Below are 470,000 nucleotides of genomic sequence, written 5' to 3' on the forward strand. Positions count from 1 at the left end.
ATAGGTTTAAATATCATGCTGTAACTGTTGGACTAATATATTATGTCTCCTATGAACTGCATATGTGAATATTATATAGACCTATTGTTTACATTGCTTTAATAGTAGTGTCACGTGGTTGTAGTAAATTGCACAACACAGGAGATTTGGTGACATAAACTGAATTTAATATTATGTCAACAGAAATTACTCAGGAAAACACAACCATAAAACACCAAGACCGAACACTGAACAGAAAGAACTCAAGGCTTAAATACAGAGGAAGGGTTATCAACTGAACAGAAACAGGTGCGTGGAACTAATTAACCAACAGGCGTGATTTTTTTTCCCCCCAAACCATGTTCAGTGGAAATCCCGCCCTGGAGCCGATTCTAAAGATTTAATTGGCCATGTCAATCGCAGTAACAATTGCCAACACCAAACACTGATCCCTAAATCTACCCGTCACTGTAACCTCAGCCAATGAAATTGGTTGCAGGGTGGGATTTCTGCTGAACTGGTTTGGGAAAAAAAAAAAAAAATCATGCAACAAACAAGGAAACTAAATAGGGAAGACAGGCAAGCAAAACAGGCAAGCAAAACAGAGAAAATGAAACCAAAACTTAATATGCATTACAAGTAGGTAATGCAGGCTTCATCAGTCCAGTCTGTCCATTAATGACTTGCAACCATAAAAGCTGTAGTTTCGAAGAGCACTTTTAATGACTGCGAATACCATCGTTTGTCATTCCAATTATGACATACAAAGACACAAGACATTTTTATTTTATTATTCCCGTTTTTCTCCCCTTGTTACCACTGTTTTTCTCCCACCACAATGCACGCGCAACCAAAGTCCCTTTCAAGAAAAGGCTTTACCAGTTGGTGATTGGTTCTTTTATTTAGAAGGCAGCCACCTCACTGCCCATTGCACTTTCTCTTATTCACAAGTAATATGAGTGCACCATCTTTGTGTATCTAAAGTCTTTGCACACGACTGCAGTGACGTAACTGTGACTTCTGCTCCCAAATTGGTCTATGGCATCAAAATGGTGCACACTAAACAAAGTCAACCAGTAAAGTAATCCGATGCATATGGCTGCCATTTCCAGGCAATTTTCCTAATAGCATATCTGTTAAACATCAATAACATTTTATACAAGTTGTATGAAATTCTCAATTTATTTGGAAGGACATTCATCTTTTTAGCATCAGCCTTGCGACGCCTCGGCATCAATTCCCAGATTCATGAAGCATGAAACTTTAGCATGGCTCTAACTCTCCCTGCGGGGCACCTATAACTCCTAAGAATATAGCGTTGATACTGGTCAACTTTGAATTTGATTTAATATCACTAAATAGAAAGTACTTGCTGAGGCATTTGGTAATCAAAGCGAAAGGCAAGCCACAGGGGGGTTTCAATATGGGAAGAGCTGCTCTGGGCCCCATGGCTAATTGCTGAAACGCACAAATGGAGGGGAAATTCAATGTGACGTGAAGCATAGTAAAGATAATACGGTCGCTTTGAAAGAGCAGCATGTGTGTATACAGCTCTCCGGCTGGGCCTGCCAAATATAGGGATTGAAGGTAAGAATGGAATAAACATGCGCACACACACACACTTATAACCTCTCCTGTGTGCTACAGAACAAACAGAGCGTTTTCTTTGTTTGATCTGAAGCATGCTTTGACTGGCGGACTTTGTCATAACAGCAAAAGTACGACGGTGAAGGGCAGAGCTTATCATGGCTAATTTACACCTGGCAAACTGACAGTGAATTTAAAGCAGCCCATAGCAGAAGTAAAACGAGATCATCGCCAGCAGTTATGATATGGTGGAACACAGATAACGTGTGATGCACATACTGATAGAGCAACGGGTCAGGTGGTGGAATAGAGAAAATAAAAGTTCACTGTGTGGCGAGGTTCATTGTTGTATGTTGCCCTCTGAAGTTGTGTCGAGTTCTTGTTTTCTCAGGTTTGGGTTTATTTTCTATTATGACAACATGCTGGCTGATCTGAATCCATATTTCATGCTTGGGCATTTGGTACCGTGGCAACGGGCTGCAAGAGCCAATGAGGACGCAGCAGGGAGCTCCAGCTGTGCAGCTCAGTTTACCCATATGCCTCTGATGCTGCCGTCCACCCCTACGCCGGGAACTTTACTTCCTGCCAGAGAGGAGCAGCAGGAGAGAGAGACACATGCTGAACCTGCAGACCTCCCTAAAATCTACAAATATAGATCAACAAACACAGTCTTTGCTATCTATAGGAGGACATACCATACTGATTTTATGTAAAGCAAATTACATTACTTTAACTATAGACTAACTTTATCCTACACCTTAAATAACACCTTACACCTTAAAAAACTTGATATATATTTATTATATATATTTACACACATTTATGACCCTGGACCACAAAACCAGTCATAAGTCACACGGGTATATTTGTAGCAATAGCCAACAATACATTGTATGGGTCAGAATTATCGATTTTTCTTTTATGCCAAAAATCATTAGGATATTAAGTAAAAGATCATGTTCCATGAAGATATTTTGTAAATTTCCTACCATAAATATATATAAAAAAAATATTCTTGTGAGTAGATATGCATTGCTAAGGACTTCATATGGACAACTTTAAAGGCGATTTTCTCAATATTTTGATTTTTTTTGCACCCTCAGATTCCAGATTTTCAAACAGTTGTAACTCGGCCAAATATTGTCCTATCCTAACAAACCATATTGTACATCAGTGGAAAGCTTTATTTATTTAGATAAATAAATTTATTTAGAATGACAGAATTTTCATTTTTGAGGGAGCTATCCCTTTAAGAGCCCCCAACTGAAGAGCTTCCTTCCACTTCTGGTGGCTAATTTATGATTAATGTCCACAGAATGAAGATGGAGTCACAGATGCTGACAGCTGGCCAGATGTATCTTCTAGAATCTAAGTGTCACTCACTCCAGATCCAATTATAGCCTGCAGCTGTGAATGGACAAACAAGCGACTCCAGTTTATTTCAGCTTCCAGTCAATCAATGTGTCTCATTGTCTACAGACCCTGATTCACCGCCTTTTACATCAAGGTGAAAAAAAAAATACAAAAATATCCCAGCAGACTCCTCAATCAATGGGAACGGAATGGACCACAGGAACGACATTAGCTAAATATTTAGAAAGACTCACTCACTGACTGAGAAGAAGAGCTCACACAATAGGATCTGACACTTTTTTGTCTTCCAGTTTGTTTAGATTAACCGAGGACAAAGATTTGATCAATCATTCCATAGCTGATATCACAGAAAGCAGAATAGAGACAGAAAGGTCAAAAGGATCACAAGAATTGAATCAATCAAGTCAATAGGCAGCTGATTTCTGCCTGAGAGCTCTGGAATTTAAATATTGCTATACGGGTCGGTTTTCACTTCATCTCCTCTACGTGTCAGAATATGGCTTTGGAATCAAAGCTCCAAGCCAAGATACTTTTGCACTTTCCTCTAATGGTGCGTCTAGAAGCCAACAAGGGTTATCGTTCTAACAAAATTACAGTCTAATATCATTATTCTGATTAGACAAGTATAATCTCTCTGTCCATCTCTCTCTGGGTAAGGAATATCTCTCCCTCTGTTTTGCAGATGGAGGGCAGATGGCTGCTGCTTCACTGATGGCAAATTTCCATTTCCTTAAGGTCAACAGCTCACTGCCACAAAACAGGCAAAGGAGCTCCGATAAACGCACAGTATTTGCATTTAAAATAAGGTTGAAGAGGGTCAGACTGAACCGCATTGGCCGCCTTTCTGCTCAGGAGATCAGGGGGAGAATCCAAAACACAGCATAAACTGTCACTTTTCATTACGCATTCATTCAAATGTGTGGTTTCTGATTTGTCAGGAGTGATTATTGTGAAGCGTGGACATACGATTTGAAGAATTGTTGGCACTGTATGCTGGCCTGTATTGTAGACTGTTTATGTTGGCTATATTTCAAAACTGACAATCAATCAGACTGGAATTTGGAAATCTTCTATGAGGAGAAAAGGTATTTAAGTAATGTTCAAAAGTGTTTAATCTACTTGAATTTCTCATTATCTTCAAACTGGAAACTTAATTTAACTACTTAACAAGAGGAGGTCACATATGTAATTTTTGTGAGGAAAAGAAGGGTAAATTTAGATGCAAATAAAGTGAGGTTAATTTTCTTCAATTACTGATATAATTCATTTTCTCACAATAGTTCAACATACTGTACTATTGTTCCTACACTTTCAATCCATCAGTTACCACATTCAATAACTTTGAAGAAGAGAGTATATCGTCGCTGTCCGATGAAAACCACGTATGTCCATTTTGCCGATTTTGAGATTTTTCGACGGATTGAATGTCCAGGTTCATTTCCGTATACAGTATGCTTCACATATCTAAATGGCCAATGAAAAGTTGTGAAATCATGTCATCTGATTTTCACGTATATCCATTTGGTGTCAAAGCTGTCAATCACGGCGCGTATCTCCTGCCCTGTGGAAGCATCTCGCCGGTCTCGTGAAGTTTTCATCGAAGCTCAGCACTGGATAGCCGAATAACACTGTGAGGTTACATTGCCAAATAAACATAGCCTGGTGAGACAATGACTTTCCTTTATCGAGGTAAACGTTTCCCCCCTGACGCCAGACGTACGTCTAGGAGTGACAAAATTACGGTAGGACTGTGCAAACAAAGTATCTGTCTAGCATTACCATGTCAGTGTATTGATTCATTGTCCCTTCATAGTTTGCAAGAGACATTTAATAAATTTATAATTCATATTAAATAAACTAAGCGTATTTAATAAACTAAGACGTAGGCTATTTAATAAACTGAGCGTATTCATCTGTCAATATGAAACGCGACTTGGCCATTCTAATTAATGATCTGAAGAACGCATATCGACCACCGTTATTGTAAAATATGCACGTATGTCCATTTAAACTCAATTTTGGTCAAATGTGGATTATATCATTACACTGGCAAGAATATGGTTACATGTAAAGATGCCGTACCAAGTATGACAACGCTACATTCAACTGCTTTTGATATACAGTGTTTTTTCACTTCCTGAAAAGTAACCGTTTTGGACATACGTGAGTTTCATCGGGCAGCGACGATATCATCTTTCAAAACATTTAAATGATTAAATTATGAAGTAATTAAGAACTACACAACATGAATCAATTTAAAAATATAGTGAATTTCTTTCTTCAGCTGAACACAAAAGTAGATATTTTGAAGAAATTGACTTACATAGTATTTTTTCCCCCCATACTATGGAAATCAGTTTCTTCAAAATATCTTCTTTTGTGTTGAGCAGAAGAAAGAAATTCATACAGTTTGTTTGGTTACCCATATTCTTAAAATGATATTCTTTTGTGTTCAGCAGAAGAAAGAAATTCATACAGGTTTGAAACAACTCGAGGATGAGTAAATGATAACAAAATATTCATTTGAGGGTGAACTATCCCTTTAACATCTGTTGGCAAAGCTTTGTCTATCAGGAGCCAGAAGGCTGGACGAATCAGTACTGAGGATTTTCCAAAGCAGAACTTTTTGAAATTTATATCAACTTTGACAAGAACTCACACAGGCAGTTTATTAGAGTAAAGTCTGCCAAATATCAGACTTCTTCTATTGTTCTCCACATGTGCGTCATCTTCAATAAACAAAAAGTGGAGCTACTCTGTCTCCTACGAGGACATTTTAGCCGCGGCTGTCTCGGATTCATTGATTGTGACTAACGGTGGAGACAGTAATCCTGTGCAGGTACTAGATTGCAATGGCCCTGATCAATAGGCCCCGCACGAAGGGAGGTAATGCCCACAGCGGCAGCAGCATTCATCAAAAGGATAACAGGAACAAAGTCAACACTGCCCACAGTCTGTCTGCACAGCAACCCACTTGGAAGAACAAAGCATGTAAATACTTCGTCTCCAAGCTGAAATTTAAGTCAAGTTTGTTCAGGGTGAGCTTCAGTGTGACTGAGGAAAGAACCGCACATGAGGCTGCAGAGTGTAAACAGAGAAAAGAGCTGAATGGGGGAAACGTCTTTCGTACCACAAATTCTTTTTTCGCTATACGGTGTCTTATATCTCTCACATGCTATATTAAAGACAGAGTTATCGAAACACAGTATATCTCTTATTTTTTCCCCACACATTCTCCTGGTTGTCAGTGTTGAAATGGTTCAATATCTTTCAAATGTTATACTATGGCTAAAAATGAATCAAAAGCTCATTTGTTTGCCATTCTCAATGTTATTTAGAGAAGAGAGAGATAATTTTTTTGTCCCTGCACCAAACTGTGAACATTTTTCCAAGCGCAGTCAGATAAGATACCAATCAGTAGGCCAGATTGGTTTTCCAGTATCTGTGTGGAGATCAGAAGACGCATCAGCGAGATAATTTGCAAATGTTTCCTGTGACCTCCACACATTCAAATGGAGTTCTTGTTTCGGTGCTGTCTCGGGTGTCCGCAAGTTTACCCACAAACCCCCGAGCTTCATGCAGATGGGGACATATTAAAATTCACTGCAGCCCAGCAGTCAATACCACTCCATATTTTATGCCGTCTCGCCATCAATGAAAATCGTTTAGGATTTGTGAGTGAAACTCTGAGACAATCTAGCTTATAGATTGATATAGATTGACAGGTGATTTATTGATCCGAGAGGGGGGGGGGGGGGATCAAGCAGTGATGTAGTTAATGTTTCATAAATTCCACCAAGAATCATTCAAATCTAAGAGACACAGAGCAGAACTGTGACAAATAAAAATAACAAGACAGATAAAGAGATTATATTAAAAACACACAGACTCAAACATTCACCTTCAGCTGAGAGAAAATGTCACAGAGAAAAGATTAATCCTTTAATGTTGAATAAAAGAAATCACTGTCCTACTTCTTTGCTGTTATAAGAGAAGCTAGAAAGGCTCTTTTTGTCTGGTTTTCCTCTTTTTTGTTGCTTTTCCTTCTCATCTTTTCCAATTAAAAAAGTATTGAGCACAAAAAAGGCTCGTTTGATCTTAAAATCGTACATTTTAAATACTATTAATGAAAGAATACATCAAATTAATGGAGCAATGTCACAAAAGCAAGAATACTGTACTGAAAATCATGTTTGTGAGTGTCACATTGTTTCAATACAGTCCAATGAAACAGAAGTTAATATCAAGTAATTTACATTTCACAAAAAAAAAAAAAAAAAAATAGTAAACACACTCAGTAAAGACTGAGAAAATGGTCTGGTACAACGTATATGAGAGGAGCGGAGCAACAACAAAAAGAGTACTAATACTTTGTACTAATGAATATTAGAATATAGAATATATATTTCACACAAACTTTTCTGTTTGCAGCTAAAGCAGCTTCTGTGAGTCATTCAAACATATTGATTGTCCTAAATACATTTATGTATGCTTCTTTCATGTGGGTATGAAAATGAATCGAAATGGCATTTGATTAATGCTGTGTAAATATGATTAAATGTGCGAATTCAATAATGCATCCACAGGCGCCATTAAGCCATCAAGAGGAAAGTTCTGGCACTCACAAATTACAGAGGGACTGCTAACTTTATGAAATGAAATAAAGGGACATTGAATTTCACCATGAAAACTTGACATTTAAATTTGATTGATGCTTTGTGAAGAAAATCATCAAACCATCACTTCTAAATGCCACAACAGACAGTTTAACAGATGAGCCTGGGTGTATTTTGAAAGGTTTAAATTACATAATGCTTATCCGAAAGGCATAGTGAATTACAATGGTAATCTTTAAAATAAAAACCGGATCTGGTACGTTTAGTGATAATGTCCAACGTATTCCCCATATGTGACTTTTAGACTCTAAATATAAAACAAAAATCTAGGACACGCTTTAATTAAAATTGTTTCCCAAGGTCCCCTCTGATGTGGCTAGATCGGAGAACTCAGGCCAAATTTGTTTTAAGACATTTTTGTGTTTCTATCTGAGGATTTTTTGTTTTGTTTGTTAGTTTGTTTTGTGGTGATCAATACAAGTGATGCATACAAGTATATACAAGTATGGCTAATGAACATTCATGGAGTGGTTAAAATGGGCATGCAAGCATTGGAACTGGACCTTGGAGCAGGGGAAAAAGGTTGTCTTCTTGCTCTGGGCAATGTTCTGCTGGAAAACCTTGGGTCTGGCTATTCATGTGGAAGTAGATTTGACACATAACAGCCACCTACTTAAACATTGTTGCAGACCAGGTACACCCCTTCATGACAACGGTGCTGTCCAGTGGAAGTGGCCTCTTTCAGCAGGATAATGCACCCTGCTAAACTGCACACATTGAATGGTTTGAGGACCATGATGAAGTGTTGCCCTGGCCTCCAAATTCCCCAGATCTCAATCCAATTGAGCATCTGTGGGATGTGGTGGACCAACAAGTTCAATCCATGTGGCTCCAGTTCGCAACCTACAGGACTTGAAGGATCTGCTGCTAACGCCTTGGTGCCAGATACCACAGGACAACTTCAGGGTTCTTCAGGGTCCATGCCTTGGTAGGTCAGTGCTGTTTGGGCAGCATGCTGAGGACCAACAGCATATTAGGCAGGTAGGTAGTCATAATGTTTTGGCTCATTTTTGTATATGTACTGATTGGATTGGAAAATAACATGGAGATGACATCTACTTTAGATCAAACACAACATAAATGACCGTAATTTTTCAGGGAGAAAATAACAAATAATGAAGCAGCCATCACATTACAAACAAGTCTTTGATTTTGTTTTGATACTTATAAACCTTTCATATAGTTTACCAAAGCCTAACATGCACTTGTAATGCCATGTGAAAAATGGTTTTTGGTGCATTGCACAGACGGGATACTAACCCGAAGCTATAAATGATAAACGAGAGGAACGGCAGAATTTCAAATGTCGCAGGGAGCAATCGGAGTGCTGATGTTCCTCTTTTTTTGGAAGTACACACTAAGGTACAGGGCAAGGGCATTGAGAAATAGAGTACAGGTGCCAGATAGGGCCATAAAGCACATAATTCACATTAAAAAGAGGCTGTAAAAGCATTGATTGACTGCTGCTGCTGGTTTGCAGCCACGGGTGGAATTTATCAGATTGGATGGAACACGACAACAGCCGCACGAGTTTCCCTAGTCAGCAATTCTATTTATCAAAGCCCATGTAGAATTCTTAATTTACTTTTCATACTCATTTCCTAACCTCCCTCACCCCATCAAAGCGTTACTAAATCACTTTAAAACAGGGCACAGTACATATACACACACACGTATACACATCGCCAGGTGCTGCAGTGTGTGATTTAAAGCTTTGATTCTGTTCAAATGACAGCAGAGGTTAGCCTGGAGCAGGCTCAGGCGATTCATCATTTCCTGCTTGATAAGAGAGGGATTAATACATTTAAAGCTTTGGTCGCCAGCAGTCATCCGTCTAAACGTGGCCTAATCCATTCAGGCTGCGGCTCCCTAGAGAACACTGCTAAACAGAGAAAACACCTGAAACTCAGATGCGAGAGTGGGTTGCTTACCTATTAAGGCGGGAAACAGGCATGCTGAGAGGCAACACTGCATTAAAGAAGCCCACGCTAAGGAAATCTCACGCTGGGCTGATCTCTGCTCGACGGGGTATGTGATTCTAGAAAATGCCAGAATGCCGCCCTGTGGCTTTGGGCACCTTCGCTCGAGCAGCAGGGCCAGATGGAGTGAAGACCAGAGGTAAAGTTTGACCTAAATGCTGGAAACGGAAAAGAAAAAAAAAAAAAGAGAGCTTATGCCACCCTTCCACCCTTACTGTACAAAGCCATCACCCCAACAACCCCTATTTCGTTCCAAATCCGGGCCCGGAGCACTCGGAGGGATTTTGCGTCCTCAAGGCAGCCCGCGGGGGCTCTGAACACGCTCCAGCATCAGAATTCACAATTATGCCCTGTGTTTTTTAGGACACTCCTTTTCTTTGCCCTAATAGCTCATAATGCATTCATTCCACACTTAATTTAACAGCCATGCCCATTTGTTCTCCCCTCGCTCGCGCACTCTCTCTCTCTCCCCCCTTTTCCGCGTGTGCAAATGCAACGGCCGTGGAATGAAAGCGATCCATTATGCACATGTGTCTGAACAAGGCGACCTGTGTCACAGCTGGCTCTCTCTCGGCCTCTCTAATTTCAGTTTTATTGTGCACCGGACCGACCCCTGAATGCACACTAAATACACACTTCCTGGACTGATGCATCTACGGAGAGAAACCGTAGATCTCTGGAAAAAAAAAAGAGGCCGGATCCAACCTGCAATTGTTACCCACCTCCCGCTGTACAGAAAAGCCTCCATTGTGCGCTAGAGAATAAGACCTAATTACTTTACTGAAGGAGCGGCTCTGGAGTCCATCGTAAAGCGTATTCTGACTTTTTCTTCCTATGTTTCCGAGCCCTCGGGGCCAGGCCGGCTCCAATTTGGAACAGAGCGTTCGCATGCACCCGAGCTCGGTCTCATCTGCGAGGGCCGCTACCACATGACTATTGGCAGAATTTGGCAGAAATGATGAATAAGAAATTGCGCTGTAATTACTCTTACATTGTGAGGCTGAATTAGAGCTGCTTTTCTTCACCAAGAGGCGCTAGCATCGTTACAACAAAGACTGTGAAAAAAAAGCTCAAATAAATAAACAACTGCCATATTAAAGGGATAGACCACCCAAAAATTAAAATTCTGTCATCATTTACTCATCCTCATTTCATTTCAAACCTGTATGAGATTCTTTCATCTGTGGAACACAATTGAAGATATTTATAGACCCATGCAGTTAAAAAGGTTATCAAAATACAGAAGTCTGGAATGATATGAAGGCGAGTAAATCATTGTTATTTTAGCATTTATTTTAGCATTATATTATATATATATATATATATATATATATATATATATATATATATATATATATATATATATATATATATATATATATATAAAATATTGTGTGTGCGTGTGTATATATATATATATATATATATATATATATATATATATATATATATATATATATATATACACATACATATACACACACACACACAAACAGGGCCTAAAACTAACTTTTTGTCACACCTGCCAATGGCCGGTGACATTAACATTAAAAACGCAGACAGCAGCAGGATTTTTAGGATGCTGTCACTTTAAGACCGAATGAACGCATGGATCATGCATTTTTCTTTCTCAGCTGAAGACTTAAAGGTGATAGAGAGGATTTTTTCGTCGACTGAGAATCCAAAGACTGTTACTGAGTTTTTGAAATGAGCGCATGCGTAAGAACATCCCCCCTCCTTCACAACACATTTCAAAAGGAACGCCTCATAAAAAACTCGTAAACACTCGTATTGGAACACTCGCATTCGAACTTTCGCACGTTCTAGCGCTTGAATATTTACAGTGGAAAGGCTTAAACTGTATAGAACGTCATTCACGTTCATGTTCTCACAACATTGCATTGTTTGGAATTCATAAAAATGTTACGACCATCTGGTGACTGACACAGTTTCATATACTCACCAACACTGATTTTTACTTGCATTTGGCATATAATTTATTATAGTTTATATTTTAATGTTATTTTAATAATATTTTAACATTTTCGATGTTAATTACATTTAATAGGCCATTTATATTTATTTTAGCTTTATTTTTATCAACAAAAATGATATTTAATAGCTTGTTAACAATGGAGTAAATAATGACAATTTAATCACTTTGAAGGACAGCTTATGATTTGACAGAAGATGAAGGTGTACATTGTAAGATAACTAAATAGAAAATAATTTACTCTAATATACTGCAAAGGAAATTCACAACGATGAACATCAGTCCAAACAGTGAGAGACAGAGGATGAAAGGGCCCTTGATAAGTGACAGTGACTGTGATACATATTGTCTGAGATGACAGGATGAATGGCGACAGGATGAATGAGTGAATGACAGCACAATGACAGGATGAATGAAGCAACAGAACTGATGGATTCAAATGAAGCCTGGCAGGCACGATGGGGATTGACAAAGGAGAAGATGGACTCTTCCCTGCTCCTTTCTGATTTTTCCCCCCTCAGGGTAAAATCCTGGGTAAATTACAGTGGCACAATTTGGAAACCGACTGAAAGTCAACCTTTTATATACACGTTTATATATTTACACATTTATATATTTGATCCACATTCTGCATGAATTAGTCACTGCTCATAAATTTCTACTGGCTCCCAGGGGACAGCAGTCCTGCATAGCAGTAAATGGATTGCGGCCCCTTTCTTATAAGACCCGATTCAGCCACACACTTAGTTCCATCAGCTGCATCTGCTTGACCTGCGGTTCGCTCACACTGGGGAAACGGAGCTCAGTCATTTACACAGCAAATGTTCTATGTCCTGACCTCCGCAGCGCCGTCCATCTGACCAGTCACTGACAACACATTTCATCACTGTCTGAAACCACACATGCCCACAATTTACTTGGAAAAACTTGGAATTGACAACAGTGCTTGCGAATGCAATCATCACTATCATTATTGCTTAAGCTTAAAGGATTTGAACGAGCACTTGATCATAAATATTAAATGTCAGTGCATAACGTCCCGCATTGTTTGTGCTATGATTATGAATTATTTTTCAGATCATGTGGTTTGTTAAGGTACTTTTCTAAGCAATCAAACATACTATTTTTACCTGCTAAAGATGAAATAGACTACCATTAAAATTAGACTGAAGAAAGACCCGAGACATATACTGTATAGGGATGAGAAGATCAAAGAAACGTTTTTTTTTTTAAAGGGCCAGTAAGCAATCACCTAGCAACTGATCAAAAATACCTTCTGGCACCATTCCAACCATCCAGAACACCCTAGCAACGACTTAACCTAGCAACAAGCAACCAAACAGTCAGAACACCTGCATAGAAACACCCTGGCAACCAGGCATAATGCCCTAACACACTTTTCTTTTTCTTCTGAAAAAGTAAACTTCTTGATATTGAAGAAATTAAATTTAAATTCAACTTCGAATTTAAACTACAGTTCAAAAGTTTGGGGTCAGTAAGAATGTTTTAAGAAATTAATAAGCAAAAGTGATGTCAAAGACTCTAAATTCTACTTTCAAACAAACACCATTAAACACTTTCTATGCATCAAAGAATGAAAAAAGAGTATCACGGTTTCCACAAAAATTGTGAGCTAAGCAACATTTTTTGTTATTAAGCAGCACAACTGTTTTCAACATTGATAATAAGAAATACTGTATTTCTTTATCACCAAGTCATCATATTAGAATGATTTCTGAAGGACCATGTGACACTGAAGACTGGAGTAATGGCTGCTGAAAATTCAGCTTTGCCATTCCAGGAATAAATTAGAAATTATTTAATAATTAATTATTAATAATCAATCAATTAATTAAAATTATTATTACAATATATTAAAAATAGAAAATACATATTTTAATTTGTAATAATACTACACAGTATTACTGTTTTTACCATATTTTCATCAAATAAAAGCAGCCTTTATGAAAATCTGACAAACTAATACCGATTGCTGAACACAAAAACCAAGCTTTTACAATAATTTTATGTCAGTTAAGGAATGTTCTTTGGCATTGTGTGGCACTTGTCCATGGCGTAATCACAATGGACAAGTGTACTTACACCCAGCACAACATTTTAAAGCATTTTTTAAAGCACTGTCCTACTAAAGGAATGTGAATCATACAAAATATGTAAATTATGTTGATTTTCATATTAAAACAGTATCAATTCTGATGGATATCTGGAAGAAACAAAGAGTGTCTGAAAACATACTGTGAAAGTCTCTCTCATCTGACTATAGAAACATCTGGATGATCTTGCATCTCCATTATTTCCTTTGTAGTGAGAGTAGGACACTGACCCTCAGACTCAGGGTGGAGGGGACAGAGCTGCGGCAGACACTGAAGAGACGCCTCTCAGCAGGGGTCAGGAGGTCACACCAGCCTGTGAAAAGGCTCTAGTGCTGTGGAACGCCCTCCACTGGTGTGAAAGACATACCAGGATACACATGGCCACACAGCTGAATGCTAAGAAGGCATGCAAGACCATTTACAACAGAACCAAAAGTCAAGTCAAGAAAAAGAGATAAATGCTCAAATGGAGACAAAAAGAGGCAGGAAAAGGCAATGTATTTGATCTATTTTGCGATGTTGTGAAGGATTGCACAATTTAACTTGATTCAGTGCAAACTCAAGATCCTTCACAGAACATAAATACAATCTTATTAAAATGACAGCAAAGCCTAAAAATAAAATTATGTCATTACTCATGTTATTCCAAACTAGTATGCAGTTATTTTTTTTTTTTTTATAATCTCCACAGATATATTTTCATAAAACAATCGTTCATAGCAACCACATCAATGAGCATAAAAAAAACAACAACCAAAAAGCACCATAAAAGTCTTCCAAATGACTGAAATTATTGAGTCAGTGTGTTGAACAAACTGTTATTTTGAGCCAGTTCTTTTCAAAAAACCTGCAGATCCAGTAAACACACACTGAAATAAACCATTCACGAGTTAAAAGTTCACTGAACTGAATAAAGCGACTCAAATTTTTGTTTGTTTTTCCACACAAAACTATTGTATGGCTTCAGAAGACTTGGAACAAGTGCATAATTGTACTCATATCATATCATATCATATCATATCATATCATATCAAAGTATTAAATAATTAATTAAAAATAATACAATAATAATATTATAAAAATATATTCATTTATAAACAGATATATATTATATATATGTGTGTGTGTGTGTGTGTGTGTGTGTCAATATTCATATATAATAACAGGTATTGATATTGTTATATTACCATATTGTTAGGTAAAGTATTACTTAAAATGTAAAATTTAAATATTTAATTAAATCAGTTATTTTCAATAATGATCACATCCATTTACATTGAAATTCCACAATATAAACCTCACACAGAGCACTTTAATTCTCTGCCTGTACCACTTTATTAATGACATGCATTAAATTAAAGAATAATTTAATGACTTATCCCCAAATAAGGCCCTAAAAATATCTGTGCTGGGCGGCTAAATGGCTCTGTTCTTTCATAATCCAGTGTTTCCTCACAGCAGCCCATCAGTTTGAGGACAATAATCCCACAAATACTGCTGAGATTGAGAGAACACAGCTATAATCCAGCCATACTACTCTTTAATCACACTCTGATACTGTCATCACTTTTGATTCCTGTGGCTTTCTAATCTCACAGAGAGACAATATAGAATTAAACTGTTTGTTTGGGATAGAGGGGGTGGAGAAACCAATTAGTATCTCCCTTGAGGAAGATGCTCCCAGATTGTGGCACAATTTCTGAGCGCACACATCTGTTCTGCAGTCCTGGGGTGCGTTTCCCAAAGCGAACTATGGTCGTAAGTTCCGTCGTTACCAATAGAGTTCAATGGGACTTACGACCATAGTTCACCAACGATGCTTTCGGGAAACGCACCCCTGAGTGGGGATGCCCAAGCTGATGATTTAAAGTACAGAATGAATTTTGTAGAGTATGTTGTCATTTTACATCTTAAGTGACACTGGATTAAATCTAGGATGAACTCGAACCTGCATCCCTTACATAAGCACCACAACTCAACATGTCAGGAGAATGTATGCTAACCGCTGCACTACAGATACTTCCAACTCTTTTTGTGCTTCCTTTGCTCTTTCTCCACTGTTTTGTTCTCATCTCTCTGATCCGTATGTAAATGACCAAGAGAGTTTGACCCCTGGCCAGCCTTCGTCCGTCCCTGCTGCTTGACCTTTAACACACTCACACAGCAGTCATGCACAAAGTCTGCTTTCCTTACCAAACCAACATCAACGGGCGATCTGTCTTATCTGACATCTTACAGCCAGTTAACCAAAAGAAATTTCTCTCTCACACTCTCATTCTCTCTCTCTCCTCAGTCAGATTCATGCTGTTTGGGGATATGCCCAAGCACATTTCTAGAGTGTCTTCGACACAGCAAAAACATTATGAATGTCCCAGATTTTCCCCACCAATTCATTTCTATGTGTTTAATATTGGCAGCAGATGTTGTTATTGTCATGAGTGTTTAAAAGAGCTGAAGCTAGGCTATGTGCAATGGCAGAAATGTGTCAACCAGATTTTGCAACACTGTTAATACCACAATAGAGATATTTGTTAGGGATGCATATTCAAATTGTGGCCTATACTGATAAGCTGATAATATTTATTATGTTATGGCCAATCACTGATAAATAGCCAATAATAAAATTCCATACTATTTTGAATACATAAAAATAAATTACTAAATTATTTATATGCTACAAGTAAATTTAAGCATCACAACATTATAATTTACAGTATGAAAAAAATTGATATTCATTTTGAGATTTGCGAAAGATTACATTTAACAGTGTTATTACATTATTGTTTTTAAATATTAACTTTCAAGGGTTAGTTCACCCAAAAATGAAATTTCTGTCATTCATTACTCACCCTCATGTTGTTCTAAACCTGTAAGACCTTCGTTCATCTTCGGAACACAAATTAAGATATTTTTGATGAAATCCGAGAGGACTAATCCCCCATAAGAAGTGAAAGAAATGAGATTACCACATTCAAGGTCCAGAAAAGTAGTAAAGACATCATTAAAATAGTCAACGTGACAACAGTGGTTCAACCTTAATGTTATGAAGCAACGCGAGTATACTTTTTGTGTGCAAAAACAAAACAAAAATTAATGACTTTGTTCATGACTTTATTCAACAATTTCTTCTCTCTCCTGTTATTCAAAGCTTTACGAATCTTTTGTTTCTAATCAGTTGTTCGGAGCGCCAAAGTCACGTGATTTCAGCAGTTTGGCAGTTTGATAAGCGATCCGAATCACTGATTAGAAACAAAAGATTCGTAAAGCTTCGAAACTGTTTTGAAATCGGCCATCATTAGATATTGTTGAAAAGTCGTTATTCTTGTCGCTTTATAATATTAAAGGTAGAACCACTGAAATCACATGAACTGTTTTAAAATTAACTGTTTTCTGGATCTTGAGAGGTTTGGTGACATTGCAGGCAATAGAGGCCTCACTGAACCATTAGATTATCAAAAATATCTTAATTTGTGTTCTAAAGATGAACGAAGGCCTTACGGGTGTAGAACGACATGAGGGTGAGTAATAAATTACTTAATTTTCATTTTTGGGTGAACTAACCCTTTAAGGTTGAACCACTGTAGTCACATTGGCTACTTTAACAATGTCTTTGCTACCAGAACTTGAATGACGGTAATTACGTTGTTTTCTACGGGGGATAAAAAACCTCTCGGATTTCATCAAAAATATATTAATTTGTGTTCCGAAGATAAACGAAGTCTTACGGGTTTGGAACGACATGAGGGTGAGTAATTAATGACAGAAATTTCATTTTTGGGTGAACTAAAAGTGAGCATTAAATAACAGCAGAGGTAAATTTAATTTAAAAGCATCATAAAGTAGCATGCACAATTAAATATCCATTAAAAATTCTCCAATATCAACCGATAACTGATATGGCACAGACACCATATATTGTGCATCCTCAATATTTGTGTGTCTATCAACGGGCAAGAGCACGTTCTGCTAGTTACACAATAAAACATGAAGTAATGCAAAAATACAAGATGGGACACATATCGAACATGTCAAAAATTATCATTATTAAAATCAAATCAAACCAAACGGTATTAAAGTAATTGTATGGATTGTTATAATAGCCAAAGCAATGTGATTAATAAAATACATTTTAAAAATAGCTAAATTGCAATACTTTGGTCATAACGCACGTGTGCACCCCTTGCATAAAATGAATTTATGGTGAGACATCCTCTGAATGGGTAAACAAACCGCAGGATGTATTATGACTATTGCTTTACATGGGAACTGGGTCAGTATCTGGGCACGCTCAGATTCGCAGACGCTTTAGAAGTGTGTATTGATTTTCTGACTAAAGCAATGAATTCATTAATATCAGTATTAGTCGACCATCTGACAGAGCAAGCGGGAGGGAAGGGGGGGAGAGATCCTATTAGTTGATAACGTAGCCGCAGACAGATCCGCTGAAGAACTTAATAAATCAAACGCGCTGGTATTCAAAGCGTTCCTCAAGAGCAAGGCCAAGCTTAACTCCAATTCAGTCACATACATAATAAAAATTTAAACACCAGCCTTTTTCTTAGCTTGATTTTAATTGAGAAAGGAAAATCAACATACTTATCAACGAGGTCAAAACCAAAAGTAAAAAAATATTATTTTCACTTTAATACCTTTCTTAGCCAAAACACAAGAAGACCAATAAACACTGACAAATAGCAACTAAAGGCACTCTCAGTACAAAAGAAGAAAAGAAAAGGAAAGTATTAGAGAAGCAGGACCAGAAGGTTAAAAGGGATTTGTATGAAAACGCTAGATGCATTTTAAAAGCATAAAGGTAAAGTGAGCAATAAAAAAATAGGACTAAACTGGATTGACATCAGTGTATAGTTTGGAATGACATGAGGATGATCAAATGGCAAAATCTTCATCACTGGGTGGGGTATTGCTTTAAATGAACATTGATTATTGCTACTCTCTGTGCTGCTAACGATAATGTATTTCTACTCATATTTATTGCTCATTCAGAACCTTTTAAAGATGTAGCCTAAATGTTCCTCTGAGTCCTCTACCTCTTATGAAATGTCTAAGCCTGTTTTAGACAAAGAAGAAATATTGCAGACATATATTCCAAATAAATTACATATGTGCATAAGCAGCTGGGTTGTTGCAGGCCCTCGGTTAGCTGAGGTTGAATTTAAAACTAGCATTTGTCAGGATTAGGACTCTAATCCCTCTCTGGGTGCCAGAGAGAAAGAAACAGAGCGATTCAGCCCTGAACAAAACTTTGGGTGACCCTTCTGAGCATGCATGTTAATAGTGTTTGAAAGAGAGTCAGTTAGGACAGGGATATACATCAAAAATTCACAATATACAGGTGCTGGTCATATAATCATCAAAAAGTTGATTTATTTCACTAATTCCATTCAAAAAGTGAAACTTGTATATTATATTAATTCATTACACACAGACTGATATATTTCAAATGTTTATTTCTTTTAATTTTGATGATTATAACTGACAACTAAGGAAAATCCCAAATTCAGTATCTCAGAAAAATAGAATATTGTGAAAAGGTTCAATATTGAAGACACCTGGTGCCACACTCTAATCAGCTAATTAACTCAAAACACCTGCAAAGGCCTTTAAATGGTCTCTCCGTCTAGTTCTGTAGGCTACACAATCATGGGGAAGACTGCTGACTTGACAGTTGTCCAAAAGACGACCATTGACACCTTGCACAAGGAGGGCAAGACACAAAAGGTCATTGCAAAAGAGGCTGGCTGTTCACAGAGCTCTGTGTCCAAGTACATTAATAGAGAGGCGAAGGGAAGGAAAAGATGTGATAGAAAAAAAGTGTACAAGCAATAGTGATAACCCTGGAGAGGATTGTGAATATCCATTTACATATATTATATATATCTTCCAAGGGGTTTTTTCCCTCCTAGGACTTTTTTCCCAGTGTTAGCACGCTGGGTTTTTCTCCTAGGGGTTTTTTTCCACCCCTGGGAGTCAGCCGACATTGGCTTAATGTAGCACCATCTTGTATATGTTACATATTACCACGCTTGCTTGTACAGCTTATTTTTAACCACTTCTCTTTTTTCTGTGCTTCTAATATGTAAAGCTGCTTTGAAACAATTACCAATTGTAAAAAGCACTATATAAATAAAGTTGACTTGACTTGACTTGACTTGACTTGACTTGACTGTGAAACAAAACCCATTCAAAAATGTGGGGGAGATTCACAAAGAGTGGACTGCAGCTGGAGTCAGTACTTCAAGAACCACTACGCACAGACATATGCAAGACATGGGTTTCAGCTGTCGCATTCCTTGTGACAAGCCACTCTTGAACAACAGACAGCATCAGAAGCGTCTTGCCTGGGCTAAAGACAAAAAGGACTGGACTGCTGCCGAGTGGTCCAAAGTTATGTTCTCTGATGAAAGTAAATTTTGCATTTCCTTTGGAAATCAGGGTCCCAGAGTCTGGAGGAAGAGAGGAGAGGCACACAATCCACGTTGCTTGAGGTCCAGTGTAAAGTTCCCACAGTCAGTGATGGTTTGGGGTGCCATGTCATCTGCTGGTGTTGGTCCACTGTGTTTTCTGAGGTCCAAGGTCAACGCAGCCGTATACCAGGAAGTTTTAGAGCACTTCATGCTTCCTGCTGCTGACCAACTTTATGGAAATGCAGATTTCATTTTCCAACAGGACTTGGCACCTGCACACAGTGCTAAAGCTACCAGTACCTGGTTTAAGGACCATGGTATCCCTGTTCTTAATTGGACAGCAAACTCGCCTGACCTTAACAGCATAGAAAATCTATGGGTTATTGCGAAGAGGAAGATGCAATATGCCAGACCTAACAATGCAGAAGAGCTGAAGGCCACTATCAGAGCAACCTGGGCTCTCATAACACCTGAGCAGTGCCACAGACTGATCGACTCCATGCCACGCCGCATTGCTGCAGTAATTCAGGCAAAAGGAGCCCCAACTAAGTATTGAGTGCTGTACATGCTCATACTTTTCATGTTCATACTTTTCAGTTGGCCAAGATTTCTAAAAAACCTTTCTTTGTATTGGTCTTAAGTAATATTCTAATTTTTTGAGATACTGAATTTGGGATTTTCCTTAGTTGTCAGTTATAAACATCAAAATTAAAAGAAATAAACATTTGAAATACATCAGTCTGTGTATAATGAATGAATATAATATACAAGTTTCACTTTTTGAATGGAATTAGTGAAATAAATCAACTTTTAGATGATATTCTAATTATATGACCAGCACCTGTATTCACAATAATGTGCTAGGGGTATAAAATTAAGCAATATTAAAAATTAATCTGAATCATTTTAATGTTCTTTTTGTATGTCCATTGATCTGTCCGTCTCGCAAATATGAGAGCATTAGAGATGAAGAAAGCGAGATTTAAACAATAAGACTTGATGTGTTGAGCTATATAACAATGATTCGTTTTCTGTCAATGAATGTATCCAAACATTTGCTTACCTGTCTAATAAAACACATAATATATTAAAGGGTCTTTGTTTGTTTCCATGGATTCTACAAAATAAAACCGGAAATCGAGGATAATGCAGGCATCACTGATAGGCGATGCAGACACGGTTAAATTGCTTATTTCTCTGGATTTAAACAAACATTCTTGGTAACATTTGGGATAGTGTAAGTATACAAGTCAACAAAATATTTAACACTGTTCTAGTGGTTTCTGGATATTGCAATCCAAAATCTTACATATTGTGCCTTTAATATTAAGAAGAAATGTTTCTTGAAGATCATGTTTTTACTGTATTTTTAGTGAACATAAGTGACATAAAAAACTGCTTTCAAAAACAAAAACTTGGCCCAAAACTTTTGAACGGTAGTGTGTAACACTCAGGCCTAACTGCAATACAAGCCACGCTATAGAGAAAGCAGATTGGTTACAGTGTTATGCATGACCTTCCCTGCAGAACTGGGCCGCCCACTCTTTAAAAACACAAAACCGGTGCGACACCAATCTACAAACATTATGATGCAGCTGTACAATTTCTGTAGGGAAGCATTATGCCGGGTTAAACTTCCTGTCTTTACTCGCTACTGTAAAGTGAGAACATCTCTTACCCCAGGGCAGAGACACACTCGCCCACCTCCCCACAACGGACGGATCCTCCGCAGAGCTCGGGGGTGGTCCTCTTCACTTGGCGCTAAAAGGACAGCGCAGCCAAAAGCCCCAAAGCACCTCTGCAGGGCTCTCATGAATCAAACATGCTCTTCTGTCCGCTTCTCTCTGAGCACAGGGGTCAGTGGGAAGCATTAATACTCCCAGACTGCAGGCTGCCAGTCCTACCCTGCCCTGACCTGACCTTCCTCCCTTCTGCCCCCAGCAAGAGGCCAGAGTCTAGCGCACATCCAGGAAACACTGGAACGGTGCACCTTCACCCCAGTCACATCACATTACATTCACATATACACTCACATAACAAGAGAGATGGATCGAGAGAGAGAGGGAGGCACAGAAACCCACTGAGATAAGGGAAATGGAGAATGAGAAATGGAAAGCAAAGGGGGGAGGACGGGGATTAAGGGAAAAATAGAAAGAAAGACAAAATACGCCTAAGTCCAGGGCTGAAGGCTCCAGTGAAAATCAATTTGTATACACAATCCCTCATGAAAGCCACCCATCTTCATCCAGCGGGCGAGAGGCTGAAATATGTGACTGTCTGCCCGTGTAAATTAGCTGCTCCAGCCCATTGTGTGGCAAAGCATGACGAGGCCGGACAGTGCACTAACTCAAGCGGGAGAAGAGCTTGGTGCCGCCAAACACACACATACACGTACACACGTGCGGCTACACCAACACAGCAATCCATAAATCACAGGCAGGGGAAATGAATGGCTGGTCGTTGATGCAGGACACACCAGCTGGCTGGGCCGCCCGGGGTACCGGCGGGGGGATCATGGCGAGCAGGGAGGCCGAGCGGCATTCTGCGTAGGTAGGGATGAAGAAAAACGAGCTCTTTCTTCTCTTTTCTTCCCCTGCCTTTCTCTCCTGGGCAGCCCGTTCACACACAACAAGACGTACCATGTGAAGAATTAACTGCCTTGCAGGTACAAGGAAATTCTGCCATGTTGCAGACGAAAACCAGGCACACGTGAATGGAGATTCTACACACAAACAGCTCAAAATAACTCAGCTGGTGGTTGTATTGCACTGCCATACACAGTTTGTTCAAATATCGCACTGTTCTAAACCGTAGTGACAGGCATCAAGAGAAATGTTGATTACAGATATTTGGTAAAACCTTGCAATAATGTTCAATTTCTTAACATCAAAATTATGTTAACTAACAATAGCCACATTTCCATTACCCTTTAAATTGCACAAATTGAAATTGCAAATTGAAAATACGCCCAGTGGAAACAAGTCAATTTCGCAAAAACTCCCATATATCGCAAAAAACTTTTTACGCTCGCATGTGGTGGTTTTTTAGGCAATTTGAGAAAATGGCTGGGATATACGTAAACCTACCAACATCCATTGCCATGATTTTTGGAATGACTTATAACAAGAGGAAAAAAATACATTTTAGTCGCATAACATAGGTTAATGGAAACTTTTGCAATAGTTTTTTATCAATATTTAGAAAATATCGCAAAAGTTCACATGCTTCAATATGCTTAGTTTAGCAACATATGACTGTTTTGAGTGACTAAAGAGCAATTTGCAGCAGCAAAGCAATTTTCTAAATAACCGCAAAAGTTGACAATGCGATGTGGCCATGCAGTTAGTCTTAGTGGAAAAGGTATCATTTCTGAGTGCAATTTCACTGTTATATATATATATATGTTACATTATTATTTCTGCACACATATGGAGATAAAACACAAATGATGTATAAACATTCATCATGTGTGATATGATATATTATGCACAGCTGCAAAATGCATGTCAAAATATAATTTTTTACCGGCATATTTATGACCAGATTTTCAAAACCTATGGCCAATTATGCAGCCTGCCAATAATGTTAGTGCCTCTGGTCATGGGACTATAAGAAAATTGCTGCTCATGTCAAATGGTCTGTTATGAGATTCCGTTATGGTTAGGATTCTGCCTTAAAGGGATAGTTCACCCAAAAATGAAAATTCTGTCATTATTGAAGGCCAGGGTATACTTCATTTTCCGCATTCCACTCCACCTTGCCCACAGTTGTTTTCAAAGCAACTGCGGATGAGTGCGGATGGACGAGTTCAACAAATGCAGTACAATTGCTTTTCTCTACTCTACTCTACTCTACTCTACACTCTTGGCTTTGAGGCCCAGGTATACATCATTTTCGCTGTTCCACTCAGGAGCCTTTCAATGTATACTCCCTTTGGCCGTAAACGGAAAAATCGCATTCGGTGCATGCACACTAGTGGACTTTGTTTTCAAGTGCTCAAGTCACTCACACGTGCGCTGTTGTCGCGCACATTAAGCCCAAAGTCTACATCGGTCGTTCATGCACCATCCGCATGACGTAATTTTTGTCATCAGGAGGGTCCATGGACGTCCGCATACCTCGTCCGCATGCAGTCCAATTTTTGAGACTGTGCGGATGGTCTGCATACAACAACACATGTGCAAGTGAATTGAGTACTTAATGAAATCCACTAGATAGTGCACGAGCCAAACGCGTCTTTCCACGCTCACAGCCAAAGTAGTAAACTTTGAAAATCTTGTACGCTCAATTGTGCGCAAGATGGAGCGGAACGCGGAAAATGAAATATATCCAGGCCTTTACGCACACCGTCCGCACGGACACAAAAAATTTGGCTGCACGCAAACAGTGTGCACGGACGTACGCGAACACTCCTGATGATGAAAATGAAATCACGTGGACCATGCGGAACATGGACGGCAGAAGTAAACTTTGGGCTTTACTCACGAACATGTTGTTCCGAGGCATTACACATTTCCTTTTTCTGTGGAACACAAGGGAGATTTGGACCCCTACATTCTTCAAAATATGTTTTTTTGTGTGTCTGTGTATATTCAGGCAAAGGTTTGGAATGACACAAGGTTAAGAATTTCCATATTTGGCTGTCTATGTTGACAGTAGACAGTGACGCTGAAATTTTGTAAAAGAGATTGTGTCTCGAGCTGAAAAGGAAAGTTGCATTTGGAGAAGTATGAGAGGCTCTGCTCTAATGGATTCATCAGCATAATGACTCACTTTGAACTGCCATGAGATTCAATCGCACAATCAGATGTAATTAAAGGACAATATGTTGATGAAAGCTCTTTTTTGATGAGGATTTTGCTGAATTATGCGTGGAGGGCTGCACTTTCCTGCTGACCAAGCTCTTTATGCAAACACAGGTGGGCGTCTGGACTAACAAACCTCTTAGAACAAAAGCTTACCGAACTAACACAGAAGAAAAGTGTGAAAAGTACCAAATAATGTGAGACTATCAACCCCAGAGAGCAAGGAAATAATGACTGAGAGACAGAGGCTCATCAAGTACTGAATAATACAAATGAACAACAATGTACTTCAAATGTGATTATTTTGTAGGACGGCTTGAAAATACACTTCACCAGCGTCGTTACAGAACTATTCACGTTTATATATTTTATAAAAAAAAAATAAAAAAAACAGACTGATACTTAACAATACAAAACTCCACCACAATGCCATGGTGTCACTATGTGACTCATAAGGTCTGGTAAGGTTTATTTAGCATGTTTCTCTGTGATTGGGTTTAGTGTTTTCTAAATGATTGCTTATAGATGCATCAGTAAATTCTAGCCAATACTGGCAAGTAAATGTATTCATTTTGTGGATGATAGCAGATAACATGATAACAGGCTGAATTAATAAATCTACACAACTATACAAAATAATAGTAAACACACCAAACCTACAATAACTTTTAATTGGATTTATGCAACATTATAAATGTACAGATTGATAAATACATAAATTGTCCTGTTGAAATCTGCTATAAAATATTTACTGCTTGCTGGTTAAAAGTAATAGAGCAATAGCAGTCACTGTCAAGCTGATTTATTAAATAGAAACACTTTATAATTAGATTACATTTGTTAATACTAAATTTGTTAACATGAACTAACAATTAAAAAATACTTCTAAAGCATCTATTAATCTTAGTTTATGTTAATTGCAGCATTTACTAAGACAATATTAAAATTAAAAGTAGCATCTGTTACACTGAAGAAAATGGTGTAGGATTTAATTTGCACAATTTTCACTCAGAAATTTCTAGTACATTTCACAAATAATTACAAAGAAACTGAAATTAATATTGAAAATAAATTCCAGCACAGCACTACAGCAATCATAATGAAATGACCCTTGACAATAGAAAATGCTTTACAACTCTGTTAGAGAGCTACATATGGCAATTAATATGTTCAATAAAATACTTTACTCACCTGTTAAGTAATAAAAACTCCATCTCCACGTCACCTTTACAACATTTCAAATCCCTCAGTTCTCGCCATCTCTGAAAAGTCAAGCCAATGTTGACTCATTTTATTACGAGATCTGTTGCATTCTCTTTTTGCAAGCAGACTCTCCTCTGTTGGGTGTTTTTCTAATGGATGATTTAGAGGTTTGAGATTTAGCTGCTACCTTTCTCACTCGTTGTGACAACTAACCTATGCCACTCCCACACCATGCAAGCGTCATAGCCAGAGCAACTTTTCTCTATTTACGGATATGACGAGACACGCAAGGCGAGTGACGTATGTACGCAATTTTTGCAAAAACCATCCCACCTGGTCTAAAATATATCCACTTATAATAGGCTGGCCATAGTGAATCAGGGTAAGACAAAAACACACTTTTGAAAGAAGAAGAATTGTTGATTTATTGACTCATTATTTAAATTTTGTTAAGTACTGTAACAAATGTATTGCTTGTTGTTAGTGAATGTTAGTTAACGCATTAACTAAGGTTAACTAATAAAACCTTGTTGTAAAGTGTTACCAATTAACATATGCTGTGTGTAACAATGGAACTGCAGTGTATCGTGGCACCAAATGTCATTGAAAGTGTAACCATGGCAAGTATATTAAACATTTTCACTATGGGATGAACTAGAATACTTTCTAGTACTGTTGTGTTTTAGTAAGCCAGAGGGGTTTAATAGTACCATCTATAATATTGCCTGGGGAAGACTGCGAGGCTTCAGTTGACAAAAACCACAAAACTGTGGTGGAGAAAAGGGGAAACAAATGTCATTGTCTGTGTGAGTGACTGCAGAGGGGCTGGTCCCAGTGACAGACAGGGGCAATTATCTGCTCTCCCCCAACAGTTTTAACCTAATTTCTCTGTGACCAGAGACCCTGAACACAGTCTATCAGCGCCTGGAAAAAAGGGATTATCTTCCGCTTTCTGCTCTCTCTTTGGAGTATGACTTTTTTTGCTGTCATGTCTTTGTGATGAATGAAAGGCAAAGAGAGGAAAAGTAAGAGAGAGAGAAGGCAGATCCAGCATGGTTAAGACACCCCTAACCCCCTCGGCTTCTCATTTTTCTTCAGCACTTCCAAATTCATCCTTCTTTCTGCACTCGTCTATCCTTCTCTACCCTTCGCGTGACCCCGGAGGTCTCCAGGTGCGCAGAGATACACCTGCAGCCGGCTGCTGCCCGAGGACCAGACGACATCACAGGCTTGGCATCAGCTTTGACAGGGTGTCTGATTCAATCATCACATCTGGCGGAGTCCGAGCACTGAGAGAGCCAGTCAACCCTCCTAAATCTCACCCCTCCACCCAGGACTGAGCACGCTGCCAGATTCGACACGGTACATACACACCCCAGAACTGTACAGAGAAACAGCAAAAGATGCGTTAAAGCATTGTAGCTACAGGACGCAAGACACAGTCAGCACACACAAGCAGAAAGCAATCCTGCAGCACTGCACGTCTAAAAAGAACCGGCTTGATTCTGTTAATTACGGTAGCTTTCCATAAAAACCTGCTTTTTCCCATCACCTCGCCAGCCTGTTAGCCAGCAGCTTCCAATCGTTGTAATTTAGTGGACTCGGCTCTCCTCTGCAGCTGTTACCATTGCCCCCACCTAACAAATGCAATAATGCTCTGATGCAAATGTGGTGCGGTACATGGCATAAATTCCTAAACATCATCTACAATGCTTAGGATCTGTGTGTGGAAAGTGTTAATTGCTCCAACAAAAAAGATAAATATCTGAAAAGTGGACCAGACGACATCACAGGCATCACAATTTATTTGTATTTCAGTTTTAATTATTTACTTCAAATTATTTCAGTTAGTTGCCAAGGCAACATTTCTAATTTTAATTTAAGATTTTTAAGAGATGGAGATTTGAAGTGGTATGAGAGAAAGTGACCATTGGAAATCAGAGAAAATTAAGCAATTTTCAGAGTTCAATTTTATACAAATGAGCAGCATCCAGTGATGTTACTGATAACTAAAACTAAATTTTTTAAAATCATTTTTGGTTAAGCTAAAATAAAATAAAATATAAATATTATATGTAAAAAGTTAAACAATACTAAAAAGAAAATGAGGAATGTTGCCTTGGCAACTAACTGAAATAAGTAGTAAAGTAAATTATTAAAACTGTAATAAAAGTAAATTAAAGCTATATAAAAAAATAATAATGAAAAATTAATAAAAATTACAAAAGTACATAAATGACTAAAACTTATAAACTAAAAAAAAAAAATGAAAACATAATAAGCAAAAATAACAGATAATTCATTCATTAATGTTATATTAATATATTAGTAAATAATACACTGGCATTGATGTGAGAAGCCAACTACCAATGTACAGAAAGTAAAGATCTGTTAAAAAGTTCTATATCTATAATCTAAAATAGTGAAATCTAAAATAATAATATAATATAATATAATATAATATAATATAATATAATATAATATAATATAATATAATATAATATAATATAATATAATATAAATAGTAAAATAAAAAATGGTAAAATAGTAATAGTAAACCAGGTTGCAAATGGACAGATAAAGCCCTGTACATTTGCATGCACTCTGCAAATGCCTCACACGCACAAAAAAATACTCAAACAGTGATTAATTAGTGCGTTTATGCCTAATTTGCTCCATTGGTTGGGGGGAAAATGGTCAGTAGCATCAGTGTCTAACGCATTATGCCATATCTCCATCTCTCTTTCTCCATCTGATACACTCATCTCTCATCCTTCTACATCTGTTGTTGGAAGTGGCCGATCAGGAATTAGTGTGGGTGTGGGCACGCCACCATTCAGAGGTGCTAAGGCCTTTCACACCCCTAATGTGTAATTAGGTAGTGTTTTTGGAGCACACAGCCTTCCTCAACTGAAATTAGTGGCCTTTTATTAATCAGACAGACCAGCACAAAGGCATTCTGAGCCCCTCTGTAATCTACTACAAAATGTTTCTCTTAATTACAGAGGTGGGATGCGGGAGGGGCTCAGCAGGAGCGGTTTATGGAGGTGCTCTGCACAATGTGTCAATTTACGTGCCACTATCTACAAAAAAATTTGTAGACCAGTCTGTGCAGCTGCCACATTGATAACAAATAATCTAAACTGTTCTTGTGCACATTGACGTGCATATAAACACATACACGCCAACACACACACCATACAAATGCCACCCACAGGCATGAAACAGACTATGCTACAGTACAGGACTATTCATCCAAAAAAAAAAAAAGAAATGAATTATTTCATTCAGCAAGGTTGCATTAAAATTGATCAAAAGAAATGTTTCTTGAGCACCAAATCAGCACATTAAAATTATTTCTGAAGAATTATGTGACACTAAAGACTGGAGTAATGACTGCTGAAAATTCAGTTTTGTCATAACAGCAATAATATTTCACATTACTACTAAATGTTTTTATAATATATACAGAATTTTTAATTAAATAAATGTATATTTAAAAAAAAATATTACCAAGGTTTTGAATGGTAGTGTATCCCCCAGACAATGCTTAAAGCCTAGTCTCAGACTAAAATGCATTTTGAGCTATTTTACTGAAAGTGACTTGCTCTGACTTGTCATATGTCAGTTCTATTATTTTGTCTCAAGATGCACACCAGTAATGTGTGCACACCAAAAATAAAAATTCTGTCATTGATTACTCACCCTCATGCCATTCCACACCCGTAAGACCTTTGTTCATCTTCGCAACACAAATTAAGATATTTTTGATCAAATCCAATGGCTCAGTGAGGTCTGCATTGACAGCAAGATAATTAACACTTTCAAATGCCCAGAAAGCTACTAAAGACATATTTAAAACAGGTCATGTGACTACAGTGGTTCAACCTTTATGTTATGAAGCGACGAAAATACTTTTTGTGTGCCAAAAAAATGGAATAATGACTTTATTCAACAATATCTAGTGATTGGAAAATTAATAACATTTCTTCATGAAGCTTAGATGCTTTACAAATCTTTTGTTTCGAATCAGTGGTTCGGATCATGTATCAAACTGCCAAAGTCACGTGATTTCAGTAAACAAAGTTTTGTTGCATCATAAGTGTTTCAAAACGTTTTGAAATTTCAATGGTTCACCACTGGGGGGTGTGACTTTGGCAGTTTGATACACGATCCGAACCACTGAATCGAAACAAAAGATTCGCTTCGAAGCTTCATGAAGCAGTGTTTTGAAATCATTCTTCACTAGATATTGTTGAATAAAGTGGTTATTTAGTTTTTTTGGTGCACAAAAAAGTATGCTCGTCGCTTCGTAACATTGAGGTTGAACCACTGTAGTCACATGAACTGTTTTAAATTTAGTAGCTTTCTGGGCATCTGAAAGTGTTAATTATCTTGCTGTCAATGGAGGCCTCACTGAGCCATTAGATTTTATCAAAAATATTGGTTACACTTTATTTTAAGGTGTTTTTGTTACAGTGTAATTATACATTTAAGTTCTGAGTAATATTAATTAACTACAAGTACTTCCTATAGGGTTAGGATTAGGACGAGGGTTTGGTTTAGGGTTAGTTGCGTGTAATTATGAATAATTTATAGTTATTACTATAGAAACCATATGTAACATGTGTAATAAGAACACTGCAAAATAAAGTGTTACCAAAAAATCTTAATTTGTGTTCCGAAGATGAACGAAGTTATTATGGGTGTGGAACGACATGAGGGTGAGTAATTAATGACAGAATTTTCATTTTTGGGTGAACTAACCCTTTAAATGTCCTAATTGAACAAAGGCTTAATTCTGGTTAAGTCTAATCCCTGTCTGTGAAACCAGGCCTATATAATTTAACATGTATATAATCTTAAAGCTTCCGCTGAGGAAAAAAACAAATGGCCTAGCAAAAACATAAACACTGCAACCAACCAGATTAATTCTTTCCCCGTCTTTGGAGGAACTTTCCATAATTTATGACACAGAGCTTCCCCGCCTTTGACAGAATTTTCCAGCAATCCATGTTTTTACTGTTATACAGTAAGGGGGCGCTATTACGCATCTTCTGAAAGAGTATAGACTCTCCAGATCAAAACAACACTGGTGAAGAAGCAGCAGAAACAAGCGATAGAAGCATTGTTTATGCTCATGTAAGATAATGTGATCATCAAACATTAAACAGCATATAAATAAAATAACAGTTCTGCTAGTGATGGGACGGTTGATACCGGGGCTTCGATGCTCCGACACAGTTTTCAAAGCACTATTGTATCACACACTGTACCGATGCTTGTATCGGAATGACAATACCACGTGATTGATGACGTTTGGAGCTTCGAACGTCATGCAGTATCGGAAAGTCGAGACAGCTGGTTTGAAAAAATTGGCGCTTCAGGTGATGCATAAAAGGAAAATGCATTTATGTTTTATTGCTGGAGTGTCAGAGACCCCGAACAGAACATAAGGGTTAAACGGCTCACCCAAAATATTTTTTCAAGTACTCACATAAATTATGATCACATAATTGTATATTTTATATTATTGATCAATATGTGAATCCGTTGACCATGTTACACATGACACAAGTGGTGGTCTCATTGTCACAAATTAATTTAGATGAGATTACATCAGATTTGATAGAACTGATTCAAGACAAGAGTGATTCTGTCACGGACTTCCGAAGCTTTGGTCACATGCTTTTTCAAACCGTATTTGCTCCATGATGATTTAGATGTGGTGGAGAAAACAAGTCTAACCACCAGATGTCGCTAATGCGCACTGTGTTAAAAGCTTCGAGTAATGAACCGTTTTTCGACACAATTTGATGGAAGCCTCAAATGCTTCAGAAAGCCTCGGTTTCCCATCACTAAGTACTGCATAGGACTGTGCAAGCTTACCTGCAAACAAGTGTTGATAAAAAAAAAAATGCATGAAGCTACAATAAAATGTTCCCCACTGACAGGGAAAGAGTTTAAGTGATACCGAAGTCTTTTGAGGTAATTTTCTCAAAAATTGATTAACGAGGCTCAAGATGGCGCAAGTTGAGTTTATATATCGAAGAAGAGACCGCAAGTCCAAGCTGTGATACAAGATACATGAAAGTAGCGCCGGTTTTAGAAGCCAGATGAGCGGTCTGATATACAGTGTTGCCATGGACGACAGTGAATATTAGGAAATATCTGGCAGCTGAATGCTGCCATTGACCAATTAGAATCAAGTCTTCCAGGTCTACATTATGGTAAATCTACACTTTACATGATAAGTCCAGCAGCCATCAATGTGATCAAATGTCTCATGTGCACCTAATGATGACTATTCAGACAGCTAATGCCATGCAAGAAATCATGTTTGAGAATTTGGATGCAAAACAACTTCCTGTAATTGCCCGAGGCAAGCAGAGGGAACAGCACCCAGAGGGCCTGGCAATTAGGGACAGGAGGCATAATAACATGAATGGTGCTGCAAGGCACACTCTCTGCTGCTTTCCATTTATAATCTCTCACTCAAATGTTTATTTCAATCACATATAATCCATCTATATCATGTCGAACAGCGTGAGGAAATATAAGCATTATGACTGAGCACAGTAATGTGTCTTAGTGGCTTTAGACTGTTCAGTTGAATACAGATAAAAGAGGCTTCTCTCAGTTCCCAGGTCTCTGAATGCCACTCGCAGTTAAGAGGATGTTTTTCTTAGTGAGAGGAATATCAGGCAGACTCTTTCATGTTTTGTGCTCGGTGAAGGACAGACTTTGTGAGTACATCTCAGAACAGCGGTGCACAGGAGCGTCTTATCCGTGAGGCAATGCTGTCATAAAATGCTTTTGACTGTGTTTTCAAGAATCCAAACCCCGGTTCTAAGGAGCAGTAGGACTGCCAATCACAACCTAGAGTTTTGTTTTTTTCTAATAACCTTCATTTACATCTGACATGGACCCGTCACCCAGGCAGCCGATGCTCTTTTGCAAAGCCATTGTTGTCAGGTAAATTGCAATGCGTTTGACGTTTTGGTGTAGGAGAGTTATATTTGGTGAGCACTCTGTCACTTGGGGACCCCAGCTGACCTGTGAGATGTTCCGCTCTACATCAAAGAAACAGGAATAACTTTTTTCAATTCTTGAAGCAGAAAAGAGACACTGTGCAGTGTGTACTATATAGACTGCCTGTTATATTTTAAAAATAGCATGTGACTGTATGCAATAAATGTTTTAAATAGTATGCAACATTTTAAATGACGTTGCTTAATGAATTTCTTTTTAAGGAAGGAAAACTAAATGCGTGTCATTTACTGGGTTCTGAAACTTGATGACACTCACAGTGGAACTTTATCTAAATAAAGGCACCGTGAGTCGTTGACAGGCAGATTTCTACAGCAGTGCTTACATGTTTCACTCACAAAATAATAATAATAAAAAAAAAAACATTCTATATTTCTCACTAGGCCAACACCAAAAACGCAACCCAGGCTCACTGGAAACGCACAAAACACATTCAATTCACTGCAGTTTCCAAATATAATGACAACTAGTGTCAGTAAAAACAACAACAATGTTTTCCTTTTCACACAAATAATGACTAGGCTACAGGGGCCCGTTTCAGAAAGGAGGTTAAGTGAAAACTCTGAGTATGTTAACCCTAAAATGAGGGAAACTCTGGGTTTTCCGTTTCAGAATGGTATGTCAAGCCTGTTTCTGAAAGAAAGGTTACTTATACTCAGAGTCAGTTACCATGGTTACTTACTCTGTGAACCTAACCTGGTCGGGAGCAGGTTTTCTTCGGTAAACCCAGAGTTTCCTTCAGTCTCCTCCTCCTTTTTTAAAGTGCAAGTGATGTTTAAATAGTTCACTCATTCATTCAAGCTGCAAAAATGTTTTTCATACTGAGTATTTTTTGTCCTATTTCAAGTACAAATATCTAAAAATTCTTAAATCAAGATGGATTTTGCATATAAGAAAATTACATAAGATATTTAGTCTTGTTTCCTGGAAGGGAACCAAATTAAGTGCATTTTACTTAAGTAAAATTATCAATATCTGCCAGTGTGGTAATAATCTTAATGCAAAACGGAAAAAAAGATTATTCGGAGTGTCTAATATCTAATGCAAATTTAAAGTAGCTCTGCCCACCAATGTCAGACCAGGTTAAAATTGACACACATTCTTGTGGCTGCAGTGATGTAGGCAGTAATGTGTTGGGTGCAGAGAATTAACTTGTGATGCGATTGACGGGGTTCGAATCTGCCTTTTGCCGAGCTCGCTATTCTCCCTTTTCCCATCACATAAGAAAGGCATTTATTTTCAATAAAAATGAAGAAAATGTTCTAAAAGTGGAAGTAAATTGCCTAACGAGTGTTTAATGATAAAATCATTTACACTCTTATTATTCCATCCAGTTAAATTATTCTTTTTTTCTTCTGTTTTGCATGTGGGATACCATGAAAATGAATATGAGTTCAATAACTTACCATTCTACCAGTTTTCACCTTTGATATTATAACAGTGATAAGAATTAAACTTACATTGACTCAGAAGTATCCGGACGTCCTTTTGCCACGTGCTGTTGCCATGGTGAATCGTAATATCGGAGCTCCATTAATGATGGCTTTTCATAGTCGTGATGCACACGCTTAACTCCGAGTCAACTGAACTCAGTTCAGCTTTTCTGAAACTGAAAACTCAGAGTTTCCCATCTCAGAGTAAGTCAACTCAGAGTTCAGAGTTCAAGTTTTAAAGGATTAGTTCACTTTTAAATAAATTTTTCCTGATAATTTACTCACCCCCATGTCATCCAAGATGTCCATGTCTTTCTTTCTTCAGTCGAAAAGAAATTAAAGTTTTTGATGAAAACATTCCAGGATTATTCTCCTTATAGTGGACTTGAATGGGCACCAAACAGTTGAAGGTCAAAATTAGTTTCACTGCAGCTTCAAATTGTTCAACATGATCCCAGATGAGAAATAAGGGTCTTGTCTAGTGAAACATAGCTCATTTTCTGAAAAAAAATTGAGAAGTTTTAACCAGAAATGCTCATCTTGAACTAGCTCTCTTCTTCTTCTCCTCTATTTGAATTCCAGCAGTGTAGACGCTGCTAAGTGTATTACTGCCCTCCACAGGCCAAAGTTTGAACTAATTTTGCAATATGCTAGTTCAATAATATATAACAATTAGTTCAAACATTGGCCTGTGGATGGCAGTAATACACTTAGCAGCGTCTACACTGCTGGAATTCAAATAGAGGAGAAGAGGAAGAGAGCTAGTTCAAGATGAGCATTTAAGATTAAAACTTATATAATTTTCAATTTTTTTCAGAAAATGAGCGATGGTTTCACTAGATAAGACCCTTATTTCTCATCTGGGATCATGTTGAACAATTTGAAGCTACAGTGAAACTAATTCTGACCTTCAACTGTTTGGTGCCCATTGACATCTAGTATAAGGAGAAAAATCCTGGAATGTTTTTATCAAAAACCTTAATTTCTTTTTGACTTAAAAAAGACATGGACATTTTGGATGACATGGGGGTGAGTAAATTATCAGGAAAAGTTTATTTAAAAGTGGACTAATCCTTTAACTTGGAGTTGGTTGAACCTCCGTAATGAAACAGGCCCCAGGGGTAGTGAATTAATAAAGACTTATTTCCACGCGTTACTTGCACAATATAATGGTTTGACCTCAAATCATGGTTCATGATTTGTAGACTAATACATTTTGACGTTTGCATCACATAACCAGCTTCATTTGTTTGGCTTTTTTGACATAGTAAACTTGCTCGGTAGCTCACCTGGTTCAGCAGTGACTTGCGATGCGGAGCGCGCGGGTAAGTCTCGTGAAACAGTAGTCATGACAAAAGTGAGTGAAACAAGCTAAAATGTACTGGTTGCTTCTGCAAATGCGATTGAGTTTTCTTTTCTTAACACTGTCAGTTAGGTTTAGGATAGGGTTTAGTGCAGGTGACACGTTTCAAACGCGATAGCGCAATAAACTTTTAGTGCCACTCACCGGACATTTCGGCTGCATCCGAAAACTTAAAAATGCTCCCTTCGAAGATGTTTTTCAAGGTAGGAAGGCATCAAGGCACGTCCGAATCCAATGTTGGCTTCATTTCCTGTCTCCTCAGATACTTCGGATCGATTTTTGAAGGCAACAGCAAAGACAGAGATTGGTTGCGTACGAAAACCTAGGTAACGTTAGCTGTCTTGCTGTCTTATAAGAGAATGACTTGTACGGCAGCGTTTGTGCATGAAGGAACCTCACGAAACAGTGAGGCAGACTTCTGAGGCAGCGTAACAGTTTAATGATCTACAGCAATATAGCGCGAGCTTTGGTGAGAACTAAACAAATATTTAATTATTACAGTAGCCTAGTAATTTCTCGATAGAAATGATATCAAAATTGAAATATGTTGGTCAAAATCGTACATTTATACACAGACACAAACTGAGCAGCAAACGCAACTTTCCGACGCCATCTTTACTTTTCTAGCTCAACTGTCACAGAATGGAAAGCACAGGATTGTGGGATATCAAAGGCAGCTAAAGACACATCTATGTTTCACTCAAAAATCGATCTAAGGAACATATCTCATGAGACTGGAAGTGAATCTAACATTGGATTCGGACGTGCCTCGATGCCTACGTTGAAATGTGTCCTCAGAAGGCATTTTCCAGTTTTCGGACGCAGCCATTGTCTCTGGATTTCTTACCATTGGAGAAAGCATAACGGCTAACTTAAGCCGTTACGCTTTGTGTTTAACAAAGGCTCTGTGTTTAACAAAGGGTTATGACACTTACACATTTTGTCTTTCAAGATATTCTTTACAAGTTAACACAACATTTATACATTTTGAAGCCTAAATAAAGTTGTCAGATATAAAAAGCTAACAGTAGGCTATAAACGGACTACAGCACACAATGGTCGCAAATCAACGTCACCACCACCAAGCTTCCTCAAACTTTATTTAGAAAACAACTTTATTTAAGAACATGCTTGCTTATTATGATCTGCGCTGTGTATGAATACTTATCCACTTTTTCATGAGAAATGCTGTCCAAATGTCCTGTTTGTCATGATGACATCTAAAGTCCCTGCCAAAGGAAGTAGTCCCTTTTAGCAACTTGTTAGCTGTTTTTAAGACACAATAAAGGTTTTTAAAAAATCACAAGCGGGTTATAACTGGTGTGTTTTATGTCATAGATCAAAACGTGAAAATATTTAGAGGCTTTGTTAACCACAGAAGACCTTATTTCAGGCGATTTAGCAAAAACCCATTCAAAAAACCTATTAACTTCGGGGCGATGGAATCGGAAGTCCAAAAATGCTAGCTAGCTTCCGGGTTTTGCCTACAAAAACACGTCATCCCTGAGGTACTCTATGGTAGTGACAAATGCGGCACATTTGCTGTTGGTAATGCCGTAAATGAGTCCTACCTGTCGCAATATTCCCTAGTCTGCCTTCTCTTAAAAAAAATAATTTTTTATCAAACTAAAATCTACATATAGTTTCCAACGAAAATATTTAAGTATTTAAACATGCTGAAGATTAGCGAACAGGCTGTTGATTAAATCATTAGCTATTTCCCCACAAAAGCTGTTTAATCAGCATAGTGAAGCCTCTCATTCATTGACATCCATTCAGAAAACTGCCTCTGGTCTCCTTCCCTGCTTACCGCCAGAGGCGGATGTTACCATTAGCCGTTACACTTTTTTGGCTAAAGGTTGCAGGCTTGCCTTCCAGTGGCTTTGGCATAGATGTATCCTTCGCTGCCTTTGATCCCACAATGCGTTCCATGACAGTTGAGCTAGAAAAAGAAAGATGGCGTCTGAAAGTTGCGGGTTTTGGTCAGTTTGTGTAATGTATGTTTTTGACCAAAGATTTCCACTTCTGATGTCATTTCCAGAGAGAAATTACTACTGTAGTAATTAAATACTTGTTTAGTTATCACCAAAACGCGCTTTGCTGTAGATCATTGAACTGTTATGCTGCCTCAGAAGTCTGTCCGAAATCAGTTTCGTGAGGTACCTTATGCAAAAACACTGTCTGCAGAGTCATTGCCTATAAGGCAGTGTGGCAACAAGTCCGCTGCCTAAGTTTTCGGTTGCCCCCTTCATTTCTGAACTGGCACAATACATACAACCAATGTTATAAAATGTTTCCGGATTCCAGTGTTGCCAAGTCTGTGGTTTTCTATATGTAGTCACGATTTAGCTCTGAATTGGATAGGCTATGTGTAGTCTGCTTTTAGTCCACCCAGCGAAATCGAGGCAATTTATAGTCTAGTTTTTACGGCTTGGCTATAGCCCTGATTCAGACCAGCAATGAGTGTAACCAAAATAGTGTTAAGTCATTTTCGACCACAAAGCTTGTGGGATTCTTGATATACTTGCATTTATACATTTATATGCAAGTATAATATACATTTATATGCAGGTATATATTTGAAACAGCATATTTTTGCTGTCACACAATCCTACATTCTACGATATATATATATATATATATATATATATATATATATATATATATATATATATATATATATATATATCAGGGTATAGCCAAGCCATATATTAATTATAATTATATACCACACACATATATGACTGTATTTAATTATAAGTTAAATAAAAATTTACAATTCTCAACCGCTAGATGGCAACTGTGGCTCTACTGAGACATGACCACTGGCAACGCGAGACTTGAACGTTGACTCTCGATCACTGTTGCCAGATCTCGCGATAAACATTTCCGCATTTTACAACTGTTGGAGACGGAGGCCGTTTCTCAAAACCAAGTTTGCAAACTTCGGACTCGCATCCTTGGTAGTTATGACTTGGCAAGTTCGACTCAGGAGAACGAGCTCCCGTGGACGGGAGAACACAAGTCCGGTGATTCTGCAAATGGAACAGCAGCGTTCTTGATAACGTCACTCAGCTCGCTCTGGCTTCTCCGGTTATCTCTTTATGTATATTTTAGCCAACAATAAAACGAAATTTGTTATAAAACACCACTCTGCCTCTTTTCGTTTTATTTAAAAAAAAACAAACAAAAACATATTAATAGTCTCAGGCAACCAGTGATTGATTATCTGCAATGTGCATATATTTATAACAAAACGAAATATTAAACAACCCTGCCTCTTTTCGTATATATTTCAAAAATATTAAATGTACTATCTGTGCTTACTCTGATTAACTTCACTGTAATAAAATGAAATAGGCTATAACATAAAACAAAACCATGTCTCTTTGTTTTATGTCAGTTTTAATGATCAATATAAAAGGTAAGAATATACAATAAGAAATAAAGCAAACAATTCAGTCAAGCGTACAAAATCAGCGCTTTAGTAGGATACAAAAGTTAAATAGCCATATATAAAGTTATGAACAAACGTCACGTTGCCCTCAGCCAAAACGGAGCCAGCGGCAAACGTCAGAAGGACAAGCCGAGATAAGGCTGCTCTCGGCTGGGTACATGAGCGCTGAGCGTCCGGTGATCGCCTGGATCTCACAACTCCGACAACGTCAGATCAAATTGTCAGAAAGGCGCAATCTGTATCAATAAAACACAAATTTGAGCTTTAAACCAACACATTCTCGCCTGAAAAACTCTTAAAACTACATATCATGACATAAAAACAGTAATATGTTTAAATTATGCGGGGTTTCTCCTTTACTATTGACGCTTGCTGGTTAGTGCGAGATGCATTCTGGGATACCTGGCTGTCTCAAGTCTGCACAAGTTACCTCTCGATGCATCCTCGATAAAAGGGGCGGATCAAGAACACATCCGGGAATTTGAACTGAACTTGGCTAGATGTGAACTTTGAATTGGAACAGTACTTGGACAGCGACTGATGACGTTTCACAAGTCCACGAGAGCACAAGTACAGACAAGTACGCATATTGAGAAACGGCCGGAGAGTAGCCTGACTACGTCAGACTTCCTACTTCCGCTCAATTTCATTTCGCTTCTGTACTCAGTCTGATACAGCGTCAGAGCTTTGTGTTTGCCACCGGTCTGGAAACAGCCGGGCCAATCAATGAACAGAGGGCGGGCTGAGAGCCGTGACGTAGATGCTAAGCGCCGAGTTTTACATTGTAGGTTAGAGAAATCGAAAACCGAAACGACCGCGGAAATGGGAAACGAGACACGGGATGCAAACTTCGGGATGCATTAACTTCGCATAATCTGCAAAAGTCGTTTACAGCCATGTTCACTCCGGTATTTCGCTCACATCATCATGTGTTTACAACAGGTTTACAGTGGAAGTTCAATCATAGATTTGAGTTCGATGCATGATGTCTGTGCTTCGATGCGGCTGTACAGGCGGATAACATACGTCATAACTAAACGTATCTGATTGGCTTACGGGTAACCAATGATTTTAAACTTCAGACAAGCGTCCCCTAGCGAGAGAGAAAACACTTCTCTATTATGCCATTCCAGACTCTGTCTACGAAGCAAAGTGAAGTAGCAGAGTCTGGTATTACCAGGCTAGACGGAGAGCAAGCAACAGCAAATGTTAAAGCAAATTCTTTCCTGCTTTTGGTCTTGTAAGTATCTGTGTTTTTCATTTTGACATGTGTTTATTATTTATGTACATTATGTGTAGGAACCGTGACATTTTAGCGGGTAACAGTGCAGACTCAGAGTAAAACGTGGTTAGATTAACATAAACGCACATGTACTGTAGTGTTTCCTTGTGCCCTAAAACTCTGTAATTATCTAAATACAAGGGGGTAAACATGAAACCTGTGCACCCTACTATTATTTGTTATGGAAGCCTTGTATATCTTTTAATCTTTTGATCATTATGAAATAAAAATATGAGTTTTTGATTTGGCAAGGCAAGTTTATTTTGTATAGCACACTTCAACAACAATGTTCAAGGTAATTCAGAGTGCTTTTCATAAAACATGGAATTTATGGAACTGAAAATTAATCTGGTTGTTTTATAAACCAAAAAAATATTGTTAACATTTTTTATTTAACTTTTTTTTTGTCAATGTTATATATTTTTATTGTTACACGTTGTAATTTTCTTTTAATGTTTATTTGTATTGTATTTGTAAAATTTAATTTTTTTTTTATCATTGTGCATTATCTTGAGTTCTTTTTCTAAATAAAACCTTTTATATTTAATTTGTTTGGACGGATTGTCATTTATGAGAACCTGTTATATTTAAGTGAAAAGAATCATTTAGCCATTATTTAGTTGTCTATTGCATGTATAGATGTAATCATTCATTAGTAGTGTAATTGATGACTAGTCTATTTTTAGGTTATAGATAGACGTCTATTAGATTTTCACTGACAGCCCCAATTTTGCCTTATTTTAGCCTAGACCTGTATTAACCGTCTTTTAAACATAAATATGTAGTTGTCTAATAGTCGTCTAATTGATGACTAGTCTACTCTTGGGTTATGGTTAGACGTCTATTAGATTTTCACTGACAGCCCAAATTCAGCCTTATTTTAGCCTAGATCCATATTCACCGTCTATTAGACATATATATGTAGTCGTCTAATAGTCGTCTAATTGATGACTAGTCTATTTTTGGGTTATGGTTAGACGTCCATTAGATTTTCACTGACAGCCCAAATTTTGCCTGGTTTTAGCCTAGACGGCCAGGCTATGTTTTGACGGCTATTAGACGTCTAATAGACATAAAATTGCTTGCTGGGTGTTGACCAGCTGCATGAAAACAGAAAAATCTGATTTTTGAATGTAAAACCAAGTAGAATTGGTATAAAAAAAGTGAAACTAATAAAACTAGTAAAATCAGAACCAAATCTAAAATCTGAACTAACTTGCCAGGCATTATAAATGAAATCAAATCCTATGAGCTCTGAAAACATTTGGACAACAATGTAAACTCTCATACAGACAACTGGTAAACCAAATAAAAGTTGCATACTGTAGATTTAACGTCACAGAATCCCACACAATTTCTATTTAGATTTAGCTGTTTTAACGCACTGATATTAGTCTGTTTTGCGGCCTCCTTTTCATCAAAAAACTAAACTGAAGCAGCTGTCCTGCTGAGAGTGGAGGCACCATGCTGAAATGCCCCTGGAGTAACTTTTTGCTTTGATTAAGTGCCTTATTCAGAGAGCAAAGAGATTCAACAACACTTTCCTTATCATTCTTGGGTGCTTACCAAAGAGTTAGCATGAAAGAGACTAATATTGTGACCTTCCCTTCAACATTACTGAGACCTGATGCACATTCTTCTGCATAAATGCACCACAAAGCATTCTGAATCTGAGGTCTGACACATTAAAGGAATAGTTCACCCATAAAATTAAATTCTGTCATCATTTACTCACTCTCATGCCGTTCCAAATCCATTTGACTTTCTTTCTTATGTGGAACACAAAAGACGTCATTTTAAAGGATGTTCACACGACTCTTTTTCATTTAATGAAAGCATATAGTCTTCAAGCTCTACGCTACAAAAAAGAAAAGCATTGTAAAAGTAGTCAATTCAACTTATGTGCAGATCTTCTGAATGCCATACTGTAGCTTTCTTTGTGTGAGAGAGACCACCATGTGTCCAATCGTGACGATGCACCAAGTTTGTATTTGTGTTATAGCTTGTAAGTATAATACCTGGAATATAGGAAGCAAATGACAACAATTTCATTACTTTAAAGTCAATGGAAGTGTTTGCACCTTAAACGTAAAGTCTTAACCAGCATAATCTTCAAGGACAAACTGGTGAGCACTGTTCTAAAAAGTCCCCTAGCAATTTTCTTCACTGTTTTACTATCAACTCAGTGTGTGTGTGTGTGTGTGATTACTCTGACTGAAGGCCTCTTGGGAATAATGCTGAGTGAAAGCTAAAGGAGCAGTGGTGCTCGGGTTTGACACATATACTCTGTGACATCTTACAAGGATAGTGGTCTAAGCCACTGCCTGAGTGAAAATCAAGAGCTCACTGACACTGACAGCAGGAACTGTGGCAGACCGATTAAACATATGCAGTCCAGAATACTCTTATTTTATTTATATGCTTTTGGAATAAACAGAGGGCAACAAATCAGTGATGCTTAAACCTCATGCTGTTTTGAGCCCTGAGAGGCCCCAAAGCCTTTTAATAGTTAACAAGACATAACTGCCATTGAAGGTACCAGGTTACTGATAATCTTGTGGATTATGAACAAACATTTAAAAAGTCCTGCATGAAAAAGGTTATATTTCTGCATACCTCGCCCCTCATGTTTTTCCTCAACCTATACGACTTCCTTCCTTCCTTGGAACACAAAAATTGATGTGTGGTTGTATAGTTTTATAGTAAGTTTTTGGCCTGGTTTCACAGACAGGGCTTAGATTAAGCCAGGATTAGGCCTTAGTTCAGTTTGGACATTTAAGTAGCTTTTATAAACATGTCTGAGAAAAAAAAAGGAAATAAAAAAACATTACTGGTGTGTATCTTGAGACAAAACAATGGCACTGACATATTCTAAGATATGTCAATGCAAGTTACCTTGAGTGGGACTAAGCTTAAGCCTTGTCTGTGTAACTGGGGGAATGGGTTTCAAACAACATTGGACATCTTTGGCTTTAATTCTATGGACAAAAATGTTTCAAAATATCATCTTCTGTGTTCTGTAGAAGAAAGAAAGTCATACAGATTTGGAAAAACATGAGGGCTACTTTAACATGACATTACTTTAAATTTGAGGTCTAGGTGATTGCTAACTAAAAAAAAAAAAAAAAAACTATTAAAAGATATGTTTGTTAATTGAAATAATCCTGAAATAAAATAAAATATAAATATTAGATAAACTAGCTTTTAATTTTAAGCTGAAGTACTAAAATTACTAACTGAAATAAACTTATTTAATTTCAAACTAGAAATATTTTTTTTAAAAGTAATAAAAATGACAGAATAAAATTAAACTAAAATAAAAAAAAAGAAAATATGAAAGAAAATAAATAATATTTACATTCATATTATTAAATCATAATTCATAATATTAAAAAAACTACCATTGTATGTATTTAATACAGACACTTTTAGGGACCCCATATTTAAAATGTTAATATATGCAATGAATTTTCACATGTTAAGATTGTATATCGGTTAACTCTTTGGATTTGTTTTGTATTATTTTCTGTAGTTTTTTACTGGGGTCAAATTAAGACAAAGTTAGTATTAACAGAACATGCAGGTTAAAACAGCATAAAAATCTCTTTTTAATTTATCCCATTTTTTATTCTAACACTATAACCTGATATGAAATAATTAAACCTGACAGCCAGTGACAATGAAGAGAGTTCCGGGTTTGATGGGATCTTGAGTGATGTGTGCCATTCAAATCCACCAGTCAGTAGAGGAGACAGACAGAAAGAAGAAAGAAAGAAAGAGAGAGAGAGAGAGATACAAAAAAGAGGAGAGCTGGAACCTCAGGACCTTGAAGGAGATGTCAGTTCAGGGCTTGAGTCGGTCTTGCGCCTGGCTGAATAGCGGTCAGCCCCTCTGCACGCTTCTCTTCCCTGAAAGCATGACATTGCCAAAGGGGGAAAAACACCATTTTATCATTCTGTGCCATTCACACCCTCTCTTTCCCTGTCAAACATGCCATATGTCCCCATCTCAGGGCGTCCTGCCGGCTTATCGAGTGTGACAGGGCCATTCTCACACTGCTCCCAATCACACTCTGTCTCCGGCGGGTAGAATCCTGCTCTGGCGGCACCGTGCAGTGATGGACTGTCAGGGAGAGGGCAGTGACTTCCACAGCAGGGTCGCACCCCAGATAGCCAGAGAGTACAAAGAAGACAGAGAATGCAATAAATGAGAGTGAGTTGTGCCTGAGAGTAAAGGTGAGGCTGTGATGATCATGTGGCCCAAAGAGCAGTTCTTTTCACAACACTATATGTTATGACATCAAAACACTTTTAACATAGTGCATGATTTGTAAACTAGTTCATTTTCACATTGTGGTCACATAACCAGCTCTATATGTATGGCTTTTCTAACGTAGTAAACTTGCTCACCTGAAACAGAATTGCACTTGCAATGGTTACGAGTCCCATGAAACACGAGTTACAACACTCGATAAAATAACTCAAAAGAACTATCTCACATTTGCTTTTGTTAACACTATCAGTTAGGTTTAGAATAGGGTTAAGTGTAGGTGTTACGTTATTTCAAATAAGGACATTTAGCGACACTCACCGCACATTTCATTTTCAAACTGCCACATTACGCACTACAACCAACATAATTAAATGTTGCCAGATTCACATTCTTCTATTTTGGAGAAAATTTAACACGCTTTTAGTGCCGCTCACGGGACATTTCACTTTGAAAGTGTTGTGAAATGTGCAAGAAATAAAGTAATATCATTTTGCAGAAATATCACCAAAGGCACATTTTACCAATAAACCTGGGTTGACTTTATGGCATTATAATTTACTTTTACATCACCAGCAAAGTACATCATTTCAGTTCATAGTTTAAATATAGGGGCTTTCACACCAGGTAGTTATAGGAACTAGCCACCAGGTCAGTCCCCTGAGAACAAATTTTCCCTTTGAGCCATTTTCCTGGTTGCATTCACATCTCCAGTAGGAACTCTGAAGTGATGTAACATTGTTTAAGCGCGGCATTCAATAACGTCAAAAACTGGAGGATGGAGGACTCTGTGATCTGAGCTGTGTTATTGTTGTGTGACATGGGTTTCGTGATAACAGAGATGGAATGTATACGTATAATGCTACTGAAAGAGCAAAACTCTGCCCTCTCTATGTAATTTAACGGGACATGAGACAAAATAAACAATTAACTTACACTTCAAATTAATTTTTTTCCAAAGATGTGTAGATGTTCCAAAGTTATGTAGTTTTTATCACACTGATGTAAGTTCAAGTGTTCGGTTTTTTTTTAATAAGTTTGGTTTTAGTTAGTTATTTGATGCTATAAAAACAGGGTGTGACGTCATGATTGACAGCTGTGATTGACTGGTTCTCTGAGAGAAGTAGTCACTGAGGAACCAAAGGACTTTTTTCTGGATTTTCAGGAGGAGAACTTTAACTTTAATTTCTAAATTTCCACAACTGTTTATTTCACACCGACATAATGAGTTGTTCTGCAGTAAACGGTACTAAACTATTCTGCGGGAGTATGGACGGGGCCTTGATAGTGCACGGCTCCACTTCAGGCAAACTACTGCGCAGAATCGGGTCCAAAGTTCGCTACGCGCAGACTCAGGTCCCGAATCAGCACAAGATGTCAGCACCATATTGGGACATTGGCGGCTTCACTTTTCTATAATGCAAGAGAGTGGAGGTGCGTCATCCATATTTTTTTACAGTCTATGGGTTAGACCCTACTCTGAAGTAGTAGCTAATTTAGTCCCCCCAAAAGGTGTTCCTAGAACTAAAATCATTCCTAGTTCCTGCAGTGTGAACACACCAAAAAGCAGGTACTTCCACCAATAGTTATGAGAACTATGAAAACATTCATCCTAAAAAGGGTGAAACCCCTTTATGTGAATTAGGACAGAGCCCGAGTTCCTTCAGACCCAAAATATGCAAGCATGTGAACGCAGATGCTTCTAACTACGAAAGCTTGATTGTTTGCAATTCAACTGCAGCATCTCACACAAAAACTCAATTTACAGGCAAAAACCTAATAAGTAATTCTAAAAGTGTCCGGTAAAAAAGGGGCTACCAAGATAAAGTGGGCATTTTTCAGCTGGTCATGTGATGTTAACATGAAAAGACCACCATGAAAAGAGTGTGTTTACAACATTTTATACATATTTGTCAAAAATCATATTGATTCCCTTTGTTTTTCAACTGGAAAAAAAAAAAGACAGCTCGCTCCTTTAAGAGTCCGTATTGTGCTGTGCTAGGTTTCAGTTCCTGTGCGGCTCACTGCGTGTCACTCATATTGTGACACACTGCGTTAAGAAACGTTCTTAAATCCACTTGAAAGCTCCATGGAACATTTTTTCTCATTACAGAATATCACTGTCATGTCAGAGCACCTTTCCTCCTGACAGCAATTGAAGTCCAAGGTGACTCGGAGCATTTAACACCTCAAGCATTAATATAGATGAATGCACCCAACGGCGAGCAGGTCAAATGGCTGCCGGGGAGACGGAGGCAGTACAGCTCACCTGGGACGCATGGCGGAGGCCAGGTTACGGCTTCGTTTTCCCGCTCATTAGACCATACCCGCACCTTCTGTTTCATGCCGATCCATGCCGAGCACAGGGAGAGGTCACTCTTCTTAAGCATTTGATGGCGAAATGAGCCTCACATATATGCAGATGACGGTGCCTCCTGATGACTAATGTGTGCTGATTGCTCAACAGCACTAGAAGTCTGGGAAACAGCGCAGGACACGGCGAGCTGTGCAGATGCCTGGATGCTCAACAAGTGAGTAATCAAGAGAAAAGAGGACAAGAAATTAGAGACATTCCTCTGCTGATGATGTGCATGGAGGCAGAAATCAGGAGGCGAGAAAGAGAGAGCGAGAGAGGGACCTAAATTACCTGTAACTAGCATCTCAAATGCAAGCCAATGCAAAACCTAAAGTCTCTACGTCCTTATGAACGTCTCACAGAGCATTTTTCCCTCTTAAAACATATCTGTAAAATGATTGCTAATCTATGCAAAAAAGCAATCAGCAGCTCATGCATAATGCATGAGCACGAGAGACCAATTTTAAAACGCTTTCAGATTATTAGATATTATCAGGAATTCAGCAGATGAAATCTGAACACTCCTACCTGCACAGCTCTAATTACAGCAGCCGAGTGGGCAGACAGGAAGGCGAAGCGCCGGCACGGTCAGGGCCCACCGCAGGTCATTTGCACACATAATTTAAAGCCAAGGTGACTGCAGGACAAATCCAAGCTTCAGGTCCGAGTCATAATAGATGGAGAATGAAACCACAGTATTAGCATGTATATCTCCACTGTTGAAACTGATAGCTGGAGATGAAATGGTTCAATCACTCTAAGTAGCATGGATGATTTCTCATACATCAAGATGGTATATCTTCAATTTTAATTTATTCAAATGCAGATCAAATCGGTTGATCTGCATGAGATGGGATTGAGCTCGGCACGGACGCCGACTGCTTGTTTCAATTTTTATTTAAATGTGCACTCCCGAAATCAGAGCGGGATGTTATATTCTCCATTAAGCGACCAAGCAATTGCATTTGCATCGGATTAAATTACGTTTATCTCTGCGGACAGAGGATGCTGTCTTATCAAATGAACATCTGCATTTTAAAAGGAGAGAGGGAATTGAGCGGAATGTCGGATGACGGAATTAACTAAACTCTAATTAATTTCCGACACGCGGCCGTGTCCGGTCCATCCACAAAGGCTTCATTTAGACACCTGAAAATCCACCGTGCAATCAGCTGTCATTCACAGTGAAATTATGAAAGCTCAGGAAATTCAGTTTGACATTGCAATGAGTATGAGTAATTTTGTGTATTAGGCCAATGTGGATAAAAGCAGCTCTCTCAAGCTCTGTTCCAAAACCTTTTACCAACACAAGGTTCAAAAGGTAGGCAAATTAATTATGCTGCCTCCAAAAATACCTTGTATTCGTCAAATTCTAAAGAAATAAATGCATGTGTCGATGTATAAAGAAAGCAACTTCAGAATGCATTGACGAGCAAATCCGGATGAGACCTGAGAAATGTTAATTATAAACAAAATTTCATTCAATAGTTAGATTAATTAAAAAAAAAAAAAAAAAAAAAAAAATCCAAGAATTTAAATGATTTAAAAAATAATATAAATAGTTTGGTGTCATTAAAAATATTTTTCCCATAAGGATTTATAAAACGCCTTCGGAAAAAGAGTTATATGCCATAAACCAAACTGTACTACGGAAGAGGATTAGGGCCAAGCAATAATAAAAAATAAAACCATCTCGACATTAAAGTTGTTAAATTTAGAGAAAAAACTCGTTAAATTTCGAGAAAAAAGTTGAGATAAAATGTTGAGAATAAAGTCGTTAAATTACGAGAAAAAAGTCGTTAAATTACGAGAACAAATTCGTTAAATTATGAGAAAAATGTCGTTAAATTTCGAGAAAAAAGTCGAGATAAAATGTTGAGAATAAATTCATTAAATTACGAGAAAAAAGTCGTTAAATTACGAGATTTGTAATTTAACGAATTTGTTCTCGTAATTTAATGACATTTTTCTCGTAATTTAATGACTTTATTCTCATAATTTAATGAGTTTATTCTCATAATTTAATGAGTTTATTCTCAACATTTTATTTCAACTTTTTTCTCGAAATTTAACAAGTTTTTCCTCGAAATTTAACAACTTTAATCTCGATATGGTTTTATTTTTTTATTATTGCTGGCCCTAATCCTCTTCCATACCAACCAGCTACAAGGTAAATCACAATATTACAAACTTTGATTCGACACAAAAAGGTATTTGAAAATCTGTCAAAAAGACAAAACAATAAGACTGTGTATTGTAAGCGATTTCTGAGAAATGCCGTTAAGTTAATCGAACCGAGCACCACAAAACACTTGTAACCATACTAGCCAATCAGCAGTTAGGGGGCGTATACACTTATGATGGGGGAGGAGAGACAGTGAGCAAGAGGGAGATTTTGAAGAAAGACTGTAGAAAGAGAGATAGCTGAGAGACATTACAAAAGAGAAAAGGAATAACACTGGAAAAAGAAGAGTTATGATCAGGCAAGAGTTTAAGGACCAGCATTAATATTAGAAATGCTTTGCAGTGCTGGAGAGACCAAAGCAGGAAGGCCTGAAAACGGAGCATTATAAAAAGCATTATTTTGCTCTGCTTCAGCTATGATAAAGAGACATCCACTCTTGCATTACGTGTTCATGCATTTTTGGGGCAAAGCAATTAAGGGAGGGGAATGTTTGTTTGGATTAATTTCAAATATCAACAGTGTTTCTCAGAAATCGCCTACTGAACCTTTAACAGTGTTAATGAGGGAAAGAACTACAATCCCATGAAGCATTGACATAGTTCAATTAAAAATGACACAGAAATACAATACTATTGATTTTAAAAATGCTGACTGGATATATATGTGTATGTATTGTATATACAAGTATTTTGAGAGTGTAGAGAGACTGAATCTACCACATCATTCGCAGTGCTTCATGGGAGTGGGCGGGTGCTAGAGAGTTATTTTGGCGCAATTAGCTTGCTTTGATTGTCTGACTAGTGGACATTTCTTTGCATAATCATCAGCAATATTTTACCAGGAATTCCACTTTTAAATACGATTATTATAAAAATAAGACTAATAATGAAGACTAATGGCTTCAACGAAAACCTTGTAGCTTACAATAGCTCTGCCTTAGAGTTTTATAAGTTATTGTTAAAAATCAATGAATGATTTTGAATGGGAAATGAAAATGAATGGGAAATTTACTTGCAGAAACTGAGTTTTTGTATTTTTGCTGCCTTTGTAGAGCATTCCATATCAGTCACATATAAAGTTTTTGGAACAGAGCTTGAGAAAGCAACAAAATCTCTTCATGTTTTGTGAACATTCTTTACTGTGTGTGTGTTTAGAGCAGGTAAAGGTGCCCTTCCCCGACACCCTCCACTCTGAACTGCTTCGATTTGCTCTGAGAGATTTTCTGAGAAGAGTCTGACAGGCTTCATGCTCTGAGCGTTAGCCAAGCAGAGATGAGCACTGCTACAAAAATCAATGAAACTCTTCAAAACCTACAGTACAACAAAAGAATTACTCTGCAATTAGATCTGTGAACTTGAGCACCCAAACACTACACTTAGTACAGTTCAGATATTTTATATTGTAAAATCAATATAGTATATATATATATATATATATATGTATATATATATATATATATACAGTAAGACTGGCATAATAGAGAATGTTATACTATTTCTCTGCTATAAACTGCTAGAAAAAAAACTGTGGGACTGTGGTGGTGGGAGTATCAGATGGAAATATCATGGTACTCTGATATATGGGTATTATCACGATATTCTTTAAGTACCATTTAATGGTACATGATTAAGTATAATAGTTTGTGATGGCACCATGTTTCCATGGATTATTAAGTTAAAATTTGTTAAAGGGGTGTACAAAGGTTCTCCAGTTATTAAATTAATATGAGGTCATAAAACTTGCATGCATAATCATAAATGAATGATCAAAATGCTATTTAAAATAGTATCACATTTCTACTGCAATTCCCATCTACCTATAAAATATGGTATACTGTTTGATTACTGTTTCATATTATATGGTATTTTCATGGTACTACAAAGAATACCATGGAAATATTGTGATTTAATAACATGGTACATTACTGTTTGTGAAATAACAACTTCAAGTGCTATTAACATACTACACAGAATCATTTATCACTGAACTGATGCTTTAACTGAGACTGTGATCATTAATCAAGACAGGACCTGAAGTGAATTCATCAACCTGAAGTGCCTATAAGACATTACGTTCTCACTGATTCATCCCACCTATTCAAGCTCTCACACAAGAACTTCTTTTCTCTCTCCTACACACACACACACATGCTTCAGCCTCTCGACATGTGCAGGTCTGTGCCAGATTCTTCTGCAGAAGACAGCCTTAATGGGGTCAGCTGACCTCTGCTCTCACTTCTCACCAGGGCCAGGCAGAAGGGGAATGCCTTTCTCCACTCTGAAAGACACACAAACTCCCACACATACTCTCATTTTACACCACCTTGACCCTGACCCTTGCAGCATCTTCTCAAGAGGAGCAGAGAAAAGAGCCCTCCTCAGCTGCAGAGCCACAAGCTCTTGAAGGAAGGTGAGAGGTCACAGGTGGGCAAGACAAAAGCCTTCTCGCGAAATGGAATTGCACCAGGCTTTACTCATGAAATATCACTACAGTCTCGATTTTGCTAAAGTTGCTATGGGTTCAAAATCAATAAGTCTAATGAACTAGAGAGGATAGGAGAGGAAAAGGAAAGCAATGAGAAAAATGGCAGGAAAGAGAAAGGAAATGGAAAGGAAGGGAAATTACAGAACAGGAAAAATGAAAGATGAAAAGAAGAACAGAATAGAAAGAAATGGAGGAGGAAAGTAGAGGGGGAAAAAAGTGACAAAACATAAAAAGGAAATGTGGAAATAACAGGACAGGAAAAGGAGTAGAAGAGAGGAAAGAGAAAAAGGTAAAGACGAAAAGAACAAGACAATGGAAATGGAAAGAATTAGAGTAGAAAGAAGGGGAGAGGGGAAGAAGAAAATTATAAAACATGAAAAGGAAAGGGGAAACAACGTGACAGGAAAAAAGAAGAGAGGAAAAAAGGAAACATTCAGAAAAGGGAAAAGGAAATGGAAAGAATAAAATACAAGGACAGGAAAAAGGAAAAAAAGGGGGAAGGAAAGGCAAAATGTTAAAGGATAAAAAGAAAAACGGGAAAGCGGAAGACAAAAATAAGGAAGTGCAAAACAAGGATGTAAATGACAGGAGGGGGGAAAATTAAAGTAAAGAGGAAAAGGTCAGAAAAGGGGAAATGGAAAGAATAAAATACCAAGACAGGATAAAGGAGAGGAAAAGAAAGGGAAAAGGAATGGCAAAAATGTTAAAGGATAAAAAGGAAAGAGGAAAAGGACAGAAAACAGGAAAGCGAAAGACAAAAATCAGGAAAAGGAGTGAAGCAAGGATGTAAATGACAGGACGGGGGGGCGGAAGTAAAGTAAAGAGGAAAAGTTCAGAAAACCAGGACAAGAAAAGGGAAAAAGAAAGGCAAAATTGTTAAAGGATAAAAAGGAAAGAGGAAAAGGACAGAAAACAGGAAAGCGAAAGATAAAAATCAGTAAAAGGAAGTGCGAAGTAAGGAAGTAAATGACAGGATGGGGAAAAAAAGGAAAGCAAAGAGGAAAAGGTCAGAAAAGGGAAATGGAAAGAATAAAATACCAGGACAGGAAAAAGGAAAGGAAAAAATGTTAAAGGATAAAAAGGAAAAGGACAAAAAACAGGAAATCAAGAGATAAAAATCAGAAAAAGGAAGTGCGAAGCAAGGATGTAAATGACAGGACGGGAAAAAATTCAAGAAAAGGCAAGATGACAACGACAGGATAGATAACAGTAAAGGAAACGGAAGGAAAGGAAAGAGGAAATGGAAAGGACAGTAAAGGAAAGAGGGGTGATGAATGTTACTTTCCCAGTAAAAATGTTATCAAAGGCAAAGCCTTTGGAGAAGATTCAAAAATACTGGCACTCAGAGAGCTGGTCAGATGCTGATTTTTATCCGAGCGACACAAAAAGGACATGCTGCCAGCGCGCTCTTCTGCTATGATCTGTTTACAAGAGCGTCACACAGACAAACTCAAGAGTTCATATCTATCACGCGCAGTGTCACATCCCTGCAGAGAACGAGTCAAACAGCACCACGCAATGCTCGCATGCCCAGAGTAAAGAGGAATAAAACACATCATGTCCTCACATTTACTCCCATCACTCTTGAACTTTGCTTAAACGAACACACGAAAGGGAAATCATTCCGGCTGACATTTCTTTATGCAACGCAACATGCAAGAGACAAACCGAATAAAGCAGGGCTGGGTTGAGTCCTGAATACTTGTTTTTATTATATTTCAATGGCTCTGCAGTTCCTCTCCATCCTTGACCCCTTTTCTTGGCTGCCTCTGTTATCTGAAATAATGTCAGGCCATCCTTAGAATCTATTCATCAGTGCAGAAAGAAGCTGCCGCTGACATTGATAAAAAATACCATCTGTGCCTCGCAGGGAGGAGAGACAGAGAGGTACGGCTCACCCCTCCTCCTCCTCATTCCTCTTCATCAATGCAATTTAAATTGAAGAGCTCAGTGGTAATTAAATTCAAGCTGGGGTTACGGTGGGGGCCGAAGACATGGATTCGATACAACAGAGAATGCGCAAAGAGGACGCCACACAGAGGGTCAAGGTTCACCAAAGGCAGCCTCAGCCAGCCAGTTCCCATTCATTCATACAACCTGTCTGCCTATGCCACACAAAAGCCTTCTGACATTTAAAGAAATGAATAAAAACAACAGAGAGAGGGAAAGAAAGAAGAAGAAAAAAAAAAAAAAAAAAATCAATTATTCCAGATTTTTCCCCCTCCACAAACTGACCTTTTCTCTCTAACATCCTCTGCCAGTTGTTTGTTGGACAGACTTCAAAACTGCCAATAGTGTTTAACTCATAGCCGACCCTATCAAGGGCTCTCATGTCCGAGAGCAGGAGGGAAGGAAGGAGGAAAAGTCGATAACGATTTGGGGATCCATTTTTGTGAAATTGTTTGTCAGCACAAACACGAGGCGCATGACTAGCAGCAGGTCAGGGGGATTTCGGTGGCGGGGGCCGGTCCTGGGCCCCCCTCTTCTGGTTAAAGCCAGCTTTACTCATTCATCTGTTCCCCCTCGAACGGCCGATGCCGCCTTCTCCTCCCTCCGCTAATCCGGTTACCGCATTCACAGGCAGTACCCTCTCTCTTTTCATTACAGCAGATCAAAGATTGAAAAGCGATTCCTCAATCTGTCCGAGGATGAGATCCAAATTGGATCGGGCTAAAGTGGACGTGGCAGCAAGGAGAAAATGGGAAAGGAAGATGATGCGACTCATTTTTACCCTTTAAAGCTGATGGCATCAGGAAAAGCAATATTCATAGTGCGTATAAATAGGTTGGTAGCCAGTTTGTGGGTAAATGCCACACGCCATGATTGACAAGAAGGCAACGCCTCACTTCTGGGGTCTGAGGTCACTTCCTCAGAGCACTGCGATGGTTCCCTTGAGTCAGACTCTTAAACATCAATGTACTCGAGACGTGCAAAAAAAAAAAAAAAGTGCTCTTCGCCTCGAAAGTTTAGGGTCGGCAAGATTTTCTCAAGGCTGCATTCCTTTGCTCACAAATACAGCAAATACTGTAATGAAATACTGTTACAATTCGAAATAACCATATTCTATATTATTATATTTTAAAATGTAATTTATTCTTGTGATGGCAAACTGAATTTTCAGCTTTAGTGTCACATGATACTTCAGAAATCATTTTAATATCCTGATTTGGAGATCAAGAAACAATTCGTATCAATGTTAATATTTTTGAGATACATTTTTTCAGGATTCTTTGATTATAAGAAAGTTCAATAGATTTAAAATTTCTAAGAAATATAATTTTGTAACATTATAAATGTCTTTACTGTCAAATTTAATGGATTTAATGCATCCTAGCTGAATAAACTATTAATTTGTTTAAAAAAAATTAAATCTTATTCCCAAAACTTGAATGATAGAGTATAAGATAAGATGAACAGAGCAAAATAATAAAGCTAAAAAGCATCTTGCACACTTTTTCAACAGGCAAACGTGTCTATGTTGTCATTAAAAGTCACTGTTCAAGCTCTTAAAGGGATAGTTCAACCAAAAATGTCCATTGAAAGTCCAATGTTGTTTTTGAACTCCAATGACTTGCAATATATGGACAAAAATAGAATTTGGTTTCCGCACAAAACATAAATAGCCTAAGACAAAGTAAATATGCTAAAAATATAACAAAAACATACTGATGGGCAATTTCAAAACACAAATCTTTTGTTTCGAATCAGTGGTTCGGAGCGCCAAAATCAGGTGATTTCAGTAAATGAGGCTTTGTTACGTCATAAGTGTTTCGAAATTTCAATAGTTCACTTGACTTGGCCAGTTTGACATGTGATCCGAACCACTGATTCGAATCAAATGATTCGTAAAGCTTCGAAGCTTCATGAAGCAGTGTTTTGAGATCGCCTATCACTGGATATTGTTGAATAAAGTCGTTATTTTGTTTTTTTGCCGCACAAAAAGTATTCTCGCCGCTTCATAACATTAAGGTTGAACCACTGCAGTCACATGAACTGTTTTAAATATGTCTTTAGCACCTTTCTGGGCCTTGAAAAAGGAAATGATCTTGCTGGCAATGCAGGCCTCACTGAACCATCAGATTTTAACGGAAATATCGTAATTTGTGTTGCGAAGATAAACAAAGGTCTTACCGGTGTGAAACGATATGAGGGTGAGTAATTAATGACAGAATTTTCATTTTTTTGGTGAACTAACCCTTTAAGACAAAAGAGGAAGAAAATAAAACTTGCCAGGAAAACTGGGGTCTTGTTGCATAAACAGAGCTGCTTGAGTCCGTGCCATAAGAACTAGTGTGACCAACTAGCAATTAGTTACAGCTAATAAGTCTTACTTTTCGGATTCAAATTAGACCAATCTGCCTTTTTACGTAACTGACTTAAAAAGATATGACCAGTCTTGAAGAAAAAAAATAAGATGACTAACTTGTAAGACTAGTTTATGTAACAGGCCACTGGTCTTTCGCTGTACATTATGGCCTCCTCAATTCCAAAATGATGGCTATGCACCTGGATTAAACATGCTGATGGCTTCACATTTACAAAACTGGCAGCAATAACTTTCAAAGATGTCTCTGGCCTCCCTAGGTCTTCTTAAATTGACTTGTTCAAGCATAAGAGGCTCTGTCCTTCTACCGGCCTTCAGTTTACAGGAACACATTCATCTCAGTACAAATCCATTTTCTTTTCTCTAGCTCCAGGTCTTGTGTGCTGAAGATAGCCCTCTTTATCTGTTCCTCACAAAACACCACTAAAATTACACCCCTCTCCTGGGACTGTGGGGAAATGTGCTCCGCTCTAAGTGCAGAGCGTTTATTTCATCACTGCGCTTCACAGATCAACTTGGGCTGTGTCTGGTAGACAGCCAAAACGCATCCTTGCATCCACTACTTGGCTTCAAAACCGTTCCGGTGCAAAATATTCTGACAAAGAGCAAAGAACTGAAAAGTAATTACTTTGGGTTTAGTGACAATAATACAGCGGCTGTACTCGGTCCAAAATGCTCCAAGCTGTGCTAGTTCTGGTCAGAAATGTGATCCTTGTTGAGAAACATTTTGGCAAATGAGATGATCGTACTATATTTGCTAGGAATACGCAGACAGGCCATGAAATAATAATCTTATGCAACACAGCTTTTTATGAAAAAGAAGAATGGAATTTATTAAATTTTATTTTTAAATTAATTTAATTATTTTTTTATTTAAAATATCTATTATTTGCATTCCATATACACTGTCTAAAACTGACAGTATTAAATCCATGTCTTACACTCTGCTGCCATCTAGTGTCATATATAAAAACATACTGAGTTTGATGTGTGAAAAAATAACATTCACAATGCATAAGCACTTTTTGAATGTAATAATACAAATAGATATTTCTTAATTCAACAGATGATAAGGTTGTGTTTTATATTCTTTTCCAATTTTCAATATAACATTTTCCAAGCATGATTATGAACTACATTTGTTGAACCAAGACCCAGAGTAACAGCAGCAATGAGCATTCGTGCTAATGATGATGATGAAGCATAAAGTACACCGTTTTCTTAGTGTCTCAGTAGCTGTTGAGGATCTTCAGGATGTCCTGACTGAGTGCAGCAGAAGAGTGCTGCTGTACCCCAGGAGCTCCGATACTAGTCTCCCAGCAGTCAAAGCCACAAGACTTTAACTCCTCAACGGTGCTCTGAATCACTGATGTATCTGTCTCTACAAAAAAATGTACAAAAACATATGCATTAACAAGACCTAGAAAAATTACTTTCAACAAAACAAAAGGTACATGGGTTTAAAGCTAAATTGTGTAAATGTGTAATTCCTGCATCAACAATCCAAATTGCAAAATTTTATTCAATAATATAATATAATATATCAAAAGTTTAGGGTCGGTACATTTAAAAATAGACAGAAATTAATACTTTTATTCAGCAAGGATGCATTAAATTGATGAAAAGTGACAGTAAGGACATTTATACTGCTACAAAAGAAATGCTGTTCTTTTGAACTGTCTAATCATTTAAAAAATCCTGAAAACAAATGTATCACGGTTTCCACAAAGATATTAAGATGCCCAAATGTTTTAAACAATGATAAGAAATGTTTCTTGAGCACCAAATCATCATATTAGAATGATTTCTGAAGCATGTGACACTGAAGATGCCAACCCCAAACTTTTGTCTCTTGCGTGAACAGCACAACTTAGCATGCAAGGAGCGTGTGGGTAATAAACTTAGTTTTTATGAAAATATGTTATTGTTACTATTATTATTATTTTTTGTATCTCATGTCTTCAAAACATTGTTCCTGCTGAAATACAACTTTTTTTCCCCAGTTGTTTGTGTCAAGAGCACTGATCATATTCAGGTGGTCTGACAATCTGCCAAACCCTCAAACATGAAACCCAAGAATCTGTGTGTGTACATGTGTGTGCGCATCACAGTGGCTGATAAGAGGATTTGGTCTCTCTAAACCCCTCCTTTCCAAAAGCCTACTCTGCTCTGATTGGTCAGATGACTCAGTCTGTTGTGATTGGTCGACTGCTTACACCGTGTGTTGGAAACTAAATGCCCATTACCATGTCTGAATTTCAGCTCCGGAGGCTTCCTTAGTGCTTGTAAACACAGTTATACAAACAGTAATGATGGCGTCGGTTTTACCTTATCAATTTGAGCCCAAGTCCTCATCCTTTGTAAGTGTATGCAAAGTGAATTTGCTTTTGCAGCACAGAAAACAGTGTCCAGTGAGCCCTCTTTCAGGACTCGGCTACAACTACAGTGTTTGAGGGCAGGTCAAAGTAGATGTTGTTCATGAAGACCACAGGCTGGAATTATGCTAATTTGTTACAAACCTACATGGAACAAAATTATAAACGCAACACTTTTGTTTTTGCTCCCATTTTTCATGAGCTGAACTCAGAGATCTAAGACTTTGTACACAAAAGGCCTATTTCTCTCAAATATTGTTCACAAATCTGTCTAAATCTGTGTTAGTGAGCACTTCTCCTTTGCCGAGATAATCCGTCCACCTCACAGGTGTGGCATATCAAGATGCTGATTAGACGGCATGATTATTGCACAGGTGTGCCTTAGGCTGGCCACAATAAAAGGCCACTCTAAAATGTGCAGTTTTATCACACAGCACAATGCCACAGATGTGCAATTGGCATGCTGACTGCAGGAATGTCCACCAGAGCCGTTGCCCGTGAATTGAATGATCATTTCTCTACCATAAGCCATCTCCAAAGGCATTTCAGAGAATTTGGCAGTACATCCAACCAGCCTCATAACCGCAGACCACGTGTAACCACACCAGCCCAGGACCTCCACATCCAGCATCTTCACCTCCAAGATCGTCTGAGACCAGCCACCCGGACAGCTGCTGCAACAATCGGTTTGCATAACCAAAGAATTTCTGCACAAACTGTCAGAAACTGTCTCAGAAAAGCTCATCTGCATGCTCGTCGTCCTCATCGGGGTCTCGACCTGACTGCAGTTCGTCGTCGTAACCGACTTGAGTCGGCAAATGCTTACATGGGGGCGGTCGTGGCCTAATGGATAGAGAGTCGGACTTGTAACCCAAAGGTCATGGGTTCGAGTCTCAGGTCCGGCAGGGATTGTTGGTGAGGGGAGTGATATTCCAGCGCTCTCCCCACCTTCAATACCACGACTGAGGTGAGACCCTTGAGCATGGCACCGTACCCCCAACTGCTCCCCGGGCGCCGCAGAAATGGCTGCCCACTGCTCCGGGTGTGTGTTCACGGTGTGTGTGTGCACTTGGATGGGTTAAATGCAGAGCACAAATTCCGAGTATGGGTCACCATACTTGGCCACATGTCACTTCACACATTCGATGGCATCTAGCACTTTGGAGAGGTGTTCTCTTCACGGATGAATCCCGGCTTTCATTGTACAGGGCAGATGGCAGACAGTGTGTATGGCGTCATGTGGGTGAGCAGTTTGCTGATGTCAATGTTGTGGATTGAGTGGCCCATGGTGGCGGTGGGGTTATGGTATGGGTAAGCGTATGTTATGGACAATGAACACAGGTACATTTTATTGATGGCATTTTGAAAGCATAGAGATACCATGACGAGATCCTGAGGCCCATTGTTGTGCCATTCATCCACGACCATCACCTCATGTTGCAGCATGATAATGCACAGCCCCATGTTGCAAGGATCTGTACACAATTCCTGGAAGCTGAAAACATCCCAGTTCTTGCATGGCCAGCATACTCACCGGACATGTCACCCATTGAGCATGTTTGGGATGCTCTGGATTGGCATAGTGTGTTCCAGTTCCTGCCAATATCCAGCAACTTCGCACGGCCACTGAAGAGGAGTGGACCAACATTCCACAGGCCACAATCAACAACCTGATCAACTCTATGCGAAGAAGATGTGTTGCGTGAGGCAAATGGTGATCACCAACCCCCCCTTGATATGACGGATTATCTCGGCAAAGGAGAAGTGCTCACTAACACAGATTTAGACAGATTTGTGAACAATATTTTCCCCCATCTTGATATGACGGATTATCTCGGCAAAGGAGAAGTGCTCACTAACACAGATTTAGACAGATTTGTGAACAATAATTGAGAGAAACAGGCCTTTTGTGTACATAGAAAAAGTCTTAGATCTTTGAGTTCAGCTCATGAAAAATGGGGGCAAAAACAAAAGTGTTGCGTTTATAATTTTGTTCAGTGTACATAGGTTTGTGCAAGGAGTAAAACTGGAATTACTGACAAATTGTTTCAGGCAGTTCATAATCGGTTCTTTCTTTTGGGAGACAACTACATAACACACTACATGAAAAGTAATATCTGAAAAAGCCTAGTGGGGGACTTTAAATAACGCTGAGATGGTAAACAACCTGATTTAAAGGAGCAATAGGACACACAACAGCTAAGAAAGACTCATCCTGTCTGCAAATCAAATGAAGAAAAGGACTTTACTTCAGAAATCTCAATTCAGCCTTAACAAGGCATGCCTAGAAATAACAATGTCACATACTCAAGCTGCTAGACTAACAACATCAAATCATAATCCATCCATCTTTATTGGAGGCTGTTTTTGAGGGTTCTAAGATCCTGATTAAAATTCAATGCGTTAGTGGCTTCAGGCGTAAACAAAGAGTGTGGCCCAGTCTGACAGCTGCTGCGTCAAGTTGTTAGCTTTGTCAGACAAGAGTGACAAGCAAGATTTACCTCACAAATCGCATTTAACAGTCATGCAGTCTGCAGGGTGCCACCCTCATGGAGACTGTTCAAACAATATGTAGCAATCAGACTGATTAACCACAGGTAGCATTTCCAAAATATACACCATAGGGTTCCATGAAGACATTTCATACAAAAACAACAATGATTGGTACAATTATAATAAATCAGGTGTCAGAATTGACAGAAGGTTATCTAGTTGTCTACACAAATGCATCACAAAGTCCTAGTAGCCCATTACAAGTAATGCAAGTTACGTAATCAGATTACTTTTTTCAAATAACTAGTAAAGTAACGCATTACTCATAAATTTACAGCAAAATATCCGAGTTACATTTCCAAATAAGTAACGCAAGTTACTTTGTTTTCCCATTTATTGATTGACAGCTCTCCTGTCCCCATGCTGAGAGAAATCGGGAGTAAGTGCAGAGGAGCTGCGTGCGCAGTGTAAACATGATGGCTATTGTAGTTTTAGACTAAATGTGAGCAGGCATTAGGCAGTGTGTCCACCAAAGCGTTTTTAGCCAGTTGAAAACACTAGGCGCTCTGCTGAAAATGTCTAGCTGTGGGCGCTTGAGAATGCTTTGGCAGTGCAGCGGGGTTTTTTTTGTTTGTTTGTTTGTTTGTTTGTTTGTTGTTTTTTCCAGTTGAGAAGCTTTGTTTGCTATGATACGTAATATCCGTGGAAGTGTTACTAGCATCTCATTTCACATATAGTTTGTTTCTGTGTTTTTTCTTTATAAAAACGTCGATACAATGTAAAGTATTTGCTCTGGCTCTTTAAATTATTCTGTTACATTATTATGCTTGTCATTGTCATCTGTTGACGTTGTATAATCAGAATGTGGCGGTTAGTCGGTGTTGTATTTGTCCCGCCCCTCCTCCACTGTGATTGGACAGCTGGGTTAAAAGTGACAGTGATGAGCGCTGCATTTTTCAACTCTCGATGACTGCTTAAAAAAAAAAAAAGCCCCTTGATACGCTCCTGGTGTTTTAAAAACGTGGCGCTCCCATTGAAAACAACTGGAACAATACGCTAGCCGTGGGAAAAAACGCATCGTGGACACACGACCTTACTCATCTCACTTGCACAAAAATATGAATAAGCAAAATTGAAAAAAAAAGAAAGAAAAAAAAAATAGTAAAAGTAGTTAAGCATCACATTTGCGTGTTTTTTAATAGCTGAAGTAAGAGTGTTGAACTTTCTTCTCCTGTGTCATATTCTTCTGCGATCAAGAATGGCAGCACAGCTGAAAGGTTTGTTTAAGCTGCGCCCTCTACTGTACAGGCATGAATTTGCATTTCTTCCAAGCCCAGGCCAGGTGAGAAAAAGTAACACAAAAGTAGCGCATTACTTTCCATAAAAAATAACTAAGCAATGCAATTAATTACTTTTTTAGGGAGTAACACAATATTGTAATGCATTACTTTTAAAAGCAACTTTCCCCAACACTGAGCCCTAGCAACCACATATAACATAAAGGCATTGATTTTATGCATGGACAAGCACCAAAAAATTTTTGTTACTCTGGGCTGTGTATTGGTACCTGGTCGTAGGAGAGTGATTCCACAGCCTCCTCCTCCTGCCCCGGTCAGTTTGCTGTGCAGCCCCCTGGCCAGAGTGACCCTACACAGTGTGTCCAGGGATGAGTGACCCACACCCATCACATTCAGATGGTGCTGGTTTATATCAATCAGCTCCTGATGACAAATGACACACAGAGAAAAGTCTAAAAAGGATCAATAACATCCATCCATAAAGGCTTTCTATGAATAAAAATATTGATAATTTCTTTGGTCTTTTGCCACTTTTTATTTAAAGTAAATTTGAGGGAGGACAGGAAAGTGTGGGCAGAAACAGAGGAACAGGATAAAGATTCAAACTTGCTTCAATCTTGTGCACAACACAAATGAACATGTAAATGCACAAGCTGTTGGGCGATGTGTCCAACAACAGAATATCTTGTATAATGTAACAAGATTTGCAGGAATACAGTAAACTGTAATTGATCATTATACGGGTTGTTCACTATACAACATTTTCTGTTTGTTGCAAATGTGATAGATATGAGTCAGAGATTGTACTATATGACCCCAGAGACATCTTGGGTTAAAGCAAAGGCAGACTGTGAAACATCAACTTTCATTTATGTCAGACTGTATGATATATGTCTCAGCTAAGATTTGGTCACAACTAATTGGGAATTTTAAGTCACCAGCCCATGTCCATTCATACCAACTCATTTATATGCAAAAATTAAATGACACACAAACCCAGCAACTAATTTTAATAATGTTAGTAATGTTTCGCCTAGAAAATAACACAAAGAAAAACCAACAATAAATCTAAAATACTCTACCATTCAAAAGTTTGGGGTCAGTGAGATTTTATTTTTTTAAAATAAAGTAATACTTTTATTTAGCAAGGATGAATTAAATTGAACAAAAGTGACAAAAGACATTTACATGATTACAATAAATATATTTCAAATAAATGCTGTTCTTTCGACCTTTCTATTAATAAAGAATCCTAAATAAAATGTTAATAATAAATAAAGTATTTAAGTAAATAATTAATAAAGTTTTCCAAAAAAATAATACCAAAGACTATAGAATAACACAAGACGTGTCACTCGTATTGTTTTGAATGGGAGAAAGTGTAACGCGCAATATGGCGGAATAAGTCCCGCCTTCTAAAGCCAAGAGCCAATCGCCGACTGGTAAAGTCATCGCGTCACTTCAGCGGCCGTTAGAATCACCGGTTTCTATAGAAACAGTCAGACGCGCGCCTCCAAAGAGACGCGCATTTAGGTCTGTGCATGCGCGTTAGCTTGATCCAGCTTGAAAAAAATACAGTTTTTTTTGTCATGATTCGAGCGTTTAGAAACTAAATGTATGAGTCGGTTGTTGTTAGATTTCATTGGTGATTTCAAATATGAAATTTAATCGTAAGGTTGGTGAACAGTTTTGGAGAATCTGATGTTTCCCCATTCAAAGAGATAGGAGCTGCATGATGCCCAGGATGCCCGAGAGGCGTTTCAAAGATGGCCGCCGAGTGAAATCAGTCTTAAAGGGACTTTGATAATACACATAATAAACGGTTTTCAACATTAATTGTACGAAAACTGTATTAAAGCAAGCAAGCAAGTGCTGATTTTTTTTCCTATCATGAAAGTAATCTTTACAATTCCCCAAATTTGTCTCAGACAGAAAAAAAATGTGGCAAAAAATGAAAACAATGTCTGACGCAAATAATAATATACATCTATTAATAAATGCACATTTCCTTCTTTATGAGGGAAAAGCTGTGTGATTGTACCTCTAGTATGTTGTAGTGCTCAGCTGAAGGTCCGTGTGCGGCCATCTCTGTGAGAGTCTGTTCACAGGTGCAGGACACAGCGCTGACAGACTCCAGAACCGGCTTCATTACGGAGGGAAACTGCAAAACAACACAGTGCAGAGGACTAAAAGGAGAGATAAGTGCTGCACAAACACAAGTGAGGGAACAACATTATCCATCAAGAAAAATTATCAGCTTAAGCTTGTCACAGTAAAAGATAATTATAATTGTCATCCTTAGTCAAGCAGAATATCTCCATACAACTGCAACTCTAACTCTTCCCATTTGAAAACAAGAGTCCGATGTACTATGTCGCTGACATTCTCTAATAACTGATGAATGCACGATAAGTTGACCAATGAAATCGGCAGCAGGGTGGGGTTTGTGATGGTTTGGGGTTAAAAATATCATGCCGTTTTGCCAGCTGCCATTAAATTGGCAGACTAAGAAGAATAATAGTGAATTTATGCCACCTAGTAGGCTGGAGTGTGAAGTACTGGCTGGCACACAAAAAAATCAATGGGTGCTTTACTAAGTGTCAAGTTGAAGCATGATGTACTGCCATCGTGCTGAATTCAATCAACCAGATATTCTATAAAATCTCCTTTTGTGTTCTACAGAAGAAGGTAAGTCATGCAGTTTGGAATGACATGAGGGTGGGTCACGATGAATCATTTTTGAGTCAACCATACCTTTAAAGCAAATTCTAAAAGAGGGTGGAAAACTAAATGACGCTTGTTCATGGCTTATTTCTTTGACTAATAACGCCACAAAAGTGTAGAATATGACCCCTTTCAAGTCTGTCCTGACTCTTTACTCTTTTCCACCCCAATAATACCGGAATTCCACTTCGCAAATCAGGATGTGCCAGCAGTGAGGCTACCTGCTGCCGTTGTCAGGGTAACAGAGCACAGGAGCGTTGGCAGAGTGTTTCATTTGGAGCTCTTATAAAAGGCACTCAGCAGTGGGCCCCTGGAGTGTTCCTCCCTCACACAACACCGGCCATTATGCTAACTGAAGGGCACAGGAATAAAAATATGGAAGAGGGGTGTGGAGAAGCCATTTACTACCTTGTTAATTTTGTCCTTCACTCCAGAAACAAGCACTTTGGTGCTACGTGGTACTTTGGTGTTAGTGAGAAGGATTCTCAGAATGGGGACCCTGGGGAGGAAATGAACCCAATAACACACTTAGAAAATTCTGTTGCTTCTGTAAGTTCACTGAAATAACTTTTTATATACTTTACTGATAAATTGGAAAAGTTACTTTATGATAATGAAAAAATATATTGTGAAAATAATGTTTGCAGAGTAAAATATTACCAGCTTAGTGGAGTTATATTCCCAGCATGGTATCTTAAAAAGCCACCTGTTATAGAAAGCATAAAGTGATATAGTGCAAATAAAATACACCAAATGAAGAAGCATCATGAATGCATAAGAATGCAGTCACAGGTTTAGAGTCATACCCCATGTGCCCACAGCATTATCCACCCCTGAAGGGTTACCATGGATGATCTTCTCGCCCATGAACGCCCACCTGTTAATCAGCTCCATCTCATCTTTACACCATCTACAACACAAACACAACATTTTCAGTTAACGGGAACACAAATCATTCTTGCTGCTAATGTCATTAAAAAAAGTCAAAGGGCAATATATATATGCACTGCCGTGAAAGAGTTTTTAAAAAAGAAATTAATACTTTTATTCGGAAAGGATGCATTAAATTGATCAAAATTGTCAGACATTTATAATGGTACAAAAGTTTCCACAGAAATATTAAGCAGCACAACTAATGGCTGCTGAGAATTCATCTTTGCCATCAGAATAAATCTAATTTTAAAATATATTTTAAAAAAGAGAGTTATTTTAAACTGCATTAATATTTCACAATAATAGTGTTTCTACTGCATTTTTGCTTAAATAAATGCAGCCCTCTTAGAAGACATCTTTCGGAAACATTTTACCCACTTCAGGCCTAATGTTTTTGTTGTTGTTTTGCCACTTTTATTGAGGAAAAAAAAAAGGGTAGGAAGAGGACAGGAAAAATGATGGAGGTTATCATCTGCGGAAGAACTGCAGCTAAATATAACTGAACATGGTCAGAAGAGCAATTCTAAATTGTACCCCTTTTTATCCTTTTGAGAGGACAGAGGAAGGACAAGAACTTTGGAATTCCAAGTTAATATCTCTGCTCCTTGGTTGCTTAATCTATAAGATGAAACAGATGTATCCATTTTGAGGATTGTGTAGCCTTTTTTTCTGACAATCTAGGCTGGGAACCAAAAAGTTGCAGATTATTTCAGGGGGACTCTCCCTGTAATGAATGACTGTAAGTCACTTTTAACAAGATAACACTTTTAACAAGTTCAAAGTAAATTAAACAATCCTTACCTACATTATCTACATAAAAGCCCCATAATCGATTGTAATGAAGTGTTACCTGGCTGACTCCTGCTGTGGCGTAAGAGGAGATGATATGGTCCCTCTGGCAGACAGCAGAGCGGCAGACAGGCAAACATTATAGGCAGCACTGGAGCCTAAACCAGCTCCTGTGGGCAACTCTGACCACACAGACACTGTGATACTGGCCAGATCTCTGAAAAAAAAACAGCAGCAAATGTCAAAAGCACATATTACAAAAATGTTCAAATGAAGCTTTCAAATATATGCAGATTTAAAGTGTTAAATCTGAACCCCTATTATGCTATTTTAAAGTTTCCTCATTTTGTTTTGGAGGTCTCCTACGATAGGTTTCCATGCATGCATCCAAGTTCAAAAAACACTTTAACTTCTTCATAACATACAATAAATTATAAGATCAACTCTTTTCTCATAGGGTCTGAAATGGTTTGATCAAGGATCTGGTCTCTCTAAACCCCTCCTTTCTGAGAGCCTACTCTGCTCTGATTGGTTAGATGGCCCAGTCTGTTGTGATTGGTCAACCGCTTACAGCGTGTGTTGAAAACGAAATGCCCATTACCATGTCTGAATTTCAGTTTCGGAGGCTTCCTCAGCACTTGTATACACAGTGATACAAACAGTAGCAATGGTGTCTGTTTTACCATACTGGATTTGCTTTCGCAGCAGAGAAAACGGTGTCTTCTCATCATGTCGACAACACAAACCAAGCTCTTCTGGGCCTCAATTCCAACTACAGTGTTTGAGGGCAGGTCAAAGTACACATTGTTCGCAAGCAGCCAATAAAGACCATAGGTGGGTATTATGCAAATTTGTTACAAGCCTATATATAGGCAGTTCAGAATCTGTTCTTTCTTTCATGAGACAACAAAACAACATTTTTCATGCACTTTGATCTTTGAAACTTTGCAGACCTTTACATTCACAAACAGCTATATTACACATTACATGAATGGTAATATCCAAAAAAAGCATAATATGGCACTTTAATAAATGATGCAGAGAGTTTAACAGTGTTCTTACTCTGCAAAAACAGTCAGGTACATGTAGAGGAAAGCCAACACTGCCATGCTTCTTGTGTCTGTGGAATCATCTGAAATGCCCGTGAATTCACGTAGTCTCTTCAAAAGATCTGCGTCAAGTTCCTTCAGGTCTCCCTGCTCTGCTAAAACAATGAACAGTCAAAGGAACACAGGCCAGAGATGATTGCTTTCCGACACTGCATTATTATTACAACTTTAATAAAGAGGCATGGAATATACAGGAGTAAATGACAATTTTAATTTTTGGGTGAACTATTTTATTAACAAAAAAACAAATATCTATCTCCTCTCACCTTTACATCCAGCCAGAAGAGGCTGCAGTGCAGTTATTTCCCAGGACAGGAAAGTGTCAATATTGGGGAGGTTAATGCGCACTTCACCGGATGATGTGGACTGCAGCCGCAGGAATGTGCGCAAATTCAAACTCACAGCCAATGCAACCTGTTTAAGATTGATCAAGAACAGAAGTTTCAGTTTTCCAACAGTACATTGGACACAATAAACCTGATTAATCTCATCTTTGATTTTTTCTAAAATCAACACTGCAACAGTTGTTATTAAACAATAAGAAAGTAAATAATACCTACTAAATAAATATTGGTAAAAACAAAACAGTAGCTGATACTCTGTACATATTGCTAAAAATCACACAACAAAGTTTAATTTTTCAAGTTAGTTTTTGACTTGTAATACCAACATTTCATAATATTTTTAGTGATTTAAAAATTATTACATCGCCTCAAAATATCAACTTACATAATACTTATTTTATGTAGCAAAATGGAAAAACTATAGATATTAAAACTATATACTACATAAAAAATACATATTTATATAAACACATAAAAATTAAAAATGATTCACACAATGGAACCCAAATACGATAAATCCAGAGCTGGGTGGTAATGGATTACATGTAATCTGGATTACGTAATCAGATTCCAAAAATCAAGTCCTTGTAATCAGAGTAAACTACTTTAAACTACTTTAAAATACTTGTAATCAGACTACAGTTACTTTTTTTATGGATTACATGATTACATATTGTTTACACAATGGCAGTAAATTGTTCACATTCACATTCATTGATTCTCCTAATTTTTCATTTTTTTAACATTTATATTTTTTTCATAATAAACCTGCCGCTTATATACGTTCGTGATTCTTTGAGTTTTTCCAGTGGCGAGGGGGACATAGAGATGAAATATTGATGAATATAAATGAAATATATACAGTACAGTCCAAAAGTTTGGAACCACTAAGATGTTTAATGTTTTTAAAAGAAGTTTCGTCTGCTCACCAAGGCTACATTTATTTAATTAAAAATACAGTAAAAAACAGTAATATTGTGAAATATTATTACAATTTAAAATAACTGTTTTCTATTTGAATATATTTCACAAAGTAATTTATTCCTGTGATCAAAGCTGAATTTTCAGCATCATTACTCCAGTCTTCAGTGTCACATGATCCTTCAGAAATCATTCTAATATGCTGATCTGCTGCTCAAGAAACATTTAATGTGTACAATTGTACAAAATATTTGTGTACAATATTTTTTTTCAGGATTATTTGATGAATAGAAAGTTCAAAAGAACAGTGTTTATCTGAAATCTAATCTTTTGTAACATTATAAATGTCTTTACTGCCACTTTTGATTGATTTAATGCATCCTTGCTGAATAAAAGTATTCATTTCTTTAATTTCTTTTAAAAAAAATAAAAATAAAAATTCTTACTGACCCCAAACCTTTGAACGGTAGTGTATAATGCTACAGAAGCTTTGTATTTCAGATAAATGCTGTTCTTTTGAACTTTCTATTCATCAAGGAATCCTGAAAAAAAAAAGTACATAACTGTTTTCAACATTGAAAATAATCATAAATGTTTATTGAGCAGCAAATCAGCATATTAGAATGATTTCTGAAGGATCATGTGACACTGAAGACTGGAGTAACGATGCTGAAAATTCAGCTTTGATCACAGGAATAAATTACTTTGTCAAATATATTTAAATAGTACACAGTTATTTTAAATTGTAATAATATTTCACAATATTACTGTTTTTTACTGTATTTTTAATTAAATAAATGTAGCCTTGGTGAGCAGATGAAACTTCTTTTAAAAACATTAAAAATCTTAGTGGTTCCAAACTTTTGGACTGTACTGTATATGAAATAATATATATATATATATATATATATATATATATATTAAATATTTGATGTAGCAGTGATATTGCTGTGAATTTCATGTTTTTCAATATTTGTTTTTGTAATGTTGCTGTTTTCTAAATTTACATAATTTTAAGTAAATATGTTTTTAAATCATAAGATGTGATTTTGTTTTATTCAGTGTTACTATCAGCAAACACTAACAGGACATTAGTGTTAGTGTTTTGAAGTAAATGTCCATACATTGCACTTTAAAAAGAATCTGTTGAGGCTCTTGTTGGTGAATAGAATATATTTTTTGGAATATATTTTTTCACTGCATCTGTCAAAATAGTACAAGATTATCCTACAATATATGTGACATCAAATAAGGGTCAGCACAAAAGTAATCTAAATGTAATCCAAAAGTAGATTACATTACCAAAAATGTGTAATCTAAGAAATTATATTACTGATTACAAATTTTGTCATGTAATTTGTAATTAGTAACTGATTACACTTCATAAGTAATCTATCCAGCTCAGGATAAATCACAAAAAGACTACTCCAAATGATATTCAGGACCATAAAGCACATCAGCTTTGCATTTCTGCAAAGTTTTTTCAAAATCCTAAACAAAATATCCTTCAAAACTATGATTTTTGTAAACCAATGACTTTCTAAAACACTTCAATGAGAGAAAAGGGAAACTCGTCCATTAAAAGACATCAGTGTTGGGGTCTGTGATGATTAAACACCCACCTTTCCATGCACGACAGAATGCTCACCGTGGAGAATTACTTTCCCTGGTGCTGAAACGAACAACTCTCTTGTTTGCATCCTGAATATTAGAGCTTTATAATGGAGCTTTTTGCAGAAAATGTATCAGTATATGCAAAACAAAGCAATAAAACCTTGCTAAAATCTCGTATTTGTTCTCATTCACCGACCTAAATTCACCGCACTATTCTTCTAGAAGTTTAAAAAGAGCAGTTTAGCTCAATAACCGAGATATCCTGAGGTAAAGTGTCATGCATCGCTTCGGCTTGTCCATTGCCATACACGTGAACCTTCGCTATAGTCTGAAGCAATCAGGATTGAGCTCTCACATCGCTGACTCTAAATTCGCCTATCAGGATGAAGCTCTCACAGTCACCGACTCTCAAACCACCAATCGTAATTCGCACCATCTCGCGTCATAGGTTGCGTGATAGAACGCCCGTCTACGGGCAGCAGAAGCTGTCAAAACGGTTAATAGTAAACACAGAAGCGCGTTTGGAAATGTTTTAGCGTTTACGATGTTATCTTTGTGGACCAGGACCACAGGTCTACACCGTGCCCTTCGTTTAGGGACATGTATGAGCATAAAGCGGATGCAGCCGGTGTGGGGGGATGAAAAAAGGTAAAAGGACTGTTGCAGCTTTGAAGCCCATATCCCAGGTGTTTCAGGCTAATGTAGCCAATGAACTTCAGTGTATTACTTTGTATGTTACCATTGTTTTCTCCCTTTTCCAAGGTATGCCAGCACATCTGAAGAAAATAGAAGGATTCCCAAGATATACACAAAAACTGGAGATAAAGGTTATTTATTTTCATACTTTAAGCATTTGTGCTGGCAGCCTTTATGTTGGGATTTTGAAATGATCAACATTATATACAGTATCTCACAGAAGTGAATACACCCCTCAGATTTTTATTATATATTTTTATTTAATTACACCCCTTAATATTTTATTATATCTGTTCATGTGACAACACTGAAGAAATGACACTTTGCTACAATGTAAAGTAATGAGTGTACAGCGCGGCCTGTCCTGTTAAAGGAACCTGTCCTGTTAAACCGCTGTATGGTCTTGGCCAGCATGCTGCAGCTCAGTTTCAGGGTCTTGGCAATCTTCTCATAGCCTACGCCATCTTTTTTCTGATCCTCAGAGAGTTCTTTGCCATGAGGTGCCATGTTGAACTTCCAGTGACCAGTATGAGAGAGTGAGAGCGATAACACCAAATTTAACACACCTGCTCCTCATTCACACCTGAGACCTTTAAAGGAACACTCCACTTTTTTTGAAAATAGGCTCATTTTCCAACTCCCCTAGAGTTAAACAGTTGAGTTTTACAGTTTTCGAATCCATTCAGCCAATCTCCAGGTCTGGCGGTACCACTTTTAGCATAGCTTAGCATAGTTCATTGAATCGTATTAGACCGTTAGCATCTCGCTCAAAAATTACCAAAGAGTTTCAATATTTTTCCCATTTAAAACTTGACTCTTCTGTAGTTACATCATGTACTAAGACTGCCGGAAAATGAAAAGTTGCGATTTTCTAGGCCGATATGGCTAGGAACTATACTCTCATTCCGGCGTAATAATCAAGGAACTTTGCTGCCGTACCATGGGTGCAGCAGGCGCAATGATATTGCGCAGCGGCTGTGACCCCCTGCTTGCACAGGGAGCGTGCCTTGCAACCATGGATACATTTGTGAGAGGCGCTGCCTAATATCATTGCGCCTGCTGCACCCATGGTACGGCAGCAAAGTTCCTTGATTATTACGCCGGAATGAGAGTATAGTTCCTAGCCATATCGGCCTAGAAAATCGCAACTTTTCATTTTCTGTCTTAGTACACGATGTAACTACAGAAGAGTCAAGTTTTAAATAGGAAAAATATCGAAACTCTTTGGTCATTTTTGAGCGAGATGCTAACGGTCTAATCAGATTCAATGAACTATGCTAAGCTATGCTAAAAGTGGTACCGTCAGACCCAGAGATCGGCTGAATGGATTAGAAAACGGTAAAACTCAACTGTTTAACTCTAGGGGAGTTGGAAAATGAGCCTATTTTCAAAAAAAGTGGAGTGTTCCTTTAACACTAACGAGTCACATGACACCGGGGAGAGAAAATGGCTAATTAGGCCCAATTTGGACATTTTCTCTTAGGGGTGTACTCACTTTTGTGGTCAGCTGTTTAGACATTAATGGCTGTGTGTTGAGTTATTTTGAGGGGACAGCAAATTTACACTGTTATACAAGCTGTGCACTCACTACTTTACATCGTAGCAAAGTGTCATTTCTTAAATGTTGTCACATGAAAAGATATATTTACAAAAATGTGAGGGGTGTACTCACTTCTGTGAGATATTGTATTTACTACAAAATTGGAAAGTATGTTACTGGGTGCTAGAGTTGCATGTCAAACTGAAAGTGTTAGGTTTGTGTAAACATTGCTCTGTTTTCAATGTCTCACCTCATTAGGTTTTTCCAGTACCTTCACAGGTGAGAGGAGACCAAAGGAGGATCATATATTTGATGCTTTGGGAACAACAGATGAATTATCATCAGCAATTGGGTAATGGATAGAGTTAATGTAGCATAATGTGTGGGTCAAATAACTCTAAAATGCTAATGCTAATAAAACTCCTGATTCCCTTTTTCAGGTTAGCAAGAGAATTTTGCATTGACAGTGGCCATTCATTTACAGATCAGCTGGAGAAGGTCTGTTTCTCTCTGATGTTTGCATCAGAATTAATAATTTTAACTACAGTGTATCTGAAATTATTTGGACACTTAAGCCACTCTTTAAATGCATGAATTGTATTGCTTTATATATATAAAAAAGGCATCTGCAATTAGATTTCGCCACTTTCCACAGAATTAATTCCACTTTTCTGAGTCATTTTTGCAGTTACTTTTAACCAACTCATATCAAGTTGATTTTAGTGGATGTACAAAGTCAGCTGACCTTACATTTTTGCATGGTATGAGTGTCCACATACTTCTCTTGTCTGTACAGATCCAGTGTGTACTACAGGACGTAGGATCAAATATTGCCACTCCACGGTCATCAGCTAGAGACAGTCACATCCGTAAGCTCTAATCAGAATCAAAGGACTTTTTCAATTTCCAAATGCACTTTAATATTTAATAGTATAGATTAGCAGTAAAATATGAGCCTTATTCTGATGTTCCTGTTCCAAACAGAGAAGACAAAGTTCAGCTCTCAAGCTGTGATTGAGCTGGAGAGGTGGATTGATTCGTTTACAGAGGAGCTGCCTCCACTCACCAACTTCATTCTTCCTGTATGTATGTTCCAGAAATATGTATGCTTACATAATCTCTAGAGTTGAAAGGCAATTAGACCCTAGATGGGTTGTTAAAGTCACCATGAAATCAAAATTACCAATTCATATTTTTATGTAATTTTGCAGTATTGAATATAAACAATTTGTCGGGGGCCAGGCACATAATTTTATTTTTTTAATTAATGTGCCCTCGTAATATTTATTCAAAATAACTTTCCCTCCCTCTTGCAACAACAACGTGTTTACTGGTGAGAGGGCGGGGCATCCTGTCACTCACATGAGATCACAGCAATAGCAAACTATAACGATCCAATCAATTTCCGATGGACAAAATCAAGTCCCGCCCCACTTTTCTTTTTTTTTTGGATATACGTCACAAAATCGCAACTTCCATTTCATACTGACTTTAAAAACATGTTGATGCCAGTTAATATTGTAAGTAAGGTGATTACTGATGGAAAGCCATTTAATCTCACACTCGATTTGCAGTCAGGAGGGAAAAGCAGCGCAGCTTTACATGTGGCCAGAACAGTGTGTCGACGGGCTGAACGCTGGTCAGTCTGACATACACGTGCACACAAACAATATTCTGTAAAGTTTCTCAGTTCCACTTGTGTTATCTTACTGCTCTGTTGGTGTTAAATGTTATGTATTACAGTGTTGCCCCTGTTGTCCGTTCGGGTGAGACAGATGCTGAAGTTGCCAGATATCTGAACAGGTATGAACTTATTCTATTCTCATTGTCATTATATGTAAGTTTTCATTTGAATCTATGAATTTTGTGATTTAAGTAAAGTGAAGACTTTTTGCTTCCACAGATTGAGTGACTACTTGTTCACGGTGGCTAGATATGCTGCAATGAAAGAGGGCAATGCAGAAACAGTCTACAAAAGACCTGAATAGGGGAAGAAGAAAACATCTCAGTGTGTCATCTAAAATTTCAACCATGTTCCTCTTGTTTCCAATATATATATATATATATATATATATATATATATATATATAATAAAACATCTGAATACAAAAACACTGGTCAGGCTTTTTACAGAGAACAATGTATAAAGTTTTTGAGAAGCCTAACAATAAACATTTAGGGAACATTTTGATTGGGAGAATTTCTTACACTTTGCAATAATATTCTGATGGATTTGCTGAAAAGTTATTGAAACTTTGTTCTATATTCATGATCCCAGAGTTTACCTTCATGCAAAGTTAAATTGGTCATTTTTATATATATATGCATCATTTGGAGTAACTACTGTGGTAAAATTGTTTTAATATTACCATCTGTACCCTGAAAATGATGTTGATTTTATGAAATATATAAATACATCAAAGTTTAAAATGAATCAGCCTTGCATTTTACTGCATTTTTTATGTATACTACCTTTCAAATTTTGGGGTTGGTAATATGTTTAAGTTTTTAAAAGGAGTCTCTTGTGCTCACCAAGGGTGCCTTTATTTGATCAAAAATACAATAAAAACAGTAATATTGTGAAATATTATAATTTCAAACAACCCCTTTTATCTTATTTTTTAAAATGTAATTTATTCCTGTGATGGTATTTATACATTTTCAGTCTTCAGTGTCACATGATCTTTCACAAATCATTCTAATATGATAATTTGGTGCTCAAGAATAATTTCTTATTATTATCAATGTTGAAAACAGTTGAGTTGCTTAATATTTTTGTGGAATCTGTAATACATTTTGATGAACAGAATGTTCAAAAGAACAGCATTTATTTGATAAAAGAAATTTGTAAATGACTTTACTTTCACTATTGATCAATGGGTTAGTTCACCCAAAAATGGTTCAGTGAGGCCTCTATTGAGAGCAAAGCCATTGAAACTCTCAAGATCCATAAAGGTATTAAAAACATATTTGAAACAGCTCATGTGAGTAGTGGTTCTATCTTAATATTATAAAGCGATAAGAATACGTTTTGTGCGGCAAAAAAACCAAAACAAAATAACGACTTTTCAACAATATATGGGCCGATTTCAGAACACTGCTTCAGAGCTTTTCGAATCAAATCAGTGAATCGGAGCGCCAAAGTCACGTGATTTCAGCAGTTTAGCCATTTGATAAGATATCCGAACAAAGACTACAGAATAACACTTAAAGGGATCCAAATCACTAATTCGAAACAAAAGATTCATAAAGCTCAGAAGCTTCATGAAGTTTTTTTTTTTTTTTTTTTGGCGCACAAAAAGTATTCTTATCTATTTATGATATTAAAGGTAGAACCACTGAAATCACATTAACTGTTTTAAATATGTTTTTAGTACCTTTATGGATCTTGAGCAGTTCAGTGGCTTTGCTCTCAATAGAGGCCTCACTGAGCCATCGGATTTCATCAACAATATCTTCATTTCTTAAGGTCTTACGAGTGTGGAACGAAAAAAAAAAAAGATTACTGACCCCAAACTTTTGAACGGTAGTGTATGTTTCCATGACAAATAGCAATAGTGTTTTTTTCTCCATTGAATGAAGAACTTGCATTATTGTTTTATTCTTATTTGTAAGTAACATAAAAGTGCAGTTTACTCCAAGAGGACTGTCCCTGCAGATATTGTAGCGTTACAACATTCTGTATAGTTGTACAGTGGGTTGCAGACAGCTGCATACAATATTGAGTTCTACAGTACAGAATCAATGAACATTCCTGTGTTTTAATACATAAGTTGATACATGGGTTTAAAAATAGTTTTATATGAAATGATTAAAGAGACTTTCCCAGCGAGGGTAAAAAGGCATTTGATTTGTGTCCTCACTGCAGCAGTGGCTCTTACAGAATAGTGCACCAACCCTGACTCTTCAGATTCAGAGAGCTGGCCAGGCTGACCAAGGACAGGTTGCGGTCCTCATAAGGTGGATAACGCAAGAATGTCATGCACTCAATCCGTGTGGTTCGCAGAAGGCAGGACTTCTTATGAGAGAATGCATCAAAACTGTACCGACCATGATAGGAGCCCATTCCACTGGCACCTGTCAATGAAATTCTGAGCGTTTACTGGATTCACGATTTTGATGATTAAACTCTTTAGCAAATAGTGTTTGCGCTGCCTGATTTCTATACACGCTGTAATCAGATAAAAAGAGTGCCTCACCAACTCCTCCGAAAGGCATTCCCACCATCACACTCTGTAAGACGCTGTCATTCAAACAGAAACTTCCGCTGGATGTTTCATTCATTATCTTGGAAATCACCTTAGAATAAGAGTTAGAGTAAATGCCTGTTTATGAATGACATATATAATTTTTACATTTTGTAGGGGAAGTATTAACCTTGTTGTAACTGGAGTAAGCATATACACACAGTGGTCTCTCTCTGGAATTGATGAAAGTCACAGCCTCGTCTGCATCCTGGACTGTCAGTATGGGAAGAATGGGTCCAAAAACATCCTGCTGCATGATTGGATCAGACTCCACGACCTCCGTCAGAACAGTTGGTGCTTCATTTGAAATATCAGAAAATACATTACATTAATAATTATGCCTTTTAGGCAATATCATTTTTATCCTTTTTTCTGGATTTGGTGCCACTTATTTAGTTATGTATGGAGGGTTTTTGTATAATTAAGTACAGCTTAATTGAAAAATAAAATTCCCTTCACAGGTGATATTTAACTTGTTTTCATCATATATCAAATCTTATATTTAATGTCAAGCATGCGCTTTACTGACACTTGTCTTATTGGTAAACATGTACGTTAACTTTGAAATTTAAAAAAAAACTTTATTTAGTCCGAAACAGTTTGCTGTGTTGGAAATTACACTGAAAATAATAGTTGTAATAAAATAAAATAAAAAATGATAGAAATATTTTTCATACAATAAATTGCTTATAATTATTCCAGTCTATGTACAGATGATAATATTTTTGCTTGGTTTTAATCATTTATTTTCATATTTTTAAGGGTAAAACATTTCATAGATAAAGGGCATTTAATCATAGCAAATATAAATAAAGGCATAATAAAAAAAATCCAAGATAGTTTAATGTGACCTTTATACAGTGGGTATGGAAAGTATTTAGACCCCCTTAAATTTTTCACTCTTTGTTATATTGCAGCCATTTGCTAAAGTCCATTTTTTTTTCCTCATTAATGTACACACAGCACCCCATATTGGCAGAAAAACACAGAATTGTTGACATTTTTGCAGATTTATTAAAAAAGAAAAACTGAAATATCACATGGTCCTAAGTATTCAGACCCTTTGCTCAGTATTTAGTAGAAGCACCCTTTTGATCTAATACAGCCATGAGTCTTTTTTGGGAAAGATGCAACAAGTTTTTCACACCTGAATTTGGGGATCCTCTGCCATTCCTCCTTGCAGATCCTCTCCAGTTCTGTCAGGTTGGATGGTAAACATTGGTGGACAGCCATTTTTAGGTCTCTCCAGAGATGCTCAATTGGGTTTAAGTCAGGGCTCTGGCTGGGCCATTCAAGAACAGTCACAGAGTTGTTGTGAAGCCACTCCTTCATTATTTTAGCTGTGTACTTAGGGTCATTGTCTTGTTGGAAGGTAAACCTTCGGCACAGTCTGAGGTCCTGAGCACTCTGGAGATGGTTTTCGTCCAGGATATGCCTGTACTTGGCCGCATTCATCTTTCCCTCGATTGCAACCAGTCGTCCTGTCCCTGCAGCTGAAAAACACCCCCACAGCATGATGCTGCCACCACCATGCTTCACTGTTGGGACTGTATTGGACAGATATTCTCCACACATACCGCTTAGAATTAAAGCCAAAAAGTTCTATCTTGGTCACATCAGACCAGAGAATCTTATTTCTCACCATCCTGGAGTCCTTCAGGTGTTTTTTAGCAAACTCCATGCGGGCTTTCTTGTGTCTTGCACTGAGGAGAGGCTTCCGTCTGGCCACTCTGCCATAAAGCCCCGACTGGTGGAGGGCTGCAGTGATGGTCGACTTTCTACAACTTTCTCCCATCTCCCGACTGTATTTCTGGAGCTCAGCCACAGTGATTTTGGGTTCTTCTTTACCTCTCTCACCAAGGCTCTTCTCCCCCGATAGCTCAGTTTGGCCGGACGGCCAGCTCTAGGAAGGGTTCTGGTCGTCCCAAATGTCTTCCATTTAAGGATTATGGAGGCCACTGTGCTCTTAGGAACCTTAAGTGCAGCAGAATTTTTTTTCTGTGCCTTGCCACAATTCTGTCTCTGAGCTCTTCAGGCAGTTCCTTTGACCTCATGATTCTCATTTGCTCTGACATGCACTGTGAGCTGTAAGGTCTTATATAGACAGGTGTGTGGCTTTCCTAATCAAGTCCAATCAGTATAATCAAACACAGCTGGACTCAAATGAAGGTGTAGAACCATCTCAAGGATGATCGGAAGAAATGGACAGCACCTGAGTTAAATATATGAGTGTCACAGCAAAGGGTCTGAATACTTAGGACCATGTGATATTTCAGTTTTTCTTTTTTAATAAATCTGCAAAAATGTCAACATTTCTGTGTTTTTCTGTCAATGTGGGGTGCTGTGTGTACATTAATGAGGAAAAAAATTTAACTTAAATGACTTTAGCAAATGGCTGCAATATAACAAAGAGTGAAAAATTTAAGGGGGTCTGAATACTTTCCGTACCCACTATATAACAAAAAAAAAAAAAGTCTGAAATCAAACAAACAGACAAACAAACCCTGGGATACACAAGTGCCCATAGTTGAAGAAAAATACATATATAACTCATTGCCATTAACACAATTTTAATAAAATATTGTCTGGCAATGTTACACTGTTTTCACTCACCAATGTACCTCTCCATCTCATTCACCTGACCTCCTATAAACACCTTTCCAGATCGGCACAGCTGGTCTTTGGCCTTGTTGAAGTTCTCCTCATTCACTATCCTGCCAAAGCTCCTGGACTCACGTGGATCGGTCCCATAGAACTGCTGGAGTGCACAGCGGAGGGCCTGCAGGAGGTTTTCTTTGGCATCTACATGGCACAAGATGTAGTCAGGTGCCACAGCACTTTGGCCAGCATTCTGAAATCGTGCCCAGGCAATGCGACGAGCCGTGGTGTTGATGTCACATTGACTATCAACATAACAAGGGTTTTTACCACTCAGTACCAGAGTCACACGGGCCAGTGTGCGAGCAGCAGCTTGAGCTACTTTAATCCCATTCTCTTTATCGCCTGAAAGAAAACAGAATTAAAGCTGTTAGCACAAAAGACTTGGAAATCTCACAAATACATAAATCCATAAAGCTGCAGCACTTTGAGAAGTGTGTGTAAGTTTTAAAATTAAAGGCTTTAAAGATCGTTAAAGTTTTGTGGCTTTTAGTTTGTTTTGAGGACAAAAATAATACTGTAGTCCTAAAAGTTGGCAAAATATATTTAATAGATATTCATATTTAAAATTCATACACGTTTCATACCGTATACACTACCGTTCAACAGTTTGGGTAAGTATGATTTTTTAAAAATACTGTTAATTACTTTTTTTCAACAAGGACGCATTATAATGATCAAAAGTGACAGTAAAGACTTTTACATTGTTATGGAAAAGTTCAATTTAAATTACTGTTCTTTTGAATCCTGAAAAAAATTCCCAAAAGTTCACACACACAAAAAATTGAGCAGCACAACTAATTTTCAACATTGATAGTAATAATAAATGTTTCTTGAGCACCAAATCAGCACATCAAAATGATTTCTGAAGGATCATGTGACATTGAAGACTGGAGTAATGATGCTGAAAATGTGTCCTAAAAGAGGCCTTTAGCAAAGTCCTCACTGATACTATTATCTGATAGGCAATGTGACATCACAGCATCTTAAAATACTCTGGGATCAGCTAGGCCTTACCGGAGAAGAAAACATGATCAAATTTAAGGTCTATAATTTCTGGAATTTCATGTGCTGCTACTACAACAGAGTGAAAGCATTCCTGAAAAATGAAGCACATGTGAAACAATTAGAAAGAAGCAGGATATAATAAACACTGCTGACAGATTCAAAGTATTAATGCTGTTTTACTCACATTGTCCAGGTAAGCTGGTATGAGTCTGTGCAGAAGCACAGCTGTGTGAGTGCAGGTTTCTGGTGGGCTTATAATCACACAGTTACCTAAATATAATAATAAAAAAAATATAAATTGTGATCTTTTAAACTGATTTCTCGTCATCAGCAAACACAGAAATGAACAACGAACCAAACTTACCAGCAGCAATGGCACCTACTAAAGGTACCAGACAGAGCTGGAGAGGACTAGTCCAGTTTCCAATGATCCATACCACACCCAGAGGCTCATTTACCACCAAGCATTCATCAAACGCTGTCGCCTGGGAATAAAACAGACAGAGTTGACCTCTCAGTTGAAAATGAAAAAAATAAATAAATAAAATAAAATAATAATAATAATAATAAAATCTGTAATCTTCTGAAAAACACTTTAAGTTGCTTTGGCAACATTGCCCAACACAATATCCAATGGCCTCAAAAATTAAGCTGTAATATTTCCTGTGGAATGTTCTGTTGTAATTATGATAAATCTGCTTATTTTCAAACATTTTTATAAACAGAAATTGGAAGTATCAAAAAATTTAAATTAGACCACAATTATTTTTGTGATTCCCAAAGTTTCAAGAACTGTATATTCTTCAATAATAATAATCGTTAATAATATTAATGATTATATTATGTAATAAAATAGTATATTTAATTTAAGTTACTTTTAAGTTAAAGGTGCTAAAGAGGATGTTTTGTTTTATACATTTTTGCAATATTACTTGAAATTGCCTTTACAAACTGATAAAAGACTATTTATTAGGTGCACTGAAAGGAATAATATTAATTTACATCATCTGAGGTAGGGCCTTAAAAACATCAGTCAATGATTGGCCCTCTGGCTTGTCAATCACTGCCATGACGTTCCTTGTGCGAGACGAACGCGGCTGTGCGCTCCAGTAACTTTCCACACTCCATCAGCGCCGCATGCAATGTTTTTGTCAGGAGACAGGAGTAACAACTGCAGATTATGAGTTGCCTGCGGTGAGTCTGACATAATGAATCCACTAACACGACACAGTGAATGCCGGTGGTAAACACTCGTGTTCCAATACTCGTGCATGAGTTTTGGGAGGCGTTCCCTCGAAATGAGCTGTGAAGGAGGGGGGTTGTTCTTACGCACGCGCTCATTTCAAAAACTCACGAACAGTCTTTGGTTTCTCAGTCGACGAAAAGATCCTCTTTAGCACCTTTAATTTTAAGTTAATTTACATTTTAAATAAAAATTAGACCTTGATTTTTTTTTTTTTTTTTTTTTTTAACTATGTTAGATTATGTGAAAATAATTGAAATCATCCTGAGGCCCCCTGTTTGAGAACCACTGCTCTAATATTATTAGGTAAAAAAAAATAGTCTTGAAGAAATAATAGTATTAAATTTACTGTAAAAGAATTGTGCTATTTTACCACAAGGCAAACAAATCTGGATCAACACCCTTGTTGACCTTGAAACAACATTTCTATCAATTTAGGGTTCAGTTAAGGGTTAGGATCTTTATAGTGGAAAAAGGTTCTTAAGATTTTTTAAATATTCTTTACACTGAGAAAAAAAAAAAGGTTCTGATCACTGAAAGGTTTGAGTAACCAAAAATTGTTCTTGTAAGGTATCGCTGCGAAAACCCCTTTTTGGAACTTTTATTTTTTAGAGTTCATTTTGCAGTGTCATCTTGTTGCATTGTTGTTGGTTCAGAGGAGTGAAATGGTTGACATCATGAAGCATAAAAAAACATCACCAGGTTTTACATTCATCATCATTTGACTGCTTGGCACGAGTTTATAAAGGCAAAAACTAATAGCTTACTAATCTTGTGACACCGGCTATGGTCTTCGTCATAAGCTACTTTGGCAAGCTGAGAGAAAACACAATGTGAGGCTTTGTGTCTCAGGGAATGAACACATTTCTGTGCCAAGTTTTGTGCATAACCCATGCAAAAACATAAGACATTACAAAATCAGTCCTCTTGTCTTATTCTGCAGCTATTTGTCTCTGCCGCTATTTCAGTCACTTCTCTTCACTTCAGTTTATACCCAGTTGCGCTCTATGCGTTGCGGCTCCATCCATTTCTTCAAGTTGCTGATGGTGTAAAGAGCCTCATTTTTGACTGTCATCAGCTCTGACATCACCGTTTCAAAGCGAGGCTGTATGAGAAAGACCACAAAAAATGCTTTATTCCACCAAAATTAACCTCCAAAACCACCCCTGACACTGAGCATCTCTTAGTTGTTTGTCATTATCTCAATGACTAGTTCTTAAACTTTTACAAAATCACAAAATTGTTTAGTTTTTTGTTTTGTTTTTTAAATGGAAATTAAGCAAATTCATACTAAGTACACAACCATTCAATCTTGGGGTCAGTAAGATTTTTATTTATTTATTTATTTATTTAAAGGTGCTACAGAGGATCTTTTCGTCAACTGAGAAACCAAAGACTGTTAGTGAGTTTTTGAAATGAGCGCATGCGTAAGAACAACCCCCCTCCTTCACAGCTCATTTCGAGGGAACGCCTCCCAAAACTCGTGCACGAGTATTGGAACACGAGTGTTTACCACCGGCATTCGCTGTGTCGTGTTAGTGGATTCATTATGTCGGACTCACCGCATGTAACTCATAATCTGAGTTGTCGATGATCGCGTAAACGATTGGCTGATGTTTTTAAGGCCCTACCTCGTGCACAGATGATGTATATTAATATTATTCCTTTCAGTGCACCTAATAAATAGTCTTTTATCAGTTAATAAAGACAGTTTCAAGTAATATTGCAAAAATGTATAAAACAAAACATCCTCTTTAGCACCTTTAAAGAAATTAACCCTTTTGGTTACACTTTATTTTGATGGTCCTCTTTAGACATTCTGTTCACTATAAGTAACCTTACACCTACATGCCAACAAACTCTCATTAGAGTATAGTTCAGTATTAGTAGACTGATAGTTGACATGTAGTTTCAAAGTTACTTATAGTCAGGAGAATGTCTGTTAGGGTACTTTACATTAAGTGTTAGCAGATATTAACTAGACAGTCTACTAATACTCTACTAATACTTTAATGAGAGTTAGTTGACATGTAGGTGAAATGTTACTAAACTATGGTCAAATAAATAATTTGATAATTAGTTCATGTGACTTATTTGTACAAACTCTTTTCATATTACCTTATGCACATCCCTTCCAAGAGCATCTACAAAGTCACACTCGTGGTCCATCAACATGCGCACCAAAGCCTCCAGCTGGGCCAATCTGAAGCTATCCTGGGCTGTTCGTCTGGCCCTGAAAGCTGCTCTGGCTCTCTTCAGGACCTCTGAACATGCTGTTGCTCCACTCTTCAGACACACATCCTCTATCCTTGTCCTGAAATACAACCACTACCATCTAAATCAGGGATGGGCAACTTGGGTCCTGGAGGGCCACTGTCCTGCAGAGTTCAGCTCCAACCCTAATCAAACACACCTGAAAAGCTAATCAGTTTCTTCATTTTTACTAGAAAGCTACAGGCAGTTGAGTTTTTATTAAGGTTGGAGCTAAATTCTGCAGGACAGTGGCCCTCCAGGACCCAAGTTGCCCATCCCTAATCTAAATGCTTGAGTGAGTGAGATTTAAAGGTGCCCTAGATTCAAAAATTGAATTTACCTCGGCATAGTTGAATAACAAGAGTTCAGTACATGGAAATGACATACAGTGAGTCTCAAACTCCATTGTTTCCTCCTTCTTATATAAATCTCATTTGTTTAAAAGACCTCAGAAGAACAGGCGAATCTCAACATAACACCGACTGTTACGTAACAGTCGGGGTGTACGCCTCCAATATTTGCATATGCCAGCTCATGTTCCCAACATTATGAAAGGCATTACACAAGGGCAGAACGTCTGGATCTGCACAGCTGAATCATCAGACTAGGTAAGCAAGCAAGAACAATAGCGAAAAATGGCAGATGGAGCAATAATAACTGACATGATCCATGATAACATGATATTTTTAGTGATATTTGTGAATTGTCTTTCTAAATGTTTCGTTAGCATTTTGCTAATGTACTGTTAAATGTGGTTAAAGTTACCATCGTTTCTTACTGTATTCACGGAGACAAGACTGTCGCTATTTTCATTTTTAAACACTTGCAGTCTGTATAATTCATAAACACAACTTCATTCTTTATAAATCTCTCCAACAGTGTAGCATTAGCCGTTAGCCACGGAGCATAGCCTCAAACTCATTCAGAATCAATGTAAACATCAAAATAAACACTGTACTTACGCGATTATACATGCTGCATGACGAACACTTTGTAAAGATCCATTTTGAGGGTTATATTAGCTGTGTGAACTTTTTTTTATGTTGTTTAAGGTAAGCGCAAGCTCTTGGGGCGTGGAGCACCAGATTTAAAGGGCCACACACCCTGAATCGGCTCATTTCTAATTATGCCCCAAAATAGGCAGTTAAAAAAATGAATTAAAAAAAATCTATGGGGTATTTTGAGCTGAAACTTCACAGACACATTCAGGGGACACCTTAGACTTATATTACATCTTTTTTTAAAAAGTTCTAGGGCACCTTTAAATTAACGAAAAAATTAAAATTAAATTGACACCTCCATTAAATTGATTAAAAGTGATATTAAAGACATTTATGTTACAATACATTTCTACTTAAATAAATGCTTCTGAACTTTCTATTCATTAAAGAATCCTGAAAAAAATAAAAAAGTTTCTTGAGCACTAAATCAGTATATTAGAATGATTTCTGAAGGATCATGTGACAACTTGAATTGTAAACATATTATACAATATTACTTTTTTCTGTATTTTTAATCAAATAAATGCATCCTTGGTGAGCATAAAGGATATTACCAATGCTAACTTGCTATAAAGCAGTCATTTTATGATTCCAATAGAACCTCGTTGGTTCTAATTTTAAAAAAGAGAATTACAAAGTTTCCAGAAAATCAGAGCAAGTGGGTATAAATTGGTGTGTTTTCTATAGTCACAAATGCACTGTATATAAAGTTTGAGACATAGTAAACTATGAACTAAAAAAGTTAAAGCTAGATGACACCAGCATCCTTTTCATTTTAAACACACAAAAACATTATTATTTTTTTTTTTGTCATACTAACCTCCGCAGGGCTTTGAACCACCTGGTTGGAGAAGGACTTGGTGGGGAGCTCATGGTCCTTCAGTTTTAAAAACAGCTTAAATATCAGCACATCACATCCAGCAGTGCACCATGGGTGAGCAGAACTTCAGCCTCTGGCAGTGCTCTACACACAGACTGAGAAAAAACTATTTGAAAAGCACCATAAGTTAATGCAAAGAGCTTAGAACTGGGGGTGTTATTTAAACAGATTTACCTGCAACGCTCACTGCAAACATGTGACTGTCACGTTTAATTTAAGGACTCGGTTTCGTACATTTTGTCTCTGCTTTACACAGTGCTCTGTTGCTACAACATAGAGCATACATCAGACGTTTCCTTAATTTAATATAGAGCAGAGTTAGAGTCAAGATCAAACCCTCCAAGAGCCAGGCCAAGAGTAGGCTTCTCAAGACCCGGATCAAGATGGTCGAAGAACCACAAATAAAAAATGATTCATTGCAGCGTTTGTTTAAAACACTTACTTCTTTACAATTCACAGTTGCTCTTCTAAACCATGAAATTCTCTCCAAGAAGTTGTGCCCAGGAAATCTCCACCATTAGTACTTTTGAAACTGACTGTAGTCATTTCTTAAGATGAGACTCAGACCCAAATAACCAGCGGCATTATTCAATTTTGAGAGGTTTCAAGTTGAAGATCAAAACTCCAGCTCTGACCTTAGCTGCAATATGACAGTGTTCTAAAGGCTGGAACATACTACATGACTTCTAAATTAAAGGTTGTAAATGTTTACAGGGAAAAAAATAAACGGCATCACGCACTACCAGACTTTTATGTTGTCCGAACATAACGAATGCAGAAACAATCACCTTGTTGCTAGAAGACACATGACACAAATCAGCTCAAAATATCAAACATTGATTGGATGGAATCATAGTCTGAAGCTAAAAAAAAAATAAAAAAAAATAAAACCTGAAATGTGTGGCCATCATGCTCTGTGCCATTTTCTGTGAGATCTGCCAACTTCAATCGCCCAAAATCTGCAGACTACCTCTGACTTTTGGCAACTGGTTTTGACAAAAATCAGGGCAAATGTCATGTAGTATATTCCAGTCCTAACTAGCATCAGATAATCTAATAATAAATGACAGTGGACATTCTTTGTTGTTTAGTAAAGTTTTTAGATTTGGATATTCAAATGTTTTACATGGTTGATTGACAAATTAAGTCTACATTTTACAGAAGAAATCTTACTGTACATATGGATAACTTTACAATGCCATTGCTTTTGTAATATACTGCGTATATAACAACCTGCAGTTCATGTAGTGCAACCAAATTCAAAAGACACTTCTTCATCAAGCAAATGAATAGAAACCAGACACTTTAAAGGTTGTTGCATCCCTATCCAAGAGAGAGAAAGCAAGATTCTATGACATCATGAAATTCAGGTGAGTCATTTCACCATACATAGCAGGGTCCATAAAGACTCTTCATTAACGTGAATATTTTTGCATTTACAGCATTATGCCAAACACATTCCTCATCCACAACACCAACCAGAGCACTTGAACATCTTTCAAAGGGAATAGCATGTTAATGTCAGTTCATTTAAATACCAAACTCTGCTATGGGACACAGCCTAAGCCCTTGTGCATTAGGACAATACATTTATAACTTAAAATTAACAGCAACACATACAAAAAAAAAAAAAAAAAAAAAAAAATAGATCTTAAAGCCATTTTTCACATCTACAAATGTCCAGAAGATACTTTCATGCCTTGATTTATGAAGAGCTGGGAGAGGGGGGCAGACAGATTATGGCAGGTTAACTATAATTTTGCATATACTGCATACAAAGGGAAGAGGGTTTGCATATATATTCTGGAATAACTACAGCCGTTTACGACTTTTAAATCACATGAAGAAATGTCCAGGTCATAATTCACCCCAAAATCAAAAGAAAACAAAATAATACAACTATATTTTGCATGAACAAAATAAAGCCTTACTAAATATAAGCACTACATCCCAAAATATTATCTGGATACAATGACTTAATAAAAATGTATTTATTGTAGTACAACAAATACTACCATGATGTATACTTAAAACTGTAAAATTTCAATTTAATAAAAAGAATACACATACAAATAATTAATAATTTGTTTTAATAATATATATTTTCTTGATGGTCAATTTAAATCTTGATGTACCTAAAAATAGGCTTCACTTTCTTTTTGCAAAACATATTTTCTGAATGTTTTTCTTTTAGATTTTAGTTGGGGGATGAACCAGAAATTTCTTAACAGATTGACCCTAACCTTCTTTATGACAATGCAAAAAAGAAATACAACATAAACAGCAGGCTTTGACCTGTGTGACACGGACATGGAATCGTCTGAATCATTCAGTGACATCATGCAAAGGGAGATTTTTTTTTTCTTTTCTTTTTTGTCCACTTGGAATAACAATTCACGATATTCCATTGAGCCCATTGACCTTTCAGAGAAGTCACTGTAACACTCTCCCTTTAAGAAAAAAAGTCCCTACAAGAGCTGGTTTGATAGCTAGTCGTCCTCACTATGGCTTAATTCCAGTATACACCGCAAAGAAGGGCAGAGAGTTAGTGGGAGATGACAGGGAGAGCGATTTGTCATGTGATGATTGGTTACTTCCGAGCTGGAGTACAATTCCTTTTAGTGGTTTCATTCTTGCCTGTATTAGTTTGTCATTAAGACAGCGTTAGAGATGAAAAGCATGAGCAGAATAATGAGTATAATAAAATGAGCAAAAAGAAATGCCACCATGACATTAGGCCAATGATGCATTCTGGGTCGGGGCCCTGTAGTGTATACCATGAGAAAGCAGGAAAGGAGAGTTGTATCTCTGCAGGGACATCTCTTATCTGACATACTGCTGGCTCTGCCTCACTGAAGTCAATCAACAGTGCTGGATTTCCTCTCAACGCTCTTTCCTCAAGTCCAGCAGAAGTTTAGTGCGCTATGGGTTTGAAAGCATTTGCCGTACAAACAGGCAAAAGCCTCTTTTGTGTCTTCAGTTGCATGGCTTGCATTGCGTTAGTATTGCTTTCCACGGACACGGAGACCTGAGAGACAACGCTGAACTGTTTCTGCAGATCTTACATCTGTACATCCACCATTGTATCTGCTGTAACTTTAAAAGGAGGTTTAGGAGTGTTCATCAACAAATGGGCACAGTGATTAGAAGCCAATGAGGACCAAACTAAATTTAGTTTTGGAGTTACTTTGGATGCACAAACTGAGTTCAGTTTCTCGGTCTCGACTGACAGGTTTCGCTCAAGTAGGGGTCAGAAGAATCCTGACTTGATGACATTAAATTGAGCTGGTTTAAAACTGATTGTATAAGGCGTTTGGAGCTCTTTTGGCTTCAAATGCTGAGAATAAAGAACATGACACTAAATATGGATCTTCAAGTGGTTCAAAAAGTTCTCTGAAGGTAATGTTTGTACACTAATATACTTCTATGGTTGAGCTCCTCAAAGAGTCTCTGACTTGATACGTTTAGCTCAGTTCTACTAGTTTTAGAAGTTAGTTTCTTCATTCACTTTCCATTTGTTGGACAAGACAGAGTAGACATTGATGGAAAAATTGAGCTTGAGCAACTCAAGGTCAAGAGCCTTAATTGAAGGCCACAATGCCGATGAAGCAGGATTGTAATCTTCTAATGTCTCCTGCTTCAATCTCTGTATGGCCACCTTTAACAGTTAGGCCACCGCCAGTCTTGTTGATGTTTATGTTTGTAGATGTTTGTGTTTGTACATGTAGAATAAACCAGCATGGGTTATGAAAGCTCAAAGCCAGTGTTCATGCTGATTGCGTAGCGGAGTTTGTCTCTGAGTATGCTCTTCTTGCTGTAGTTGGGCAGCTTGAGCAGGTTGAAACAAGTGGAGGATGTAGGAAGGCGACCGCCTGGCTCCTTTTTACGGATGGTGAAAAATCCACGGAGAACACTGCCTAGAGTGTCACCTGTGTCCTGCATACACAATCAAACAAAAAAGAAAGATGAAACAACAAGATCTTTGCAGTACAGCGTATGGATTAAGATGCTGAAATAATCTAACCTGATCGTCAGATACTTCCACACAGCGGATGGAGAAAGGAGGTTTGAGGTAGGCAAAACCGAGCAGAGGAGGTCGTGAGCAGCTGGTGACAAACTGTCATGAAACAGCCACTTAATAGACGGCAATAAACATTTGAAATAACTCCTTTAAGATTTGATAAGTATTACCTTCAGGAACATGGCTCTCTCCTCAGGGGAGAAGTCACTGGAGAGAATGTCCCAGAGCCAAAGAATGACTCTGTGGCTGCTATGGAAACCTCCATAGTACACAGTGTGCTTCCTGGAAGACAGAGAAAATTACATGCATTGCAACCTTTTTATGACTGTTCTTCACAGCATGTGACTATTAGGGCTACATGTGGACATCAATTTCTGCGATGATTGTGGGAAAGATCCGCACAGTGGATATAAATGTGGTGAAATAAGGATATTTCAACAAATGTGTAGAAACAAAACTTGATTTAAATTAGAAGGCCAGAGACCAGAATCACCACATACAGTAGCTAGCTTTGGCGTAACACTCAGAGAACATTTAAAACAATAACAATTTAAAGAATTATTTCAGAATAAAATCTGCAACATAGTAGGTGGTGGTATTGTACTTTAAAGGGATAGTTCACCCCAAAATTATCCCATGATTTACTAACCCTCAAGCCATCCTAGGTGTTTATGACTATCTTTTTTCAGACAAACACAATCTGAGTTTAAAAAAAAAAAAAAAAATATCCTGGCTCTTCCAAGCTTTATAATGCTAGTGAATGGGGCTCAAGATTTTGAAGGCCAAAAAAGCACATCCATCCATCCAGCTCCAGGGGGTTAATAAAGGCCTTCTGAAGCAAAGCGATGGGTTTTTGTAAGAAAAATAGCCATATTTAAAACTTTAAAAACTATAATAACTGACTTTTGGCAAAAGCCATATGCAAGTCTAGTTCTGGGGGAAGAGTGACCTCTGACCCAACGCATGACGTATTGATGAACATGGAAGCGCAGAGGATAGAGCCATACAAAACACTGTTGATGAATTAAAAGTCTAAAACTAAAAAAAAAAAAAAAAAAAGATTTTAAGAGAAATATCAGAAGATTTCAATATAAGAATAGGTTGAGTTTGTTGCCCAGTCCTATTTGTTTTAACCAAGAGAGGCGTCTACTCTCACCCAAGCTTACGCTACTCCTACATTCAACGTCATGCGTCGGGTCAGAGGTCACTCTTGCACCGGAATTCGACTTGTGTATGGCCATTGCCAGAAGCAAGTTATTATAGTTTATAAAATTTTAAATATGGATATTTTTCTTACACAAACGCATCGCTTCACTTCAGAAAGCCTAACCTCCAGCTGTATGGATTACTTTTATGATGAATGGATGTGCTTTTTGGGCTTCAAAATCTTGAGCCCCATTGACTACCATTATAAAGCTTGGAAGAGCCAGGATATTTTTAATATAACTCTGATCACGGGCGGACTGGCCATCTGGCATACCGGGCACTTTCCCGGTGGGCCGACGGTCGCCGACCGCAAAAAAAAAATAAATAAATAAATTATCTTGGCCCATGAAAGTGGTAGGCCTAGATCGGCGGCCCAATGCTTTTTCAATTGACACTGGGCTGCTGGCCAAAAACACTTTAGTCAAAAATATCACATAGGCTAGTTTTTTTTTCCTTCTGACAGACACGGCTCATGAAACATGTAGCTCAGCGGCCCATTGGTTGTTTTCTTGATTGACACTGGTCTGGCCCAATCATATCTTTGAACAGCACCATCTATAGGATTTCTGCCTACATGCAGTTTCAGTGTGATCATGGAGAAGAAACGCAAAGGAGGTGCAGAGAAGCTGCGTGAGAGAAAAAAAACGCTGCCAAATGTGTCAAATTGTCACAAATGTTTTTGGCAGTAGCAGAAGGGGCGTAAATCGCGGGGGGGACAGGGGGGTCAGGACCCCCCCATCTGAGTGCTGTCCCCCCCCCAAAAAAATATAATTAATAACCACGCAATACAAACGCAAATGGGCGTTTTAAGTTTAGAAACATTTTGAGTCACCCCTCCCTTGCCTCACAGTGGTTTGGTCAACCGCGCACGTCACACTCGCTTGTGTGTAGATTCTGCAGAAGTCCGGCGGCACCGGCGGGAGAGAACAGTTCTACAGACAGATGAGTTCCAGTAAGTCGGCTGTCAAGGCTATTTTATTCAAAAACATCGGATGAAGTGATTATTTTCTCTTTAATGCTGACGGTGCTGAGTAATTAGTCATAACAACAACAACAAAAAAAAGATGATAACTGATGATTTTTCCTGTGAGTCCGCTATTTTAGCGATTATAATGTTACCTAGCTTGTTTACCATAGCTTGTTGGATATAAGTCACCCACACCAACAACAATTAACATTGTGATAAGAATATGTAAACTGTAATAAGGCTAATAGATTTACTGTTGTGTGTTGGGTTATGCTCAGTGTGTATTCATCGTATTTTGGTGACTTGGTTGTAAACAACTTCAAAAAAATAAATAAATAAAAAAAATAAATTGTCAATCTAGGACAAGTTTGCAAAGAAAAACCACGGTAAAGCAGGCAGTGTAATGCAAAAACACAATCTGTATGAACGGCTTTGAATTCTGATTGGCATCTATCATAAAAGTGTAGGTAGAAGTTCCACACAAAATCACATCAGAGGAGATAACAGATGAAATCAAGACACTCTACATATACAAGATAAAAGTTAACTCGCCAGTGAGGGAGTTGTTCCGTAAAAAAAAAAAAAAACAAAAAAACAAGGTGTTACACAACCCAGTGTTCAGGAAATGCTGGCCAACAGTATTTCTGGTACGGTTTTGTACAGTTATGGTTACGAACTCTCTCTTTACCTCCCTACACATTTATTTTTATTATTTTGAGTGAGATTCATGGGCCAACAAGAGACAAAATAATATCATTATTGTGAAGCCTTTTGGCCACAATAATTGTGTAGTGAAAATCTGATATTGTGAAAGCCCTATTTCAGACCAAATTTCATTGCCTAGCAATACAGGCAATCAAAAATAAAAAAGGGGTGTCTGCGCAATGAAGGTGTGATGCATTAGATGCTTCCAGCCTTGTCGACTATAGAGAGCAATTTAGGTTTAATGCAGTGCATCATTCTTAGTTTGTATTACAAATCAGCAAACTGATAAGCAAAACCCTTCAAGGCCAGAGTTAAAAACAGCAGGTTTACTTGAGATCATCCAGGTCTATCTCAGCGTTGTCTCCAGAGATGAGCCTCTGGACTTCAGGGGTGGAGAACATGTGCAGCCACTCTGGGTTGATGATGCTGCGGAAGCCCCTGATGAATGCTGCGGTCTGCTCCTTGATCTGAGTGTGCATGCGGAAGTGGGCCATCAGGTGGATGTAGCTGATCCTGAAGGGTGGAAGAGGGGTTTAATGACAAAACATTCTTTTATTCTGTCCTATTCTAAGCTTGCAGATAAATTAAGCATTTGTCTGTGGCAGCAAATCCCTAATTGCTTTTTGAACCGCTCTGCTTCCAATACTATTTGTTTTTTCATCGGGTCATTTCTCCTTATTGTATTGAATGTGAATAGGAGGCAGCTCTGCCACAAAAATTTTATTTACACTTGACTGAAGAGACAAAATGGACTCACTTGTTTTCATTAGTGACAGGCATAGTCTTTCCACCAGGAATTAGCTCATGACAGACTAACTGTGAAGAGACAAAAAAAGGAAAATAGTATAAGAGAGAACAAGGAAAGCCAATAGTGTCACAAGAACCAACAAAGTAGGTTCAGCTGACAAAAAAAGTTGCTTACCTGCCCCATCACCTCTTCATCATAGGATAAAGTCAGACCCAGATCACTGACGTCCCCATCGTAACGCTGAAAAATCAAATTAATACACAGTCATGGATATTACTACACTTACAGTGAGAAAAGGCTAGTTTTCCATAATTTAATGGGAGGAGAGTACAACACAAAAGAAGTGATATTTAATTTTTTTAATGAAAATATTAAAAAAAAGTTATATATATACACTGAATAATCTATTGTAAAATATTTAGAAAATTAAATATTTAAAAACCAAAGGCGATGTGAAAAAGCTAAACGAATCTCAATCAAATGGTCCTTTTACACCAAGAGCAAAACAAATATGAAACAAATCCTGAATCTGAATGAATCGTGCTGAAAGAAAACTGCTGCGCTATCATTCTGCTGTTTAAAAATGTATCAATTTCACCTTGAAATCTTCACATTTTCATTTGTAAGGAGTTCTATAACAGATACAATATTATTAACGGTAGATTAACGGTATTTAAGAGTAACAGATTTCGGGAACCACTACTGCTGCAGCTGTTCACCATAGTGTATATTTGGGTAACATTAAAGTAATTGTGTCAGTGATTTTTGGACACCTTTCACACGTACTTATATGTGCTCGCGTGTGTGCAATGATGTGCAAGGGTTCAACTACTTGATATGTAATAAAGTTAATTTTTCATTCATCATTTATTTTTCATTCATCACTTTTATTAATTTTTCATTCATCACTTTTAGTTAATTTTTCATTCATCACTTTTATTTTAAATCACACTGGACATCAAGAAATTTCAAGGGTGATATTCAAAATCCAATCACATTTCAAACCTTGAAAACATAGTGGTTAAAATCAAGCATTTTCCAAACTGTACAAATACTATAATATAGGGCTGCAACAATAAATCGATGCTTCTCGATTCGTGGATCAATTCTGAGATTTTCAAAAATTCCGAATCGATTCTGAGCTTAGTTTTTAACAGCAGATGACGCTCTAGGCTAGTTTTTAACCATACGCTCAAATGCTCACGAAGAAGAGCGCTCATGTATTCGGCTGAGTCTGAGAATGTACTTGCATGTACTTTTATGATGCAAAATTAATGTAAACAGCTCACTGGAAATACCCTTGTAATTCACTTCAACCTTTTCGAACTTCATGAATGATTATTTTATAGAAGGTTCAAATGGTGTGTGTAAGGAATTGGAAGCAAGCAGAGTATGGCTGTTTCTAAAGCACGCAGTGCCATATGCTATTAAAAACTAAGCTCGGAACCGATTCGAGAGAGAATCGCGATTCGTTTGGAAAATCTCAGAATCGATCAAAAATCATTTCTCGATTTGCGATGAATCAATTTATTTTCCCAGCCCTACTACAATAGTCACGTTGGCACCGACCTTGATAGAGGTGAGGTTTTTGTAGAACTCTGAGTCGAGGGAGGGCAGCTCATCTATCGAGCTGTAGAAAGTGCTGTGATGGTGACCTAGAACCTGACTGAGGAAAAAAGAGGCAAAAGGCACGTCCACCACAATGCCTTCATACATGGCCTTTCCCAGCATCTTTCCAACAAATTCAAACAGCTGAAGGTGGTTCTCATGGATGCTGGAGGTTGGGGAGGGGTATAATCTCTCATTCCCACTTGTGGTCTGAAAGAGAGAGAAAAAATATGAAGTGGAGGTTTATTGGTGAAGTAAGGAAGGTCTTATAAGGATTGTTTGGGTGAACTGCTCGCAGTCGTTTGGCCTAAGAGAGAGCAGTGTGTACCTTAAATAGATTGAGCGCTGGGTTGAAAACCTTCTTGATGATCTCTTCTAAAAACTCTTTAAACACACCATCCTGGTCAATTCCAGCCTCATCCACTCCTAAATCATTCACAAACTTCACTCGGATCACTCCTTTAATGGAATTGACAGGTAGACGCCGCAGCTGATCATAACCATCCTATGAAGAGTAACGAACAGAAAGAGATTATTACTATTATCATTATTATCATCCTGCATTTATATTTATACATTTGGCAGACACTTTCATCCAAAGCGACTCACGTTGCATTCAAGGTATACATTTTATTAATTCATCCGTTCCCTGGAAAACGAACCCATGACTTTGGTGTCATGCTCTACTATTTGAGCTACAGGAAAGCTAATAGGCATAAAACATGTCATATAGGCATTGTGTATGTTTTAATCCATCAAATGAATGACAAAGCATCCATTACCTCCAACATGCGTGAGCGTCGAATGGTTATATGGGTCACATGGGGAGAGGCGGAGCTTGTTTCCACCAATCCAAGAGTCTCTTTCTCTTTTGTCACAATGTTCCGGAACAGCAGCACCCTCTGTGAAAAAAACACATCTGTAAATTTCACATGTTGTGTTTAAAAAAAATATTATTTGGTCAATCTAAATTGGATTCTCTGTCTCAGAAAATGGAAATTGAATGTTTGTATGATACAATCCACTGTGGCACTGATGAACATTAGCAATTTTCCTGCTTTGAGTTTGGTTCTCACATTTTTGTGTGGGATGACATGAGGAATGTATTGAAGTAGCAGCTGTGCTCTTCTTTTGCCTTTCTCCAGCTCCTGGAACAACAGGCTGGGCTTCAGGTCTCTGTATTAGACATACAGAGAAAATAAAAAGGAAATGAGACCTAATTTGTTGGCTGGTGCATTTATTTTTCCCCTACATGAGAATAATAATCTCAGCAATTTGATTTGAATGGACCCTAACCCCAACTCTAAAGTAAAACCAGAGAGTAATCTGGCTCAGTGATATGTAAGAGTGACACACTTGCGGAGCCAGTGATCTTCAGGCGTGAATCTCCTGCGACAGTCCCGCTCATACAGAACCATCAGCCAGCCATGAACACTGTGGAATAAGTCCAACTTCTCCCCTTTGGCATTCTCTGAAACAAATTAATGACCACAGTCACTACAGAAAGCACATTATCACTGGCTCCATATGCAGATGGCTCAAAACAACTGTGGTTTATCAAAATGAAACTGCAACCACAAGAAATGAGTGGAGAAAAAGACTGGACAAAAGAAAGCATAAACATAAAAAGTCCATTGTTGCAAAAACAAACACATGGGCTAAATAATACCTGCTTACCTAAAATACCATCCCAGATCATCTTGTACACAAATGTGTTGAGAAAAGAGGAGATGGTGACTAACTCTTCCATTTTAAAAGAAATCTGTTCCTCATACACCTCTATGTCATCCAGAATCCTGTAATATAATTCACAGAACAACATGCACATTCATAGAATAAATGCAAAGTAGAAGCACTGTCACCAGTGAACTATACAACTCTTACGTGATGAGATGTCTGGAACAGTCACAGAAGAGCATCAGCATGGCCAGGAGCTGTTTGGACTCTTCCGTGTCATTATTGAGACACTCCATGAAGAGTCGTAGTCCTCCCTGAGGGCCAAGCTCACAAATAAATGCCCACAGCTTAGGCAGCAGTTCATCCAGATACGTCAGTCCTGGAAACAGAGTTTAATTAGAAACCATAAAATCAAGATTAACAATAATATCAAACTAAATTATTTTGATATTAAATATTTAAAAGACCAAGAATGTTTTGTTGTACTTGCCAATACTACAGTGGTCTTGGACCTACCCTACCCTACAAACAACTATTTTTCTGCAAAAGTGTCTGATAAAAGCATAAACAGCTTTTCCAGGATCTGGAAACAAGGTGAGCTGTACTCAAACTGTTAGAGCATGTGCATTAACCTCTGACTCTAACAGAATACAATACATTACGAAGAGATAAAACTGAAGTGTTTGCTTGAGTAAATGTGTGTAAACAGCACTGACTACATAAACGGTTTCATATGAAAAGTACCTGTGAGAATCTGCAGGCGGATTTGTGTGAGTGTGGTGAGAGCCGTCTGATACAACACACAAATACTGCACACCTTCTGGACCTCAGCTGAATCCACACGCTTTCCCCCGACCGGTTTCAGGATGTTCCGCACAGATGCAGACTTTTGGAACGCTCTCTTGAACAGATCTAACCATGAAGAGAGTTTAACAAAGGATCCTCAGTGAAAACAGGATGAATACAGACTTGATGACACAAGCGATCACACTGTTTACTTTTTATCCTTTGTTTAAAACAAAAAGGAGTGGTTATATTAAAATAAATAAATAAAATAATTATAAATAATTAATTTACATAATCAAAATACTCTTCATGTCTTACAGTTTTTATTACCAATTAATAGGGGTGTGACGAGATCTCGTGTCACTAAAATGTGACAAGATTTCTCGTCGAGGCGAAAAGTAGTCTCGTGATATTGCCATGACAGAGTGTTAGGATGATTAGGAAAGAATATGCCAACGCTACGTTTACATTACGCCTCCACTGTCGTTTTGCTTTGTATTTAAGTAAAAAGCATTTAATTAAGTTGGATAACGGCCGCCGCTGCTCCATACTCACAGAGTATGCGCGATCGAGAAAGTGAAAGTAAACGCGAGCGCGCATTCAAACGCGATGTCAATACCCCGCATCAAACTCCCTGATGCATGCAAATATCTCTCAATATGAAAGCTATTTTAGGCTGGGCAGTGCAGTTGTGTTTCTCACTTTTGACAGGCAGGTTATTCTGTAATGAGCTTGGCTGAGGAGGGGGTGGTGGTGTGGGATCTTGAGTTTCTAGCTTTTTGCTGAGAACATCACAGAAGAGAGTGCAGATCACTGGAACTCCCCACAAACACTGTAACTGTTTTGTTACCAACGGCATAGACTCATTAAGCCTGGAGAGACAGCAAAGAGAGAGAGACAAAGTGAAAGATGGCTTAATACAATGGCACAACAGAGAAATCCAGAAACAATGTGCTTTATTTTGTCAATATAACATTGACATACCCATAGTCAACAGTCTGAGAGAACCAGCCCAACACTGGGTGCCAGTGTGTGAGATTGGATTTCTTCTGAGACACATATCTCTGACAGTATGACAACATATCTGTCAGATCCTTGACAAAGTGACCAGCTTCCTGCTCTAGAACTTTTACGTTAAAGTATCCCAGCTGAATGAGGTTACCTGGAAACAAAACATAAAAGAGATGAGAGAAATGATCTAGGATTTACAAACTAAGAGCGAAGACAGCCCAGCAGTACAAGCATCTTAATCTTAAGTATTGATTCTTAGCTCTCTATTCACCAGTCCACCATTGTTCTCCAAATCGAATACACACAAAAAAGTGTGTATAAAGCACACATGCTTACCAAGTAAGCACAGAGTGTGGCTTCCCTCCAGACACACACAGATATCCAAACACTGCTCCTCTCGGCTTAAAAACAAGACAAACTTGCGAAAGAGGTCATGGGTCTGCATGGTGACCATACACTGCAAGGAGCACAAATTCAGATTAATTTGAAGATCTTTAAGATGTGTGTGCAAATGAGGTGTTTTTATCCTTTTGTATGCGTTTGTTTCTTACATCTGGAGTGAGTGTGTTGAGGTGCGAGATGAACGCCGGAACAGACATGATGTGAAGGAGGAAAGACCTCAGCAGGTTGTCTGAGAAATGTGCAGCGACAACTGGCCTGAAACACACAAGGACCAAAAGCTCATCACATTATCTGCAACTTCACAGAAATAGAGCTACTGATGTAATCAGACCGAGAGATGTCTCAGAGAGCAAACCCAGTTCTCATGGCAACCGACCTGAGTGACAGCGTAAAAATGGCCGTGAGGGTTCCTTTGGAAAGGGAAGGTCTGGATCTTGCCAATCCATTTGTAAGTAGAATCTGCAAAATGCAAAGATGCTTCTAATGTCAAAATGTTTGAATAAGCTTTTAATAAGTTTTTATTTTAATCAGATAACATAATTTGCTGAATAATTGTTTGAATTAATTGCATATACACTTCTGCTCAAATTTTGGGGTCAGTAATGAAATTAACACTTTCATTCAGGAAGAATGCATTAAATTGATTAAAAGTAACAGTAAAGAATTTAACATTGTAACAAAAGATATTCTATTTCTTTTGAACTTTCTATTCATTAAAGCATCCTGGAAAAAATGTATCATCGTTTCAACACTTGAGCATAATTGATTTGAACATTGATAATAAGAAATGTTATCTTTACAGACAAAACAAAAATTCTGATTGGCTGTTTGTATGAGCAGTACCTGAAGAACAGAGTAGAAGCCCTTCTGATTGAGATGTCCCATGATGTTCTCACAAATCCTGTTTAAAGCAGGCTTGAGGGCCTCCCCTTAAAAAAAGACAGGAAATTAGGGTTCTACGTATTTTAGCTTGCAAATCATCTTACGAGCTCTTATTATGTGACACGAACCCTTTCCTCGGATGATTTTCCATGTCGATGTGTCAGTGAATGTTATCAGCATTGTCAGGTGCAGCGTCACCAATTTATTATCTTGCAGTATGTCAGGCTGCAGAGAAAAATGGAACACAGGAAACAAGCATTCATCAAGAAGCACTTCCTGACCTGTATGTACAGATAACTGACAGACTCAGAAATGAACAGCTTTGGATTCAGAATTGCCAGTATGGAACCTTAATGATGATTAATTCAAAAAGATAAAGCACTGATCATAAAGCACTAATATTACCTTCAGTTTTTTCAGAAATTCACAGGAAACCCAAAGAACATCTTTGATCTGTTTCAGCCAGGGGATGGTGAGATCTTTTGAAAGGGCCAGAGATACATACCATACCTAGAAAAACAATTGCTTGTCAAGACAATGCAAAAACGTGGAACTAATATAACTTAAGATAGGATAAAAGATGTTGTACTCACTGCTTGGTTGAAGGGTTAGTTCACCCAAAAATGAAAATAATGTCATTTATTACTCATCCTCATGTCGTTCCACACATGTAAGACCTTTGTTCATCTTCAGAAAACAAATTAAGATATTTCTGATGAAATCTGATGGCTAATGCCACTGAACTTCTCAAGATCTAGAAAGGTACTAAAAACATATTCAAAACAGTTCATGTGACTACAGTGGTTCAACCTTAATATTATAAAGTGACGAGAATACTTTTTGTGCACCAAAAAACCCCCCAAAATAACGACTTTTCAACACTATGAACTCACATGAACTGTTTTGAATATGTTTTGAGTACCTTTCTGGATCTTGAGAAGTTCGGTGGTATTGCTGTCTATGCAGGCCTCACTGAGCCTTCAGATTTCATCAAAAATATCTTAATTTGTGTTCTGAAGATGAACGAAGGTCTTACAGGTGTGGAACGACATGAGTAATAAATGACATTATTTTCAACTTTGGGTGAACTAACCCTTTAAGACTTACTTTAGGTTCATTCTCAACATCCATGCTACTTAGTATGATTCTACACAACTTCTCAAATCTCTGTTTAAGAGAAAAAAAACAATGCCATCATTATTAATATTCACAAAAAAAGTGTAAATAAAATGTAATTGTTCACCTGAATAAACAAATCTTAACTAAACAATCTAAATTTTAACAAGAATGGTGATGCTTACCAACTTATCTTCCTTGCTCAATATAAATAACAATTTTCTAGCAATTTTGAAGATGGATAATGCATTTCTTTTTGTTGAACCTGCATCACTGACTGCAATGAAGTCATCAACCTCTTTCCTGAAACAAAAAGTGAAAAAATCTATTCAATAGTCTAAAACTATTTAGAAATGTTAATTAAAAAAAAATCATAAAAGCATAAAATATTATTTAAATTAATTAATAAAAAATATAATGAGCCACAAAACACTGGCTCAAATAAACCAAGCTTTTTTTTAAAAAAAAAAATAGTATTCACATTATTCAACACAATAATACTTAATACTTCATACTGAAATAAACACTTTAATACTGAATTCTACACCTTTAATTTTCCTCTGTGAGGTTTCACTCCTCATTTTTACTCTTTTATCTTAGGCCAAGAAAGTCAGCAAAGGCATATGACTGTCTAGTACAGTTACAACTATTGTAAAAAACAGTTCATGTCAGCCCTAACCTGATTTCTCTTTGCAACCTGCAACGGCAGAGGAATCTTCTGACCAGAGCCTGGATTTGAGTGGCAGCTCTCTCTTTCTCCTTATAACCTTTCCGTTCCTCCCGTGCTATCCTGGCTTTATCCAGGAACTGAGATTTGGACGTTTGGGTAGCGGTGAACATGATTTCACTCTAAACTGTGGATTAAACTTTAAAATGTCATGGCCAGGAACAAAAATCTACATCACGGCTGAGAGCAAAAACAAAGTCAGAAGCTATGCGTGCAAGTACATAAGTGTAAAATTAGATTAATTTATATTCAAAGCATGGTAAATTAATAAAGAAAAGAATTAGAAATTATTGTCTCATTTACACTTTTAAATATGCAAGACCTCTATCTTACATAAACACACACACACACAATTACCTTTCCCTAATGTAGCAACTGGTAATGCTTCTGCTTCCACAGGTCACATAAATACTATCACATATTCACAGGTGTTGTTCTGCAGATCCATTGGACTCTACAGAAGAGAAGAGTAATTCGCTTTGATAAATTTTATTTAAGAAAATTAATAGTACTTTACAGTACAAAAGATCCATTGATTTAGGCATGCAAGTCATGAGTCGAAGAATTAAAATAAATAACATGATTTTGATTAATAATTACTCTGGAGATATGTTATAAACATATGGGAGATTTTACTTGACACATCAATCAGATCACAAAGCAGAAAGTGAAATCAAAGAGTATCTGACAGAATTATCAGACCAAAACTGAGTAGAGTCCTTATCATTTACTCGAAACATTGCTGTCAGTTTGCTTACACGATAGGATAAGCACTCAACTGAAACAATGTTCACACTAAAGGTTTAAATTAGTAGAAGATTTTGAAAAAAAAAAAAAAAAAAAAAACACAACGCAGTTCAAGTGAATTAAATGAAACCACAGAGACAATAACATTCACACTAGCTATCCAGCTAGCAAACACTAACACAGTTGCAACATTCAGCGAGCTGGCAACGCTTGGGAAATGTTGTCACTTGATAAACGTGTTTCAAATGAAATGTAAAGATAGTATTTACGTTATACACAAAGGTTTCATTTACCTGAGCGTTTGAGAATAAACGGAAAACTGGTGTAAACAAAAGAGCGACCCAAACCCCGCAGCTCTAATCCATTAACGGTGTAACCTCGTAATCCTTCCGGAGGAACATTTTTGTCATGACAATCCACTTTCACAAGAAATATGGATCGTACTTCTTAATCGTCGTAGTGCACTGATGTCGATTCATTGTTAAAGTGATATTACACTTTACTATTTTAACCATTTAACGAGTAATTTGAGAATTAGATCAGCGGGGAGCTGTTTTTTTTGTACTAACCCTTTGTGGAAGATTTGGCGGAACCCTTTGTGATACATTTGGGCTGCATTCGAAAGTGTTGATGTAGCGTGTTTGTTTGTTTGTTTGTATTAAATTTGCAGTAGAGGTAGACAGTCATAAAATATAAATCCATATAAACCGAAACAGAAAAATCAATTCTTTTTCATCTTATATCAAAAGTCAGCCATACATACATCAATTGTCACTTTTAATAACATACACATGTCTTAACAACTTTATGATTGTTCTTTATCGATTGAAAAAAATCAGTGAAAAAACTCATTGGAAAACAATCTACAATTGGTACAGTTGACTTGTATTTTGCTTTGTATATATGATATTTCCAAAAATAAAATAAGATTTGAATTATATTGTCTATCTCCATCCAGTATCACATTCCATAAACAAGATCATTGTATCAAAAAAATAATAAAAATGGGGAAACCCCTTCTTTAAATATACTACAAAGGAAATTGCAGGGATAATATTGATTTATTAAGTGAGATTTTATTAGGAATTACATGTTTTTTTAAAAGTCTGACCACACAGTTACTGAAAAAAAAGATAAGGATAATCATGTTTCCACTTCATAACAGCATTAGGAAAAATTCTGGCTTCATGTCCAAAAACAATGACATCGATCTAAAACTTTATCTGTTCCTTTAAATGTTCTTTGTTTTGTTGTGAATCCTCAACACTCACAAACACGCGTTCATGTACAATCACAGGAAGTGTGAACATTAAATAACAGGACGCTGAACAGGTGGAGTTACTTCCCATCTACTGTAATTAAAATTGCGATAATTTATTATTTGGCCCGAATAGTGCCTGTAAGCGCGTGACCTGCAGCCTCGTGCACGAGTCTGGGTTGCGACCGGAAGTGATCTAATTCCAGACCCGTTCCAAGAGGCCCGAAAGAATCGGGGGGATTTCTATGGTAAGTAATGATATTTGTCTGATGTTTCACCTAATTTATCCGCTTCTGCTGGAGTATATTTGAATTACTATTTATTTTGGCGTGTAGTTATTAGATTTTCACCGGTATTTTCGTGTTTTTCTGAAAGAAATGGAGATAACAAGCTAGTGTGCTAGTTTAGCTCTTTCGCTCATCTAGGCAGCGGTTTCCTATGAGTAACTTTAAATTAAACGATTTATTTTTTTCGTATTCAGTTACGAATCATGTATATACACCATCAAATGGAACAACATGACTCAAATGTTACTGGGTTTAAGTGAAAAATCCCAACAGGTTTTGTTGTGACGTCATTAAATCAGTCTCATTGTGCGGTGAACCTCTTTTCTCACTGAATGATAGATAAGTTAACATGCCTCAGTGGTTTACAATGAATTAATTGTTCGTGTGTTACATTTTAAGGTCCTTAAAGGAATATGATAGTGAAGTGATATGCACCGCCCCCTAAAACTTTTAAACATGTCCATAACTTTTTTAAAAAAATGTTTGACATTTAGGCAACGTTTTGATTCATAATCTAAAGAAATTTCACATTGTCCCTCACTGTGTTCATACCCATTTCATAAACACTCTAAAGAATGATAGTGTGGTGTGTGTGTGTTTGCAATATAGATTTCAATGTTATTAATCCCCTGAGAGAAAATGAATGTTAGTTTATGTGTGTCCTTCATCACCATTCATTCCCATCCCTGTCTGATTTTCAGGAAGAGATGTCAGGAGAAAGTGTGGTGAGCTCGGCTGTGCCGGCAGCTACAACACGGACCACCTCCTTCAAAGGGTCCAGTCCCAGTTCCAAATACGTAAAGCTGAATGTCGGGGGAGCACTGTACTACACCACCATGCAGACCCTGACCAAGCAGGACACCATGCTGAAGGCCATGTTCAGTGGCCGTATGGAGGTCCTCACGGATAGTGAAGGTACTGTAATGGCTGCTGAAGAAGTATTCAAGTTGGTTGATGAAGCATATGGATGCAAATGTGAGGTTCTGCAAAGTCTCACTTTTCACCTCTGATCTTTCTCCAGGCTGGATTCTGATAGACAGGTGTGGGAAGCACTTTGGGACCATCCTGAACTACCTCAGGGACGGAGTCGTCCCGTTACCTGAGAGCCGGAGGGAGACGGAGGAGTTACTGGCAGAGGCAAAGTATTACCTGGTGCAGGGCCTGGTGGATGAGTGTCAGGCAGCATTACAGGTAGAGTACTGGCTACAGATGCTTCACCCAAAAAATGAAAATGTCATCATTAGGGGTGTAACGATACGCTCAGGTCACGATACGATACGTATCTCGATACGGAGTTCACGATACGATACGTATCACGATATTTTGAACAAAATGAAACTGAAATTCAAACAAGATTTATTAAAAAAAACATTAACAAATTTCAATAATTGTCCTTGTTGTACACACAAGATCACATTTCAATTAAATAAATAAATATAAAATTTTAATAAAAACCTTCTGTATTCAAATTAACAGTTGAATAGGGCTGTCTGTCACTAAAAATTTTTTTTTAAATTTAACATGAACTTAGAATTATGAATAGGGGCCGTTCACATATCGCGTCTAAAAACGCGTGGAAGGCGCGGCCGCACCGCTTCTCCTTTTTTCCAAAGCGCTTGCGCTCCCGTGGCGTCGGTCGTTGCTATGCAACCTTGAACTGGGCTCTCCAAGAGGATCAGAGGAACAAGAGGATGTTTCTGCAAAGGATAAATGATTTCTAGCCCTTGCATTAGTTTTACTACGTGATATATTGATGGAGATAAGATATAAAAACCACCATGTACAGCTATGATCAGCTGTTCGGCTGAGCTTTTGATGTTTTGTTACGGAAAGGCCATAGCTGATCGGTTGATTCTTGTCACACGACCTGCGGTGCGCTTGCGGCATTCTGAGAAGTTGAGAATAGGCCTTTTTCACAAGAATCGGAAATCACGTGACGCAGGGTAAAGTTAGTTCCGCTATGCGTCTAGATTGATATGCTCTTTTCTCAAATATCGCTTCTTACCTTTTCTGTTTTGTCTGTTTTCCAAGTCGCTTTTGTATAATCTACAAATAAATTATTTTCTACTGGTTTGTAGCTTGTACGGCCGCTCAGACCGTTGCTCGAATTTACCGGCAGGTGGATTTATTACGAGCTGTCATACAGTAAAGGCTACGCAGCTACTCATTCAGCAATTTCCCAGATCGTATTACGTACGACGAACATTATTTATATAATTTATTCATTAAAAAAATAATAACTGCCAATATATACTTTAATGGGGGATATAAAATCGAGATACATAATATTGTCGTGAGTTTAATATGTTTTAAAAATATATCGCATGTAATCTCATATGGCATCACATCCCACATTCATAATTAATTTACATAATTAATGTATACATAATTAATTTACAACACCACACTGTACACAACTATCAGTCTTTGCATTAATGTTGCAACAGCACAATAATACTGCGCATAATACACACTTTAAGATGATGACGACAGGAAAATGAGTGAGAGACTGAAGTGTTTATATCCAGAAATATCAGGGTGCGAGCAGTCCTGTTTCATGAATCAGAGGATCTTGCGTGATAAAGGAGCTTCCAGCTGATCATTTCCCCAGCACGTCGCTAAAAGCACTCTATACATCCCAATGTGCACACTATCCACCCTAAATAGCACTGAATATTACACATAGACTACAATTTAGGATGGATAGTATGCACTTTGAGACGCAGACACCGTCTTTACAGCACATGGAGCGCGATAATGCACAGCCGCGCCAAACAGGCACGAAGAATATAACCAGTTTAACCGCCATCACTTCAAATTATTTATTAAATTTAGCTCTTAATGAGAGCTCTGTAGTCTCACCAATAATTTACCAAGAACGTTAAAACATTTTCCATGACATTTAATTCGTAAAACGACTTTGATTTCCGAGCTGGTTCTGATCGAGGCTATCTATCACTGTAACCGGAAAAACTTTTACACTGCGTGGATCGTTCCGGAAGCCAAAAACCCGGAAGTGTGAAATTGGCCTATTGCATGCGCGTCGCGACCGCGTTGATCCCATTATGAGCGCGCCTGCCGCGCGGCTACATTTGAAAATAATAACTGACTTGCACGCGCAAAAGACGCAATATGTGAACGGCGCCACAGAACTTAAAGCAAAGCATTGCAAGCGTCTTTTGCTTTTCTGTGAGCACAGCTGTTGCTGTGCACTGCGGTGAAAGAAAGCCACGACTTTTCTCACGCGACCATGCAAGAGACTGACATGAGAAACGTTTAAACCTGCTTGCAAGATTCAATGTGTGCCCGAAACACTTACTGAACTAGAGAGCTGATTGAGACACACCATCTACGATAAATCGTTACACCCCTAATACTTATAGTAATTTAAAAATGTGGTAGCATTGGATCTGGACAGGAAGGATAACTCTGGGAGTTGGAAGGGGTGTGTCGCGATTCTGCCTTCTCAAATCGCGATACAGGTTCGTGGACCTGCGTATCGCGATTTCGATTTCATATCGCATATCGTTACAGCCCTAGTCATCATGTACTCACGCTCATGTCGTAAGATTTAGTTCATCTTTGAAACACAAGTGAAGGTATTTTTAATTAAACCTGAGATATTTATGTTCCAAGCGAGCATGTTTTAGCTTCCTTATCTTATTTTGATGGGATCTATGTATGTGTGTCAACTTCTGTCAAGGTTTTTATGTGAATAATAGCCTAAATTAAATATGTTTATCATTTAATGCGATCATGTCTCTTAAAAAGACTTGGTTTAAACTGATTAACCTTTTTAAAGTGTTACATTTTTTGGGTAATTGACCAAAAATACATCTCTCCGAATTCAATAAAAACATCTTAATTTGTGTTTTGAAGAACGACACGAAGGTGAGTAAATGATGACAGAATTTTAATTTTTGGGTGAACTAACATATTCCATGTTCAAGAAAATATACATTTTAATTTTTAACAATTTTGAGCAATTACATTTTACAAACGTTTTCAGAACAAAGATGCATATGAACCATTCTGTAAAGTTCCACTGGTGACATCATCTAAGGAGGAACAGAGGCTCATAGCTACTGCTAATAAGGTACAAATGTTTCACAACCATGTCAGTCTTAAAGAAATTCTATTTGCTTATGCCCAGAACAGAACCTTGACTTTTCTGTGTTTGCAGCCTACAGTTAAACTGCTGTACAACAGGAGCAACAATAAATATTCATATACAAGGTAAAGTTAGTTGAATTTCTCACAAGGTTTGGGTTGTTGGGAAGCATACTGTTGAGCTTTCACCTCATCGATTTGCTCTTTCTCTTTGTAGCAACTCTGATGACAACATGTTGAAAAACATTGAGCTGTTTGACAAGCTGTCTCTGAGGTTCAACGGCCGAGTGCTCTTCATCAAGGATGTGATTGGTGATGAGATTTGTTGCTGGTCTTTTTACGGCCAGGGCAGGAAGATTGCAGAGGTGTGCTGCACCTCAATAGTCTACGCTACTGAGAAGAAGCAGACAAAGGTAAAGGGTGATCAGTCTGTCCACATGGTTAAAATCAGAAAGTCTTACATGAATAAAGTCACGGCATTAAATGTTGCATTCAAGCCTTAAGCTTTTTTTTTTTTTTTTTTTGTAAAAAGAACTGTAAAAAGTAATGGAGAGCTGTTGGAAATTGTATTTTCAATACAACTCATTGTGTGCTTCCTAGACATGTAGATTTAGAAAACATATTGATGATTGGTCCTAAAAAGGTTTTACCCTCATAAAACTGCAGAAAACCTGTTTTTATTAATGATCAGGAAAAAAAACTGCCTTTTAAAATATTGCAACGCTGTCCTAAAAGCTTGTCCTTAATGCTCCTGTTAGGTTTGTCACTCACCTTTTTTAATGCTTCCCTCCATCACAGGTTGAGTTCCCAGAGGCTCGCATCTATGAAGAGACCCTCAACATCTTGCTCTATGAGTCTCAAGATGGCCGCGGACCAGACAATGCACTTCTGGAAGCCACAGGGGGTGCTGCAGGTCGTTCCCACCACATTGACGAGGATGAAGAGAGGGAGCGCATTGAAAGAGTGCGGAGGATCCATATCAAGCGGCCCGATGACCGAACTCACCACCACCAGTGACCCTGCAGTTTCTCCACTTTTCAGTGCCTTAACAACTACCAGCGCTTCAGTTACGCCCCTCTATTTGCACACGGACATGTCAGTTAAGTTTATACAGAGTCTGCTTCCTTATAGAGACAAAGGGATACTCTTAAAAAAAAGCTAGTTTTGATAATGTTATATGAATATAGCATATAGGGCAGTGCAGCGTTGACCTCAAACGTCAGTTGTGCATTTGAGGACCTAACTAAAAAGTTATGAGATGGTGTTAATGTAAACAGAAGTGCACAACAGATGGGTAGTTTTACTGCATTCATGACATTCCCTTAACGTTTTGCCCTATTTGCTATTCATAAAGCAAATTCCACCAAATATATCAAGTTGATCAGCTAAACTGTCAATTAATTGTAGATTTGCAGCTAAAGAATATTATCAGAATTGAGCCGTCAGCCCTAGTATTTTCGTCCATTTTGTCATCATTTACCTTATTTTTTCTGTTTGAGTGAAGACTGTAGGGTTCCTGGTGCCTTATAGATTAATACTGTGCTTTTTGTTTTGCGTGTTGTCATGGATGTTGGATTTTTGTGTTTAGAGTTTAGTTTATGCCCAATTAATTGTTTTTGTTTGCTTTGTTGCTTTGAATTGAAGTGTTAGAGCCAGATTTCACAGTGCTGATAGTGTGTCTTACTGAGATTTGATTTTGAGTTTCAAATCAAAATTCAAATCAAAATTTTCAAAGCAAAATTCACTGGTATTGAAAATGTCTGTGTGGATTGACAGTTACAGTGATCAGGGAATTCAGTGAAGGAGGATATTATTGTTATTATAAGAATTCAATCCCTATTTTTACACTCGTTAGAGGAGAGTGTCATACAAATTCTTAATCTGTCAGTTTTCATTTTATTATGCTTGCTTAAACTCAGAGGATTATCTGTGCTGGACTTTTGAGATGTCTGTATGAGTTTGGCCAATAGAGGGCAGTATAGTGTTATGGTGCTTTCGCTCGTGTACATGAGGAGGCACTTTTAGATGATCAGAACAAGTAATCAGCAAGTTTTCTGTGCCCTTTTAGCTACAATCAGTAAACTACTAGAGTAAACTCGGATTATGCTATTAAATACCTTTCTGCTGCACTGTATTAAATTCCATCAAGTTAATTACGCTTCTGGGTTTTGTAAGTGATCACATACCAGAAACTGAGATGTAGTCAGAAGCGTTCGGATGTATATCTGTAATTGAGTAATGGACACCAAGTATGAGAGTGTAATCAGAGACTTGGCCACGTCAAAGAACCTCCAGGACGTACAGGAGTGCGAGCTCTCTTTCTCTTCAGCGTGTAGCATCACAGATTGTTTGTGCTCATTAGTTTTATTAAAGGTGTATTTAAAAAAACAAAACAAAAAAAAAAAAAACTATGAAATCTGTAATACTGTAGAGAAGTTTGTACAGACGTGCACATGAATAAAAAAGGTTTTACATAAAAATTATTTATACACGTTATCACAAATAAAGATTTCTACAAATTTTGTAGACCCAAACTCTGCATTAGTTCATCTTTTATTTCTGTGGTTTGTATGTATAGGTATAAAACAATATTATAAATATGGCTCAACAACAAAGCATGGAAATGACCAAATAAAATGTTCAATTTCCAAGAAATGTCATCGCAAGAAGCGTAACCTAAACAACTTGGACAAAAATAGCTTTATTTTCCCTGTAGCTGTAATTTTCCATTTGTACTTCCAGTCATCAGTGCTTCTTTGAATCTCCATATAATGAGCTCTTAGTTGTGTGTGTGTGTGTGCGCGCGCGGTGCGGTGCGGTGTGGTGCATCACATTTTGGTAGGTGGAGAAAGACATCATCTTCCATAAGGATTTACCTCATGAAATATACAGGGACATGGTGACCTCCTTCAGATCATCGAGACTTGGTCCGTGGAGCCACCTTTTTATAATGAAAGCGTCTTAAGCACAGGAACAATGGTGTTAAATTAAGCAGAAATACAGAAGTAATCACTTACCACCATCAGATGACCATTTTTGCCTTTATAAATCATAGGATCTTGGCCAGTGCTGAAGTCCACACCGCTCTCCTTTCCTGCCTGGATCTCAAACTTTATGCTGCGAGAAGATCAGACGTTAACACTGTGCCCAAATGAACATTACAGGTTTGAAATTAGGTGATGCTAGTGTTCTTACCTTCCCTGAACCACCTTGATGTTGTTCTGCTTGTTTGCAATCATAGCCAGTTTGGTCAAAGCTTCAAACAGGTGGTCACACTGAAGTACCATGTCCCCCTTGGTTAAAGAAACTACATTAGTACATGCAAATTTAGCATAAACTTCTGTAACGTTCTACCGTGAAATAATTTAGAGTTTACATACAGTCCCCCATAAAGCCTTGCTCACCTTCTGTTTTGGATCGTTGAAAGCAACATGAAGGATCATAACAGAGTCACCCAGATTACTGACAGAAGCACCTGTGTGCACAAAAAAAATTCACTCTGGACTCTATTCTCACCACTTTGCAAATAAATGTTACAATAAAACACAAAATCATACTGAACCCAAACTTTTGAACAGTAGTGTAACTTACAGAACTTTCTTAATATTACACTTAACATTGTCTCTATCAAAAATAAAGTGCAAAAATTATACTTTTAGGGGTACAATATGCCCTTAAAGGGTACACTTTGTATCTTATCTACCTCTAAATGATGCATACTGGTACCTTAGAGGTACATTATAGTCCCTTAGTAATGTAGGTACTAACATGCACTCTTTAGAGGTAGATAAGGTACAAAGTTGTACCTGTGAAGATACTGATTGGGTAAGAAGCTTGAGGAATGCTACACGGAAATAATTAAAAGGAGACGACTTTAAAAGATCTGTAATGCTCTTTTATTTCACCAAGTTACTACTACACATATCCTTTTCCCTTCGGGACCTACCTTTTAGAGAAACATAGTCCACTCTCTGTTTGATCTTAGCCTCTTCTACCAGGTATACAGCAGCCTGAGTGAGAATAAGTTGCCTTTGTCTGGGTTTAAATCCATTCCTGTCATACTTCACCACAGGAACGCTGTACTGCAGAGAGAGAGAGATGTTGTGTTTAGGTGGTGTATGGAGAACAGGCTCTTGTATTACAATTGGGCCTCACAAAAGAGTCTGATTTACCTTGATACGTTCATGTCGTATAGTCTGAAGAACCCTCATATTGATATCTTGTTCATCTGGTATATGGAACAAAGTGCGTAAGACATACAAAAGATATGTGCAAAACTGTAAGTGCTTTTTTATGTAAAATAAACTGTACTGACTGATTCTAGTGTCCGCAAAAGGAACAGCGATGCTTGGAGGATAGCTATCCTTCTTTCCCTTAAAGATGGCACTGGTTACTACTTTTTGTTGCAGCTGTGAAAATATAACAGCATTCAATCTTCATCATCATCATTAGCCAGTTAATAAACATGGTGATTAGGCTGAAAGTGTACTTTAAAAGCCTGCGACAACAGTGATAGTGACCTGTGCTTTTTTCTGTGGCGTAATTCCCCGCACATACTTCCTCACCATCATACGTGTGTGCAGCTGTCGCAGAATCTCTGAGGTCTACAAACAACAGCAAAAAAAAAAAAATCCTGTTCATGAAAGTATGCATACAGTCTCAAAAAGTATTTGGACACAGCAAGACAGGGTAAAAAACAACAACTAATACACTGCCCTGCCAAAAAAAAAGTCGCTTGGATTTTAATAGTCAAATACTTAAGAGTCTATGGATGGATCATTATTACAGTGATTATTATTTTCTAGCATGTTATATGTTTGGCAACAGTACTTTTAACCCTTAAAGATGGAGTGTGTAGCTTTTCCTTTCTTAAACAACCATGTATTAAGATGTATCATGGCCACATTCCAGGATGACAATGTCAAGAATCATCAGGATTAAATTGTGAAAGAATTGTTGGGAGGGAGCAAGAAGAATCATTTTCACACATGAATTGACATTGACCTTAACCTCAACGTAAGTTTTTGGGATGTGCTGGAGGAGACTTTACAGAGTGCTCACCTCTTGCATTGTCAATACAAGATCTTGACGAAATGATGCACCTCTCGATGGAAATAAATGTTGTGATGTTATTTCCATCAAGATATGCATCAATTTTTGGTCAAGATCTTGTATTGACAATGCAAGAGGTGAGCACTCTGTAAAGTCTCCTCCAGCACATCACAAAGACTTTCAATGAATTTAAGGTTTGGACTCAGAGGTGACAATTCATGTGTGAAAATGATTCTTCATGCTCTCTGAGTCATTCTTTCACAATTTTAACCCTGGTGAATCTTGAAAAAACTGAACATTGTAAAGCCCAGTTCAAATTCTTATTTAATTTTGTTGACATATTAGAGTCAAATGTTTTTACTGAAGGGATTTTGGATATGAGGCAACTGATATATGAGTAAACCCCTCTGTAAAAACCTTTAGAATATAGATAGGAATAAAACTGTAAGATAAAATATAAAAACTGAACAGTGCGTGAACAAAAAAACAATGTTTTTGCCTGTAGTGTCTTGCCTTAAGCACTTAAAGTTGCCCTAGATTGTTTTTTTACAAGATGTAATATAAGTCCTAGGTGTCCCCTGAATGTGTCTGTGAAGTTTCAGCTCAAAATACCCCATAGATTGTTTTTAATTAATTTTTTTAACTGCCTATTTTGGGGCATCATTAACTATGCACTGATTTTTTCAGCACGGCCCCTTTAAGAGATGCGCTCCCTCTGCCCCACCAGCTCTGGACTATATATACATCGCATAAACAAAGTTCACACAGCTAATATAACCCTCAAATGGATCTTTACAAGATGTTCGTCATGCATGCTGTATGCATGCTTCGAATTATGTGAGTAAAGTATTTATTTAGATGGTTACGTTTGATTCTGTGTGAGTTTGAGGCTATGCTCTGAGGCTAAAGCTAACATTACACACTGTTGGAGAGATTTATAAAGAATGAAGTTGTGTTTATGCATTATACAGACTGCACGTTTAAAAATGAAAATAGCAACGACTCTAGTCTCCGTGAATACAGTAAGAAACGATGGTAACTTTAACCACATTTAACAGTATATTAGCAACATGCTAATGAAACATTTAGAAAGACAATTTACAAATATCACTAAAAATATCATGATATCATGGATCATGTCAGTTATTATTGCTCCATCTGCCATTTTCGCTGTTGTTCTTGCTTGCTTACCTTGTCTGTGCACAGATCCAGACGTTAATACTGCCTTTCCTTGTCTAATGCGTCGAATGGGCTGGCATTATGCAAATATTGGGGTCATACATATTAATGATCCCGACTGTTACGTAACAGTCGGTGTTATGTTGAGATCCGAGTGTTTTCCGGAAGTCTTTTAAACAAATGAGATTTACATAAGAAGGAGGAAACAATGGGGTTTGAAACTCAATGTATGTCTTTTCCATGTACTGAACTCTTGTTATTCAACTATGCCGAGGTAAATTCAAATTCTGATTCTAGGGCACCTTTAAAAATGAAGATCAGGTAACAACATATCAAATCAAGTGGCAATTATTCTGATGCCACTTTTAATGCAAAGAAATACACATACTTTTAAGTGTGGCTTAAGTGCTTCAGGCTTAAAATATCTGTTCAGCTGTTCATTCCCTGATTGAGCAGTGTCTGCATTGTACTGATCACACTGCACTTTTTATCTTAGTCTTCTTATGCTTTTAAGAATGCCTCTTATCTTCCTTTAAAACCTTATTTCACCCCTTTTTTATTGTTTTTAGCCTTTTTATTTTTGTATTTTTTATGATTTTTATGTAATTCACTTTGAATTTCCATTGTGTATGACATTTGCTTTTAGTGCTATATAAATAAACTTGCCTTGCCTTAAGTGTTCAAACACATTTTGGAGCCGTGGAACCGTTGGGTTCCTCAGATAGTAACCGAGTATTTGTGAATACCTCTGTCATGACTGGAGGAGGTGTCAGCCATGTGGTCTTGTCCAGGACGGTCTTTGGTAACTTGTCTCTGAGTCTATTCAGGTAGCTCTGTCGAACGAAGGCCAGGTATTCAGAGTTGTCAGTAGTTTTTGCATCACGTCTTGTCATATAGCCCTTAATAAACCTGCATGGACAAACATCATGTCATAATGGGCATGCCATCTCATCTCTTAAGTGAAAGGTTATACACCTGGTAAGTGTATTAATATTATAAACTAATATTACTAACTTTTTAATGACTTTGACAGCCCAGGCTCTGCGCTCTTTCTCTTTGCGCGCCTGCGCTCCTCTCCAACACGACTCAATTTTTGTAGCTAAACGATGGGAAAAAATCCCAAAATGAATCACATAAAAAAGCAAATAGCGCATATATGTATGCTATAATAAATATACTTTATATTGCAATGCACTGTCATAATATTAAGTAATGTACATCAAATAATATCAATTGTATTAAATCAATCAGTACTGTTACTTACCAGCCTCTTTCTGTTTTCGAAACTCTCCTTTGGCTCTGTAGCCTTTGTATTTGGCCTGTAGTTTTGTAGCTGTAAAAGCAACATTAAAGCGTTTATAATAATTGTTCCTTTTTCTTTTCTCTCTTGAGTTCTCTGTTGCTTACCCAGTTCATGTTTGCAGATTTCAAAGGCATCTTCTATGGCAAAAAGTGTCCTGGCATATCGTATAAATATCTTTGTCCTGTAGAAGGAGGTGATATTGAAAATAAAATGTAGTTCAGGTTTGTGTGGTCAAAAACAGACGCTAATTTTTCAGTATTAAAGATGCAGTAAGCGATTTCCAAGAAACGCTGTTGAAAGTGGGGCGGACTGAGCGCCAAAACACTCTTGTAGCCAATCAGCGGTAGGGGGCGTGTCCACTCATTGGGGGGAGGTGCCTGTGTTGCATAGGGTGTTTGCGAATTTGGAAGCGGAGCTATCAAGACAGGGGTGTGATACTTTTGGGTAGGGGAATGTTTGTTTTTGGTGATTTCAAATATCAACAGCATTTTTCAGAAATTGCTTACTGCACCTTTAAATTGTAAAGTTGAAAATATGAAACAGCTCACCTGCCCATTTTATACTCATCAGACTGGTAGCCTAGATGTTGCACCAGGGTTTCCACCCCATCTGAAGGTACACCTCTCCAGTGGGGCCAAGTGGCAGGACAAAGTGCTTTATACCTTAAGAACATTGCATATGCTGAGCATTTCAATTCCACTAATGTTGAAAAACAGCTGTTACATCTGAGTATGTGAGTGAATTGAATGTTGCCAGTATACCTCTGTAGAAAAACCTCATATCTACGCCGATATGCAAATCCAGCTCGTCTGACCCTCAGGTGCTCCATTAACCCCAGATATTTCACCTGGTGTCTGACCAGAACTTCATCAAACTTGCCTGTAATGAATTTAAATATGAATTTGACACACAAATGTAAACAAATGTGTGCTTATTCTTGTTATAATTATACCGATAACATTTTGCCTTAAAATATGAGTTATATTTCATATTATCCATTCTTAACATTCACATTTTTACACAAGTTTCTCACCTGGCTGTTTATTGTCATTGGACTTGAGGCAGCGCACGTACCACGCCTCCTTGGCTGTCAGAATCTCCGTCAGCTGCAGAAGACTGTTCTTAAACTGAGTGGCCACCTACAGATTTTATATCACAATTCAGAGTAAATTAGATTTAGTTAGATATCACTTGAGCTGTCACAGCACATATTTTTTTTAAATTTTATTTTAAATGTATTTTCCATTTGTTTAAGTTTATTACAGTTGTCTTGGCTTAAAATAGCATTAGTAGGCTATACTTCGCATGCATCAGTTTATAAAAATGCTAAACAAGAACGATAACGATAAAGATAACTTTAATGATATTTATATTATCTTCCACCCCTAGCAGACGATATTGTCCTGTTGGTTCTAAGTAAGCATGCAGTGTGCACTGCAGTTATGTTGTCTGCCGCTTTAAATGCTAGAGCTCTTTAAAGTAGAAAGGATTCTGATTTGCTGTCAATGATTTTATCGTTCATCAGCTGGATTTGTTTTGAAAGTGATTCCAACAATACTGTTTCTCTGAATTGACTGCCGTTATTTTATATTCAGAATGATTTCGAAAGCTTTATCTTTATCGTTACAATTATCATCATTGTGAACAGGCTTTAAAGGTGTATGTGTTTTCAATACGGAAATAATTCCTGGATTACATACAAAATTTGCAGTATAGTATCTGTAGGTGGTGTACTTATGCACTATTCTACGACGTTTTTAAGTATAAATAGTGGGAGCAGTGAGTTCACTCCACACAGAAAATTCCAAAACAAAAAAGTACACTTAAATACCAGGATGATGCACTAAATTAACTGAAAAAAGGAAGTGTGGAATGTTGGACACTTTATGCACTCAACTGTTGCAGCTTTAATTACATAGCGGAGGGGGAGGGGCTATTAGACTATTAGACTATTAGAATGACAAAATAACCTCATAACATTCATACACAACACGGATAAGTTGTGCATAAGTACATAGTTTATAAGTGCATAGTGTATAATGTGTCACAGCTTGTGATCTGGGTTTGATTGATTGATTGATTGACTGACTGGTTGATTGATTGATTAATTGATTTACTGACTGACTGACTGACTGACTGGTTGGTTGATTGATTGATTGACTGATTGATTGATTGATTGATTGATTGATTGATTGATTGATTGATTGATTGATTGATTTACTGACTGACTGACTGACTGACTGACTGACTGACTGGTTGGTTGGTTGGTTGGTTGATTGATTGATTCATTTACTGACTGATTGATTGATTGATTGATTGATTGATTGATTGATTGATTGATTGATTGATTGATTGATTGATTGATTTACTGACTGACTGACTGACTGACTGACTGACTGACTGGTTGGTTGGTTGGTTGGTTGATTGATTGATTGATTCATTTACTGATTGATTGATTGATTGATTGATTGATTGATTTACTGACTAACTGGTTGATTGATTGATTGACTGACTGACTGACTGACTGACTGGTTGATTGATTGATTGATTGATTGATTGATTGATTTACTGACTGACTGACTGACTGACTGACTGACTGGTTGATTGATTGATTGATTGATTGATTGATTGATTGATTGATTGATTTACTGACTAACTGGTTGATTGATTGATTGATTGATTGATTGATTTACTGACTGACTGACTGACTGACTGGTTGGTTGATTGATTGATTGATTCATTTACTGATTGATTGATTGATTGATTGATTGATTGATTGATTGATTGATTGATTTACTGACTAACTGGTTGATTGATTGATTGATTGATTTACTGACTGACTGACTGACTGGTTGATTGATTGATTGATTGATTGATTGATTGATTGATTGATTGATTGATTGATTGATTTACTGACTGACTGACTGACTAGTTGATTGATTGATTGATTGATTGATTGATTGATTGATTGATTAGTTGGTTGGTTGGTGTAATCATGTTTTAAAAAAATTATTAAAAATGATTAATTATGTTTCAAACATGATTTGCTACATTTTTGTCACATAACCTTACTTTGTTGCTTGTGTAATTCTTATTATTTTGGAAATAACTATTAAAAAACATTTTGTGTCAAATGCCAGTCCAATCAATGAAAAATCTTGAAATAATTTATTGTTTCATTTGTCATAAGAATGGAAAGCCAAGAGCATAGCAAATACAGTACATTATAAGATGCAGTGCGCTGCACAGTATGCTCTGTTCTATAGGCTATAGCATATTCTGGCAAATAAGACATCTGTGTATATCAAAGCTTATTAGGTCTGGTACGGGTACCCACAATGCAATTTGTACAATTTCATTTCATCTTAAAAATAAAAATAATAATCAGCCTACTAGCTTATGAAAACAACATACTATACTGTTATTTTAATTGAGTATTTTTCAGTAAGGAGCAGCCGTTGTAATATTTTATAACACAGCGAGTGGACTCACTGTCTCAGGTCTTCTCCTGCTGTCTCCCTCAGTGGCTGGAAAGCACTGCTGTATTATTGGGTTCTTTGACAGGCGCATCACCTGGTGGTTACACATATATGAATGCAGACATGTAAGAAATGCATATGTGCACACACATTTACTGCCGTAGGACTAAATGTAAGAGAAGACAAATAATTAAGTGGCTTTTTGAGCCATTTTCCTTTCATCCACCCTGACCAGCGGTATCCTTTATTGTACACCCTGTGCACTTACGTCTTTGATGTTCTTGTACAAAAGATCATTGTTTTTGTCAATGAACCCTGTTGAAATAAGACAAAAAGAATGGATCATAAAAAAGCATCAGGTTGTGAAAGCCAAAAAACATTTTTCAGAGGTTTATTTATCTGAAATGTGTTTTTCTGTCTCTTCTCTTACCCACAACGCAGTAGGTCACCTCCCCTGCATAATGAAGAAGACGAAAATCTCCTCTCTCCAGAGACTTGCGGGTCTTCTTATCAGCCAGTTTATGCCTTCAGTTCACAAAACAGCAAATGACATTTCTCTCATAAGACCAGAATCAAATCACTAAAAATGCTTAAATTAAGAGCAGAAGTCTTTATCAGGCGGGGACTATTTATGCTTAAATTACACATGCCTTAAAATAATAATTTGTATATTGATTTATTATTTGTACTGATAATAAATACAGTAATAAATACAAATGTATACTGTATGTGTTCATTTTTTTTATTTAATTTGATTAATTGGAGGAACATTAGCTGAACTTTTGCTTTTTAGAGGTTAACCATTTTGTATTTTTACCACATATTTTTAATATTTACATTATTTGTAAAATAAATATCTAAATATTCAGATGTTTTATATTTTTCAATATTTTAATTGCAATTGTACAAATATGCAGTCTCCCTAGGGGTCACTGACCCCCTATAGAAGATCCCTTCGCTCTTGGTCTGATGAGAAATACATTTATGATGCTCTTTAAGTTATTTTTAACTTTTATTGCAGGTTATTTGGATGTGTGTTTCCTGGGAATCATACAACCTTAATGTTGCTAATGCTATGGTCTACCGGTTAAGTACAATAACATTTTTTTTCTGGAGGTTCTTGGCACTCAGTAATTCAGGAACTTAATTTGTATTTGACCTTGATAAAGAGTGAGTAACACAACATCAAAGTCTCCCAGACTGCTGTTCTTCGGGGTTGTCAGTCAATACAAGGATTAAGAGAGACAATGTTGCCAAACCAGGGGGTGAATGCTTCAGTTTCAAATACAACAAGGCTTGGCTGATTCTTCACCATTAGAGGCTTGTAGTGAAGAATCACACTGCTGACAGTTTCTAGCAGTACTGAATTAATTAAAATACATAAGGAGAGTAACTCTTGTTTAGCGTAACATACAATACTAAAATTATATAACTAAAACTCACGTTACAAAGTGGGGATGATTGCCCATTTTCTCTTCAAGTTTCTCAAGAAAAGTGAGATCTGTAGCATCACCTGGCCTCACACACTCCTCATCCTGAAGCACCAAAAGACAAGTTCTCTCATGCAAATGCTTCAGTTTGCAACAACCACAAACTTTCATTTTAAGAAGTGAATTATATCTATGTATGTCTCTTCAGTGTGTAAAGACAGTGTTCTCATTATTCTATACCAGCACAGAGATAATTCCTCTGTGCTTCTCCTCCACCAGGTCACAGATGATTTTATTATTGAAGAACTGCACCGGCTCCCACTAAAACACAGTGAGAGAAAATAACCCTTATTCTCTTTTTCAAATTTAGGATATCATTCCATAATGATATGGAATAATCCGTTTGAATGATAAATGATTGATGTGCTCTAACTCACCCCAATTCCTTCTGCTTCATATTCCTCTTGTTCAGCCTTCAGCGTCAATTGAATGAAGAGCTGCTGTAGCTTCTCATTACAGTAGTTTATGCAAAACTGCTCAAAACTAAGCACATAGACATAAAATGAACAAAAATGTATATTATTACAATATTATTTTTAATTCTATCTATCTATCTATCTATCTATCTATCTATCTATCTATCTATCTATCTATCTATCTATCTATCTATCTATCACTTAATTCCAAACACATACCTGTTAACAGTGAATACCTCAAATCCATAGATGTCTAACAATCCAATAACTGTCTTCCTGTTAGAATCCTAAAAAAAAAAATAATAATAATAATTGGTAAAGAATGAAAAGTTGCAAGTTGTTTAGGTTTCTGTGATAGTTTCTTTAAAGCTGCATGTCAGGTAGAATCTTGTTAAAAGCCATGTTTTTAAATGGAACAAACCATCCAGTGGTTTTCAGCTAAATTCTATCAGTAGATTTACCAAACATCGGCTTCAAATGGTAATTATATTAACTTTTTTCTGTTGTCCTCTTACTTTATTCTCCAGAGACTCATTGATTCGGTTCACCAGCCATGTGAAGGCACGACCATAGATGGCTTTGGCCAGGGCATCTCTGGCATAGATAGCATGATCAACAGTAAATGGACTCAAGACCTGGGAGTCAGAAAGACCGTTATTGCCTGCTTCAACAAGGATTTTGGTTAAAGACAGTACATTTCATTAGTACATTTCACAATTGCCCTTATTTTACCTCCTCTGATTTGGCTTCAATCTTTCTGAATGTAAGAGCTTCATGAAGGACCTGAACATGGACCCCTAACAGCTGAACATAAACACAAAAAAGGAGTGTTATACAGATGTGTGATAACTTAGAGTATGTCAACGTTTAACACAATTAAGGGCAATATATAATTTAAAAAATGGGTTGCACTTCGATATAGTCCACTTTAGACATTCTAACTATAAGTAACTTTGCTACATATCTAAATGCATGTCAGCTAACTCCATAATTACCAAGTACATGTCAACTAACTGCTAATAAGACTGTTAGATTAGGGTCAGGGTTAATAGAATAAGTTGAATAAGTACTTGCAAAGTTATTTGTAGTCAGCAGAATGTATGTTGGGGACCATCAAAACAAAGTGTAAGCAGATATTAAGCAGACAGTCTACTAATATGGTAGTTGACATGTAGTTGCAAAGTTACTTATAGTTCGTAGAATGTCTATATTCAACTATCGAAATAAAGTGTTACCAACAACTGACCTTGGATACCCAGCGCAGAGCTGCATTAGAGTTTAAAGTAGCATAACCTTTGGTGTCTCCATCAAAGTGCACGTTCCCCAGATGGAGCACACTAGCTATGATCCCAAAGAGGTGCTAGTATATTAAAGGAAAAGTATCTGTCTATGGTTAAATGTGGCATCGCCCATCATAGTTGCATTTAAACTGTCAAAAAATATTGCATTTTAAAAATTGCACTTCTCCTTACCTCAATGTCATTAGCATCAAAGTCAATGACTGACAATGCATTTTTAACAGTTTTCCAGTCGTTCTTGTCATTAATAGAGCTGACATTGGAACATTCTCCCTATTAAGACAACAAATGTATTTATAAAAACACTGCAAGTCTGATTCTACTTAATTTCACAACCATCTTATTCTGCACACCAGATTTAAAATTAGGGTTAGGGTTTTACCTGCACTAAATAACTATAACGTTTAGTGTCCTTCTCCAAGCCCAGGTGCCTCAGTAGGTCTTCCTCTCCTCCCTCCACCAGCTGGTAGAAGATATGAAAGTTTCTCTCACCATGGTTTTGGTGAACCACTCTAGACTTTTCCAGCAGGTAGCTGAGTATGTGGCCACCAACAGCATCTCCCTACAAAATCAAGTGTTAACCTTCTTTAACATGCAATATTAGCTATTGATGAGATGAAGTTAGTAAGGTTTCTATACCTGGCTATCAAACTGGATGTCCATATACTTCCCAAAACGGCTGGAGTTGTCATTTTTCATCGTCTTTGCATTTCCAAAGGCCTAAAAACAGATTTGATGAATGCATTACATACATAGTGAATGGTCAGATTCTAAGAATATTACTGTTGGACTGACCTCTAGTACAGGGTTGGACATGAGCATGCGGTCTCTCACTGTGTCGAGTAAGGTGGAACTAGGGCAGCTGACTGCATAGTACTGCAAGATCTTCTTGGAGGCCTCAGTTTTGCCTGCTCCGCTCTCCCCAGATATCAAAATAAAATGGTTGTTGGCTTCTGTTAGCATGGTGTGGTAGGCATTGTCTGCTAATGCATAACTGAAAATGACAAAAGATGTACAAAATTGTCTATTTTATTTTAAAATGCCTTATTGACTGGTTTGGCAATTAAGGTGTAGTTACACACTTACATGTGAGGGGGAAGTTCAAAGAAGTTCACTCCCATGTAGAGGTCCATTTGTTTCTTGGCATAGATGTCCAACTCTTTGTATGGGTTTACAGATATCAGCAGAGTACCTATGTAAGTCTGTGAGTATGGAGATGTCTTTTGATTTATAAAAGATAAAATCAAAATGAATAAAAACACTAATTAACCTTTGTTTTTCACTCACGTATATCAAATCCTCAGTGAAACGTTTTTTCAGATTGTCCAGGAAAGCTGTTTCACTGTTGTGGGCGTCAAGAAGCACAAAGTCCTGGATGCCAACTTGGTCTCTGGCAATCAAGGCTCCCTCCAAGTCCAACTGACCTAATTTAACCTTTCCTTTCTGCCAATCAGACAAGCACAACACTGACCATGACCCAATGCAATTTGTTTACACTGACCAAGTCTATAGGACTGTGTCATTCCAGATCCGTAAGGTTCAGAAGATTAGTTTTTAAAGCACAAAACAGGCCAAAAAGTCAATAATCAGTGACTCATTTCTCGTGAAATATTACTTATAGATGAAGAAATCGGAGGAAAATGGAATTGGCTATAATAATGCATTTCTTCAGCTAAAGAGTCAAGTGACTCTTCACCCTTTCATTAAGACTTGCTGTCATGTTGAGCCTGAGACCGAGAATCGGGGTCTAAGGTCTCTGATTAAGTCACGATCATCCAACCGCATAATCCCCTGCTGATGTTTAACTAAGTACTTTATAATGCTGTTCTCTATTGTACAGGCTTTTGTAATGAGATATCATCTGCAATGAGTAGACTATGTCCCTGTCCCTACGACTGACAGCTTTGCTTTCGTTATAAGAAACCCATTTAAATTGCATGTTGTGATTGAATTTCTTCCACAGAACACATCAGCAGTCCACACACTTCAGGCAGCCATATCTTCCAACTTGAGATCTGAGAGATACTTATGGCAGCAAAAATTGCATGTATTTCACTCCACTGAAATATTCCAAAGCCAATATCAATATCCATAATAAAGCAGGTTTAATCAATATCTAATCTCCATTAGAAATCTGAAAGTGTGACCTGTGCAAATGAACAGAATAAATGTAAATGAATTTACTACATTGTCCAAAATCATCTAGGACCTTAATGCATATAAATCTTTGGAAATCAGGAAGGGGTTTAATTTGCTCTAGTTACTTCCTCAGTTCAGTGTCTGTCAACATATTTCAGTAAAGAGAAAAGAAAAGTGCATTTCTCAGTGCAAGAAAGAAACTTTTGAGGCATGCATTAAAATTGTGCATTTTTAGAAGCAAGATATTTTAGGATTTCCATGCAGTGGTCCTTACTTTTTTTTCCTGTAATTTGTCCTCTTCAAATTTTTTTAGAACCCTGGATATTTGACTTTCATATAGCAAATTAGAAGAAGAAACTGAAAAGGAAAAAAAAGAACTAAGTCTAATCTAACGACTAGAAGCCCCCAAAATCTCCTCCGCCCCCCTTTCACCCCCATAAACCTCATTAGCTCTGAAAGAGGCCAGTTTTTTTGTCCTGTAAATTCCAAAGACGATGGACAATGAAGAAGCTTTTAAAATGCAGTCTACATTCCATTACACATATTCTCTCTGCATATCCTTTCAAAATTTATTCATTAGAAAACATTTAATGTCACACCGAATTTCACACTGGGCAGTCCCAGGACAATAGATGAGATTTGGCCTATTTGGGCTGGTGCGGGCTGGTTGGATGTAGAGGGGGAGAGGGCAAAGGAGCAGAAGAGGGAGAGAGAAAGAGGGAGATATGGAGGGAAGGAGGGACAGAGGAAGGGAGGGAGGGGGTTGCTTATATTTGTCTGATCTGAGAGCTTCTGAAATGAGGCCTTCTTGAGACAACAGGACAGACTAAATTGTGCTGTAACGGTCTGTGTCCCGCTGCTCTCTGAGACACTCATTTAGCATGCCCTCGGGGCACACAATGGAGGCTTGTTCTGAACGCCACAGTTATACGAACACCGTAATCAAGGGTGCTGTGTGTTCGGGAGGGGGGCGTATTTCTCAGATGGGAGATTTTCGTCCACCTGTCCGCCAATAAAATTTTCATCCCACCGCATGCACCCCTAAGTTGTGAATCACCACCCACCACCTCACATCACTTCACGCTCCCCACCATTTCATGTCCTCACCGACAACCCCAAAACATGCCCCTCCCCCTCTCCCCCTGCTTTAAGCCAAAGGGGCAGGTGAACAATATCATTGAAGATCCCCCATTTGAGATGTCAGAACCAATCTCAATCTCAGCATTATTGTGGAGACTCCCCCTCTCTAGTTTCTGTCCCCACATGGGAACAAGCTGAACTCAATGTCACATGAGGAACAATGGAAAGAGGGGATGCTAATGTTTATAGTGTGACACTTTCAGTGTGATAAGACTCATGGACATCAGCACAGGAAAAGCCTGTTCCTCTTCTCAAATGAGAGACGCAACTGAACGCAGTTACTCTCATATGTCTGAGCAACCTGTATGGTTCATATATAAAGTCAAAAGTTTGGACACACCCACCCATTCCTTATTATTAAATAAATTGTTTTTCCAAATTAATTATGAAAATCCTTAATTTCAAGCATTTGAGCGTAAGTCTTTACATCAATAGATCATAAGAAACATTCAGTCAAGCGCATCCTAACTTTTTTCAGTCAAGTGTGTCCAGATATTCTATTCGCATAATTATGTCGAAAACAAATCTACTACTAATAAAGGGCTATCTACTGTAATAGATAATTCCCAATCAATTAAACGTACTGTAAGCATTAAACAGTCACACCTTAGTCAAAACTATTAAGGTCAACCATATTTTAATGATTGCATAGCCTGTACAAAATGCAAAAACAAAATTGATCCCCAAAGCCAAGAGATCAAATCCCTTTTAAAGAAAATAAAGTATTTAAATCACAAGACTGGTCATCCCTTTGTCGCATTAGGTGCTCTCCAGTAAAGCTATTGTCTTATAATTAAGAGATGGTCCTTCAGCCTGGTCTAAAGTGTCAGTCGCGGCTGAGTTGAGATGACCTCAACCAAATCAGAGAGGGAGGGAAGGAGACAGGAAGAGAGAGAAAGATATGGTAAAGACATTCTACTCCTCGGCAGGCCTGGCCAAGAAAAGGAAAGACTAGACATAATGGGCAATAGTAGCACTCTCCTAAAGTGAACGGCAAGGTCTAGTTACATCTCTCTTTCTCTGAAGTTTTGACAGATTTACAGCTTGTGATCAATCAACTGGGTGACATATTGGATATTGTGCTACACTGTAGCTTTCACTGTCAACTGTGTACAGAATAAAAGCAAACAGGAAGTAGAAACTGAAAAGAGTATGAGAGCATGTTAATGGCCACTTTGAATGCTGAAATGTATTGCTTTCTTTTGATCTTTCTTTTGATATTTTCTTTTCATCATTGCTTTTATTTATATGCTATTGCTTTCTTTGCTGAAGTACATTGCTGGCCGATGTAAAGATAATAGCAGTTATATCAAATATCTATAGATACATGCAAACAGATCCTACCTGCATCTTGTAAGCTGATTGGTTCAGCCGCCGATCAAAATATGGAAACTAGTCGCATCCAGACCAACTTTGTCCTAAACAATCCTTTCACATCGAGTTAGAGCCAAGCAAATCCTACCATCCCAACACGTGCCATGGAACGACCTACAATTCCACTGTGAATCTAGAAATGAATCTTCAGCGAAACTTCTCTGAAAACTCTTCAAAAGATAATTTCAGTGTTTCTAACAAGGAATGCAAGCGGTTCAAGCTTAGGTGGCTCAAACGCGGAGAGGATGTCCATCTATTATTGCTGTGCTCTTCACAGTAATGACCCATGTTCTGGTTGCAAGGCCTGGGTATTTAATGATTTATGGACCAGTCAGGAGGGGGTTCAGAGAACCAGAGATCTTATTCAGTGCTTACCTAGGTGTCTACCACTGCGCTGGGTGTAACACAAAGATACAGAAACACGATCTGGCTAAAAGTGGATATCAACCCTTCCCCCAGTCATCTACCGCTGCTCGGTAAAACCAAACTTTACAACAGAGCGGCTCCTGTTTCTGATCTTTGATTAGGGAAATAGATTAATGGCTAATTAACCACCGTACATTCAATCAGTGAGTTTGAAAGAGACGCACAATAAAGTTGTCATTTGGGCAGCACTCCACTTGGCCACTTGAAGCCAGCTGGCTCAAGATTCAACCAGCATATGTTAGTCATTCAATCACAGCTTCCCCTTTTATTTAGCAGGCAACAAACAATTACTTCATGTGGTTCTTGGATGGACTAGACTTTAAGAGGTTTTAGACAGTGACTATTACTAAGCCCAACCTCATTTTGCCTTTGCCTTGTTATCTGACTCATGCTTGAGACGACTGACTGGTGTCTCTTTTCGCTACACTAATGACCCAAATAATCCAGTAGAAAAGATTGAGTTTCCTACAGCACTTGCCTTGAATCTCAAGTGTGAGAGATATACAGTGTCAAGTTTGACATGTGATGTTCAGTGTCACTCTTGCTAATTTTCAACAAGGTCCATTTCCATTAAAGTGCACTTGAACTTTATTTATATCAACTTAAGCCTGACTAAAGGAATATTCCGGGTTCAATACAAGTTAAGCTCAACCATTAGCAATGTATCCCTCGTTTAAAGTTACAGTGTTGCACTCACAACAGAAGTGAATGGGGCATTTTTTTGAGAATTTAAAAGCAGAAATGTGAAGTTTATGTAAAAAAAAACCAACACTAAGTCTTTTGTCAGAACTTGTGCATTATTTGATTTGTAAAGCCGTTTAAATCATTGTTTTTACAGTTGTTTTAGGGTTTATGGCATTGCATTGTCATGGAGATGGTTATTGGATATAACTTAAAAACTAAGTATATAAACATCAATCGATTGGCATCATTCACTTCTAATTTAAGTACCTCACTCAGTTTTTTTGAAGACTTTCTTCTGTGGAACATTAAAATTAGATATTTTGAGAAATGTTTTTGAGAAAAGAGTAAACTTGTGAAACTGGAATATTCTTTTAAACTTCAAAATAATTGTTTGCTTTCATATATGGCCTTATAGTTCGGTACCTATTGCAAGAAGCCAAGGCCATTGCACTGTAAAGGTATAGGACTACACACACCCTTCTATCCACAGTCATATTCACTTGTCCCATTCACAACCTCTGTTGTCAAGGCTACCTTCGCCCCCTTACACCACAGGCCCGTTCTGCTCCACACCCCCCTTTCTAGTAATGCTTGTCCAGCCTTAACAGGCTTTGTGCTGCCCACTGGGCCCTGATGCAGCACGAGACCCGGCAAATCCTATTATACAGGAGTCACAGCACTTGATTTTCCCATTAGAGATTCCAAGCGGAGAATAAGGGTGTATTATAACACCGGCTTTGCCGCGTTCCCACCGAAAGTCCCACCTCGCTCTCTCATTTTCATGTGCTCTTTTCTCAGTATGAGCTGTTTCATCAGTTTTTTTGCTGTGTGCTTCTTGGTGAACACTGAGCTAGAAATGACAATAACTAGAATAGATTAGGGTTGTATATAACAGTAATCATCATATTCTTATTGGTTTCATTTTAATTAATGGATATTCAGTAAAAGCTTCCAGACTTACCTTAGAACTGTCTGAAGTGGCTTTTCAATTTATAGACTCTCTACGTGCCCTTGTGAGTGTTCCTGAAGTATTCTTTATAGAGGTATTTTCAAACAAATCAACCAAAAGACAACAGTTTTGATATAAGCCATGGGACAACACAAGTCGTTTTTAAAGGTGTTCAATGAATAGCAGAGAGAAGAAAGCTTTCATTTACTCTCCCTGTCAGAGTTTAGATCAGCCATGACCTGCTGAAATGGCCAAAGGTCAAGACTAGTGTCAAGAGGTGACCTGATTGGTGACCCCCAAGACGTGGTGTTTGAACTGGAACTTTGAAGGTCAGAAGAGAACAGGAAGAATAGGAGGTGACCACTAACACAAGGGGGCTCACTCAATTGATTTGAGAGTTACAAATGTTTTGTATGTTTTGTATACAAATGTATGGCAAGGCACACTACTGAATTTTTGCTAGTCAGTGATGTTGGCATATAGATTAAGTTGTATTAATATTATTAATCACAGTGTAAAGTGTGATCATGTTTAACAAACACACTGAATCTTGTAACATGATAAGGCATTGCACAGAATTGATTTACCTGAAGAGTTGTAAATTCTTTACCCACCTCCTCTTATTCAGGTAGTTTAACCCTATAAAGAGGACTGTATCATATTTGATTCTCACATTTTAAGGCCTCTAAATTATGATCAAATTATTGCTCAAACCTTTGCTGAAAAGCCTTTTGTACACAACCTACTATATGCCATCTGCGATCTGACTGATAGTTTAATGTTTAGCAAGTAAAAGGCCTTGAATGTAAAAATGTGCACCTTCAGGTCATGTGAGTTTTGCTGTGATGTCTTTACTGATCTTTATAAAGTAAGCATAAGAATAAATGTTATATTATATTTTATCAAAATATATATTTTTATAAATATAATAATATTAATATTTACATTTTTAGATGAACACTTACTGGACCAAAGCAATTTAGGTTTACTTGATTATCCATGCATCATTTTTAGAAAAATCATGTTAAAATGTGAGTATCAAATATGATACATCAGGTTTTTGAGGAATGTTTATTTCTACATCACTCATCATTTCATTGCATTGCATTATATTTCTTGCCCCTCCACAATAAAAACAGATTATTGCATTTAAATATCATCCGACTTGGACAGACATATTATTGGAAAATGAGTGGCAATGGATATAATATATGCATTTTATGTAAGTGGTCTATTGATGATTCACATTGCAATCAGAATTTCACCTTACTCCTTGGTCATATAAATATCAGAATATCAATTTTGTTTTTACCCCATTTTTGTGTTTCACAGAAGATAAACAGTCACACATGTTTGAAATGTCACGAGAGTGAGATAATTTGAGACTTTGCTAACCTGTTTTAGATGCTTTCTTCATACACATACTTCATTCAGCAGAACCAACAAGTGTTGTTGCTAATCATTTCTCAATGGACAAAACTCTCCACCATGTGGTCACTTCTTTAAGGTTTCCTAATGAACCTTCTGACCCATCAGAGACAGATCTTCTTGAGACAATGCTTTAGGCTCTTCCTCATGGTGTGGTCCAGTGTCACCCTGGGTTTAGTCTGGGAGAGGTCATCCTAAAGGTCACTCAGGGTCTCTCATTAGTCTAGGAAACAGAAAGAACCAATGGAGGTTAGAACAGAAGAAGAATGACCTCACTCTACAAGTGATTGGGTTAAAACAATTTCACAAACTCGAACTTAAGTGTGAAACAGTGTTGTGACTTCTGTTTGTCAATTGAATAACCCTGTTTGTCAAAAGACAATCCTAAAACTGGTGGTAAGCTTCAGTTAAATATATAATATATATTGCATATATAAAAGGCTAGTTGTTAAAAAGTGGAAAAAATGATAATATATCAACCTATTTCAGCCACTAAATCTACTCTGCTTAAAATAAACTTCAGCAAAATTGACCTGTCTATAAACCATGGCTAATAGACAAAGCACAGAGTCCATACAAGACAAAACACCATCAGCGTAATACAAATACAAATAATTGCCGACTGCTGAATATCGAGATTATACTGAATGGACATTTCGGACTATAAAGATAAGAATGAAATGGTCTCTTCTTCACTCAAATTGTTGCGTTTTCTGTCAGCGTTTGACATTTTTTCACTCAAACATCGAATTTATACAATGAGCAGTGTTTCTGTGACTGTCTAAAGCACGTGAATATGATGCTTGCACACTATTGGTTAACCGTTGCTAAGCATCTAGTCATTCTAACACCGCGTCGTTTCACACTGCACAAGTTTGGCACCACAATGCGGGGTTAACACCACAAAAGCGGTGCTAACCCCGGGTAAAAAGCGGTGAAACCCTGCTTCTAAATTACAAGTGTGAAACGTTCCTTTACCCAGGGTTAAAAGCTGTGTTTCGAACAACGATAACACGGGGTTAAGCGCACTAGCGCAGTGTGAAAAGCCCTTAAGACTTTTACTTAAGTCATATTGAAATTGGTGACTTGTAACTTGTAATGGAGTCATTTTCGCAGTAAGGTATTTGTATTTTTACTTAAAGGGATAGTTGACCCAAAAATGAAAATTCTTTCATCATTTACTCCCCCTCAAGTTGTTCCAAACCTGTATGAATTTCTTTGTTCTGCCGTACACAAAGAAAGATATTTGGAAGAATAATTGAACCCAAGCAGATCTCACCCACCATTGACTGCCATAGTATTTTTTTTCCTACCGTGGTAGTCAATGGGGGACGAGATCTGCTTGGTTACAAACATTCTTCCAAATATCTCCCTTTGTGTACAGCAGAACAAAGAAATGTATATAGGTTTGGAACAACTCAAGGGGGAGCAAATGATGACAACATTTTCATTTTTGGGTCAACTATCCCTTTAAGTATGGGTTTCAGGTAGCACCTCTGCTAATAGGCTAAAAGGTGCACAGTGTCATGCACACAAATACAAAACACCACCATGGTAACACACAACACTAAAATAATGTAATAAACATTAATTTAACAACATAAGATGTAAAATAAATCCCTAATGTACATAACTGATAACAAAAATAATACGATTTAAATTTCAATAAATTAAAATCAAATGTGATGCGTCTTGTTTAATCTAAAATAACCTTGTAAGGTAAGCAATTGACGGGTTTTTATATAGCATTTTACATGGTTTTCCCTTTAACATTACAAACTCTGCAAATAGTGCATGCAGTCCTAGTACAGCAGAGCCACGGGCTTTAGGACCCAGCGCTTTTCTCTTTGGAGCGTCTTTTTGTCCGTTGCAAGTGCGCATTGATTGTAAGCATTGTGACTTCGCGATTTACCATCTGTAGTGTCCCATGTGGTTCAAGTCAATTAACGACACCGCCCGGATCACTTCCCACAGGATTTGAAACCTATATCTCAAAATTCAAAAAGTTTCCTGAAGTTATGTTTAAAGACAAATAGGACATTATTAAATTTATAAAGAACTGTGGAATTATTTTTTTTCTGTTTGTTGCCTTGGATTCTTTTCTCCACTATCTACTTATGCTTAATATAGTAAACTGTAATCTCACTATTGTCAATTAGACAATAATACCTGTAATTATAAGCAGCACTGTGATAATTTAGATATGTGCACGTAGTTAATTTGTTTAACTCAGCATTTCTAGGTTACAAATAAAATACTGTAAACGGTTTTAAAATACTTTACGTGCTCCTAATATCATAATTTGCTGTCTTTCATATTTCTTTCACACACAGGAGAGCTATTAACTCACTGCATGCTATTGCGTTTCCAACCAGGAGGCGAGCCTGTCATATCTGTGTGATGTCTGTCATGTCCAGCGCGCGCCACTCAGTGCGTTTTTCCCGCCGCAGTGAAACCAAACGACGCGGCTTCAGAGGCGGTTAAATCACGAGCAGTAGACTGAAAACTACAGCTATTAGGACAGAATATCACACAGAACCGCACGGAGAGGATGTCTCTTTATTTAGGTCTGTTCAAAAAACAATGTTCCTGCATTTAGATAGGTGAACAATAATATCAGGGAACTGTTATTTGTATTATTTTGCGTTGCCTATGGTTACAGGGGAACATGGAAATCACTGCTGTTGTTACACGTCTCTGGATTATAGGAGTTTGTCTTCGAGTTTATAGGAATCTATAGTCTATAAAACGATGACTCCAATAGAGACATAGGATTGTGTCTGAACTCGAAAACTTTGTTTTTATTTTTGTGGAAGAGAAGTTGCACCGGACTTGAAAAAGCGCACCTGTGGACTACCGCACAGAGAAAACACGGAAGAAATAAAACAAGTCTCTGAGGAAGAAAAGTATTGATTAAATTAAAAACACTGGAAACAGTAGGTGAGATGCTCTGACAGATAATCTGCGTGATTGTGGAGGCAAGGCAACAGCTGTCACTCAGAGCACGAGACCCCCTCCCTTCGTCACGGCTCGCGCTGCGTGTGCACAGTGCGCATGTCCGTCAAGAGCGAACCGCACGGACGAGGGAAATTTAAAAAACGGTTTTTTCTTGCGGGACAACAAGTGCCCCGACCAACAGTAGAGCTTTCCTCCGCCTGGTTACCCAAGATTTTCTATACCCCAGCACAACTTCAGCAGAAACAGGTAAGAAGCCGTTTATTTCGTGTTTGTATTAATTATTTTGAAATAAGTCAAGAGGCTGCGCACCTGTTTCGGACTGACATATTATACAGCCTGAATATTGATGTCTGACTTTAAATATTAACTTACCTGGTGTTTTGAAGAACAACTGCAAAAAGTTTCTCGTCTATTTGTAAGAAATAGTTAACGTTTTCTGTTAAATACAACACTAATGAGATTAAATAATGAAACGCGCGAGCAGACTGACAGGTAACGGTGACTGATGACGTCTGATGATCCCTGTTTAGTCAACAAAACAAAAATCACCTCAACACTGGATTCAAAATTTCATTCAATTTTACATAAAATAGTATCTTTTCTGTATGTATGTATATATATATATATATATATATATATATATATATATATATATATATAAATTAATCTTTTCTTTCCCCCTTTTTTGTTTTTGTTTGGCGTCGCTTATTAATATTCGCTATTCGCAAATTAATGTGTTCTTTTGTGTCCATGTGATAAACTCCAGTCAGATTGTTGTTTTTAAACATTTATCTCACATGTTGAAAAAGTCATATATTTGTACTATATGTAGCCTATTTGTGTTTTCTTGCCACCAAATGCACATTTGTAAAATAATTTTTATTCTCTGCTCTGCATGGTTCTTTTACTTGCATTTTAACTGCCAGAAGATGATTGAAAGTGGAATTACAAGCAGGATGTCGGGAATTCATGAAAACCCTGGACAAAGTCACCACACCTCTGCACAAGACTACAGGTAGGGGGTGATTTCCTTTGATGGCTGAACCCATTGCTTTTGAACCTTGAGAATAAAAAGATAATTTCGGGAAGAAGAAGAGCGCTGCTAATCTTAATACAATCTCCACCTTCCCTATTCTGTAAAATAAAGGTGTGATTTGAGAGGCAGGGAATTGGGGTTTGTGAAAAAAGAAAGGAGCGAGAGAATACATCATCTTTGCTCTGAATGGATCTGTCAGAAAGCATCAGCTCTGTTTACACGCCCGCTGTCGGCACACGGAGGGATTGAGGACCTTGGAGGGGGCCCCCACGGGTCACCAAGGAGAAGTGGCTCCCAATTAGAATGTAAACGAGGGCGACTTGAGCTGTGATAAACCGTGACTGTGTGCGCCCGCCTCCCCCTTTCTGTGGGACACGTAATGGTTTGCATCAATGAGCAAATAAAATCATTTTTTTCCACTTGTATAACTGCACCCTAATGACCGTAAACTGTACAATACACAGCTGGGTTTACAATTAGACTTCAGAAATGCTAACAAGTACAAGGATGTAGGCCCTATTTTCTTGACGATCCTAAATTTGAGTTAATGTGGCATGTTATGAATTCTTTCCAAAATAAACCTATCTCTCCCAATTACTGAAGTATAGTTTTTAAACCACTGCCATAATGAATACCATTATTCTTCTTTTCCTTTATTATATCTGTGCATCAACAGAATATAAGTCAATCTCAGACCTGCAGCGTAAGATGAAACATTTCATTCGTTTTCTCGGATGAAATGTTTCTGAAGTTACAGCGCAGCTGTTGTCTGGCAGTACAACAAATGGATGCTCTTGGCAACATTAAAATGTCGACTATAGTCATGTCAAAATCAGTTGATCTGTTGGATCTTTTATGCTTTGTTTAAATAATTTTAAACACTTCATTTATATCATGTAAACAGTTTTAAAATATAGATATAATATAAAATATATTCAACAAAACATGAGGGAGTCAAACAATAATCATGGCAATTACTTACATTTAAATATAAGCTTTTGGCAGACACTTTTATCCAAAAAAACTTACAGGGCTATCAAACTAGAAGTCTTTTAGGGTAACATTTATTCATGAAAACAAATGTTTCATTGCTAAATAACACTTTTGAAATGTTGTAGGTTAATGTTGGCTTACAAAACTAATACTGAGGAAACCAATAATTAAAAGAAGATATTTTGAAGAATGTCAGTAACCAAACAGTTAATGGACCCCATTGACTTCCATAGTATGGAAAAAAAAAATACTATGGAAGTCAATGGGGTCCATTAACTGTTTGGTTACAGACATTCTTCAAAATATCTTCTTTTGTGTTCAGCAGAAGAAAGAAATTCAAACAGGTTTGGAACAACTTGAGGGTGAGTAAATAATGACAGAATTTTAATTGTTGGGTGAACTATCCGTTTAAGCTATATAATGAAAGGGCAGAGAAATCCAATTTAAGTCCATTAAATAATAACAATCAGCAGAAACAGACTGATTAACACTCATCAGAAAGATGCAGGTCTCATAAAGCCAGGTGTTAAACTGTCCCATTCCCTTTACAAGGTGTCTTTTTCATGTCTTTGTATGGCGTTAGGAAGACATTTCAAAGCTCATGACAGTGTAGTGTTGACTAATCGTGTCTAAGGTTTCATATTTGCGAGTGTGTGTGTGTAAAGGATAATTATTCAGAAGCTCTAAACTGGAGCAACCAGGGTGCTCAAGGCCACGTCCCCAAGTTCTTCCTTCAATGCTGAAATTTATTCAGGTGGCAGACTGTGTGTGCAGTGTGGCTTGACCTCCAACTCCTTCAACTACCCCCTCCCAGCTACCCCCCTTAGGTACTGTCTGATGCCTCCAGGCGGGGGGGGGGGGAGATGGGGGGATGGGGCAGAAGGGGACAGGGGTTGGGTGGAAAGGGACAGGGAAACAGATGGCATCCTATTTTTCTCTGTTGTGTGAGGCCTGTCATTCCAGTAGATTAATGCAAGGGGTTGGTTAAAAAAAAACGGTAAAGACAATCAAGGAAGGGTCTGAGGGGGGGAAACAATAGAGCCACGTGCCGCTGTGCAGATTTGTCGTTTGGGACACAATAGGTGATCATTTTTCAATGGGGCTGGACCAACTGTTGCAGGCAACGTGTGCCACATACCCATGTTTCAAATGATCTCATGCGTTGTTTACATATGATTCAGCCAATGACAGTGAAGAAGGCAGTGGTCACCTGACCACTTTTAGAGGTTGGTTTAATGGAGAGGGGGGCACTGAAGTGTCCAGACACACAAAATAACTGAAAAGTGAGGGTTGTCATAGCGACCCCAATTATTGGACTGAATAGCGAGTTTGTAGGGAAGTCTGGAGAGAATTCAAGAGGGTTTCTCTGCTCTCTTGATGCTCAGTGCAAATGAAGAAATGGCCGAGTAAATAACCCTCCCTGCACTGGATTAGATCAGAGGATGAGAGTATTTTTATTTCTATTCCCAAACAATAGATTTACAAGAAGACTTTGCTCATCTATTCACAAGAAAACCTGAAAAATAAGAGTTAGTTAATGTAGGCGAAATATAATACCATTTAATATTAGCAATGACCATTGGAAGCATATTCAATCGAACAGTTATAGTGCATTTTGTGCTACAGTCGTTGTCTTATTCATTAATTTGTGTTTCAGTACTGAGTGCTATACTATGTTTTTGCAGACTCCTGACTACTGACCCTTCACAGCTGAAGGAGGAGCTGCCTGGTGATCTTCAGTCCCTGTCCTGGCTCACCTCTGTGGATGTACCCCGGCTGCAGCAAATAGGGGGTGGACGGCCCGACTTCGCCAGCTCTGCTCAGAACAGCCTGCTGGAGCGGCAGACAGGTCAGGAGATTTATACACTGTGTATAGTTAGCGTGAACGAAGGTAAAAATGCCAGAAAAAAATATCCTGAATTCACTCACCACATCTCTAGCATCAGGTTGGTTATCTAAGCTTAGCACCTTAACCAATGATTTAATTAAATGCTGTTATTTATTCACTTTAGCAATATTTGCCATTTTGTGCTCACTCTGAAGTTATGTCTTCCAAACCTTTAGACTCGGTTTCTTTGACCCAGTTCTTTATTTTAAAAAAATAAATATTTTTTTTTTTAGAAAGCTGTGCTTTAGTTGTGGATTGAATCTATGTTTATAAACCAAATCCAACTTAAACATTTGAATACTCACACTTTGCTAAATTTTACAGCTCAGCTGAATAGCATGACGGTAGCGGGAGGAGCAGGATCTGCGATTCATCTACAGAATGAAATGCAGCACAGTCCTCTGGCCATCAACAGCGTGAGTGATGATTCTGATTCAGCATTTCAAACTAATTCAGACTACGTATAAAATCAAGATCATTCAGAACTTAACAACCATTTGCAATTGAGCTAAAATAACCTTATGTTTATAGATTTGTTCTGTTGTTTTTGTAGATGCCCCAGTTTTCCCCTGGGTTTCCTTGTGCCACATCAGTGTACCAAACCGCCCCTCAGCAAGTGCTCACTTTCACTCAGGCAAACCAACAGGTTAGTTCAGTATTTTGTATGATTTGTAAAGACTGCTCAAAATAGTAATATTTAATATTATATAATATAAAAATGCAATTTCTGTTATATTCCTTAGTGTTCTCCCGGTGGAATTTATGGCAACTACAACAGCCAGAGTCTGTTTCCTCAGCCTCGTATTACTGCTCACAACCAGGACCTGCAGCCCAAGACTTTCCCTAAACCCATCTATTCTTACAGGTGAGTTAAAATTCACTGCACAACCTCTGAAAAACATAATTTTCTTGGAAGGGAACGAGATTTCATTTATTTCAAGTTGACTACATTTGATATCATCTATTTTCAGCTGTCTGATTGCCATGGCTTTGAAGAACAGCAAAACAGGCAGCCTTCCTGTTAGTGAGATCTACAGCTTTATGAAAGAGCACTTCCCTTATTTCAAGGTAAGGAATTTATGTAAAAGCACACTGGAAAGTAGATGGACTGAGCCAACAAGCCATGGAATCAAATAAATGTTACTTACAGTATATTGTCGATAACCATGTTTCACAGACAGCACCTGATGGATGGAAGAACTCTGTACGCCACAACCTGTCCTTGAACAAGTGCTTTGAGAAGGTGGAGAACAAGATGAGTGGTTCCTCCAGAAAAGGCTGTCTTTGGGCACTCAATCCTGCAAAGATCGACAAGATGGAGGAAGAGATGCAGAAATGGAAACGCAAAGATCTCCCAGCCATCCGTCGCAGCATGGCCAACCCAGGTCTCGAATCTCTTTACTATTATCAGTGCTAGGCAAGTTCATCTTGTATTGACAGCTGTTAATATAATGGACATCTTTATAATATTTTATACTACTAGACACTTCTGTTGATTATACTGGTATTCTGGTCATCAAGCAATATCTGGGGACCAGGATATCATAGACTTCAGTGTGGGCTCTTTTGTTTTTGGACTGTACACAATAATCTAGAACATCCTTACAAACACAGAAATGCACTAAGAACTACTAGAAACACCTTAACAAAGTGATGCTCTGACAACCACACACAACACTCTAGAATCATGGCAATGAATTTTTCATTACATTTAAAGGGATAGTTCACCCAAAAATGATTTACTCACCCTCAATCCATCCTAGGTGTATATGACTTATCTTCCTTCAGATGATTCCTTCACAATTGGAGATACATTTTAAAATATCCTGATTCTTCCAAGCTTTATAATGGTAGTGAATGGGGGGCTGTATGTGGAAACCCAAAAGTGCATTCATCCATCATAAAAATAATCCATGCTCCAGGGGGTTAATAAAGGCCTTCTGAAGTGAAGCGATGGGTTTTTGTAAGAAAAATATACACATTTAAAACTTTAAAAACTAAAATACATGTGGATTATTTTATGATGAATGGATGCATTTTGGGGGGCTTCCACATACAGCCCCCATTCACTACCATTATAAAGCTTGGAAGCCAGAATATTTTTAAATAATATCTCCAATTGAGTTTGCCTGAAAGAAGATAGTCATATACACCTAGGATGGCTTGAGGGTGAGTAAATCATGGGATAATTTTCATTTTTGGGTGAACTATCCCTTTAAGGCTGGAATACACTATACAACTTTTAAAATCGGAAAAGAACACAAGAGAACACAAGGCATCATCCACTTACCAACTTAGTATATGGTTACAGAGAAAAACTGTGCATCATACACTAAACTATCGCTTACTACCAGACATTCAAGTTGCTCCAGACACAACAAACTCACACAGAAGCATTCACATCATTACTAGGAGATGCATAGCAAGTGAAAACTATGTGCTCTAAAATCTACTTAAAATATCAAACATGTTTGATATTCTCCAACTTGATGGAATCATAGTCTGAACCTAAAAAAAAAAAAAAAAAAGATTTTTAGTGAATTTGTCAACTCCAGCTGCCCAAAATCTGCAGGCTTGTGTTGACTCCTTCAGACTGTAAGTCGGGGGCTAAACTCTGGTAAAAAGTCATGTAGTGTATTCCAGCCTTTATTTAGCAAACAAGCGACATTTTATCTAAAGCGATAATATTTTTTTTTCACCACTGTGCAAAGATGCATGATTAAGCTAGAGTAGTACAGAAACTAGAGCAGAATATTAAATGACAAAAATCTAGTTAAACTACAATCTGTCATTAACATTGTCCTGTTTTGTTACTTTTTTTTTTTTTTTTTACCAGATGAATTAGACAAACTCATTACAGACAGACCGGAAAGTTGCAGACAGAAATCCGTTGATACTGGCATGACTCGCTTGCCCAGCTGCCCACCAGGACCGACCCTTCCGATAGCAGCTCAGATGCAGCCCCAGCCAGTGGTCACTCTGTCTCTACAGTGTCTCCCCATGCACCAGCACCTTCAACTGCAGCTCCAGAATCAGTCTCGCTTGGCTCCGGCCTCCCCTGCTCCTGCTCAAACACCCCCACTCCACACCGTCCCTGACATGACAAACAGCTCCCGCCCCCAGCATCCTGCCAAGCAACACAGCGACTTCTACACGATTCACACTGACATGAATTCAGAGGTGGACGCGCTGGACCCAAGTATTATGGACTTCACATGGCAAGGTAAGCGTTAACTAGAAAATGATCAACTAATTCGTGTATTGAAAGCCACTGGATGTTTCTCCACTCTAATGTGATATCTAACAGACTTCTCCTTTTTTGATTACAGGAAACCTGTGGGAGGAGATGAAGGATGACAGCTTTAACCTGGAGGCATTAGGTACTCTCAGTAACTCCCCACTTCGGCTGTCTGACTGTGACCTGGACACTGGCAATGTCACGCCTGTGTCCAATGCAGGAGGACTGCCTTACCCAGACCTGCAGGTGACAGGCCTCTACTCTTCATACTCAGCCATAGATGCCCTTTCTAACCAGTACATGAACACACAAGGAGGAACAAAGCCTATAGTTTTGCTTTAATTGCACCCACAAGAAATAAAGCAAGCTGAGCTTTACTCCACAGGATCTATAAAGCTTTTCAATCCTATAGCATTTATGGTGATGTAACAGTGTTCGGTGGTGAAATTTGCATTGACTATATTGATAGCATTGAATGCATTGGATTTTAAGGGACCAAATCAGCAATTATGTTTTTTTTTTAGAGAATTTTCATGGTGAGAGAGTGTGATTTATAAGGGGTTTAAAGATTTTCTATAGAACAGTCCAGTGCAGATCGCAATACTGGCATTGTGGCCAAACATCATCGTAAGTAAGGACAGTGCTGCTCTCATTATAAACCTAATGCAAATTGCGAGTTATCACAACGCTAAAGGAACAAAGGAAAAATAACGGGAATTATGATTTTGGGTTTGTTGACAAGCTTTTTTCTGTACCATAAAAGAAACTTTTCTTCTCATTTTGTCCATTTAATTGTTAGTCTTTTAACTGTAGCTGTGTGTCTTTTGTTGTACTGTGATAGACACTGTATCTGCTCTTTTAATGTTTATTTATATTTATGAAAAGAGCTGAAATGGTGACATGAATCATTTTTTATTGTACATATCTAAATATTTCAAATGCAAGCAATAAAATTTCACATTCAGATTGAAAGATGTATTCATTTAACTTAGCTAGAATGAGATTTCAGCTGCATATACGCGACAAGCATATACAGTATGCATCAAACATATTGCAAGGTGGCTATTAATCTTATTAATATATTGCATAAATTGAATGCCACCCTGCAAATACTGTGTGGCTGGCTAGAATAATTTGGCAAAAACCCATGTGTATTTATAAGAGAAAGATAATTATTAATTGAAAAAATGACCACAACTCCAAGATGAAAACATACAATATTTAATGCATAATTATTTCATTTAAAAACATTCTGATATACAGTCAACAAAGACAGTCAGGCACTTAGAGTTTAGACTCTTGTCTTAATCTGACTTGTGTTTTAAAAGCACACAAAATCAATTAAAGGCAACAAATCTGATCAAGAAGACTTCTTTAATCAGAATAATCAGTTGAGCACAGTACAGCACTAGAAGGTACACATATTTATCCATTCATACAACCTGCACCTGCATTCATATGAACAGAAGAATAACCTGCAGTCACGTTAAATAAACTATACAAACAACCAAAATTCAAGCCATTAAATTATAAAGTGGCACTTATATTGATAATGCTTTATAATAACTCATTAATATGTTCTCACATATAACACTTAGCAGATTAATGTACATTCAATATGAATCGAAGTTTAATGACATTTCTAACAATTTGAATGTACATTAACAATTCACTAAGCACTACAGTATATATTGTAAAGCCATGTTTGCTGATAACAACTGTATGTTATTAGAAATAAAAGTTATTATGAAGAATTACCCTGGTATTTACACAGTGATTCAATTTTTAGTATATCTATAATACTGTTACTTTACTCTTATAATAGAGATTTAATACTTTTTTTATGCTTAATAATGGTTTCATACATTCCTGAGGAAGTGCCATACAGCATGAATGTGCGCTCAAAACATTGGATATTCTATGAAATAATGTAATATTCAGTCTTTTCTGCTTATTGTACATTCATATGTTAATTATCCCCACAAAACTGACACAAAGGCACAAACGTGAATATATAAATACTATATAATGGTTTCCCTCTCTTGAGAGTGAGTTTAAGGTAATACTCTGATGACCATGTGAGAAATGTTTCTCCTAACATGATCAATGTGAGCCACACACAAACAGTAACTGAGTAATGGACTATGTGATTGCTGGACATTTGAAATTGTGCGTTTAAAGCTACTGACCAATGATTTGATCCAAAAACTTTTTTTTTGTTTGTTTGTAAGCATTGTTTAATTATACAACAGACTCTCAAAAGACATGTCCTCTCTATGTGTAGATGTATATGATCAGCTGGTGGTGGTGGTGGTGTTGTCCATGGTTGCCAGCAGGTGGCAGACTTTGGCTCTCTGTGAGGGAGTGATGTTCTGTGCCATGTGGATGATGCAGTCCATAGTCACCTCTGGGTTGTCTTGGACTAAGCTAAACATATAGTGCAGGAAAAGTCCATGAGAAAATTGCTTTACGGGTACTTCAGTCTCCAGTTTTAAAAAGAGGTTTGCTGTTACAACCGCACTGACTGATTGGCAATTATTTGGTCACTGTGTTAGTGGTAAATTTGACTTGGAGTTCAACTGTTACTTTACAACAGTTAGCATTGGTTTGCTAAATTTTGTAATCATATCAGATTTGAGAAATAAAAACCCAGAATGGAGCTGAATGCAAAACTTGATACTTTGGCTTCTTTGGGAACTTTGGGAACTTATTTTTTTCTGAATCCCATTCAAAAGTTTGAGCAAAAGCAACAATAAAGACTTTTACATTGCCAGCTTTCTTTTTTTATATATAAAAAAATCTATTTTAAATAAATGCTCTTCTTTTCAACATTGTATTCATCAAAGAATACTGAAAAAAATATCTCAGTTTTCCCCAAAATTGTTATGAAGCACAACTGTTTTCAACATTGATAATAAAAAGAAATGTTTCTTGATCACCAAATCAGCACATTAGAATGACGTAGGAAAATATGATACTGAAGAAAGACTGGAGTAATTCAGCTTTGCTATCACAGAAATAAATTACATTTTAAAATATATTAAAATAGAGAACAGATATTTTAAATTGCAATAATATTTCACAATATTACAGTTTTCCCTGTATTTCTGAAGTGAATGCAGTATTGGTGAACATAAGAGACTTCTTTCCAAGTCTTAAACTTTTGAACAGTACTGTATGCTAATATATCTAATGAGAAAATGCAATTCAATGACTATTTGAAGTGGGAGAAAATTACCTGCGGATGTGTTTGAGAGCGTAGTCCCTCTTTAAGTATTTGGTGTTCTCTCTGATGACAGAACGTGTTCCATCCTGCTGTGACAGATGGTTTTCTAGCCACTCTACCACCACTTTGTTATTGTCCCATAGATATGCCTAAAAGATCCCATTATCAAACATTTACCTCACATGAGACACATATCAACTTTTTCATAATCAAGTTTGCAAATTTTAGTAGTTCAGATAATGATGCATTATAAGAGTTAGCAAATCTTGACTATACTGTCCACCAGTGTTATTTTAGTATTATTATAGTATTTATTAATATTTTGAATTAGCATTTCTTTTTATATTTTTAGTTTTAATTTTAGGGAAACTTTTAGTAATTTTGTTATGGTTTTTTTATCATTTTCATCAGTTTTTGTTACTTTAATTTTTATTTCAGTTTTAGTAATTTAATTTTTCAACTTCAACTTATTTTATTTCAAGGCAACATTACTAGTATTTTTTTTTTTTTTCATAAATTTTTTTCATTAAAGTTTCTCATCTAATATTTCTATTTTATTTCAGCTTTATTTCAATTGCCTAAATGTTTTTGATCAGTTTTGAGAGAGAGAGAGAGAGAGAGAGAGAGAGAGAGAGAGAGAGAGAGAGAGAGAGAGAGAGAGAGAGAGAGAGAGAGAGCAAAAACAGAAAAAAAAATCTTCCATTTTTGTTTTCTATTAAAGGGGGGGTCTCTAATGCTATTTCATGCATTCTGACTTATTTACACTGTTAAAGAGTTGGATTCTCATGCTAAACATGGCCAAAGTTTAAAAAACAAGTTAAACGTATGACGGAGTATTTCTGTGCCAAATCTTTCAGATTTCCTACATGTTTCGGACAGTTTTTTTCGAGTGTGGCCCTGTATTACATAATTAAAGGGTGGAATTCCTTGTATGGGCACTTCTCCTGGAAGAGCGCGTGTGCACATCAACCAGAGGGTGAGAGCAAGAGCACACCCATCAACGTGGTTCGTTCGGGTTACGGAAGCCATCGGCAACGCTGCACAAGACTTGCTCAAGAAAGAATTTATCACTTTCTTTTTAGACCATGAATCAACAATGTCACCAAAGAAGTGTGTTTTTGTTTGTGAGGGAAAGATAACCTTGCTTCCCAAAGAACCTAGCGTTAAGTGGAGCCGAGAGATTTGTGCTCACGCATTAGATTGATGCGCTCTTGACATTTGTCATTAAAATAACCAAAGAAACCGCCTTCAATTAACTATCAAAATAAGGATAAAGTCATGTCTGAAAGTTGCAATCACTTTTTTATTGGTTAAAATGAATGGAGAATAGCTTGTGTTTTTTCGTGGCTGCTCGAGCCCTCAGGATCGGCGCTTATGGTTTTATAAACAAGGCCCAGTTCTACGCTGGATTTACAGATCGTTTGAAACTGAAAGATGGAGCGGTCACAGCGATAAAAGATCCCAGTCATGAGTCAGAACCGCAGGTGGTGAGTAAAACTGCTTCAAATGTCTGTTTTGTTGCACGTATAATGAATCAAAAGTTATCCAGGGATAATGCAATGGTGTATTGTGTGTGTTTAAATACATTTGTTAAGCTGACCATTGAAACTGCGCATGCATGTCACTCTTTAGCTTTGCCCACGGCACGCCTCCGGGAGCTCGGCTGTTTTCGGAAAGACTCGGTACAGCATATCTTTCTTTTATAAATCTGATAAAACGTAAGACTTTTTGGAGATATGAAGGATGCTATACTACTCTATAGGTACTCAAGATTAACATGAGATTGGCCGAAACTGTGTGTGTTATGTACCCTTTAAGTTTACTTACTTTTACAGCCCCCTCTGTCTCCACAAACCAGCGGCGCAACATGGACTGTACGTGTCCATTGCTCAGGTCTTGGTTGGCCTGTATGATCTCCCCCTTCACCACCTCCTCCAACAGCAGTCGCCGCAAACGCCAGTAAAAGAATGACCTAGCGTTTTTCCAGTCCAGGATGTCCTGAAAACATTGGGTTTGGTTATTGTCAAAAAGCAGAATGGCCACTATATTTCTTGCATGGGTCTTTGATATGATCCGAAGCTATGGGAAAAAAATATGTCTTTATAAAAGGGTGTACAGTGACATATGGAGCCTTAAGTGCCTAATATTTGCCTTTCTTATGTTTATACCATGATGACACCCTTTTCCTGCATCCTTCCAGGAGTGTCATGAAGGTCCACAAACTGCACTGCCACCTGGTGGTAGATGGGAAGAAGGAACTCCTCTCTAGACTTCAGTTTGGCCTCCAAGTCTTTACGCTCTTGGCTTGATAACTCCGCCTTGCCTACGTGGAGTACAACAGTAAACCGTGTGTCACAGAATGTAGATATTCCCAGAGCCATCGAGAAAACGTGTGTGATTAATTGCTGTACCTAGCTGCTCAGCCAGGTTAGAATACACAGAATCAGTCCTTCGCATTGTCTTTAGCAGGTCTTTCTTTCTGAACTTTATCTCCACAGTTCCCTCGGCCTCCAGAACACCCCCTCTGGAGAGGAGACAGGAATCAAATAAGATCAGTGGGCAGAAAGACTTTAGAGTGCTTAAGGGAAGCTGTATTGACATGCTCACCTGCTCTCTCGATCTGCATAGAGCTCCATGTGTTGAAGGTTTATAGTGGGGTCGATAACGACCCATGATCCTCCTCTCAGCTCAGCATGAGGAGGGATGTAGACCAGTACAGGCTGGCTGAACTCTCGCAGGGCATCCACGATGTAAGAACCAAACTTAAGCACCTGGTCATACATATCTGACATACAAAGCAATCAATACTGTTCAAATTTTTTAAAGAAGTCTCTTATGCTCACCAAGGATACATTTATTTGATCAAAAATACAGTAAAAATTGTACTATTGTGAAATATTAATACAATTCACATCATCCTTTATTCTAATGCTGATTTGGTGCTCAAGAAACATTTTTATTTTCAGGATTCTTTGATGAATAGACATAAAAAAAAAAAAAGAACAGCATTTTTGGATTTTTTTGTAACAATTTAAAAGTCTTTTGATCCATCGCTGTCACTTTTGATCAATTTAAGGCATCCTTGCTGTATTTCTTTCAAAAACAAAAAAATCTTACTGACCTCAAACTTGTGAATGGTCATGCACATTAAAATGCAAACTAAAATATGAAAACCTGCTACAGTATATACCTTTCATGCCTCCAGAGAAGCCTCTCCAGTTGGCAAACACCATAAGTGGAAGTTTCTCCCTGTTGAAATCCTCAATAGCCTGTGCAGTTTTATACGCAGAATCTGGGAACCACACTTGACCGGCCTGCTGAAGGATCTGGGACAGAAAGGACACTTTATGTCAATACTGAAAACAATAAATGAGACATACTAAAAGCAAACACAATCAGTGCTTTGCAAAAATTCCAGAGAGATGTCACAGTCTGGGCCCAAAACATCAGTTAGGACTCTTACCTTGGCCTCCGAGTCCAAGTTAGCTGGATCTGCTGGAATGGCAACCTCAACTGTGCGGGTCTCCACAGCGATGACCCCAAGAGGAATCCCACCAAGCCTGTGTGACATTCACAGTCTCGCTCAGCTCAGAATATTCAGTTACATCAAATGTTTGTTTGTTTGTTTGACATTTGACCTCTTCGCTTGATGTTCTGGTTCTTACCTGGCTCGGCCTACCACCACTGTCTGTGCCCAGGTAGCCATCACCTCCATAAACGTACCATGGTCGAAAAATCCACTCTGCCATGCTCCTTTCACAGCTATCAACACAAATTCCAAAGAAAGAAAGGCTGAGTTTGAAGTATCAACCTGAGCTCCCATGCAGACAGGTCCAGAGTATGTGTTGAAATGTATGCAACCGATTGTGTGGATAATTTGATTCTTACTGGGATGGGGTCGTCCACAAAGCAGCCAACGAGGGTCATAGGGAGCTTTTGTGGGAACAAAATCGATCTCTCTCTCCACTGGATCAGTAGGAGGCATGATAGGGACCGGACTTCGATTGCTCTAAATTATAACAGCAAACACCAGTAGAGCTTGAGGTTAATAAATCTAACAAAAACATGCTATGACAGTCAATACTAAATATATTCTCTGCCCTTTTGTCTTTTGGACTAATCAAACCTAAATTACTTATAGCCTGTCAAGATCATAACTGGGTCATTTTTCACTTTAAATTCTAAACATATATATTATATAGATTTATTTATTGGCATAAAAAGTCACAAAAAGCCATTTTTGTGACACTGTAACATGTCTACCATTAACATTAAATTGATTTGATCAAAAACGCAGTAAAACTGTAATATTGTGAAATATTTTTACAATTAAAAAAAGTTTTCTATTTTAATATATTTTAAAATGCAATTTATTCCTGTGATGGCAAAATAAATCTTTGTCATCCTTGCTGAATATTTGACTTTTGAATGGCAGTGTATATCATGGTAGATTTTGTGCCTATTTATGCTGATTTAATTTGAAAAAAAAAAAAAAAAAAAAAACCTGGCACAACGACATTCAATACTCATCATTTTGAATAATGATAATCACAAACTAACAAACTTTAATTAGAATTTCAGTTACAATTAAAAATTACAGTAACGAGAACTTGGGGGATAAATGCCTGAATGTTATTAAAAAAAAGTCAACCTAGCTTCATTTGCTTATTATTGTGAATTATAATTTTTTTTTTTTTTTTTACTTTGGGAATAAATATGACCTGGATATGTTTAAGAATAGTCTACCTTTGGCATGTATGATAGCCACTGTAGTATAGTGAGCACCCCTTCAAAGTCATCTGGCACAATTGTGTGCGTCACTCCATTGTTGTGCATGATCTGAACCCCTCCCAGCTGGTTATTGGAGGTGTAGACTTCACGACCCAGCACCTACAAAAAAATGCATTCAGAATTAAAGAATTTAAGACTTAAATCACTGAAGTGAATTCATCGATCCTTAAGAATAAAGGAAACATAGCCCACATAAATATGACACTGTAGAGTGTAAGGTGTGACTGCAGATGTGAAATTCCACACCTTGTTTAGTGCCCCAGCCCCAGTCAGGATGATATGGGAGTTTTCCACTTGAATTACTCTTTGTCCTAGACGTACCAGATATGCACCAATTCCTATGGCACGACATGTGACCTATAGGAAAAATGAACACATTTAAATGGTTACTAGATGTCCAAAACATAGATACAATATGATATATTGCACCAACAACAATAAACATTGGTGTTTCATTCCTGGCATACTGTAAAATGTCTTATCATAATTATGAGTAGATGTTAGGTCTCACCATGCTGATGGTGATGACTTCCTTATAAGCCTGGGAAGTTTCTCCAGCTATGGTGCCTGAACCCCTCAGATTCTCCACTCCAAGACCCTCTTCCTTCCCTATGATGTCTGTGATGATGTACCTGAGACATTATTTGAACACATAAGAGCCGAAGAGAGAGGTTTTTTTGGTATAGGTCTTTCTGTGCATAAACCAGTAGGCTTACCTGGACTCGCCTCCCTCCTCTACATGGTGACAGTGGACGGAATTAGAGGCACTGATGCGAGTGTAGTCCTGAGGTGTCAGATACAAGTACTTAAAACCCTGCAGGGGCAAAACAGAGGAATGGTCTTTAAACAAAAGCTGGAAAAACAAAGCAGAAATGCATAAAACAAGATTTGTAAAATGAAAACCAGTGGTTTGATTTTACACCGTAACCCTTTAGATGCATTCAGTCACCTTATAAGGGTCATCAGGGTCGATCCAAGCCACCTGAAACATGTGGCGGATCTCCTCTGCCAAGCCGATACGAGCTCCACTATTGGCAGAGATGTAGATGCGTGGAATCCCCTCCGCTCTGGCTAACTCAGATGCCCGTAAAAAGAGCTGATCCTCTTGGGGCCCAAAAGAGCCAATCATATAGGTAATATCATTACAGATCACAATGATATCTCGGCCCTCTGGGTATTCTGGAGTCTTCATCTTCATCCGGAAAGCCACCATGCCAACCTAGAAAGGGAGGACAAACAAATGCATTTACTTTGATGTTGATTTAAATTAATAAATGAATTTCCATTTACAATCTTTTTTTTATACAAGCCAAATTATGGAAACGTTCCCTAGGTCTAATTGATGAATAGTGTTCCTAAATGGTCCATAGAGAATTATTACTGTATAAGTCAAGTCAAATTTATTTATATAGTGCTTTATACAATACAGATTAGATTGCTTCTAAGCAGCTTCACAGTAATAAACAAGACAATAACAGAATTAATGTTGTATTCAGCTCAATTTAGTTCAATATTAATTCAATTTAGTTCAATAACAATATGCATGTTGCAAAGTTCATTAGTTAAGAAGTAAACTCAATTTGACTATAAAGCAGTTCTACAGAACTATATAGTGTCATTATTCAGCTCAAGTCATTGTTCAGTGCTGATTCAGTTTAGTTTAATAAAAGTGAAATTTATAAGTAGTTCTACAGATGGCAATTGTTATTATCCAGCTCGATTCAGTTCAAGTATTGTACTCATCCAATAGTGTCAGTGCAGATAAATGTATAATATTGCTGAATATTAAGTGTCTTTTAAACCTCAACTAAGCAAGCCAAAGGCAATACTGGCAAGGAACCAAAATTCCATCGGGTGACAGAAACAAGGCCAGTTCTCCTCTGGCTAAATCAACAAACACGGTGTGATTTATGATTCCAGGCTACATCACAGGTCACCCTCACCTTCTGTTTGAGGATTGCGGTAACAGTGTACATAATGCCTTGGCTTGGAGAAAATTCCTTAAGGAAAATGTTAAGAATTCATTGATGCACCTCATTGTCTCCTGGTAGTCTGTTCATCTGCACAAGTCTCCCCTGAGAATCCAGGACCAGTTCATTACACATCAACACGTCTTTAGGGTAGCTGTCTCCTGGTCCCCAAAGCTTAAACAAAGCCTGACAACAGAAAAACGAATAATGGGGTAATGTCATGCCAACAACACGTCCCATAAACAATCACAGTGAGAACTGGTTTAATCTTAACTGAATCACCGCACCTGTCTGAACATCTCAGGGAAGTCATAGACGTATGTGGTGCCAAGGCTCTGAGCTTGGAAGCGTTTAGCCTGCAGCAAATCTTTTGTCACATATGGTACGTTGATTAGCATGCCGTGCAGTGGACCTTGTTTATCTCCGTACGACTGGAACATTATCTGGAGAACATGAATACATGTAAACACTGTGACACAATAAAACAGAGAATTTTTTTTTATTTTGTCATGTGAAATAACAGTAAATTGTAATAAGAAGACAGCTCAGGCATCTTGCTTGGATGACATTAACCTCAAAACCCTCTTTTCTAGCTGTGACCACCAGGTACCCAGACCCTTCTGTCATTGTGCAGTGGTTTTTAACCAAGGGGCCTCAAGATGATTTAAACAAGCATTAAAATAAGCCGAAACAATTAAAAATTATTTTATGTATTAAGATTATTCATTTTATTTTAATCCCTCCTCAAACAAGAACCATATTTTTCTTTCAAGAACCAGGGTTCGCACCGTTTGGAAAAACTTGGATATATGTGTAGATATAAGTGTGACTTCTAGGCCTGTAAAATGTATTAAATCCTATAACTCCATGGATATTTTTATACATTTTATGAATATTCATTTTTATAGTTATGCCAAGCTCTAAAATACTTAATCATGTAGAAATCATGAGAACAAAATATTTTTAAAACCCTTATCCTGAACCCTTATTCAATAAATCACGTCAACGGGAAAAGTCATATCATTCAGATTGTTGTGGACAATGGGACCACTGTTGTACTGTTACAACAGCAATATGCAAAGCAAATACTCACAAAGCAATCTACTATAATGAAAAAAGTCTGTAGTAATGTGTTCTAATCTTCTAGAATTGTTTAACCTCAAAGTTTAGTTCAGAGGACAGAGAAACAGTTTTTGTAATTTCCTAATTTACAGTCATGCAAGTACAGCTTCTATCTACTTGAATGGGGGAAGACTGAAATCCCTCAAGATTATGTTCAAATAATATATTTGAAATCAGGAATAAAGTCTGACAACAATGGTATTAACATTTTTTTTGCTCATATTACACAAAATAAATTTGTTTTTAGGATGGTCCAGCTAATGTGGCAGTCAGTAGTAAATCAGTTTCAGTTGACAAGAGAAAATGTGATGTATTTTAGAACACAGACATATAGAGATCAAAGCATATGCATGGCTTTGAATTAGCCATTGTTTCTGTAAGTTGCCTTATACCTAGACTTAATGACCCTGTGTTGTGGTTTATCAGTCTTGCATTCTCAAAAGAAAACTGTTTTGATGTTGACGAGAAGAAAATGGGCAGCTGAGAAAACAGTACAGAGTACAAAGCATATTGATAAACAGATCTATTAAGCAGCTGCTGTTGTGTCTGAGCTGATTTTCCTCTAAATAATGGGCATTGTGCTGCGGAACATTTTGTACTTATGTAATTATGATACTTCAAAAATATGCTTATTTGCTTCTCTTTCTTCATATCATTATTATGTTGAAATATACAGTATACAGTTGTTTTGCTTAATATTTATGTGGAAACTGTGATACATTTATCTTTTCAAGACAAATAGAAACTTCAAAAAAACAGCATTTATTTTGAAGTCGAAATCTTTTGTAACATTATACATTATACTGTCAATTTTGATCCATTTAATCCTTGATGAATAAAACTATTAATTTCTTAAAGGGTTAGTTCACCCAAAAATGAAAATAATGTCATTTATTACTTACCCTCATGCCATTCCACACCCGTAAGACCTCCGTTAATCTTCGGAACACAAATTAAGATATTTTTGTTGAAATCCGATGACTCAGTGAGGCCTGCATAGACAGCACTGACATTTCCTCTCTCAAGATCCACTAATGTACTAAAAACATATTTAAATCAGTTCATGTGAGTACAGTGGTTCAATATTAATATTATAAAGTGACAAGAATATTTTTGGTGTGCCAAAAAAACAAAATAACGACTTGTATAGTGATGGCCGATTTCAAAACACTGCTTCATGAATCTTCGGAGCGTTATGAATCAGCGTGTCGAATCATGATTCGGATTGCGTGTCAAACCGCTAAACTACTGAAATCAGGCGACTTTGACGCTCTGAACCACTGATTCGATACATTTGATACGTTGATTCATTGTGCTCCGAAGCTTATAGCAGTGTTTTGAAATCGGCCATCACTATATAAGTCATTATTTTGTTTTTTTGGTGCACCAAAAATATTCTCGTCACTTTATAATATTAATATTGAACCACCGTACTGCACTGTACATAAACTGATTTAAATATGTTTTTAGTACATTAATGGATCTTGAGAGAGGAAATGTCAGTGCTGGCTATGCAGGCCTCACTGAGCCATCGGATTTCAACAAAAATATCTTAATTTGTGTTCTGAAGATTAACGGAGGTTTTACGGGTATGGAACGGCATGAGGGTGAGTAATAAATGACGTTATTTTAATTTTTGGGTGAACTTACTGAACCCAAACATTTGGATGGTAGTGTAAATCCTTCACATATTCATTCTTCCTTAAACACTTTGTGTTATGCAAATGTGTAATTTGGTGTAATCATAATCCTAACAATGGCACTTTAATTAGGAACTACAGCGAATGTAGGTTGTACCTGTCCAGTGGCGAGGTCAGTGACCTCCTTGTATAGGCTGATGTCCAGATAGTAGCCGGACTCATTGGTGAGGAAGAGGCGGATGGGAATGACATCTCCGGTGGTGGTGAGGCGGATGTTGATCTTCAGCTCAGCCTGGAGAACACGCAACTTCCACAGACGACTACCGTACCGCATCACCATGGAACGGACAGACTCCTCTATCTGTAGGAAAAGAAGACAGAATGTAGCTTAGCAACTCAGCTCAGGAGCAATTGCAGTGGTTATGTTTTTGAATCTAACCTTTGAAGGGTCCATAATAACAGTGGGTACAAAATTGAGGAAGATGTGATTGCAGTCAGTACGGGTGGGTGTGTTACTGAAGGCCACCTCCAGCTCATCCATCGCCTCCAGCAACAGCCTCTCTCCCTCATTCTGCAGGTACTCAAATGAGGCCTCCTGCAGAAAGAGTGGAAAAAAAAAAAATGTGTAGGCACAATATCACAATAAAAAAATGCAACAATATGTATCGTGGATAGTGACAATATGTACTGTGTATAGTTCACCCAAAATGAAAATGACTGTGAGAGAGTTTTAGTTTTAGTTCTACATTGAACTACTATATATAATGATGAATATAATGTATAATAATGCAGTGGGGGAATATTTGATATTTGTGGGTCCTGATAATGCCAAATGTCGTATATTACCAGTAAAAAGTGGCCTAGAATATTTTAAATATATTTTGCCAATGACAGAGTGCAAGCATATTTGTATTTTTCTGTATTTTCAGCTTCAGAATCATGAATATTTTTATTCTGGTGTCACTATTGTCCTGTGCATTGGGTTACCAGCACCAAGTCCAAGCCTATTCATTTCCACCCCAAATGTAAAACCACATTTTTGTTAACCTTTTATCATATGTCTTAAGATATCGCAATAATATCGTATCAGGAGTTCAATATAGTGATATGTATCAAATCGTGACATGAGGGTATCGTTACATCTCTAGTAGGCCATACATAAAAATACCCTAAAAATACTGATCAACAACCTACACTTGGCATGTCATATTTCATATTTTGTTATTATATAAAATAAGAACTTTGGATTTTAAGTTTTACATTTAAGATCTATGCATTAGTATTAACATTTTCTTCTATTGTCATGCTCTATTGCCAGTTTGGAAGCAATTTTAGACAACGTACATCAATATATACACTACTGTTAAAAAGGTTTGGGGACAGTATGATTTTCATAAAAAGTTTTTTATAATACTTTTACTCATTAAATTGATCAAAAGTGATAATACAGACATTTACATTGTAAATGTCTTTTGAACTTTCTATTCATAAAAGAATCCTGAAAAATAAAATGCATCACATTTTCCCAAAAAAAGATAACAAGAAATGTCTGTTAAGCAACAAAATGAGCAATTTAGAATGATTTCTGAAGGATCATATGACACTGAAGACTGGAGTAACAGCTGCTGAAAATTCAGCTTTGCCATCACAGGAATAAATTACATTATAAAATATATTCAAACAGAAAACCGTTTTTTAAATTGTAATATTTTTTCTCAATATTATTGTTATTGCTGTATTTTTGATCAAATAAAATCAGCCTAAGTGAGCATTAGAGAATTCTGTCAAAATCTTTTTTTTTTTAATCTTAAAACTTTCGAACAGTAGTGTACTCTAAACAAGTATATTTTTGCATTAGTCTGTGTAATATGGTTCTGTTCAGACATTATTTTATGATTCACACCAAAGGTTAATCAAGCATGCATTTATGGTCGAGTTATGCTAATGTAATCACATACTGACTAAAAAACAGATAAGCTACCTATCCAATTTATTTCCCCAGAATGGAACATTGTTTCTGCAGATTACCGTGTAACTGTAAAACATGGTGCTAGCAATTTCAAGATTGTAGGTTTGATACTCAGGGAACAGACTGATAAACAAACTGATAACATGTACAAATTGAATGCACTGTAAGCAGCTTTGGATAAAAATGTTTGGCAAATAAAAGTACAATGAGACCTTGCCTTTCTCTAATCTACTAAATGTCTGTGAAGTTCCTCAAAGGTTTTACATATATATTAATTTATATTAAAGTAGGACATAAGATTCAATACTGTCTATAAGGAATATTGGTTACCTTTGTGATGAGGTCAGAATGGCGAATGATGGCTCTGATAAAGAAGCGATAATCTGTGACTTCTGCCCCCTCCTCCACGCGAGCAGCACCCAAGTACAGTTGCATCCTGTGATGGGCACAGGGAACGGCCGTCAGATCAAAGTTTCGCATACGATTCAGCTCAAGCTGGAAGGCCAGGGCAGGCTCCAGGTTACGGTAGATTCTGTCTTCATGGAACTAGAGAGAAAGAGGAAAATGTTCAGCTGTTACTCTATAATGTACATTTTTAAATGATCAAATCAACAGATGCATCACTTACTTCATCTCTGGCCCTAAACGTGAAGTACTTTGGGAACTCCCGCTGAGGGGGAAGAAAGGAATTTACAATTTCAATCGCTTTCAATCCCAATTGACTATATATTTAGGCAAATGCAATTGCATATGAGTATTTACCTTTTGTGCAACTAAAAATGTCACTCGTCTGATTCCATATTCATAGAGCAGAGCTTTCTGAAATAAACACAAAGAGACAAGTCAATGACCAGCTCACACAGCTAAAATGTCAACAATCTTTAAAATACTTACTTTAGAGTGAGCAAAGGCAGTGAAAGCTGTGACTAAAGCATCATCATCTTCAGTGTCTGCTTGTTTGATAGACACATTTATGATGTGTATGGGGTTTTCCTTCATGTTCTGAAAGAGTATATATATGCATATATACACTGAAATAAATAGTTCACCAAAAATTGTTTCACAAAAGAATGCAAGTCATACAGGTGGGTAAGTAAATGATGACAATTTTTATTTTTTAGGTGAATTTTTCTTGTCTGTTTCTCCTAACCTTGCAACTCTCCCCATCACAGAAGGTGGAACAGCCATCAGAGAACAGAGAACTCTCACACAGCGGATCCGCAAAGCGAAAGATCACTTCATCAAAACACCTACAATACAATCAAATCACAAATGAGATTGAATCTCCCATTTTGTTAATCAAACTCTCTATTTATAAACACAAAATGTGAAGTCACCTTTTGAAGTGGTCAAAACTATGGAAGGCGACCATGGCTCCCATCCTCTGACACGGGGGCGACAGCGCCCCCTCCAGGAAGAGCTCACTGCCTTGACGACGCATTGTTTGAAACTCTCCCGAATCATTCACAGGAACAGATAATCTGAGAAGGGGAGAGGATGGAGTGTGTATGTTTTTGTGTGTGTGTATGTTTTTGTGTGTGTGTGTGTGTGTGTGTGTGTGTGAGTGAGTGAGAGTGCAAACAAGCAAAAAAAGAGAATTAAGGGTGCCAATTATGGACACAAGCATAAACCAATGGCACTGCTTGTGCTGAAGGAAAAAGCAAAAATTTCAATGCAAAAAATTCTCAGCAATCTTCTTCTATATTCTTAGTCTGATTGAAATTGGATTATGTGGCTCATCTAAATTAAACCGGCAAGGTGTCAGGAATGAATTGGTAAACACAGCCCACATTTTCAGACTGTGTTGATTGGAATCACATTTAGGCCAATTTAGGCCTGTCGAATTACCCAACAAATTGACAAATTATGTGAGCCATTAAATCCAGATAACACAATTAAAAAGGACTGTCCCTTTGAGGCCAAATTTCTTCAAGTCATTAAATACTGTAAATGTATCTAGCATGCATTGCTGCAGACATACTATGTGATAATGCACACACAAGGCTGACTGGTTGCAGGGAGGAGCTGTACTCTACCTGTTCAAAGTAGGACTGCTCCCTCTGAAATGAGAGCAGGTGAGTGTTAGCATGGGATCGCCATCCTTTAACTTTGGATGTCTTTCTATCATGATTTTGTTAAAAACAAATTCTTAGTAGAAATATTTTTCCACAAAAAAAAAATGAATTCAAAATGGATCATTAGATCATTAGAGTGGAAAAAAATCTATGAAAACAGATTAGCCACCAAAGTAACAGTAAGGAAATCACTTTGCATTCAATGATAAAACACTTAAAGCTACAATCCTTAAGGATTAGTTCACTTTTAAATGAAAATTTACCCTAAGCTTTACTCACCCTAAACCATTTTTCTGTAACTTTTATAGGGAAGGTGTAGGATGTAGCGTAAACTGTTTGAACTGCAAGAGTTTTACACTTTCTTCGTACGTTGAATACGGAAGGCAGTGTGGCAGAAGCTAGATATTTTACTTTACAACTTGTTAAATAATTTCCGTGTGGAGTACACGTTTATGATGGATGAATGTGGATAGAAGCACTTTCAGAAGCTCATACACGTGGGTCCCGTTCACTGCTATTATAAAGCTCGAATGCGTCAGGATATTTATAAAAATATCTCAGAGAGTGTTTATCAGAAAGAAGAAAGTCATATAACACCTAGGATGGCTTGAGGGTGAGTAAAGCTTGGGCTAATTTTCATTTGAAAGTGAACTAATCCTTTAATATACTGTTCGTATATAGAAAACCCAGTTAATTTGATTCAGTGTGATTGACCAATCTGCTTTGACTTACATACAACTGTAAATATTTGTAAAAATATTTTGTGAATATTTTATATTTGAAGCTTTACTATTAAAATAAAAAGTAAAAATTACTCATTTAACTTCCATTGTGATATTTATCATTATTATATTTTGATTAATATACTACATTACTTTAGTCTTTTGATCAGTCATTCACAATGAGACCATGAATGTGTAGTAAGAAAGTATCAATTTTGACTTTTTGTCGACATACATATTTCAAAGATGGTAAATAATTCAGTGGCTATTTTAAATAAAGCCTTCAATAATGTGTAATTGCAATCTAATCACTTATGTACCTTTTTCTTTCAAAGCAAGTTGATCAATCGTAAACCACCCCAGTGTAAAAAATGGTGTGAAACCTGATTGCCCCAGTGCTGTGTTCAATATCATCTCCCAATATAGCTTAGTAAAAAGAACCCAAACCAAGCTTTAGCCCAAAGGGGGGAAGTTAGGTATGTACGGCTGGATCATATTACTTCATTAGGGAGATGCTAATAAATATAGAGCGTATTACGTGGGCTTGGGCATGGACTGGCTCGCTGAGGAGTTAGGCTCTCTTTCAGAAGTAAGAAAACAATGTCAAAATAAGAAAATAATTCTTACAGGGGATCTTATAGAAATATTCAGTCTAGGAAATATAGGTGGATTGTATATCCAGGTTAAATTTTCTTGTTATCTATTACACAAACAGTGTTGTCTGTTAAGCACCACAGCAATGAACTACCATTCATGAAGGTCATACCAAAACTTCAATATTTGAAAAAAGTTGGCCACAAGACTCCCATTGACTCTGAATTCATGGGGAAAATATTGGATATTTCAGCATTTGGAACATAATTATAAGCCCTATTCAGGATATGAAGATCTGCTGCTATACCTGTTTGGGTGGGATGATGGTAACATGAACTGGAAGTCTACTGCACATGTTCCATCCTGCAGCTGATGATGCTGAAGGCTGTTTAGCTCATAAGCAATATATCCCCTCCGTACGTATACCTGAGAAATTCCAGAGAAAGTTCATGGAAAAGTCTTGACCACATGTCACTAAACATTTGGGGAGAACAAGAAGAGCTTTACTGACCTCTAAGGCAGCCATGCAAACCACACGGTTGTTGTGGTAGAAGAAACTGGGCAAGACGTCAAAGATGGAGGTCTCAGAAAGGATGAGTTTCTGCAGATGCAGAATTTTTGACTTGTTATGCCTTTGTTAGATTTGTTAGAACATCAAAAAGATGAAAGTGTTAAAATGGTAAGGATAACTGCTTTACCTTGAGGTTCTCGGGACAGAACTGATGCCCATACATATCAATAGCTGATAAAAAGATGGATTCCACCTGGTTATGTCTGAGTTCATATGAGGGCAAATGAGAGGCGATCAACACCTGAAGAGAGATATAGAGTTGTTATGGTTAGTGTATTGCTAACCGCATACTGTGCCATATATATATGCTGTCGAAAACAGTTGTGCAGTTTGAAATTTTTGTGGAAATTTTTTAAGGGTTCTTTGTGACATTATAAATACAACCCGAATTCCAGAAAAGTTGGGACTTTTTTAAATTTGAATAAATGAAAACTAAAAAGACTTTCAAATCACATGAGCCTATATTTTTTTCACAATAGAACATAGATAACATAACATATGTTTAAATGGAGAAATTTTACAATTGTATGCACAAAATGAGCTCATTTCAAATTTGATGCCTGCTACAGGTCTCAAAATAGTTGGGACGGGGGGATGTTTACCATGGTGTAGCATCTCCTCTTCTTTTCAAAACAGTTTGAACACGTCTGGGTTTCGAGGTAATGAGTTTCTGGAGTTTTGGTGTTGGAATTTGGGCTTATTCTTGCCTGATATAGGTTTCCAGCTGCTGAAGAGTTTGTGGTCGTCTTTGACATATTTTTTGTTAAATGATGTGCCAAATGTTCTCCATAGGTGAAAGATCTGGACTGCGGACTAGCTACAGTATGTGGTTTGGCATTGTCATGCTGAAATACATGCATGAGCTCTCAAGTGGCCAAGACTGCAAGTGTGGGTATTTGGACAAGGCAAAGGCCTTCTCTGAAATAGATGTCGTCTGGAGGGGAGCATATGTTGCTCTAAAACCTTTATATACCTTTCAGCATTCATAGTGCCTTCCAAAACATGCAAGCTGCCCATACCGTATGCACCTATGCACCCCCATACCATCAGAGAAGCTGGCTTTTGAACTGAATGCTGATAACACGCTGGATGTTCTCCCTTTTCTTTAGCCCGGAGGACACGGTGTCCATGATTTCCAACAAGAATGTCAAATTTGGACTTTTCCACTTTGAAACAGTCCATTTTAAATGAGCCTTGGCACATAGGACACGACAGCGCTTCTGGACCATCTTCACATATGGCTTCCTTTTTGCATGACAGAGCTTTAGTTGGCATCTGCAGATGGTACGGCGGATTGTGTTTACCGACAGTGGTTTCTGGAAGTATTCCTGGGCCCATTTAGTAATGTCATTGACACAATCATGCCGATGAGTGATGCAGTGTCGTCTGAGGGCCCGAAATCCACGGGTATCCAATAAAGGTCTTCGGCCTTGACCCTTACGCACAGAGATTTCTCCAGTTTCTCTGAATCTTTGGATGATGTTATGCACGGTAGATGATGAGATTTACAGATTGCAGAACCTATGCCCATCTTTACTTCTGAGAGACTCTGCCTCTCTAAGACATCCCTTTTATAGTTAATCATGTTACAGACCTTATATCAATTAACGTAATTAGTTGCTAGATGTTCTCCCAGCTGAAACTTTTCTGAGACCTGTAGCAGGCATCAAACTTGAAATGATCTAATTTAGTGGATAAAATTGTAAAATTTCTCAGTTTAAACATTTATGTTATCTATGTTCTATTGTGAATAAAATATTGCCTCATGTGATTTGAAAGTCTTTTAGTTTCCATTTTATTCAAATTTAAAAAATGTCCCAACGTTTCTGGAATTTGGGTTGTATTTTTACTGTCACTTTTGATCAATCAAATGCATTCTTGCTGAATAAAACTATTAATTTCCTTTAAAATAATTATACTGACCTCAAACCTTTGAACTTGCTGTATAAAACTATTAATTTCCTTGAGAAAAATGTATTGACCCCCAAACTTTTAAACAGTAGTGTACATACTGCTTAAATAGTATTATTAGTATGGTAATATGCTATTTTGAACAGAACCAGCATTAACACATATGTGCATGAGTTCAACAGAGGTCAAAGATCACAGCCACTGAGGTTCAGTGCATACCTGTCTGGCCCGAAGTGCCACTTTAGAGTTTTCCATTTTACTGAGTTGTGTAAGCTCATTAAGAATGACCATGAGCTCATCAGCCAGCATCGGGTCGCGGCCACACAGCTGGTCCTGAAAAAAGGTGTTGCTTTTTAAATTAAATGAGAACACAATGAGTCCATTAAACCTAACTATGGAATTGAGTTATGTTATACTTATACTTCCTGTTCCTATTTTCATAACGACTGAAGGGAATCAACTGGCAATGCCACATCTTAATTAAATAAATAAGCACTGTTAAGTAGTTCATAAAGGATCTTACTATGAGCATGGTAACTAGGATGTTCTTCTGGGAGACCTGAGCATGGGAGAAGATGGACTCCAGTACTGGAGTCATGTCAGGCTTATACTGCTCTCTGAGATTGATGACACATTTGTCATAGTGAGCTGTCAGGGAGAGTGAGAGAATTATGTCTTATTAAAATGTGCCATATTGTTTCTGCACTTTATCTACCTTTTTTCCAGATTCTCAAAAACAAAAAAAAGAAAGAAAAAAAAGGTAAAACTTCCGTTTGCTCTGCTGTGATGGTATTATCAAGGTTAGAGTTGGACATTTACCTTGCTGAAATTGCATCTCCACTTGAATGTACCGCCTCAACAGATCCAGCACAACTGATTTCATATAGCCTCTAACTCCACTACGGTACCTAAAAATGATTAACAAAAAAAAAAAAAAAAAAAAAAAAAAAAACAGGTGCATATTGACATTTTCTGGTTAATAGAGTAGTCTTTGGTTATCTTACGATAACAGCAAAGGTAGGATCTATTATAGTGAGTCATCGGGCATTTCTCACCTTTGCACTAGTTGCACAATGCTTTGAGTGTTCATGAAGAAAATCTCTCGGTCTGCTTTCCTCTGAAGCGTAGCAGCATGGCTGTCAAGTATATTTGCTATCTGGAAAGGTGTTGATTAAAAAAACTGAATAAAAACTGAAAGTTGCTAACATAACTTTCATTTATTACAATATGTTTACTAAGTAAATATATCAAGTAATATAATTTGGTACATTTTATCACTGAAAGATAGTCCCAATTAGTGACAATGGTTCCTAAAAATATATTTGAAGGTTTCAAGTATTGATAAAGACTATTACACGTGACTATATGTAAAACTGTCAAGAGATATGAGCACAATCTGTTTCAGATAAGAATATTTATTTCATCACTCACCCTTTGGCTGGGGAACTGACAGAGCACAGAGGTAATGTTACTGGCATACTGTGCCATGACCTTTCGAATTGCTTTCTCCACAGTAACTGGTAAACGCCCTGCCACGCTGGTCATAATCTCCTGCAGTTCAAGAAGAGGCAGAGACGGGTCCCGAAGTGTCTTCATCAGAGTGTCGACCCACTTCTTCAGCTGTAAAGACATATGGATAATTAAAAGACTAGTGTGCATAATGTTTTCATGCTGCTTTGAGTCTGATCATTGGCTCAGTGCTCTCACTTTTTGACTGAAGTATGGCTCCGGCAGACAGTATCCATCCATAATCTTCACCAGGTTCTCCAGAACATTGTGAAACACCTGATGAAGCCTCTCCCCTACAATGGGCAAAGGCTCCTGGGGTGGTAATGCCTCAGTGTTCGGCTTTACCTGAGGGAGGAGACCAGGAATTAATACTTCTCATTGCAGATGGGAGTGAGTCTAAAAATGACACCAGTAAAGAAGCAAAAACTGCAGCCCCAAAAAGTATTTTGACACTAAAACATGCATGAAATAATATATTCAAAAAGCATTAATGTCACGTTTGTTATAAGGTGTTTTTTTTTTAAAAGTGCGCTTCAGCTATTATTTTCTTTACAATAATTGCCAATATTTTTTTTTATAAAGCAATCATATTCATACATTTTAAGTGTAGTCAAACTCCCAAATACATCTTTGGGCCATCCAACCAAATGGGACAACTATCATTTTTTCAACATTTACCAAAGGCGCTAACAAAACAGTAAGTGGATTTCATCATGTGCTTCATCTTGTGAGAAGCAATTAAAGATAAATCACCGCACCGGATGAATACAGCTGGGGTCATCCAGGTCCATTCGCGCCACTACACAGCCAGGCTCTAATACAGTTCCTGGTCTTTTTAAAAAGTGAATGCAACCGGAATGCTGGACATGCAGGGTCATCACCATCTTCATAACCTGTAAAAAGGAGACAAAATCAAACAACCACTCCAAATAAGTCAGTTAAAAGTAAAAATGTCCCCTGCATCCATCTCTGTCAGTCCCACATAAATGTAATTTCCAGTATATGATAAAGTGCATTCTGTAGAAACTGCTGCCTAGAAATGTAATATACTTAGCCTCATCTTTACCTCAATTTCAGCATAAGGCTGGGAGGCCAAAACATGAGAACCATCAGAGACCACATACTGCAACAGCTTTCCAGCAGAGGGTGACCTGAGTACTGTTGGATCTCGCTCCTTCTCAAACACACACGTTTTGTTACCCACTGTGATGCGATAGCTGAACATCATATGAAATAAACGTCAGTGGGTACATAAGTAAGTACACTGTAGTTTACAAAACAAAATGTCTGCTTCTCAAACCTGTCGATCTCCTCCTTCATGTAGGTTGTATAGCTGCTTCCACCATAGGAAAGTAGTAGACCACCATCACTGAGTCTATGGACATCAACTTCAATATCGGAATCATTCATTATGATAACATACGTGGTGGGTGACTGCCGTGCCACCTGTACCCCAGACATAATAAGCACACACATTCACATTTGTTAATCATAAATCACAAGATGATCAAATGTATTTCATAACGTGTGTTTCATGTTACCTTCAGGCAGAATTTGACTCCATCATAAATCAGATCAGCATTGAATGTGTTGACCAAACTAGCAGCAGGCAACACCTGGCCCCTAAAACATCAAGAAATGCATTAAAACACAGAATAGTATAGTGGTATCTTTAGGTTTTCAATGCCTTAGATGCTGGAGTGCCTGAGCAGTGGAGATACCTCTCCAGTGAATGCAGGAAGTCAGACATGCTCTTTCTAAAACTTGCATCAGCAACATGTAGAGCACCACATACCACCCCTAACATGGTGTCTGGCCTCTCCGCCTAAGAGAAACATACAATAAAGCAACATAAAACAAATGTCACTTTACCTTAATCACCTTCAACTTTCATTTTACATTGGCAGAAATCAGAACTGAGTTAGTAGAGACACTTTGTCTTGATTTGGGACAATACTCTTCCCAGGTTTGGGTCCTACCTGCACTTTATCTGCAATTAGGTGGTCCAGCCAGCCAGTATCAATGTCATTGTTCCTGAAACTCTCCGTCTCCAGTAGTTTAATGAGGTATTCTACTGTGGTCCTGAAATCTCCTCTGATTGACAGCTCCTTCATGGCTACCACCATGTTCCTGCAGGCCACAGGAACAAAAACTGAATTATTCAGCACAAAAAGAGAGCTCTGTCTAATTTTTTTCTAAAGAGCCAAAAAAAAAAAAAAAAAAAAAAAAAAAGACTGCTGATCTCAATGGACTCACGAGATGGCCTCTTCTCGGTTCTCGCCCCAGGAGAAACAATGTCCAAACTGAGAGTCTGCAAACTCATGTAAACCTCCAGTTGCTCCAACACTGAAGTAGCCCCACACGTTCTTACTGCTGCGGAAGTTCAGCTCCTGAACGGTGCCTGAACTTGGTTTAAAGCCCTTATGAAGACAAAAAATAAATAAATAAATGTATGAAGAAATAAACTGCTAAAGTAGCCTTCAATGCTCTAAAAGGTTTTAAAAACATCAAAGAAGATAATTAAGCAGGGGTAACTAAAATAACACCAATGAATGAATTCAGACAAGTAGTCTAGTAAATTTAGCATTTTTAGACAATTTTAGAAAATATACTCATGATTATGCATATACAATACTGTTTAAAAGCTTGGGGTCGGTAAGATTTAACACTTGTGAAAAAGTCTCTTAAGCTCAACATAGCACTGAAGCTCAATTTATATGATCAAAAATACAGTAACAATAGTAATACTTTAAAATATTATTGCAATTTAAAATTATTGACGAAGCTGAATTTTCAGCAGCCATTACTCCAGTCTTCAGAAATCATTGTGAAATGCTGATTTGCTGCTCAAAAAACAATTCTTTTTATTATCAATTTTGAAAACAGTTATGTTGCTTAATATTTTTGTCGAAATACTAACATTTTTTTCAGGATTCTTTGATGAATAGAAAGTTGACAGTACAGCATTCATATACATCATAAATATCTTTATACTGTTACTTATGATCAATTTAATGTATCCTTGCTGAATAAAAGTATTCATTTAAAAAAAATCTTCACCCCAAACTTTAAAACAATATTATACACAATGTTGAATCCAGCTTTTTAACATAAACCTGAACTAATTTCTCACCTCATCTGGGTTCTCACTGGTGATGCGTGCAGCTATGACATGTCCCCGTGGACAGGGGATGCATTCGGGAGATTCAAAGTTGATAGGTGTGTCTCCCCACGGAGCTTCACCGTACAGCAAACGGATATCCTTAATTCTGTAAAGAGGGATCCCCATCGCTATCTACAGAGAGAGGGCACCAAAAATTCATGATCAGCATTTGAGAATTATAGATATATTAACAACAAAGTATGAATAATTTTAGCAAAATATGATTTGTTCCTGCTACTTTGCAGCGAGAACCTCATTAAACAAACAAACAGCACTATTGGAGGGGGTGACTATATCATACACACAGCACTTTTGAGTTCTGTTACTTCCTGACAGCAGTATTTTGCTTTACCTGTAGCTGTGCAGCAGGAAGGTTGACATCAGCAATCATCTCAGTGCAGGGGTGTTCCACCTGTAACCGTGGATTCAGCTCCAGGAAGTGGAAACTTCCATCTTCGGAAAACAGATACTCGACTGTACCAGCACTCACATAGCCCACCATTTTAGCCAGACGCACTGCATACTGACACGCAGAGAAGAAAATTAATTGTGCATGCCAATATGAATAGCATTATGATACAGTTCCCAAAATCAAATGATGAGGATATGTGGAAAAATATTGTGATCTTTCATTAATACTGGAGTGCACAAGAATGTAAAAAGAAAGACTAGAGCATTTTAGGACAAATTTGTCAGCTTATGTTTGTATATATTGTATTTATTGTTTGCTGTATTTCGCACTGGCATTTTCTTTATCAAATACCGTAATGTCACCATTTAAAACATTTTTTTAACTACCAGTTTTGTTTGGCATGTGATGAATAAATGTTTGTAATAAACTTAAAAACCTTATTTTAAAAAGGACAAATAATTCATTTTAGTCATATTGCAAACACTTATTAAAGTGTCAGGGGCCAGTTGAATCAGATGTGCGGAAGTTAAAACTTTGCCTAGCTGTGGCATAAACTAAATATTTTTGTGTTGCTTAGTTGAAATGTAACTCTACATATAAACTAAATATTTATGGAAGTCCCTGACCATGAGTAACTATTGGAATAAAACAGCATACTGTTTTACCTAGCAGACTTCAGCCCATGATGATGTTGAAATTTACACTTGCTTACATATCAAGACAGAGAACATTTGGTAAATAAATCTTGTGGCTCTTCAATGCGAACCAGATCTAAACAGTGCGCCTCTGCATGCATCCCTCTGTGTTGTGAAATAAAATCAATCATAATAAATGTCATTTCCTATGTTTTTGTATCAGTATTTATTTATTGAATGTTATTTCTGAATGTTATTTGCATATAAGAACACCTATTATGTTTTTTCATTATTAAGTATTGCATTTCAATGGAAACTTATTTTTACTGTTATTTACATGAGGCAAAAAAGTAACAATTCTGAAATTTAAAGCATTTTAACAACTTTTGCTGACAAACTGGAAGGCTGCCTTTGGATCATTGAGGGTAAATGTCAAATTATGTGACTGTACATTAGAACTTACGACCTACTAGCTACATTGTGCTTTAAGGACAAATGGTTAAAAACTAGGCTCTAGTGTGGACTTTACGATCCAGTCTAAGTAAGAACCATACCCGGTGATTTTCACTCCTCTATGTTACAAGCCCTTAGTCTTAGCCACACAACCCCAAATGCAACATGGCCAGAAAATTTTCACAGATTTTTGCCTCACCCGCTCCATGTGCTCAAAAGTGGTGGTGGAGGCAATAGTAGCAGGAGCTTCTTCTATGATCTTCTGGTGGCGGCGCTGGATGGAACAGTCTCTGCCGAACAGAGAGATGGCATTACCGTACTGATCAGCCAGGATCTGCACCTCCAGGTGGCGCGCATGTTCGGCTAGTTGCATGATAAAAATAGGTGAACCTGGCACTTCAGTCTGCACCTGTAGCGAAGAACAAACAACAGAGACACCATGCATTGAATCCAAACCTGTCACTACACAGAATAATGAAGTTCTATCAAAATAAAACAAGCATATTTCAAAGTAATAACACAGCAGTATGTACCTGTCTGAAAAAGCTGGGAAAGTCTTCGGAACTGTCCACTTTTCGGATGCCTTTCCCTCCGCCTCCTTCTGATGCTTTGATTACCACAGGGTAGCCAATCTTTTCTGCACTCTAACCACAAGAAAACACAGTATTAGCAGGATAAAGGAAGTCAAATGTTAAAGTCTGAATTCTGCAGCAAAAACGCACCGCTAGTCCCTCGTCCACATCTTTAACACAACCATGCACATAAAGTTCAGGAGGAACACTGATCACACGACCATGTCTCTGATCTTCTTCTGCCCACTCAACCCTCAGACCTGATAAAAGACATAGAAGGAGAGATAAAGACAGAGATGAAGAGAGCTCGAGCAACAGGTCATGACATGCACTGGATCTCTCACCTGTTCCACTCCAGGGCAGTGTGGGGATGTCAGCGCTCTGAGCTACGATGGAAGATGCCACCTTATCTCCTAATGCCCACATGGCTTTACTGGAAGGGCCTGAAAAAGACAACCGTATCAACATCCTTTGTTTTCAACTAGCAAGGCTAAGCTGGCTAAACAGGTTATAGATGATTATGAGAAAAAAATACCTAAGAAACATATCCCTGATTTATGGAGGAGCTCTGGTAGTTTGGGGTTCTCAGAAGCATGGCCCCATCCAGCCCAAACGGCCTTATAAGAAGACAAAATCCATAATGATCATCAATAATGATGGAAAATACACATCTGATACCAAGACAGGTATTGGTGGGGCCGTACCTGCACTGGAATTCTTTTGGCAATATCCACGATCATCTCAACATTGGCATAGTTGTTGTTATTTGGGCCCCCAGGGACTGGCACATAGTGATCAGCCATTTTAATGTATTCTGGAGATAAACACAATTAACTTTAGACATAATTTTTTTCATTAAATCCAAATTGAAAATGAATGCCCAGTACCAAAGATTTATTAAATAAAATAAAAATAAAATTAGATAATATAATATAACTTTAATGAAGAAAAAAAAATATCTTCTGTAAACCTGCATTGGCTTTCAAGTCTTCAGGTGTGACCATCACCACAAAGCGAATGGTTCTCTCATTACGGAACATTTCATATGACCAGCGCCGAATTGAACGCATACATTTAACTGCAGCAATGCCATTATTAGCAATCAGCACCTAATGAGAGAGATAATTACATGAATATACATATTACATTTAAATCCTTTTTTTACAGTTATGTGAAAAGGAATACAACAACATACACAAATGCATGTCTCTCACCTTGTCTATAATGCGGTTTCCTCCAAAGCGAGTGACAAACTCAGCTGGGGAGGCAACGGTGAAATCTCTATGCACGTCCATTTTCCTGTGTTCTTTGCCCTTTTTCAGCAGATGGGGGCCTGACATGCTAGGCCTGCAGACAAAAAAAAATCATTATAATTATCTGAACATGTACAATAAATATCAGAAGGAAACCTGGTTAAGGATCCAATAGCTAATAATGTAAAGTCTACATGAATGTAAATGAAACATGTGGAACTGCTGAAACAAAAACATTTTACATAAGCCTCAGCGAGAAACACCAACAAGTACCATTTAAGCCAATACAAGCATATTAAATGATAAACCATTTTTAAAAAACAAACATACGAGGTAAGAATCCATCAAATCAGCATGATTTCTCAAAGTCAACTTGATCCGTCCATGTAAACAGTTTCTTTCTGGCCTCTGTACTCTCCACCTCAGTCAAAGTGTGCTATAATATAAATGCTCACACAAGCAAATCAGCCAATCACAGCTTAATGTGTTATCATAAAGGCTACAGACAGTACTGACTAACCCTGAAGTTCTAACCCCTGAACTAGAGCTAACTTCACACTTCAAGTCACAGACCCATGTTTTGACCCAAATGATGCATGCAACTTATAACACTGTCTTTACCATATACCATGGTGACAGATTAAACTAAGCAAATAATTGCTGATCACCTGCAGGATCACACTTCATTTCTTTTTTGCAGTCATCAGTGGAAACAAAACTCTGTTATGCTGACTGTGTTTTTTTAGGTGTGTGTCACTCAAAAAAGTCATTCTTTATAAGAAACTCAAGATAAGGCATGTTTAGAAAGGCACCAATATTACCATTCAGACCAATATCAGTAAGATGATATTTATTTTTATTTGGCCTATAATTATTAAAACTCTATAATATTTTGTCAAAATAAAAACAACATACAATATATAATGAATTTATAATATATTATATATATATATATATATATATATATATATATAAAATGAAGACTGGATATTCATTTTTCATTTGCATTTGTTATTAAATTATTGTTTTTAAAGATCAACTTTGAGTGTTAAATGACAGCAAAGATAAACAAGCGGACTCGGGTACGGTTCGTGGGCGAGTACCAGAGTTCGGAAGACAGCGTTCACATCATCCAAATGAACTCTAACATCAATCGTGCGCAACAAAAGTGCTAGTGTGAATCTCTAATATTGGCAGATAATCAAAACTATACCTAGATATTGTGCAGCCCTGGCATCTTTTTTATTTTAAATGGTTTATGATTGATACAGTCTTCATGAGTGGTCAAAAAACGTATTTATTTAAAACTACATAATTAGTAAAAAAAAAAGACCAATTTTTTGTAACTGCCTCATTTTGTGCAGAGTACTTACAAAAAAAAAAATCTGAAGAACCGCGCACGTCTCTCACAAGGAACGTCACGGCAGTGATTGACAAGCCAGAGGGCCAATCGTTTACGCGATGATCAGATGATGTATATTAATATTATTACTTTCAGTGCACCTAATAAATAGTCTTTTATCAGGTAGTAAAGACAGTTTCAAGTAATATTGCAAAAATGTATAAAACAAAACATCCTCTTTAGCACCTTTAAAAGACCCTAAAATAAAGTGTTACCACTATAAGTTCTGAGACTTCATGTCTGTTTTTAATTATCCAGCGTCTAAACTGCCCACAAACGCATTTGCTTTTACTGTAATCCGAAGAACTGGATGTGACAACGGGAGAAAGTTTCAAACATTGCTGTTATCTCTCCAGTTTTCATTTATTCTCCGCTCCCAGAGATTATATGAACTCACATTGCTAACATCATCAGGTTACATTACATAACAATTCATGCACAGTTCGAACAGTCTGTTTTGAGTTGTGCAGGATTTTGCTGAAATGCACTCCAAAACTCTATTCTAACACTACTGTGTACTTGAGAGAAACTCACATGCTGCTTTGTTATACTACACTGCTAGGAACAACAACAACAGAAACTACACCCCTTTCTATACTTCCAGTATGCTACCCTTGCCAAGAACATACTGTCCACTTACAAACGGGAGGTTCTAGAGAACAAAGTGCATGTTTGGTCTGGTACCAACCTCTTGAGGCACTGAAACCAGTTGAGTGTTTGCCCTGCTTCTCCGTCCATGGCGAAGTATCAGATGATAATGCAGATGAAGAAAAACAACAGCTAACACGTTTTATGTTCCCTCCCTTTTCCTCTTTCCTTCTCATGTCCCCTCCCCCATGTCAATAAAGACCTCTATTCACCACCACTTGTTTAAGAAAAACAAGCTATAAACCTAGTATGCAAAATCTCAGTTAAACTACAACAAGCTTCTAAAAGTCATATAACCTACAATATGTACAAAGATGTGTGCAACAGCACACTGCAATAAATTGCTGAACATACTCAACAAACGTCACCAAAAGAATAGATCTGTGTAGACAAATGTCACCAAAAGAATGACCTTACCTTTTGGCCTTTGAAGTTTCACTTCCATTGTGAGAAAAACAAAATATGTATGTCCTGCTCTAGATTATCAACCTTTATCCATTGGTTCTGTGTGAGTCCAGCCAATTGAGCCTATGTCAAGTAGGCGACTTGTTGAAGAGAAAAACAAAGTCCCTCGGGTTACACACAAATAGCCGGAGACCACATCAAAACATCTTGACCCAACTCACCCTTAAATATATGTCTAGGGTATTTTGACTCTGTTTTTTTACACTGAAACGCAATGAGAATGACTTTGAAAGTCAACATCAGGAGCATTGCTTCCATTAATAGTACTGAAATGTGCGGCATGTCACTTTAACAGGTGACAAGCACGAGAAAGTCACGTGATCACAGAGTGTGCTGAGAATGACCATATGGCTGTACTTCAGGTCCATAACTCTGTCCTGTTTGACATTGCACTCTTTTATGTGGTGCACAGTGTCCCCTACCGATATTAAAGAGCAAGTCTAAAGACTAGACAGCAAAGGTAACTAATAAAACAAGATAGTGGGCCATATTGAGGCCCAAAAGGGAACATATGTACCAGTCTTCAAGATCTGATTTCAAAAACCTGTACAGACAAATATTTCTTTCAAAACCAAAATGTCATGTCAACAGCACACCTGCAGCTTAAAACACCGGTCATGTACACACGTAAACAACAATAAAAGAAGCTCACCTCAAACAGGTTGATGGAATCGGGGGCGACAGCACTTCTGATGACATGGTAGGTACTGCGTTAGGTGTCTCTGTGCTTTCGGGATGAGGTTTGGTGGCCTGGCCCATAACCAAAGGCTCATCATCGGAGGAATTATCCTCAGAAGCTCCTAGAATAAACTTCAGTTTCTCTTTAGCCTGAACACCGGCACCAAACCTGGGCCTGTCGGATTTACTGCTTTCCATGGTAAACGTGTTGGAAACAGCTTCTTCTATGACTTCTAAATGGTCAGTGGGATCACTGGTGGTTGACGCAGGAATTTTCTTATTTCCTGCTGAGGTGCTTGCTGATTCAGGGTCCATTGGAGGAGACTGTTCCCCTGAACAGTTTGTGGTGGGTGTTTGTGATGGCATCTTTCTTACCCCATGGACGTCGATGATGCATTCAAACGGACAATAAGAGTAAGAGCTGACAGCCCATTAATAGTGATTGGACATAAATTTCGACCCTACTTGTAGGATGAGATGATGGTCCCTTTTATTTTTGTCTTGAGTTTTGTAAGTGTTTAACTGTAAAAGAATAAAGAAGAATCATGCCACAATTAGGTTATCAAAAGTGTGCACAACACTAGATGGCATCAGTGTGCAATATTATGATGCAACTAAAACACTCTGCTTCTCTTGTATAATTTTAAAAGCTAAGGTGAATCACTCATAGGTTGTATTGAATTTCTAAAGATATATAGCTTAAATAAGAGCATTGTCATTTTTACATGAAACAAAATTAAGCATTTAACTGAAATAAAATTCATTTAAGTTGGAGTACTAAAATAATCTAAAACTGAAAAAAGCACATAACAAAATTACTAAAATGTAAACTAAAATTAAAATGAAAACTGGAAATATAAACTAAAAGCTAATTCAAAATATTAAATACTGCAATAACTTAGGCTACTAATGATACTAAAAAAGCACTGATTAAGTGCAACCGTTTCAAACACTCTCCACTATGTCTACACACACAATCACAAATGTAAACAGAATCCCAAGCATTTAAAAAAAAATGTAGCCACATGCAAAGCCTACAGTTAATAATTAACATATTCAGTAAGAAATTCTCAACCAATTATGAAATAAAAGTTGTAGATACGGCATTAAAGATTTAGAAAACTGTTAGGATTTTCAAGAAAAGTCAAGCTCAAACCTTTGAAGCAGACAGTCAGTGTCCGGGCCTTCTCTGCTACTGGAATGTGTACACATAGTACTCGGTGCTCTTCTCTTTACAACTGCCCAGCTGACAGCCACCACACTGCCATTTAACAGACTGGACCCTGTGTGTGAGGGATCTAGGGGAAAGTTCAGCCATGATGGTAAGAAATGAGGGGGAGGGAATGGTAGTTCTCACAAACAACATATGAATATAGCAACAACAACATCAAAAGTCAGAACACGTGCGATTTGTAACCGAATAACCTTACGTCTCAGTGTACGGACACATTGGGCACAACAAAAAAAAAAAAAAACATACTGTGAACCTTAACCACAAGTGATTTCTACAGCCTACTGCTTTAGAGTCTAGGCAAACCAATGAAACTTAAAAATATATATATTAAAATACAGTCAGTGTTTCTGTAAGAACTATTTTAATAGGTGTTTGTCTTAGCTTTGACGACTGACACGGTGGTGCTGTCAACCGAAGGCTGTTATAAAATATTAATCAGGTCATGTTGTCGGCCTGGCTTATCAATATTAATTAAAAAATGTTACGTTCTACTGGGCGATTACCACGTACGTTAGCCTGCTTAATATTCATTATGTTAAGCCTCACCCATAGTAGGAGTCATAAAACTGTCTCCGCAGGGCAATATAAACAACATGGTTCAAAATGGGAGGGACTTTATCTGGAAAAACAAAGCTTACACAATTTGCCTGCAAAAATTACAGCTTTACCTGCAAACGAGTCTCCACGAAGTGTCACATTGTTCCAACAAAATACTGTAGCGTTATTTGACAACACACGGAAGTGAAGATTTTGCACTTTATCAAGTTCCTGTAATCACATTGTTCACTGGCTCCTGCCTACTCAACACTAACATACTGTAGTCGAATGCATCGTTTGCGTTACTACTACATATATATATATTTGTTTTTCCATACCTTGTGTATGGTTGTTTGAGTTTGTTTTGATGCTCTTCATTCGTCCATGTTGACGCGTGTGTCGTCATCGTATGACGTTTTCCATGCTGTAGAGGATTGGTTGATATGTCTTCCTGAAAATCTTTTTTTTTTTTCTCCTGTGTATTTTGATGACATTTAACCTTTTACAGTCTATGCATTTAACATATTAATACATTTTGTATATTGTATACAAAATTGTATTTCATACATATGTTATCTTTTAATTTTTTGCAATCATAGTAAAAAAATTCTTCCTGAAAAGGTTTTATTTTTTATTTTTTCAAATATCATAATAGTATTTAGAGGTGCATAAATTGTAAAATATTATCATTGTTAAAATAATTTTGTTTTGTTTGTTTTTTTTTTACTTTATTTTTTACAGGGGTCACTGAAAACACTAGATCATTGTACCCATGTTCAAATAATGAACCAAAACTATTATACTGGCCTATGCTTAACCCAAGGTTAAACGTGACTTAACCAAGGGTGAAGCATAGTGTGAAACACTAAACCATGTTTAAGTGGAGAATTGTCCCTAAAAAACATTATATAGACTACTTGCTTCAAAACTATTAATTAATTAACAATAAATAAATATTTATCAGTGAAATGCCAGTGTAACTGTTTTGATTCAAGTGGTGCATGGATCTTGAAAAATGCAAATCAGTTGTTAAAATGAATGAGCCATTATCATCAAAAGATTGTTCTCATTAAGACAGTACATCTCAAACACTTAAATGAGGAAAAAAAGGACAGGAGGCTCTGCATCGGTGTTCACATGAGCACTTTGTTATTGATATTCATACATGATGGTAATGTTATAGGAGCACAACAGGAGAGTCAGGTGAGCTACAGGTATCATACAGTATATACAGGCCAGAAATATTGGGATGATCAAAGCAGATTGAGAGAGGGACAGAGAGAGAAAGAATATTGCACAAACATACATCAAACTCCCAACTAGGCCTTCCTCTCTTTAACTAGTGTTCTTCCTCTCTTTCACTGGTGTTTATTCTCTATCAGTCTGCATGGGAAAAGTAACAACAGGCTATATCCAAAACAGATGGCAGTTTCTTTTAACTCCCACCTCATACAGAAGAAAATGGCACCAACCACTTGTGAGGAGACACTCTCGAATCTCACTAGCAGACACATTGGTTCAAAAAGGCACTGGACAGCTATTTCTCTCACAATCTCACACTCTCTCTCTCTCTCTCACTCTCTCTCTCTCCCTGATATTTTCCGGGTGGGATTCAGTGAAAAGCCAAGCGTATTTGGAAGACCAGCAGACAAACCTTTAAGTGACCAAGATTGACCTAAAGCAGCAGCACTAAAATCTAGATTGCGCAGCTTTTTGTGTGAGAGCGTTTTCTTCTACTCATAACATCCCATTTCAATATAATATACATTTGAATGGTTTTCGTTATTAACTGTTAGCATTAAAAGCTGTTAATAACAAGTCATTTTCCTTTCGAGGATATGAGAATGCAACATATGTACAATAAGAAATACATAAAATAATGACTAATGCATTTTATGAACAGAAAATAATCATTAAAAAAAATCATAGAACTGTTTTAACAAAAACATACTCTGACAATCATCTATTGATGTCTCAATAAAGCAATTTGAAAAAATCAAATCAAAATATGATTTTATATATTACTTTAAGCAAAAGCATATCAAGTGTCATACAGGGCCCGAGATAATTTTAAATAAAATTGCTGATCATCCTCAAGTCCTGAAATAATTTAATGCTATAATAAAATAATACATAATAAACAATCCCTTCCATAAGGCCTCACCTTGAGTTAAATTTAGCACATCAAATGGCCATAACTTAATGCACAATATGGTACCACACTGCAATATTTTATGTGGTATTTCACCATCCTTGCTCAAATTTCCCTTTTTGTCCTCTACTGCAAAAAGCAGAATAAAGTATTTGCAGATAATATTCAAGCAAGATCATATTGATAGCTGGAGGAAATCATCTCATGAATTTAGTATATTTAAGGGGGAAGTGATTTGCCACTAAAAACCCCATTAAACCTTTTTTTTTTTTTGCTTGCCATTTATTCAACTACATAAATAAAACTCTATAAATCCATCCCATTCTATCTTTACATCCATCTGTTCATCTTCTACAGACTGATCTATCTTAATATAGGCCAAAAGAATTCAAACACTCCTTAGACCAAAACAAAACAACCAAAAGTCTAAAGTACGCCAACATTAGACATGTCCTCCCTCTCTGTTTCTCTTGCAGATTGCGCAAAAGGTTGTTATAGGAAGGAATATAGTACATTTAAGGTCAAAGATGGAGCTTATTTCAACTCTTCAAATCAGTTAAGTATCAGAAAAGCAAAACATTTGTGGTGCAATCCATTACATGCAAACAATCTTGCTGTAAATTATCCCTTATTGGTAAAAAAAGCTTGAAATGAATGGTTAGAGATCGTGGTGATAGCATTAGCCTATCTATTTATCTGTCAAAGCAGCACAGGTCGGAGAAAAAAATGCCTTTGGACAGGCTAATTTCTCTTGTCATATAAGGCTTGGAAATTTTTTATCTTTTTCAGTTCTAATGAGCTTTAACTCCTGTAGACTTGCAGTAAAACCCGAGATGTCCCTTATTCAGTGATGTACTATTCAGCTTCATACAGTTATTTGCACGATTGGTTTGCGAGTAGGAACGAGATGTTCACGAATGACCTCCAGGTTACGCACGGCCTCTGAAGGGAACGTGCACGCACTGTCGGTTGCAACACATGAATTGGTTAACATCTAGATTACATAAAATCATACAGTATTTAATAAAGACAAGGCAAATGCGCCAGTAGTGTCATCTAACAACTTCATTTGGTTTTTTAGTTCTTTTAAAAGGCTATTGACATTTATGATTACAAGCTATGTTGCAAAACCTGATGGCTCATTGCAAACAATTTCACTACTCAGAAACTAGATCTACACTTTCTAACCACTGGTTGGCTCATTGCTGTTCACTGAAACAAAGAGGGTGCTTTCACAACAGCAAAGTGTGATGTTTGTATGTGTGTATTGGTGTATTGGTGTTTTTACATACACATGCAAGCACAAAATGAATCCGTCAAGACTCATCTCTTGTGCAGCAGCTTTTATATTCAGAAAAGCAGTGACCCTCCTCTTTGTCCCCAATCGCATCTCACTCCCATCTATTTCAGAGCCTTTGAGTTTCAGCGCTCCTGACTGTCCTCAATCAGTGTGACGTATATGATGGGAACAAGGCCCTGGCTGTCCCCCAGAGCACACAGCAGCCAATCAGAGTCTGCCCTGCTGAGCACCTGAAGCACATCACCTTTGTGGAAACTGAGCTGGCCTGGCTCTGTGGCAATATGATGACATAACGCCTTCACTTCACTGAAAGAGATGGAAAACAGAGGGGTGAAGAGAGGGAAAATGGGGAAACATATACAACAAATGGAAAGAGAGAGAGATGGAGAGAGAAAATCAAGAAAATGTAGAATTAATCAGGTATAGCAGTAATGTCTTTTCATTTTCAAATAATTACATCACAGGCACAGTATGTAGAATTTTCACCGCTAGAGGTCGCCTATTCAAAACAAAGGTGTAGCTTGATGACGAAGAGTTCTTGGGAGAACTTGGGAGTTGTTGTCTTCACCTCACAGCCAGTGGAAAAGAATTGGAACGGGACTCGGGCAGAAATCATGTTCATGGATGAGATTATTAACGTTACTGTAGCATGAAGCAGAGTGGGGCCAAGTGCTGTGGGAGCTGAATGAGGACACTGGAGCGATTCCTAATGAGAGACGAGCGCGACACATGTCTCGAGAGCAATGGAACTTTTATTATGGCACAGTCGCTGCTTCCGCTTATCATATTAGGTACATTTGAGTGTGTTTAAAATTATGTTATAACGTTACTCTGTGCGTTTGCTCAGCAGCTGCTGTGAGACACTTGTTGCACACTGCTTTAAGCTAGATCGATTTTAGAATATCATATTAATAAATGTTGGGTGGCTTGTGTTGATAAATGGCATGCAATTAAATACAAAAATATTGTATGATGGAGAAAATGCTGTATTACTATTACTAAAAATAAAAATGCATCTTATTATGCTATGTTAGCTACTTCACAAAATAGTGTTTTTCTCTGAGGCATGGTAAAAGCATAGCACTTGCAGAAAATCAAGAAAACTAGATTCAAACCAGACTAAACGTGTTGAGTTAAATAACAATATTTAGTTTTCTGTCTATAAATGTAACCAAACAGTTGTTCCCTTGTCTAATAAAACATGTAATGTATTAAAGCGTCTTTGGTGTTTCCATGGTTTCTACAAAATAAAACCAGAAATCGAGGGTAACGCAGGTATGACGTCACTGATCGGTATGACGCACGGACAGTCGGACATGTTCCTGTCCTGGTTAAAAATTGCTTATTTCTCTGGATTTAAACATTCTTGGAAACATTTGGTATAATGTACGTACACAAGTCAACAAAATAAATAACACTATTCTAGTGTTTTTTTTATATATATATTAATTGAAAAATCCTACATATTGTGCCTTTAAATGTGCTTAGACAATTACAGTGCTTTTCAAGGCAGCACTTAAAGGGTTAGTTCACCAAAAAATGAAATCAAAAATATCTTAATTTGTGTTCCGAAGATGAACAAAGGTCTTATAGGTTTGAAACGACATGAGGGTGAGTAATAAATGACAGAAATTTAATTTTTGGGTGAACTAACCCTTTTTTTTTTGACAGACTTTTCTAAGAACTAAAAACGACTCACTTTTTATGCGTTTTGGCAGTACATTAACACAACAATGGCGTTTTGGGGGCCTGAAAATGCAACTTTTAAAAACGGGTTTCAAAGTTCATTTTTTAAAACTATACCATTATCGTTTTTATGTAAACAACAAAAATGCGAATTTGTGAAAACGGTGACATCACGCACTTGTGTTACATGTTCAGTCTATAGGTGCATAGTGTTTCTTTACAAAGTGACATCGCCAACTACTGGCCTGGCGGCATAATACAGCGTTTTTAGTCGTTTTCACGGATCCGTGTGAACAGGAATCGTTTTGACAATGTTATCGTCTGTACATGAAAAACACAAAGAAAAAACTTTTCCATTTTAGTACATTGTTGTTGTGTACACGTTTGTTGGAATTAATTCATCTCAAAGTGCTAAAGTGCTAAAAGTCTTTTTATTTTATCTTTTTAAATATCTATTGCATCTTTTTGATCTTCTATAACCACCATTACATTACAAAGATGCACAGAATCAAGAGGCATTGATTCCTGTGTACAGATGACTCAAAACAAGACGTGTACTGAGCGTCATGACAGTGACAATGTTTGTGGAATTCATTTAGGCAGCCTAAATCAAAGCCTAAAACCAAAGCTTATTAAAAACTTATGTAGCTGCCATGCCAAGTTTGAAACACAAATTTAGTTATTATGTATTGTCTAACAACATTACCGAGGGGCTTGTCTCTGTGTTGGGGGTTTCTGTATTTGTGCTTGTTCAGTTGGGCCAAGGTGGGATTCTTGGCTTTGAGACGTGAGAGATTGTTGCTCTGCTTTTTTCCCCACTCCAACAGACTGAGCCACCAAATCCAAAACAGAACGGTCAAGACTCAACCAACCAGACGGCAATCTGAGAAAATATAGATAGAAAAAGTAGAAAAGTTAGCTGTAAGTTTATATTAAAAATACCTTTGTAAAAATTGATGTTAGCAGCTTTGTGTAAAACCAAATCATTGTTAAAAAGCCATTGAAGTTTGGCAAAAAAAAATAATGAAGCTTGGTGAAGTTGAAGGAAATGAAACCCAATTATGGACCAATATATATGTATATCAGGCCTTGACTGATGAAAACATGCTAACTGATTACTCTCCAACAGAAAGAGGTGGATGCTTGCCCACTCGCCTTTGTTTCCTGACTGATTTCTGTTCACTTTTCTCCATCTTGCTTGAGTTTCCAGCTCCAAACAGCCGCCCCCAGCGGAGCACCTCCCCTGCTCCTGCTTGGGCCTGAACCCCTTCATAGGCATCCTGACATTCTAGCTGCTTCTCCTTACTCTTCTTCAGCTCAGTGAGCACTGATTCCGGTGGACTTCCCATCCACGATGGCTTCCCCTTTGCAGCTTTGGTGGGTTCTGACAATGCTGATTGGTGGAGGACCCCATTGCCAACACTATTATTATTGCTACTGCTGGTCCGACTATGTTCCACCTGTTCATCCATCTGTTGAATGGCTTCGGCCCCCTCAACGACACCTTCTCTAGGAGGTGGATGGCTTTGCCGATAACTTTCAATGCCTTCTTTCCTCCTCTTCTCCCACTTCACAAATTTTGAGCCCTCGGCAGAGTTGTCGATGTAAACCTGTGAACTTTGCATCAGCTGATACCACCAGCCAGCTTGTCGGTTTCTCTGTTTGGCTCCATCTCCTTCTCTTTCTCTCCTTTTCTCCTTCTCACAATCTTCTCCAACTCCCTTCATCCTGCCAGCACACCACCCACCGCCCTCTATCTGCCCTGCGTCAATCTTCCGCAAACACTCTTTGCCAACTCCAGCCTCCTTATTCCGTGATTCACGCTCTGCTCCTGCACTCTTCCGCCCATCTCGTTTCGTTTTTAATGTCACTCCCTCCATCCTAAACCGACTGTCCTCGTCTCTCAGCATGAATTTTTCTCTCTGAGGCAGCATTCCCACTTCCTGTGCACCAGACTCCAACATTCCACAGCCTCGCATTAGCTGGAAGGTGGAGCGATCTGATTGGTCAAGGCCTTGGCGTGCAGAGCACAGCTGTTCTTTGCGTCTCAGGTGTTCTTCCCCTTTCTGTAGCTGGTGTGGCTCAAATAGCAGGTCAAGGTCAAAGGGCAACAGTGACAGCGGCTGAAGCAGCAGCAGTAACTCTTCGAACAGTGGCTGGCACGCCCCTTGAGACAGGGGTAGGAAACCCCATGGGTGGTAGTGTGCTGCTATGATATCTGAGGAACCATGTCAGAGAGAGAAAAGACAGACAGACACAAAAAAAACCCCACTAAATATTAGAATTATGCTGGCAATACAGTATTTGAAACCTACAAATCTTGGCTCTACATCACCATTTCTATGAACAAGCCAACTACTCTTGAACAAGACTGAAAGTATTTTCCTACCTTCATGTGTATAAATGTGATTGAACCAGAATTCCAAAGATCGCAAGCTGAAAAACAGTTAAGCCAAGTGAGCTAAAATTCAAACCTGGAACATTACTGCATAATAACAGAAAATAATACACTTATACCAGTTCAGGGGTCTTCAACCTTGGACATAGAGCAGAGAGCAGGGACACCGTTTAAAACTGTGCAAAACTGAGTGGTGTACTGGATTTGTAAGTCCAGCATATGATAACATGCATATAATACTATATTAATATATTTAAATAATTGAATACTCTAATAAATACTATTTTAATCTTGCATTTTTAATTTTACTTGCATTTTAATACACATTTTATTATAAAAAATATATATCATCTTTTTATATATCTTTTCCATTACATTAGGGGTTGATACAATTTTTAATGTTTTTGAAAGAACTCTCTTATGCACACCAAGGCTGTATTTAATTGATCAAAAATACAGTAAAATCACAAATATTATGAAATAGTTACAATTTATAATAACTGTTTTCCATTTTAATGTACTTTACTCCTGTGAAATATTTCTCTGAATTACTCAAGTCTTTATTGTCTCATGATCTTTCTGAAATTATTAAACTATGCTAATTTGGTATTTAAGTAACACTTATTATTATCACAGGTGAAAACAATTATGCTGCTTGATGGGTTAGTTCACCCAAAAATGAAATTTCTGTATTTAATTACTCACCCTCATGTCGTTCCACACCCATAAGAACTTCATTCATCTTCAGAACACAAATTAAGATATTTTTGATGTAATCCGAGAGTATCTGATCCACACATAGGCAGCAACGTCATTGCACCTTTTGACATCCAGAAAGGTAGTTAAAAACATGGTTAAAATAGTCAACGTGACTACAGTGGTTCAACCTTAATGTTATGAAACGACGAGAATACTTTTTGGGCGCAAACAAATAAATAAATAAAAAGATAACGACTTTATTCAACAATTTGAACCGTTGTCATACGTAGTGAACTCAGTGCAGGCTTCCTTGTTTACGTCCGAACGCCAACTCAGTATTGGCCGAAGCAGGACACATGAGCAGCACAACGCATGCATGTGATGCTGACACAGGATCCAGCCAATAATGAGCCGGCATTCGGACATAAACAAGGAAGCATGCACTGAGTTCACTACGTATGACAACGGTTCAAATTGTAGTCACGTTGACTATTTTAACCATGTTTTTAACTACCTTTCTGAACGTCAAAAGGTGCAGTGACATTGCTGCCTATGTGTGGATCCAGATACTCTCGGATTTCATCAAAAATATCTTAATTTGTGTTCCGAAGATGAACGAAGGTCTTACGGGTGTGGAACGACATGAGGGTGAGTAATAAATGACAGAATTTTCATTTTTGGGTGAACTAACCCTTTATTATTTTTGTGGAAACTGTGATACTTTTTTTTTTTTTTGTCAGGATGATAAAATGTATACATACATGTATGTGTGTGTGTGTTTATATATGAGGATGAGCTTTATTGTAAATTTGTTATGTGGCATATTATGTAACACAAATGTGTTAATCAGATATTACAAATGAAAGTATTAGACCACTGGATAATGTTTTATTAAGATCTACTAACATTCAAAATTACACATGAAGGCAGCGAGTCATGATGACTAGATATAAACAGTTTATGTAAAAAAAAAAAAAAAATGTATTTATCAGAAAAAATAATAATTGCCATGCAGTAGTGTTGTAGACCTCCTAGGGGTTGCTGACCCCCTGTTGAAGACCCCTGGACTAGACAAATCTGTTTTAAACAAGTGAAATATACAAGTTCAACAACAAGGACCCTTGAACATGGTTACTGTACACTGTATGAAGCAGAGTGACCACATCACAGAGTGAGACAGACAGAGTGAGAGAGATCAGCATGCTGCAGAATGCATAATTGAAACCAATGATCAAAGCGCTGTGTGTCTGAATGTAATTTTAATGGGAGTGGAAAGGAGAAAGTTTGCACAGGAGCTAAGATGACTATGTCAAGACCCATCAAAGCAAAAATGAAGCCTTTGAAGACTTCTAAAGACTTCTTGAATCACACTGCAGAGCTTTAGACAGCATGATTTCAGTTTCTGAGGCCTGGCTTGTTACAGTGCTGATAAAAATTATACACTGTCGATCTGCTCCAAAACCTAGTTAGATGCCTACCAAGACGCCATTTTAAGACATCATAAGCATACTTTTAATGCAAAAACTGTTCTAAAACTTAAGTAGCAAAATGTATTAAAAGGGCCAGTACTGAATGTAAAGACTGTTAAAGACTGTTGACTGCTAAGAGAAACTTACTGTATGCTCTCAAACGGTGCTCTCAGAATATTTATTTTTAAAAAAGGATCAAATAGCACAGATGAAACCAAGGATCCATTTTAAAGTCAGCATTCGCAATGCAACTTGCTTCCATAATGTGATGCATTTCCAATTGAAAAGTTATATTCAACAAGAAAACCTTCGAATCACACAATAAAGGAATGTTTATTAAGAAAATTAATTAAGAAATCCATTATGATTTCGTGTTCATGCTTTAACAAGCAAAAATGATGAAAGGTAAAAAATGTGCTTTCATAGGCAATGTGAAGATGAACATGATTAGAAAGAGTGAAAGGGAAAGCAGGGAGATGAAAAGAGAGCGAAACATGAAAGAGGCTTACTTTAGCAGGCCAAAGATGAAGGCATTGAGTCTCATACTGTGATTGGTCAGCTCAGAATACTGACTGACTTTAGAAAATAGACTGTGCAAAACTCGTGTAGAAGGACCTAGGACAGAAAGGATAAACATAAATCATTTCCTTCATCCTCATTCACATAATAATCTTAAATCATCACCATTCCTCTCATACCGAGTTGCGTGGAGGCCTCGACCACACTCCAGGGCTGGTTTTTGCGTTGTCCAATGATCAGGTCCAGTACATACGCTTTCAGTCCATCATGCAGTATCTCACGAATGGCAGGACACAGGTACTTTAGAATAAGATGACCCACATTCGGACTAACAGAGCTATTACCCAATTTGGCCTGTAAGAGAGAGCGAAAGTGGACCAGAGGGTACTGTCAATGCTTTTAATACCTTTAGTGAGACATTTGAACTCAAGTATATTGAGTTTAACACTGTTATTTCAAATGTAATGTTGTACCTTAACTCCTGCATCCCGACTGGTGCCAAAATGAGCAACTATTAGATCCACTGCTGTGTTTATGGCCTTCACCAAACCTAGTAGAAAAGGACATATTCTATTATTTAATTTATCTAATCAAATTAAACCCCAACAAAGAGTATGTACACATAAACACAGTCTGTCATGCGCTTGTGCAGTTCAGAGGGTCTCGTTGATGGGACCTGTCAATCTGTGAGATGAGAGGAAAGCAAATGGGCCATGTTTGAGTGAGCAATAATATCAGGAGACTTAGATCGCTTCTGCATTTTACTCACTAGGACACACTTAACATTCACTGCAGATTCATATGCAAGAGTGATGCATGTACTATGTTTAAGAGCTAAAGGGCTCACCACAACGATAAGGTTCATGTTAACCACATCAAGCTTTAAAGATGTGCTTGCTGGGGTTATTACATTGCTGTATATATGACTATAATGAGATAAAGGTCAATCTGGACAATGTTTAAAATGCAAAAATGATGTTCCACTGTTAGTGTTACTACACAGAAACAAAATCACACACCTCTCTTCTGCAACAGGTCTATAGAGATGGATTCATCAGTATTGGCATCAGGAGATAAGCAGAATTCCTCTGGTGGGCGCTCTGTCTGAGAGAAATAATCAGGCAGGAAGTCGCTGTAGCACTGCGGCAGTTGCCGCAATGACTGCCCTGTAAACAAAAACAGTATCAGTTAGATAAATGTAAACATACAACAAACAGATAGAGTACTGTATAAAACAGACAAAAGATAATGTCACTGTCAAACTTAAGTGCTCGCTAACTACAGACAAAATAACCTCCACCCCAGCCTCCTTTCCAGCTCCTCCCCCTAAACTCCCATTGGGTGACAGAAATTGGTTCAGCACCATTCAGTCTGCCGAAGCTGAGCGGTTGATTGGTTGAAGGGAAATCAAACACATTGCGTCGCATGACACGAGTTCCAGTTCTCTTGGTTTCCAAAGCACAAGAGAAAGAATGATGGCCGTCTTTACCGCGCTCCACACCCAGAGGGTTCTTGCGCCTGTACTCTCTCCATTTGAGTGCCTGTGGGGAGAGGTGGTGCACTGGAAGGCAAAATGGAAGGAAAAGGGGGGCAAAGGATGGATGGAATATGAAGAGAAAGAAAAAAGTATTGGTGAATGGGAAGTAAGATAGATGGACATACATACACAGGGAAAAGTAGCAAAAGGGAAAGAAGGGTAAGATGAAATTGTTGAAATACCAAAGTGATGAAATGCAAAACATGGGCAGAAGTGGAAACAGGAGGGATAGAAAAGAGAAGTTGTTAGCAGCAGTTAAAGGAAAGAAAAGCCAAGGTCTAAGTATGGAAGCTAAGGCTTTGTTCAGATAGTCAAATATATGATTCTTTTGGCCTAACCGACTGAGTTCAGATGCAAAAAAAAAAAAAAAAGATTTTTATAAAACTCGAAGCAAACCATATTCATGTTTTTGAAAGCAAAAAAATAATAATTTGAGTTTCATAACATGAATTTCAATTATAAAGTCATACAACACACACTAGTGTCTAGAACTGTGTCTGAATTCACTCATTTTTGCTCTGAACCTACCATTTGGCTGTCGCTGTGTCACACACACCGGTAAAACTTTCACTGGCTCTTCCTGCGGCGCTGGCTCCAGCTGTCCAAGAGGACTGAGACCAGAGCTGGGAAGCGTCGGCAAATTGCCACGGTGGAAACAGTGACTTCTAGTGGGCAACGCAGGCATCAGAGGACTCTGCTTCATCAGCGGAGGTGGAGGCGGTGTAGGAGGTAAGGGAGCGAGTTTAGGAGTCTCTGTACGTATGGCCACTCCAGGTGGGGTATGCTGGGGCAGAAGACCCGCAGAGATGGGGCAAGAGAGGGAACGTGGCGGCCTTGGACCACCTGGGGTTGGAGTGCATGTCGAGCAGGTTCCAGAAGAGGTGGGTGCACCTTGAATGCGAACTGGGGAGTAGCTGCCCAGTGGGGAAGGCCGCACTGTTGTAGGTGCAGTGGAGATGTCATGAGATGGCCTGTGGTCTTCTTCCGACTCATCTTCACCACCCTCAGGCACTGTAGCCCCTCGTGCCTGCATATGACTGATGTATCCGTCCAGAAGTGGAAGGATAGGCTTCGCCTGGGGTTTTCCGAACTGGTGCTGGAAAGTGAAGGGCTGAATAGGCAATGAGGTTGGACGTTGATCTTTGCTATAGCGAATTACAACCGGAGAGGAGTCTGTGGAGCTAGACAGGCCACCTAGGGGTAGAAAGACAAGAGATGGAGCAGAGAGTAAAGAGGGGTTGGAGAGAAAATAAGAGATATGAAGATTAAGAACAAAACATCAGAATCTATGGCAGAGTAGCATTCAAGACAGTAATGCAGACATTCACCAAATATAAAGCTTTATATATCATTAAAAATTAAATTAACTGGCATAGATACATATAATTACAATATGAAGCAAATTATCTGACCTGAATTTAAACCAGAATGGCTATGGCAGTGACACAGCATTTTAAAACAGCTGAAATAAAACCCAGCAGTAGCAATAGCAATAGCAAAGAAGTCAACAGAGTCTGATTATGAAACTGAAACATAATCATGCATATATAAAAAAAATCCAACTCTGTTAAACACATACCTTAAAACACTGCTCCAAACATTTAATGACCATATGAGATACAAAAACAACCAGGATATTATGTCCAAAACAGCCTGTTTATGAAGCTCCTCTGTGTACACCTCTGGGTATGTGTGTTTGTGTGTGCTCTGACCGGCACAGAGTGTGTGTGAAACGTCACCCGGCTATTGCGCAAACTGTTGGCTCCACATGCCTGAATACTCATATGTCAGAGCTCTTAGTACACTGCTGTACTCAGTCACAGCCAGCAGGGGCAGCAGAGCATTAAGGAGAATTAACATCCACTGCAGTAACACAACACAAGCTAACCTGTCTGCCTATTTCTCTTACTTTTTCAAACCCTTTAACCTAATTATTAAACAACTCTCAACTCTTGCACTGCTTGTGCTACAGACATTAATTCCTCAAATAATGCAGTTTGAAGAAGATAGTTACTTTCCTAAGCTATTACTATTACTTATCTCAGATATCAGACTTGAATTTCACTTGGCAGACTATAAAATAGCTTAAAGCCTATACAATACATACATAAAATAATTTTTTTTTACCCAAACACAATCATATTTAATTTTCCCTTATGTTGTTCCAAACCCACATGACATTCATTCCTCCACAGAAAGAGATTTTGGAGATATTTTTGTATTAAATGGAGGAAAGTCATATGGCTTTGGAATGACATGAGGAGTAAACGATTACTGAATTTACATTTTGGGTCCAAAGTATCATAGTATCTAGAAGACCAGAATATCAGAAATGTTGGGTAGGCTATTTTGACTTGGGACAGTAAGAAACCATCAAGAACTTCTTAGTAATACTTTACCAACCACCCAGAACAACCTAGTAACCACAGATAAAAGTGCTAAAAACCCATCTTAACAGCAGCCTAGCAACTTGCCCAAGAGGAAACAGTGGTACATTTATGTTTTTAACAGATGCTAACCAAATTGGCTTGGACAATAAAGCAAAAAATTGTGTTAAGGGCAATCACTAAGAATACACAACTGTTTACTAGCTAGGTCTAAAATGCTAGAGAATTGTTCACAGTTATGTAGCTACTCGTTACCCAAGCAACAAATAGTCAAGAAGAGTCCCAAAATCAACCAAGAACCTATTGTGTAACTACAAACAAGTTAATCCACAAAACAACACAAAATAAAAAAGCTTTTACAAACAACACAATTTAACTATCCTCTTTTTTAGAAGATATTGTGGAAAACTTCTTCTTACCTTCTGCTTTGGTTCGAGTCTGTTCACAGCTCCCCTGACTATGGCATCGAGTGAGTGGTGGCAAACTGTGGCTCTGACCCTGCGGAAGGCCTTCCAGGATGGGCGAGAACTCTCCAGAAGAGTGAGAGTGTGTGGACGTGGCCTCTATGCCACCCCTCTGTGAAGGTGACCCTCCAGTTCTCCTCTTATTTCTTGCTATTTCCGCAAAAGAAGTGACACGTGGTGGAGGTGGCGGGCTTGGAGCTGCACTCTCACTGAGCCGAACAGGGCAGCTGAGCATGCGTTCCAAGGATCCAAGGCGAGGAGATGGAGACTTGTCCAGGTTACGATCGTAGCTGCGAGAACGAGGTCGACCACTCCCCGAAGCACCAACTGAATTGCAGGCTGTCATAGGTGGGGAGATGTTGATATACACCTGCCCCTCAATTACATTCTCATGGGTAGAGTCAATCTCAGTTGGATCCTTTTCTGCATTCTGGTAAAAGAAAAGAAATAGAAAGTAAAGGTAGGAAGTAACTAGAAACAAAATAAGAAGATACAACATGCAAGGTAGTGTAATATTGCTAAGGAGTACAGAATGAGGCATGGCACGAAATGCTAAATACAAGTCAACAACAAATGAAGTAAATAATATACCAGCTCTGCATATTCCTCTTCTTCATCCTCTTTCATTTGTTGAAATAGGTAGTACTCTGTTGGCTGAGTGGGACTTCCTTTGCTGTGCTCATCTGAGCAGCTTGTGACCGATGATCCCACCGGACTGGGAGAGGACTGGGAAGAAAGGTCACACGTCACAAGCTTGTAGTAATTCTGCGTTGCTACGACCAAGCGAGCTTGGCTTTGAAGACACGAAGTGAGGTCATTGGCAGAGGTTTCATCAGAGGACAGTCCCTCACTTCCAAGGAGGTTGTGGTATGAGTTACAGTTGGCATCTACTTCAATAGTGGCACCTTGTGGCTGAGATACAGAGGAAGAGTTTGCATGTTCTTGAGTGGCTGAAGGATGCTGAGGGGGTTCGATTGGCGAAGTGTGTAAGTCCAGGTAGAAAGCTCCACGTCCACTGCTACATTCTGTCCCGCACATCCCAATGAGCTCAGACACAGATGAGCCACAGGACTGCTCATCAGAACTATTGATATTGAGCAATGGCTTGGCCGGGACAACATTGTTCATTTTGTTGTAAATCGTGCTGAAGTTAACCAGCACTCCATCCGAGCTATTGCAGGAAGAATCACTACCGTAGCCCTGGTGACACTCAGAAAATGATTCCTGAAAATGTTCAGGGTATGGCTGAGAAAGGTTGCAACAGGAGCAGTGCGGTGCTGCCAGACTGGAACACTCTGAGCTTCCTCTACCGCCCTGCATGGACTGGTCTTCATAATCATCATCCTCACCCCATTCTTGATCACCACAGTCCATTGAAAGGGTGGAACCACTGCTTCCGTGGCGCCGCTGGCTATCTAATCTCAGCAAGTTCAGGCCCTCCATGTGAGTAGACAAATCAAAAGTCCCACCTATTGTATGGTCTCTGCTCTCTGCTTCCCCACTAGGCCCATTTGTAGAACACCACTGTTTTTCTGTAGACCCATGCAAGAGAAAAGGTTCAGCGGTGAACCCAAGGTCATGTAGATGGAAAGGTGGCAAGTCTTCATTTGCAAGCACTGAATTTGAGATTTCATGCAAATTTCCATGCAGGTGAAAAGAGGAGTCTTCCAAATATCCATTCAGATTGTCTTCATCCTCATCATCTTCATCTTCAGTGTTGAGCAGAAAGGGGTTACGTCTCGAGTTTGGCCGTTCACGTGTCTTCATTGGCAAACCTTGAGCCTGATCTTCAGAATTGCTTGAGGTGAAAGAGGAAGTGTCGCTTGCCATACTCCCTTCTCTCCCTCCTCTTCCTCGTTTCACTCCTCCTCTCATCCCTCCATCCCCAAAAGTGTCACTAGAGCTAAGGCTGCAGCTCGACGTCTGTATGAGGCTGCTGTACACCAAGGCCTCCCGCTGAAGAATGTCTCTCTCAGGTAGGGAGGTTGTCCGAATCAATCCCAGGTTCTCTGGGCAGCTGAAGGGATTACTGTTCCTTTTCAAAGGACTACCACAGCACTGTCGTGAGCTCGAAACCTGGCAGTGAACCAGCGGAATGTGGTGGACAATAAGAGTCTCCCCGGCTAGTTTAGGTGGACTGTCCATCTTCTCCTAGTGTGGGTGAGGACAAAATTTTTTGGGATATTTGCAAAAGGTGGTTTTCAAAGGACTTTAGTTTACACGTCCAATGCCAATCCGTGGTTTTGGAGAGTGAGGAACATTAAAGAAAAGGTTAAAGAGGATCTCTTGGCGGAAGGAAAACATCTGGAAAATAAACAAGACAGGATTCAGTTTCAAACTCTTTTCTTGTATGACATTAGAGGACAAAGCATTTTAGTTTGGCATCTCATTGTGGAATCATATCATTTTCAACAAAAAGTTACATAACAAAAACATGATCCACTGGGATAAAGCAGGAGTGCCAAACCCAGACAAAACAAACAAACAAAAAACATAGAGACAAACAAACAAATTAATAATTAAGTAAATCCAGTTTACAGGATCCTGCACACACAAGGAAATAAATACATAATTTATTTAATTTAACTGATATGTAATATAAGGTAAATGCATTATACTAACACAAATATTCTTAAACTTATTCTTAAACACCATTTACAGTAAAACTGAGGTGAAGAGTCAAGAGAACCATTCTACACTGCAACTATAAAAAATCATTTTCAAGTGAAAACATAGTGTTGACCTTTTCCAGATTAGTCCTTACAACACACTATAAATTATTCATAGATAATAAGAGCTTTACTTGTAATGGAGATGATTCTACATAAAACTACAGTATCTCACTTTGGGTTCTAACAGTGATCTTTTTATATTTTTGCCATTTTTGGGGATAGAAGAAATAGGACAGGAAATGTGAGATTCAGGAAATGACACTAGCTGAACTCCTGTCACCCGCACAAGCACTACGGCACATATGTGCTAACCAATAAGAACCACAGCTCTCACCCTGGTACTTATTTTGTTCAACCTGATATTCAGTATATTTTTCTGGTGTACAAATGGTGCTGAATGAATTCACTAGAGAAAGGAAGGGAGGGGTGAGCTGTGGACATTGACCTCATTTTAGACAGGCGGAAATCTTGAAGGAGGAAATGTCTGTGGGTCAGCGACCTTTTGGTGGGGAAAAAAGTAGCAAAAAGTAATAGGGCATGCAAAGCTTGAAAATGACCTAAAATCATCTGTGTGAAGTAAGAAAGCATATTAAATCATCTGAAAGCCTCAATGAGTGTGTGTCAGAGTGTTGGTGATAGATCCCATTGTATAGTCACAAGGCAAAATCAATTACATAATCTAGAAGTGTGCCATTAAATTCCAGGAAAAAAAAGATTATTTTTTTTTTTTTAATTGCCTAAACTTGGACATGCAAGTATTATAATGATAGATTATTAGCATTCATTTTATATGTAGTAGCCTCAACAATAAGGATGGCCCAGGGCCAATATGAGAGAGCTTTGGCTGACAGAAGTCTTGGGTCTATTGGGCCAGTTGTGTCACCAAATTTTAGATTTGTTGCTCATATACATGTGTTTTTATGCCTTGAAAATGATCTTTGGCCTTTTTTTAAAGACAACATGTAAAAGAATATCTTTCTTTTTAGAATTCAATCTACTTTCCTTCATTTTCTACAAAACTAAGCTTGAAATTGTGCATTAAAACCATTGTTGTAACATTTAGTAATTAAATTTTTCCTGAGGCTGTTCTTGTAGGTATATTTAATATATTGCCAATAACTGTTATTGTAAACAAGCACACAAAAATCAATGACAGACTTCTCCAATCATTTAGTCCACTTAAACTCCACCCGTTCTTAGACTTGGGTGTATGTCACAAAAGGAAGAAAAGATCTGATGCTACTTCCATTTCTATGCAACTTTATGAAGATTAATGAAGACAAAAATGCTCAGTGTTAAAGGGATAGTTCACCCAAAAATGTAAAATTGATGTTTATCTGCTTACCCCCAGGGCATCCAAACACCACTATGTCCAACCGCCCTGCACATCCTGTTAGTGAGGCATCACTTCCGTTGTCAGAGCAAGTTCAGACCTCACACACCGGATGTGGAGGGCAGTGGGACATAGTGGTATTTTAGAGGTAAAAAATTATTTAAATACTGTTCGTTTTCTCACACAAACCGATTGTTTCGTGTCTTAGGACATCAATGTGCCGTCACAAGCCGCAGGGTTTAATTTGGATTTGTCTGTGCATGTTTTTTGACTCTTATAAATTGTGTTCCCATTGACACGCATTATAAGAGTGACAGACCGCAACAGTTGGAGTTAAAAGTCATAATTTGTGTTCTACTGAAGAAACAAAGTCACCTACATCTTGGATGCCCTGGGGGGAAAGCACATAAACATCAAATTTTCATTTTTGGGTGAACTATCCCTTTAAGTTCTTAGGGTCTCAACAAACTATGTTGAAGGAAAACAGGATGCAGATAAGTTCCACTTCCAGCTTGACATTGCAGGAGAAACACTGAAAAGTATCTTAGACCTGAAATTAGTTCACATAGACTGAGACAGCTATTTCCAGCAATTCATGACTCAGTTTAGCCTGACTTCTTCAAATCAGTCACACACTACTAAGACATACTGTAGGAAGAAACAAGTGATAGACTGTTAGATTGACCTGGGGAGATTTTTGGCTGAAATTATCAGCACCAGTCAAGCTACATCACAACTTTCAAATCTACTGCTATAGTAAATAAGACGAAAAAGGGATAGAGAGGCTGGTTAAGGGGGGCAGAAACTCTCTCTCTCTCTCATATCTCATTGTTACATAACTACAGGCCATGACAGCTACTACATTCCACAGACTGGCCGTTTAACTACAAGATCAGACAGACAGCTGCAGACAGATGGCAACAAGACGCCATGCCTCTCACACACACACACAAACACAGACATGTTCAAGTAAAAATATATATATATGATTACAGGTTAATATCCAATTTTATTTATTATTTATGCTTTTTTTTTTCTTTTTTCTTTTTTTACAGTAGAAGATTAACTGAATATAGCCAAAGTGATTTGAATTATTGTGGTGACAAAAATATAGTAATTTTAAGACTTTAAAAAAAGAGATTTTTCATACAGTCATTTAGGAAACTTGAAGCTATAAAAAGAAGCAGCAGCCTGGAAATCTTAAAAAAGTCAGGAAATGCTAGAGATAAAAGATTTACTTCTTTCAGTTATGTGTAACTTCATATAGCATGGCTGTAGAAAGTAAACATGATGAAAGTAAACATCTAGCTCCTGCAAAAATAAGGAAAAGCAGACTACAGACACCATTATAGACCTTCTATAATTATTCAATCACAACATTACCCAAAACATCCTTAATAATTACATATATAACTATGATTTCAATAAATGAAACCATGGTATTTGTTACGAAACATTGTATGCAAAACAAAAATACTATAGTTTTACTATATTACATAATCATGGTCAGATTTGACCCCTCACAATTTAAGCTTCAAATTTAAATGACAACATCTCCCAGTCATCTCTTGAACACAAGCAGCTTTTGTTAAATGGAATCAGACTAGAAAGTTCTTTCAAAGGCAGGAAGAAACAGATTTCAGCCTGTGTCCTTTATGTAACACAAAACAAATCATGATCCAAAATGTTACAAGTTCAATGTTTGTTGTAAATTATCAAGAAGGCCTGTGCATATGAACAATATTTGCGGACAATGCCAGTAGTGGCTGATTTTTAAATTAGTGACACTTTTGACAACTATAAATCTTGGAAAAAAGTAACTTTTTCAGACTGTTTCATCTGTATTGCAACATTTAGAACATGTCTAAGAATAAAGTTCTTATATTATTTATCAAAAATTCAATTGGATTTGTATTTGGTATGTGTAATGGTGTATTTTATTTATATTTATGATGGAGTGTGTAGCTTTTTATTTCTTAAACAACCATGTAGGAAGACACATCATGGCCATATTCCAGGATGACAACGTCAAGATTCATCAGGCTCAAATTGTGTAAGAATTGTTGGGAGGGAGCATGAAGAATCATTTTCACACATTAATTGGCACTGACCTTAACATCAGTGTAAGTTTTTGGGATGTGCTGGAGGAGACTTTAAAGAGTGCTCACCTCTTGCATTGTCAATACAAGATCTTAACCAAAAAATGATGCACCTCTTGATGGAAATAAATGTTGTGATGTTATTTCCATCAAGAGGTGCATCAAGAGGTGTATCTTGTATTCCTATTTTATTTATATTTATGTATTTTTTTGAGAAAGATAAACCTTGCACAAATAAGCTAAAAGTAAATTAACCATAAACATAATAGGCCTATATAATAAAAAGAAATGGATTGTTTCCATATGTCACCTAACAAAGCTACTAAATATAAAAAGCTTAAATGTATTTTAATTTATTCCAGAATTAGGCTATTTTTATAGCATTTTCCTTAAAATCAACATAAGGGACAGAAAGGTCCACACTGAAGCATCACATAACAAACACACATACTGTACGTGTACATTAACAGGCCTAACGTTTTATGCGGCTTGTTTTGTGTTCATTCGCTAAAATCGATATTTCCCCCTCCGATAATATGATTTTTAATATCATTTGAGAAGGCCGAGGTTTTAATGTGGTGATGTGACTGGTGTTTGTTCACAAACCGCTGGTGCTGCTGTGATCGATATGCGCAAACACAGGCCTCACGCGCACACAGCGAATCACTTATGGCATATTTGACATAACAGCAGCACGCCCTGTATCTGTTGGCCTATTTAGTGATTTTAACACGTGTATATTCTTTCTTTTAAAAAAATACAATGCACCATCATAATGAAGGCCAAGAGGAAACATAAATAAATTATGTCAAATCAGCATCAAAACAAGAAACCTACCGTGTCCATGACCGCTTGATTCTATGTGCCTCTTCTGGGCCATTATTCCGGAAATTCATTATTCTAAACACGTAGAAAACCACCTTCAAGACCGTAAAACCTCATAATACAGACCTTTAATGTTAAAAACGACGATGCGCGAGTAGAAACGGGCGTATATGAGCTGAGGTAACGTTAACGGTGCACGCGCACACATCTACAACGTATGTATCTTACCATATTGAAATAATTCAAATAACAACACTCATTAATGTTGTGTTAGTTCGGTCTTAATAATTAACCAAATCACGGTCTCGGTTAAATGTGAATCAGCGGCAGTGATGTAACATTTGCCAGCGGGCAGTACCGTTAGCTTTCACCACACCGTGTTTACCCTTCAAATAATAAAAGCAATCCACATTTATACTCACGTTGACGATGAATGTCATCTCCTTGATTCCCAGAGATCACGATGTCAAATCACGGTGAACGATCGCCACGTTTGGTTTGATTTCGTGGTGAAGATATTGAGCGCAACAGCGGCGCAGGGCTGGAGCGAGCGGCGCTACGTCAGGATGAAGCGCGCCCTCCCTCGCGCTCACACTAACTGTGCGCCCTCTTACAATGCTGACTTTTGGTCATCTTTAAGGTGATAGAAGGTTACAAATCACATCTATTTGGTCCAGTTGACCGGCGGTGGATACTGTGGCTTGACAGCGTAAGAGTGGGTGGGGTGTTGGACTGCTGGTCCCCTGCAGGCAGCTCTTTGTCCAGCCTACTCTCTAGTCATTACTAGAGATGCATTTCTCATTGTTCAGTCGAAGAATGCCTGCCTTCACTCTCAGGACTGTGAGTTAAATAGCTGGCCTGTCTCATGAATGGTTTAAGGGACCATCTGTCTGGGGGGCCCAACTAATTTTAGCTATAGTTAGGGGAAACAGTTGTTCCAAAAAGTTATACATTTAGGGCACACTAATAGCCAAGTATTAATGTCATATAGATGAATATAGGCATCTGCTTGCTAAATTGGTTAATGATACAAGACTTCTTCTCAGAACTAACTTCACAAGTGGTCCAAAAGTCAGTTTTAGTCATAAACCACAGATGTACAGTTTCAGTCCAAATATATTTTTGTAAATAAATAAAATAAACATTCAACTTTTAAAAAAAATATTTGTTTAAACATCTTTTTGAATAATATATACATGTATACACTGCCTGGCCCAAAAAAAAAAAAAAGTCGCTGTTTGGATTTTAATACGCAAATACTTAAGAGTCTATGGATGACTCTACAGTGATTATTATGTTTCTAGCATGTTATATGTTTGGCAACAGTTCTTTTAACCCTTAAAGATGGAGTGTGTAGCTTTTTATTTCTTAAACAACCATGTATTAAGATGTATCATGGCCTATATTTCAGGATGTCAAGATTCATCAGGCTCAAATTGTGAAAGAATTGTTTGGAGGGAGCATGATCATTTTCACACATTAATTGGCACTGACTGTAAGTTTATGGGATGTGCTGGAAGAGACTTTACAGAGTGCTCACCTCTGGCATTGACAATACAAGATCTTGACCAAAAAATTGATGCACCTCTCGATGGAAATAAAATGTTGTGATGTTATTTCCATCAAGATGTGCATCAATTTTTGGTCAAGATCTTGTATTGACAATGCAAGAGGTGAGCACTCTGTAAAGTCTCCTCCAGCACATCCTAAAGACTTTCAATGAAATTAAGGTCTGGACTCAGAGGTGACAATTCATGTGTAAAAATGATTCTTCATGCTCTCTGAGCCATTCTTTCACAATTTTAATCCTGATGAATCTTGACATTGTCATCCTGGAATATGGCCATGATGTGTCTTCCTGCATGATTGTTTAAGAAATGAAAAGCTACACACTCCATCTTTAAGGGTTAAAAGAACTGTTGCCAAACATATAACATGCTAGAAACATAATAATCACTGTAATAATGTTCCATCCATAGATTCTTAAGTATTTGCGTATTAAAATCCAAACAGCGACTTTTTGGGGGGGCCAGGCAGTGTATTATATAATGAAAATTATATCTTATACATTTTGCTGTCTTAAATAAGTTATTTATATTTTTCTTTAAAATAAAAGTCAGCTGTTTTTATATATACAGTACAGTCCAAAAGTTTGGAACCACTAAGATTTTTAATGTTTTTAAAAGAAGTTTCGTCTGCTCACCAAGGCTACATTTATTTAATTAAAAATACAGTAAAAACAGTAATATTGTGAAATATTATTACAATTTAAAATAACTGTTTTCTATTTGAATATATTTCACAAAGTAATTTATTCCTGTGATCAAAGCTGAATTTTCAGCATCGTTACTCCAGTCTTCAGTGTCACATGATCCTTCAGAAATCATTCTAATATGCTGATCTGCTGCTCAAGAAACATTTAATGTGTACAATTGTACAAAATATTTGTGTACAATATTTTTTTTCAGGATTATTTGATGAATAGAAAGTTCAAAAGAACAGTGTTTATCTGAAATCTAATCTTTTGTAACATTATAAATGTCTTTACTGCCACTTTTGATTGATTTAATGCATCCTTGCTGAATAAAAGTATTCATTTCTTTAATTTCTTTAAAAAAAAAATAATAAAAAAAAATTCTTACTGACCCCAAACTTTTGAACGGTAGTGTATAATGCTACAGAAGCTTTGTATTTCAGATAAATGCTGTTCTTTTGAACTTTCTATTCATCAAGGAATCCTGAAAAAAAAAAAAAAGTACACAACTGTTTTCAACATTGAAAATAATCATAAATGTTTATTGAGCAGCAAATCAGCATATTAGAATGATTTCTGAAGGATCATGTGACACTGAAGACTGGAGTAACGATGCTGAAAATTCAGCTTTGCATCACAGGAATAAATTACTTTGTCAAATATATTTAAATAGTACACAGTTATTTTAAATTGTAATAATATTTCACAATATTACTGTTTTTTACTGTATTTTTAATTAAATAAATGTAGCCTTGGTGAGCAGACGAAACTTCTTTTAAAAACATTAAAAATCTTAGTGGTTCCAAACTTTTGGACTGTACTGTATATTGTGATCCAATGTAATGACATTATTGCATTGAAGGTGTTGTATGAAGTGTCCAAATACTTTTTGGCTCTTGTGTTTTTAATCATTCTATCTTTAATGTGATAGTGCTTTCAGGTTCAAAGTGTTTAGTAACAAGGAGGCATACAGTATAACTAAAACAAATATTAAAAATTAAAGGAATTAAAGGGATAGTTCACCCAAAAAAATCAATATCCTGTCATTATTTATTTACTCACCATTATGTTGTTCCACATCCGTAAGACTGACTTTCTTATGTGGAACAGAAAGTGGTCGCGGTGGTTAAAGGGATAGTTCATCCAAAAATGAAAATTATCCCATGATTTACTCACCCTCAAGCAAGGTGTATATGACTATCTTCTTTCAGACGAACACAATTGGAGTTATATTAAAAAAATATCTTGGCTCGTCCAAACTTTATAATGGTAGTGAATTGGGCTCAATATTTTGAAGCCCAAAAAAGTGCATCCATGATCCATCCATCATAAAAGTAATCCACACGGCTCCAGGGGGTTAATAAAGGCCTTCTGAAAAATATCGATATGTAAAACTTTATAAACTATAATAACTAACTTCTGGCAACAGCCATACGCACGTCTAATTCCGATGGAAGAGTGACCTCTGACCCGATGCATGACTTATTGATGAATGCAGAAACACAGAGGAGAGAGCAAAAGAAAACACAAATTAGAAGTCTAAAATGAGAATTTTTAAAGAGAAGTAGTGAAGGATTTCAATATAAGAGAAGAGGAGCTTGAGTTGGTTGCCCAGCCCTATTTCTTTCACTCTTCCACCGAAACTCAACTTGCTTATGGCCAAAAACCCATTCCTTCACTTTAGAAGATCTTTATTAACCCCCTGGAGCCATGTGGATTACTTTTATGATGGATGGATACACTTTTTTGGGCTTCAAAATCTCAAACCCCATTCACCACCATTATAAAGCTGGGAAGAGTCAGGGTATTTTTTAATATAACTATTCTTAGACGTGTTCGTCTGAAAGAAGATAGTCATATACACATAGGATTGCTTGAGGGTGAGTAAATCATGGGATAATTTTCATTTTTGGTTCAACTATCTCTTTAAAAGCCCACATCCGCAGAAGCTTATCAGTCAATAACAACTTAAAACACAAAGTTATTGATTTAGAAGACTTATAGTTAATACAGTAAAGGAGTCAATGATCCTTATATGGTGCTTTATGATCTTTTTCAAAGATTGACAGCCTCAGTTCTCATTCACTTCATTATATTGCAGAGTGGCCAGAATATTACTTTAAAAACTTGTGGGTTGGAATGCCATTAGGGTGAATAATTAATGGCAGAATATTAATTTTGGGGCGAACTTTTAACATCTGTGTATAACTGAACAGACCTTGGTCAAACTTACACTTTTAAACAATATTGAAAAAAGAAGTGTAAAAATGCATTTTATTTGTATAAAATATTTTTTGCTTTTACAGAAGGGTTTGCATAGTACAGTACAATTTGATTATGGATGAGACACATATATATATATATATATATATATATTAGTATACAGAGTAAAGCTGAATTCTGAAGTTTCTTTCCTGTATTGAAAATACACTTATAAAAAAATAATTGTACAGTGTTCCCAAACCATATGAATGAACTGTAATTAAAAAGTAGATTCCTTGTGCTAACAATGTTTTTTTTTTTTAAGTCAAAGTCATATGCAAGGCACTCTATTTAGGTATTTAATACTATGAATTGTGTTTTCTTTTCAGCTCTGAGTAAAAGTTATAACATGAAAAAAATGTTCCTTGATCTTTTGAAAAAAAAGAGAATGTTGTAAACATACTTTCAGAAGTCAAAACTCCTGTCCTTCTCAAAAAAAACTCTTGTCAAAGTGATGAATACACAAAACCCCCCAATATTTACCTACAATAAATGCCTATTTAGCAGCTTGGACTGCCTAGTCACAGTGAAATAATGAGGAGGAAGTGGGATACTGCTATTCCTAAACACCAGAAGAATAAGATATGGTTATTCTAGCTGATAATAAGTTGGTTAAGATTGAAAGATGTGTTAAGCCTTTGAGATGTTGTGCTTTTTCTGGCTGTCGGTTACCATAGCATGTGTGACTCTGCATCGACTTCCAACGGATCCCAAAATTAGTAAAGAGCGGCTGACATTTATTTTTAACAAGGTCCTTGATCACGTCAGTCCAGTCTTAACTATCTGAGGGCCGGATTTCAGCATTGTTACTCATTTCACATGCTAAGGCGGCCCTTATTACAGAGCTCTTAAAGGTACAGAGGCAAAATGTTTAATTCTACAGGCCAGAGAGAGGGAGGAAAATGGTCATGAAAATCTAAATTATGACAGTTTGGGTGTAAATATTTTTTGATACACATTATGAATGGACCTCAGGAAATAAAAGGATAAAATATGATATAACCCCTTTAAGTTACGAAATGATTATAAAATGTTTGGTGTGGTGTATATTGATCTCAGGATGTCAAACGGCAGTAGTGGACATAGTACCTGGAAGAAGAAAAGAACAGGAAACAGTATTTTGAATTGAGCAATCTCCTTTTTGACTTCCTCGACTGGCGTGCTTTCATTGTTTTCTGTTCTCTTACAGTCCAGTAAGTATGTCATTCCCATAGTAGTGATGACAGTACTTGCTGTCCGTCAGCATGATGGGTATTTCACTTTGTTCTTGCTGTAAACCACACATGTATTTTGAGTGACAAGTGTGTCTCTGCACACAAGATTTCGTACATTTAGGAATCATTGTTCTTAGTGTGTGTATATACTGCTATACATATCAACATAAAACAGCAGCTGTAAAATGGTCCTCAAGAGTTCAAACCCTGTAAACTGTGTTTAAGGTTTTGGTTCTAGCTCTGAATGAAAAGCTGCACCCTCAAAAGGAAGAGTCTTTAACAGCACGGAACTTCTGCAGTGAAGTGGGTTCTACTTTCTGTTTTGGGTTCTGTTCTCGCCCGACCGGACTGTACCCCGCAGACCGACCTGTGGGCTTAAACCCCGGAGAGCGTCCTGTAGGAGTGAAGCCCGTGGAGCGAGCGGGTGCAGGTCGCCGCAGGAATCTGCGAGAGGTCACAAGGTCACCGTAACCTTGGGCGTGAGAGAAGGCGTAACCAGATCGACGCGTGCTCCTGCGGGTGAGCCTGGCGCGTCGTGGGCGAGGAGCAGGCTCCTTCATTTTACACACCTTATACCTCACCTGTATTTAACAACCAAGAGGGAAATATTCATTTGTTCATTGTTTGTCCATCCATTTCACCAAACACTGAGATACTTTTTTATACTCTTTTACTCATTATACTACCACAATTTACTCTATAATGTGCATATTGCATAATTCCTCTTGTTTTGTCTTCCTCTTTCATTCAGCTACTCACAATGACTACATTTACATGCACGGCAATACTCCAGTATTAAACAGAATTTGGCAAAGTTAGTACTGAGTCAAGTACTGAGTCATGTACACACTGCAATCCGATTGCATCATTCCTTGAGAGACAATCACTGCATTCTGCAGAAATTCACTATTCTGAATTTAAAAAAAGTGCAGTTTCACATTTTTATCTGCAGAACAAAATGAGAAAAAAAAAAAACATTTTATCTTGCAACATTAAGTTATAAATGAAAAATCAATGCATTTCTAGAGAGAGAATGACCATTTTGTGGTTTTATCAGGCACTTTTGAAGCTAAGAATTGTTAGTCCTAATTAAATTATTATGTAACAAGTAGTGATAAAACTAATAAGAGAGCATACTGTATGGCAGCATCTTGAATATCTCAAGAAATAACAGCGGGGAAGGAAACATGCATTTGTAAACCGGCAAACTTACAACAAACATGTATACAGGCATATTATGATGTCTGTACATATAAAAACATCATATTTGGAATATGGCTGAAACCTGAATATAGAACTTAAATGGAATTTTGATGTGCATGCAAACATTGTCAATCACTGAATATTCAGAATATGCCAATGTGCAAATTGAGTGAAAAATGAGCTGGAAAGTGAATTATACATACAAATTGTTCATGGAGTAAAAATGTAATTCTGTAAGTAAACAGAAGTGTGTGTTACAGTATGCTGAAGATCAATAATGTGATGTAGAGTGAAGTAACTATACCTTGTCATTGATTGTAGGAGAGATCTGGGTGTAGAGGAACCGATAAGCAAACACAGGCAACACACACAGTAGAGCTGTCAATGCAACAGTCAGCCACACGTTGGACTGGCTGAGACAATTCTGGGCAGTTCCTGTAAAACACAACAAACACACAGTATGCACTCTATTCAAACTACTATACAGTTTTCTTAAAAATTAGTATGCAAAACAGCATGTAATATTTCAACACATTTCAAAATATAGTATATAGTTAGTATAGTTAAAAAAAGTAGCTAAATAGTAATAGTACAAATAGCTAAATCTAGTAATGACTTTGTACAATTTATTTCACAGATGTAAGCTAGTATACACACACACACATATACATACATATATATATACATACACACATATATATATATATATATATATATATATATATATATATATATATATATATATATATATATACACACACACACACACATATATATATATATATATATATATATATATATATATATATATGTGTGTGTGTGTGTGTGTGTGTGTGTGTGTGTGTGTGTATATATATATATATATATATATATATATATATATATATATATATACACACACTGTGTTTCAGATTATTATGCAAGTGACATATCTGTTGGATTTCAGTACAATAAACATTCAGATTTTAGAAAGTGTGCGTTTGTTTGTTTTATTTTCCATATCTTTTTAGATAACTGGTATCAATCTCAGACAGGTTTGAGTAGTTTGCCAGGTCTACTAAGGTAAATGGAAAACTACTTAAAGATGTTGTTCCACATTATTAAGCAAGTCACAGGCAATATGGGGAGGAAGAAAGAACTGTGACTTGTTTAATAATGTGGAACAACATCTTTAAGTAGTTTTCCATTTACCTTAGTAGACCTGGCAAACTACTCAAACCTGTCTGAGATTGATACCAGTTATCTAAAAAGATATGGAAAATAAAACAAACACTTTTTTAGAAAAAGTAAAATCTGAATGTTTATTGTACTGATACTGATATGTTACTTGCATAATAATTTGGAACACAGTATATATATATGGTTTACCTTTTTGTGACAATTTATTTTTGACTGTCTGAACCAATGATGAGACAAAAATAAAAATTGTATGGAGTTGATCCTTCTTACCTACAAATGCAAAAGAAGATGGACGTAACCGGTAAAGTCCATCGGTATACATGGCAAATGTCAATATAAAGAACATTCCTAAACTTCCCCAAACGAAGAGATGGTTAACAACAGTCCAATATGAGAGGTCCAGTCCCAACTATAGGGAAGATAGAGCAGAAATGAGTTGAAATTAGTGAAAACTAACCATTCATTCAAATTAATAACACACACATGCAATGCAAGGTTAAACTGACCTGTACACACACAGTGACGGTGAGGCAGGTTTGAGTAATCAGAGCGAACGACTGATAGTCTGCACCATCTCGTCCGTCATCTCTCACTGTGTCATATACAGCGGCATAAGGCACAAAAAACAGCACCAGAGAGCTGTAACAGCTGTGAAGTGCACACATCATGAAAGCACGTTTACTGAAGTACTGGCTCAACTGCCCTGGCACATACAGCTGAGGGAACTCGAGACTCCAGCCAGCATTCACATCCTGAAGAAACATAAAAAACAATATTAAGTAATATTTCATTGTAATAAACCAGTCCATTTCTAGCCATTAATATATCATTGAAATGATACAAGGTCTCATTAATCTCCTTAATAACACACAAGAGCATGGCGAAGTGACATATTGAAGGTTAATATGAAAAAGTCCACTCTTTGCTCTAAAAAATATGTTCCTTCACAACTGTCTGAATGCAATATCAATCAGAATTGCATTTGTTTGGACATACACAGACATAAATAAATTCCCAGTTATGGTGCATTTTCCATGACCCAAATTTTGATTAATACATTACAGATATACACTAGCCATATAAAACAGCTTGGTTTAAAATTGGTTATGGAAATCAGTTTAATACATTTACATGACACTCAATATTCAGCAATATTACCGATTTGACTGCACTGACACTATTGGATGAGAACTCATTTCTCATTTAATACTCATTGAATTGAACTAATTTCATAATGAATGTACTATACACAGTTATTGAACTGAACTGAATCAATACTGAACTGATTTCAACTGTTCAGTTTGTCTTTAAAGCTGCTTTTGAAACAATCTGTATTATATAAAGCGGTGTATAAATAAATGTGACTTGACAAGACTGATATAACCCAATTTTGATTAATGAAGGACCATTCTTATGCATATAACACACACACACACACACACACACACACACCCACACACACCCACATATCCTACCTGGTCAAACAGGCTCATTCCCAGAACAGGCAGGGCAGTGTATACCAAATTATACAAAGTGATGAAGCCTTCATCATATACTGTCTAGAAAGAGATGCAAGAATCAAGAAAGATTTATATATGTTTATATTAATCAAAGTTTTTGCGAGAGTAATTGCACAGAAAGAAGAACTGTTTTCAGCTCTGTTGTGATTGGCTCACCTGAGCAGAAAAGCCGCAAAAAAATGCGTACCAGAAGTGCACAAAGGTAAAAGTGAAGTTCTTATAGAAGAAGTAACGCAGGAACTTGCACATGCGCAGGTATGACCAGCGCCCATGTACCAGCAGGAGGCGCTGCAGGAAACGGAACTGAGCAAAAGAAAAGTCACTAGACAGCACTGCCTGCATCCCCTCCTGACCGCTGATACCCACACCGATATGAGCCGCTGCAGAGAGAGAGAACAAAGACAATATGATTAATACAAATATAATTAAATTAAAAATAAAGCTTAAACATACAATAAATATCTTTTGCAACCAGCTGAAAAATCATTAACCATTATTTACTACTACTTGCTGGAGGCATATCATTTACATAATCTGGTGAGAGGACATTCTTCTAGAGAAATTAAAACCATCTTGAGATTAATGTTGTTAAATTTCGAGAAAAAAGTCGAAATAAAATGTTGAGAATAAACTCATTAAATTACGAGAAAAAACTCGTTAAATTTCAAGAAAAAAGTCAAGATAAAATGTTGAGAATAAACTCGTTAAATTACGAGAAAAAGAATTTGTTTTCGTTAAATTACGAGAACAAATTCGTTAAATTATGAGAAAAATGTCGTTAAATTTCGAGAAAAAAGTCGAGATAAAATGTTGAGAATAAACTCATTAAATTATGAGAATAAAGTCATTAAATTACGAGAAAAAAGTTGTTGAATTATGAGAACAAATTCGTAATTTAACGAATTTGTTCTCGTAATTTAATGAGTTTATTCTCAACATTTTATCTCGACTTTTTTCTTGTAATTTAACGAGATTTTTCTCGAAATTTAACAACTTTAATCTCGAGATGGTTTTATTTTTTTATTATTGCGTGGCCCTGATTCTCTTCCGTACCATGCTACAGTGTTGTTAAACTATTAAAAATCGTTTTCTGTAATTGAAAGCTGAAATAAAAGAAAATGTAAATATAAGAATGAAAACTTAAATGAATAAAATAAACGAAAATAAATGAATATGTTTAAACTGCTAAAGTGCCAAAACTGCTAAATCTAAAACTCAAATAAAAAAAATATATAAAAATACATATTAAAAAACTAATACAAATTACTAAAACAAACTAATATTAAAATAAACACTGAAAATAAAAAAAATTAAAAATATTAATAAGTACTAATAGTATAAAAATAATACAATGCTACTGACAAGGATTAAAACTTACAAACTTTAATTCTGATTTAATACCCACAGAAACATTTAAATTATTTTCACATTCTGTCTAAAATTCCATTTTGTATAATAAAACAACACAAAGAATTTTTTTAAGGATGTTTGTTTTATTATACATCCATATTGCTGTAATGCTGAATTCACCTTTAATCATGCTAACATCATTGGCTCCATCTCCTATGGCTAGAGTGACCGCTTTCTTATATTTCTTGACGAGCTCCACCACCTGAGCTTTCTGCAGAGGAGTCACCCGACAGCAGATGACCGTCTTGCACATGCACGCCGTCCGCAAAAACTCCAGCTCCACGTTGCTCTCCAGAGCATACGCCTACAAACACAAAGATCCCAGACAACTACATTACAGTGTTACACAGCAACACAGTGTCGGGGAAAGTTACTTTAAAAAGTAATGTGACAATATTATATTACTCACAAAAAAAGGTAACTAATTGCATACTTTTTATGGAAAGTAATGCGTTACGTTACTTTTGCTTTACTTTTTGTCACCTGGGCTGAGCTTGCTTGTTTGTTTTTTGATGGAAGAGAGCTCTATTTTTGGCAAATGTAAAGACCCTTTCCCACCAAAAGTAAAATGAATAAGCCTCAGACTGAATAAAACGCAAATTCACACCTGTATAATAGAGAGATTGCAGCAATAAAAACAAAAAATTAAACACAAATGTGTTGTTTAACTAAAGTAATTTTTGCTTATTGGTATGGTTGAACTGGATCATCAAAGGTCAAAAGGCTAATAAAGTAAGATTAAATAAAGGTGCAGTTAATTTTGGCAGCATCTAGCGGTGAGGTTGCGAACTGCAACTAACGGCACACACCCCTCCCTTTTGGAGAAGCTACAGTGGCCGTCTGGCCGACATGTTATCGTCTGAGAGAGCAGAGAGTAGCCTGTGTGAAGCAATGAGGTTTCTTCTTACTTCTAACAAAGAACGGTCTCTGCTTCTAATAAACCACGACTACTACTACTACTTTGTGTGTATTCAACGTAGTGACGATGTAAGCTGCCTCTAAAAACACGAACGATTTAGAACAACAACAACATAGTGACTAAACGTGCTCTGTAGAGTTTTTGTCCGTTTAGGGCTACTGTAGAAACATGCCGGTGCATAATGGTGACTTGACGTGGAGTGGGGACCCGCGGTGTATGAGATAGAAATGGCTCATTCTAAGGTAATAAAAACATAACAGTTCATTACGTAAGGTCTTTATGTACTGCTGAAAACATAGTTATGTATATTATATTGCATTTCTGTCAATAGATCCTCCCAAATTTTACACATTGCACCTTTAAATAAAGTATATTTGTATTATTTAACATATTTAGTTAGTGCAGGATTGAGTAATAATCTGAGATTGCATTTCAGAGTTTTTATTCGTTTTGAGGACTACTGAATCTGTTTTTGTGCAAGTGAGATGAGTAAATGTCTGCTAACATTTAGTTGTGAACTACAGTCATGTTAGGAGAGGTGTCAGTCAATAAATGGGAAAACAATGTAACTTTACTAAACAAAGCTGAAAAAGTTACTCAGATATTTTGTTGTAACATTCATATACACAAATACAGGAAATGAGATGGTTTCACTCTGGGCAGTCACGCCCATATTAGTGCCAAGAGCAGCATACCATTAGGACATTAGACTGATGTGTAGAGGAGGGAAAGAGACAGTATTTCTCACCAGACTGTGTCCATTTATCACCAGTCCGTACTCTCCATTTACATTTTCATCCTGAACCACTTTAGGTGTATTACCCAGGATAATCTCAGGAATAAGAAATTTATCTTGTTCAGTATCAGGACACATCTTTAGTCGGGCATCCCTTTTCAAAAGAGAGACAATATAAATATAACTATCAGAACAACAATGTCAAAAACACAAAAATGTCTAAAAACAAAAGGAGGAAAAAGAATCATGCAAAAATTATGCTTTCACAAGCTAAATTTGGGATAAGAAATTTAATGGAGATCATTTAAATTTCCCTAGCACAGCCTTTTTTGGAGGCCCACCCAAATGAGGAATGTTGCCTTCGCCCATGTGTTTCAGTACATGATACATATGATGTCATCTGCATGGAGTAGATTACCTCAGCTCCTGTCTGACCTCCTCGGGTGAGTTAGATGCAACAATAAACACGTCGTTCATCTCCTCCCTCAGCAGGTTACATGAGTAGCCGATGTTCTCAGCGGTTTCTGTTAGAGAAAGACCGATAGTACAGGAAACTGTTTTATTAAAGTTTTCAGAGAGGCTTTTGGTAATATATCATTAAAGGAACTTAATTAACAATCCTGACAAACATGAACACAAGAGCACACACACATGGCGGGTAATCATTACATTACATAATGATTATAAATGGCACAAGCACTGACCTCATTACATTACATAATTAAATCATTGCACTTTCATAATGCAAAACATAGAAGTTTGTGTTTAAGTCTAAAATAGTCTTCGGGAAGGGAATGTGTTCATGAAAGTACAGTAAAAGACTTGGGTTTACTTTAAAGGATTAGTTCACTTTTAAATAAACTTTTCCTGATAATTTACTCACACCCATGTCATCCAAGATGTCCATGTCTTTCTTTCTTCGGTCAAAAAGAAATTAAAGTTTTTGATGAAACATTCCAGGATTTTTCTCCTTATAGTGGACTTGAATGGGCACCAAACGATTGAAGGTCAAAATTAGTTTCACTGCAGCTTCAAATTGTTCTACACGATCCCAGATGAGAAATAAGGGTCTTATCTAGTGAAACCATCGCTCATTTTCTGAAAAAATTTGAAAATTATATAAGTTTTAACCAGAAATGCTCATCTTGAACTAGCTCTCTTCTTCTTCTTCGTTATTAGAATTCCAGCAGTGTAGACGCTGCTAAGCTTATTACTGCCCTCCACAGGTCAAAGTTTGAACTTATTTTTATATCCAATATGCTAGTTCAATAGTATATAACAATTAGTTCAAACTTTGACCTGTGGAGGGCAGTAATACACTTAAGCAGTTTCTACACTGCTGGAATTCTAATAGAGGAGAAGAGGAAGAGAGCTAGTTCAAGGTGAGAATTTCTGGTTAAAACTTACATAATTTTCAATTTTTTTCAGAAAATGAGCGATGGTTTCACTAGATAAGACCCTTATTTCTCATCTGGGATCGTGTAGAACAATTTGAAGCTGCACTGAAACTGTAATTTTGACCTTCAATAGTTTGGTGCCCATTCAAGTCCACTATAAGGAGAAAAATCCTGGAATGTTTTCATCAAAAAGTTTAATTTCTTTTCGACTGAAGAAAGAAAGACATGGGGGTGAGTAAATTACCAGGAAAAGTTTATTTAAAAGTAAACTAATCCTTTAATGTCAGTAAATTCCAAATTTCCAAATAACACTGGGGATATGAAAAGGGTACACAAATAGTAGAAAGAAATGGCTGAATTTTAGAATTAAATGATGAAGCACCTTGCTTGTCCCCAGTGAGCACCCAGATTTTGATTTCTGCTTTGGCCAGCTGTTCAATGGTCTGAGCAACTCCATCCTGAAGCTTATCTTCTATGGCCGTGGCCCCAATTAACTACACAAAAAGGACAAGATGAAGAAGAGATGACAAGCACTTTAGCCTTACATTCTAAAAAATAGCTAATATTGAGGGTGAATTAAACAGAGCATCAAACTATAACCTGCAATGGTGCTGGTAAAGAAAACCAAACGGCTACCATGAATATTATGTGAGCACAGACCAAAAGCACAAAAGGTTCAGGCAAATGACAATGTTTACATTTAGTGCAATTTATATGATTAAAAAGAAAGTATTAGCAAAGTAATCTAAGAAAAATATTGTGCTTTTTCATTATTGGGATAAAAAAAAATATATTGAAAATTCCTCTGAAAATATCACATATTTTAAGTTTTTTTTTAATATTAGTTATCACATATTTTAATAATTTATATGATAAGATAGTCACTTGATATTTTGATATATATACACAACAGTATGGTGCTGGATATATTTAGTATAGTGTGTATACCATCATATCTTTCTCTATCTCCTCATATAGTTTGTCCAGATTCTCTTCCCGGTCCTCCAGTGCCACACTGGACTCATGGTGGCGCTGTTTCCACTCTGAAAAATATTCCTCATCCAAATCCTTATATGCTAGAACAAGAGTCCTCAACCCCTCTCCTGCAAACTCCTACAGAGTTAGAGAGAAAAAGATTCAATCACCATCAAATATAAAGTTAATGGGTAATATGTATAACATATGTAACTGTGAATGATGAGAATTCCGTTTGTGAGGAAATCTGCAGAGCTTTTTATGGAGTTCACTTGCTTATGAGGTTCTGTTTAAAGGGTTAGTTCACCCAAAAATGAAAATTATGTCATTAATGACTCACCCTCATGTCGTTCCAAACCCGTAAGACCTCCGTTCATCTTCGGAACACAGTTTAAGATATTTTAGATTTAGTCCGAGAGCTTTCTGTCCCTCCATTGAAAGTGTAGGTACGGTGCACTGTCCATGTCCAGAAAGGTAATAAAAACATCATCAAAGTAGTCCATGTGACATCAGTGGTTAGAAGTTTTTGAAGCATCTAAAATACATTTTGGTCCAAAAATAACAAAAAAAATACGACTTTATTCAGCATTGTCTTCTCTTCCGGGTCTGTTTATATCCACAGTGACGCTGCTTCTTCTTCTTCTACGGCGGTTGGCATCCAGCTTATTGGTGCATTACCGCCCCCTTCTGCTCCGGACTGTGACGCGATTAGGACATCCGCGACATGCACACCATTTTAAAAAATATAGCAATACCAAAATACAAACAATGTAGAATAGCTTGAATACAGCGTGCGTCTCCCTCAGACTGTAAACGAAGCTCGGGCGCACCGGATAACACGTCAGCAGCGTCACTGTCCGGAGCAGAAGGGGGCGGTAATGCCAGAGATTGTACATAATGGGGAGATAAGAGGGTCTGTATCTCTTATTATTAGAGAAAGCATAACGGCTAATCACGTGTGGCACCTCTCAGCCTATCATTTAATGTCAGTGACGACAGTCGCAACATTCCCTAGTCTGCCTTCTCTTAAAAAAATACATTTTTATCAAGCTAAAATCTACATATAGTTTCCAATGAAAGTATTGTTTAGTGTAAAACATTCTGAAGCTTGGCAAACAGGCTGTCCATTAATTAAATGATTAGCTATTTCTCCACAAAAGATGTTTAATCAGCATAGTGAAGCCTCTCATCCATTGACTTCCATTCAAAAAACAGCCTCCGGTCTCATTCCCTGCGTACCGCGGGGGGCGGAGCGTTAGCCGTTACGCTTTTTTGGCTAAAGGTTGCAGGCTTGCCATTCAGTGGCTTTGGTAATGCACCAATAAGCTGGATGCCAACCACCGTAGAAGAAGAAGAAGAAGCAACGTCACTGTGGATATACACAGACCCGGAAGAGAAGACAATGCTGAATAAGGTCGTAGTTTTTGTTATTTTTGGACCAAAATGTATTTTAGATGCTTCAAAAACTTCTAACCACTGATGTCACATGGACTACTTTGATGATGTTTTTATTACCTTTCTGGACATGGACAGTGCACCGTACCTACACTTTCAATGGAGGGACAGAAAGCTCTCGGACTAAATCTAAAATATCTTAAACTGTGTTCCGAAGATGAACGGAGGTCTTACGGGTTTGGAACGACATGAGGGTGAGTCATTAATGACATAATTTTCATTTTTGGGTGAACTAACCCTTTAAGTTAGGGAATGGTTTACTGCTCATCTAGACAGAAAGCCAAGGCAGCTTACAAGGTTTTGGAATAGAGCTGTATTGTGTGAGATAAGACAAACAAATATTTGTTTTGCAATCTTTTTGTATTCTCACTAGCGCCCTCTGGTGTTGACTCACATTGAGGTGTTCTGTGGTGACCTCCATCAGTTTGTTGCAGGAGGGATGTAGTCTCTCATATATGATGGTGTCTGCTCCTTTACAGTACAGGGAGAGTTTGCCCTCCGGATTACGAACTGAAAGAAAACCACACACCATATGAGAAGAAATTCTTCTTTATCACTTAATTGGTGCCAGCCAATGCCAATGTGCATACCAATCACAGACATCCTTTTTCGCACGTTGTTAAAGTCAAGGATGGCTAGCAGCTCATAGCTCCTCTGAATTCCCATCTCCTCTATGGTCACGGTCTCAGGGCTGCGCGAGCGGAACACAAAACCGAAATTACGCGCGGCTGTGACCAGAGCGCCCTCGTCAGGAGACTGGGCCTGGTACACCAGATCACCTGCAGAGCAAAACAGAAGGGAGAAAATGCAATTCATGTTTACCGTACACATACAGTATGTTGAAAGGAAAGGCATGTTACGCACAATCACTTACCCTCCTTTTTCTCTTCTGCCATAACAGTGTGACAGAGAGCTAGTAATCTGAAGAAAGCATGAACTTCTGGAAGCTCCAGCTTTACAGCCTCTACCAGACTGTGATCATAAAAGAGGAACTTTGGGTCCGCAAGCCGGTTAAAGGAAAAATCCACTGGTGTCATTTCCTATTATAAAACTGGAACTCATTAACCCAGCAGACTTGTTAAAAATCCTTGTGTTTGTTTGAGACTTTGCTTCTTACCTCTGTGATCTCCAGCCTCTGTCCGCTATAGTGATCAATAACATCTCCTGTAGGGCAGAGAAAACACATTTTTAAGTTCAAACAGTATCTGGCTGTTTGATCACAACAGGGGAGTTTTATGTCTCAGGATGACTGCATTGGCAATCTGTTGAAATAATATAGGCCTATAAATATAATAAACAACTCATGCATGTGAGATGGTCCTGACCATAAGATTTCCCGTTGATGGAGCATTTGTTGAAGGTCATGATGTTCTGGGTGAGCGTGCCGGTTTTGTCTGAGAAGATGTATTTGATCTGACCGAGCTCTTCGTTGAGTGTTGTGGTTCGAGCCTCAGCTGGCGTGCCAGTTCGAGCATGATACATGTTCCTGTCCCAGTTGATGTAGTAACTGTTGCCTAACCGGATCACCTCCATACTGCAATGTAAACACAGAGAATGAAAAGGACATTCTTTTCTCTTAATTAGTGCAAAATTGTTGCATCAGCATGGCAATTTGAATTGACAAACTGACAAAAGTTTAATTGAAAAAAGACAGAAGAGCTAGAGCCAACAGGCTTCATTTTACAACATCATTTCTTCATTTTACGAGTACTACAGTCCCAAGTCATAAACTTTGCTGAATTGAACTAATTTCATAATTGATGTACTTTACACAGTTACTGAACCGAAATGAATCAACAATGAACTGATTTCAACTGAATAATGTTTACTATTGTCTTTTTAGAGCTGCTTTACAGCAGATTCAAATTCTATTTGCATAATTGAGTCATTATTTTCCTGTTTATTACTGCGAAGCAGCTTTGAAATAATCTGTATTGTGTAAAGAGCTATATAAATAAAGGTGACATGACTTATGTCCAAATATTAAATGTAAAAAATTTTATGTGGTCTTAGACTTTAAATAGTTTGAATTGTTACTTCTTATAGCACACAAACAAGTATACATGAACAAACACTACCTAACATAAAGTGAGATGGGCACCACAGTGTTGAGGATTATAATGTAGGACCAGAAAGTGAGGAACGCTGAAAAAGCTATGTTCTCTTCCCGAGGAAGAAAGGCATTGAACTTTGACCCTGCGTGGTTTTCCCAAATCCCATTTCCGACAGCCAGAATAATACACATCAGAGCCAGAAGACCAAAAATCTACAAAGAAAACAACAGGTTAACTGTTACCAACCTTCTCCTTAAACAATAACCAACTGCATGCAATATTATGAGCAAATATATTTTTAAATAAATATTTTATTGTTTATTCATTCTATCTTTGTTCTGTTACTTTCTATTGTCTATATACACTACTGTTTGATTATATTTTAAAATATTATTTATTCCTGTGATGGCAAAGCTGAATTTTCAGCAGCCATTACTCCAGATGAAACATACATAATATACAGTATCTATAGAAAATTAAAGAAATAAAGGTGGAGCAAATCTTCATGTGAAAGACAGCTGCAGATTAGACATTTAACTTACAAAGAGCACCAGTACATTCATGAGTCGATCAATGCTTGTCCTCTTAAAGGTGCTTTTCCCACAGTTTTGCATCAACTTGGTCTCTGGGCCTGAAAAAATAAGATATTGTAAATGAACTAAAACACTTTTCCTTTAGGATTGCAATCTACTATAATGAATCTAATCATAAATCCAGTATGATTATTTATTTAAGGGTCGTTTTTGTCTAGTCTGTTTAGTCTATGAACTGGCAAACTATTTTCCCTCCTTAAAAACATACATCACACATTCTCTGTAGTAATAAAGAAGAACTGTACTGCGACACCAGACAGCTCCAGAATAAACACCACACTTCTATCGGAATTTATTACCTGCAAACAGCACCAGGCCAAAGCACCAGTCTGTGTTTCTAAGAGTGCAGCCCCTGAGCAGGACTCGCTCGTTGTCCAGAGAGTATTTCTGCGTGCCGAATGTCAGTGTGCCTGTAAATCGATCCAGGCGGTTGTTAGGAGGCTCACAGCACACCTCCCCTGAAGAAAGCACAGAGAAGATCAGAGGAAAATATTATTTCTCAGAGACTTGGAAGTTGAGAAGACAGACTTCTCGGTTGTGTTTCATTGAAGGTAACTTTTTCTTGAATAGCATAGTTCAGAAAATCTGGTCTTTGGTAAATTTGCTTATTTCATCACATTATCTAGAAAAAGAGCTGACATATCAAATATGCAATTTGTGCATTTTATTTTCTATCAGCTAACAAAACAAAATGAGGATTCACTGTATGAAGGAGAGATGCTGGAAGAATGATCAGAGTGGGCGGGGTCAGTGTCTGTTTACATGCCCTGTACAGCTCTGACTGGTTAGATTTCTGATATGCCCCTCCCCATTTGGCTCTACATGAATGAAAGGAGTATGATCATGGAGGAATAGGGCTTTATCGGCATTTGCTCAGGATATAATTCAACTTAATAATCAAAATCAATAATTAAAATTATCTTGATGAGGCTGGTCTGTGCCTGCTCAAAATTCAGTGTAATGATGCAAAGCTACTAAACCATGCCTGCCATGACCCTCCTCAGCATCTAGAAGCAATAAACACAGACACCTAAATGCCACTTCAGAAGCGCTTCTGTGCCAACTTTTTGGCAAATTTTTGTTTAGATTTTAAAGTGGCACATTAACTAGAGCAAGCAAGAAATCCTTTTTTCTTTCTCTCTTTTTCCTCACCATTGAATGCAGCCAAAGCCTCTAAATTGTCCCCCATGTCTCCTGTTACAGTCAGAGCCTGTTTAACCTTCAGGTTGGTTTCTCTGTGTGGAGAATCGACAAAGAAAATCGACAAAGAAAATCAGGCGTCTAGTACTTCAACTGTAAAAACAAAGAATTCATTGTGTACTTCTAATTTCAGCTTCATAAAAGAAAACACAAATGTATTCAATATAGCTTCAAATATGAAAACCACAAAACAATCCCTCTGTTGTTTCTTGCTCTGTTACTCACCCATCCAACTCTGCAGTCTCAATGTAGATCAAGTTGAGCGGTTCGCTGCTAGACAACAGGAGCAAATCTGCCTGTGATGAGGATGCAGAGAGATAAGGTGATTTTAATTCAATATTAATTTACTTCCCATCCTGAATCTTTACTTAAAGATTTAAAGTTTAAATTAAAGTTTCATTACATGTAAATGTATTATAAGTGTAAATCTTTAAATGTATTACTGTGACAAACTGGTTGTTTTCCAACTTTATGATGTCTCCCACTTGCACATTCATCCATTTCTCACTTATCAGTCTATTATGAAAGAGAAGGAGGGGGAAAAAAAGCATGATGTCTAGCATATAAAACACATCATTCTTCTGATTACAACAAGTTGCAACACTAAGGGTATGTGCATCATTCGTTTCTATTTAACTCAACATAAATTATGCATTCTTGCTGTGCTTGATTGTGACACGCTTTAAATATGATGAGGGACCACCAGAAATCTAGCTTAAAAACTGACAGCACAGAATATAAGGCATCATCATTCTAGTAGTTACTCAGTGTGTGTGTGATCAAAATACATGAACACAGGTCAAAACAACAGGAAGAACCTTTCTATGTGTGTACAGCTGCGTCCTGTTGTGATTGATGTATTTGTTTCAAAAGATTCCAGATTAAACCAGAGATAGTATGAGAAGTAGACGCACCATTTATAGAAAACTAAAAAAAAATGACCACTCAGTAGAGCGGCTGTAAGAATAGAAGTCCTGCCTTTATTTTAAAAGAGCCAATCACCTAAGAGGTAAATGCACCTTACTGGGATTTTTTTTTTTTTTTTTCCAAAACAGGGGAAAAATGTAAAATAATTTCAAGACTAAACAATTAACAAGTAAGACTAAAACATAAATACGACAGCCACTCACTTTCCATTGATAAGCACATTCACCTTACGGTTATTAACCTTCCTGTCACTTCTGTGGCGATTCTGCAAAGAAATAAAAAGAATACTGAAGGAAAATAATGGAGCAAGAAACCACATGAAAGCAAAAAGAAAATGATAACAGAAGCTCTTATGGGATAAATGAATCTTTAAATGCAAAGATTTGCTGCATCCAGAAACTATCCCATCCCAGTTTTATGAACGAGGAGAGAAAGAGGAGTGGAGGGGCAATTCCCTAATTCCCCTCCACTCCCCTCAGCGGGAACATAAGGACTATTGTATTCCAGCTGTGGCTGAGGTGGCTCCCGTTCACTGTATCAGATTTTCCAGTCCACCACTGACAAATTCAGACCCGTAACCTTTTGCTTTACGAGTTTCTGCTGTTTGGAGGAAAGTTTGCTTGATGTATTAAATGACGGCCATGTGCCAAAGTAAAGGGCATTTAAATCAGATGTGTACTGAGTATTATAGTAAAAGCTGTCATTTTCATTAACTAAATGTCATTTACTTCCAACCAGACCGTGGGAAAACAAAGGTAGCTCAATTTGGGATCTAGCAGAGGGTTCTCTGGATCACAGGAGGACTGGAAAAATTAGTGGGGGTCCCACACTGTAGTCTGAATTCAACAATATTTAAATAATTTATATTCCTTACCAAGTACAATGTGATAGTTATGAAGAGAGGGATTTTAGAACTGATGAGATTTCATCCAGTTCTACATGGTTTTACATGAAAGACATAACCTTTATTTTCCCTTATCATGTAGCTTTATCATATAGTCTTAAATGTTTTTAACCACAGCAAAATAAAGCAACAGAATTAAAGGCTTCTGGAATACAGAGCAATAAACTTTAATAAACAGTCTTTGGCATAAACAGTCAAATCACAGTCAGATCTTGCTAGTTCCAGTCAGAAGCGGAAAAATGAAAGAAATATGTACAAAGAATGAATAGCTCTTCAGTGTGTTTCACCGAGTCACATGTGTGTACTTACAATATCGTCAGTGGCATCTTTGGCTGCAGTCACTGATAATACTAACACCAGAGGGACGACAGTGGTGAACCAAGACAGAGAGGATATAGCAGGAATAACCTACAATACAACACACGTTAGAAATGTGCTTTGAATACTGGAATGTGATATTTAAGTAATAAATGCAAATGCCAGTACCGTACTGGTAGCTACAGTACAATACACTGTGCACAGTAAAATCCCCAGAGTTAAATCAACTCTGCTCAGAGTACATATGGTCCCTCTCTAAACAGTGTTAAAGTAACACTGAAGCAGAGTTAAAGTTAATGAGATAATTAAGCAATTAATAAGGCTGTGACTGAAGTCAGTTGTAGTTCTTGCGTTTCTCTTTTCTTCAGTGATTCTGCTTGTTAACAGCAGGTGTTCATCACTAATGTACAATCATCACTTAATTAATTGCTTAATTATCTCATTAACTTTAACTCTGCTTTAGTGTTAATTTAACACTATTTTGAGAGGGACCATATATACTCTGAGCAGAGCTGATTTAACTCTGGAGATTTTGCTGTGTGAGCCAGAGAAGGTACACTTGTAAATATATGAATGGGGGAAAAAATCATATTATACAATATGATGGCATGATCTGAGCTTAAGAAGCACAATTTATGATATTATTTCAATTACAGTTAAATTTTATGTAGTGAAATAAAATTGGAGTAGAAAAAAAAATCACTCAGAAATTGCTAGTAAATTAATTGTCAGTAAAAAAAAAAAAAACAATTACAAAGAAACTGCAAGTATCACATTGAATTAAACATGAAATTTTGAAGTAGTCTATAATTGGATATAGTAATCTATATTGGAGAGCATGAGAAGTAGACGCGCCATGTGCACATATTTAATTAAATGTAAAATTTTGTAGCAGAAAAACTGAAATTTATATAAAACATACTCAAATAAGTTGTTTTATTTACAACTTTGAAAAATCATTGCGTCTGATTTAAAATGTTATTGATAATGCAATTATGACAAACAGTTTCATAGATTTCTGTCTTTCTTCATTCATTTATTACTTTTGCTTCTACCTTCAGTTAAACTGCTAACAGTGATTGTAAATTAATTGCCTAAATTATTACAAGGCTAATAAAGAGTGAGCTAATAAGGTTAAAGGGTCACAATCATTGCATATTTAGTAATAGAATGTGTGGGGCGTAGGCTTAATATGGGAAGTTAAGGTCATGTTTGTTCACATTTTTCGCAATATGCATGACTAAACTACATGACGAAACTTCTTCAAAAAATCTAACTTCATTAACACTATTTTGATAGTCCATTTTAGACATTCTTCTAACTTTGCAACTACATGTCAACTACCAGTCAGTACAGTATTAGTAGACTCTCTGCTTAATATCTGCTTTATATTGGTGATCAACCAACAGACATTTTATTAACTGTAAGTAACTTTGAGAGTTAGTTGACCTAGTTTCAAAGTTACTTATACAGTAGTTAGTAAAATGTCTAAAGTGGACTATTAAAATAAAGTGTAACCCTAAAGTCCTTTGTCTCAAACAGACTTTGAATCCAAATCACTATAAAATGAGTGAATGAATGAATGAATGAGTGAAGGAATGAATGAATGAATGAATAGATTAATGAACTAATGAAAGAATACTCTGAACATCCAGTGCTTCATTTAGTAAACTGTCGGATGTATGACGAACCTGTAGGATAAGCAGGAAGAGGAAGTAGGCATTGGCGATCCTCTGGAACTGCTCAAACAAGTTGAGAGGCAAAAAAGTGAAGGGGTTGTACTTGGAGGTTTTGATGGAATTGGTCTTCAGGAAGAAAAGATAGAGATGAAAGATGGTTAAATAGTGTTGTGCAGACATATTACACGTGTCTAAAGATCACACATGCTTTAAATCATTTCCTAATAAGATAGCAAGTAAGATTTTACACATTTGAATCTCAAAAATAAAGAATACAAGCAATGGCACAGTGACAAATAACAAGTGTTAGATTGTGTTTTTTTTTTAAAGAAGAGAATCAAAAATAACTGCAATTTGTTAAGAGGAAACTGGTTGCACCATATAATGTCATCATGACACATTCTGTAATCTGTATCTTCAGACAAAACACAAATGTTCATTTCTGTAGGTTTGAATTAGAGTGATTTTCAGTCATACTGATTTCATACTCACAGCATATTTGAAGGACGAGTTATATTCTCTGTCGTTTGCTCGGATTTTCCTCTCCACCTCTAGAAACAAATTTAGAGAGAGAAAAAAAAAATTACTTTCGGATTTGAAACAATTACTATATAAGAACTCTTTTTACATTTTTAGGCTTTAGATTAGGTTAATTTGGTTGGGTCAGGCAAGTTCATTGGTAGGACAAACAGATAGTTTCACCCCAAACTCACACCATTGTATGAGAAAATGTGTTTGACAGGATGCTTAAAAATAAACAGTTTTGACAGCACCACAGTGTTAGAGTTTACAGTTTTTTGAGGAATCAACCAATGAATGGCTTACTTATACAGTAGTTGTCTCTGCATACTTCACCATACTTTAACATCATAAAAATGACACTTTGTTTTTGAATGATGTAAGATTTGGCTTGACAGTGTTCTGATGACACAGCTGTGTGCCGTATATGTACCTGTCTCTTTCTTCCGCGTACAGTCTAAGCCAAAGAATGACATGGCTTCCTTTCTTCTTTTTCAAGGATTAATCATCATTTCTCTGAAAAGAGAACAAAAGGCTTGTCTGAGAAAGAGTGTGTGAACTGCTTGATGATGGTGATGATTTTTAAGCACTTTTTGTTTGTATAAAAGCACCAAAACATCCTGACTTTTAAATTCCAATGAATAAAACATTGCTGTGGCACATCTTTTACACAAACATACACACATGAACACATTGATACACTACCAATCAATATATTTTTTAAGCAGTTAAATCTTCTAATCAGCAAGAATGCATTAAATTGATAAAAAAAGGGAAGGTAAAGACATAAAAAGTGATCATGTGACATTGAAGACTGGTGTAAAGGCTGCTGAAAATTCAGCTTTGCCATCACAGAAATAAATTATATTTTAAAATGTATCATAACAGAAAAAAGTCGTTTTAAATTTTTTATAATATTTCACAATAATACCGTTTCTACTGCATCAAAAATAAATTCAGCCTCGGTGAACATAAAAAGGCTTATTTAAAAACATTTTAAAAATCTTCCCGACCTTAAACTTTTTAACGGTAGTGTGCATGCACACTTACACAACACACACGCTCTCCAATTTGAGGAAACAGCACTTATGAAACCCGCCCATTGGACAGAATTCCAGAGTGACTTCAGCACAAGAGTTAATTATAGAAACCGTGTGTGTGTGTGTGTGTTTAAGAATGTGTGTTTTAAATGTACAGCACACATGCTAGAGAAACTCTGGAAGAGCTGTTTTCCACTCTGGCCACAGCTTGGTTACGCTGTCCACATCACTGGGAAAAAAACTAGTCATTATGAAAAACCAAAAAATAAATATTTAATGGGTTACAAATCAGTACAAGTCCCATTCATGTTTAATTTGAAGACTTAAAGTGATAGTTTACCCAAATATGTGAATTATGTCATCATTTACTCACAGTCATGTAATTTGAAACCTGCGTAACTTTGTTCTTGGAGCGTAAAAGGAGATATTTAGCTGAATAAATGTCAAACTGCTCTTTTCCATTCAATGATAGCAGACAGTAACCAAAAGGACCAAAAAGAAAAAAAAAGTAAATGTACCATAAAAGTAGCCCATATGACAATTATTTGAGAGCTATATGGCAAAAGGGAAACATTTCAGAGTATAACTACTTTTCTTCAGAAAAGCAACATGTATCATATGACTTGGAATATAGAATACAAGTTGTATGGAGTACTTGTATTGCGCTTTTTTTTTGTCCTTTTAAAATTTGACTGTGCCTAGTCACTATATGTTTTCATTGTATGGAAAAAAGGATCTAGAAAAAAAATCATAAAGTTTTAATAATTTATCATATTTTTTGAGTCTACATCCCATTGTAAACTGTATGATTAACATGCACTGAAAAACCTAAATAGAACTTTCCTCACTCCAAATATCAGTGACTGATACTATAAAAAAAAAAAAAAAAAATACAGCATACTAAGACAGAGACAACACCCAAGCCATATGTGGAAACTTTGTGAAGTTAATTAATCATGGGAGCATATGATGCAAGGAGTGATTTACAGGAAAAGAGGCAGAATTGGAGAGAACCGAAGAATAAAATGTGAAAGTGGTTGAAAAAAGATAGACATGAGTCCAATCAAACCACAGAAACAAATACGGGGGGATCTGAGGGGGTGCAAAATGACAAGGTGCAGACCACAATACGCACATATAAAAACCACATATGCAAGTGCATGTCTACAAACACGCATGGTACAGAAACACCTGTCTCGCTGCCACCACAGTAGGGTTAGGCTGTAACCTCACTGTACATCAACAAAAAAAAGTAGTCAATGAAGAAACTCAAATATAAAATGTACTGATACATTTGTGTGCAAAACCTGCTTGACCAAATAAGGTGTGAAGAGCTGGAGGTGGTAAAGAAAAAGAAAAAACAAAATCAAACCACAGAAAGAGAGAGGCAAAACTTTCAGGTTTACTAATCACCGACTATAAATTATTCACTTAAGCTGGGGACACACTTAACAGTTGTAAGGCCGATTAGAAACGTATTTTGATACTTACAACTGATCGTGCCCAAACGCGCAGAGTCAGAGCCAGTTGCGTTCAGTCGGTGTTTACAGTCGGTGTTTAATATCCGTGTGTAAGTATTTTAATCTGCTTCAGTCGAAGGAAACCGTCTTTATGTGTTGAGCTCAGTCTTAGAATGTCATTAAGTGTGTCCCCGGCTTTAGTCTCACGCTTTCCAACAAGACCACACTTGCCTTGTAAATTCCAAGTAGATTTTTGAAATTGAATGAAATTAGCAAACAGGATGAGGTATTGTATAGTGAACTGAAATAGATTGAACTGAAATTGAACTAAAGTAGAATTAAAATGTATTGAAAATTTAAGACAGGCTTTGAATAATGGCTTGACAAAGTAAATAAAATAAAATATTTGAAGGTAGTATCCTGTCATTTCAATTCAAATTCCAATTCAACTTCCAGTGGGTTGGAATTAAAATTGTGGGTCCCACTTTATATTAAGTGGCCTTAAATACTATGTACTTACATCAAAAAATAAGTACAATGTACATATTGGGTTCATATTGAATTGCAAAACACTTTTGCTGCTATTGAGGTGGGATACGGGTAAGGTTAGGGAAAGCTTTGGTGGTATGGGTAGGTTTAAGGTGTAAGGGATGGGCCAACAGTGTAATTATAAATGTAATTACAGAAATTAATTACAGATGTAATTACATGCAGGTGTTTTTTAAAATATAAGTACAATACGAAAAACATGTATGTACACAATAAGTGCATTGTATCAATTGATTAATTTAAATGTAAGTACATAGTAGTTAAGGCCACTTAATATAAAGTGGGACCAAATTGTGATTAAACTGGTGAAAAAATGGTGACCATATTCATATAAATTCTAACTTGAATTCTTAATGCTGACCTAAATAAATAAATAAATGTTAAAGGGTTAGTTCACCCAAAAATGAAAATTATGTAATTAATTACTCTCCCTCATGTCGTTTCACACCCGTAAGACCTCTGTTCGTCTTCGGAACAAAAATTAAGATATTTTTGACAAAATCCGAGAGTTGTCTGACTCCTCCATAGATAGCAATGAATTTAACCACCACTTTGAAGGTCCACGAAGGTACTAAAATAGTATCATTAAAATAGTTTAAAATATACAAAGTTTACAATACAATGAAGCGACGAGAATACTTTTTGTGCGCAAATAATGAGCCGGCCAATAATGAGTCGGTGTTCTGACAGAGAACCTGGAAGTGCTGAACGTAAACAACGTAGGAGAATGACACAGAAGAGAAGATATCGATTAAATTTACTATTCTCTTGTTTTGTTTTTGCACACAAAAAGTATTCTTGTTGCTTCATAAAATTAAGGTTGAACTACGTCAACTTTTTTAACAATGTCTTTAGTACCTTTCTGGACCTTGAAAGTGGTGGTTAAATTTCTGTCTATGGAGGGGTCAGACAACTCTCAGTTTTCATCAAAAATATCTTAATTTGTGTTCTGAAGATGAACCAATGTCTTACAGTGGTAGAATGACATGAGGGTGAGTAATTAATGACAGAATTTTCATTTTTGAACGAACTAACTCTTTAAATGTCAAACATCAACTGCCCCATTTTCAAAGGCAACACTAGGAAATCCTCATGCAATACTCCTTCTCTGACCTTCCTCTCTTTGGAGGGAAAAACAATGACTGGTGATTTTAAAAACACAATCTGGAGCCTAGAAGTCAAGTGGCTGTCATATATGCGTGTACGTTTTTAAAAGGGGCTATTGTGTGCCCTCTTGTTTTCCACCTTTCCCTTTCCTATGTTCCTGTGTGATTATAAAACAAATGGGTGTTCATATGTGAGTAATATCTGAGTGATATGAGAAATATACAGGGACAAAAAAAAGGAAGATCCTGCCTTTTGATAAGCTTGGTGTGATGTCTCAGAATACCTCATATGGGCTGACATGCTCTGGTCACTATTACTCTACACCACTTCAGATAATCTACAGTGCCTGACTGCTATTTTTAAAATCCATGACTGTAAATGTGTCATAACACAGAGAAGCTGGAACATGGAAATAAATATCATAGCAGAATCACAAAATTATGTTTAAAACATGATTTAAAAAAAAGAATGAAAAATAATTTTAAAAAGAAGAAATGAAAAAGAAAAAATGTTTTATAAAAGAAAAAAGGGTTTGTGGTGTCAAAAACATTTTTTGGTTTTAAAGCAAACAAACAAACAAACAATTGGGCAAATCAGAAGGGTGTGAAAATACAGATACTGAAACCACTTAAGTGGTTTTGAAAGTAGGGCAGTGCATTGATCAAGGGGTTCTGTAGAATCCCACTGAAGATAAAAAGAAATGTTGTAGTATGTGTTAATAAATAAAAAGACACTTTTTTTTTAATTACTATAAATCAACACAGGGTAACTGTTTGGACCCTGAATGCACAAACAGAAACTGTGTGACTCCAACTCAGTTTGGTAATCTATGAGGGAATGGGTAAAAAAACATTGTGATTTTCAACCTTTTGATTAACAGTTGACAGACCATACAATAGAAGGAAGTGCTAATGACAGACATGTGAATACAATGTAGTCTGCACACACTGTGGGAAAGCTAAAAGATTAGCAACAGCATGTGCAACAAAACATTGTAACACAACAGAAATAGTGATTATTAAAGTCTCCAATGGATCAGTTTGGAGTGTTGGTTGCAAACCTTGGCTTTTGTAGGTTACCGCACGCATTTCAAGACAGTACGAAGCATGCAGTGACTTGCAGCAGGATTCCTCAGATATGCAGTAATTGCCTAGTAGTGAGTAATTTCAGTCTGGAGATGACAGCAGATTAGTGCTGGGGAAGATTCTTTGAAACTGGAGTTTGACAAGTAGTCAAGTAGTTCATCTACAGTATAGCAACTACAGTATCTTTAAAATAGTAGTTGGTTACACTACAAAGTAAACTACCAAAAAAAAAAAAAAAAAGTATATAACAACATTAAAGCTATTTAAAGGCAATATCTTTCATATAACCATGATATCATAATTTAATCTCAGCTGCTTTTTAATGAATGAATCAATCTCATAGAGTGAAAGCAGCAAACTATCCTAGGGATGCACAATACACCGATCAGGCATAACATTATGACCACCTTCCTAATACTGTGTTGGTTCCCCTTTTGCAGCCAAAACAGCCCTGCCCCATCAAGGTATGTTCTCCACTAGTCCCCTGAAAGTGTGCTGTGGTATCTGACACCAAGATGTTAGCAGCAGATCCTTTAAGTCCTGTAAGTTGTGAGGTGGGGCCTCCATGGATCAGACTTGTTTGTTCAGCACATCCCACAGATGCTCGATTGGATTGAGATCTGGGGAATTTGGAGGCCAAGTCAACACCTCAAATTCATTGTTGTGCTCCTCAAACCATTCCTGAACCATTTTTTGCTTTGCGGCAGGGTGCATTATCCTGCTGAAAGAGGCCACAGCCACCAGGGAATACCATTTCCATGAAAGGGTGTATATGGTCTGCAACAATGCTTAGGCAGGTGGTACATGTCAAAGTAACATCCTCATGGATAGCAGGATCCAAGGTTTCCCAGCAGAACATTGCCCAAAGCATCACACTGCCTCCGCCGACTTGCCTTCTTCCCATAGTGCATCCTGGTGCCATGTGTTCCCCAGGTAAGCGACGCACACGCACCTGGCCATCCACGTGATGTAAAAGAAAACGTGATACATCAGACCAGGCCACCTTCTTCCATTGCTCCATGGTCCAGTTCTGATGCTCACATGCCCACTGTTGGTGCTTTCGGCGGTGGACAGGGGTCAGCATGGGCACCCTGACTGGTCTGCAGCTATGTAGCCCCATATACAACAAACTGCGATGCACTGTGTATTCTGACACCTTGTTATTAGAACCAGCATTAACTTCTTGAGCAATTTGAGCTACAGTAGCTCGTCTTTTGGATTGGACCACACGGGCCAGCCTTTGCGCCCCACTTGCATCATTGAGCCTTGTCCGCCCATGAACCTGTCGCCGGTTCACCACTGTTCCTTCCTTGGACCACTTTTGATAGATCCTGACCACTGCAGACAAGGAACACCCCACAAGAGCTGCAGTTTTGTAGATGCTCTAACCCAGTCTTCTAGCCATCACAATTTGGCCCTTGTCAAACTCGCTCAAATCCTTACGCGTGCCCATTTTTTCCTGCTTCTAACACATTAACTAATATATCCCACCCACTAAAAGGTGCCGTGACGAAGAGATCATCAGTGTTATTCACTTCACCTGTCAGCAGTCATAATGTTATGCCTGATCGGTGTATTTCGGCCACCATATTGGTATCGGCCAATATATGTTAATTTTTTATGTTATCGTTATCGGCCTGGAAAAGAAAATTTGGCCAATATATAAAAGCCGATAAATAATGGATTATTTCCTTTAGCTGAGATACTTCAGATGCACACTGTTTGCCATGATGATTTTGAATTGCTTGATATGACTTCAAAAAGGAACAGTTAAGTGCAACGTGCAGCGCACATCTGTTATATACCTGTAGTAGGGCTGGGCGATATATATCGCATGCGATTTTCACGCGCATTTCGTCAGTAAAGCCGGTTCCCTGATTACCGCTAAATCGCCATCACCTGCTTTCAAATGGAGCGGCATTTAATAGACAGAGCCGTAGTTCACTGACAAGCTACGCAATATCGCGTTCATATTGCAGATGAATCGCCTTCGATAATGAACGCGATATTGCGTAGCTTGTCAGTGAACTACTTTTGTTTTTGTAATCAGGCTCTCAAAAATTAAATAAAAAATTGGATTTAGATTTATTGGCCAATATATCAGTTATCGGCTTTCAAATATAAAGAATTATCGGTTATTTGTATCGGCCAAAATTTTCATATCAGTACATCCCTAATTTATACTAACTACAGCTATAAATATAATTGATAATTTAGCAATAAACACAAGGTAAATATTTCACTGTAAACAAATGTCTGTGAAGGCAATGTAATTGTAATGACTCCATATGTAATTAATCCATATTTTTTATTATAATATTATGTTAAAATACAAAATATGACATTAAATATTTACATGAACCATCAAAATGAACTGATTCTCCTGATTGAATCAGATGCTCTAATGCTACATAAAAGAAAGAGAAACATTCTAGAAGAGTTTTTGATTCATTTTGTTTGGCTGTAAAGTTTGCTATAATGTGATAAAATAGTGATGCAGCGTTTTATTAGTTTAACATGGAGAATGAAGTTTGTTACTGGAAAAAAAGGATTTTGAAAATGGCTGACCTACTGTCAGTGAATAATAGCATAGCTAATTAGTTACACACCAACACTGCTGATGCCTGCTGAAAGTTTAATCTAAATAAAAAAGTAACTTAATTACAAATATTTAGGTTTACCAGATGTTTTTCCAAAATTGGTCAACAACATGTTTCTTTGAAAAGGTTTTTCTTTTCAGTTATGCAAACAAGTACGGAGCATTTTTTTAAAGCATAGTTCAATTTAATGTGTTTACCAAAGTGTTTACCAAACCATACCAAACTCATCCAAAGAGCTGCAGGAAGTCTGATAGGACCACGTCTCCGTAACTATGAATGAGGTCAATAGAGGTAAAAATGAGAAAGACACGCTGAGAGATGACTTTCCCTGCAGTTTACATATTAAATGGCTAGTAAAGGAATGTTGTCTGTAACCGTTGCTTTCCAAGCAAAACAACTCAATAAACACAAGCACTCATCCAGCACTAATTCACAGTAAAGGAACATCTCAAGAACCTAGTTATACATTAAAGGCCAACAGCATCATCTCTACGAAACCCATCCTGAAGCAGACCCTCTACTACTAAATGTCTGTGTAGTGAGCTGCAGGCAACAAAATGTGAAGTGTGCCACTGTTGCAGTGGGATTTCATCATTTCCCCAGCTTCACTCAGGGTGTGCAGGAAACACGCTGAGTGAGTCAGTCAGTGGCGGGCATCATGGGAAGAGCCATATGATGGGCGGCCGAGAGCTAAAGAGCAATGTTCAAGGTTAAAGCATCTCACTTGAGATAAATGTCTGGGGCTATAGACGTCATGTTAACTGTGTGAATTGAATTTGTCAGCTGTCAGTCAGCTGTTCCTATGTCTAATTTGTATGGAAGTTTGTTTCCACCATGAAATAAAAAATAAAAGTTAATTGCGACTTTTTATCTCACAATTCTGACTTTTTTCCCCTCACAATTGTGTTTATATCTCACAATTCTGAATTTTTCTCAGAATTGCAAGATATAGAGTTATAAAGTCAGAATTGCCAGATATAAACTCGCAATTATGAGAAAAAAAAGTCCGAATTTTGAGTTTATGTCTCGCAATTCTGACTTTATAACTCGCAACTGCATGTTATAAAGTCCGAATTGCAAGTTTATATCTCACAATTCTGACTTTATAAGACGCAATTGCAAGTTTATATCATGTAATTCTGGCTTCATAACTCGCAATTGTGAGTTTATATATCGCAATTCTAAAATCAATATATATCGAGTTATAAAACCAGAATTGCTTGATAAAATCTTGCAATTGCAAGAAAAAACTCGCAATTCTGAGAAAAAAAAAGTCATAATTGTGAGATGAATAGGCCCTTTTAAGTACCTTTTTAATTTTTTATTTAGTGGCGGAAACAAGCTTCCATAAATTTGTCTAATTTCATTCAAAATGAATAATTTAAAAAAAAAAAAACTTTTTTTTTTTTTTTTTATTAAAATAGTACTTTTTTATTAGTACTTTTTACTAGAAATCTCCATGATATTTTGCTCTCTATTAAGCTCAGGTCACTTGTTCAGTCAAGTCTAAGGGATTTTCCTGTCTGCCATACTTTTTATCATCTACCAGCAAAAAACACAAGTCGGATTGCTAAGAAAACCATAACACGCCTCTTATTAACAAACTGCACGGTTTGAGGAATCACAAAAGGTGAGCTATAAGTTTAATGCTATATGAGCAATTCTAGTAGTGATAGTGATGTTAACCAAGCATAATTAATAATAATAATAATAATATTAATAATAATAAGACAACATCATAAAAGTTGTGACATGCAACAAGACTTCTTCTGTTGTTATTGTAAGTAGTACTTTATTGTTCACTTTTTGTTTTCTTTGCTAGCAACTTCACTGTTATAAATGCAAAAGAATTTGAGGAACTCAGTTACTTCTTGTTTTATCTGTTTTTACGGACATCCCCACATGGGATTAAAACATTGAACTAAACTTCATTTTCTACTTAACTGTGTAATTGTACATTTATCCATACTAAAACCGATGCTAAGAAAAGACATTTTTGACACTAACCTTAATTAAGCATCAATTTATATAATTTCAGCTTTTAAAAATACTAATACTAATAAAACAATGTCTAGTAGAGACAATACAGCAATAAATCACAACTAAATGGAAAACCTATAAGACAAGAGCAGATGAATAATTCAACCAATCCTTACAATAGCACTCAGGTATAGCAAATGAAGGAGAGGCCTCTCATTTTACCAGATAAAGACATGTCATTTCTAATGACCTTTTAATTATTTATCCATTAACAATAACAGTCTGTCACAGAGACAATCATATCCGATCAGACAGAGCCTGCTGTGTGTTGACACTGCATTATTTATCTGCTTATTTGACAATAAATTATATGGGCCATCAGAGGAACTCGGGGTCATGCGACAGTCACAGATATACACAAAGCCATCATAAACACTACACAGCACTGGAAGGCCATCACAAACTCCTAAACCTGAAGAGAACCAGACTTCAGACTGTACCTAAACAAGTTTTGAGAATCTTTTTCAGTACAAGACAAATCATGCAAGTTTTCTTGCTTGATTTTAGAAGTCTGTAATCAACAGTACTAAATATTCAGCAAAATAATGCAAAAGTTATCCTACACTTTCCAAAAAAGGATAAAAAGGGTCGGTTTTACTGACTATACAGTTGTACTCTATGCACTAGTGTTTGGAAGAGCCAAAACACAATAAACTATGGGATTTTTTTTTTATTGACACCCAAAAAGTCCTTCCCAAAACAAGCCACAGGATTCAAGATATCATTCATATCTGTAGCACAAATGAGGGATGAGTTACATGCCAAAGTTTAATACTTAAAAGAATAAAGAATAAAACCTACCGCTACTTTAAATGCGTTATGAGCAACTTCTTGTGCAACACCAAGTCCATCTAATAATTTTTGGAGGGGATTGTATATACAGCAAAGTACTATGTATGCTTTGCTACATTAATAGACTAATGGTCTGATATATATTATTATATTTATATATAAATAAGGTTGCAAACTGCAAAGTTATATTTTGTACAGTATAAACTGAGTAAACCTCCAGTTAATCCCCAGAGTCCCCATACTAAACAGACAGAAGTGGGGGAAAAGTCAGATTCAGGTATATTACACTACAATACCTGCCAAAATGAGGATGCCTTCAAAGAGTTACAGACATTTTCAAAGGTTTAATCTTGTGTTATCAATATTGCTGCCATTTCTCTCAAAAATACATACATAAAAAAAGTATTCATTATGAAGACGTCATTTCATTTTTCAAAAAAATGTGTGTACAGAAGAACAGCAGTTTAAATCAATTCTCACCTGGTGTTAAAGTAACTTCAAGAGAGTTTAACTCTGTATGCCATAAGTTTCTTTGACAGCTGGATGGGTAGAAAAGTTATCCAGTCCAACAGAATGCAAATTTCCAAACATCTCAGCTTTTTTGGTCTAATTTTTGACACCTTCTGTACTCGTACACAAGGCAACCATGACCAAAATCTCACCCTCAGGCTGTGTACCAACGTAAACCTCCTAGTCTTTCCACCCCTCTTTTGAATCTGCTGAGACAAGTAGAATGAAAAACTCTTTCACTCTCACAGCCACTATCTTACTTCCTGTGTTTTGAGGACCGTCTGTCGAGTCTCCCTCTGCTAACCTTGACCTCTTGCTGCACCCCTAACCTTTACCCTCGGCATTCTTACCGTAAACGTCCTACGGTGACATCGCAGTGTGTGTAGTTGGTCTAACAAGGCACTCCTTTCTCCAGCCAGAGATCACCAAAGTCAGCTAAAGAGTCTCCTCCTCTTTGTGTTGCCCTCTTATTTTCTCTTTCTCCTCCTCCTTTCTCTCACTTTTCAGCCTTCCATCTGCTCTCACTTTGCGTTTATGGGAAACAGGGAGTGCAGGCATCCAGCCTAAACTCATTCACACACACACACACAGACACACACACAGACCCCACCACACACACGCAAGATAAACAAGGAAGAGGCGGCGACAACTTGCAATGCTCTCTTTAGTGTTACTCTTTATTTCTCTACACTTGAGACAGTTCATGTGAGGTAACATTTACTCTGTCTGCCTGAGTAATAAACTGTCAAACTTTTATTTAGATCTCTGTGCATCTCTCGGTCTCTTTCTCTCTCATACACACCCACTTACTTACTAAAAAAGTATTGATTTCCTGTACACCAAAAAAGGAAGCAACCCATTTTTTTTCCCCCCATTCCTCTAACCACTGACAAAGAACAGCAGTACTGAGCATGTTCAATATGACCACAAGGCCACACACGTAGAAAATACACACATAATATACACATTTACTTAACTATCTAAATAAGGACTTCTGCTGTTTTTATATAAAGCTAATTATAATCGCTATAGACAATTACTTAAATCCTAAAATGTAACTTTTTGCATTTTTAAAATAAATATGTAAAAAAAAAAATGTATTCTTATTAATAATAATAATAATAATAATAATAATTAAAAATAAAGTTGAATCAAATAAAATACATAATATATTATCATATTTATGTATTAGGTTTTTTTAATTATGGAACTTCTATCATAATCAGCTCACTTCTTGGAACTTAAAGCCAAGCCAAGCACATTTTCAGAGAAAAGCCATCATAGGCTGAGGATGTATTTCCATCTTGTAAGAGAATAATCATTATAATAGTCCTGATACAGCACTTGTCAGGTAACAAATGCATGCATCATATTTTGTTGAAAAATTATTATAGGAAATGATTATAGGTAACCTCATTATAGACAGATCCAAGAAAAGAAAACAGGTTAATCATACTAATCCAAACTATAAACACTCATGAGTATAAGCACGCGCACGCACACACACACACACACACACACACACACACACACACACACACACACACACACACACACACACACACACGTTGGGTTTATGCTCTATGGGGAATTTCCACAGATATAATTATTTTTATAATGTATAAACTAAACTCTAAACCTATCCATCACAGAAAACTTTCTGCATTTTTACATTTTCAAAAAACATCACTTAGTATGATTTATATGCCGTTTTCCACATGGGGACCAAAAAATGTCCCCACAAGGACAAGGATTTGGGATATTTTTTCCCCATAACGTAGGGTTTACAAGTACCCCCCCCCCCCCACACACACACACACACACACACACACACACACACAACTTACTGTCATTAAACACTTTTCCATGTATCCAATTTCCTGCATATTTACAGAAAACATTTATAAGAGTATCCATGTTTGTCCATATTGATTATACTTGGCATTTACAATTCTTCATCTGCTGAAAAACCACAGAGAACAAACAACGTTAAGTTAAACAAGCAAAAACAAAAAATGCAGACCAATGTCCAACTCACCCAAAACGTGGAAGTGAGAGAACTTGAACGTGACACTGCGAAGATTGCTTTACTTTAAATGTGAAAAAGTGCATTTCTCAAAATTCATTTAATTTCACCGCCTATTAAATATATCCCACATTGAAATTCCATCATTAAAAGCAAATAAATGATCCGCATTATACGGAAACCAGTCTTACCTCAATTGCATTGATTTTTAAAACAGGTCACCTCATTAAAAGCAGGGGTCAAGGGAATTAAATGGCCTGGTTGTTCTGAACAACAAGCTGGGCAATGCTAGACTTCCCATACCTGAATCGTATTCCTTTACAGGAACTTCTAAAGAGAGAAGAAACACTATAACTGACATGAAAGACAACAGAAGAGAGGAAACTTTTAAGAGGAAGAACCAGTCATACTGAGAGGCAGAAAGTGTGAGCATAGGCCTTCCTACCACAGGATCTATGCATCCAAACACAAATATCAATGCTTATTAGCAGCACATTGACGTCTGCACAATGAAAGATGTAATAGACCAGAGGATTCATTCTTAGAGAAACACACAAATACATTAATTCATAAATAATTTATAAATAAATTCCAGAATATCGATTCAATCTGTGATCTCCTCCATCATTTTGAATACATAAATAGCTTTCCACATATTGACAAACATAAAACATATGACCAAAAGCTAGAATTTACAATAAATACATGCACATGTGGTAATCTATTTTACAGATGCTTGGTAGTGCAAATATTATAAACAAAACAAAACATAACTCAATTACACCTCAAAAAAGAGAGCATACAAACAACTTGGCACAAGGTAAACAAAGTTTCATACAGTACATCCCTTCTCGTTGGCTGGCACTACTGGTTGGCCTATATTTGTCTTTTTTTCTAGCGTATTTATCTGTTTTGAGACATTTGTGAAAAAACTAAGGGAAATAATCATGATCTTTGGAATATTTGGAGAGGTCGGACCACGACTGAACCATCTTTCACGTTAAACAAAGATGGTGAATGTATTGAAGGTATTACAGATAATATTTCAGGATCACATTAGTGAACAGACCAATGCAGAAAATGTGTATCTACCTAAATGTGCATATGTGTGCCTGTCAATCAAAGGATAGACATCAAATGTAAATAGATCTTGTTTAGACCACTCCCCCCATTATAAGACTCCTCCCATTCAGAAGGCCACAAAGAACTGTATGGAATGAGCCCATAGACTCATGGTTTGGCAAAACTCTCGCATTTTCTTATACTTGATCTTCTGATTTGATCTTCTTGCACATGAACAATTTTTGTAACATCACTGATATTTTTCATTACAATGTGCTTGAAATAATTGAAGCATTCATTAAAGTCGGCAAGTTGCAATAGTCTTTTATTCCCTATTTTAATGTATATGCAAGTGAAACTGCTTTTCGAACAAGAACAAATGTAGGACGGGACTTGATTTTGTCCACGGGGAATTGATTTGATCGTTGTCATTTGCCATTGCTGCAATCTCATGTGAGTGACAGGTTGTCCTACCCTCACACCAAAAAACACTTCATCAGAAGTGAGGAAGTGATTCATTTAATGATTCATGATCGATGATTTTTCCAGTCGTTTGATTAAAATCGTAGATATTTCTAGCCGACAAAATATTTTAGTGATGACAACCATTTTTGACATCACACTTTGAAAATTCCCTGATATTAACAGATTTTCCATGACCGTGGGAACGCTGTTCTCAGTGCGAGCACTCATCTTGTGAGCTGTTGCCCATCATGAAGAGTGATGCAAAGCCATTCAGAGGATTAAGTGACTCTCAAGGCTTTGAATAAACATATAGGATTCTATAAACAGTGTGGGTCCTTGTGTGATCGGTTTGTGAAGGTTTGTTTGTCTGTCAGATTCAGCCAGGAAGTCTTTCATTTGCCTCAAATGATCAAAGTCTGTGTTTTAATCAGTCCACTTTCATCGTTATAAGAGGTCAACCTTCTGCTTCATCTTCACCTCCCCTCTTCAACAGGTCTGGTCTCAGATTTTAGTTTGACGAACTCTTTGGCAACCTCATCAGTGGAGCGTTGAGAGAGGATTCGTAGCGCGGTGGTCCCGGTTTCATCTATGTTGATACGCGGGCCCAAAGGGCACCAGCACACGCAGCTTTTCCGGTCTGCTATGTCACGCAGCTGCAGTACTGCGATCCCGACCACCCGGTCCGCACGACCAAAACAGTAATCCTTCACCGTTATCTGAATCTCATAGCAGTCCAGACTCATGCCTTTACCAAACACACTGAGATTGAGATAAAAGAAGGGGGGAAAATACACATATGAGTGGACCATTCTCAGTAATATGACTTTTTATATATATATATATATATATATATATATATATATATATATATATATATATATATATATATATATATATATATATATATATATATATATATTTTTTTTTTAATAAAGGTTTAACTGCCACTAAGTACAAGAGAGACATAATTGTAGCAAACATTGGGCTGTCAATTAATAAACACTTGATGATACGAACCTCTTTTTTTCCTTTAAAAAAAAAGAAAAAAAAAAGTACTCAAGTAACTCTTGTATCTTTTTGTCAAGTAACTGACTAGAAGAAATCAGTAGTCGAGTAAACCCTACAAACCCACACATTTAAATAGAGTAACATTTACAGATGAGAGTTGTTTTCACTCACAATTGAAACGCCTCGTTGTACTTCGCAGTCCAGCTGTTGTTTTTCGATTTGGTTGTGAATTTTCGTTTCTTTTCTGTGAGCTGTGGGCCGACCAGGTTAACCTCCACAAATGGACGAAACATCCCTGAGGTCTGCCATTTCATGTCATTTACTGCAATCACTGAAAGAGAAAGAGAGAAAGAGTTTGTAAAAAGATGCCAGGGGTGAATAAATCATCCTTATCTCACCAGACACTTAAATGCACAGATAAGACTCCTAAATTTAGCTCTTGTTTGCTGTAGTGCTCTCACCTCTGACGCCGAGTTTCTGCTCAGTGTTTCCAGCTGGGGGCGACAAATCCAACTGAATTACGGCCTCCCCTATTGGCCGCTCAACCCCAGAGCCTGTCAATCAAACACAAATATGGTACATTCAACATGGTGCTTATCCTTACATTCAGATACATGCATAAAAACACATTTTCACTTTTTATGATTGTGATTAAAAATTTGTGGAATTATATGGAATGTATTTCATAAATTGTTTTAAAATGTGGCATTAAAATAATATACCAAACCAAGCTGAAAGTATTTTACTCGAGTGATAGCTAAATAGTGAAGCTTTATCAAATTAGCCAAAATATTTATTAAACAAACATGTAATGAGCAGGGGATTTCTTGGAACAGAAATGCATTTTCTCATAAAAGGATAAAGATATCAAGTATTTTTCAACAGATTTCTTGAGCAGCAAATCATTAACATATATTACAATGATTGGTCCCACTTTATATTAAATGGCCTTAACTACTATGTACTTACATCAAAAAATAAGTACAATGTACTTATTGGGTTCATATTGAATTGCAAAACACATTTGCAGCTATTGAGGTGGGATACGGGTAAGGTTAGGGGAAGCTTTGGTGGTATGGGTAGGTTTAAGGGTAGGGGTAAGGTGTAAGGGATGGGTCAACAGTGTAATTATAAATGCAATTACAGAAATTAATTACAGATGTAATTACATGCAGGTGTTTTAAAAAAATATAAGTACAATGTAAAACATGTATGTACACAATAAGTGCATTGTATTAAATGATTAATTTATATGTAAGTACATAGTAGTTAAGGCCACTTAATATAAAGTGGGTCCCAATGATTTCTGATCATTGACATTGAATACTGGAGTAATGGCTGCTGAAGATTTGGCTTTGAAAGGAGAAAGTAACATTTATAAAACACATTAAATATATTTCTTAATTCACAAGATAAAGAGAGAGAGAGAGATATACTGCTCCTAGCCCTTCAAAGAGTCAAGGATAAATGAATTTTCGGCCCACCTCGGTCAGGTCGAACATTCTCTTTGGGGGTAATCCTGATGCCCATTCCATTTTGAACTGCAAGAAGAAATGTTTCATTTTAAAAATATAAGAGTCCTGCAAATGTCAAATAATTTATACAGATTGTGTAGCCATGTGCAAGGGTTGATAAAAGTCAGCCACTGAACATGTGTGCGTGTGTATATATCTCACCCTGAGCATGTTGTGTTGTCACAAATGTCTTGATAAGAGCATCTGTGGTCTGTGTATATAGGGAGAGAGCGTAACGCAGCGATGACAGCTCAGGACTCTTTTCCAGATATACTTTTTTTAAACCGTTCCCACCAGCATGGAAAAACAGCTACCCAGCAGCAAGTTTGAGAAAGAGAGAGAGAGAGAGAGAGAGAGAGAGAGAGAGAGAGAGAGAGAGAGAGAGAGAGAGAGAGTAAATCATGAATTTCCTATTAAAAAGGTGCTACAGACAGCAACTTGTTTTGTCCGACCAAGTTACTACGTGTGAAATGTCATGCCTGCGGTGAGCAGCTTTCTCAGACTGTGTTTCTCAGTTTCTCTTTCCTACCCACACACTTTTTCATGACGCACCAATTGGAAGAATCCAAACCCTCTGTGTGCAACATGTTGACTTGCTGTGACAGTTCTGTTTTTAAGCAGACAGCCAACACTTTAACGTGTTGAAACTCAGCGGGCATGCCATATCCACCAACACACCTTGATTGAGTCCAGTGCTACCTCCATGATCAGGCATTGCCTTGGCGACAAGCTCTTTGGCTCCACCCCTCCCTATAATGAGAGAGAAGTATTAGCCACACCCACTTCCATAGGCTATAGGTTATATGTTTTACCCATGTATTTATGGTTAATACCTTTAGTTTAGACAGTTCCTTAGCAGCAGTAAGAAGTTGAGCTCCCTGTAGTAAAAAAAAAAACAAACAAAAAAAACAGAATATCTCAAATATCTGTCTGCCAGCATTGGCTAAAAAATATTGTGTATAAAAGGATTAGTTCACTTTAAAATGAAAATCACCCAAAGATTTACTCACCTTCAAGCTATCCTAATTTCTTCTTTTTGATGAACACAATCCGAGTTATACTAATAAATATCCTGATGTGGCCAAGCTTTATAATGGCAGTGAACGGGGGCAACGAGTTTGAAGCTCAAGAAAATGCATCCATCCATTATAAACATACTCCACACGGCTCCAGGGGGTAAATAAAGGCCTTCTGAAGCAAAGCGATGTGTTTGTGTAAGATAAATATCTATATTTAACAAGTTATAAAGTAAAATATATAGATTCCACCAGACCGCCTTCTGTATTCAAGTTACGAAGAAAGTGTAACGCCTCTCGCAGTTCAAAACGTTTATGCTACGTACTACGCCTTCCATATTCAACTTACGAAAAAATCATAACTGACGTGACATCATTTTACTTTATAACTTATAAAATGTGGAGTATGTTTATGATTGGTAGGATGCACTTTCTTGAGCTTCAAACCCGTTGCCCCCATTCACTGCCATTACAAAGCTTGGACGCATCAGGATATTTATTACTATATCTCCAATTGTGTTCATCAGAAAGAAGAAAATCATATACACCTAGGATTGGCTTGAGGGTCAGTAAATGTTGGGGTAATTTTCATTTTAAAGTGAACTACTCCTTTAACTATAGGGACAGTATTATGGTCTGTTCCAGTACAAGTATAAGATGCAGTCACACTTTAAAAATAGTTTTAATTTATAAAAACTGGAAACATTTCTGTCTGAAAATCCAACCACGTTATCGCCTAAAATGGTCATTGTGAAATTAAAAATAAGATTTGCATTTTATAAATGCAAAATGCTTAAAATAAAACAAACAAAACAAAAACAAGACAAAACATTTTATTTTAAAAAAAAAATCAAAAATCAAATTTTTTGTGTTGATGACCATTGATGGTCACTTCTGATTGCTTGAGTACTGTAATTGCTGCTATCTCTAGACAATATTCCGACACTGACAATTGAAATAATAAACAAAACGAAAAAAAACCAAAAAAACATTGATAATGACCACTTTGTTCCAGTAAAGTAACATACAGTGGCATGAAAAAGTATGTGAACCCCTTGCAGAATCTGTGAAAATGAGAATTATTTTAATAAAATAAGAGGGATAATAAAAAAATGCATGTTATTTTTTGTTTAGTACTGTCCTGAGTAAGATATTTTACATAAAAGATGTTTGCATTTAATTCACAAGACAAAACAATAGCTGAATTTATTAAAATAACCCCATTCATAAGTATGTGAACCATTGATTCTCAATACTGTGTGTGGTTACCTGATGATCCACAACTGTTTTTATGTTTTGTGATGGTTGTTCATGAGTCTCTTGTTTGTCCTGAGCAGTTAAACTGAGATCTGTTCTTCAGAAAAATCCTCCAGCTCCTGCAGATTCATCAGTTTTCAAGCATTTTTGCATATTTGAACCCTTTCCAGCAGTGACTGTAGGATTTTGAGATCTGTGTTTTCATACTGAGGACAACTGAGGGACTCAAACTCAACTATTAAAAAAGGTTCAAACATTCACTGATGCTCCAGAAGGAAACGCGATGCATTAAGAGTCGGGGGGTGAAAACTTTTGAACAGGATGAAGATGTCACAATTTTTATTATTTTGTTTAAATATCATTGTTTTTCATTTAGTACTGCCCTTCGGAACCAACAGAAGATACTTGCATGTTTCCCGGCAGAAAAATTAAGTACAATTTACCTTGATATTTGAATTCAAAAGTTTTCACCCCTCGGCTCTTAATGCATCGTGTTTCCTTCTGGAGCATCAGTGAATGTTTGAACCTTTTTTAGTAGTTGAGTTTGAGTCCCTCAATTGTCCTCAGTATGAAAACACAGATCTCAAAATCCTACAGTCACTGCTGGAAAGGGTTCAAATATGCAAAAATGCTTGAAAACTGAAGAATCTGCAGGAGCTGGAGGATTTTTCTGAAGAACAGAGCTCAGTTTAACTGCTCAGGACAAACAAGAGACTCATGAACAACCATCACAAAACATAAAAACAGTCGTGGATCATCAGGTAACCACACACAGTATTGAGAATCAATGGTTCACATACTTATGAATGGGGTTATTTTAATAAATTCAGCTATTGTTTTGTCTTGTGAACTAAATGCAAACATCTTTTATGTAAAATATCTTACTCAGGACAGTACTAAACAAAAAATAACACGCATTTTTTTATTATCCCTCTTATTTTATTAAAATAATTCTCATTTTCACAGATTCTGCAAGGGGTTCACATACTTTTTCATGCCACTGTATATAGTGTTGTGAGAGCAGGTCTCAGAGCATCATAGTATGTTTCATGGGCTAGCAAAAATGAACAGAGTTTAGTTTTTAGTGTCTAACACTAAACATCATGTGTACATGTTTTGTAAAATAACTCACTATACTGTCGCTGCTCTGAGGTAACACAATCGTTTTCTCCATGCAGATCAGAACGTTTTTCCAGAGGTCCTTTAGCACACGCTTCAACACAGTCTTGTCACATACGTCTGCAAAGATGCTGAGGCTGCAACACATCGCACACAGACATGCATATGTATATGTTACATTTGGCAGTCTGGAGAATTTCCCTGGGGAATTTGTGAGATACAGTGCAAAGAAATTCAACTAATGACAGGTTATTATTTCACTGTCCTCTGCTCTTATTCAGAATATAAGTGTGCAAAGAAATAGGCACACATGAAGAATCTTAGTGTGGAACAAATGACAAGTGATCTGAAACAGAATGTAACTGAAGGGAATTGAGCTGAACTGACTTTGCGTCGAGGAACTCCATAAGCGGCCGCAGTGCGTTGTCTGCATCAGCCTCCGCTGTGTTACGAGTGTTCTGATTCAGAGGCCCTTTAATCTGGTACAGGATCTCCGCCATCTGACGCATACATACATTTATACGAGCCTGGAAACTATACATACAGAGAGAGCGAGAGGGAGAGAGAAATTGTAATGGAATAAAGATTTAAGATTGAAATTAGCCCAACAAACAAGATGACTGATTGACACCATTTCCAAAATAGAGTTTTCTGTAAGAATTTTTGGTTACACTTTATTTTAAGGTGTCTTTGTTACACTGTAATTATACATTTAAGTACTGAGTAATATTAAGTAACTACATGCACTTACTATAGGGTTAGGATTAGGTTTGGTTTAGGGTTAGTTGAAGGTAATTATGCGTAATTTATAGTTATTACTATAGTAACTACGTGTAACGTATGTAACAACGACACTAAAATAAAGTGGGTTACAGTATTACAGTGTAATTATACATTTAAAAGTGCAGTGTGTCAATTTTAGTGGCATCTAGTGGAAATGTGCAATACAGAGAAGCTACGGTGGCCAATGCAGAACAAAGGTGTCATCGTCTGAGACAGAAGAGAGTAGCCAGTCAAGCAAACGCGCTCTGTAGAACAGTTTGTCCATTAAGGGCTACTGTAGAAACATGCCAGCGCAAAACGATTTAACATGTAAGGGGACCGCGGTGTATGTAGATAGAAATGGTTTAATCTAAGGTAATAAAAACATAACGGTTCTTTATGTAATGTCTTTATACACCACTGAAAACATAGTTATGTATTTTATATTGCATTTCTGTCAATAGATCCTCCTAAAATTTACACATTGCACCTTTAAGTAATGAGTAATAATAATTAACTGCATGCACTTACTAAGGATTAAGTCTAGGATTAAGATGAGGGTTAATTACATGCAATTATGCATAATTTCTAATTATTACTACAGTAACAAAATGTAACATGTAACAATGACACTGTAAATAAAGTGTTACCGAATTTTTATAATGCTGGTTTATATTGCATTTAAAGGTGCCCTAGAATCAAAATTTTAATTTACCTCGGCATAGTTAAATAACAAGAGTTCAGTACATGGAAAAGACATACATTGAGTTTCAAACCCCATTGCTTCCTCCTTCTTATGTAAATCTCATTTGTTTAAAAGACTTCCAGAAAACACGCGGATCTCAACATAACACCGACTGTTACGTAACAGTCGGGATCATTAATATGTATGACATATATGCCAGGCCATGTTCAAGGCATTAGACAAGTAAAGGCAGTATTAATGTCTGGATCTGTGCACAGACAAGGTAAGCCAGCAAGAACAACAGCGAAAAATGGCAGATGGAGCAATAATAACTGACATGATCCATGATAACATGATATTTTTAGTGATATTTGTAAACTGTCTTTCTAAATGTTTCGTTAGCATTTTGCTAATGTACTGTTAAATGTGGTTAAAGTTACCATCGTTTCTTACTGTATTCACGGAGACAAGAGCCGTCGCTATTTTCATTTTTAAACATGTGCAGTCTGTATAATTCATAAACAACTTCATTCTTTATAAATCTCTCCAACAGTGTAGCATTAGCCGTTAGCCACGGATCACAGCCTCAAACTCACACAGAATCAAACGTAAACATCAAAATAAATACTTTACTCACATAATTCGAAGCATGCATACAGCATGCATGATGAACATCTTGTAAAGATCCATTTGAGGGTTATATTAGCTGTGTGAACTTTGTAAATGCACTGTAATATAGTCGAGAGCTCGTGTGGCAGGGAGCACGCGAATTAAAGGGGCGGCGAGCTGCCAAAATCAGTGTATATTTAATGATGCCCCAAAATAAGCAGTTAAAAAAATTAATTTAAAAAAATCTATGGGGTATTTTGAGCTGAAACTTCACAGACACATTCAGGAGACACCATAGACTTATATTACATCTTGTGAAAAAGCATTCTTGGGCACCTTTAATTATTTTGCTATAAGTGCACTCAAAATGAAAAAAAATAAAAACAAAACTTCAATATATACAGTAACAAAATAATATATAATAGTATAATAGCATTTACAAATATGTATAAATGTAATAGTATACAAAATATAAGTTGCTTAAAATGCAAAATAACCTACTGTCTGAAAAAACTACGATGACAAAGGTGACATTTCAAAGCAGAACACTCAGAAATACTGTAATAATGACATTCAGATGAAATCCAAGCTCAGAAATTTAAGTATACCTCTTGACAAACATGGCACTCAGGTTATCCAGAACAGAATTAAGCTTCCCTTGCAGGTCATTGAGGATATCTGCAGCCTCTGTGTCGAGCTGTTGAGAGAGTAATACACACATACACACACACACACACACACACACACACACACACACACACACGGGAAGAAGTGTTAGTTTAATAGAAAATATGGCACTTAAACTAGGCAGAGGCGAGGAGAGGAGAGGATGTAGGGAAAAATCACCATGTCTGTTTGTCATGGTTCTGCAAGTGCATCAGGGAGGTGAAACAAATTGGATACATTCTCTATTAAAGCCGTTTTTCAACGGTAAAAAAAAATCTTCAGCAATATATCTGTCAGATCCAACAACAGCTTAATTAAAGCAGGAGTAAAGAATACCAAGACAAAGAGTGCAGGAGTTACTTTTTCATTCCCTTAATGAACAATAGTAACATTTGTTTATTCAGTTTAGTGCTGCTAAAGAAAGACAATTAAAACATATCACACAATATCGACAGTGGTTCTGGCAATCAGGGTGGTAAAAATGAGAAAACTTTCAAGTAGGTCTCGTTTGTTTTTCGTCTTCTAGTTTATGGCTATTAAAAGTTTTAAAATATGGCACATTAGCATCTTTATCTTTACAATAAAGTGGCCCCAAAAAGTATTTGGACACTTAAACCATGATATATGAATGTCATTGCATTAGATAAAGTATAAACCAAGTGGTATTTATATTAAAGACAGCACAAGTACACTTTTCAAGCGAAAACATTTTACAAAAATATCTTAGTTTCAATAGTATAAAATGACAGATATATATATTTGGATGCTTTCTGGTTTTTAGTGGATTTAGTGGAAATAATAATGTAACATTTTTAATTGTGGCTTAAGTGAACAAATACATCTGGACTTGCACTAGGGCCAATGAATGCACAGAACTGATCATAAATGCATGCGTCTGATCGTATATTTGCACTATGCTGTCACAGTGATAGGGAAAGCCTCAGGAGGAGGAAAGAGATAGCCAGGCTTCTAGCAAAACAACATGGCACTGTCTCACTCACACAAGCATACACACACTCACTCACACACACACACACCCATGATGATTATCGCACCTTTTTTGTATCGACTGTTGCCTCTTTCTACCGAGGGACAGGGTGAAAATAACACATGAAAACAAAAGAGAAGTCACAGAGACAAAATGATACAGTTGAACAAAGGAACAGATGCTTCTGAATGTTAAAAATTGAGATAAATGCAGGAATGTTTAAGTTTAAACTCCAAGAGAAACATCACACACCTCTTTTCCCTCACATTTGGGCTGAAGAATAAAATAAATAAGAATAGAATAAGTAAAATGGGGAAAACATTCAAAATTAAACTCAAACTCTAACAGCATTTGGGAATCTGACAGTTCTGAGGTCTAATCTATTCGCTGTCTAAGGCTACATTCACACAGTCAGTGCGTGGGATTGACAACCAGATTTACTCATTACAGCGGACACAGAGTTTAATAAATGGGAGTCCAACAGCAACTGGAGCTAAAACCTCCATATGACACAGCTCATATCACCATCTCAGAGTTAGTGAAATCATGCATGAAAAAATGATTGTGTGTGCGTCTTGTGTGAGTTTCAGTGGCTATTGCATTGTGTGATGTGTAGGAAGTGACGGACAACTAGTTGCTTTTTGTGGTTACGTTCACAGAGCAATGATTTGTGAATTCAGCTATGAGTCCAGAAAATTTGGTGTCAGTTCAGGAAGAAAACATTTCACATTATGAATGCACTGCAAACCCTAATAAGTTTGCAAAACTTAAGTTAAGAAATTCAAAGTTTAAGTAAGCAGAACCGTTTTATTTTGTACTTATACATTTTAATTGGTCTTAACTTGAAATGTTTGAGTACACTAATTCATACATTCAACTTAAAATTTTCATGCAACCTCAATGTGAAGGTTACACTAATTTTATTAGTGTAAATTTAGCTAGCTATAACAAGCTAACTCAGAAAATGCTAACTTGCTAATTTGCTAACATGTTAACAATAGCATAACACTTGCTGAATGAGTACAGCAATATAAAGCATTTAACATATTTGCTCTCAAACCAAGCCACATGCACCACTTGAAGCCATGAATCACCATGAAGGTAACTCTCCAAAAACACACATTAAAAAAGAGTTTTAATGTAGCGTAACAAAACATTAATCACTAGTAAGTCTCTCCCTTACCATTAATCTTGTACAAAAAAAAAAAAAAACATTATATAACACATAATTTTAGCAATTCCTCTCCCTTTTGGGTGCCATGGGCAAAGCATGCTGGGAAATAGAAATCCCAGCCCAGCTTCAGTTAAAATTAAGTTCATCTAAATTGAAAGAAATGAGTTCATAAAACTCAAAACAATGAAACGGTTCAGTTCCTTAAAATATATCAGTTCTGTGAACTTAAAAGAAAAAGAAAGTACTAATTACTCATAAAAGTTAATTTGACTGAACTAATTTGTTTAATTTAAGTTTGTCCTACTTAATCCAATTAATTATTTTGAGCGTTAGGGTTTACAGTGCAAAAACAGTTGCTGCTTAATATTTTGGTGGAAATGTGATTTTTTTCTTTGATGAAAGTCCAAAAGAACAGTATTTATTTTAAATAGAAATATTTTACAATATTATAAATGTCTTTACTGTCACTTTTGATCAATTTAATGAATACTTGCTGCATAAAAGTAATGACTTAATTACTACTAATTTCAGCAAAACAAAAAAAGATTCTTTCTGTCTAGGTGGGTGGTTTTGGCTAGTCATGTGTCAGTCATGAACGCTCATTTTGAATGATTTTTTTTTTTTTTTTTAAATGACTTTATCATGAACGTGCATATTCAACATCCTTTCGATCGTGAATGTATGACTCTGATCCAAATATGTAGCAAGGTGAATAAATCCATCCAATCCATAAATGCATCGGTCACATCACATTAGAAATGAATGAAAGACTCAGACCAAAAGATGCAGAAGGGGAGGTAAACTAATCATTTCTTTTTCGCATAATTTGTCTTTGAATATGTGGACGTGTTTGAGGAATTTGGCTATTGGATATAATAATGTTATAATTTAACTCCTCTCAACTGAAGAAAATAAATAAAGATTTGTTCATTTTGCAGAAAGAGATTCAAAGATCCAAGAGAGAAAAATAATCCAAACTTCACATCACTAATTTTGGCCAAAAATAAGTAAGTTGATCAGACTTCAGTCAAAATTCTGGCAACTTGAGACTACCTTAAACTACCCATAAAAATACATAGATTGTCCTAATGAGTATTCTAAACTTCTGCTCAACAATAATGATCTAAGACAACAGAAAAAAAGTTTAATAAGCATCTGTTATCTTGTTTACCAAAACAATGATCATTTATTCACTGACAACAGCTAAATCATATAATTTTCCTGAGGCACATCATTATTTAAGCTTTGAATTATGGGTAATTGTTTCACATCAGGGCACAAGAATCCTATTCCACCTAAAAACAAGACTCTGACAATGAGGTACTGGAGCCCTGGGGACAGAATCACAGCGAAACAACACACATCTCTCCTTCCCATCAGATTTTATACACACACTTGCTCCTCACACTAATGAGACCTTGTTCTATCATGTTTCAGAAAGTACCACACACACACACACACACACACAAACATCAGCTTATTACCTCGGCTCCATCACCCACCTCTGTGGTCGTGTTCTCATCCTTGAGACAGAGAAAAAAAAATTGCATTCAATATCACACGAAGTCCTGTTGATCCAGAGACTATGGAGCAATGCTACCACAGACAAACAGACAGAGAGAGAGTTTGTGTACAAACCTCCTTTTCTTTGTCCTTCTTTTCCCCCTGATGTCAGAAAATGGAAACAAACATACAGTATAATGACTCACAGAAACATAGAAATACAGATACAACACACAACATAGAAACTATAAGCACATACAGACTAGGTCAACTCTAAATGCGCACAAATTATACATTACATAATGCCTTATAATAAACATTGTAAGGCATTATATCATTCATAAATAACTGTAACCACAGTTAAAGGGTAAGGCAGGGGAAAGATGCCCCCTTAAGAACAGTATGTATTTTACTGCTGAATTGCAATATATTTAGAGATGACTTTAGCATGTTGAGAATGATGCATTACTCAATATAATAAAGGAAATAAATGCAAACATTTGCTAATTAAGTTGTTACAGATGATCTCCTATCTAAGTCAAGCAGCAAAATGTGTTAAATATCTCTGATATCATTTTTAATGATGATTATGTAAAAACATACATCAAATATAAAAATACTATATAAAATACTAAATCAAATACACTAATGTTCAAAAGTTTGAAGTTGGTAAGATTTTTAAAGGTCCCGTTTTTCGTGGTTTTTTGAAGCTTTGATTGCGTTTATAGTGTGCAATATAACATGTGTTCATGTTTCGCGTGTAAAAAAAAAACACAGTATTTTTCACATAATTTACTTATCTGTATACCGCTGTTTCCACTGTCATAAAAACGGGCTGATGACTTCCTTGTTCTATGAAGTCCCTCCTTCAGAAATACGTAACGAGTTCTGATTGTGCCAGTTGTTCCTGTGTTGTGATTCGACAGCAGCTTAGCGAACCTTGCTAGGAAAGGTCACGCCTCTTACCATAACGTGGAGATGCACGCGCTCAGTGTTATTGTAAACATGTCTTTAATTTTACCCTATCAATCTGAGCCGGAATCAGACCCGGTGATTGGGTTTTATAAAGCGTTTCGACGACATGGCGACAAACACACTCTACAAACGCAACTCTTGTGTATTCCTGTGGGCGGAGGTTAGTCAAAAAACTGTTTTAGTGACGTCATTAAAGAAGGAAGTAGAGGGATGTAGTCCAAACTGGCCGTTCGATGTAGGCGACTTCTGTTAAATAAAAGATCTCGCTTGGCATTGAACTTTGAGCTTTAACATTTTACAGATTTTATTTATACTCTAACAACAACATTACACACTGACTAAAGTTTGAAACATGGGATCACGAAGAACGGTACCTTTAAATGTTTTTCAAAGTCTCTTTATGCTCACAATGCTCTCTGTCTATTTATTTGATCAAAAAATACAGCAAAAACAGTACATTGTGAAATATTATTACAATTTAAAATAACTGTTTTCCATTTTAATGTCATTTATTCCTGTAATGGCAAAGCTGAATTTTCAGCATCATTATTCCAGTTTTCAGTATCATGATCCTTCAGAAATCATTCTAATAAGCTGATTTGGTGCGCAAGAAACATTTATTATTATTTTCCCCAGGATTCTTTGATAAAGTTCAAAAGAACAAACACTTATTTTAAATATAACTTTTGTGACATTATTAATGTCCTTAATGTCTATTCTGATTAATTTATTGAGTCCTTGTTGTCTCAATTCATTGTAACAATAAAAAAACTAAATAATAACACTACCAAAAACATGCCAATGGGGACCATCTGCCCCAAATCTGAGGGGGGCATCTGTTTTTTTTTTTCTCCCCAGCATCTTGCAGCACAAACACTGCGTTGTTAGGATGGTGTGCCAAGTTAGGACTAGTTCAACTTTTTAAAAGTCATCTCAAGACTTTGTGTTCTATTCTATGCCTTCAGCCGCACTACATCTAGTATTTTTTGATTGATTATTGCTGTCACTTCAGAGAACTCGTGCTCATCCCCAGGGCTCTGACCACCATAGACATAAAGGTGCATTACATTATATATACATATATATATATATATATATATATATATATATATATATATATATATATATATATATATATATATATATATATATATATATATATATATATATATATATATATATATATATATATATATATATATACACAAGCTTTAAGTAAAGTACAGTACAACCCAAAAAACTAAGTGCACACACCTTTTCTTTCTTCGAAAGAGACTGTAGAAAGAAAGAATGAATAAAAAGCCAATAAGAACAAAAACAAACCAAGAAAAACTTCTGATAAATGCAAATATGCACATATATGAACACAAACACTATATCTTCCACATACAGAATTGAAGGGAAGGAAAGAAGGATCTAGATATATAATTCTACTCGGTAATAAGAGGAAGAAGTTGAAGAAACTGGCTCCCTAAATATTTGATTCATCTGCACGAAGCATCTGATACGACGTCACGGACTACTTCACTACGACGGTCATACATCAAACTAATGCATTTAGCTCACACAAACCCACCTTCTGCCTGTCAAGCTGTACATACAGATGAAAGGAGAGATGGTAAAAACAACAGTCAATAACAGATGGATGAAAAACAGGGGGTGAGGGTGACGGAGAGAGGAAAACTAAATTTTTGAACAGGAGCAGCCGAATACTCAAGGAGCTGTTCGCATAGGATGCATTTGTGCATTAAAAACAGCTAGATAGAGTGGAATTGAAAAATTAGCCTAACCACAACAACCAGAATATAAAACTTCTGCATGACATGACATTGACAGCAATCAGAAGATATTTAAGGTTTCACTTAAAGAAACTAACAAACCATCAAAATGCTCACTGTTGCAGCTGCACGGCATATTTAAATTTTTTATATATATATATATATATATATATATATATATATATATATATATATATATATATATATATATATATATATATATATAAACTTTTTAAATATATGTTAATATATTAAATTCACACCATTTGTGTCAGTAAGATGTTATGTTTTTGAAAAATGGTCACCAAGGCTGCATTTATTTGATCAAAAATACAATAATATTTTTCTATTTCATTTAAAAAAATATATTTTTATATATTTTAAAATGTAATTTATTCCTGTGATGGCAAAGCTCATTTTTAGTAGCCATTACTCCAGTCTTCAGAGGCACATGGCAAAACTAAATTTGCTGCTTTACTGTCACTTTCAATCAGTTTAATACTTCCTTGCTGAATAAAAGTATTGATTTCTTATAAAAAAATATAACACCACCAACAAAACATACTGACCCCAAATTTTTGCATGGTAGACAGTGTATGTTAATATAACAGACATATTATAGTACTGATTGCTTGTAAGATACATTTTTTTTTTTTAAACCAAATGGCACTGCCTTTGAGGTATTAAATGTATTGCTACTGTATACTTGACTCTCTCTCTCTCTCTCTCTCTCTCTCCGTATTTCTTTCTTTCCCACACACAAACACACACACACACACACACACACACACACACACACACACACACACTTGTACAGCTATCTTTATTAGGACATTCATTGACACAATGCAATCTCTAGCTCCATACCCTAACCTTACCCATCACAACTGAGTGCCAACCCAAACCTTTACCCTAAACCCTTAACAATCATTACCTTATCCCTAAAACCAAGTCTTAACCCTCAAACAGGCCTTTAAAGGGGTCTTAGAAAGTGAGAATCAGACAAAATGTCCTCACTTAACTCACTTTGTCCGATGGTATAAAACTCAAACTGGTCCTCACAAAGATGCTAAATAGGACCATGTGCCCTGCTAGACTGGCAACATCTGACTCACATAGACTCAAGGACAGAGGAAGAATTGTCATCACAGTGTCATCTCTAAAATGCAGAATTAATTGAAACATACCAAAAATACTGTCTGACTTTTAAAATGGCTGGACACAATAACATAATCCACACAGCAAACCACTGACACATCATATCACATAGGTGTGGAGGCTAGAAGAGTGTCTGCTAAGCCTAAAGCTGCTGCTGTTGTATTTCAGTTCTTTGACATGTGACACCACAGTACCAACTACCAAAACTAATATTTAGTTAACTATTAGTATTGACTTTTTTATACAATACTGAAGGGAGGACAGGAAACATTGGGAATGAAAAATAGTCAAGGTACACAAGTACACAACCCACCAACTGGATTTCACAACACAATACAGCCACTAAAGTGGGTTCACTGTTTTTCTTTACAAAACCAACCTTATTCTCTGTCTCTTTGTTGTCAATCTACAGATAAAAATAAATCATACATTTTCAAATTACAATCCAGTGGGGCACCAATTAGTAACACCAATCAGAGTCACGATACTAGATGTTCCTTGATTGAGCCATTAAATCCCCAAAACACTTTGAACAACTTAATATTAAATACACAGATAAACAAAGAAATGAATAATATGAAATGTTTAATATTGAAAAATGATGAGGGTAATTCACGAAATTAATTGCAACAGTGCCATTATTTTGTGCACTCTACATAGTTTTATAGCTTGATTCACTAAGGGAAATATGCAAATCAGATAAATGCTGCAAACCCCCAAAAAACTGATTTTTTTTCTAAGTGTATTTGTGCTGAAATGACTGATAATTGCTTAAATGGGGCACAGATAGCAAATGGCATCTGATTTAACTGGATTGTGGGTGGTTAGTGAATAAATATGCAGGTGAAATACCATGTGCAAAAGTGTCACAACTGTTAGTGAATTCACCCCTAGAATATGTGATTTTGAAAGTTGATTTCCATTCACTATTTACTTTCATAGTATAACTCTGCAGTATGTGGAGTTGTGTTTTAATTGGACTATATTATGTAATGATGCTGATGTTAGCTCTAATGCGAACTTTAACGTCACAGCTGGAGTCTTGAACACAAACTCCACAGGACACATCACACACACCCCTCCAATTAAAATAGCATTTGTAAGAATCTAATCAATATTTTTTAACTAGACTGACTCTATCTACTGTATGAACACAGAACCAACATATTTCATTCATCACTGATGCTGTTATTCAGATTGACTGCTCTTTGTGGGATACAGGAATCAATTAAAGCACAAATCCCAGCTGTAAATGTGAAAGCTGATTCTTTTTAAAGCTTTAGCGTTACATTAAATTATCTGGTCGCAATTAACGGGTCAATTAAAGTTTAATGTGCATGACAGAGTGTGACTGCAATCTAAAGACCCATCTGTTCTATCAGATTTTTCTTAATCACCTTTCGTTTTAAAGGAACAGAAACACTAGCTGCATTCAAAATCGCATACTTCCCTACTAAAATGTAGCTGAAAAACAGTATGTGACAAAAAAAAGTGTGTCTGAATTCATAGTAGGCAAAAAGTAGAGATTGTACAGTGTGTGTACGATGGACACTTTACTATCTCATGAGGCCATGGGTCAGGATCTGTGAAGTGATGCATTGTAGGTCACATGACAGTGACAATATTGTGAATGTAGTATTGTACATCCAAATTCATACTACATTCAAACTACACACCTTCATACTATATAGAACGTACAGTCAAACCAAGACTATATATATATATATATATATATATATATATATATATATATATATATATATATATATTTTATTTTTTTTTATTTTATTTTTTTTATATATTTTTACTAGTGGGTGCAGGACACTATAGTTCAATTATGTAAGTGAGGATCGCAAAATAAAGTAAACTGACATATTATACCCAAAAATTCTTCATACAGTGGACTACCAGTAAAATTGATAAAAATTTTGAACCAAAAATTATTCAGACACTTTGACCTGACCATGTTTTGCTTAAGTGTTATCTGACATAATTAAGATTATTTTATTTGACACAGTTTAACTCTGAGATCTTGTAATATTTTATTACCATTTTTTAAACTATAGTGAATAAACTGTAACGAAATGTTCAAGGTGTCTGAATACATTTTGGTTTGACTGTATATAGAATGTACTTTTTTAGAGGTCCCAAAGTAATTACTTATTCAAAATAAGTACCAACTCAAAAGAGTATGCAATTTCATTCACAGCCACAATATCCTCTTGCGTTTTACAAAAGCAATACATGAATGAAATGAGTAAAAGAAAACCTGACAGATTACTATTTATCAGCACAGCTTTTGATTTTAGTCAATCTATTAAAAAGTGCTGACGTTATCTCTTAACGTACCTCTGATCCTTCTGAATCCGAAATGCCAGACTGATGGGAAAGACGCGGACACAGAATGCAGACAAAACATAAATAAACGGAGATACTAAACAATTAAAACATAAAAAAAGGACAAGAACATATGAAAATTAAATGCAGCTTCACTTGCACTACAGTTAAAAGTTTGGGGTCAGTAAGATTTGATTTTTTATATTTTTATAAAACGCAGTGTTTGTTTTTTTACTTTCTATTCAATGAAGAGTCCTGAAAATTGCATCATGGTTTCCACAAATAAATAAGCAGCACAACTGTTTCAACAATGATCATAATAAGAAATGTTACTTGAGCACCAAATCAGCATATTAGAATGATTTTTGAAGGATCAAGAGACACTGAATACGGGAGTAAATAAATTATACTAATTTAAATATATTAAAATAGTAAAATCTTAACAATATTAGTTTTTAACTGTATTTTAGCCAAATAAACATAGCCTTGGTGAACATAAGAGACTCTTTTTTTTTTTTAAACATTAAAAATAAATAAATAAATAAATAACAACCCCAAACTTTTGACCGGTTGCGCAACTATCTGCCTTAAAAATTCCAGCACTCTGTACTGTCAACAACTTGCTAGCAGGCATATACTGTACAGTAATTGCTGCATTACATCCAGTCACTTTGTCACTGCATATCTCTGTCAGCAATTTATTACAATTCATATGTTTGATAAACATCTTCATAAAAGAATGAGATGAGAATCAGATGAGACATATGACTTTTTCTCACCTTAGCATCTGATTCATCTGACTGGTAATGAAAAATAAAGAAAAAGATGAGTAATAGTGAAAACAAAAAACAAAATAGAAAAAAAGGTGGTAGGTAGTGGCAAAAGACTTTTACTGCCTCGATGATTTATACAAAATCTTTAAAAAAACACCCACACACACACGCAAACACACACATTCAAGGCATCACACACTCCTCTGTACCACAGTGTTGAGTGTACAGACCTCATTGCCTTCATCATCAGTGATGGCCTGAGCAGAGAAAGACCAAAAGAAACAGAATTTTGTGTTTGTGACCCCTAGCTTTCAACAAATATGCTCAATAAACAAGAATACATTTGCATTTGTATACACGAATACAGTTTTTGCCTAACTGGAAGAAAATATTATTAAATGAGGCCAAGCACCAAATGAGAGCATCAAAAAGTAACAAAATCATGATAAATGGTGCTTTAAAAAAAATGCACCACATATTTTAACGGCTAATGGTAAGAATATTTGTAACACTTTACAATAAGGTCTCATTTGTTAAGAGTAGTTAATGCATTAAAGGGTTAGTTCACCCAAAAATGAAAATTCTGTCTTACTCACCCCTCATGTCGCCCCAAACCTAAGACTTTCGTTTTTCTTCGAAACACAAATAAAGATATTTTAATTAAATCTGAGAGATTTCTTTCTTCAAAAAGTTCATTAAAAAACTAATCCATATGAATTGAGATGTTTAGTCCAAATTTTCTGAAGAGACTCGATCACTTTATGTGATGAACAGATTTAATTTAGGCTTTTATTCACATATAAACATTTATCAACTCACACATCAGTTGTGGTAAACGGAAGCTCAAGCATGTTTGCTTGACATGTGAGAACCAATGAGGTTCATTCTCGTGTGTTACGCAGCACGTTGGAGCTTCCACAAGAACCAATGAGCTTTGTTCTTGTGAATCATGGTTGAGCTTCTGTTTATGTTCACCGATAAATGTTTATATGTGAATAAAAGCGTTAATTCAATATATTAATCATATAAAGTGATCTCTTCAGGAAATTTGGACTAAACCACTCAATTCATATGGATTAGTTTTACAATCTCTTTATAATTTTTTTGAAGCAGCAAAGTGGTACAGTAGTTGCGTAGGCTGTCAGTGAAGGGACAGAAAGCTCTCTGATTTCATTAAAAAGATCTTCATTTGTGTTTTCTGAAGATGAACAGAAGTCTTACAGGTTTGGAACGACATGAGGACATAAATTATGACAATTTTTTTCATTTTTGGGTGAACTAACCCTTTAACTAATATGAACTAACAATGCGTAAATATATTTTTGCAGCATTTATTAACCTTTGTTAACGTTACGTAATGAAAATATTCATATTCATGTTAGTTCAGAGTGCATTAACTAATGTTAACAGATACAACTTTTGATTTTAAAAACGCATTAGTTCATTGAGATTAACATTAGCTAAGATTAATAAATGTTGTAGAAATATTAGTTATTGTTCATGTTAACTAAAGTACAGTATTTAACTAATGTTAACAAAGGAAACCTTATTGTAAAGTGACCGAAATATTTATAGGTAAATTTATAGGTAACTGGCAGTTAATTTGGGACACTATCCATAAACACTGTCTCTTGACACACCTCCTCATCGTCCTCAGGCTCCTCCTCATTCTCCAACTGGGAGCAAAAGCAGAGATCAAAGTTAAAGTGTTTTAGGGATTTTATACTAAGAGAACACTACTACGGAAGGCTAAACCAAATGGGGGCACTAAAGGTGGTGCAAGAAGGGAACTGCAACTTAGTGAAAGGGTCTAAATCAGGGGTTTTCAAACTGTGTCCTGTAGGGCCACTGTCCTGCAGAGTTCAGTTCCAACTTGCCTCAACACACCTGCCTGGAAGTTTCTAGTATGTGTAGTAAGACCTTGATTAGCTGGTTCAGGTGTGTTTAACTGGGGTTGGAGCTAAACTTTGCAGGACAGTGGCACTCCAGGAGCAGGATTGGACACCTCTGGTCTAAATACAACACATAGTAATGCACAAAATCACACAGAGGATTAGGGATGGTTAATCTAAAAAAAAACAAGAAACAAAAAAAAACATCTCTTCACCTACCCTCATTTCCTCAGCAGTATACTACACACACACACACACAAAAATACATATATGGTTAGCTCAGCTAGGATATACATTCACCACACACACACACACACACGCACACACACACACACAGTATCTACACAAAATGCATACAAAAACTAAATTTTCCTGTCTTCCAGCAGATGTCTCAATAGAATCTTCAAAAAGGTGTGCAAGATCAAAGACTATAGAATAACACAAGTGGTGTCACGCCTCCGAAATGAGGCACAAGAGACGCGCATTTAGGACTGCGCATTATCTTGATCCAGCCTGAAAAATTTTTTTTTCATGATTCGAGTGTTTAGAAACAAAATTTATGAGACAGTTGTTGTCAGATTTTATTGGTGATTTCAAATATGAAATTTAATCGAAAGCTTGGCAAACAGCTTTAGAAAATTTGACGTTTCCCCATTCAAAGAGATAGGAGATGCACTTGGATGCCCGAGAGGCGTTTCAAAGATGGCCGCCGAGTGAAATGACTTGTCTTAAAGGGACTTTGGTAACATTTGAATGATAATATACATTCAATTCATTCTTCAACACAAACATATCAAGTGCAAAATGCCAGTAGGCCCATCTTCATCAAACCAAAATAATACACTTGTTTCTCCAGTTACATAGACTCACAAAAGCACACAAAACTCATTTAGTGCTCACTCCGATGTTAGCATGTTGCTAAGCAAACAACTTTCCACAAATATCCACAAATACACGGTAAATCAGAGCATTCTGGTACTGCTTCATCTATTAAGTATACATGTGATGTTGTTGGCTAAATTAGGTACACTACCATTCAAGTTTAGGGTCTTATGGTAAAGTCTGGGATCAGTAAGATTTTTTTTTTTTTTTTTAAAGAAGTTAATACTTTTTTTTCAGAAAGGCTGCATTAAATTGATCAAAAGTAACAGTAGAGAGATATATAATGTTACAAAAGATTCAATTCCTGAAAAAAAAATCAAAGCATAAAAATATTAGGCAGCACAACCTTTAACATTGATAATAATAAGAAACATTTTTAGAGCAACAAATCAGCAAGTTAGAATGATTTCAGAAGGATCATGTGACACTGAAGATTGGAGTAAGCTTTGCCATTACATTAAATAAATTACATGTAAATTACATTAAAATGTAATCAGTTACATTAGGAATAAATTACATTTGAAAATATATTCAAATACAAAATTGTCATTTTAAATTGTAAAAATACTTAATAATATTACTGTTTTTATTGTATTTTTGATCAAATAAATGAAGTCTTGGTAAGCATAAGAGACTTCTTTCAAAAGCATTGAAAAAACTGGTTACAAACTGGTGACGTAGTTACATTGTACTTACTCTAGATTATATTAATTAACTACATGTATTTACTATAGAGTTATAGTTGGGGTTAGGGTTTGGTTTAGGGTTAGTATTATGCATAAATTACTGTTATTACTATAGTAAGTACATGTAGTAACGTGTAACTACGTCACATTAAAATAAAGTGTTACCAAAAAACGTACTGATCCCAAATTTTGAATGGTAGTGTACATTATAAAGCACCATACTTTTGTTGCATTAACAAAAAACACCATTCTACCAAGGTTCTTGTGTTATTATATGGGGTGTAACGGTATGTCATGTACATTGGTCACAGTTCAATACGAATTTTGTACAAAAGGAAAAATCAATATATACCCAACTCTAGGTTTCCCTTAATTTATTTTGAACAGACAGTAGTGCAAATTACAGTCACTGTAATCTGCACTACTGTTGCACTACTGTCCAATAAAAATAAAACATTTTTGTGAAATAAAGAAAACAATCAGAATGCTTTCTACCGTCCCAGTTTCCTTTCGGTGAAGTTTTTGCATCACAAAAATGAATCGAAACCCAGCATATAGGCTACTAGCAAGCTCCTGTTTTGGGTTGGTGCATATATAGTCTCTTCTGCGCTTTTTCCTGTTGTGATGGTTAGCAAACCGCATTGCATTACCATGTGCGCCCTCTTCTAGAATTGAGTGTGGATCATCTTTGACTGACTGTATTCGTCGTCTGACTTGCACCAAACCTTGACGTCTGTACCGTGACGGTTCAGAGTGAATACATGTACCGTTACGCCCCTAATTATATATATATATATATATATATATATATATATATATATATATATATATATATATATATATATATATATATATATATATATATATATATATATATATATAAAAACACACACACACACCACAGTACTGTATGCAAAAGTGTCTATGAAAAAAGCATAAAAATTTTGCCTAGGTGACAGCTCACTAAATATTGCAACACAGTTAACGGTACAGTAACTTCCATTACCTCTCATCTCCTATTAATGGCCATGTCATTAGCTGTTATCACTTCATATTTCCCTCACCTGTTTGGCCCCCATAGATTCAAACATCTTCTCCAACATCACACGCATCTGTTGAACGTTATTCATCAACACACACGGCTGCGGGAGATGCAGGAGGGAGTGAACAACACAAGGATAGAGAAAAAGACAGAATTTAGACCTAACTGGACTTTTAACTACACAGCATTTAAGCTTGAAATATACAGTTTAACAAATCTTAACACTTTTTTTGTCAACACTCACCGTCTTTTCTTTCTCACAATAGGTGGAGAAGCTCTTAGTTAGAATAGCACAATACTGCAGGAGCACTTTGGTGATAGTCTGATAGTGAAAGGGGGAAAAAATGAACAGCTATTACACCTAAATGTTATGTAGAGTAAATGAACTACATCTCATACAGAGCTGGTAATCTGGAACGGCAGATAAATTGACTTTGTTGTTGAAAACTAATGAATTTTTCATGGGCAAATGCATTACGCTGTTGTTTTGTTCCCTGAAATATACCTCAATATGCTGATTACCGAAAAAAGTGATATAAAAATACCACAATTATGATCATATTAGACAATTCCATTTAGTATTTAGTCCTCACTAAAATCTAATAAAATGTAAATATATCTCAGCTCCTACAAAACCTGTGTGGGCTTCGACAAAGATGTCTCTGCATCAGACGTCTAAGTTAAATATGACTCACAGGCTAAGAAACAGATGGTGATGGTCTAAAGACAAACACTTTGTGTGCCAGCAGCTTATATTTCTTTTGCCTCCATTTTTCATCTATCATCTTTCTGTCATTCTCTGCTCCTGGTTTTCACCTTGGCAAAGCGTCGGTTGTACTGGGCGACCACTGCAGGATCAGGACAGTCTAGTTTCTTGATGATCTCAAAGCTTTGGTTGAGCTGAGTGAAGATGTCCACGACTGAACAGGAAAACAAAGCATGCTCAGATGTCTGCTGGAACTGTGGAAAAGCAAGGAGAGATGATTTTTAGTTCTGGGCACTCTTTGAACTGAGGATTTTTTGAACAAACTTTATATATGCTTACTAGCTTATTTATTGTGTCTACTAAAAAGGTTCAAAACTGGACATACATACACAACAGGAGATTTTTTTCTGAAAGTCATAAGAAGTTTATGCATTTTATGTATCCTAAATATTCAGAAATATGTAATATTTTCATACCTTTTTTGCAATAAGGTGCAATCAAAATTACATTTTGATTGAAAAGATGAAAAATAAATTATGAAAAAGATTCTGTTCAAAAGTTTTTTTCCTTAGTAAATAATTACTTTGACGGGAAAAAAAAAAAGGTGCCGTGTGGTGGAAATGTCACCACAACAAAAGAGCAGCTAATTTCTTTCTTTCTTTTTTTTTTTTTAAGAAATTAATACTTCTGATCAAGGATGTATTAAATTGATTAATTGACAGTATACAGCATTCCTAGTGACAGTAAAAACATTTAATTATAATTATAAGAAATGTTCCGTGAGCACCAAATAACCATATTAGAATGATTTCTGAAGGATCATGTGATACTGAAGACTGGAGTAATTGCTGTAGAAAATTCAGCTTTGCCATCACAATTACAATTTAAAATATATAAAAAATAGAAAACAGTTATTTTAAATTGTAATAATATTTCACAATATTACCATTTTCACTGTATATCTGATTCAATAAATGCAGCCTTGGTGAGTACAAGAGTTTTCTTTCTCTCTTTCTTTCTCTCTTTCTTTCTTTCTTTCTTTCAAAATGTAGCAACCCTAAACTTTTGAATAATACTGTACAGGTGCTGGTCATATAATTAGAATATCATCAAAAAGTTGATGCAGGTGCCAAGTCCTGTTGGAAAATGAAATCTGCATCTCCATAAAGTTGGTCAGCAGCAGGAAGCAAAAACTCTAAAAAACTTCTCTAAAACTTCCTGGTATACGGCTGCGTTGACCTTGGACCTCAGAGAACACAGTGGACCAACACCAGCAGATGACATGGCACCCCAAACCATCACTGACTGTGGAAACTTTACACTGGACCTGAAGCAACGTGGATTGTGTGCCTCTCCTCTCTTCCTTCAGACTCTGGGACCCTGATTTCCAAAGGAAATGCAAAATTGACTTTCATCAGAGAACATAACTTTGGACCACTCAGCAGCAGTCCAGTCCTTTTTGTCTTTAGACGCTTCTGACGCCGTCTGTTTTTCAAGAGTGGCTTGACACAAGGAATGCAACAGCTGAAACCCATGTCTTGCATACGTCTGTGCGGAGTGGTTCTTGAAGCACTGACTCCAGCTGCAGTCCACTCTTTGTGAATCTCCCCCACATTTTTGAATGGGTTTTGTTTCACAATCCTCTCCAGGGTGCGGTTATCCCTATTGCTTGTACACTTTTTTTTTCTACCACATCTTTTCCTTCCCTTCGCCTCTCTATTAATGTACTTGGACACAGAGCTCTGTGAACAGCCAGCCTCTTTTGCAATGACCTTTTGTGTCTTGCCCTCCTTGTGCAAGGTGTCAATGGTCGTCTTTTGGACAACTGTTGAGTCAGCAGTCTTCCCCATGATTGTGTAGCCTACAGAACTAGACTGAGAGACCATTTAAAGGCCTTTGCAGGTGTTTTAAGTTAATTAGCTGATTAGAGTGTGGCACCAGGTGTCTTCAATATTGAACCTTTTCACAATATTCTAATTTTCTGAGATACTGAATTTGGGATTTTCCTTAGTTGTCAGTTATAATCATCAAAATTAAAAGAAATAAACATTTGAAATATATCAGTCTGTGTGTAATGAATGAATATAATATACAAGTTTCACTTTTTGAATGGAATTAGTGAAATAAATCAACTTTTTGATGATATTCTAATTATATGACCAGCACCTGTATACATAAAATTCATTTGAAAAGTAGCAAAAATAAATGAATGTGTGGTAAAGTTTTCAAAACTGTTTGAATCTGACCTTTACATAACTCAAAGCAAAGTTGAAGTCGGTTAATTTTAATAAAAATCAACCCTCTTACATGTAGTAGACAGCAAGCAGCCATTTTATTTGACAAACCATGTTTTAAATCCTGGTAGACCTACAACCAAGAAGCCATTTATAAGTGAGCAGTACACACAGAAAAGTTAGTTTCTGAACCATACCCCCTCTCTTTTATCCCTCTCAAGGGCTCCATGCATAAACTCCATCGACACTTCCTCATTCTCAGCGAGCCACTGGAGAACAAATGGCAGAAACCACCTACACAAGGGAAATGAAGGAAGAAATATAGAGAAATAGGAGGAGGAATAAAGCAGAGGGGCAGCAAAGCAGCAAATGGTCAAGAATGTTTAAACAACAGAGGAAAATATCCAGCATGGCATCTCAGTCGATTTGGGACTGTAGGTGATGACAGAGTGTGAGTGAGAAAATAAAACTACTCATGAAGAACAAACTGCTGATTATTTGAAGGGGGAAAAAAAGGAAACTTTAGGCAAAGATGCTCTGAAATAGCATTAGAAGCAGCGTGACTCACGATGGGTACTCTGGGACAGCGTCAGAGAAAGCGGGTAGGTCACAGACGTATTCATTGTAGAGCCATTTGACTTTGAAATGCAGATTCATGTAGTCCGCACTTTTACACAACCTCATCTTCTCGTGCTCTGGGGAGACAACAAGAATGAGTCGACATATTTAATTTCATTTTACCTGGTCACGAATTTCCTTCGGCTTCAACATATTTATTCTCCACTGAGCTATAAACTAAGAATGAACTGCAGTTTCATCTCAATCTCCAGCTGTAATCACTCACAGAGGCTAACGCTAAGAAAACGCATTTCACACACTACATACACTACCATTCAAATGTTTGAAGTCATTAAGATTTTCTTTTAAACATAAATTAATACTTTTATTCAGCTAGGATGCATTAAATTTATCCAAAAAAAAAAGTTTTTACTGTATTTATGATTAAATAAATGCAACCTTGGTGAGCATAAGTGACTTCTTTCAAAAACACTAAAAACTCTTACCAACCCAAACTTTTGAACAGCAGTGTACACGTGCACAGTATACATTCTCACAGTTACTTAACCATATATCTTACCAGCGTAAAAATCAAGTCTGCGAATATGAAATGTGGCAGGTGCTAAAAACAAGAAAACAAGGCAGGAGAGACGAAAGAGATGAAGAACACTTGAGAAAGAATAAAAAAGTGCAATAAAAAGGGTAGTTTCAAAAGAAAAGGTGGCTGGCATCAAAAGGAAAAGATTTTTTTTTTTTTTCAATGAGGTGTCTAACTCCGGTTTACTCCTACTCGGAAGATCTAAAACGAAACCGGGGGTTCTATTCTCTAACTCTGCTGTAGCAATGAGAGAGTGAGGACTTGAGACCAAAAAAAAGTGTTTTGAACCTTTAATGTTTTGAACTCTTATCATCGAAAACAGGATTTGCATTGCTCTTTTGAAATAAAACCTCCACAATGCAAAGCACACAGCTTGTCACAATGAGCACATTAACATAACACTGATCATATTTATTATTATTCAGTACCTAGAAGCTTGGCCCACTCAGCTGTGGTGACAAGGAAGAAGTAGGGCAGATACTATACATAATCATCCAATACTAATATTTCACTTTGTGCCAAAATCATAGAAGCTGTCATTAAAGTGTTTGATAGTGCCAACTATATTTGAATCGCAACAGATTTCATATGCAAATTCACATTACTTGATTAATTCAAAGGGTCAAAGAACTGGGAGAATATGTTAATGTAAACTAAAAGGGTAGATTAGCACCCCTTGGCATGTAACAGAGTGATGTGATTGTCTTGGATCTATATCCAGACATGCAAGTCCAAGATCACACTCTCATGACTCTATATAACCTTTGACCTTTACCATTCTTCCAGTGATTGAGGACGATATGTTTAAGAACTGAAGACAGAGACAAATAAAAAGGAGATGGGGCGATGTTAGGAGGAGTAATCTCAAATAAATTTGTAGTACACACAGACATACTTTAAAGGGGGGGTATAATGCTATTTCATGTATTTTGACTTATTTACACTGTTAAAGAGTTGGATTCTCATTCTAAACATGGCCAAAGTTTCAAAACACGAGTTGGACATATGACAGAGTATTTCTGTGTCAAAAATACTCTTCCAAATCCTCATAAACTTCACTATCTTTTTTGACAGAGAGCAAGAGCACGCCCATCAACGCGGGTTCTGCTTTACGGAAGTCATCATCAGCTCTGCACAGGTCACAGGACTTCACGAAATCAACAATGTCACCAAAGAAGTGTGATTTTGGTTGTGAGGGAAAGATAACCTTGCTTCCCAAAGAACCCAGTGTTAAGTGGAGCTGAGAGTTTTGTGCTCGCACATTACATTGATGTGCTCTCGACATTTGTTATTAAAATAACCATAGAAACAGAGTTGCAATTGGTTAAAATGAATGGAGAATCTCTTGTGTTTTTTTGAGGCTGCTCGAGCCCTCAGGATCGCTGCTTATGGTTTCACAAACAAGGCCCAGTTCTACGCTGGATTTACAGATCGTTTGAAACTAAAAGATGGAGCTGTCACAGCGATAATGATCCCGGTCATGAGTTGGAACCGCAGGTGGTGAGTAAAACTGCTTCAAATGTCTGTTTTGTTGGCAATAGGCGCCTAAGTGCATATAATGTAAACAACACGAACGTAGTGAATTCATAAATTCATTATTCACTATACGCTATATTCATTATAGTGATTCAGAAGTTATCCAGGGATAATGTGATGGTGTATTGTGTGTATTTAAATACATTTGTTCAGCTGACCATTGATGGCTTGCAGGCGATTGCTACGCAAAAGCTGCACGTGCTCGTCACTCTTTAGCTCCGCTCACAAGGCACGCCTCCAGGCGCTCAGCTGTTTTCGGAAAGACTCTGTACAGTGTATGTATCTTTTATAAATATGATAAAACTAAATACTTTTTGGAGATATGAAGAATGCACTACTACTTCTATATGTACTCAAGATTAAAATGAGATTGGCAGAAACCGTGTGTGATACCCCCCTCTTTAAGGACGCACACACTTCCCATACATATAAATGTATATATCTTCTTACCTTCTAGTGCATACTTCATGTCCTGTGCGAAGAGTGTCCACATGACCTCAGCACTGACTTTCCCTACATTTAGCTCCTGAGGAAACCTGCACAGGACACACCAGGTTATACATATCAGCTCATGTGTTTGTGTGTGATATTGTGTGTATCTGTGCAGTCACTGACTGATTTATGATCGGACTGTAGGAGTTCCTGTCCTCCTCTATGATGGAAACTATCAAGGTGATGAGTTTCGGCCAGAAGTCCAAATCCTGAATGCTTGGTCCTGGTTCTTCTACAGCAGCAATTTCTTCATCTTTCTCATCCTTCTTCTCTTCCTCTTCTTCACCCTCTTCTACCTCTTTCTTTTCTTTTTGTTTCTGTCGAATAGAACAATAACATGATGGATAAAATGATAGACAGAACAACAAATAAGGAGACAGAATGACTGACAGACAGACAAACACATGTTAGATAGACAGAAAGATAGAAAGACATATGGACCAACAGAATGATAAATAGAATGAAAGAATAACAGTCAGACAGAATGACAAACAGAATGATAGAGAATGGCAGAAAGATAGACAGAACACATACTTGGAACAACAGACAGAATGATAGAAAGTCAAAATGACAGATCGAAGGACAAATAAAATGACAATGATTGACAGAACAGACAGGCAACAACAGAAAGAAAAAGAAAGAAAAGAAATAGACAGACAGACAGACAGACAGACAGACAGACAGACAGACAGACAGATAGATAGATAGATAGATAGATAGATAGACAGTCAGACAGATAGACAAACAGTCCAAAAAACAGACAGACAGACAGACAGACAGTCTATGGAAGAAACTCAAAATGATACTGATGATTCATGGGCCTGACCTTTATGCACAAACGTGGGTCTCTATGGTAACAGATCAATTCTATAAAATATTACTCATTTCAGGCTGATGTCTTAGGTTGAAATGTTGGTATTATCCATGAGAAATTCAACCTCTGATAATGACATATTCTAATCTCCAAACTTCAACATAAGTGTAAGCATACCCATCTGTGTGTATACAAACATACACCTGTGCATGATGTGAATGTTTTTACTCACAGGCTCCACGGCCGGCTGAAACTGTCTGTTGTACAGCTCTTGGCAGTTGTTAAAGATGTACTCATATGTGGAGTTGAGGCATGCTTTCACACAGTCCCTAACCACATGGGCCGCACGCGGGGGAGATTGCAGTTCCAAAACCTGGACACAGGGGGTGTCAGAGAAGACAAGAGTATGTCTATATAAAAACAATATAACTCCCGCTAACAAGCAATACGCTGTCAAATCAATAGTGACTAATCTCAGTTATGAAAGCCCGCACAAAGGCCTCTCTCTTTCAGCACAAAGAAATCAATCTTCATCTCAAACCTTCTATTATCCCTTTCTACTGTATGAACTCAGGCAGAAAGAAATGACTGAGCGTTTACTCAAGACTGTATGAAACACAATTGAATTATTCATCTCTATAGGATCTGTCACTCAATATATGTATTACAAATAAGACCCACATCCCTGTAAATCCCATATACAGTATAAAACAACAAAAAAGGCAATACAGCTTTCGATTCCTTGATCAGATTTAGAGGGACGATATCATACCTTCAATCTGAAGAATGTAATGCTAGTCAATAAATCCACTGTGGATTTGAGATCTGCTAGACGTGGTTTACTGCTGGCTGGGAAATTATTCTGGAGATCAAAGGGACAGAAAGAACAAAACAGGAAGCTTGAGTGAGAAGCACAGTATGACCTTGGTAAAACAGTAACTTGAAGGTAAATAACAGTCACAAACAATGTATCACTAACATATGCACACGGGTTATTGATCAAGACTATACATCGCTATAAAGAGTATGCATGCCAACCACTCTCAAAATCAGTTGAACTAGTCAATAAATAGCTTTTATATGGACCTAGACTACATGTGATCCAGCTGCATCTTAGACTCCACTATAATGCACATTATTATTCTGAAATATATATTACTTATTGTAGGGTCACAATACTACACATAAAAACATATTTCAGCAACCATGATTTTTTGGATATGTGTGGATTGATTTAATAAAAAATTTGTGCTAAATTTAGAAAAATGGAAAGTTTGAACACGTTGACAAATTATGATTTGAGCATGAAATATTCACATTTTACATACAAATATGCCTTTGGATTTTACATATTTTTGTTACCTTTTAAATGACCTTCATAAATAGACTTCATTGCTTTACCCTTGCCCAAGTCCTGACTCTCCATTACAAAAATATTAATTATTACATAAATACTGATGTTTTATAAATATAAATGACTTCAATATTTGTGTAAAAAATATTTATGAATTTTTCAAAATTCAACTGTCCCACAGTGGTGGCATCATTTTGACCACGGCCTACAATTTTGCCCCTAATAAACTTTTGTCAAACATCAGTGAAGAGCTTAAAATTAAATATTTAAAAAAAAATTAAAGCTAGGGTAGGCAATTTTGGAGAGGCTAGCAATAGCAAGCTAGCTTTCAGTGTGCCCAGTGTGACAGGATGCTATGATTGGACAAACATTTTTTGGTCCTGAGACTTCCACAGAAGACATACATTATATATACATTTTTAATATTTAGACCACTTCTATTATAGATTGCTATCAGAATGCGAACAGAGTTTCAACCAGTACAACGAAAAGTGTTAAAGAAAACATTGCCTAGCCTACCTTTAAGGTAAATAACAATGTGAACAAAATGTTTTTTTTATACTAGTGCGCCATATTCCAATTAAGCTGTAATTTCTTTTAACACCACACCATGCTAGACTGCATCAATTGTCCGTGTACATTAGTTTAAGTTAGTGTACACAATAAATACTTACTCTGTATGTTGACAGGTCAATGCGGAGAGAATTATGGAGCTGATCCAGCAGTCTAACAAACCGATCTTTCTGCATTAACAGAGAGAAAGATGACTCAGTGGTGAATAGAATTAAACAAACAAACAAAAAATTGGTTCTTTCTTACTGTATTTGGTAATGAATTTAGTTATAGAGACAGAGCAAGAATGACAAACCCTCTCAAACATTTTCAAAGAGCCACAAGGTACAGTACATTTCTCTGACACTAATATCCCACTGAATGAATTTAGACCTTGATCCAAGGACACAGAGTGTGCACACAGACACAGACACAGACACACACACACACACACACACACACACACACACACACACACACACACACACACACACACACACGAACAAAGACAGTACAAGCACACCAGAGACAGGCCTTTGAATGAGCCTGTCTCATGGCAATGAGAAAACCTGAATAGGAATCAAAGGGTCAGGGACACTGACAACATTTCAGTTATTCACTATGTTGCATCTTTTCAAAATCCTTGTATGAGCAAGACACTTTCGCATAAAGGTCCAGTACAAGAAAGCGAGGAAAGGGATTGTAGCTGTGCAAAAATTCAAGCAGCTGCGTTCATGGTTTTATAGAATCAGAGGATGCCACAACAGCATCTTCAGCTGTGTCATATGAGAATAATACTCTCAGTGGGTTTGGGATCAAAGGTTTATTGTGACTCTGATTTTAACAATCAAAATCACCACCGTTCTGTAAGCAAATGTGACATTACAGCTTATAAATCAGTTAGTTCCGGTCCTCTGATTGGCTGAGCAGCCTTCCTAGAGCACTGACATTTAGTCCAATAGCGCTGGGACTTTTCTGTTTGTACAGTATCACTCTGCTTTTCTTTGTATACATGACATGTTCCAAAAATATAATCATTCTGTGCATTAGTGGAGGGAATTTTCAGTGACTTTTTTGCAGGTTACATCATTACACTATGTATGCTAACATAGGGAGACTTTAAAAATTTTTTTTTAAAATATTTTAATGTTTTTGAAAGAAGTTTCCAATTTATTTGATCAAAAACACAGTAAAACACTAATACTGTGAAATATTAATACAATTTAAAATACCTGTTTTCCATTTTAATATATTTTAAAATGTAATTTATTCCTGTGATGCAAAGCTGAATTTTCAGCATAATTACTCCAGTCTTCAGTCTCACATGATCCTTCAGAAATCACTCTGATATGCTGATTTGGTGCTCAATAAACATTTCTTCTTATTATCATTATTATTTTTATATCACATTGTGCTGAGCATATGTTCATGAACGAATGGAGGGAATAATCAACCTCTAGTCTGTCCTTATAGTGGTGGGGCCATATTAGCTGTGTGCAATGCAGAGTTAGCATTACCCCAAAGTTGGAGGCAGTGAAGCGGTCACAGGCGGAGACATTGGTGATCGAGGTGGGGTGAGCGTAGAATGCGTTGATGTTGGCCAGGAGCGTGCTCATTACCGCAGGGACACCAGACAGCATGTATTTAAAGGACAGACATGCGAAATGCCTACAGGTGGACAGACACAGACACCCAGTAAGAATGCTTTACTACAACAGTTAAGTAATAATAGTAAATGTCACTTTTTTATAATATATAATGTTAATTTTCCTTTCATAAATATCAGTATTTGGACTTTTCATCTCAAACAATAAGTCAGTCCTTTCATTGCAATTTACTGCTTCTCACCAAAACAAGTCTCTCTATTAAATAAACAAAATGTCTAGGTTAGTATTTATTGGAAATTATTTAAACTGTTCATTAATATTCTGTTTGGCAATGTGCACAATTGAACCCAAATATTCAGTCCATTCGAATACCCACTTAGGATTTAAAACACTCTTAAACAACAACTCATGTTGTTAAAACTGACTGACATTTCCTGTCAACAGCAAAGGACCTATAGCTGTCAGAATACACAGAAAACCTTTAATGGCTTACGTCATGGCCTGATAGATGGATTCTATCCCATAGCGCATGGCAAACTCATCTACAATATCTTGAGCAATCTCATCAAAGTAGATCTTCCAGGCATCATCGCCACGTGCCGTGGGCAACTTCACCACACCCTGCCCTTCAACGTCTGTCATAAAGTGAAAGAAATTCTACACAAAAATAAAAAAAATAATAATAATAAATAAAGAGTGAGAGAGATGGAGAAAGAGGCTAAGTGACATATACAGAAAGTATTTTCAGTTTAAAAATGCATTTTAGGTTTAAATATATTAGATATGAATTATATACCATTCAAAAGTTTGGGTCAGTAGTATTTTAATATTTAAAAAAAAAAAAATTTATTCTCACCAAGGCTGCATTTATTTGCTTAAAAATACAGTAAAAACAGTAATATTGAAAATATTACATTTAAAATAGGTTTATATATATAATTTATTCCTGTGATGGCAAACTGAATTTTCAGCAACCATTACTCTTCAGTGTCACATGATCATTCTAAAATTCTGAATCAGCATATTAGAAATCATTTTAATATTCTGATTTGGTGCTGAATAAACATTTCTTCTTAATATCAATGTTGAAAACAGTTGTTTTTTTTACATTTTTATCTGGGATTCAGCATTATTTTAAATAGAAATGTTTTGTAACAATGTAAAAGTCTTTACTGTCACTCTTGCTGAATAAAAGCATTCATTTCTTTCATTCTTTCATTTCTTTCATTCTTTAAAAAAAAAAATCATACTAACCATAAATTCTTGAACATTATTCTACACAGGCATTTGTCATCTAAAAAGATATTGTAAGCGATTTACCTCATGCAGACAGGTGTACTGAACATGATAAGGGGCCACTTTCTCTTCCCCTTTAATTTCCACACTTATCTGCAGTCTGATGGCCCCTGATACTGCTGACTTATCTGTGCGTTTTTCTGCAGAAGTCAGAGATTACACATGGTCAAGTGATATGAAAGTCTCCATTTACAAGCATCTGCTCCTAATGGAGAACCTTAGCCAAAGTATAGGGGTAGATTCACATCTGGTAATAACATTTAACCAATTTTTATTATCAAGAGAAAATAAAAAGTACTTTCAAATTTAAAGACTCAAGATTTTAAAATGAACACATCATTTTATTTTTATTTTCTACAATGAACATTTGATCAGAAACAATTTACTGGTGTAGGAAGCCATTGTGAACAGATTAGACACAAATGTATTGAGCTCTTATGAAAATCACAACTGAAGAACAGCTTTCTGTAATATTATTATGCAAAGAGAAAAGAAGCCATGTGGCCACGTAGTAGAGTAGTTACCATCTGACTGACTGTAAAAATGTCCACCACCAAAGTTGGACATATTAATCATGCAAGTTTTCATGAATAGCTAAAAGTAAAATTTTGGCATATTTCACAGTAACTTTTTTAATCTTATATCTAAATTCATGCAAATCACTACATTATATCATTTTATCTGCACTGGCTTATTACAACATTAAAAATTAAGTCAGATATATATTAGTATAGATTACAGTTCATAATTTAAGCATAGATCGTTTATGACCTGCACTGAAATCCCAGCCCTTAAGCAGACAGATGGTTTAATCTCTCGTGTGACACAATGGAGCCATTACTATTTTAGTTCTAATCCCTTTAAGAAAATTAGCACTGTCTAGTCATGGGTTCCCTCGGGAATTTCTAATGGGTTTTTTGAATATCAGTTTTAGATTTATGACGGAAAAAAAAGGTCTTAACTAGTCCTTATAAAGCAGCTTGTTGGCAACTTAAAGCAACATTAAAGCACACAAACGTTTCAGAATCCATGTGACTGTGTAATTTATTTTATAGAACAAAACGTGAAAGCCTCTTTTTCTAGTACATGTTAACTACTAAATCAAACAAATGCACTAACTAATTAAAAAACAATTATTCTAAAAACCCATTCAAAACCCCAGAGGGAACCCACAATGAATTTAGACTTCTGGTTTGTCTGCAAACTGACGTCATGACTGTACAGCTGTATAGAACGCACGAGTGCTACATTCAAAGCCCCAGAGAGTTAAAAATATATATATAATTTAAAGAGATCAAGTACTACTTGACATTGAAACACACATAGACTGAGGAACTTACCAAGGTTATACCAGACGTCCATTTCTCCGCTGAGGGTTCGGACCTCGATGATGCTCTGACCCAAAAAGTCATCGGATTCCCTTTTCAGACGCTGCTTCACACGAGACTTTATATCATCATCTTCATCCCATACGCGCAATTTAATGCGATCAGATGAATTGTGGCACTCACTGGGGAGGAGAAGGAAAAGTTGTGAACAAATCACAGCTGCTTCATAAAAGAGATTATTTGTGGATGTAAAAGAGAGTATTTGTTCTAAAATCCAAATGACTTTTGCAAAGCCACAAAAATGTACAATCTACACACCTGTGATTTCAATATAGTTAACAACAATTCAATATTAACAAAAGTTGCTATATTTCTTAACAACTGCAGTCTACAGTTATTATAATGAACTAAACTATATTGCTTTTAGATTATTAATAAAAATAAATTTATTTAATAAGCTAAGTATTAATTCCTTTTTTATTAAATAAACTTAGTATTAATTATTGCTTTTATAAACTGACACTTTGTTAAATAATTATAAGGCACATATTAAGAGTAGTTTTACCATTTTTTTCTAAAAACAAAAATTGCTATTGTGCCCTATGCCATAGATTATTGGAAAATGTAATGCAGTGCTTTTTTCCCATATACATAACACTTTTTTTAAAGCAGTGCAAACTTTGCACATAGTATGTTGTCTTAGCTCTGCCAGAAGAAGATTTGACTTTGACATTTTAGCCTGTGGGAGATATCTTTAAAATCTTATATTAAACCCCTGGGGTCGATGGTCACGCTGGCGAGACCACCTCGCTTTTTTTCTTATCAGTGCGAAAGATTTAAAATACTCAGTCGATTTTGGTCACACAGATAAGTGTTATACAGCATTCGAAACTGTTAAGTGTCTACTTTTATATTTGTACATTCACAATAAAAAACAAAATGTTGGGTTTTTTGCAAAATAAAGAAAACAAACAAGATGCGCATTCTGCCATTTCTCTCTCAGAGCAAGCGATTCACATGCAAACCGTCCACGCGAGGCACGAGAACCTGTAAACGCCCTATCATCTCGATAAACAAACATCAAGCTTAATCATTAATGCTTAATGCTATGAGGAATAAGCCTTGGATTTACCTCAAAAGAAGAACATGATTGATCCAGCGGAGGCAAGTAATTTATTCTTACTTACATTAGTTAACGTGTTATTGTTACATAAACTTCTACACATTGTACTAGTTGAACTACTGCCAGACTAAAAAGTGTGAAATTGACGGAAACGTAAAAAAAAAAGATAGGCAGGTAAGCAATCTTTCAATGCTAAATAAATATAAATATATGACACAAGGATGTTTTTATGATCTATAATATAAAACACAATATGATAGAAGCAATGAGTGTTTACACTGTAACAATATTAGCACGTTTAGACCACTGTTTACTGTGAAATACTGCGTCCGTGGATATCTGCTCAAATAATCTGCTCCTTCAAGGCCCAGAAAACACCTCAGACCCCAGAGGGTTAATATCCTATTTAATTACTTTTTCTAGAATGCAATGAGATAATAAAGAAAGCAAACAGACACTTTTGCTGAAGTCTCATTCTTCTCATTTTTTTCCCCTTCTCCTGAGCAAGTGTCTCCAGGAATTTTTAATGTGTCTCCTGTGGCGTTTCAGGAGAGATCTCAACAATCAAACAACTTGTGCTCAGTGTTGTGAAGATATCAAAGTCCGCAAAATTCAGAGATCTCAATATTCACAGAATTAACTGAGCTATGCTATCCACATTTAATTTAATAGCTCCATGCTCTTACTGTATGTCAATAATTGTCTCATTTGTGATTTTTATTGATTTTTTTATTATTTTAGTTTTTTAAATCACTTTATTATTTAATTTATTTATTTTTGTTTCCGTTTTAAAAAAATCTTAGGAAAAATATCAGAGACAAAGGTGACATAAAACAACTCCTAAACAAATATTGCCTCTAGGAGAAAGGCAACATACAGGTTTTGTCTGATTACATTGAAAAGAAATGAGAATAAGAACAGAGCAAGTAAAAAACAGGATTCCAAGAGAACAAAGAGAACTGAAAATATTGTATTAGACTCACAAGTTAAACGTCTCCTCCCACACAGGGTTAAGGTTACCGTAGATAGTTTTGGTTCTCTTCTTAGTCTTGCCAACCTGAACCGTCACATACGGATCACTGGAACCAGTTCTGTCTTTAGCCTGCAGGCCCTGAGCACTCACCACTGGAAAAAACACATGAACACACAGAATCTGAACAATCTTTTATAATGAAGTCACAATCAGTAAAAAAAAAAAAAATGAATGGAAAAAAAAAAAGAAAAGAAAAAAAACAAGGACATTATTTACAAATAGAAATCTGCATTTACATGATTATTCCTTGAATATATAGATCACTGAAAGGTATCTACTCAATAAACATTTCAATCAGAGTACAGAGCAATAACAGCTGTCCCTGCTGTCGTACCTGTGATGGAGATCTTGGCAGACCACTTTGATGTTCCATCAAGCACAGTCTGTTTGATGGCCTTCATCTGCTGAGCATGGTTTAGTTTATTCACACTGAACACAAGCCTTATCATCTCAAAGATTTCAGGCCTGTTCCTCTCTCGGATCTTCATGCGGTCCTTCATGGCTGCTATGATATGCTGGGTTCTGTCCTCTGCTCCTGTTTTGGAGCTCTTCTCAGCAGCTCCTGGCAATTATAGAGATGCATTTATAATTTAATTGCAATATACAACATAATAAAAAAAATAAAATAAAAAAAAACATGTAAAACATAATGCACTGGCTTTAGTGTTAGTGTATAATCTTACATATTTCTTACTCATTTTTACAAGCTTTCTGGTCAAGCAGTTGGTTACTTTTATTAAAAAGCATGTGTCAATGGCACAGATGTAACATTCATAAGGGATAGTGTAAAAAAAAAAAAAATACAATGAAGTTACAATATATAGTTTTTTGTGGTTGTTGTTGTTGCTGCTTGTTTTTCGTATTTGGTTAGTGACTCACTCTGCAAACAGTCTGCGTTAAGAAGCTCCTGGCATTTTTCGTGGCATTTGACTCCACACTCTGAGCAGCGCATGCCCTGCCGTGCAATACCCCACAACAAACCCTCACACTCATAGCAGTAGGTGGGCGTGGTGGCTGTCCACACTTCAAAGTTATGGGGTGTCGTGCAAGAAATGGGGTAAATCAGAGCCTGGAGGGTCTTCTTGTACACGTGATTCTTCTACAGGGAGAGAGAAAATAGCTGAAAATAGAGTCTGCAAGAAATGAGCACTAGACGCAACCCTGAAGATGACATTTCAAAACAAAGCCCAGCACAAATGTGTTGAAAAGACAGTGAAAATGTGAAAAAATTAAAAGAAAGAAAATGGTTAATAATGGTTTAAATAGAAAATGGAGAAAAACAATGAGAAGGAAAAATAGCAGGTAAGTGTAAGAGCACAAGATGCGCTTTATAAATATTGGTGTAGGTGTAGTTATGGGAGTGGGCAGACAGGTGTCAAAGTGATGACCAAATGAGAGCCACATCATACATCTTTATCTACATAAGGTGTAGGTGGCGTACACCCACGCAAACATTTATTAATCCGGAGCATATGAAGGGTAACTCTAATTTTGATACAAGACTAGAAAAATCTAAACTAGAAATGAAAACTATAACATTTTAATGCTGTCAACAATTACTCCATTATCATTATTACTCTTGTGTCATTCCGAACCACACAATGAAAAACACAATGTAATACAATGAAAGTGACAGGGGACAGATGCTGTCAAGCTCCAAAAATGGTCAAAAAAGAACCATGAATTGTACCATGAATGTAATAATTACACAAATGACTGGTGTGATATTACTTAAAGACAACATGTCTGCTGAACACATACAATTGTTTCTTTTAATTCTAAATTTATTTATTAAATCATTGTTATTGGTTACGAAATATGTGCATGGAATTGATCATAAATTACGTGAATCATGTCTTTTCAGTGAATACTGACTTAAATTTCAGTTTCTTTTTGCTATTCCTTTAAAGTCAGCATGACATGCAAATTCACCCTCTCTGTTTTCTAAAGGCTTCTTATTGGTCTTATTGTGAATGACACATCCACACATGGGTTTCTTTTTTATTATTATTATTTATTATTATTATTATTATTATTATAATACTTCCTTCTGGTGTCTTAAGCAGGACTTTTGCAATCATTTAGTCTGCTTAAACCCCACCGCATTTAGATCTGCTGCCATCCAATCAACAATCAATTGATAGAACACCAAATCCCTGTCCTACTTTTTTCTTCTTCTTTTTTTTAGATGTACATCAAAATACGGTAGGAAAAGATCCGTCACTACTTCCGTTAAATTGCAACATTAACAATTGGGTTGAGAGAAGCAATTTTAAAAACAGAGAAACAGATAGATGACAGATATTTGTGTATTTTGCAGGTCTTACCAGTTCTTCATCCTTCAGTGAAGAGCGTGCAGCTAATGTGTGCGAGATCCCTGCTTTCCTGGACTGTACCAGAGACTGAAAGAGGGGAACAATGGTTGAATATTAACATGTGCTTAATTTTACAATTAGTGATAGTACAGTCTAAAAATTCTGGGTTGTTTCAACCCATGTTTGGGTCAAATATGGACAAACCCAACCGTTGGTTTAATTTTTTTAACTAAATTTTTAAATTTGACCCAAACATAGGTTGAAACAACCCAGCATTTTTTAGAGTGTAGAATTCACAATACCATTATGGTTTTGTAACTTTATTTGTGCCCGCCCAGTGGGTTTAGAAAAATTGTCTGTTATTTTCATTTGAACACGTGGTAAATGTTAGTTCATGCCTGTATCTATTATATATCCCATTAATATGCTAAACACTATTCACCCATTAAGAGCACCGTGTCTACTTAAAGGGATAGTTCACCCCAAAATAAAAATTTTGCCGTCATTTCTTTAAAATATGTTCTTTTGTGTTCAACAGAAGAAAGAAACCCATACAGGTTTGGAATAACAACTTAACTATTTCTGCCTTCTTATATTACTAAACACCATAATAAAGAATAGTAGCAACATCAACCACAAAAAACAGCCTATAAAGACCGTCGATAGAACATGCTGAAACTAAAAAACTATCAGTGATTGTTTCATAGCTAAAGGCAGACAAATACTCCAAATATTGATTTTCCATGTGAACAGAGATAAGAGCACAATTTAGCCTCTGATAGCTAATGACAGTGATTCAACACAAGCAAATGGCTGCCCTTATATTTTCCCTGGCCATAAATTGCCCAGCTAGTCAGTGAGTGGTACAGGGTAAGTGAGGGGGCTGGCAGGTCATGGCTAAGGTTCAGTAAATTAAAAATGCTTGAAAGCTAAATACAAGGATTGATACTACATTGCTAGGAGAAAATTGATTATCTACAAACAAAACAGAATCCAAAAAAATAATTTTTTCACTTATTTATCATTTGGCTGGCACATTTAAATATATTTAAATATAAATATATATATATATATATATATATATATATATATATATTTGTTAACATATTAACTTTTAATGGTAATGTTTTCTACATTGTCAATGCACTGATTTTTATAAAATGTCTAATAATAATTATTAATGAACATACACCTAGATTAATTCATGCAGAAAAAGTTACTGTTCACTGTTAGTTCATGATGCCTAATGGATTAACTAATGTTAATGTAACATACAGTGGGTACGGAAAGTACTCAGACCCCCTTAAATTTTTCACTCTTTGTTATATTGCAGCCATTTGTTAAAATCATTTAAGTTCATTTTTTTCCTCATTAATGTACACACAGCACCCCACATTGACAGAAAAACACAGAATTGTTGACATTTTTGCAAATTTATTAAAAAAGAAAAACTGAAATATCACATGGTCCGAAGTATTCAGACCCAGAAAAATTTAAGGGGATGTGAATACTTTCCGTACCCACTGTATACAGTAGAACCTTATAAAGTGTTAAATAAATGAGTCACAGATAATATACAGTCAACCAGTCAGAATGAAAAAAAACACCAACAGGGTGATCCCGTATATTACAGCTGCAAAATCAATCAAACAATCAATCAATGGACAATGATTGACATTGACTGACATTCTATGAGAGAACAGAGAGACCACAAAGTGATATGCAAGATATAAAATTATCACAGCTAAGTGGGAAATCATTCAATGTTCAATTACAGCTTTCACGATTCATTACACAAAAATATATGACCACCGATTTCAGTGACTGAACATTCAGAATCAAGTATTTCAGAGTTATGCAAAAACCTCTGTGCATATCTTAATCACACTTTACAAAAAATAAATAAAAAAAATAAAAGAATCCTTCGTTGCCATGAAAACTGTTGTGCAAGTCAAAAGCTTCAGATCAAATCTGTTTTTATTTTGCATTTATTATTTTTTGTCCCCTACAGCAGTCAAATGTATCTGTGTGGGTTTCAATTTTATAGCAACAAAGGCTGATTGATGAAAGTTACCCATTTCTGACTCATGGACATGTCAGTGAACTGGAGAAGACAAACACTTCAAATAGAGCTTCTTTTCTCAATAGTACACACACTCGCCTGGTTTTTAATGCACCAGTCACATAAGATGTCCCTCTTTAAGGGTAATTGCTGGAAAATTACATTGACACATTTACATGGATGCCAAAATCCATTATAAACAAAAACAGACCACTTGTAATATCAAACCCTTCTGAGACAGGATGTCATGTGCTCATTCATTGGTGATTTATTACTGCTCATTTCAACCACACCAGAATTGAGCGGCATCACACTGGAAATGAAACTGAGCACAAAACAACATTTTTTACATAATCTAAAATATAACATATTTTTTCGCCTTGTTAAATGTACACAACACTTTCAATTTCAGTGTGGACAGATGAATTGCTTGTCACTGGAATCTTATCACATCATGTCTGACTAGGGCACTACGTTATAGCTAAAATAACAGTCTACACCTAAAATAATGTAAACATATGCCTGAATGTTTTTTTCTTTAGTCTGCTTTGAGTAAAAGCTGCAAAAAATGTAAACCTTGAATTGTGATGCATTCACTAATAGAAAAGTTTTACTTACCATGGCCTAGTTGTAAAGGAAAGCATTAAGTAAAATGACAAAAGAAGACCAGATTTCAGTTAAACTTTTGCAATTATATGAGTTAGGTTAGATAAGAGATAAGAAAAGTTTGATTACAATAAGTCAAATCTGTATATACCCAGTAAAGAGGGAATATTACTAAGCAATGTGGCAGAATGTTGTTTCAATATGGGTGGAGGTGTGGAAAATGAACATAAAAAAAAAACCACTCACCACTTCGCTAACCAAAGGAATAGGCTTCCTCTTCCTAAGGTCAGGCATGCTATCAATGCCAAATATTGCTCCTCCCCTGAAGATACAAAAATATGGATATTCCAGTAATGGAAAACAAAAAATGTGGTGAAGAACAGCTAAACAACAACATGGTTCAAACAGTGAAAAAGAATGAGCAAGAGGATCATACCCAGGTTTGGCCCATGGATGTTTGTTATGGTCTCCATTGATATTCTGTTGAAAGGATGATCATATTGTCATGCATTAAAACAATTATAAAATGTTAAAGCTTCACATAAGCAACAAAAACAGCACATGGGAAACAGGGAGAAAGAGGAATAGTGAAAACCCTGCTGTTTGGTTGATTGAATTTCACCACTATATTTATGACTACAATCAGAATTTTCCAGTCATGAGAAAACTTCTAGTCAAGACAGGATGAAACATGCAAGGGCTCAGATCCTAGTACTCAAAACTCTAATGTACACTGTCAGAAAATCACAATTTAATTTACTTTCAAGACACGATAGTATAATATATCTAACACAGAGAAATTTTGCTTTTGATGCACGTTCAAGATCATTCAAGATGAATACAGAAAGATGCATACTTATCTTGCAAATAAAAGCAATTATACCAAAATTTGTAACACATTAGATGAATAAAATAAAATATATGTTAGCAAAATTAATTTTATAATTAAAAAAGAATGTATAATTAAAATTAAAAAATAAATTATTTTTATGTAATATAGAATTAAGACAAAGCACCGAATGTCATTTAAGCCATCTTTGTGCTGTAATAAAATTACTAAAACACACCATTTTATCTCTTAACTCATCATTTGGCAACAGGCTGCAAGTGCATAAATGATTTTAGAAACATTTCTTTCTCAAAAATACCTAGAATTATTGATGTAATTGCAAAAAAATAATCAAATTCCTCACACAAACCTATCCCTAATGCCAAAACCCCTCAAAACAAAAAGGTTGATGGAAAAAAAAAAAAATCATTGCTACTATAAAACTCTGACTCAGCAACTCTAGCAACAGGCTATAAATGTATCTGCCATCACAGTTTCTATTTTATATGGTATAACCGGGAGGGATACTTTAATGAGCTACAATCAATAACAGTCTGAAAATGTGTGTAATGTTTACAATGCAGCATAGCTTACAATGAGAACAAGAAATGATTTAAACAAAATAAAATAAAACATAGACATAACTAATTTAACACAATGCAGTAAACACAAAAAGGAGTCTGTCAATACCATGCACATTAAAGACCATTAAACAGCATTATTTATCACTGCAAACATAAAGCATCAAGGCACTTTTTAAACAATGTGAAAAAGATATAACCTGATCTTCATCCTGGCTTCCATCTGAAAATAACAACAAATAGCATATCACACATAGCACATAATTGTTAGCCAGAACAATTTGCTCTTTAAATAGACAACATTATAAAGCTTATAAACTTCTTGTCCAACAACATATTTATATCTGCAGACAGGGAGTTTAATAATCTTGTTTATGTATATGGACCTGGAATATGAACTGCATAACTGTGGGGATTTTGCAATTGATCTAGACGGTTCATGAAAGTTTCATTGAGAAGTTTTATTCATTTATAATGGCTCCTAAATTTTCCCTGCACTCTGCTATCATTTCAGATTTGTTTTCATTTCAATTCAATGGGTGTAATTAGTTTGTTTGAGCCTGGGGAACAAGACTTGTTTAACACCCAGCAAGGCACTAGCTAATATATCTGCAGGAAAGGACCAAACACCCACTGGCTACAAGAGTCAGCAGTTTCTGATGAGATCTGTTGTTCTAAAAAAATCTAGAGTAGCATTTAAATTATTTGTGAGACACGTTTGATGGGCACATGGTCATCAGAATGATTTACTTTTCATTTCTGACATAATGATTTTCATAGGATTGAGTTACCAGAAAACACTAACACGGCAAATTTGAAATTTCAGCCAAAAACTTATAACACATCCCAATAAAACAGAACAATGAATATGAAGCAAAGGGCCTCAAAACTCAATATACCTGGGTTCAAATCATCTTCAGAAAATGTTGACATGGTCACTATACTGAGTTGTCTTCTGGACTCTCTCTTCTCCCTCAGAATCTGCTGGAAACTCCTGAGGCACTTCAGACGCCGTGCATCCCGCTGACTAAGCTCTGCTTCGCGACCTCCTTCTGTGGAGGACTCAGTGGGAGGCTTCGTTTCCCCTGTTAGTGTTCCCTGCTCCTCTTCAACTAGTTCCTCAGGGGAAAAAGAGTCTGGGATAATGTCTGTAGAGAAGCACTGTGTTAAATGAGCACTGGTTGGATGTCCAGATGTAGCATCTGATGCATTACTGGTGGATGAGTCCAACCCTGGAGAATTTGGATGTTCTGAATCTTCACTATTATGCTGGTGAGGAGGTGATTCAAGTTTTGCTTTGGTGAAGATGCATTGAGGTATCTCTCCAAAGCCTTTCTCAGTACTGATGGCTTGAGGCCTCTCAGAATAATTTGTTTCTGTTTGTGGATTCTCCATCTCTATCTGAGGCATCTCTAAATTTGGTGTCCCAGTCATCATCATTCCTTGTTGCTTCCCACACAGGGAGATCAGTGGATGGACTTCAATCTTTTCTCCAGGCAGAGTAGCACTAGTTCCATCCATCTTCTTCAGAGCTCCCCGCAAGGCAGTTTTAAAGTCAATAACTGCTCTACCAAACTTTTTTACATTTAAGGCAACATTACTGTCATCAGCAGAGTCAGGCTTCCAACCAGGGACATTTTGATTACATAGTGATGTACCTTCATATAGAAGGCTCCTGGATGGCTCAGCAATTACATTTTCTATCGACTCACCTTTGAATGGAAGCTTTACAAGGCAATTCTCACAAGAAGATGCATGATAAATGTCATTCTGATACACAGAGCTCTGAGGACATTCACCATCTCCTTTGCAATTATGGCAGCCCAAACCAGGTTCTTCATGGAGCATTTCTGCATCATACTGCTTCCAATCCTCTCTACTGCATGTACTAGCAGGAGAGTTGTAGTGTTTACCAGTTACTATGGATATTTGATCTGAGGTGCCCATTGTACAAGTACTTGCAGCTCTTGATGGGTCCCAACGGTTTACTTCACCTGTGCAGCACTCTGCCTCTTCAAAACTGCCTTGCCTGGAGCAAGAATCATCTTCGCTCCATCCGATCTCTCCACTCCCACTGCATTTTAAAGCCACTGGGTTCCAGGTCTGACATTCACACCCTGTCTTGCCCTGTCCAGAGGTGGGTCTTTCTGGATCAGACTCAGACTTGGAACTCTGACCCGAGGATAGAGAACTGGTGCTTGGACAGTCCTGTCCATCCTGGCGCTCAAGGTAACCAAAGCTGAGCTTCCTTCTCCCTGCACTTTGAGATACATCTGACCTTCGATCCAATGTTTCTCGTGTAAATGGATGGTGTTCATTGTGGTTTGAAGTCTCGGCACTAGTGTAAGTGGCCTGCCTTGGCACTTCTTTGTGTTTCCCATCAAGAACTTGATATTCCGAGAGTATATCACCACAGCTACTTGAGGATTCAACAGCATAAGGCTTAAAGCAACCTATACTAGCAGCATTACTTGATTTGTGATGGTGGGAGGGACCTTCAGTGCCCCCCATTGCTCCTGGCCAGGTCTCCACACCAGATTTGTTTCCAGACCGCATGCATTCAATCTCCAATAAAACTGCATCGACACAGCTAGAGACCTCCTCAACAGAACCACGAACAGATGACAAGTACTCCCTCAAGTCTGAAATCTCCTCTTGAATTTTGTTGATCCCTCGCAATTCCTTCAGTATGTGCTCAACGATAGCACTTGACTCTTCCTCTTGATAGTCCTCATTATTCCCCTCCACAACTTCATCCTGTACTAACATATTAAACCTGCACAGCAGAGTGTCTGTCTGTTTTTTAGGCTGACCATCAAGTGCTTTACCAGATGAAAACTCGGTCCCATTTATATCTTGCGATATTTGGTTTTGAACCACTGTCAAATTACTGTTGTGCTGCAAAGTGCAAGGAATCCTGATGCCTCCTTCTCGATTTAGTTCCACTTCACCGACACAAGGTGCCTCAGAAACTTCTCCCAGCCCATGTCCATTTGGCACCTGAGGCAAGCAGCAGACCTCTGCTGAAGCTAATTCTCTCCTGTAATAGTTCTGCAACTTTTCAACATCCTCTTCACCCTCTTCATCCTGTTCTTCAATTCCAGCATTGTAAAGACCAGAAGGCTGGACAGTATGATCTGCAGATCCCTGCAAGAAACGATGAATTTTCCCACGCAACACCAGAGCAACTCTGGGATTAGGCTGCCTTCTTTTTGGCACTGCAGTTTTCTTTTTGGGTCGGGGATACTGAGGGACGCCCGTACCATCCTGTCCATTGCAGCGGTTGCGGGAGAACATCGCTTCCCTCCCTTCTTCTGTGCTGTGGATTTTTTATCACATTACTCAGGCTTGAAATACAGCATCTGATGATACAAGTGAGAGACTGTCAGTCAATCTAAGCAGGACTTGGTCCACGACTTAGGGAGAAAAAGACGTTTAAAACAATCACACCAGTGCAAATTTACCAATTCAGTTAAGAAAACATTCAGTTCAGCAAATGACTGATTATAATTTTTTGGTACTATGTCTTAAGTTTAATTTATAAGTTTAGTTAATTTCCTCCCTTATCAAAGTTTTGACATGGATTTGCAACACTACAAAGTGATCCCAGAATTCACTATTACAGAAAATGTATAATCTCCATATCCATTATGAGTCTCCTAAAGCTGTTTTAGAGCACAGTTTGATCAATAGTAGCACACAATGAAAGTGTCCAATCCTCAATTTTCACATTATCTGTTGCAAATACCACTGACACCAAAGTGTATTTAAATTATGTGGAAATGTGACAGTAATAACATGTATGCCAAAGTAAACAGCTCTGTCATTGTGGCTAGCAAATCCCCCCCAAAAACACGCCTGAAATTTTTCACTTTGTCCTTTATACCTTGGGTACAAAAATCTACTTCACACACACACACACTCGCCAAAATAATAGGCACTGTCTTTTGAAGTAAATCAGTGATAATAATAATTATATAATAAATAAATAAGGTAAAAGGAAATAAAGTAACATAATACTTGCATTCTATCAATAATATGCAAAGGCTGGAAATGCAACCGTATCTTTTGGCTTTGCTTATCTGCTGGAGAAAAAGCACACCACAGATAAGAAGTACAAAAGATAAACTAAACACCTGCTAAGAACGTTCCATGGCAACACAGAACAACATATTGTCATAATGCTGTTTTTTTCTATATTATGTGCCATGTATACTAGCTCATAAGTGTGCCACAGAATACATAAAGCAATAAAAATGTTTGGCTACAACAGGGTTACATTCAAACCACAAATGAATATTCACTTGGTATATAGTTGATAGTTATATACTAATATAAGAAATATAACAAGAGAAAAAATGGCCATGAATACATATAGGAATGAAATACAAAATCTGCAAAATACACATTCTAGAACATTTCATTCACTTTGGATTTCAGTATATAAAAATAACTGGAGTTTTAGGAGAGCTGAAGAGGCATTCTGGCTCCTCGGCTCCTTGTGGAGAGTCAATTAAGCAGAGAAAATGTCACATGTTAGTGCAAAATCATGTGACACTGGAACAGTAGCTATGGAAACCATTTGCTATACCTGCATTCAGGTTCTCAGTACATAGATATATGTCTCTATATACAGATGGCAATTACCTGAATAAAACTACCTCCACTGTTTATTCCTCTATATTTCTCTTTACTTTCCCATTACTGTTTTCTACTCCCAAGCATCAACTTAATGAGACAAGTTACACAGGCAATCAGGAACTGTAAAGCGACTCATGGATGTTAACCCGGTATGACTCAAGAGAGTCAGTTTTTCTCCTTATCTTATTTTGACACCCCTGCTCTGTGAGTTTGCATGCTGCTTATTTTATTTGACAGACGCCAACTTCATAACTTAGCATTCTCCCACAAATAAGTACACAGTTCGGTATGTCTCTCTGAGGTGATGTTAGATTGGACAGTGAGGCTGAGAGAAGATGAGTTAGTGTGGTTAAACCACAGTGTTAGATACGGTGTTAAGAGTGTTATAACATGCGTGATTGCATACCCTAGTTTTTCTCCACGGTGCACTCACACTTGCCTAACTAGCAATAACTGGATATGAGTTTTCAAAAGCCAAACAATTCTTGTGTTACATTTTGTTAACACAGTCTCACGCTTCACTAGTCTCCTCGCATGCCTCTCAGTCTCGCCTTTTCACCTTGTCTCTTCCTCTCGCTCCCACTCTCTCTCTGTCTTTTACTGTAGGTAAGGGCATTCAGGGGTGAGTGATCCACATAAGCACAGTGAGAAGAACACTAATGTAGCTTTTTGAGATCACTGAAGCACAAGAGCTAAAAGTGAGATCCTTCTGCAAGTATGTGTTTTCCCAAAATCTTCAATCCATGTATTTGCCGTCTCCCTAAATGTGTGGAAAACAAAGGCACAGAACAAACAGAAGAAGAGAGGACGCTGGGAGGAGAAAGCAGAGAGTAAACAAACTACCACTTACAACACTAACGTTTTAAATGTGGAGAATGTTTACGTCAGTGGCAAATGCCATTGAGACAGGGAGGTAGAAAAGAAAATGAGATATATGGGAAGGAAAGAAAAAAGAGGTGCCAACCAGGGTGAGATGTCTGTGACACTGAGTGCTTGAGGAACATTTCACTGAGAGCAGCTAAAATCATTTCAGAGTCATTTCACCCAGCTCTAACAGTTTTGTTCAGAAGATGCTACATATTACTATTCTTTAGGGGTGTGACGAGGCAGGTAGCTCACGAGACGAAACGAGACTCGAGATTAAGTTCACGAGACGAGACAAGATTTTTACACTATTTTTAAGAAATCCTCAATGGCGAAATACATGACTAGAAAAAATATTCTGCAGGTTCATTTGAAATGTTTTAACTAATCATCTTGTAATGAATGTCATTTCAGTTCTACTTTCTGAGTATGAATAATCACATGCAGTAAAAGACAACAATACTCAAGCACTGTAAAAGGTTTTGCCACAAACTCAACTGACTGACTTCCCTTCTGTATGATTTCAGTCTCTTCAGACCTTACTGTACATGATTTATGAGCTTCTACAACCTTTGACCTCCTAACTGAACTCCTTTCCACAAACTAATCATAGAAATAAAACAGTATAAATAAAAATGGTAACACTTTACAATAAGGTCTCATTTATAAACATTAATGTATTAACCAACAACAACAATGAGCAATATATTTGCTACAGTATTTATTAATCTTTGTTTATGTTAGTTAATAAAAATAATCATTCATTGTTAGTTCATGATAGTTCACAGTGCATTAAGTTAACTAATGTTAACAAATGAAACCTTACTGTTTGTGCTTAATAAGATTAAGAGAAAACTGTTATTCATTTTTATGGTAACACTTTACAATAAGTGCAACCATAATCACACTCTCTCAATATTCAAAGTGAAAAAAAGATCAAATTTTTCTTCGACAAAGAGCTAAGAGATGGTTACAACTACACTGCCCAGCCTAAAATAGCTTTCATATTGAGAGATATTTGCATTCATCAGGGAGCCGCTTTCAAAATGCGGGGTATTGAAATCGCGTTTGAATGCGCGCTCGCGTTTACTTTCACTTTCAGCGATCGCGCAATATCACGAGACTACTTTTTTCGCCTTGAAAAGAAATCTCGTCACACCCCTACTATTCTTAAAACCTCTATTGCAGGCATATGAGGGGGGAAAAAATAAATTGTTTAAACTGAGTTTGAATTCCATTATTTGACTCCCTTTTCTTGCATAAAACAGAACTTATTACTGAAATCAAAAACTAATGATTAAACGTTAACACTTTACAATAAGGTTCATTAGTTAAACATTAGTTAATGTATTAAGTAACAATGTAACCATGAGCAATACATTTTTACTGTATTTACTTATCTTTGTTAACATTAGTTAATGAAAATACAACTGTTTATTGTTTGTTCATGTTATTTCACAGTGCATTAACAAATGTTAACAAGATTTTAATAATGTATTTGCAAATGTTTGACATTAACATTAACAATGATTAATAAATGCTGTATAAGTGCAGTTCATTATTAGTTCATGGTAACTAATGTAGTTAACTAATGTTAGCTAATGAACCTTATTGTAAAGTGTTACCGATTAACCATAACGTTTCTTTAAGACAACAAACATTTCAAGCAATTTCTCATTGCATACAAATAATTTGTATGACGTTGTAAAATTCATTTACTTCATAAAAAAAGTGCTTGTTGGAGTCGACAACATGCAATAGAGGGTTAAAGATCTGAATACAGAACAGCTTCATCATGACTGCAAGATTAATTACAATATTAATTGGCAATGACTTCATCAAAGCTCACAGCTTTGCACACCACTTCTCACATCATCTATGTACAGTACTGTATTTACAAGGAGAACAGAATAATTATCAGTAGGTATAGATCACAATGTGAGGAAAGGCAGGGCTTTTAATTAATCTTCCCTTTTACTGAGCTTTCTGTTTAAATATACGTGTCTCTTCTGTCACTACTAGACTCTGTGACCTTGCTACATATAGAACGCACACTCTCTATACACACACACACACACACACACACACACACACACACACACACACACACACACACACAAGATCAAGATCTGTATGACAGAATTAGATTTTCCCTTTAATGTTCCCTTTACACTAATGGAAGTACTCAAGACAGATCATGAAAATATCTCATGTTTATTAAAATATAAAACTAGCCTATATTGCAACCAGAGGCACTATAAGATGATTATGAACAACAGAAAATTGCTGTCCCCAATCCATTTCTCACACATTCTCTTGTTTCACAATCATTTCATCCAGACAGTCAAGTGGAATGACCAGACATTCTGCATCTATCAAAGCAAAAGTAATGGCAGATTTATTCTTCACAACAAAGAATCAGCTATGTAGTTTGATCTTGATCATTTTATCATGTCTAAATGTTCCTGCAAGATTTCAAGGCAAAAACAAAGAAGAGCAAAGAGAAAAGCACTTTTTAAAACAACAGGTTGGGTAGAGGAGAAGAAGAGATGCAATGTTCTTTTTTGCCTTTTGCATAGCCATTTTGATCACAGGAAATAAATAATGGGAGCCTAGCATCAGCCACAGTGAGCACCCATGGGCTGTTCGCAATCCGTTTACATACTGTCTAACACTCATTATGATCACAACTTGCAATAACTGCTTTAATGAAATCATTGTTTCTGCTTAAATGAATACAAAGTGTCAGCTCTGTTAGCATGATTTGCATTATCTTAGAACTGTACATTTCTGACATATGGACATTACTTGGACACAGCCACCACTGATAACAAATTCTTGTCTTGTAGACACTTGTATTTTCTGTAAAGCTGCTTTGATACAATATGTATTGTGAAAAGTGCTACACAAATAAATGTGAATTGAAAATGTGAATGTGAATTACTGCACAAAATGGTGCACAAAAATAAGGGGGGGAAAAACTGTTCATGATTTGCTGCTTTACATTTCAGTCAGATTGCAAACCAGACAAAAGTTTATGATGATGTGGTTAAAACTGAGATGATAATAGTCAGCAATTTTAGGGAGAGCATGTGCGCGTATTTAAAAGTGACAGTAAAATAACATCTCTCCTTTCCGGCAAACTCAATAATCTCTGTGATGCTAAGCAGCAATGCCTTCTGCTGTATCCAGGCAGGCTGTTAACTGTTTATAAGGTCTTATTCTGGCTGCCTGCCACATGGGTCATGCTGAACTCACATACACATACAGCCACAGGCACCATTATCCATTTCTCATGGACTCTGTATTTGGCCTTCCAATGTCATGCCTACTTAGTGTATTCACAGCAGCTCGTTCAAAAAAACAAAAAAGCAAAACAGAAATGCGTAGAAGGTCAGGATAGAAGAGCTTGACCACTCAGATAGTCAATCAATGCATACAACATGACCTTTGAATTTAATATGGGTACTTTTTCTTGCATGTAAAGTAAGTAAATATTAAATCTGCCACACATATAAAATGAAACCTAATACTGGAATCACAACCTGTTGGCTCCAGTCACTGCAACTAAATAGCAAGACAAAAATGAGAGTGAGACAGCCAGCCAGCTCCAATGTCTACGTACATTACTTGACGAGCACTAAATTATAGTAAAGAACCACTAAGGAACACAGTTACACTCAAACTTATTTCAACCAATGCATGACACCTTAGATAAGAGAGGAAATTATTCAGATAATTAGATTATTTCTTAAACTTATGTATACACTGGATAAAACTTAGAGAAATCAATGTCTTCTCAACATATCAAGCAGAGAGAAATACATAAATCTTAAAAAAAAAAAAAAAAAAAAAAAAATGCATACAATTAAAATATATATAAAATCAAATTATTTGTTTCTTTGTTTAATATTATTATGAACTATTTTTATATAGCACCACAGAATACAGAAAATAAAACAAAACATTTTCTGAAATGTTGTAAGAGCTTGCAATAAGATATATTGATTTCTCTTTTAATTTTAATTTTAAACATTCAAAGAAAAAACATCCAACTTACCACGTTGAAAGTGAACAGATCAATTAAACCACAGATGTAAGTGGACAATATTGTGTAAATTTTCTGAAAGAGGGGAATTAAAAAAAAAAAGAGCTCCACATTACGATTCCAATGTACAAAGTCCATAAAAAAGGGACTGAAGGGTAGAACAGATGTCAAAAATACAATGAAAATGACAGATTGAGTCTAAACCCACCCATTCTCCAAAGCTCCAGGCAGCTTCCACAGTAATCCAACAAGTTAACTTGTTTAAAAAAAAAAAAAAAAAAAAAAAAATAAATCACAGTCAGTACATGATGTTCTCTATTATACCCCAAGTTAAATAAGTCTGTATAGTCCTGACAAGCTCCTCAATGTCATCTTCTCATTTCAATTACTGACAAACTATAATTCATTCAAATATACAAAACTCTTTTCTGCTCCTTCACACACATTTGTGTCAGTGTTCCACTCCTCTATCCCTGATTCTCCAGTCTCTTCCTCCTACACTCCTCTGGCTTGTTGCTAAGAACACATCCACCCTCAGCTGTGTGAGTGTTCACACACTTTCACCCATTCTCCTCCTCCCTCTCTCTCTCTCTCTTCCTCACACTTCTGCCTTACTCACTCTACACTTGTCCATCCATCTGTTTCTCTCTCTTTTCCTCCCCCTTGCGGAGGCTTGTACACACTCCACGTCTCTCCTACAACTCTTCTTCCTCTCACTATGACATCATCTTGTTGCTGTGTCCAAAGTGCTTGATGAGTTGCATCATGTGTGCAGCAAGTTTTTTTCATGTAATTTCTGCCAGGAAAATTGCTATACAGATTAGTTCACCAAAAAAAACCTATGTCATTCCAAACATGTATGGCTTACTTTCCCCTGTGGAACACAAGAGGAGGATATAAAATTTTTTGTCCATAAAATGAAATTCAATGTTGCTTTGGATCCTATTAAATTTGAAAAAAAAAAAAAAAAAAAGCAGAATAAAGAGAGTCATCCAGTTTTGGATCAACATAAGGTTGAGTAAAGGATGACAGAATTTTATTTTTGGGTAAACTAATAGAAACAGGAGTAATTATTTCTAAAGAGTTTTTAAAAAGCAAAAAATTTTGAGTTTGGCAATATTAATGTTTTAGATTTGCTGACAATTCTTGAGGGAGCTAATAAAAAAATCTAGCAATTTTGTTTAAAAGCTACAATATGTAAATTTTTCGCCGCTACAGGTCGCCTATTAAAAACAAAGGCGTAGCTTGGTGGCACCGAGTTTGAGTGTGGAATCATGGGAAATGTCGTCTTCACCTTACAGTCAGTGGAAAAGAATCGGGACGGGACTCAAGCAGAAATGTTATTATAGATGATTATAGGGGTTATGCGCAATCTAACTTCTGTTTTCTGTAAAACAGATTAGATCGCTTCCAGTTTAGGACTTTTGTGTGTGCTTCATGAAAAATTAGCCGTTTTATTCAAAATAACTTAAAAGGAGCGAACAAAGATGAGCATAACTGATGTCCCCCGCATATGCAGATTGATATTAAAAAGCTTTTTTAATTTTTCTTCTTCACACTAACGTTTAGATATTTCATAGAATAAAACACCTATAATAATGTGAACTAGGTAGTGTCGCTGAATACCTTAAAGGTCCATAGATATGGCGTCAGTTCTGCTGTTAACACTTTCTCTGACAAGCGGATGCAATGAAACCAGTTTTCCAGTTTAGTCATGTGACGTTCGACATAAACCCCATTAACGTTACTGTAGTATGAAGCAGCGCAGGGCCGAATGATGTTGGATCTGAACGAGGCAGCTGGAGAGATGGCTAATGAGAGACGAACGCAACACGCCTCGAGAGCAGCGGAACTTTTATTATGCCACAGTCGCCGGCGCTACTTCTTCCGGTCAAGCGTATATTAGATACATTTGACTGTTTTGAAAATTACGTTATGACCAGGTTATGACGTTACTCTGTGCGTTCGCTCGGCGGCTGCTGTGAGAAACTTGCTGCACACTGCAGTAAGCTTAGCTAGAGCGATTTTAAAATATCATAAATGCTGGTTGGCTTGTGTTGATAAATGGCATACAATTGATTTTAAAACATATTGTATGATGGAGAAAATGCTGTATTACTAAGCTACTTGACAAAATAGTGTTTTTTGCTGAGGCATCAAGAAATCTTGATCAAGAAATCAAGAAAACTAGATTTAAACAATAAGACTAAACGTGTCAAGCTATATAACAATAATTTATTTTCTGTCTATAAATGTTACTAAACAGTTGTTCCCTTGTCTAATAAAACATGTAATATATTAAAGCGTCTTTAATGTTTCCATGGTTTCTGCAAAATAAATACCGGAAACCGAGGGCAACGCGGATATGACGCCATTGACAGGCGACTCCCGTACACGTCCCGTATCCTTGGTTAAATTTGCGATTTTCTCTCACGATTTACAAATAGTTGGAAAAATTTGGGATATTGTAACTTCTCAACTGAACACAATATATAACACTGGCCTAGTGGTTTTTGGATATTTTACGGCAAAAATCTTACACTGTAGCTCTAATCAAACCTGTACGCTGCAGTGAATACTGCCAAATGAGAGCTTAGAGGTGCATGAAAAGTTCCTGATTTAAAAAAAAAATTATGTTACATGATACATGTTGCACTTGGATATTTTTAGCACATTTGGTAATTACAAAAAAAGATTAATTGTTAAATTATTTAAATACTGAAATTTATTTTAAATAATTCTGAAGCTGATTTATAAGATGACTGAGGCCCTCTAGTGGATCTCGGTCCCCTATTTGAGAACCACTGTACACTGAGTTCATTATCGCAAAATAGACGGTGATCAGGAAGACCCCAACATTAAGCAGAGGGGTTTTGTATCACCCTAAAGGTTTTTATTTAGTTGATAATGGTTGATTGGCTGTGCATGATCCCTTACATAAGCTATTTGATTTCTATAATTTATATTAGATTATTATTTATAAATATACATATACAATTTTTTTTCACAATTGATCAACCTCACAGGTTGTTAAAAAACAACAACAACAACGTCACAATGTTCTGTTCTGACTGATTGATGCTCTATCAACCGAATACACAAGCTACTGGATGGCGTACCATTCACCGCTTCACATCCATACTCCCTCTAGGCACTTTCTCTTTGATCTTCTGATTAGGAAGACAACGTTGAAGTAAAGAGTGTCACAGTGCTATCACAGGTTCCGTGGTCGCTGTAGGGAAATCAGCAGGAAAAGGAAGCGAGGTGCGATTGGGAGGGGTGAATATCTTTGGTGACTTTCAGCCAATGTCATCCTATAGGCCTTTGATTCCTTCCAGTTAGTATTCTGTGCATACTCACTACTCAGAGTCAGAAACTCTTCCTTATCCAATTCATTCGCTCCATTCTCTCTCTCCCTTCAGCTCAGCCTCTATCTCCCCCTCTCTATCGCTCTGATTTTCTTTGACACATCTTCTCCCTTCCATCTCTCAAGGGTTTTCCAGCTCTGAGGATGACTATTGTAATGGGCATAGTCATTTGAGGTCTGAAGGATATTAATGTTCGTCCGGTCTGGAATATAAATAAATATATATTCTGTCCTCAATTTCACAAAGAAAAAAAAAAATGGCCTACATAAACAGACCTGTGTTCTATATGGCTTTTTCTTATATGCAAAATATAAAGGCATACAAAAAGTTTAAAAGAACTGTGTGAAGATACACAGAAGGCACAAATATACTAACATTGTATCTTGTACTTTCTTTGTTAAGAATAGATTTTGAAAAGAAAAATCTATATTTAATGTCAATACTAGTAAATTATTCTGCCCTTATACATCTCTACACAGTAGTAGTGGCAATTGATGTACCATCAAACAATTTGTTCTTCTGTTAAATTTGTATTACAATACCAGTGATCCTCAGCCAAATATCATCACAGAGAAAGATGAACTTCTTTCCATGCTGAGCAATTCATTTAGCACTGGTTTCATATGCACAAAAAGCATGCACTAATAACTGTTTTGAATTATCAAAAGAAAGCAGAATAATGTACAAATAATCATTCTTGTGGTTATCGATTCGGCCACTAGAACAAAGTCATTCATCATGTAAGAAAAAAAACCCAGCAGCTTCAACTCCACAGGGGAAAGTATGTGCACTGTTACAAGATACCTCTCCATTTCAAGCATGTTAAAGGGATAGTTCACCCAAAAATGAAAATGCATTTACTCGCCCTCAAGTTGTTCCAAACCTGTATGAATTTCTTTCTTCTGCTGAACACAGAAGATGGAATTTTGAAGAATGCTGGTAACCAAAGAGTTGATGGGCCTCATTGACTTCCATAGTATTTTTTTCTCCATACTATGCAAGTCAATGGGGCCCATCGACTGTTTGGTTACCCATATACTTCAAAATATCTTTTTTTGTTTACAGCAGAAGAAAGAAATTCATGCAGGTTTGGAACAACTTGAAGGTGAGTAAATGATGACAGAATTTATTTTTGGGTGAACAATCCCTTTAAGAAATGTGAAATTTATTGTATAAGAGTTAACAAATGGATACATACTTTATGCAAACAAGCCTTGGCTTTATCATTCCACTGTTCAAACTCAGTGTTAATCCAGTAGGACAAAAATGATCCCATCACCTTCCACCTTCCAGCTTTCAGCTCTCATCATCTTTCCCATCTCCTGTTCTCTTATGTTTCCATGAATATATAAAGTACACACGTTTTAAATGTGTTTGGGTCAAAAATATCTTAAGTCAACAACAATCACGTGTGACATGACATAAATAACAAAAGATGTCTTAACTAGCATTTGTAATAATCTCTGCATGTGGTGCTTGATAAAACAAAAAAATGAAGATATATAAATACGCAAAGAATCTGTGGCGTTTAAACCGTTTTAAAATCCAAGGTTACTCTAGTAAAATTACATTGATTTCAAAATCTCAAGATCACGCCACAGAAAATCACATCATCATAAACAGCTTCTTCATACAGGTAACCATCTCAAGTTCGCTTCGCTAACTGCCTCGTGGAAGGGCCACTATTGAGGTAATTCAGTTAAGAACTCCTTATGGAATGACCCTTCAAGTAGCATTTCCTTCCCACTGTGGCCTTCAAATGAGTAAAAATGCTGTTTAGAATACTGCAGTTGAATGTTGCTCTTCCAGTTTATTAAACTGAGGTTATCACAGTGAGACCCTGCAATTAGTTTACAGCAGTTTGGAAACAATAAAATGAAACCTATGCAACTATGAAAACAAATGTGTCCACAAAAGAGTTTTCAAATGCAATTTAAAGCAGCACTGACACCATTCATGCTCAACAGCTGTTCATATAAAAGCACTAATTCATTCATTATGCAACATACCCTTCCACAAAACCTTGAGAAGTGCAAGCAGTGTGATTTCAAGTCACCACTTCGAACCTTTGCATTAAAACAAAAACACTGGATACTAATGGTTACCACAACAACCGGTGGTTAAAATCAGTTTTAATAAGCATAAAAGCTTACAGTAAGTCCATCTAATTTTCTGCCAATCTCCTCTGTTCTGTCAAAGAAAATAGATTCCTACTTTCCATCAGTATAAAAAATTAGGGAAATGTGTTGACAACATAATGACATCTATCAAACTGACTAAAAAAGAAAATGTTAATATTTCACTTCCTTAATCCTGTATGAAATCACCTGGATAAAACACTATGTCTAAGCTTCATTAATAAGGGGTTTAACTCATTCTCAAGACATCTGACAGCAATTTAAACCATGCACTTAATGTCTTTTAAAAAGAGACATGTTGTATGATCAATGTTTTTGTCTGGATTGAGTCAAACTACATGAAATATGTATATAAAAGGTGCCCAAGGGCGGCTCCACATGCAACAATCAAGGTTGTGTTTCCATAGTAATGTCACATAGTTGCCATGGCAAATTATTTCTTGTTGAGATAAAATGACTATTTTAAACAAGGAACTATCCAGCCATTTAAAATCACATGGTCATTAGCAGGTCTTAAAATTAAGTAAATACAACCTCAGATGAACAACAACACATGACATATTACACCGTGTCATTATTTATTCAACAAAAATAAAGACAAAATGGAGAAGTCATAGGTGACAAACTAAGTACACCCTATGATTCAGTTGCTTGAAGAGACACTTTAAGCAGCAATAACTTGAAGTAATCAGTATGACTTTATCAGTCTCTCACATCATTCTGGAAGAATTTTGGCCCGCTCTGGCCCGCATCTGTTTATGCACAGCTCTTTTAAGGTCCCGCCACAGCATTTCAATCAGGTTGAGGTCTGGACTTTGACTGGGCCATTGCAACACCTTGATTCTTTTCTTTATCAGCCATTCTGTTGTAAATTTGGTCTCGTCTGTCCAAAGGACATTGCTCTTAGAAGCCTTGTGTTTTGTTCAGATGCAACTTTTTTAAACCTAAGCCGTGCTGCCATGTTCTTTTTAGAGAGAAGAAGCTTTCTCCTGGCAACCCTTATAAACATGCCATACTTGTTGAGGCTTTTTCTAATTGTACTGTTATGAACTGCTGATGTCTTTCCTCCTTGGCATTGTGTTAACGCACACCTGAATGCTCCAGACCAGCAAACTGACAAAACTTCTGCTTTTATAGAAGTAATGACACTTGCTGATGATCAGTTAATCAAAGACATTTGATTAACAATGCCTGTCTGCTATTTACCCTCTTAATTCCTGTACTTAGTTTGTCACCCATGGCTTATCCATTTTGGCCTAGTTTTTTTTTAAATAAATAATGACATGGTGTAATATGTCCTAATTTTAAGACCTGCCAAGGACCAGATGATTTTTTATTATCCTGATACATAAAACCATAGAATTCAATGTGTTCTTTCTTTTTCACACAACTGTTTATACTTTATATACATATATACACACACATATTATATATACACACACACACACACACACACCTATACACACACATTTTTGAATATTATATATAATATATATAAAAAATATATATAAAATATAAGAAAATACAAAAAAAAAAAAATTTCAAAATGCCAGTCTTGGCAAGTATTCATTTATGTTTTAAGTGAACACATACAGTGGAGAAAGAAAACAAATTAGTAATTAGTAAGTATAATGGATCCGTGCCTCAGGTCTTAAAGTGACAGCAGCCTAATATACCTGCTGCCAAATTATGAGATAGTTTCCCCCCATGGTATAGATGTCAAAATTATGGCCAGTGAAAATGCTGAGTGGCTTGTACCTGTGGCTAATGAGCAAAAAAGTTAATGTATATATATATGTATATGTATATGTCTTGCCTGTCCTTTTCAACACTTGTCTCTGGTACTTAATGCTTTCAAAAACAAACATAATGTAAACATACACATACCATGCTAAAGGAACACCTCCTGCACTTCAGATCCTTTAATAAAGAAATTGTACAAATACTCCAAACATTAAGGGCAGAAGGCATTACTTTAGCTGTCAGCAGAAAATAGTGATCATTTGGAGATGCCTTTCGTGCCCAACACTTTCCCTGTCACAGCCTTTGTTTCAATAGAGCAATCACCTATCACCACGCTCCCTCCCTCTAGCAGCTGCATCTGAAGACACAGCTGCTGTGGCAGTTTGCACATATCAATGTAGACCACAGACTAAAGTTTTATGAGAATCATGAGAACATAACAACAAAAATGCTGGTTTTACTGTCAGCTTGTTTGGTGGACTTGATCATCTAAGCAGTGCAATACAAACACTCATCAAGATTCAAGACTGACAATTGCCAGTTATTTAGTTATTTTAGTTATTTTTTCACCAGATCTAATAAAATATCCATTGAAAATCCTACAATCCAAAAGCCATGTGAGCTCCCTACATTTTTCACTGATAATACATCATCAAATCAGACCATTTGTGTGGGTAGAAATACATTATGCTTTATTAATTACTAAAATATTCAATGCAAAGCTAAATTAGTGGGGTAAATATCATCTCTCATTTCTTATGAAGAATAAATGAAGACAGGTGATATGCATTTTGATTCATTTAATTTTGAAGAAATCTGTTAAACACATGATTCTGAAAATTATAGCAGCTAATTTCCATATCAGAGTAAGAAATAACAAAAAAGTTATTGTGATGAATATTAAAATAACTGAAATATAAAGTTGCAGTTATGAGAAAACAACAAGAACAATCTTTTAATATTTTTAATATTGGGCTTCCATAGAAAACCATTTAATGTACAAATGTTTATATAGTATTGAATTTATTAGTTTATTGTATAATTTAAGGCATTTTTTTATTGCTTCTTGGACCCCTTTTTCTCTTCTATAAAAAGATATAATAATTGAGGCACAATTCCTCAATGGCAAATATATATATATATATATATATATATATATATATATATATAAATAAACAAACAAACTAGTAATGTTAAAATATAAAAATTGTACATACCTGTTTATTTTCTCCTGTAAATATAGGCCACTCAAAAAGAACTGACATCGTTAAAAAAAAACCTACTAAAATGGTGGCCTCTGAATTTGTTATATGTGAATCTCAATCAACCAAACAGCAGAAGGGCAGTGAAATAAGAAGGGTTCAGTTTATATAAACATCAAGAGAACAAAAGAGTGAATGGAGGAAAAGGGGAGGACAAAACACAAGAATAATTTATTTTCCACTATTCAAAAAGGTGATAGACATTTTGTTCTTCTCCCTCTTACCTCATGCAGCTTCACTCTTACTTTATTGATGGCTTTCAACCAGCGCAGACGGGAAGGAGAGAAAGGAGGTGGGCCATCCTCATAGAAACTGAAAAAGACAATTAAATGCCATAAGACCAAGTGCTGGAACTACACTTTTGGCCCATTTCCTGGAAGAGTATATTATACATTTACATGCATATAATTTGATAAGTTAATTTTGTCACCTTTTTGAAGTATACTAGCATACATATGGTCTCAAAGCTAGCAGACATGAACTAAAGGCAACAAAACTAGAAATTTAGATCCGATCAGATCAGAAATAAACATTTAAAACATGATTCTGATACAGTTAAACAATATGTAATTATAAGGTTTCATTACAGTTACAATCAGGTCAATCAATACACATTTTCCAGTGTTGAACTTTTATATTTAAATATTAGCTTAGTTTTTAGGATTCATGTGTATCGTGTGCATCTTCACATCCATTCAGTGTGAAACACATACCTGTGCTGCCTTTCTGGCTTTCTCCCTTGATGAGCAACAGGCTTGGGTGTGACCTCCCCTTGTACATCTTTCTCCACATTTGCTAGTATCTCTCTTTCCCCTTTTTCTGTGTCATCTGATGCTGGAAGAGGTTGAGCAACAACAGAAGTCCTAATTTGACTGTCTGAATAGCTTCGCTCTTCTGGCTCAGAGCTGAACTGGGAACTGGCTTGGCTAAGGTTACCAGAAGACCCAAATCGAGAGCTGTCCACCGGGCTGGTGAAAGAAAACAAAAGATGTAAATATCAAGATGTAAATATCTAAATCTAGTCACAAACTAAATCACTCAGGAATCAATTTCAGTCCTAGACTTTGTTTAAAATGTGTTTGGGTCAGTAAAGTCAATGATGTCATTACAGTAATGCAGGATGAAGATGAAATTTGAATAAACATACTAGGAACAGTGCTAATTTGAATTTAATGAAATACTAGATTAAGAAGATAAATATATACAATCAATCAGTAGCAGTGAACCTTTTTTTTTTTATCTAAGTACAATTTAAAAGATTCATAATTTCAGGAGCAAGCAAGGTACTTGTAATATTTTTAATGTTATGCATGTCTTGACAGACAATAAGAAACCAAAAGAAAAAACAAAATCAATAATGTGAATATATAACAAATTAATAATATTTAATAAAATGAATAATTAATAAAAAAATTAAATATCTTGGAAAGATGGAGGGTAATATTCACAATAAACCATAATAAATGGCCTAAGAATAACCATTTATTATGATTTTACTAGCCTTTTATCAAAGGTTTGCTGTAGATGGGTCCCTGGTGGCTTTTCTTCACTGGAATTTATATCAGGAGGGTCCTTGTCCTTATCTATGCAATCTTGGGAAAATTGAGATTTCTCTATATGCTCTACTTCCAGACAGGACGCCCCTTGTTTAAGTGCTGTCGGACTCTCTGGACTTGTGTCAAAGCTTGGCTGCTTTTGTGAAGAGTTGTCACTTGGACCTTCTGTATCACTGGGATCTGCACTTCCTGTGACCTCTGATTCAAGAGACAATTTATCAGCCTCGGGTTCATCATTTTCTTCAGGCTTCAAGTCTGGGTGTTCGGACTGGGCTGCAGGAGGGGTCTGAGGAGGTGAACTTTGCCATGGGAAGCCTATTTTTCTTCCAAACATTGATGACATGGTCTCTTCCTTTGCAGAAGCTGATTTATCTTCTTGGAAGAGACCCACAGACAAACCCTTGAAACCAGAAAGCAGACTACTGCTCTCTGCTTGTGGCTGTGAAGGGTTGGTGCTAACTGAAGGGGCAGGAGTGGAAGAGCCAAAAAATGAGCTGAAAGGTTTGGCTGTCTCTGCTGCACCAGACATAAAATCACCAAAAATACCTTTAGAAGGTGGTGAGGTTGGTCGTTTGTCTTCAACTAGTATTTTGGGTGTAGATGGTGGGGTTTCAGTGTCTCCTGGTGATACCTTTGAGGATAAACCCAATTCAGATGTCTCTCTGTGTCTTGTTTCAGATGTATCATTGATCTCCTTGCTTTCATCTTTTGTTTCATGTGAAGAGTTGACCTCTTGCTCTTCAACAACCTTTAACGACTCAGAATCGCATTCCTTCAGTTCCTCATTTACTAATTTAGTAACTGATACAGACTCAGATTCAGAGACTGCACTTGACTCATTAACATTGAGGCTCATTTGCTCTTTAGAGTCATGTGTTCCATTGTTACCTTTAGTTTCAGATTTATCTGGTAGCTTGGTTTCATCTAATTTTGTTGCTTCTGTTCCTTTAAACATTCCAAACAGATCCCCAGTGAGGGAGTCCGTTGGCAGGCTGGTTGGAAGATTAAAAAATGAGCTCTTCTGCTGTTGTGGTTGTGCTGCAGTAGAGGTAGGTGATGACTTGAAGAAAGAGGTCTGTGGCACTGAGAAGAAACTAGAAGTTGCTGGCTTGCTAGAAGCACTTGGGCCAGAAAACATTGACATGAAGCCAGAAAATGCAGCAGGTTCTGGGGGTCTTTGAGAGCCAGGCATTCTTGGTCTTGGTTGACCAGAAATTACAGGTCTAGGTCCTCTTGGTCCAGGCATTCCAGGTCTGGGCTGACAAAAAGGTCCAGCCATTCTTGGTCTAGGTTGAGCAGGAAAACCCAGTATTCCCGGCTGAGGTACATTAACTTGTTTAGGCTGTTGCTGTTGCGGAATAGAAGAAATCAGCTGTGGATCTAAAGATGGTTGCATGGTTGCCACCATTAATGGTTTGTCACTTTCTTCTGACTTTGTGATTTCATCTGTTTTTTCCTTAAGGTCTGCTTGCTGGCTGTCAGAAATTGTGTATGTTATTTGTACATCATCACCTTTCCATGATTCTTCAGTGAGAGTTTTCTCATTTATTGTGGCTTTCTCAGCATCCAGAGGTTTGCTTGTTTCTTGAGACTTTTCCAGTTCCAGACGTTCTTCTGATTCCACATTTTTCTCCACTGGTTTGTCATTTTCTAATAGCATTTCATTTTCTTGTAATTTTTTCTCAGGCAGTTTTTCAAGCTCTACAGCTTTATCAGATTCTAATGAAACCTCTGATGGTTTCTCAAGTGCAACAGGCTCTACAACTTGCCCGGATGAATTTTCAAGAACAAACTGATTTAAATCTTTATTAAAATCTTTTTTTTCTGGACTCGTAGCTACATTTTCTTTGTCATTTTCCAAGCCCAGCTCCTCATTTTTAAGTTTGTCATTAATAGCTTGTTCCTCATGTATTTTGTCAAACACTGAAGTTTCTTCATTTTTAGACTGTTCCTTTGTCAGAAGAACAACCTCTTCAGTCTCATTTATTGGTGTCAGGCAATCAGTTTTCGTTGAACAAGCGGCTACAGTTTCTTTGTAATTTTCTATATCCAGCTCCTCATTTTTAAATTGCTCATTAATAGTTTGTTTCTCATGTATTTTATCAACCACTGAAGTTTCTTCACTTTTAGATTGTTCCTCTGTTAAAAGTACAACCTCTTCAGTCTCATTTATTGATGTCATGCAATCAGTTTTCTTTGAACAAGTGTCTACAGTTTCTTTGTAGCTTTCCATGTCCAGGTCCTCATTTTTAAGTTGCTCATTAATAGTTTTTTCCTCATGTATTTTGTCGACCACCGAAATTTCTTCCTTTTTAGTTTGTTCCTCTGTCAGAAATACAACCTCTGCATCCTCATTTATTAGTGTCTTCATTTTAGACATTGTATTATCATTTATGGATGGCTGCATTTCATCAGTCCTCCCTGTAACATCCACAGACTCTTCCTTCATTTCATCACATGGTTTTTGATCCAACTTAACTGGAGATTCAAATGTGTTTTCTACAGGAACCTCTTCTTTAGCCTCAACAGATGCATTTTCATCTGTAACTGATTCAGTTAAATGTATGGATGTTACATGGCATGTGAGAGAACCCTCCCTTATAGTGGTCACATCCACAGATTTAGAATCTGATTTTTTATCATCCATGAAAGACATGATGTTAAATCCAGTAGATTTTGTTTTATCAGATGAGAAAACAGAGGGAACTTTAAAGAGACTTTCTGGCTCAGAGCCTCCAGTTGGACTTTGCCCACTAAACATGGAAAACAATCCCTTTCCTGTTGTATCCTTATTGTTGGACTCAGTTGCAGCAGCATCAGTTGGTGCTTGAGATTGAGAACTACTTCCACCAAACATGGAAAATAAACCAGGCCCATTATTTTCTTTGGCCCCAGAACCAGGCAAAATACCTCCGAGAATGGAGGATCCAGATCCAGGTGTTTTTGCAGCAACTCCACCTGTTGGTGCTGTCTGCTGAGAAGACCCACTAAACACAGAAAAAATTCCTTTACCAAGTGGTTCTTTGGAAGTGGGCCCTCTTGGAGTTGGACCTCTTGGTCCAGGTCCTGATGTAGCCCTTAGAACATGTCCTGGTGGTCCTCTTGGTCCAGGTCCTGAGGCCACCCTTGGAGTAGGCATGTGAGGTGGTCTTGGACCTACAGGCAGATCTTTTGGGCCAGAAACAGGCGGACCTTCCTTTTCAGGTTGTGGCTGAGCAACAGATCCACCAAATATAGAAAATATGCCCTTTCCAGGTGGATCTTTGGGTGCAGGTGATGCAGGGGTTGCTTGAGGAGCAGCACTTCCAAACATTGAGAATAATCCTGTACCTGGCATTTCTTTGGAGGATGAGGACCCAGGGATTATTCCTCCTAGTATGGATTGTCCACTCTGAGGTTGAGATGTGCCAAAAAGTGAGAATATGCCTTTGCCAGATTGCTCTTCAACAACTGTGTCTTTGAGAGTGGAAGGAGAAGCTGGTTCAGTGCTGGTGGTTATGGCCTCTTCATTTGAGCTTGCAGGCCCTGCCGCCTGCACTTCCCCTTCGGTTGTGCTTGGTTTAGATTTTGCTATGGAGGTTTTCAGAGTGTCTTCTGATACTTTTTCTGTTCCTGAAGACACTGGTCCAGAAGTGATACTCAGGTTGTCAGACATTAATTTAGGGGATTCGTCAATATCTTTTATTTTCTCTTCACACTTTGTTGATTCAGTGTTTCCACCATCCTCTAGGTTTGACTCTTTAAAAGCACTGGACACTTGGTTGTCTTTATTGTAATCTTCTTCAAGATATGTATTTTCAGAAGAGCTGGCCTCAGGGCAGATACTCTCTTTTTGTTCAACAGTGCTTAGTATTACTGGTGCTGAAAATGCATCAGAGTTGGTGAGTACATCCTCAACGGAGTAATCATGTTTAATGTCAGAAACCTCTGTTAGAGCCTCTGGAGAATCCATTATTTTAGAGAAATTCATTTTGATGCTGTGACTGTCAATTTCTTGAGATGCCACATCCTCTGTAGCTAAATTGTCTTGAGACACATCAGTTTTTTCCATAGAGGTCTTGTCAATGAGAGACAAAGCAAAATCATCTTTCTTTGTTTTATCAGGTTCATCTGTCAATATATCATCTTCACTAGGACAGTCTTCAGGACTGCTAGCCTCCGAAATCATGATCTGAGGAATAAGCATCTTTCTTGGCCCCAAACCAGAACTTACTAATGATCGCCCCTCTAGCTCAGTGGGTGAAACTGAAGTAAAAGAAGGTACCTCTTCAATAGACATCATCTCAGACAAAATAAACTGTTGGGGAGTAACATCTAATTGACTAACATTGTTCACCACAATATCTTGTGTTGAGACAGATTGAGACATTGCTGCTGTTTGTGGTATGGTGGCCTGTGAGGTAGCTTGATTTGACATATACTGGGCATCACATCCACTAACTGTAGCTGAATGATGTAGAGTTGACATTTTATCCGGTTGGCCTGAATCAGTCTGGTTGCCAGACATGACCATAGATGATATCTCTTTCAATTGTGTTTGAAGTGTTAAGGGGGTAATTGTAGACTCAGGGGAAGATGTAGGAAGGCTTGTGTCAACCAGAAATGACGCATCACTTGTGACTGAAACTTCAGCTAAGGAGATGCTTCCAGAAGAGTTTTGAGACTGTGACTCTGCTGAAATTCCAAAAACATTAATTGGCTGAGAAATTGTGCCACTAAATGTTGGAGCCCTACTTTCAGCAAACGCCTCTGTGATCTGAGGAACTGACGTTCTGTTATGTTGTACTAGTAAACTTCTTAAAGGTGGGTCAGTGGGGAAAACTTGAGCTGGTGGAACTGGGGAAACTTTATTAAGTTCAACAGGTGGAATTAATACAGAAGGTGGTGTAGTAAATCCTGGACTTGGAAAAGGCTCCGTGGGTGGATCAACTAAGGATGGTGGTGCAGTATGTGCTTGAACAGTAGTTAGTATAGTTCCATTGAACACTGATGTATCTGCTGTTGTTGTCACTGTCAGGTTTGGAGATTTGGTAATTTCTTGGTTAAATTCAATACAATGATGAAGTGATGGTTTGATGATTGACTGTATCATTGTATCACTTCTTTGTGAGACATTATCTGTTGTTGGCTGTGAGCCTGCTCCATCAAATAACGATATCAATCCTTTGACTGATATCTTTGTGGCTGGGCCTGAAATTGAGACTTGATATGGAGATCCATCCATAACACTTGACACGACAGCTGGACTTGATGAAAGTGGTCTTGGACATGCCATGGTAATTTCAGAGTTCGTAGTACTTGTGGGTACAACGACCACCGATTCTAGTACAATGGCAGAAGTCGTCACTGGCAGGTTTGCAGTAGTAGACACAAAGTTAGATGACAAATCTTGATCATGTATGGATACATCTTGAACTGATACAACTGGAACAACTGAAGTTTGAACAAGTGTTTTGTCTAACACTAGCGGCTTTTCGTTGAAAGCAGCTGTCCCATTCTGAGGGATGCAGTCTTCTCCAATGCTTTCCACTGTTGATTGTTTGATAAGACCTTTTGGTCTTGAGACAGTAGTTGAAGTAATTAATGGCTCAGCCTGCTGAATATGTTGAATCCCATCATTCTCAGTTAATGTTGAGGGAATTGACCGGTGTCTTATCTGCCTACTGATGATAGACCTTTGAGCTGGTTGCTGATTAGTTGTATGCTCTGAGCAATTTATGTGAGGCATAGATTTTTGGGGCAAGTCATTGAAGGTCACCACATTAGATGAATCACTGATTTCTGTAGAGAGCAGAGAGCCATGTGGATCAACACTTGTGCTGCTTGCAAATGCTTGCTCCTTATCCAGAAGCTGTGGGTTGACTGGTTCAGTAGGTTCATGTTGTGCTTCCCTTAATTGTTCAGAATATTTGAGGAAATGCAAATCAGTTCTATGCAAATTATTTTTCTTCTGAACTGATGTATCTGCCATTAGAGTAGGCACATTGGACTGAAAAGACGGATATGATGCTTGAGATGTAGGTAAATTATTTGATTGGGTGACCAATATTTCCTGATTTCCTGACAGTTGAGGAGAATCTTGCTTATTTGTTGTAGTGGAACTCTGAACTGCATATATAGGCACTGTACATCTTGATGTGCTCCGAGTAGATATGTTAGTAGTTCTTAGAGATGAAAGATCCTTGACGTCATTGTCACTTTTGTTTTTATTTACGTCAATCATTATGTCAGCAGTCAAGTCAACAGCACCAACAAAACATTTTTTAGAAGTAATACTACCATTTTTGGGATATCTGCTTCCAATCCTTAATTTCTCCTCTTCAGATTGAGTAAAATCCACAGGATGTCCATTCTGAAGAACAAAGGAGCAGTTGGGCTTTGTAGGTGAAACAATGACAGAAAAGTCAACAGGTTTGCTCAAGGCCTGAGATTCTACAGTTTGTATCTTTGAGATTGGGAGCATTCCATTTCGATGATAGGTAGGAATCTGCTGGCGCAACAAAGTTTCTGTAGTATGATGTCCATCCAATAATTGCATTCGATGTGGATTACTTTTTTCTAGTAAGGATATACAGTGTGACATTTTTTGAGGGATCTGCTCAGAAGGCGAAAATGATTCAACTATTAATGGCATTCCTACTGAATCTTTGCTTGAATGTTTGTTGATGAATACTTTATCTTTGACAAGAGGCAATACTCCATTTGGAAGCATTTCTCCTGTTGATCCCGCAGACATTGTAGAAGTTGATCGGACCACAGACATATCAATAGTGGATTTAATTGTGTTAGCTGGTGCCGAAGGTACTTTTGGTCCTTGATCTATAGTTGATTTCAAAGAAAAAGAGGACTTTTCATCAGGCAATTTGCTTTGCCCTCGAACTGGTTTAGGGAACAAAGGAGGCTCTACAATTAAAGGTACACCAGCTAGTCTTTTTAATACTTCAGCATCAGTGGTTGGTCTTGTTTTCACAAGTGACAGCACACCAGCTTCAATGATAACATCTCCAGACATCTCTGATGGCTTTGACAAGAGTTTTGGAGACATGTCAACTATGTCCTTGATTGTATTAGCTGGTGCTGTGGGTATTCTGTTGGGTTGTCCTGAAAGAGATGATTGCCGTGTCATTTGTAATGTGCCAGCTTTGCTTTGAAAGAAACCCACTTTAGCAGAGATTCTTCTGACTTCAAGGGATTGCTGGCTTGAAATAACACTATTCTTTTCTTTCAGTGTTTCCTTATCTGAACTTTTCTGCACTTGCGATGGAGATGTAGACTTCATTATAAGGTTTTCTTGGGAATTACAGGGTGTTACTATTAAAGGCAATCCAACAGATGCCCCTATGGCAATCACAGTATCTGATGTTTTTCTTTTCATCAATGGCATTGGAGATAATTCTTGTTTTTCCTCTTGGACTTTTTCAGTTGGCTTTGGAGACATATCTAAAATTGTATTAGCTGCACTGGCTGGAGCACAGGCCGTTTGCCAACTAGGTGTTTGTCGGTTTAAGATTGGACTTAACTGTGATGCTTTCAAATCCATCATCTGTTGTGAAGAATCACTTTGTGTAACATTTGATTGTGATTCAAAACTCCTGAGAAGAGTTTTCCGCTGTTGTGTTGAAGGCTCCACAATCAAAGACATACCAACTACTTCTTCATTGCCATCTGAGATCGATGTTGATCTTGCTCTCACAAGTGGCAGCACTTCCTTTTGAAATGCATCAGTTACCACAGCTGAATGAGTAATTGATTTTGCAGACATATCTAATGTAGCTTTAATTGCATTTGCTGGAGCAGTTGTTGTTTGATGATAAGGAGAAGATTGCACTGGCAAACTTACAGTTCTGTTATAAGGATGATTTTGGCTCTGTAAAACAGAGCATTCCTGGTAAAACTTGGAGTCACTAGATAAGAGTTGTGGCAATGACTGACGCCTTTGTGGGAGAAGATTTTTCTCTGGTACTGATGGCTCAACAAGCAAAGGTAATCCAACAAGCTCTTCATTGCCATCTGAGATCGATGTCGACCTTGCTCTCACAAGTGGCAGTGCTTCTTTTTGAACTGCCTCAGTTACCACAGCCGAACATGTAGTTGATTTTGCAGACATATCTAACGTAGCTTTAATTGCATTTGATGGAGCAGTTGCTGTTTGATGATAATGAGAGGGTTGCAGTGGCAAACTTGCTGCTTTGTTGTAAATACTGTTTTGGATGTGTAAAACAGGGCCTTCTTGGAAAAACTTGGATTCACTAGATAAGAGCCGGGGTAATGATTGATGCCTTTGAAGATTTACCTCTTGTGCTGATGGCTCTACAAGCAAAGGCAAACCAACAGAATCTGTATTCATTTCTGTGACTGACGCACGTCTGCTTCTTACAAGGGAGACAGCTTCAGCTGCTGAGCTCTCAGTGATTACTGTCCCCATATCTTTATTGACTGTCTTTGAAGTCATATCCAGAGTTGCTCTGACTGAATTAGCTGGAGCTGTGCTCTCATTATGTGATTGTCCAGTCATGTGACTAATTCTTAAAGATTCACTAGCAAGTGAAGTCTGCCTTATGAGACTATTTTTATTTTGAGCAGGCATCTGCAATGCTGGGCTTAACATGGGTGATGTTTTTATTTCAGAACATGTATGAGGTGATGGTGCCCGAGGTATAGAAGTTGGCACTTGGCTGGGTTTGGCACTTCGCTTAAATGGACCTCCCTCTAGCCTATCAAGTTGAGCTGGTGTTGAGGCTGACTTAAATGCTGCCTTTGAGGGCGAATCCACCAGGACTCTGTTAGAGCTTACTTGAGTACTCTTTGCCTGGGGCATCTGACCTGAGGCTTGTCTAGCAAGCTGGGGGTTTTGTCTTTGTGATAAGGGTGCTTCATTGCCACAACTGTCATTTTGTCTGGGAACTCCACAGTCTGGAGGAAAGTATTGTGGTCTGCTTCTCGGAGAGGGTGGAGCAGATACAGTTCCGAGAGGTACTTCAGACATTTTCAAGGAGAGATTTCTGACCTCTAGAGCTGGAAATGTGACATTTATTTCTTTCACTTCCTTACTTAACTCAACAGTCAGGTCAGCTGCTGTCTCACTCATGTCAGATGTCTCTTCATTCTGGTTTTTAATGTTTAGTTTTGTTGTGGTAAAGTCAATGACATCCAGAATACATCCTTCAGCATGAGTATCTAATGGAGATTTCTCATCATTACCTTTGTCTTTTTTGCTCATGGTTCCAGAGAAATCCATAGGTTTACTACAAAAAAAAGAGTCAACTGCTATTTGTGGTTTGTTAAAAAGTAAATTCTGTGGTGGTGGCAATGATATTGTTTGATTTGACATCACTGTGCAAGGTTTTGGCTTTAAGGGAACTACTGCAGTCTTAGAGACTTCAAAATTTGACACTTTGTCTGATAAAGGAGACTGTGTTGACTGTGATGGCTGTCTTGCTAGTTTTTGTTTCTGTGAGGCAGCAGAGGGCTTAGTAGGTGATACTTGAGGTGTGGGGGTTGCACTGGGCTGTCTAAACCCATCCTGCCTTGTTGAACTTACTGGTGTTACAGGAAGTGTCCTAGTTGAAGTAGGTGGCATTCCATTGCTCTTCGGTAGATCAGGAAGTTTTCTAGAAGTGGCCTGAGGTTGTGGTGTAATTGCAGATCCTGCTAAAGCTGTGCTTTTAGCTGTTTGTGGTGTAGTAGATGTCTTTTCAACAAAATTCTTAGTAGTTAAAACAGGATGGGAAGTTTGCTTATTCTGAGTTTTCTGGTCAACAGGCTTATCATCTACATGTCCAATCATGATTTCAGGAATTGAAGGTTTCATATTTGAGGGGTGCCGTCTATAGCCCACTGATGAAGTAGACATAACTGGAGAAGAGGACTGTGGCACAGATACTTCAGGAAAAAGGTCTTTAATACCCTGATTTTTCCAGTATGGTCCTCCATGACATGGATTCTTTTCTTTCCTTGAGAGGTCAGCTGCTTCTTGTTGCTCCTCTGTAGAAATTATGCTTGGCTCTTGTGAACCCATTTTTACTTTTTTGAGATGGTACACACTGAAGTCAACAGGTTGCTCTGTCTGTGCATTTATGGACTCCTGAAACATTTGGGAGAACCGCTCAAGGTTCATATTCATAATCCGGTCACCTTTCTGAAGAGCTGAAGACAAATCAACAGGAGTATTTAGGAGCTGCATATCACACTGATTTTTTCCTGGTATCCAAAACACTTCATCTTCATTGAATAGAGGAATTTTAAAACCACAAAGCGTCATCTTTGGTTTATCTTTTTTATGCAGAATACTTGAGATATTTTCAGTGATTCGTTCTAAAACACGGCTCTCCTCTGGGGTCGCACATGCATAAAGGTGCTTACCAGCCCTATCAGTCAAAAGAGAGTATATATATTCTTCATCCATGTAAACATAATAGCCACAGTCTCCTACCTCAGCTGGCCACCACATTCCCTGCTCCAACAAGGATAGCCACTGCTGGTACCACTCAGAATCTTCAAAAAACATTTCATTTTCTATATCTCCACTAGCAGTCACAGAGCTTCTGAGGTCAACTGCACCTGGAGTCAAATCCAATGGCCCCTTTTTTTCAGTGAGTCGTTTGAAGAATCTTGAGTCAAATTTAAAATCAAAATGTGGTTTGGGGGTCTTTGAGGCATTTTTACTATTTAGTTTATAGTCTGACATTGACTGGCATGAACATATTTTTGCTGGTACATCCGTTGAGAGGTTAACAGCAGCTTCTTTCTCCATCCAAGGCTTTTTGCTTCTTTTATCACTGAAGTCATCTAAATGGTCAGAGCCTCCCCAGGATTTCCTGTTTGTGTTACTCATGTCAAATACAAAAATATCCTCTCCGTTTGCTAGTGGAAGACTACTTTGAAATGGCAAATTGACAGCATCCTGCCAAGGATGTGAGGGTATATGGAACTGACTAGGATCCATATTTTTAAAATTCCACCATTCAGGCATCTCTACTACTGGTTCAGAAGGTAATGGCATTCCCACTTGATTTGCAGAATAACAGTCTGGAACTTGTGTTGCTAGGGTCTCCAATAGAGCATAATCATTCAGTTGCTGCCAAAGAAGAGCTTCTATGAGACACTGATGTTCATACAGTTCTGGGGGAATCACACCATTCTCTGCAAATGTATACAATAAATCTTGGTATCCATAATTAGTAGACGTGCCATATAAGAGTCTATGTATCTCCTCCATGTACAGTTGTGTGGATTTCACTGCAGGATGCAGATTAGCAGGTTGTTGAGAAGCTTCATTTACTAATTTGTTTGACTCTGAACTCCCGGTGCTGCTGGTAACTGAAGTAGTGGTCTCATTTTTACTCTGCTTAGACATTAGTCGATCAAGAAAGCCCTTTTCTTGGTCCTTACTTTTTGCTGGTGAGTCGTTTTCATTGGCTCCAGATTTAAAAATCCCAGAAAGCACACCTGCACCACTACTGGAACTACTTTTTGGTTCTTCTTTGATTTGAAGAGAAGGAAGTTTAGATGAAGTGTCTTCCTCTGATGCCTTGTTAAATAATCCAGACAAAAAAACTTTTTGTGTTGAAACTTTTTGATCTTTTTCAGCACCTCCATCTTCAGAGGACAAAAGTTCAACTGGTTTGGTCCTCTGAATCTGTGGGCGGCCTTGACTAGGTTTAATTCCAGAACGGTCTTGTTGCTGCTGTTTTGATTTCTGACTAGGAGAACCTTCATTTGTTGCTGTTGGTTCTTCAGCTGTTGTGGCAAGTTTGCTCAAAAATCCAGATAAGATGCTACTAGACTCATTTTGCTGATTGCTTGCACTTTGAACAGATGCATTTGCTGGCTGCTTGCTTGACTGAGTATGTTGTTGCACAGATTCATCCGAGGTGGCCATTTTGAAAATGCTAGAAAATAGACCACCAGACTGTGTTGCTCCTTGTGACGCAGTCTGAGCTTGACGTTGTGGACTTTGCAGCTGGCTTCCAGAAGCAGGATGTGGCTGCTGTCCTACAGAAGGTGATTTTTGAGTTGCAGCTTCTGATCCCATCTTCAAAAGACCAGAAAGAAGTCCACCTGATTGGCTTGGAGGGGGTGGCTGCTGGGTAGAGGTTTGACTCTGTCCTGATGCATCTGGCCTACTTGTTTGTTGGTTAGGCTGACCTCCTGGAACAGACTTTGTTGACTGAGCTGGAGTATCTACTGATGCAAGTTTGGTGAAAAGGCCTGAAAGCAAACCCCCTTGTGGTGGCTCAGTGGTTGATGAAGTATGAGAGTGAATCTGATTTTGTCTTTGTAAAGGCTGTCTGTTTCCCTGCTGCTGTTGACTGGACCCAGGTGGTTCTTGTTGTGATTGTGTTGGTGTTGGATTTGTTGAAAAAAGCCCAGAAAAGAACCCACCCTGTTGGCTAGAAGATTGCTGGGGGGCACTTTCATTTTGACCAGACCTACTGACTTGCTGCATGGTTTGTGACTGGGGTTGTGCAGTGGCAGTATCTGCAATCTTATTAAGCAACCCAGAGAACATTCCACTTGGTCCACTTTGTGGTACCTGGAGAGGTGGATCTTGGTTTTGTCGTTGCAAGTTTTGTCTGTTAGTTTGCTGTGCATTAGGTTGACCAGAACAAGGAGGCTCCTGCTGTGGACGACTTAGGGGAGCTGGATCTTTGGCATTATTAATGTCTGAAGCACTCATACTAAACAGGCCAGAAAGGAAGCCACCTGTCTGAGATGGTGACGGTTGTTCAGGGAGTTTAGAGTTTTGTTGTGAGGTCAGGGTACTATTTCCAGGATGTGGCTGTTGAGGAGCACTCTCTGGGGCTGTTAGCTTGTTAAAAAATCCTGAAAACATTCCACTTGCTGTAGCAGGTGGTGGTTGTGGCTGTGCAATTGGATTGCTGGACTGTTGTTGATTAGGCTGACTGCCAGGGCCACTTGGCTGTTGTGACCCTGCAAGAGCATTCTCTGTTAGTTTTAGGAGTCCCCCCAAAAGTCCTCCGGTTTGACTTGGAGGTGGTTCAACTGCCTGCGGCTGAGATTGTGGTTGACTCTTTGTGTCTGTTTGTCGTTGACTTGTTTGTTGACTGCTGCTCTGTTGTGATGTTTGCTGCTGCGGAGGTTGGGATACCTCTCCGGGTGCTGGGACTGTCTCAGGGTTGGCCAACTTCAAAAGCCCAGATAAGAATCCTCCTGATTGAGGCTGAGGTGAAGCTCCTTGAGATGGCTCATTGGAGGTGCCCTCCAATGCTACTTGCTTATTGACATTTTGATTTTCAGGACCTGGTGCTGACTGGACACATGCTGTTTGGGGGCTTGAAACTGTATCACTGGCCAATTTGAATAACCCAGAGAAAATTCCAGTGCTCTGCTGTGGTTGGCTCTGGCTTTGAGTATTTGCAGGTGATTCTTGACAGGAGCTCCCTTCATTGGAGGGTTGTTGTTGTTGTGGGCTTGCTGATTGGCTGCTTGTGGTAAAGCTTTCAGGGGCAGTCATTTTCAATAATCCTGACAACAGTCCTCCTGACTGAGGAGGTGCAGCCCCTGGTTCAACCTGGTTCTGGGTGCCAGTAACAGTGGAAAGTAGCCCTGAGAATAATCCACCCTGTTGTGGTTGACCAGAAATTGTTTGCGGTTTGTTGTTGGCAGATAAAAGACTGGATAGCAAGCCCTGAGACTGGGGTTGTGCTTGTGTATCGGTTTGTGGCTTTGGTTGCACCTGAGTCTTTGGATGATGGTCCTCTGGCTTAGCATTTGCTCCATCTTGAAGTTTAGATGGATTTTCATTTCTCTCAACCTGGTCTGCATCCAGTGTATCTATTTTAATGTCACTTTGATTTTCAGTAGACAGGCACTCATGACATTTTTTATCTGTTTCTATGACTATATCTGCAGAAGCTTCTTCTACATTGAGTGGTTTTTCAGGATTCACAATAACAGTGGGAATACTTTGTGTAGTTGCTGTTGGCTTTGATGAGTCTTGTGTTCCAGTCTGTGCCTTTGGATCAGTTGGACTTGCTTTAAACAGATTGGAGAACCAGCCAGTATCTGTATTTCCTTTGGAAACACTTTCAAGCAATGCAGAACGACTGGACAGTGGTGATTTAGTCCCAGTTTGGGGTACGCCAGGTCTAGGTGGATTGGGATCTTCACCTGTTGTCAATTTTAGAAATCCAGAGAGCATACCACCTTCTTGTTTAGGCACCTGAGTACTGACCGGAGCATCTGAGGAAAAGAAAGGAAGCTTTAATTTATTGCCAAAAGTACTAGACACATCCTCAGATCTTGGAGCCTCGGCTGGCTTAAAAATAGAGAACATTGAGGGGGACTCAGCTGGCTTGTCATCAGGTGTATTGTTTGATATGAGTGAGTTCAGTGACTTCTTAAAAGGGCTAAAGAATCCAGTTTCTTCTGCGGGTATGTGACTGGCAGCATTTGCTTCAGTTTTACTCTCTCCTTGCTTAGACATAGGCCCTCTGGGCATGGAATCAGGTAATTCACCAGATGATTCTGTTTCAGGTAAGAGCTCTACTGATCCACTTCCTGATCCACCACATGAGGACTGGTGCTCAGGTTGTGTGCCAGAACCCTCTAAAGAAAAACTCTTGGATTTATCCATTGATGCTTCTTTTAACTCTGAGTTTCCCTGAGATATATCTGACTGCGAAGTATTTTCAGCACTAGATTTGTCTCCAAAAAGCCTGAAAGGGCTCAATCTTCCTAGCACTGAATCAACCACTGTTTGAGCCTGACTTGGAGTGGAGTCCTGAGTTTGAGAGCTACTTGAATCAGTAATGTTTGTAGCATCAGTCTCTGATGTGGCACTAGCTGGTCGACTGACCTCTGGGGACTGAAATGGCAAGAGTGACTGCAAAGAGAACTTCTTATCTGCACTGACTTCCTGATTAGCAGGTGGTACAACAGCAACAGGAGTTGGACTACCAGACGTTTTAGGTATAAAAGAGAACAGTTTGGAAATACCAGACTCTGCCTGGGGAGGAACTGGAGATGGAGTTTTTGTTGCAGTTTCTGTTGATTCTGTATTTTCAGCTGCTGGTTTAGTATTTGTGAATGTGTTAAACAATGAGCTCATGGCATTTTTAACACCTGCGATACCTTGTTCCACAGCATTTTCCTCTTTGACCTCAGCTGGTTCACCCTCAGTTTTCATTTCTTCACTCCCCGTTTCTGTTTTTGTGACAGATTTTTGCATTGATTCATATTTACTAATTTCCTCCTCTCTTCCAACCAGATATTCTGACACAGTGTCAACTAAGTTCTGAAGTTCATCCATAGTATCATGATACTCCTTATTTGGTTGCTCCACAGGTGACATTTCATCTGAGCCCCTTGTGCAAACATTCCCCATGCTACTTTGTTGTTCATAATAGCCTTGTGACCATTCATCATGAGAGGAAATATATCTTGAGTTATTGTAGTAACGGTCATTTTCAAATTGTGCATCCTCTTCTACAAACGCCATATCATCCAGCTCCTCTTCAGACCCAAGAGAGAACTGCATTTCATCGGATCCTGCAGATCCATATTCACTTCTTGCTCTCATCCTGGCTTCTTCCTCCTCACAATAAATTGTATAGTTCTCAAGGGTGTCTTCAAATGAGTTTTTGGCCCACATTCTGGTTTTGTACAACAGCCCCTCCGTATTTAATGCTTGGTCTGCCCTGCGAAGTTGCCTAATTGAAGGGATGATGGAAATCTCAGGAGGGGAAATTTCATCCTCGAAGTTTCTAGCTTCCTTATAGACCAAACGGACTTCACTGCTGCCTGTGGCTGTTCTCGTGACGAGATTTTCGGATGCATCATACTCCTCAGCCTCCTCAGGGGACATTGCATCACACTCTACTGTCTGGTAGAACCGACTGCCTTTGGAGTCACCCGGGCTGCTCACGATTCTATAAATTTCACTCTTGGTCTCATCATCATCATCCCATGTTTTCTGTGCTGGTTCCAGGTAATCATCCAGTATGTTGTCATTCATTTTGTATTTGGTCTCCCAGTCTTCAACTCCCATGCCTGAGTCCACTGGAATCATTCGGACATCATCTGTACCACTTGAAAATCTGATGTGCATAAAGTGAAAATGCCAAAAGCATGGATGAGGATGAGAATGAACAGAAAGAGAAATTAACAAAATCTTAAATCAAAATATATAGATGGATAAAAACAAAGAAAGAATATAAAAATGTATGAAACAACTGAAATTATGTAAAATATTTTCTGAAGGTAGATTGACTGCAAAAAATTCTTGAAAATTACCTAATAACTATTTTTCTTATTGAAAGAAGATTAAAATGTACTTTAGAAGCAACTCTTAGATATTACGACTTGGCTTTATGGATTATATCTTAAATATAAGTGCATTTTATCTTATTGCAACAAAAGATTTAACAGTGCACTTGCTTTTACTTGATTAAATCTAAAACAAGTAAACAATTTTGCCAGTGCAGACACAAATACACTTAAAATAACTCAAAGTATCTTATTCATGGTTGCATAAAATAAATGTCTCGTTTTAAAGATTTTTAGATAACGTGGGTAATGAAATATTTTAAAATTGATATACATGTTTGTGTAATCAAGTGTTTCAACATACCTCTGTTCCCTTCCTTCTCTATAATCCAAGTCATAGCTCTGTATAGAGTCTGTCCTAGACTCTTTTGACAATGCCTCATGCTGTAATCTTCGACCAATGGGGTACTGATGTACCGAGGAATTAGGTTGAGCTGTGGTGTGGTAACGTGGAGGCCTGCTGTTTGTCTCACTGCGATAATCACTGTCCCTATCATCCACAGCGCTGTCATGGTCATCGAAAGCTACAGCACAATGAAATCCAGAAGTGAGTTAAGTGTTGTCAGGGAGGACTTCACCTAGAATTTTGCATTCACTTCATTTCATATAGCCTCTAAATTTGAGTGCTCAGAGCAGAGACTCCAATGTACAAATTCAAAAGGACATAAAGCTACAAAACAGTGTAATATGCTGCACTGAACCATAAACTATTTTAAACAAATTTTAAAAATATTATACTATCAGTTATGACTTCATATTAAAAGAGAAACTACCTGGAATATTTTACTTTTAAAAGTTTATTTGTCAGATCACTGCATAAAATCTAAAACACAATCAAAAATGGTGAAAATTTTAAAGAAACGGCACAGCACAGGCACAGCATCTTCACTTTACCTTATATACATAGAAAACCAAAATGTTGAAAAAAGTTAATGGAGATGTTATTTTTCAATTACACATTTCTAAATACAAATAAATGGATAATGAAGGTATGACAAAACCCCAAAGTGGGAGAGAAGGGAGAACAGTGCAAAACCTCACTTTGCATTGCATTAAACTTAATCTTGTTGTATGTACACTACTAGTCAATGGCTTGGGCACACCAACACATTATTTATTATTTAAGTTTTACAAATGTTAGAATAATAATAAAAAGACCAATAAAAACAATATGGATTATCAAAATAATTTTTGTAATAAAACGCTAGGTTTTGCAAAGAAAACCACATGCAGGCACAATTAAGATTTATCTTAAGAATTAATTTTAAGAATATAAGCCTTTAATAAAAAGGTTTAAGATGACAAACAAATTCAGTAGTGTGCCAAAACCTTTGAATGGTTGTGCATATTAGACGCCTTAGATGTTTTAGATTCTGGTGTACTAATAATAAATCTAAAAATTTTGACTCAAATAATCACTCTCAGAATCTGTATGTGTATGTGTGTAGTTTAAATCAAATTCTCCATTACAAGTGCAGCCAACTGCATCTGATTCACTCTTTCTCTCTCTGTAAATTAATACATGGTAAATGAAAGAAAGAAGAAGTGAAATGATGATGAGTTCCAACACATAAAATACATACTCTGCTGGTCATTCCACCCAAAGTATGTCCAATTGCCTAATGGTGCAAAGAAAGTTAAATAGCAGAAAACAGTTGTAATTTATAACTGCATAACCCACAAAGAGCGTTTAAAACTGGAAGACAAATCTACTTACTTAATCATTCAATATTATAAATATACTGCTGTTCTCTTTACAAAATACCATGAACTATTTCTGTGAATTACTCAAAGGCTTTATGGTTGCTTTAAGGGTCACCCGCTAATTTTCTCACATTCACGTTGTTCCAAATTTGTCCGACATTCTTTTCCATCGAACAAGAAAACAGATGTCAGGCAAAGTGTTAGAGAGACTGACAGCCTTAGTATTCACTTCTACTGCATCTTTTTTCATACCATGAAAGTAAATAGTGACTATCACAGCATAATTCTGCCTAACATCATCTTTGATGTTCCAATTAAAAAGAAAGTCATAAAGGTTTGGGGCAAAATTAGGGTAAAATGTCATCCATTTACATTTTTTAAGTAAAAGTGAATCTTGACACATGCAATATTACAACAGGCAGAACATAAAAGTCTGAACATTATAATCATCAAGACTAAATGCATTACAACACCTATTAATTACTGCCATCTATTGGCTGAAAGGGGAAATGTCATCTAATTTATTTATTTATTTATTTTTTTCGCACAGTAAAATCTGAAAAGAGAATACATACAGCACTGGGAGGGTACTGGGGGCAGCTGTCTTCTCTGTGCTTCATCTTGCAGTGAATACTAAAAAATAGATGGGAAGGGTAAAGGAAGGTCAAAAGTCATGATGATACACAAGTTTACACATGTTTTTCAGCTGACATCATCAGCTTTCATACCCGTGTGTCTTCATAAATGAGGTGAATCAAATTATGTAAGACTTAAATTTGTTTTACACTGGCTAAAATGACAATAAACCATATCGGCTAGAAATAATTTGTAACTAATCAGATGTGACATTCTTGTGCTCTAGTCTTCCCCTCCATTTGTTATACTGAACAGCTCATTGGTGGTTTGGCAGTATAACTGTGCAGTAACTACATGCTCACAGCAGGTGGCAGAAGAAGACAATTCTTTTCCTAAACTGCAGAATTCCTTTTTTTGTTGTGTTGATGAAAAAGCAAAATATCAAATGAGACCAAGAATCAAAAACATTACAGATTTCCACAAATACATCAATACCTCAATTTAACCAGGAAAAGCTCACTGAGATTAAAAAAAGATAAGCAGCCCGAGTTTGCATACACATATAAAAGTATCAACATAAAACAAACAAACAAACAAACAAACAAACAAACAAAATAACATACAACCATTAAAAACATTTGCATGTCATTAATTAATTCTCTAAATTACGTATTACCATTTTAAAATGACTAAAAAAAAGACACCAAATTGTGCAGCCTCAGTTTTTTTTAAGAAAATTCCAGTCCGAGGTTACGGCATATTTAAAGGCAGTTTTGCAAAGGTCATTTCTGACAGGAGGTACAGAGATTATAACAGGTTTGAGAACGTAATAAATAATTACCAACCGATTTCAGTTGGATAAAGCAACAGAGATATGAGGGCAAGTGACCCAGTATAGCTTTATATATTAATAAACACCGGTACATTGTTCTTCGAATGGTTAACTAAGACCAAGCAACTCTTATACAATGCACAGTGATATGTTGAGAATGATACAGAGCATCCAGAGAGGCAAGAAGGTAGCAAGAAGCATGTTGATACACTACATCCCCATAGTCAAAAACCCGGTAATATGTTGTTGGATCTAAAAAAAAAAATCTAGGTCTTTTGAAAAATTCATTACTATTGTTTAAGAACGTGATTTTTTTTCTAGAGATTTTGAATGCCTAGGCACATAAAGAAACATGCTACTTCTACTGTACATATTCACACATCTCTACTACTCCAACTAAACACACAGTCTATACCTCATCATGTATCCTCATAGAGTTGATGCGCTCCAGCTTTTTAGTCCAGTACTGGGCCTCGTCGTCGGGTATATCTGCACAAATGAACAAATAAAGAAGAAATAAGCGGGGAAAAAAGTCTGATATATTCAGATAAAACTCCAGCTTCCACTTTTCCAATGCATCTCTCACTCCTCCCTTCCAGTTTCTCTGGCCACACAGCACTCAATTCTGTATTCACAGTGTTTAATATGACATGAGAGACAGGGGTTACTGCAGGAACATCACTAATACATCAGCACCCTTTGCTTCCTCTACTTTTTTCTTATGATGTTCTCTGTTTATGTCTTCCTAATTCTCTCAATTCATTTAGCTTTTTATGGCATACAGCGGTGCTAAAAATACTTGGACACTTGAGTCCCTTAAAATTTTTATGGATTTAAAAATGGAATATGGATTTATTTTTGCAGACTATATGCACTGTCTGGCCAAAAAAAAAAGTCCCTGTTTGGATTTTAATAGACAAATACTTAAGAGTCTATGGATGGATCATTATTACAGTCATTATTATTTTTCTAGCATGTAATTTGTTTGGCAATGGGTTTTTTTAACCCTAAAAAGGTGGAGTGTGTAGCTTTTCATTTCTTAAACAACCATGTAGGAAGACACATCATGGCTATATTCCAGGATGACAATGTCAAGATTCATCATGCTCAAATTGTGAAAGAACTGTTGGCAGGGAGCATGAAGAATCATTGTAATAATGATCGATTCATATATTCTTAAGTATTTGAATATTAAAATCCAAACAGCAATTTTTTTTTGGCCGGGCAGTGTATATGGCAGTTAAAGGAACTGCTTAAGATCTGTTATAAGAGCTTTGTGATGTAATGTAATGTAAAATGTTTCTCAACTCCAGTCCTGGGGACCCACCAACCAGTTTTGGATGTCTCAGTAAACAAAACACGTGATTCAACTCTTGACTCAACTTCTTAGTGTGTTAAATTGGAGACATCTAAAACATTCTGGGAGGTTGGTCCCCAAGACTGAAGTGGAAAACCTCTGTAATGTAATGTAAGAACAGGGCTACCAAAAGGGAGCTCAAAGCGTGTGTCCAGCAGCACTTGGTGAGGAGTGGGGTTTTTAGTGCCATATATCTCATCTTCCTTCATCAGAACCTCAGAGTCCAGTGAGGTCCATTCTCCAGGCCCCTCCTATAGAGAAAGAGTAAAACCTGTTATATATCATGCCAACTCTGACTTTAAGATCCAGTGCATGAAACAGAGATAGACACCAGCATGAAGATATTTCAGCAAATAAAACACATTTGAAGAGGGAGCATTAGTATTAGCATTAGCATTAGTAGCAAATAGTATTTGCATTTTCAGTTTTACAACTTCAGGAGAGCCACACTAATTCAGCTGCATTTCTGGAGAAAATGTAAGTAGTCGCCTGTTGAGGATAGCTGCCAGGGCTGGTTATTCCAAGGTGATGTGTTATCATCCACCAGGCAAAAATTGTAAACCTGAATGCTTAATAAAGTAATAGCACTCCTTTCCTCATCAAGCAACATGCTTTGAAGTATAATTTACATCAGTTGCACAAGTGCTGGGTTTATGTTACATAAGTAATACTTAAGGTTAGGGATTTAGACTTTAGCTTTTTAAAATACCATTGATTATATTTATATAACCTTTAATACTTGATTGGCTTCCTCTTGATTTAATCAGACCGTTAATAATATAATTTGCTCTGTTGACTGGCACCCTGGGGTTATTTCAGAACTGTCCAGTTAGAAGCTGCTGTTCAGGCAAATTTTTCATCTTTCTCACCATTTGCAATGCATTCCCCACCCACCTCAGCTCCGGGCATGACTCAGATGGTCTTAACATCTTGTGTGAAAAGGGGTGGGAGTGGCACTTTCATGCCTCACCAGATAGACAGCTGAGTTGAGAAGTGACTGTTGAGGACATGTTTTTTGCATTCCCATTGGCTGGTGGTGCCCACTTACCTCATCAGATTGGCGGATAGTGTTAAGTGGGATCCATGCTGTTCCTATCAAGGTGTCCCAGATGAGTCCTTTACTCCACACCTCCACAACCAGACCCAGGTCCAGACGATTAATCTCACTTGGGCCACAGATAGAGACAGAAATAGAGATCAGACCATCAACAAACATGCATAAATTCTGAAATTTCCAAATTCTGAACTTTTTTCACTCACACCTCTCTGTGAGTTTAAGATTCCCCTAAAGGACACTGAAGAAGTGAGTTTAAAAATAGCTTTGCCAATGGTGGGTGAATTGAGAAAATGTACTAGGCATAAATATATTGTACAGACCATAGAAATTGCATTTCAAATAATTAATAATCCTTTTTTTCAATGGAAATTGAATTATATAGTTGAGTTTCTTTGAATATTGGCAATTAGCCTAACAGTTATTATAGTTAATTCTGTCTCATAAAATCAAGCTTGAGGCAGTCTACTATTCAAATACTGCCATCCATCCATCACAAAGTCTGTCTGTCTGTCTGTCTGTCTATTGTCCTGTCTGTCTATTGTTCCGTCTGTCTGAAAAAAACTTTTTCCATTTTGGACCCTGCTTTAGGGTTAACACTTTCTTCACTTCAATATTGGTTTAAACATTTCCTAATATTCACATAAAAAATAATAATGTCAAGCTCTTGTAAGTTCAACTACCAGAACAGAATTCCAAGAAATCAGACCCATTCTTCACAATCATATTCAATATAAAGACACAGTAATTATATTAGGAGGCGGGAGAAGAGGAGGGGGGATTAATTATAGGTCTCTCTGAACACTTCGATCAGAACTTTGAGTCTGTCAGGAGTCCTGCTACCTCTAAATATTTTAATTTCTCTGTAAAACGCATAATTGTCTCTCCCTCTCTTCTTTAGTGATTCTCAGTGGTCTGTAAAGAGCTTGACGCTGGCAGAAAACCATTAACACAGCCATTTCGTTACATTTCTCACTTAACAAACACTTTCTTACCCAAAGAAATCTAAAGCAGTTAAGCATCTTGCAAGTAGGTCAGAATAGTGGTTGTGAATCTTCCCTTTGAGATCTGAACCCAAAGGGTCAGGGTTTGGCTTGTTATTGTGGCTCAGTTTGCCCCTGCTAATAGATTTTCACAGATTTAAAAAAAAATGACAGACATTAAAAGTTAATTCAAAAAGGAATTTATCTAACCCTATAGACATCATAGACACATCAGTGAGCCAAAAATAGACTGAAATGATATCAAGCTATTCCAAGTCATTTTGCCATACACACCACACAAACATGAAAAGAATATCTGTGTGTGCAATGGAGTAAGTGAGTATAATTAATGACAGCTCTCCTTAGAAACTTTGCTTTTATTGGGGTACAGACAGATTTATTGCTCAATTAAAATCCTAAGCCTCTCAAAACACACCTGTGTTTGCAACCTGAAAAGGGCAGTATCAGAGGTAGGAAGGCAACAAGGCATGTCCAAATCCAATTTGGACAAAAAGAGAAAAAAAAAAAAAAAGAGAAAGAGAAACTGACTAATTAGAAGAATTAAATAATAAATAATAATGTTGTAGATCATTAGACATGACATTGTGGTTACCTTGAAAGCCTGTCTAAAACTAGCTTCTTAAAGATGTACACTACCGTTCAAAGGTTTGAGCCCAGACTTTAATAATGTTATAAAATATTTAGATTACAAATAAATGCGGTTTTTTAGCTTTCTATTCAAAGAATCTGTCGTTCCTTGTTGAACGGGGCAACAATGCAACAACACAAACCAACATCCTTGGTACACGATTAAATATTAACAATTTTATGTAGCATCTCCACAGTTTTGTTCATGAAATGGGTTTCGGGGTCCATCTCGCTCTCATTTTGTGTCTGTCTATCGCTATCAATTTGTCTCAACTCTTTACTAGTCTGATCCCTGGCATGTGAGGTCAGCACGTGGCAGTTTAGCCCCTCAAAGAGCAGATAAAAGCTCAACACTCATCCTCTTTATCCCCAACACACTCACACACACCTCAACAATGTTCACTTACTCTACTAACACACAAACGTAGGAAAGCATATACAATTTGTCCTATTATATTTTATATTTTATATTTATATATATATATATATATATATATATATATATATTTTATATATATATATATATATATATATATATATATATATATATATAGATAGAGAGAGAGAGAGAGAGAGAGATACACACACACACACACACACAGGTGCTGGTCATTTAATTAGAATATCATCAAATTGTTCTTTTTTTTTTTTATTGTAAATTATTTTAAAAAATGAAAATTTCATATATTCTAGATTCCCTACATGTAATGTAAAACATTTCAAAAGTTTTTTTTTTTTTAATTTTGATGATTAGAGCGTACAGCTCATGAAAGTCCAAAATCCAGTATCTCAAAATATTAGAATATTTCCTAAGATCAATCAAAAAATGGATTTTCAAAACAGAAAAGTTCAAGTTCTTTAAAGTATGTTCGTTTGTGCACTCAATACTTGGTCGGCAGCACATATTACAGCAAATGACTTGCTCCTAGCACAAATTACAGCATCAGTGAAGTGTGGCATGGAAGTAATCAGCCTGTGGCACTGCTGAGGCACTATTGAGCCTTCAGATCATCTGTATATTGTTGGATCAACTGTTTCTCATCTTTCTCTTGAAAATATCCCATAGATTCAGGTCAGGCATGTTGGCTGGCCAATAAAGCACAGTAATATCATGGTCAGCAAACCACTTGGAAGTGGTTTTTGCACTGTGGGCAGGTGCTAAAGTCCTGCTGGAAAAGGAAATCAGCATCTCCATAAAGCTTGTCAGCAGATGGAAGCATAAAGTGCTCCAAAATCTCCTGGAAGATGGCTGCATTGACTTTGCACTTGATAAAACACAATGGACCAACACCAGCAGATGTCACGGGCCCCCAAATCATTACTAACTTCAGAAACTTCACACTAGACTTCAAGCAGCTTGGATTCTGTGCCTCTCCAGTCTTCCTTCAGACTCTGGGACCATGATTTCAACATGAAATGCAAAATTTACTTTTATCTGAAAAGAGGACTTTTGACCACTGTTCACTGTCCAGTTCTTTTTCTCCTTAGCCCAGGTAAGATGCTTCTGACATTGTTTCTGTTTCAGAAGTGGCTTGGTAGTCCTTTTCCTGAAGATGTCTGAGTGTGGTGACTCTTGATGCGCTGACTCCGGCTTCATTTGACTCATTGTGAAGCTCTCCCAAGTGTTTGAATCAGCTTTACTTGACAGTATTCTCAAGCTTGCGGTCATCCCTGTTGCTTGTGCACCTTTGCCTACCCAATTTATTCCTTCCAGTCAACTTTGCATTTAATATGCTTTAATATTTCACTCTGTAAACAGCCACCCCATTCAGTAATGACCTTCTGTGACTTACTTTCTTTGTGGAGGGTGTCAATGATTGTCTCCTGGACCATTGCCAAGTCAGCAGTCTTCCCCATTAGTGTGGTTTCAAAGAACAAGAGATACCCGGAATTTATACTGTATGGATGGTCATTTAATGAAACTCAAATGTAAATATTCTAATATTTTGAGATACTGGATTTTGGACTTTTATTAGCTGTACGCTCTAATCAACAAATAAAAATAAAAAAACTGTTTTATTTTACATGTAGGGAATCTAGAATATGTGAAAGTTTAATTTTTAAAAATAATTTACAATAAAAAAAATGAATTTTTTCATGATATTCTAATTATATGACCAGCACCTGTATGTATGTATGTATGTATATATATATATATATATATATATATATATATATATATATATATATATATATATATATATATATATATATATATATATATACACACACACAAACAAACGAAAAACAAACACAGTGGTCAAGCAAATCGTATAATGACAAACATTTTACTGCATTACAGGCCCTCTCTTTCATATAGGGTGTGCATTAAAGTTGATGTAAATGAATGATGGAATGAAAAATGTATCCATTATACTGTATCCATCATTATCTACATTACAATCCAGCTGTTAGTAATCCTAATCTTGACATTACATAATCAGATAGTATTGTTCCAATCCACAAAATCAGGATTTGTCCTGACAGTGACGCAAACACTTTTCATTTTCATGGCATGCATGTTTCTGTGTTTGACGACCGTATTTTATTTGCATTTTAAACCAAAAATGTCATTCTGCTGTTCAACAGTCATTTGACCTAAACATACGTTTCACTAGTAAATATTAAAAAAAATGTCTTGTCCATGTGTCACATAAGAAGCATTTCCTAACCATATCAGTGAATCAGGAATCATAGAACAAATACTAACATTTCAGCTGTGATTTCTAAATGATAGCCGTCACACCAAAGCCTCTATTTTGGGCACGTAAGCCTCTTAAGAGAGGGCAGATTTATTACACTGTTATGACCTCAGGTCCAACAACACCAAGGAACTGGAAAACAAACTGGAAAACAGAACTTTTTCTTATTATTCTTTGCTTCATTAATTAAATAATAGGTAAGAAAATACATTTTATATAATCTGAGAGACACATTTACATGACCGGTTGAATTTAAAGGTAGGGTAGGCAATTAAAAAAAAAAAAAAAACACTTTGTTATATCGGTTGAAAGCAATCGAAAATAGAAGTGGTCTAAAAATTAAAACATGCACAAATATCTTCTGTGGAAGTCTCAGGACCAAAAAAAGTTCATTCAATCATTGCATTCAGTTCGATTTATGAATTTCTATGTCAAGACTATCAACAGCGAAATGAATCTGCAGCAGTCAGGTGGTACAAGTAAGAGCTCTGTAAGTTGTTTACTTTCATTATTATTGTAACGTTACGTGCTTTGAGACATGTGGTAATTTAATGTAGTCTCTCATGAGGCTTTACAGACTTAGCTGTATTTGTTCATGAGTTTTGGAGGAGGTGTGGCTTTGGAGAGCGCTCTGAAGGGAGGGTGGGATTTCATACTTTCAAAGCTAGCTTGCTGTTGCTAGCCTCTCTGAAATTTCCTACCATACCTACTAATTTTTAATACCCAATTGTGCACATGATGTTAACGTGCTCTCAGTGTTGGGGAAGCTACTCTGAAACTGTAGTTTGACAAGCTACAAGCTACTCATGAATGAAAGTAGTTAAACTACAGTCAAGCTACCCTTTTGAAAAAGTAGTTAGCTACACTACAAGTTACTATCAAAAAGTAGCTAGCTACATTGAAACTACTTTTAATTAACTACTTTTTTTTTTTAAATGACATAGCATATTACAAATAACAGGATAACTGTTAATGAAGAATGTTTAAGTAAGATGTTTGGGGTTTAAACAAAGCAATGCACTACAATTAGGATTTCAAAGCATAGTGTTTTATTTTGTAAACTATATCAAAAAATACAATACTCAAATGTATATAGACTACTCAAATGTCAATACTCCTATATCTCACACTGACTCTCTTTGCACGCTTTATATATATTAAATTTTTTAATGAATTATAGGCCTAAGTTTTGTTTTTCATGCGAGAGGACCAACGACCAATTGCACTCTGCAGTTTCAGAAATGATTTCTAGCCCATGCAGGATTCACACTCAAAATTGCTACCATAACCATAACACGAGACAAAAATATTCAATAATAAAAATAAGCATAAATGCAGACTAGAAATTATTAGAAATTTTGTATCAATATTTTTTTAAATTCTATTCCAATTATTTGTAAAATGACTTAACATCTTAAATGTCTCTACGCGAATCATGTGCTTCTCGCGTGAACAACCGATTTTATTAGATCAGCGCACTAAGCTATGTTGTTGTTTTCTATTCAGTTGACGGATGCTTTGCCAATGCAATGACTCAAAACACCACGTTAGCGATCTTACGTTCATTATAAAACTGGCGGGACAGATTAGACTATGGCGGGTCACCACTGCAATAATATAGTTTGCATACATTTAATATAGACTGCAATAAAGCAGAATAATCCATTTAAAAAGGCTATTATTCACCTGTATGTGCTTGAAGTCTTCGGCACAGACAGCGTTTTAATCATGTTTATAACCTTTAATAATCGATTCATACAGTGTGAACCCACTCCAGTCCTGTCCTTTACATAGGCCTAATCATCAGGCGATCTCTTCTCGATGAACTGCTGACGAACTTATAAAGCCGCAAGATGCATTATATAACAATAGATGGCAGTAAAGCACGGTTTTAGCTACACTGATACTTGCTGGAAAATGTAGTTAACTACTGGAAAACACGGTTTTAAAAGTAGCTGAACTACATACAAGCTACTGAAAAATGTAGTTAAACTAGTAGCGCCGCTACATGTAGTTAACTACTCCCCAACACTGTGTGCTCTACAGTTTTACAGTTTTCAACTGTTCCAAAAGTAAACCAAAAACTTTACAGTTATCTTACACAACCAAACTAGGATGATGTATATAAAAATAATAAAACAAAATAATTTGTGCAGTCATGACAACTTAATAGTTTGTCAGATAAAATCAACTTCACCACCATTTAGAATTTAAACAGCAGCCATTATTATTAATCAAATTAATTATAATCTAATAAAAATATTAATACTAATAAAAACTGCATAAACAAAACAGGCCACTGTAGTCCTGAACACATTAACTACAGCAGAACCAGTGCAAAAATGTGATATCTTTTTAAGTTAAATATAAAATTTACAAACCCGATTCCAAAAAAGTTGGGGCACTGTACAAATTGTGAATAAAAACAGAATGCAATGATGTGGAAGTTTCAAATTTCAATATTTTATTCAGAATACAACATAGATGACAGATCAAATGTTTAAACTGATTTTAAATTTCATGGCATCAACACATCTCAAAAAAGTTGGGACAAGGCCATGTTTACCACTGTGTGGCATCCCCTCTTCTTTTTATAACACTCTGCAAACGTCTGGGGACTGAGGAGACAAGTTGCTCGAGTTTAGGAATAGGAATGTTGTCCCATTCTTGTCTAATGCAGGCTTCTAGTTGCTCAACTGTCTTAGGTCTTCTTCGTCGCATCTTCCTCTTTATGATGCGCCAAATGTTTTCTATGGGTGAAAGATCTCGACTGCAGGCTGGCCATTTCAGTACCCGGATCCTTCTTCTACGCAGCCATGATGTTGTAATTGATGCAGTATGTGGTCTGGCATTGTCATGATGGAAAATGCAAGGTCTTCCCTGAAAGAGACGACGTCTGGATGGGAGCATATATTGTTCTAGAAATTGGATATACCTTTCAGCATTGATGGTGCCTTTCCAGATGTATAAGCTGCCCATGCCACACGCACTCATGCAGCCCCATACCATCAGAGATGCAGGCTTCTGAACTGAGCGCTGATAACAACTTGAGTTGTCCTTGTCCTCTTTAGTCCAGATGACATGGCGTCCCAGTTTTTCAAAAAGAACTTCAAATTTTGATTCGTCTGACCACAGAACAGTTTTCCACTTTGCCACAGTCCATTTTAAATGAGCCTTGGCCCAGAGAAAATGCCTGCGCTTCTGGATCATGTTTAGATATGGCTTCTTTTTTGACCTATAGAGTTTTAGCCGGCAACGGCGAATGGCACGGTGGATTGTGTTCACCGACAATGTTTTCTGAAAGTATTTCTGAGCCCATGTTGTGATTTCCATTACAGTAGCATTACTGTATGTGATGCAGTGCCGTCTAATGGCCCGAAGGTCACGGGCATCCAGTATGGTTTTCCAGCCTTGACCCTTACGCACAAAGATTGTTCCAGATTCTCTGAATCTTTGGATGATATTATGCACTGTAAATGATGATAACTTCAAACTCTTTGCAATTTTTCTCTGAGAAATTTTTTCTCAGAGAAAATTTTTCTCTGCGGCTCCACTATTTTTCGCCACAGCATTGGGGGAATTGTTGATCCTCTGTCCATCTTGACTTCTGAGAGACACTGCCACTCTGAGAGGCTCTTTTTATACCCAATCATGTTGCCAATTGCCCTAATAAGTTGCAAATTGGTCCTCCAGCTCTTCCTCATATGTACATTTAACTTTTCCGGCCTCTTATTGCTACCTGTCCCAACTTTTTTGGAATGAGTAGCTCTCATGAAATCCAAAATGAGCCAATATTTGGCATGACATTTCAAAATGTCTCACTTTCAACATTTGATATGTTATCTATATTCTATTGTGAATAAAATATAAGTTTATGAGATTTGTAAATTATTGCATTCCTTTTTTATTCACAATTTGTACAGTGTCCCAACTTTTTTGAAATCGGGTTTGTAAATAAAGTTTGAAAGCATCAAATCTTGTTGAATTGGAAAACATGTATTTCATAACAGACACTATATTGGCAAACCTGTGTGACTATGCATTTGTGTGAGTGTTCAACCTGGATAAACACTTGTAACCTAATCTATTATTGGAGACGTCCCCCTGCCTGGACGGAAAGATGATAAATTAATTTTGCCTGTCATATCAGGGAAGCATATTTAAACTGGCCATCTACTCATGGCTGAACAGCACAGTCTAGCCACAAACACAGAAATGACAGCTGGGAATATTGCTTCCTCTCTAAATATGATAGTGTGACAGTTTTCTGCATAATGTGTCACACTAATAGACCTTTCACATTTACTCATCTGAAAACTCCTGCTAGCCTCTTGCTATCAATACCTCTCTCTTTTTTTAATACATTCAATTCATCCTTCTATTCTCTATACACACAATGCTGCTTCAGTCCCTCAGAGAAAGTGTGTTATGTGTGTGTGAAATTTTAACCTGCCGATCATTTGTGAGTGCTGAGCAGCAGGACAATAATCCAGACACAGGGGATCTCCGTCTGAAGAGAACACGCACACAAAGCTGAGCCACTGGCCTAGAATCCTAACACACTATCCCTATAATTATACAACACTTTCTCACTTTCTTCAGGCTTTCCGACCAACATATCCAGACAAAGTGGCCAATAATCAAGTGTTTGAATGCTTCCTGTTTGTGAAAGGTTAGTAGAACATGTTCATAGTTAATGTGATGAACTACAGTGCACTTCTGTTTACTCGTAGCATAGTTTTTATTCAGACGGCGAGAGTGCTTTAGAAACACCCGTATTCTGCTTGCTTCCAATTCCTCACACACACCATTTGAACCTTCCGTAAAATAATCTTTCATAAAGTTCGGAAAGTTTGAAGAGAATTTCAACGACAAGTTTGGAAAACTCCGCCTACTGTGCTCTGGCCAGCGTAGCGCAAATCACTTTGTATCTGAAGGGCTGTGCTGATCCCAGTGGTTTAATGTACTTGCGTCTCAATGGTTTTATGACGCAAAATTTATGTAAACACAGCCAGTTTTGTCTTAAGGGATTAAATAGACAGGACAAACCCCATTACTTATTATATTTCAAAAGAGATCCGTGTGTGAATCCAACTTATTAGATCTCCCACTGTCTATGTAACAACCAAACAACAGTAAACATTAGAAAGAAAATGTTCAGATAATCTTAAATACTGAAAGCACTATTTGTTTATTGCTTGTAATATTTTTGTTGCTCCTCTTTATTATTTGCTACTTGCTTGTATGTTTTGAAGTTATATTAGTTTAAAATTCTTAACATAGAATTGTTTTTATTACATTTTTTTCAATTTATAATTATTTTAAAAAGTAGGCCTACTTATACTTATGTAAGGATATGTGAATGTAGGGATTTTAAGGTTAAGTCGGTAAACTAATTAATTAATCAAAAAAAAAAAAAAGAAAAAAAGTAGATCAAGAGTCGTTTTGGATCATTACTCCCAGAGTTGGAATCAGATCGGATCATGAGGTGACAAAAGATTCCCACCCTTACAGTTTTCAGTGTCATGATATTTCAGAAATTCTTCTAATATGCTGATTTAGTGCTCAAGAAATATATTATTATTATTATCAATACTGAAAACAGTTGTACTGCTTTATATTTTTGTAGAAACTTATTTTCAAGATTCTTTAATGAATCAAAAGTTCGGAAGAACAACATTTATTTGCAATAGGAATCTTTTGTAACATTAATGTCTTGAAAGGGTTAGTTCACCCAAAAATGAAAATTATGTCATTAATGACTCACCCTCATGTCGTTCCAAACCTCTAAGACCTCCGTTCATCTTCAGAACACAGTTTAAGATATTTTAGATTTAGTCCGACAGCTTTCTGTCCCTCCATTAAAAGTGTAGGTACGGTGCACTGTCCATGTCCAGAAAGGTAATAAAAACATCATCAAAGTAGTCCATGTGACATCAGTGGGTTAGTTAGAAGTTTTTGAAGCATCTAAAATACATTTTGGTCCAAAAATAACAAAAACTACGACTTTATTCAGCATTGTCTTCTCTTCCGGGTCTGTGTATATCCACAGTGACGCTGATTCTTCTTCTTCTACGGCGGTTGGCATCCAACTTATTGGTGCATTACCGCCCCCTTCTGCTCCAGACTGTGACGCTGATGACGTGTTATGTAGTGCGCCCGAGCTTCGTTTACAGTCTGAGGGAGACGCACACTGTATTCAAGCTATTCTACATTGTTTGTATTTTGGTATTGCTATATTTTTTAAAATGGTGCGTAGGTGAGCATGTCGCGGATGTCCTAATGCACCAATAAGCTGGATGCCAACCGCCGTAGAAGAAGAAGAAGCAGTGTCACTGTGGATATACATAGACCCGGAAGAGAAGACAATGCTGAATAAAGTCGTAGTTTTTGTTATTTTTGGACCAAAATGTATTTTAGATGCTTCAAAAACTTCTAACTAATCCACTGATGTCACATGGACTACTTTGATGATGTTTTTATTACCTTTCTGGACATGGACAGTCCACCGTACAAACATTTTCAATGGAGGGACAGAAAGCTCTCTGACAAAATCTAAAATATCTTAAACTGTGTTCCGAAGATGAACGGAGGTCTTACGGGTGTGGAACGACATGAGGGTGAGTCATTAATGACATAATTTTCATTTTTGGGTGAACTAACCCTTTAATGTCACTTTTGATCAATTTAATGCATCCTTGCTAAATAGAAGTATATAAAATAAATTCTTATTGACCCTAAATTTTTTTAATGGTAGCGTATACACAAATGGAACCTCATTATTTAACAATGGTATACATTATATAATTAAACTGCTGACAATTTCACATAATTACTCAGCTCAAAAACTTAAATTCGAATCATCATTTCCACCTATGGTTCGGCACGCACTTGCAACGCGGTTCATCTCAAATCTAAAAATATATGCGTCTATGTGGTTTGTTGAAATAAATCAGACAGAGAGAGTTTGGCTAATGTTAGACTATTATACGCATTCTAGCTTCCCCTAAACTTTGTTCAATAAGAGTGCCGTATGCACTCATTTGACCAGTCATTTACGCCGTCATCACCCGGGTGTTGACTGCACGCGAGAGCAGGTGAGATCTGAACAGCACACGTTGCTAAACTCATTTAAGCCTTGCCAATATAAAACTTTCGAGCGCAAGACACGAAAGAACTCGCGCGCATGCTTTGGGAAGATTTGTGCGTACACTCATCTGAAGCACGCAGACAGCACGTCTCAGACACTGGGCAATACTCAGTTCTCTTTAAAGTCTTGTGCTTGAATGGACAAATTCATACAAAAATGATGTCAACATGCCTGTCTTGGCGAGTATCCTAGCAGACATAGTAGGTTTTGCCTCAAGTGAATGTCGAGAAAGACAATGCATGTGTATCAGTATCAGTATTTTGGATCTGTGCATTATGCCTAATCAGCCTAATATTACTGCTGTCTGTGTAATAACTCTTGACTGAATAGCTTTTGTAACTTTAATAATGTTTAATCTTTATTTAATTTATACAGTGAAGATTATATGCAATGATGTTTTACATTTGATTAGTTTATTCAATTTCTGTACCTGAAAACTACTATTAGATACCTAAATAACCTGAAAAGAACTTTATTTTACTTATATCTTTGCTCTATTGTATTTATTTGTGCTGTTGCTTGTAGTTTGATTATTCATTCTTATTTTCTTTATTTTTATTTGACAGTATTAATTTTTTTTTTTTCTCTGAACATAGCACATACCGAACAGTTCTGGATCCATAACCCTAAAACCGTTATACAAACCGAACCGTGAGTAATTTGAACCGTTACACCCCTAATAAGTGTATATCTTAACCACTTAAAACTAATAATGTCTGAAAATTATGTTACTTATATTGACGTTTATATATTAGGTTATTGACAATATTAGAATAAAACTGATAAATGAACAGGTGTGCTTTTTGAATACAAGAACAAAATGCTTTAATTGTCAGTCAGTTTCAGTCCTTCTGAAAATTCCCAGTCTTGCTCTCTCTCTCTGGTAATCACTGTAACTGAAGCTGATTCTCATAGTTCTTCCTGCGGAATTGACAAAATTCTCTCTGGAACAATCCGAAAATCTGGGACAATTTCTGGGACGCACAAAACCTCCTGAGAGACCATCAAAAAGCTATTTAACATTTGTCATTACAACACAAGAGGGTCAAAGGTAAGAGAAACAGAAGTGTGTGTAATTTAAAGCAGGAACAAAAGAACAAGTCCTTCAGCAAAACAGCCCATGCATTAGGTGCACATTTGAGTGTTGTGGTACAGACGGGTCCAAAAGCATGGAAACACATGACAAAAACAGCAATACTCACAACATGAAATCCTGTTCCCAGCAGGGCTGGTCTCCTCGCACCGTGATTGTTGTGCTTTTAACATTCTGGACCTTCAGAGTGACGTACACATTAAACTTTTCTGCAAAATAACAAGTAACTAGGTTAGAACATCAATATCTATAAGTTTCTTATAGTTCACCAAAAAATGAGAATCCTGTCATCAATTACTAATCTTCATGTCGTTCCAAACCTTTATCACTTTCTTTCAGCCATAAGAAACAAAATTAGAAATTTTCAAGAATTGTACTGGCCCACTAAATGCTAACTCTATTCTTAACTTAGTTCTGGAATCCATATTTTTATGCATAAAATAAGCAACTCATGTGAAGACGTCATTGCAATCTGACAAGTATTGTAATGGAAAATTGAGATGTGACATCTTCTAAGTCTGTGTGTGTGTATGTGTGTGTGTGTGTGTGTGTGTGTGTGTGTGTGTGTGTGTGTTAAATATTCATGGTTTTATGTAAATGCAATAGTTATTATGTGCAGCGACACAGGCAGGTTGAAATAGGCTGTCAGAGGTCAAAACAAGCAGGCATAATTAAACCTAGATATAAAGTGCCATAAGAGCACCGTGAGAGCCTCAAGTACAGGGGAATATGAAGACAAATGCAAGTGCATCTACCATCTCTCCATAGATGGCTCTATAAAAGCAACACCCTGTACAAATCTCATTACTAAACATTTTGAGAATATTTTTCAGGACATAAAATACAGTCTAATTAGTATAACAGACAATTTGCACTGATCTTCTGAACAGTGAAATGTTAACTTTCAGAACTCAAAACTTCTCTAGAGTCTAGTCCAAAAAGTCATATTTTTACTAAGCTACAAAACATGTTAAGATTAAAATAATAATAATAAATGAATAACTGAAGATAGCAAAAAAAGGACTTTGTTCAGAGGGGATAGAGAGTTCAAATAAATGGAGTGTCTGGTTGTTGCGCTTAGAGAGAAAAAGGAAGTGGTCACACAGGCTGGTCCGGGTAAAGAAGCGGGGGTGGGATCTCTGACAAGTGAGGGGCAAGCCACCTGGCCTATTGTCCCACAGTTCAGATTCCATCTCGAGGAAGTGGTGTAGCACCTGCAGCTCTGCATAACCGATATAGGAGGTCCCTTAGGAAGCGGTACAGGACACTTCTTGCTTATTTGCAGGCATTTCACAAGATCACCTTCCTGTTCTAGTAATTTTAGTCCTGATGAAATGCCCATTCACAAATGTCTTTCATTAATTCTGTGCTTGTCAGTTTAAATTATGAGGAATGTCAGGCTCCATCAAACCTTCTTTCTTTTGGAAACACTTTAAAAAAAAAGAAAATGGTGGCCGACCCACAATCATCCTTTCACACATACAAAACAGGATACACACACACACACACACACACACACACACACACACACACACACACACACACACACACACACACACACACACACACACACACACACACACACACTTTGTCCTACTTTTAGTTCTCTTTCATGTTCAGAAGTTCAACATGTCTAACATCACTTTAAGGTCTGTTTGTTCTGCACACATAATCAGTGTAAGTGGGGCAGATTTATTTCAGGGCCCATATTAACAGGTTAGAGGTCTTCAACATTTTTCAGGCAAAGGACATAAAACGGATTGTTGCATTTTAAGTATGGTCTATAAAAGTTTGGAGTTGGTAAGATTGTTTTAATGTTATGAAAGAAGCCTTCTTAAGGCTGCATTTATTTGATCAAAAATACAGTAAAAACAGTAATATTGTGAAATTATTAAAATTCTAAATAACCTTCTTCTATTTTAATATATTATAAAAAGCAATTTTATTCCTGTGATGGCAAAGCTGAATTTTCAGCTTCATTACTCCAGTCTTCAGTGTCACATGATCCTTCAGAAATCATTCCAATATGCTGATTTGCTGCTCAAGAAACATTTCTTCTTATTATCACAGTTGAAAACAGTTGTGTTGCTTAATATTTTTGTAGAAAACATATTTCTTCAAGATTCTTTGATAAATAGGTCAGCATTTATTTGAAATAGAATTTTTTATTGTCAATTTTGATCAATTTAATGCATCCTTGCTGAATGAATGTATTAGTAGCACAGATTGCAAACCCAAACAAATAATCATTATTGACGTGCAGCAGGGTTATAAACTTGTACATTACTATTATTTAGAGAGAAACTTAACTTTTACTTATTTTCATTTCTCCACAAAAAAATGTTAATCTACTATCAACTGGTTAATCGAGATTTTTCATTTACATAAACTAATAGATATACAGTATGTGCCGGTTTGCAGTAAGCACTTGGAACCAATTTGGATTGTTAAGACTGAGCAAAGAAAAAGTAAATCAATCTGCATCTTGACCCAGGACTCTGTGAACTGAATTTTACAGTATGTTCCTATGAAGACCTCAAAGCAGATTACCAAACTAACACAGACAGCAAGACTCATTTCAAAGGTGTGATCTTTAAAGAAAAGGGAAAAAATAAGCTGAGAAAAAAATAAGAATGAGAGCGACAGCATTATAAAAATTGGACAAAAAGAATTATTCTACCATTTCAGATAAAGAAATTATTATTTCCAGAAATACTATGTTTCCAGAGAATGTTATAAACAATGAAAAACCATAAAACAATGTGTTCGTGATTACTCTAAATTTAGCTCATAAATAAATCAGCATGGGCTGAACTTCTCATCTGCGGATATTAATCAGTAGTAAATTGCTCAATGACATTTCTATTTACAGTGGCATTATTCATCCAATCAAGAACCTTGGCCTGAGAAGCCCTCACAGAAATTGAGCCTGCATTTTGTACAGTCTTCCAAGGAGATCGTTCTTAAACCAAATCAAAGAAAAAAATTTCAATAAAATCACCTGAATATAAGAGGTGTCCACTGACCACCTCTTGAAAGGCTTTCTGTCCTTCACTCTTGATTTATTTCAACACAGTCTGGTGGCTAATGAATCCTATAGAGAGCCCTAGAGAAAATATGTCCTTCACTGAAGAAGGTGTCTCAATCTTTCCACCCAAGATTATCTGGCACGGCTGACAAATAGTAGTCATGATCTTAACTCTCCAATTCCTTTCCTAAACCTCTTTATTTCCACTTTTCCTACCTTTCACTTACCCAGGTCCAATTTACCTCAACCGTCAGTCTTGAGAAAGACAGAGAGTAGATAGGTGCCCATAGGACAAAAAAAAAAAATACAAAAATAAAAATACAGATGACATCTCTGTCAATATCAAGTGTTTCTCATAGTCAGCAGTGAGATAGAAGAAATGGAGAATTTTGCTTAAATGTAATAGTTCACCCTAAAATTACATTTCTGTCATCATTTACTAATCTTTAAGTCATGTGGACTAATTTTATTATGCTCTTATCCATGCTGAAAACAACTGCAACATTGCAATATATATATATATATATATATATATATATATATATATATATGCAATAAAATTAATATTTATTTTACATCTACTAAATTGATACATCTGCTAAAATGAAGCCATATAAAAAGAAAAAATAATTTAGAAAAAAAATACATATATATAATATGAGGATTTATATTATGATTCTCCCTGATTCTGTTCTGTAATCCTAAAAAAACTATAATTATTATTTATATTTATAAAAACTAAAGAAAAATACATAAATCACTTGACCACTACTATTCATTTAATTGGGCTCTAATTTGCCAAGATGACAAAAAATATTTCAATGAACTCAACAAATTTTGTATTGCACTAAACTCTTACTACATATCAACAATTGTCTCATTTGTTTGTCTTCCTCCTATCTTCCTTTATATCTGCCTCCAAGGCAATTCTGGAAACATCTGGGACAGCTAATATGTATAATTTACCAAAATTGTAAACTGTGAAGTCTTTAAAGCTCTAAAAGTGCAACAGTGATAACTGTCCTCTGGATGTGCATGAATACGTTAGTATTAATGGAATCCTTGAGGGTCAAGTCTCATGTGTTTGTCTAGGTGAGAACTAGACAGCTTTTCTCAAGAGGTAATGCTAGTTTAATGAGAATTCCTCCAATTTCTCTCTCTCTCTCTCTCTCTCTCTCCCTCTGTCTCTCTGCAGACATGCTGCAAGATCCTCAGAGTAATCTCTGTCCCCATGGATTCATCCTTATCCCAGAGTCTGCAGAGGGGGACACAGATTCTACAGCCTGCTCTTGATATGACCACCGTAATGAAGAGCAGAATTGGGGCTGAATGAGAGAGAGATGGAGGGATAGAGCTGGAGAAGATAGAAAAAGTCAGTGAAGGGCAATTGATTCTTTGTAAGAGCTGGGCTGGTTCTGTGTGTATGTGTGTGTGTAGGTCTGTCATTGTTAAAGGGTTAGAAGGGATTCAGCTAAAGTGGTAGAGCAAATATTACTTGATCGACTATCTTCTCATAATAATATATCTCTGACCTTGCAGGTTAGGTACAAAACCCTTTAGATTAATGTTAAAAGGCTTTCTGTTCAACAGAAAGCAAAAGAGGTGTAGTGAATGGCTGGTTTAAGTCACAATAGGAGCCATATTTACAGTAACATTTAATCGCCACTGATTATTCTCCCTTCCTTCTCAAATGTCCCTAAGCAAATAATTGAGCATGTACCAATCTTTGCTGAAAGAGCAGTTACCAGCATATGTTGTGTTTTGGATGCCAGAGATGGTGGTGTGCTGGTGACTAGCTTGACTAACTTGGTTAGGCTTCTTAAACAGCTTAAACAGAACACTTGAACACTATACTTTACATCTCCTTTAAACTCAGGAAAAGGCCACTTTTAACCTTGGGTTAAGAAACAAAAGTATACAAAGACTGATTACTAACACAAGGTAAAGTAAAAAACAATGAGGAAGGTTATTATGCTAGCCCAGCGTTAAATTAAACCAGCTACTGTAAGCCAATTAGTCAACAAGCTTCCCCGAAAAGGGTATGCTGGTCACAAGCTTCACCCGATACATTTTGTTGGGCAACAGCATGGCTATAGTAGTCAACCACCTGGACCAGCAGCAATCCAGCACCAATCAACATAAATAGCAGTCTTCTTAGATACAGATCTTAAAGGTGCCCTAGATTATGTTTTTAAAAGATGTAATATAAGTCTAAGGTGTCCCCTGAATGTGTCTGTGAAGTTTCAGCTCAAAATTTTTTATTAATTTTTTTAACTGCCTATTTTGGGGCATCATTATAAACGTGCCGATTTTATGCTGCAGCCCCTTTAAATCCCGTACTCTCCGCCCACAGAGCTCGTGCTTGCCTTGAACAGTGCCTTAAAGTTTACACAGCTAATATAACCCTCAAAATGGATCTTTACAAAGTGTTCATCATGCATGCGGCATGCATGCGTCGGATTATGTGAGTATTGTATACTGTTATATTGTTTACTTCTGATTTTGAATGAGTTTGATAGTGCTCCGTGGCTAACGGCTAATGCTACACTGTTGGAGAGATTTATAAAGAATGAAGTTGTGTTTATGCATTATACAGACTGCAAGTGTTTAAAAATGAAAATAGCGACGGCTCTCTAGTTTCCGTGAATACAGTAAGAAACGATGGTAACTTTAACCACATTTAACAGTACATTAGCAACATGCTAACGAAACATTTAGAAAGACAGTTTAGAAATATCACTAAAAATATCATGTTATCATGGATCATGTCAGTTATTATTGCTCCATCTGCCATTTTTCGCTATTGTTCTTGCTTGCTTACCTAGTCTGATGATTTGGTTGTGCACATCCAGACGTTAATACTGGCTGCCCTTGTCTAATGCCTTTTATAATGTTGGGAACATGGGCTGGCATATGCAAATATTGGGGGCGTACACCCCGACTGTTACGTAACAGTCGGTGTTATGTTGAGATTCGCCTGTTCTTCGGAGGTCTTTTAAACAAATGAGATTTATATAAGAAGGAGGAAACAATGGAGTTTGAGACTCACTGTATGTCATTTCCATGTACTGAACTCTTGTTGTTTAACTATGCCAAGATAAATTCAATTTTTCATTCGAGGGCACCTTTAAAGAAGTCAAATAGGGGAAGTGACCCTATTATGCCCACCCAAACATCTTAGGCTACGTTCACACTGTCATTTTTCAGGATTGAATATCAACAATATTGTTTGAATATCAACAATAAAACTGAAAAGTCTTAACACTTCTGTTCTGACAAGAGTCCAATTGAGTTCATCTATCAAATCTTCATTAACCGACAGCAGCGTTTATATCTGGGTGAAAAGCGGTGCATTTGTTTCTGTGTTTTTCTACATTTGAGTCAGTGTTTTTCTGAAGATTCATTAACCGACAGCAGCGTTTATATCTGGGTGAAAAGCGGTGCATTTGAGTCGGGCGTAGAAAAACACTGACAGGAGCAGCTCCGGTGGAGAACAGTGACTGCATCTAAAACCTTCAGATGACACACAACGCATATCTCCGTTGCTGTAAGTTACCGACACCACACATGAAAACCCACAACATGCATTTGTGCAGTGCAGAGCGGCTCTCTCGCACTGTATGTCATGACAGAAAACTAGTTGTCAAGACTGGTTCCGTTCACACAGCGCAGGTTTTCTCGACAATGCGGTCGTGAGTCCTGAAAATTTACGGATGCGAGTTCGGTTATAGAATGCGGTTGCCACTCCTGTAAATAACTGAACTGTGTATTAAGGACTCAAATACAGAACTGACAATTGCATTCTGTTGCTGTGTGAACGTGGTCTTTTAGATATCTAAATAGCTTAAACAAATGTGTTAATTAAGAAGTTGTCGTCTAAACACTTGTGTTTCTGGATGTAATGTAAATGTAAAATATTTGGAGTGCTCTTGTACCATTTAAGTCCACTATTATTTTCAATGTACATTACACATTTTATTAAATAAACTACACATTTAGAAAAAAAAGGCTATAAATAGAACCTAACACCGTGTCTACACCAGATGCGATCGTTGTCGCGCTGCACTGCAACAGCTTGAGGTTGTCTACACTGGACACGACAAATCAATTGTTGCAAATCCATTTGTTCTTCATGTCAGAAGTAACGTGAGCACTTGAAGTACAACAGAAATAGAAAGGGGCATCAGTTTACTGTGGGGAATTTATTGTAGATTATTGTAATTCCAATGTAGACAGCATCACTGATTATAATGAGCTCTATCTGATTTTGTCACGTCTGGTGTAGACATGGTGTTAGAGGGTTCCATCAGACTGTCTTCAAGAACAAAACATTAGAATGACTAAACTAAAAAGTCAAATGAAAGTAACAAGCATGTGTATTGCTGTGGAACAAATATTTTTTTCATGTTTTCTGTTTTTATATGTATATAAAAATTAGCAAAAAGCTATGAAGAGTAGTTGCAGCTTGAAATTGCAGACTAAGGACAGTGAGGAAATATACACAAAAATCTATTTTTGTTAGGCTAAAAAAGCTTAATCTTTAACCTTCGCTTTTCAATTTGTAGACCATGTAACGTAATCCTACAGTGAGGCTGCAGAACAACTGAAACATGTTTGAAGGAAAAGGAGTCAGTGTTAAATGGAAATACAGAAATGAGGTGTGATTTTTGTGATTAATGGTCTAATCTGGGCCTAGGGTGAAGCAGGGAAATTATCAAATATTCATATCATTCTGAATGTCTAATTACTCTTATGTACGTCAGACTCTTTTGCTTCCTCTCTCTCTAACACCAATAATAATACCACCTTCAGCACAAAAAAAAACAAAACAAAAAAACACTTCGCTCTACCTAACTTTAAACTCTGTACGTTACATCTTTACATCTTAACCCACTTCCTTTCACAAGATTCCTTTATACACTCTCACTCTCTCTCGCTGTCCCAGAGTGTAAAGGGGCTCCCAGGGATGCCTAACCTGATGAATATTTAATTTTTGATGACTTACGAAAATAAATAAGTCATATTCGCACAAGCCTGGGCCTGTACTGCTGACATTTAAGAGCTATTTGGAGAAATACTCCCACATGATGTTAAAAATAATACAAAGACACTTCAATAAATATAGCCCATAATACAGAGCACCAGTTAAACTAATATGGCATCCTATACCATTTACAGTCCTGGTCATAATTATTGGCACCCTTGGTAAATACGAACAAAGAAGAAGAAATAAAACCTGCATTATTATTCATTTGGACCTTTAAATAAAAAAAAAAATTTAATTCATTAAAGTAATTCATTAAAGTAATTGAAAATGGGGGAAAAAAAATCTCATTATGAAATAAATGTTTTTCTCTGCCTGATGAGTTTGGAGAACACCCGACAAGAGATCTGAGACCATTCCTTCATATAGAATCTCTCCAGATCTTTCAGATTCCCAAGTCCATGTTGATACACTTTCCTCTTCAGTTTTCTACAGAATTCAGGTCGGGGGACTGGAATGTGACCCATTTTTGTGTTGATTTTGATGTTTGTTTTGGATCATTGTCCTGATGGAAGATCCAACCACGGCCCTTTATAAGATTTCTAGGGGATGTCACATTTTGATTTTTTTATATGTTGGTATTTGATAGATAGAAATATCTGTATATATCTGGGGCCATATTCACAAAACATCTTACGGCTAAAAGTAGCTCCTAACTTGACAATTTAGGAGAAACTCTTAAAAATAATGGACGTGTCAGTCCTAAATTTAAATCTGTGAAACGTTAGTAATTGTCAAGAGGACTCTTAAAGGTGCTAAAGAGGATCTTTTCGTCGACTGAGAAACCAAAGACTGTTACTGAGTTTTTGAAATGAGCACATGCATAAGAACAACCCCCCTCCTTCGAAGGAACGCCTCCCAAAACTTGTAAACACTCGTATTGGAACACGAGTGTTTACCACCGGCATTCGCTGTGTCGTGTTAGTGGATTCATTATGTCGGACTCACCGCAGGTAACTCATAATCTGCAGTTGTTACTCCTGTCTCCTGACAAAAACATTGCATGCGGCGCCTGTGGAGTGTGGAAAGTTACTGGAGCGCGCAGTCGCGCTCGTCTCGCACAAGGAACGTCATGGCAGTGATTGACAAGCCAGAGGGCCAATCGTTTACGCGATGATCGCGTAAACGATTGGCTGATGTTTTTAAGGCCCTACCTCGTGCACAGATGATGTAAATTAATATTCTTCCTTTCAGTGCACCTAATAAATAGTCTTTTATCAGTTAGTAAAGTCAGTTTCAAGTAATATTGCAAAAATGTATAAAACAAAACATCCTCTTTAGCACCTTTAAATCACTAAGACCAAATCACAAACAATCCTAAAAAATGGCTGTTGCTGGCAATCCACCTCAGCAATCCGCCCAAAGACACGGACATCATTGAGGCAATAGGCAATAGAGCCTTTTCTTCAGAAATGAAATAAATATTTTGATTTATAGATTTTAATCTGCGGTGACATAACATAAAAGTTAATTTATGTACAGGCAAAATGTATTGAATGATGGAGAATAAAACATTGCGGTCAAGTTGAAAGTAATATACTATAGTCGGCACTGATAGCCTTGTGAGCAGCTTGCGTGAACCAAGTTCGAATTCCGGTTCGTGTACCTTTCCCGATCCCGTGCTGTCCTTTGTTTATAAAACGTCATTTGTCGCTTGAATTCTGCAATCTCTTGAGATGCAGATATGTAAGAGGCTGACAATTAGCTGAACATATAATAAGTGACATTTAGCCTTCATTTTAAAATCTTTACTTGAATATGACATTTTTACTTTAAAAATCTTTTTGAATATATCAACATTTATATTTTAAAACCTTTATTTAAATATGGAAACATGATACCTTGTTCAACAATATTTCTATGAATAAATTACTGACAGAGACCCCTCCCCTATCAGCCAATCACTGTGGGCATAGTTAGGAAGCATGTTGACATCATCCATAGCAACGAGGTCAACTCCGCCCTTACTCTTAGCTTAAGACTTCTCTCCATTCCTTAGTAAAAGTTTGTCTAAGCAGCTTTGTGAATAAGTTTTAACAAGAAAACTCTTAGCTAAGAACTTTTACTGCTATTTAGGGGAACTCTTAGTGGTAAAATGTTTTGTGAATACGGCCCCTGAACAAGAAGTCCAGGACCTTCGGCAGAAAAAAGGCCCACAACATTAAAGATCCAGCAGTATATTTAATCATACACACTGGGTACTTTTTTATCCCCATATTGTGAGCTTGCTTCCAAAAAAGGGGGTTATTGCTAAGCTCCCTGCTTTTATCCATGCTAGGCTGCAAGGAGTTCTTGCCCAGAATAGAACCATACTGCCAAACTAGACTCTATGCTATTTGTCAATCATCTTTGACGATAGTGGTCCTGTTACTTGTGTTACCTGAGCACCAGATAAGCATATCATGTAGAATGCTTTCTGAAGGTTCATGTGACACTGAATACTGGTGTAATGGCTGCTGAAAATGCAGCTTTGTCACCACAGGAATAAATTAATTTCTTCTGAATAAAAACAAATGCATGTTTAGAATAGGTTTAAAGCCCAGAAACAGAAATTTAGACACCATGTCTCAATAATAGGTTTCCTTATTTGATGCAATTAAGCATCACCAGCTGTTAAAGTAAAGTGATCCACTTTCACTTTTCAATAAGAATCTCTCTACGGCAACCATAATAGAATCTTATTAGGAGTCAAACTGCATTTGATTCTGGCACAGTATTGAATTCTATGCTGTGGGTGGGACACTCTGAGAAGAGGCTGAAAAGGCTTTTTCTGTTATTAGCAATAAATTAGATTTCTATGGGCTTCTCTGTCACTCAGACAGACCTCTGTTCATTTGGGAGACAGACACAGACTGATGCTCTGCTGCTGCTTGCGCACACACACTCCCTCCCTCCCTCCCTCTCTCCCAGTGATCCTAGTCTCATTTATGGAATAGTCACTCTACATGTGGTCAATGAATTATGCAGTTATGAGGTTCCTCATCAGGTAATTAAAACACCATATTTGCATACATATGTATACATTCAGATTTATAAAGTGATTTATTTCTGTGGTACTAAAGAGAACCACAAAAGACTGTCTTTAGTTTTAAAAACTCCCTTAATGCCACTGGCTGGACAGTGTAGTTCCACCAACAAATGCCATTGGTTGAGCTGAGGTTATGTTTAGCCCAGTCGAGGCACTCAAACAAATAGATTGCAACTCTGTTTGATGCTGGCAGTTGTGAAGAAATTACACACTTCACGTTTAAGGGGATGGATGGATGGAGCAGAAGCAGATATTCATAGTGTGGATGGCTCAGAGAGAATGAGACGACCCAGACGCAGTCAATAAGAGAAAGTCAGAGACAAAAACACTTGCTCATTAGCTTCTCAATTAGATTCATTGGTTAGACTGAAAGATACTCATGTACCCATATAGATCCAGTTGCCATAATTTTGTCACTGTAATCTTTACCTAATTTAACATCCTTTTAACTTCAATACCACCACCTTAAATGCTTTCACTCTAACAAAACTTGGATACATGAAAGATTTTACATTATTCATTTATCAGACATTTTTATCCAAAGCGACATACAAGTGAGAAACAATAGCAAGCAATATATTATAAGTGCCAGCAATGCTTGCAATATTTTGTGTCATAAACCAGACAAAACAGCAACTAGTCAGAATCACACATTCTAGATTCATAAACACAGCTTTTCCTGGCAGACAGCAGGCTGCCTCTCTGAAATTGCATCATAGAATAGAGCTGGAGATTTTAGCAAGCTCTTGCCAATTTTGTATGCAGTGGCCAGTTGCATAAACTGCTTAAAGCAGCAAGTTTTTTTTTCCTTTCAGGGGTCGTGAACTGCATTTTTAATTATTTTAAATTGTTTCCTGAGGTGCACTTATAATGTTATTATGATTTTTACATAAAAATTGTCATAATTTAGAAATAAAAGGCCATTTTATACCCTGATTTTAGCCCTCTGATTTGAACACTCTGTTGGAAGAGGCGTGTCTGCTGTGAGACTTCAGTGTAAATGCCCACTGCTACGATTGGCTAACATCTTTGCATATGAAATAAGTATTACATGTGGAACTCTCTCGAAAACTTTTACTACATTTTTACTATTACAGCTGTCGCTATTAATTAATTATGAAAACTGTTGATTATAGTATCACATTTAGATCAACTCCCATTGCATGAATGGTTGCAGCGATGAGTATTAGCCGATGACAGACATGTCTGCGAATGGATGCTGTGATCTCGTAATTCCCACTCGATTTATAACAGTGCAAACACAATGTACATAAGAGATTCATTGTGCAGTGTAGAAAACGTCATTGATTACAATGGGAGTTTTGCCGAGAGTCCAGGGGCATATTCTTCGTACCTCGCTTAATACATCTGAGATGATTTGACAGATGCCAGATCTTCTAATCGTGATAACTGAACTCTGGCTAATTTGGTTCTTCAAACGAATTTGCAGATTGGATTAAAATATCTGGATTAAAGGGGTACTTCACCCCTGGAAAGATGAATGTGTATTTAAAATTGGTCATTTATGTAGTAGAAATGTGAAATTATTTTTGAATTTGGAGCTTTCTAGACTGAGAAAAGGCAGAAAATGTATTTTTGACTAATGTGGATGAAAGACAACAACTCCCAGAATGCACTTGTTTCGCTGCCCTTGCGAGGCCACGCCCAAACCACGCCTATCGGTTACAATCGTGAGTTAGTTCATACATTTACAGCGAAATGGTGCTAAATTGACACACGGCCTAAGGCTGAAACAAATTCCTGCAAAATCATTTACAAGTAAACAGTGACATGGATATTCCGTATCATAGCAACAAAGCGTCTCAACAGAAAAAAAACGCTGCGCTGCAGAAGCGCTCTCACGGCTCACAGCGCGCTCACAGACGGACGTTTTAAGCAGAGCGCCTAACGTAATGACATCATAGAATGAGAAAAGACAACTGACGAAAAACTTGACGAATTTCTAGACATTTATAAGGAAACAGCCAAGCGAATAAATGACAGAAGAACGACATAAATGTTATAATAGACAAATTAAATGTGCACTATTTTTTTTTTTACATGATTACCCAATTATTTAGGCTATATTCACAATTTCTAATATTTGTACAGGCAATTTTTTATTTCAATGTTGTAATTAGCAACTAATTTACCTTTAAAGCATATTTGACAGAATTAATTAAAGTTTCTTAAGGGTCAAGATCAAGTTATCTGCATCTCCTGCGCTTCATCAAGCCACTCCCATAATATCTGTCGCGGTTCAAATGCACAAATGCATGTACGGCATAGACATCTGTACATCATGTGTGTAAGATTCCAATAAAAATGATTACGTAATTATTCCCTCACGAATGAATCTCTCAAAGAGTAAAACTGTCAGTGTCTATATTATGACACTACACGGCATTATAGTATTATTTGCAAATTTATTTTTAAATCATATTGTCCCTGGTTTACATTAGGGTACTCTTGTGGGAAAGTAGCAGTGGCTGGGACAGACTTTAAGCATCACCTCCGCTTAAAAAGATGCATTCTAATCCTGTTTACATGAAATAAGCCTGCTCCCGAGCAGGTTTGAGCTTACGGACCTGTTGCTATGACAGCAAGTCCAGGATGAGCGTCGAAGAACCGAACAATCCAAGATCATGCCAAATCGGTATCAGTCAAATCCAGCTAAGAGAGTTAGCGACGTACGAAGAATATGCCCCAGAACTCAGTCACTGATAAACTCGCACTGTGTGATTGACAGCTCCAGCGATTATAAAGGGAGCGTTCTTTGAAATCACAATCTAATTCAAATCCCGATTATTTTCATGCTACTAAGAAAACAATGTGAAGTTGACCATTTAGTCACTGGCTTGATTTACTGATGCATAAACAGCAATAAATGATTTTGAGACAAAGAACGTCTGACTGTACATGAATCATTACATATCAGAAATCACTGATCACAGTTTAGGCATTAGAAGTAACACAGTTACTTACATGTTGTGGCATTACCATCAGGTCCATATATTACAGTAAAAGTGTGTTTACAAAGCCTGTGCTGAAATTGCGACTGATTTACCAAAGAATCCACAGTGAAATGTACTGAAAAAACTAACAGTGCTCTACTGAGATATTCACTTATTTGAAACCACTTTAACCACTTTACTAGCATTAGGATCCTTTGGAAGGTAATGGAATTTTTAGTTCAGCGATCCAGTATCTCTCTTCAATCCTTCTTATCTCACTAACGCGCCAGTGGGTGGGGCCAAAGATGTGACGATGTAGAAGTAGGCATTGATCTGCAGAAGTGGTCTTTCGTTGCACTATTACTTCATAATATGAATATATCAATTTAAGAATTAAGAAGCACCCTCCGAAACAAGTCGTTTTCAGAGCTTGGTTTTAATAAAAGCCTTTTTTCGACTAACGCAGAAGTATTTACATCTAAACCTTAAAAGGATGTTTTTATAGTAAATTGCCCTCTTACGTGTCAAAAGATCAATGAAAATGTAACTTCTCAATTCATGACCCCTTTAAGAATGATCATAACTTTTTAAAGTTAGTTACAGAGAAAGGTACATTGGTCTAATTTATCTCTGAAAAGTAAGACTGATTACCCTTGGCTAACTGCTAGCTGGTCATACTAAGACACAGTCTTAACATGATGGCTATGTTTATGCAACTGGCCCCAGATTATAATCTGTAATATGGCTGATATAAAAATAAAAGAAATAAAAGACTGAAAACTCAAATCAATTACTTTAAATGCTGGAAGTTAATTTAGGTATCACAAAATTATAATGCACAGTATTAAAAAATATATTAATTTTGATATTTGCTGAAACTATCAAGATAATCTAAATAAAAAAGAGGAAATAAGCATGCTCAATTATAATATCTAATATCAGCTGTCATGGCTAATATTTATAAGTTAAACAAAAAACATTCAAATCAATCTATTAATGTGATTTTCTTTTCAGTGCTCCTCTGTAAAGCTTATTGCAATTTAAAGGTTCAGTCACTGAAAGGTATACACATTTATGCGTGTCTGTGTGTTTGTATCTCTCAAGAGTAAAGAGTGTAATGTGTTATAGTAGAGTGAAAATCCCCTGACAGTCTAGTGCTTGCCTGCTGGCTAACAAGTAAACCAGTTCACTGTGTCTCTCCAGTCCATGCCAAACTGGGCCGAAGCATGAGTCTGATTCAAGCACTTCATTTTTGCACCAAACACTCATCTGAATGACAATTGACTGAATGATGTGTTATTTTTTCCCTCTTTGAGTCTAAGGCAATTGTAGAGCCACAACTGTTTCATGCATGACACAAACAGTCCATTACCTGGAGGTCCTTGTAGTTTGGCCTTTTTCACTGAAAAGGAAAGAAAAAAAGACCAGGTAAGTGAAAGCCACAAATAGCAGGAAAGTTTGGTTTTTTAGCAGTAATACAATATCTGATGAAAGGCACAAAGTACAGATACAGACAAAACACTGCTTCATAAAGGATTTAACCACATATGTCCAGAGCAACTTCAAACCACCAACCTGTTATTCGCTGGCCCATAGCCAGTGCAAATTTTTAACCCTCTCCCAAATGATTTCCACTAGTCTTACCTAGAGAAAGCATTAGTGTTCACAATGTAATTGCATTTCAATGGCAGCTGTTTGGCTGACACAAGACTCCCAAATGAAAGCAATCGTTGCTCAAGGGACACAGATATTTTTGAGCCAATCATCTGAACCATAATAGCCATGTGACTAATTACTCTAGAGGCACAGAGAAATGACATAATGACAACACTTACTGTCTGATAGTACCACAAGAATGTGACAGTACCAAAGTGCTAGTGTCAATCGAGGGCATCTATATGGATGGACTTTTTTAAACTATGCTTTTCAAACTAGGGTCTGGGAACATAGCAGGCCTTATGAAATTTTAAATTTAACAATATTTTTGTTCAGAAATCATGAGATTAATCACAATTAATTTCTTCAATTCTCTTGACAGCACTGATTTTAAACAGTAAGAATTTATTATTATTATTATTATTATTATTTAAGATTCATAGATCTACCATTAGCAGATGGAAAAGAATATGCTGTCGATACAATGAAAAGTAAAAATTCTTCAGATAATATTTAAATAATTTGCTTTGGCCTTGGCACCAGTTGTTTTAAAACTATTAAAAGTTATTTTTGTTAACTGAAATTAACTGCTTAAATAAGCATAAAAATAATGAAAAATAAAATAGAAATATTAGATGAGAAACATCTTTTTCAGAAATGTTGCCTTCACAATTAACTGAAATAAGCCGAAATATTAAAATTACTAATACTACAACTGACATAAATACACAACAAAAACAAACTAAAATTCAACTGAAAACTGAAAAAGTAAAAATAATAGCTACAGATATTAATAACAACTAAAATAAATAATACTTAAATAACACTATTTAGCAAAGTTTCAATACAAAAGTCAGTTATTTAAATTTTAGAGACAACATGTTTCTTTATATAATATAAGACAACATAATATGTTTGAAAATCCATCTTAGAGATATAAAGGCTCATTCACGCCAAGGATGATAGCTATAATGATAATGAAAGATATAGTTTTAAAAATAGTTCTAAATATAAAAGAATAGCAGAGTCCATACCAGAACTATAATTAATGACACTGAGAAACAATATTGTTGGAATCACTTTCACAATGAGAATCCAACCTGCTTTTAATAGCTCAAGCATTTGAAGCGGCAGACAACGTAACTGCAGCGCTCACTTGTAATAAACAGAACAATATTCTGTATTGGTGTGGTGCTAATATAGTTATCATAATTGATGTGGGCTTTACATTATTCACAGGCTTTAAAAAAAAAATTTAGCAGAACTGGTAAAGATGACATGCCATTATCTAAACTTTAGTGACTATCACAATCTTTCGGGAAAGTGGACGAGACTTGTATTCTGTGCATTGTCTTCTAATCCAAGAAAGATAACATTAAATATCCAGCAAGCTTTGAATGCATTTTTGGTCAGATTAGAAAAACAGAGGCTACAGTAAGTTTACCACTGGCATGCACACATGTGATGCGGTGGCCGCATAAACGCAGACCCACACAGCACCAGATGGCTGGAGGATTACACTGAAGCTCTGTCCCTCCCCCCCCAACACCAACATCCTGCTGCACATATCCATCTAAATTCACTTTCCCCTTGTGCACGTGTTTCCTCTCTACATGTGAGAACAAACTTCTAAACAAATGAACTGAGTTCTCAACAATCCAAAGCAACTCAAAACGCTGCAAATCAAATCTGAAGCTCTACACATCTTTTCCGTCCTTTTAAAAATCTCTTAACCGTAAAACACGGCCTGGAGCAGAACGCTGATAGAAAAGGAAAAACATAATGATCCACTGTTGCATTCATGATGAGAGCAAATCATATTTATTTTGTACCGTTATCCCAGAATATCTCTATTCATCATCGAGATGTCAGTCTCTTTTGATTTTCTGTATATGCTTCCTCTCTCATGAATGCTGACAGCATGACAGATCTTTGTGACACAAAGGACCTCACAGAACAGCAATTTACTCTAGTCCAGACAAACTAAAATCAATTGTATTGGATTTATAAAGAGAGGAATCTCCTATAGATATTCTAAAATTGATGGCATGCTTATATGCATGCATACTGTCACTGGAAATATTCAGTATACCATTTACTTCTAGAACTGATCAACAGAACTGATAAATTAACTAGACTTTTAGATTTTCTGAAGAATGTGAGTGGTGCTTTGCCATGCAAAAGCAGTCACCACTATTCTAAAGGTGCTCTAGGTGGTTGCCAGGGTGTTGCTAACACAGTTAAAGTCGCAATGAAAGTGACAATTTTTTTTCTTCCATATTGTGACGTACATCTGAGATTATCGAAAAAATGTTGGGCGGGGAATTGATTCTATGCATCAGCTGAATGTTGAGATGTAGGCGTTGCACTCAAAAATGGTGGCAGATGAACACAAACTTGCAGGGATGGGGTAAAGGAGGACTAAATAATTGTAGCAGTCCTTCATACATCACCAGAGAGAAGTCTGTCATTTTCACCAAAAGATCCAATTATGATATTTTGATTAATTTTGATTACAAGCTCAATATTTTCATGAATTATAATAACATCTATAACATGCATTTATAAAATAGATGGTGAATTTTCATTTCTTTTGTTTCGAATCAGTGGTTCGGAGCACCAAAGTCATGTGATTTCAGTAAACGGGGCTTCGTTTACGCGATCCGAACCACTGATTCGAAACAAAAGATTCGTAAAGCTTCGAAGCAGTGTTTTGAAATCGGCAGTTACTAGATATTATTGAAAAGTCGTTATTTTGTTTTTTTTGGCACACAAAAAGTATTCTCGTCGCTTTATAATATTAAGGTAGAACCACTGTACTGATATGAACGGTTTTAAATATGTTTTAGTACCTTTCTGGATCTTGAGAGGTTTGGTGACATTGCTGGCTATGGAGGCCTCACGGAGCCATCGGATTTCATCAAAAATTTCTTAATTTGTGTTCCGAAGATGAACGAAGGTCTTACGGGTGTAGAACGACATGAGGTTGAATAATAAATTACATAATTTTCACCTTGTTCACCTACACAGGTAGCCTCATCCCAGTCACCGGCTGAGAGCTGTCTCTAACAAACAAAATTGGCTAACAAACGTGGTCCGGGGTTAGACGTCAATGGCCTTATGAAATATCAAAGTGTCAAACAGTTGTAGACTTCAATTGAGTATTTTCCCTATACTGTATTATATATACTGAGCATTTGACATACAACATTAAGAGTTAAACTAGCATAGGTTAGAGTGGGGGAAAATGCCCCCTTGGAATAAAACGCCCCCACCGTTTTTTCCACAATAAACACTAGATCAGTGGTTCCCAAACCTGTCCTGGAGGACCCCCAGCCTTGCACATTTTGTATGTTTCCCTCGTATATCAAACCTGATTCAACTCATGTGCTCATTAGTAGAAACAGCAAGACCTGAAATGGGTGTGTCAGAAATAGGGAGACATACAAAATGTGCAGGGCTAGGGGTCCTCCAGGACAGGTTTTGGGAACCACTGCACTAGATAAATTCACGATACGTTTTTGTTGTTGCTATGAACTACACTGACAAGAGTGATGTAGAAGTATTCACTATGAAGCTTACACTGACTGGTGACGTACCTGAGAGAAAACGGATTTCACATTAAAGGTGCCCTAGATTATGTTTTTAAAAGATGTAATATAAGTCTAAGGTGTCCCCTGAATGTGTCTGTGAAGTTTCAGCTCAAAATACCCCACAGATTTTTTTTAATTAATTTTTTTAACTGCCTATTTTGGGGCATCATTATAAACGCGCCGATTTTATGCTGCGGCCCCTTTAAATCCCGTGGTCCACGCCCACAGAGCTCGCGCTTGCCTTAGACAGTGCCTTAAAGTTTACACAGCTAATATAACCCTCAAAATGGATCTTTACAAAGTGTTCGTCATGCATGCGGCATGCATTCATGCGTCAGATTATGTGAGTATTGTATACTGTTATATTGTTTACTTCTGATTTTGAATGAGTTTGATAGTGCTCCGTGGCTAACGGCTAATGCTACACTGTTGGAGAGATTTATAAAGAATGAAGTTGTGTTTATGCATTATACAGACTGCAAGTGTTTAAAAATGAAAATAGCAACGGCTCTTGTCTCTGTGAATACAGTAAGAAACGATGGTAACTTTAACCACATTTAACAGTACATTAGCAACATGCTAATGAAACATTTAGAAAGACAGTTTACAAATATCACTAAAAATATCATGTTATCATGGATCATGTCAGTTATTATTGCTCCATCTGCCATTTTTCACTATTGTTCTTGCTTGCTTACCTAGTCTGACGATTTGGTTGTGCACATCCAGACGTTAATACTGGCTGCCCTTGTCTAATGCCTTTTATAATGTTGGAAACGTGGGCTGGCATATGCAAATATTGGGGGCGTACACCCCGACTGTTACGTAACAGTCGGTGTTATGTTGAGATTCGCCTGTTCTTCGGAGGTCTTTTAAACAAATGAGATTTATATAAGAAGGAGGAAACAATGGAGTTTGAGACTCACTGTATGTCATTTCCATGTACTGAACTCTTGTTATTTAACTATGCCAAGAAAAATTCAATTTTTCATTCGAGGGCACCTTTAAGTGATCTAATTTTCAGCAGTAAAAAAAAAAAAAAAAAAAAAAAAAGTGTTTTAAAGGTTGTTGTTTTGCAGAATATCACGATTATATACAGTCAAACCAAAATTTATTCAGACACCTTGAACATTTCATTCATTAATACAGTTTATTCACTATGGTTTAGAAAATGGTAATAAAATATGACAAGATCTCAGAGTTAAACTGTGTCAGAAAAAAAAAATCTTAATTATTCAGATAACACTTAAGCAAAACATGGTCAGGTCAAAGTGTCTGAATAATGTTTGGTTCCAAATTTGTATCAATTTTACTGGTAGTCCACTGTATGAAGAATTTCTGGGTATAATATGTCACAGTTTACTTTATTTTGTTATCCTCACTTACATAAATGATCTATTAGTGTCCTGCACCCACTAGTAAAAATATATCAAAAATGTCTAAATAATTTTTGGTTTGACTGTATATGATATGAGAATAGTAAGGCCTGTAGTTAGGGAGTACATGTTATTTAAGAAAAATATAATTATATTTTCAGAATGACGTAATTTTTTTAAACCTAGTCTGTGGTGTAAAACACCCCAGACACTACCCAGCGGGCATGGCTTCCCACTATCATAATTACTGTAGTTGCCATATTCTGATCATCACATTCTTTATTTTTCCATCACATGTAATCTAACTAGGTGGTTGAATAAAATTATTTGGATTTTATATTTAAAAATTACCTCAAGTTAGCATCAGCTAACAATATTCAAAAAGGCTGATTTTCAGCATGGCTCATTAATAAATATTCATATTCATCTGTTATTTTGGCTTGTCTTTTTAATTTTAATCTAAAAATGCATGTACTCTGATTTTGCTGTAAATGAATAAAGCAAATTGCTTTGCCAGAATAGAGGCATTTTACCCCACCTGGAAGCAGAGGTGTAAAGTACTTGAGTTAATGTAACTAGTTACTGTACTTAAGTATCTTTTTGGCTACTTTGTAGTTGTACTGAGTATCAAAGATATTGGCAACTTTTACTCTCTACTTGACTACATTTTTGAGCAAGTAAATGTACTTTTTACTCAACTACATTTGTGATGAGTAATGCAATTACAAATTACATTTTTTTAATGGCAGCTAACTTTTTCTGCAGCAGTTTGTTTCTGATATAAAGAAGCATTATCGCCATCAAAGTGCATTGGTATTATATCTTGTGCATTTTGCCTTTACTCCCTTTACTCTCTTGTCAACAAGGATACTTTACGTGAATGTGAGTGCATTAGCAGGTAGTTTCTGATCGCAGGTGTTTTATTTATTAGATGAGGAATTGACTGCAGCTGGTGATGAGGCTCAAACCAGCACATACAGTAGTCTTTGACTTTTTCATTTTACTTAACATTGTTTTATTTATCTGCTATATTGACAAGACCGTTTTGAAGGATATTGGTTTACTTATGTCCTTTCTGTGCACTTGAGCTTAACTGAGACTTGAGAGTTTGTAGACGTTTAAAAGGTTGTTGTGTCGACCTTGATTTATTGCAATATTGAGGTGTTCAGTTTTATTTTGATTTTAGAAAATAAACTTGATTTCTCATCTTACAAATCAATTGTTTCTTATTTTAACTGGCATGTCTCTCAGGACTAGTGCATCTCTGAGCCTACATTCAGCATGAGTTAAATACTTAAGTACTGTTAAAATCAGATACTTTTACTCAAGTCGTGTTGGAATTGGTTACTTGTAACTTGTAGTGGAGTCATTTTTGATGCAAGGTATCAGTACTTTTACTCAAGTACGGTTTTTAGGTACTCTTTACATCTCTGCCTGGGGGGGGGGGGAACGCTGGTACAAATTTATTTTTTGTTAAAAAATCTAATAACATGAACATTCTGGAAATTTTTTCCACACTTGCTTTATAATATAAGTAATTTTCACTAAAAACTGGGATAGCTATTCTAGACACATTTAACTTTTGTTTCACATAAAAAAAATTACAGTCATTAAAGGATTAGTTCACTTTCACATTAACTTTTCCTGATAATTTACTCACCCCCATGTCATCCAAGATGTCCATGTCCTTCTTTCGTCAGTCGAAAAGAAATTAAGATTTTTGATGAAAACATTCCAGGATTTTTCTCCATATAGTGGACTTCAATTGCCTCCAAACGGTTGAAGGTCAAAATTACAGTTTCAGTGCAGCTTCAAAGCATTCTACATGATCCCAGATGAGGAATAAGGGTCTTATCTAGAGAAACCATTGCTCATTTTATAATTGTTATTATTGTAATTGTTATAATTGTTAAATAATTGTTATATACTTGCACTAGCATATTGTATATGACAATTTAGTTCAAACTTTGACCTGAGGAGGGCAGTAATACACTTAGCAGCGTCTACACTGCTGGAATTCTAATAGAGAAGAAGAGAGCTAGTTCAAGATGAGCATTTATGGTTAAAACGTATATAATTTTAATTTTTTAGAAAATGAGTGATGGTTTCGCTAGATAAGACCCTTATTCCTTGTCTGGTATCGTTTAAAGCCCTTTGAAGCTGCACTGAAACTGTAATTTTGACCTTCAACCATTTGGAGGCCATTGAAGTCCACTATAAGGAGAATAATCCTGGAATGTTTTCATCAAAAACCTTAATTTCTTTTCGAATGAAGAGAGAAGGACATGAACATCTTGGATGACATGGGGGTGAGTAAATTATCAGGAAATTTTAATTTGAAAGTGAACTAATCCTTTAAGGGGGTCCTTTTCCCCCACTCGACCCTATAAATGGCTTCATAGCTAAATGACATCGATTAAAGCCACAAACCTTCAACGAATGTTTGGTTAGCAAATCTGATATAAAAGTACACTTAAATTGAGTGACAAAAGTTAGTTCTACTCAAGCTCAATGATCTAAACACGGCTGACAGAACATGGATGGCTACTGAAAGACTTCCAGCCAACAACAGGTGCACAAATATCACAGTCGCAGTTTTGCGGCGCAAATACAGTCACAAAAACACACACCCACCATTCTGTCATGTGGATGAAACGCAGTAATACAGGGGAAAATGTGTGCTTGGTGTCATAAACAATCAAAGCGTACAGTAGGACAGCCAGACAGGTGATCACAGCATATGCGGTGCCACAACAATTCAGCAGCGGGAAGACCCGTTAAGCGCATTAACAGACAAGATGAGTCGCCTCCGATCCACAATAACACACATACGAGTCCGTGTTACACTTATTTGTTCGTCGAAAGTTATACCTGTTCTTGATTTATAACTTATATCATAACCTGTTAGTGTTACCTGTTGCTTTAGCCGGTTTCAAATACATTTATCACGCTATTTTTTAAAGAAGCACATTAAAACAGTAAAAGGGAGACAATGAAAAATAGAAAAGAAAAGTGAAAAATATTAAAAGCTCCCAAACACTTACCTCGCACGCACAGAAGCGACATTGCTGAGATTTTATTCTAACACAGCAGCACAGTTATGACTTAATCACCTCCTGTGGCATTTGCCACTTTATTTCCTCCCCTTTCGAAATGATATTTGAAGTTGTGAGGAACAATGGTAGTTGTTTAAATTCATCATAAAAATAAGAGTGAAGTACCGTTTGTGTTTGCAACGCGCCTGGAGAACTGTTCGGCGTACCCATGGCGTTAGTGACATGAGTGCAAGCCAATCATCTTCACTGAACCGAGAATGTGGGCGGGTCTAAAAGAATAATCGTCAAATAACGTTTTGTACGCGTACAGGTGTGTAAAGCCCTCTTTAACCCCCATATTTGACAACATCTGTATCATTATAATAGTATAAAACAAACAAATACCACATTTGTGTTTTAACAATTAACTGCATCTGGATTACATTTAATTAAAGGATTAGTCCACTTTCAAATAAAAATTTCCTGATAATTTACTCACCCCAATGTCATCCAAGATGTTCATGTCTTTCTTTCTTCATTCGAAAAGAAATTAAGGTTTTTGATGAAAACATTCCAGGATTATTCTCCTTATAGTGGACTTCAATGGCCTCCAGATGGTTGAGGGTCAAAATTACAGTTTAAGTGCAGCTTCAAAGGGCTTTAAACGATACCAGACGAGGAATAAGGGTCTTATCTAGAGAAACCATCGTTCATTTTCTACAAAAATACAACTTTATATGCTTTATAAAAACAAATGATCGCCGTGCACGTGCTTCCGCCTTCAGTATTCTTCAAAAAGCTTACGCTGTATGTCCTACGCCTTCCCTATTCAACTTACGAAAAAGAAAACTGCCGCCGCGTTCGTTCCGTAAGTAGAATAGGGAAGGCGTAGGACATACAGCATAAGCTTTTTGAAGAATACTGAAGGCGGAAGCACTTGCACGGTGATCATTTGTGTTTATAAAGCATATACAGTTGTATTTTTTTTTTAAATGACCGATCGTTTGCTAGATAAGACCCTTATTTCTCATCTGGTATCGTTTAAAGCAGTGGTTCTCAACTCCAGTCCTCAGGACCCACTGCTCTGCACATTTTGTAAGTCTCCCTTATTTAATGCCCCTGACTCAGATCATCACCTCTCAAGGAGAGAGCTCCATGAACTGAACTGAGTGTGTCAGATAAGAGAGACATACAAAGCCTGCAGAGCAGTGGGTCCCGAGGACTGGAGTTGAGAACCACTGGTTTAAAGCCCTTTGAAGCTGCACTGAAACTGTAATTTTGACCTTCAACCATTTGGAGGCCATTGAAGTCCACCATAAGGAGAATAATCCTGGAATGTTTTCATCAAAAACCTTAATTTCTTTTCGACTGAAGAAAGAAGGACATGAACATCTTGGATGACATGGGGGTGAGTAAATTATCAGGAAATTTTTATTTGAAAGTGGACTAATCCTTTAAGTGTAAAGTTTTGCAGCTGTAGTCGAGACAAGGGCAATGTGCAGCTTCTTAAAAAATATTCTTAAAAAGAAAGAAAAAAATATTACAACAACAAAAAAGGTCAGTAATGTTTGATTTCTACTGATTTAGTCGCATCTTTAGTGTAATAAAGTCTGCTGTGCAGCCTTTTGGACTCTAACGACTTGGGTTCATGTATGCTTTTGTGGTGCAATTGCGCCATCTAGTGATGATCACATGCTGCTTCATAATAAAATCTAAATTAATTTACATCATATTTTGTTTCCAAGTAACCATAATCCCAAACACTCTGGATTTAAAAACAAGCTTTACATGAGCAACATAATCAAAGGCATATGAAGATGCAAATTCATGTACAGAATCTATTAAAAAGCCAATTCAGGATTAAACGTTGTCTAGTTTTCATAATAGAGTATGGTTTACATTAAACCCATTGTTGTTGTTAAGTGTAATTGTTTTTTGATTTATTCAAATTCTTTCTCCAGTTCTGGTGGATTTTAGCTTAAGAATTTAAGTCGACTTTCGACAGAAAATCAAATGAACTGAAAATATGATTTTGTAGGGTTATTTAGGAAAAGGTTTCGTTAGTTTGATCTTCATCATTATCATCATCATTATTATTATTATTATTATTATTATTATTATTATTATTAAAAATCATTCCATAAGACAAAAACGTTCCTCTTTACGCCTAATTTGAACACTAGTATTTCTAATTATTTGAGGTCTGTACCTAACGGCATTTTTGTGTTTGTTTGTTTAAATTAGTCTGCAAAATATTAATTTATCAACGTATCAAAATATATTGATAGTTCATCGTTACATAAACGATATTTTTGCCCTGTCGTTATCTATACCTTTCTCCACCAAAGCGAGTAAAAGGAACAAATAGCACGTGTACGGGGGCGTGGCTTGATAAGACGTTGCCTGACACGGAACCAATGAGAATCTTTTTCGTCGAAATATATTACTTTTATTCAAATATATTTAAATATCGCATTAGTGCGCAATTGTTATTGGTTCGTGGACGAGAAAGCGACCAATCGCTTAAATGACAGCCCTTCAGCTGTTCGAACGCCCCTCCTCCTAGTTATTTTTTAGCAACTCCCGGAAGTATTGTTTTTAAAGGGACAGAATTATTTCATGGGCGAGGGCTTTGGACCAAGAGCCAAGCAGAAAATAGCAAAGGCCCGCTGGCATAGGACGTGGAAAGGAGAAGAAAGGCAATCAAAATAGCTTTGTCGACATTTGGAAACCAGGATCTTGTATCCTCTTCGGACAGATTTATATCTTCGTTACACTGTGGGATTTCAACGCAGATAGTTTGACGTCGATTACACTGAAGATCTTGAGATCCTGTCTGCTGTCTAAAATAGCATCAAACTCTTTCTCCAGATATGATGGGAATGTTAGTTTGCTGACTGCTGCAGTCCTTGTCGTTGTCATCGTTATATGTTTGCTGTGGGTGAGTTCTCTTTGTGCTGCCATCCTCCTTTAGATCACTCTCATTTCACCATTTATATATAGATCACTCTCATTTCACCATATGCGAAGGATCTGAGATTGTAATGACGAAGGGTGAATTCTCAATGTGTAAGTTACCTCAGCAGTCTCACTAATCAATCATGTGCATATATACCTTATTAGATTAAACGCTGAAATGATCCCCAGTCTGATATAAAGATTCCCTGGGTCTTTTCCACCTATTGGATGTGAAATGATCTCACGTGTGTTTGATAATGGCTGATTAATCACAGTCTGCACACACAATGCATACAGGAGCTGCTGTATGTTCATGCGCAGGGGGGCGTTTCTGCTTTGTCTGATTCATGCTATTTCATCCACTGAAGGCAACTTTCATCAGTGCAAAAGGCACATGCATTTCTCATCTCAGTGCCTCCCCTTCTTTATCCTTTAATTTGTATTTTCTTTTGTTCCTTTTTGATTTATTACATTCTTTGTGCTTGAAGTGTGCATGTTTCTGTAATGTTACACCCTTAGCCATGGGCCCATATGAATCATGCCTTAGTGGCACAGTTTATCTTAAAAGAGTTGCCTGTCTGCTTCACAGTCGACTGCTGTTGACTAAACACTGCGAAGATATCACGTTGTCCTTGTGGCCTAATTATTAGATTAATTAGAGAAATACGGGATTCAGCGTCAGAGTTTGGGCTGTGCGCACACAGGTTGCAGAATATGTAAGAGGCATCCGTCCTGCTCATTACTGATGCCAGACAGGACGTCAATAGAAAGGCACAATGGAAAGCTGCAGAGTGATTTCTATTGTCCATAAAAAAGATGAACAGAGGATCAGCCGTGACCCAAAGTGGGCTCTTTCTTTTTGTAAAGGGCTCATATATCCCAGTAGAGCTGCAGGTGGAATGTGCCCTTTATCACCAGCTTGAAGTCTGAATATTAAGAGCTCCTTAATGCCCTTGCTGTGTGACCTCTTTCTGTGTGCCCGTCAGCAGAAGTATGTATTACATCACTGGGTTAGTGAGGGAATGGTAGGAATAGCTGCAGCAAATCGGAAGATAAGCACGTCAAGCTGGTACGGGAAGCAAATGCATGTTGGAGATGGTTATTCAGTGTGAGCTGGCTTAGCATGCGGCATTAAGGCCTGAAGTGACACCCTTTCTGCAACCGATACGTGTAAATGTTGAATGAGGGGTTTCAATTCAACATGTCCCCTAAATGCGGTGGATTCTCTTTCTCACATCTTGATGTGAAAGAGGGTGGTGCTTTTAGAATTGGATCCTTGTTCCAGTTTGAGGTGTTCTAAAGATAATTGGTAAAGGCAAGCATCACTGTTATTATTGATAATAAACAGTGAACTAAAAAAGTTTCGTGTTTTTTCCGCATACAGACGATGGTGTCAAAAGTTCACACGGATCAGCAAAAATTATTAAAAACGTGTAATATGCATGCCAGGCCAGTAGTTGGCGATGTCACAGTTTTGTAAAGTTTTTGCAAAAAAAACACATTATATGCATGCACATGATGTCATCGTTTTCACAAATTTGCATTTTTGTTGTTTACCTGGAGACGATGATGGTATCGTTTACTTTGATATCCGTTTTCAGAAGTTTGCGTTTAAAAGGTCCCGTTTTTTGTGGTTTTTTGAAGCTTTGATTGTGTTTATAGTGTGCAATATAACATGTTCATGTTTCGCGTGTAAAAAAACCCAGTATTTTTCACATAATTTACTTATCTGTATACCGCTGTTTCCACTGTCATAAAAACGGGCTGATGACTTCCTTGTTCTATGAAGTCCCTCCTTCAGAAATACGTAACGAGTTCTGATTGTGCCAGCGGTTCCTGTGTTGTGATTCGACAGCTCTGAGCGCACCGTGCCCGGAAAGGTCACGCCTCTTACCATAACGTGGAGATGCACGCGCTCAGTGTTATTGTAAACATGTCTTTAATTTTACCCTATCAATTTGAGCCGGAATCAGACCCGGTGATTGGACTGCGGGATGAAAATAACAGCGTTTCGACGACATGGCGACAAACACACTCTACAAACGCAACTCTTGTGTATTCCTGTGGGCGGAGGTTAGTCAAAAAACTGTTTTAGTGACGTCATTAAAGAAGGAAGTAGAGGGATGTAGTCCAAACTGGCCGTTCGATGTAGGCGACTTCTGTTAAATAAAATATCTCGCTTGGCATTGAACTTTGAGCTTTAAAATTTTACAGATTTTATTTATACTCTAACAACAACATTACACACTAACTAAAGTTTCAAACATGGGACCACGAAGAACGGGACCTTTAAGGCTCGCGTTCATTTACACATTGTCGTGTAAATGAACTAGCCTGACTACGTCAGACTTCCTACTTCCGCTCAATTTCATTTCGCTTCTGTACTCAGTCTGATACAGCGTCAGAGCTTTGTGTTTGCCACCGGTCTGGAAACAGCCGGGCCAATCAACGAACAGAGGGCGGGCTGAGAGCCGTGACGTAGATGCTAAGCACCGAGTTTTACATTGTAGGTTAGAGAAATCGAAAACCGAAACGACCGCGGAAATGGGAAACGAGACACGGGATGCAAACTTCGGGATGCATTAACTTCGCATAATCTGCAAAAGTCGTTTACAGCCATGTTCACTCCGGTATTTCGCTCACATCATCATGTGTTTACAACAGGTTTACAGTGGAAGTTCAATCATAGATTTGAGTTCGATGCATGATGTCTGTGCTTCGATGCGGCTGTACAGGCGGATAACATACGTCATAACTAAACGTATCTGATTGGCTTACGGGTAACCAATGATTTTAAACTTCAGACAAGCGTCCCCTAGCGAGAGAGAAAACACTTCTCTACTATGCCATTCCAGACTCTGTCTACGAAGCAAAGTGAAGTAGCAGAGTCTGGTATTACCAGGCTATAAATGAACACCCAAAACGCATGAAAAGTTATCCATTTTTAGTTTAAACGGCCCATAGTTATCAGAGTTTTGTGCATGATTTATAATTTTGCCCGGTGCTCGATAAAAGGGGTGAAACAATCCCTTATATTTACACTGAAAAAGAAACCTTGGCCATATTTAGGGAACTGATTTGAAAGTGGGCTCTTTTAACTTGAGGCAGTAATAAACCACCTAGCAACCACATAGTAACAATGTTCTTATTGTTAATTAAAACTATTAAAAATTGTTAATTGAAATAAAGCTAAAATATAATATTAGATAAAAGTTAAACTTACAAATATTTGAAAGAAAATTATAAATGTTGCCTTTGCAACTGACTGAAATAAATACGTTGCAGTTAAAACAGAATACGAAAACAGAAATAAAAAGTAACTAAAGCTATATAATTAAAAGTTACTTTTAAAAATTAATAATGAAAATGAGAAAAGCACATAAAACTACTAAATCTTAAACAAATTAAAATGAAAACTGAAAATATAAAAATAAAATCTAATTCAAAATACTATAGTAGTATATAAATAATACCAAAATAACAGCCTAGCAATACGTTAAACCCCTTGGAACACCTTAGCAACCCTCTAGCAACCACTCAGAACACCCTAGCATTGTGGTGGTGCGTTGTTAAACAATTACAGTTCAGATAATCTTGGTCAGTACTTCTTTATTCCAGTGCATTTGTGTTTATATCTTTGTACGCACATGTGATTTTTCTCTCACCTTTAGAGAAACGTCATGTACCTTGACTTCTTTAAATAGCTGTAGAGATGCCATGAATGGTTAGTCATGATAGCCAAACTAACTCTTCTGGTCACCTCTACTGTTGACTTAGATAAGGATTTCAATAATAGAAACTTTTCCCAGATCACTATCACAGGTATGTGTGTGAACATGTTCACAGCTCTGATACAAGCAAGCAGCTTGGAAAAAAAGGTCCTAACCTGCTAAGCTGTATCTTTTATTTAAACATGACCAGCCTCTTAATTTTAAGAATTAGCAGTAGTTCACTGTTTTACAAAATGGTGAAGTTCTGCTGTATTGCCACAGAACAAGCTATTTTTAGCAATGCCTAAGATACATGTCCTGTATATAGCACTTTGCATTCGCTAGGCTAATTGCAGGTTAGAAGGATTGTGTGTGTGTGTGTGTGTGTGTGTGTGTGTGTGTGTACTCTTTGTACTAGAATAACACATCTCTTTTCATCATCTTTCTGCCTTCATATTCTAGCTCCCTATTTCTCTGCAGTTATCTTTCTTTTCACCTTTGCCCTCAAATCACCTTCCGCCATCTATTCCCTTTCTCTAATTACGCCCTTACTCTGTTTCAGAGAAGTAAATTTGTCACCCACAACCCCCACCTTGGAGAGCGTATTACCAAGGGCATGTTAGTTACCGTCCTCGTTCATCAGTGTCAGCTGCTAATCTCTACAGTGGGACTAGCCTTAATATCTAGCATCAGCTATGTTTTTGTTATTGTAGTGACATATACAGACTTCCACAGCTGATTCCTCATTAAAGGCCTCATTGTGTTTCAGTGCCTTTTGTTAGGTAGTATAATTTTATTGATCTATTTATAGCGCGCATACTCTGGCATATGGTTTGTTATAAAGATGTGTATCTGACACACACACATCATTTAAAGATCGTGCGAATGCAAGATTGGTGTACCATTGCCCTAAATAGCTGTAAAGGAACCTTTTTCTTCTTTTCTAGAGCACATTCTAGAGTCTTTCTCTTGATCTTTGCAACATCAAAAGTGAATAATGTACAAAAGTAAGCGTAATGAAGGTGTGACTAGCAGAAATCACATCCTGTGTATTTACATTATCATTGCAGAGGGCATAGGATTGCACCTTTTGTGTGTTCTCACTTGGCTCATTGAAGTGGAAAACAGGAAGTTGAGCAGCTGACTATAATAGCGTCAGTCTGGTGGGACTTCAGTTCTGGTTAAAAGAGCTGTTATTTGCCTTGCATGTAGATTTTTTGTTTAAAACTTATATTTGCAACCACTGTGTAAATCAATAACATGACATATGCCTACTGTATAATTATATCACATTATATTAAAGGATTAGTCCACTTTGAAATTAAATTTTCCTGATAATTTACTCACCCCAATGTCATCTAAGATGTTCATGTCCTTCTCTCTTCATTCGAAAAGAAATTAAGGTTTTTGATGAAAACATTCCAGGATTATTCTCCTTATAGTGGACTTCAATGGAGCCCAAATGATTGAAGGTCAAAATTACAGTTTCAGTGCAGCTTACCAGATACCAGACAAGGAATAAGGGTCTTATCTAGCGAAACGATCAGTCATTTTGGAAAAAAAAATACAACTGTATATGCTTTATATAAACAGATGATCGCCGTGCTCGTGCTTCAGCTTTCTGCATTCTTCAAAAAGCTTATGCTGTATGGCCTACGACTTCCCTATTCTACTTGCGTAAAAAAAAAAACTAAACTAGCGCCACGTTCGTTCCATAAGTTGAATAATGTAAGTTGTAATGTTTTACAATCCTGGAATGTTTTTCATCAAAAACCTTAATTTCTTTTTGACTGACGAAAGAAAGACATGAACATCTTGGAGGACATGGGAGTGAGTAAATTATCAGGAAAATTTTATTTGAAAGTGAACTAATCCTTTAATATCCCGTGGGAAACAAAAATAATTAAAAATGTTAAAAAAATTATATGATAAAACATAATATATAAAAATAACCATATTTGATCAATACAATGATGCTTTCCTTATTATTGTCCATATGTAATGTTCATACACTACTGTTTAAAAGTTTGAGGTCAGTAAGATTTTTTTTTATTATTATTGTTTTTGAAATAAGTCTTTTATTCTCACCAAGGCTGCATTTGTTTGATCAAAAGTATAGTCAATGGTAATATATTGAAATATTGGTACAATTTAAAATAACTGTTCCCTATTTTAATATATGCAATTTATTCCTATGATGGCAAAGCTAAATTTTCAGCATCATTACTCCAGTCTTCATCACATGATCCTTCAGAAATCATTCTGATATGGTACTGAAGGAAAACTTATTATTATTGTCAAAAACAGTTGTGCTGATTTAATATTTTTGTGGAAATACTGATACTTTTTTAATAGGATTCTTTAAAGCGATAGTTCACCCAAAAATGAAAATTCTGTCATCATTTACTCACCCTCAAGTAGTTCCAAACCTGTATGATTTTCTTTGTTCTGCTGAACACAAAGAAAGCTATTTGGAAGAATGTCAGTAACCAAACAGATCTCACCCCCCATTGGCTACCATAAGTATTTATTCCTACTATTGTAGTAAATGGGGGGAAAGATCTGTTTGGTTACTGACATTCTTTCAAATATCTTCCTTTGTGACAATTTATTTGAAATAGAAATCTTTTTTAAACATTATAAATGTCTTTACTGTCCATTTAAAAAGGCAAGCACCAGACTTTCTATAGAAAAAAAAAAGTTGTTTCCATCAAATTTGACAGCTTGTATTTGACTGAAAAGGGATATAGACACACACTCTCAAACACGGAGGAAGGGAAGGGCTAGAATGTAGCTGTGAGCTTTAACAGCCCCATAGACCATTTGATCCCAGCTACAGCTCAGATTCAGAATAGCTGCTGGGAAAGAGTTTAAAAGAGAATAAATCTTGTTTTTGAGTTGTAACAGAAAGCATCTCCTTCAGTGTTTTGTCAGCATCATACACCAAATCTATTCTAAAGCTCCAGTGAGTCTAAATATACGTATGTTTGTGTATCTTTTGTGCGCTTTTGTATTTGTGTTTACTGTTTTGCTTCACTCTGTATATCTGAACTCTCAGAGGCCAGCTGAGGGCTGGCTCATATCTCAAGCCACGCCCCCAAGCATTCCTTATATAGGTACGGATCATGAGCTCTTAAAGGAGAAGCGTATGTGTGTCTCTGAAGGCATGTTTTCAATTTAAACTCACTAAATAACAAAACCAGTGCAAGACATTAGAAATCCGCCATGTGCCTGATGTAACACCTCCGAACATATTTCCCCTTTTACACCCACATACGTAAGGAAACCCTCAAATGAGCATAAGCTCTCCGCACCACCACCTCCCCCTCTACCTCACTCACTGCATCTAAAGAGATGAAATTAATCTGTGTCTGCATGTGCTAATGCTTTCGTTTAAGTGCATGCAGAATTACCTCTCCTTATTTGGAAGATGCGCATGCATTTGAAGTGTGTGGCATGTTGCCTGCAGACACATTTACACAAGCGTACAAACACACCCTTCCCTTCACACCCATCAGAATCTCTGTTTCTGTGCAAGGACAGATAACACACTTTCATGCAGAGACGTATCCGCTCAGCTGTGCACTTCCCCCTTTTGCTCTTTTTTTTTTTTTTTTTTTTTTGGTCTTTTCCTTTTTAAAAAAAAATTTGAGTAAAGAAATATTAGCATGCTCATATGCATTTGTATGAATGCTGAACTCTGCTTTGTGTACACTACTGGCTGCATTTATTTGAGAAAATTTCAGTTTAAAACCGTAATATTGTGAAATGTTATTACAAGTTTTCCATTTTAATGTATTTTTTAAAATGAAATGTATTCCTGTTATGGCAAAGCTGAATTTTCAGCAGCCATTACTCCAGTCTTCAGTGTCACATGATCCTTCAGAAATCATTCTAATATGCCGATTTGCTGCTCAAGAACATTATTATCAATGCTGAAAACAGTTGTGCTGCTTAATATTTTTGTGGAAGCAATCATACTTTTTTTTTTTTTTTTTTTTTCAGGATTCTTTGAGTATAAAGTTATTTGAAATAGAAATCTTTTGTAACCTTATAGATGTCTTTGTCACTAACAGTTTGTGTTCTTGCTGAATAAAAGTCAAATCTGAGCCCAAACTTTTAATGTTATCACTAAAAGTAATGTGGATCTGTTCATTGGCATATTTGCCTCCAAAGTAACACGTTTCGGTTGCTCTGGAATGCCTCTATTAGACAAGCGCACACATACACAAGCTGGCACTAATGCACACAATAACTCACTGAAGCTCTATGAGGGAATACATTGCCTCTGCAAAACAGGCAGAACAGGTGGGCGGGACTTTTGAGGTTTCCCTTTACCTTTACACCTATCAGGACAGTCGCTACGGCATCTGATCCCCCTCCCCCTGACCAATCGGACGACAGCACAGCCGGCCCCACTCTTACATGAGTTGTGTGCTGCTGACTGAGCAAGCGAGCACGCCTTCAGTAACCAGCTGAGAGGAAGTAGGCTGAAAGGCAAAGCAGAGGAGAGAGAGAAACAAGTGGTGAGAAATTTAGCAAGAAAGAGAGAGCACGAGAAGGGAGGGGGACTAAAGGCGGTATACCAAAGCTGCTTTCATTGTGTTGAAGTTATTTGAGGGGGAAAAGATGTGTGTGAGATGGTGGTGGGGGGTGTTAGAAGTGAAAAGTGGGGGGGTTACAGAGTTTATATGCATGTGCCAAAGGGAGCCTGAGAGAGGTTTTGTGTGTGAGTTATTGAAAGAGAGAGGGGGAGTTCGGGAGGGTGGAAAGAGAGATTCACAGTTGGGCATACCAGAATAGCAGTGCAGAGAGAGCATAAACAGCGAGATGTGCCTTGAACAAGAAACCTTGATTGGACTTAAGTCTTGTATGTTTCTCTCTCATTCTCACTCCTCTCAGGGGAGGAACAGAAAGAAAGGCCTGCACTCCCTCATTCCTTGCAAGTAACCTTTCAACTCCTCACAGTCTGGAAGCAAGAACGACCACAACTTTAGAGCACCGACAGAGAGGACGGAGAAACGGACGAGGAGGGAAGGGCAGGAGTTCCTAGAGAGGTGAGTCAGGAGGTTAACATGAATTTTGTAGTGTGTTTATGGGTGGCTGACATGAAATGTCAAGCAGTGACAGCAGTTTGGCATGGCTCATATAACTCATATAAAACTATTGTAAACATCTTGTTTAAGTATTGTACATGTCGTTTTTATGACCTAGTATTAACTGAGAGGCTACATATTGAATATTTGTACTTTTAAAAGTTGTCACATCACAGGGTATTTAAATAAACTAGCTACAATCTGTAAAAATAGTGAAAACCCACTAAAAGCACCTCAATTATATTTATAGCCTAAAATTTGTATTGAGATGGGTTATAAGTCTTTGACATTTTTTAGCAGTGACATCAGTGTCCTGCTGTGTGACATGATATACTTTATCTAAAACCATTTTAAACAAAATGTTTCCACGTATATTTTTAGCTTATAAATTCAGTTTGTATGCCATTGTATTAATTGAGAGGCTACTATCAGAATGTATACTCTAAAAAAATATTTTTTTTTCACACCAAAGTACTGTTCAAATTAACTGCAAATTAGCTAAAAACTTTAAAATGGTGAAAAAACAAGCACATATATTGTATGCTTCCCATCATGAAACAATTTTTATTAAGTTTGTCTATGGGCCATTTTTGCACTTGTATCAGTGTCTTGCAGTGTGACATGTTATACTTCATCTAAAACTATTTTAAACAGCATTTGTATTATTTTTAACTCATAAATTCAGTTTTATGTCTTTATATTAATTGAAAGTAATAAGAAAATAAGTGATAACTTTAAAGAAATGTTGACTAATTTAAGTACCTACAAAAAATATGCTTATAAAATGAATGGATTTTACCCTAAAATCTTTAATTTTCTGTATATGTCATTTGTCAACCACCCATTTAAGAACATGGGTGGTTGGAAGTGGAAAAGGAAGTAGTTTCATAGAGAACTTAAAAAAAAAAAAAAAAGTCTGTCTCATGCTTTTTTTTTTTCTTTCTTTTTTTTCCCTGTCTTGTCATATCTGTCAATGCACAAATGAATCAATGACATCATGACCCATGCCGTGTCTGAAGATAATATTTCAGCCATTGCCAAACTGACTGGCTTTTAGTTGCGGAGAGATACGCTTAGTCAGAGCTGTGCTTGTGAGTCTTTGTTCCTGCTGTAGTTTGTAATGACATTTCATGACTTCCTCTGTTGTAAAAGCCAGGTGTTTTGCAGAAACCTCAAGGCTGCACACATCATCACTGTAGCTTAAGGGTAGAGGTCTACACTCACACCCATGAGATGTTCTTTCTCGTTGACTCACTCTCTCACATGCATGGTGAGAATGAATTCATTGTCCTTACTGTTTGAGGAACAACACCTGTTGGGTATATGTGTAGGTGCATGCCTTAATTATGTCGTGACACTTCAGTGTGGGAAGCAACTCTTTCAGCAGTACTTAAGCGTGACTGAATCAAAAATTGTTTGTTTGAAAATACTTCCATTTTGCCATAAAATCCAAAAAAAGGTAGTTGATTAAAACTCTCTTGGCAGGTAGAAACTATATGAGATTTTGGCATCCAGATAATCCAAAAATATAAAGCAAAACTAGCTATATCAGGCTTATAGCTATGATAAACAAGCTTCATGGTGGCTCTATAGGGAGAATGACTTGTGTAATAAAGCTTGGGTTTAACTAGTATTCCCAGAATGTTGTTTGAACTCAGGGGGTCAACCATGGAAACCACATTTGAAACTGAAGCGCCAATGTAATTTTTGATTGTTTGGCCATATGGTTACCCCTTTAAGTCCTTCCATCTTTTATCTATGTAGTTGCCTTGTTCCTGAAACCGAGAAACTGGAATGTGAAGAAGGAAATATTTTTTCTTCATTCAAAAGCCATCAGCTACCACTTCATAATCGTCATAAACAGATGCGCAGCTACGCATTCAAGAATTCCAGTAACTAAAGAAGAACACAGATGTCTTCCATTGCATTGTGATTATATAAAATAAATGTATTCTTAATATCCCCTTAATTTTCTTCTAATCACATTAAGGGGGTTTTCCATTGCTCAGTTTCTCACTGAGAGCATTAAGACACTATTTTCTGTAAAGCTGCTTTGAAGCTGTATTATGAAAGGCATTATACAAATGAAACTGACTTGACTAATTCTTGTCTGATTTCTTTTTCCTAAATGATACCTAGTAACCAGAAAAACACCATAAAGCTGACAGCTGCCCAAGCTAGTCTTGGTTGTTTGGTTTCCCTATCTATTTTCTTCTGCTCCGTATTAAATTCTATGGGGGGTGGGGGATGAACATTCTTTCTTTTTTGTCTTTAACAGGCAGTGTGGATAAACTTAACTCTCAGTGTGTTCTTGATTTGTTAACATAACCTGGACAACAATTTAATGGTATAGCATTTAGCATATATTTGTGGGAGGCAGCCATATTAAGACACCTTCAGGAATAGGACTAAGCTGATAATGAAATCAGGCAGTTCTGACAGCATTAGTATGTGCCAAACAAAAAAATAGACCATTTTATTGCATAGCTGAAGAGTGCATTATGTATATGAAAGTGTATCACTGGCATCATTTGCTTAGAATAAACACACATTACGTTATCTCTCATCCTACCCTCTGAGCAACAAGTTTGTGTTTAACACTAGCGTGTTAGCTGGTGTGTGTCTCGTCAGCTGTATTTGACCTGGGGTTCAGTGTTCTATTCATGCTGAGCCGTAAGATTCACAGCAACACTCTGAGGGTCGTACATCATCCTCTGGTTTCATAGACAAGGCTAAAGCCTAGTCTCAGACTAAAATGCATGTTTGAGCTGTTTTAACTGAGAGCAACTTGCACTGACATATCTTAAAATATGTCAGTGCCATTGTTTTGTCTCAAGGTGCACACTAGTAATGTTTTTTTTTCCCCAAGGCATGTTTATAAAAGCTACTTGAATGTCCTGATTAAACTAATCCTGGCTTAATCTAAGACCTGTCTGTGAAACCAGGCCCATGTGTAAATAAATAAGTTAAATTAGTCGGACCCTGGAATGCTTCTGGGTTACAGATGGTGTTTTTAGGTGTCCTCTATGTACGTCTGGACCCTTTGAATGTTATTTCAGATCTCATGTCACTGTGAGGTCTGCCCCGTTAGCTGTTTGTCATAGCGATGCCTAAAATACCCTCAACCCCATGCCTTTTGTGTACATTTAAGTCTTGATGGTGGAGTTATGCTGTGTGACATCACAAAAACAGTAATGTGGCACAACACACTCTCTTTCTGTCTTTGTCTCTATCTATCTCTTCATGGTCTGATTAAATTGGCCACAAAGGCCTATATTTTGAGGCCTATATTTTGCCAGTGAACTCAAAGACAGTCAGGAACATACTGACACCAAACTAAGATACGCTGTAAGAAATCTTAGTTTGGTGTCAGGTACTGGTAATTTTCTGCCAGGACATTATCTGTTAATACTAAAACCCAATACAATGCAATGTGTAATTCATAATATCGGTAAAATCAATAAATTGTGCCCTATTTTTACAGGCTTTTTTTTTTTTTTTCTCTCGAGTGCAAGCTCCTCCCTTGAGAGGCCACTGAATACTTCATTCAAGCAGTGTAATGCAAATGCTTCTCTTGGAAAGGCCAAATCCTTAACATTCTTTGAGTCTTTTCATATTTTGTGCATTTATAACCATCAGACTGCCATACTTGAGCTTCATTGGCCTGCTCAAATTGACGGCTGGTCCACCCAATCAAATAAGGCACAAAATAATTTTTTGTGCGAAATATCAAGTTTGAAAAATTTATAATTATTTTAGTGTGAAAAAAAACGTGTATTTGATATACATTACAGATTGTTGGGGGAGGTAAAGATGAGTTTACGTTAGCTAGTGAAATAAACTAATATTCAATACTCACGAGGCGAGCATGTCGAAACCGATATCTTTGATTAAATATAAAAAAAAAAAAACAAGAATAGAGCCTGAAAATACACTCAATAATGTCGACCGTACAGACACTGATAACCAGCAGCCCACAGCGTCATATCTCCCGTCCACCAGCACCTTCTCTCAACCCGGGCCCATCCTTCAGAAAAGCAACCTACCGGCTGATTTATCCACACTTGATGAACCACATGCTCAGCTCAATTTAAGTGATATTTTGCTGCCAAGTGGTACACAATTGAGGTCCACCCTATTTCACCAAGGTCCACTCACTTTAAAATTTCTGGCCTTGCCATTTATGTGAAGTCTATAATTAGATACCATTTCACTCCCAGAGTGCTCTTGTGGCATTCATGATTTTTTTTTTTTAAGTGCCTTTAACTGACAAGCAGATTATGATTTTCATAATCCAGAAGATTTGTCATTCTCTTCCCTCTTTGGATGTGATGTATGCATCCTTAAGACAGCTAATTTGAAAACAGCTTAACCATACAGATATGTTGATGAGACAGTGGTGTAAATAATGGCCTACATTCGACCTTAAAGGAATAGTTCATTCAAAAATGAAAAATGTGACACATTCATCAAAATATCTTCTTTTTTTTGTGTGTGTGTGTGTTCCACAGATGGAAGTCATACAGATTTCGTGAGTGTGAATAAATGACAGAATTTTTATTTTTAGGTGAACTATCCCTTTAATGCTCTTTAGTACTCTATCTCAAATCCTTTTGCACTAGTGTGCATTCCGACTATATTTCAGCTAAACTTCAGTAGATAATGTTCACTTATTTTGTGTTTTTCCAAAAGCCATTACTTAGGGCTACTAGTGTGTTAGTGCTTGTATGTTCCTGTTTTTGTCTTTTTAATGAGCTGGACTGCTCGTTCTCTGATGCAAGACAGTACAAAGGTTCTGTTGTGCGTCTCCGTGTTTTGTCTGCCAGTCTTGATCCCAAACAGTCCTGAGCTCTAGAGACAGAGAGCCAGTCAGAGCAATGAAGAACACAGTCTGTTCCAGCATGTGTCCTAATCGGATGGCATAAAATGAGTGTAGTGAGTCATATGATTGCTCTTTGTGTCTGTTCCCTCTAAGTGATTTGTTCGATTGATTTATTGACCAGTAAATCAATGTCTTTTGTAATTAAAAGCTAGTAGATGACTGATCAATTTGAGCTTTGACATCTTACCTCATCAGCGCATGTTTTGACACATGCAATTCATCGGAAAACTTGATTTTTAAATCTGTTTAAAATGGCTGATTCGGGTCATGTGCAGGTTGAACTGTGGCATGGTTGCTGATTTGATTAAGTCGATTTGTTGTCGATTTAACTGTTGTTCTCTGATAGGTTGTGTCTCTGGAATGCCTGGCTCAGGATGCAGCCGCTGAGCAGTTCACTCCTTTCAGGAGCCAAGGGGAGGCGTGATTGGCCGCTGGCCTTATCTGGGTGGAGCTGTAGGAGGGATATTACCTATTCATTGGCACGTTCTGCAAGGCCCATCCCACCTCACTGACGCTCTGCCCTTGGTAAGTAAACTAAACACATATACTATAACCTTGTTCAGACTGCCAATCCAAATCTGATTTTTGTGCATAGCCAATTGGAATCTGAACATATTTAGCAAGTGTGAACAGAAAATTGTTATGAATCCATTTCAATCCACATTCAAATGTAGTTTGAAATCCTTTTCAAATCATATTTCTGGAAATTCGTCTCAGTTTGACTGCCTTGATCAAATTTTGCAAGGTTTTTCTGCCTAGGTCTACATGATGTTGTCACACCACATAAAACATAAACGTCAGATGTTGTTGTAGGAAACATGCTGAAAGTCGGTTCTGAACAGTCGTGATACACAGTGTGGGCAGATTCCAATTGGATACAGAAATAATTTGACTTGGTGTGACAGTGTGAACATAGCCTTTGATTACTGGTAACCAAGTAATTGTTTAGCAGGCTTGATCTGTTGTCAAAGTTTACTAGTCCTAATGTTAGAGATTTTTCGAGTGTGTTAAAACCTATTTAAAGGTGCCGTAGAACGTCTTTTTAAAAGATGAAATACAAGTCTAAGGTGTCCCCTGAATGTGTCTGTGAAGTTTCAGCTCAAAATACCCCATTGATTTTTTTTTATTTTTTTTTTTTATTTATTTTATTTTTTTTAACTGCCTATTTTGGGGCATCATTAAATATGCGCTGATTCAGGCTGCGGCCCCTTTAAATTCTCGTGCTCCCCAACCCCGGAGCTCGCGCTTGCCTTAAACAGCATAAACAAAGTTCACACAGCTAATATAACCCTCAAAATGGATTTTTACAAAGTGTTTGTCATGCAGCATGTCCAATCACGTAAGTATATTATTTATTTGGATGTTTACATTTGATTCTGAATGAGTTTGATAGTGCTCCATGGCTAAAGCTAACATTACACACTGTTGGAGAGATTTATAAAGAATGAAGTTGTGTTTATGAATTATACAGACTGCAAGTGTTTAAAAAATGAAAATAACGACAGTCTTGTCTCTGTGAATACAGTAAGAAACGATGGTAACTTTAACCACATTTAACAGTACATTAGCAACATGCTAACGAAACATTTAGAAAGACAATTTACAAATATCACTAAAAATATCATGATATCATGGATCATGTCAGTTATTATTGCTCCATCTGCCATTTTTTGCTATTGTCCTTGTTTACCTTACCTAGTCTGATGATTCAGCTGTGCACATCCAGATGTCCTGCCCTTGTGTAATGCCTTGAACATGAGCTGGCATATGCAAATATTGGGGGCGTACATATTAATGATCTCGACTGTTACGTAACGGTCGGTGTTATGTTGAGATTTGCCTGTTCTTCAGAGGTCTTTTAAACAAATGAGATTTATATAAGAAGGAGGAAACAACAGTGTTCAGTGTGAGACTCACTGTATGTCATTTCCATGTACTGAACTCTTGTTATTTAACTATGCCAAGGTAAATTTAATTTTTAATTCTAGGGCAGCTTTAACATTGTCTGTTTGGTGCAGCACAGAAATAATTTAGTTTATGTATAAATTTGTATTTTTATTGATTTTATTTTATTTATTAAGTGTTTTAATGTCTCTATATAAATTTGATTGTCTTTCAGACATTTTCTCTTCCTAATTCTCTTTTGTCAGGCCCCTGTTAGCTGTCTGTGTGTCTGGGAATGCTGTTTTTGCATCAGAGGGGCAGTGTTGGAGATGGCCGAACTCAGGGGCTAAGGACAGGGTCAAGATTCAAGGGTCAACACAACTCAGAAGCTACAGGGGTGGATGTGGAAGGGCCTGAAGCCAGGCTGCAGGCACCAACAGGCACGTAGGTTAGGAAAATGGTCATGCACACACTTATTTTTATAAATATATTCTATGACAGTGTTTCCTGCAACCAATTTATAGCAGTGAAACTCCCTCACTGCAGACTCAGCAAAATAAATAAGTTGTGAATGTGAGTTTGCAGATTGTATTGAATGTGATTTAGATACAAGGCCTGTGTGCCAGGAAATAATGGCAAGAAATGTCTTTTTGTTGCACTGTCCTTGCGTACTACTAGCAAAAAACAAACATAAATTATGTCCTGTGCAGTCCGATTAACAAATGATGCATATAAGCAGGTTCTTCGTTTTAGTGAATCAAAAACTTACAACAAAACCAGTGTAGTCTGATTCCCAAACTAATGACTCATATGAGCCAGTTCTTTTTAGTGAATCAAAACCATACAGTGCAAATAGTATGATCTGATTCCTGAATTAATTAACTGGTTCTTTTCATTTATGATTCAAAAACACAAGTGTCTGGTTTGCATCAGTCTGACAAATCGTTCACTGAACTGAATCGATTGGACAGGTTACTGAATCAACATCTGCCTCGCATACTGACATAAGTTATTTATTATGCATGATCTTTATTATCAGAGATGTCCATATCGGAAAAAACAACAACAAAAAACATTTTTTGTGTCATTAGACAGTTGACTGACTGTCTAAATGACAATAGCACCCAAATAATCCATTAGTGAGCTGATGGCTCAGTCAGATTTTAAAAATTAGGTAAAAACTAAGCATTTAAACACTAGAATTTGACTCTCTTCTGAAACGGATTAAAAAAATACCTACCTCACAAACAAATGACTCCTATGAGCTGGTTTTTATTTAGTGTGTGTGTGTATATATATATATCTTAATGTTTCATATCAATGTGCTTATGCTTGTATACCTGTTTGTTGTACTTCAGAAACTGTGTGCACTGTGGAAATCAGCTTGTGCTAAGTCCATAACTGATCCCTGGAAACTACAGCCTTCCATCCATCTAGACGGGAAGCTTGCTTTCACTTTCACAGCCTTGTTGCACTTGTTCAGACATTCTAGAACTCTCTAGAGCTTGTGTCTTTATTATTTAACACTGCACAACTTCCCTTAAAACAATCACCCAGCACAAGAAAAGTCACTATGCGTCACATCCACGTGGAACTGGCTCGTAAAGAGCCGGCCGTAGAGCTTCCAGCCCAGGATGGTGATCTGCCTCTGCCTAGCACTCAGAGTGAGAACCCTGAACCTGGAGTACGTCGAGTAGTTCCCAGACCTTTTGGAGAAGAAGAGATCAGACTGCAGAAGGTCTACCAGCTGTCCATCCTCTCACAAAGAGGTGGTTTTGGGGAAAATCAAGAGACTCTGCGGCCTGTCAGAGTAGGCATGAAACGTAGCCTGGAGGGGACGCCGGTCCCTGTCACCCACAAGCGTCTTTTCCAACAGGATGATGATGATGATGATGAGTCCGATGGGGAGGTGCTGTGTGGGTCTGGGGTGGAACCACTTTTTTACAACAGAGACTCTGATATCCCTAGGTCGCCTCCCCTTTCCCCTTCACATCCACCAATTCCTGGTCGCCGCCCAGCACAGCACAACCACGACAGGCCTGTCCCGGACGTGTTTGCCCCGCTGTCCCCAAAATCTCCTCCGATGGTGGACCCCCAAGGCCCTCACTCCACCTGGGGCCTCTGCGAGAGGAGTCCTCCTACCCTTACTCCCAGGACCGAGGCCTCCACAGCAGGAAACGTCTCGGCTGGCTCCAGCGAAGAGCCACAGAATGAAGGCCATAACTCTGTGGACGTCAAGAGCATGTTGTGCACCACAGACAGCAGTTGGGCACCTGTCCCGTTTTCAACACCCGCTGAAGCTGTCGAATGGGGGACAACTTTTGAATCTTCTCCTCCACCATCGGAGACAAAGACCTCATCCACTTCCTCCTCCTCTAACGGACTGAGCACTCTTGAGAAAACACTAGTGGAAGCAAATAGCCTGATATCAGGATCATCCAATTCCTGCCCAGTGAAGAAAAGACTTCTTTCCTCCAGTGATACAGGGGAGTCCTGCTCAGAGGATGAGGGTCCATCTACATCAAAACGCAGTCGACTGGCACTGTTGGCACCGGGGCTCGGATTAGCATCCTGCCGCAGCACTGATGCCAAGGGTGCACCCTTCTGGAATCATCTACTACCCTCAGCAAGAGAGCACACCAAGGTGAGATGCAAATAACTAGGAATTAAACTGAAGGCCTTTCCACATAACTTTACAGTGTAATATATATTCAAAAAATATATATATATATAATAGATTCAAAAAAAAAAAAAAAAAATATATATGTCATGGGAGACATGTTGAAGATTAGTGGCAAAGCACTCGATTTACTATGTCTCTGTTTTCCACACACAAACAGTTCATTCAACACACTGAGGCCTCTCCTCCACTGACTTCAAATAGAACAGTCTCTAGTCTCCCATTTGAGACCCTGCCACATAGTGCATTTTTAAGCGAACCTTGAAGACTCCCCCTGGGGAGGGGCTCTGATAATACAACTCTCAAAGTTCTGACAACGCCAACTCAATATGTAGCCAATGATTAAAGCACATTACTATCATTAATAAAGCAAGATGAAAAACAAAATGCATATCATGACATTTAGAGCATAAAATCACATTAGAAATTGTCTGTGAACTAAAAAAATGGTAAAATCTTTTGTGACCAGTGTTTGCATTGCTTTTCATGTAAAGATAAAAGCGGCACATTGTGAGAGGTGCACTGAATGTGAGTCATGTGAAAAGGCCTTAATTTAAGGGTAAAAAAACATGCCAGATGTATCCACATTATGAATGATTACAATATAGGAGTGGAAATGGGAAGGTTCTGATTAGTTTAAGGAGAAACCTTTTCTAGGTAATGCGTAAGTGTGAAGGGGCGGGAATAATCTACTACCCATTACTGACTGAGTCATGACGAAAGGTGAATAGTCAGATGGATAAAAGACATATTGGGAATGAGAAAGTGAGAGATTTTAGAATATGTGTGCTTAATTTTCCATTGCAGTACAATAAACATTGGGACTCCAGAACAAAGCCCATTGACAGAGCCATTGTTCAAGAGGTGAAACCTGCCTCACCTGACCTAACACATACACACATACAGGTTCTGGCCAAATTCAGTTCCAGAACGAGTAAATTTAGGGTGAGAGGGGTTACATGGACTACAGAGGATCATATACTGTCACTTTCGTCATGGCGGTGTCAGTACTAGAAGGCTGAGCTCAGGACTGAAGAGAGGCCCAAGAAGGGAAAATTAAAAAGAAAGTGAAGGACAGAGAAATGATCATAGAAACAGGCCAACGAAGAAACAATCACAAAGAGAAAGAAGCGAACAGAGTTTTAGTATAGAGAAACAAAGAGATGAATAGACTGAAATAAAGGATCGGACTATCTGAAAATGTACAGGTTTTATACACAGTCTATAGTTAAGTCTAGCTGATATTTAATAATACTATTTAATAACTAGTATCAGAATGGTATTATGGACTACTGTGATATGTGTGACATTGCAGCCACATCTTCATCTGTAAGTACTTGCAGTCTTTTTTTTTATTTTTTTATGAAATTTAACATTGAAGTTTGAAAATCTCCCATTGACATTAGATTGTTCAGCATTCAAATGTGATTTATGATGTCATAATGGGTCTTGTTTTCCATTTTCGAATCACCTTTCCAATCACTCAAATGCTTTTCTTTTGCTGATTGTCATGAGGAGATTCAAAAATAGTTTAAACGTTTATCAGCAGTTTTTATATGGCCATAAAATGGACCTCAACATTAGTTCGCCGTTATTTGCTGATGTAAGTCTTTTTATTGAAGTAAAACTTGCTATTAATTGTGACATATTTTTTCAAATTTCCTTTTCAGACTGCTGCAGACTGTTCGCGATCAAGTAGAAGGCTCAAAGCAGGAAGTCGGCTCAAATCGTAAGTCGTCTTTTTTATTTTGTCTCAAAACAAATTGTTTTTTATTATATTATGTTAATATAAAAATGTGTGTGTTACTTTTTTATAGTCGACAGTTGCGCAGTGGACGCAGAACAGACACCAGTCGCTCCTGTAGTTCAGTCTCCTCTTTATCCTCCATTAGCAGACCTCTTCTTGGCAACTTTGAGGTACACATGTCTAAGCTGTGTAGAAATAAAATGCTAAATTAATATAGATTTTGGGATTTTACTGAAAATAGCGCAGTATATGATGGGCACAGACTCATATATATATATAAACTTCAGACTATGATTCCATCCAGTCGGAGGACATTTAACATGTTTGATATTTTGAGCCAATTTTAGAACATATATTGTTTTCATTTGTCATGCGTCTCCTAGTAACAAGGTGCATGTTTCTGTGTGAGTTTGTTGTGTTTGGAATGACTTGAACGTCTCGTAGTCTGTGATCCTCAGTCACTTAGTGTAATGCCCGGTTTTTCCTCCGTAACCATATACAAAGTCGGCAAGTATGATGCCTAGAGTTTTGTGTTGAGATTTTAAAAGTTGTGTAGCGTATTCCAGCTATAAAAACAGTGACAAATGTTTTAATCCATTTCTTTTTTGTGTCTGCATTTATCTGAAGGAGTCAATTCTGAAGGGCCGCTTTACTCCATCTGGGCGGATAGAGGGCTTTACAGCAGAAATCGGGGCTAGCGGCTCCTATTGCCCACAGCATGCCACCTTACCTGTGCAAGTGACATACTATGACACCTCAGAGCACAGTGCCCCTTCTCCCTTCCTGGTATATACTTACTACCTTTGTGTGTTGAATTCATCCAGTTTGTTACAGTAGAGGATTCTTTCTCAGCACTTGTAAAATGCCTATGTATTAATATGTGCATGAGCCTTCAGAATTCAGAGATTTCTTTTTCTAAATCTGTTATGCATGTTTTTCCCATCATTTGCATGCACGTTCTCATTTAAAATGCCTATTAAATGTCATATTTATTTGCCATGTTTAGGGGGTGATCTTGCTAGAACCACTTGGAAAAAAAGGATACAGCGTACCCAAAGCAGGGACCATTCAAGTGGTGGGCACTCTTTCTATTTCTTTCAATTTGTTATTATTTTTTTTGCAATTTATATATATTTTGTACTTTTAATTATTATTATTATTATTTTTTTTAAATGTACTTTTCTTTTTAAATCCTTTGTTTGAACTATCCTTTTTTGTTGTTTTTTTGCAGACCTTATTTAACCCCAATAAGACTGTGGTTAAAATGTTTTTGGTGACGTATAATTTTGGGGACATGCCCGTTAATCACATGACCTTCTTGCGCCATCGTATCTTCCTGGTGCCTGTGGATGAGGTGGAGGGGCCAGGGGAGGGGCAGGAAGGCTCCTTGTCTGACAGGAAGAAGATTCTCTGCTACTTGATACACCTCAGGTAAATGCAAATGTTCAAAGTTTGGGGTTGGTAAGATTTTTTTTAAATGTTTTAGAAAGAAGTCTAATTTGTTCACCATAGATGCATTTATTTGATCAAAAATACAGTAGAGACCAGTAATATTGTGAAATATTATTACTATTTAAAATAACTGTTTTCTATTCCTGTGATGGCAAAACTGAATTTTCAGCAGCCATTACTCCAGTATTCAGTGTCACATGATTCCTCAGAAATCTTTCAGATATGCTGATTTGGTGCTCGGGAAACATTTCTTATCTATGTTGAAAACAGTTGTGTATATGGATGCAAACTGTAAATAGTTATAGGCTAGTTTGCAACTAACTTAAAAAACTAAATAACTATATTTAATATATTCTATTTAAAGAGAACCATAAAAGTAATTCTCCTCTAATAAATGGTAAATTCAAAATAGAAGCAATGAACCATAATAAACCTGTTTTTCCTCTCTTCTGTGTTTGCATATCTTAGATTCCAGAGTTCCAAATCTGGGAAAATCTACTTGCACAATGATATCCGGCTGCTATTCTCCCGCAAGTCCATCGAGGTGGACACTGGGATTCCTTACGAGCTGAAATCTTTCACCGAGGTGCCAAGAAACCCCAAATACTCCCCCAGAGTGTGAGATCGTGATGCCCTGCTACGGTGGGGCAGAAGGACTGCATTAATAAAGATCGCAAGACAAGAGACCCCTGTACACTTGAACACAGAAACACTTGCACTCATACATGCAAACACAGACAGATGTATGTACATACACACTGATATCACACCCTCTCAAGGGCAAACTCTAGAACTGAGTGTGTAACATGCATGCCTTGTGACTAAATTGAGTTTTCCTCTAGTGCCGTTAAACAGTTAAGCTTTGCCCTTCACTCTGCCTACACCTGCCCACTGTGGACCAGTCGTAAACATGCCCACCAACCCGATCTGAAATGTTGGTGACTATCAGTAGATACGGACTTCCTCAATTAAAGAGGACTGATTGGATGCACAAAGAGGTATTAAATGAGACCAACAGGAACGTATGAAGGCAAATCATATGGAAAAAGAGACTTCTGAGGCCCAGATTGGAGTTTCAACAATGGACGCCACCAGTAACTTGCCCATTGGATGGGGATAAGAATGTTAGAGACCTAGAAAGCTATAAAGAAAGATACCAGCAGAAAAGAGGACTGAAAATACATCCATTCAGTATCTGCTTTGGTTGTAAAGAGGAGAATAGACCTCAATATATTGGACATTTTCTTGTTTTGGAAGGGCAGTTTGAAGGACATTGCTGTTTCAACTTCTTCTGAACAGTCCAACATCAGAGCAGAAAACAAACTGTAGTATTTATGTTCGCAAATGTCTTAAAAAAAAAAAGAAAAAAAAAAAAGCAATATGCTGCACAACTAGAGTAATTTCATTTTTGTGGAGGTAGTAAGTGCCCTCTCTGCTAGGATTGAGGGAAAAGATTGCCAAGTGAGTGATGACGGAGAGAGGGAGGGAGGAAAACGGAGGGAACGGGAGGGAATTTGGGGTATTTAAAATCAGAAAATGTTGTTTATGTATATTTTAAAATTGATTAAACTCTGTGACTTGCAGGTGAAACCAGTGTTTGACCGTAATTTGCCAAGGGATACTTGAGAACAATGCCAAGGTTTGCTCCTGTATGTTTTCTGTATGATCAATAAAATACATTCACTTACAATATATTAAAAAGCAAGCTTGTGTAGATTAAGTGAAAATCCCTCTAGTGTTTCATGCCAAGAAGGCTCAACCGCAGCCCCCACTGCCTCCTCAGAGAGTTGTGGACACAAACTGTAGCTTTTTGGGCTTTGGCATGCAGAACAAACTGCTTGACTGCTGCTGATCTGAACAACAGTAAAATCTTAGACTGCCTTATAATAGTATCCACCTCAAAATGGCCCTTTTTATAAGATTGGCATTAGGCAATGTGATTCACCAGCATGAAACCAGAGTATTTGAGCTGCAAGATGCAACAGCATGGTGAGTTTTAGTAACCTTTAACATGAAAATGATGGTATAGTTATCAATGGTCCTATTATTGTGATACTGTTACAGTACAGTTTTGTTGTTGAGATATTAGGAAATAGATTATATTAGTACAGAGATAACAGATTTAGACTTATTTTTGTCATTAAATGGTAAGGCAGCTATTTTTTATTAATGGAATACAAAAAGATTTGCATATATTCCTAACATGACTTCTAAATATTTTTATTTATTTTTTGTTATGCTGAACATGCATTAAGAATGATAACAAATAATAAAATCTATTCTAACCTGAGCTCACAAGGCACAAAATTATTTAAAAACTCCATAATTGTTTATAGTTTATAGTATGTAGAATGTTGTAGTATGTTGACCATTATGAAAGTTTGCAAATTGGCTTGGTTATGTTGCACAAAGTTTTAGTTTCATTGTTTTGTGCAAAATTTGAATCAAGATTATTACGAGCTGTTTGAGCACTGACTTCATTTCCTTAAGCACAGGGAATGATACAAACATTCATTAAAACAGTGTAAGATGAGTTAGGACTTGTTTCTCTTGCTGATCTGTTAAGCTGCTCTGTGTGTATATTCTGCTTTACCAAAAGTAGCTCAGTTAATGCAAAGATTCTTCTGCAGCTCTCTTCTCACTGTTTAGCTCTTCTCTGTGGTTCCAGGCATTACTTTTGCACACAACCTTGGGGGAAATAATCACATTGGCATCAGGCTTCATTTCTTGAGATTGTTGTCTTTATGTGCCACAGCTTTTCCAGAAGATGCAGAATGCATTTGTTCATTTTTGTTTTATTGGGCATCATATACAGTAGTAAAATGTCAGCCATCTCAAGTAACACAAACCTTGAGTTAAAGGAGATACCATGCAAGCTCCCAAAATTGATTCTGGTTATTTTAAACTTCATTAATTAGTGGCTTTAATTAATTAGTTCATTAATACTGTAGGAATTGTGCAAAATAAATAAATAGCCTAAATAAATAAATGATTAGTCATATACATGTACCCTTAAACATACTTTTAGGTCTGGTTTCACAGACAGAGCTTAGATTAAGCCAGGATTAGGCCTTAGTTCAACCAGGACTTTTAAGTAGCTTTTATAAACATGCCTGAGAAAAAAACAAAAACATTACTGGTGTGCATCTTGAGACAAAACAATGGCTCTAACATATTTTAAGATGTTAAAACAGCTCAAACATGCGTTTTGACTCTAGGACTATATACTTAAGCCTTGTCTGTGAAACTGGGGGTTAATATTTAAAAATAAAATCATTATAAAAAAGTTATTTGTTGACTACCATTAAATAATTAAAAGAATACTAGAATACAAAGGCTACAATACAAACTTAAAATGTGCTTCTATCATGCAGAAAGGTTCAATTTGGATACTTAAAGGTGCAATATGTAATATTTTCTGTCCGCTAGAGGCCCATTCAAAACAAAGGTGTAGCTTGATGATGCCAAGTTTGAGCGCGGAATCTTTATTATGCCACAGTCGCCGGCGCCGCTTCCGCTTTTCCGGTCATGAGTATGAGGTAACGCAGCGCTGTTTATCATATTAGATACATTTGAGTGTGTTGAAAAGGATGTTATAACGTTACTCTGTGCATTCGTCGGCGGCTGCTGTGAGACACTTGTTGAACACTGCAGTAAGATAGATCGATTACAGAATATCATGTTATTAAATACTGGATGGCTTGTGTTGATAAATGGCATGCAAATAATTTTAAAACATAATGTATGATGAAGAAAATGCTGTATTACTGTTACTAAAAATAAAGCTGCATCTCATTATGCTATGTTAGCTACTTCACAAAATAGTGTTTTTCTCTGAGACATGGTAAAGCATGGTACTCACAAAAATCAAGAAAATTAGATTTAAACAACAAGACTAAACATGTTGAGCTATATAACAATAATTAGTTTTCTGTCTATAAATATATCAAAACAGTTGTTCCCTTGTCTATTAAAGGTGCTAAAGAGGATGTTTTGTTTTATACATTTTTGCAATATTACTTGAAACTGTCTTTACTAACTGATAAAAGACTATTTATTAGGTGCACTGAAAGTAATAATATTAATATACATCATCTGTGCACGAGGTAGGGCCTTAAAAACATCAGCCAATCGTTTATGCGATCATCACGTAAACGATTGGCCCTCTGGCTTGTCAATCACTGCCATGACGTTCCTTGTGAGAGACGAGCGCGGCTGCGCGCTCCAGTAACTTTCCACACTCCACAGGCGCCGCATGCAATGTTTTTGTCAGGAGACAGGAGTACAACTGCAGATTATGAGTTACCTGCGGTGAGTCCGACATAATGAATCCACTAACACGACACAGCGAATGCCGGTGGTAAACACTCGTGTTCCAATACGAGTGTTTACTAGTTTTGGGAGGCGTTCCTTCGAAGGAGGGGGGTTTTTCTTACGCATGCGCTCATTTCAAAAACTCAGTAACAGTCTTTGGTTTCTCAGTCGACAAAAAGATCCTCTTTAGCACCTTTAAAACTTGTATATGAAAGCGTCTTTGGTGTTTCCATGGTTTCTACAAAATAAAACCGGAAACCGAGGATAACGCGGGTATGACGCAATTGACAGGCAACTCCTCACACGTCCCAGAGCTTTGGTTAAAATTGCAATTTTCTAACGATTTACAAATAGTTGCAAACATATGGGATATGGCCTAGTGGTTTTTGGATATGTTACTGCAAAATTCTTACATATCGCACCTTTAATGGAGCCCACACATTTGCTTGACCCCTAAGAAATTATGTTAAACATTGCGAATCCTTGTTCTAATGAATGTTAAATTAATAGCTGTAACTGTAACAGAATTGCAACACTTTTTAAAGCAATTAAATAATAGTTGTTTTCACTAAATAAGGGTAAAGAACTACACAAAACAAAACTGTGCAGCAACTGTATTGGCCAGAAAAATGTACATTTTTAATCTCACAATTTGCTAAAGTTACACAACAGGGTCATGCTTAATTAATTATCATGCTAAATTAAAAGTTAGTATTTGACCATTTTAATTCCTTCCTAATGTGTGTACTGATTTAAAAATAACATAGGCAACACACGTTTCAAGGCTCTTCTATAAGTGAAACAAATCTTACAGTGGGCCTTGGATGTCAACATCCTTCTGTGTATTCACACAATAGAGTCAGTTCAGTAATAGATCATTTATCCCAACTAGATGTCACATAATGAATCTGACAGGAGCTCTGAGATGAACATGCTGAAGTTTCAGTCTTCTAGCTTACAAGGCTTTAATAAAGGTCAATCCTGCTGCATTGCAGGGCTCTAAAAATGCATTTGCAGTTTTTCAACAGAGGGTCAATGAGATGTAGGAAAATCCCAGGACCATCAAACTTTACAGAGTGTGTCAGATGTTGAATGTAATCACCTGTTATCTTCTTTTCCAGACTTACAAGAAAGGCTTCTCAAAAACGCCAAAGCCAAGAAAATCAAGGCGTATGTACTTGATAAACTGATAAAGAAACAAACAGCAGCAGCAGCAGCATCTATTCTCATCAACTGGAGCTTAGAATTTGTGCGTAGCCCAAGCGCGCGCTGACGTCGCACGGTTGCTGGGGGTGCGCTGACGTCACCGTCTCTCTTCTCCGGTTAGGCGCGCGCGAAAGTATCGGAGTGAAATCTCACGAGCTCGCACTGATCAAACCCATCAGAAACTCTGCCTAATCTTCAAACATCTGCAAAAACCATGTCGGACCCAAAGGTAAGAGTGACATCATCTTCATCATCTGTCCCTTTCGGACTGCGAAAGACTGTTATTTCGGGCGTTTTGTGCGATAAATGTTTTATAAAGGTCTTATTTAACAGAGAGTGAAAAGCAGGTGTTTTTTCCTCGTCCTACGTCGCGCGCTTGAATATTAGTCGTTAAAACCGCACATTTCTACTTTCTATTCGTAATATCGTGTAATTGTACGTTGTCAGAGTTATTTGTTTATTTTAAATCACGCTACACTGTCAATAGCAGCTGCAACGTTCTTAAAAATAATAATTATGTGTGTATTTGTGTTCGTCACTTACTTAAAAACAACTATTTTATTGTCTGTTATGTTTATTTAAGTAATAAAACTATCCACGGCATGTTCCAAATAAATACTGCTTATAATTTAAAATCGAAAGCTGTCATGCTAAGACACTGCTAGCTTGTGTGTGCTAGCATCGCTAACCTGCCGCACATGTGAAGTTCAAAGCCGGTTTATTAGCACCCTTCCGGGTTCATTTGCGTGTTTTAACGGTATTTGCTCAGTGGTGTCAAAACAGTGGCTTGAGACGGAGATTCAAACACTTAAACGCTTTTAGGCCGCTTATTAGCTTCTGCTAGCCTGGGTGCTAACTGAATGTCCACTTCTGAGAAACTAGTATAACTCAACCCTTTAGACATAAACATCTCCTGAGATGTGATCTTGAGTGAATTAAATTGTTTTGCAAAATAAACTGCTTAGTATTATTAAAATGCTGACTGAAGAAACTTAACTGGGAGGAGTTGAACCAGTTCAAAGCTTTACATGTGTAGAAGATCTGCTGCTAGAGTTGGTCGGAAAGCTTTTGAATAATTCAAGCTACAAGGCCTTCATGGATGTTAGACTAGTGATTAGTGGATCGTAAGAGCATGAATTCCCTAGCATCACAGCATGTGAGTTTAGGTTCACGGCTCAGCACCAGTGGGTGTAAGTTTGGTTGCAGCAGCAAATTTGGAGACAATAGGCCAAACTCCAGAGAATGATCCCTCCAAATCCCACAGCTTTTCACTCCACTGATCTGATGTAATGTGGAAGCAGGATCCCCACAACCGGGATCAGGACATCATGAAGCTCAGCAGAACAAATGCCATGTTATTCTAAAGAAAATGGGGTCTATCAAAATGACCTAATTGATCATTTTTCAACTGCAGTAAGTCATTAGCATATTTGTTTTTTGTTTTACAAAAGCTGCTGTTATTATTTCCCCCTCCAGGAGGCACAAGATGATCATGAAGCATCCACGGAAAATGTAGAGGACTCCAACCATGACCCTCATTTTGAGCCCATCGTCTCCCTACCTGAGCAGGATGTTAAGACTCTAGAAGAGGATGAGGAGGAGCTTTTCAAGATGTAAGTCACTACCGAATACTAAGCCAGTTCATATTTAAAGGTACATTATGTATTTTTGTTGTTGTTGTTCAAAATGAACAATTTAAAACAGGAGCAAATACAACATCTATCCTTCTAAAACATGGAACATTTTTTTTTTCTTACCCTGATTCACTATAGTAAGACTTTATATTAAGGGTTTATATTTTAGACCTGTCACGGTGCATTTTAGAAGCGTCCCAGAAGTGGCTCGCCGTGCCGCTTCGCTAAAGATAGGCACCTCGCCTAATTTTGACGGCCGCCGCGTCCAAGACTCACAGCTCAAGTACAAAATAAAGTCAAAATAATCACCCTGTGTAAACTCCCACTCATATTTCACATCACTAGGATGCCAAAAACTGACAACAAGAGATTCAGAGTTGAAAAACTCGAAATTTCTTTGTTCTTGTTTTCCATAACAGGACTTTTAAGTGTATTAACTTTGTCTGTAGGCTACAGCAAAATAAAGTATGGCATAGCAATAAACGCAATTACACCGGACAAAATATAACCATTTTGCCAAAATTTTGAAAAAACGTCAGACAGGCAAATCTCGTGGTCTCGCGAATCCAGCCGCTTCGCTTCTGAAATGCTTCTGTTGTGAGTTGACACCGCGTAGAGGACGGAACAAACCCTTGCTGGAGCCGTAATGCGCCGCAGACGTGTGCAGTGTAAACAAGGCTTTATATCCGTATATAGACAAGTTTCTCCGACTACTTTGTATGGTGAAAGAGTGGCGTAGGTTAGTTGTCACAACGAGTGAGAAAGGGTGACATGGAAAACACAATCAATCTTGAACCTCTGGGGAGGTTAAAAACATATAACAGAGAAGAGCACATGACCGCTCGTAATGAAATGAGAATCAACATTGGCTTGGCTTTTCGCAGATTGTGAGAATGTTGTAAAGCTGACAAGGAGATGCCGATTTTTATTACTTAACAGGTAAGGAGTTTTATTGAACAAATACATTTCCATATACAGCTCTCTAAAGCAATACCTAATGTGAAGTGGCATTCACCCGCAGAGTCACTCAGAGCCGAAGCACAAGCAAAACAATTGGTCTCATACACTAAGCATGCGTGAAATCTGCGTATGAACGTTTTCACAACGATGATTCATCAATAACTTTCGTTCTTAAGTCTATTCTAAATTTCTAAAAAAAAAAATGTAGGGGCAACTGAAACCACTCAAATCATACACTTTTGGTGGCCTTATAAACTTAAGATGACGTTTTTAATCGTATACATTATTAAAAGAGTAAGAAAAGGTGCATTATAGCTCAAGCTGCGAGATACCCGCATAAAGATGCAGATACACGTATGAACAGCTGGCTAACCAGAGGTCTGCAATGTCTGTATAAAAGGTGTTTATTGCGTTTGAACTTGGTTTGAGGGTGGCACTCTTGTCAATGCTTGAAGATTTTGCTGCGTATGGTCTCAGGTGAGAGAACGCATCTTTAGAGAGTCAGGTTTGCTGAGAGTGACGAAAGAAAAGGGTGTGCAGAATGCCCTTACATGGACTTGATTTGGGTGTGTTTTTATGTAAATTACCTTGGGTACATGGTCGCTCATTAAAAATACTCCAAATTCATCAACATTAGAACGAGGTTAAGAACAAGTTCAATTAATTATTAGTGAGTGAGAAAGGAGTAACATCACTTTTTTTTTTTTTCAAGAAGCTCACGATTCACGATTTTATCATGATTCTTTTTCATGTTTTTTTTTTTTTTTTTTTTTTTTTTTTTTTTTACTTAGCAGTACAGCAAAACTAATTTGCCTATTTTAAAAATTTAGCCTTACAGGGAAACAAAATATAAAAGAAAAAAGTGACAGGCCATTAGGCCAAAGTAGAGGTGGATGAAGATAAATCTTTTTTATTATTTTAACTTTATTATAAATAAGCAGAAAGAAACACTACGAATAATAGGACAAATATGAAATACATATAAAATAAACAGTGCTTTAAATGTTTCATCTTCATTATTTCAAGTAAGAATTTGAATAAATGTAAAAAATAAAATGCTACATAGACTTTATTGTATAAATAAAATAAATAATACAATGATTTGTATTAGAGCTACTGAAGTTCATTCATTGAAGTGATTTTCTCTCTTTTTTTTTTAATATTGACAAACGGCAGCAGATATATTAGGCTGTTGTCACTAAGACCTCGTGCACAGATCTAATGTACACACACAACCAATTTTCTGCCAACTGTTTACATTCACTTAACTTAACTCCCTGAGGTCTGAAAACGCGCCGGCATGTTTTGCAGGATTTTTTTCACATTGCAGCAAAACAGACTTAAAATACTCCGTCATTTCTTGTCATAGAGACATAAGTAATATATCAATTGAAACTATAGAATGTCTTCTTTTATTTGTGTACACTCAGAGTAAAAACACAATGTTGTGCTTTTCGTAAAATAAAGAAAACTAACATGATGCGTGATCTCTCCTCTCCCTCTGAACGAAGTCCAATCTGATAGTTCTCAGAAAATGAACTGTAACTTATGAATACTAATGACAAAAAAAGACACTTACGTCTAAAGAAACGTTGAAATGTCAGGTTTTAAATCGTGCAAGTCAAATCGAAAACAAACATTCTGTGTTTATGTAATCTGTATGAAAAGAGAGCCATGTCAGAAATCCGTGATTCAGCTCATTATCCGCTAATACGGCCACGCCCACGAAGCCAGCGTTATTCAGACGCAAATTCAGAGGCAATACATGCATTCATCATCTCAATCGTGTATTTATTGTCTTGAAAAGTGTTTATTTTGATGTTAAAGCAATGGTTAGCGATCTCTAGAAGACATGCCGTTAGTTCCTAGTTCCTTTTCTTCTTTATATGAATTTGTGGCCTAAAGGTGTACAGAGAGCGCCCTCCGGCTGCAAGTATGAATTGAAAATACCATTCCTGAAATGTCCTCTTCTTCTTTAGAATAATTTGTGGACTAAAGGTGTACAGAGAGCGCCCCCCGGCTGCAAGTATGAATTGAAAAAACAGTATCCAGCACTCATAGTGATGACAATAAATATTACTTCTCAGTATAGAAAATTGACATAAATATATAAGAATCCATCAATATTTCTCCAAATGTGCATGCTTTTAAGCTAAAAGCCTTTATGAAATGCCATAGAGGTAACACAATTGTTCAGACACTTTGCATCACAGAAATACATTTTTTTTTATAGAATATAATAGAATACCATTATTTTAAATTGTAATAATATTTCACAGTATTGCTGCTTATGATGAGCTGAGACATTATTACAGAGGATTTTTTTCACAGCCTACCTGACTGAAAGGCCTCATTAATATGCAAGTCATTTCAGGTCATTATTATGTGATTCTTTTGTCTTCTCAGGTGTAAATGGCCCATTATTCATGCAGATTCACGCCTCCACGCATACTGTGTTTCTTGACAAAATGTGTCTTACAAAAACTAAATCAATATATTGTTTTATATGAAGGAGTAGGCAGCATCATTTTTACATAATTCTGAAGCAAAAACTCTAGTCTACAACCTCCAATACCCAAAAGTCTTGTGAACACAGATTTAATATACTTTTTTTGGCCTTATTTCAGTGACTTAAGTTTTTTTGTTTTTTCAATAACCAAGCATAAACATTATTCCTTCAAAAATACAAACATGTACATACATGTTCCTCACATATTATTGTAGCCTAGTTTGTGCTGAATACAGTGTAATGACACTTTTTGTCATTTATATGTTTATGAACATCTGAAAAAAGCACAAATGTCAGGGCATGTCAAAACTCCTCCAAGCCCCAAATCAGCCTCAGACTCCAGAGGGTTAATGTGTTTATTTAAATATGTCTTGTGTATTTGTCAGTTTAAAGAAAACCTATTATGCCCCTTTTCACAAGATATAATGTGTCTCTGGTGTCCCCAGAATGTGTCTGAAGTTTCAGTTCAAAATACCCCACAGGTCATTTATTATAGCTCATCAAATTTGGCCCCATTTGGGTGTAATCAAAAACACAATTTTTGTGTGTGTCCCTTTAAATACAAATGAGCTACTGCTCCTGGCCTGCTTTCCAGAAGAGGGCGGAGCTTTAACATCTTGTGCTTAGGTTGCTCAACAAAAACAAAGCTGGAGAATCTTGCACAGCCAAAATAACGATTGCCAGTAACAGTGTTCAGCCTTACATTGTTCAACTTTTAGAATGCAACTGGACGTTCCTAAATGGTTAGTGGATAAACTTATGTAGTTGTTGTGGAGCATTTCATCTTTAATGCAGCAAGAAAGAAAACGAAAAGAGGGAGATCTAGAATTCCTGTAGCTTGCTGGAATTTAGTAAACCGTTATTGACCTCCAATTTGTGTTGCAATATTACCCACGTCTTCAAGCCATCTGTGTCCATGTACGCTGGTGCTCTTTTATTAATTTACTTGATCATTAATTTGCTTTACTCATTTATTTAACATTTACTTAACGGTTACATTTCCAGTGATAATAAAATTGTCTATCATTTTGCAATTGGTGATAAAGAAAAAATGTCACGTCGCAATATTGGAAATTTTACCGTTTTAAACCATGAAGGCGAGCATAAGCAATGTGCAGAGTTTTAACCAAGCTTTCGGCATCTGACACTGCAATAATGGCGCATATTCTCGGAGACAACGAGAGATAAATCTACTTCAGTATCATATGCTGATAACGGTATATAAGCTAATCTGTCTAATCTTTTATTATCCTCACAGCGTGTCAGTTATGTGGTGATGCACTATGAAATTATTGTTGATACAGGGCAAATTAATTGTAATATCAATTTAATAATACAAGCACCCTAATAATAAAAATAATAATAATTTAATACATTAATCAGAAATGCTGAATCATCTTTATCACCAATATCTGGTTATTGCACATATTTCATAAGTATAGTGTGAGCAGTCAAGTCGCAGCTCGACAATCGGACCATATAGTGTCAGCACATAAATCGTGAGATTTGGATTTACATCACATGCGATTTACTCGCACAATGTGAGTTGGTATTTAACAAAAAACGTGCTGAAATCACATGGTATGACCGATTGAATGGAATCTCAATAGAATGGCTTAAAATCACTTCACAACTTAAAAATGCACAAATGATATTTTTGTGATGATGCATTGATCATTCCATCAACTTTGACATAGTCCTTATTGTCGAGTCCTGCTAAAGTATGGTAATATGTTATTTGATCATGGGTTTTGTTCTTTAATATAATAAAACTTTTTTAACATGATTTTTGTAGGAGGGCAAAACTGTATCGTTTTGCCAGTGAGAACGACCCTCCTGAGTGGAAGGAGCGTGGGACGGGTGATGTCAAACTCCTGCGACACAAAGAGAAGGGTACCATCCGCCTTCTCATGAGGAGAGATCGCACCCTCAAAATCTGTGCCAACCACAACAGTGAGTGTAACTGTTTTCTGTTCACCACTTGTTAATTATTTTCGAATTGCTAATGTATTTAAATCCTGTGCTCTAGTTATGCCGTTGATGGAGCTGAAGCCCAATGCAGGCAGTGACAGGGCCTGGGTGTGGAATACACATGCTGACTTTGCAGATGAAAAACCCAAAGCAGAGCTGCTGGCTATTCGATTCCTCAATGCAGAGAGTGAGTATAAATTGAGTACATGATCTCCAGAACAAATCTCAAGGACCTTGTTGAATTAAAACTAATTGAAACTCTGCAAAATACAGAAAAGTAAGTTTTTATTGTTGCAAATTCGCAATGAAACGACTAGCAACAGATCTTTTCTTCTGTGATTGTGACTTGCATCCGAGTGAAACAGATTATCTAAAAGGAAAAAAATTATATTGGATGGGGATTCTATCTATTGTTGATTGAATGGAGGCAAATCTGAATGCACGCTTGTAGTTGGTTGTAATAATGGGGTGGGGTTTAAGCTGACATGGCTGAATGATTGGAGAAGTCTAGCATACATCACCAGAGAGAAATGTCCTTTCAATAGAAGATTACAAAGTTTTTTGTTGTTGTTGTTGTTGTTGTTGTTGTTGTTGTTTTTTAATTAAATGCATGCATGCATGGATGAATCATTCATAATAACATAAGGAAATCTATTTAGGAAATAGATAAATATACAATTAATACAGACTTTAAATGATAATTGTTCTGAATAGAATAATGAATACAGTACATTTTAAAATGTATATATTTTTAAGTATTTTTGTACTTTAGTAATTAGCGTAAAAGACTTCTGCTTTTTTGTGCCCTTTTTTGATGTTTCCTTTTTCTTGCAGATGCACAGAAGTTCAAGATGAAATTTGATGAATGCAAAGAAGAGGTCAGAAAGTCTCTAGATGGTAAGATGATGAGATTTTCTACCAGGAGTAATGCAGACTCACTCTGTTTAAGGCTGACACATCCAGCCTTAAACTTTTTATGTCTGCTACAGTAATATGAAGAATGTCACAAACTGCCTTGCCATTCACTTGGCAGGTGACCGTATCTTCTCAGACATTTCTTTCTTTGTTAAATTTGTGTTAGGTCTGTGTACTCTTTGAAAAGCCTTCAACTCAACTGTTTTATTTTCGTTTCACAGGTAGCTTGAACAGCCCTAACAAAGTGGCAGAGAAGTTGGAGGAGCTGTCTGTGAACGATGACAAGACAAAGAGCTCAGAGGACAAGAAAGAGGAGGTGAAGGAAGAGAAGAAAGAGGAGAAGACTGGTGAGGAGGAGAAGAAATGAGCCCGGAACGTCGCTTCATATGGATCCTCCACTTGCCATTTTCCCCTTTTCTACAACAGACTCTGAAATTGAAAAATTGGACACTTTTGTTTTTTTCTTTTTGGCCGCTTGACTTCACAAGACCTTGGTGCCACTCTTAATGCGTCCATTTCTCAATCATCAAGATGTTGTGAGCTTTTGTCCCATTCACAAACTCTCATATCGCCCTTCATTTTCTCATACATTGTGGACCAGTCGTCAGTCATCATGTATTTGTGTATTTACACGACATGCTATGATACAAGGCTTGTGCTATTGATTGATTCCCACATTGGGTAACCTCTTTTGTTGTTTTTCTTTTGTACTTTAAAGAGTTATATTGTGAGTGTCTAGATGAGCACTGTCTGATATGAGAGCGGGCTGTATGAGTTGATAGGGAGTATGAGTATCTGCGATCTTTGACTTTTCCTTACAATAAAGTCACATGAGGAACATTTGGCTTCTCTGTGGCTTGAATTTACTATTGAATGACTAAAATTAACCATTTTCTGTGGAGGGCTGCATCTGGCAAAAAAAAAAAGTTTGCTCTGGATAACTGAAGGAAGTTTTATTTTGTGTATGACCCTTCTATTATGAGTGTGACCCTCTTCTGTTTGAATTAGAAATCGAGAAAATAAAGAATGATTGACTCCGTGGAAAAGCAGCTTGACTGTGGAAAAGCAGCAAGGTTTTAAATTGTTGAAACCTGTTGTGATAATGCATATTAAGTGCTTTAAAAAAAATATAGGAACATAAGTGAAGTAGGTACTGTATCACTAATTAAATATGGTTTTCATTCCATAAGGGTTGCTAGAACTTCAATTCCAGGAAACAGCATTGATCAAGTTTTACAGGCCATGTCTAAGGTTCATCTTATGTAATATTACAATGACTGCATGCACAATAATTTGGTCTCTTAGACATTGTTTTGCTTTTTTCATTTTTTATTTTTATTTTGAATGTACATTTTAGGAATTGCGGTTTTGATATTGTGTTTGATGAACCGTACATTTTCCACATTCCCAGTTTCTGAGCATTTTTTAATAAAAGCAGCAGGGTCCCTTAAATTACATTTGGCATGTGATGAATGACTTGAAATCTCACATTTTATAGTGGTTACTAATTATACATCATGTAAAAGGGTTGTGATCAAACCAAATTAAAGACTGATGCTTTGTCATACATCAGTGTCTGTATGGCTTCCATTTAAAAGCCTAATGGGAAAAATATGAATTTTCAGTTTGTGTAATAGCATATGATATGATGTTAGTCATGAGACAGGTCTTGTACTAGTTTCATATAGCATAAGACATTTTAAAACAGTTTGAAATAGTGTTTAAAATCATACAAATTGTGATATAGTAGAAAAACATTGCACCATATTGTAGGGTTCAACGGGAATAAAGGCGCACAAGAAAAATGTGCTTTTTACTACCGTAGTGTATGATTTGTACTATAATTGTACTACATTTTTGTTTAATAAATATACTGTCATTAAAATGTTCATTTTAAAAATACAGAAACAAAATTTGGCCTATTTAAAAAAAAAAAAGTAAAGAAAAAAAAGTAAAAATAAAGATTCTGAAAGCTTTGAATGAGATCCCATAATTAATATAGCTTTACAGTTGTAACAAATTTATTCTATTCCATGATATTAATATATATATATATATATCTCGTGGCACGAGATCTCGCGAGACTAATGTGACGAGATTTCTCGTTGAGGCGAAAAGTAGTCTTGTGATGTTGCCATGACAAAGTGTTAGGATGATTAGGAAAGAATATGCCACCGCTTCGTTTACATTACGCCTCGTTTTGCTTTGTATTTAAAAAAAAAACAAAACATTTAATTCAGTTGGATAACGGTCGCCGCCGCTCCATATTTACAGAGTTACGCGCGATCGTGAAAGTGAAAGTAAACGCGCGCGCGCATTCAAACGCGATTTTAATACCCCGCATTTTGAAAGCGGCTCCCTGATGAGTGCAAATATCTCTCAATATGAAAGCTATTTTAGGCTGGGCAGTGTAGTTGTAACCATCTCTTAGCTCTGTATCAGAGAAAAATTTGGTTTTGTTTGCACTTTGAATATTGAGAGAGTGCGATTATGGTTGCACTTTTGTAAAGTGTTACCATAAAAAATGAATAACAGTTTTCTCTTAATCTTATTAAGCACAAACAGTAAGGTTTCATTTGTTAACATTAGTTAATGCACTGTGAACTATCATTAACTAACAATGAATGACTATTTTTATTAACTAACATTAACAAAGATTAATAAATACTGTAGCACATATATTGCTCATTGTTAGTTGATGTTGGTTAATACATTAATGTTAATAAATGAGACCTTATTGTAAAGTGTTACCATTTTTATTCATACTGTTTTTATTTCTATGATCAGTTTGTGGAAAGGAGTTCAGTTAGGAGGTCAAAAGTTGTAGAAGCTCATAAATCATGTACAGTAAGGTCTGAAGAGACTGAAATCATACAGAAGAGAAGCCAGTCAGTTGAGTTAGTGGCAAAACCTTTTACAGTATTTGAGTATTGTTGTCTTTTACTGCATATGATAATTCATACTCAGAAAGTAGAACTGAAATGACATTCATTACAAGATGATTAGTTAAAACATTTCAAATACACCTGCAGAATATTTTTTCTAGTCATGTATTTCGCCATTGAGGATTTCTTAAAAATAGTGTGTAAAAATCTTGTCTCGTCTCGTCTCGTGAACTCAATCTCGAGTATATATATGATGGTTTATTATAAATATGGTGATTATCTCTAAGGTGGACACCCAACTTGATAGGCCAATATGATATTTACCATCTGAATCTAACCATCATTTCAACAAATGGAAAAAGCAGCAAGCTGTTTATTATCAAGTTAATTATTGTACCTTTAACCCCAACAGCAGGGGCGCCTTTTACCCCAAATACCATAGTTTTACATATTCATAAACTGCTTTAAAAACCTTGAACAAAACTGAAAATCATTAACAAGACCTTTGTCACAAAATACAGTCAATAATTTTATCACTTCTCAATTTGTACATAAATCTAAAACAAACAAACAAAAAAAATTGATAAAATTAGTGCAAAATCAACTATGCATTGCTGTCAGTGAGCGAGATCCACCAAATTTCCATGTGCACAGTCAAATGCGCCTTTAACCCCGGTGCACCTTTAGCCCCGTTGTACCCTATCCCCTGGGTTCCCAGACAAGGCTTAAGCTAGTCCCAGACTAAAATTCATGTTTGAGCAGTCTTGGCAGAAAGCAACTTGCACTGACATATCTTAAAAATTTTTGCCATTGTTTTGTCTCAAGATGCACACAGTAATGTTTTTTATAAGGCATTTTTATTAAAAGCTATTTAAATGCCCTAATTGAACAAAGGCCTAATCCTGGCTTAATCTAAGCCCTGTTTGTGAAACCAGGCCTATATGTATTTTAGATCAGTACATAAATAATTGGTCAGAAGTGAACGATTTTGATATTTAACCACAAATAATACCATAAATAATATATAAAAGTATGCTTATTAACTGGTTTACTGTGATATTAAATTATTATAAATAATATATAGGGGATTTTAAAATCTATAGATGCTTTTGCTTCAATGGCTACGCAGCAACTCTACGCGGAACCTTTATTTTTGAGGAAACCGTTGTGAGACGGATCTGTTTGAAGGACGGAACCTAAACAGCCACGTAGTATAGGCAGGAGCACGTCTAAGGTTGGTGCTTAATTACTTCTTTATCGTCTCTTCTAATCATCATGCTAATTATTCACCATTTCACGTGACAATTAGCTATGCAGAAGTGTGGTCGTGTGTCAGTGTCATGCATCAGTTGCTTAAGGTTTTAAGATGTCGTGCGATGTGGCTAAGTAGCTAAAAGGCTGATGCTAATGAGATCAGAGATTTATTATAATAAACTCACTTTGACACTGTATCGCTAGGGATTTTTCACTTTTTTCCGTGCTACTGATTATTTATTATGATTAACGTGTTTGTTGCTGTGCTTTCATTTTCAGTTCACTGACGTTAGACTACAAGAAGAGATATTATCTGTGTTGAAAGTGACAGTTGATCAAAACTGCTTTTGACAGCCTGATCTGTCTATATGTGATTTTGAGAATGTGTATTTAGGTTGATTTTAAAGTAATGTCTGCTTCGTTTGCATGTCAGATGTCTTATAAGTGTCTTAAATCGCTTAGACTCGTGTTAATGGTTAGTCTAATCATCCAGACTTGTGTGACACAGAAATCTCATTCCTCCACCATCAAGGTGTGTCGCAATGTGCAATAACAACAACGCACTAAAACGGTACAATATCCTATTATTTACTAGCCTATCATGACACTAAACTATAACAACTAGGATAAAACAAACTACAATGCTGAAAAGTGTATATAAAAAGAATATACGCTCAAGTGTATATATGAAGGATTATTTTGTTCAGTCTCCTGCTTTCATTAGTCATAAAATTGTTTACTTTGCCTATGGCTCAGTATGTGTCATCACCACCTGTCAGCAATGATGCAAAAATAATGTGTCCAATAATTATTATAAATATTGACAGATAAAGCATTGACTTCAGTGAGTGAAAGGAGACTAAATAATTAATTTAAAGCATATTTTTAGTTTATTTATTTAGTTTCCTTCACAGTAAGACAGACAACCTTTGTGTTGACAGCCCAAAGTGTTGACAGCTGACTGTGTTGACTTAAGCATATTTAGCATATTTTTTATTCCCCAAATTGAGGTGGTGTGGATTAGTGGGCTGGTATGTAAAAGGTTTTAGGTTAAAATCCCATGTTTGTAAAAAAGTGTCTTATTTTTTTATCAGGACAGAGAGAGAATCAATTTGTAGCTTTCTGAGGGCACTTTATACAAACACATGACAAAGAAAGAATTTAACAACTAGTGCCACTTCCAGTCACAATGATATAAGTACGTCACCATTGTGCCCTTGATCAAAATATTTAATCTTCGGTTGCTTCAGGGCAAATCTCCCTGTAATTATCATAATGTCAGATGATTTAGATAGAAGCATCAGCATCATGACTAAATGATAAATTACTTATTAATTATTAAACATTATTAAGTAATGTTTTCATTCCTCAGGTTCACTAAGGACCGAAGCCTTTGAACCATCCAGGCCAGCCTGCAGTCTCAACCAAAGTTTACCGAGCATGAAGTAAAGGTGATTTGCACTAGTGAGGCCCAGCTCATTTTCATGGATGCTAGAACAGCATCTGTATTTCAGAGATATGGAAAATGGAAATAATGAAACAGCCTCAATTGAGGCCATCCCTCAGCAGCCGAATGCACAGCATCTGGACAGCAATACTGTAGAATCTCTGAAGTCGGAGAGATCACTCGTAACAGAGAAAATCCCTAATGGTGAGTGTTCTTTTGAGATTAAATTTGATGGATGATGTTCTAAGTCAGGGATTTTCAAACTGTGGACTGAGGAAAAGTTTAGAGAAAAACAAAATTATTATTATTTTTTTAAATGAATTAATTAATGCTTTTAATTTAAAATAAATTACATTTAAATAAATAAATCTAAATCTAACAGTACAGTACTATAGTAAGTAGATAAAAAGGTAATGTAATGTAAAAGGAACTAAATATTTTCCAAATAATATTTACACATGTTTCTATAATATATTATAGTATAAATGGGGTCTTTATACATGAACATATGTAGCTAGAATTGAGGTCTCTCACATGAGGATGATCATATTTGGGGGTCCCTGGCATCTAAAAGTTTGAAAATCCTTGTTCTAAATATTGCAGTTAGATGACTGGATTCATCGACATTGAGGCCGATTCATACTTTCCCATATGTGTATAAAAATGTACAATTTATGCTCAAAATGTGAGCGTATGCAGGATTTGCTGTTAAGCTTGTCTTATGAGAGTTGTTTGTTGTGTTCATGCAAAATTTGGCAAGATTTCAAAGTGAACATTTGCTGTTTACTGCGTCACTTGGCTTTGAGTGGTTTTTTTCTTCCCACTTTTTCAGTGCCATTTGTTACCTTATAAAGAAGCTTTTTTTCTCTAGATATATCCACAAACTTCCCACGCACTTTCAGTGTCAGTTTCCTGAACTGTCACTGTAGCTCGATTAAGCTGTTTGACTTGTTCTGCAAGACTTGCTTACAGGAGAACATTCAGCCTATGCTGCTCTTTAATTATGAATGTTGTGAATGACCAAAAAGCACCAATCCCAACCTCAAAGCATTGTGCTTTGTACTTTTAAAAGGGTGCAAAGTAACATTTTACCCATGAATAAAAGAATAATCCTTTAGACAGATATGTTCAAAATGATGTCCATTGTCCACATGAGGAGAAGATGGTCCTCCTCAATGGTGCTATTCGCTTTATCTCGGTAATGAACGCTTCTGTCTGTGGAAGAAATGAATCACGGATGACAGATATGTCTGTGAATGGGCCATTGTTTCTACAGAATTGTTGGTAACACTTTACAATTAGATTCAATTTGTTAAATTAGTTAAATATATTAGTTAACATGAACTAACAATGAAAAATACTTCTAAAGCATTAATAAGCATTCTTAATGTTAATTTCAACATTTACTAATACATTATAAAAAATCAAAAGTTGTGCCTGTTATTAATATTATTTCACTTGAGCTAAGATGAGCGAACAATGAAAAGTTGTCTTTTTATTAACTGATTTTGACAAAGATAAATCAATACTGTAACAAATGTTTTGCTCATTGTTAATGTTGCATTAATAATGGGTTCTTATTGTAAAGTCTTGCTAAATAGTTTTTGTGTGGAGTGATGCTTACTAAAAAAAAGCACTCTTTTGGGTAATATTACTAATTAATTAATACTAATTGTATTTTATCACATTTTTACTCAATTTTAATAATTTTAAATACAATAATTTTAATTTAAAACTCTGTTGTCAGCGTTTAATTTTAGCTGTTAAATGACCAGTCAGTAATCTTATTTGGTAACACTTTATTTTAGTGTTGTTACACATGTTACATGTAGTTACTATAGTAATAACTATAAATTGTGCATAATTACATACAACTAACCCTACAACAAACCTAATCCTAACCATAACACAATAGTAAGTAGTATATGTAGTTAATTAATATTTCTCAGTACTTAAAGGGATAGTTCACCCAAAAATGAAAATTTGATGTTTATCTGCTTACCCCCAGCACATCCAAGATGTAGGTGACTTTGTTTCTTCAGTAGAACACAAATGATGATTTTTAACTCCAACCGTTGCTGTCTGTCAGTCAAATAATGCTTGTGGATGGGAACTTCTACTATAAGAGTAAATAAAACTTGCATAGACAAGTCCAAATTAAACCCTGCGGCTCGTGACGACACATTGATGTCCTAAGACACGAAACGATCAGTTTGTGCGATAAACTGAACAGTCGCGCTCTGACAGCGGCAGTGATGTCTCGCTCTCATTGAAGTATATGCGCGAGACATCACTGCCGCTGTCAGAGCGCGATCAGACCTCACTAAGCGAATGCTGAACGCGGTTGGACATAGTGGTGTATTAGAGTTAAAAAATGATATAAATACTGTTCGGTTTATCGCACAAACTGATCGTTTTGTGTCTTAGGAAATCAATGTGTCGTCACGAGCCGCAGGGTTTAATTTGGATTTGTCTGTGCAAGTTTTATTTACTCTTATAGTAGAAGTTCCCATCCACTAGCATTATTTGACTGACAGACGGCAACGGTTGGAGTTAAAAATCATCATTTGTGTTCTGCTGAAGAAACAAAGTCACCTACATCTTGGATGCGCTGGGGGTAAGCAGATAAACATCAAATTTTCATTTTTGGGTGAACTATCCCTTTAAATGTATAATTGCACTGTAACAAGGACACCTTAAAATAAAGTGTAACCTTTTATGTTTCTGTATAGTACGCAAGTATACAAGTATTTTTCTGTATAGTAGTACACCTAAGTACACATAACTGGTCAGAATGAACATGATTGAAAGTTGTAATAAGCCAAAAACCTTTACTTTGCATGATATTTCATCCATGCTGATTGGTAATTATTGGCCTGTAAAACATAAAAGAAAAACAGCTCTTTTCTCAATCCCTTCTCTTTGTTGTAGGTCATGTCAAAGCAGAGCTGTTGCCAAACGGAGAGGCCGTGGTGGAGGGTCAGGAATCTCACGGAGGCAGCACCCCACCTCTGGCAACTCCTTCCCCGGGCAGCCTCCTTGCCGACTCCCCCCTGAGCGCAGAGCTGGATCCAGGTGTGGCCTCTTTCCCTGACAGCCTAGAGAAGTCTGAGGCAGCTCTTGCAGAGGGCACTGTTCACAAGGGTGACGCATTGCAATCGCTCAGACTAAGTATTCCTATGCAGGAGACTGAATTGTGTAAGCATACGATACTGGATAACCCCCCACCCGAATCATCCTCTTCCCTTCCTGTTGTGTTGTAATTCCCCCGAGTTTGGCTTTTGAGGCTGATTTAGGCTAACCCTCCCCGTTTGGTGTACCCTGTTTTTTGCCTGCTCTTCCGTTTTGGCTTGCTGAGAGATTTTAGTGGGAATCTCTCCATTGCATAATGTCCCCTAATTAATTAATTAATTAGTGATTGTTGGTGCTTTGATTTCTGACAATTCTCTGCTGGCAATACTGGGGTTGTTGTGCTGGTTGGTGATTCAGGAAAAGTTAAGATTTTCTGGGAACAACATAACAAGATGCACATTGTCTTGCCAGTAAGTCAATTTGGCTTGGACGTGAAATATGGCTGAACTAATAACTAACTGACGCAGAAACTGAAGTGTGCTTTTCTCTTTTTCTGACTAAGGCAGATGGAATGGCTCATTATGGGTTGCAGAGATCACATGGTGTTTGCTCTGCCAGGACGAGCATGAAGCTTCACTCTTTAAAGACTAGGGATGGGAATCAAGACATTTTAATGATTTTAATGGTTCTGTTTCCACTTTACAATTCCCTTAATGATTGTAACTGATTCTTCTAGTAATTTTGCTCTGGAAAATGCTCAGCAGCCTGGTTATTATTATTAGATTTTAAAAGAGCAGTAATAACAAATCAGATTTTAATATACGATTCCAGCAACAACAACAACAAAAAAGAAACGCTTTACCATATTTATTCCTTCTAGTAACTTACTTATTTAAACCCGTACTTTTAAATTTAGTTTTTCTGTGAGGCCATTGTAGCAAAACATAAACCACCAAAACAGGCATTTACACAGAACTGTTAATTGCAGTAAAATATTAATAATGTGCACAAATAAGATACTCGCTCATCATCACAACTGTAAAAAGATGACTGTGCATATTTTTGTATTTTTTAAAAATGGAACTAGTTGTCAGTTTCCATCCCTAGAAACGGCATTGTCAAACAAGCATGTTTCAGGATTGATGAGTTGTTGTTTTCTCATATAATCAATAGCCTGTTGCATTCAATCCAATACAGCTTGGTTGACAATATCTGAACTTTTCACCTGCCTGTTTTTATGTAGCAAGATTTTTTGTGCATTTGTTGACTGTGTCTTTCTTATAGCTTCAAAAGAGCCATCAGTGGAGATGGAAAATGAAGAAAAAATTCGGCAGGAAGCTCGCCGGCGTCTAGAGGAACAGCTCAAACAATACAGAGTACAGCGGCACACGGAGAGAGTGAGTCAGCAAATGAGAACTGTCAGTTTCTATGAAATAATGATTAGTTTGCCAAAAAATGAAAATTTGCATCATTTACTCACCCTCATTACATAGGACTTCCATGGAGCAGAAAAGGAAACTGTTTCCTTTACAATGAAAGTGAATGAGAGTGGATGCTGTCCACCACCAAAACTGACAAAAAAGCATCATAAAAGTAGTCCACATTTCTTGTGTGCTAAATTTCAAGTCATAAAATGACTTTTTTGTGAAAAACAGACCACATTTTAAGTCATTATTCTCTGAAAATCTGCCATACTTCTCAAGTGTATTTAAATATGGCACATGAAGAAGCATTACACTAAATTGACGATTGGTGTATTTTAGTTTTTTCAGGGGTTTGCTATTTACCATTTATTTATTTTAACATTCTTATTCCTTTTGTGTTCCTTGGAAAAAAACAAAGTCAAACAGGATAGGAACATCATGAGGGTGAGCAAATCATTTTTGGGTAAATTATTTCTTTAATATTAGCTATAGGTGGACTTGATGGACTTAATGTTAGACATAGATAAACTGTTCAATGTTTGTCCAGTGTTTGCTGCTGTTTTCTGTTTTGCATGTCTTATGTTTAATCGTCATGTCTTTGTCTCGTTCAGACCAAGCGGTCCACTCCTAAGAGCCGCCCATTTAGCACTTTGGACCCAGAGCTCATGCTCCATCCCGAGGGTCTCCCAAGAGCCAGTACCGTTGCCATGACTAAGGAATACTCTTTCCTGCGCACCAGCGTTCCTCGTGGTCCCAAACTGGGAAGCCTGGGAATCCCTTCCAGCAAGGAGAAGAAATCCAAATCATCTCGCTCCAACAAGATCCACTCTCTCGCCGACTACAAAACTCCCGAATCTGATGTTAAAAGCTCAGAGGCACCTGGTGGGGTAGTTTCTGCATCTAACGACTCATCGTTTAGCTCGCTGCATTCCTCCATCAGTTCAGTCTCCACCATTTCACAAATCAGCATCAGCTCTGAGACCAACACCCATTCAGAATCATCTCAGCTTATCAGAGACAACGTCTCTGAGGTGGATGGCAGCGAATCAGGTTTCAGAGCTGATGGCAATGACAGCGATAGCTCATCCTATAGTAGTGTGTCTACTACAGGGACATATAATATGTTAGCTGCAATAGTGAACAGGCCAAAGGCTCCATATACTGTTGAAGGGAGAGAGATTGCTGCAGAAGCCATGGGCCACTTTCCATCACTGCAGGAAGTCCTGCAGGCAGCCACTGACGAGAGACACATGGAAGAACTGGAGCAGGAAGGAGAGGGCAGTGTAGAGCCTCGCAGTCGCAGAGACAGCTTCTCCAGCAGGTATGGGCCCACAATTTCCAACCCCTAAATATTTTTAGACCTTTAGGAGAAACCAGCCCATTAAACCTTCATGATGACTGCTGAACTGTGCATTTTCAGTGTGTCATATGGGAGTTCTGTGATGGGGACTCATGATGAGATGCTGCAAGTGCTGAAAGAGAAAATGAGGTTAGAAGGACAACTGGAGTCTCTTTCCTCCGAGGCCAATCAGGTGAGTTAATAGTAGAGTCCCAGGTATTCGTCCAATATTTGCTACCTGATACCAACAGAAAATGTCTTTTTATTTGTGGTCAACTGATATGGATTTTTTTAAATGTCTGATGCCCATATTTAGAGAGCAGATTAGATTATATATTTATAATTAATATATGTTTTAAATATTTTGAAAATTGTACTTGTATATAGTAAACAACTCAATGACAACATTGCTGCAATATAGCTAATATTTATTTTATATAATATTTAAAGGTTACAAAGGTGACATAGTTACATTGTACTTACTCAGATAAGTACTTACTGAGTAATATTAATTAACTACATGTACTTATTACTATAGAGCTACAGTTAGGGTTTGGTTTAGTGTTTGTTACTTGTAATTATGCATAATTTACTATTATTACTATAGTGAGTACATGTAGTAATGTGTAACTACGTCACCTTAAATGAAAGTATTACTTGTTTTAATTATTGATTAGAACATTTATTTAAAAAAAATAATGTATAAAAATTAAGATTTTATTTTTAAAAAATAATTATTCTTTCCTGTAACCTTATTATAGTATTTCACCAATAAAAACATTTTTGAACTGTATATGTGTATATATGTACACTGCCCTCCAAAAGTTGGAAACACCCCTGGCAAAGTGTAGTTTTGGACGATATAAGCATAAATCCTTATCATTTTTGGGTGCAAATACATTAAAGTAACTTGACATTATCATTGAAGACCAGCAATTACAATTTTCATTTTGATTAGATAATAATGGCAATATATACATGTCAAAGTCAGACATGCCCCTTTGCCAGCTGTGATGCCTGGTTACTGGTTTAAACTTGGCCCAGGTTTGTAATAGATTTTTAGGTCAGCACACCTTAATAGCTTCAACAATTGATTGGCAATTACGTTTAGAATACAATGAACCAATTAGAACCCAGTTTAGGTCAGGTAGCTGCTAATGGTGGATATTTTGATGAATCGAAAATTTCTGTTTATGTAATAAAAAATGTTTTCGTAGTTTGTGTTGTCCCTTATCAGTGCATAATTATCACAAATTGAAAAGGATTCATGCCAATATTGTCCAAAACTCTACTTCTCTAGGGCGTTTGCAAACTTTTGGAGGGCAGTGTATGTTTATATATTTATAAATATACTTCTTAAAAACATGGTTGAAACTACATGGATCATCTAAAACCGTCCTCCATTTCCAGGCTCTGAAAGAAAAAACAGAGCTCCAGGCACAGCTGGCTACAGTAAGTGCTCAGTTGCAGGTCCAGGTGGAGCAAAGCCAGGCCAGTCAGGAGAGGCAGAGCACCCTCACCTCTGAGGTCACCACGCTACGCTCCAACTGCTCTGCATTGGAGAAGGCTATGGTGGATCTCCAGGCCAATCTCGAGGGGAAGAACGCCAGCCTGGCCTCGCTAGGCAATGACCTGCAGCTGGCTGAAGAGCAGTACCAGAGGCTGATGGTCAAAGTGGAGGAGATGCAGCAGAGCCTGAATACCAGGGACAACACAGGTGAGGACAAAGTGGTAGATTTACATGTCAGTCTCAATGTATAAACTTTACATGGTTATTGAACTAAACTGAACCAACATTGAACTGAATTGAGCTGAAAAATGACACTATTGTCTTTGTAGAGCTACTTTACTGCAGAATTTAAATTTGTCTCATATTTAATGAAGTGTGCATCATTGATTCTGTTATTTTGCTGTTTATTACTTTGAAACTTGACTATAATTACTCAGAACGGTTAACATGGTGATATCGCTTTTGCCCACTAGTACCAGTAGATTTTAGTAAATTTAGTGCACATGGAACTATTTTGATTACGGTTTAAATTGTCATATAATTGACCAAAATATTGGCCAAGGTGATTGAATGGACATTACTTGGACATTTTTCTGGTTTAAAAAAAAAAACTGTTGAAAAACCCATATCTGTGCTCACTTGACTGGTTAACATACTTGGTGACTTGAGCTCAGGAAAGGTGATTTAAAAATAAAACTTATTATTAATAAGTCTTTACTTCTGAGTTCATGCTCAAAATATTAAGTGAAATATTGAATACATATTTAGAATATACATAATATTTATAAAAATATTAACATTAATTAATAATAAGAAGAAGTATCAAAATCTTTACATAGCTTTCTCCTGTTTGTCATTTTTCCACTTAGTCTCTGAGTTGCGGCAGCAGATGGGAGGCCTGCAGACACAGCTTCAGCGGGTTCAGAGTGAGAGGAACGCTCTGCAGAGCAGACTGAAGACCTCGCAGGCGGAAGTGGACTCCCTGCAGCAGCTCCGCCTCTGGTACCAGCAGCAGCTGGCTCTGGCACAGGAGGCACGTGTGCGACTGCAGGGAGAGATGGCAAACATGCAGGTATAATGGCCCGCTGTGATGGAGTATAATTTTGTTTTCCCATAATATGTTTACTACCATTCTCCTTTTTGAGTTGGCAAGATTTTTAAAATTTATTTGAAAGAAGTCTTACAGTCACCAAGGCTGCATTTATTTGATCAACAATACAGTAAACACGTAAAGCATTATTACAAAATAGCTGTTTTCTATTTTAATATATTTTAAAATGTAATTTATTCCTTTGGAGGTAAAGCTGAATTTTCAGCATCATTACTCCAGTCTTCAGTGTCACATGTTCCTTCGGAAATCGTTATAAAATGCTAATTTGTTGCAATAGAAACATTTATTATAATTAATGTTGAAAACATTTGTACTACTTAATAATATTGTGGAAAATTATAAATGCCTTTATTGTAACTTTTGATCAATTCAATGCATCCTTGCTGAATAAATGTATTCATTTCTTTCAAAAAACGTATTGAACCCAAACTTTTGAATGGTAGTATATGATTTCAAAAACCTATGTTTATCAGAAAGGTTCAGATGCGGAATGGCCAACTGTAGTATGCATTTGTTTGTATATTTACTTTCAGGCTGGTCAAATGACTCAGATTGGTGTGTTGGAAAATCTGAAGATGGAGAATGTTACTCTGTCTCACAAACTCACAGAGACGAAACATCGCTCTATAAAAGAGAAGGAACGAATTGCTGTACAGCTACAGAGTATAGAGGTCTGGCACTATGTTTTATTTTTTACTTAATAAACAAGGAAAAAGTTGAAGAATGAAGATGAAATTTGATCAAATCTAAAAAGCACGCACAATAATAATAGGCTGATTCTTATCCAGGCGGACATGTTGACCCAAGAAGCGGCCATACATCAAATCCAGGAGGCAAAGACGATGGTGGAGGAAGATCTTCAGCAAAAGCTGGATGAGTTTGAGGAGGAGCGAGAGCATCTTCTCAAACTTGCCAATACAGCCACAACACTGGAGAGAGAGCTAGAGCAGGTATTTAAAACCAGTGGTTCTCAACCTTTTTTACTCCAAGGCCCCCTTCTACTCCAAATCAATACTGCAAGGCCATTATTCTGTACTTCCACAGACTCCCTCTTCACCGTCTCCCTCCCAGTTGTCTTTACCTTTACCTTAGTGTCACACTGGGTTGCCTTATCCAATCGAGAGATGTAGTTTGCATACAGCGGTTGGATGTTTTGAGCCGCCATTCAGTCTGTATTTCACACAGTGCAATGAGAAACGGCTTGCGCTGCTCCGAAACAATCATTCACAGAATACGAGCAAGGTTGTACTTTGATCATTTTTAATTTAATGCATTAACAATGAAAGTGAGCAATTATAGGAATATATTTAAGTTAATTAAGTCTCACAGCCCCACTGGAGGATCACTAAAGCCCCACAGCGGCAAACCCCTTATCGTAGTGTGCTCTTGAACAAGACCCTTAATCCCAGGTTGCTCAATGGGGACATTCTTGTAATTTATTTTAAAGGGTTAGTTCACCCAAAAATGAAATTTACATCTTAATTACTCACCCTCATGTCGTCCCAAACCCGTAAGACCTTTGTTCATCTTCGGAACACAAATCAAGATATTTTTGATGAAATCCAAGAGGTTTTTTATCCTCAATAGTAAGCAACGAAATTACCACATTCAAGGTCCAGAAAAGTAGCAAAAACATTGTTAATATAGTCAACGTGACTACAGTGGTTCAACCTTAAACAAAACAGTGTCAGTGCATTCAAGTCAATAATATTGACAGCGACAGTGGCAAGGAACCCAAACTCCATCGGTGACAGAAAAACCTCGGGAGAAACCAGATGAACAAACATGGTGTGGTTTAATTCCAGGCTGCATCACAAGTCAGATTGTTGATTGATATCATTCAGAATATTTCATCCTGTTCAATCTGCTTGAAGATCAGGATACATTTCGCCAGCATTTGGTGGGAGGGGAGTTGAAGCTGGCCATAGAGTCTGTGCAGAGGACTTGTCTGGTTCTCGTGGTCTCTGCTGAGGATCTGTGCCGATTACTGTCTAGTTGACAAGGTCTTTGTAGGGGATCTGTCTCTATGGCTCATCTAGTTGTCATGGTCTCCTCTGACATTCAAGGTTGTTGTGGTCATCTCTAGGTGCAGGTCCACCATCTGGTCTGAATACAGATCGGATTCAGCTGAGTACTGTAACCTCAGGATAAGGATGAGAGAGAGTAATATTAATGTAGATGCCATTCCTCTTACGATGTAACAAGTACATTGGATGTTATGGGAAGTGTTCCCAGTTCTGGTTGACCTAATTTATGCAGCCTACTCAAATTTGACTCAAATTATCAAATTCTTCTCCATGCAGGTCAAACTCATTCTCTCCCAAAAAGACGCTCAACTGGAGTTGTTACAGCGTGAGCACCTGGAGCTGATGAAGCAGCTCACCACTACTCAGGAGACCCTCCAAACCAAAGAACAGGCCCTTAATCAGCTGGAGGCCCGTTACCAGGAGCTCCAGGCCCAGCTGGAGGAGCTACAAACTGACGCCACAACTAAAGAGGAAACCCTGCAGTATCTCCAAAATGAGAAAATAGTCCTGGAAGTGGCTCTGCAGGCAGCACGGGCAGATAAGATGGAGCTGGATGAAGGAGCGGAAAGGCTTGGAGAGGAAGTGCTGGTAGCCTCGGATACTCTTGACCAGCTTAGACAGGAACTGCAGGTTAAAGCAACCCAGGTGAGAGGTTTGAATTTGAGTGATGTGCTTTTTTGTAACTAGAACATTAGGATGGGTTTAGATTGCATTTTTTCCCTTTCTCTCCACAAGATTGAAGCTCTACAGCAAGAGAATGGCACCCTCAAAAAACAAGCACAGAAACTGAAAGAGCAGTTCATGCAGCAAAAGGTAGGTGGCCCCATGATCTGAAATTTAGGCTGAAATTTAAAGGTGCCATAGAATTGAAAATTGAATTTACCTTGGCATAGTTGAATAACAAGAGTTCAGTACATGGAAATGACATACAGTGAGCCTCAAACTCCATTGTTTCCTCCTCCTTATGTAAATGTGATTTGTTTACGTAACAGTTGGGATCATTAATATGTACGTCCCCAATATTTGCATATGCCAGCTCATGTTAAAGGCATTACACAAGGGCAGGCAGTATTAAAGGTGCCCTAGAATTAAATATTGAATTTATATTGGCATAGTTAAATAACAAGAGTTCAGTACATGGAAAAGACATACATTGAGTTTCAAACCCCATTGCTTCCTCCTTCTTATGTAAATCTCATTTGTTTAAAAGACTTCCGGAAAACACGCGGATCTCAACATAACACAGACTGTTACGTAACAGTCGGGATCATTAATATGTTTGACCCCAGTATTTGCATATATGCCAGCTCATGTTCAAGGCATTAGACAAGGAAAGGCAGTATTTACGTCTGGATCTGTGCACAGACAAGGTAAGCCAGCAAAAACAACAGCGAAAAATGGCAGATGGAGCAATAATAACTGACATGATCCATGATAACATGATATTTTTAGTGATATTTGTAAATTGTCTTTCTAAATGTTTCATTAGCATGTTGCTAATGTACTGTTAAATGTGGTTAAAGTTACCATCATTTCTTACCGTATTCATGGAGACAAGAGCCGTCGCTATTTTCATTTTTAAACATGTGCAGTCTGTATAATGCATAAACAACTTAATTCTTTATAAATCTCTCCAACAGTGTAGCATTAGCCATTAGCCACAGAGCATATAGCCTCAAACTCATACAGAATCAAACGTAAACATCAAAATAAATACTTTACTCACATAATTCGAAGCATGCATACAGCATGCATGACGAACATCTTGTAAAGATCCATTTGAGGGTTATATTAGCTGTGTGAACTTTGTAAATGCACTGTAATATAGTCGAGAGCTCGTGTGGCAGGGAGCATGCGAATTAAAGGGGCGGCGAGCTGCCAAAATCAGTGTATAGTTAATGATGCCCCAAAATAGGCAGTTAAAAAAATTTATTAAAAAAATCTATGGGGTATTTTGAGCTGAAACTTCACAGACACATTCAGGAGACACCTTAGACTTATATTACATCTTGTGAAAAAGCATTCTTGGGCACCTTTAACGTCTGGATCTGTGCACAGCTGAATCATCAGACTAGGTAAGGTAAGCAAGGACAATAGTGAAAAATGGCAGATGGAGCAATAATAACTGACATGATCAATATCACCATAATATTTTTAGTGATGTTTGTAAACTGTCTTTCTATATGTTTCGTTAGCATGTTGCTAATGTACTGTTAAATGTGGTTAAAGTTCCCATAATTTCTTACTGTATTCACGGAGACAAGAGCCATCGCTATTTTCATTTTTAAACACTTGCAGTCTGTATAATGCATAAACACAACTTCATTCTTTATAAATCTCTCAAACAGTGTGTAATGTTAGCTTTAGCCACGGAGCACAGCCTCAAACTCATTCAGAATCAAATTTAAACATCCAAATAAATACTATACTCACATGATCCGACGCATGCATGCAGCATGCATGACGAACATTTTGTAAAGATCCATTTTGAGGGTTATATTAGCTGTGTGAACTTTGTTTATGCGATGTATTAGAGTCGCGAGCTCGGGGGCGAGGAGCGCGAGCATTTAAAGGGGCCACAGCCTGAATCAGTGCATATTTAATGATGCCCCAAAATAGGCAGTTACAAAAATTAATTTAAAAAAAATCTATGGGGTATTTTGAGCTGAAACTTCACAGACACATTCAGGGGACATCTTAGACTTATATTACATCTTGTAATATAATATAATATAATATAATATAATATAATATAAAAGCATTCTAGGGCACCTTTAAGACTTATGTATTTGAATTGCATGTACAATTTCCATCCATTCAGATTACAAGGTTTTAAACTAACAAATTTAGTGTGGTGCATATTTGTCAGTCATACATAAACTAAACAGGTAAGAAACATGTAAGATTTCTGCAAACAGACAATTCATAGCATATTTTATTATTAACTAATTGCTTCTATTTTATTTCAATAATCATATTTTCAAAATGCATTTATTAGAATGGCTTAGAATCAGCATAAATCTGTTAATATTGAAAACAATTAAAATTATTCCAGTTAAAAAGTATAAAAAATATAGTTAGCTGTGGAACAAGCAATATTCAATTAGTTAAAATGTGTGAGACTGAAAAAAATGATGATAAATATATAAAACTGTTTATTATGTATTTAAAACACATTCAGTTTATTAGTACTATTATAGAAATCTTATTACTGGTTTCATTTATGTATGACTGACAGACATGCAAAATTTGTTTGTTGCTGAATAAGACTAGTTGTGAGAAAGTTCTACCATAAAAAAATATACACCCAATGCTTGTAAATCAACAAAATAGTCAAATGGGATTTGGTAGAAGTGTCCTGCTGTACTCTTTCCTGCAGGTGATGGTTGAAGCTTACCGGAGAGATGCCAGCTCCAAAGACCAGTTGATTTCTGAGTTGAAGGCTTCTAAAAAGCGTCTGGTGACGGAGGTGAAGGACCTGAAGCAGGAGCTGTTAAGAATGGAGGGAGAAAAGAAGAGTGCAGAGCAGGAACAGGATCGCCTTCAGAAGGAAGTGGAGAGAGTCCAGAAGCAGATGAACGGCCTGGAAGCCCATTTACAATCCGTACAGACAGAGAGAGACCAACTTGACTCTCAACTGCAGGTACACACCTACTGCATTACTGAGATCATCTCGGTTGCAAGGATACAGCCTTTTTTTTCATACATACTCTACTGCTCAAATGGTTGGGGTCAGTGATTTTCTTTTTAAACAAATTAATACTTTTATTATGCAAGGATGCATTAAGCATATTAAGCAGCACAACTGTTTTCAACATTGATAATAATAAGAAATGTTTAGCATTTAAGAATGATTTCTAAAGGATCATGTGACATTGAAGACTGTAGTAATGGCCACTGAAAATCCAGCTTTGCCATCACAGGAATAAATTACATTTTAAATATATTGAAATAGAAAACTAATATTTTAAATTGTAATATTTCACAATATTACTGTTTTTTTATTGTATTTTTGTATACATGTATCCTTGGTGAGCATCACAGACTTTTTCAAAAACATTAAAAAGAATTACCAACCACAAACTTTTGACCAGTAGTGTATATAGCATATTTTGACACTCTCCATGTTGTTGCTTCAGTCCCTTCAGTTTGACCAGAACCATCTGGCATCAGTGACCGAAGAGAATGAAAATCTGAGGAAGAGGATTGAACAAATGCAAAATGAAGCCAAGTCGTGAGTCACAATCACACCGCCTCTTCTGCCATAAGGGTTTCCATAGTGATCGCTGCTCATTCTTTGACATCACTGATATGTGATGTGACATATAGACAATAGTGCCACCAGTTGTACGTGTTTGCTTATGATCTTGCTTCTCAAGATTAAAGCACAAGGGATTGAGATTCATTTATTTCAACTAATTATTAAACAAATTAAAAAATGACCCTGAATGTTTAGAGGAATATATGATGGTGAAATATAACAAAAAATCTTGTTTAACTTGGTGTCTGCATCTGCTCTTTCCTCTTCCAGGGCCATCTCAGAGCAGAAGGTGAAGATGAAGCGTTTGGGCACAGATTTGACCAGCGCACAGAAAGAGATGAAGGCCAAGCATAAGGCCTATGAGAATGCAGTTGGCATTCTGAGCCGCAGGCTACAGGAAGCTCTCGCTGCCAAAGAGACCGCTGAGGCTGAACTTGTTAAACTCAGAGCTCAAGTTTCAGAGGGAGGAAATAGCCAGGAACTTCAGGTAAACTGGTAGTGATGGTTTGCAATATAAACAACAAAAGTTAAGAGTTGCATACATCCTGAAAGCATTGGGACACAATGATTATAATTCTTTCGCTGTTAAATACTTGGAAGTATTGCAGTGGTGCCGTGAGTAACTACAGCGTATCAATCAGTCATTAGAAAAGAAGATGTGTATTTTTTTTCATTGCTTCAGGCTAAGCTGAAATCCCTGAAGGGAGAGCTGGAGACAGTGAGCCAGAGTAAAGCCATGCTGGAGAAAGAGCTACAGGAAGTCATCAACCTCACCAGCACTGAGCTGGAGGAATATCAGGAGAAAGTGATGGAACTAGAAGACGAGGTGAGAGAAAACTTATTAGTTAACTACTTTAGTTAACATGAACTAAAAATGAACAGCTGTGGCACAAGCTGATTGATTCATGTCACTTCTGCAGCCAATAAGCTTGTTGCTCACACATTTAAATGTGTGGTTACATTCACTATAGCAGTTTGCAGTGTGCTTCAGAGTTCCTCTAAAACCCTCCACCTGTATAGATCTGCTATGGGTTATTGATATATGCTATTTGTGTAGCAGCACTATGTCTTACTCACAGCAGAGTATCGGCATCTGTATTGGCAGTAGCAAGTTCCTGTACTTGCTCTGCAGCAGCAGCAGCAATAATCATCAACAACAGCAATAATCTACTGCAGCAGCACTGGGTTTTCTTTAAATATAATTTAAAATCTAATTTTCAGCTATCATTACTCCAGTTTTCAGTGTCACACGATCCTTCAGAAATGGCATTGTGCATGTAAATTGTTCCCCATTATTTTCTTGCAATACTAGAAATTCATAGTAATTCTGTTATAATAATACTGTTTGTAAAAAATAAATGGTCTGCTCCTTGCTCCAAAAATGTATTTCACTGATAGTTTTTACTTGATTAAAATTCCATGTAAGTGAGTTCCACATAATGGACAGTCTATTGCAATTTGTGGTGCCATCAAAATTCGAATTAAATGTTTTTTTCACTTTTTTTGGCACACAGCTCCAAGAATCACGAAATTTTAAAAAGAGAATTCGTCGCCTGGAAGATGCTAATAAGAAACTCGCACTTGAGCTAGAGCATGAGAAAGGGAAACTCTCCGGGCTTGGAAAATCCCACAGTGCATTGCGGGAACATGCTAATATTCTAGAGGCTGCATTGGCAAAGAGAGAAGCAGATCTTGTCCAGCTCAACTTGCAGGTGTGAAACGACATGTCATGATTTGACAAAACTTTAATCAGTGGAATTGAATATTTTCTTTCTACAAATTTTTGTTTTATTTTAACATCTCTGTAATCTTTCACCCCAGGTTCAGGCAGTATTAAAGCGAAAAGAAGAGGAGGACCAGCAGATGAGACACTTGGTGCAAACGCTGCAGGCTGCTCTGGAGAAGGAGAAAATAAAAGTCAAGGATCTGACAGAGCAGGTTAATATATGGTTTAACAGCTGCATGACATTTCCAGTTCCCATTGAAAGCTCCCAAAAGCTTTGGTTTATTTTATTATGTGCAAGTGTGTGACCTGTGTGTTTGTATTCTTTGTTCAGGTGGCGGAGGCCAAGCTGGAGGCGGCCCATAACCGCAGGCACTACAGGGCAGCCATGCTGGAACTCAGCGAGATCAAGAAAGATCTGCAGGCAAAAGAGGAGCTTGTCAAAGCCCTGCAGAAAGAGGCTAAGACACTTGCGTAAGTTTTCCAGACACTCTTTGTTATAGTTTCACAGCTGCCTCGGAAACTAATAATATAGAACTGCTGCCACATATCAAGAGATCTTAATGAGGTCCAGCTGTTCTAGAGAGATGTACTGATGGTTGTAAGATACGTGTAAAACTGTAAATGCAGCGATGGAGATCAGTGCCTGAATTGCTTGATTAACTTCTCTGATTTATGATAATGAGCAGATGCGAGTGACTTCTCAGTTTGTGTTGGTGTCTTTTTGTGAATTTTTTTCTCTGTCTCTCTCTCTCTCTCTCTCTCTCTCACACATTGATAGAGCTCAAGATGAGAAGCACTCTGAGGAGGTTTCTCATTTCCAGGAGGAATTAGCTGATGCTCACGCTCAACTCCAGATCCTTCAAAAACAACTTGATGATGAGCTCAACAAACAGCCCCTCACTAACCAAGAGGTACAGTGCGGCTTTGTTGTAAAATCTAGTCAGCTACCTCGCTGTTTGAAGCTTTTCACAGAGCCTCTTGCAATATATGCATGTTATGCCTTAAAATGCTGTCTGAGTAGGCAGGTTGCAATGTTTCAGAGCCTGGGTGAGAATTAATGTGAATCGGTTAAGTGCAAGAGTTGGATCCCCATTCATCATTGCATAATATAAACTATATTATCGCCAGGCGCTGTTTAGAATTGGATATATAGTGCACATACAATACAGTACTCTCGCGTAAATCAATACTATATGTAGATAGATATATATCCAACTTTACTCACATACAGTATACTCACATAAAGCAATTTATGTTATTTAGCCAATCTTATCTCCATGAATAGGGGCATTCGCACCGCAGGAACCTTTTCATAGTTCCTAGAACTATTGGCTGAAGTACCCGGATTTTGCCGTGTTCGCAGTGCAGGAACTAGAAGCGATTTTAGTTACGTGTTTACATTCCATCTCCGTTATCACGAAACCCACGACACAACAAACACAGCTCCGTTCACGGCATCCTCCATTCACTAGTTTTTAGCATTTTTAAATGCCGCGCTTAAAGACCCTGCTGTTGGCCGCTTCTTTGTTCCTATTGCCGGTATGAATGCAACCAGGAACATGGCTCGGGGGAGAAATTAGTTCTCGAGGAACTATCCTAGTGGCTAGTTCCATTAACTGAGTTCCTAGAACTATTCGGTGCGAAAGCCCCTATTGTTTATATCATTGCAAAATGTAAACTATATTATCTCTCATCTCCATATATAATTTTGGATAAATAAGTATACCCAACTTTATTTGCATACATGCAGTAAATGTTTATCATTACAGAATGTAAACCATATCATTGCCCAGCTGTAATCTGCTAAATGTGACTATAATGCATGAAGATATTACGATATTTTAAACATTTACATCAGGATTTTCTGTGAAGCTGCTTTGAAACAATGTGTATTCTGAAAAAGCTTTACAAATACATTTGGCTTGACATTATCTTCATGGTGAACACTCAGGGAAAAAAAAAAGATTTTTTTAGTACTAGTCATTTTAAGCAACTAGTCATTTTAATTTTAAGCTTTTAGTAATTTTAGTACTAATATAATAATTTTAGGGGTAGATAAGGTACAAAAAGTTGCCCTTTTAAGGGTTCTGTCCCAGTGAGGCTACACATTTTTGAAAAACAAAACAAAAAAACATGACAGACCTACCATAAATTAGCTTCATTCATGGCTTTGAAATATTGACTTTTTTATGTTTGTATGGAGAAAAACAAATGGGAAAAAAATACTTCTCTACGTTTATATGATATAAGCTGTGTTCCTGTCTCTTTGAAGGTGGAGGATCTGAAGTGGGAGGTGGAACAGAGGCAGCGGGAGATCGAGACACAAAAACAGCAGCTTGAGATGGTGGAACAGTGTCACCGGAGAGAGATGGACACCCTGCAGGACATGCTACAGGTGCGCTGCTTTGTTCCACACTTCAGTCAGTTCCTGATGTGAAAATGTATATTATGATTATTTTCTTCTAAATTCTGAGCTTTTTTGTTCAATGTGATGTGTAGAGGATAAAGGTGGAGCTGGAGATGGTGCAGGAGGATCTCAACGGTACGCGGAAGGACAAATTCATGCTGCAGGCTAAAGTGGGGGAGCTGAGGAGCAGCATGAAGACTGTTCTTCAGCAGAACAACCAGCTCAAACAGGACCTCAAAAACAGCCGGCTCAGAAAGGTAAGACTAATGCTCATTTTAATTTAAAATTTAGACGGTATGTAGGTTTGTGATATGTGTGTAAGTTTGTAATGGAATATTTTGTCTCAATGTTTCTGTCCCCACATCAGCGGATGGAATTAAAGGGGGATTCCACCCCAGTGACGCCAGTAAAAATCCCAGACTGCCCTGTTCCTGCTTCACTTTTGGATGAACTGTTGAAGCCCTCAGCATCTGTCAATAAAGAACCTCTCAATAACCTCCACAACTGTCTGAGACAGCTAAAGTAAGTCTTGCGCACACACACATACACACACACACACACACACACGTAAGCAATAAGGTACGAGAGGCTGTGTTGTTGTTAGGCACAACCACTTCAGCCATGACACGATACTAGCCTCGAGTACCTTATTGCTTTTATAAAACGGTTACCACACAATACAAATATTAAAGCTTAAAATATGTATCAATGCAACTTTCATGAAGTAAACTTTTACTAAAAGCCTTTTACTTTTTCCGCTGGAAAAAATAGTCCCTGACCTTGAACAGCAACAGAAGTTACATTATTATGCCATTAGATGGACTGATGAAAGGCTGTCTTTATGAGTGTGTCAGTCAGTAGCGAAGATTTTTATATTGAAAACACTGAATTGTTGTGAACACAGAAAAAGACGCAACTGACAAATGCTTTGACTAGCGCTGTCAGTCATGGGAAAACCCCTTAACTGTTAGAAGGACAAGATATCGCAGCAGACATTTAAACTGATTTTTTTATTATGAACATAGGACTGACCTGAAGGAAAATGCTAAATCTGAATGCAGTAATAAACTCGTTCAATCGATCTCTTTCTCACAATACTCTTTTACATAATACAGCTTCAATGAACATTATCAATTGAGAACAAACAGTTTACGTTGCTAAGAGTGGTTGCTAAGGGTGTTGTGTAGTGATGCACAGAACCGTTGGGTGAAAACTTCCTGGTATATGGCTGCGTTGACCTTGGACCTCAGAAAACACAGTGGACCAACACCAGCAGATGACATGGCACCCCAAACCATCACTGACTGTGGAAACTTTACACTGGATCTCAAGCAATGTGGATTGTGTGCCTCTCCTCTCTTCCTCCAGACTCTGGGAACCTGATTTCCAAAGGAAATGCAAAATTTACTTTCATCAGAGAGCATAACTTTGGACCACTCAGCAGCAGTCCAGTCCTTTTTGTCTTTAGCCCAGGCGAGACACTTCTGACGCTGTCTGTTGTTCAAGAGTGGCTTGACACAAGGAATGCGACAGCTGAAACCCATGTCTTGCATACGTCTGTGCGTAGTGGTTCTTGAAGCACTGACTCCAGCTGCAGTCCACTCTTTGTGAATCTCGCCCACATTTTTGAATGGGTTTTGTTTCACAATCCTCTCCAGGGTGCGGTTATCCCTATTGCTTGTACACTTTTGTTTCTACCACATCTTTTCCTTCCCTTCGCCTCTCTATTAATGTACTTGGACACAGAGCTCTGTGAACAGCCAGTCTCTTTTGCAATGACCTTTTGTGTCTTGCCCTCCTTGTGCAAGGTGTCAGTGGTCGTCTTTTGGACAACTGTCAAGTCAGCAGTCTTCCCCATGATTGTGTAGCCTACAGAACTAGACTGAGAGACCATTTAAAGGCAATTGCAGGTGTTTTGAGTTAATTAGCTGATTAGAGTGTGGCACCAGGTGTCTTCAATATTGAACCTTTTCACAATATTCTAATTTTCTGAGATACTGAATTTGGGATTTTCCTTAGTTGTCAGTTTAGTTATAATCATCAAAATTAAAAGAAATAAACATTTGAAATATATCAGTCTGTGTGTAATGAATGAATATAATATACAAGTTTCACTTTTTGAATGGAATTAGTGAAATAAATAAATTTTTTGATGATATTCTAATTATATGACCAGCACATGTATATGTGTGTGTGAACAGTAGTGTAAATTTATAATTTGTTGTAATAATTTATAATTATATAATTGATATATGTACATTTTTCATTTGTATTGACAAACTGTTTTAGTTTTTTGTTTTACCTGTTATTAATATATATGAAGAAAAAAAAAATGGAACTAGTGCAATTACAAAAAACTTGATCTCTCATACCTCCATTTTCCACATATTTCATTATATAAGTAAAGCTAGCACAATCACATAACAGATGGTATTTACCTTGTGGGCGTCTCCTTTCTCACTCCTCTGATGGTCATTTCTCATAGGCAGGAGATGGACAGCCTTCAGAAGCAGATGGAGGAACACACAGTCACGGTGTCGTCATTGGCCAGCGCAGAGGAGGAGCTCCAAAAACTAGGGCTTCATGACGATATCAGCAACGATTCGTCTAATAAAGAAGAGAATGATGAGATACCAGGGGAGATGCAGCCCTCATAATACACAAAGAATCCTTTAAGACACTGAGGAGAGTGTTCGGTTTTAACTTCATGGGCACTTTTAAGTTTCTTTGTTTATTTCTTATCAACTGCCAACATTTGGCTTTATCCCTACCTAACCAAGATTGTTCGGGTGAGACAAAGTGTTCCTTTATACCACAGCTTTATTTTTGGGGGGTCATTTTGGTGTTTGTTTGTGTTGTAGTCACTTTTATCACTATTTATTTTCAGTTTAACGAATAGAGCTGCTCTCTCTCGGTCTGTCTGACCTGTTTATCTCGCTTGCAATTTCACAGTAGTCACCCACCTGACGTTCAGCTTTGATTTAGTTTTCTTTCTCATCTCATAAGAGGTGCAGAAAGAGGATTGTGAGGGCTACTGCTAGGCTGCTTAGTCCTGCAGGAGTGAAAAAAACACACACAAATGTGAATCTACAGCAAACATCCAGGGACTCCAGTGTTATAGTAACTAGTGGCGTATTGACCTAATCGGTCGGGTGTATATTCTACATATCCATCTGGTGGTAGTTCTCACTTCCTGCATGGATAATTTAGCAGCTGAACTGTTCTTCCATTCCTCTGTGCCTGTGAATGAGCTGACCTCTCATTCCATCACTGGACAGATGCCTGATCTAGAGCTGTTCCCTGCAATATAATGCAAATACTATGGGAAAAAAAAAAAATACAAGGCCCCATATCAAGCATTTTAAAGCACAGATCAACCCAGAATGTTTTGTTTTTCCAAAAAACAGATTTTAAATCTGCATTCTTAGATTTTCCAGGCCTCAAATCAAGTCTAGAGCGATGCCAACTTAATGTCTACATGCACTCTGCACTGTGTTCTGCGTTACCCATTAGTTTAGGTCCTCTGTTTTGTAACATTGTAAGGGGACCTTGAGGATGCGCTTACAATGTTATACTTCACGTCACAGCCTCTTTCTGATTCAAACTCAGGACCTGAAGCCCCAGGAATGTAAGCGTGGGACTGGGAAAAATGGCCCTTTTTGTACAGGGTAATATCTCATACATCAGGCCATCCAATATCAGCCAGTATCTGTTTTTGTCTACGGTTTGCAGATGTGAGATCCCATACAAAAGGTCTTGATAACGGCTGTCAGAGTTCGACTAGTTCTCTTTAGGGCTGCGCCTTAAAATTGATCCAATAGGAAACCTTTAAATACTACTAAAAATGTATAGCTTGAATGAACTTATAAATAAATATTTCTGTTTGAGAAATCTTGGGAAATAATGTAAAGTAGGTTGAATGTGCTCTTGAAAGCGGTGTTGAGTGCATTGTTGTATGTATATTTATAATATATATGAAAGGTGTTGACTTATATTGCACAATTGATAAAAGAACGCAAGCTTACTGACTTTCAGGTATGGACAGATGTAAAATATTACTTTTTGATGGAGAAATCTTGCCATTTTTTGCCCGTGTTTATATGTTCACTTATTTAAAAACATTTTGCATCCTAAAATTCTCATGGATAGTTTGTCATTACAGCCTTAATTATTGGAGATGTATGCTACTATATTTTGAATAATGTATTTTAATTAGGTGTAATATTTTGGTCTTTCCCCTGATGTGGTCATTTCCCAAATTCCATCAGTTAATTGTTTATGTGGAGCTGGACTTAAAATTATAATTGGCTTGAACTGTTTTAAGTGTGATCTGAGGTAATGACATTGATCTCCTTGTACAGTGATAACCTTAATACTGCTTTAAATGACATTATGGGAAATGAAGCTTTACACGCTAACATGTACATTTATATTCAAATGATTAATACATATTCAGCAAAAGGGAGGAAACGGTTTTTAATTCACTGAAAACATACTGTGTGTTAATTACTGTACTGACTAAAAGCACGAGTTTCTGTTCAATGTTTACAAAAAAAAAAGTTTGACTTTTAATTCTTTGCTTGCTAAGCATTTTTATGGGATGTACCATAATGAGTGTAAAATATAAATCATTCTGTAAAATGATCACATGTTGTCTTCTCTTCCTATTCAATGTTTTTTAGATGGTAATATAATTTATGAAAAAGAAGTTCAGTAAGTTCACAATTAGATTCCAAATCTATATATTATATTATATTATATTAATGTATTAAATTATATTACATTATATTAAATTACATTATTTTATATTATATTAAATTATATATATTATATTAAATTTTATATTTATATTAAATTATATTATATTAAATTACATTATATATTATATTAATGTTGCTTGAAGACATTCTGTTTTGTATTTTAATCGTTAAAATGCAATATATTAGCAGATATAATTTGCAAATGATCAGAAACTGCCTACTGTTGCTTGAAGACATTCTGTTTTGTAATATTTTTGTATTATCGTTAAAATACAATCTCAAAAATTGAAGTGCAGTTCATAAAGTCTACATTTATCTTGAGATAATTTTATAAATATATCTTGAATTACAAACTACAATATTCTTCGTATTATTACTGCAGTATACATTAAGCTATATATTGTAGAGTTTGCACAGTATGCAAATTTCCATTATGTATTTTACACGTTTTTTTTTTACCTTGACTTGATTAGTAGTAGATTCATTTCCGCCCCGAAATAAATAAATAAATAAATAATAATAATAAAGGTCATTGTGACCCCCCTTCCCCCGTTTTTTTTTTTTTTTTTCAAAGTTTTGCTTTAAATCTGACAATTCTGTCTTTTTTTAATCAGAATTGAGAAATGTAAATTTGTAATTACCTTTTTATATTTTTATTCCGTTGCGGAAAAAGATTCCTTAATGTTAGTATAATAAATACACAAGGTTAGACGCTTGGGAGCGCTAGTGCTAAAACCAATTCAAGTAACTTACAAGTAAAGACACAACGAGCGAGAGAGACACTTCCGGGAGGCACATTTTTGCTCAGGCGTTAACTTGAAACAAATGGCGTGATTTCTGTGAACCTCATTTTTCCAGTTGTGTATGATTATATCTCTTCTTGTATAGAGCGAGCCATTATCGAGCGAGAGATATTTGTTCCTCTTCTAAGTGCCAATAGGCATGGCTGTATGGAAACTAAGCATGTAAGGATCTCTTGGTGTGCAGCTCATCTCCACCTGCAGCCTTCATATTTGCAGAAAGAAGCAGAGGTAATATTTATATTCTGTTATCAGGCTGAGTTTTGAATCACTCCCTTCCACAGCTTATCTCCCTTTTCGTCTTTATTAGTAAAATCAACCTGTCAAATGTTAAATTAATATCACGTGATGAGATTAACAAACGCTACATTGAATATAGTAATTATATTACTGGATGTCGGATATTGACTTTTAATATGTGATTACTGATGGGACAGTCTGACTCTTTCGCGAATCGGTTCTTTTGAACAGTTCGTTTCAAACAATTCTGTCATTCCTTTACGTAATGATGGAATTTCTGACATAGCGGCGTCGCATATTACATGTTCTTATTAATAAATTTGTTTAAAATAAAATAAAAATGTTAAAATACACAATGGCAAAGTACATGTAAAACAGTTTCACTTCGGTAAAGTTGGTTTTATATTCGCACATTCGGACTTCTGATAAATTCAGACTTTCCAATAAATGTGCAATAAATTAATGTTTGCGAATTTTAAGCAGCGACATGATATTGACAACCAACGATTGTCAACTTACAACATTTTTCACAGTCGATCAAAATAGGCAAGTATTGTTTTAATGGCATATTTACTTGTGAATGTCCACTGAATGTCCAATGTAGTGTGATTAACTATTGAATACGGATGTCCGAATGTGCGAATATAAAACCAACTTTACCGAAGTAACAGTTTCAGGGTAAATGATAAATGGTAAAACATTTTGTGTTTATCTTTCTTACATTTCTGCAAATACTGATTCGCATGTAGAGAATTTTAAATGAATACATTTAATCTAATTTTGAATATAATTCTTGGAAAAAATAAAAATTTCAGCCTAAAATTAGTTTCGTGAACCGGTTCATTCGATTCTTTGCAAAGATCCGACTCACAAGATCGATAGTCCTTGCACCCGACTCTTTCTCATGACACCGGCGTTTGAAACACATGAACCGGCGTACTGAGCATGCGCAGGCTGTTCCACGCGCATGCGCAAACCGAGCTGTAAACAATGCGACCCTTCCAGAGCGTCCGCGCGATTCACACTCATATAAACGTTTAATAAATCACACATGCACATCTGCGCTTTCACATCACGCACGGCTTCACTGTTCAGCTGATAGATGGTAAGTGCTGCAGAAATGACAGGTGACATTTTCATCATCCATGTTCTGATCTGTCATCTCCATTAATCTTATCATCTAACATACAGACAAAAACTACAATGGATGGTAGTTTGGGCGTGACACCTCGGTTACCATAAACTTTTATATGTTGCAGATGCTTGCTTGCCTCACAGGGGATGAGATTTAGAGGAGTTTAGTTCAAACGTGACCGGTGCCACGATTTGAGCAGCTGCACTTGATGTCGCACGTTTTTGATCTTTAACAATGTAAAGGAGCTTTATGCTGTCAGTTTAACTGCCGCGATGACGCGCCGCGACGTCATACCGCGTTTAGTAATTTAAACAGTTCCTTGTCATATTGGGAGACCTTTGTTTACTTTGTTGATAGACAAAAATGCCTCTTCTTTACATAATGTCTAATAAAATAATGGAAGTGTCTTCTAAATTGCTACATAGATTTGAACCAATAAATACGTTTATATTAGAAATAGACACAAGTGTTTTTGTGGTGATTCTAGTGAAACAGCGCTTCATATTTGTGGGATTGTCCTCATACAAAATTATTTTGCATTGGTATTTATTTTTGTTTATTAACCAAAATGAGCTTTTTTTGTTTCCCAGTGCTGTCTAAGCACATGCTCAAAACAAAAGAATGAGCATTTCATTATTAGTCTTTTATTGCTCCAAATTTCACATTCATTGTAGTAAATTCAGTCATCAGAAGTCCATTTTCATTGTCTCTGACAATTTTTTAGCAATATATCCAAGCTATTTCATCTTCAAAGAAGATCTTGAGATGTTAAACCTGTGCTGTCTTTTTAATTTACCTGGTTAAATGATCCAATGTATCATTTTAAGTATTATTATTATTTTGTTATTTTATCATTGGTGCTTTTCATTCCTAGTTATATGTACTATATTCAGTCTGTACATTTGCGTTTATTGTTCATGCATATTTTATGTGATAGCTTAGCAATAAAAGAAGGAAGTAAATTATTTCTCAAAACCACTATTAGAGTGTGCAGAACATTACACAAAGTGCCCTACCTGTGTTATACTATTGCCCTGTCCAAATACCCACACTTGCGGTTAGGGCTGTAACGATATGCGATATGAAACCGAAATCGCGATACGCAGGTCCACGAACCTGTATCGCGATGTGAGAAGGCAGAATCGCGACACACCCCTTCCAACTCCCAGAGTTATCCTTCCTGTCCAGATCCAATGCTACCACATTTTTAAATTACTATAAGTATTAGGGGTGTAACGATTTATCGTAGATGGTGTGTCTCAATCAGCTCTCTAGTTCAGTAAGTGTTTCGGGCACACATTGAATCTTGCAAGCAGGTTTAAACGTTTCTCATGTCAGTCTCTTGCATGGTCGCGTGAGAAAAGTCGTGGCTTTCTTTCACCGCAGTGCACAGGAACAGCTGTGCTCACAGAAAAGCAAAAGACGCTTGCGATGCTTTGCTTTAAGAAGTTCTGTGGGGCCGTTCACATATTGCGTCTTTTCCGCGTGCAAGTCAGTTATTATTTTCAAATGTAGCCGCGCGGCAAGCGCGCTCATAATGGGATCAACGCGGTCGCGACGCGCATGCAATTCTCAACTTCTCAGAATGCCGCAAGCGCACCGCAGGTCGTGTGACAAGAATCAACCGATCAGCTATGGCCTTTCCGTAACAAAACATCAAAAGCTCAGCCGAACAGCTGATCATAGCTGTACATGGTGGTTTTTATATCTTATCTCCATCAATATATCTCGTAGTAAAACTAATGCAAGGGCTAGAAATCATTTATCCTTAGCAGAAACATCCTGATCCTCTTGGAGAGCTCAGTTCATGGTTGCATAGCAACGACCGACGCCACGGGAGCGCAAGCGCTTTGGAAAGAAGGAGAAGCGGTGCGGCCGCGCCTTCCACGCGTTTTTAGACGCGATATGTGAACGGCCCCTATTCATAATTCTAAGTTCATGTTAAATTTAACATTTTTTTTCAGTGACAGACAGCCCTATTCAGCTGTTAATTTGAATACAGAAGGTTTTTATTAAAATTTTATATTTATTTATTTTATTGAAATGTGATCTTGTATGTACAACAAGGAAAATTATTGAAATTTGTTCATGTTTTTTTAATAAATCTTGTTTGAATTTCAGTTTCATTTTGTTCAAAATATCGTGATACGTATCGTATCGTGAACTCCGTATCGAGATACGTATCGTATCGTGACCTGAGCGTATCGTTACACCCCTACTTGCGGTCTTTGCACTTGACCACTTGTCTACTTACATGACGTATTTCCTGTATTTTGCTCAAGTGTTCAAGTGGGCGTGAAGACCGCAAGTGTGTGCAGAACTTTTGATTACCCGTTGGGGCACACTTATAGTCTTGCAAAAAATGCAAGCGTTTATAGCTTCTTTTATTATTATTATTATTATTATTATTATTATTATTATTATTTTCAATACTTTGCATTTTAAAATACACTTCTAAATGTCTGTTCAGTGGTTGCTATGTAACTAACAGAAGACACAATTTTAAAATTATGCTTTAAATGATAAAAAGCAGTTGCAAATGATGTACAAAATGCACATAGCCTACCCATCTTTGCATCAATAAAATGTGCAACACTTTATATGTTACTTCCTAATTATATGTAATATATAATTAATTTAAATTGCAGTCGTATGTTTTCCTTGACATCTCGCGATTTTGAGTTCCCGAACATAATGCATGATGGGATACGCTTAGCCTTGGCGCTTGGCTCAGAAGCGGTATTCAAGATAGTGTGGGTTTAGTGTGCATTAAGGGCACTGCACTTGGGCATTTATAAGACATGGGACAGTCTTGCACACTTACTTCCTGTCGCATGCACAAGCTCTCAAGTGGCCAAGACCGCAAGTGTGGGTATTTGGACAAGGCATATCTTTGCAAGCTGTCCTGCATAATTTTTTTTACCCCAAACCAGTTCAGCGCAAACTCCGTCCCACAGTGGATTGTAAGGGTTTCATTGGTCATTTCAGTCACAGTGTTGATGGCCTGCACAATGATACAACAAATACTAACCCCTAAACACCTTAACTTGCACTGAACTGGTTTCAGGGGAAAAAATCATGCAGCAGTTCCAGCGGATGAGATCAACAGCGTGAGACATATAATTGCCACATTATACAGTCCTTTTCTGCATTTGTGCTTTCATACCCATTTCTTTTTGTAACCCTAAATGTGTTTTTTTATTATCAGGTAGCCAAAGCAGCAGAAGCATGGACGCGGTCCTGAGCAGGTTGAAAGATCTCACTGCTGACGAGTTGAGGGAGGAGATCATCAAAGCCAATTTGAAGTGTGGCCCCATCACTGCCACGACAAGAGCCATATTTGAGCGTAAGCTTGCCAGGGCTCTAGTGGAGAATGCTGGACTTACCGAGCCTGATGGCAGCAATGGGAACAGTGCCTCGTTGGAAGGCTCTGGGAGTTTAGTGGCACCCTGTGCCACATCAGCAACTCCAGATCCGGTCACAGGCGAGGATGGAGATTTTGGGTACGGCATGGGCCTTAACCCGCCGGAGGAGGAGGCTCTGAGTAGAACAGTGTGCCCCTGTAATGTGGAGAATTCACAGTTGGAGGCACAGACTCCCTCTAAAACTGCGCAGGTGTCACCCACCTTCTTCTACGGGGTGTGTCCTTTGTGGGAGGATGTACTGGCTAGGAATGGTAAGCATTTTTACCTTTACTTTAGACAAAATATTACGTGCACTTCTGAAAAAATAAAATGCCGTGCAGAGGACAGACGTAATGTGTGGGGAAATCCATTTGATTGTAATCTAGTAAATGAGAAATAATTGCAGTGTTCTGGTCAATCGCTGTTGAGTTAGAACTGATTTCATAGAAAGAGAATGATGTGAGCCAAATCAGTCGCTGTATGAATACTTTTATAAAGCTCAATATGAGAGGATATGCAAAAGATATGAAACAAAATGTCATCATGTTTTAAAGAAGAGTGGCTTGATTAAGTGGTGGAAATAACAGATGATGAGCACTTCACGGTAACAAAACTCAGAGATATTTACAATTACACCCAACACAGGTGTAGCATGCTACCTCAGTTACATGCATCAGTTTAAATAGATTTTTGTGTGTGGGGTCTTCAGGGATGTTTAGATAACTGTAAAAAATTTACATGTTCACTTTTCTAGAAAATATTTAGCTAATAGATCTGTTTAAATGCTTTTTATTTTCTTATTATAATATTATGGAAATATAGTATTAAAACTAATTGATGCATTTAAACTGATATATTATATTATATTATATTATATTATATTATATTATATTATAAGCCTAATAAAGAATTGATCTCACAAGAGGATTGTTTAGGGCTTCTTGCCATTAAAAAGTTTGAAGACCCCTGATATAGACAATCTTGAAAATTCATAAGTAATAAATAAACATTAAATGTTGATGTTTTAATGCTGTCTGTAGCCAATAATTGACGATACAAAAACACATTATGGTTATCCCAAACCATCTCAGTGTAACTGTTTCATTTTTTTCATGTTATGTAAGACATGTACAGTTAAAGGGTTAGTTCACCGAAAAATGAAAATTCTGTCATTTATTACTTACCCTCATGCCGTTCCACACCCGTAAAACCTTCGTTAGTCTTCGGAACACAAATTAAGATATTTTTTAGTTGAAATCCGATGGCTCCGTGAGGCCTCCATAGGGAGCAATGACACTTCCTCTCTCAAGATCCAAGATATAATATTAATATTATAAAGCGACGAGAATATTTTTGGTGTGCCAAAAACAAAACAAAATAACAACTTATTTAGTGATGGCCGATTTCAAACCACTGCTTCAAGAAGATTCGGAGCACAAATGAATCAGTGTATCGAATCATGATTCAGATCGGGTGTCCAACTGCAAACAGCTGAAATCACATGACTTTGGCGCTCCGAACAGCAGATTCGATACGCTGATTCATTTATGATCCGAAGCTTCCTGAAGCAGTGTTTTAAAATCGGCCATCACTAAATAAGTCGTTATTTTGTTTTGTTTTTTGGCGCTCAAAAAATATTCTCGTCGCTTTATAATATTAATATTGAATCACTGTACTCACATGAACCGATTTAAATATGTTTTTAGTACCTTTATGGATCTTGAGAGAGGAAGTGTTATTGCTCCCTATGGAGGCCTCACAGAGCCATCGGATTTCAACTAAAATATCTTAATTTGTGTTCCGAAGATTAACGAAGGTTTTACGGGTGTGGAACGGCATGAGGGTAAGTAATAAATGACAAAATTTTCTTTTTTGGGTGAACTAACCCTTTAACAAAGCATTGTAAAAAAACATTTTCTCAGGTAACCTAAAATGTGTGTTGGTTTTTAACCGTTGTGTAACATTTTTGTACCCTCTGCAATTGGTTATCAGCACAAATACTGTAGAGTTGTGAGTACAATAGTCTTTTACATGCATATAGAGATGACTGAAACCTGTTATGTTGGTCTAAGACTGATTTTCTTTTCCTCTGACTTTGTAGAGAGAGCCCATGTGTACATAGATAAGAAAGAGGCTTTGCAGGCCGTTAAAATGATGAAGGGGGCTCGGTTTAAAGCTTTCTCCAATCGTGAGGATGCTGAGAAGTTTGCCAAAGGCATATGTGACTACTACCCTTCGCCTAGTAAAAACACTCCCTGTGTTTCTCCCGTCAAACCTGGCCTGGTGTTTAACAAAGGTGAAGAACATCTCCATTATTTCAGATGTAAAGCCCATTTGAAAAATCAATTTATTTTATACTTTTAATTTATACTTAGTTGAAACTAATTTTAATTAGTTTTAACCATGTTTCAAAATTGATGTATTAGATTATAAATACATAAATATTATAAAATAATTTCTGAAGTATAAATATGTTAAGCTAATCATCGTGTGTGTGTGTTAAATTCCCTAAACCAGACCACCCATCTATGATGGAGTCAGACACAATCAACAGGGAAAAGGCAAACAGTTTTAAGAGCCCTCGGACACAAGATTTGACGGCCAAGCTAAGGAAGGCCGTGGAGAAGGGAGACGAGATGGCCTTTACTGAGCTGGTCTGGAGCAACCCTCGTTACCTCATTGGGTCAGGGGACAACCCAACTGTAGTCCAGGTGAGAGCTTTTGTACCATGATCTGTTTGTTTTGGTTCTTTTTCCAATTGATATGGTGAGCTATTGGCTTCTTTGCAAAGTTCAAAGTCTATTTTGAAACTGGCCTGGTATTTCTTAATATTAAGTTATTTATTTACAAATCCCAAATATTTTCACACGCACCGTTTTTACTATAAATGAAGTTGGCTGTATACTTTTAAGGTCACCATGAAATCTAAATGGGCATTTCTTATTTTTTCATGGAATATTGCAGTATTTACAATAATGATTTATCTGTGCAAGTCATTATTTATTTTATATTAAAATTCATGTGCCCTCATAATTTTGAATCAAAAAAACTTCCTCTCCCTCTTGCAATGACATCTCTTCTCTTCTTTGATGTGTTTACTGGCACAAGGACGGGACAACCTGTCACTCACATGAGATCGCAGCAAAAGCAAACGACAACAATCCAATCAATTCCCATTGGTCAAAATCAAGTCCCGCCCTACATTTTTTCTTTCTTGTTCGAGAAGCTGTTTCACTCAGATATACGTCACAATAGGGAAGAAAAGACCATCGCGACTTCCGTTTCATGTTGACTTTAAGCGTGTTCCTCCACGTATTCATACCAGCTTCTCTAAAATCTCTGAATGTTGTTGTTTTAAATGTTTCTCTACTGTAATGTGACTGCAGGAGGGCTGCAGGTATAACGTGATGCATGTGGCTGCTAAGGAGAACCAGCCAGGCATTGTTCAGATCCTGTTGGACACTCTTGAGAACCCAGATTTCATGCGTCTTATGTACCCAGATGACCAGGAGAGCATGCTGCAGAAACGCATCCGATATATCGTAGACCTGTACCTCAATACGCCAGATAAAGCTGTAAGTGCTACTACTTCTTAATCCGTCTTTATTTTTTAACTGTTCGAACATAATATATGAGAGTTGAGGTAGCCTTCTAATTATAGTAGTGTGTATATAGTAGTGTAATAGTGACTGAAATGGGCATTAACGCCATTAATGGTCACTCACACAGTCATTCACTTATACTATATACTATAGGTGTGTTTATGCAATGTCGGAATTACCATCATTTAAACAACTGGTAAAAAAAATGGCAGAAACACTGAAAATGGTACCAGCTTTAGCAGTAAAATGTAGTTCTCATATTTATTTTAAAAAATTCCAGTAATTGACTATTATAAATGTCTTAATATTGGAAAATTAATCTGAAAATAAACGACAAAATGTACAATACAGGTTGATGTAGCTAGAAAAGCGTTGGATAACTAATGTCCCGCTAAATAAACTTTTAAAAGTTTATTTTTTAAAGTTTATTAATAATGCATTTGCATAGTAACTGTTACTTGTATAAATTACATGTATTCATTTTGACGTTAATATTGTTTCCATAGAAACGCATAATTCTGAGTTTGAGGACGTGAACAGCTCAGAGTAGAACATCTGAGTTATTATTATCTGGTAATTACGTGAACATACTCTGATAAGCACAAAAATATTGTGTAAAATTTGTTCTTACAGGTATTTTTAATTTCTGAATAAAATATTTTAAAATATAAAAATGTCCAAGTTTCCATCTTGGATTCAAAACTTCACAATGCATTGTGGTATTGCCTTTTGTGTGGACAATACATTCAGTGCTGCCTCAGAATTTGATAAAGACGATATTTTTAAAGCCAACGTTATTTAGACGCCAATATTTTGAACATCTTTTTTTGTCTGGTACATGCATATGATATCTAATATGCCAACTGAATGCTGTATCCTGTGTTTCATAGGGGTTTGAGACGCCTCTCCACTTTGCGTGTAAATTTGGCTGCCCAGAGGTGGTGAACATACTCTGTTCTCATCCAGACATTGACAAGAACTGCAAGAACAAGTACAACCAGAAACCCTCTGAGGTACGGCAACCCTGATACATTAGCTTTCGTGCTAAGAAATATATCAAATTTTATCAGTCATCCATTGTATTCCTCTAATTTAGGTCATTTGTGAAAGAATGAAAGAAAAGGGTAAAATTCAGGAGGTCAAACAGAAAATAAATGAATATTTAGAAGGTAAGCCAATGATATATTCTTTTGTATTAATACATTTTAAAAATGTAGATTAGTTAGAATCCATAATCTAACACCTGATATCTGATTGGCAACAGATCGATTATACATCCCTTTATTGAGAGCCACTGATAACTCCTCCCAGCCTGTGATTGGTACACCTTGGTCCCCTGAGCCAATGGAAAACCTGTCACCACGGTTACCCAGAAGCCCAAAGGATCCAGTTATGGCAGTCAGGGCCTTTGCTGGGCCTTTGAGTCCATCTAAAGTGAGTTTTTGTTGTTGTTGTTGTATTTTTAAGTTTTGTGCTGTCAGATGTTTTATGTATTATGACCTTATCAGATTTGTCTATGAATAAAAACCATTGCGTTGTTATAGGCGGATGAGTTCAGACGGGCATGGAAGACTCCTCCCAGAGAACGGGCAGACCATTTCCACAACATCTTAAAGTCCGACCCAGACCGTGGTGCAGAAAGAGTTGGCAGGTCAGTGCTAAGATATAATTTAAAGGAGCTACACATTACTTGTATATCACAGACACTCATTATGTGTTGTTTTGGCAGTAATAGAGCATTAAGCATTGATTAGATATTGGTGTCCTGTGTGTGAGCAGAGATCTGGCCCATGAGCTCGGTCATCCCTGGGCAGAGTATTGGGATTTCCTGGATAGTTTTGTGGACCTGCAGTCAAATGAAGGCCTGAAAGTGCTTGAAGAATACCTCAGTAAAAAGGACTTTAGGGAGCGCGCTCATGAGGAGGCTGGAGAGAATGAAACCAGCAACAGGTTTAAAACCCCATCTCCAGGTAAGACCGCTGACTCTTAACATACCTGCAGACGTTTGGCACATTTGCTGTTCTGACATTAAAATAGGCCATTCATGTGATTCATGCAAATCTGACAAGTTTTTATTTGGTATGAACTGACTCTTCACAAACGTTTTGGTTGTATTTTCTTTTCATATTAACTCTGTATGCTTTGTGTATTTTTACATTTCCACTGTCCGAAAGTAAATTTACATTTTCATTTAGCCCATCTGCTTTTTTTATGCAGACAAATTATGTGCCTCTATTATGCCCTTTTGAAGATTACCTTTCATAAAGTGTGTAATATAGCTGTTTTTGGATGTAAAAGGACCACAAACTTTCAAAAAACAAAGTGCACGACAAATAAAGTTGTCTCCTAAAAGAAAGAATCGATTCTGAACTGCCAAACCGAGTCGCCTGCAATTCCAGTCTCGCTTCCTGCTACATATCTCCATAACTATGTAACAAATTTGCATAATGCCAGCCTATGGTCTTCTTCGCTCTGCTCTCAAACACTGTCATTGTAGCTGAGGCCTCGAAGAGATCGGTTCATGTTGTCGACTTTTTTCAGTGTTGTGAATCCATTTTGCATGCACTTCAAAAGAATAGGGACTCGCACTGGAATTGATACGGTAAAACTGATGCCATCGTTACTGTTCGTATCACTGTGTATCAAGTGCTGAGGAAGCCTCCAGAGCTGAAATTCAATAGTCATTTTGTTTCCGACACACTGTAAGTGGTAGACCAATCACAACAGACTGGGCCATCTGACCAATCAGAGCAGAGTAGGCTCGTGGAAAGGAGGTGTTTAGAGAGTCTTTAAACTCTTTTCAGGCTTTTTGGCCCTGTTTACACCTGGTATTAAGATGCGTTTTGGTGGATTGGATCACTAGTGGATGGCAATAAATACAGGTGGTTGAATGCGTTCGAACAGCCACAAAAGACTGCCTACTCTCCATCTACTGACCTAATGCATAAACATTATGGGAAGTGCGCTAGCCAGATGGGATTTAAACTTTGTCGGCTGAAGACCCAAGTTTGGTTTGAAGACCAAATATGTACGAAGAACAATGTTCTCTCACGGCTCCTGATTTTTAACATGCACTCACCGCATTCGGCGTGGTCTTTCTTGCAGAAACGAAAGCTGCTGCTCTCCGTATGTTTTTTCTTCGTCTCTGGGCACGTTCATATGTAAATTGATTGAACTTAGTTTGTCCATTTAAATCGAAGAGATTTGAAAAAGCCCATACATTTACCCTTCCATAGACCCTCCCCTCCAAGAAATCAGGACAGAAGTGTATGAAAGTGGTCAAAAGAGACGGATTAATGCACCAGGTGTAAACAGGAATGTGTCTATCTTATCTACTTGTGATCCGATCGACCAAAACACATCTTAATATCAGGTGTAAACGGGTCTAGGGCTGGGCGATATATCGCATGCGATTGTCACGCGCATTTCGTCAGTAAAGCCAGTTCCCTGATTACCGCTAAATCGCCATCACCTGCTTTCAAATGGAAAGGCATTTAATAGACAGAGCCGTAGATCACTGACAAGCTACGCAATATCGCGTTCATATCGCAGATGAATCGCCTTCGATAATGAACGCGATATTGCGCAGCTTGTCAGTGAACTACGGCTCTGTCTATTAAATGCCGCTCCATTTGAAAGCAGGTGATGGCGATTTAGCGGTAATCAGGGAACCGGCTTTACTGACGAAATGCGCGTGACAATCTCATGCGATATATCGCCCAGCCCTAAACAGGTCCTTTGAAAAATGAGGTGATGTGCAATATATATTATGAGAAAATTAAAGTGTTTTTTTTGTTTGTTTGTTTTTTTGGTACCTTGGATGCATGTACTCCTGTTGTAGGAGACCTACAACCTTCAAAATGGCATAACAGGGGCACTTTATAACATGAATAATCATTTATTAGGCTGAAATGAGCTTTATCATATTATAAAAAAATATATAATTTGTATTATTTAAACTGTAAAGTTGTTAATATAGACATTGGTGTTGTTTCAAAAGAACATTGCTCCCTAAACAAAATGCAGTTCTATTCTAATATCAAAATTAATAACCAGAAATATTCTGAAACAATGCTGATTCCAAGTAATTTTGAAGAAAAATTCCCCATGCAGGGTGCATTAAATTGACAGTCTACACATTTATAATGAAAAGATTTCTATTTCAAATAAATTTATCTTTTTTTGAACTTTCTGTTCATCAAAGAATCCTAAAAAAAATTATTGTGATTTTCATAAAAATATTAAGCGGTTTTGCTATTTAGCTTTGCTATCACAGAAATAAATGACATTTTAAAAAAGACAACAGTATTTTAAATTGTAGTAATTTCACAATGTTATTTTTTTACTGTATTTTTGATAAAATAAATGCAGCCTTGGTGTGCATGAGTCTTCTTTCAAAAACAACCCCAAACATTTGAATAGTGGTACATTGTGTGTGTATATGAATGTGTGTAAATAATGTATATACAAAAATTATACTTAAATAGAGATCATTGCTTGCTATTGTACATTTTAAGATTTCAATATGTAAATTGTGACTTGATTACTTTACTGGCTTGCATGTAAAATGATTTTATTAATATGTACATCATGTGATTATTCAATATTATATATATTGGGGACTGGGGAAGGAACTTGTTAAATGTTAAAGTATGTTTGCATTGTACATTAAACTTTTTGATTTTGAAGACCAAGGGAATTCCTTCACTCCATGAAATGTCCTCTTTTAAATTTCAGGCAAATTGAAGAAGTTCTGTAACTCCATCTCTGTGGGGGCATTTCTGGATGAGGGTGATGACATCAGCCTGGAGGAGATCAAGAACAGGCAGAACGCTGCACTCACCAGTATTTCTTCTGTGTGCTCCAAAGATGGCCTGCAGGGGGCAGTAGGGGGGCTTGAATTTCACATCCTACCAGTTTCCCACAGTGCTGACCTCATAGAGGTAGCGGCAGAGCAGGATTTACTGCTCTCTGAGAAATCCTTGATCTCCAGCAGTAAAAATGGCCTGTGCGAACAGGGCCCCGGGGACAGGACTCCAAACGGGGACAAAATGTCCCCTCGCATCTGCAGTTCCTCTAGTTCCTGCATGCTGTCGCCCATCTCGAACCTAATGGCTGAGTTTGAGAGGATGTCTTTGCTGGATGAGCCAGAGAGGACAAACAGGGAGAGAAGAAGGAGTGGAGGGAAACGCCACAGAGACGCCCAGGCCACAGAGCTCACCTCGGGACTGGGCCGCCTCTCGTTGTCCTCGGATGATGACTCCGTGTTTGAGAAAGACAGGACGTCTGTGTTACGAGCAGCTGAGAATGATGGAGTGGAGAGAAGAAATGAAGTAGATGGGAGGTCCAGTGCAAGTTCAGATGAATACTTTCTGTCCAGTGAGAGGTTAGAACATATGAACCAACAGACTATAGAGACCTCAGGGGGTGAGCGCACAATATGTGCCAGATCAAAGTCCTGGGATCATGGGGGAAGAGACCTCAGCTCCTCAGGGTCTTCCAGCTCCTACAGATCACTTGACGGCTCTCAGGACTTCATACTGCGGACCCCTCCCAGAGTGGCGAAAAGACTCTTCATTGAAGGGTGAGAGGAGCCTGTGATCACTGTGATATTTCCGGCAGTATATATTAGAATTTCTAAATTGTGATTTCTAGACTAGAAAAATAGTAGAATGAAATAGTAAGGCTCTTGTAGTGGTTCCAGGCCCTTTTTAGGCCCTGTCGTCTCAGTTCCCCTAAAACTATAATCACCTATCTGTACAATCGGGCCAGTTCTGCTTCCTCAAGAAAGTTAATCATTTTCACATGTTTAAGTCTTGACTGAAACGTGCACACAGACAGCACGCGAGAACTGAATTGAGTTCTCTTTCGTGTCTTCTTGAGCAAATACACACTTTTTTCACAAAAATTGTCAAGATGCATGTCTCCTCTTTTTGTCACATTTTCTGAAAGTAAAAACACTCCTTTACTCACTATTTGTTATAAAAGAAATGGGAGGGGAATCTTTTTAGGTCCTAGTTTATACAGTGTACGGATATATTCTAGGAACTATAATCTGTCTACAATAAATGGAAAGGTCAAGTTTTTGGCTTTCACTCATTCACTCCTCCTTTAATTTTCAGTGATTCACCCACCAAGTTGGACAGAGAGGTTTTGTCAGCTTTAGGAGTCACAGATGTTGACCCTCTGAAATATCCCAGCATTCACAAATGGAAGAGCACAATTCAGGCATTCTCCCACTTAGAAATGCAAAGGTAGGTATGTGTAGCTCACTAGTGAAAGTTAGAAATGAAGATAATCTGCACTGTACATTATAATACAGTTCAAAAATGTATTTTAAATTAATACTTTTATTCAGAAAGGATGCATTAAATTGATCAAAAGTAACAAAAAAGCTTTATTTTAAATAAATGCTGTTCTTTTGAACTTTCTATTATCACAAAATGTATCATAGTTTTCCACAAAATATTAAGCAGGACAAATGTTTTCAACATTGATAATAAATGTTTCTTGGGCACCAAATCAGCATATTAGAATTTCTGAAGAATCATCCTTTTTTTTTTTTTTTTTTTTTTTTTTTTGATCAAATTAATGTAGCCTTGGTTAGCAAAAGAGACTTCTTTCAAAAACGTTTAAAAAAAATAATGAAGGGATAGTTTACTCGTAATTTACTCATCCTCCATCCATCCTAGGTGTATATGACTTTCTTCTTTCAGCCAAACACATATAAAATATATATATATATATATATAATATTAAGCTCAAAAAAGCACATCCATCCATCCATACGGCTGTAGGAGGTTAATAAAGGCCATGTGAGGCGAAGAGATGAGTTTTTTGATGAAAAATATTTAAAACTTTATGAACTATAATAACTGGCTTCTGCTAATGGCCATCTGTGCGTTCATGAGAGAGTGTATGATGTTGGCGTAGCGTGAGCTTAGGTGAGAGTAGACGCCTCGCGCAGTTCAAACAAATAGGGCTGGCCAACAAACTCAAGCTGCTCCAACATTTCTCTTTAAACATTCTCATTTTAGTCTTCTAATTTGTGACCGGTGTTTTGTTTTGCTCCATTCTCTGCGCTTCCGCGTTCATCAGTATGTCTTGCGTCGGGTCAGAGGTCACTCTTTGACCGGAACTAGACTTGCATACTGGAAGCCAGTTATTATAGTTTATAAAGTTATCAATATGGATATTTCTTACAAAAATCCATCGCTTCATTTCAGAAGGCCTTTATTAACCCCCTGGAGTCGTATGGATTATTTTTATGATGGATGGATGTGCTTTTTGGGGCTTCAAAAAATGGTACCATTCTCTCCCATTATAAAGCTTGGAAGAGCCAGGATATTTTTTATATATAACTGCGATTGTGTTCGGCTGAAAGAAGAAAGACATATAAACCTAGGATGGCTTGAGGGTGGGTAAATTATGGGATACTTTTCATTTTTAGGTGAACTATTCAACAAGCCCAAACTTTTAAACAATAGTGTATATTCTTTTATTTTCAAAGAGCAAGAAAAATCCTGTTTGTCTATGATAGGCTTTTTTTTTAAAGATCCCTCTTGAGAACATCTTGTGACAAATATTGATGTCCACTAATAGATCTGTATTTATGTTTTCAGCTGGCAGACTCCTGCAGTGTACAAGAGCCAGTTCAGGGCTCACTCAGTCACCCCTGGCTCTCCAGCGAGTGGTTTGATGTCCCCCGTGGGCCGTTTCAGCCCAGCTCGTCACATGGGCTCACCGGACGTCTGCAGCCCTGGACGCTACAGCCCAGCACACTCCAATTACAGCCCCGCTCATTCAAACTACAGCCCTGCTCATTCAAACTACAGCCCTGTCAGCTACATCCAACGTATCCGGCTAAAACATTTCGGCGACGCCCCCATTTAACAAACGCTCTCCATCCCGTCCAGCCCCACCGCCAATTTCTACTGATTAGTAACTGAAATAACAAAAGTAACTAAATCCAGAGTGGGCTGTATCAGAGGATGGAACATTTGGAGAACAATGTTATAATTGGAGAACATTGTTATAATGGAAGCCATGAAATCCGCTCAAAATGGGCTCTTAGTGCCGTGCAAACCGTAGATATGATCTCGCAACAGGCCGTCCTTCAGTTTGAATGCTCCTTGGTTCATAGAACACAGCTCAAATAATAATATGCACATCTCCTGTGGGTTTTTGAAACATAATATATATATAAATATATATATTCGGTACTTCTGTGTATGACACTGAGTATGTTGATCTGTGATGGTCGTATAGACTTTTCTAACCTGTTTTTTTTGTTTTCTTGTTTCTTTATCTGCGTGTGTGTGTGTGTGTTTGGGAGATACATCTGTGGATTTACAAAGCTGTGTCTTTAATGGAAATTAATAATTTCCCACTTAACACAGTCATTTAAATTGGGGAAAAGATGTCAACATATAAACACAGAAACCAAGAGCTAAATTAAAATAATGTAGTAGTAAATTATTGAATTATTTTTGCTATTTAACCGTCAGTAGCACAAAAAGCTCATTTTAATGGGTATTTAATGGTTTTTAAGGAAAAAAAAAAAAGTCGACTGACTGCCAGAAGTTATTTTTTATTCGTTAATTGGACAACTGCCTTACATTTCTTAAAGGAAAGACCAACTTCTGAATCTCAAAAGCAGGTGTTTATTCATGCATTGTTAATAGCAGCCTTAGGTGTTGGGAAAATATGGTCTATAACGTGTGAAAAATATTCCCCTTTTTTATTTTTAAGTTCAATAAATGTGATTTATCATTTCTAAGTACGTATTTGTTTGCACTTTTAATTCTTTTCGGATTTTGACGCAAAAGTTCATCAAGACCAACAGATGAGACTTAGTTGCGTTTGATGGAAAGACTTGAATCTGCATAGTTTGAGCCGTACAGTGTTCAAACACATGCGAAGTTGGTGATGATTGATGAGTGTGGATGGCAGTTTGGTACTGTCTTGTTACATAAATGTCATAATAGCTGTAAGACTTGATGATTGTGAATCCAGAGTGTTGTGAGTACACTTTAAATGTGTTCAAAGATAATTTTCCCCTTATCCCATCATCAGCGAACAATGTTTCAATCTCGCCCCTAGATCATGTCAGTGCGACGCTCTCGTTGGCTTTTGAAATGGATTCATTTTGCCAGATCGCAAACGATTCACCCCATTCATTTTCAAATCAAAGCTACATGTGCAAAAGCAGAAAAGCTCCAGGTAGCTCAGTTTTATGTGATGAATATCTCAAGGAAATGAGTCCAGAACATCCTCTGTGGTACTTTCAGATCATGTGATCTATTTCTTTGGTGCCCATCATTCTCAGTGTAGTGCTGGCCTGTTGATCTTTGCTTTGTAAAGCTTTAGTGCCTTTGATTATGATCTGTTTGGAAGAGCCTGTGGCTCCTCAGTGCATGACAAATGCACTGACCAAATACAAGCCGATTAGACCCTCTTTTTTTTTTTTCTTTCTTTCTGTTTCTTAGTATAAAATACAGTACAGTAGCATTGGCATATGCAGTGTCTGAATACCTCTTAAATGCGATTGTAAGAGAAGAAAAAAGGTTTACAGTTTAGTTATTGCTAGTGTTGTATCAATGCCAGCCTTACTTTTTGTTAAACAATGCTTTGTAGTGCCAACACTGGTGGATTGAAAATGAGTTGCAGTTTATTGTTGAGAATTGAATTATTTTTGTTGTCCTGGCCTTTTTGTTGCATGCATTTCTAGTCCTATTTTATTACAGTATACATTAAAGGAAAGTATTTGATGTTCTCTTGATGAACGATAAATAAAGTGCACAGTCTTGTAACTTTACTGACTTTCTCTGCCTATACAAAAAAAAAAAAAAAATCTCTTTATGGAAACTAGTAAATTTACATTTAATTTTAGTGCATTACACACAACCAATTTGTCCCATTATATATATTTTTAAGCCTTCAAGTCTGAGGTACACTACTGTTCAAAATTTTGGGGTCAGTAAAAATTTTTTTTTTTTTTTTTTTTGAAAGAGGTCTCTCATATTTTGAGTCAGCGTTCATTTGATCAATAAAACAGTAATATATGAAATATTATTACAGTTAAAATAACTGTTTTCTCTTTGAATATATTTAAAATTTTAGTCCTGTGATGGCAAAGCTGTTTTTATTTTTTAGCATCATTACTCCAGTCTTCAGTATGACATGATCCTTCAGAAATCATTCTAATATGCTGATTTGGTGCTCAATAAACATTTCTTATCATCAATGTTGTGCTGCTTAATATTTTTGTGAAAACCGTGACATTTTTTGTCAGGATTCTTTGATGAACAAAGTCCAAAAGAATTCATTTATTTAAAACAAATCTTTTGTAACGTCAAAATAAATATCATTTCTGTGTCTTGCTGATATGCTGAAAAAATGTATTAAAAAAAATTTTTTTTTGAACAGTAGTTTATCTGAGTGAATATTATGAAAAGTCAAATGTCTACATATTTCTCCCAAAACTAAAAAAGGTACCTTTTGCATAAAGAAATAATGTGTCCAACTAGGATTATTTTTATTTCTAATATATTTTTTACTGTATTACAGTGATGTAATGTGAAAATGCTCAATTATTTATGGTCCTAAAATAGGCTTAATGTCCTAATCATATAGGTCTGTTTTTAGCAGTTCAAATTTTATTTTGAATGGATTTTTTTTTTTTTTTTTCCCAGAAAATCCACTAAAAGCATTTGTTATTATGACAAACACTAAATGACACTACTGAACAACTCAATGGAAAAAAAAACAACAACTTTACTGCCAGTATTCTTTGTGCACAAACAACCATCAAACATTAATACAGAGTCAACCTCTCAGTGGCAAGATTCTCACATTTTAGCAAACTCACACCTTCACGCCTCTAAAACAATCATAAACATAACTCTCTGTAAACAGTGCCAACAGACACCAACTGCCTCATCAAGGCCTCCAGAGTTTGCATAATGCTCCTGGAAAAAGACGGCTCGTTATAAATGTAAAAAAGGTACACTTGCTGGTTATTTTCACCTTTCCATCACGGTTGTAGATCAGACAAAGCATGGCACAGGAGTGTTTAATTGGAGAAATATCAATAATCCTTAACTTGTCTGTTTTAAAAAATACAAAAATTATTACACTCAAGACACTTACGGAGAACAGATCACCACAGCAACAGATGGTAGAGTTGCAATGTACATTTTCACAGCAATGTTCTCCTAAATTGCAGCCATGTATGATTATTAATAGGTACTGAAAGTGGTACATTTGAAATCTCATTCCGCATTCTGTAATTTTGTGAATCGAAAACGGCATATTCATATTTCAGACAGCATTCAGCAGAACATTTAAGGAAAATTTTCAAGCTTTTGCTACCCTAACGTCTATTCATCTCAATTATCCTTCAGTTCTAGGCTGTAACGAGGCCTTGCTTGTCTAGCTTGAGAACGTCAAGTGCGGCTGAGTTTATCTGGAGGCATAAAGCCGGAGTCTCCCAGCGATCTGAGAGCCACTCGTCCATTGGGCCGAATCGTCAGCCAGGTGATGCTGCCGTTGTTCAGGCCCATCCTCAGCCAGCCCTCTGGAGGAAACTGCAGAGCCCTGGAACCAACACATTTCAATTACAATCACACACTTAACACACACTTTATTTGAAAGAGTGTAAACCATGACCTCAGCATGTACACTGCCTGGCAAAAAAAAAAACCTTGCTGTTTGAATTTAAATAGGCAAAATGCCTAATAGTCTATGATTGGATCAGTATTGAAGTGATTATTATGTTTCTAGCATGTTATATGTTTGGGAACAGTTCTTTTAACCCTAATTGATGGAGTGTGTAGCTTTTCATTTCTTAAACAACCATGTAGGAAGACACATCATGGCCATATTCCAGGATGACAATGTCAAGATTCATCAGACTGAAATTGTGAAAGAATTGTTTGGAGGGAGCAAGAAGAATCATTTTCACACATTAAAGGGATAGTTCACCCAAAAATGAAAATTTGATGTTTATCTGCTTACCCCCAGCGCATCCAAGATGTAGGTGACTTTGTTTCTTCAGTAGAACACAAATTATGATTTTTAACTCCAACCGTTGCCGTCTGTCAGTCAAATAATGCTAGTGGATGGGAACTTCTACTATAAAGTAATAAAACTTGCTTAGACAAGTCCAAATTAAACCCTGCGGATCGTGACGACACATTGATGTCCTAAGACACGAAACGACCGGTTTGTGCGAGAAACCGAACAGTATTTAAATAATTGTTTACCTCTAATACACCACTATGTCCAACTGCATTCAGCATTCGATTAGTGAGGTCTGAACGTGCTCTGACAACGGCAGCGATGTCTAGCACTCATTGAAGTATATGCGCAAGACATCACTGCCGCTGACGTTTCGTGTCTTAGGACATCAATGTGTCGTCACGAGCCGCAGGGTTTGATTTGGACTTGTCTAAGCAAGTTTTATTACTTTATAGTAGAAGTTCCCATCCACTAGCATTATTTGACTGACAGACGGCAACGGTTGGAGTTAAAAATCATAATTTGTGTTCTACTGAAGAAACAAAGTCACCTACATCTTGGATGCGCTGGGGGTAAGCAGATAAACATCAAATTTTCATTTTTGGGTGAACTATCCCTTTAATGTGTGAAAATGATTCTTCTTGCTCCCTCCAAACAATTCTTTCACAATTTCAGTCTGATGAATCTTGACATTGTCATCCTGGAATATGGCCATGATGTGAGTTTATCAGTGTCTGAGTTCTGGACTTTTGCCAAATCCTGTTATAATCAATGACACCGTCTACACTGCACAATGAATCTCTTATTTACATCGTATTTGCACTGTTAGTTATGATGAAAGCACTCGACAGAGTGCAAAAATCAAGTGGGAATGACGAGATCACTGCATTCATGTGCTCAACAGTCATGTCTGTCATCAGCTAATGCTCACCACTGTAAACTTTCATGTGACGGGAGTAGATCTAAATGTAATGCTATAATCAACACTTTTCACGATTAGTAAATCTCAACAGCTGTGATAGTAAAAACGAGTTCCACATGTAATACTTATTTCATATGCAAAGATGTTAGCCAATCATAGCAGGGGGCGTTTACATTGAAGTCTCACAGCAGACACGCCCCTTCCAACAAGCGTTCAACTCAGAGGGCTAAAATCAGGGTAGAAAATGGCCTTTTATTTCTAAATTATGCCAATTTTTGATGTAAAAAAAATCATAGTAACATTAAAAGGACACCTCAGGAAACATAAAATAATAAAAAATCCAGTATGTGACACTTACAAAAGATGCCATTTAGATGCTAGGGTGTTGTGGAAGGTTTCCATGGTGTTGTTTCATGGTTTTTAACATGTTACTATGCAGTTGCTAGGGTCTGAGTAGTTTTCATGGGGTTGCTTACTGTCCCCACTCCCATGTCTCTATGAGTTCATTCAATGTAAGTCTATGGGCTTTTTTCATTTGCTAAAGTTTAACACTTGGCGCTAGAGGTATGAGCAACAGCAATAGTGATGTTTGACTAAGCAAGCACCAATGATAAAAAGTTGGCAAAGTTTTTTATGAATTCCAAATATTCAATATGGAAGCCCATATCTGCCACACAAGGAAAGATAATGACATGACAAGTCAAATTTATGACATAAAAAGTCAAATATATGAGATACTAATCATAAATATGAGATAAAATGTAAATATTTGCACATAAAAACTATATCGTTTATATTAAAAATTCATAATTATGAATTTTTAACTCATAAGTTTTACTGTCAATATGACTTTTAATCTCATAATTTCGAATTTTATCTCATAATGACTAGTATCTCATAAATCCGACTTTTATGATTTACCAAAGCATTATTTTTTTCTTATGTGGCAGAAATGGGCTTCCACAAAACTTTTGCAACCACACGCGCATAACAATACAAAGTGATCAGAGCATACTTACGATTGCATTTTTTTAATGGTCAGACTGTTTATGGTTTTCAGAAAAAACTTTCAACTGGACAAAAAATAAGGAAAAAGAGACTGGACTGAGTAGCAAGCGAACACAAACCTGCACACAAAATAGCGGATGACATTAGCATGACAGACGATAATCTCGTAGCTGTCCTCCTTCTGCTTAGGGTCAGCTCGGTGGATGTACCGGCGGAACGCTGCCTCGATCCGTGCGCCGTCCTCGTGGTACTGCTGGAACCAGCACAAGAATTTCACAACCATCCACATGAGGAGAGGAAGGACTCCAAGGCGCACCCACGACAAAACCAAACTCAACATTCTTCAGCAAACAATTTTAGACATCAGGCTTTAGGATGACCAGCAGAAAAATAACTAAAACAAAAGGAGCGTTTGATGTTTGTTGAAGAGATTTGAGGTGGTTTCATTGTGGGTTTTGTACGCCCGCAGTAACATTCACAGTGTGGTCTGTTATGACCTGCGTCATCAACAGAAACTCAACACACAAAGACAATCAAGACATGGGGACTAACAGACTTCAAATGAGTGATAATGCCTTCAGATGGGCCAAGTAAGACTTTGTGTTTTGCACTGACCACTGCCTCAGGTTTCCAGTGAGTGACAGGCGGGACGGGCTCTATGGGTGCACCCTCTCGCAGTAAATCACAGCTTACAAGCTCCACACCTAAAACATACACATGGTCATAAGTGAAAGAAATAACCATTCTGAACTCTTACAATGGCAGCATTATTAAACATCAATTCCTAATATTTTGCACAAATTACAGGAACGGTTCAAGCAAAAATCAACAGACTGATTGAAATTGCTAGATCAGTTCTAGGGATGGGCGCAAGTATGATAAGTATGAATACATGCCACCCTTGTGTGATTTATTCAATCAGTCCTAGCAGAATGGTTTAATCCTAGAAGGACTGTACCTGGCAGGTGTTTGCTGATGATGTTGGCTGTCTCTGTAGCTCTGGTCATGGACGAGTGGATGAGTACATCGTACTTCAATCCGAGCGCTGCTAATCTCTGTCCTGTGAGCTCAGCCTGTTCACGTCCTGCAGACAAGACAGGGACCAGCATGTGATCAATTTGATGGCCTAATGTAACATCTAATGGATTAGGCTCATTTTAATATATGCTGAGGGATCAGTACCTAAAGGCGTCAAGACCCTCTCTTTATCTCCCTCCCCCTTGAGGTTGTACTGAGAGTGTCGGATGAGGCAGATGTAGCGTGTGGCCTTGGGTTTGTTGTTCTCCCCATCTGGACTTCCGCCGTCACCAGCACTCTCCTTTCTCTTCCCGTTCACCATAGAGGAGGGGTCGCGTCTGAAAGGGTCAAAACACAAATTAGGCCCACTGAACTCCAGATGACATTGGTGGTTACTGTGGTGAATTCAAACACTACACTACAGCAATGTTAATAGTTGAGTTACACTTGTAGAAATCTGACGATTAATAAGACACTCTCCAAGAGACTGTGCAATGTTTAAGACATTTAAATACTCAGTATTTTGTAGAATGTGTGTACAAGATTTCTATTACGACTATGAAGCTTGCGGGTAATTTGGCCCACATATTTCATAGTTAAAGACAGCTGTGTATATTGCCATTGGTTTGAACACTTGTTTTCTCCGATTGAACATGTTCCATCTGCATTTGTCGGGTTGTGGAATTTCTGTAAAGCGACGTCCTGTTATGCATTAGTCAACTTCTGTTGGTGCACTCTTAAGTTTATTTCAATTTACATTTTTGCATTTGGCAGAAACTTTTATTTGAAGAATAGTACACTGCATTCAAGGTATGTACATTTTTATCGGTTAAAAATAGCTACAATACCGTTTATAATATTCACAATTTATGAACCAAAAATGTTTTGAAAATACAGGGTTTTTTTTCATAGTTTCCTCATTTTTGATTCAAGATTTAGTTCACCCAAAAATGAAAATTCTATCATTAATTTCTCAGATTATTTTTCTAATTACTTTATGCACTTTTTGAAGAGTCAAAGTTTCAATTGCGTAGCTGTCTATGGAGGGACAGAAAGCACTCAGAGTTTACAAAAAGATCTTCATTTGCATTCAGAAGATGGACAAAAGTCTTACAGGTTTGGAACGACATGAGTGTCAGTAATTAATTTGACCGAATTTTAATTTTTGTGTGAACTAACCCTTTAATTTTATGAAATCCAGTTAGAGTCAATTTGATCATCACCATAAAAATCATACCCAGATTTTGAACATAATACAAGGGTATGAGATTGAAAACATCAGTTGGCAGACACTTATAAAAAACTTATCATTTGTAAGTAAAAACGATATTAGTGACAATTAACCAGGTCTAAGACTAAAACTCCATGAGCCAATAAGATCAGTGACACCATTTCAATCAATGCCAAATATAGTGTACCTAATTGACCTGGGATCAAAGCCAAAGGTTTTAGGGTCAAACCTTAAACTGGGTGATCCATTAATTATCACCATTAATCAAGACATTTGACCTAAGGTTGCCCCATATAATTACCATAATATGTTTTTTGGACAAGGTGCCATGGCAATACCAATGGATTTCTAAACATGTACCATGGTAGTGCCATGGTGTTCCTCCAGATGCCTTGAAATACAATGTAAATACAATAGTAATCAATCGGAAATAATCCTCTATTTCTTACTTGTCCCAATTATAATCCCATCCGTTCGTAGTGGGCCATGCCGCAGGCTGCGCTGCTTGCAGGGCAGTCAGGGTCTTTCTGAATCGGCATCGCTCTCCGAAGTAACCGTGATTATCTGCCGCGACCGCTGCGCACACCAGAACCGCAGATCCGCCGGCGAACCCGCACGCGAGACGGATCGCTTTCCGAAACGACATGATTCAAGACACCGAACAGAACAGAGTCAATGGGGAGAAGCGACTGCTCGCGAGCGCTGTGACGCACCACTGAGTCGCTATGAGTCACTCTGCTGAGGAAGTGTCACTGTTTTCTCCTTTCTCACAACCTAAAGCAAAATAATAAGCCGTCACTAATGCCCTGCCATCATAAGTATGTGCTTTTCTTCCTAAACCATGTGTGAGAGTGAATATGGACTCCAGAAATATATGGTTTACATATAAACTGAACTTCCAAAAGCAGAGTCACGACTCTTTGTGAAAACAGCGACAAAACGACACATCATTTCCGAAAATAAAAGCCTCCAGAATACAAAGTAACAGTTTACGTTATGTCAGTTTTATTGTTCAATAAATCATTGATTTAATATTTTAAAGTTTTAAATATGCTTAAATATATTTATGGTATTTTATTCAATTAATGGTACTTTTTAAAACATATCGAAATGATTACATGTTTATTTTAGGATTTATATAATTTTCTGTATAACTTTATATCATTCTAGAAGATTAGGGCCAAGCAATAATAAAAAAATAAAACCATCTCGAGATTAAAGTTGTTAAATTTCGAGAAAAAACTCGTTAAATTTCGAGAAAAAAGTCGAAATAAAATGTTGAGAATAAACTCATTAAATTACGAATTTGTCCTCATAATTTAACGACTTTTTTCTCGTAATTTAATGACTTTATTCTCATAATTTAATGAGTTTATTCTCAACATTTTATCTCGACTTTTTTTCTCGAAATTTAACAACTTTAATCTCGAGATGGTTTTATTTTTTATTATTGCTTGGCCCTAATCCTCTTCCGTAGTAACACCACTGGTTTACTGTCTAATAAAAATAAATTATTTGTATTTTGTGTAATGTAATATTATATATTTTTATTATGCATTTGTATAGTATATTATTATAATTATTTTTTATTGTTGTTGTCGTCGTTGTTATATACTTACATGGATAATTATAGTAACAGTTTAAAAAGTTCTAAATATGCTTAAATATTCATTGTATTTTACTCAATTTTCAGAACATATCGAATTAATTACATATTTATATTATGCTTTAAATCGTTTCTGTTTTGCACTCAATAGATAGCAATGCATACATTAATACCACTGGTTTACTGTCTAATTAATCGAAATTATTATTTATATTTTAGTTTGTATAATGTAATATTATAATGTATTTTGCTCCAGACCTATAGGTGGCAGTAAAATGGCAGCAAATGTTGCCCATGACACATGAGCAGTGGGCTTGTGTTTTGATTTCGGTGGCGACATGTTTTGCTGTTGTTGATTAAAAGTGTTGTTTTACTTTGTTTGTGCGTATCATTTACCCACATATCTGTCTCTTGCGTCGTAGTAAAGATGGACACGGACGAGGAGGGAGACAATAATGACTGGGATCGCAGCTTAGAGTCAGACATGCTGGAGACAGGTGGGTTCATAGCTGGACAACTATGTGAACTCCAGTATAAACATGTTAAAGTATTGCATGAGTATTATACCCAATATGTACTCAAGGCACACATGCTTGCTTAGTCTAAATGCACAGTTCAGTGTCTCATGACAGCTTTAGTTTGCTGTTACTGCAATATGAATAGACTGCATCTAACTGTGCTTATGTGATTTTTCATTTCAGAAGGAAGTATCACTGACAGAGTTGCTTCCACATCTCAAAGAGTGATTCTGCACTTTGACCTGGACTGCTTCTATGCACAAGTTGAGATGATCCGAAATCCAGCCCTCCGTACCAAACCCCTTGGTAAAACACCACAGAGTCTAAACTTTAAAAATTGATTCACTAAATATAAGATATACAACAAATAGGTCCTGGTGCAGTTACTGAGATAATACAGACAAAAACATATTAATTGTTCTACAAAACTAATGAAATCAAAAATATACAAATGTGCACAGTAAAGTAATAAATAGGTAAACTAACTACTAACTCATCAAAATACTAAACTCGTTCCTATCCGTCTGATATATGTAATGTCATATATGCCTCTGTCTACATCTTTGGTCTCTTTAGGGATACAGCAGAAATACATTATTGTGACATGTAATTATGTGGCGAGAGAATGTGGCGTGACCAAGCTGATGTCAGTGACTGATGCAGTGGAGAAATGCCCACAGCTGGTGCTAGTCAAAGGAGAAGATCTCACCCATTACAGAGAGATGTCCTACAAAGTCACTGGTAATTTTTTTTTTTGTAAAGTGTTTACATATTTTGTAAAGTGTATATATGTCTGTATTGTATACCTATATGTAATTATAATAACAATATATTATTCTATAATTACATTTAAAGCATTTTTGTGCTTTATATCTACATATAGTCAAACCAAAATCTTGAACATTTCATTCATTTATACAGTTTTTTCACTATAGTGTAAAAAAATGGTAATAAAATATGACAAGATCTCAGAGTTGGTGAGGTCAAAGTGTCTAAATAATTTTTGGTTCCAAATTTTTATCCATTTTAATGGTAGTCCACTGTTTGAAGAATTTTTGGGTATAATATGTCACAGTTTACTTGAAAAAATATCAATATAAAAATATAAAAAAAATGTCTGAATAATTTTTGGTTTCACTGTATGCAATTATAATAACAATGAATATATTATACTATAATTAAATTTAAAGTATTTATTTATTTATTTTTGCTTTATATTTGCATATTATATACACTATCATTCAAAAGTTTGGGGTCAGTAAGATTTTTTTCTTTTAAGATTTTAAAAAAGAAATTAATACTTTTACTCACTAAATTGTTCAAAAATGACAGTAAAGACATTTGTAATGTAATAAAAGATTTCTATTTAATTGATAATAAGAAATGTTGCTTGAGCACCAAATCAGTATATTAGAATGATTTCTTAAGAATCAAATGACTCTAAAGACTGGAGTAATTATGCTGAAAATTCAGCTTTGCATCACAGGAACCAATTCATTTTTAAAATATATACTAAAATAAAAAGCAGTTATTTTAAATTGTAATAATATTTCACAGTATTACTGTTTTACTATAGTTTTGATTAAAAAAATGCCACCTTGGTGAGCAAAAGAGACTTCTGTCAAAAGCATTAAAAGTTTTACCCATCCCAAACTTTTGAACTGAAGTGTATATTTGCACAATGCTAAGTTAAATATCAGATTTTTATGAGTTTGTTTGATATGTATTAAGGCATACAAGCCAAGCCTCTCTGTTTGAACTGCCTATAAACCAGATTTTGACATTAAATTTATCTGCCCAAGACTTGCTGATGTCATACTGCCCCCTAGTGGAGAGACTGGGCTTTGATGAAAACTTCATGGACGTTACAGAAATGGTGGAGAGAAGACTAAAGGAGACCCGTATTTCAGATCTCTCCTTCAGTGGACACATATATAAACATGAATGTGAGTCAGAGCACTACTTCAAGCAAATACTAACAGTTTAAAACCAGTGCTTATAGGCCATTGGTTACAGTTCTTGTCTCGTAGTTCAAATTTAGCTGTTTTCATACCCCATAAATGGCAGTTTATGAATCGGAAGTATTCAGCATACTCTTTTTCAAGTCAATGGGGAATTGCTAGAGATTTCTGGTCATAATAAACGGTCATGTTCATCTTCAGGTGTGGCAGTTGATGAGGAGAACGCCCGTCTGGCTGTTGGCTCTGTGATAGCAGCTGAGATGAGACAAGCCATCTTCAGCATGCTGGGACTAACGGGCTGTGCTGGCATCGCTAGCAACAAACTCTTGGCCAAGCTGGTGTCCGGCACCTTTAAACCCAACCAGCAAACTACCCTCCTGCCGTACAGCACTGCTGAGCTCATGAGCAGCCTTACAGGACTAATCAGAGTGCCTGGTAAGATGACACATAAGCTCACCCATCGCCTGCCATATACTGTTTATATTCTGTAAACATTGGCTGTGTTTACAGGGATTGGTTATAAGACACGTGAGAAGCTAAAGGCTCTGGGTCTGGTCAGTGTGAGAGATCTACAGTTATGTCCTCTGCCTGACCTGGTGAAGGAGTTTGGTGAAGTGACCGCTAAAAGGATTCAAAACCTCGCCTGTGGCATCGATGAGTCTCCAGTCATGCCGGCTGGTCCTCCTCAGGTATTCTCCATTATTATAGATCGTTCAGGCGTAGATTCAACAGAATGGAGGTCTTGATCATGCAACTTTTGAGGGTGTTATTATACATTGATTATACATTTTATATGCTGCATGAATGCTAAAATCATCTGTAAATTAAATTATATATTTCAGTCTCTCAGTGACGAGGACTCGTTCAAGAAAATTTCAACATTAGAGGAAGTTGTGAAGAAAACTGAGGAACTACTCACCAGCCTGACTGAGAGGTGAATATTATACTGTAAACTAAAACACAGTAGACATTTGTCTGGCATGTCTGTAGTTTGTTTCTCTGTTTGAAATCTCTTTAGGATGCACAAAGATGGCAGGCAGCCGCACACATTCAGACTAACGATTCGCCGATACACAGTCACTAATCGCTGGTTCAGTCGAGAGAGCCGACAGTGTCCTATACCCAACCACACCGGGCTCAAGATCATATGTGGTACAGTTCTGCTCTTTCGCAACTGTATAATGCCTTTACTGTATGTACACAAATTATTTCACAATTCAAACAAATTGCGATAAACAGCAGTGAGATGATTGTGACATCGCTAGATATTTTTGTTGTGCTGTACTGTTGTTATTCATAGTCACCTTTCTTTATCTTAGGAAACAGCGAGGCTGTGCCCCAGTTACTGTCACTGTCAGTGAAGCTCTTTCATAAAATGGTGGACACACGTGAACCGTTCCATCTGACCCTGCTGAATGTGTGTTTTAGTAACCTGCAGGCTAAAAGCTCCAACAAGAGCTCCATCGCCTCTTTCTTCACACAGAAATCTCCTACAACAACACAAATGACATCTCGACAGCAGGTCAGTACATATGATTTTCCTCATTTTATTATTTTATTATTTATTATTCGTTCTAATAAAACAATAAATATCTATGGAAGAGGATTAGGGCCAAGCAATAATAAAAAAAATAAAACCATCTCGAGATTAAACTTGTTAAATTTCGAGAAAAAACTTGTTAAATTTCGAGAAAAAACTTGTTAAATTTCGAGAAAAAAGTCGAGATAAAATGTTGAGAATAAAGTCATTAAACTATGAGAATAAAGTCATTAAATTACGAGAATAAAGTCATTAAATTACGAGAAAAAACAAATTCATAATTTAACGAATTTGTTCTTGTAATTTAACGTCTTTTTTCTCATAATTTAATGACTTTATTCTCAACATTTTATCTCGACTTTTTTCTCGAAATTTAACGTCATTTTTCTCATAATTTAACGAATTTGTTCTTGTAATTTAACGACTTTTTTCTCAAAATTTAACGAATTTGTTCTCGTAATTTAACGACTTTTTTCTCAAAATTTAACGACATTTTTCTCGTAATTTAACGTCTTTTTTCTCGTAATTTAATGACTTTATTCTCAACATTTTATCTCAACTTTTTTCTCGAATTTTAACATTTTTCTCATAATTTAACGAATTTGTTCTCGTAATTTAACGACTTTTTTCTCATAATTTAACGAATTTGTTCTCGTAATTTAACGACTTTTTTCTCATAATTTAACAAATTTGTTCTCGTAATTTAACGACTTTTTCTCATAATTTAACGAATTTGTTCTCGTAATTTAACGTCTTTTTTCTCATAATTTAATGACTTTATTCTCAACATTTTATCTCAACTTTTTTCTCGAAATTTAACGACATTTTTCTCATAATTGAACGAATTTGTTGTTGTAATTTAACGACTTTTTTCTCAAAATTTAACGAATTTGTTCTCGTAATTTAACGACTTTTTTCTCAAAATTTAACGACATTTTTCTCGTAATTTAACGTCTTTTTTCTCGTAATTTAATGACTTTATTCTCAACATTTTATCTCAACTTTTTTCTCGAATTTTAACATTTTTCTCATAATTTAACGAATTTGTTCTCGTAATTTAACGACTTTTTTCTCATAATTTAACGAATTTGTTCTCGTAATTTAACGACTTTTTTCTCATAATTTAATGACTTTATTCTCAACATTTTATCGCAACTTTTTTCTCGAAATTTAACGAGTTTTTTCTCGTAATTTAACGAGTTTATTCTCAACATTTTATCTCGACTTTTTTCTTGAAATTTAATGAGTTTTTTCTTGTAATTTAATGAGTTTATTCTCAACATTTTATTTTGACTTTTTTCTCGAAATTTACAACTTTAATCTCGAGATGGTTTTATTTTTTTATTATTGCTTGGCCCTAATCCTCTTCCGTAAATATCTGCATTTTTAACTATAAAATATATAAAATACAAAAAGTCTCACTGGCTTCAGTTTTCAGCAAAACTTATGGTAGTGCTTTCTGTTTTTCCAAATCCATCTCTGAACTTTAATGGGGCTTTATGAGTTTTAGAGATCTTAATAACTTTGATAAAATCTTATTAAGGACTATTTTTAATGATTCTGTTCACCTTTTATTTTAAATATTTATATGAAAATATACACTACTGTTCCGAAGTTTGGAACAGTAGAGTAATATATACTTTTTTTTAATGTTTTTGAAGTATTTTATGCTCAATCAAGGCTGCATTTATTTGATAAAAAAACAATAATATTGTGAAATATTATTAAAAATTAAAATAACTGTGTATTTTGTATATATTTTAAAATATAATTTATTTCTGTGGTGCAAAGCTGAATTTTCATCATTACTCCAGTCTTCAGTGTCACATGATCCTTCAGAAATCATTCTAATATTCTCATTTGGTACTTATAATTATAAATATTGAAAACTGTTGTACTGCTGAATAATTTTATTGTAATGCTAAATCATGTTGATTTTTATCAAAGAACAACATTTGTTTGGAATAAAATTGTTTTCTAACATTAAATGTCTTTACTGTCACTTTAGATTAATTTAATAACTCACCCCAACATTTTGAACGATAGTGTGTTATTTATATATTATATATTTATTCATTAATGAATAACTTACAGTTGCAGATGAGGTCTTGCTAACTGACAACTACATATTATACGCTAATTTAAGTCAGCAATAACTAAAAAAAAACAGCAAAAGTTAACAGAATCTGTCTTTTGCATTCACTAGGTGGAACCTGATCTCTGTGAGTCTGTTGCAAATTCCCAGTTTACTCAGGCAGATATTTTACATAAAGAAGATAAAACATGGAACAGCATGAAACCAATAAAACACACATCAATATCTCCAACCCAAGAATCACAATCACAGCCACCTTTAATCAACCCCAATTCTCCTAGGCAGCCTGTTTTTGAGCACTCACGAGTTACAAACATGAACACTAGAGAGTCTTGTATGAGCAACGTTCCAGAGGAGACATTGTGTTCCAAGCTGCCTCCAGGTGTCGATCCGGAAGTATTCAAACTCCTTCCTGACCACATTCAGATGGAGCTGATTTCCAGTTTTCAAAACGAAGACTCTGCACAGCTCATTTACGGACCCGCTGACACATCTTCTGAAGATGTTGACCCACCAGATCATTCCACGTTGGCCTTTAACCAACCAAGAACACCGGAACCCTGTGAGTCAACACTGAATTCTGCTTCTCATAACCCTGAACTCTACAAGACCTTGTCATCTGCTCAGTCCACCGTGGAATTACATTCTGGGCTCATCAAAGACACAGAAAGTCATGATACCCCACCCACCACTGAAGCACCACAGTCAGATATCCCTGCAAATGTGGACCCTTATGTATTCTCACAACTTCCTGCTGATGTGCAAAGGGAGTTACTGACAGAGTGGAAACAGCAGAGGCCGATCCTCAAAATCCCATCCAAACACTTGCATAAAACCTCCAATGCCAGAGACAAGAAGAACGCTGCTAAAGGCAGCCAGTGTAACAACATACTGAAATACTTCAAACCCAACTGAGGACAGAAACACTTAAGTGTGGTTGATAAAATCTTATTATTTTTTTTATAAATGCTAAAAATAAGTATGTAAACCATATATTTGCAATATAGTATATAGTACAGAAATATGTAAATTCTGTCATGATTTGCTCACCCTCATGACAAACCTGTATGACTTACTCCCAGGGGATGCTGGGAAACAAGGTCATCCTGGCTTGGATCAATTAGGGTGAGTAAATCATGACAGAATTTTCATTTTTCTGTGAACTATCACTTTAAGGATGTCAGATATGTTTTTATTTTGTTAATAAACTAAACAGTATATGTCTTTAAATAACCATTTTGATGAAGTCATTGAATACACAAGAACTGAACACTTTATGTTTACATATACAATAAAGTTATAATAATAGTATTTGCAATATTAAAATACTCTACTGTTCAAAAGTTTGGGCTCGGTAATGTTTAAATGTTTTTTAAGGAAGTCTCTGTGAAAGGCTGCTTTTATTTGATCAAAAATACAGTAAAAACCAATAATATTGTAAAGTATTATTACATTTTTAAATAGTTTTTAAAATTGGGAACCTTGAAAAAATGAAAAAGATTTCTCAGAACCTTCTTATTTTACTTATCCATTGAAAACATCATTTTGAAAAAACATATCCTTTTTTGCATTCATGGTTTATATTAAAGGTGCTAAAGAGGATGTTTTGTTTTATAAATTTTTGCAATATTACTTGAAACTGTCTTTACTAACTGATAAAAGACTATTTATTAGGTGCACTGAAAGGAATAATATTAATATACATCATCTGTGCACGAGGTAGGGCCTTAAAAACATCAGCCAATCGTTTACGCTATCATTGCGTAGCCGATTGGCCCTCTGGCTTGTCAATCACTGCCATGACGTTCCTTGTGAGAGACGTGCACGGCTGCGCTCCGGTAACTTTCCACACTCTACAGGCGCCGCATGCAATGTTTTTGTCAGGAGACAGGAGTAACAACTGCAGATTATGAGTTACCTGCGGTGAGTCTGACATAATGAATCCACTAACACGACACAGCGAATGCCGGTGGTAAACACTCGTGTTCCAATACTCGTGCACGAGTTTTGGGAGGCGTTCCCTTGAAATGAGCTGTGAAGGAGGGGGGTTTTTCTTACGCATGCGCTCATTTCAAAAACTCAGTAACAGTCTTTGGTTTCTCAGTCGACGAAAAGATCCTCTTTAGCACCTTTAAGCTTTCAATTTCATTCTACATTTTTTTTTATTTTGGGTAGAAGTCTTACCAGAAAATAATGGTTTAAACCATCATTGCAAAAAATAAATAAATATTGCATAATTAGGTCAATTTTAAGACCTTTATTTTATATATATATATATATATATATATATATATATATATATATATATAGTAAACAGAGATGTATCAATGCACGGGGTGTGAATGGAAGGAATAGAAGGGAGGAGTCAGTGTTAACCAGAATGAGATTTGACCACACAGGGTTAAATAAAACATTGTTTTTGTTAGGTAAAAGTAAATCAGATGAATGTATGGATGCAAAATCACAGAAAGTGCAGAACATATACTGTTGCATTGTAGGAAGAGAGAATAAGATTAAAGCAAAAGATAAGTCAGGAAGAAAATGGAACCTTGAGGGTGTTTTGGGAACAACAGGAGAAGGGGTAAAAGATGCACAGAATGCTGTTGTGGAATATCAGAAGGATAAAGGGGTATATTTTAGGATTTAGATCTTTTTTTTTTTGCTTGTAAAGTAGATTCATCGAGCTATAATCATGCTGCATACTTTGATACAGTAGGTGGCGGTATGCACCTGATAAGTCATGGTTGCAATCCGCCATAAAACTATAAGGAAGAAGAAGTAGTCTTTCGCCCCTTCCTCTTTCGCCCTCTCATCTCTCCGCCGCATCACCTTCCGGCACACCACATCACTATATTCAGTCTATTATAAGCTCTATCTGACCGCTGCATCCAGCATTTTCTCCATTGAACATCACCGGTATTCAGGTCGTCTTTCAGAATGAAAGGAGCGAAATTAGCCGTGGTTTTGAGCCTGTTTTTGGCCTTCGTCCTGCTGACTGAGGCTGCGCGAAGCAAGAGAGACTCTAGCAGCCAGAACAGCTTCAGGAGGGCGGCAAGCGGCTTCTACCAAACCCTCAGCAATATCTTCGGAGAGGAAAACATCAGAGCGCTGCACAAGGTACATGTAAGATCATGCGATATTGTCGTGCATCGCTTTGTTTGCAGGTGCATTAGATTAGAGCATACCGACATCACCACCTGTCAATGTCCGTGTTTCAACACCTAGTGAGCTGCCTACCTAGAGAGCATTCTGTGTAAGCGCATCGTTCTGTTTATGTAGGTCTCTTAGCAAGTATCGCTTTATAATAATAACAACTGAATAATAAATAAGTGATTATCCGATATTATATAACATCCGGCCAATAATAATTATAATTAATAAATTCGGTCAAATGCTTATGAGAATTAAATAATATATATATATATATATATATATATATATATATATATATATATATATATATATATATATATACAGAGAGAGAGAGAGAGAGAGAGAACTATGAGCTATTGAGCATGCTGTCTAGAGTGTTTAATTTTTATCTTTTTGAAGTTTATCATAGGCTAATGTGGCATGAATGACTTTCCTATAAATAGATGTATAGTTCTTTGACTTGCAGTTTTCTACATATTTGCAGATACAGGATCATTTATCTGTTGTGCATTACTAAATAGCCATAATTAAAAATGCAATGATAGATAATGGATAGTTACAGGTTTAAACTTAATAATGATTCTTTCTAAAAATTCAAGAGAAAAAAAATAAGAAAACAAAGCCTATATTTAGGACCATTACAGTTTATTTGCATTGTCACTTTTTTTTTCATGAAGGGTTAGGGCATTGCCCCCTCAGATCAGATTTGTGCTCCCTCAGCTTCAATTCATCCCCCTTCTCCCCTGAAACACGATCGATTTTAATCCTTTAACGTGTACAATCACACCGGTGTGATTATACTTTCAGTGCATCACTGCTAAATTCAAACCTGCTTTCGCGCTGCTGGCGCTGAGCCAGAGATGGACGCGCTCAGTGCTTTTCATATTTCACAACTATTCAGTGTTTTCAAACACATAATGTTTATTTGAGGTTTCAGACATTTATGAAGTACTAAGCTATATATAAAAAAGACATTTATAGTTTGTTAAATGCAAATTCCATACACTGATATGAAAGCTGCAATAATCCTTTCAATTATAATTTGACATAGTTTTTTATTCATATCAGATAGGCTACATTGCGTATTATGGCTGGGCGATATATCGCATGCGATTGTCACGCGCATTTCGTCAGTAAAGCCGGTTCCCTGATTAGCGCTAAATCGCCATCACCTGGTTTCAAATGGAGCGGCATTTAATAGACAGAGCCGTAGTTCACTGACAAGCTACGCAATATCGCGCTTATTATCGAAGGCGATTCATCTGCGATATGAACGTGATATTGCGTAGCTTGTCAGTGATCTAGGCCTCTGTCTATTAAATGGCGCTCCATTTGAAACCAGGTGATGGCGATTTAGCGCTAATCAGGGAACCGGCTTTACTGACGAAATTTACTGAACGAATATTTTGAAAAAATGAAAAACGAAATAAATGTGATACCTGTCATTATTGTCCGGCTCTTGCATCAGCATCATATGCATGCTTCGTGCTGCTCACATGTGCAGCTTTGGCCAATACTGAGCCGGCATTCAGATGTAAGTGTTGTCAAACAAAACAGAGGCTACCTAGACCCTCCCTCCTCCTCCTCCTCCCCCTCCCCTCCGTGCTTCCTGAAACAGTCATGAACGCGCATTTAAAATCATTCTTGTCGGTTATTGGCTGGAGCATGTTTATGATTCGTGGTCCAGGCTGCACCAGTTTGTTTTTATTGCCGTTTTTGGAGCTTGTGGCGACTACAGAGACCGTGTTTTTTTACAGTATGTTCAGGGGACAGGCAGCGAGCGGATAGTGAGGAGATGTTTGCTGTATGTGACAAAAAAATGTTTGGCCTAAAAACGCGTGACATCACTTAGAGCACCTTTAAATCATATGATATTAAATGTATTATATATATATATATATATATATATATATATATATATATATATATATATATATATTTTTTTTTTTTTTTTTTTTGTGCAGTTCTTCTCAAAAACTACAGAGAGGTTTGTTCATGGAGTCGATTCATTTTTGGACACTTTGTGGAAACTGTGGGTGGATCTGCTTGATGTTATGGGCATTGACTGTAAGTCTGGATCACACTTCCTACATTTTGTGTCATATTATGTCTCCAATATCATATCGTCACTGTTTGTGAATGATGCAAAAATCACGTCCTAAAGTTCTCTCCCATCTCTCTCTCCTCAGCCTCTAACCTGACTCACTACTTCAGCCCATCATCCGTGTCCAGTTCTCCTGCTCGCGCTCTCCTCCTGGTGGCAGCCTTGCTGGTGGCTTACTGGTTCCTGTCCTTGTTCCTGAGTGGCTTCTTTTACATCCTTCACGCGGTGTTCGGCCGTTTCTTCTGGCTGGCCCGCGTAGCGCTTTTCGCCCTCTCGTGCCTGTACATTCTGCAGAAATTTGAGGGCGACCCAGAGAAGGCGGTGCTGCCGCTGTGCTTCATCATGGCTGTGTACTTCATGACGGGACCGGTGGGAGCGTACTGGCGGAAAGGAGGCGGACCTGGAACTCTGGAGGAGAAGATCGACCAGCTCGATACCCAGATCCGCCTACTCAACATCCGCTTGAGCAGAGTGATTGAAAACCTAGAGCGCTCCAGTGACCAATGAAGTTTTTCCCCCCAGCCTAAGGGTTAGACCTTGGGTTTGTGGGATGGTATGAGAAGAAAAAAAGGTTGTTTTTTTTATTGTTTTTTTTTTTTTGTCCCCTTTTTCTCAGGATGTCCCAACATTTTAGTCAGGCAAGAATTGTATGTGACATATTGTATGGAAATTTGATAAATTCTCCAGTTGATATACCGAAATGAATCCATTATGTTCACCCTATTGTCGTAGAATGTATTATCAGTGTCCATTTCTACTGTAGCCGCCCATTTTTGAGTAAATATCAGGACTTTTTTTGTATACTGTGGGTCTGTGTGTGTCTGCAAGCCTTGAGTTGAGTGTGTTGTTCCATTGCATAGTGTTACGCCTTCTACATAAGCTTTTTTGGGCAATTTCTGTAAGTGTGTGTGTTATTTATGAATCAGGAAGGCAATGCAATTGAGAGTTGATTTCGAAACACTCAAAGTGTGAAGAATAGTCAGTATCACTGTATTTTTTTCATCTCTCCTTTGTCTCTTCTTGAGGTCACCAGAGGTTACTCTGAGTTCAGGACCGATCGGCACTATCAGGGATCGAGATGTATGTGGAAATCGCTTTCAGAAAGCAGCTAGTCATCAGATTCATGAGGATATCTGACCAGTGTTCCTGGCAGCAAAATAACAGTGCTGCAATCTGCACCAGTATCTCTGTCCAACTTCAGCTAAGAGAGAGAGATGTGCTTAAGATAAGTACGTACAGGGTAAAACCTGGTCATGCACTTTGTTCTCAGCATGAGATCATTTTTTCAGTTGTATGTACCATTTTAATACACTTCTAGAAAGGGATTGATTGAATAGCGTTTTAATCCCACTACATATTAGTGCTGCTTAGTGAATCATTTTTAAGAAAGTGGCCTATATGGTTTCGTCCACAGTGGCATTTTGTCTAGTTGAAATGCCTGTGCTAACTAATTGAACCTGTGTCCTATCTTCTCTGTTGCCTCTCATTCACTCTCATTCCTTTCTGCACTTGCAGTGCATTTATTCCACTTTTTTTTATTTGTTTGATTTGATTTTTTCATTCCACTTTTTTGATTTGTCATGTTTTTGCGCACTATGCTAAACCTTTGTAGCTAAAAACAATTTGCGTGTTTTTTTTAATATAATTTGAACATTTAATCTCTGCTTCATAGCTAAAAATTACTGTAATTTAACTTTTTATACTAAATTATTTTTAAGAGAATTTATGAATGGTCAGTGTTAAAGTATATTTTCATTCCATAATACACCTTCTTTTTTTCTTTTTTTTTACAAAATTAGAACTGCTGTTTTTAAAGTAAATACACTCTGGTTCAAAAGTTTGGAGTCAGTAATTTTTTTTTTTTTGTAAGAAATTATTATATAATATAATTATATAATAACTGTATTTTCCTTTTTGAAGTCATTTCAATCATATTTCAAGCAATTCAAAAGCATAATGGCGGACAGTGCGCATATGAAGGGTCTCAGCTGAAGGAAATAATCCATTATTTATTGGATTTAATATATCGGCCAAGTTTCTTATTGGGCCGATAATGAAAACATTAAAAATGAACATATACCAGTATGGTGGCCGATATATTGTGCATCCCTAAATTGTTGAATGCTGAACTTCATTTGAACTTTCTGTTCATCAAAGAATGCTGGAAAAAATGTATACCAGTTTCCACAAAAATATTAAGCAGCACAATTGTTTTCAACATTGATGATAATAGGAAATGTTTCCTGAGCACCAAATCAGCTTATTAGTATGATTTCTGGAGGATCATGTAACATTTGAAGACTGGAGAAAATTTAGCTTTGCCATCACAGGAAATTACATTTTAAAAAATATTAAAATAGAAAAATGTTTTTAAATATTTTATTGAAATAATATATCAAATTATTACTGTTTATACAGTATTTTTGGTCAAATAAATGCAACATTAAAAATTAGCCCCAAACTTTTGAATGGTAGTGGTGGTGTTTTTTTTTTTTTTTTTTTAAACTAAGAACATTTTGTTTTTTGTGTGTATCATATTGTAAAAGTGTTTATTTTCAAATCAATGTTATAATTTTTTTTGTTGTTGTTGTTAATTTCTGATGCAGCTAAATTATCATTTTTATATTAATGTATTTGTCTCCAGCCTGTAATTTTAAAGCTTTCATAAATTCAAAGTAAGAGTTTTGTGGCTTTTTGTCCCTGTGTCAGCATTGATGCCATCTTAACTCTTTTTTTTTTTTTTTTTTTTTTTTTTTAAACATTGACAAAATTCACTTTTAACAGAAACACACATTCAAAATGTATAGGCCAAAAATATTTATGACTCATCGTGCACTTCACTGATTTTAGATCTACTGTACTGTAACTCAAGCCTACTGGAAATCAGTGCATGCACCATTATCAAGAAGGCCCTTTTATCCTGTATGAATGTGTGAAGGATGTTACCTAGTTTATAAATCCTACAAAATAAGCACCAGCTTTTAAAGAATCTCCAAAAAGCAAACACACGCGTAATTGCAATGTACCAGCATTGTTGTAAAAGTACTGGGGACAACTAAGTATAATCACACATATACATGTTTCAGCAAACACTCATATATTTAAAATGGTCATGTGTACTTTGCATATCTGTGAATGAGAAGCCACAGTAATATACTGTGGAAAATAAGTTTTATTGTTTGCAGTGATGTCAAGCGTATGCCATGCAGCGTAAATGTGCTGAGTTTACTTGTAGAAATGTGTATGATGGATATTTTCCTACCCACACTGTGTTTCATAATTCATGTCGAGTCCTACATTTATTTGTGGAATCGTATGTATTTTGTTGTTACATCAAACATAAGGGAGATGTACTGACTCAATAACTGCAAAGACCCAGTTCTCTCTCACATTGTCTCTCCTGTTGACTGCGCCAGTGCCAATTATTGTGTGTTGAGGTTTTTGCCTCATTAACTGATTTGTATTAGAAAGCACTGAATCAGGTTTGCTTTTTGTACTGTATAATTTTTCATAAGAGTTGTTCACCTGCAATGTTGCTTGCTGTGGTATTATTTGCGCTGTCTGTAACATTTTTGTTTATGAAACTTAAATGATTTTCTCTAAGATTAAACGATGGTACAAAAATGATTTAATAAACGTAGTATACAATTTGACCAACAAGTCTGGGGAATTCGTTTTTGTTTTATTTATGAAGATATTGACAATAATGGCATCATTTATATTTGCTCAAATTACAGTTTGAGCTTTTTGAACGTTCATGAAGAAGTTGCTTCACCTCATAATTTGAATTTAGGAGGTTATGTGTGATGCAACAGATACTTGTTCAAGCATTGCTTCATTTGTCTGTTCCAATAGCCTCATATGAACTCTCTAAAGCTCTAGTAAGTGTCTGGAGAGGGTTAAATCATGTCTGGTCTTTAAGCAGACATCCTAAAGGTGCATGTGCAGTTCGGATGTTAAGGAGTTCTGTTTGCGTTGCAAAAATGGTTTGTGAGACAATCAGTGATGTTGAAGTCCGTCCAACAGATCAAACGCACAAATGAACATGAACTCGTTGATAACCCAACGACCCCTTGTGACGTTAGCTATACTTGGCATTTGATTTTGCTATCCTCGTGCAATTTAACACAACTGTCACTCAGGTGAAGGTTCCTAAAAATTCTGTCTTTTTTTTTCTCTTCTCTTTTTCAGTTTGCATTGTCATAGACACTCTGGATTTTCTTGCATGTTGTTTCGTTTTGTTCAGCCAGATGCATCTCTTGTATCCCTGTGAGGGCTGATCCAAATGCTGTCTAAAAGGCTTATGTAATATATAATGATCAAAAGGAGGACACCCATATTTGACTTGTATGTAATGTTGTACATGGTTGCTTTTTTATTTGTTGTGCCCAGAGGGTGCAGACTTGACCCCATTCCCATTCCTTTTATGAAATCACATTCTTAAAGGGATAGTTCACCCAAAAATGAAAATTCTGTCATTTACTCATCCTTAATTTGTTCCAAACCTGCATACATTTCTTTTTTTCTGTTGAACACAAAGGAAGATATTTGGAAGAATGTTTGTAACCAAGCAGATCTTGCCCCCATTGACTACCATAATATTTTTTTTCCTACTATGGTAATCAGTGGGGGGCGAGATCTTCTTGGTTACAAACATTCTTCCAAATATCTTCCTTTGTGTACAGCTCCTTTTCAGTCCTACTAAGGCAGACAGACAGACAGACAGACAGATAGATAGATAGATAGATAGATAGATAGATAGATAGATAGATAGATAGATAGATAGATAGATAGATAGATAGATAGATAGATAGATAGATAGATAGATAGATAGATCAGACGGATAGATAGACAGACAGACAGACAGACAGACAGATAGATAGATAGATAGATAGATAGATAGATAGATAGATAGATAGATAGATAGACAGACAGACAGACAGACAGACAGACAGATAGATAGATAGATAGATAGATAGATAGATAGATAGCGGTGTAGGGGGTAAAGCTTACGACATTATTAAATCAATGTATTCGAACAACAAATGTGCAATACGAATTGGCAACAAACATACAGAATTCTTCACCCAGAAGACAGGAGTGCGGCAGGGCTGTAGCCTGAGTCCAACGCTGTTCAACATTTACATTAATGAACTTGCGGTGCAGCTGGAACGGTCTACAGCTCCCGGACTCACTCTACAAGACAAGAACATCAAGCTCTTGCTGTATGCAGATGATCTGGTGCTGCTGTCACCCACTGCACAGGGACTACAGCAGCACCTGGACCTGCTGGACGACTACTGCCAGAACTGGGCCCTGGCAGTAAACCTCAAGAAGACCAGCGTTATGGTCTTCCAGAAAAAGCCCAGATGTCAGGAACACAGATATCAGTTCAGTGTAGGCAGCACCGCCCTAGAACACACGATGCAGTACACTTACCTCGGTCTGATCATCACTGCATCGGGGAGTTTCAGTATGGCAGTGAATGCTCTCAAAGATAAAGCTCGAAGAGCTCTATACGCCATCAAGAAAAGATTCCAAAACATTGATTTACCAATTCCAATCTGGTGTAAAATCTTTGATAGTGTGATTC

General features: G+C 37.0%; 18 protein-coding genes, 1 long non-coding RNA gene and 1 other non-coding gene across 43 annotated transcripts; 10 read left to right on the plus strand and 10 right to left on the minus strand.

Moving 5' to 3' along the window:
- Positions 1-46,874: 46,874 nt before the first annotated feature.
- mvk (mevalonate kinase) lies at positions 46,875-71,265 on the minus strand. 5 transcript variants are annotated; one of them, XR_007184635.1, is made up of 11 exons: positions 70,947-71,265; positions 68,326-68,473; positions 68,013-68,154; positions 67,012-67,167; positions 66,035-66,138; positions 65,889-65,934; positions 65,637-65,727; positions 64,546-64,665; positions 62,774-62,927; positions 47,874-48,000; positions 46,875-47,505 (listed from the first exon to the last, which is right to left on the minus strand). XR_007184635.1 is itself a non-coding variant. In XM_048188633.1 (10 exons), exons 1-10 carry the CDS (start codon positions 71,022-71,024, stop codon positions 47,951-47,953), a joined length of 1,089 nt encoding a protein of 362 aa, XP_048044590.1. In that variant the 5' UTR covers positions 71,025-71,265; the 3' UTR covers positions 46,875-47,950. The 5 variants fall into 5 exon arrangements, 3 of the variants coding, with proteins under 3 accessions (XP_048044590.1, XP_048044587.1, XP_048044588.1); XR_007184636.1 differs by having other exon boundaries at positions 46,875-47,512; XM_048188633.1 differs by having other exon boundaries at positions 46,875-48,000.
- A 115-nt stretch (positions 71,266-71,380) lies between these two features.
- Positions 71,381-75,608, plus strand: mmab (metabolism of cobalamin associated B). 2 transcript variants are annotated; one of them, XM_048188635.1, is made up of 9 exons: positions 71,381-71,586; positions 71,701-71,765; positions 73,433-73,526; positions 73,615-73,672; positions 73,971-74,043; positions 74,159-74,256; positions 74,749-74,813; positions 74,918-74,977; positions 75,061-75,608. In XM_048188635.1, the coding sequence occupies exons 1-9, from the start codon at positions 71,483-71,485 to the stop codon at positions 75,080-75,082; spliced, it is 639 nt and encodes a 212-aa protein (XP_048044592.1). In that variant the 5' UTR covers positions 71,381-71,482; the 3' UTR covers positions 75,083-75,608. The 2 variants fall into 2 exon arrangements, with proteins under 2 accessions (XP_048044592.1, XP_048044591.1); XM_048188634.1 differs by having other exon boundaries at positions 71,383-71,586; positions 75,078-75,608.
- A 1,060-nt stretch (positions 75,609-76,668) lies between these two features.
- On the minus strand, positions 76,669-87,410 carry aldh3b2 (aldehyde dehydrogenase 3 family, member B2). The gene is made up of 10 exons (XM_048188629.1): positions 86,405-87,410; positions 84,449-84,644; positions 83,325-83,435; positions 81,452-81,572; positions 81,272-81,357; positions 81,097-81,178; positions 80,035-80,424; positions 77,552-77,718; positions 77,374-77,473; positions 76,669-77,251 (listed from the first exon to the last, which is right to left on the minus strand). Exons 1-10 carry the CDS (start codon positions 86,455-86,457, stop codon positions 77,052-77,054), a joined length of 1,506 nt encoding a protein of 501 aa, XP_048044586.1. The 5' UTR covers positions 86,458-87,410; the 3' UTR covers positions 76,669-77,051.
- A 133-nt stretch (positions 87,411-87,543) lies between these two features.
- On the minus strand, positions 87,544-103,617 carry ube3b (ubiquitin protein ligase E3B). The gene is made up of 27 exons (XM_048188628.1): positions 103,361-103,617; positions 102,678-102,774; positions 102,273-102,447; positions 101,779-101,896; positions 101,585-101,644; positions 100,883-100,987; positions 100,606-100,702; positions 100,439-100,524; positions 99,972-100,054; positions 99,745-99,850; positions 99,530-99,650; positions 99,167-99,344; positions 98,885-99,054; positions 98,141-98,308; positions 97,604-97,775; positions 97,397-97,515; positions 97,076-97,190; positions 96,796-96,895; positions 96,502-96,621; positions 96,048-96,224; positions 95,681-95,929; positions 94,286-94,351; positions 94,121-94,179; positions 93,694-93,876; positions 90,656-90,767; positions 90,489-90,581; positions 87,544-90,400 (listed from the first exon to the last, which is right to left on the minus strand). Exons 3-27 carry the CDS (start codon positions 102,431-102,433, stop codon positions 90,209-90,211), a joined length of 3,210 nt encoding a protein of 1,069 aa, XP_048044585.1. The 5' UTR covers positions 102,434-102,447; positions 102,678-102,774; positions 103,361-103,617; the 3' UTR covers positions 87,544-90,208.
- An 803-nt stretch (positions 103,618-104,420) lies between these two features.
- Positions 104,421-111,256, plus strand: kctd10 (potassium channel tetramerization domain containing 10). 2 transcript variants are annotated; one of them, XM_048188650.1, is made up of 7 exons: positions 104,421-104,573; positions 105,314-105,527; positions 105,634-105,803; positions 108,622-108,708; positions 108,796-108,848; positions 108,940-109,135; positions 109,521-111,256. In XM_048188650.1, exons 1-7 carry the CDS (start codon positions 104,571-104,573, stop codon positions 109,737-109,739), a joined length of 942 nt encoding a protein of 313 aa, XP_048044607.1. In that variant the 5' UTR covers positions 104,421-104,570; the 3' UTR covers positions 109,740-111,256. The 2 variants fall into 2 exon arrangements, with proteins under 2 accessions (XP_048044607.1, XP_048044608.1); XM_048188651.1 differs by lacking the exon at positions 104,421-104,573 and adding an exon at positions 105,192-105,198.
- Positions 111,257-111,407: 151 nt separating this feature from the next.
- Positions 111,408-124,462, minus strand: myo1ha (myosin IHa). Its single transcript, XM_048188647.1, is given in 32 exon segments — positions 111,408-111,663; positions 111,740-111,839; positions 111,918-112,015; positions 112,127-112,197; positions 112,669-112,804; positions 112,895-112,950; positions 113,038-113,131; positions 113,243-113,326; positions 115,700-115,862; positions 115,968-116,052; positions 116,218-116,286; positions 116,361-116,437; positions 116,805-116,918; positions 117,018-117,135; positions 117,290-117,395; positions 119,749-119,829; positions 120,004-120,050; positions 120,166-120,260; positions 121,179-121,270; positions 121,406-121,486; positions 121,603-121,708; positions 121,861-121,928; positions 122,157-122,276; positions 122,374-122,445; positions 122,888-123,001; positions 123,114-123,212; positions 123,322-123,501; positions 123,579-123,659; positions 123,735-123,933; positions 124,026-124,141; positions 124,227-124,415; positions 124,418-124,462. Coding segments are annotated over 32 exon segments (3,183 nt in total). The 3' UTR covers positions 111,408-111,636.
- Positions 124,463-133,524: 9,062 nt separating this feature from the next.
- Positions 133,525-142,247, plus strand: foxn4 (forkhead box N4). Of its 2 annotated transcripts, none has more exons than XM_048188649.1 (10): positions 133,525-134,283; positions 134,967-135,052; positions 137,752-137,915; positions 138,279-138,370; positions 138,508-138,600; positions 138,698-138,819; positions 138,926-139,022; positions 139,132-139,339; positions 140,791-141,177; positions 141,284-142,247. In XM_048188649.1, the coding sequence occupies exons 1-10, from the start codon at positions 134,134-134,136 to the stop codon at positions 141,532-141,534; spliced, it is 1,650 nt and encodes a 549-aa protein (XP_048044606.1). In that variant the 5' UTR covers positions 133,525-134,133; the 3' UTR covers positions 141,535-142,247. The 2 variants fall into 2 exon arrangements, with proteins under 2 accessions (XP_048044606.1, XP_048044605.1); XM_048188648.1 differs by having other exon boundaries at positions 133,526-134,283; positions 134,964-135,052.
- A 150-nt stretch (positions 142,248-142,397) lies between these two features.
- Positions 142,398-175,212, minus strand: acacb (acetyl-CoA carboxylase beta). 7 transcript variants are annotated; one of them, XM_048188636.1, is made up of 55 exons: positions 175,083-175,212; positions 174,130-174,271; positions 172,948-173,495; positions 169,742-169,874; positions 169,498-169,636; positions 169,232-169,341; positions 169,063-169,144; positions 168,872-168,970; positions 168,678-168,787; positions 168,489-168,599; positions 168,155-168,364; positions 166,808-166,978; positions 166,426-166,587; positions 165,549-165,712; positions 165,272-165,422; positions 165,014-165,117; positions 164,834-164,915; positions 164,593-164,738; positions 164,359-164,509; positions 164,051-164,185; positions 163,491-163,637; positions 163,215-163,403; positions 162,839-162,939; positions 162,603-162,691; positions 162,307-162,431; positions 162,003-162,116; positions 160,000-160,113; positions 159,813-159,902; positions 159,609-159,727; positions 157,947-157,970; positions 157,248-157,391; positions 157,061-157,160; positions 156,805-156,912; positions 156,673-156,729; positions 156,539-156,580; positions 156,241-156,456; positions 154,381-154,536; positions 154,099-154,302; positions 151,467-151,622; positions 151,243-151,365; positions 150,159-150,428; positions 149,926-150,023; positions 149,721-149,841; positions 149,456-149,566; positions 149,165-149,308; positions 148,307-148,427; positions 148,084-148,180; positions 147,882-147,978; positions 147,609-147,744; positions 147,026-147,203; positions 146,830-146,942; positions 146,587-146,741; positions 146,246-146,416; positions 144,431-144,567; positions 142,398-143,619 (listed from the first exon to the last, which is right to left on the minus strand). In XM_048188636.1, exons 3-55 carry the CDS (start codon positions 173,337-173,339, stop codon positions 143,487-143,489), a joined length of 7,152 nt encoding a protein of 2,383 aa, XP_048044593.1. In that variant the 5' UTR covers positions 173,340-173,495; positions 174,130-174,271; positions 175,083-175,212; the 3' UTR covers positions 142,398-143,486. The 7 variants fall into 7 exon arrangements, with proteins under 7 accessions (XP_048044593.1, XP_048044595.1, XP_048044596.1 ...); XM_048188638.1 differs by lacking the exon at positions 175,083-175,212 and adding an exon at positions 174,876-175,026; XM_048188639.1 differs by lacking the exon at positions 157,947-157,970.
- A 658-nt stretch (positions 175,213-175,870) lies between these two features.
- rusc2 (RUN and SH3 domain containing 2) lies at positions 175,871-197,084 on the minus strand. 3 transcript variants are annotated; one of them, XM_048188643.1, is made up of 13 exons: positions 196,707-197,084; positions 189,947-191,659; positions 189,311-189,785; positions 187,033-187,698; positions 186,331-186,528; positions 185,987-186,133; positions 185,441-185,517; positions 185,147-185,321; positions 184,958-185,063; positions 182,272-182,318; positions 181,038-182,100; positions 180,589-180,765; positions 175,871-178,502 (listed from the first exon to the last, which is right to left on the minus strand). In XM_048188643.1, exons 2-13 carry the CDS (start codon positions 191,498-191,500, stop codon positions 178,319-178,321), a joined length of 4,869 nt encoding a protein of 1,622 aa, XP_048044600.1. In that variant the 5' UTR covers positions 191,501-191,659; positions 196,707-197,084; the 3' UTR covers positions 175,871-178,318. The 3 variants fall into 3 exon arrangements, with proteins under 3 accessions (XP_048044600.1, XP_048044601.1, XP_048044603.1); XM_048188644.1 differs by lacking the exon at positions 196,707-197,084 and adding an exon at positions 196,297-196,627; XM_048188646.1 differs by lacking the exon at positions 186,331-186,528 and having other exon boundaries at positions 196,707-197,080.
- Positions 197,085-201,152: 4,068 nt separating this feature from the next.
- On the minus strand, positions 201,153-234,592 carry atp8b5a (ATPase phospholipid transporting 8B5a). 2 transcript variants are annotated; one of them, XM_048188653.1, is made up of 31 exons: positions 234,403-234,592; positions 234,033-234,144; positions 232,536-232,748; positions 232,156-232,391; positions 221,436-221,518; positions 220,976-221,034; positions 220,496-220,609; positions 218,796-218,894; positions 217,786-217,847; positions 217,099-217,171; positions 216,881-216,951; positions 216,608-216,690; positions 215,755-215,913; positions 215,405-215,493; positions 214,887-215,074; positions 214,134-214,342; positions 213,926-213,972; positions 213,683-213,848; positions 213,399-213,587; positions 213,203-213,318; positions 211,327-211,491; positions 210,761-210,872; positions 209,400-209,505; positions 208,994-209,135; positions 207,447-207,630; positions 206,073-206,296; positions 205,872-205,955; positions 204,903-205,148; positions 204,667-204,805; positions 203,522-203,652; positions 201,153-202,595 (listed from the first exon to the last, which is right to left on the minus strand). In XM_048188653.1, exons 5-31 carry the CDS (start codon positions 221,476-221,478, stop codon positions 202,275-202,277), a joined length of 3,621 nt encoding a protein of 1,206 aa, XP_048044610.1. In that variant the 5' UTR covers positions 221,479-221,518; positions 232,156-232,391; positions 232,536-232,748; positions 234,033-234,144; positions 234,403-234,592; the 3' UTR covers positions 201,153-202,274. The 2 variants fall into 2 exon arrangements, with proteins under 2 accessions (XP_048044610.1, XP_048044609.1); XM_048188652.1 differs by lacking the exon at positions 232,156-232,391.
- Positions 234,593-234,773: 181 nt separating this feature from the next.
- Positions 234,774-359,332, minus strand: LOC125266170. Its single transcript, XM_048186624.1, has 45 exons — positions 358,919-359,332; positions 350,622-350,651; positions 335,305-335,404; positions 322,614-322,731; positions 321,693-321,816; positions 320,624-320,697; positions 319,376-319,433; positions 318,680-318,715; positions 317,401-317,620; positions 300,752-316,867; positions 299,964-300,218; positions 299,475-299,562; positions 298,313-298,397; positions 282,086-284,515; positions 281,387-281,409; positions 280,213-280,256; positions 280,023-280,098; positions 277,121-277,195; positions 275,673-275,892; positions 275,128-275,355; positions 274,744-274,885; positions 272,650-272,819; positions 271,334-271,449; positions 270,507-270,670; positions 269,924-270,074; positions 268,529-268,597; positions 267,273-267,362; positions 266,733-266,873; positions 265,810-266,003; positions 265,645-265,730; positions 263,071-263,197; positions 262,700-262,796; positions 260,379-260,522; positions 259,807-259,884; positions 259,585-259,662; positions 244,317-244,405; positions 242,040-242,186; positions 241,666-241,789; positions 239,094-239,138; positions 238,939-239,010; positions 238,423-238,570; positions 238,231-238,287; positions 237,208-237,300; positions 236,918-237,077; positions 234,774-236,497 (listed from the first exon to the last, which is right to left on the minus strand). Exons 1-45 carry the CDS (start codon positions 358,938-358,940, stop codon positions 236,212-236,214), a joined length of 23,490 nt encoding a protein of 7,829 aa, XP_048042581.1. The 5' UTR covers positions 358,941-359,332; the 3' UTR covers positions 234,774-236,211.
- On the minus strand, positions 248,175-253,605 carry LOC125267217. The gene is made up of 3 exons (XR_007184637.1): positions 252,330-253,605; positions 250,269-250,289; positions 248,175-248,201 (listed from the first exon to the last, which is right to left on the minus strand). It is a non-coding gene; the product is annotated as an uncharacterized LOC125267217 (long non-coding RNA).
- A 2,120-nt stretch (positions 359,333-361,452) lies between the features above and the next one.
- LOC125267218 (protein FAM214B) lies at positions 361,453-385,023 on the plus strand. 4 transcript variants are annotated; one of them, XM_048188654.1, is made up of 11 exons: positions 361,453-361,850; positions 370,480-370,634; positions 375,902-376,080; positions 377,706-377,887; positions 378,798-380,083; positions 381,790-381,848; positions 381,937-382,036; positions 382,494-382,652; positions 382,873-382,941; positions 383,098-383,297; positions 383,787-385,023. In XM_048188654.1, the coding sequence occupies exons 5-11, from the start codon at positions 379,013-379,015 to the stop codon at positions 383,938-383,940; spliced, it is 1,812 nt and encodes a 603-aa protein (XP_048044611.1). In that variant the 5' UTR covers positions 361,453-361,850; positions 370,480-370,634; positions 375,902-376,080; positions 377,706-377,887; positions 378,798-379,012; the 3' UTR covers positions 383,941-385,023. The 4 variants fall into 4 exon arrangements, with proteins under 4 accessions (XP_048044611.1, XP_048044614.1, XP_048044613.1 ...); XM_048188657.1 differs by having other exon boundaries at positions 377,706-377,883; XM_048188656.1 differs by lacking the exon at positions 361,453-361,850 and adding an exon at positions 369,931-370,157.
- Positions 385,024-388,906: 3,883 nt separating this feature from the next.
- ranbp1 (RAN binding protein 1) lies at positions 388,907-398,394 on the plus strand. The gene is made up of 6 exons (XM_048188659.1): positions 388,907-389,067; positions 390,315-390,451; positions 395,737-395,894; positions 395,971-396,099; positions 396,747-396,809; positions 397,049-398,394. The coding sequence occupies exons 1-6, from the start codon at positions 389,053-389,055 to the stop codon at positions 397,192-397,194; spliced, it is 648 nt and encodes a 215-aa protein (XP_048044616.1). The 5' UTR covers positions 388,907-389,052; the 3' UTR covers positions 397,195-398,394.
- LOC125268042 lies at positions 396,842-396,967 on the plus strand. Its single transcript, XR_007184806.1, has one exon. It is a non-coding gene; the product is annotated as a small nucleolar RNA SNORA77 (small nucleolar RNA).
- A 2,418-nt stretch (positions 398,395-400,812) lies between the features above and the next one.
- On the plus strand, positions 400,813-425,934 carry golga3 (golgin A3). 2 transcript variants are annotated; one of them, XM_048188660.1, is made up of 24 exons: positions 400,813-400,946; positions 402,339-402,617; positions 405,345-405,611; positions 406,770-406,882; positions 407,521-408,230; positions 408,330-408,441; positions 409,659-409,965; positions 410,628-410,830; positions 411,403-411,540; positions 411,658-411,819; positions 413,173-413,541; positions 413,632-413,709; positions 416,276-416,539; positions 417,036-417,130; positions 417,428-417,644; positions 417,840-417,983; positions 418,672-418,869; positions 418,979-419,095; positions 419,215-419,354; positions 419,662-419,794; positions 421,156-421,278; positions 421,383-421,547; positions 421,658-421,812; positions 423,776-425,934. In XM_048188660.1, the coding sequence occupies exons 2-24, from the start codon at positions 402,455-402,457 to the stop codon at positions 423,945-423,947; spliced, it is 4,545 nt and encodes a 1,514-aa protein (XP_048044617.1). In that variant the 5' UTR covers positions 400,813-400,946; positions 402,339-402,454; the 3' UTR covers positions 423,948-425,934. The 2 variants fall into 2 exon arrangements, with proteins under 2 accessions (XP_048044617.1, XP_048044618.1); XM_048188661.1 differs by having other exon boundaries at positions 405,345-405,488.
- Positions 425,935-426,808: 874 nt separating this feature from the next.
- ankle2 (ankyrin repeat and LEM domain containing 2) lies at positions 426,809-445,043 on the plus strand. 2 transcript variants are annotated; one of them, XM_048188662.1, is made up of 13 exons: positions 426,809-427,081; positions 431,434-431,901; positions 433,731-433,925; positions 434,147-434,340; positions 435,016-435,204; positions 436,122-436,244; positions 436,328-436,400; positions 436,496-436,665; positions 436,776-436,882; positions 437,011-437,201; positions 439,969-440,815; positions 441,354-441,485; positions 442,854-445,043. In XM_048188662.1, exons 2-13 carry the CDS (start codon positions 431,454-431,456, stop codon positions 443,122-443,124), a joined length of 2,940 nt encoding a protein of 979 aa, XP_048044619.1. In that variant the 5' UTR covers positions 426,809-427,081; positions 431,434-431,453; the 3' UTR covers positions 443,125-445,043. The 2 variants fall into 2 exon arrangements, with proteins under 2 accessions (XP_048044619.1, XP_048044620.1); XM_048188663.1 differs by lacking the exon at positions 426,809-427,081 and adding an exon at positions 428,043-428,195.
- Positions 445,044-445,987: 944 nt separating this feature from the next.
- On the minus strand, positions 445,988-452,380 carry pgam5 (PGAM family member 5, serine/threonine protein phosphatase, mitochondrial). 2 transcript variants are annotated; one of them, XM_048188665.1, is made up of 6 exons: positions 451,880-452,380; positions 450,365-450,537; positions 450,141-450,266; positions 449,798-449,886; positions 449,302-449,432; positions 445,988-446,829 (listed from the first exon to the last, which is right to left on the minus strand). In XM_048188665.1, the coding sequence occupies exons 1-6, from the start codon at positions 452,074-452,076 to the stop codon at positions 446,679-446,681; spliced, it is 867 nt and encodes a 288-aa protein (XP_048044622.1). In that variant the 5' UTR covers positions 452,077-452,380; the 3' UTR covers positions 445,988-446,678. The 2 variants fall into 2 exon arrangements, with proteins under 2 accessions (XP_048044622.1, XP_048044621.1); XM_048188664.1 differs by having other exon boundaries at positions 449,302-449,435; positions 451,880-452,379.
- Positions 452,381-453,306: 926 nt separating this feature from the next.
- On the plus strand, positions 453,307-460,383 carry poli (polymerase (DNA directed) iota). 2 transcript variants are annotated; one of them, XR_007184638.1, is made up of 11 exons: positions 453,307-453,533; positions 453,738-453,860; positions 454,131-454,295; positions 455,357-455,500; positions 455,717-455,950; positions 456,026-456,204; positions 456,358-456,449; positions 456,534-456,667; positions 456,835-457,037; positions 459,262-460,171; positions 460,296-460,383. XR_007184638.1 is itself a non-coding variant. In XM_048188667.1 (10 exons), the coding sequence occupies exons 1-10, from the start codon at positions 453,464-453,466 to the stop codon at positions 460,063-460,065; spliced, it is 2,148 nt and encodes a 715-aa protein (XP_048044624.1). In that variant the 5' UTR covers positions 453,307-453,463; the 3' UTR covers positions 460,066-460,383. The 2 variants fall into 2 exon arrangements, 1 of the variants encoding a protein (XP_048044624.1); XM_048188667.1 differs by having other exon boundaries at positions 459,262-460,383.
- A 1,527-nt stretch (positions 460,384-461,910) lies between these two features.
- Positions 461,911-466,263, plus strand: LOC125267225 (bri3 binding protein). The gene is made up of 3 exons (XM_048188668.1): positions 461,911-462,267; positions 464,268-464,370; positions 464,493-466,263. The coding sequence occupies exons 1-3, from the start codon at positions 462,088-462,090 to the stop codon at positions 464,912-464,914; spliced, it is 705 nt and encodes a 234-aa protein (XP_048044625.1). The 5' UTR covers positions 461,911-462,087; the 3' UTR covers positions 464,915-466,263.
- Positions 466,264-470,000: the final 3,737 nt, after the last annotated feature.

Source organism: Megalobrama amblycephala, linkage group LG4 (assembly GCF_018812025.1).
Source record: "Megalobrama amblycephala isolate DHTTF-2021 linkage group LG4, ASM1881202v1, whole genome shotgun sequence".
Classification (NCBI taxonomy): Eukaryota; Metazoa; Chordata; class Actinopteri; order Cypriniformes; family Xenocyprididae; genus Megalobrama; species Megalobrama amblycephala.

Coding starts and splice junctions, on each gene's coding strand:
- mvk (XM_048188630.1), bottom strand. CDS start 71,024: ATGCAAACAAGAGAGTTGTTCGTTTCAGCACCAGGGAAAGTAATTCTC. Junction 67,168..68,012: donor TACCTGACTGTTTTTGCAGA/GTAAGAACACTG, acceptor TTTTTTTTTCAG/AGATCTGGCCAGTATCACAG. Junction 57,720..62,773: donor AATCACTCTCCTACGACCAG/GTACCAATACAC, acceptor ATTTTTTTGTAG/AGACAGATACATCAGTGATT.
- mmab (XM_048188634.1), top strand. CDS start 71,483: ATGTTATCTTTGTGGACCAGGACCACAGGTCTACACCGTGCCCTTCGT. Junction 71,766..73,432: donor CACAAAAACTGGAGATAAAG/GTTATTTATTTT, acceptor TCACCTCATTAG/GTTTTTCCAGTACCTTCACA. Junction 74,044..74,158: donor AGCTAGAGACAGTCACATCC/GTAAGCTCTAAT, acceptor TGTTCCAAACAG/AGAAGACAAAGTTCAGCTCT.
- aldh3b2 (XM_048188629.1), bottom strand. CDS start 86,457: ATGAGCTCCCCACCAAGTCCTTCTCCAACCAGGTGGTTCAAAGCCCTG. Junction 77,474..77,551: donor CTTACTCCAGTTACAACAAG/GTTAATACTTCC, acceptor TCTTATTCTAAG/GTGATTTCCAAGATAATGAA. Junction 77,252..77,373: donor AATGCCTTTCGGAGGAGTTG/GTGAGGCACTCT, acceptor TTTCATTGACAG/GTGCCAGTGGAATGGGCTCC.
- ube3b (XM_048188628.1), bottom strand. CDS start 102,433: ATGTTCACCGCTACCCAAACGTCCAAATCTCAGTTCCTGGATAAAGCC. Junction 96,225..96,501: donor GACGCTCACGCATGTTGGAG/GTAATGGATGCT, acceptor TACTCTTCATAG/GATGGTTATGATCAGCTGCG. Junction 90,401..90,488: donor TGGAAGTATCTGACGATCAG/GTTAGATTATTT, acceptor TTGTGTATGCAG/GACACAGGTGACACTCTAGG.
- kctd10 (XM_048188650.1), top strand. Junction 108,709..108,795: donor TCATAGCTACTGCTAATAAG/GTACAAATGTTT, acceptor CTGTGTTTGCAG/CCTACAGTTAAACTGCTGTA. Junction 108,849..108,939: donor AATAAATATTCATATACAAG/GTAAAGTTAGTT, acceptor TTCTCTTTGTAG/CAACTCTGATGACAACATGT.
- foxn4 (XM_048188648.1), top strand. CDS start 134,134: ATGTCCGTCAAGAGCGAACCGCACGGACGAGGGAAATTTAAAAAACGG. Junction 134,284..134,963: donor CACAACTTCAGCAGAAACAG/GTAAGAAGCCGT, acceptor TTTAACTGCCAG/AAGATGATTGAAAGTGGAAT. Junction 139,023..139,131: donor AGCACTTCCCTTATTTCAAG/GTAAGGAATTTA, acceptor CATGTTTCACAG/ACAGCACCTGATGGATGGAA.
- acacb (XM_048188636.1), bottom strand. CDS start 173,339: ATGCCATCACAAACACCCACCACAAACTGTTCAGGGGAACAGTCTCCT. Junction 166,588..166,807: donor TTCCTGCTGCACAGCTACAG/GTAAAGCAAAAT, acceptor CTCTCTCTGTAG/ATAGCGATGGGGATCCCTCT. Junction 164,916..165,013: donor TTCCTGCATTCACTGGAGAG/GTATCTCCACTG, acceptor TTGATGTTTTAG/GGGCCAGGTGTTGCCTGCTG.
- rusc2 (XM_048188643.1), bottom strand. CDS start 191,500: ATGGACAGTCCACCTAAACTAGCCGGGGAGACTCTTATTGTCCACCAC. Junction 186,529..187,032: donor GACACAGCGACAGCCAAATG/GTAGGTTCAGAG, acceptor TTTGCCTTCCAG/TGCACCACCTCTCCCCACAG. Junction 185,322..185,440: donor GTCGGGATGCAGGAGTTAAG/GTACAACATTAC, acceptor TCTCTCTTACAG/GCCAAATTGGGTAATAGCTC.
- atp8b5a (XM_048188652.1), bottom strand. CDS start 221,478: ATGTCATTCTTTGGCTTAGACTGTACGCGGAAGAAAGAGACAG. Junction 213,588..213,682: donor GGCAGAAGAGAAAAAGGAGG/GTAAGTGATTGT, acceptor TTTGCTCTGCAG/GTGATCTGGTGTACCAGGCC. Junction 207,631..208,993: donor TGATAAATGGACACAGTCTG/GTGAGAAATACT, acceptor TTGTGTTTGTAG/GCGTATGCTCTGGAGAGCAA.
- LOC125266170 (XM_048186624.1), bottom strand. CDS start 358,940: ATGTCGCTTCTGTGCGTGCGAG. Junction 300,219..300,751: donor CAGCAAACCTTTGATAAAAG/GCTAGTAAAATC, acceptor TTCTTTCACCAG/CCCGGTGGACAGCTCTCGAT. Junction 267,363..268,528: donor TTGACCTGTCAACATACAGA/GTAAGTATTTAT, acceptor TTTGATCTCCAG/AATAATTTCCCAGCCAGCAG.
- LOC125267218 (XM_048188654.1), top strand. CDS start 379,013: ATGCGTCACATCCACGTGGAACTGGCTCGTAAAGAGCCGGCCGTAGAG. Junction 380,084..381,789: donor CAGCAAGAGAGCACACCAAG/GTGAGATGCAAA, acceptor TTTCCTTTTCAG/ACTGCTGCAGACTGTTCGCG. Junction 381,849..381,936: donor GCAGGAAGTCGGCTCAAATC/GTAAGTCGTCTT, acceptor ACTTTTTTATAG/TCGACAGTTGCGCAGTGGAC.
- ranbp1 (XM_048188659.1), top strand. Junction 390,452..395,736: donor GAGGAGGAGCTTTTCAAGAT/GTAAGTCACTAC, acceptor TGATTTTTGTAG/GAGGGCAAAACTGTATCGTT. Junction 396,100..396,746: donor TCGATTCCTCAATGCAGAGA/GTGAGTATAAAT, acceptor TTTTTCTTGCAG/ATGCACAGAAGTTCAAGATG.
- golga3 (XM_048188660.1), top strand. CDS start 402,455: ATGCTAGAACAGCATCTGTATTTCAGAGATATGGAAAATGGAAATAAT. Junction 413,542..413,631: donor TGCAGGTTAAAGCAACCCAG/GTGAGAGGTTTG, acceptor TCTCTCCACAAG/ATTGAAGCTCTACAGCAAGA. Junction 421,279..421,382: donor CCCTGCAGGACATGCTACAG/GTGCGCTGCTTT, acceptor TGTGATGTGTAG/AGGATAAAGGTGGAGCTGGA.
- ankle2 (XM_048188662.1), top strand. CDS start 431,454: ATGGACGCGGTCCTGAGCAGGTTGAAAGATCTCACTGCTGACGAGTTG. Junction 436,401..436,495: donor AATAAATGAATATTTAGAAG/GTAAGCCAATGA, acceptor GATTGGCAACAG/ATCGATTATACATCCCTTTA. Junction 440,816..441,353: donor AAAAGACTCTTCATTGAAGG/GTGAGAGGAGCC, acceptor TTTAATTTTCAG/TGATTCACCCACCAAGTTGG.
- pgam5 (XM_048188664.1), bottom strand. CDS start 452,076: ATGTCGTTTCGGAAAGCGATCCGTCTCGCGTGCGGGTTCGCCGGCGGA. Junction 450,538..451,879: donor TGGGATTATAATTGGGACAA/GTAAGAAATAGA, acceptor TGACCCTTTCAG/ACGCGACCCCTCCTCTATGG. Junction 450,267..450,364: donor GAGGGTCTTGACGCCTTTAG/GTACTGATCCCT, acceptor TCTTGTCTGCAG/GACGTGAACAGGCTGAGCTC.
- poli (XM_048188667.1), top strand. CDS start 453,464: ATGGACACGGACGAGGAGGGAGACAATAATGACTGGGATCGCAGCTTA. Junction 456,668..456,834: donor CGGGCTCAAGATCATATGTG/GTACAGTTCTGC, acceptor TCTTTATCTTAG/GAAACAGCGAGGCTGTGCCC. Junction 457,038..459,261: donor AAATGACATCTCGACAGCAG/GTCAGTACATAT, acceptor TGCATTCACTAG/GTGGAACCTGATCTCTGTGA.
- LOC125267225 (XM_048188668.1), top strand. CDS start 462,088: ATGAAAGGAGCGAAATTAGCCGTGGTTTTGAGCCTGTTTTTGGCCTTC. Junction 462,268..464,267: donor ACATCAGAGCGCTGCACAAG/GTACATGTAAGA, acceptor TTTTTTGTGCAG/TTCTTCTCAAAAACTACAGA. Junction 464,371..464,492: donor TGATGTTATGGGCATTGACT/GTAAGTCTGGAT, acceptor CTCTCTCCTCAG/CCTCTAACCTGACTCACTAC.